General features: G+C 44.9%; 2 protein-coding genes across 7 annotated transcripts; one reads left to right on the forward strand and one right to left on the reverse strand.

The window, feature by feature from the left end:
* Positions 1-60334: 60334 nt before the first annotated feature.
* Positions 60335-324145, reverse strand: TIAM1 (TIAM Rac1 associated GEF 1). Of its 6 annotated transcripts, none has more exons than XM_077293967.1 (29): positions 323977-324145; positions 284934-284975; positions 240734-240771; positions 190264-190350; positions 184268-185238; positions 161816-162263; positions 159938-160110; positions 150842-151066; positions 150095-150280; positions 147468-147614; positions 147082-147156; positions 143797-143967; positions 141750-141854; positions 140916-140994; positions 132099-132185; positions 114761-114973; positions 106557-106648; positions 78719-78898; positions 78482-78550; positions 77676-77801; positions 75884-75992; positions 72966-73145; positions 71402-71520; positions 69911-70019; positions 68570-68628; positions 67876-67978; positions 65644-65731; positions 65354-65526; positions 60335-62662 (listed from the first exon to the last, which is right to left on the reverse strand). In XM_077293967.1, exons 5-29 carry the CDS (start codon positions 185225-185227, stop codon positions 62160-62162), a joined length of 4779 nt encoding a protein of 1592 aa, XP_077150082.1. In that variant the 5' UTR covers positions 185228-185238; positions 190264-190350; positions 240734-240771; positions 284934-284975; positions 323977-324145; the 3' UTR covers positions 60335-62159. The 6 variants fall into 6 exon arrangements, with proteins under 6 accessions (XP_077150082.1, XP_077150078.1, XP_077150079.1 ...); XM_077293963.1 differs by having other exon boundaries at positions 143797-143970; XM_077293964.1 differs by lacking the exon at positions 284934-284975 and having other exon boundaries at positions 143797-143970; positions 323977-324065.
* Positions 324146-428189: 104044 nt separating this feature from the next.
* On the forward strand, positions 428190-437485 carry LOC143817609 (trifunctional purine biosynthetic protein adenosine-3-like). The gene is made up of 7 exons (XM_077299100.1): positions 428190-428334; positions 430713-430808; positions 433336-433510; positions 434151-434262; positions 435013-435078; positions 435240-435338; positions 437315-437485. Exons 1-7 carry the CDS (start codon positions 428190-428192, stop codon positions 437483-437485), a joined length of 864 nt encoding a protein of 287 aa, XP_077155215.1.
* The last annotated feature ends 139231 nt before the right edge of the window (positions 437486-576716 follow it).

Genomic DNA, 576716 nt, shown 5'->3' on the forward strand with positions numbered 1-576716 from the left:
AGATGCAAGAGTCTGTCTGGATCCCAGAAACTCACTCAGCTTTTATGCACACACTGATTACAAGTAGGGTTGAGCGACTTTTATTTTTATAGGATCGGGTCGGGTTTCACGAAACCCGACTTTCTCAAAAGTCGGGTCGAGTGAAATCGGCCGATCCTATAAAAAAGTCGGGGTCGGGGTCGGCCGAAACGCGAAACCCAATGCAGTGCAATGGGATACTATGGTTCCCAGGGTATGAAGGAGAGGAAACTCTCCTTCAGGCCCTGGGATCCATATTTACGTGTAAAATAAAGAATTAAAATAAAAAAAATTGATATACTCACACTCTGACGCGCCCTGGTAGTAACCGGCATCTTCCGTTCCTAAAAATGGCGCTTGAAAGACCTTTCGAATGCTTCACGGCTTGTGATTGGTCGCGGCGGCCCACGTGACCGCTGAGCGACCAATCACAAGCCGGTGACGTTATTCTCAGGTCCTGTTCTGGTTCTCAGGTACATGAGAATTAGGTCACGACTTGTGATTGGTCGCTGAGCGGTCACGTGGGCCGCCGCGACCAATCACAAAGCCGTGACGTCATCGGAAGGTCCTTCACGCGTTCATTCTTAAGAAGGAAGGCTGCCGGAAAGAAGCAGGGCACGTACGAGGGTGAGTATATACCTAATAGGAATATACTCACCCTCGGCTTCTTTCCGGCAGCCTTCCTTCTTAAGAATGAACGCGTGAAGGACCTTCCGATGACATCACGGCTTTGTGATTGGTCGCGGCGGCCCACGTGACCGCTCAGCGACCAATCACAAGCCGTGACCTAATTCTCATGTACCTGAGAACCAAAACAGGACCTGAGAATAACGTCACCGGCTTGTGATTGGTCGCTCAGCGGTCACGTGGGCCGCCGCGACCAATCACAAGCCGTGAAGCATTCGAAAGGTCTTTCAAGCGCCATTTTTAGGAACGGAAGATGCCGGTTACCAGCGGCGATGTCCAGGCTGCGACGGAGAGGTGAGCATATCAATATTTTTTATTTTAATTCTTTATTTTACACTTAAATGTGGATTCTGATACCGATTTCCGATATCGCAAACATATCGGAACTCGGTATCGGAATCCCGATACCAGATTCAGAAGATCGCCGACCTCATGGCCGACCCCACACAGGGGTCGGGTCGGGTTTCATGAAACCCGACTTTGCCAAAAGTCGGCGACTTCTGAAAATGGTCGACCCGTTTCGCTCAACCCTAATTACAAGCAAACAGGTCACAGGTGAGGATGTTACATTAATAGCCAGTCAAACCCATTTGTGTCAGCTTCTGTGCATGTTATCAGGCCAAAATCACCAGGGTATGTAAACTTTTGATCAGGGTCATTTGGATGTTTTGGGTTGTCATTATGATATAAAAAGAGAAAACACAGTAGTTTGACAATAAATGGCTTCACTCAACCATTAATAATGAATGGAGAAAAGGTTTTGCTGTTATCATTGATATTCTCTGAAAAAAGGCCAAGAAAGAAAAAATTCTGCCGGGGTATGTAAACTTTTGAGCACAACTATATATTCCCCATCCTGGTATATACAGTACAGACCAAAAGTTTGGACACACCTTCTCATTTAAAGATTTTTCTGTATTTTCATGACTATGAAAATTGTACATTCACAATGAAGGCATCAAAACTATGAATTAACACATGTGGAATTATATACTTAACAAAAAAGTGTGAAACAACTGAAATTATGACTTATATTCTAGGTTCTTCAAAGTAGCCACCTATTGCCTTGATGACTGCTTTGCACAATCTTGGCATTCTCTTGATGAGCTTCTAGAGGAAGTCACCGGGAATGGTTTTCACTTCACAGGTGTGCCCAGTCAGGTTTAATAAGTGGTATTTCTTGCCTTATAAATGGGGTTAGGACCATCAGTTGTGTTGAGCAGAAGTCTGGTGGATACACAGCTGTTAGAATTTGTATTATGGCAAGAAAAAAGCAGCTAAGTAAAGAAAAACGAGTGACCATCATTACTTTAAGAAATGAAGGTCAGTCAGTCCAAAAAATTGGGAAAACTTTGAAAGTGTTCCCAAGTGCGGTGGCAAAAACCATCAAGCGCTACAAAGAAACTGGCTCACATGAGGACCGCCCCAGGAAAGGAAGACCAAGAGTCACCTCTGCTTCTGAGGATAAGTTTATCCGAGTCACCAGCCTCAGAAATCGCAGGTTAACAGCAGCCCAGATTAGAGACCAGGTCAATACCACACAGAGTTCTAGCAGCAGACACATCTCTACAACAACTGCTAAGAGGAGACTTTGTGCAGCAGGTCTTCATGGTAAAATAGCTGCTAGGAAACCACTACTAAGGACAGGCAACAAGCAGAAGAGACTTGTTTGGGCTAAAGAACACAAGGAATGGACATTAGACAAGTGGAAATCTGTGCTTTGGTCTGATGAGTCCAAATTTGAGATCTTTGGTTCCAACCACCGTGTCTTTGTGCGACGCAGAAAAGGTGAACGGACGGACTCTACATGCCTGGTTCCCACCGTGAAGCATGGAGGAGGAGGTGTGATGGTGTAGGGGTGCTTTGCTGGTGACACTGTTGGGGATTTATTCAAAATTGAAGGCATACTGAACCAGCATGGCTACCACAGCATCTTGCAGCGGCATGCTATTCCATCCGGTTTGTGTTTAGTTGGACCATCATTTATTTTTCAACAGGACAATGACCCCAAACACACTTCCAGGCTGTGTAAGGGCTATTTGACCAAGAAGGAGAGTGATGGGGTGCTACGCCAGATGACCTGGCCTCCACAGTCACCAGACCTGAACCCAATTGAGATGGTTTGGGGTGAGCTGGACCGCAGAGTGAAGGCAAAAGGGCCAACAAGTGCTAAGCATCTCTGGGAACTCCTTCAAGATTGTTGGAAGACCATTCCCAGTGACTTCCTCTTGAAGCTCATCAAGAGAATCAAAGCAAAAGGTGGCTACTTTGAAGAACCTAGAATATTATTATATAATTCTAACAGTCTATTCAGTAGGACTATCAGCTGTGTATCCACCAGACTTCTGCTCAACACAACTGATGGTCCTAACCCCATTTATAAGGCAAGAAATACCACTTATTAAACCTGACAGGGCACACCTGTGAAGTGAAAACCATTCCCGGTGACTACCTCTCGAAGCTCATCAAGAGAATGCCAAGAGTGTGCAAAGCAGTCATCAAGGCAATAGGTGGCTACTTTGAAGAACCTAGAATATAAGACATAATTTCAGTTGTTTCACACTATGTTAAGTATATAATTGCACATGTGTTAATTCATGGTTTTGATGCCTTCAGTGTGAATGTACAATTTTCATAGTCATGAAAATACAAAAAAATCTTTAAATGAGAAGGTGTGTCCAAACTTTTGGTCTGTACTGTACGTCTCCCTTTCTGGTGTACATGTCCTTCATCCTAGTATATATGTTCCCTATCCTGGTATATCTGTCCCCCATCCTGATATATTTGTCGCAATCTGGTATATACTGTATGTTCCCCATCCTAGTATATATGTTTCCTATCCTGGGCCTATCTTGGTTTGTATGATTCCCATCTTGTTCTTCCACTGTTTTTTAATACACTGTGTCCTGAGGTCGGCAGATGACTTCAGCGTGCAAGTGACGGACAGCACATGACCTCACTGCTCTGTGCCCCCAGTCATGGCCTGGCGGGTCAGTACAATTCAGCCCGGTCATGGTCACACCCTCTGCAACCATGATCGTCAGGCACAACACCATGAAAAATGCATAATATCGGAAACATAGATTTATATTGCTCCCATACACATCTACTGGATACACTACTATGCCACTGAAATAACTACACTGCTTCAGTCTGAGCTGTTGCTCTTTAGTTTCTTACAATTTCTCTGAGCATTACAGACTCAACTGTCTTGAATAATCTTTCTTACTGTACTCCAAATTGTTTGTTAGTGGCCATATAACCCTTTCCACATTGATTTCTAAGATCATTGCTGATGTATTTCCACCTTGGCATTGTGTTAACACACGCCTGAATGTTTCAGACCAGCAAAACTACCAAATCTTCTGCTTTTATAGAGGTGGCCACACTTGCTCATGTACAATTCATCAAGGACATTTGATTAGCACCATCTGGCTGCCACCTACTCATGTACGTATTTGGAAAACAGTGAGGGTGTACTTAATTCTTCACACATTGCGTCTGCATTTTGGCCTAGTTTTTTTGTGAAATCAATATTGACATGGTGTAATTTGTCAAGGGTTGTTTTTCATCAGACGTTGCATTTACCTAATGTTTAGACCTTCCAAGGACCAGATGTTTTTATGTAGTGGTAGAAAAAACATAGATAAACACTAAAGGGGCATTATCATTGGAGGGGGCATTAAGGAATGTTATCACTTGAAAGGGGCACTAAAGGATCATTATTATTGTAGGGGGTAGTAAATGGGCATTATTACTCGAAGGGGGCACTAATGAGACTTTATCTCTTATAGGGGCATTCATAGTGGTTATTACTTGAAAGGGGCACCAATGAAGAACTATTCATGTAGGAACTAATTAAACATTATTCTTGTAAAGGGAAGTAATTGGACATAATTACTTGAAGGGGCCACTCAAGGGGCATTGTTATTTGAAGGGGGTAATGATGAGGCTTTATCACTATGGGTGGCATTCATGGGTGTTCTTACTTGAAAGGGGCAATACAAATGGGATATTATTACTATAGAAACTAATGTAGGATTATTGTTATTGAAGGAACTCATTGAGGATTATTATTGTAAATAGTTATTGGGTATTATTACATGAAGGGGGGCACTCAGGGATATTATTACTTGATACACAAAACTAAGGGTAGCAACAGAATTTTGAGTCTGTGTAGGATGAGAATCAGTGAGGATTTTCCTTAATAATGTGATCCTCAACCTACTGAACTGCTACACAACCAGCTCTACCCTCTCCTAGTGTATCCTCACCCATCCCCTGCAGACTGTGAGCCCTCGCGGGCAGGGTCCTCCCTCCTTATGTACCTGTATGACTTGTTTTTTGCTCATGTTTAATGTATTTGTCTATATTTGCCCCCTTTTTCACATGTAAAGCGCCATGGAATAAATGGCGCTATAAAAATATATAATAATAATGATAATATGTGAGAAGTAAAAGGTGCCTGCTTGTGATATAAACTCTGTAGATAAAAGTCATCACAAAGTCATCATGGCGGTCTGGGCCAGAAGGAGAAGATGAGAAAATCAGAAAGAATTCAACTGTACATCACTACATACATACACACACATATATATATATATATATATATATATATACAGTATATATATATATATATATATATATATATATATATATATATATATATATATATATATATATATATATATACACTGTATATATAGTAATTGGACTGAAGTTACTTACACAGTATCATACAACTGGAGAACCTGGTGGAGGCTTTTACATCACTTCATGTAGTTGTATTCTAACCCATGACTCAGAGATAAGAAATGGGACGCCATACTACTCTATAAATATTAGGTTCAGGGAAAGTGAATACATTATCTTTCAATTAATTTTCACTTCACCCCTTTATTCTCCGATACAAGACTCCTGTATAAGAACACAAGTGGTGATTGTTCACTTACATTCAATCACTACAAAAACACCGATGAGTATCTGAATCTCTATTACATCCGTGCTTCTCTCTACCATAAATGGAACTTTATATCAGAGCTGTAGAGTCAGTGTAATAAAAGATGGATTAATCCTCCGGTATTATCATCACCAGAATTTAATATCACCATAAAGCTTCCATTTTACTCAACAAGCTGTAAGAGACACTTGTCTGAAACTTCAGCCTCTGGATAAGTCCTGTGACTCTTAGTGACTGAAACCCAGGTGCAAAGCGTCAAAACAGACCAATATGACTGCCGATAGCGGTTATGTGGGGGACGCTCGTCACCAGGGTCTACTACCTACAATACAAATAACCTGGAATGAGATGTCCACTGTGTATCGTGTACATATGGAGGTCGCATCATCTCCACTGCAACTGGATGGGTCAAGGAATCTCAGTCCATCAGTGATCCACTGCTACTATGTTGGTGGTTTCATCCCCAGGGTTCATGACTGGTTGGGGCATGAGTTGGACCATGACTGCCGTATTCATATTAACCATTTGTGCCTCTCACTTCCTAGAAAGCATGCACAGTTATTGAAGCCACTGCAGACTCTGAAAAGGCAATTCTTACACCTGATAAGGTCAGAATCTTCTCTTTATATTTAAATGTTATGTTTCCTGACTTGAAGACAACAAACAAGTAGTAGTTAGTGGCCATGTATCACAGATCATTTAGTCAGAGGACATGTAGTACGAGATCATGTAGTAAGGAATCATATAGCCACGGGTCATATAGTCAAGGGTCGTGTAGTCAGATAAAATGTAGTCAGGGGTCATGTAGTCAAGGGTCATGTAGTCAGAGGTCATGTAATAAGGGATCATGTAGTCAGAGATCATGTAATCAGTCATATAGTCAGGTAGCATGCAGAGATCATATAGTCGGTAGGGATGAGTGGACATGTGGATATTCGAGTTTGACGGGTTACACGAAGCTACAGTTAAAAGTTTGGTTCGGGTCCGAACATGACCCCGAACCCAATAGAAGTCAATGGAGACCCGAACTTTGGTGCTTAAAAATGGCTGTAAAATGGTCATAGTAAGGGCTACGGGCTGTAAAAGGAAGCTAAATGAGCGTAAGAGCATGACAATTACACTAACAGTACTCCAATAGATGGGGGGTATAGAGTACACACGGCAGCTTAAAGGCACAGTACTCTCACAGGTGAGATTGCAGAGTACACACAGTGTTTTTTGGCACAGTACTCCCACAGATACGAGATGCAGAGTACAAAACAGCGGCTTTTGGCACAGTACTACCACAAGCGAAGTTGCAAAATAACTTTTTTTTTCAGAGTGAACAGTCAGATTCTGTCCCTCACACCAGTAGCATCCTGTCCCTAAACTAATAAGAGCAGAATGGTGGCTGCACTCATCATCCGGCCTTCATACAGGATGGGTCATACGGTGTGCCGGCCAATCACAGCCATGCCAATACTTAGCATGGCTGTGATGGCTCCAGAAGTGCCCACAGTCTAAATGTTTGTTGATTGGCTGCGCTGCAGTCTTTCATTAAGCTTTATTAGTCTCGCAAACCCAAACAAGAAACCGGATGTACATTAAAAACGCCATGAACAGGGTTCCTTATAGGACACTAGGTGTCCGGTACGGACCCCAAACTTTCCCTTTCTGATTCGCTCATCCTTAGTAGTGTTCTTGTAGTCAGAGGTCATGTAATAAGGGATCAGGTACTAAGAGATAATGTATCACGGAGCATGTAGTCATATAACATGTGGTCAAGGATCATGTAGTCAGACATCATATAGTAATGGATTATGTAGCCAGGGGTCATGTAATCAGGGGACATGTAGTTCGATGTCAGAGATCATGTTGTTAGAGATCATGTAGTCAGCATTAATGTATTGTAGTCATAGTTCAGATAAACAGGGATCATGTAGTCAGGGGTCATGTGGTCAGGTAGCATGTAGGCAGAGACCGTGTAGTCAAGGATCATGTAGTAATCTGACACAGATCAAAATCGGACATGTCTCCATGATTTTGCGCAGATCACTCGATCCGCGGAAAATCACAAACATGTGGACTACTCTATTCAGTGTTATAGGTACAAGTGCTAGTCGTAAAAAACATGGATAGCACTTGCACACAAAAAATGTCTCATAGGCATCTACTGGAAAAGCAGCATGATACCAAACAGTAGACCTTGTGTGAGCCGGCAAAGCTGCAGAGCAGTCATGTGGTCCAGTAGAGGAACAGAGCAACGTTGGAAACTGGAGAAGACAGCAATCGGTCTAGGAGAGGAAAGGAGCAACGCTGGAAACTGGAGAAGACCGCAATCAGTTTAGAAGAGGAAAGGAGCAGCACTGGAAACTGGAGAAGACTGCAATCTGCCAAGAAGAGAAACGGAGCAGCACTAGAAACTGGAGAAGACAGTAATCGGTCTAGAAGAGGAAAGGACCAGCGCTGGAAACTGAAGAAGACAATAATCGATCTAAAAGTGGAATGGAGCAGCACTGGAAACTGGAGAAGACAGCAATTGGTCTAGAAGAGGAAAGGAGCAGCGCTGGAAAATGGAGACGACAGTAATTGGTTTATAAAAGGAAAGGAGCAGTGCTGGAAACTGGAGAAGACAGCAATTGGTCTAGAAGAGGAAAGGAGCAGCGCTGGAAACTGAAGAAGACAATAATCGATCTAAAAGCGGAATGGAGCAGCACTGGAAACTGGAGAAGACAGCAATTGGTCTAGAAGAGGAAAGGAGCAGTGCTGGAAACTGGAGACGACAGTAATTGGTTTAGAAGAGGAAAGGAGCAGTGCTGGAAACTGGAGAAGACAGTAATCGGTCTAGAAGAGGAAAGGAGCAGCGCTGGAAACTGAAGAAGACAATAATCGATCTAAAAGTGGAATGGAGCAGCGCTGGATACTGGAGACGACAGTAATTGGTTCAGAAGAGGAAAGGAATAGCGCCAGAAACTGGAGGACACAGCAATCGGTCCAGAAGAGGAAAGGAGCAGGGTTCATTTATATTTATCAATTTTCCATGGTGGCGCATGGAGATAAACACAGAATTGCAGGATAAGTGAGTATTCTACAAGACACAACCCCCAGTAGATTTTCCTTCCAGGAGAGTTGGCAGGTACGTGGTAGGTACATCAGATATGTGTGTGGCATAATAGGATAATTGTGGACATGAATATGATGCAGTCGTCATCTCTGCACCATCACACAATGTTCAGTGGATGCTAACCTACAATGTCCGCCCTCTTCATAGTACAGAACGCCGGGCTGAAGCATCCTCAGATCCCCACCTCACTTTATACAGACCGTTTCTGTTGGCAAGAAACTAAAACATGTTGAGTTTCTACACGTCAGCTCTGAACTTTCTGTGTAAACAGAGAGGAAGCTATAAAAGTAACTTCTAGATTCACAGTGAAGTATGCCGAGTATTGCAAGCGGGAGATTCCTGCACTTACAACGCACCACACTCCAGGGGCAAAGCATGCCAAGTAGCCACACGTGATGCCAAGTAGCCACACGTGATCGCAAATAAAACCGGTGATAGACATGAATCTGGCGCCTTGTAAAAGATGTGATATCATAAAAGTACACCAATACCACACATGTACAGAGGATTCTTTTTAGGATAAATCATCAGTACTGATCGCTCGCGATTCTATAACATGGCGCCTGCAGAAAGGACGGCATCAATGTGACACGTTCCCCTAGGGAAATGGAACAGAAGACAAGTTACTTCATGAAGAAATATCATTCACATTTTTAACAACAGGCTCCTTGTTTGTGTGCGAACCCCTCTGTCCGTTTTGCAGACCATGTCCTGTCCATATATTAATACGCCCCTTCCCCCTCATGACATAAAAGTAGTGGTAACCAAAATTAAAGTAACATTATCCTTTCTGCAAAGGCTGTAGATGTCAACTGCAGTCCTATGTAACACCACAGATAATACAGTGATAACTCTCTGTATACCGATAATGTACTAGATTAAATCAGCAGTCCTATGTAGGATGAGAGATAACACAGTGATATCTGTTTGAGTACAGATAATGTAGTTGATGTCACCTGCAGCCCTATGCAACACCACAGATTACACAGTGATAACTCTCTGAGTACAGATAATGTAGTAGATTTCACCTGCAGTCCTATGCAGTCCTATGTAACACCACAGATTAAACAGTGATAACTCTCGGAGTACAGATAATGTAGTAGGTGACCTGCAGTCCTATGTAATACCACAAACAACAGGAATAACTCTCTGACTACAGATAATGTAGTAGACGTTACCAGCAGTCCTATGTAACACTATAACATAACGCGGTAGATATGTTTCGCTTCGGCTCTGCAGACCTTATATATGTGCAATGTGTTATGTGACTCGCAGGTGATGTTCTCTTTCATGGAAATTAATAATCCTTTTCTTTCTTTTTTTGTCCATCCGCTCCAGATAACGATGACGACTTCTCCCATCCATGGCTCATTTCTCTCTTCTCTGCAGGATGACACACAGACATCTTTGGCTCCTTGCTTTTTGAGCACTCTGCCCACTTTCTCCCACAGTAATAGGACCCCACTTTTGTACTCCGTATGGTAATAGTGTCCCATACAGTAATGGTGTCGCCACTTTGCCCAATTATCACCCGTGCCGCAATCATAGCAAAAAGTAATAATAATTTCATCCTTTAAAGGGAAAGATCGGCCTTTTTCCATGAAAGAGAATCACTGTTGTCAGTGGGCCGCATCGTGTATCACAGGGTTTTTCTGATCCATCCAGATATCCACCGCTGGGTGCAATTCCAGAAAAAGCCTTTAGATAAGGGTGGCGCTGTTTCTAGAAAATAAAAAAATATCATGATTAAGGCTACAACATCACACAATGGCCCCGGCAGTGATGAATAATAAAGGTCGTGGACAGGAAATACATTATAAGCACGGTGGCTCAGTGGTTAGCACTGTTATTCTGCAGTGTTGGGGTCCTGGGTTCAAATCCCACCAAGGACAACATCTGCAAGGAGTCTGTATGTTCTCCGTGTTTGTGTGGGTTTCCTCCGGGTTCTCTGGTTTCCTCCCACATTTCAAAGACATACTGATAGGGAATTTAGACTGTGAGCCCCATCGGGGACAGTGATGATAATGTGTGCAACCTGTAAAGCGCTGCGGAATACGATAGCGCTATACAAAAATAAAGATTATTATTATAATCATTAGCTCACTCCTTATTTACTGACATGAAGATTTTCTTTTTTTTTCATAGAATACACAATACACAAAACAGATATGGAAAAAGAAAAAGCAATGAAAGATAAAGTATCCTTGTGTGAGTGCAGAAGACGTGATGTGATGGGATGTATGAGATATTATGGACCCTCATCTTGGTAATGCTCCATAACATCCACTTAGCAATTAATTCCTCAGGGCAAAATAAAAAAAAAAATCATCATTTTTTATTTACGAGGAAATGTCGTCCTCTACTGGTAGAAAAAGAAATGTCTTCTTTATCTGCGGACATTGTGGCTCATTTCTAATGAAAAATTAAAGGGAATGTGTCACCAGACTGTTCCTTAAATCTATAAATATTTCCTAATAGTGAGGTCCAATTGACAGTGCTAAAATATAGCAATTATAAATAATATATGAGAATCATGAGGTCTAAGGAACTTGCCAAGGAGCTCAGAGACAGAATTGTGGCAAGGCACAGATATGACCAAGGTTACACAATAATTTCTGTAGTGCTCAAGGTTCCTAAGAGCACAGTGGCCTCCATAATCCTTACATGGAAGAAGTTTGGGACCACCAGAAGTCTTCCTACACCTGGCCATCCAGCCAAACTGAGCAATCGTGGGAGAAGAGCCTTGGTGAGAGAGGTAAAGAAGAACCCCAAGATCACTGTGGCTGAGCTCCAGAGATGCAGTAGAGAGATGGGAGAAAGTTCCACAAAGTCAACTATCTCTGCAGCCCTCCACCAGTCGGGCCTTTATGGCAGAGTGGTCCGACGGAAGCCTCTCCTCAGTGCAAGACGTATAAAAGCCCGCATAGAGTTTGCTAAAAAAACACATGAAGGACTCCCAGACTATGTGAAATAAGATTCTCTGGTCTGATGAGACGAAGGTAGACCTTTTTGGTGATAATTCTAAGCAGTATGTGTGGAGAAAACCAGGCACTGCTCATCACCTGTCCAATACAATCCCAAGAGTGAAACATGGTGGTGGCAGCATCATGCTATGGGGGTGTTTTTCAGCTGCAGGGACAGGACGACTGGTTGCCATTGAAGGAAACATGAATGCGGCCAAGTACAGAGATATCCTGGATGAAAACCTCTTCCAGAGTGCTCCGGACCTCAGACTTGGCCGAAGGTTCACCTTCCAACAAGACAATGACCCTAAGCACTCAGCTAAAATAACAAAGGAGTGGCTTCAGAACAACGCTGTGACCATTCTTGACCGGCCCAGCCAGAGCCCTGACCTAAACCCAATTGAGCATCTCTGGAGAGACCTGAAAATGGCTGTCCACCAACGTTCACCATCCAACCTGACGGAACTGGAGAGGATCTGCAAGAAAGAATGGCAGAGGATCCCCAAATCCAGGTGTGAAAAACTTGTTGCATCATTCCCAAGAAGACTCATGGCTGTACTAGCTCAAAAGGTGCTTCTACTCAATACTGAGCAAAGCGTCTGAATACTTATGACCATGTGATATTTCAGTTTTTCTTTTTAATAAATTTACGAAAATGTCTACATTTTTTTTCAGTCATGATGGCGCAGAGTGTACATTAATGAGAAAAAAATGAACTTTTTTGAATTTACCAAATGACTGCAATGAAACAAAGAGTGAAAAATGTAAAGGGACTGAATACTTTCCGTACCCACTCTGATAGATAGATAGATAGATAGATAGATAGATAGATAGATAGATAGATAGATAGATAGATAGAAGCCAGCATAGTCACCAGGTGAAATAAATGTCAATATATCCAACATAAAAAATACTCCTATTGCAGAGGTTTGTATTTATGTGATAATATAGCATTTCATTATAAATATATTTTGCTGCCACTAAGTATGCGATGCTAGGGCCGTGGGGTACTCGGAACCGGATCAGACAGTTCTTCAGGGAGTTGTCACAGCAGCGGTGACCCGGTCCGTGGCCCTGGGCACGCAATAAAAGTGATGAGGGAAAGTTTGTAGGGAATTTAACGTGACGCCACCTGTGGTGTTTCGGCAATGAGTGGCCGACGCTGCTTAAAGAGACCTCTGGGGCCGATGGTGACGCAGCTGGGATGGTTCTGCTCCCCACAAGTGGAGCGTGGCCCCAGGGCTACCGGTATAGCTGGTAAGGGATTGTAAACGTTGGGGTGCAGGACTGAGGGTGCGGGAAATGATTGGAGGACACAAGGACTGCAGCTTCCTTTACCTTTACTTGTTAGTTGCAGGTGCAGTCCAGGGCATGGGTAACAGGTGATGATGGGGTCCAGGCAGCCTGGAAGCAACTTAGGATCAACCTAGCCAGGTGGGTTTGGAAGCCTTCTTTCTGCGCTATTCTCTTAGGTCCTTGCTGCTTTAGGCTCTGCTCAAGTTCCTCTCCTGCGTGTTGCTTCTAACCTGTATGGCAGACTGCGTGAGCCTATAATGAGCACAGCCTTTTCACTGGCAGCCCCAGGCTCTTGGTCTGCTGTGGTGCCTCTGGGTGTTCAGTGTGGCCAGGGAGCTTGCAGTTCCCTGCTCTCCAGATTCGGCTGTCGGGGCATACAACACCCACACAGCCAAGGACTCTGGCGTCCTATTTTGTCAGCGCTCTGTTCTGGGGTGAGCTTAGTTACAGCTCCACTCACCAGGTTCTCTTCAACTTTCCTCCTCTCCTCTCAGACTACTGACTAACTCCGCCTCCAGACCAGAACTTATAGGGAAGCTCCCCTGAAACCAGGTGTTAGAGCTCCTCCTTCTGGTCTGGAGTAGGAAAGTGTTGGATGCTTTTGCTACCTGGTAAGGGGACCTCTCCTTGCTTCCAGGCATGACATCACCCCCTGTGAGGGAGGCAATGCCACTGTGGCAACCGGACTCCTGAGGTGACACACGTACTTATCCCATATAGGATAATACGCTGTCAGGGCTCCTTTTGAATCAATTACTGCACCAATGCAGCGTGGCATGGAGACGATCAGCCTGTGGAACTGCTGAGGTGTTATGGAAGCCCAGGTTTCTTTGATAGCAGCCTTCAGCTCGACTGCATTGTTGGGTCTGGTGTTTCTCATCTTCCTCTTGACAATACCACATAGATTGTCTATGGGGTTAAGGTCAGGTGAGTTTGCTGCCAATCAAGCACAGTGATACTGTTGTTTGTAAACCAGGTATTGGTACTTTTTGCTGTGTGGACAGGGGCCAAGTCCTGCTGGAGAATGAAATTTCCATCTACAAAAAACTTGTCGGCAGAGGGAAGCATGAAGTGCTCTACAAGTTCCTGGCAGACGGCTGCGATAACTTTGGTATTGATAAAACACAGTGGACCTACACGAGCAGATGACATGGTTCCCCAAACCACCACTGATTGTGCACACTTCACACTAGACCTCAAGCACCTTGGATTGTGGCCTCTCCACTCTTCCTCCAGACTCTGGGACTTTGATCTCCAAATGAAATGCAAAATTTACTTTCATCTGAAAACAACACCTTGGACCACTGAGCAACAGTCCAGTTCTTTTTCTCCTTGGCCCAGGTAAGACGCTTCTGGCCTTCTCTATTGGTCATGAGCGGCCTGACACAAGGAATACAACACTTGTAGCCCATGTCCTGGATACATCTATGTGTGGTGGCTCTTGAAGCAATGACTCCAGCAGCAGTCCACTCCTTGTGAATCTCACCCACATTTTTGAATGGCCTTTTCTTAACAATCCTTTCAAGGCTGTGGTTATCCCGGCTGCTTGTGCACCTTTTTCTACCACAATTTTTCTTTCCACTTCACTTTCCATTAATATGTTTGTATACAGCGCTCTGTGAACAGCCAGCTTCTTTAGCAATGACCTTTTGTGGCTTCCCCTCATTGTGGAGTGTGTCAATGACTGCCTTCTGGACATCTGTCAAGTCAACAGTCTTCCCTATGGTTGTGGAGCTACTGAAACAGACTAAGGGACCTTTATAAACACTTAGGAAGCCTTTGTAGGTGTTTTTTGTTAATTATTCTAATTTACTGAGATAATGACTTTGGGGTTTTCATTAGCTGTAAGCCATAATCATCACCATTAACAGAAATAAACACTTGAAATAGATCACTCTGTTTGTAATGATAGATAGAAATAGGATACATAGATAGATAGATAGATAGATAGATAGATAGATAGATAGATAGATAGATAGATAGAAAAGTTTACATACCCCGGCAGAATTTTTGCTTTCTTGGCCTTTTTTCAGAGAATATGAATTTCTCCACTCATGGTTAGTGGTTGGGTGATCAAAAGTTCACATACCCCATTTCTTAATACCGTGTATTGCCCCATCTAACATCAATGACAGTGTGAAGTCTTTTGTGTTAGTTGTGGATGAGGTTCTTTATTTTCTTAGATGGTAAAGCTGCCAACTCTTCTTGGCAAAAAAGCCTCCAGTTCCTGTAAATTCCTGGGCCGTCTAGCATGAACTGCGCGCTTCAGATCTCCCCAGAGTGGCTCAATACCAGCCTTTCTAGCTTTATAGGCCTTGTCCTTCAGGCAAAGTACCTCCTATATGGGATAAGTACTTACTTAGTGGCAGCAAAATATATTTATAATGAAATGCTATACTGTCACATAGATACTAACCTCTGCAGTAGGATTATTTATATCTTGGATATATTGACATTTATTTCACCTGGTGGCTATGCTGGTTTTTTACAACTTTTATTGTGCATAATCTTGTTTTATCTTCAACTGTGCAGGCACCGTTGTGTTGTGATGTTCCCACTTATCAACTTTTGTGTTAATATTTGCAATTAACATAATTGTTCCTATTTTCTTTGACCATATTCGGACTCCTCTTCTTGATTCTCTTAAGCTTTCCGAATGGTCTGCCATTCATCCACTTTGCAGATATACTGTATATCACGTACACTATATTCAATACTGTGTACCACTTTGGTCTTGTGTATATACATTTATTGCAATATCCAGCATGCGTGTTAAACCAGACATGGAGTCAACAGAGCAGTGGTGACTTTTCTGCCCTCTTCTCCTCAACACTCGGTGACCCCGCTCTGTAACGTTATGGGGTCTCCACTATCTGCTTCAGTTGCTGTGACTCCTAAAAGCTTCCATTTTTCAATTGTACCCTCACAGGTCATGGTGGAATATATTACAGGGAAGAAATTTCAAGAACTGGCTGGTATTGGTGAGCTCTTTACCTCCAGCCATTCTGTCACAAATGTCTGTAAAGGTAGATGGCAAGGTGAGGGGCTAGCGGTTATACACTGGGGGCAATGGGATGGACAGAAAACCTGAACTCACTGATTTAGACATGTCCCCTGTATAAGGACCATATATTATCACCACATAGTGTGTGGGTTAACCACCATCTTGTTATTGAACAAAATCCACTATACCAAGACCAATAATATGACATAGAAGAGAGAAACACCGCCACACCATGCCAGACCACATACTACCACCACATAGTGACCAAATAATACCACCATACTCAGTACTAACACTCATATTACCACCACTGACATTATACACAAGAGCTAGGTACATTGTATAATCTATATGGTAAATATAGAAAAACTGACTGAACAGCCATCTAGTCTGAACTGGTGCATAACCAAAAAGTCTTACATAGCAAATAGATAATGGCTGCACTCAAGTTTATTGTGCTAAAGCAAGGAAATGTGCAATACATGAAATGTGAACAGCATAATGGCTTGTGAAATTTATGAAAAAACACATGAGATTTTTAGCACAAAATTTGGCCAAATGTTGTGAGCCCATTCACCAAACATCAAGGTAATCTCAGATCGAATGGGTAACTAACCTGTCTGCCTAGTGTGAACACTTACCTATGGCTAATAAAATGGTAAAGCCTGCATTTATAGAGGAGGTTAGAACCAACTGTGTTTGGATGTAATTAAAATCACAGCATGGTGAAGGGCGGGGCGTTCAAGTCAGAAAAAGCAATACATAGTAAATATAGAAAAACTGACTGAACAGCCATCTAGTCTGAACTGGTGCATAACCAAAAAGTCTTACATAGCAAATAGATAATGGCTGCACTCAAGTTTATTGTGCTAAAGCAAGGAAATGTGCAATACATGAAATGTGAACAGCATAATGGCTTGTGAAATTTATGAAAAAACACATGAGATTTTTAGCACAAAATTTGGCCAAATGTTGTGAGCCCATTCACCAAACATCAAGGTAATCTCAGATCGAATGGGTAACTAACCTGTCTGCCTAGTGTGAACACTTACCTATGGCTAATAAAATGGTAAAGCCTGCATTTATAGAGGAGGTTAGAACCAACTGTGTTTGGATGTAATTAAAATCACAGCATGGTGAAGGGCGGGGCGTTCAAGTCAGAAAAAGCAATACATAGTAAATATAGAAAAACTGACTGAACAGCCATCTAGTCTGAACTGGTGCATAACCAAAAAGTCTTACATAGCAAATAGATAATGGCTGCACTCAAGTTTATTGTGCTAAAGCAAGGAAATGTGCAATACATGAAATGTGAACAGCATAATGGCTTGTGAAATTTATGAAAAAACACATGAGATTTTTAGCACAAGATTTGGCCAAATGTTGTGAGCCCATTCACCAAATGTCAAGGTAATCTCAGATCGATATGGTAAACCCAGTGTCTTACCAGTAACGCATCCAAATAAAGTCATACATTTTTTTTCCCTAATCTAATGCAGATCGCTATGACTTCTTCTAGCCTGGACTCATCTCTCCAGAAAGTAACACACAGACATCTAGGACTGAAAACTTCTACAACACACTTCACACTTTTCCCTCCATTTCTACACTGCGCTAGATGAAGAAGAAAAGTGCAATAATACCTCCCATCCTGTAACAACGTCCTCCATCTTGGCCCTTATCCTGTAAAAATATCCTTCGTACTTACCCCCATCCTGTAATATTGTCCCCATCTTGGCCCCTTTAAGAATGTCCCCCTATTCTGTAAAAATGTCCTTTCCTGTAATAATGTCCCCTATCTTGGCTTCTTTCTTTAATAATGTTCCCCATCCTGGCCCTTAACCCCTTCACGACATGCGTCATATTAGTACATGCATGCCGTGTTTCCCTCTTTGATGTGTGCTCCGATGCTGAGCCCACATCTTTCCCGGCACATGTCAGCTGTTTTTGAACAACTGACATGTGCCTGGAACAGCCGCGGGTGGAATTGCGATCAACTCACGGCTATTAACCAATTAAATGCTCTGTCAAACTCTGACAGCGGCATTTAACACGAGCTTCCGGTCATCGTGTCGTAAATCCGCCCATCGGTGACCCCCGTCACCTGACCGCGGGTCACTGATGGGTTGGCATGACAACCACAGGTCTACTAGAGCTGTGAGCAGCGCCCGGTGGTCGGCACTCATTGCAAGTGAGGTTTTCTGCTACATACTGGTGATCTGATTATAGCCTGTATGCAGCTGAGGTGATCGGGTTATGGCAGCTTCTTTTCCCCCATGGAGGCTATTGAAGCATGCCAAAAGTGAAAAAAATATATTTAAAAATATTTAAAAAATAAAAAAAAATGCATAACAAGAAAAAAATTAAAAACACCAGAATTACGTTTTTTTGGTCGCCGCAACATTGCTTTGAAATGCTATAACGGGCGATCAAAAGATCGTATGTGCACCAAAATGGTATCATTAAAAACATCAGCTCAGCGCACAAAAAATAAGCCCTCACCCAATCCGAGATCCCGAAAAATGGAGATGCTACGGGTATCGGAAAATGGAACAATTTTTTTTTAACAAACTTTTTTTTTTTTTCACCACTTAAATAAAATAAGAACCTAGACATGTTTGGTGTCTGTGAACTCGTAATGACCTGGAGAATCATAATGGAAGGTCAGTTTTAGAATTTAGTGAACATGGTAAAAAAAAATCCCCAAAAAGTTGTGGAATTGCACTTTTTTTTTGCAATTTCACCGTACTTGGAATTTTTTTTCCTGTTTTTTAATACATGCAATGGTAAAACCAATGGTGTTGTTCAAAAGTACAATTTGTCCCGCAAAAATCAAGCCCTCACATGGCCAAATTGACGGAGAAATAAAAGAGTTATGGCTCTGGGAAAAAGGGGAGCGACAAACAGATGCAAAAACGAAAAAGGGCTGCGTCTTGAAGGGGTTAATGATGCAGTATCCCCTTCCTACTCCATCACAGAAAAGGGAGCATGGAAGTGATGTCAATCGCTGCTTGAGATGGGCATGATGATATCAGCTGCAGCCTATGATATGACGGTGGCCTGTACAGCCATTGGCTCCCTGCGCTGTAATTCGACCAAGTGCTGGCGTTAGTGGGCCTGTGGAGGAAGGGCGCCCACTAGGGGGAGCTCACTGTCTTTGGATTTGCACATTTACTATTAAAGGGAACCTGTCACCCCCAAAATCAATGGTGAGGTAAGCTCACCGTCATCAGGGCCTTATATACAGCATTCTGTAATGCTGGAGATAAGCCCCCGATGTTACCTGAAAGAGGAAAAAAAGAGGTTAGATTATACTGACCCAGGGGCAGTCCCGCTCCGATGGGTGTGTCAAGTCTGGTACAGAGCCTCCTATCTTCATTCCATGACGTCCTCTTCTGGTCTTCACGCAGCGGCTCCGGCGTACTTTGTCTGCCCTGTTGAGGGCAGAGCAAAGTACTGCAGTGCGCAGGCGCCGAAAAGGTCAGAGAGGTCCAGCGCCTGCGCACTGCAGTACTTTGCTCTGCCCTCAACAGGGCAGATAAAGTATGCCTGCACCGGAGCCGCGGCGTGAAGACCAGAAGTGGACGTCATGGAATGAAGATGGGAGGCGCTGTACCGGACCTGAGACGCCCATCGGACCGGACCGCGACCGGACCGCAGCCGGACCGCCCCTGGGTGAGTATAATCTAACGTCTTTTTCTCCTCTTTCAGGTAACATTGGCAGCTTATCTACAGCATTACAGAATGCTGTAGATAAGCCCCTGATGACGGCGAGCTTACCTCACCATCGATTTTGGGGGTGACAGGTTCCCTTTAAATATGCAAATTGTCTGTTCAGAGAGGAAGAGGATTAGAATTCTTGGGCCACCTATTGGAAGCAGCGATCCTAAAAATCAATATCAACCCTTCCGCAAGCCTTGCCATATGACTAAAGGTACATTCACACTGAACAACTTTCCAACGAGAACGACAACGATCCGTGACGTTGCAGCTTCCTGGATAGCGTTATCGTTGTGTTTGACATGCAGCAGCGATCTGGATCCCGCTGTGATATCGTTGGTCGGAGCTAGAAGGCCAGCATCTTATTTCGTTGTTAGGTCGGTGTGTATCGTCGTGTTTGACAGCAAAAGCAACGATGCCAGCGATGTTTTACAATGGTTACCAGGGTAAATATCGGGTTACTAAGAGCAGGGCCGCGCTTAGTAACCCGATATTTACCCTGGTTACCATTGTAAAAGTAAAGAAAAACAGTACATACTCACCTTCTGATGTCTGTCACGTCCCCCGGCGTCCGCGCTGCTGCTCAGAGCTTCCTGCACTGAATGCCAAATCAGATCTCATACGTTGCACTGATGAGGTCCAACAACCCGAAACACAGGGTCTGCAAATTGAGATTCCGGTTTGGCTTCTATAAGTCATATTCAGAGGCATAGCTAGGGTTTTGGTTTGGGGGGGGCGAAGCTTCTGAGTGGGCCGTAACCAGGCAACCTTGATTACAACTCAGTGACGCGCCCTAATACTGGCAGCCACTGCTGCCGTATGTGTCTCTATTACTGCTCCTGATACCCTAATACTGGCAGCCACTGCTGCCGTATGTGTCTCTATTACTGCCCCTGCTACCCCAATACTGAGCCACTGCTGCCGTATGTGTCTCTATTACTGCCCCTGCTACCCCAATACTGAGCCGCTGCTGCCGTATGTGTCCCTATTACTGCACCTGATACCCCAATACTGAGCCGCTGCTGCCGTATGTGTCCCTATTACTGCCCCTGATACCCCAATACTGAGCCGCTGCTGCCGTATGTGTCTCTATTACTGCCCCTGCTACCCCAATACTGAGCCACTGCTGCCGTATGTGTCTCTATTACTGCCCCTGCTACCCCAATACTGAGCCGCTGCTGCCGTATGTGTCCCTATTACTGCACCTGATACCCCAATACTGAGCCGCTGCTGCCGTATGTGTCCCTATTACTGCCCCTGATACCCCAATACTGAGCCGCTGCTGCCGTATGTGTCCCTATTACTGCCCCTGATACCCCAATACTGAGCCACTGCTGCCGTATGTGTCCCTATTACTGCCCCTGATACCCCAATACTGAGCCGCTGCTGCCGTATGTGTCCCTATTACTGCCCCTGCTACCCCAATACTGAGCCACTGCTGCCGTATGTGTCCCTATTACTGCCCCTGCTACCCCAATACTGAGCCGCTGCTGCCGTATGTGTCCCTATTACTGCACCTGATACCCCAATACTGAGCCGCTGCTGCCGTATGTGTCCCTATTACTGCCCCTGATACCCCAATACTGAGCCGCTGCTGCCGTATGTGTCTCTATTACTGCCCCTGCTACCCCAATACTGAGCCGCTGCTGCCGTATGTGTCCCTATTACTGCACCTGATACCCCAATACTGAGCCGCTGCTGCCGTATGTGTCCCTATTACTGCCCCTGATACCCCAATACTGAGCCGCTGCTGCCGTATGTGTCTCTATTACTGCACCTGATACCCCAATACTGAGCCGCTGCTGCCGTATGTGTCCCTATTACTGCTCCTGATACCCCAATACTGAGCCGCTGCTGCCGTATGTGTCCCTATTACTGCCCCTGATACCCCAATACTGAGCCGCTGCTGCCGTATGTGTCCCTATTACTGCCCCTGATACCCCAATACTGAGCCGCTGCTGCCGTATGTGACCCTATTGCTGCACCTGATACCCCAATACTGAGCCGCTGCTGCCGTATGTGTCCCTATTACTGCACCTGATACCCCAATACTGAGCCGCTGCTGCCGTATGTGACCCTATTACTGCCCCTGATACCCCAATACTGAGCCGTTGCTGCCATATGTGTCTTTATTACTACACCTGATACCCCAATACTGAGCCGCTGCTGCCGTATGTGTCCCTATTACTGCACCTGATACCCCAATACTGAGCCGCTGCTGCCGTATGTGTCCCTATTACTGCTCCTGATACCCCAATACTGAGCCGCTGCTGCCGTATGTGTCCCTATTACTGCCCCTGATACCCCAATACTGAGCCGCTGCTGCCGTATGTGTCCCTATTACTGCCCCTGATACCCCAATACTGAGCCGCTGCTGCCATATGTGTCTTTATTACTACACCTGATACCCCAATACTGAGCCGCTGCTGCCGTATGTGTCTGCAGCGCCCCAGAGTCCTGGTCGTTGCAGTACTGTGGTCCCGCCGCTATGGGGAGCCACGGTACGTCTGATGGCACTGAAGGAGTTCGTCTGACCAGGTATCACAGACACCAATACATTTCACAGCCGGGCCACCAGGGGGAGCTAAGGGTTCTATTCATTAGGCCACTCCTCACATACTGGTAAAACTGGGGGTCAGGCAGGAAGTTAGAGAGAAAGCTGACTGGATACGAACCAGGCAACACCTTGTGGCAGAGGGTGTTGCGGGAGAGGATTCGGTAGGGCCTCTGTCAGGTGTGGGACCCTGATGGAGACCTGGCTACAGGAAAGAATGTAACGGGACCGTGCCTGCACAGAGAAGTGGCGGTGCCCTAAGGAAGGACTAGAAGAGAGATATATTGTGCTGAGTGAGAAACGAGATCGAAGCAAATAGGAGAATACCAGTAGGGGTCGTGCCGTGAGATCGAGGCAACATCCTACTGAGGCGTGTAGCCGGTGGCCGGAACGCCGAGGAAGTATACAGACATCTAGCTTCAAGCAATACTTCAAACCTACGGCAGGACAGTCAGTCTCAGGCGGGCTGTCTCACATTAAATCACCTATGCAGTCTTGGGGGGCAACTTGTGGAGAGGGGCGACTCTAGGGTCCCGGAAGAGCTCCGAGCCTACCCGTCATACGGGTGCCGTCTCAACCAGAACATCGGGAGGGACGGAGGATTAGCAGAACATCATCTAATCGAGTTGTGAGGGAACTTAAGAAACAGACACAACAGTTGTGGGGTACTTTCCGTAAGCACAGCAGGGAAGGACTACAACACATAGCGCTAAGAAGGAAGGCACTGATTTCCACCTGCAAAGTGAACTCTGGAAGTGCCATTGGACCGGCCGGACTTGCGCAGCCTGGTGAACCGTATTCCGGACTGAGGACCCAGAGATCTTCAGTAAAGAGGTAAAGAGACTGCAACCTGGTGTCCTCGTTATTTACCACGACCTGCACCCCACAACTGCACTGCTACACCACCACTTATTGCACCGGACATCCCCCACTGACCGGCAGGGCCACGGACCGGGTCTAGCCACCGTGACAACCCCAGAGCAGAGACTCAGAGGCCCGGCTCCGGGTACCCCTCGGCCCCGTGGCGGTGTGGGGGCGCTCCATGTCCCTATTACTGCCCCTGATACCCCAATACTGAGCCGCTGCTGCCGTATGTGTCCCTATTACTGCCCCTGATACCCCAATACTGAGCCGCTGCTGCCGTATGTGTCCCTATTACTGCCCCTGATACCCCAATACTGAGCCGCTGCTGCCGTATGTGTCCCTATTACTGCACCTGATACCCCAATACTGAGCCGCTGCTGCCGTATGTGACCCTATTACTGCCCCTGATACCTCAATACTGAGCCGCTGCTGCCGTATGTGTCCCTATTACTGCACCTGATACCCCAATACTGAGCCGCTGCTGCCGTATGTGTCCCTATTACTGCCCCTGATACCTCAATACTGAGCCGCTGCTGCCGTATGTGTCCCTATTACTGCCCCTGATACCTCAATACTGAGCCACTGCTGCCGTATGTGTCCCTATTACTGCCCCTGCTGTGCGGTTCTCTCTGCCCCCTTAATTCTAAAGCAACCCTCTATAATATAGTAATACTGGAAGTGCCCTAGAAAACAGTGGCCATATTTTGCCCCCTAGAAAGTATTATTGTGCTGTGTGCCCCTTTGATAGCCACAGTAACCTGAGTTCCCCTATAACAATAAGTGCCCACTTTACTTTTAATAATGTCACGAGTCTCCCCCTGTACAGCTCCCCTATACAGAGTATGATGCTCTCTTATGCACAGTATAATGCCCCCCTCACTGTATAGTACCACCCGCACAGTATACTGACTCCTTAGTAGCCCTCAAACTGTTTGATGGCCCCAACAATGTATAATGACCCCCACACTGTAATCTCCATACTGTATGATGGCCCCCTAGATAGCCTCCATATACAGTAGCATAATGCACCAAATAGTCCACAATATAGTATAATGCACTCCCCATAGGCAGACTCTATAGCATAAGGCAGCCCCCATGGTCAGACCCTGTAATAAGGCAGTACCCCTATAGGCAGACCCTGTAATAAGGCAGTACCCCTATAGGCAGACCCTGTAATAAGGCAGTACCCCCATAGGCAGACCCTGTAATAAGGCAGTACCCCCATAGTCAGACCCTGTAATAAGGCAGCACCCCCATAGTCAGACCCTGTAATAAGGCAGCATCCCTATAGGCAGACCCTGTAATAAGGCAGCACCCCCATAGTCAGACCCTGTAATAAGGCAGCCCCCATAGTCAGACCCTGTAATAAGGCAGCAGCCCCCATAGGCAGACCCTGTAATAAGGCAGTCCCCCCATAGGCAGACGCTGTAATAAGGCAGCAGCACCCATAGTCAGACCCTGTAATAATGCAGCAGCACCCATAAAAAAAAAAAATACTCACCTCTCTTCTTCCTGGTTCCTGCGCTGCTCCCGCTGATCTCCTGACAGGCAGGCAGTGACGTCATCGCGCCCGCTGTCAGTGTCTGCGACGTCACACGGCGACACTGACAGGGGGATGATGAGAGAACTAGCGCAGCGCTCGTTCTCCCATCAATGCGATCAGCTGTATCGGCTAAATGCCGGTACAGCTGATCTGATGACGGCGGGGGGCCCACTGCTGGCACCGGGCTCCCCCACCTGCTCAGGGGCCCCATAGCGGCCAGGGCAGCAGAGCAGGGAGATCGATTCTCCCTGCTCTGCCGCAGAATGTAACTGTATCGGCGCGCTGCATGCACCGATACAGTTACAGGGTAGCGTAGCTCCGGGTGGGCAACCTCAGAGCACCGGGCCCGGGGCATCCGCACCCTCTGCCCCCCGGTAGCTACGCTACTGGTTATATTGCAAGGTTTGTTATATACGATATTGACTTTTAGGATCACTGCTTCCATTAGGTGGTGCTATAGTTTTAGTCCTCTTTCTCTCTGAAGAAGCAATTTGCATATTTAATTTCCCAGAGGAGCATGCATGGCGTATAAGTCTCCTCACTCTCACATGCCAGGCTTGGCTTGTCACTCTCTACAAGGAGCAACCTATTAAAACCTATGGAAGCTGCATACAGTAGTATACAGTGAGCTCCCTCTAGTGGAGCCTGCAGTTAACTACTATGTGATTTAAGGACAGCCCTGTACGGAGTCTTTGTGCCCTGCACCAGTCATCCATGAGATCAACACAAGATATATGAAAATGTGCAGAACTCAGTAAAGTGCAATTGCTCTGCAATATGTGTAATCTGAGGCAACATGAATGTGATACAGATCTGCGGTTTATGCGATGCTCGTTTTCCAGCACATCTTCATTTGCTTGCAGAACATGGTGCGATGTTGATGTGGAGCGGCAGCGAATCGTCTGTTCTTATTATCTGCCATCAATTACCGCAGTTATTTTTACTTGTACTTATAGCAAATGAGGGACAAATATATTTCTGAAATCTTGGCAGCTTTCCCAATGAATCCTGCTAAAAATATAGAAAAAAGGCAAAACATATGCTGAAGAACATCATGTTCTTATACAGATGTACAGTGGTGCTTAAAATTTTGTGAACCCTGTAGAATTTTTCAAAGTTTTGCATAAAATTGACCTAAATTTACTTCAGATTTTCACACGGGGCCTAAAGGCAAAGAAAGAGAAACAGATCAAGCAAATGAGTCAAAAATATTAGAGTTTGTAAATGAGGAAAATGAGCAGCACGGTGGCGCAGTGGTTAGCACGGTGGCGCAGTGGTTAGCACGGTGGCGCAGTGGTTAGCACGGTGGCGCAGTGGTTAGCACGGTGGCGCAGTGGTTAGCACGGTGGCGCAGTGGTTAGCACGGTGGCGCAGTGGTTAGCACAGCAGCCTTGCAGCGCTGGAGTCCTGGGTTCAAATCCCACCCTGGACAACATCTACAAACACTTTGTATGTTCTCTCCGTGTTTGCGTGGGTTTCCTCCGGGTTCTCCGGTTTCCTCCCACATTCCAAAGACATACTGATAGGGAATTTAGATTGTGAGCCCCATCGGGGACAGCGATGATAATGTGTGCAACCTGTAAAGCGCTGCGGAATATGTTAGTGCTATATAAAGATTATTATTATTATCCAATATCACGTGTGATAAGTGGAAACACTAAGTGAACCTTTGCTCTCAGTATCTGGTGTGACCCCCTTGTACAGCAAAACATTTCTGGTAATTGTTTGTTAGGATGGCACATGGGCTTCTAGACATTTTAACCCATTGCTCCCTTTAAGAACGCTTCACCTCTGTTGTGTTGTTGAGTTTTCTCCCATGAACTGCTCGATTCAGGTCCTTACACAACATTTCGATAGGGCTACGGTCAGGACTGTGACTTGGCCACTCCAAAACTTCAGCTTTATTCTTCTTTAACCATTCTTCTATAGAACGACTTGTAGATTTGGATGGTTGTCTTTCTGAAGGACCTATAATCTCTTGAGTTTGAGCTCATGGACAGATGTCAGGACGTTTTCCTTTACAATTTGATGATATTATTCAGAATTCATTGTTCCTTTAATTATGGCAGCCTTCCTGACCCACACACAACAAAACAGGCCCAAACCAAGATACTACTGTGAGGAGGAGAGACTGCCTCGGCGTGCCTTGTCCGTGATGAGTCCGGAACCACCGATGCCGTCACCCGAGTTGCAGGGGGGAGTTTAGTTCTCCAGACAGACCTTTGAACTTCAGACCAGGGGGGTGGAGAACATAAAAGGGCGAAAGTTCACGGGAACAAGTTCAGCGTGGGTGGGAAATGGTAGTGTGCAGGGGCTGAATGCGAGCCCTCCTGCGATGCACGTGAGTCGCCCCGAGGGCTAGGGGTCACTCAGTACCGGGCTCTGCGGTTCACAAGGGGATGTCACGGTGGCTGCGACCCGGTCCGTGGCCCAGGGTGCCCATGTAAAAGGGAAAGGTCTTTAAAGGGATAGAGTTTTTGTTCGTGACGCCACCTGTGGTATTCGGTCAGTGGGGACCGACGCTACTTTAAGGAGTTTGCTGGGTTGATGTTATGGCAGCTAGATGGTATACCTTCCCAGAGGTGAAGTATATCCCCATGGCTCCCGGTGTGTAGATGGTGGTATGGTGAGAGGTGCAGAGAAGAACAAGGACACAGGATTGCAGTCTCTTTACCTTGTTTACTGTTGGTTTCAGCAGCCACAGTCCAGGGCACCAGACCACAGGGCAGGCAGAGAGGTCCGGGCAGTCCAGAGACAAGCAAGTTCCCCTGGGTTAGTCAGGTGGGAGCCTACCACTCTGCGCTTTCTGTCTCTAAGTCCCTGCTGCCACTAAGTGTCTCAACAAGGCTTTTAATTGTTCTGCTGTCCTAGGACAGGTACCTGTATGGCAGGCAGCTCGCGCCGTGTGAACTGAGGTCAGTTCTCAGTGACTCCAGGCTCCTAGGTGCTGCTGTGCCACAGGTAATTATGGGCGAAGTCCTTGTAGGACAATACCCTCCGGTTCTGCTGTGTGTTTTATAATCCACAAAAGCCTCAGGCTCCCGCTACCCGGATTCTTGCGCTGTAACTCTTCAGAGGCCTGCTCATGGCCTCCTGGAGCTCTCTCTTTCCTCTGTGCTCCACTCCTGTCTGTCCTCGCACACAGACTCCTGCTACAGACTGAGCTCTCTCCGCCTCCAAACCAGGATCTTTATTGAGGGAAGCTGCCCCAAAACAGGGCTTGGAGCTCCCCATCCTGGCCTGGAAGTGAAAGGTGTTGTGTGTGTGTAAACCTACCAAAGGAAACCTCACTTGTCTCCAGACATAGCACTATCCTCCCCATGAGGAAGACAGCACCACTGTGGTACCTGAACTCCTGGGGTGCCACACACAGTCAGGACAAAGTAGGCCCAAGCCAGAGTGGCCTACGGAAGCTTACCAAAGACTTCAGGTGGAGACGCTTCCAGAGATCGCCGACAGTGTTGACTCCCGTAATACCACTGACCGTGAGTGATCCCTTCTCCTTACGATCAGACGGTAGAGTGCACACGCCCAAACGGGATGACCAGGCTGCAGACAGAGTGCGGCTACCTGACATATCCGCTCCCGCATATTCCCGTGCTGTGTCGGCGCTTAAAAGACTGTTCCTCCTCCAGCAGATCTCCCCTTGAACCCAGTTCCTGCGACCGGACAGCCCAGGACCACCGACGACACCAGAATCCAAGGCCCCTTCCGTACCAGGACGACACTGGATTTTCTTCAAGGGTTCAGGCCGGAATGCCACCGCACTCATCTCAGAGACTGCTCCTCATCAACGCCGGAATGATAATTTTGATGCATTTGAACTCTCCCCTACCTTATCATACACCTGTTGCCCCTAAGTCAATCATATACAGTTTTATTATCCTACCTTCCATTTACCCCCTCGCTGTGTGGAGTAACGCTGTTAATCCCTCTGTTAACCTTTGCTCTGCCTCCAACCATTACTGCATCCGTTTACCTGCTTTCACTACCACTACTGTGATGTTTCACAAATGTATGAAGTTTTTATGCTCTAATGCAGTATTTTTCTTTGTCCAGCCATAATGCTTCTCATTTGACTCAAAAAGCTCTATTTTGATCTCAACTTTCCACAAAATACTGTTCTACTAGCCATCTGACTTGTCCAGGTGCTCTTTATTAATCTGTAGACAAGCAGTAATGCTCATTTTGAAGAGCAGTGACTTTCTTCTGCAATCCTGACATGTACACCATCATTGTTCGGTGTCCTCATGACCACTGTTATTAGCTAATGTAAGGGAGGCCTTTAGTTGCTTTAGAGATTACCTTGGGTTTCTTTATGATGTCACAGCCTATTATATGCCTTGCTCTTGAAAATAACTTTGCTAGTTGCCTGGAATCTGCCTTAAAAAGCACTGCTAAAGTTGTTTTGACATTGCTGTGTACATGTTCCACCCAATGTTATTTCTTTTAACTTCTTCAGGGTTTGTAAACCATGAAGTAGTTAAAAGAAGTGACATGCTTATTCTTTGCTTGGCTGGAAAACCAACTGCTCTCTATATGTAAGAGCATAAAGTGAAAGCACAAAAGTCAGATATCCAATTGAGTCCCAACAGAACACTATAAAAAAGACCCTCCCACTATTTACATGACGTGGAGCCGGGGTACCTTAAGTTCTAGAATGACAACCTCCGCGGTAAGGTAGGGAAATCTTCACACTGTTTTGTTTCATAAAGTGAAATCAGTCGGCTGTTGAGCTGTCTCAGGAAAACGACAGCCGACATATTCCCTAAGCAACTTTTAAAATGATGCCCTGTGAACATAACCTCAGGGAATGCGAACACTGAATTTTTTGAGGAATTCTTCATTCAGAAACTGAGCGGAAACTCTCCAAATCCTCTACAAAAACTCAACAAAACAACTTGGTGAGCACATACTCACATAGAACTCTTCAAAACTGATTGAGGAAAATCTCCTGAAAATAAAGAGGTCTTCTTCAAGCAGTGCCTACTTTAAAAATTGCCAAAAACCCCCAAAGCCTAACATTGGCAGCAGCACGATTGATGTACCATCATTGCTGGAGTCTGTAAACAATCACTGGTGCTTTTTTAACATGGCATAAGAAATTACTTAACTGCCAAAAAAAGCTAAAAGGGGAAATCCCCTTTTAATAACATCAATTTTATCTAAAAACAGCAAATTGCTGCTTTTTGTGCATGAGACTGTGCTGTCTAGCCACACCACAATATAAAGGTTGCAAAATTATAGATTTTCATATTATGGGTGATCTGGGCATCTCTGCAGTATAAATATTTAGACGTTTTAGGTAAGTTATCACTATTGAAAAGGATTTTTTACTTTTTTTTTTAAGTTTAACCCCTTCATGACCTTGGGATTTTCAATTTTTCCGTGTTCGTTTTTCGCTCCCCTCCTTCCCAGAGCCATAACTTTTTTATTTTTCCGTCAATTTGGCCATGTGAGGGCTTATTTCTTGCGGGACGAGTTATACTTTTCAACAACATCATTGGTTTTACCATGTCATGTACTAGAAAACAGGAAAAAAATTCCAAGTGCGGTGAAATTGCAAAAAAGTGCAGTCCCACACTTGTTTTATGTTTGGATTTTTTGCTAGGTTCACTAAATGCTAAAACTGACCTGCCATTATGATTCTACAGGTCACTACGAGTTCATAGACACCTAGCATGACTAGGTTATTTTTTATCTAAGTGGTGAAAAAAAATTCCAAACTTTGCTAAAAAAAAGAAAAAAAAAATTGCGCCATTTTCCGATACTTGTAGCGTCTCCATTTTTCATGATCTGGGGTCGGTTGAGGGCTTATTTTGTGTGTGCCGAGCTGGCGTTTTTAATGATACCATTTCAGTGCAGATATGTTCTTTTGATCGCCCGTTATTGCATTTTAATGCAATGTTGCGGCGACCAAAAAAACGTAATTCTGGCGTTTCGAATTTTTTATCGCTACGCCATTTAGGGATCAGGTTAATGCTTTTTTTTATTGATAGATCGGGCGATTCTGAACGCGGCGATACCAAATATGTGTAGATTTGATTTTTTTATTGATTTATTTTGATTGGGGCGAAAGGGGGGTGATTTAAACTTTTATATATATTTTTTTTTTCACATTTTTTTTTTACTTTTGCCATGCTTCTATAGCCTCCATAGGAGGCTAGAAGCTGGCACAACACGATCGCCTCTGCTACATAGCAGCGATCTGAAGAATTGCAGGTGTGCTATGAGCACCAACCACAGGGTGGTGCTCACAGCTGCCGGGGATCAGTAACCATAGAGGTCTCAAGGACCTCTATGGTTACTATTCTGAAGCATCGCCGACCTCCGATCATGTGACGGGGGTCGGCGATGCCATCATTTCTGGCCGCCCGACCGGAAGCGGTAGTTAAATGCCGCTGTCTGCGTTTGACAGCGGCATTTAACTAGTTAATAGGCGCAGGCAGATTGCGATTCTGCCCGCGCCTATTACGGGCACATGTCAGCTGTTCAAAACAGCTGATATGTCCCGGCTTTGATGCGGGCTCACCGCCGGAGCCCGCATCAAAGCGGGGCTTCTGACCTCGGACGTACTATCCCGACCGAGGTCAGAAAGGGGTTAAACTGGGTAACTTCTCGGTTTGGTGCTGTGTTATGATCTGGTGACCTTGGACCCACATGAGAGACTTTCTCAGGAGTAGGTGGTACCTGTACTGACCGCAAACCCTAAACTAACACCGCAACTAGAAGTAGCCGTGGGATGTACCTAACACGTCCTAGACACCTCGACACAGCCAGAGAACTAAATACCCCTATAGATAGAATTCCCATTTCTATCTTGCCTCAGAGCAGAACCCCAAAGGATAGGCAGCCCCCCACAAATATTGACTGTGAGTATAAGAGGAAAGACACACGCAGGCAGAAAAACAGGATTTAGCAAAAGAGGCACTTCTAGCTAAATAGAAAAGGATAGGACAGAATTCTAAGCGGTCAGTATTAAAATCCTAAAAATATCCACAGCAGATAATACAAATATTCCACATCTAACTAAAGACATAGAAAGTATATCTGCATCTCCTGAGAATCCAGCATGACTGACAAATCCAAACAAAGTCTAAACTGGACAAAAACACAATAAATTGCACTGAATTGCAAATCACACAGCATGTGTGCACAGAGACAAAAAACAGACACTTATCTTATCTGAATTGGCAGCATGGCATGAGGAGCCAGAGAGATGCAATCCCTCCAAGTACAATGGACAACTGGCACTGACTCATGGAGCCTGCACACCTAAATACCTAATAGAGCTGCAATCAGCAGAAACACCTGCCCGGATTACAACCCCAAGACAACTGCACTACCACCAACAACCACCGGAGGGAGCCCAAGAGCAGAATTCACAACAGTGCTGACCCACTAATTCTAGGCCAGTCTCTGTTCTTCTTTTCCAAAGTTTTGCCCCTGGGAAAGAAAGATGCAAATTTTCACTCCAAGCAATTGGGCGTGTACCACAAAACGTCTCTATGAGCATTTGCTGCTTTCTCCTCTATGATGCTGACCAATCAAAACATTGCCACACCATAGAGGGGAAAAGCAAATGCCACAAACTGATCCCCTCCATGCCACGACGCATTGATGCAGTAATTGATGCAAAAGGAGCCCCGACCAAGTGAGTTGTCCGCCAGGGCCATGGGGTACTCGGTACCGGGCCCCGCGGTTCACAGGGGGATGTCACAGTGGCAACTCGGTTCGTGGCCCTGGGCGCCTATGTAAAAGGGAAAGGTCTTTTAAGGGAATAAAGTTTATGTTTGTGATGCCACCTGTGGTATTCGGTCAGTGGGGACCGACTCTGCTTTAACCCCTTTCTGACATCAGACGTACTATCCCGTCGAGGTGGGGTGGGCCCGTATGACCACCGACGGGATAGAACGTCATACGCGATCGGCCGCGCTCACGGGGGGAGCGCGGCCGATCGCGGCCGGGTGTCAGCTGCATATCGCAGCTGACATCCGGCACTATGTGCCAGGAGCGGTCACGGACCGCCCCCGGCACATTAACCCCCAGCACACCGCGATCAAACATGATCGCGGTGTACCAGCGGTATAGGGAAGCATCGCGCAGGGAGGGGGCTCCCTGCGGGCTTCCCTGAGACCCCCGGAGCAACGCGATGTGATCGCGTTGCTCCGAGGGTCTCCTACCTCCCTCCTCGCCGCAGGTCCCGGATCCAAGATGGCCGCGGCATCCGGGTCTTGCAGGGAGGGAGGTGGCTTACCGAGTGCCTGCTCAGAGCAGGCGCTGGTAAGCCTGCAGCCCTGCACAGCAGATCGTCGATCTGACAGAGTGCTGTGCACACTGTCAGATCAATGATCTGTAATGTCCCCCCCTGGGACAAAGTAAAAAAGTAAAAAAAAATTCCCCACATGTGTGTAAAAAAAAAAATAAAAAAAATATCCTAAATAAAGAAGAAAAAAAAAAAATATTATTCCCATAAATACATTTCTTTAGCTAAATAAAATAAAAAAAACAATAAAAGTACACATATTTGGTATCTCCGCATCCGCAACCACCCGACCTATAAAACTGTCCCACTAGTTAACCCCTTCAGTAAACACCCTAAGAAAAAAAAAAAAAAAACGAGGCAAAAAACAACGCTTTATTATCATACTGCCGAACAAAAAGTGGAATAACACGCGATCAAAAAGACTGATATAAATAACCAGGGTACCGCTGAAAACGTCATCTTGTCCCGCAAAAAACGAGCTGCCATACAGCATCATCAGCAAAAAAATAAAAAAGTTATAGTCCTGAGAATAAAGCGATACCAAAATAATAATTTTTTCTATAAAACAGTTTTTATCGTATAAAAGCGCCAAAACATAAAAAAATGATATAAATGAGATATCGCTGTAATCGTACTGACCCGACGAATAAAACTGCTTTATCAATTTTACCAAATGCGGAACGGTATAAACGCCTCCCCCAAAAGAAATTCATGAATAGCTGGTTTTTGATCACTCTGCCTCACAAAAATCGGAATAAAAAGCGATCAAAAAATGTCACGTGTCCGAAAATGCTACCAATAAAAATGTCAACTCGTCCCGCAAAAAACAAGATCTCACATGACTCTGTGGACTCAAATATGGAAAAATTACAGCTCTCAAAATGTGGTAACGCAAAAAATATTTTTTGCAATGAAAAGCGTCTTTCAGTGTGTGACGGCTGCCAATCATAAAAATCCGCTAAAAAAGCCACTATAAAAGTAAATCAAACCCCCCTTCATCACCCCCTTAGTTAGGGAAAAATAAAAAAATAAAAAAATGTATTTATTTCCATTTTCCCATTAGGGTTAGGGTTAGGGCTACAGTTAGGACTAGAGTTAGGGCTAGGGTTAGGGCAAGGGTTAGGGCTAGGGTTGGGGCTAGGGTTAGGGTTAGGGCTAGGGTTAGGGCTAGGGTTACGGCTAGTGATAGGGCTAGGGTTATTGCTAGGGTTAGGGCTAGGGTTAGGGTTGGGGCTAGGGTTGGGCCTAGGGTTGGGGCTACAGTTAGGGTTGGGGCTAAAGATAGGGTTAGGGTTTGGATTACATTTACGGTTGGGAATAGGGTTGGGTGTGTCTGGGTTAGAGGAGTGGTTAGGGTTACTGTTGGGATTAGGGTAAGGGGTGTGTTTGGATTAGTGTTTCAGTTATAATTGGGGGGTTTCCACTGTTTAGGCACATCAGGGGCTCTCCAAACGGGACATGGCATCCGATCTGAATTCCAGCCAATTCTGCATTGAAAAAGGAAAACAGTGCTCCTTCCCTTCAGAGCTCTCCCGTGTGCCCAAACAGGGGTTTACCCCAACATATGGGGTATCAGCGTACTCAGGACAAATTGGACAACAATTTTTGGGGTCCAATTTCTTCTCTTACCCTTGGGAAAATAAAAAATTGGGGGCGAAAAGATCATTTTTGTGAAAAAATATGATTTTTTATTTTTACGGCTCTGCATTATAAACTTCTGTGAAGCACTTGTTGGGTCAAAGTGCTCACCACACATCTAGATAAGATCCTTAGGGGGTCTACTTTCCAAAATGGTGTCACTTGTGGGGGGTTTCAATGTTTAGGCACATCAGGGGCTCTCCAAATGCAACATGGCGTCCCATCTCAATTCCAGTCAATTTTGCATTGAAAAGTCAAATGGCGCTCCTTTCCTTCCGAGCTCTGCCATGCGCCCAAACAGTGGTTTACCCCCACATATGGGGTATCAGCGTACTCAGGACAAATTGTACAACAAATTTTGGGGTCTATTTTCTCCTGTTACCCTTGGTAAAATAAAACAAATTGGAGCTGAAGTAAATTTTTTGTGAAAAAAAGTTAAATGTTCATTTTTATTTAAACATTCCAAAAATTCCTGTGAAACACCTGAAGGGTTAATAAACTTCTTGAAAGTGGTTTTGAGTACCTTGAGGGGTGCAGTTTTTAGAATGGTGTCACACTTGGGTATTTTCTATCATATAGACCCCTCAAAATGACTTCAAATGAGATGTGGTCCCTAAAAAAAAATGGTGTTGTAAAAATGAGAAATTGCTGGTCAACTTTTAACCCTTATAACTCCGTCACAAAAAAAAATGTTGGTTCCAAAATTGTGCTGATGTAAAGTAGACATGTCGGAAATGTTACTTATTAAGTATTTTGCGTGACATATGTCTGTGATTTAAGGGCATAAAAATTCAAAGTTGGAAAATTGCAAAATTTTCAAAATTTTCGCCAAATATTCGTTTTTTTCACAAATAAACGCAAATTATATCGAAGAAATTTTACCACTATCATGAAGTACAATATGTCACGAGAAAACAATGTCAGAATCGCCAAGATCCGTTGAAGCGTTCCAGAGTTATAACCTCAAAGGGACAGTGGTCAGAATTGTAAAAATTGGCCCTGTCATTAACGTGCAAACCACCCTTGGGGGTGAAGGGGTTAAGGGGCCTTTGGGGTGATGTTATGGCAGCTAGATGGTATAACTTCCCACAGGTGAAGTATGTCTCCAGGGTTTCCCAGTGTGAAGATGGTAGGATGGTGAGGGGTGCAGTAAGGAACGAGGACACAGGTTTGCAGAATCTTTACTTCGTTTACTGAAGACTTCAGCAGCCACAGTCCAGGGCGCTGGATCACAGGGCAGGTAGGGTCCGGCCGGTTTGGAGGCAAGTCCAGAGTCCCCTTATCCAGGTGGAAAATAGAAGCCTTCCTTTGCGCTGTAGTGGTGTAGTCCCTTACTGCTAGAAGCTTCACATAAGGTCCTCACAGATGTTATCTCTCTCTCTTTCCCCGGATAGGATAGGACAAAACCCATATGACTGGTGACTTGAGCCTGTTTATAGGGTCTCTTAGATGACCCCGCTCTGAAGAGTGTCTCTGTGCCTCCTGGGTGTGGGTGCAGACAGGTAACATGCAATTAGCTGTCCTGCCGGTTTCTGATGTAAGGCATGGAGGTCCTTACAATCTCGGTGTTCCGGCTACCGGAATTCTGCGCCTCAGAAGGAGGCAGCCTGCTCGGGGCTGGTCCCCTTCTGGTATCCTCTCCTGCACGTTCACTGCAATCAATTCTGCTTTCTAAATGTCTCTTTCCAGGAGCTGTAGCACTGTGGCCTACACAGCTCCCTAAACCCTCTGTCCTCCTCAGACTGCTGTCTGGAACTCACTAACTTTCCCTACAGACTACCAGTTATATATATATATATATATATGGGGAGTCACCTAGTAAATAGGATCAAAAGCTCCCCCTGGTGGCCTGGAGTGTGAATGTGTTGCATTTTTGTGGTACCTGGTTACAGTTATCCTTTCTTGCCTCCAAACGTAGCATCACTCTACCCGGGAGGAAAGCAACGCTGCTGTGACGACCGGGACCCTGGGGCGTCACACAAGTATTGAGTGCATTTACAGAACATACATTTCAGTAGACCAATATTTCGGATGTTAAAAGCATTTTTTCAAGTTGGTGTTTTAAACTATTCTAATTTACTGAGATAATGACTTTTGGGTTTTCATTGGCTGTAAGCCATAATCACCAACATTAACACAAATAAACACATGAAATAGATCACTCTGTTTGTAATGACTCTATATAATATATGAGTTTCACTTTTTGTATTGAAGAACTGAAATAAATTAACTTTTTGATATTCTAATTTTGTGAGAAGCACCTGTACTTATGCGCATGGTGATTTTGGGTCAGGAGGTTCGTGGCTAGTGCTGACAGTGCAGTCCATTTTCAGACTGTGAAAATCAGATGTGTGAAAACGGACCATAAGAATATTTAGAGATTGAAAATGATAATATGGCCATGTAAAACTATCATAAATAGGTGAGGAGCTGATCAGAATAAGCATGACAAAGTCAGCTCTGCTATATCTGTAAAAAAGGATATCCACAACTATCTTTACAATGGCCTCGTTCTCCAGTGCTCGGTATAGGGGGACGCTCGGGATCTGGCTTTGTTTCAGTGATGGGGAAATTACACGTTGTATCAGGGAGACTGTAGGTGCCGAGTCGAAACACAAGACGTGCCTTTTAAGTGGAACAGGGCTGTATTTAGCGAGGAACATGGGGTCTAGTCACTGCTCACAAAATTACATATGTAACAGCAAAGACGTGACAGGAACAGACAAAAAATAAACCTCCAAAAATACAAGGAAACAACGATTTACTGACCAGTTCTCCCTAACTATGAACTCGGTGGAGCCGCCCTGTAGGCGAGTCTGAGAAAATACATGTTAAAATTATCATTTATCAGTGTATAGAAATATTATTGATCTACTAAAAGCCCAGCTATAGTCTCAGCGTCATAGGACACCAAGATGGCACCATCAGCTTCTCAGGGTCAGGTGGTGATGGGCACCAAAAGGATTGCATCATTCAATCGGGCCAATTAAATGTTGCCTTCAGAGATTTATAGCAGCATCTAAATGGTTAAACAGCAGCAATTGGAGCTTGCTCTGGTCACTGCTGCAAGCGGCAGGTGTGGCTGTATAACAGCCAAAACCTGATCATCTCCTTCCCATCGGACATCGGAAAGACCAGTACCCATGTGGTGATAGAGTTAAAAGGAATACTAATCATAGAAAACATTAAAAAAAAAATTCCCATTGATTCCTCCTATAATTTCCTTTTTTATTGTATTTTTCTCAGAATATAAAGAAATCTTCTCCCTGTATCTCAGGAGATCAGACTTCCACCAACCACCCTATTCTTTCTTTCCCCTTTCCTTTGTGGCTGTGAAACAAAAGGCTGCAGCAGGAGCCTCCCCCCACTGAGCAGATAAACTGAAAATGGTGATTAATAGATTAACCCCTGTGTTGTCTGAGGATTTCTACAAGACTGACCGGTTGTGGATTTTGCATATAGAGCTGTGGACAGCGAGGCAGACTAAATTTATATTGTCATTTCCTAACTCTAGGGTTAGTGTCTTTTTAAAAGTCTCTACACGTGTGATAATTCTGAAGACCTTGTACCATTAAAGTCTTATTTTTCATATACAAAAGCACAAACAAAAAAAAAACAAAAAAAAAGGTCTTATGAAACGTGAATCAATAGTAACAGCCGAGAACAAAAGTTCACATTCCGTCTTGTAGGTTACGTCTCCCACCCGCTGGCATATCACGAGTGTACCTGCGCGTGCGTTACACGTCTACGGGTGTAAATCGCTGGCACAGTGTATGCGATGTGCTGCGTTGGGGGATGGAGGGATCCATATAAATCATTCTGTATGTAATCGTATAATAAAAGTAGTGTTTCCATAGCAACTCGAGTTTTCTTAATTTCGCTAACAAGCAAAAACATCTGATTGGTTGATGGGGGGGTAGCAACAAGTTTTCATGAAACCTCAGTTATAAATCTGAACTTTTTTTGCTCTAGAAGAGACTTGGATTGTTCGCAGGGATTAGTTGCTACATTTGTTTTTTTTTTAGGGTTCAGCTCTACTAATTTTCCTAGGACAGTTTATTTTTCTGCCTGTTTATTCACCCTCATACTTATACATTTCCAGGATAAAACCAGAGGAACAGAGAGTACTAAAGAAAGCTGCTCCAGAATTAATATTTGTATTTTCTGTAAAATATTACCATTTTTTCACAAGACTTTGAGGGAGCCTGTGTGATGCGAAACGTCTGTAGGCCGTAGAACAGCTCTCCTCTCACTGCTGTGCGTAATATTCAGGGGACAATAAAGGCAAGCTATTCAGGGGAGTGCGGCTGCTCTATTTCTGGTTTGGTTGTGGAATAAAGTCTCAATTTATCCCCTTACTGGCTAATGCCAATTATTAATATTCCTCTTCAGTATATTTCGCTAAAATATCCTCAAATGATTATTCCGGTTCCACTCACTACCATATTGGACAGGTGTACGACGACTGCAGATCACACACTTCCCGATAGGTATCATTGGATTTGACCTCACTGACCCCACTCCCCTCCCGCCAGAATAACTGTCTAATAATACTGCTTTCTTGGTTGTTGTCCTATCTCTCTGATTCGCTTAGGGTCTCATTTGCTAGTGTTAAGTCTTCAGCATTTACCCTCGCTGTCGAGGTTCCACAAAATTTACTCCTGTCTACACCAATCCTGTAGGGGGAGACTAAGTAGATGTTGCTTGTTTACCATCTTTAGCTTGATGATGCTAATCCTTGTTCTACTGCTAAACCGATGTTTCCACGCTGTGCCAGCTGTTGCACTTATTGCGCATCCATTATGCAATAAAATACAAATCTATCACACTCACCCATGAAGCGCTCCACCTACCTATATCCTTCTTCCTCATCTCTGCTGCTATCCTACCAGAGCTTTTACTTTTTTTCAATAATACGGGAACAGCATCCTCTATAATCTGAGCCTACAACTACGGTCTTTAAGACTTTTCTTGTGCTGCACCTGTACTCTGGAATGCACTACTCCTAGAAAAATCAGATGACATAAGAACCAAACTTACCCTAAAAACACACTTTATAAATTGACTCCTGTTACCATTATCCTTCAGAACCTGATCCCTTCAATCAACACCATCCCTTAGGGTACCGTCACACAGTGCAATTTTGATCGCTACAACGGCACGATTCGTGACGTTCCAGCGATGCATTTACGATATCGTTGTGTCTGACACGCTACTGCAATCCGGATCCCCGCTGAGAATCGTACGTCGTAGCAGATCGTTTGAAACTTTCTTTCGTCGTCTAGTGTCCCGCTGTGGCGGCATGATTGCATTGTGTGACACAGGTTGTATACGATGTGCGCACAGTAACCAACGGCTTCTACATCACAAATACGTCATGAAATTATCGCTCCAGCGCCGTGTATTGCAACGTGTGACCGCAGTATACGACGCTGGAGCGATACTTATACGACGCTGCAACGTCACGAATCGTGCCGTCGTAGCGACCAAAGTGCCACTGTGTGACAGTACCCTTATACACACCTTGCAGGTTAATGTACTTCGTACAGATTTACCGGCAGATGACCGGCTCATGAAGCTTCATGTATACTACCCCAAGATGTTTGGGCTCTGTGCTTTAATTCTAGGATTATCCCACAATGCAAATACCCAGAACTAGCCATGAACAGACAGAGGAACTTAGAATTCTGTAGATTCCAGAGGTGAAATCTCCTAAGTGTGGTTCTAGAATAATACCAGCTGTAAGGCATTTTATTTTACCACAATGGTAATCCATATTTTGGCACTCGAATTTGCAACTTTCATGTGGATTTGCCCATACTGATGTTCCTGATGCAATTAATGTGGACGTTTTCCACATCAAACTCCACCCAATGTGGCCCTTAAGAAATTAATGTCAAAATCAAGAGTTTTGCAAGGGAAAGAGGCCACAGGTGGAGTAGTGAAGTGGTTGTAGCCAAGATGCCTCCTGTACACATTGGATGAAGACGTATATTTGAACACATTTCTGCAGTCTCAGAATAATATCTTGAGTATATGTGAGAGACTGCCAACTCCCGCTAAGAGGAGGAGAGGCAGCCGGCATCTGCCTGTCAAAGATGTGCAAATAGACTTCACAGAGCACCAGGAGTCCTCCCTTATCTGACAGGCAGAAGATGGCTTTACAGGAGTTTTCTTGCAGGGAAACTTGGTGTTTAATTACATTTTAGCTTTTGCAAACTGATGCCCCCAACATCCCTCCCTCCCATTAAGATGGAAGATGTAACGTTTTTAGAGAAAATATTGTCCCTCTTCTCAGCAACGGATAAAGCTTTTTATTATATCCAACAGTATTTTGAAGAGCACCTGTCTATTCACAAAAACCTGTGCACATACTAATCTACGTGAATCTAAATGAACTGTACCGATTCTTTAACCTGCCATTCACTGTTTGAGAGGGTGGTTCCTCTCAGCTAGCATTCCGCCAGCACTATAGATACTGGGACTACCTTTCATGTTGACTAGCTTTCCTGCCCTGAACTAAAGAATGGTCTCTTATGCCTGGATGGAGCTTTACAGATAAGAGAGCAGGAGCTGAGAGACAAAGACCCCCAACCCTAACTAGCTGTATAAAGACCCTTCCCCCCCTTGCTGAACAAATACAAAGACCCTTCCCCCACTTCCTGTACAAACACAAAGCCCCCCCCCTTCCCCACTTCTTGTTATCCATCCCAGTCTCTTTGGTGCCATAGTTAGAAGGGAGACCCCTAATGGCTGGCACTTGAAAGCCTGCAAATGATGATTTTTTTTTCGCAAGAAGGAAGATAACAAGGGATTAATCTCTAGGAAGAGGAGGCCATTCTACTAGTAGGCAATGTCTTGGCCATGACTGCAGTCTGTGTGCAGTTCTATGTGCCCTACGGGACAATTGTAATCAATTTCCTCGACTACAAAACATAGTGTAATGGAGAAAGTCTTAGTTACTTACCGGTAACTTTTTCAGAGCCCATGACAGCACCATGAGAGAGAGGATCCGCCCTTCAAGAACAGGAAACCTACAGACATAAAAGGGCGACACCCCTCCCTCGCATCAGTTGGATTACAGAATTCGAGAGGACCGCCCATGGTTAATGGCAGAAAACATACAATACATAATAATAATAATAATTTTTATCTATATAGCGCCAACATATTCCGCAGCGCTTTACAACACACCTAAACACCAGATGATTTCACAACCGTGAATACTTACAAGTGGAAGAAGTGCTCACCTACACATGAGGGAATGTAAGAGTGCCGTCATGGGTTTTGAAAAATTCCGTTACCGGTAAGACTTTATTTGGTCTCCCATGACAGCACCATTAGAGAATTACAGAGAGGGCCGACAGCCTGAAGTACCCTTTTTCCAAATGTGAGATCGGAAGAGGCACCCATATCCAGCGTATAATGTTTATTAAAGGTGGAAGAAGATCATATAGCTGCCTTAGGCTACTTTCAGACATCAGGTTTTTTGCATCAGGCACAATCTGGCGAATGTTGGAAAAACCGGATCCGGCGCAGATTGTGAAAAACTGATGTGACTGATCTGTTTTTTCGACAGATCCGGCTACCATATCTAGATTATTGGATGAAAAAAAAATTTGGAGCATGCTCAGTTTAAAAAAAAACAACAGAATCCGGCACCGGAATCCATCATTTTCCGGATCTGGCACCCATAGACTTCCATTCTAGCAAACAGCTGAAGCGCTGAAATTGGCGCTCCCGGCTTTTTCGCCGGAGACAAAAAACGTTGCTATGGACATTTTTTCAAGAAACCGGAAACGGCAGATTTGCCGGATCCGGCGAAAACCGGACGAAACGCAAGGTCATCAGGCGCAATCCAGCACTGTTACAAGTCTATGGGAAAAAAAAAAGATCCGGCGGTAACATTCGCCTCTTCAGGTTTTCAGCGTCAGGCTAAATCCGGCTAATTTTCAAAAAACCGGATGTGTGAAAGTAGCCTTACATATCTGCTTGATCGAGACCTCTGATCTTTCCATCCAGGAGGCTGCCATGGCCTGTGTAGAGTGAGCCCTCAGACCTTCTGACATTGTCTTGCCACTTGACGTATAAGCTAATGAAATAGCCTCCCTGATCCATCGAGCTAAAGTGCTTCTTGACAAAGTAAGACCCTTTCTAGCCACCTGGAAGGACACAAATAAGGAATTATCCTTTTTTCCAAGGATCAGTGACTGACAAGTACTCTAACAGGCACCTCCTGACATCAAGTGTATGAAGCTTAGTTTCCTTCTGGTTCTTAGGATCAGGAAGGGAGAACTATTTCCTGCAACCTATGGAATTTGGAGGCTACCTTTGGTAGGCAAGATGGATCTGGCTAAAGGATAACCCTATCCTCCAGGAACTGGGTATATGGTGTTAATGAGACTAGGGTGGCTACTTTAAGGGAAAGCAACTTTATTAGGGCTGACTCAATGGGTTCAAACAGGGAACCTGTCATAGCTGTCAGGACCAGGTTCAGGTCCCATGGTATTATTCTCTCCTTAAGGATGGGCCTAGATCTAGTTGATGCCTTAGGGTACCGTCTCACAGTGGCACTTTTGTCGCTACGACGGCACGATCCGTGACGTTCCAGCGATATCCATACGATATCGCTGTGTCTGACACGCAGCAGCGATCAGGGACCCTGCTGAGAATCGTACGTCGTAGCAGATCGTTTGGAACTTTATTTCGTCGCTGGATCTCCCGCTGTCATCGCTGCATCGGTGTGTGTGACACCGATCCAGCGATGCGTTCGCTTGTAACCAGGGTAAACATTGGGTTACTAAGCGCAGGGCCACGCTTAGTAACCCGATGTTTACCCTGGTTACCATCGTAAATGTAAAAAAAAACAAACCACATACTCACATTCCGGTGTCCGTCAGGTCCCTAGCCGTCTGCTTCCCGCACTGACTGACTGCCGGCCGGAAAGTAAAAGCACAGCACAGCGGTGACGTCACCGCTGTGCTCTGCTTTCACTTTACAGCCGGCAGTCAGTCAGTGCGGGAAGCGGACGGCAGGGGACCTGACGGACACCGGAATGTGAGTATGTACGTTTTTTTTTTTTTTCACATTTACGATGGTAACCAGGGTAAACATCGGGTTACTAAGCGTGGTCCTGCGCTTAGTAACCCGATGTTTACCCTGGTTACCCGGGGACTTCGGCATCGCTGGTCGCTGGAGAGCTGTCTGTGTGACAGCTCCCCAGCGACCACACAACAACTTACCAACGATCACGGCCAAGTCGTATCGCTGGTCGTGATCGTTGGTAAATCGTTTTGTGTAACGGTACCCTTAATAAATCTAGCTATCCAGTAATTCCCAGTGAGATCACAGCTAAACAGGGCCCCCAGGGCTGATACCTGGACTTTGAGAGTACTAGTGGATAGACCAATCTCAAGCCCTTACTGAAGGAACTCCAAAATTCGACCTATTGGGACCTCCCTCCCCCATCGTAAAATTTGAGGTAGACAAAAACCTTTTTCAGGTTCTAGCCTGAATTTTGGTTGTGACCACTTTCCTACTCGTTAGAAGAGTGACTATCAGATTAGGAGAAAAATCTCTTTCCCTCAACAATGAACTTTCAAATTCCACGCTGCCAGATGAGGCCCGTCCACTCGTGGATGGCAGACTGGCCCCTGGGAGAGGAGATCTGGGAGCTACGGTAGCACCCAAAGCTCGGTGACAGACATGGTCCTCAGCCACGAACACCATGTCCTCCTGGGCAACCACAATAATCCTTGCCCAGTCTTCTCTGACCTTTCTCACTACCAGTGGCAACAGAGCTAAATGGGGGAGGGGGAAAGCATAAGCTAGCTTGAAGTTCCACCTGATCAGGAAGGCATCCGCCAGGGGCTTTTCCCTGGTGATGAGAGAACAGAACTGCTTCACCTTTCTGTTCCTTTTTGTGGTGAAGAGGTCTATGTCCAGACAACCCCACATCGACACACTTGAAGATGGAACCATTCAGTATCCACTCTCTCTGCCCGAGTAGGTTGCAGCTTAAAAAGTCTCTGATGTTTTCTATTCCTTTTATGTGAAGAGCAGTCAGTGATAGAAAGTGGTTCTCCGCTACTTGAAACAATCGAGCCACCACCTCCAATAAGGGGTCCGGACCGAATGGGAGCTCTTAAATTGAAAATGTCTAATTGTGCCCTTCATGACCACCGCCACCCTGAGGAACCGCTGGTGCTCCGCATGTGTAGACACATGATAGCACACATCCTTAAGATCCAACACTGCCATGAAACAGTTTTTAAAGATTATTTTTTTTGCTGATTTAATGGATTCCATTTTGAAGGGGCACATTTTCAAGAACTGATTTAGAGCTTTTAGGTTTATAATAGTTCTAAAGGAGCAGTTTGGCTCCCAAATCAAAAAGAGGGGGGGAATAAAACCCTTTACCTCTTTCTGGCAAGGGAACCTCCAATAGGACAACCTTACTCAACAGCTCCAGGACCTCTGCTTCCAGGGCTTGTTGTTCTGCGAAGGAAGACCGGGAAGGGGTTATCATGAACCTGTACAGTGGGATCGAAAGAAACTCCAACTTCACCCCTGATGCCATCAGACTACGAACCCAGTCTCTATTTGATATTTCAATCCAGGCAGGGAAGAAGGCTGACAGCCTACCCTCTACCTGGGCCGGCAGTCATTGGGGTGGTTTGCTCCCGAGAGGACCTCCAAACATGAACCCCCTACCTTTCCTCCTATCATCCCACTTGGCTCGGACCCTGGAAGGCTTCCCACAGCTAAATTTTCTCCTACTGCAGGAACGCCTGTAGGAGGGAACCGACAAACTGGGAAATTTCATCTCATCGTCCCCTGCCTTCTCCAGAAGCACATTATAGGACTGGCCCAAACAGGTACTCCCCCTCGCATGGTCCCAGCATTACAGCCACAAAGCGCTCTGGGCTGCATTCGAGAGGGCCGCAGCTTTTGTTACCAACCTGACCAAGTCCGTTAAGGCATCTGATAAGAACGCTGCGGCACCCTGTATCATTGGTAATGACTCCAGAATAGTCTCTCTAAAAGTTCTCTACTTCAGTTGAGTCTCTAGTCGGTCCAACCAGATCATCAGACTTGGCCATATATGTAGACGCTACCGCTGGCCTTAGAGCTCCTGCCGACATCTCCCAGGTGCCCTTAAGGAAGGTATCCGCCTTCTTATCCAGTGGGTCCTTTAAAGTCCCCACGTCCTCAAAGGGCAATATGATTTTTTTACGCCTTGGCTACAGCCGCATCAAGTTTTGTGGCCTTATCCCAAGAACTCGACACAGTGTCATCAAAAGGATACCTCCTTTTCAACACTTGGGAAGGAAACCTTTCCTCTCTGGTCTTTTCCACTCTCGGCATACGAGAGAGTGTATCTCATCATTCAAAGGGAAGGACCTGTGCTTCCTCTGGTCCAGTCCCCCAAATATAACATCCTGAACTGACCGCTTAGGCTTTGTCTCTACTATCCCCATAGTCCTGAGCGCCTTCACCAATTTATCCACCCGGTCTATGGGGAAACCGAAGCAGCCAGACTAGTCTTCCGAAGAAGACCCGGAAGAATCCTTGCCCCTGACAGTCACTAGAAGTGCCCGATTCTGGGGACCTAATCTTCCTTTTTTCCTTCCCCTAATGGGCCTCTTCTTGGGACAGGGACATCATGGACTCCTATAGTTCAATCCTAATAATTTCCCTTAGACTCATAGCAAAAGTAGGTATCTCCTCTGCTATTGTTTGCTGGATACATGACTGACACAACCTTTTTAGATAGGAGTCCGGCAAGGGGGACCTGCAAAGTGCACACTCTTTATGTCTTGATTTCCCTGAACACTTCTTTCCCTGGCAGAATCAGCAGAAAAATAAGTTGAAGACTACCTCAGCGAGGGAACTTTCACGAAGATCACTTACCAGTGTGAATCAAATGAATAGGTACCAAATTACAAGGGGGACGCATCTCAGCCCAAGGATCTTCCCTGGAGGCTGCTGAATCTTCCACTCTGCTGGAGCTCCTCTTACTGGACCTCTCCCCAGAATCCAGGCTCTCACTTATACAGCCACTTTCCGCACTGTCACGGGGTCATCGTTGGAATGCTAGAGGCTTCTGACCGAGCTGCGGCTGTTTTACAGGATGTACCCGTTCCTGCTGCTCGGACAACTCCATCCTTTCAGAAAAGGATAAGGCCCAGAAGAAAGGTGGTCTGTGCAGGTGCCCTTTTTAAATGCTGGGAAAACCCCCATCTGGTACCCCTGGATATCCGGGTCAGCAGGTCACCTGGTCTTTGGCGACATTTTGGAGATCTCCTCCCCAGAGCTCACCAGTTGCACCTCCCTCCCTGAACGTTACAGTCCCCAGAGTGCCCCACCCCCCGCATACCCAGAACACGCGACTGCTGGTCACGCACATTGCTAACGTAACCCCTGAGCCACGGTGGATCCAGACACCACTGGAGCCCCCAGATAGATCACCATGGTACCCCCCGGCAGCATCACCAGGGCCGGACGTGGCACCACCTCAGGCACGTCACTGGGAGCCCCTGGACGCACCACCAGCACGTCATCAGGGCCAGCCAGACGTCCAAAAGGGTACCACGAAGGAGACATCACCGGAAAGCTCCAGGGGCATACTCCCTTGCCTTCCGGTGCTGATCATCTGGTAATCCTCCCTGGACACCACTGAACCTGCTCCGCTCACTAAAATGTGGTCCACCCTGGACCCACAGTGGCGCTTCCAGGAACCCTGTACCGGCCAAGGCAGGGGACCCCCGCTGCCTGAACAGACCGGCCAGGCCTGGGAATCTGACAAATCTACCTTCACAGGTATGTTTGAAAAGGTTCACCTGTCAAGGACAGGAAACCAACTAATGAGTGGGAGAGGTGCCACAATTTTATGTCTGTAGGTTTCCAGTCCTTGAAGGGCAGATCCCCTCTCTTGTGGTGCTGTCATGGGAGACCGAATAAAGCTGGGATTTCTACTACACAGTGAAGATCACTTGAGAGGCGAGCAGTTGACTTTTATTGGTCTGTTCGCAGCTCATTGTGAACCTGGAGTGAAAATGAGTTTTCTCCTACGTATCATTGGGGGACACAGGACGAATGGGTGTTATGCTGCTGCCACCAGGAGGACACTAAGTTAAACACACACAAAAGATTAACTCCTCCCCTGCAGTATACACCCACAGGCTGGAGAATCCGGAGCCAGTTCTTACTTAGTGTCTCAGGAGGCACTTGGGTCCTCAGGACCCCACCAATTTTTAATTTAACGGAGAGAAGGGGGCGACAGGCAAATTTTCAGCTCTGATCTCCCCCGCACCAACAATGGGCAAGTACATGGAGCGTTCCTCCTGTATCCTTTCCCGCGACGATGGATGCCAGCCCTGGCTCACTTTTCAGTGTGGCGACGGTTCCTTAGTGTTCCGATCTCCCTCCCTCCCTCTCAGGCGACCACGGGGACTAATCATCCACCTAAGTTTCCTGGAGCCAGGGCACAGCCGGACAGAATGACATGGCGTCCGTGCAGCCGCCCACTGCATCACCACTGAATATAGCGGACGACGCATGGCGGCAGAAGCTCTCCACCCTCTCCCTACCAAGGTGAAGGTGGATGGAGCATTGGTTCCATCGCACAGGGTAAGTGCGGGGGCCGACGAGCTGACAGGGGGGGGCCCCTTACTCTCTTACTAATGCGGCTCTGCAGCCGCGGGGCAGCGTTATAATTCTGAGGGGGCACGGCGGTCTTTCCGGCGCTCCGTTGGCGCGGTGGCACCTCGGCCCGGTCCGGACTCCAGCGCCCGCCTACATGCACGCCTACGTCCGCCCAAGACACGCCCCCTCCCTGGGCGCTTCTCGCTCCCGAGAAGCGCCCTTCTCACATCTCGGCGGCCATCTTGGACCAGGAAGTGCGCTGGCGGCTTTGCAGCAACGCAGTGCACAGGACATCAGGATCTCCCTGCCAGGCCACCACAGAACTTTGGTGAGACGCACTCAGTAGGATTGTCTCCCCCCCTGCCAGTACGCTCACTTAATCACAAATATGTCACAGTCTAAGCAAAAACGGACTGGAAAGACCCACTCCGTTATTTTTGCTGTGTGCACCTCCTGCAAGGTATCTCTGCCCCGAGGTCACACTGACCCGCTGTGCACCGCCTGCGAAATGTCGGCGGCTCAGGTTACTCCGGCCTCTGACCCGGAATGTAGCGAGCCTAGTACCCCCGCATGGGCGTCCTCCCTCGCTCGATCTGTGGCATCCTTGGAAAGGACGATACAGTCTCTCCGTGAGCCGTCCCTTAGCCAGGGCACTTCCACGGATGATATAACGCGGTCTAAGAACCCCTCTCGGCCTAGAGGTCGTACCGTTTCCAGAAGCCCTCACTCATCCAAAAAGAGGTCCAGGGTAATATCTCCGGTCCGGGATCAGCCTTCCGGCTCAGAGAGCGAAGTCTCTCGTCACTCATCCCCGACTCATAGCAGGGAATCCCTCCTGGACGACGCGTCCAACGCGTCCTGTTCCCCAGAGTATCATCACGATCAAGAGACTTTAGATTCTCTCATAGACTCTGTAAGTCAGACACTACAGTTAGAGGAGGAAACCCCGTCCAAGGCGGTTCATCCCGTATCATTCGGGCGAACCACAAAGGCTCATAAATTTTTTCCTACGCACCCTCAATTCAAGGACATAGTCGATCACCATAGAGTCCGTCCGGATAAACGTTTCTCAGGACAGAAGGCTATGCAATTGAAGTATCCGTTTGCTCAGGACCTAGCTAGGGACTGGTCTCAGTCACCCTCCGTGGACCCGCCAGTGTCGCGGCTAGCCACCAAGGCGGTTCTATCCTCCTCTGAGGGTGCGTCCATCAAGCATCCCACTGATAGACAAATTGAACAGATGGCTCGCTCGGCCTTTGAAGCCTCCTCGGCTTCTCTCTTTCCCTCTTTTGCCGTCACGTGGGTTGCAAAAGCTATGTCCCATTGGGCCGAGTCTTTATCCTCTACAGCACTACGTGCCGACTTACCCCCAGAAATTTCACACCTGGCCACTCAGATCGCTAGAGCGGGGGACTTCGTAGTTTCCGCATCCTTAGACGCGGCCAACTGTGCCTCACAGGCAGCGGCCAATGCTGTCACGATCCGCAGATCCCTTTGGCTCAGGGACTGGAAAGCGGACTCGGGATCCAAAAAATCCCTCACGTCTCTTCCATACCAGGGCGAACGCCTATTTGGGGACAAACTAGACAAAATAATTGCAGACTCCACAGGAGGAAAGAGCAAATTCCTTCCCCAGCAACGAACTTTTCATCCCTTTCGCAACCAACAGGGCCAAGGCCGATATTTCCGTTTCGGCTCCAATTGGTCCAATCCCTCCTCCGCGCCACCCGGCGTCGGGAGAGGTCAGCGCAAGGACAGAGCCTCCCAGCCGTCTTACAAACCTTCTCCCACTTGGAGAGGCAGACCCAGACAACAGGGATTCCGAGGGTCCAGACCTAACAGGTCTCCACCTCAATGACTCTTGGCAAACGCCGAAGGACACCGACAGAGTAGGCGGCCGCCTACTCTTCTTTCGGGACGCGTGGCTCTCGGTAGTTCCCGACCGATGGGTCCGCGACCTAGTGTCCTCCGGTTACAAGATAGAGTTTGTCTCTCTTCCCCCATCTCGTTTCTTCCAGTCCCCTCCTCCCAGAGCAAGGGTCTGTCAGTACTTCCAGGCCATAAGGTCGCTATGGGAAGACGGGGTCATCATCCCGGTACCTCAGAACGAGAGGTACCAAGGTTTCTATTCCAATCTTTTCATCGTACCAAAAAAGGACGGCTCAGTACGTCCAATATTAGACCTCAAGCTTCTCAACAAGTACGTCCGCGTACATCGATTCCGTATGGAGTCCCTACGCTCGGTAATTGCCTCTCTGGAAGAGGGCGAGTTCCTTGCATCTCTGGATGTTCAGGACGCTTACCTGCACATTCCCATCCTACCGTCTCATCAGCGTTTCCTCCGCTTCGCGGTCCAGGGGCACCATTTCCAGTTTGTCGCCCTACCCTTCGGGCTGGCCACCGCTCCTCGGGTATTCACCAAGGTCATGGCAGCTGCCGTGGCCATTCTCCATGCTAGAGGCATAGTGGTGTTGCCCTACTTGGACGACATTCTCATAAAAGGCTCCTCTTTTCGATCCTGCTCAGAAGCAGTAGACGTCACCATAAATACCTTTTTGCGCCTGGGTTGGAAAATCAACTTCAAGAAATCTTCCCCAGTCCCGGCTCAAACCATATCCTACCTGGGGATGATCCTAGACTCTTCTCAGGGTCTAGTACTCCTACCTCCGGAAAAGGTATCCACGCTACAGAGAGAAGTCCGAAAGCTTACCCAACCTCGCCCTCACTCCCTACGCTTCTCCATGAGGGTACTCGGCAGGATGGTGGCAGCAATGGAGGCAGTGCCTTTTGCTGTATTTCACCTCCGTCCCCTACAGCACGCCCTTCTAGCAGTATGGGACAGGAATCCTGCCTCGCTCGACCGCCGTCTCCTGCTCTCTCGCCCAATCAGGCAGTCCCTCAGGTGGTGGACCAAGAGGTCCTCCCTGACTCGGGGGAAGTCTTTCCTTCCGGTGCACTGGCTGGTTGTCACAACGGACGCCAGTCTCTTCGGCTGGGGTGCTGTGTTCCAGCGCCACTCGACTCAGGGTCGCTGGTCCCCGCAGGAATCCCAGCTGCCCATCAACATCCTAGAGATTCGGGCAATCAGACTGGCACTCCGCCATTTTCATCTGTTTCTTTCCGGCCGCGCGGTCAGAGTCCAGTCCGACAACGCCACTGCGGTAGCCTACATCAACCGCCAAGGGGGCACTCGCAGCAAAGCGGCCATGGTCGAGGTAACGCTCATTCTCCGCTGGGCCGAGACCAACCACTCCATACTCTCAGCAGTTTACATCCCAGGCGTGGAAAACTGGGAAGCGGACTTTCTCAGTCGCCACAGCCTCGATCCCGGAGAGTGGTCTCTTCATCCCGCAATCTTTCACCAGATATGCTCTCGATGGGGGACTCCGGACGTGGATCTAATGGCATCTCGCCTCAATTGCCAGGTTCCCGTCTTCATGGCCAGGTCTCACGACCCCTCAGCCTTCGGAGCCGATGCTCTCGTCCTCTCATGGCAGGGTTTCAGACTCCCATACATCTTTCCCCCAATTCCCCTTCTGGCAAAGGTAATCAGGAAGGTCAGGGCAGAACGGATTTCAGTAATTCTCATCGCTCCGGACTGGCCGCGCAGGACATGGTACGCCGAGATGGTGCAACTGGTCTCAGACGTACCTTGGAGGCTGCCGAGCCGCGCAGACCTCCTGTCTCAAGGGCCCATTTACCACCCGAACTCAGAGGCCCTGTGTTTAACGGCGTGGCCGTTGAGTCCTGGGTACTGAGGCAGAAGGGTCTGCCCCAGACGGTTATATCTACCATGCTCCGCGCACGCAAGTCTTCTTCCATGCGCATCTACCACCGCGCCTGGAAGGTATACTTTGCCTGGTGCAGGGATCGGGGACGTTTCCCCCTCCAATTTTCTATTCCTCACATTTTGGAATTCCTCCAATCAGGCGTAGACTTGGGCCTTGCCCTCAGTTCTCTTAAGGGCCAAATTTCTGCTCTCTCGGTTCTTTTCCAGAGAAGGATTGCAAACAGACTGCAAGTCAAGACTTTCATCCAGGGAGTTTCTCATATGGTTCCGCCTTACAGAATGCCCTTGGAACCATGGGACCTGAATCTGGTCCTCTGTGCTCTTCAAGAGCCCCCTTTTGAGCCCTTGCATGAGGTGTCCTTGCTGCTCTTGTCGTGGAAAGTTGCCTTCCTCGTGGCTGTCACGTCTATTAGACGTGTCTCTGAGCTGGCAGCTCTGTCTTGCCAACCTCCTTTCCTCGTGTTCCACCAGGACAAGGTAGTTCTACGGACATGTCCGTCTTTTCTTCCGAAGGTCGTTTCCTCCTTCCATCTTAATGAGGAGATTGTCCTTCCCTCACTGTGCCCTGCTCCTTCTCACCGCACGGAAAGGGCTCTCCACACTCTGGACTTAGTGAGGGGTCTCAGACGTTATGTCTCCAGAACTGCGTCTCTCCGTAGGTCAGACGCCTTGTTCGTTCTTCCGGAAGGGCCACGGAAGGGACTTCCCGCTTCCAAGGCCTCCATTGCCAAGTGGGTTCGTTCCGCCATCCAAGAGTCCTACCGTGTCAAGGGTCACGCCGCACCTCCGGGGATCAAGGCTCATTCTACCCGGTCAGTCGGCGCGTCCTGGGCCATCCGGCACCAGGCATCGGCAGCGCAGGTCTGCAAGGCTGCTACATGGTCCAGCCTGCATACATTCACGAAGCACTACCATGTGCACTCTCAGGCCTCGGCAGACGCGTCCGTCGGTAGGCGAATCCTACAAGCGGCAGTGTCTCATCTGTAGCTCGTAGGCACGCACAGCATTTATAACTTCTTGTTCCCACCCAGGGACTGCTTTGGGACGTCCCATTCGTCCTGTGTCCCCCAATGATACGTAGGAGAAAAGGAGATTTTTGTGTACTCACCGTAAAATCTTTTTCTCCGAGTCAATCATTGGGGGACACAGCACCCTCCCTGTTTGGCTCGGTTATTCTTTTCAGTCGGTGTTTTGACTGTAACATGTTTACTGTTATTATCTGGTTTACTCCTACTGCTTTGTTACCGAACTGGCTCCGGATTCTCCAGCCCGTGGGTGTATACTGCAGGGGAGGAGTTAATCTTTTGTGTGTGTTTAACTTAGTGTCCTCCTGGTGGCAGCAGCATAACACCCATTCGTCCTGTGTCCCCCAATGATTGACTCGGAGAAAAAGATTTTACGGTGAGTACACAAAAATCTCCTTTTCCTCAAGGTATGTCATGGGCTCATCTCGGAGGTGGAAATACATCAGTGTTAAAACTCCTCCTATTAGGGTCATTGAACATGTTGCTGTTTTGTCACATTTTCTGCGCAGATTTGTCACAAAACCTGAGGATTTCCTAGTACAAGCAAAGTAAATGAGATTCCAGGAGTCTAATGCACAAGTTGCTTATTTTATCCTTGCAGTTGTAAATCTATAGCATGGCAAATCTTTCACACATACTAATGAAAGGGAAAACCACATCAAAAAGCATAAAAAACAAAAACATGTTTTATGCTGCGTTTTTCCTACCAACATCAGATTTTGCAGCAGATTCTGAGCACTACAGAAACTGGATCTTCGGATCACAGGCAGGAGGAATAGCGGATGGACCCTTTGCAATCAGTATGAATATGGGCAGCATGCTGGCTCAGTGGTTAGCAATATATGATGGCTCATTGGTCAGCACTGTTACTCTGCAGTGCTGGGTTTTGGGTTTAAATCCCCACCAAGGACATCTACAAGGAGTTTGAACCTCCGGGTTCTCCGATTTCCTCCCACACTCCAAAGACAATGAGAGGGAATTTAGACTGTGAGCCCCAATGGGGACAGCGATGTCTAACGCACTGTGGAATATAATGGCACTTTAAAAATAAACACACACAGGGTGGGCCATTTATATTGATACACCTAGATAAAATAGGAATGGTTGGTGATATCAACTTCCTGTTTGTGGCACATTAGTATATGGGAAGGGGAAAACTATTCAAGATGGGTGGTGACCATGGCGGCCATTTTGAAGTCAGCCATTTTGGATCCAACTTTATTTTTTCCAATGAGAAGAGGGTCATGTGACATCAAACTTATTGAGAATTTCACAAGAAAAACCAATGGTGTGCTTGGTTTTAACGTAACTTTATTCTTTCATGAGTTATTTAAAAGTTTATGACCACTTATAAAATGTGTTTAAAGTGTTGCCCATTGTGTTGGATCGTCAATGCAACCCTCTTCTCCCACTCTTGACACACTGATTGCAACACCGCAAAAGAAATGCTAGCACAGGCTTCCAGTATCCGTTGTTTCAGATGCAGCACATCTTGTATCTTCACAGCATAGACAATTGCCTTCAGATGACCCCAAAGTTAAAAGTCTAAGGGGGTCAGATCGGGAGACCTTGGTGGCCATTCAACTGGCCCACGTCGACCATCATGATGATGTGTTGCCCTCTTTATGCACTGAAGATGGCACGTTCCCTGAGTTTTTCCAGTAAGATGGTGCACCACCACATTATGGGTGTCAGGTCCTACATGAGCAGTTTCTTGGAAAGTGGATTGGTCGTCGTGGGCCAGTTGAATGGCCACCAAGGTCTCCAGATCTTACCCCCTTAGACTTATCTTTGGGGTCATCTGAAGGCAATTGTCTATGCTGTGCTGATACGAGATGTACAGCATCTGAAACAATGGATACTGGAAGCCTGTGCTAACATTTTTTCTGCGGTGTTGCGATCAGTTTTTAGGGGCGCATGTCTGCGCTCATGGACATTGATATGCTAAGACTTACTAGATGCGAACAATGACCCCTCTGCTACATGGATACTGTTTTTTGTGCTAATGAGTAGTCACTGACCAGATATGGTGTTATAAAATTGGATTATAATGTATCTATTTAGCAGGAGGGATTTGATATTACCCTAATTACATAATTTTGCACTGTCCTATATTTACTGATTTTGCTGCTAGGGGTAAATAGCATGTGTGTTGTAGTATAAGAATCACCTTTTCCATGTCATGTGTCTAAAATACAACATTATTTTACTGGTGTACCTTGTCTGAATTAAAATAGCTCTGTTTTTTGGTACGTGTTAAATTGACTGTCTTTTTTATTGTATTATGCTATTAAAGTTGTGTACTTTTTTAACCCCTTACTGACCTCGGACGGGATAGTACGTCCGAGGTCAGCTCCCCTGCTTTGATGCAGGGCTCCGCGGTGAGCCCGCATCAAAGCCGGGACAGATCAGCTGTTTTGAACAGCTGACATGTGCCCGCAATAGCGGCGGGTGAAATCGCGATTCACCCGCCGCTATTAACTAGTTAAATGCCGCTGTCAAACGCAGACAGCGGCATTTAACTACCGCATCCGGCCGGGCATGAGCGCATCGCCGACCCCCGTCACATGATCGGGGGTCGGCGATGCTTCTCCATTGTAACCATAGAGGTCCTTGAGACCTCTATGGTTACTGATCGCCGGTAGCTGTGAGCGCCACCCTGTGGTCGGCGCTCACAGCACACCTGATTTTCTACTACATAGCAGCGAACAGCAGATTGCTGCTATGTAGCAGAGGCGATCGTGCTGTGTCTGCTTCTAGCCTCCCATGGAGGCTATTGAAGCATGGCAAAAGTTAAAAAAAAAAAAAGTTAAAAAAAGTTAAAAAAAATTAAAATATAAAAGTTTAAATCACCCCCCTTTCGCCCCAATCAAAATAAATCAATAAAAAAAAAAAATCAAACCTACACATATTTGGTATCGCCACGTTCAGAATCACCCGATCAATAAAAAAAAAGCATTAACCTGATCGCTAAATGGCGTAACGAGAAAAAAAATCGAAACACCAGAATTACGTTTTTTGGTCGCCGAGACATTGCATTAAAATGCAATAACGGGTGATCAAAAGAACCTATCTGCACCAAAATGCTATAATTAAAAACGCCAGCTCGGCACGCAAAAAATAAGCCCTCAACCGACCCCAGATCATGAAAAATGGAGACGCTACGAGTATCGGAAAATGGCGCAATTTATTTATTTTTTAGCAAAGTTTGGAATTTTTTTTCACCACTTAGGTAAAAAATAACCTAGACATGTTAGGTGTCTATGAACTCGTGGTGACCTGGAGAATCATAATGGCAGGTCAGTTTTAGCATTTAGTGAACCTAGCAAAAAAGCCAAGCAAAAAACAAGTGTGGGACTGCACTTTTTTTGCAATTTCACCGCACGTGGAATTTTTTTCCCGTTTTCTAGTACATGACATGGTAAAACCAATGATGTCGTTCAAAAGTACAACTCGTCCTGCAAAAAATAAGCCCTCACATGGCCAAATTGACGGAAAAATAAAAAAGTTATGGCTCTGGGAAGGAGGGGAGTGAAAAACGAACACGGAAAAACGAAAAATCCCAAGGTCATGAAGGGGTTAATCTGAATTGTTTTGTGGTTTATATGCTCCGATTTTTGGTGGTTATATAGTTCAAGAGTGGCCAGTTTCTGCATATATACAGGTGCTTCTCATAAAATTAGAATACCAAAAAGTTAATTTTAGTTCAATGCAAAAAGTGAAACTCATTAGCTAGAGTCATTGCAAACAGAGTGATGTATTTCAAGTGTTTATTTCTGTTAATGTTGATGATGATGGCTTACAGCCAATTAAAACCCAAAAGTCATTATCTCAGTAAATTAAAATACTTTATAACCAGCTTGAAAAATTATTTTAAAATCTGAAATGTTGGCCTACTGAAATGATCAGTAAATGCACTCAATATTTGGTCGGGGCTCCTTTTGTATCAATTACTGCATCAATGCGGCGTGGCATGGAGGCGATCAGCCCGTGGCACTGCTGAGGGGTTATGGAAGCCCAGGTTGCTTTGATATCAGCCTTCAGCTCGTCTGCATTGTTGGGTCTGGTGTCTCATCTTCCTCTTGACAATACTCCATATATGGTCTATTGTGTTAAGGTCAGGCGAGTTTGCTGCCAATCAAGCACAGTGATACTGCTGTTTTTAAACCAGGTATTGGTACTTTTGGCAATGTGGACAGGGGCCAAGTCCTGCTGGAGAATGACATTTCTATCTCCAAAAATAGCTTGTCATCAGAGGGAAGCATGAAGTGCTCGAAAATTTCCTGGTAGATGGCCGCACTGATTTTGGTCTTGATAAAGCAGTGGACCTACACCAGCAGATGACATGGATCCCCAAACCATCACTGATTGTGGAAACTTCACACTAGACCTCCAGCAGCTTGGATTGTGGCCTCTCCACTCGTCCTCCAGACTCTGGACCTTGATTTCCAAATGAAATGCAAACTTTGCTTTCATCTGAAAACACCTTGGACCACTGAGCAACAGTCCAGTTCTTTTCCTCCTTGGCCCAGGTAAGACGCTTCTGGCGTTGTCTATTGGTCATGAGTACGGTTGACACAAGGAATGTGACACTTGTAGCCTATGTCCATGTGTGGTGGCTCTTGAAACAATGACTCCAGCAGCAGTCCACTCCTTGTGAATCTCCCCCAAATTTTTGAATGGCTTTTTGCTTAATCCTTTCAGGGCTCGGTTATCCCAGTTGCTTATGCACGTTTTTCTACCACACTTTTTCCTTCAACTCAACTGTCCATTAATATGCTTGTATACATCACTCTGAACAGCAGGCTTCTTTAGCAATGACCTTTGTGGCTTACCTTCCTTGTGGAGTGTGTCAATGACTGCCTTCTGGACATCTGTCAAGTCAGCAGTCTTCCCCATGATTGTGGAGCTACTGAAACAGACTAAGGGACCTTTTTAAATGCTTAGTAGCCTTTGCAGGTGTTTTTTGTTAATTTAATGAGATTATGCCTTTTGGGTTTTCATTGGCTGTAAGCCATAATCATCAACATTGACAAATAAACATTTGAAATAGATCACTGCTTGTAATGATGCGGTTCACCTTTTTGCATTGAACTGAAATAAATTAACTTTTTGATGATAGTCTAATTTTGTGAGAAGCACCTGTATATATAATATATGCAAAAACTGGCTACTCTTGAACTAGCAAAATAAGTAATGCACATTTATGGCTTAGGGTATGCACAAACGATGTCGTTAAGATGAGTGTATATATATATATATATATATATATATATATATATATATTTATTTATTTATTTATATTACACACACATATATATACATATTTACACATTACAGACCAAAAGTTTGGACACCTCATTTAAAGATTTTTCTGTATTTTCATGACTATGAAAATTGTAAATTCAATCTGAAGGCATCAAAACTATGAATTAACAAATGCGGAATTATATAATTAACAAAGAAGTGTGAAACAACTGAAATTATGTCTTATATTCTAGGTTCTTCAAAGTAGCCACCTTTTGCTTTGATGACTGCTTTGCACACTCTTGGCATTTTCTTGATGAGCTTTAAGAGGTAGTCACCTGGAATGGTCTTCCATCATTCTTGAAGGATTTCCCAGAGATGCTTAGCACTTGTTGGCCCTTTTGCCTTCACTCTGCGGTCCAGCTCACCCCAAACCATCTTGATTGTGTTCAGGTCTGGTGACTGGAGGCCAGGTCATCTGGTGTAGCACCCCATCACTCTCCTTTATCAAATAGCCCTTACACAGCCTGGAGGTGTGTTTGGGGTCATTGTCCTGTTGAAAAATAAATGATGGTCCAACTAAACGCAAACCAGATGGAATAGCATGCCGCTGCACCATCACACCTCCTCCTCCATGCTTCACGGTGGGAACCAGGCATGTAGAGTCCATCCGTTCACCTTTTCTGCGTCGCACAAAGACACGGTGGTTGGAACCAAAGATCTCAAATTTGGACTCATCAGACCAAAGCACAGATTTCCACTGGTGAATGTCCATTTCTTGTGTTCTTTAGCCCAAACAAGTCTCTTCTGCTTGTTGCCTGTCCTTAGCAGTGGTTTCCTAGCAGCTATTTTACCATGAAGGCCTGCTGCACAAAGTCTCCTCTTAGCAGTTGTTGTAGAGATGTGTCTGCTGCTAGAACTCTGTGTGGCATTGACCTGGTCTCTAATCTGAGCTGCTGTTAACCTGCGATTTCTGAGGCTGGTGACTCGGATAAACTTATCCTCAGAAGCAGAGGTGACTCTTGGTCTTCCTTTCCTGGGGCGGCCTCATGTGAGCCAGTTTCATTGTAGCGCTTGATGTTTTTTGCCACTGCACTTGGTGACATTTCAAAGTTTTCCCAATTTTTCAGACTGACTGACCTTCATTTCTTAAAGTAATGATGGCCACTCGTTTTTCTTTACTTAGAATTTGTATTATGGCAAGAAAAAAGCAGCTAACAGTCTATTCAGTAGGACTATCAGCTGTGTATCCACCAGACTTCTGCTCAACACAACTGATGGTCCCAACCCCATTTATAAGGCAATAAATCCCACTTATTAAACCTGACAGAGCACATACGTGAAGTGAAAACCATTCCCGGCACACTACCTCTTGAACCTCATCAAGAGAATGCCAAGAGTGTGCAAAGCAGTCATCAAAGCAAAGGGTGACTACTTTAAAGAACCTAGAATATAAGACATCATTTCAGTTGTTTCACACTTTTTTGTTAAGTATATAATTCCACATGTGTTATTTCATAGTTTTGATGCCTTCAGTGTGAATGTACAATTTTCATAGCCATGAAAACACAGAAAAATCTTTAAGTGATAAGGAGTCCAAACTTTTGGTCTGTACTGTATAAAATTTATATATATATATATATATATATATATATATATATATATATATATATATATATATATATATATATTTAGTAAATAAAAAGCCCATCTCTCTGGAATCATATGGTAGATAAAAAAAAAAAAAAAAAAAAAAAAAAAAAGTGAATAGGGTAGTAGCAAGAATAAAATGAGAGCAAAAACTGTGTGCTTTACAGGTCTTTAAATGTAGGGCTTGTGGCCTACATATGAAAGGGGGTGGTGGAATGGCTGTCTGAAATTATAGACCGCTACTAACGTCTCCACGCCCCCCCCCCCCTCTCCAAAGTATATGAACAGGATATAAACCCACAAATATTTTTTTTATTCGATATCTCCAATGGATATCATTGAACCAGGCAAGTCCAAAATTAATATCATATTTTTTTATTGTTTGACAAGCATGTACAACTTTTCATTCATAGACCTAAAAACATAAAAATAGACCTTCTTTCAGCTTATAAAAGAAATATATAAGAACATCTGACAGACATGTCATGACAGTATGTACAGACACTGGTACCTAGTCAAGCACCGGACTTTCCAGTTTTTCACAATTGACCATATTCTGCTTGGTTACAGTACACCACAGGACTGTTCACCTCCAAATATCGAATTGGGGGGCGGGTGGGAGGGCGCACACAAGCGGACTGCAGATGGCATCGAACAATAGATTTACGAAGGAAAGTTTTTTTATATATAGTTTTTTCGTTTTGAAAAGCTTTGTTCGTGGGTTGCAAAAATTCACCGTCACGCCAACCAAAAAAAGAAGATGTACTAGGATCGCAAAGCGGCAAAGGTTATAGCAACGTCACGTCCTCACTTGTACACGTCACAATGGAACCATAGCTAGCTTCATGTACACTGGTCTTAAAAACCTTACCGGGCAAGCAAACCAGGAGCCATTTTTTTTTATATACTCTCCCATAAGTTTTTCTGCCACATAAGATATTAAGTCGCTTTTTCCACCAAGTAATCACAACATGAAGATGTCAAACTCCGCACTACACGATGGATGGTGTCCAAGTCTCTCACAACAGTTTGATGACTTTTTATATAAAAATATAGAGGAGATGCTGGGCAGTCATGTTGTCTGGTGGAAAAAGAACGAAAAAAAAAAAATTGGTCAAGTGAGAAAAAGATTGGAAAGTGGAAACATAACATATGCTAAGAGCAAGAGATGTCCTACTCGAAAGGTCCACGAAGTGGTCAAAAGAGGTGCATTTTGCTACCTAAATCCAAGTTTGACTTTATTAAAAAAAATTTAAAAAAAAAATAAAATCAGGATGAGTGAGATGTAGATCTATGGACGTCCTCACCAGAGACTTTCTTTTATTAAATATATATATGCGTATAAAACTAGTGTGTCCTATTCTCTATGAAAGATTAGATCATCTGTACTTCTGTAGGCTTACAATGTAAAATGCCCCCATATCCCCCCTGGTGTCCCTGAATTTTACAAAGGTATAAATTAAAAGACAGAAAAAAAAAAAAATAGATCTATAGAACTTTAGGTCAGTTTTTTTCAAGTTTTACGTTTGTGGGAAGAGTTTGGCATGGTTACATTTTTTTATTTTTATTGTTTTAGATAAATTATTGTAAAACTAGTACTTTACAACATGACAAAATACCGGGCAAAAAAAACAGTTTTGCAACAAAAATGTCATAACTATCTTTCAAAAAAAAACACTTAAAAAAATAAAAAAATACAAAGCCACTGAAGTGAAACATTGATTGGGGGCAAAGGGGGAGAAACACTGCAGTATCAGAAACCTAGGAAAAGGCGCTGGGGGACATAGGAGTGATCGAGCAGTCACGACACAAATCCCTTTGTGCTCTCTCTTTGTACACGACTTGAGGAGCTGCGCCTCTCGTCATTTCTGCCATGTTTTGTACATTACCCTTTCTGGTCCAACCCTGAATATAGGTTTTTTTTTAAGGAATAAATAAAAAATAATAAAAAGAAAAAAAAGAATAAGAAGCTGAACCTCATCCACTCCTAACCCGGAGGAGCGGACTTGTGTAACAGGATTTTGCATTTGCTTTATTGTAACCAGTTGCGGCTTGATGGCCGGTTTTAGCTGCCAATGTTGTGTATGTGCAAGTGTGCAGTCTAGAGGATCACGATTCCACAGTGCATGGAGGGGTAAAACCGTCACTTATTCTGACCCTTTTATAGCAAATAAAGTGACAGCTTCATATTTCGGTGTTCAGTTTCCTGGCAGGCACAAAGTCTTCGCGTTTCACCCATATGACTTCCTCTGTGGTGCTCTCGATGCTGCCGTTTAATCCAGAAAATGCAGTCTGCTTCTTCAGCTGAGTCATACGGGAAGCATGAGTGGCCATGGTGTTCTGGACCATGCCGCTCAGAGGGTTACTAGATATGGAGGTGGCTTCTAGTTGCTCGCCTAGATCTTTCTCTATAGAGCCACTTTTGATAGACTCGCAGTACTCGTCGTCACTACTGAGAATGTCCGTTTCTTTAACGTCTTCTTGCTCTTCGTATTGAGCAAGATCGAACTGTTCCTCCACCCAGCGGTCGGTGTCGCCGCTGCTGGTCGTCTGCTGCGGAGGCTTAGGTTCAGTCTCTGTCTCGGATTCCTTGTCGGGGCTTGTTGAGTAGATCGTGTCAGAGTCAATAGTAAATCGATTTCTCACAAGGCGTCTCCTTCGAGCAAGAGACCTGCTGGGTGCGGAAACTGAAATAAAAGCAGACATTGAGAATTGTATTAAAAAAAAAAAATTAAGGAGAAAAAAAACCTCAGATCATGTAATGGTGGACTAAATGTAGAGGTGAAGGGGGTTAGGTCTTGCTTAAAAGGGAATTTGTCAGCAGGTGTTTGCTATGTATTCTGACCGTTGCATGATGTAGGGACAAAGATCCTGATTCCAGAGTTGTATCACTTAGTTTACTGGGTGCAGAAGTTGTGATAGAATCACAGTTTTCACTGCTGCAGATCTAGCACAGCTCAAATGCTGAGCGGAGTATAACCCCGCCCACATCACTGATTGGCTGACATCTCTGTACACTGTATATTAACAGAAAGCTTCTAATCAGTGCTGGTGCCGGGTTTGGACCAGGAGGCACGAGATACCTAGTCCATCTATACTGATAAAACACTAATTTTAATGAAACACCATCCAGTAAACAACATCGCTGGAATCAGGCTCTCAGCCCCTACATCATGCCGTTCTCCGAGTGCTGACAGATACACTTTAACCCCTGTGAAACAGAACCATTTTTGCATTTTGCTTTTTCTTCCAGGAGCCATAACATTTTTTTTCCCCATCACAATAGCTATACAGGAACTTTATTTTTTTTTTTTACCAGGACAAGTTGTGATTTTGAATTTCATCATTAATTATACCAAATCCGTATGTCTTCAGGCTCAGACTACACAGGGTTGGTTTGTAGTCAGTAGCCAAGAAACCACAGAGGTCTGCATGGGAGCTGAAGATGCCAAAACAATGATAATTCTAAAAGTTGCTCCATTTTTATATTGGATAAGATGGAACAATCCTAAAACTTGGCTTCAAAACCTGAACACACAATTTAAAAAACACCTAAATACGAGAGTGGAGCAAAAAGATTTTCAGGACCCTGGTGCATCAGCCCTCTCTGTAGTCCGTGGCTGCCAGACCAGAGCACTGAAAACCTACCTGCAGCATCCTCAGCGCCTCTTTGTAGGCCGCCATGACAGCACTATGTCGTGATATGAAGCACACAACATTGCTGCGACCTACTAATCAGAAGATGCGCTAAGGATGTCACAATAAGAGGTTTGAGGTCCTCTAGTCCAGCGGCTACGGACTACCGAAATGGCGGCGGGACCACTGTCTTCCAAATCTTTTCACCCAACCCCACCAAATTTGTGTACATAGTTTCAAGTCAGTGGTCTTCGCCCACCAAATATATAGGTGGGTCTGTCTAGATCCTCTAGTGACTGATCGAACTGAGGAAACGGCAAAGGGGGTGAAAAGGAGCACCGTATCAAAGATTGAAAGTGGCGAAACCCTTCTTCTGGTTCGCATCACCAAACCCAACATCTGCTTGTCCTGTGACCCTACAAACAGATTCTTCTCTCCCTTATTGACCAGAGGGTGAAGCCCTTTGTACGTTTCTGCCCCTCAAACAAATGTTTTATGGTGCCAACTGGAATTGAGGGCCTTCGTAATGGGCTCAACTGGAGCCACGAGGGCAGCTACCAATATTAGCCCATGAATGCTTTTGTTTTTCTGTTTTCCGCCACACAGAAGCCGTGGGATAATAGTACCAGGTTAATTTGGCATGTCGCCATGTTACGATCGTACGGTACCATTTGTCCTCGTATTGACAGCGGGTAAAAACCGCCTCCATTTTTTGATCCGGAGAACAAAACTCCACACACCATGTAGCTCATCAGGCAGTTTCTCGATCCCTCTGGTGATGACGGCAGCGTCGTACATGTGACCTTCGATGATTCACGTTACATTCCAGCCGCCAACCTCGCTCGAGTATGCAAATAACTCAATGTTTTCAAACAGAGTTTTATATTCGACAATGTGGCAGCTGATATAAAGTAAAACCAGACCACACATACGGCATCATTCATGGATCTTCTTTACTATGAATTATGTGCAAATTAAAAGGGGCCGTTCTCACCACCGTGCCCCCACCATATGCTCTGCTAGAAGTGCCAGAAAAGAGAAGTGCTCAAACGCTGGCGTTAATTACATGGAAAGACAACAACTCAAGCAGTGGGTGCTGCGAAGCCTATCTAGTGCTTGTAGCCGCCATTCCTTCTAGGGGAAAACAACATTACCTCTGGATCGGTTCCGACATTGTAAAGCTCAAGCAGAGGAGGAAGCCTTGCCTAAAACGTTTCTCCAGTGCCATTCACTTCATCATTGTGAGGTGTCACTGATGACATGGCTTCGATGGGTGCATACTCTACTAGGGTGGTCACACGATACCTGCTGGTCATGCACGTGGGCTGGTATGCACCCAACAACTCACCACGAAGGCCCGTGAAGAAGCCTAAAAGAATTTCTCAAAGTGCCGCAACAAGTACCACTGACGACGCTTCATCAGGGGCCTGCCCGTACAAGGCGGGAGGAACGTGCAGACCTCCAGAGCAGCACCCAACGACGCAATGTCATCAATTCCGCTCACTGAGGAAATTTACAACATCGGAGAAGTGATGTAAGACTTCCTCATTCGGAGGGGCACTACTGCGGTAAGTCATACGACAATGGTAAGGTTACAAAAATAAATAAATCTGCAGCTTCTTGATTGGAGGATTCTTTAGGGTTATGCTGCAGTAGTCTAATTTTTATTATTTTAAATAAAATAATGTGTTTCTTGTAAACTAATTTGCTGGAGGAACGAATCCATGGACCATTATAGCTACCTGCTCTGTTCATGGCAGGACGAGCACCCTTCAGGGCACACAACCTCTTCCCTCCAAACGGGACATATTGCTGGGAGTTGGGTAGGCTCTCAGTCTTCAGCAGCTGCCTCCTGTGCTTGTCCCGCAGGATGGAGTGCACGGCTCTCAGGAACTCCTTCTTGCTATCTGGAGAACTGCACAGACAATTAGATAGCGATGAACAAATAATTATTTTCCACCCTAAATACATACGCTTCTCATCTGACAATATGGGGTCTTACACACCAGCAACAGGGCTCCACAACGCCTACCTGCAACATAGGTGGAACGCCCGCTCCGGTCTTCCCTCGGATTCAGATTTAACATGGACGATTTCACAGACTGAGTTAGTCTCTGCATCTGAGAAGAAAAAAAAAAAAAGATAAATTTGTTAATATATTTGTCTTTGCCGTTTTTCTACCAATATGGAGTTCTTCTGTTTTCCAGTATCCCTTGGACATGCAAGAGGAATCCGTAGGCCCCAATGTACAGTGGTGGACAATCCCTGTAATATAGTCAATTCCTGTTTGTTTCCAAGAACTTTCCATGAGCCCAATGAACACAACTGACATTTACATCTAAAAGGATGAAAACCTAAAGGAAATCAATTTACAGATTTGTTTCCTTAGTGTTCATGCAGTCATATTTGGAAAGATTCGTCATATTTGGAAAGATTCCCGATAGGATCTTCTGCAGTGTTAAGGTGGTCTCATACACCCATCCCATTCTCCATGAAGCTTATTAGCAGTGCCAAACAGACAAGATATAAGGGGGTCCCCTGCTCGGTGACCATCTTTAGGGGCTCAAATGAAGAGCTGATGGTTTTGACTTGCCACCACCATTATTTTACTAACAGGTTTTCATTATCTCTAGAGTCCAGTTTCCCTAGTGCAGCTACAGATCTCGCGAGTGTACTATGTGGATCACCGGCACTGCCGATGACCTTACATTCGGATGCCCCATCTCTCTGCGGCATCTGAACACAATGTCATGGGGTATCTGAACGCGAGGTCAGTGAATGTAGTAAAGGGTGCGCTTATGACACAACCTCTAAAGATGAGCGAAACAATTTGCCGGACTCTGGTTGGGAGCCACGCCAGTAATTCGCGGTCACCGGATGGGAGCTCTGACGTCATCCCTGGTGGCCCAAGGCTCAGTCACAAGACGTACCAGGGATGTCGGCAGGCCTCCCGGTGAAGCTTGCGACACGCCACAGTGATGGGTCAACACATCAGTAAAGGGGCTGGCAGGCAGAAGGCGGTTTTGTTGGGTTCTGAAAGAGAATATGGACGAGGCCGCGGGTCCAGGCTCCCATGAAGGTGTCGAACAACCTCATTACGAAAAATTATAGCCTCGCAAAAACAATAAAATAAAAAATAATGCGATGAAATCTGATCTTTTTTTGAGGCTTTAATTTTTCATGATCCGATTAAATCTGCTTGTTTTAAGAAAATCTTTTCCAAATACATGGTAGAAAGAAAAAAACGGAACTTTTAAATGAAAAGGGTGAAAACCTATTACATTTATGGCCGAGGGGCACAGGGAAAAGGACTGGAGCGCTGCAACATGAATCCAATGTCTCTCTAGCATAGTCGGGACCAGTAATCAGCAGCAATTTTTTTTTATGATATACCGTATTTTTCGGACTATAACACGCACTTTTTCCCCCAAAAAATGTGAGGAAAATGGGGGGGGTGTCTTATAGTCGTAATGCAGGCTTAGCGGCAGTGGTGTGGCGGCGGCCATCTTCCTGAGGCCGCACGTGCGCAGATGGAGTGCTCTGCTTCCCGGGGCTTCAGGAAAATGGCCGCGGGAGGCCGCGAGTGCGCAGATGGAGATCGCGGCGGCCATTTTCCTGAAGCAGAGTTCGCAGATTTAGATCTCGGCTTCGGGAAAATGGCCGCAGCGATCTCCATCTGCGAACGCGCGGCCTCCCGCGGCCATTTTCCTGAAGCCCCGGGAAGCAGAGCACTCCATCTGCGCACGTGCGGCCTCAGGAAGATGGCCGCCGCCACCGAGAAACCGGTTATTAACCCGACTCTGCTGCTCACATTGGATACCGGGCCGCTGCGTCACCTCACCTGTGGAAAGGACCCTGCTCGTGCCATACCGCTCATTATCCCCGCACCTCTGCAGTCGCCACACCACTGCTGCAACCCCCCCATGGACACCAGGCCGTGGCGTCACCCACCTAAGCAGGAAGGGACCCTGCTCAGGTGCACGCCGTACCGCATCACCCCAAATCCTGTGACCCTGCTCTGCCGCCAGCCCTCAGGTAAGATACTGTAAATTCGGACAATAAGACGGACCCCCATCTTATAAAAATAATCTTTTTTTCTGCAATTTTCACCCCAAATTTGGGGTGCGTCTTATGGTCCGGTGCGTCTTATAGCCTGAAAAATACGGTAGTAGTAAAGCATCGTGCTGCACTCTGATATAGGAAGTCTGTTTTTTTTTTCTGTTATGGCATAAAAAGCTGCAAGATGTGAAGACTTTTCTGTTACCTGATGTAGTCAGAGCCCGAAGCTGCAAAGCCTCTGTAGGAATCATGTGCCTAAAACGAAACGGATCCCGATCCTCAAACATAGAAGCACGATGTGAGCCGCCCTGAAAGAGAAAAAGCGAAATGTTGAGCGGCTCATTGATTGGCGCAGTGTTTCGCAGTAACCCTCAGGGGGTATACATCAGGAGAACCGGCCCAGGTGCATCGTGGACTACGGGGTACACTGGCAAATGTCACCCATAGGGTCTTATTTTGAAAAAACAAAAACGTATAATGTTGATTTACTAGTTGAAGTGCCGACTCCATACAGCAGAAAAAGGTAGCAGACATATGCCAGCCACTTGAAGGACACTTGTCCCCTCTTTGGTGCCAGTGGATACATTGGCTTTATGAGCTGGGGGCTTTTTCAGCTCACACAGAAAACAGACCCTTCAATATGAAAGCAGTAAACCCAAGATAATGGGCCTCATTTACCAAAAGTGTCTAAAAGGAAACCAGGTTTTGTTGTTCATAGCAACCAATCATAGTGCAGCTTTCATTTCATAAACAGCTCTTGTAAAATGAAAGCTGCGCTGTGATTGGTTGCTATGGGTAACAAAAAAAAATGCTTTCGTTTTAGACCCTTAATAAATGCACCATGGTGTTGCCTTAAATCAGCCGCCCCTATATATAAGGCTACGGCGCCCGTAACTTACCAGCTTCTTCTTTTGCTTGGAGCTGTCCTTGTATACGAGCACAACAGCAGTCTTAAAAACTGAAAATGAGAAGAGAAGTACAATAATCAGTCATAAACTAGCAGATATAGAAATAATATAAAAGGGGTATTCTCACCTCCAAGATCCTATCCCAATAAGGATTAGGTGTCATAATAATATTAGCAAACTCCTCCAATTAGAAATGGAGTATAGTTCTTCTGACTCGCTATGTCGCTTACCCCATGTGCAGGGCATTGCAGTAGTTTAGGTATCCATGACTACGACCACTAACAGCTGACTAACATGACTACATGAGTGGCCGTAACCTAAGCTACTGCAATGCCCTGTACATGCGGTAAGCGATATAGTGAATCAGAAGAAATATACCACATTTCTAATTGGAGACATTTGTTAATATTATTACACCTACTACTTATTGGGATAGGATCTTGGAGATGGGAATACCCCATTAAGGTTCTCTGCTTGGCGCCCTGATCCTATCCATAGCACTGATCCAACCCAGACACGTTACCTTGTCTATAGATATAAAAGGAATGAAAATAGGAGCCCAGTATAAACATTGTAAGGGATTAACAAAAAAGAAAAAAAAAATCTCAAAAGAATAATGTTTAATGGGAGAAAGAAAAGAAAAAAAAAAGTGCAGGGAAGTTTTAATCTGACACCGCAAGTTGTAACCCATTAACCCTCTCCTGATGAAGGACGTGACATTAATTCCTAAGCCTGGTGTGGGTATCGCAGGCCTGGACGTGTGAAATTATAACCTGTGCCTTAGCATTTTTCAATCATCTTGATACCCAAAAAATGGAATAAAAAGCTATGAAAATGTTAAATAAACCTTAAAATGGGGCCAGTAAAAGTAAGCCTTCACCTAGCTCCATTGATGGAATAATACAAAAAAGTGGAGTCTAAAAAAAAAAATGGTGACAAACTTATTACATAGTTCAGAGAATTTTTAACCACTAAAATATATGTAATAAAAAAAAAAAAAAACTATATACTGCAACTTTGGTATTGCAATAATGGTACACAGACCGGGAGAATCAGGCTACCAGGTTATGAACACAGTAGAAACAAAATGTCAAAAATACAGGCAAAATTAAATTTTTCCCACCATGTCGCCCCTCCCGTGTTTCTTGAAGTGGCGTCATTAAAAAAATCACAACTCATCCCAGAAGAAAACAAGCCGTCAAGTGGCTATGTCAAGGGAGAAATAAAAAGCTAAGGCTTTCGAAAGAAAGTACAAAAAAAAAAAAAAAAAAAAGAAAGGCAGAGGTGTACAAGGGTAAACAAGACAAAAAATAAAAAAACGAAAAAACGTACCAAAAGTCGCCAGTTCAGGATCCTTTTTCCACTTCCCCAGTGACGCCGGAGGATTGAGCCATATCACAGTGCTGTGTAGTAATAGATCCCCCATTGACAGATCTGCAACCTGCAATGAGACCGCAGCTCAGCTATTCTCTAGTCTTACAGGTGGGAGTACTAACCAAATTTGCACTTGAGGCACGGTGCACAAATCGTGATGAACCTCACAGGAAAGAATAGTTCATATATACGTGACATATGGAGATTTCCGAACTGGACAGACTCGGGTTTCTATACCAAAGTTCCTCCTAAGAGGTCATCTAACATCACAGAGAGGACTACACAAAATGAAGAGCCGGGGTGAGGACAGTGACAGGAGCCACCTCCAGACAGAACACGTGTGAAGTCATAGCCATGCATAGAAATGTCAGCCATTGCTGGCGGATCTCACTTTATCTGCACCCCTTCTCCAGTTATGGTAAATCAATCATGGAAAATCGGGCAAGAATCAGCCAATCATTTATGAAAGGCCAGGCAACAGATCATAAGTTCGGGTCTGAGAGACTATGGCTATAAATTGTACCAAAATATTAGAGCCCCAAAATAACCTCATAAAAATAATATAACAAATGCCTCATGAGACTGGCACCCTCATCCTGCTCCCCCTCCCGAGAGTGGCACCCTCATCTTGCTCCCCCTCCAGAGAGTGGCGCCCTCATCTTGCTCCCCCTCCCGAGAGTGGCGCCCTCATCTTGCTCCCCCTCCCGAGAGTGGCACCATTATCTTGCTCCCCCTCCCGAGTGTGGCACTCATCTTGCTCTCTCCCTCCCACCCCCATCCGAGTGTGGCACCCTCATCTTCCTCCCTCCAGAGAGTGGCGCCCTCATCTTGCTCCCCCTCCCGAGAGTGGCACCCTCATCTTGCTCCCCCTCCCGAGAGTGGCACCATTATCTTGCTCCCCCTCCCGAGTGTGGCACTCATCTTGCTCTCTCCCTCCCACCCCCATCCGAGTGTGGCACCCTCATCTTCCTCCCTCCAGAGAGTGGCGCCCTCATCTTGCTCCCTTTTCAGAGGTACCCCCATCCTCCTTCCTTCTGAAAGAGTAGGTCCGTCCCTATCCTGCCTAATATGAGTGGTACCCTCTGCCTCCTTCATGAGACAGGGTACTCTCATAGTCCTTCTTTTTGAATGAGTAGTTCCCTCATCTCCCTTCCTAATTATAGTAATTCCTTTTTAATGATAGGGTTAAATATATTTGTGTCATGTATCAAAGCTGCTCTGAGAATGCAGAAAAATGTCCAAGATTAGAAAAACACTACTGTTTCCAAAATTGCGCCCCTCTTGTGTACAGATTGTGGAGCTCAGCTGTAATACTGGACACAACATACTCAAGTGTGGCGCTGTTTCTGGAATAAAAGCAGTCATACTTCTCATCCTTGACATCTCCTACATTAGGAGCAGCAGATGGAAGGCCCCATCAGACTGCCAGGCCTCTAGCGTTCCATGTACCTCCTTAATTTCTCCAGTCTGCTCCGCTATGAGCTGATCAAACACGGCTCCATACTCCTCATGTATCTTCTGCATCTCGTTAATGTGACTCGCCACCTTGTTCATGGTCTTGATGGCAACTAAGGAGAGAAGACGACACATAAACCCTCCATCTTTACACCTATGCCGGTTTCCTCTTTGTACTTCTAATCTTCACAGATTTAGCGGCTGGTTCACAGCTCTCGATTGTCGCAGTCTAATCCATGTCTGCCGGCAATGAAGATATTAAGCCATCATTAATAAACATGAAGGATCTCGAGGTCGTGCGTCACCCTCGGTGACGGTTTGTATCGCTCTGAATCGGAGGAAATAAGCAATTACAAGAAACCCCGAGACCTTGTCATTTCTACCATCTCCATCACGCTGCGGAAAATGCACCTTCACACTTCAAGTTTCCAAAAATAGCTGGTAAACGTTCATGTTACTGACAGCCTCCATTACCCGTACTATGTGACAACCTCAGGTCAGGCCGAGAAAGTGAAGTTGGTCAATGTCCGTGACCCGGAGATGTGGAAAGAAATCTGGTCAAATACACAAAAGACCCCCCACAATTTAGCAGTCACCTGAAAATTTAATTGTCCTTGCTTGGTACCAGGGCAGTCCCTGTAATAGCCTGAAGAGAGCAAAATCCAACAATGGACTGCACTGACTGCTGACTATGGGGGCTCATAGCTTCGCAACCCTCAGAGAAAGTAAGCGAGCACCTAAGCAAGGGTTATTCCGTTCTATGTAAGGGATGGCATATGGCTCTTTCACAGGACACAGGGGCAGACGAGCATTCCGGTATTTGGGGAATTCGGGAGAGAACGCATCTTCTGAATAGCCTTATAATGACGTTAACTCAGCAGTTTCCATATATCATTGACTTGACCAATCACTTCATCAAAAAAAGGGATCAGTAAGTGGGTTTCTCAAGCGTTTATAGGATATATTGCGAATTTATGTTATCCAGGTGTGATCTGTGGGGGTCACACTGCTGAAAACCCCAATTAGGATGTGTAAACTTGGTAGAAGGAACAGTAAAGTTAAGCCCCCCATACACATTAAGCTAATGTGAGACAAACCCACTATCGGCAGTTTCCTCGGAAAATGGAGGCCCTGGACAAATGTTGGGGAAATTAGGGTTGTGGCATATCAGATTTCAAATTTATGATCCTTTTGTTCTCCCAGAGAAACCGTCACTAGACAGGTCACAAAGAAAGCGGGAGCGCTCGGCCAAACGAGCACTCCTATGAACAGGGATAGCCAACCGAATGATAGGCTGAACCATCCATGGGTCGACAGCAATCCAATGTCTCTGGACAGCTTTAGTGTACAAGAAATTGGAGGTTGTGTTCTTGGAGCATTAAGGCCTTCCAGCCTAGGACGGGGAGGGTTATCACAAAATCGTGACTGTGATTTTCGTCTTCTGCACCCTTACTTTTTTGTTAGGTTCCTACGTGGATATGCTCATATCAAGAATCAAATCAAAGAGGCCCCAGAAACGTCTCCATCACACACAACCTCACTTGCCCCGATGACCTACCATCAAGGTGATAATGCTCCTCACTCTCCGCATCGGTCAGGGAGTACAGCTCCTTCAGAAGCAGTGGGTATTTCAGGATGCGCTGGATGGGTTTGATCAGGTAGGACTCCAGCGTGTACGAGTGCTGCTGTTTCGGGTTCTGGGCGTCCAGAAATGCTTTGAAGTTCTGGTCGGTTTTAGCTGCAGAGGAGAAGAGTTCAGTTACTGCCTGCCATTATAGTAAAGGAGACCAGGACATAAGATTAGAATATCCAGGGAATACATTTTAGGCTAATTAAAACATAAAAATCCGCCTTTGATCTTGGATATTCATGAAGGAATTGTGCTGCCTGGCACATTTATCTTCAACCTGCCACAAGCATGAGAATAACACAAGGATTGGCAATTCGAGAAATCTGGAATATAGGTCACAAGTTCTGCATGATTAAACATATAGTGAGGGCTCAGCGCAGCGCAACTGAACTAAGGGGGACAGCAATGGCATACACGGCCTGGATTTTAGGTCATTGGTATCAGTTTAAAGGGGACAGACCGATTTCAGCCCCGTATCCCCCACACACTCAGTCACGTGACTGTTCCAATCAGTGACCGTTGATTGACTGCAGCCTTCTCTTTCAGTGGTCACGTGACAATTTCATGAGACCTTTAGGAGAGACAGGACCAAGAGCGAAGGATCGGTGCTGGTTTAGAAGGTAAATACATTTAAAAAAAAAAAAAAAATGGTGTTGTCCATTAGTGGACAACCCCTGCAAGGTAGCGTCACAAAGTTATCCTGATCAAAATTACCTTTGTAGAGGAGAACAGAGGAAAAGTGTAACATTCAAAACAATCAATTTGATCAGACTCCATTTACAAAAATGTACAGTGGTATTAGACCCTTAGAATAAAGGCTGCGGCTTTACAGCAAAAATTAGTGTTGGCGTTAAATAAAAGCTCCGCCTCTTTCCTTTAATGGAGCGGCGGCGGCCAGAGCTTCACCAATCAAGCGAAGGAAGGGGGAGGAGCTTTATATGATGGGAATAACCATTTAAACCCTTTAATTTCTCCCCATAAGTACGAATACAGAAAGTACCAGCACTGCTACTCGAATATTAAGACTGTGCTCACATCTGCCTTTTGGCAGTCAGTCGGGGAGGATGGGAGAGGGGGTTTGTAACTTCTGTACAGCACTATACATACAATGCCAAACGTCGTCAGACCCCACTATAATCCAATTTTAGGTTATTAAACAATTTAAAAAATTTATTTTTACGGCGTTTATCATAAGGGTTGATGGGCTGACTGAAGGGCGAAGTGACTGAACTGGATATTTGGTAGTCAACTATGCAAAAATGTCCGTCTGCACAAAACTAGAAAACACCATTATGTCAGTAGATAAATGAAGCAAAGGCCAAACTATCGGCTCCCGATTATCTCCAGATTTACCTCATCATTTGGCCATTTTTATGTTTTTTCAGAGGAGCCAGACTATCGCTACCATACACTGTTGTGTAAAACCCTTTATTACGGTCACCATGAAGAGGATTATTATTTACTTTTTTTTTTTTCTTATCAAGGAGCAGTAACGAATGTTTTATTAATGTCCTGAGAGGAGCGAGCGCATCTATCTGCACGGTAAATAAGCAGATGTTATAAGTAATCGCCCTGTTGGCTTTCACAGGACCTGAGAGAGAAAGTGCCCTTTCAATATTTAATGTCAGATAACAATAAGCCTCGTCTGCATCTTCTTCCACGCAGTGTGCTAATGTGGTCGTAACGGACCTCGTAAAGTCACACGAAGAGACTCGTGGGCCATTAAGGACACAGACTAAGAGGCTATGGGAAAGCATGGCTGCCCCTAGTGACCAATCACAGCGCAGCTTTCATTCTTCAAGAGCAGTAAAATAAATATAAGCAGAGCTCTGATTTGTTGCTATGGACAAAAAGGCCAGTTTCTCAGAGAAAGTTCGGTTTTTGCGACAGAATTTCAGGCATTTTTACAAAAATGAAGGTCATTGCTTCTGGAGATGGGAGTTTAATATGTTGGTTACTAAGACCAGGCTGTTTTTCTCTGTTGAACAATGGTACAAATATGTTGCTAGGGGACACCAAATATTTGGTCACCTTTCTGCTAGGTTTTTTTCCATTCAAGCTTTAGTTTTTTTTCCCTTTTCTTTTATGTCAACGTGTTACATACCATATTGCATGAAAAAATGGCAGTTTTAAACAGCTGCTGCCAGCATCCTACACCATCTGCCAATGTTTCATTTAGGCTACGTTCACATTTGCGTTGTGCGCCGCAGCGTCGGCGCCACAGCGCACAACGCAAACAAAAACGCAGCAAAACGCATGCACAACGCTGCGTTTTGCGCCGCATGCGTCTTTTTTTAATTGATTTTGGACGCAGCAAAAATGCAACTTGCTGCGTCCTCTGCACCCGGACGCGGGCGCCGCAGCGACGCATGCGGCGCAAAACGCAAGTGCGACGCATGTCCATGCGCCCCCATGTTAAATATAGGGGCGCATGACGCATGCGGCGCACGCCGCTAATGTGAACGTAGCCTATCTTTTCCCCCCAAATGAATCTGTCACTAAGATTAACCCCAAGAAAACACATATGGACAGGCAGGACGTTGGAAGCTAAATCCATAAACACCTTTATATCATCTGTTGTTGCATTCCTGCAGTGATTCGCATTTTATGCATTTGTGAATGCAATGGTGGGGGAGGGGGGGGGGGCGCAGAACAACCTCTGGAAGCACAGGTTGAGGAGTGCTCCATCATGCCAAGAGCACCTAATGCCTCATTTGCATATTATTTTAAACATGAAATTTTCAGCATTGCAGCAGCAGATAGAAAATATAAAGAGTTTAACTGATTTACATATTAAAGAGAAGGGGTTCTGATGGATACCATTTTTTAAAATGGACCGGACTTACCTTTGACTAGCACTTTCGGGACCTTGGTGTGACTGGCGCAAAAGGCACTGTACAACTTGAACCGGTCAGCGTAATACAGAAAGGATCCTCCAAGAGAAAATAAGACTTTCTACAAAACAGAAGCAACATCCATCGTTCAGCTACACAAATCACACCAGCCGTTCACAGTCTTCATCGTCCTGTGCCAATCCTGCTATGCTGAAATGGCAAGGTTTTTGGCATAGGTTCAAGCCCTTTAATCATGCATTTGCAAAGGGGGTTTAGAGGAATAGAAAAATTGGGCTATAGACAATTCTAACATGGATAAAACATGATTTTTTTTAATATATTACTGGCTACCTTTAGATAATAAAATTCCACTCTGCAATCTTCGTTCCATCATATATTTTTAGAGCTCCTGAGATGCAATTTGAAGCCTGATCCAAGTTTCAGATTGTGGAAGTGTCCCTCAAAGTAATACAGGCTTGATGTGAGAGCTGTGCTTCCCTCACAGTAATATAGGCTGGATGTGAGAGCTGTGCTTCCCTCCCAGTAATATAGGCTGGATGTGAGAGCTGTGCTTCCCTCACAGTAATATAGGCTTGATGTGAGAGCTGTGCTTCCCTCACAGTAATATAGGCTGGATGTGAGAGCTGTGCTTCCCTCACAGTAATATAGGCTGGATGTGTGAGCTGTGCTTCCCTCCCAGTAATATAGGCTGGATGTGAGAGCTGTGCTTCCCTCACAGTAATATAGGCTGGATGTGAGAGCTGTGCTTCCCTCACAGTAATATAGGCTGGATGTGAGAGCTGTGCTTCCCTCACAGTAATATAGGCTGGATGTGAGGTCTGTGTGTCCCCCGCAGTAATATATGTTGGATGTGAGTACTGTGCTTCCCTCACAGTAATATAGGCTGGAAGTCAGGTCTGTGTCCCCCCCCCCCTTCCCCCGCAGTAATATGTTGGATGTGAGCACTGTGTATCCCTCCCAGTAATATAGGTTGGATGAGAACACTGTCTCCTGCAGCAATATAGCCTGAAGGTGAGCGCTGTGTATCATTCCGTGTAATATAGGTAGGATGTGAGTGGTGTGCATCCCTCCCAGTAATAGAAGGTTGATGGGAGGTCTGTGTGTGCCCCCACAGTAATATAGGCTGGATATGAGAGCTGTGCATCTCTCCCAGAAATATATGCTGGATGTGAGAACTGTGCATCCCTGCCAGTAATATAGGCTGGATGTGAGGTCAGCGTCTTCCCCTCAGTAAAATATGCTGAATGTGAGCACTATGCATCTCTACCAGCCAGTAATATAGGCTGGATGTGAGGTCTGTTTGCCCCCCCACCCCAGAGTAATATGCTGGATGTGAGTGCTCTGCATCCCTCCTAGCAATACTGGCTGGATGTGAGGTCTTGGTCACCCCCCACCCCCGCAGTAATATAGGCTGGATGTGAGCACTGTGCATTCCCTTCCAGTAATATAGGATGGATGTGAAGTCTGTTTCCCCAGGCAGTATTAAAGGCTGAATGTGAGTGATGTGCATCCCCCCAGTAATATAGGCTGGATGGGAGGTCCGTGTCCCCCCTGCAGTAATATAGGCTGCATGTGATTGGTGTGCATATCTCCCAGTAATATAGGCTGGGTGTGAGCTGTGTGCATATCTCCCAGTAATATAGGCTGGGTGTGATCCTTGTGTGTATTTAGTGCGCTGCTGTCTTCACATACAAGTAACGCCAGACTTAATTAAACCACAGTACACAGATTAAATTCCTTCCAGGTCCACAAAAAAACCTAATAAGTAGATATTGAGAGTTACCTTAAACTGGTCTACTTTCTCAAGTTTCTCCAGGTCTGGTACCAGCCTGACCCCGTCTTCCAAAGTTTTAAGGAATTCAACCTGAAATTCAACCATCTCGACCAGATTTCCAAACAGCACATCAAGCTACCGAGAATAAAAAGCACTAATGAGCAAAGGCATAAAACTCACAGAAAAGCCGCCACCAGCAGAGTCGCCCCAGAAGGTTCGGGACAAATTAAATTAAAGTAATAAGTTACACCAGCTATACCCATTAAGCAGCTGTAGATGCCCAGTCCTGACAAAGCCAACAGGTCCAGACTTAACGAATATTAGTACTTTACACAACAAAAAGTTGGAGATTTCTGCTATTAACACACTGATAAAAAATGATGTTCTGCAGCAGCTGCCAAATGTATTATGTTGTAGTACAACAGTGGAAGTGTGTGTACAAAGATGTTCTTCAGCAGCTACGTTGTTGCATTATTTAACACAATGGACGAGGAATGTTTTTGTAAAGACCGAGCACTACATACCAATTAGTATTTGGCACAAAAGATAAAAAAAAAAAAACCTAAAGAAACTTCCTACAATATCAATCTGCTGCAAACTACTTCTGTGGAAGGAGATGAACGGTGCCAATGAATGGCCGCTGATCTCTGTAACGTCCGATGCAGACATCATAATTTGAAGCATTATTTAATTGAGAAAATCTCCACTGAAATATGGAAAATTAAAATACCGTACATCAAATAAAAATATATAAAATAACAAAAAAAAAAAAATCTAATATTTAATTAGAAGACTATCTATTGAGGGTACGATACCTCGTCTTGTGTGAGGAACGTCTCCTTCTGCAACGGTTTAAGGTATCTCTCCATGAGACAATTGAGGTCCTAAGTGAAGAAGACAGACTCAGGGTGAGATCTCCAGAGATCCCAGCTGGAGTCAGCAGCCGGCATCTCTTCCCGTCCATGCTCCACATGACCGAGGTGTTAGATCAATCCCTCACTCCCTGGGAGGCTCCTGCACACACATTCTACACACTCAGACGCGCTAAATACCTTGACATAGGTGCGCTCCGTCTCCAGCAGCTCGCAAATAACCTTGCGCAGTTTATCGGCGTCTGTTAATTGCCTCATGGTCGCTAGTTGGGGTCCGGTGAATTCTGAGGGGCTCAGGCAAGAATCTGGAGAATTCATCTCATTGAGACTGCGACAAAAAGCTGCAACCTGCTCTGTGCTCTGCAACGAGAGTGATGTTATATAAGCGCTGGAGAGCCAGCGTGCTCGTCACTTTCCAAAGCTGAGCTTCTACAGATGTAAGGGAACATATTATATACACATATATAGCGACCGGCTAATCCGGATACACAGAGGTAAGGTGGACACGTATACCGGTACAGGACCGCGTGCCCGGGGGAGATAATGTTACACGACAGCTATACATTCTATAGGATTCATCATCTAGTGTATCATATGCAGAGCTCATTACCATATCACAGGCACAAGGTAGGAGAGGAGAAAAAAAACAAAACAAGTATATACAATAAAAAGATATATATACACATCGATAAATACATCTACAAAATACATAAGACAAGTGCAATATACATGAAATATCTATACCCAAAACAAATGGGGGCAGCATATCAAAAATAAAGGGCAGCGTTATAGAACTTTATTGGCCTGTAAGGTGACGTTTTGGCCTACAGAGATATCCATCACTAATAGAATAAAAATACATTAAAAACACAATACATTTAGAATATGATATGTTAAGCACCTAAAGAAACACATTAAGAGAAAAAGGATTTAAAAAAAAAAAATAAAAAAAAAAAAAAAAAAAGAAATAAAGAAAATTAAAAATAAGTTTGATTCATATTTCTCTAATCATTAAAATAATTAAAGGGTATTTTTTTAAAAGAAATAAAAAACAAAAAACCCTAAAGGCCATACACATTACATAAAAACTAATGGGGCCCGACAGCCACGTCTTCCTGAATATGCACTATGCACTACATAAGGATCGGACAGTCTGAAATGCGATGCCTGATCCTTTGTTTCCCACTAGATGGTGGCCCGATTCTAACGTATCGGGTATTCTAGAATATGTAGGTAGTATATAGCACAGGCTACGTACTATATAACACAAGCTACGTAGTATATAACAGAGCTACGTAGTATATAACAGAGCTACGTAGTATATAACAGAGCTACGTAGTATATAACAGAGCTACGTAGTATATAACAGAGCTACGTAGTATATAACAGAGCTACGTAGTATATAACAGAGCTACGTAGTATATAACAGAGCTACGTAGTGTATTGCACAGGCCACGTAGTATATAGCAGAGCCACGTAGTATATACAGTGCCTACAAGTAGTATTCAACCCCCTGCAGATTTAGCAGGTTTACACATTTGGAATTAACTTGGCATTGTGACATTTGGACTGTAGATCAGCCTGGAAGTGTGAAATGCACTGCAGCAAAAAAGAATGTTATTTCTTTGTTTATTTTTTTTTTTTAATTGTGAAAAGTCTTTTCAGAGGGTCATTTAGTATTCAACCCCTCAACCCACCAGAATTCTGTTTGGTTCCCCTAAAGTATTAAGAAGTAGTTCAGGCACAAAGAACAATGAGCTTCACATGTTTGGATTAATTATCTCTTTTTCCAGCCTTTTCTGACTATTTAAGACCCTCCCCAAACTTGTGAACAGCACTCATACATGGTCAACATGGGAAAGACAAAGGAGCATTCCAAGGCCATCAGAGACAAGATTGTGGAGGGTCACAAGGCTGGCAAGGGGTACAAAACCCTTTCCAAGGAGTTGGGCCTACCTGTCTCCACTGTTGGGAGCTTCATCCGGAAGTGGAAGGCTTATGGAACTACTGTTAGCCTTCCACGGCCTGGACAGCCTTTGAAAGTTTCCTCCCGTGCCGAGGCCAGGCTTGTCCGAAGAGTCAAGGCTAACCCAAGGACAACAAGGAAGGAGCTCCGGGAAGATCTCATGGAAGTGGGGACATTGGTTTCAGTCAATACCATAAGTAACGTACTCCACCTCAATGGTCTCCGTTCCAGACGAGCCCGTAAGGTACCTTTACTTTCAAAGCGTCATGTCAAGGCTCGTCTACAGTTTGCTCATGATCACTTGGAGGACTCTGAGACTGACTGGTTCAAGGTTCTCTGGTCTTTTGAGACCAAGATCGAGATCTTTGGTGCCAACCACACACATGACGTTTGGAGACTGGATGGCACTGCATACGACCCCAAGAATACCATCCCTACAGTCAAGCATGGTGGTGGCAGCATCATGCTGTGGGGCTGTTTCTCAGCCAAGGGGCCTGGCCATCTGGTCCGCATCCATGGGAAGATGGATAGCACGGCCTACCTGGAGATTTTGGCCAAGAACCTCCGCTCCTCCATCAAGGATCTTAAGATGGGTCGTCATTTCATCTTCCAACAAGACAACGACCGAAAGCACACAGCCAAGAAAACCAAGGCCTGGTTCAAGAGGCAAAAAATCAAGGTGTTGCAGTGGCCTAGTCAGTCTCCTGACCTTAACCCAATTGAAAACTTGTGGAAGGAGCTCAAGATTAAAGTCCACATGAGACACCCAAAGAACCTAGATAACTTGGAGAAGACCTGCATGGAGGAGTGGGCCAAGATAACACCAGAGACCTGTGCCGGCCTGATCAGGTCTTATAAAAGACGATTATTAGCTGTAATTGCAAACAAAGGTTATTCCACAAAATATTAAACCTAGGGGTTGAATAATAATTGACCCACACTTATGTTTAAAATTTATAAAAATTTAACTGAGCAACAAAACTTTTTGGTTTGTAAGATTTATGCATCTGTTAATAAATCCTGCTCTTGTTTGAAGTTTGAAGGCTCTAACTTATTTGCATCTTATTAAACCTGCTAAATCTGCAGGGGGTTGAATACTACTTGTAGGCATTGTAGCAGAGCCTAGCAGAGCCACATAGTATATAACAGTCACGTAGTGTATTGCACAGCTATGTAGTGTATTGCACAGCTACGTAGTGTATTGGTCAGCGACGTAGTATATAGCAGAGCCACGTAGTATACAACATAGCCACGTAGTATATTGTAGAGGCACGTAGTATATTGCATCGCTACGTAGTATATTGCACAGCCACGTAGTATATTGGACAGTCACGTTGTATATTGCCCAGCTACATTGTTATATACTACATCTCTGTGCTATATACTGAGCCCACGCAGTATGAAACACAGCCCTCTTAGTATATAGCAATGTGGGCACTATATGCGTGGTTAAAAAAAAAGACTTAAAATAAAAAATAAACATATACTCACCTTCCGAAGGCCCCTTGAAGTCCTGGCGCCTGTGTGCGGTGCACGCAGCAGCTTCTGGCCCCAGGGTTGGTATGAGCGCAGGACCTGTGATGACGTCACAGTCACATGACTGACGTCATGGCAGGTCCTACTCGCATAGCATCCTTGGCACCGAAACCTGCCGCTTGCACTGCTGAGGACAGCGTGCGACGTCGGAAGGTGAGAATAACCTTTTTATTATTATTAGTTGTAACATTAGATCTTTTTACTATTGATGCTGCATACGCAGCATCAATAGTAAAAAGTTGGTTACACAGGGTTAATAGCTGCGTTAAAGGAGTGCGTTATACCGCAGTCCGTTAACGCTGGCATTAACCCTGTGAGCGCTCAGCGCTGACTGCAGGGCAGTAAAGCAGCGGCCATTTCGCTGCCAGACTATGGCCGTCGCTGATTGGTCGTGGCAATGGTCGTGGGAGCTTTGCCACGACCAATCAGAGACTTGGATTTCCATGACAGAGGCCACGACCAATGAATATCCGGGACAGACAGACGGAAATACCCTTTAGACAATTATATAGTAGATGAAATAACCCACTGCCAGTGGTGGTGTATGGGTACCTGGAAGCTGTCTCGTCATATTTCCTAATAAAGTAAGTTTAACCCAAAAAGAGATTACCGTACACACTCTTATATAATCCAAATTTTTCAGCACTTTTTTTATGCTAAAAAAAGCCCCCCCCCCTCAGGTTATACTCGAGTGTGGGTCCCACTTACAGTATTCTTCAGACTATAAGATGGAGGGGGAATGGCAGTAGGTCACAGGATACAGGAGCCGGCTGCTGCAACTAACCCCTGTGCCCGCTGCTAAAGAGAAATGGATATTCACTGCTCTCCACACCCATGGGAGTGGACAGAAGTGAATATTCAACTCAATTTAATAGCGGACATGCTGTAAGCCTTAGCTGCCTGCAGCGGCCGGGCAATCACGTGTGCCCGCTACTTAAGGGAATGAATATTCACTGCTCTCCACTCCCATGGGCGTTAATATTCATTCCCTTCAGTAGCGGGCACACACGATCGCCCAGCCGCTGCAGCAAGCCAGGGGCTGTGGTTACTGTACCCGCTATTTAAGATGAATATTCACTACTCCGCACGCCCATAAACCAGACGTGGAGAGCAGTGAGTATTTTGGCAGCTGTCCACTGCTTGTAAGTAGCTCATGACGTCACTGCCATGCGCTGCTTACAAGCATAAATCAGCTGCTGGCATCAGAACAGGAAGTTGCGAGGAGGCGCAGGAAGGCAAGTAGGATGGTTTATGTTTTTTAATGTTTTTCTGATGGGGTCCATGTATACCAGGATGGATGGGGATGATGGAGCCATGCATACCAGTAGTGTCGGACAGGGGTGCCAAGAGACCACAAGTAACATTGACTTTGGGGGTCCACTTTTCACCTGCATACAAATATTACAATACTCTTGTTAACAAATTTACCTATATCTCTATATGATATTAAACTGGGTATCATGGTTAATGAATGATGAGATGCAGCTTTATTCCTGTGCAGAGCGAATCAAGTGAATTCTGCCAAGTACTGCCCATACAGTGGGGTTAGGGGCCCAGATCTGCACAGGGGCCCACCAGGGGATTCACATTTTCCCCTATGGGCCAGTCCGAGCCTGCATACCAGGATGGATGGGGATGAGGGGGCCATGCATACCAGAATGGGGGATGAGGAGGCCATGCATACCAGGATGGGGGATGAGGAGGCCATGCATATCAGGATGGGGGATGAGGAGGCCATGCATACCAGGATGGGGGATGAGGAGGCCATGCATATCAGGATGGGGGATGAGGAGGCCATGCATATCAGGATGGGGGATGAGGAGGCCATGCATACCTGGATGGGGGGGGGATGAGGAGGCCATGCATACCTGGATGGGGGGGGATGAGGAGGCCATGCATACCTGGATGGGGGGATGAGGGGGCCATGCATACCTGGATGGGGGGGATGAGGGGGCCATGCATACCTGGATGGGGATGAGGAGCCATGCATACCAGGATGGGGGATGAGGGGGCCATGCATACCAGGATGGGGGATGAGGAGGCCATGCATACCTGGATGGGGGGGGGATGAGGGGGCCATGCATACCTGGATGGGGGGGATGAGGGGGCCATGCATACCTGGATAGGGATGAGGAGCCATGCATACCAGGATGGGGGATGAGGGGGCCATGCATACCAGGATGGGGGATGAGGGGGCCATGCATACCAGGATGGGGGATGAGGGGGCCATGCATACCAGGATGGGGATCAGGAGGCCATGCATATAAGACTTATACTAGAGTCAATACGGTTTCCCATTTTTTGTGGTAAAATTAGGTGCCTCAGCTTATACTCAAGTATATACGGTAAGTAGTGTTTTGCCAATATGGAACATTGCAGGTGACAATTCTCTTGGTTGAAAGGGGTTGGGGTTTATGTAATGCCGACCCTAAAGTGGGTCATCAGAAGAGAGTTAAGGAGGGCATTCCTGGGAGGGGCAGAGGAGGGGTTGAGGTCACCCCCAAATTGTTGGCAACCATCACACTGCCAAGAGGGAACAGTCTAATACAAGCAGAGGCGTCCCTGTACAAGGCCTTGTCGCAGCATACAGTTTGTAACACCATACTGTAAGCACTGTGTGCTGCCCTATGAGGTCTTCATGTCAAGAAGCCTTTGAGCCCAGGTCATTTTATTTTTTCATACTGCAGCTTTGCTGCATTAATTGAAAAATAAACCGGGATATAATGTCAGATGTAATCCACACACAAGTGTGAAGCCATTTAAGAAAAAAGCAGGCGCACACAGCCTTCTCAAAAAATCAACAACACTTAAACACAATAACTCCTTGCACAAAAGAGGAAGTAGCGTTCCTGCCACTGGGTTGTTGCTCTCCTATGGCCCCCACCACATCTCCTTATGTACTAGCCTGTGTCCTGGTATCTGCTCCATTCTCTGGACACTGTGCTGACAGACAACTACCCTTCTTGCCACAGCTTGTATTGATGTGCCATCCTGGATGAGCTGCACTACCTGAGCAACGTCTGTGGGTTGTAGACACTGCCTCTTGCTACTGAACAATACTTCTAGTGGAGAGAGCAATGACAAAATGCAAAAGTGACTATCTATCCATCCAAACAGTGTGGGGAAAATAAGTATTTGTTACACTGCCCATTTTGCAAGTTTTCCACCTAATTAGAATGGAGAGGACTAATTTTTATCGTAGGTACACTTCAACAGAGAGAGCAGCTAAAATTAAAAACCAGGAATGTCACATTGTATGATTATTAAATAATTAAATAGCATTTTATTGCATTAAATAAGTCTATGATCGCCTGCCAACCAGCAAGAATTCTGGCTCTCACAGACCTCTTAGTTTTTCTTTAAGAAGCCCTCCTACTCTGCACTCATTACCTGTATTAATTGCACCTGTTTGAACCGGTTACCTGTATAAAAAGACACCTGTCCACACAGGACAATCAGACTCCAACCTCTCCACCATGGCCAAGGCTAAAGAGTTGTTTAACGACACCAGGAACAAATTTGTAGAGCTGCACAAGGCTAGGATGGGCTACAGGACAATGGGCAAGCAGCTTGGTGAGAGGGCAATAACTGTTGGCACAATTTTTAGAAAATGGAAGAAACACAAGATGACTGTCAATCTTAATCTTCCTCGGTCTGGGGCTCCATGCAAGATCTCACCTCGTGGGGCAAGGATGATTCTGAGAAAGGGTCAGGAATCAGCCCAGAACTACATGGGAGGACCTGGAGACCAGAAGAGCGCTGGGACCACAGTCTTAAGTATTACTATTAGTAATACACTACGCCATCAAGCATTAAAAAAGTTCAGGGCATGCAAGATCCCTCTATTCACACCAGCACATGTCCAGGCCCGTTTGAAGTTCACCAATAACCATCTGGATGATCCAGAGGAGGCATGAGAGAAGGTCATCTGGTCAAATGAGACCAAAATAGAACTTTTTGGTATCAATTCCACTCACTGTTTGGAGGAGGAAGAAGGCTGAGCACAAAGCCAAAAACATAGTCCCAACTAGGGTTGAGCGACTTACTTTTTTAGGATCGAGTCGGGTTTCGTGAAATGGCGGTTAAAGCGTCATACGAAACGCGACTTTGGCGCGAAGATCGCCGACTGCATGGCCGATCCCACACTGGGATCGGCTCGGGTCTCACGAAACCAGACTTTGCCGAAAGTTGGCGACTTATGAAATTGACCTATCCGTTTCGCTCAACCCTAGCCCCAACTAGTGAATCATGGTGGTGGAAACCTCATACTTTGGGGATGCAATTTGGAAAAGGGTCAGGATGACTGCACCAGATTGAAGGGAGGATGGATGGGGTCTTGTTTCTCGAGATTTTGGCAAACAGCCTCCCTTCTTCAGTAAGAGCAAGATGGGTCGTGGCTGAGTTTTCCAGCATGACTGACCTGAATCACAGAGCCAGAGCAACTAAGGAGTGACTCCATAAGAAGCATTTCAAGGTTCTGGAGTGGCCTACCCAGTCTCCAGACCTAAACCCAATAGAAAAACCTTTGGTAGCAATCTGAAATGCAATGTTGCCCTGCGACAGCCACGAAACCTGAAAGCTCTGGAGAAGATCTGTATGGAGGAGGGGGCCAAAATCCCTGCTGCAGTGTGTGCAAACTTTGTCAAGAACTACAGGAGACATCTGACCTCTGTAACTGCAAACAAAGGTTTCTGTACCAAATATTAAGTTCTGTTTTTCTATTGTATCAAATACTTATTTCATACAATAAAATGCAAATTAATTATGTAAAAATCATACAATGTGATTTTCTGGATTCTGTCTCTTACAGGTGAAAAGTACCTATGCCAAAAATTACAGTCCTCTCCATTCTTTGTAAGTGGGAAAACTTGCAAAATCGGCAGTGCATCGAATACATATTTTCCCGTGTGTGCGCGTGTGTGTGTACATGCACAACAATAAATTATAATCTATCCATCTACATATCTACATATCTATCCACACACACATAGACACACACCACATATACATATAGACACACATACACCCCTAGCCACACACATACACCCCTAGCCACACACATACACGCATCTAGCCACACACATACACGCATCTATCCACACACATACACGCATCTAGCCACACACATACACGCATCTAGCCACACACATACACACATCTATCCACACACATACACACATCTATCCACACACATACACACACCTATCCACACACATACACACCTATCCACACACATACACACCTATCCACACACATACACACCTATCCACACACATACACATACACACCTATCCACATACACACCTATCCACACACATACACACCTATCCACACACATACACACCTATCCACACACATACACACCTATCCACACACATACACACCTATCCACACACATACACACCTATCCACACACATACACACCTATCCACACACATACACACACACCTATCCACATACACACCTATCCACACACATACACACCTATCCACACACATACACACCTATCCACACACATACACACCTATCCACACACATACACACCTATCCACACACATACACACCTATCCACACACATACACACCTCTATCCACACATACATATACACAAACACACACCACATACACATACTACATATCTATACATATACATACATACATATACAGTACACACACATATACACACACACAGGCATACTTATACACTAAGAAACACGATGGCCTCTACATTTGTATTGAGTTGCCTTTGACTGTTACCAGAGACTGCACTCAAAACAGAATTCAATGGGAACCTGAAAAAAAATCCATTAACTTCTATGGATATAACAATGCTTTTTTCCCCCCTCCAAAGTTCATGTCTATGAAATCCTAGCATCTTGTCTGACTTGCACACTATGGGAAGGTAACCTTGAGTTTCAGTACTCCCGTGTCATCACAATTTTCTCTCTGCTGTGAGAGGGAGAGATTACACGGATCCCTGTTACATCTGCTAACACACAGCAATTACGCCAATTCAGGAGAGGAAAATCTCTCGGCAAGCTCCCGTGCACATCCATTGTACTTCCTGTACCTTTCATAATAGCGGATGAACGGTTACATGAATGGGTCTGACGATAAGGGGCTACAGACGGGGAGAAGCCTCGGAGAGACTCCCTTACCCACCGCGCTCTTCTTCAGGATGTGTAGGCACAGAGTCACCTAGCAACGACATTGCAAAATCTCGCCCAGAACCTCACATAAGGAAATACAGTAAACAGAATCTGTGAGGGCATCGATTTCAATTGCAAATGACTCCGATATGGCGGGGGGGGGGGGGGGGGGGTGTTAGATTTGAGGAGGATTTTTATAGGATTTTAAGAATGGTATTTGGAGACGTGAACAGAGTCGGCTTTCATGTAGGCTCGGCAATCTTCCTCTCATCACACTAGGTTATGATATAATATGTGCAGTTAATCACAGAGTAGGCAAACGTGGAGGTGCGTTGGCGAATACGTTGGCTTTTCAAGTCTGAAAACATTGGCTCTAAATGGTGTTCTTCAAAAAGGAGCAGCCAGCTTGTAATAAATGGAGGCATTAACACCGCGGAGGGTTGCAATCATCGGAGACCTGTTTTGAGGTTCGTGCTGATAACATCAGTTTCTCCGAGAAAATAAAAAAAATCCATTGGAGTTGGGGGTAGGGCAACCCTTTGTTTAACTCAACGGGGGTGAGTGTAACTTGATAAAGAGCTTTGATATCTGGAAATAGAAATAATAGTTGGGGGTCCACGGGGTTAATCCACCATTTTCTGTTACCTACATGCTCTCCGAAAACCTATGACTTACAAAGCCATGTTCTACCAGACCTACAGAGCCGTGAAAAAAAACAAAAACATACTAATCTATATTAGGACCCAGACAACCGATTGGGGGAGATGTCGCTTATACTTGTACGATTTCTGCCTGCTGATCACTTTGTTCTTCCGGAGATAAGCCGTCACCAGAGCTGGCCAGATAACTGCCGGCTGGACGATTAGCTACAGCCATCTGATGTATATGGCAGGCTTTAGCTCAAGGTTGTGTTCATGGAGCATCATAACCAACCCCTGTGGGCCTTAGTCAACCATTATGGTACTATGCATTCGTGATTTAAAGGAAAGATCGCTGCAGTTTTGTGGCCAAACTTTGGTAAGAAATTGGATGGGCAACTTCATTCACAAGCAAGTGTCTTTCAAAGTTTTGAACGGTCATGCTGGATGGTCTTGGTTGGAAGTTGGCCATAACCTGCAGTTGCACATATCAGTTGGTTGATATCATGCCTATAGGCAGCTTTATTGCGCTCTGTAAGGTTTACAAAACAACCAAATTTGGAATGTTGTGAAAAATATTGGAGATATAATTTCATGTTAATCATTTGTATCCTATCTGGTATGGGATTATAAAACCCTCACTGGAACAGCTAGTTCAGCAGAGGGGCTGAAGCCTCAAAGGCTGTTAGTGGCTTGCTTGCAATATAGAGTCCTCCTGAAGCTGCTGACGCCTTCTAGAACATTCCAGAAACACAATTTCACAAGGAGTTATGGAGATACACCACCCCAACCACTCCATATGCCAGACCTCTGCCCTTCCCTAATAACCTCCCTCTCAAACATCACTGAAGGAGAGCTTACTCGCCTCTTTTCCAAATCACACCTCGAGTCACCACCTGTGCACTTGACCCCATGCCTTCCCACCTGCTCCCCAACCTCACTAACACGCTTATTCCAGCCCTAACCCATCTCTTCAACCTATCGCTCTCTTCTGGTACCTTCCCCTCTGCCTTCAAACATGCCACCATCACACCCATCCCCAAAAAAATTAACCTTGACCCAACTGCTATGCCCAGCTATCGCCCCATATCTCTGCTCCAGTTTGCTTCAAAACTCCTTGAGCAGCATGTCCATGGTCAACTTTCCTCCCACCTCTCATCTAACTCTCTCCTTGACAACCTCCAATCTGGCTTCCGCCCCCACCACTCCACCGAAACTGCCCTGACAAAAATTACTAATGACTTAGTCACAGCCAAAGCTAACAGACAGTTCTCCATCCTCCTCCTTCTTGACCTGTCCTCTGCTTTCGACACAGTCGATCACTGCCTACTGCTACAGATTCTTTCTTCCCTTGGCATCAAAGACCTCGCCCTGTCCTGGATTGCATCATACCTATCCAACCGCACATTTAGCTTTTCCCACTCCCACACTACCTCCTCATCCCGCCCTCTCTCTGTTGGAGTCCCTCAAGGCTCTGTCCTAGGACCCCTACTTTTTTCCATCTATACCCTTGGCCTAGGACAACTCAAAGTCCCATGGCTTCCAGTACCACCTGTATGCAGACGACACTCAGATCTACCTCTCTGGCCCAGATGTCACCTCCCTGCTGTCCAGAATCCCGAAGTGTCTGTCAGCCATATCCTCCTTCACCTCTCGCTTCCTAAAACTCAATGTAGACAAAACCGAATTCATCATCTTTCCCCCACCTCACGTATCCCCCCTACCCAATCTATCTATTATGGTGAACAGCATCACGCTCTCTCCCGCTCCTGAAATCCGCTGCCTCGGGGTAACTCTTGACTCTGCCCTGTCCTTCAAACCTCACGTCCAAGCTCTTGCCACCTTCTGTCGCCTCCAACTCAAAAATATTGCCAGAATCCGTTCCTTCCTCAGTCCACAATCTACGAAAACTCTTGTGCATGCTCTCATCATCTCCCGCCTCAATTACTGCAACACCCTCCTCTGTGGCCTCCCCGCTAACTCTCTTGCACCACTCCAGTCTGTCCTCAACTCTGCTGCCCGCCTAATCCACCTCTCTCCTCCCCTGCTTCTCCCCTCTGCAAATCCCTCCACTGGCTCCCAATCCCCCAACGAATCCAGTTCAAACTACTAACACTGGTCTACAAAGCCATCCACAACCTGTCCCCTCCCTATATCTCTGAACTAATCTCCCACTATCTTCCCTCACGTAATCTTCGTTCATCCCAAGACCTCCTACTCTCCTCCACACTTATTTGTTCCTCACACAATCGTCTCCAAGATTTCTCCTGAATATCCCCCATCCTCTGGAATTCCATGCCTCAACACGTCCAATTATCCACCACCCTCGGATCCTTCAGACGGAACCTGAAAACCCATCTCTTCAGGAAAGCCTACAGCCTACAATAACCGAGCCGCCGCCTCACCACCGCCAGAGCCGCCACCGCCTCACCCCTACCTTCTGTCTCTTCCCCACTATCCCATAGAATGTAAGTCCGCAAGGACAGCTTCCTCTCCCCTCTGTACCAGTGTGTCACTGTAAACCTGTTTACTGTAAATTATATCTATAACTCTGCATGTAACCCCTTTCTCATGTACAGCACCATGGAATTAATGGTGCTATATAAATAAATAATAATAATAATAATAATAATAATAAATACTTTAATGTCCTAGTCGTACATTGTGTATATTTCCGAGATCCCCAGAACATGGCGAACGCCCGCCTGGGTCTTGACCCATTCTAGTACTCAGAGTATGGAGATAAATAGAACAGCTAGCAGAAACCAGATAGCAAAGCAGTGTTTGGTTTAAGTGCTTAGCAGTTGCCTGGCCAGATCCAATGGCGCCAAAACTGCCTCCCTAGGACCATCTATTAACGAATTATGACCCATCATGGCGTTTTGAGCTGCAGAGGCAAGGGAGGGGCTTTAGGTTCAGCCCAGAGTTACCCAAAGGAGATAAACGCTAGTGCAAGGCCATGTGGTGTCTCTCTGTTATGCGTGCGGTCCACTTTCGACAGTGCTGGCGTTATCGAGTAACATGCTGTGAAGGACCTAGGGAGCCAGCTGGCAGACCATGCCCCCTGCACGCACATGGTCTAAAATCGAATCGGTAATTGACATGATCCATCTGCTTATATATCTTTTGTCCTACCACTATTTTTTGTATACCACTGACTATTGTATATATTTGTAACCATTGTGTGTATATAGTCTATTTTCTAGTGCGCTGTTAAGGCAATTAAATATATAATTTAACCTTGGGCTGCTCTGATCTCGATCCAAGAATCCACATTTCCATTTCTCGGTTTAACCTTCCATGCTACCGGAGCTAGTTTCTGGCCAGATATAATCCAGTTAATGGACCAGGCTTATATCTAATGAACTGGTGGCAGTGCTCTGTTTCACTGGTGCTAGTGAAAGGGGACTCTCAGCCTGTCAGGATTGTGAGAGAGTGTGGTGCCACATCAGTGACTACGTGGGCCACATCTTCTCATTCCTCGTGCCTTCCTGGGTCCATGTAGACAGGGGGCGTTTTTGTGTAAAACTGTATCAAGCTGAACTTGCGTGTCCTCAGGGGATGCAGAACTTCTCATTTGTGAAAGCGGGGAGACCACATTAAGTTATCTGTCTGACGTAATAGTAATGTCAGGCGTGGTGGCGAGATCTGGGCTCATCACAAATGGTATGGGGTCAGAGGTGATAAATAGGTAGAAAATCCTTTTTCATTAACATAACTAAAGGGTGTCAGGTGACCGCACATACTGCAGTGGTCAAGCACCAAACACTCGAAGAACACCGGGCAGGGAACCCAACCAGCAGCAATCAGATGCCTCATCACTTCTCACTACTGCTGGTTGGGTTACCCACAGGTCTAATCTTCTCTTCATAAGTTGTTGGTGCTTAGTCACTGCAAGCAAACAGCTGGTCATTGCTAGATATTAATTCGATGCAGTGGTCAGGCACAGATCTTGTTGGAAGAGACAGTTCTTGATGTAAGGAGGAGAGTTGGCCACCAAGCAACACCACATTTCTCCAGCTGGCTAGTCGAAGCACCCAGGAAAACTCAGCTATTTCTGTCTAGAATCCATAAGCCAGATCTACATTGTTCAAGCCTTTACCCTAAAGGGGTTTATCTCAAACAAGTAAAGTCAATTTAAGGCCTTAGTCAGCACAGAATGGCTGTTCAAACCAAGTAGAGGGACTCTGAACCATAGCGTGGCCAAAAATTTAAGGGCAACTTCCCTTCTACTTGTTTTTTGTCAGTCTATCTCCACCTCTACCCCATTCTTCTTTGATTGACAGCTCTGGCTTCAGAGCCGGATAAGGGCAGAAATGGATGGAAAACAAGCATGTTGGAAGGTTTACTTTAATGTTCGGCCCCACCAAGGGTGCACCGAGCGCCTGTACTTGGTCTGAAAACACTATACAGACAAGAGTCCCTTTAATTAAATCTTGAAATGTCATAATACACTCACTTTCGCATTGGGAGGCAAGCGGGACCGATAACACGTCTATTGAAACCCGGCAGGACAGATATCGTGCACCCGTCCTACTGTAATGATTAGGACAGATGCCTCAATAGATGGGACATCACTGGCCCCGCATGCATCCTGGAAGTGAGCAGAGCTAGAATAGCTATTTAATTACATCTGATCTCCTCCAGTCTTAAAACAAAAATAAAATAAATGAATAGCCTTTGACTTTTTTTTTTTTTTGAAGGAAAAGAAAACAATTGTAATTCCAAAAAAATTTAAGTCACTATTACCAGCCAGGACATATGCGGCACTACGAGGAGGAGAAGTCGACTGCTCTTTGATAAATAGTCAAAAAAGAGAAAGAACAAATGTTTAAACCAAAAAAAGCAAGGAAAATCACTAGAGATACTAGTCAGAAAAACAGGTGCTTTTTTTCCCAGAAACCGCACCACTGCTGCTTACAGGCTGTGCCTGGTATTGCCGTTCATCTGTAACTGATTGTTACTCTTCATCACGCTGCGCTTATCTGCCCATTCTAATCCATTATTGTCCCAAGGGCAATTAAGAGCAGATTACACAGACAGGCTGAAACAAATTCTCATCCATTTTCCCAGCTTTAAAACCCTTTTCTTCCCAGAAGCATGGTGCGAACAGAGGCTTACAAAAATAACTGGGCTCACACTAGGACAATTACCGCGCTAGCCTAGTATTACCCAGTGTGATCGCTACCTTAACCGAGAGGCCACAGCAGCAAATTTTCTCAATGTAATGAAAGCGGACGCTGATCTTACAAAACAAGACGACCTTCAGGTCCAACGCAACATGACTGTGCCTACCAACACCAGATGAAGAGTCTCCCAGTAATGGAGAGTGTAAAACCAAAAATAAGGTTTCCATTATGTGATAACCTGGCAACATCAGCCATATCTCGTGCCTGGCTGTCTGGCTTAATACTATTCGGAAATCCTGAATCAATGCAAAGATCCCTAGGAAGCATATAACGAGCACGGGACATGTTGGAGTCGCTGCCAGTGATGAGAGAACGTGCCCGGCCCCGGCCGCCAACAGAGCCCGGCCGCCAACAGAGCCCGACCCCGGCCGCCATCAGAGCCCGAGCCCGGCCGCCATCAGAGCCCGAGCCCGGCCGCCATCAGAGCCCGAGCCCGGCCGCCATCAGAGCCCGAGCCCGGCCGCCATCAGAGCCCGAGCCCGGCCGCCATCAGAGCCCGAGCCCGGCCGCCAACAGAGCCCGGCCGCCAACAGAGCCCGGCCGCCAACAGAGCCCGGCCGCCAACAGAGCCCGGCCGCCAACAGAGCCCGGCCGCCAACAGAGCCCGGCCGCCAACAGAGCCCGGCCGCCAACAGAGCCCGGCCGCCAACAGAGCCCGGCCGCCAACAGAGCCCGGCCGCCAACAGAGCCCGGCCGCCAACTGAGGGCAATGTGTAATGCTTCAGTTCCCCCTGCGGTGGCACTCAAAGGGAATTGAACACCAGCTACTTGTAGTTTATCACCGATCGCTAACGGGCCTATAAGACTGGCACCCTGTGATCATCAAAAGGGTCTTCTAATAAAAAAAAAAAAAAAAAAACTTGGTCAAACTGGACAAGAACTTTGGGACTTTCTATGAAAATGCTCTAAGAAAAAAATTCACCCATATGTATCTGCGAGTTTAGAGAGACTTCCTACAGGTATAGTCAAGTCATATTATGCATGGAAGAAAACAAATTTTTGTACATACACCATTTTATCTGCATTTAGACAAGTGTAGCAGCCACAAACAACAAAAAAAGAAAAAGAAAAATCTGATTAATATTGCAGGCCAGGACTGAAAATAGCAAAACAACTAAATTACTCCAGGACAAGATATATGGATTACGCAGAGCCTCCTCCTAAGAAAACTAACCCCCCCCCCCCCAAAAAAAAAAAAACAGTTTAGTTTTTGATGCACTCCTTTGTAAATTATCTCTGTCACAGTCATAATTGATCAAACACAGTATTTAATTCTGACAAAGCTCTCATTTGGTTCTTACCCATTCAGTGCCGTAGCATTTTTTTCCCGTTTGTTCGTAAGAGAACATCACAGTACACTTTAATCAGTGATTCCCAAACGTTAATCCTCTTTTCCCTAGCTGGGAAAGCACCACAACACCTGGCTACCATAAGATGTGCGAGTGAATATCTAGAAGGAGACGTGTGCAGGACCAGATACAACAGACTCTCCCCCTTCATGGTGAAAAGTTATAGTTTCCTTTGTCTCAGAAAACTTCATTCTGGACTAAACAGTTGTCTCTGGTGGCTTCCTGAATGCCATTTCTGCACCGATTTAACATAAGGAAACTGGTCATGGACTTACAATAGCCACTTTAAGCAGTTAGGTTCCAAAAATCGGGGCTTCCTCGAAATGCTTATACACCAGAATCTCTCTTGGCCTTTGGATTTACGGCTTTGATACTTCAGATGCTCAACCTCCAAATTGTGACACCACTGATAAAACTTTGCGTTATCTAAGAGGTATGTGGAGTTCATGCTTCTTGGAAGGTCTACCAAGAAAAGATCTGAAGAAAATCACAAAAAAGTTCTACAGCTTCAGGTGGAGATGTGGAGTAGCGTGTAGTCACTGTGGTTCTTTTGACGGCACAATGCCACAGACATCCCAGCCTTGAGTCGCACATTTGGCTCATGAGAAAGGAGATACAAACAGCAAGATTAAGGTGACAAAACCCCTTTTAAACATCTTCTAGTAAAAAAACAAGAATTGGGTCAAGAGCTACAGATATGTTGGCAAAACCAACCAGTGTTAGTCTAAGGAATGTGCCAAAATAAAGACTATCCAAATCTGATTTGTTATATTCTCTGCCAATTCTTTGGTTGGCACTGGTTGTTGCTACTTTTCAGCAGGAAGGTGGTCTTATATTCATGTGACCACTGCAGCCAATCTGTTTCATCAATTGTCTTGTGATATCCACGCAAGCAACATCCTCAAGACTGAATTGGTTACATGGATGTACGTCATGTTATTTTATTTTGGTATATTTCATGCTCTTGGCCAATTTTTTTCGATTCACGGAAAACATACCATCTGGAAGCGTTTTAAGTGTCAGACTGGTGGGGTTCCAACAAACTGGTCTCCCACCAATGTAGAGAATCTGCACACGTAGCCACACGTTTGGTGACTCCCATTATGATAAATGGGAACGGCTAGGTAGATTAGCTATGGACAAATCAAAAAAGTCACTGGATAAGGTCTTAGTCGCCAGTGAAATGTTCCTCGATTTGAAGACAGCTCGTGCATAGTTTGGCATTTTCAGTGGTAACACATGGATACGATATACGAACAATAAAAAAACAAGACAGATGAAGAATCAAAGCCTTCGGGATGTAGTGCTGGAAAAGAATGTCCTCAATACAATGGATGGCAAGAAGAACAAATCAAGTGAGACAAGTCACTCGAAAGAAGGATCACCAAGCTATGACTTGCCTACTTTGGACATCACACAGAGTAATCACTAGAGAAGGATATCGTGATCTGAAAAATTGAAGGAACCAGGCGTAGAAGAAGCCCAGCAACCCGATGGCTTGATAATATCAATAACGGTGGAGAAGACCCTGGTGGACCTATGTTGGCTTACACAAGATTGATCTTCCTACAGATCATTGATCCATCAAATCACCATGGCTAGAGATCTGGTTGAAGGTCGTAAAACTAAAAGAAAAAAAAAAGAAAGAAACCTGCTCTAATATCTAAAAGGTAAATTCCATTCTTAAATCACTACTAAGTTCTCTCTGAAGGAGTCTCACAAAAAGATGGCATATTGCAAAAGAGGTCGGACCACCAAGGATGCCGAAAATGAAGTGGATGCCAGTACTGATGGTCAAGTAAGTGATGAAACATCACTGCGGCTTTCTTTTTCTTAAGGTAAATCAGTCAGAAACCAACCGATCAAGAAACGATAGGAAATGTACACCCCAATGATATGCCATGATGGTGTGATGAGATGATCCCTTTAAGATAAATATGGCCCATTAGTCATATTCCTGACCTGTCATGGTGGATTATGTTCTGTAGAGGATGGATGTGCTGCAGGTTTCTGCACGGATAATACGCAGGGGTCATACACAGTTACAGTAACTGAGATTACACTTCAAAGCAGAAGTGATTCTATCTAGTAATACAAAGCAAACATTACCCAACTTCACACATGTCTGTGCTCCCCCAGGGCCGTTCACACGTGGCTTCCATTACATTAGCACGAGAACTGGGCTCTAACCTTTACAAATCAGCAGGAGCCATGAGCAGATTATGAACACCGGGGCATGGGGCGATCACATCTACAAAATGTTAAGACACTGATCAATCAAGTCCTACAAAGTGAGCTGCATCCCCGAGCACTGAAGGTCAAGGGTCCTTACCGACCTTTAGAGGCCACGACACAGGATGGGTCATCCCATTACATTCCAGAACTTACCGCTTGCTTTTTTAATTTTTGCAGTACCTACGACTATGCAAGGTCCCATATGCATTGTTAGCCCACCCCGGTTCGGTTGGATCACCTACATATGAGATATTTTTACATGTTCTTGGCCCTCAGGGGAATTTAGAGGAATTCATCTGAACGATATGTGTATCTATGGCAGCGCTGCTTGCACGGTGCGGCGCTCAGTGATGTCAACCTGTCAGTCTCAGAGGCCCCCGGGGGCAGACGTTCATTAACAAATATTCCCATCTATAGCGTGAAGAGGTTTTAGCGCACTCACTAAATGTTTTTCTTCATTTTTTTGTTTTAAAATAAATCTACAGAAATAAATGTGAAGAACAGATTTACGTTAAATAGATATATTTCATTGGTGGGGATCAACGACTGCCAGGAAAAGGCTTAAACATTACATCGAAAGATTAAGAGATTTCACGGACACAAAAGTACAAAATAAATAAAGATATATGATGTGAATGTCCAGTAAAAAGGGGGAAAGTAATCATAAAAGTTTTTTTTTAAAGTCTATCAAGCTTTATAGCTAAGAGCAGAAGGTAAAGGGTTAAATAAAAATCTTTATATTGCACATACACGTTATATAATGTGTGTACAGTATAGAGATCTATAGCTATACATCTACATACGACACACATCATACATCTATACACTGTACACATCCAATACACACGTCACACATCTAAACACTACACATCATACATTATAGACTGTACACATCATACACTATACACGTCATACATCTACACTACACGCATCATACATTTACACACTGTACACATCATACACTATACACACGTCATACATCTACACAATACAAAAATCATACATTATACACTGTACACACTATACACGTCATTCGTCTATACATACACGTCATAACTTGTTACACATCTATACACTGTGCATACGTCATACATCTACACACCATACATTATACACTGTACGCACACGTCATGTCTATACATGCACAAGTCATAACATGTTACACATGTCATACATTACACACACACACATCATACATCTACACACACCATACATTGCACTGTGTACTCGCGTCAAACACTTACACGTATTCACTGTACGCACACGTCTATATATGCATGTCATACATTAAACACACACACACGTCATACATTACTTACACACGTCATACATTATACACGTCATACATCTACACACACCATACATCATACACTGTTCTCGCGTCAAACACCTATACACTGTACGCACAGGTCATACGTCTATATATGCACACGTCATACATTGAACACACGTCATACATCTACACACATTCTATACACTGTACGCACACGTCATACATCACTCACATACATGTTATACATCTATATACACATACCATACATCTATACTGTGCCTGCATATGTAAACACACATGCACACAATTTTACATACATACTTTACACAAGCTAACTGCATACTCTGCAAACACTACATACATACTGCACATGCAATACACACACAGACACGCTATATATTTCTATATACTGGACACTTAGAAACACGTTATACATCTATATACTATACCCAAATATACAACAGTCACACATCTATACACACATCATTATCCATCAGTACTAACACAAACAGCCCCTAAAGGTCAAAACGCCACAACCAGCCCTTATACATATGTACATCTAAATCTAGAAACAGAACGACATAAAATTAAAATTTGTTAAAATCGTTAAATCCTAATTAAGAAATTAATCCCTTCTCTGACATTCTGGAGGATAACAATCTACATCACTGGCAGGCGCCTAGAGGTGAAGCCTGGAACGAGGTACCTTGTGCGGGATCACCTGGCCATGGTCTCATCACCTTCAGCTTTGGAGGAGATCCGCTGCCTGATCCCTAGCGAGGGGCAGGCAGGCGACGGCAGAGGATCTGCTCCTACAACGTGCACCCTCCTCGCCGCTCAGGGTAGGTGCGGCAGGCATGATAAAACTTGATGCTGCCTGCGGCTGCAGTCGGCAGATTGTGGGTTACACGCACAGGAACATTCTTCTATTCAACCAGAGTCATTATTACTTCCAGGGAATTTCGAGAGCTATAGATGAGGATTGTGCTTGTTCTTTCCGAAGGAGGAGGAAGGGGGGGATAAAAAAGGAGGCTTTATTTATCTGCCAGACGGGTGACTGCCTGTCAGTGCCAGCCATCAATGTGGCGCTCAGGCCCCCCTCTGCGACAGAACAGATAGCATTGCATTTACTGCTAGGCAGGAACAAGCTAAAAATGCTGGGAGCCATATAAAGTAACGTGTGATTAGCAGAATTACACAAAGCTAAATGCACACGCTTCCTATATGTGCGGGAACAAACGGAACATTAGGTGCTGATCAATTACTTTTGGGGGCAATTTTCGTTGGTGTTATATTCAGCACCTACATTTTCCCACAATGCGTTAAAGAGGACCCGTCACTGGATTTTTTTAATTTTATTTTTTATACTGAGCAACTCCCTCCAATTGTCGCTGCCCCACTGACTCTGGAACCGAGGGGCACAGAAGAAAAAGAAAAACTGTTCCAAAGTTATGCCCCCTCGGTGATAAAATGTTCCTATCACCAACTGGGCGTGGACAACAGAACTGCTCTGTGGACCCCGCCGTGTTCTGATTGGCCAGCGTCAAAGGAGAAAAAGCAAACGCCCACAGAGCAGTTCTGTGGTACACGCCCAGTTGGTTCATGGGAACATTTGCACCTTTATTAAAACGGGGGAAAAAAACTTTGGAAGGGAGGGGCAAAGAAAAAGAAAAACTGTTCCGGAAATCACTGTCGCATTGGCAATTGGACAGAGGTGTTCAGATTAGACTAAGATATCCAAGAAAAGGAGCGCTAAGTCACCGGACAGTCAGCCAACCGGATCTCATGTAATGTAGTAGAGACTATTTATTTACAGGGAATCTGTCACCTCCTGGACGATTGTGTTCTATTACTATGGGCATCAGGGGCAGACATACTGCCAATGTAGCCGCACCGGGGCCCGGGGGTGGAGGGGGGCCCCGGCAGGGCCGCTAATAATGAGGGCAATCTGGCCTGTTTCTCTGGCCTGTGCGGCAGGCAGGGAGCGATCCCTTCAGCTGTGCTGCCTACAGGACAAATTGGCAGTGGAGCTGCAGAGATCCGTCCTCTACTCCCTGCCCGGCTCTTCCCGTCTGCCAGTCACGCAGCTGGATGACGTCAGCCTTCAGCACGTGCCTGTGTCGGACAGAAAGCTGCTGCTGCCGGCGACGATGCTTCGGGGGAATGTGCAGAGAGGCGAGTGGTCATGTGTGTTTTTTTTTTTTTTTAAACAATAAATTGGTGGGAGGTGGGGGAGAGGGCAACGGTGGAGATGGGGGAGAGGGCAACGGTGGAGGTGGGGGAGAGGGCAACGGTGGAGGTGGGGGAGAGGGCAACGGTGGAGGTGGGGGAGAGGGCAACAGTGGAGGTGGTGGAGAGGGCAACAGTGGAGGTGGTGGAGCAATGCCGGCACAGAAGATCAATTCAGACACTGCCTATACAAGGGCAATCAGTGTTCGTGTAACCTCGATCGCACAGCACATGTGCGGGATTACACTACTGACCAGGTCAGTATGACGCTCATGGGAGTGGGGTGACAGTGGAATGAAATAAGGAGGCAGTGATTTCTTCCAGGCACAGCACGCCCTGGAGCCTGGAAGAAATAATTAAAATAAAAGATTATAAAATCAATTTTTCAATGTCTACACCACAGCTATGAGGCATACAGGCTAAGACTGGTTTAACCATTCAATTACCTCTATGCCCATAGTAAGATCAATATTGTCCAGGTGGTGACAGATTCCCTTTAAAAATATTATCTGAAAATTACTTTCTCAGCCCCCGAAAAAAAAAAAATCACTCTAAAGTAATGGCCGTTAGATGTCTAACTTCCTGTTAAGTGTAATCCGTCTCTAGCAGCAGAAACACTGAGGTGGATTACAGGACAAGGAGGACAAGCCAGACGCTTGCCAAAACGGGAGACTGAGGGATGGAGTAAAGGGTGGTCTGGCTTGTGGTGGGCACTCAACAGGAAATGGTAGGGCGTCGCTCAATAGTACTTGAAGGGGCGACGCTCTACAGGATGTGGTGGGGCGGACCTATGGCAGAGCTCATCAGGACATGGTGGGGCGGGCCTATGGCAGAGCTCAACAGGAAGTGGTGGGGCGGGCCTATGGCAGCGCTCAACAGGAAGTGGTGGGGCAGGCCTATGGCAGCGCTCAACAGGACGTGGTGGGGCAGGCCTATGGCAGAGCTCATCAGGACATAGTGGGGCGGGCCTATGGCAGAGCTCATCAGGACATGGTGGGGCGGGCCTATGGCAGCGCTCAACAGGATGTGGTGGGGCGGGCCTATGGCAGCGCTCAACAGGAAGTGGTGGGGAGAGCCTATGTTGAAGAGATACAAGAGCAACCACTGGCATGTGCACCAAAAGCAGCGAGATGAGAGCATTAGGGCCTTATCTACAGGCTTGGCGTAAAAAGGTCCAACAAAGACTTTGAACAATGTTCTCAAAGTTTAGACCGTGAGAATCTCACTGTGGGCAGGACAATTATTTTTACAACTCCATGTTTTACAAAACTTGGCGCACAAAGGAGCAGGAGACTACGAGGTTTCTACAGAATGTTATTCTTATGAGGCCAAATGCAACATTTTTCACATTTAAGTAAAAACAAGAATATGCCTCAAAAACAGCCATGAAAAGCATCTAATGGAAATGTAGGCGCACATGAACGTCATTGACCTAGCAGTACCAGCCTCTAGCCTTGGCATCAGGACTGCGGATACAGCTTATAAGCAGCAAGAGCTAAAAAAAAAATTTCAGGAATTATCTTCTACAACGGATCCACCAACCAGAGCCATAAGAGAAGGTCTTTATTATTGTGCTGCTCCCGGCTGGTGGCATAGCAGCCTGGTGGATCCAAAAGCAGCGAGGGCAACCATCACACAATGGAGCTACGAGATCATGTGCCCCCTAGAGTGATTATAAAACTACCACTCAGAGGACTTCTAGGACCATGCGGAGCTGGACAAGAGGAGACTCCTAATATTACATTTTACACAAGTGGACACATCATGCATAATACACAAGAAATCACACAGACCAAAAACAACAAAGGTAAAAAGCCATTGTATTTGGAACCATGCCTCAAATACAGAGTGAGAGAAGGGGGGCAGAGAGAGAGAGAGGGAGAAGGGGGGCAGAGAGAGAGAGGGAGAGAGAGGGAGAGAGAGGGAGAGAGAGAGAGGGAGAAGGGGGGCAGAGAGAGAGGGAGAAGGGGGGCAGAGAGAGGGAGAAGGGGGGCAGAGAGAGAGGGAGAAGGGGGGCAGAGAGAGAGGGAGAAGGGGGGCAGAGAGAGAGGGAGAAGGGGGGCAGAGAGAGAGGGAGAAGGGGGGCAGAGAGAGAGGGAGAAGGGGGGCAGAGAGAGAGGGAGAAGGGGGGCAGAGAGAGAGGGAGAAGGGGGGCAGAGAGAGAGGGAGAAGGGGGGCAGAGAGAGAGGGAGAAGGGGGGCAAAGAGAGAGGGAGAAGGGGGGCAAAGAGAGGGAGAAGGGGGGCAAAGAGAGGGAGAAGGAGGGCAGAGAGGGAGAAGGAGGGCAGAGAGGGAGAAGGAGGGCAGAGAGGGAGAAGGAGGGCAGAGAGGGAGAAGGGGGGCAGAGAGGGAGAAGGGGGGCAGAGAGGGAGAAGGGGGGCAGAGAGAGGGAGAAGGGGGGCAGAGAGAGGGAGAAGGGGGGCAGAGAGAGGGAGAAGGGGGGCAGAGAGAGGGAGAAGGGGGGCAGAGAGAGGGAGAAGGGGGGCAGAGAGAGGGAGAAGGGGGGCAGAGAGAGGGAGAAGGGGGGCAGAGAGAGGGAGAAGGGGGGCAGAGAGAGGGAGAAGGGGGGCAGAGAGGGAGAAGGGGGGCAGAGAGAGGGAGAAGGGGGGCAGAGAGAGGGAGAAGGGGGGCAGAGAGAGGGAGAAGGGGGGCAGAGAGAGGGAGAAGGGGGCAGAGAGAGGGAGAAGGGGGCAGAGAGAGGGAGAAGGGGGCAGAGAGAGGGAGAAGGGGGCAGAGAGAGGGAGAAGGGGGCAGAGAGAGGGAGAAGGGGCAGAGAGGGAGAAGGGGGCAGAGAGAGGGAGAAGGGGGCAGAGAGGGAGAAGGGGGCAGAGAGGGGGGGAGAAGGGGGCAGAGAGAGGGAGAAGGGGGCAGAGAGAGGGAGAAGGGGTAGAGAGGGAGGAGAGTGAGCAATAAAAAAAAAAAAAAGAAAGAGAAAGATGAAAAAAATAAATAAATAAAACGGGGAAAAAGGGCCATTTCATGAAATAGATTGACCACTACTAGGACCGGCCATCGATATCGGACCGGTGTGGGTGGTACACTCAGTAGCCCGGCTGATCAGCAGTTGCCAGTGTTGGTCAGAAGTTCTCGGATGCTGCCGATACCACGCTGCTCCGTCAACACTACAGTGCTGCGGCCAGGGACTGCAGATCCACCCCTGTAGGATCAGAGAGCTTCCGGCCAACACTAGCAACAGCCGATCAGCCGGGTGTTTGCAAAGCTGCAACATCTGAAGGTGTTTTTAAACCAGGAAACTGGTGAAAACACCTTCATGAAACGGGCTGGGCCCAAAGAGTTAGAGAAATAGGACTGAATAGGGGAAAACAGAGTGAAAGAAGCAGTAAAAAAGAAAGCAACAATGAGAGATCACGAAGAAGAGAAAGAGCGCAAAACCGTAAAAAAGTGAGAACATGCAAGAGGAACAAGGATAGAAAATGAAAGAGTGAATAAGAAATAGAAATGGTAAACGACAAAAGAATGACAGAGCGCGAGAATAAAACAAAATGAGAAACAGTTACTGAAAGACAGAGTGGAAATGAAAGACACAAAGATACAGGTATAGAGAGAAGGAAGCAGATTGAAAAACAGAATAAAACAAGAAACAGACAGCAATAAAAAAAAAAAAAAAAGTGAAAGAAATACAGTTAGAGAGGGTGAAGCAGACACTCGGACACTTACTATGCGGAGCGGTGTGTGACATGTGAATTGTCGGAGAGTTGGGAAGTAGAAGAACGAGCCGCGGGATGTGAGGAGGTTTCTATTCTTCTGGACATGCAGGAAGCGGCTCTTCACATTTCCCTTCCTGCAGCTATTGATAACCCTCCATCCTATGCACGGCAGTGTCACCGCTATACTGCCTCACTGCAAACACAACATTTCTCCTGAAAGTGCCCCTGGATAATGGGTTCCCAGGGCTTTCTATGTGGAATCCAATCCTGGGAAAGCTGGGTGACTACCCATATGGCCACACTATAACCTTCGGGGAGGGAGGCGGGCTTGGAAGTCTCGTGGAAACCGACGTCTTGGCAGGAACAGTAAAGGCAGCCATTTGATAAGTCACCCAGCTTTCCTAGAAACAGAAAAGCTGGACACATTTTCCAGTAGAATACAGAGTGACTGATGGGTTACCGGCGGTGCTTAGTCTCCTGTAAGGCAATGGCTGCAAGCTGTGGCAGGATCCCAGAATATCTGCTGCTTAAAACGTGTCATATTATCACACAGAAGTAGTAATTAAATCAGCTAAACGCATCAACCCCGAGTCATTAACATATAAATAACGAGCAATTAGCTGCTCCAAGGCTCCATGTCTAATGGCAGGAAGTCACCATGCAGCTGAACCACAGCGAGCTGCCAGAGGCAATGGCATAACACTTGCAGCCAATCAGATGGCGCCGTCCCTGCATCGCCGCTGTGCGCCAAAAACTTCAACGATGGGACAAAAAAAAAAAAAAAAAAAAAGTATAATTGCTGACAATTTCACAAAAAACAAGCGAAAATGTAGCTCACTTTCGTTTCTAGGTAGCGCAATAGATAGATATATATTTAAAGCATGGCCTCATACACCTACATGGGCATTACAGGACGGCTCATCCTGAGCATCATAGTTCATGAAGAAAAAACATGTCCATAATGCGGCATCCAGAGGAGTCTATACACTGTACTGGTTTCATACGCAAGTGTATACAGTGATTGCCCTATATCCGCACAGTTTACCATGTCTACCCCACCCACAGTAAAGTCAGCTGAATATTATAGCATGATTTGTCTACCATTAGAGTCAACGTGGGCCTCTCGACTCTCCCGCTAAAGGTGAAGCTGCGGAGATCAGGATCAGACGTTGTGAATTTAATTGCCTGAACCTCTGGTTCTCCAAGCAGATGTGCCGCCGACAGAGGAGTCTCCCCATGGAGAACACAAAAGGCTCGGCTGAGCTTAGGCATGGTTATGGGGGAGTCTGGAGAGACAGCGGCCGGCCAACATACATCTCACCTATACACCCAAGTCATCTGACCCATAAACATACGGTCGTGATGAGGAAACCCTCGCTGCACAAGGTACAAGTCCTCCATACAACGCACTGCTCAAGAAGGGAAATTAACACTTTTCACTGACTTAGAAACAAAAAATAAAAAACTGTACCAAGCTTCTGTATATAAACCACCCGAAACATCAATGTTTTAAAGGGTTTGTCCAAACTACCAATTATTTATGTCTAACAAAACCCAACAATGGCAACAAAATGTTAAAAAAATAATATATATATATATATATATATATATATATATATATATATATATATATATATATATATATATATATATATATATATATATATATATATATATATATATATATATATATATATACATATATATATATATATCAGATTCTGCAAAATGACAACACAATTTGTGACCCTTCACATAACGCCGTGAAATCAGGAGGAGGGCTCTTACCTTGTTTATTGCATCGGTCTCGTCTGACACCTCCAGCTGGACTTCTATCTCCTCCGGTGTGGTCTCGTTGCAGGTGTCGTCTTCGCTGCAACCTGTGAATATGAAAATAAATGGTGGCATTAGTGATAATGTACGGCAGCCGAGACCGCCCGGGGGCACTAGATTCAGCCTCATGTCTAAGTGCCGTATCCATTTTCACCTTGAAGAGTGAACCTGCTGAGAACACGAGACTCCTACAAGCAGAAGATGGAGTCTAGTCCTCCTCTAAACTGTAAACACGGCTGATCGATACATGACAGAAGCATTCATCCTTCCACCTCTCGCAACATAAAACTGTCAAGATCAATTACTTCATCCCTCTATGCAACCTGGCTTCCTTATATGACCTCTCCAAGGTATTATTCAATGAAAAAAACAGAAATCAAACTCATTTTAACCCTTTAATACTTGGTTATTTTTCAGCAGAACATTATTTGACTCTTAATATATCATTCTAGGGGTTGGCCTTTTTTTCTCCTGATACAGAGCTCCAAATCCTCAGCATAGATACATAATGAAATTCTGCTACCACTAGAGGGTGATAACTGCATATTGTGTTATTACCAAGTTTAATGCTTTAACAGCAAGCTCTTCAGCTCCATCTATTGGTGGCAAAACATTAGCATCCAACTCCACAGCTTTGAAAGGGCTTTGGAGTTCTGTAGCAGAGAAATGGAGCTCTAACTGCAAATGCAACTGATCTCGAACACAACAGGTTTTCAAAGACTAAAAAAAAAAAAAATGTCATTCTTCAATTTAAGTTAATAAAAATGAAAAAAAAAAAATGATAATGGGTACCGCTGTGGGGTCCAGTAACAGGCAAAATAATCAGAATAGGATTTTCCAGCTAAATCCATCCTCCAGCCAGTGATGCTGCCAACCTCTAGCTACAGTTGATGTCGTTTCTCCACATGTATACATAGCTTCATGAAGAGCTGTCTGAAGGGGTTTAGAATCATAGAATGGTAGAGCTGGAAGGGACCTCCTGGGTCATTTGGTCCAACTCCCTGCTCAAAGCAGGATTCACTAAATCATCCCAGACAGATGTCTGTCCAGCCTCTGTTTGAAGACGTCCATGGAAGGAGAACTCACCACCTCTCGTGGCAGCCTGTTCCACTCATTGATCACCCTAACAGTCAAAAAGTTTTTTCTAATATCTAATCTGTCTTCTCCCATTCAGTTTCATACATTGCTTCTAGTCTTTCCTTGTGCAAATGAGAATAAAGATGATCATTCTACAATGTGACAGCCCTTGAGATATTTGTAGACAGCTATTAAGTCTCCTCTGTCTTTTTTTGCAAGCTAAACATTCCCAAATCCTGTAAACGTTCCTCATAGGACATGGTTTGCAGAACGGTCACCATTCTAGCAGCTCTTCTCTGAACTTGCTCCAGTTTGTTTATATCTTTTTTAAAATGTGGAGCCCAAAACTGGGCACAGTATTCCAGATGAGGTCTGGCCAAAGAGGAGTAGAGGGCAATAATGACTTCACGTGAACTAGACTGTATACTTCTGTTAATACATCCCAGAATTGCATTTGCCCTTTTTTGCTGCTGCATCACACTGTTGACTTATGTTCAGTCTGTGATCTATTAGTATACCCAAGTCTTTTTCACATGTCCTGTTGCTTAGCCCTATTCCTCCCATTCTGTATATGCTTTTTTTCCATCTTTATTGCCCAGATGTAGTACTTTGCATTTTTCCCTGTAAAAAAAACCATTCTGTTTGTTGCTGCCCACTGCTCCAGTTTATCTTTTTGAAACCGCTCTCTCTCTTCTCTAGTATTAGCTATCCCTCCTAGCTTTGTGCCATCAGCAAATTTAATCAGTTTACCCTCAATTCCTTCATATAAATCATTGATAAAGATGTTGAACAGTACAGGGCCCAGGACAGAGCCCTGTGGTACCCCACTTGAGACATTCCTCCAACTGGATGTGCAGCCATTTACGACCACTCTCTGGGTCCGATCACTAAGCCAGTTGTGAATCCACGTAAGTTGCCTTGTCCATTCCATACTTAGTCATTTTTTTTTAATAAGGATGGTGTGAGATACTTTGTCAAATGCTTTGCTGGGTGGATCAGGGAAATGCTGTAGATATAGTATATCCACAGCATATACTATATCTACAGCATTTCCCTGATCCACCCAGTCAGTGATTCTGTCATAGAAGGAAATTAAGTTAATCTGACATGATCTATAGGTTACAAACCCATACTGACTGTTTAATCACTTCATTCTTATCCAGGTACTTACATACATGTTTTTTAATAATTTGTTCAAAAATCTTTTCTGGTATAGATGTCAGACTCACCGGCCTATAGTTCCCTGGGTCCACCTTCTTCCCCTTTTTGAAAATAGGAACATTTGTTCTTCTCCAGTCTTCTGGGACTTCTCCTGTTCTCCAAAAATGTTTAAAGATTATGGAGAGTGGTTAAAAAAATTCTTCTGCTATCTCCTTCAGTACTCTGGGGTGTAATTAATCTGGATCCAGGGACTTGAATTAATTTATGTTAGCTAAGTGTTTCCTCACTATCTTTCTGTTTACAGATATCCTGGATTCTTCTATTCCCTGTTACATTTTCTTTCTGAGAAAAAACAGATGCAAAATAGGAATTTAAAAGTACGGCCTTCTCAACATCCTTTCCTACCATTTCATCATTTTCATCCTGTAAAATTCCTATAGCATCTTTGACTTTTCTTTTACTTTTGACATATCCCCCAAATCCCTTTTTATTGCTTTTGACGTCTCTTACAAGCCTTAGTTCATTGTCAGATTTAGGTAATCTGATTTGTCCCCTGCAGGTTCTGCAGACAGCATTATATTCTTCTTTAGATATGACTCCCTTATACTTCCATTCGATAAACATTTCTTTCTTCCTTCCTTTTTAGCATGTGTTTAAGTTCTGTGTTCATCCATCCTGGTTTCCTTAAATGCTTCCTATTCTTCCCTCTTTTCAGAATTGTTGTGCTTTGAGAATCTCATTTTTCAAGATTTCCCAACCTCCCTTTACATTTTTGTCCTTAAGGATATCCAGCCATTGGATCCCTCCGATTCTCTCTGAGTCTCTTAAAATCTGCCTTTCTGAAATCTAACCTTGACGTCCGAGTCTTCACAGGTTTTCCTCCCTCTAGTTATCCAAAATTCTAAAATAGCATGGTCGCTACCTCCTAGGGTCCAAGCCACTCTTACCTCCTCAACCATTTCCTCACTGTTTATAAGGATTAGTTCCAAGGTAGCATATCCCCTTGTTTTCTCTCCTACCATTTGGAAGATAAAATTGTCAGCAAGAGGATAAGAATTTGTTTGACCTGTTAGTTTTGCCTGAGAGAGATTCCCAACAAATGTCTGGATAGTTGAAATCTCCCATGACAACTAGGTCATGTTTTTTTGAGAACTTGGCTATTTGATGAATAAAGAGTTCATCCACATCTTCAGCTTGCACAGGCGGCCTGTAGTAAATGCCTACAGTGGTGTCCTTTCCGTTGTTCTCTCCTTGTATTCTTACCCAAACAGTTTCCACAGAACTCCCAGTCTCTGAAGCTTGGATCTCTGTGCAGATAAACACTTTTCTAACATACAATGCGACACCTCCTCCTCGTTTATCAAGTCTGTTTCTTGCAAATAAGTTGTATCCTTCTAGCCTTGTATTCCAATCATGTGTATCATCCCTCCGAGTTTCAGTGATTCCAATCACATCATATTTCTTTTCCTGAGTTAGGAATTCCAATTCTCCTTGTTAGTTGCCCATGCTTTGTGCATTCGTATAGAAACATTTTAGTTTGTGATTAAGTTTCTCCAATAGACACTAGAAATATGTCTGACCAGATCAGATCTTCGATAAAGCCGGCCATACGTATTAAAAAGCTGCTGGCGAAACGGTTATTCAAATGACAGCTCTCTCCCGGCCAAGCGTTCCTTTGTTCTATACGATTGAGCCATTGCCAGAATCAACTGGCATCAGCTAATCGTCCTGCCAAAAAAGAAAGCAGGATAAGTTGACCGAATACCAACCACCAATTCTTATGTCCCCTAACATGATGTTAAGCAACTGTCAAGAGGTCACAATACATTAAGCGATCAGAGGATCATGCCAAAATGAAAACAAGAGTTTTATTTGACATTTATGGGGCCTTCATAATCCCCACCATCAGCTAAGATCAGCAGCAGCCACCAGAGAATAACGATAAGATCCCTCCTAGCAAATAAAGCTGTGGTCTGGGTCAGTTGTGTATCTGCTACAGTTCCACAAGCAAATATCTTTACCCGTCTTCACTATCCAACCTGAAGTCTGTCAGTTGGCGTTCTTATAGATAGCAGCGTGGTGGCACAGTGGTTCGCATTGCTGCCTGGCAGCGCTTAGAGTTTTGGGCTCTGACCAAGGCACCATCTGCGAGGAATTTGTATGTTCTTCCCAGTGTTCTTCTGGATGCTCCAGTTTCCTCCCACAGTCCAAAACCGTGATGCCAAGTTAGCCGTTTCTTATAAAACTTTTTTTTCTATATGACTGCACACATTCTGGTCATATCTGAACATTAGTAGATATAGTAATACATTATGGAAGTTATCTGAAGTTGCTTCTCATGACACAAACAAGAGGTAAGAAGCTTGTTTCACAGTAAAGCATCAGAGTACTTAAACGGGTTGTAGACTACAAGGAATTATTTGCAAAAATAGGCCCATGGTGGTCTTAAAATAAAACATACCGTACTCCGCTACCACTCCCCAATTTTACTGTCCGTGCCCTCCATCAGATTTCTTGCAACTAGCTGCAGTGATCTAATGACATTCTTCATATGAAGAAATCAGGAGACCTGCACAAGACACCAGCGACCAATGAGGATCTGTGGGGTCTGGCAAGGAAGCATGGTTTTTTGTTTTTCAATTTTACGAGACAACAGGCCCATTAGGGGTGGTCTTCATATAGAAGCTACCTTTCACTGTATCAAGAGGTTTTCCCAGTGGCAGAATCTATGAGTAGTGGGGTCTGGTAGGAAAGTGTTTTTTTTTTTTAATTAGGGGACCGCCATGGGTCCACTAGCGGCCAAGTTCTAGAGCTCATCCTTACGAGAAGTTTCTTTATATCAGGATTTGCACCTTTTGCCACAAACATTACACATTTTCATAGGTCTCCATTAGAATCGCATCTAGCACTAATCGTCACCCATCATAGTACAAGAGGAAAGGGCAAAAGTACCAAGATGGGAAGCCACAATGGTCTAGAAAAAGTTAAGACGAGTGACCTCTGGGAGAGGTTCTAGCATACAGAAAGACAGCTGTCCCAGCAACTGATGGAAATAAGAAATGGCTACTATGAAAAACATTTTAGTGGGGGGAGGGGAGTTTTTGGACATATTACAGTAAAAGGATCATTCATGTATGTAATACAGAGCTTTAAATAACTGCCGCTCGCTCCTGCTATAATGACGCCTTCGTAATGACTTCTCCCCGTGAAGACGAGGTAACTATAGAAACATTTTAATTTTCGGTATATTTAATATGGATACATCAACATAACAAGTCAATCAGTCCCTCCTACCCTTCGCATAAACAAGCCGCGCTCGCCCGCCGCTCAGAGAACGCCCTGAATGCTTTCCAGTCAAGTGGATTGAGCGTTATTGTGCCGTCTCTTTGGAAACAGGAGATTTTATTCACTAACGAATGATAAGGGAAGCCATTATTCACTCTATCAGTAAGCTGGGACTAAAGAAATGCTGCATGCAGGAAGAGCTGAGATTTTGGAGGATGTATCAGGTACTGTATTAATCCGGCACCAAATTAAACATTTTGGAGAATGTGCATGAGGGTCGTCTATGCTGTGAAGTGGTAAGCTTCATATTAAGCGTGCTGCAGACCGCACAGTCAGAGCAAAAAACAAAAATATATATCACAGCTAACCTGCTCCCTCTAGTGGTGCGCAGTGGAATTACCTAAAAAAAACTTTACAAAGTATTTCCATATACCGTATGTTTTTTTTTTTTTTCAGAATGATGTCAAAACACTAATTTTTCAAAATTTATCACAAAACACAATTAGTAGTAGTTTTAATAACTTCATATGTATCATAAGGTTATATATACTCAACATTGAAAGTTACCACCTATCTGCAGGATCGGTTAGAAGTTCCCAATAGATGGGAGCACACAAAAAAAAACAAGCACATAAGACCATTAGTCTACCCGGGAAAATCTAAGTCACTGGTCACTATGCCCTTACACAAACACCGATAGATACAAGTCTCCCCCCTCCCCAGGACACTTCTCAATCTCCAGAATGAGTCGAGAGATCTCAAAAGATTAAATCCAAAATTGAATGGACGCATCCTTAATTTTCTCCTCCTGTTCTGGTGATTCATTTTTTTTTCTGAAGATTGCTTCCTTCTAATCCCATATTACGCCACCTGCAGTACCACTTATCACCACAATTAGAGCCCACAGACAACAATGCAACAGCGCCTCCAGCTGTACAAACATTTGTATGCAAATCACAGTGAGCTGACCCAAATATGCAGGGTTATTTAGTTCTAAAAAATAAAACAAAACAAAACAAAACAAAACAAAAAAAAAAAAGCCTAAAACAGTGTAAAAAGCTGTCCAGGGGAGAGGGCCATGTGCCCTCAACATTGAGCCGGTCCCCTAGTAATTGTTAGGGGACACCAGCCTCATTAGAAGCTTTAGCGACATTGTACCTTTAAATCTAATGCAGCCACACAGTAATTGGTAACAGGAATGGCACATTTTACAGAGTGATGTGGTCGCAGATGATTTAAAGCAAGGTACAGTGCTGCTAAAGCGTAGGGCACCCTAATTAATTACAAGGATAACAAGTTTTCTTTACAACCACCAGGTGTTTTAGTGTCACTGTATCCTTAAATCTGCACCTGCAGGCTGTATGATCAATCTATAATACATTCACATGGGAGCAAAATGATGTGTGCATCTCAAGACACAACTGTTGGTTCCCACTGGTGAGAAATGAGGTACTGAGAAACATGGTACTGAGAAAAGTGAAGGGGCTGAATTGTGATAACCTGCAGGATGGGGCTGAGTGATGTTTTGCAAAATGGGGTTACATATAGAGGGGCTGAGGCTCCACTTCCTGCAGGATGGAGCTGAATATAAAGAGGCTGAACTGCGATGTCCTGCATGATGGGGCTGTATATAGAGGGGCTGAGAATCAAAGTCCTACAAGATTTGGCTGAATATAAAGGGGCTGAACTGTGATGTCCTGCGTGATGGATTTGTATATAGAGGGGCTGAGGATCGACTTACTGCAGGATGGGGCTGAACTGCGATGTCCTGCATGATAGGCCCGTGTATAGAGGGGCTGAGGATCGGCTTCCTGCAAGATGTGGCTGAATATAAAGGGGCTGAAATGAGATGTCCTGCATGATGGAGCTGAGGATTGACTTCCTGCAGGATGGGGCTGAATATGAAGGGGTTGAAATGCGATGTCCTGAATGATGGGGTTGTATATAGAGGGGCTGAGGATCGACTTCCTGCAGGATGAGACGGATATTAAAAGGGCTGAGGAGTAGAACTGTGCAAACTTCAGGTCTCCACTTATTCGGCAAGCTATAGCGCTTACCAAATAAGCTGCAGAGGGAACCCAGATACATGGAACGCACCGGCTGAGCAGCACGCAGCTGCATGTGTCGCGGCTTTGTCACTGTGACAGCACATGCATGGCCAGCCCAACACACAGGCTGTGTGATCTTATAGGTGATCATTGCAAGGGGATAAAATAATGTAAATCGGGGAGGAATGATTATACTATGGGGGGTGGATTTAAACTGCAGCAATTCTACATCCACCAAGAGGTACACAAGCCCCAGGCCCCCACCAAGAGGTACACAAGCCCCAGGCCTCCACCAAGAGGTACACAAGCCCCAGGCCTCCACCAAGAGGTACACAAGCCCCAGGCCTCCACCAAGAGGTACACAAGCCCCAGGCCTCCACCAAGAGGTACACAAGCCCCAGGCCTCCACCAAGAGGTACACAAGCCCCAGGCCTAGGGACGGCTTGTACCACTCAGGGGCCAAAGCTTTGGCATACTGCAGCCTGTAGGGCAAGCACAGACGACCCCCTGCAGCGGTCCTATAGGGGGTGACAGAAAGCGGTAATCTGATAATGTCTATTTTCCAGGAGGCATGAGACCAAAACCCACCTCGGCTGCTGGTGAAGGTGCTGTAGTCGCTGCCGTCAGCCTCGGATCGTCGGGGAGGCACTTCTTTCAGTGTCTGATTATCATCCAGATCGGGGCAGGTGCGGACAGTAAGGCACAATAAAGGTTTGCCCAGAAGGTGTCTCAGCATGGCAGAATTCAGATCCCGGGCTGTGGCTGAGTTGACCTCCATTATTTCATCTCCAATTTTGAGACCTTAAAAAAAAAAAAAAATTAAAATCATCAAGTCAATGGAGTTGGCCTGCAGTACCATACCCGGCCATGGGCAGGAGTGGCGCTGATAAATTCTTTACAATCATGTATGGAGGCACAACAACACTACAGTAGACTTCAATTATCACTTTTGGCATGCTGAGTATAAATTTAATATCTATATCCGACAGATTAACACTAAATAAAAATTAATTATATGAATACGTTTCCTTAAATTGCAATTCAATTTTTTTCTTCCTCTAATTTACCCCTTTAGGGAATTTAGCGGCCACATTTTTCAGGCACTATTCTACTAACCAACCAGTGGCTGCATCTCTCTGGCTCTGGAGGACCCAACACATCTCTGCATTACATAGATTGCCCATGGATTTTAATGGGCAATGTGCAATGCTTTATTTCTCATGTAGGGGCGCTGTAGAAGAAAAATGAACAATTGCCCCTGGGTTCCCATGCAGATTTCATGTTACCGTATATACTCGAGTATAAGCCGAGATTTTCAGCCCAAATTTTTGGGCTGAAAGTGCCCCCTCGGCTTATACTCGAGTCATGATCGGTGGTGGGGTCGGCGGGTGAGCACTGTCACATATTCACCTGCTTCCGGGGCTCCTGTCGCTCCCCCTGCACGTCCCACTGTCTCCGGGTGCCGCAGCCTCTTCCCCTGAGCGGTCACGTGGGACCGCTCATTAGAGAAATGAATAGGCTGCTCCACCTCCCATAGGGGCGGAGCCGCCTATTCATTTCTCTAATGAAGCGCTGCCGGTGACCGCTGATAGAGAAAGAGGCTGCGGCACCGAAGACAGGCAGGGGGAAGGAGCAGGACGCCGGGAGCAGGTAAGTATGTCATATTCACCTGTCCTCGTTCCAAACGCCGGGCGTCGCCATCTTCCCGGCGTCTCTCCGCTCTGACTGTTCAGGCAGAGGGCGTGATGACGCATATAGTGTGCGCGCCGCCCTCTGCCTGATCAGTCAGAGCGGAGAGACGCCGGGAAGATGGCGCCGAGGAGCTGCAAGCAAGACAGGTGAGTATGTGTTTTTTTTTTTTTTCTTTATTGCAGCAGCAGCAGCACAGCTATGGGGCAATAATGGACGGTGCAGAGCACTATATGGCACAGCTATGGGGCAACGGTGCAGAGCACTATATGGCACAGCTATGAGGCAACTGTGCAGAGCACTATATGGCAGAGCTATGGGGCAACGGTGCAGAGCACTATATGGCACAGCTATGGGGCAACGGTGCAGAGCACTATATGGCAGAGCTATGGGGCAACGGTGCAGAGCACTATATGGCACAGCTATGGGGCAACGGTGCAGAGCACTATATGGCACAGCTATGGGGCAACGGTGCAGAGCACTATATGGCAGAGCTATGGGGCAACGGTGCAGAGCACTATATGGCACAGCTATGGGGCAATGGTGCAGAGCACTATATGGCACAGCTATGAGGCAACTGTGCAGAGCACTATATGGCAGAGCTATGGGGCAACGGTGCAGAGCACTATATGGCACAGCTATGGGGCAACGGTGCAGAGCACTATATGGCAGAGCTATGGGGCAACGGTGCAGAGCACTATATGGCACAGCTATGGGGCAATGGTGCAGAGCACTATATGGCACAGCTATGAGGCAACTGTGCAGAGCACTATATGGCAGAGCTATGGGGCAACGGTGCAGAGCACTATATGGCACAGCTATGGGGCAACAGTGCAGAGCACTATATATATGGCACAGCTATGGGGCAACGGTGCAGAGCACTATATGGCACAGCTATGGGGCAACGGTGCAGAGCACTATATGGCAGAGCTATGGGGCAACGGTGCAGAGCACTATATGGCACAGCTATGGGGCAACGGTGCAGAGCACTATATGGCAGAGCTATGGGGCAACGGTGCAGAGCACTATATGGCACAGCTATGGGGCAATGGTGCAGAGCACTATATGGCACAGCTATGAGGCAACTGAGCAGAGCACTATATGGCAGAGCTATGGGGCAACGGTGCAGAGCACTATATGGCACAGCTATCTATGGAGCAACGGTGCAGAGCACTATATGGCACAGCTATGGGGCAACGGTGCAGAGCACTATATGGCACAGCTATGAGGCAACTGTGCAGAGCACTATATGGCACAGCTATGGGGCAATGGTGCAGAGCACTATATGGCACAGCTATGGGGCAACGGTGCAGAGCACTATATGGCACAGCTATGAGGCAACTGTGCAGAGCACTATATGGCAGAGCGATGGGGCAACGGTGCAGAGCACTATATGGCACAGCTATGGGGCAATGGTGCAGAGCACTATATGGCACAGCTATCTATGGAGCAACGGTGCAGAGCACTATATGGCACAGCTATGGGGCAACGGTGCAGAGCACTATATGTCACAGCTATGAGGCAACTGTGCAGAGCACTATATGGCAGAGCTATGGGACAACGGTGCAGAGCACTATATGGCACAGCTATGGGGCAATGGTGCAGAGCATTATATATATGGCACAGCTATCTATGGGGCAACGGTGCAGAGCATTGTATATATGGCACAGCTTTATGTGGAGTATCTATGGGGCCATAATGAACGGTGCAGAGCATTGTATATATGGCACAGCTTTATGTGGAGCATCTATGGGGCCATAATGAATGGTATGGAGTATCTATTTCTAATTTTGAAATTCACCGGTAGCTGCTGCATTTTCCACCCTAGGCTTATACTCGAGTCAATAAGTTTTCCCAGTTTTTTGTGGCAAAATTAGGGGGGTCGGCTTATACTCGGGTCGGCTTATACTCGAGTATATACGGTATTTCAGAGAGTCCTAGCAATAATACCTTCTGTGTCGGGTGCAGAATCGGACTCAGCAGCTGTGTTACATAGTCAACAACTGACTAACAGCAGCGACCGGAGCCATCTCTGATCACTGGCGCACAACTGGTTAGATGCCGCCGTCAGTCACTGACCGCAGCTTTTACATTAACCAGTTTCCAGTGGGCGCTCGAAACAATGCAGCAAAAACTATATAAACCCTCCTGAAAAACTCAGCGAAACGACTCAGGTCAAACCCTTACAAAGATCCCCTAACAATAAGCAGATCACAAAGTGTCTCCTGTTATGATCCTTAATGGCTGAGGTTCACAAATAGACCAGCAAGTGAATAAACTAAGGACGAGCTCTAGGGAGATGGTAACTGGACTGATCGCAAATCTAAACCTATCCAACACAACTAGAGGTAGCCGGTGAACGTGCCTAAAAAATTCCTAGACGTCTCGAGCCAGCCTGAGGAACTAGCCACCCCTAAAGAGAAAGAAAGACCTCGCTTGCCTCCAGAAAAATAATCCCCAAAGATATAGAAGCCCCCAACAAATATTAACGGTGAAGTAAGAAGGCGGCACATACATAGGGATGAAATCAGATTCAGCAAAAGAGGCCCACTAGTACTAGAAAGCAGAAAATAGAGCAGGGGTCTATGCGATCAATAAAAACCCTTACAAAATATCCATCCTGAGATTTCAAGAACCCACACACCCACTAACGGTGTGTGGGGAGAAACTCAGCCCACTAGAGCAACCAGCAAGCGAAGGCATTATATTTTAGCAAGCTGGACAAGAAAACATGATAAACACTGCTGATCAAAAAATGAGCAAACAAAACTTAGCTTGTCCTGGATGGACTGGGAGCAAGGTAGTCAGAAGGAATCTGAGTAGCACTGATTACATCGACAGCCGGCAACAAGTGGAAGTAAAACAGAGCTATATAGGAACCTCCCAGAGGGTAACGAACCAGCTGATAGCCAGAGACCAGCAGGATAACAGACAAAGCCACCAGGGGGAGCCCAAAGCAAAAGTCACACCATACCACCAGTGACCACAAGAGGGAGCCTGAAAACAAAGCTCACAACAGTACCCCCCCCCTTGAGGAGGGGTCACCGAACCCTCATGAAAACCACCAGGGCGATCAGGATGAGCCACATGGAAGGCACGAACCAAATCGGCCGCATGAACATCAGAGGCGACAACCCAAGAATTATCCTCCTGACCATAGCCCTTCCATTTAACCAAATACTGGAGCCTCCGTCTAGAAACACGAGAATCCAAGATCTTCTCCACCACGTATTCCAATTCTCCCTCAACCAGCACCGGGGCAGGAGGCTCAACCGGAGGAACCACAGGCACCACAAACCTCCGCAACAACGAGCGATGGAACACATTATGAATAGCAAATGATGCCGGGAGGTCCAAACGAAATGACACAGGGCCAAGAACTTCCAGAATCCTATAAGGACCGATAAACCGAGGCTTGAACTTAGGAGAGGAGACCTTCATAGGAACGAAGCGAGAAGACAACCACACCAAGTCCCCAACGCGAAGTCGGGGACCCACACAGCGACGGCGGTTGGCAAAGAGCTGAGACTTCTCTTGAGACAGCTTCAAATTGTCCACCACATGATTCCAAATCCGATACAACCTATCAACCACAACATCCACTCCAGGACAGTCAGAAGGCTCCACCTGACCCGAGGAAAAACGAGGATGAAACCCCGAATTACAAAAAAAAGGAGAAACCAAAGTAGCAGAACTAGCCCGATTATTAAGGGCAAACTCGGCCAACGGCAAAAAAGTAACCCAGTCGTCCTGATCAGCAGAAAGAAAACATCTTAAATAAGTCTCCAAGGTCTGATTAGTTCGCTCGGTTTGGCCATTCGTCTGAGGATGGAAGGCCGACGAAAAAGACAAATCAATGCCCAATTTAGCACAAAAGGTCCGCCAAAATCTAGACACAAACTGGGATCCTCTGTCAGAAACAATGTTCTCAGGAATCCCGTGCAAACGAACCACATTTTGAAAAAACAGTGGAACCAACTCGGAGGAGGAAGGCAACTTAGGCAAGAGCACCAAATGGACCATCTTAGAAAAATGATCACACACCACCCAGATGACAGACATTCTCTGAGAGACCGGGAGATCTGAAATAAAATCCATGGAAATGTGTGTCCAAGGCCTCTTCGGGACAGGCAAAGGTAACAGCAAACCACTGGCTCGAGAACAGCAAGGCTTAGCCCGAGCACAAATTCCACAAGACTGCACAAAGGAACGCACATCCCGCGACAAGGAAGGCCACCAAAAAGACCTGGCCACCAAGTCTCTGGTACCAAATATTCCAGGATGGCCCGCCAACACCGAAGAATGAACCTCGGAGATGACTCTGTTGGTCCATCTATCCGGGACAAACAGTCTCTCCGGTGGACAGCGATCAGGTCTATCCGCCTGAAACTCTTGCAGCACACGTCGCAAATCTGGGTAGATGGCAGACAAAATCACCCCTTCTCTAAGGATACCAGCCGGCTCTGAATCTCCAGGAGAGTCAGGCACAAAACTCCTAGAAAGAGCATCAGCCTTCACATTCTTCGAACCAGGCAGGTACGAAACCACGAAATCAAAACAAGAGAAAAACCAACAACCAACGAGCCTGTCTGGGATTCAGCCGCTTGGCCGACTCAAGGTAAATTAAATTCTTGTGATCAGTCAAGACCACCACACGATGCTTAGCTCCCTCGAGCCAATGTCGCCACTCCTCAAATGCCCACTTCATAGCCAACAACTCCCGATTACAGACATCATAATTCCGCTCGGCAGGCGAAAACTTTCTTGAAAAGAAAGCACATGGCTTCATCACAGAGTCATCGGAGCTTCTCTGCGACAAAACAGCCCCCGCTCCAATCTCGGAAGCATCAACCTCCACCTGGAAAGGAAGTGAGACATCTAGCTGACATAAGACCGGAGCCAAAGAAAACCGGCGCTTCAGCTCCCAAAAGGCCTCCACAGCCGCAGAGGACCAATTAGTCACATCAGAACCTTTCTTGGTCAAATCCGTCAAAGGCTTAACAACACCAGAAAAATTAGCTATGAAGCGACGGTAAAAATTAGCAAAACCCAAGAACTTCTGAAGACTCTTAACAGATGTAGGCTGCGTCCAGTCATGAATAGCCTGAACCTTGACTGGGTCCATCTCAATAGTAGAAGGAGAAAAAATGAAACCTAAAAAAGAAATCTTCTGGACTCCAAAAAGACATTTTGAGCCCTTCACAAATAAAGCATTGTCACGCAGGACCTGAAAGACCATCCTGACATGCTTAACATGAGACTCCCAATCATCCGAAAAAAACAGAATATCATCCAGATACACAATCATAAACTTATCCAGATATTCACGGAAGATGTCATGCATAAAGGACTGAAAGACTGAAGGAGCATTAGAAAGTCCAAAAGGCATCACCAGGTACTCAAAATGGCCTTCAGGCGTATTAAATGCAGTTTTCCATTCATCACCCTGTTTTATACGCACAAGGTTATACGCACCACGAAGATCTATCTTGGTGAACCAACTAGACCCCCTAATGCGAGCAAACAAATCAGTTAACAATGGCAAAGGATACTGAAATGTGACCGTGATTTTATTCAAAAGGCGATAATCAATACAAGGTCTCAGGGAACCATCCTTCTTAGCCACAAAAAAGAATCCTGCACCAAGAGGGGAGGAGGATGGGCGAATATGTCCCTTCTCCAAAGACTCCTTTATATAACTCCGCATGGCAGCATGCTCCGGCACAGATAAATTGAAAAGTCGTCCCTTAGGAAACTTACTACCAGGAATCAAATTTATAGCACAATCACAGTCCCTATGAGGAGGTAGAGAATTGAGTTTGGGCTCCTCAAATACATCCTGGTAATCTGACAAAAACGTAGGGACTTCAGAAGGAGTGGACGAAGCAATTGACACCACAGGAGCGTCGCCATGAATTCCCTGACAACCCCAACTTGACACAGACATTGCTTTCCAATCCAGGACTGGATTATGAGTCTGCAACCATGGTAGACCCAACACGACGACATCATGCAAATTATGCAGTACAAGAAAGCGTATCACCTCCTGATTAACAGGAGTCATGCACATGGTCACTTGTGTCCAGTACTGAGGTCTATTCGTAGCCAATGGTGTAGAGTCAATTCCCCTTAGTGGAATAGGGAATTTTAAAGGCTCCAAATCAAAACCACAGCGCCTGGCAAATGACAAATCCATCAGACTCAGGGCAGCACCTGAATCTACAAACAAAGGCATTAACCGGGTAAGATGACAGGGAACAAATCAGGGTAACAGACAAAATGAACTTAGGCTGTAAAGTACCAATGGTGACAGATTTATCAACCTTTTTTTTGCGCTTAGAGCATGCTGAGATAACATGAGCTGAGTCACCACAGTAAAAGCACAACCCATTTTGCCGTCTATAATTTTGCCGTTCACTTCTGGTCAGAATTCTGTCACATTGCATAGATTCAGGTGTCTGTTCAGAAGACACCGCCAAATGGTGCACAGGTTTGCCCTCCCGCAACCGCCGATCAATCTGAATGGCCAGAGTCATTGACTCATTCAGACCTGCAGGCGTAGGGAACCCCACCATGACATTCTTAATGGCTTCAGAAAGACCTTCTCTGAAATTAGCAGCCAGGGCACACTCATTCCACTGAGTAAGCACTGACCATTTCCGAAATTTCTGACAATACACCTCTGCTTCATCTTGCCCCTGCGAGAGGGCCAACAACGCTTTTTCAGCCTGGTTCTCAAGATTAGGTTCCTCATAGAGCAATCCAAGGGCCAGAAAAAACACATCTACACTAAGCAATGCAGGATCCCCTGGCGCCAATGCGAAGGCCCAATCTTGAGGGTCACCGCGCAAAAAGGAAATTATAATCTTAACTTGCTGAACGGCATCACCAGAGGAACGAGGTTTCAAAGAAAGAAACAACTTACAATTGTTCTTAAAATTCAGGAACCTAGATCTATCTCCAGAAAACAACTCCGGAATAGGTATTCTAGGCTCAGACATAGGACTGTGAACAACAAAATCCTGAATACTTTGAACCCTAGCAGCAAGATGATCCAGACTGGAAGCCAAGCTCTGGACATCCATGTCAGCAGCTGAACTCAGAGCCACACCAAGATTAAGAGGAGGAGAGAAGCTAGACACAGCAGCTAGACACAGGGCAACAAAAAGAAAAAAAAAAAAAAAAAAATTTCTCAAGGCTTCTTTTCTCCTGCTTCTGCCATGCAATTAACACTTTGAAGGCCGGCTGTACTGTTATGATCCTTAATGGCTGAGGATTACAAATAGACTAGCAAGTGAATAAACTAAGGACGAGCTCTAGGGAGATGGTAACTGGACTGATCGCAAATCTAAACCTATCCAACACAACTAGAGGTAGCCGGTGAACGTGCCTAAAAAATTCCTAGACGTCTCGAGCCAGCCTGAGGAACTAGCTACCCCTAAAGAGAAAGAAAGACCTCGCTTGCCTCCAGAAAAATAATCCCCAAAGATATAGAAGCCCCCAACAAATATTAACGGTGAAGTAAGAAGGCGGCACATACATAGGGATGAAATCAGATTCAGCAAAAGAGGCCCACTAGTACTAGAAAGCAGAAAATAGAGCAGGGGTCTATGCGATCAATAAAAACCCTTACAAAATATCCATCCTGAGATTTCAAGAACCCACACACCCACTAACGGTGTGTGGGGAGAAACTCAGCCCACTAGAGCAACCAGCAAGCGAAGGCATTACATTTTAGCAAGCTGGACAAGAAAACATGATAAACACTGCTGATCAAAAAATGAGCAAACAAAACTTAGCTTATCCTGGATGGACTGGGAGCAAGGTAGTCAGAAGGAATCTGAGTAGCACTGATTACATCGACAGCCGGCAACAAGTGGAAGTAAAACAGAGCTATATAGGAACCTCCCAGAGGGTAACGAACCAGCTGATAGCCAGAGACCAGCAGGATAACAGACAAAGCCACCAGGGGGAGCCCAAAGCAAAAGTCACACCATACCACCAGTGACCACAAGAGGGAGCCTGAAAACAGAGCTCACAACAGTCTCCCTACCAAGTCCCCTGTGATCATCTGCAATGTTTGGGGAGACCTGGCAATAAGTGTTCAATTTCCCTATAGCGCCCCCACAGGGGAAAGTATTACACACCGCCCATTCTCATCACCAGCATGCCTGTGTAACGCAGCACAGGACAAGTCCTCCAGAGAGCAGGACGCTTCCTGTAACTGGTCTGCACAATGGCTCCTGATCAGGACACCCCATAGAGACACAGAACTCCCCAAAAGGACGTCTGAAGACTGTTCCAGAACCTGGACAAAGCATTGAAGAAATGCAAATCTGCTCATAGAGAATCTGTCGTCCTTGTTATTTTTAGCACATTTCATTCTGCGTCTCATCCCCAAAAACAGTAGCAGAGAGGCCGCTACTTCTCGCAGATTTGCTTCTCAGCCCATTGTAAATTCCTTGGCAAAGTCTCAAGTAATTTCGATTTATGATAATGAGAGAGGAAGAATCTGAAATAGACTTGTCAGATTTACCCAGTGCTAACAATGGGACAGATGGAAAGTGTCCAGAGAGCAGCATTGTCATGTTATTCTTCCTGTACAGGAAAAATATCCCCTCACTGACTGCACACAAAGCTTTCCACTCTTCATATATGACTGGAAATGCATGGGTGAAGGCTCCGAACCATGAATAAAAGTTAGTTAACTTCACAAAGTCTGAATTACTGATCCCGAGTTAAATCCTGTATTATACTCCAGAGCTGCACTCACTATTCTGCTGGTGCAGTCACTGTGTACATACATTACTGATCCTGAGATACATCCTATATTATACCCCACAGCTGCACTCACTATTCTGCTGGTGCAGTCACTGTGTACATACATTACTGATCCTGAGTTACCTCCTGTATTATACTCCAGAGCTGCACTCACTATTCTGCTGGTGCAGTCACTGTGTACATATATTACATTACTGATCCTGAGTTACATCCTGTATTATACCCCAGAGCTGCACTCACTATTCTGCTGGTGCAGTCACTGTGTACATACATTACATTACTGATCCTGAGTTACATTCTGTACTATACTCCAGAGCTGCACTCACTATTCTGCTGGTGCAGTCACTGTGTACATACATTACATTACTGATCCTGAGTTACATCCTGTATTATACTCCAGAGCTGCACTCACTATTCTGCTGGTGCAGTCACTGTGTACATACATTACTGATCCTGAGTTACATCCCGTATTATATCCCAGAGCTGCACTCACTATTCTGCTGGTGCAGTCACTGTGTACATACATTACTGATCCTGAGTTACCTCCTGTATTATACTCCAGAGCTGCAGTCACTATTCTGCTGGTGCAGTCACTGTGTACATATATTACATTACTGATCCTGAGTTACATCCTGTATTATACCCCAGAGCTGCACTCACTATTCTGCTGGTGCAGTCACTGTGTACATACATTACATTACTGATCCTGAGTTACATTCTGTACTATACTCCAGAGCTGCACTCACTATTCTGCTGGTGCAGTCACTGTGTACATACATTACATTACTGATCCTGAGTTACATCCTGTATTATACTCCAGAGCTGCACTCACTATTCTGCTGGTGCAGTCACTGTGTACATACATTACTGATCCTGAGTTACATCCCGTATTATATCCCAGAGCTGCACTCACTATTCTGCTGGTGCAGTCACTGTGTACATACATTACTGATCCTGAGTTACATCCCGTATTATATCCCAGAGCTGCACTCACTATTCTGCTGGTGCAGTCACTGTGTACATACATTACTGATCCTGAGTTACCTCCTGTATTATACTCCAGAGCTGCACTCACTATTCTGCTGGTGCAGTCACTGTGTACATATATTACATTACTGATCCTGAGTTACATCCTGTATTATACCCCAGAGCTGCACTCACTATTCTGCTGGTGCAGTCACTGTGTACATACATTACATTACTGATCCTGAGTTACAGTCTGTACTATACTCCAGAGCTGCACTCACTATTCTGCTGGTGCAGTCACTGTGTACATACATTACATTACTGATCCTGAGTTACATCCTGTATTATACTCCAGAGCTGCACTCACTATTCTGCTGGTGCAGTCACTGTGTACATACATTACTGATCCTGAGTTACATCCCGTATTATATCCCAGAGCTGCACTCACTATTCTGCTGGTGCAGTCACTGTGTACATACATTACTGATCCTGAGTTACCTCCTGTATTATACTCCAGAGCTGCAGTCACTATTCTGCTGGTGCAGTCACTGTGTACATATATTACATTACTGATCCTGAGTTACATCCTGTATTATACCCCAGAGCTGCACTCACTATTCTGCTGGTGCAGTCACTATGTACATACATTACTGATCCTGAGTTACATCCTGTATTATACTCCAGAGCTGCACTCACTATTCTGCTGGTGCAGTCACTGTGTACATACATTACATTACTGATCCCGAGTTACATCCTGTATTATACTCCAGAGCTGCACTCACTATTCTACTGGTGCAGTCACTGTGTATATACATTACTGATCCGGAGTTACATCCTGTATTATACCCCAGAGCTGCACTCACTATTCTGCTGGTGCAGTCACTGTGTACATACATTACATTACTGATCCCGAGTTACATCCTGTATTACACTCCAGAGCTGCACTCACTATTCTACTGGTGCAGTCACTGTGTATATACATTACTGATCCGGAGTTACATCCTGTATTATACCCCAGAGCTGCACTCACTATTCTGCTGGTGCAGTCACTGTGTACATACATTACCAATCCTGAGTTACATTCTGTATTATACTCCAGAGCTGCACTCACTATTCTGCTGGTGCAGTCACCGTGTACATACATTACATCACTTATTCTGAGTTACATCCTGTACTATACCCCGGAGCTGCACTCACTATTCTGCTGGTGCAGTCACTGTGTACATACCGTATATACTCGAGTATAAGCCGAGATTTTCAGCCTAAATTTTTGGGCTGAAAGTGCCCCTCTCGGCTTATACTCGAGTCACGGTCTGTGGCAAGGTCGGCGGGTGAGGGGGAGAGGGCGCTGAGGCATACTTACCTAGTCCCGGCGATCCTGACGCTCCCCCTGCCAGTCACACTGTCTTCGGGTACCGCAGCTCTTCCCCTGTACAGCGGTCACGTGGGACCGCTCATTAAACTTATGAATATGGACTCCACTCCCATAGGGGTGGAGCAGCATATTCATTTCTCTAATCAGCGGTGCCGGTGACTGCTGATAGAGGAAGAGGCTGCGGCACCCGGAGACCAGCTGTCCGGGGGAAGGAGCGGGACGCCGGGAGCAGGTAAGTATCGCATATTTACCTGTCCACGATCCACACGCCGGGCGCCGCTCCATCTTCCCGGCCTCTTTCCGCTTTGACTGTTCAGGTCAGAGGGCGCGATGATGCATATAGTGTGCACGCCGCCCTCTGCCTGATCAGTCAGTGCAGAGAGACGCCGGGACCGGAAGCTGGGGAGCTGCAAGCAAGAAAGGTGAGTATGTGTTTTTTTGTTTTTTTTTACTGCAGCAGCAGCGTTATATGTGGCACAGATTTATGTGGAGCATCTATGGGGCCAAACTGAACGCTGCAGAGCATATATGGCACAGCTTTATAATGAGCATCTATGGGGCCATAATGAACGGTGCAGAGCATTGTATATGGGGCACAGCTTTATATGGAGCATCTATGGGGCCACAATGAACGGTGCAGAGCATTCTATATGGCACAGCTATATATGGATAATATATGGGGCAATAATCAATGGTATGGAGCATTATATATGGCACAGCTTTATATGGAGCATCTATGGGGCAATAATGAATGGTATGGAGCATCTATTTTTATTTTTGAAATTCACCGGTAGCTGCTGCATTTTCCACCCTAGGCTTATGCTAGAGTCAATAAGTTTTCCCAGTTTTTTGTGGCAAAATTAGGGGGGTCGGCTTATACGCGAGTATATACGGTACATTACTGATCCCGAGTTACATCCTGTATTATACTCCAGAGCTGCACTCACTATTCTGCTGGTGCAGTCACCGTGTACATACATTACATTACTGATCCCGAGTTACATCCTGTATTATACTCCAGTGCTGCACTCACTATTCTGCTGGTGCAGTCACCGTGTACATATATTACATTACTGATCCCGAGTTACATCCTGTATTATACTCCAGAGCTGCACTCACTATTCTACTGGTGCAGTCACTGTGTACATACATTACATTACTGATCCCGAGTTACATCCTGTATTATACCCCAGAGCTGCACTCACTATTCTGCTGGTGCAGTCACTGTGTACATACATTACATTACTGATCATGAGTTACCTCCTGTATTATACCCCAGAGCTGCACTCACTATTCTGCTGGTGCAGTCACTGTGTACATACATTACTGATCCCGAGTTACATCCTGTATTATACTCCAGAGCTGCACTCACTATTCTGCTGGTGCAGTCACTGTGTACATACATTACATTACTGATCATGAGTTACCTCCTGTATTATACTCCAGAGCTGCACTCACTATTCTGCTGGTGCAGTCACCGTGTACATACATTACATCACTTACCCTGAGTTACAACCTGTACTATACCCCGGAGCTGCACTCACTATTCTGCTGGTGCAGTCACTGTGTACATACATTACTGATCCCGAGTTACATCCTGTATTATACCCCAGAGCTGCACTCACTATTCTGCTGGTGCAGTCACTGTGTACATACATTACTGATCATGAGTTACCTCCTGTATTATACCCCAGAGCTGCACTCACTATTCTGCTGGTGCAGTCACTGTGTACATACATTACTGATCCTGAGTTACATCCTGTATTATACCCCAGAGCTGCACTCACTATTCTGCTGGTGCAGTCACTGTGTACATACATTACATTACTGATCCTGAGTTTCAACCTGTATTATACTCCAGAGCTGCACTCACTATTCTGCTGGTGCAGTCACCGTGTACATACATTACATCACTTACCCTGAGTTACATCCTGTATTATACCCCGGAGCTGCACTCACTATTCTGCTGGTGCAGTCACTGTGTACATACATTACATTACTGATCCTGAGTTACCTCCTGTATTATACCCCAGAGCTGCACTCACTATTCTGCTGGTGCAGTCACTGTGTACATACATTACATTACTGATCCTGAGTTACATCCTGTATTATACCCCGGAGCTGCACTCACTATTCTGCTGGTGCAGTCACTGTGTACATACATTACTGATCCCGAGTTACATCCTGTATTATAGTCCAGAGCTGCACTCACTATTCTGCTGGTGCAGTCACTGTGTACATACATTACTGATCCGGAGTTACATCCTGTATCCAGGGCGGCACTCACTTTTCTGCTGGTGCAGTCAATGTGTGAATACAGTGCCTTGAAAAAAGTATCCATACCCCGTGATCTCACATTTTTTTATTGTTACACCCACAAACTTGAAATGTATTTTACTGGGATATTATGCGATACCAACACAAAGTAGCCAGTGTTTCTGAAGTGCAAATTAAAATGATGTATGCTTTCGAAAATATTTTAAAAATATAAATCTGAAAACTGATGTGCATTTCTACTCAACCCTCTGTAATCTGTTTTTGAACATTAGGGATGAAATCACACAAAGGAGCACACCAGACAGGTCATGGATAAGGTGGTATGAAGACTAAAAGCAGGGTTAGGTTAGAAAAGAAACATCCCAAGCTCTGGTCACCTTACAGAGCACTGTTCAATCATCCAAAAATGGAAGGAGTACGACAACTGCAAACCTGCCAAGACATGGCCGTCTACTAAACGGACATCTCAAGCAAGGAGAGCACTAATCAAAGAAGCAACCAAGAGGCCCATGGTCATTCTGGAGGAGCTGCAGAAATCCACAGCTCAGGAGGAAGAATCTGTCCAAAAAATAACTAAGAGCTCATACCCATCACCGCAAAAAAAAAAAAAAAAAATCCAATATCAGTCAAGTAAAGTGGGACGAGTGTCATGCAAGTGCCGTGTGATTTTCAGCCGTTAACATCCGAATGACATGAATGCGATCCGATTTTAACATGAACTTTTACATACAGCAATTCTCGTAATTTACAGTTTTCAAAGGAAAACTTCTTACATTTCTGAACGCACCGTGAGCATGAGAACTTTCTCACTTGCGGTGACGTCAGTGAGGTGAAACTAGTTCATTGGATATAACTCCACTCAACCTTAGCACGTCACCGCGAGGCGCTGAGCAAGCACACGTAGCTCAGTGTCTCTGCTGGATGGCAGGCTGTATAGTCGCATCATGCAACAATGCAGCCTGCCATCTAGATGTAGCAGGGCTAGACGCATCGCAGGACAATTGGATTATTTTCTCAGACAGGTGAGGAATACGGTTGTTTATTCTACTTTTTTCTTCTTTTTAACAGGAGACAATTGCTTCAGTGGATTGGGCGTAGTGTAAGTATAACTGTTTTGGGGTCAGTTAGAGGGAGTATGTCATTCGTTCAAATAAAATGACTTTATTCTGGGTGTTATTTTTTTCACAATTTGACTATGGAGTTAGCAGTAGGGGCATCTTATAGACTCTTCTCCATTACTAACCCTTGGGCTTGATGTCATCTGACTATACAAAGGTGACATCAAGCCCAATATTATCACCTCACTTGCCACTGCACCTGAGCAAGTGGGAAGAGCAAGGCTAAGTGCCAGAATAAAAGCATCTTATGGATGCGTCATTTCTGGGGTGGCTGAGAGCTCATGATTTTCGTCTGGGAGGGGGCCAATATCCGTGGCCCCTTCCCGGACTATTAATATCAGCCCGTAGCTGTCTGCTTAGCCTTTGCTGGATACTGATTATAGGGGGACCCAGTGGGTTATTGGGGGGGTCCCCCATTTTAATTCCAGGAAAGGCTAAGTATACAGCTGTGAGCTAATATTAGTAGCCTGGGAAGCTGCATGGGTTTTACCCCCTTCCCAGACTATGATCATCAGCCACAAGCTGTCAGCTTTCCCTCTGCTGGTTACTAAAATGTCTGGAGATCCCACGCTCCATATTTTTCAGAAAATGTATTCAGCAATAAAATACATATACACTAAGCTACACAGACACTGTACTACTTATATTGTATAGGTGACTGACCTCTTTATATCTATTTTATGTGTTATATCTGTTATATCTATTCTACTTGTCGGGTCACGCTGTGATTTTGATGTACGTGGCTGATGAAATGTCGGGCTTTCAAGGACATGTGTGCATAAAAATCGGACGGCACTCACATGGTCTGAGTGACAAAAATTATTATTTTTTTTTTTAAATCACACCCATTGACTTGCATTGGCGAGTCTCCTCCAAGATACGAGGACTATCACAGCATTTTTTGTCCGTCCAATTTCTGCTAAGGAAAAAAAAAAAAAAAATCAGATGATCAGGGATCAATATTGATTTTTTTTTTTTAAAGCATTGCAATCACCAGTTTTCCTCGCAGATCAGTATGAGCCCTCAGTCGTACATTCCACGAGTCTGGCCTTTGCAAGCATGGCAGGGAAAAAGCCAGTTTTGAAAAAGCACAAAAAGTCAAATTTTCAATTTGTAAAAAGCCATATAGGGGACACTGGTAGCATGTGGAAGAAGGGACTCTGGTCAGATGAGACCAAAAGAGAACTTATTGTGCTAAATGCAAAGCGCTACGTGTGGTGGAAAACTAACACTGCACATCACTTTGAAAACACCAGCCCCACCGTCAAACATGGTGGTGACGGCATCCTGCTGTGGGGATACTTCTCTTCAGCGGGGACAGAGAAGCTGGTCAGAGTAGATGAGAAGATGGATGGAGCTAAATACAGGGCAGTCCTGGAAGAAAAAAATATGTCAAAGGCTGCATATGACGTGAGATTGGTACATAGGTTCACCTTCCAGTAGGACAACAACTCTAAACATCCTACCAGAGCTACAATGGAGGGTTTAGATGCGAGCATATTCATGTATGTAAAAGGCCCAGTCACAGTCCAGACCTCAATCCCATTGGGAATTTAGAAAAGCCCACGGGGTATGAATACTTTTTCAATGCACTGTATATAAAATTACTTTTCTTGGACTAACCTAGAGTCAGCTTCTGTATAATACAAACACTATGCCTGGCATTTCCATCCTAATATATCCAGTTCGTGCTCCCAGATTATATCACACTGTCACCTACCTTTCTTAAAGGCCAGGCCAGTCTCTCTAACATTACTAACATACAGATGATGGCGGCCGTCTTCTTCCACCGAACAAAGAGAGAATCCTAGAAAGGACGGAAAACATGATATAAGTAAGGCCCGACATAAGAAGTATGTATAGGTCAGTGATCTGTGCTCTGCAGCGATCGTGAAACTACTACCCCCATTATGTACATAACTATTCATTATGCAATGAATAGCCCTCCCTGAAGACTGTAGAGTGTAAGAAATAAGAGCAGAGAGCAGTTTTCTAAAGATCTGTAAAGTGATGCCCAGAAGAAAGCAGCTTATTCATCTGATCACAGGCAAAAACATCAAGAAAAGCTGCAAATATTTCACTCAAGAGAAGTTAGCAAATGCCCCACTAGGTGGCAGTGGTGTACTTCAGCAGAGACAGCAGGTCGCTCAGAATGTGACTTTTTTTGCACATTATTATAAAGGCAGAATTTTGTTTAATTTGCAGCGAATAAATTAAATCCGTATTCAATGACAATTTAACATCACACATTTTGTCTGAAAATAAAGCAATTATCCCATCCATAGTCCTGCAACCCTAACGTACACTACAGTCATATACACAAAACAGACAGGAAATTACAAGCCCTGGAGAAACAGAACATAAAAAAAAAAACACAGCTTAATCCTTTCAAGACCTGGAGAGATTTCATTTTTACGCTTTCGGTATAGAATACTGATGGAATTAACACATTTTTACATATTTTCTTGTGTGAATAAGTGTTTGCCCACCTTCCTGATTTCCTATTCTTTTACATGCTTGTGTCACACTAATATTTAAATTTATTTAAATTTGTTTGGTGTTCTGAAACATTTGACAAATAACACAAAATGCAGTTTTTAAAATAAAGTCTTTATTATTAAGGGAAAAGGAAATCCAAAACTACAGGGCCCTGTGTGAAAGTTATTACCCCACCTTTAAACATAAATGAACTGTGGTCTATCACATGTTTGGGTTCAAATTCCCCGGCTACACCCAAGCCTGATGACTGCCACACCTGTCATCAATCACAAAATCACTTAAATAGGACCTGCCTGACAAAGTGAAGTAGACCAAAAAAAATCTTCTAAAGCTAGGTACAGGAGGAGAGAGGACCCTGCCCGCGAGGGCTCACAATCTACAAGGGATGGGTGAGGATACAGTAGGTGAGGATAGAGCTGGTCGTGTAGTGGTTTGGTGGATCGGTGGTTACTGCAGGTTGTAGGCTTATTGGAAGAGGTAGGTCTTCAGGTTCTTTTTGAAAGTTTCGATGGTAGGCGAGAGTCTGTTGTGTTGAGGTAGAGGGTTCCAGAGTATGGGGGAAGCACGGGAGAAATCTTGTATGCGATTGTGGGAAGAGGAGATAAGAGGGGAGTAGAGAAGGAGATCTTGTGAGGATCGGAGGTTGCGTGTAGGAAAGTACCAGGAGATGAGGTCACAGATGTATGGAGGAGACAGGTTGTGGATGGCTTTGTATGTCTCTACATATCTTTTTCCTGCGCGCGTGTCTGAGCGCACACGCGCATTTTCCTGCGCGCGTGTCAGTGCACACGCGCATTTTCCTGTGTGTGAGTGTGCGTGTGTAGCAGAGTTGAGAGGATTGCAGCTTCAAGTAAGAAATACAGTATTAAGTGAAAATATATCTAATCCCAACATGTGATACTCCCCAGACTGGTGTATCTAACCTCATCATGTGAACCGCTGAACCCTGTATCTAGATGCGTGTAGTGCATCTAACCCAAGTTTATGATACAGCAAGCAGCACGGTGACACACTACTTAGGCTACTTTCACACTAGCATCGGGCTCGGCCCGTCGCAGTGCATCGGGCCGAGGTTACCGACGCTAGCGTTGTCTCCGCCGCACAACGGGGGCAGCGGATGCATTTTTCCAGCGCATCCGCTGCCCCATTGTGAGGTGCGGGGAAGCGCGGGGAGGAGGGGGCGGAGTTCCGGCCGCGCATGCGGTCGGAAAAAGCGGACCGTCGTGAGCAAAAAACGTTACATGTAGCGTTTTTTTGTGCCGACGGTCCGCCACAACATGGCGCAACTGTCGCACGACGGTTGCGACGTGAGTCAATCCGTCGCTTAATGTTAGTCTATGGGGAAAAAAACGCATCCTGCAAGCACTTCTGCAGGATGCGTTTTTTCGGCCAAACGACGCATTGCGACGGATTGCAAAAAACGCTAGTGTGAAAGTAGCCATAGCAGTATCACTGGCAGTCAACAAAATGGCACCTCACTGTGATCCCAAACTTCACCGCCTCTTATCTTTTAACAAATGCTCAGAAGGGGAGGGAGGAGTGATGTCACACGTGATCAGGCCCCACCCACATTTACTGCAGTCGTAATGTGAGATAGTTGTACACTAGGTTTTCATGGCAAATTACAGCAGCTGCTCCCCCTGGTGTTTAAAAGTGGAAACATCAAACCTTTTTACTATCTATCTATCTACAGTATCTATCTATATTTGTCTAAGGGTCTGTTACCGAAATCCCACGTCGCTGATTTGTCGCACCCGGCCGGCCTCAACCAATCAGCGTTGGAGGTCAGTCTGTAAGGGAGAGTTAAAGTAATGAACTTGGCACTCGGTATATGCTGCACGGCGCACACTAGGACTTGGACACAGCGCTGTTCCCTTGCAATTATATTGCCCTTACCTTATGCGCTTTTTGGCTCACGTTCCTCAGCTGGTATACAGCATACACCGTTTACAGTAGGTTAACTTAATTTGGATGCTCATTTCCGTTTACAGGGCATCCCTCCACATCCAGTTCATGCTAAAGAGTGTTCTGATGAAGGTCCTTTGATGGACCGAAAAAGTTCATAACCATTGTGTCTGGATGTATAAATAAAACGAAGCTCTATATTTGCATATACAAAGAGTCAAGTTCATTACTATATTTCAATGGGTTGGATGCCTGACTTGAGCACCAACAGCACCATTTCTAGCGAGTGCCGCGTTCTTCTATACTATGTGAGGGAGAAAACAACATGGAGGACAGTGTGTGAGGGAGAGAACAACATGGAGGACAGTGTGTGAGGGAGAGAACAACATGGAGGACAGTGTGTGAGGGAGAGAACAACATGGAGGACAGTGTGTGAGGGAGAGAACAACATGGAGGACAGTGTGTGAGGGAGAGAACAACATGGAGGACAGTGTGTGAGGGAGAGAACAACATGGAGGACAGTGTGTGAGGGAGAGAACAACATGGAGGACAGTGTGTGAGGGAGAGAACAACATGGAGGACAGTGTGTGAGGGAGAGAACAACATGGAGGACAGTGTGTGAGGGAGAGAACAACATGGAGGACAGTGTGTGAGGGAGAGAACAACATGGAGGACAGTGTGTGAGGGAGAGAACAACATGGAGGACAGTGTGTGAGGGAGAGAACAACATGGAGGACAGTGTGTGAGGGAGAGAACAACATGGAGGACAGTGTGTGAGGGAGAGAACAACATGGAGGACAGTGTGTGAGGGAGAGAACAACATGGAGGACAGTGTGTGAGGGAGAGAACAACATGGAGGACAGTGTGTGAGGGAGAGAACAACATGGAGGACAGTGTGTGAGGGAGAGAACAACATGGAGGACAGTGTGTGAGGGAGAGAACAACATGGAGGACAGTGTGTGAGGGAGAGAACAACATGGAGGACAGTGTGTGAGGGAGAGAACAACATGGAGGACAGTGTGTGAGGGAGAGAACAACATGGAGGACAGTGTGTGAGGGAGAGAACAACATGGAGGACAGTGTGTGAGGGAGAGAATAACATGGAGAACAGTGTGAGGGAGAGAATAACATGGAGGACAGTGTGTGAGGGAGAGAATAACATGGAGGACAGTGTGTGAGGGAGAGAACAACATGGAGGACAGTGTGTGAGGGAGAAAACAACATGGAGGACAGTGTGTGAGGGAGAGAACAACATGGAGGACTGTGTGAGGGAGAGAATAACATGGAGGACAGTGTGTGAGGGAGAGAACAACATGGAGGACAGTGTGTGAGGGAGAGAACAACATGGAGGACAGTGTGTGAGGGAGAGAACAACATGGAGGACAGTGTGTGAGGGAGAAAACAACATGGAGGACAGTGTGTGAGGGAGAGAACAACATGGAGGACTGTGTGAGGGAGAGAATAACATGGAGGACAGTGTGTGAGGGAGAGAACAACATGGAGGACTGTGTGAGGGAGAGAATAACATGGAGGACAGTGTGTGAGGGAGAGAACATGGAGGACAGTGTGTGAGGGAGAGAACAACATGGAGGACAGTGTGTGAGGGAGAGAACAACATGGAGGACAGTGTGTGAGGGAGAGAACAACATGGAGGACAGTGTGTGAGGGAGAGAACAACATGGAGGACAGTGTGTGAGGGAGAGAACAACATGGAGGACAGTGTGTGAGGGAGAGAACAACATGGAGGACAGTGTGTGAGGGAGAGAATAACATGGAGAACAGTGTGAGGGAGAGAATAACATGGAGGACAGTGTGTGAGGGAGAGAATAACATGGAGGACAGTGTGTGAGGGAGAGAATAACATGGAGGACAGTGTGTGAGGGAGAGAATAACATGGAGGACAGTGTGTGAGGGAGAGAATAACATGGAGGACAGTGTGTGAGGGAGAGAATAACATGGAGGACAGTGTGTGAGGGAGAGAACAACATGGAGGACTGTGTGAGGGAGAGAATAACATGGAGGACAGTGTGTGAGGGAGAGAATAACATGGAGGACAGTGTGTGAGGGAGAGAATAACATGGAGGACAGTGTGTGAGGGAGAGAATAACATGGAGAACAGTGTGTGAGGGAGAGAATAACATGGAGAACAGTGTGAGGGAGAGAATAACATGGAGGACAGTGTGAGGGAGAGAATAACATGGAGGACAGTGTGTGAGGGAGAGAACAACATGGAGAACAGTGTGAGGGAGAGAATAACATGATAAGAGGGGAGTAGAGAAGGAGATCTTGTGAGGATTGGAGGTTGCGTGTAGGTAAGTACCAGGAGATGAGGTCACAGATGTAAGGAGGAGACAGGTTGTGGATGGCTTTGTATGTCTCTACATATCTTTTTCCTGCGCGCGTCTGAGTGCACACGCGCATTTTCCTGTGTGTGAGTGTGCGTGTGTAGCAGAGTTGAGAGGATTGCAGCTTCAAGTAAGAAATACAGTATTAAGTGAAAATATATCTAATCCCAACATGTGACACTCCCCAGACTGGTGTATCTAACCTCATCATGTGAACCGCTGAACCCTGTATCTAGATGCGTGTAGTGCATCTAACCCAAGTTTATGATACAGCAAGCAGCACGGTGACACACTACTTAGGCTACTTTCACACTAGCGTCGGGCTCGGCCCGTCGCAGTGCATCGGGCCGAGGTTACCGACGCTAGCGTTGTCTCCGCCGCACAACGGGGGCAGCGGATGCATTTTTCCAGCGCATCCGCTGCCCCATTGTGAGGTGCGGGGAAGTGCGGGGAAGCGCGGGGAGGAGGGGGCGGAGTTCCGGCCGCGCATGCGGTCGGAAAAAGCGGACCGTCGTGAGCAAAAAACGTTACATGTAGCGTTTTTTTGTGCCGACGGTCCGCCACAACATGGCGCAACTGTCGCACGACGGTTGCGACGTGAGTCAATCCGTCGCTTAATGTTAGTCTATGGGGAAAAAACGCATCCTGCAAGCACTTCTGCAGGATGCGTTTTTTCAGCCAAACGACGCATTGCGACGGATTGCAAAAAACGCTAGTGTGAAAGTAGCCTTAGCAGTATCACTGGCAGTCAACAAAATGGCACCTCACTGTGATCCCAAACTTCACCGCCTCTTATCTTTTAACAAATGCTCAGAAGGGGAGGGAGGAGTGATGTCACACGTGATCAGGCCCCACCCACATTTACTGCAGTCGTAATGTGAGATAGTTGTACACTAGGTTTTCATGGCAAATTACAGCAGCTGCTCCCCCTGGTGTTTAAAAGTGGAAACATCAAACCTTTTTACTATCTATCTATCTACAGTATCTATCTATATTTGTCTAAGGGTCTGTTACCGAAATCCCGCGTCGCTGATTTGTCGCACCCGGCCGGCCTCAACCAATCAGCGTTGGAGGTCAGTCTGTAAGGGAGAGTTAAAGTAATGAACTTGGCACTCGGTATATGCTGCACGGCGCACACTAGGACTTGACAGCGCTGTTCCCTTGCAGTTATATTGCCCTTACCTTATGCGCTTTTTGGCTCATGTTCCTCAGCTGGTATACAGCATACACCGTTTACAGCAGGTTAACTTAATTTGGATGCTCATTTCCGTTTACAGGGCATCCCTCCACATCCAGTTCATGCTAAAGAGTGTTCTGATGAAGGTCCTTTGATGGACCGAAAAAGTTCATAACCATTGTGTCTGGATGTATAAATAAAACGAAGCTCTATATTTGCATATACAAAGAGTCAAGTTCATTACTATATTTCAATGGGTTGGATGCCTGACTTGAGCACCAACAGCACCATTTCTAGCGAGTGCCGCGTTCTTCTATACTATGTGAGGGAGAAAACAACATGGAGGACAGTGTGTGAGGGAGAGAACAACATGGAGGACAGTGTGTGAGGGAGAGAACAACATGGAGGACAGTGTGTGAGGGAGAGAACAACATGGAGGACAGTGTGTGAGGGAGAGAACAACATGGAGGACAGTGTGTGAGGGAGAGAACAACATGGAGGACAGTGTGTGAGGGAGAGAACAACATGGAGGACAGTGTGTGAGGGAGAGAACAACATGGAGGACTGTGTGAGGGAGAGAATAACATGGAGGACAGTGTGTGAGGGAGAGAACAACATGGAGGACAGTGTGTGAGGGAGAGAACAACATGGAGGACAGTGTGTGAGGGAGAGAACAACATGGAGGACAGTGTGTGAGGGAGAGAACAACATGGAGGACAGTGTGTGAGGGAGAGAACAACATGGAGGACAGTGTGTGAGGGAGAGAACAACATGGAGGACAGTGTGTGAGGGAGAGAACAACATGGAGGACAGTGTGTGAGGGAGAGAACAACATGGAGGACAGTGTGTGAGGGAGAGAACAACATGGAGGACAGTGTGTGAGGGAGAGAACAACATGGAGGACAGTGTGTGAGGGAGAAAACAACATGGAGGACAGTGTGTGAGGGAGAGAACAACATGGAGGACTGTGTGAGGGAGAGAATAACATGGAGGACAGTGTGTGAGGGAGAGAATAACATGGAGGACAGTGTGTGAGGGAGAGAATAACATGGAGAACAGTGTAAGGGAGAGAATAACATGGAGGACAGTGTGTGAGGGAGAGAATAACATGGAGAACAGTGTGTGAGGGAGAGAATAACATGGAGGACAGTGTGTGAGGGAGAGAATAACATGGAGGACAGTGTGTGAGGGAGAGAATAACATGGAGGACAGTGTGTGAGGGAGAGAATAACATGGAGGACAGTGTGTGAGGGAGAGAATAACATGGAGAACAGTGTGTGAGGGAGAGAATAACATGGAGGACAGTGTGAGGGAGAGAATAACATGGAGGACAGTGTGAGGGAGAGAATAACATGGAGGACAGTGTGTGAGGGAGAGAATAACATGGAGGACAGTGTGTGAGGGAGAGAATAACATGGAGGACAGTGTGTGAGGGAGAGAATAACATGGAGGACAATCTGAGGGAGAGAATAACATGGAGGACAGTCTGAGGGAGAGAACAACATGGAGGACAGTGTATAAGGGAAAGAATAAAAAATGTTCCCCGTTTTTAACTTTATCATATGGTAAAATAAATGGTGTATTTGAAAACTATAAGTCATCCTGTAGAAAACAAGCTGTCATACAGCGATAGATGACTAAAAGTTTTGACTCTTAAAATAAAGACAGGAGAGAAACAATGCCAGTGTGTCCAATGGGTTAAAACATAAATGTAAGCCCCAATGTTTATATGAATACTAGATAGTGGCCCGATTCTAACGCATCGGGTATCCACCATATAATCGTCTAATTCTGTCTAACGGAAATCTCGCGTCGATGATTGGTCTCGCCAGCTGCCCGCGACTTGGCGCGGATTTTGAAACCCGCTTCACTGATAATGTATATATTTTACCCGGAAAATCCTGTGTATTCATTGCATTATTCTTAAATCTTCATAAATAAACTGCATACATATTATAGAATACCCGATGCGTTAGAATCGGGCCACCATCTAGTAAATAATATTTTGCAACAAAATTAAAAAACATTAATACTTTTACAAATAGTATTAATAATTATTTTTTTAGATGGCACCTTCCCTTTAAGTGTGACAAACATACAAAAGAATAGGAAATCAGAAAGGGAGCAAACACTTTCACAAAACTATATGTATGTGTGTGAACGGTTTAAACGATGTAAAGGATCAATTCAATTTTTTTTTATGCCCCTTAAGGGGCTTGACGCAGTGATCGATTGATCACTCATACTATACACTGAAAAGCTACAGTCCTGAAGTATATATTGTAGCGGTTTTTCCCATGAGGTCCAGTGCAGGGCTGATTTTCATAGAAGGACTAAGATGGCAGCCTTGAGGACCCCAGCTGTCATTTTAACCAGTCAGCTTCCAGAGATTGCAAAAAAATAACACCACTGCTGTCAATGATTGACTGCAGCATTTAAGTGGTTAAAGAGGAGCTAGCTATAATCCGGGGGTAGAGAGGGATGAGGCTGCTGGACGTCGACATGCCCGATCCTTTTGATGGCGCAGCTGCGAGAGGCATCTTGCAATGGCGCAAAAACACATGGACGCTTGATTCGTGTATGGGAGCGGCTCATTCCATGATGAACTTACCAAAGTTATCGGAAGGGTTGATCTTTTCAAGCTTTTCGCATTTCATGCATTTTGGACAAATTTCAATTTCTTTGTAAAGCTAAAAAAAAAAAAAAAAAAAAAAACAGAAAAAATTTCCATAACTTTTTTTATTATTATTATTGACCATTAATGATTGTCCATCAGAGTCCTAGTCATTCCGATACACATCTAAAAACTGATGTCTGATTGCACCTCGCCCACACCTGCACAATGAGTGGTTATGTTCAGTGCTCCTGGTCAGACCTGCAGGGGGCGACCTCCCTCCGGGGTACAGCAGGTGAAGCAGAAGCAGCAGCGCAGGGTACACCACCGCCGCCATTGTGTTTTCTACCATAACGATAGTGGTCCTTGATAGTAGGGTACAAATATGCCTCCACATGCTATAATATGGCGTATAGATCTAGGAGGCGAAAGCCCACCACTTTCAGCCGGATCCGTGGATTACATACGTGGCACATTCTCTCACCCCAAAAGTCAGCTGAACCCGCCGATATGAGCTAATATGTATGGAGGTCCTCCCGACTCTTGCACCCAAGTCTTAGCCCACCTGGTGAATTTCAGTGGGAGACCCTTTTGTTTTGCGCCAACAGAGGAGTCTCATTTGAGTGTTCCTCCATATGGGGGGGCCGGGAGAGAAGCCGACGGCCGAACGATGGTTCAACCGACAACCATGTAATGTGTATGGGGGGCTTAATGCTTTATGTCTCCTGTTTTACCCACAATCATCAGCTTATCAGGGGGGGTCCCAGCACAGGTTGTCCCCTTATAGACATATGTTCATAAGTTTGTCGAAAAAAAAAAAAACCTGATTACCAGCTCACAGATCTCCTCCTCGTGTTTCGGGATATAGTGCCGGGGTTGGTTGTCAATTAAGAATTTCAGGCGTAGATAATGAGCGTTGTAGTCCAGCTTGTGAGTCTGCAACACAAGTAAAAGTCATGAACTGTAATGATACTAGCACATGATGACATACTGCTCCTATAAAGCAGCCACTGTCTGCAAGATGGTAGCAGATTCCCACTTAATAAAGGTGTAGTCCCATTTCAATAAGTGACATATTGCTAGGACATGCCGTCTTTTTATAGAGGAGCTGTAACTTGTCATACATGTGTGTCTGTGTGAACGGCGCTGTTCTCCTGCATCCGGCGTTGTGCTTCTTTTGTTCCTACGCCTCTCCGTTCCTGAGATATGGGCTTTTTATTTAAGGGGGTGTGGTCCTAAAGACGTCACCCACAGCAAAGGACCCCGCCCACGTGGTTATAAATACTATATTTACATACGGGAAAGAGGAGGCCATATCTCAGGAATAGAGAGGAGCAGGAACAAAAGAATAACATCACTGGATTCAGGAGAACAACGGCATTTACACCAGTAAAAAATAAATACATATTTAAAGAAAGTGACAAATAGCCTTTAAAGGGACTCTGTCACCTGAATTTGGAGGGAACAATTTTCAGCCATAGGGGCAAGGTTTTCGGGTGTTTGATTCACCCTCTCCTTACCCGCTGGCTGCAATATTGGATTGAAGTTCATTCTCTGTCCTCCGTAGTACATGCCTGCACAAGGCAAGCTTGCCTTACGCAGGCGTGTACTATGGAGGACAGAGAATGAACTTCAATCCAATATTGCAGCCAGCATGCAGCCAGCGGGTAAGGAAAGGGTGAATCAAACACTCGAAAACCCCGCCCCTATGGCTGAAAATTGTTCCCCTCCAAATTCAGGTGACAGAGTCCCTTTAAACCACTTTGGTCTGACTTCTGAGAATCCCACGGATCCTGAGAATAAAGGGATCGCAGCAGTTCTTCAGTACAGTGAATTCTGCAGTTCTCTGCACACCTAGATGGGAAAACAAAGGATTGGAAGGGGAGGGGGGGGTCTCAGAGGGTAGACCCCTCACCACTAATGAAGTGGTGGCATACCCTAGCTTGATGCAATGTTAACACCCCTTTCACTTCTCTCTATATTTCTGGATGCCTAAATATATACAGTGATTTTCACTACATGTCCACCCTGTTGTGTTCTGCTGCAGACAAGTTCCCCCTGACTAATCAATAGTCCGATTGTTTATTATAAACAATAAATGGGAACCCCTGTTCTGATGCTCTTTAAAGTTTTACATACAGACATTTCCTTTTTAGTTCCATTAGGGGGCAGCATTGATTTAGTAATAACATACGACCACAATTACTACTACAAAAAAAAAATAAAAATAAAAAAAGATTTACACAGTGCAATGCTTCATTTTTCCTGTGGCGGCGCCGCAGCAAAATTCAGCACTTCCTGCAAAGTTTACAACGGATTGCTGAGATCGCAGAACTTTATGATCTACTGTAACTTTTGTCAAAGGATCCTTTTAACAAAGTAGTGACAGTCAATTTTTAGACCCTGGGGGAATTTTTTTTTTTTTTTCTCCTTTCATTGCAATACCTTTTTATGTCCTTTTTGTCCCCTACACTTTTTGGTAAAATCCTCAGCCCGGGGATTTTATGCAGTATTATGAGGGACACACGGCCATCGCCCTCCCCTCGGCTGTGCTGGGATAGTGTCAGTGGGCGATAAGTGAACATTTGTGACAAGTGACGCCCCGGGTTCAGTGCAGGGTCATCCGTCCTCCAGATGATACACGGTCACAGCCAAGTCCAGATCTGGGCTCTACGACACAACATGGTGGCAGCTTGCAGCCGCGGGAAATCCTAATCCACAGAAATCACAGTAATCTCGTTCACTGCGGCGTAAGATTGTGTGCAGACCAGGGATAACACCACCGGCCACACAGAGCAGGTAATCCGGGAGTGACCAAAGCTGTCCCGCAGCAGCTCCGCCGTCTGTCTGCACCGGTCCATTCCCCGCACCACATTACCTTGCAGATGAACTCTAAGGCGTCCCTAGCCGTGTCCTCCGGGTGAATCACGATCAGGACAGATTGCTCGTTTGGCAAAGAAACCCAGGAAGGCGTCAGATACTCGTGGACCCAGATGTCGGCGTCGGGGTTGTGAGGATGGACGCTGGTCAGGGCCACCACCTCCTTCTCCTTCTGTAGAGAAATAAACACCGGGGATTACTCCATCAGAACGAAACCAGCGCTGGGGGAAATCTTGCCACCTCTCCACAGAGGAATCCACAGCAATCTCCCCCCTCCAAAATGCTAAATGGGATCACTATAAATTATTACTAAATCAATCTGCAAGACACAGACGCTGGAGACCGGCTTCCCTGCCTCGCTACACGGTGACATTTCCACCCAGGACAGTAAAACAAGGGCTACACGGTGACATTTCCACCCGCTAAGTGAGGTAATACTAGAGCTACCTGGTGGGATTTCCACTCACTCCGGGCCATAAGACACGAGCTACTTGTGACATTTCCAATCACTAACAGCGGTAAGACGACAACTACGTGGTGACATTTCCACTCACTAAAGACAGCCGGGGAGTACATGGTGACATTTCCACTCACCAAGGACAGGATGGCGACATTTCCATTTAGGGCAGAAAAACGAGGGCTACATGGCGACATTTCCACCACTTTTTTGCTCTATCAGCTAAAAATATAATTTTATTGTCAGGTATGCATTCCACATCTACATTTGAAACCCCCGACATCCCATGCATCACCCATAAAAACCTATTTTTATTTGTCCCGCGCTGTATGTTAATCTGTTCAGTCCAGTCCGATGGGTGTTGCCTCTATTCCCTCACTCCACCCCTCCTCGGCTTGCTGTACGCATTCTTCGCCGTGAATCTCGCAGAGCGCGTACAGATTTTGCGTGTGCGCATTGCAGTGTGTTTGCCCAATTGTGGGTAAAGCCGAAAAGCAGTATGGTGCATGCGCCAGTACTGCGCCTTTCTGCTTTGCCCACAGTTGGGCAAACATACTGCGCACACGCGAGGTCACACTGCAATGCGCACACGCAAAATCTGTACGCGCTCTGCGAGATTCACGGCGAAGAATGCGTACAGCAAGCCAAGGAGGGGTGGAGTGAGGGAACAGAGGCAACACCCATCGGACCGGACTGAACAGATTAACATACAGCGCGGGATAAATAAAAATAGGTTTTTATGGGTGATGCATGGGGTGTCGGGGGTTTCAAATGTAGATGTGGAATGCATACCTGACAATCAATAAAATGATATTTTTAGCTGATAGAGCAAACAAATGGTGACCGGTTCCCTTTAAGGGAGGTAATACTAGAGCTACCTAGTGGGATTTTCACTCACTATGGGTGATAAAACAAGAGCTACCCCTGGTAACATTTCCACTCACTCAAGGACAGTAAGACAAGGACTCCATGGTGATATTTCCACTCACCAAGGACAGTAAGACTCAAGGCGGGAAGACTAGGGCTCCGTGGTGACATTTCCACTCACCCAACGCGGGAAGACTAGGGCTCCGTGGTGACATTTCCACTCACCCAAGGCGGGAAGACTAGGGCTACACGGTGACATTTCCACTCACCCAAGGGGGGAAGACTAGGGCTCCATGGTCGCTTTTCCACTCACCTAAGGCGGGAAGACTAGGGCTCCGTGGTGGCATTTCCACTCACCCAAGGCAGGAAGACTAGGGCTCTGTGGTCGCATCTCCACTCACCCAAGGCGGGAAGACTAGGGCTCTGTGGTGGCATTTCCACTCACCCAAGGCGGGAAGACTAGGGTTCCGTGGTGGCATTTCCACTCACCTAAGGGGTGGGAAGACTAGGGCTCCGTGGTGGCATTTCCACTCACCCAAGGCGGGAAGTCTAGGGCTACGTGGTGACATTTCCACTCACTCAAGGCGGGAAGACTTGGGCTACACGGTGACATTTCCACTCACCCAAGGGGGGAAGACTAGGGCTCCGTGGTCGCATTTCCACTCACCCAAGGCAGGAAGACTAGGGCTACGTGGTGACATTTCCACTCACCCAAGGCGGGAAGACTAGGGCTACACGGTGACATTTCCACTCACCCAAGGGGGGGGGAAGACTAGGGCTCCGTGGTGACATTTCCACTCACCCAAGGCGGGAAGACTAGGGCTACTCGGTGACATTTCCACTCACCCAAGGCAGGAAGACTAGGGCTCCGTGGTGACATTTCCACTCACCCAAGGCGGGAAGACTAGGGTTCCGTGGTGGCATTTCCACTCACCTAAGGGGTGGGAAGACTAGGGCTCCGTGGTGGCATTTCCACTCACCCAAGGCGGGAAGTCTAGGGCTACGTGGTGACATTTCCACTCACCCAAGGCGGGAAGACTTGGGCTACACGGTGACATTTCCACTCACCCAAGGGGGGAAGACTAGGGCTCCGTGGTCGCATTTCCACTCACCCAAGGCAGGAAGACTAGGGCTACGTGGTGACATTTCCACTCACCCAAGGCGGGAAGACTAGGGCTACACGGTGACATTTCCACTCACCCAAGGGGGGGGGAAGACTAGGGCTCCGTGGTGACATTTCCACTCACCCAAGGCGGGAAGACTAGGGCTACTCGGTGACATTTCCACTCACCCAAAGGGGGGAAGACTAGGGCTACTCGGTGACATTTCCACTCACCCAAAGCGGGAAGACTAGTGCTACATGGTGATATATCCACTGAGCAAGGCATGAAGACAAGGACTACGTTGTGACATTTCTACTCATCAAGAACAGCAAGACAAAAGATACAGTACATGGTGACATTTCTACTCACCAAGGACAGTAAGATGAGGGCTCTGTGGTGACCGTTCCAATCAAGACGGGAAGACTAGGGCTACGTTGTGAGATTTCCACTCACCAAGGACAGTAAGATGAGGGTTACACAGTGACATTTCCACTCACTCAAGGCGAGAAGACGAGGGCTACATGGTGACATTTCATCACTTGCACACCATGGTAAAGTAGTGGGAATCCTGCGACTTCACTCTAAGTTGTAGGGGTCTTTCTAGGACCGCCCGGGGATTCTGCCATTGTTGCATCGTAGTACGCACAGTTGTGTCCTTCTGATAAACCCTGAATTTTCTGTAATATCACGATGTCGCGTCGGGCTAAATGGTTCTCACCTGCTAAACTATGTCTATAGGGAAGTTTACATAATGAACAAGGAAAGACTAATGTTTGTGCCCTCAGTGCACTTCCAGATGGCGCCACTTACTAATGGGGGAGAGGTTATGTGAAAGCTGAGGAGTTGCTCAGATTACCTTGTCTTCTGATGCAGTCTCATCAAAGATTCCTTCCAATGATTTCTTGACAGACTCCGATCCATCATTAAATACCTGGAGAGAAAGAGGTTACAGCTAAATGGGATCAACACGCCACTTATCGAGAATAGACAGTATTTTGTGGGTTCAGCAGATTAAAGGGGTGGTCTACTAGGACAGGTCATCAAAATCAGATCAGTGGAGGCAAAACACCCGGAATGCCCATCAATCGCCCGTTATCAGCAGAACCTACGGAGCCGTATCCGCACAGCACCGCATCCGGTTCAGGAGCTGAGCTGTAGTTCCCGCCAGAGCTAAGAACAGGTCATCGGTAGGACAACCTCTAAGGCCTACAAGTAAAATTTCCTAGGAAGTCCTCCTCTTACCTGGTTAATGCTTGGTCTGCCTTGTTTCTTCTTAGAAGAGGTGTCAAGACCCCAGAGAGAAGAAAACCGGCTCCTCCTCTTACTGGCCGATCTGGACATCGCCTGCGTTCGCCTCCTGACACCGGACTCTCCCGTACGGGCGGCCACCTGTACAAAAGCAGAAAGTCAGTTACCAACCTCATGTAAAGGAATCTTTATCAGACCAAGAGATTATTAGAGAATCATCCTCAAGTCCTAGATCTCACGAAACCTTGCGCTCCACCCCTCAATTGTGATATCGGTAAGGATCAGCTTCTGTTACATGTTGTAGAATATTAAAATGTAAAAAAATAAATACTAAAATAAAAATAAACTAAGTTACATTTATGACGATCGCTTGGCAAAGCTTGGACTTGCCGGCGGCTCTCCTGACCAGAGCGTGAGCATGGATTTCTATGAAGCTGACATGGTTGGGTCTGGAGAGCCGCCGACCAGTCCATGCCCTGCGATCGTCGTTGTCCCTGTTATACCACCGTCTGACTGCGCCCTTAAAGTGATGACCATCGGTGTGACCCTGCTGATCTAAACTGCGCTTTCATAGAGGCATTTTTTTGTCTACAGCATTGAAGATGTGTATGGGGGCACTCAAGCAATCCGGCAATCTACAGAGCAGCACTTGCAATCGCTAAAGCATAGACGGATATGACTGCAGCGGTGGCCGGTAACCTAGGAAACCAATTATTACAGAAGAGACATCCATTGTGGAGAATGGAAGTAAAGTTGCTTGATTTTACAGTCACTTTGTAATTTTAGAATTTACAAAATAAGACGGCCCTTTCAGATCATAAAGGTATTAAAAGGGGTAATACCGTGCGGCTCACTCAGGCAGCGGTGCCGATGAAAATCCAACCCCAACTACAGTCCTGCCCTCTATAAATCCATATAATGCTACTTTCTGTACTTTGAGGGAATATCATCCCTCAAGTGGTCCCAAGGGAGCAAAATTATAAAACGATCACCGATATCTGCCCCAACATATGGTATTATATAGTTTATCTACCACATACATGTCCCGCGTGCACCATGTGGAAAGTCCTGGCCCATGTGCCTTCCAGGTACGTTCCTACCATATGGAGCGCCCAGAGATTACAGGCCATAACCCTGCATGGAGCATTCATGTGATCTTCTCACTTTAACATCTCCCACCAACAACCTGTTCTTTTACTGTATTTTCCGGCTCGGTGGGAGAGGCGGCAGATGATCGAGTGGCAGCCGCCCTGCAGAACTGTTCTCTCCTCTTCCCACACACTATCTGTAATACCGCAGGTGGTGCTGAATATGGAACGTTCTGTGGATCTTCTGCACACACACGTGTACGGAGAACCAGGGCCCCGCAACCTGCGCGCTACTCATGGAGGAGAGGTAGGGACGCGGGATAATGGGGCAGATTGCCCGTGGGAGTTGCACTGGCAGCATAAGTGGCCGTGTTCGTTAACACCTGCTCCTCCTGGCAATCCATCCTGACGACTAGAAGACAGGACGCGCTCGATGGGTTTAGAACGCTCACATTACCAAACATCCTGGACTAGAAGAATTTGCAGTCATGTTATATTCTCGCTTGTTTTATATTGTGATGCCAAAGTATTGGATTTTCAGGGATTATTTGACTACCTAGAATTCTGGATGAAATTTGGAAAAACAAATGGTTCGCGATCAATGAGCAATTTCAAGCTTCGAGCCTCGATGAAGTCTGTGCCATTAAGACTTGTGTCCTTCAGGGACGGGACCCGAGTACAACATTGTATCTGCACCCTTCCCAAGAGGTGCACAAACTACTGCTACTCCAACCAACTTGGCTCATTGTCCCACTACCACCTTCTAGAAGCGGACCCCTTAACTCCTAGTCATGTGCTCCTTGACCCCATCCTTAGAGGGGTATTCCCATCTCCAAGAGCCTATCCCAATATGTAGCAGATGTAATAAATATCAGCAAATACCTCCAATAAGAAATGTAGTATAGTTCTTCTGATTAGCTGCATACTCCATATGCAGTAGCTTAGGCATCTATGATTACAACCATTAACAACGGTCATTATATGAGTGGTCGTAACCATGGATACCCAAGCTACTGCAATGCCCTGGCACATGGGGTAAGAGACATAGCGAATCAGAAGAACTATACTACATTTCTAATTCGAATGATTTGCCATTACACATTGGGATAGGATCTTGGAGATGGGAATTCCCATTAAATGAAGTCTGCCTGAGCAAAATGTCGCTATAAAGGTTGCTTTAAGAAGAATCATATCTTTAGCTCCAGAATACATGATCCACATTTTACTATGGTGCACCATGGATGGTACCTGCACATTCCCCAAATTAGGCAGGCCGTATAGACCCCCATCATGCTTCCTTTAACGATCGTGCTGTTTTTTCTTGGTGCAGCAGAGTCGACTGAAATCCCTAAAGCAGCCAAATCAGCGCATAAAATTATCCAATAACGCGAGGCGGCGCACAAACCCGGGATGTCACTGCCCAAACTGTACTGCTCAGTTGACAAAGCTCTTCAAAAAGAGGTTCTGCAGCAGCTGAGGGGACACTCAGTGGGGTGATTTAGTGTGAGGGGTGTACAGAATTAATCCACTTACTAAAGCATGAAAAGAAGACACGGAAAAGATTCCCAGGCGCCCCATGGCGACTTTAGTTGGCCGGCTTGCGAACGCCAGTAAACGTTTTGGGTTTGGCAGCTCCCCACCCTGAAGGCTGGCGAGATAGCACCGGTACCGGAACAAGTCCATCTGAAACTGCTCCAGGTTCTGCTCCCAGACAAAGATCTGCAAGGAAAAAGAGAAAAACAACTTTTTCCATTCTGTCCAATCTTACAGGACGGAGGACGCGGCACCTGCACAGGAGGAGAGCAGGTACGGTCACGACACTTGTGGGTTTTTCCCGCCGTATTCCACATGCCCCAACACGAAATCCTCATTAATCGAAGATATTTCCAGCAAACATAAGTAGTATTAAAAGTAAACACATTTCTGACAAAGATTAATATGTGCTGAACTTCTTGTAGGTGTTGTTTATTACGAGCCGTCCGCCCAGAGGATCAGGTACAGAATGTCAAGTACGGAGAGGAGTCAAAACAGACTTAATTAGGTAGAAACAGGTTAACATGTAAATTAATGCATGCCTTCACTGTACCAGACAGTTTTATTGCTCCCAAGCGCCTAAAACTAAAAATTGAAGCAACTTTGCAAATTGTTTTGATTAAAAATAGAGGTTATCGTTTTGTGTACACAGTTCCAGTGCAGATTAATGGGACTCCATGGTAACGAACAGAATCAAAGACCACTCCCAACAATCCTTCCCCAATACGCCAGAATATATTTTTTCACCTGGTCCAGGATGGTTTTCTTCTTCTTGGCGTCGGTCACTGATGAAAGCTGCATCTCTCCCATCTTCTTCATCTTCTCATCCATGTCGATCTTTTGCTCTAACTTTTTGATTTCGGACTTGAGGAGTTTCACCGTGTCCTCCTTGTGGTGCTGTCTGGCCACGGTGGTGGCACATGCGGAGTGGATGGCCGTGATCCAGTTCTCCAGCTCTGTCTGACTGCTCGTCTGCAAGAGTGAAGAAGAAAAAAAAAAAAAAAAAAAAAAAACACCTTAAAGCGCATGTCAATTCTGGTAATTAGTCACCATTAACATTATAAATGGATTGCCTCTTCACAGACAACCCCTTTAACAAAAGAGGCTTGGTAATAAATAAGAGGAAAGTGTTGTCAAAATGATACAACCCCTTTAAATGGCGACTGTGCCCTTTAAAGAGGACCTGTCACTTGCCACAAACGTGTCAATTTAGTAAGCTGGTACGAGTACTGCTGTTCTCCTGAATTCGGCGATATCTCTCTTTTGTTCTTACTCCTTTCCGTTCCAGAGATACAGCTTCTTATTCCCTGTGTAGGAAAGGAGTCTTTTTAGCCAAGTGGGCGTGATTCTCCTCTTTATGGGCGTCGTCTTGAGGATTACATCCCACTTGGCTAACAAGAGCAGATTTATATACAGGAAAGGAAGGGCCATATCTCCGGAAAGGAGAGGCGCAGAAAGAAAAACATCGTCGGATTCAGGAGAAAAGCGGCATTTACACCGGGGGGAAAAAACGCTTATTTAGGACAAATGACGGGTCTCATTAAGATCACATATGATCACTAATTGCAACTCAGCTGGCAACTGAACCAGCAGCATCTGCCACAGACATACTGGGAGAAATAAACTTCTTAAAGGGATGGGCCTGTTTCAATGCAATTTCATTTTTTTCCTTTAAGCAGTCAGATTGTATGATGAACGACTAAACCCGCCCCCGTCGTAACACGCGCAGGACAGTATCTCCAAAAGTCATTACCTGGTGTTGTGGTTGATAATGGACAAGGTTAGGCGACATTCTGTGAATGGAGAGTTTATAATGAGCCTTCAAAAGACGTAGGCAAATGTTTGACCAAGGTGGTGTCCGGATCTCCGAGGAATGCCGCGAGCCGGGCTAAAAATACTACACCTATACCATGTCTACACTTACTCTCCACATCCGGAAGGCCAATATGTACAGATCAAGTGAGTGAGTTTGTCACTTGGATAACCCCACAGATTTAACATGAGGGGGTCATCGTTTTCTATAGAAGTGAAAGCAAAGAAACAGATCCATTATAAAAGGGAATCTGTCAAGACTATTTTACTATTGAAAATGAAAATTGTATGGCTGTGTAGATCTTAGAAAAACGATAAAAATGATACCAGTCTTGTAGTGATCCTATGCTCCAGTGCCGAGATATCGAGCTTAGCGTGGAGTGCACTAGGGGCGTGTCAATAGATTCCAAGAGCAAAGACACACCCCCAATGCGTATCTAGGCTAATTTACATGCGGCTTCAAAGCTTGATTTCTCTGCACTGCCACATCTGATCACTACAAGACAGGTATCATTTTAATTGTAGTCCTTCAGGCTTATTGATGAACTGCACCGTCATAATTTGACAATAGGTAAAACATGAGCCTGAATGGTCACTTTAGAGGGGACCTGTCAGGACAATTTTACGACAGTGGTATGACTGGATAGGACCCAGTACAAAAATAAAAATTCATACGATGTTGTAGTGATCCCACGTGCCAGCACAGAGAAATCAAGCTTAGAAATCGCATGCAAATTAGCTTGGGTATGCATTAGGGTGTGTCTATGCACTAGGAATCCACTGACACGCCCCTAAAGCATTTGCATGTTCAACAGGATTTTTCAGAGCTGGCAGATTGCAAAACTACAAGACATGCATCATTGGGGGAAAAAAAAATTCTATATTGTTTCATTTAATTTTATGGATTCGTATGCATCTGGACGGAGAAAAAACACTGACTAGACCCCAATACAGAGGGGGACCTTGTAATTACAAGACAGCCGGCCCTCCTAGAGCTGTAAATCGGATTCCCGGCCACCAAGAGGAACCTGCAGTCAGTTTTGGCGAACGGTTTACAAGACAAAGGTTTCTTCATGAGATGATGGGACTGTAACAGAGCTGTAGATGGGCGCACACAGGGAATTATACAGGAGGTAGTGAAAACAACCGTCCAAGATACTGCGCAGAATTAACAGACACAGACGTAAACCACTGTGCTAACAGGAGCAACATCCGAAGCTTAACACCAATAAAATATAAAGGGAATGCTTTGAACACAGTTTAACAGTTTCCATATGGAATGTGTATGAGTGTCCGAGTCAGTGTACATACATTACTTATCCACCAGAGCTGCACTCACTATTCTGCTGGTGCAGTCACTGTGTACATACATTACAGTACTGATCCTGAGTTACATCCTGTATTATACCCCAGAGCTGCACTCACTATTCTGCTGGTGCAGTCACTGTGTACACACACATTACAGTACTGATCCTGAGTTACTTCCTGTATTATACTCCAGAGCTGCACTCACTATTCTGCTGGTGCAGTCACTGTGTACATACATTACTGATCCTGAGTTACATCCTGTATTATACCCCAGAGCTGCACTCACTATTCTGCTGGTGCAGTCACTGTGTACATATATTACATTACTGATCCTGAGTTACATCCTGTATTATACCCCAGAGCTGCACTCACTATTCTGCTGGTGCAGTCACTGTGTACATATATTACATTACTGATCCTGAGTTACATCCTGTATTATACCCCAGAGCTGCACTCACTATTCTGCTGCTGCAGTTACTGTATACATACATTATTTATCCTGTACTGATTCAGAGTTACACGTGGTATTTTACCTCCAGAGCTGCACTCACTATTCTTCTGCATTTCATTGGAGATTTGAAAGTTTCTCATGTGACAGCCAAAGCCGCTTTCCCAATCATTTCCATATTAGAAAAAAATGAATGCAGCTCTGGACTACACAGAATACAAACTCACTCATCAGTATTAAATTCAGCATTTTATATTTACTATTTTGGAGAATTGAATACTACATTTTTTAGCTTTAGGTTTTATTATTATTATTATTTATTTATATAGCACCATTGATTCCATGGTGCTGTACATGAGAAGAGGTTACATACAAGTTACAGATATCACTTACAGTAGACAAACTAACAATGACAGACTGATACAGAGGGGCGAGGACCCTGCCCTTGCGGGCTTACATTCTACAGGATTATGGGGAAGGAGACAGATTTAGGGTAGCAGGAGCGCCGGTGTTGGTGAGGAGGTAGCTTCAGTAGTGGTGAGGAGGCAGCGGGGTCAGTGCAGGCTGTAGGCTTTCCTGAAGAAGTGGGTTTTCAGGCTCCGTTGGAAGGATCCGAATGTGGTTGATAGTCGGACGTGTTGGGGCAGAGAATTCCAGAGGATGGGGGATATTCGGGAGAAGTCTTGGAGGCGGGTGGGTGAGAAGCAAATAAGTGTGGAGGAGAGAAGGAGGACTTGGGAGCACCGGAGATTACGTGAGGGAAGATATCGGGAGATTAGTTCAGAGATGTATGGAGGAGACAGGTTAAGGATGGCTTTCTGAGCTTGCTGCTTCCGCATTTTTGGATCTTCGTCGGTCGTTTCTATGGTAACTGAAAGTAAACTTATAAGCATTTCGCTCAGTTTTAACTTATTTACACAATCCGTCAAGTTTATATAGAGACTCAATATTTACAGCGTTGATTGACCCTTATTTTTCAGGACTTTTGCCTTTCGCCACGGTAGCTGGATATCGGCTTCTGGGCCAAATCCTGACTGATGACCCGTTCTTGTTTAACAAGCGCTTGGAGTTTATCACAATTTCTGTGTTTTTGTTTGTCCACCCGCTTTTAGACTATTAACCACAGGTTCTCAGTGGGATTGGGATCTGGAGAATTTCCTAATCATGGACACAAAACGTCAAGGTTTTGATCACCGAGCAACTTGGTGATCACTTTGGCCTTGTGTCATGGCGTCCATCATGCTGGAAAAAGCATCACCACACTGCTCCTGGATGGTTGGGAGAAGTTGTTCTTGGAGAAGGTTTAGATCCCATTTTTTATAGGCAAAATTGTGACTGATCCTCCTCCATGGATGACAAGCCACCTCACATGAAGGTTCTCAGGAGGCCTTACTGTTGTCAGACAGATCTTATAGTAGAGCTCATGCTTTCTTCTCCAGACAATCCTTCTTTCAGATGTCCCAAACAGTTTGAAGAGGTTTCATAAGAGAAATAACTACCCCCCCACTCCGTCCTCTTCAGTCCAATCCTTGTTCTTCCTGCAGAACGTCAGTCTATCCTTGATGGTTTTCTTGGAAAGAAATGGTTTCCTTGCTGTCCTTTTTGACACGAGGCAGCCTCCAAAAGCCTTCACCTCGCTGTGTCCAGATGCACCGACTCCGGCCTGCAGCCATCCCTGGGCAAGCTCTGCACTGGTGTTTAAACGATCATGTAGTTGAATCCTCTTTAGATGGTCCTGGCCCTTGCTGGTCTTTTTTGGTGCCCTGAAGCCGCCTTCACTGTAACAACTGCTCTCTTTGAATGGGGTTGTAGTGATTACGTTAATTTTCATGACAAGGATCGACTTTGCAATTCATCTTATTGCTGTTCATAAGTTAATTTTTATAGTCAAAATAGCATTAAAGCAATCATCATTGAATTTGTGTGTCAGTCTCAAAACCTTTGGCCACAGACGCAATATCGGAATGGACCTCTGTTGCGCGGCATTTTGCTCTTGTCTTCTCCCGGAGCTGCACTTCTTCCAGAGTTACATTGTGTATAACAAAGAGGCGATTGGCCGAAAGCTAATAACGATCTGGTACCACCTTTAAGAAATAAAAAAATCTGTTCGTTGCTTAGTAACCACTTAACTTCCTGTCTGAGTGACTACCATTAATACATGAAGCCGCCTGTGCTGGATAAAATTCTACTGACTTTTCCAGGAAAGTAGACTTCCTCCCCATGATATACAGACTTGTAAACGTATAGAAACAAGGTTAAGTGCCTAATATGTGTATAGATAAAGGCTGGTAAGAGAAAAGGAGGAGAAGGGTGTCAGGGCCATAAATTTACAGACAGAATAGAAGGCCCGAAACACAGCAGTTTCTCGATGCCAGGCAGCCGGCGTGCCTGTCGCTACTGATAACACTCGGGTTATAAGGCCAATCACACGGTACTACAAATCCTTTACCACACAAACAAATTTCACCTAAAAAGCTCAAAAACGGCATAAACATGGAGTCAACAAACGAGCTTTGACAGTTGCCATGGCGACGCCGGAGTTTCCATCACCCTCGGCCTTTGAAATGAAGATCTGAGCAACACAGTCTCCTTATGGCGGAATCCCTTCAAAACACGGCCCTGAAGGCCAGGCTTTTTTTTTTTTCTCCTCATTTTCCACCCCAATCTTTCATTTCTCTTCATGTACATTTCAGAAATCCCTACTGACGGAGTTTAGGTTCAGACAGAATGCAATTGCCAAATCCAGATTTTCCTCCTGTAAGACCTGGGGGTGCTGCTCGCTCCCAGCCGAGGGGAAACTGAGGGAATTTTTTGAGTTTTAGAGGAAAACATCGAAAAATGAATAATGAAAAATACTTCAAAATTTGGATAGAATGTGCCATGTTAAAACTGAGCTGGACACTGACCCACATTTACTAACTCCTTCCTGACAGACGTCTTGTTTTGACACTTCCCCCCCCCTCCAAAATCAGTTTCTTATTTTTCCATCCCGTATGAGGGATTGTGGTTTTTTTCTTCATGTGATGAGATGCACTTTTATCATAATCTGCACAAAAAAAAAAAAAAAAAATCACTCCACTTATCGGCACCAAACATTGACACTAATCGAGGGTCTATCTTACTCAAATTTTCTTTGTGCTTGAATGCAAATCACTTACTCCCCCTATATCAGCCATTTGAGGATTGGGGGGGGGGGGGGGGGGGGGGGCAGGTTAACATTTTCCAATTGGGATACCACCCATTTTAGAATGGTAACAACGGTGTCTGTAAAGAGTCACGAAGGCGGAGTTTAGTTCTACCGCTTTCCACAATTCTAAAGGGGCGGGGCATGCCATTGTGATCGGTTCTTTTAAAATTTCCTATATTTGTATATGGTAAGTGATCCACTTTTATGGAGCTCATCTGTTTCCCAGAACATCAGGCAGTAAATATCCGTGAAGAACCTTTATTTTTGGAATTTAACATCTCTTTTGAAGTAACATGTCCAGACTCTTCTAATCGTAAAAACACAGCAGAAGATGCTCCAGATATCTGATATTACCATGTGAAAAAGCTCAACAGCAGTTCTTGATCATATGGTGGTTGCTCAATATCTGGTACTGTACATGAAGGTAAAGCCAAGCAAGAGCACGAGACTTCTAACCACACGCATCTAACATTTAACATGTTAACAGCATCAGGGTGGATCGCAATTCCACCCACGGCTGTTTGGGGCACATGACAGCTGATCAAAATCAGGGAGGGACACGACTTATGATGTACCTATAAGTCATAGTTCGTGAAGAGGTTAAATGGGTTGTCCAGTATTAAAAATACATTTCATTCTAAAAAATAAATAAATAAAAAATCAGAGTTAAAGGGGCGTTTTTGAGTTCTCAAATTGCTTTAGTTAGACAACATGAAAACCAGCAAGTTTGCAAATGACCAATTTTAATCTGCTGTAAATCTTCTGCTTTTATCTTTTATAGTGTACAGTTGGTTTCCATGGAGCTTGGCTACCAGATCCTGGCTGATTAAGCAGTTGCTACACTCCAGGAGAATAGTTAAAGGGAACCTGTCACCTGAATTTGGGGGGACCGGTTTTGGGTCATATGGGCGGGGTTTTCGGGTGTTTGATTCACCCTTTTCTTACCCGCTGGCTGCAATATTGGATTGAAGTTCATTCTCTGTCCTCCGGAGTACACGCCAGCGCAAGGCAATATTGCGGCCAGCGTGCAGCCAGCGGGAAAGGAAGGGGTGAATAAAACACCTGAAAACACCGCCCATCGGACCGAAAAAAGGTCCTGCCAAATTCAGGTGACAGGTTCCCTTTAACTCCTAACATCCCAGTCAGCTCCCTCCAGACCAAACATTTCTATACAGCAGTTATCTGCTCACCTCCCTAATCTTCTGAAGAGATGCAGTTATAACTCACCAGCCAGGCAGCTTTCTCAGCAGGTCTCCTAATCTGGACCTGTTTGCTTGTTCTAATGCCTTGTTAGCTCTATGACTAAATACAGTGATAATAGTGTACTCAGAACACACGACTGATGGCTGAATGTGTTACAGCAGAACTTGTGCTGAGCTTTACAGTTCTACTAATACTACGGCCCTACTATTCATCAGCGCCATCACCCAAGGAGGAGAACCTGCCCTGCCAGAAACCGAGAAGTTAGGAAACTAAGGAGACTGAAATCCTTTGAGTTGATCAAGAGAACTTGAGATTAGTCCTTTTAGGAGAAAGTCTTCTGTTCAGGATTTAGATTTTTCGGCCACAATGGACAGTACCCTGACCTGTCCTGAATGAAACAAACAACCCATGGATTTCATGACTGGGTGTCACCACACTTTTCGATCGGCTTATTAATCTTCTAACAAGTAGTAATGACCAAAATAAGCAATTCCTTCAGTACTTTGGGATACAAGTAAGAAGGTAGGTACAATGAAGACTGTAGGCAGTGTTATTGGAGGGTAACAAGGACTGTGAAAATTATAGGTTTCCTCATAACGCTTGAAGCCTCCAGACCTCAACATGATCCCAAAATCCACAGTAGAAGAGATGCCACACTACATACACCTTGCTCATAGGAATCGCGTATTATTGTAGGGTCATGGCACAAAGTCAGCACTGAGAAAATGCAGTATTTCCTCCAGGTGGGAATGCGGTCTTACAGGTTATGTACCCTGACCGTGCTGTAAGTCCGAAGCTCTGATATTCCAGAACAACGAGCCAGCATTTGGGTATCCCATAAAGGACTAAGCTTCCTAAAATAGGAAGAGGAAGATAAAGCTTCCAAAACTACCAAAGGAATGTGAAATATCTCCAGAGTCTGAGAGGTGCAGGAACTTCAAACGCTACAATGTGACCTTGGGGGATACGAGCTAAGGATAAAACAGAGTCTGGGAACTGGCGTGACTCAGGACTGTTCCCAAAAATCTGCCTACATCTCATTTCCCAGACCTGAATGTGCTGTAACCTACTGGTCACCCTCCGAAGAGGAGAAGCCTTTCATCCCCTATGTGTGGGAGGCGGCAAGGCCAGGGCGCGAGGACAGATATTACCAAGACATCCTTTAATAAAATTATCTGTGGTACAATTGTATAAAGGAAGAATGGTTTATTTTACAAATCTCTTTTTTGCATTCAGATTTCCCAAATCAGTCCTGCAATGTGGCCGGGATAGGTCACTTCCTACGATACAGCCATACGTAGACTTGCCGTACGAGATACAACTGTCCATGTAGCCACCTAGGGCAAATTGACATCTTAGAGGGGACACCAGTACTGGATCCCCTCTCTGGGTAGACATTATATCACTGCATTGCATCTGATATAACACTACAACTAAAAGTTAAAGCTCGCAGAAGCTTCTCCTATCTAAATCCGGAGAGCCAGACCAGAGATGATCAGCTGATGGTGCTCAAGGTAAAGTGGTTCTTTGTGGTGATGACCCAGACAACAGTATATGAAGCTGTAGTAGTCATCCTTCAGCTTTAGCAAAACTTAACGACCTCATATAATTAAAAAATGTTAAATCAGTTCCTAGTTGTGGGTGTCGAAATCCAGACGCGAGATGATCTGCTAATCATGGTGGCTCCCAAATGAAAGTTGTCGCCTGTGATTAAGACTTGACATCTAAGTAACCTTATCGAGACAACAGTGAGGTGACCATGGTCCTCGCCCAACTTTCCCAGAAGTTTATAAGAGCTGGTATGATTAGAAAACAGAAGGATAATATTAATACCACAAGTATGGTGGGTACATGAAAAATATTAATACCTAATGGAAGCACCAACCTGAAAGAGAAAGGCATCACCAAGCGAGTTGCTGAGACAGAACACAAAGTCCTTCTTTGGATGCTCTGGCACGGCCTGCACGATGCTGTTCTCCACCCACACGGCGTGTTTCGGGATACTGTTGTTGTCTATGCCAGAGCGGCTGTCACTTTCATAGAAGAACAGAGTACACCCTGAAATTGAGATCACAAAACAGATGAGAATCATTTTGACCAATGGCAGTACAAATCACTATATAATTGCTCCCCTTTAATCGACCAGCAGTAATTCAACCTTATAATTGACCAACTTTCTAGGGTAAATTTTCGATGAAAGGTCTAGACATGACACTGTTTTAGTAATGAAGGCGACCTTGTGATCAGCGGATCGCTGCAGATTCTGCCGCTGTAGATCTCTCCTGCAGTGGCCTCTACAGGCAAAATGTAGAATGACATGGCGGCCATTCACACGGATGGCTATAAATCTAATACACGGACAGGCTGAGTGGATGAATTTAGAAAGGACTGGAGAAAAATCACTGTTTTACTTGGGTATTTTTTAAATCCTTTCTGAAAGCTTAAGAGATTTCTAAATGTGTGAATGATCGGAGAGGATCTATAATAATATAGGACACATTTTTGGGCTTACTGGTCCTCCAAGTCCATTAAGACACACTGCGGAACCTGTATGGACTTCATGAGGATACGGCACTTGCCACATGCCGGTGATTACTTCTGCCGCTATCCGATCACACAGCTACAAAACATGGGAAGGTAAATATTCCTGATCCCCTATTACATGCGATATCTGATTAATGCACTGACTTTACAAATCACTTCCACGCTGTCAGATAGAAGGACCTGCTTATCGTGGTGTTGTATCATCCCATCCCTGAGAATACTCCTCACACCCGAAAATAATGAAAACCCGGGGAGTATCTGTATCACAATATGTGACCGCTCCCATGTGAAACCTTAAACCGTGACGTAAAGCCTACTGCATCCAGAGGTGAACGCCAAGACAGAGGGATCACCATTTCTAGATGTAGTCCAGATGTCCACTGAGGGGGAAATGATTTATGAGACGATGACAGAGCAGGCTTTGTAAGCCTTGGCTGAGATATGGAAAGTATCTGGTCCACAAGCTATGCATAGAGCCATGACAATAGGCAAGCGACAGAGGAAGCAAGAGAAATGGAAACAAGGGGGTTAACGCCATATATTGTGCTTATGTAATCGATTTTTTTACTCAGTCTGTCAGAGGGGGGACGGGTCCTGTGGAGGGGAGCGCCCGGCGGGGGACGGGTCCTGTGGAGGGGAGCGCCCGGCGGGGGACGGGTCCTGTGGAGGGGAGCGCCCGGCGGGGGACGGGTCCTGTGGAGGGGAGCGCCCGGCGGGGGACGGGTCCCGTGGAGGGGAGCGCCCGGCGGGGGACGGGTCCCGTGGAGGGGAGCGCCCGGCGGGGGACGGGTCCCGTGGAGGGGAGCGCCCGGCGGGGGACGGGTCCTCTGGAGAGGAGCGCCCGGCGGGGGGACGGGTCCTCTGGAGAGGAGCGCCCGGCGGGGGACGGGTCCTCTGGAGAGGAGCGCCCGGCGGGGGACGGGTCCTCTGGAGAGGAGCGCCCGGCGGGGGGACGGGTCCTCTGGAGAGGAGCGCCCGGCGGGGGACGGGTCCTCTGGAGAGGAGCGCCCGGCGGGGGACGGGTCCTCTGGAGACCGCCCAGCGGGGCCGGACCAGCAGCACAATCATGCCATAGGTCTTAACTGTCAATTATCAGGAGCACACAACCCCTGACAAACAGGAAGCCAGAAGGGTGGAGTGCTCCTGAAGACAGAAGATACCTCCGCTTTTATTACGGTCTCATTCTGATTAATTAAGTGTTGGAGTTCTTGCATCTTACCCTTTAAAGAGACCCAGTAATGCTTCCACTTCCTGCGAGTGGCAGACTCCACCTTCTTATTTTTCTTGTGCACCAGGAAGTTCTTGACGGCCAGCGCCCCAGCTTTCCGCACAGTCCCTTGGGCAGCTGTCAGGAGAATGTCAGACTGGCCCGGGGAGCTTAAAGTGCCGCTGCTTTGTTCGTCGCTCAGTGCTGAATTGGCCTCCTCCAAGTTCTCCCGATTGGAGCTGCTCATCTCCAGCTCTCGGCGGAAGTTCTCGTACACTCCTTGGTGGAGGACATCTCCTGAGCTGCTGCCGCTGTCGCTTCCGATGAAGACTCTGCTCGTTGCAGGAGAGTAACTGGAGGTGGTGGCATTTGAGCGTCTCGACATAAAATCCGTGTCGGTGGTGGCGGCATCGATGCCACTGTCTGTAAACTCGCTCCCCTCACCACCAGTGTTGACGTCCTACAAAACACAACAAATTAACATGGTTTTACTTCTTATTTGAAGATGTTGAACGAAGAGCAAATATCTGGTCTTCTATGACGTTTGTGACCAACGATACAGAAAATGTACCCCTTAGTCAATCACATCTTAAAATATCCCCACCTAAAAAAAAATCTGTAGTAACTGCTCAATTGTCTTACAGCACTTCTACAGGTGAAACCAAGTATAACATGTGATCTATGAAATAAATAGGCTGCTTGCAATAAGGGGTCCTCCAGATAAAGAGTCACTCTCTCTAGCTGCTCTAAGTGACCACCTAAATGAAGGACAATATGTTATCCCCTTAAAGGGGTTGTTGGCTTAACAAAACGTTCAGGCGTCTCCAAAAAGGAGAGCAGTTACAAAGAGCGTCTCTCTGAAGGACCTGTCCAGTGCTGTACAACAGCGGCAAACAGCTGATAGGAACGAGAATGGTGTAATGCTCTAATTCCCCTGCGGAGGCACTGTAGGGAGATTAAAACATCCCCAAAACTTAGAGCTGGGCATCCCGGCATGGAGCACTCTGATCAGTTTATTGTTGAGGGCTAGTCTAAAGCGGAGAACCCCTTTAATATATGAAATAAATAAGGCACAATGATCACAAGGTCCCGGGTCTTCTTTTAATGTTCCCTATACCGATTGGTCATTAGGTACAGGAATCATTTTGGAGATGATAATCGCTGACTGACAGGCATCACTTCTTGGCCTCTGGTATTTCATTCGGTGGCAGCCCCCCGCGGTGAGCATGGCGCCTTGGCAGGGACGGCATCACTGTCACATCACGTATTTAATTATTCACTAAACTGTAGATGGGGAATACAGAGGGAAGCAGCGTTGTGAAGCCTGCGGCAACATCTGCACCTAAGGTTAGACCCGAGACGGTTCCCGGGAAGTGATGGAGCGCCAATTCCACTACTCCAATATCAATTTGGGAAATATATTTGCATTTTAGAATGAAAAATGGCATCATTAATTTTACAGCGGCGCCGCGCTGCTTACTCAGCATGCATACAGTATTTTATTGGAAAAAGATTTCCTGCAGCTTTTAAATAAAAGTATGGGATGATCCTGGAAGAAGAATGGTCATTATATTGTGTCTATAACTCAGTCACACAGCCGGATCCTGGCGCCTCGCTGCCACCCGGCGGTAATTAATACAATCAAAGTCTTTCAGGTTTTATCGAAGTCGTTACCTTTGGTTAAATATTACCTACTGATTATATTCTCAGATCTGTTCCGATATTTTACAGCTTTAAAATAAGTGACTGAAACAGAGGTAAATTGTCTAACCCTCTGTTTCCACTGTAGCTCGGCTTGTTCAGATTGGCTGCAGTTTGTAAGCAGAAGCCCACCGGCGTGAAGGCAGAGTATGGATAGGCTACTTAACCAGGAAAAAATAAAAAAGACTATAAATGAAGTTGTCTATTGTTAGAATAAAATCTACTAGATGTCCCAAAAGACTCTCACGCCGCTGTTCTCGCTCGTGTCCAATTTTTTCTGCCATAGCTTGGTTTGTTCAGATTGGCTGCAGAACGTAAGCAGAAGCCCACCGGTGTGAAGGCAGAGTATGCAGAGCCAGCTTCTCCTACTATAACAACATGGATTATAAGGCACTGTGCACACGTTGCGTATATGGACATATAGATAGGGCAACAGACATAATTGCACAACCCCAACCCCCCCCCCCTATTATGAAATTGCACCCTGTGGAGATAATTGGACAGCTTTGTATGATTAAATTACAAAAATGAAGGGGGTCCCCTCCCATTTATTGGTAACCAGCAAAGGTAAAGCAGACAGCTGTGAGCTGATACTGTAAGGCTAAAAAAGTCACTGGTTATTGGGCCTTTCGCAGCCTAAAAATACAAAAACAGCTGCCACCCCAGAAGTGGCCCTTCACATGAGATGCTCAAATTCTGGTGTTTAGTAGTGATGAGCGAATATACTCGTTACTCGAGATTTCTCGAGCATGCTCGGGTGTCCTCCGAGTATTTGTAAGTACTCGAAGACTTAGTTTTCAGCGCCGCAGCTGAATGATTTACATCTGTTAGCCAGTATAAGTACATGTGGGGGTTGCCTGCTTGCTAACATGTAATCAAGCTGGCTAACAGATGTAAATCATTCAGTTGAGGTGAGGAAAACTAAGTCTCCGAGCACTAAAAAAAATACTCGGAGGACTCCAGAGCGTGCTCAGGAAATCTTAAGTAACGAGTATATTCGCTCATCACTAGTGTTTAGTCTTCGTGATTGCACTGGGCAGTAGCAATCGAGGTAATGGGGCTTGGGGTTGATGACTGCTGTGAAATGACCATAATCACTGCCGACATCAAGCCCTGGTGTTAATAATGAAGAGGTGTCTATCAGAGACCCCCATTACTAGCCAAGTAAGAAAAAAAAAAGTTCACAAAAAAAAAACTTTAAAGAAATAAGCACTCCCTGACACTTTCCCTTGTTCATCACTTTATTAAAACAAAAGGTTTGCACGCAGGTGCGACATAGTGCACCAAATCCGACATAGTCCAGAGCGTAGAGCCCAGTGTCGTTACTGACTTCCCCGCTCTTCAGAGGGAGGCGAGAACCGGCATCTCTGAAAAATCGGTGACATCAGTAACGGTCACTGCTCTTCAAATGTTCCTGGTCATTCTGTGCTCTGGACTACGTCGGACCTGTGTGTAAACTTTTCTTTCTAATAAATTGATGAACGAGGGACAGTGTATTGTCATAATTTCTCTATGTTTTTCAGGTTTCCATTTGTGGACTATGTCAGATTTGGTGGTCCTGCGTGGAAACTTTTTTTCTTTTTTTTTTAATAAAGTGTTGATCGAGGGATGGTGTTGGGGAGTGTTTATTTCATCAAAGTATTTTTGTATGTTTTTTTTTTTTTTTTTTTATACTTACTGGGTTTGTGATGTGGGTGTCTGATAGACACCTCTCCATTATTAACACTAGAGCTTGATGGAAGCTGTGCTATTGGACACTACACAGCTGACATCAACCCTAAGCACCACTACCCCAAATGCCACTGCACTGGTCAGGGTAATCTTGAAGAGCAGGGCAAAGCACCAGAATTAGCACATCCAATGTGCTGCTCCACTTCTGCGGTGGCTGCGGTTTTGTATTTTTAGGCTGGGAAGGGCCCAATAACCAAGGACCTTCAAAGGCTGATAATGTCAGCCCTCAGCTGTCTGCTTTACCTTTGCTGGTTACAAACAAAAAAAAAAAAAAAAGAGGGGACCCCACATCGTTTTCTGCATTTATTTAATCATAAAAATCTGTCCAATAAGATACACAGGGTGCAAGATTATAATATGTCTGGGAGTTGTGAAGTTATAGGTCTATTATCTATCTATATCATTTACTGTGGTGTAAAAAAAAATAAAAAAGCATGCAAAAAAAATCTGCAAATATGCAGCAAATCCATAATCATTTTCTAGACCTGTGTGTTTAAAGCATTTTTTAAATTACTTATTTGAAGTCAATGGGTTAAAAAAAAAACAAAAAAAAAAAAAACACAAGAACGGACATCCTGCAGATTTAAATCTGCAAGTCACAAATAAGCAGCGTGTTCACGAGACTTCAGGAATCTGATTCACTTTGCTGGCATCAGGAAACCCTTCAGGTTGTGACACCCGTGCAGAAAAAACGCACTGTGTGCACAGCGCCTAACTGATGAGAAACCATAAAATCAACCTACAAATGAAGCCTTAAGAGTTACAGTGGCTTCTGTTAGGAATATTAGTCCGTAGGTAATATTTAACCAACGTTGTCTTCTCTTCTTCAATATTACATAGCTATAAAATCAGTGACTACAACTGAGATAAATAGTCTATTATTATTGAGAAACCTACTACGGTAATGGTCTCAGGAGAGCGCAACTTTTTTCTACTGCAGCTCGGTTTCTTCAGATTGGCTGCCGAGAGTAAGCAGAAGCCCACCAGCATGAACAGAGTATGGAGGGCACATTTCATCTACAGCAAGAACAAAATGACCATTAAATAGGTCAAATGACAACTAAATCAATGTGTAATCAAGGTCTTAAAAGTTGCCGTCGCTACCTTTGGTTAAATATTACCTACTAGTTCTTTTCTGGCTGCTTTCTTGGCTCGGCTCCAATGTTACACAGGAATAATCAGTGACTGCAACTCCTGTATATTGTCCACCAGTAATAGTAAAGCATCAAGTTCTCAGGAAACTCCCGGACCGACGATTATACCGCAGCTTGCTCCCTAACCCATGATTATACCGCAGCTCAGTCCCTAACCCATGATTATACCGCAGCTCGGTCCCCAACCCATGATTATACCGCAGCTTGCTCCCCAACCCATGATTATACCGCAGCTTGCTCCCCAACCCATGATTATACCGCAGCTCGGTCCCCAACCCATGATTATACCGCAGCTTGCTCCCCAACCCATGATTATACCGCAAGCTCGGTCCCCAACCCATGATTATACCGCAGCTCGGTCCCTAACCCATGATTATACCGCAGCTTGCTACCCAACCCATGATTATACCGCAAGCTCGGTCCCCAACCCATGATTATACCGCAGCTCGGTCCCCAACCCATGATTATACCGCAAGCTCGGTCCCCAACCCATGATTATATAGCGCAGCTCGGTCCCCAACCCATGATTATACCGCAGCTCGGTCCCCAACCCATGATTATACCGCAGCACGGTCCCTAACCCATGATTATACCGCAGCTCGGTCCCCAACCCATGATTATACCGCAGCTCGGTCCCCAACCCATGATTATACAGCAGCTCGGTCCCCAACCCATGATTAAATGAAAGAGTATGGAGAGCAGACTTCTACAGCAAGAACACAATGACTAAAAGACAACTGAATCAATTGAAGAAAAAAAATATAAGATCAGCAGCCGGTCATATTGAGGGAAATGAGCGTTGGTTTAAAATAAATATAATAATAATAATAAAAATAATAATAAAAAATTATTTATTGATTGATTTTTATTATTATATTTATTATTTTTATTATTAATAATATTCTTAAGAACCAAGTGAAGCTCCAAAAACAGGAAATGTCACTTTTTCATAACACTTTGCAGGTAAAAGCCACAGATAATCCGGATTGATAACGTAGCAAACATTTGAGCTTTTATGTTATTTTCTCCATTCACATCAAAAAGTAATACTTCTGGTGGTTGTTACTTGGAAAAAAGTCACTCAGAGATGCTCGGCTCTATGGGAAGAGCATAAAAAGTTTCATTGTTTATTTTTGGGGCAGATAGGTTGTAGACCTCCTGAAGAAGTTTGCCAACTTTGAGTTGAAAATAAACCCCGATGCCGCATATTGGATTTTTATTGTGGACACGAGACCAGCAGCACAGATCACCCTTATCACAAATCTCTACAAGTCCGGAATAATTTACAAGGGCATTCTGCATTACCCTCTCGAAGGAACGCGACCCTTCACTTTTAGGGGGTACAACTATCCAAGGTGGATACACACATTTGAAAATCCACCTTTGTTATATCCAGATGAAACCACGACCTCTCCGCTTTTGCTGAAAAAAATTGTGCAAATTTGGCAGAATTAACTCAAAATCTGCAGCAATTCTCATTCTGCAAATTGAAAATCCCAAACTCTGCTGCAGATTTTTTACACCCGGCTTGGAGGAGTTCGGGTCAATAACAACTTTGCTGCTACTGTAAGATGCTGCAATCTTCCTAGGTCAATAGGTGCTTGTTCCCAATGGCCGTAAACGTAGCAGATTCTCCGTCGCTTATTACAGCAGCGGCATTGTAGAGATCTGACAAACTGCACGGCGGAGAGTAAATTCTGCAACAAAATCCCATCAAACCAGAAAAGTCTATTAGTTTTATATGAATAACGGGACCTTTTCCTTATATACCAGTTTGTATGTGTCACAGCTTAAACCGGGTGAGGCCGGAGTACTTACTTTGAAAATCCACGTAAGAATTGCTATAATACTTTTTGGAAGTTCCCATGTCTAATAATAAAATAAGCATTTTAGGAGTCCAGCTTCAGCCGAAATGCTCAAGAAAATGATTTTCATAGTAAGTACAACAATTCCATCAGGTCCAATATCTATTTAATAATGTATTTCGTCTGCATTGTGAAATCTGACGACTGATTCACTTTAAGCTCATTCTTCCTTCAGGGCGAACGTCAGATGTAACCTATTTGTCTACGTGAAGGCAGACAAAAGCCGCATTTTCGATCTCCCTCCCCAGAATAAAATGCAGACATTCCAGCAGTGTCACATGTGAGGGACCTTACACAACTCTCATACAAAAGGGCCGGGAAACTGAGAAGAAACTGTTCTTGGCATGAAAACCCATGTACGGGGTTAACGTACAGCAAGCATTGAAAAATAGAGCAACAAAGTCGTGCAGAAGGAAATTCTACCACAAGATCTCTGCTGGCAGTAATTGCATAGAAACCTTCCTTCACCATTTCCTTGTTACATACGTCTATAGATAAAGATGGCCATTGCTTTGCACACTCTTGGCATTCTCTTGATGAGCTTCAAGAGGTAGTCACCGGGAATGGTCTTCCAACAATCTTGAAGGAGTTCCCAGAGATGCTTAGCACTTGTTGGCCCTTTTGCCTTCACTCTGCGGTCCAGCTCACCCCAAACCATCTCGATTGGGTTCAGGTCTGGTGACTGTGGAAGCCAGGTCATCTGGTGTAGCACCCCATCACTTTCCTTCTTGGTCAAATAGCCCTTACACAGCCTGGAGGAGTGTTTGGGGTCATTGTCCTGTTCAAAAATAAATGGTCCAACTAAACGCAAACCGGATGGAATAGCATGCTTCTGCAAGATGCTGTGGTAGCCATGCTGGTTCAGTATGCCTTCAATTTTTAATAAATCCCCAACAGTGTCACCAGCAAAGCCCCCCACACCATCACACCTCCTCCTCCATGCTTCACGGTGGGAACCAGGCATGTAGAGTCCATCCGTTCACCTTTTCTTCGTCGCACAAAGACACGGTGGTTGGAACCAAAGATCTCAAATTTGGACTCATCAGACCAAAGCACAGATTTCCACTGGTCTAATGTCCATTCCTTGGGTTCTTCAGCCCAAACAAGTCTCTTCTGCTTGTTGCCTGTCCTTAGCAGTGGTTTCCTAGCAGCTATTTTACCATGAAGGCCTGCTGCACAAAGTCTCCTCTTAACAGTTGTTGTAGAGATGTGTCTGCTGCTAGAACTCTGTGTGGCATTGACCTGGTCTCTAATCTGAGCTGCTGTTAACCTGCGATTTCTGAGGCTGGTGACTCGGATAAACTTATCCTCAGAAGCAGAGGTGACTCTTGGTCTTCCTTTCCTGGGGCGGTCCTCATGTGAGCCAGTTTCTTTGTAGCACTTGATGGTTTTTGCCACTGCACTTGGGGACACTTTCAAAGTTTTCCCAATTTTTCAGACTGACTGACCTTCAATTCTTAAAGTAATGATGTCCACTCGTTTTTCTTTATTTAGCTGCTTTTTTCTTGCCATAATACAAATTCTAACAGTATTCAGTAGGACTATCAGCTGTGTATCCACCAGACTTCTGCTCAACACAACTGATGGTCCCAACCCCATTTAGGAGGCAAGAAATCCCACTTATTAAACCGGACAGGGCACACCTGTGAAGTGAAAACCATTCCCGGTGACTACCATTTGAAGCTCATCAAGAGAATGCCAAGAGTGTGCAAAGCAGTCATCAAAGCAAAGGGTGGATACTTTGAAGAACCTAGAATATAAGACAACTTCAGTTTCACACTTTTTTGTTAAGTATATAATTCTACAAGTGTTAATTCACAGTTTTGATGCCTTCAGTGTGAATGTACAATTTTCATAGTCATGAAAATACAGAAAAATCTTTAAATGAGAAGGTGTGTCCAAAGTTTAGGTAGGTAGGTGTACATGTATGTAATATATATATATATATATATATATATATATATTACACACACATACATATATACACACATATACACATACACACTTACATACACATACATATATACACACACACATGTATACACACACATATACATACACACATACATACACGACACTTAAAAACAAAGAAACACAAACACGTAAAAAAAATGCCAGAAAAATACACAAAAAAAGCAAAGCAAAAGAGCAGAGTGACCTGAATGCTGATTGGCTGCAGATCAGGTGACTGGTGGTCAGGATATCATTGTTTCTCAGTCCAGGAGATAAACCTCCAAAGTTATAAAGTAAAACTCCCAGGGGCCTCACTACTGAGATTCCAAGTGGTAGGAAGCGGTTAAGATGTTCTATTCTTCTGCAGCACCTCCGCAGGAGAAAGGAGGAATTACACCTAATGTACAGTTATGCCAGTAAGGGCGTAAAAGGGTTATTTCCACTACAATAATGATGAGCTATTTTCTGGTAGGTCATCAATATTAAATTTGTAAAGGTCCAACGCCCGGCACCCCCACCGATCCGCTGTTACCAGTATATACATAGTATATAGAGAACAGAAGAGCGCTGTGTCCCTGAGTAGAGGCCGCTTTTCAGTGCTGAAGTTCAGCTCAGATTTATTCATTAAGGCTAAGTGCACACGCTGCAGATTCCAATGCGGAATTTTCCGCAGCGGATTTGCTAAATCCGCAGTGAAAAACTGCTGCGGTTTTCACTTCGGATTTATCGCGGATTCTTTTGCTGTTTCCTCTGCGGGTTTTCACCTGCAGATTTCTATTGGCCCAGGTGGAAACCCGCAGCGGAATCCGCAAAAAGAATTGACATGCTGCGGAAAATAAACCGCGGCGTTTCCGCGCGTTTTTTTCCGCAGCATGTGCACTGCGGATTTTGTTTCCCATAGGTTTACATTGTACTGTAAACTCATGGGAAACTGCTGCGGATCCGCAGCTGCAGAAACGCTGCAGATCCGCAGCAAAATCCGCAGCGTGTACACATACCCTTATCCTCCTGCATAAAATGGGACAAGAGATTTATCACTGCACAAAATCCACCAGGAATCGGAGAGAAAGCTGCGCATGTTAACTATGGAGAAGGGAAAAGAAGGATTAGGAACTTCAAAAGGGGATTATGTAAATTGAGGGGCCGGAATTCACGAGACACCAACTCTCCTGGAAAAAGCAATCTGGATGCAAAGTACTCAGGGGGATATTAATTACAGCCGTGACTCTTCCATCTGACCACAAACTTTTAGGAGCCGCTTTATCCCGAGACCTGACTCATGGGGATTTACGCAGGGCCATGACAGCATGGTCTACTGGACACAACTAAGAATTCACGTCTTCCATAAAACCAAGGAAAAAAACAAGGGGGAAAAAAAAAAAAAAAAATCTCAAAAATAATTCAATGTGCTATTGAAAAACTATTCTACCCCATTTTTGACAAATTTTAATGCAAGGGATAAATAATTACCAATTCTGAAAATCCAGAAAGCTGCAAAACAATGATTAGAGGGCTTTAAAAAAATTAAAAAGAAGCTTATTAAAAAAACAATTCTTTTAAAAAGAAAAAAGGATTGTGTTTTATCCAGCAATTTGTAAACATTAGGATTATAGCCGGTGGCGCTGTTGCATTGTAGTCAATGAAAAAACATCAGCTCTAAAGCAATGTGGTGAAAAACAGTACTGCAAGGAAAACGCTAACAATTCAGTTCAAAACGCACAACCTAAGGAAACGTCCAAAAAGGGATCGGTCATAAAATTGATCAGATTAGGTTACAAAATAATCATCCGCATACAAAATACTCATATGCTACATGGCTCGGTGTGACCTGTTGGCAGCTGAAGAAGAAATACAAAATCATAGGATTATGAGCACCCTAAAACCAGGACGAGTTCTGTAGAAGAGATTATACAGAGGTGACAAGCTCTGGATTTAGTCACCACATCCACACAAAAAGCTGAGACAACATGATGACCACATGGCCCCTGGAGCCTTATAGCAGTCGAGGCAGCATATTGGAGGCCATATCTACCAGCAACCACCCGAATAAGATGGGGACCCGGCTAGTATAGATTATGACATTCAGAAACAGATTTCACCCTAAACTTACATCCCGTGAGGATATAGGTCGAAACATGACAGCAGCAACATAGGGTCTTCGGTAGGGTGGGCATAACGACACCGCCCTGGTAAAGCCAGGAGTCATTTTGGAGCATGAAGATGACTGAGCTCATGGTGGTGTATCTGGTGTGACAGTAATCTAACTGGTCACATGGACTTGACTACTCAACAACGCACCCTTCGGATGAATCAGACCACAACGGTGGTGAGATTATTCCTTGAATGGGTGAAAGATGCAGTACCACCCCTGGCCACTACACCATGTATTGAGCTCTGCCAGTACCCATGAGCAGCAGCCCCTTCAACCAGCCGATCGTGGGGGATGGAGGGTTGAGGGACATAAGGAGTCGAATACCCGCAAACTATCCTACAGAAAGGTGGTTAATATTAAAGTCATGAAAATCCTCCAAAAAAAGGGGTTGTCTGGTGAAAACAAGCTATCACCTACCCACAAAAATCAGTGGAGGTCCGACCACTGGGACCCACAATGATCAGCAGAATGGAATGGCAGCGCACATGCTTGACCTCTGCTCAGTCTTTGGGCCTGCCTAATGGCCATCTAAAAATTCCCTGTTCAGCCGATTGGACCAGTCCTCCCACTGTGGCCATCGGGAACAAGAGACTCCCATCACCTTCTTCTAATGGCTCAGAATGTCCTAGTAAGGAATGTGAAGAATTACCAAAAATAAAATGGACAATCCCTTGACAAAAAGCGTTTTTGTCACTCAAAATCAACTTTACGGCAAGAATTAACGAGAAGACTCGTCCACCATTCCTCAAGGAATGCGTTACACTGCTGTAAATATCTCATTTGCGATGGAAAATTCTTCATCTGTTTCTCAGAAATTCTCCAGCGTTCGCGTGATCAGCTACTGGTAACGCTGCCTTCCGACATTGCGAGTCATTAACATGCAAATTCTCTCCGGTTATCAGTCATTAGGGCTTTGCCCCCTTTGTTACTCTGAGGCTTATTCATCACACGGGAAGTATCGAAGACTAATGGTCTTTATGGATTTACATACGAAGTGAAGGGATTTAGGAAAGTAATGAATGGACCTCATTACAGCAACAATGGAGGAACGTGTGGGGGGTAAGGACGCGGCCTTGGTATTTGTTTAACCCCATTCAAGAAATAAGTGGGAAAACGAGTTGATCTGAACTATCTGGATGATATCCCATCACCCCTGAAGGAACCACTGATGATCACCAAGGGTTTCAACAATTAGACTCCTGGTGATCAACTGCAAAAATGGCTGCCTCATCAGCAAAAATGGAAACATACAGGAGTGTAAAAACAAGCAACTTTTCATTTTACTGCTTATTAAAAATTTTCTATTCTCAAGCTCGTATGGCTGGATTTTTGTTTTTATGGTTTGCAGCACTGGAGAGTGCCCAGTTCGGGGTCAGCCATGGCGCCAATCAGGAGCACACCTTTCCTCAACATTCGAGATCAGGAGGGGAAAACATTTGCTCTTTCGGGGCAGATTGGATCATGCATTATGCTTGCACCTACACCCCTTCCCTTTGTTCTCTCCCATCTTTCGGTTGACCTTGATGGACGCGCATCTTTTGGTTTTTTTAACCGTACTGTAACAATATTAGATAATGAGGTTTCTTTTCCAAATATCGACAATCAATGAAGAACCCCCAAGGATTATCACTCAGATTTTCGAGCATCTTAAAGGGCAAATACTACCACACTGACTTGCCTTACAACCTTACAGATATGAAGAATAAAGGAAATATTAAAGATAGTAAGATGCTGGGGGAGATTTGAAGAAAAAAGGAAATATTAAAGATAGTAAGATCCTGAGGGACCCCAAGATCAAATACATTTTGATTCCCAAGTTACATTTATAGAACCCATTATAACCAAGTTTCTCGAGCTTCCCTGACTATAATATATCCTATAATATATTGGCATCTTGTCAAATCCACCCTATGAAAGGGTTAACATGGCTCTCGTTAATATAAAACCTGGAGATGAAAAGTAGCCAGCGTGTATTCAGGTCGGAGCACAATGGCAGGAATCTATAATACATAATGCATCTCAGAGCTGCAGGAAGAAGATCACTTATGCATGGCCTTGGGTTCCCCGGATTTATTACGCTCCATTTGTTCGTCTTCACAACCCGCTCCCCTGGGAGTCTGTTTCCAACCAAAACAGACTGGACCCCAGAATAGTTTTGCATTACAGCTGTAGTATATTACTCCGTGTTTTAGGTATTTATGTAACCGGTCATACAGGTTTTGCAGATGAGCTACAATGACGAATAAGGCTCATAGTATAATGAGACTTCTAAATTCTAAAATTTCTTGAAAATATATTGGCATGTGCATAAATATCTATACATATATTATTTTTATGTGGCTTTTTGCTTTTCATTTTTGCAGAGGATTCATCAATTGCGACTTAAAAAAAAGTCTCAACATTTTTATGCAAATGTTCAGGAGTGATTTTAATCTCTAGAGGGGGGACATATCGCCCTCACATTGAACCCATGGTATAAAATTATAACTGGTGATGTGAGAACTGACACTTCAACCTCAATTGAAGTAGGACTCCCTGCCGTGAACAAGTAATTACAGCAGAGAACAGCTGAGAACCTGACACCAAGATTTGTTTAGAGGCGGAGAAGTACCCTTCCAAGGCAAAAGCTCCCTCTGTTCAAAACGCTGATTGCAGATTTTCTGGAGCCAGTGGTCAGTGATGATTATTGGGGCTTCCAATATTTATGGGAGATCTATTTTTGCCATTGTAGCAGACGTAACTCATTCACTCACATCACTGTAAAGTCATTCTAACTTTCCAACTTAATATTGTCTGATGGATGATGCTATACATGCCATGTTTCATCCCTATAGAAAGGTATAATCGCGATATTAAACATGACAATATTATCTTCGGCCTGGGACCTCCAGAGGCAAAGATATCCTGAAATCTGAGGATCTCAATCTGCTAAAAGACCTAGCTCATACCACAACCAGCCCCCCAAGAGCTAACCAAGGGGAGGTATGTGAGCACAACCTTGATCTAATAATCAGAGTTTGGGTTTTGGTTACGTGTCAGTCCTGGAAGGTACAGCTTCCTCTAGGTTCTGTCTGTTTTTCTAAGGTCCGCCAAGTTCTGAGCCATTTTGGTGATAAAGGTTTAGTACTTTTCTTTTGTTATCCCTTTCATTTTAGGTGACTGTATATACTGCATATTTTTGTTCCCATTTTGTAACACTCCGCAGTCAATTGCGTAATTGTCCTGACAATTGGTTGTGTCCCCTTGACAAGCTGGAGGCAGCAGTGGGATCTGCATGATCTCTCCTGTGTTCCTTGACAAAGTGGTGGCAGTGGTGGCATCCTGGCAACTCCCCCTGCCATTATCAGTGACAGAAGACGTGACACTTTTGTGCAAATTTTGCATCATTATAGCAAGATATGCATCTTTTTTACTTTTTTTTGCACCTTTCTAAAGCAAAAAGAGCAAAAACAAAACAGCATTATTCATTTTACACAAAATGTATAAGCCATGTGCAAGATTTTAAAGAATTTGATGCAAAAATATAATCAACGAATACTGCCAGACAAAAAAAAGTAATGCAAAGAAAAGTATTTAAAGAAAAAAAAAAAAAAAAAAAAAAAAAAAAGGGTTTTATTCCAGCTTCTTAGGATAAAATTCAAAACTTTATTGTACAACGATTAAAATGTTAAAATACTCAAAATTAAAGAAATCATAATGGGATGAAAAAAAAAAAAAAAAAAAAGCTAAAGATGAAATTAGGCTTTTTCTCTCTCTAGAGCAGTGTTGCCCAAGTCCGGTCCTCATGAGCCACCAAAAGGTCATGTTTTCAGTATTTCCTTAGTATTGCACAGGTGATAATTGCATCACCTGTGCAATACTAAGGAAATCCTGAAAACATGACTGTTGGTGGCTCTTGAGGATCGGACTTGGGGAACACTGCTCTAGAACATCAAGGAGACCATGTAGGCCAAAAAGCACATAACCGGCTTTTACCTATGCCAAAAAGATTGCAAGCAATAATCCGTTTCTGGCACCCCAGGTTCCTCCTACCTTACGCAGGAAATACACTTGATTGTTCTTCTTGCCATTGGCTGCAAAGAAGATCATAACTGCCTCCAAAGAGGTTGGAAACCCACAGAAGTAAAGACATACTCTTTGCAGACATTGCTATGGTCAGAAGTGAACCTGCCGAATAAGAAGATCTGGGCAAAGGTCCATCTGTGCCTTACCACCACTAGACCACCAACCCATTTGCCATATGTAGATATGACTGCTACTTCTGAATTTGGTCCAACATTATTAGATTGCAAAAAAGTTAAGAAGCCAAACAAGACCACACAGTGATAGGTGGCTTCTGATGGAAGATACGACAATCCAAAGTTACAACTAAACATCTATGATGACAGTAGACGTGGCGCCCTCGGCCATAATACATGCACACACACAGAGCATATGGTGGAATATGCTCAAGTCTCACCATCGGTGTTGTGACACATCATAGAACTTCAGAAAATCAAAGTGAACGTCTCCAGATGCCAAGTGGAAGGCTTTAGATCTCGCGAGCCACATGAGAAGCATTTGGTGCACATGACGGAGATAACCAGGCGTACGTGCTACCACCTCAGGTGCTCAGAAATTACTATAAAGAAAGCCAGATGAGATGTTGACGTACAGTACACGGTGGGAAATCTTTATAGGAAGGGGAGGTGGAACATATGTATGAGGAAGCTGAACTAACCACAAGACCGTACGCTGCCAGCCTGCAACGTTTCCAAACCTTCATCAGTTCATCCCTTATATGTTCGGGAGGCTAATCTAAGTGGATTATAAATGGATGGGAATTCGGTCCTACAACAATAAATAAAACGGCATCCTTTACCCATGGTAATAAAGAATGATCCTGCAAGATCCTGTCCTGTGAAGTCCCTCAACTCAGACTTGACAGGCTGCATAGTAATTTGTGGACATTGTGAGTGGACTCTCAATGACTGAAAGAACCCATGAAACAAAAGGTGGGACAAGGGGCTAAATCTCCGTCAGCCCCTGATCCACCTCCAGAGGTGTCTGTGTAACCGCGGGGTGTGGTGCCACAGCCACAGATCAGCTTCTCACTTCCTGAAAATGTGCGAAAACACAAGAAAATAAAAGCCATAACCAGTCATCGTCAGGGCTTCCTAAACTGCAGCACTGAGCTGTCAAGACCCGGCAGCCCCTAAATTACTAGAGTAGAGAATTTCACCCAAGTAGTCCTCCTATCAAACTCCTATAAATACTATTTAGCCATTTTTCATTATATATTGGGTTCTCAAAAACCAGCTCGGCAGGTAAGAAACCTTCCACAGGGGTTGTCACATCACTTTGTGAATTTACAATCTGCCTCATTACGTAGTGATAACACCCAAACCTACTCTTTACCAATTCGGACAAAAGGAAAAGGTGGAAGATAAAGTGGTGTCAAATATTTTTGTGACGTGACATCCCCAATCTCAGGTTTTTTTTCTTGTTGCTTAGGCGGTGTTCACACTACAGCTCAAAACAAATGGCACACCACTGGTGGTCAATGGGTGGCACTGACTTACCATGGGGTCTGTAAGAAATGGCACACCACTGGTGGTCAATGGGTGGCACTGACTTACCATGGGGTCTGTAAGAAATGTCACACCACTGGTGGTCAATGGGTAGCACTGACTTACCATGGGGTCTGTAAGAAATGTCACCACTGGTGGTCAATGGGTGGCACTGACTTACAATGGGGTCTGTAAGAAATGGCACACCACTGGTGGTCAATGGGTGGCACTGACTTACCATGGGGTCTGTAAGAAATGTCACACCACTGGTGGTCAATGGGTGGCACTGACTTACCATGGGGTCTGTAAGAAATGTCACACCACTGGTGGTCAATGGTGGGCACTGACTTACCATGGGGTCTGTAAGAAATGTCACACCACTGGTGGTCAATGGGTGGCACTGACTTACAATGGGGTCTGTAAGAAATGTCACACCACTGGTGGTCAATGGGTGGCACTGACTTACCATGGGGTCTGTAAGAAATGTCACACCACTGGTGGTCAATGGTGGGCACTGACTTACCATGGGGTCTGTAAGAAATGTCACACCACTGGTGGTCAATGGGTGGCACTGACTTACAATGGGGTCTGTAAGAAATGGCACACCACTGGTGGTCAATGGGTGGCACTGACTTACCATGGGGTCTGTAAGAAATGTCACACCACTGGTGGTCAATGGTGGGCACTGACTTACCATGGGGTCTGTAAGAAATGTCACCACTGGTTGTCAATGGGTGGCACTGACCTACAATGGGGTCTGTAGGGTATCGGTCTTGTTTCCATGATTTTGAAGTACTTTTCTTTACATCACATCTGCCTACAGAGGCTCCACAGTCAGAATAAACAGAATCTTAAGGTATTAGTAGAAAATTGGCCAAATCCACAAATTTTGACATACAGTATTATCCAATATAAGGAATGCAGAAAACATAGCTGTCGGCCGGACGATTGTTTGGCTGGCAGATAGCGCTCCAGGCTGTCCAATACACAAAAGTGTTCTCTCTGAAGAGCTGTTCTGTGTTCTTCTCCACGAGAGCGCCAATGCCAGACTCCTCAGATGATGGCTTATGTTACCGAAAACAAAAGCATCAGCTGTCCCATATCGGACATGCCGAATCCTCCTGCCCCTCGACATCATTTTTGGGAGAGTCAGGAGGTTACTATACAAATTAGAGAGTCCGTGGAGCCCTCTGATAACAATACTCAGACAGTCTAATATGTATGGAGACCTCGCACCTCTCTCTGGTCACAATGTTGGGGAGAGGAGAATCGCGCAGGTGAAATGTGAACACCGATAGTTCTCAGGGGAGATAAACCGCTGACAGACATGTCTAGCTTTCTTCCCGCTGCCCACTGGAAATACATGAACACTCAACCGCATGGGGGACTAGAGGCAGCAGGGGTGTAACTTGAGGTTCATGTCCAGTGCAAAATTTTAAAAGATCCCTCAATTTTTGCAAGTCTTTAATAGTATTGGTCTTTTCATATAGGCCAAAGGGACCTTTTGTGACCCCTAGGCTCCAGGGCCCGGGTACGATTCCAACCGCTGCACCTATTCTAGTTACACCCCTGGGGGCAATATATAGCCGCCAGCATACACAGCTTAAGATGTATATTTATTTGAAAACTCCAAATTGAGGCTATACTAGTGTCATTACAGATAAATTCTGAGGTGTGAAATATCACCCTGGAGGGATCGGAGCCGGCAGGGAGGAGCAGGGCGGTCCAACACCTATTCTGTCATCTGACGACTATCGCTTATTCAGCAGGATTCTATGCAGGTTGTATTTGCTTCAGGCTGCTTTGACCCACAGCCGAAAAAAGTGTTGGTGCGCTTGAAATGGTTCTAGAAAGTGAAGTATTTCTCCCAGGAAATTATTGGAATTTACACATTTATTTCCTTTAGTGTATTGGAACATCACAAGAAAAAAAAAAAAAAAAAAGCAAACTGGACAATCTCACAAAAAAAAAAAAAAAAGGGGCAGGAGAAAAATGGTTGCCAAAGTTCCATAATTGTGGGTAAACAACTGTTTCATCCATGTGATGCTTGTTCAAACTCACCTGTGGCAAGTAACAGGTGTGGGCAATATGAAAATCACACCCGACACCAAATAAAGGGGAGTAGTTGACTCAATCTTTGCATTGTGTGTCTGGGAAAAATACTTAGTCTTCTGGAACAATTTGCCTGTACATATATAGACACACCGATATAAAAAGTGGCTTAAAGAAAAAAAATGTATGCAGTGGGACAACAAAATAAAGTTTTTCTAGCTAGAAGATAAAGGAGGAAATGTTCAGGTGGAGGTCTTTGCGGAGTGGTTGTGCTCCAAAATCCTGCTAAAAAATGCTTGGAAAACTCTTCCTATTGATTACTCTATTGTTCATATGAGTTATGAGGAGTTTACATTTTTTTTCCTAAAAAAAAAAAAAAAAAAAATGAAAAAGAATATATTATAATTATTTTTTATCAGGTGTCATTTTTCAAAGTGTTTTTTTTTTTTTAGATAGAAAAATATTTAAAAATAAAAAAATAAAAATAAAAATGTATATATGACCACTCTGGATCCTTTCCAAACAAAACAGTAATCAAAAGGCTGCAGAAAATGCTTAAAAAAACCCCACACATCTCAGGAAACAAAACTACTTAAAATTTATTTTCTCACTTTAAAAGTTTTTGAAAGCATAAAAAAAACCCAGTGTGAACAGTGACTTAAAATCTTTAGTATGATGTTAAAAAAAAAAAAAAAATGCATTACAAGCTTGCAAACTGTCCGTTACCCATAGCAACCAATCACAGCACAACGTTCTTTTCCTAAGCTCCGTGAGAAATGTTAGCGGCATTCTAATTGGCTGCTACGGGCAACAGATTTTACAAGACAGCCAAAGGGTTTCTCTTTTTTACCTACTCATCCACCCCAGAGTCTGTTTGTGTCATTTTTTTTTATTTTTTATTTTGTTTTTTTTTTCCTTTCTTAATTTTAAATGCAGCATATCATTTTTCGAGAAGCCAAAAAATGTTAAAAAAAATAAAATTAAAAAATCCAGAAACCTGCAAAGAACGAATGCACTCTCTCCATGCACGTGTTGCCCTCAGTCGGAATTTGCCTTATAACAGGGACCTCATGAGTCTACGACCTAAGCAGGATCTCTATGGTAGGACTACAAATGCCAGCACAATTGAGAATTTTGCTAAGTTCAGAGCACCTGACTTCTTGCTAGTAGAGAATTGTCCGCATTTGTACGATGGCCGCATTCTTGGCTGTGGCGGTCCCGTCACACCGGTAATATACTGTATGATGGGCAGGACATCTGTGACAACAGTGCGGAGGGCTCTGTACACACTGGGGTCAGGGGAAGGCGAGACGCCACATGCACAATACTAGTAAATATTTGCATGTGCAAGTCATTGAGCCACGAATATTTTCTTCCCAGCCATCTGTCTATGGAGAGACCTATGAAAAGTGGAGATTTTCGGCAGCCCCCGAAACTCACTGACCGATACATGCAGTCACTAAAGGGTCGCTCTACTGGGACCGGCAGCTTTCCACCATTTTCTCTTAGCAGTAAGAGTAAAGTTTGATAGAGCGCCACCATAGGTGAAATTAAGCATTACACAGATCCCATTCACATCAATGGGCCTAATAGTGTGGGGTAGCCACACCAGACTACTCCTTGAGCTTTATTAAGGCTCGCCGATTTCAGAAGACTAATGCCCATGGCGCCTCCTGACTACAGAACGACATGACACCTTAGAAAGTCGTTTCAAAGCTCCTCATTCCCCACAATCCTACAGCCATGACGATTGGGCATATCAAAGCTCAACTGCCCAATCCATCTCTCCAACATCTGCCATCATGGGGGAGCCGGAACATGACCACACAAATTAAATGCTTCGGGAAGTCCTACAGACATTTCTCGAATTTGTATGGTCGCATTTTAATTATACATGAAAGAATCCGGTCACATTCATTTTGATTCTTTTCTTAAAGGGAACCTGTCACCCCCAAAATCGACGGTAAGCTAAGCCCACCGGCATCAGGGGCTTATCTACAGCATTCTGTAATGCTGTAGATAAGCCCCCGATGTAACCTGAAAGATGAGAAAAAGAGGTTAGATTATACTCACCTGGACGGGGGGTCCGATCTAATGGGCGTCGCGGTCCGGTCCGGTCCGGGGCCTCCCATCTTCTTACGATGACGTCCTCTTCTGGTCTTCATGCTGCGGCGCAGGCGTACTTTGTCTGCCCTGTTGAGGGCAGAGCAAAGTACTGCAGCGCGCAGGCGCCAGGAAGGTCAGAGGCGCCCAGCGCCTACGCACTGCAGTACTTTGCTCTGCCCTCTGCAGTACTTTGCTCTGCCCTCAACAGGGCAAAGTACGGGGAGCATGAAGACCACGTCATCGGAAGATAGGAGGCGCCGGACTGGACCGCAACGCCCATCCGATCGGACCACCCCTGGGTGAGTATAAATCTAACCTCTCTTTTTCATCTTTTAGGATACATCGGGGGCTTATCTACAGCATTACAGAATGCTGTAGATAAGCCCCTGATGCTGGTGGGCTTAGCTCACCATCGATTTTGGGGGAGACAGGTTACCTTTAAAAGGAAAAAATTAAACCTCTCGACATAATAGTAAATAGAGACGACAGGTAATTTGAGATTGGGGGGAACAATTTATGATTCTAGATGGAGCGGACACCTCCACCAGAGCGCCATCATCACAGATCAGATGAAGCTAAAGAAAACGTAAACCAATTAAGACGTATGTAAATCGGGCTGGTATCCCTTTAAGTAGTTGGGACACTAAGTGGGCAGAAATGTAAGTTAACAAAACAGGATTAGAAGGGAGCACTCAGCCCAGATTACTAACCACTAGAGAGGAGACCCCCCTCAATGGGGGCAAGAAAGTGTAGATTTGGGATTAACCAGTCTTAAAAACAACTTTGACCCTTTTCTCAAGATCAACATTTGAAGGTTACGGTAGCAGGAATCAAACCGACGGTTACACTTTATAACGGAACCTGTCAACTAATCTCAAATAATACACAAAAAGGATAAGACACTTTTTAATTTATCTTATGAGAGAAGTTAGCTTTTCCCCCCTCCGGATTGATCCTTCACTCCCAGTTCATGAGTATAATCTGTATACCCTGAAGACAGATTTCTCCATTACGGAGATGACAGTTGGTGCTTTTAAAATTCTACGCAGAGGGGAGGAGCTAAAGGCAGCAGACATTCCGCTGCTAGTGCGGCTACAGCGGCAGGTACACTTCTCCGTAGAACTTTATGAGCACCAACTGTCATCTCTCAGTAATGGGGGAAGTCTTTATTCACTCGAGAATTTTGAGAATGAATGATCAGACCAGGAGAATAAAAAGGATTTCTCTCATAAAATTGCTTATTTTTATGTGCTCTATTAGTTTATTAAATAAAAAATAAAAAAAAAGACTTATTCTTTAAGGTAAAATACTTCTGACACGTTTGTAAGATGTAAAGAAGAGATAGAAAGGAGTGATGCACTAAAATCCGACTACACAGGGTTTTGTTTGTTGTCTGTTGCCATAGACACTCCTTTATCTATATAGGTGCTGGACAAAAACATCAGAAACAAAAAATACTGACTGCAAAGTTGTCTCGTGCTTTATTTTTGATGGACCGGGACTAAAAAAAAACAAAAAAACACGGACACCGAGCTGGCCATGTCCATGTCCTAAGCACATTCAGCAGAGACGTGTCACAATTAATCAGAAGACGGAGAGTTTGTACGAAGTCAGGCTGTCAGTCACGTGTTTCCTGACCTACGGTGCGAGGGTCTGCGGTTTACGGGAACATTACTTCCCCTAGAAATATTACATCACACAGATTTGTATCATTGTTTTCTAGAGCAAAAGCGTTTCTATTTCCAGTGCAATAAATATTTCATTGGTTGCTACTGGTTACAGAAAGGGGTGAACTACTGATAAAGATTTAGAGGATAGGATTCCTATGACAACTACTCCGGAGAGTCATCCTTTTTAAATTTCTCTTTTTTTGGTCCAAAAAAAAAAAAAAAATTGTTTGTCAGCAGCTGAGCTGCAATATACAGTTATAGTCTTGCTACAAATTCTTTTGACAGAGTAATACAGGTCAGCTGCTGCAGAACCTCAATGCCCTTCCCAAGAGCTAATCATAACATCTCAGCTGCTGCAGAACCTCATAACGTACACGCACACCACTCCACTTAAAAGGAACATTATAAAGCACAACACTCAGCTTCTGCAGAACCACATAACACACACCTCTTCATCTGCTTCGGAACCTTATAACTCACACCTCTTCAGGTGTGTCAGAAAAGGTCAAGATCTAAAAGGCAAATCTTTACCTGAGTAGTTTTCGCCCGGCGCCCGTGCATGCTGTTACTATGGCTGAGCTTCAAGTTTGTAGCCCCTTCGGACAGACAGTGAGACTTCCTGCAGGGGAGGGTGTTGTAGTTGCTGTAGGACGGCGCCTCATTGACCGAAGCGGCTGACGTTTTGTATTGGACAGACTCTGGCGGGTGAGACACCAAATTTCGACAGTAGATCATAAACTTATTCCTGGGGACACCGTTGATGGTGGCGAGCTGGCTCTTCTGCGGGTACAAGTCTGTTAAGGAGTTGGCACGTTGAGAAGAGTCCAGCTGGGTGGGAGAGTCTCCAGGATCAATCCTTATGGTTTCTTCGCAATCTCTCTCTTCGGTGGAACATAGAATCTCCTCTGTGCTAGTTAAGTGTTCTTGGCTCAGGTCCGAGAGTGAAAATTCGAGGCTGTCTTCCCTCCATATGTCAGCGGATTTGGAGCGCTTCTTCTTAAAACTGGCGGGATCCAAGAGGGTGGGCCCGTTGGTTATGTACAGTTGAGATCGACCGTTTCCATCAGGGTAGTAGGCAGGTTCCTCACCGTACAGTCTGCCTTCTTCAGAATCCTGCATACTCTGGACGGAGGCCGCGGTGAGGACTGTGCTGCTGTTCAAGCTAGGAGTGACGGAAGAATCGGTGTGATAGGAGACGGGTCTCATGCCCATGTCTGCCCATCCTCGGCTGTCATAGTCATCGAGGGTGCCATCCTGAGAGTAGGGTTCCATGCCATTTTCTGCAAGAGACTGTGGGATGCTGGGAGTACTACTTGACCTGTTGCTGACTTCCGAGTTACGGTGCACCGGTTTCCCAGAAGAAGCATGCCTCGTACGGCGCGAAGCTTTGTTGGAGATACGGAGAGAGCGGGAGGTGTGCTTGCGGCCCAGGCTTGGGTGCTCTTTACCGTACAATGCTTGCTCTACATTTTGGCTTTCTGCGTTTCCCATGATTTCACCGTCTAAAAACAAAAAACAAACAAATAACCATTTGTATCCAACGATGAGAGTGCAGCGTAATAAACTTTAGAGCTTGGCTTCAAGAGTTTTCCCAATGCGGCTCCCTCCAACATTGGAAGAGCGCGGTGCATCAAGGACGTTATGACCTCATACATCTACCGAGACTCATACTTAACGATCGTGCACGTGTCCCGGCAGGAGTGTGGAGGTCGCAGCGTTATCGGAACAGCAACCTTTACTGTAAAATAACTTTAAAAGGGTTCTCCAACGCCAGTCCCACAACAGGAGGTGTTGATGTTGGGTCTATGAGAGAGAGAGAAAGAAAAAGAGAGAAAGAAAAAGAGAGAAAGAAAAAGAGAGAAAGAAAAAGAGAGAAAGAAAAAGAGAGAAAGAAAAAGAGAAAGAAAAAGAGAGAAAGAAAAAGAGAGAAAGAAAAAGAGAGAAAGAAAAAGAGAGAAAGAAAAAGAGAGAAAGAAAAAGAGAGAAAGAAAAAGAGAGAAAGAAAAAGAGAGAAAGAAAAAGAGAGAAAGAAGAGAGAAAGAAGAGAGAAAGAAAAAGAGAGAAAGAAAAAGAGAGAAAGAAAAAGAGAGAAAGAAAAAGAGAGAAAGAAAAAGAGAGAAAGAAAAAGAGAGAAAGAAAAAGAGAGAGAAAGAAAAAGAGAGAGAGAAAGAAAAAGAGAGAGAGAAAGAAAAAGAGAGAGAGAAAGAAAAAGAGAGAGAGAAAGAAAAAGAGAGAGAGAAAGAAAAAGAGAGAGAGAAAGAAAAAGAGAGAGAGAAAGAAAAAGAGAGAGAGAAAGAAAAAGAGAGAGAGAAAGAAAAAGAGAGAGAAAGAAAAAGAGAGAGAGAAAGAAAAAGAGAGAGAGAAAGAGAGAGAGAGAAAAAGAGAGAGAGAAAAAGAGAGAGAAAAAGAGAGAGAGAAAAAGAGAGAGAGAAAAAGAGAGAAAGAAAAAGAGAGAAAGAAAAAGAGAGAAAGAAAAAGAGAGAAAGAAAAAGAGAGAAAGAAAAAGAGAGAAAGAAAAAGAGAGAAAGAAAAAGAGAGAAAGAAAAAGAGAAAGAAAAAGAGAGAAAGAAAAAGAGAGAAAGAAAAAGAGAGAAAGAAAAAGAGAGAAAGAAAAAGAGAGAAAGAAAAAGAGAGAAAGAAAAAGAGAGAAAGAAAAAGAGAGAAAGAAAAAGAGAGAAAGAAAAAGAGAAAGAAAAAGAGAGAAAGAAAAAGAGAGAAAGAAAAAGAGAGAAAGAAAAAGAGAGAAAGAAAAAGAGAGAAAGAAAAAGAGAGAAAGAAAAAGAGAGAAAGAAAAAGAGAGAAAGAAAAAGAGAGAAAGAAAAAGAGAGAAAGAAAAAGAGAGAAAGAAAAAGAGAGAAAGAAAAAGAGAGAAAGAAAAAGAGAGAAAGAAAAAGAGAAAGAAAAAAAGAGAGAAAGAAAAAAAGAGAGAGAAGAGAAAAAGAGAGAAAGAAAAAAAGAGAGAGAAGAGAAAAAGAGAGAAAGAAAAAAAGAGAGAGAAGAGAAAAAGAGAGAGAAGAGAAAAAGAGAGAAGAGAAAAAGAGAGAAGAGAAAAAGAGAGAAGAGAAAAAGAGAAAGAAAGATGCCAGAATGGAAAACGCTAATGCACATTGCTTTTGCTTTTTTTTTTTAAAGAAAACAGTCCTTTCTAATCCTATACACTTTTACAATTGAAAAATTGATTGCACCTGCTGCGTATTATACCGCGAGGGTATCATATGCACAACAGCAACAATTAACAGTAGACATAGAATGGAATTCAGACGAGACAATATAAAAGGGAGAGACTAATATATTCCAACACAGCAATTATAATACATACACATGTCACTCAGACAACACAAATGACAACGTCTAATTAACGCTTAATTATTTAATAAATGTAACGGATTAGTGTTCCCACTATGATAATGCTGGTGCTACTGACTGAGCATTGTAATGCGACAGCGTATAGTAATGGTTTTATATAAAGGAAATACATGTAATATTTTTATAGGCCAACCATACTTTAAAAGTAACTTTTCAGAATAAGCTGTCCTGTGTGTACAGGAGGAATAACACAATTTCTGGCCAAAATATGGCTTGTATCTGGCATTTTCAACAGTTATCCCTTCTGCAGGCTTTGTCTCTTAATTTGCCATCCACTCTGAGCTGGAGGGAGGAGATAAGCTGCGATGAATTCTCCCATATAAGCCTTGAACAGAGGTTTTACTGCATTCGGTTAGCGCACAGACAAAAGCAGCCGAGTCATGGAAGACATTATATGACAGTTCTGAGCGGTGTATATGTGAATCCAGCTCTGGGGTGAGGTAAAAGACTTGTTAGAAAGCGCAGTGTCTGCCTCTGCTTGTTTTCTCACTCTGCTCCTCCTATGCTCTCCATAGGAGTATAATAGTAGTCCACAGAAGATGGAATTAACCTTTATTTCTCAGAGTAAATGAGGAGTTTAGGAGAAGGGGGGAAAAAAGGAAGAATGCGCCATAATAAATACTACAAAAGCTTGTTATATTCACCTGTACTATTGACTTATGCAAAGTCAGTTGATAGCATAATTCTCATTTAAAGAAAACGAACAACTCTATAAAAGCCAAGCTTAAACAATAAAAAAAATAAAGTAAAAAAAAAAAAAAAAAAAAAAGACTTTCCAAGTTCCTACTCAGAAGAGGGAACAGGTCACGCAGTAAATGCTGCTCAGATAGAATGAGTCAGGGCCTGGCTATACAATTGCAGCAAGGTACAGCTACAAAAAAAAAAAAATAAATAAAATAAACTAGAAAAAAAAAAAACGCAAGATGTAACTGCAAACAAAAGTAGAAGGTGAAGTGAGCGATCTGCGCCGCGTCCCTCCGATGATCCCGCCGTAGGCAGCTGTTTGCAGCGTCTGCCACAAATTGGTCAGTCAGATGGAGTAAAGTAAGAGAAGTTTCTCAAAGGGATAATGGATGGGTGACCTCAATTAAAAGGGAAAGTCTGGACAAGGCAGAGTGACGGGTGACAAGTCTGTTGATGCAAGAGCATAAAAGGACATTGTCACTTCCCCTTGAGGTAGATTCAACCGTTGAAAGCTTTTCCGCTGACAGAAGAGAAATGGATGAATGTGAAAGAGCAATGCCTACAGGGGAAGATCTGATGTCGGCTTCAAGTGCACGGAGAGCGCCTACAACGGGGCTTTCATCACGGCGGGCGGGCGGCGCGGAGGAAAAAATAGAAAGCATAGAAGAAATACACATACAGAAAGCTGGGCACCGCTGGGGACGTTTTACTTTTTCCTAAAATGCAGAACTGGGTTCCACTATCACTAATAAGGTGAATAAAAGGCAACTTGTACATGGAAGGTTTAAAAGGAAACCATCAGCAGGTTTGTGCTCCCCTCACTAAAGGCATGAAGTAGTGACTGAAAGCCCAAAGTCACAGCTGTGTTTCACTAAAACTATTGTTTTAAGCAGCAGCGTGAAGAAAGCGCCCGAGTGTTCCCCATCACACGAGCGTGCTGCCGAGGTGGCGGTGCCAGACGTTCATATACTACGTCCTATTGTTTGATTTTTGCAACTGAAAAATATATTATCGCTACATATTCAGTAAAAAAAAAAAAAAGTAAACTTATCTAATATATAGAGAAACCATCAGCAAGCTGCTCTTTGCAATTCCAATAGTATGGCCATTTGCATCTACAAAAATAATTTTCTTTTACTGTTCATCTGCTTCCTAAATTGCAAGATTCTAAATAGTCCTCTAGAATGTTTCTACCATTGTAGATCCGCAAAAATGTTACAAATCTGTCAGAGCTCCTCCTCAGTTCTGCCATCTCTCTGCGCTCATCCTCCCTCCTCTCAGGTTTTAGCGATAGCCGCAGGAAGAGAGGATATTGGACACAGTTCTCTACAATGTGGAGGGGGGGAAAGTATCTACATTCTCAGTGAGGGGAGAGAAAACATGCTATAGAAAAGAAGGAACGCCAATGAGGAGGAAATAAGTGCAAGATAGAAGACATACTGATATATGAGCTAATAAGAGAGCAGCACTCAGGATAACAGACTTTACATACAGCCTATATTCCTGGGATAGACGCTCACACAAGGGAAAAGTCGGAAACTTGGATCTGGCTGCACAATAAATATCAGGAGGGCCGAAAATGAAAGAAGATTGCAGATTGAAAATTAGTGCAATTTTATTAATTAAATGCAACCATTAACCTCTAAAAATATTTTTTTTATTGTCAAAGCAATCTTTAGCATTTATTACTTTGAATATGTGAGTTTATTGAATGGCCTAGGGCTGCTGGACTCATTCATTCCTTCAAGCAGTGTTCCACTCAACTCCAGTCCTCAAGACCCCACAACAGGTCATGTTTTCAGGATTTCCTTAGCACTGCACAGGCGATGGAATTAATGCTCGAGCAGGTGATGGAATTATCACCTGTACAATACTAAGGAAATCCTGAAAACGTGACCTGTTGTGGGGTCTTGAGAACTGGAGTTGAGAAACACTAACTTAAAGGAAATGTCAGCAGGTTTTTGCTTAGTCTGACAGCTGTATGGTGTAGGGGAAGAGACCCTGATTCCAATGATGTGTCACCAATGGGCTGTGTGTTGTACTTTTGATAAAAATCCGTTTTCTCTGCTGCCGATCTAGCAGTGCTCAGTATAACTCCGCCCCCCACCACTGATTGACCACTTTCTGCCTATGCTCAGTATACAAAGCTGCCAATCAGTGGTGGGGGCGGGGTTAAATAGAGCTCATGATTAAGGAGACCTACATGGCTGTTCTGGTGTATTCCCTCCACTAAGAAAATACATTATATGATAAAGAAACAAATGCTAATTCGTCTGGTGATAGACAGTGTTTGCCAGAGCTTTACTTTAAATATTGGAGAATCGCAGGTCTCCAAATTTAATAAAAAGCCAAAAAAAAACAAAAAAAAAAAAAAAACAAAAACAGAATGCAAAGCATTCGTAGTCCGGGGCCATGAAGTATCAGGGGGGTAAATGACAAGTAAAAATGCTCCGGTATCACACAGGAAGAACAGTCACCTCTGGCAGAGGAACAACGGATCCAGCATCACTCCACATAGGGCCTTTCTGCTTCCTGGTCATTCATTTCTTGATTTAGCTGAAGTCCTGAAATAAAAAAAAAAATAAAAATGAAATAAATGACATTGTTGATATTGGAAAAAAAAAAACAGAATTTTATAGATTTTTTTTACATTTGTGCATCCCTGAAACTTTAACTCCAGTATTGCGTTAATAGATCGGTTGTCTGATACAATCCGGAAAAGAAAATCTGTCTACTTCACTAGCGAGTCAGGATGCATTGCCGTTCAGCAGTAAGGAAAAGCTGGGTGATAAAATAAATAATCTAATGGAAGAAAATCGCCTCGTCTTTATAGATCGCAGCGAAGGAAGCCAAGGCTCCGAGCCGGGAATCTGCCGTTACTATGCGCAGCTTCTACAATAGGCATGTAGGTGCAGAGTGGTCAGAACATGTTTTACCAGAGTTTTATTGTTTTCTCTCAATACCCTGGAGATCGCCACTAAACAACCGCGCTGTAAGGTTAGAGATGAAAACCGTCTGCTCTAATGCGTTCTGACCCCTCATCCATATACCACGAAATAAAAGCATCAGAATGCAGAAACTGCACAGGAAGAACCTCAGAAATCGCTCAATCTCCACGTGCCAGTGATGGGGTGTAACGGCAGGGAGAGGAGTCCTGTGTGTCCCTGCACTAGGGAAATATAGTTATGATAATATATCAGAGCATCTCCCTCTAAAATGCAAACAAAAAGTTAAAAGGGCAAAAAAGGACAGCATATCGCAAGAATAAGCAATCACTTCAAGGGGTTATTTTCATGTTATATGGGTAAAATTCCAGTGTGCTGATAACAACTTAATGTCTATCCAGTCTTAAGAATGGAGTCATTCTTCATTGTATTGTTTATGGCTCATTGCCTATGTTACTGGACTCCACTTCAGTCTTGCAGCAGTGGCCAAACAAGCACACAGCGCTTACAAGCTCTTTTCTATTGGCTTTGTAAGCGCTGCTCTGAAGTGCTAGGGTTAATGCTCAATACTGGCGAGAGAGAGGCCAAAAGAGGCGAGAGAGAGAGGCCAAAAGAGGCGAGAGAGAGAGGCCAAAAGAGGCGAGAGAGAGAGAGGCCAAAAGAGGCGAGAGAGAGAGGCCAAAAGAGGCGAGAGAGAGGCCAAAGGAGGCGAGAGAGAGAGGCCAAAAGAGGCGAGAGAGAGAGAGGCCAAAAGAGGCGAGAGAGAGAGGCCAAAAGAGGCGAGAGAGAGGCCAAAAGAGGCGAGAGAGAGACCAAAAGAGGGGGGAGGCATTGGAGAGAACAGTTTGAGCAGCACAAGCGTGACGACAGTTAACTGTCAAGTGGGATATTATAAAAGGGACAAACCCAGTAATGACTTCTGCGGGTCTGACAGAGATCCTCATTAATCGTGAAAATGGAAGGAGTTGCTGCACAACTTCGTATGGAACCTCTTGTGGCACAATGGCGTTCCTGGTCCCCTGGCTGACCCCGGGACTACAGTTAGCAGCGTTTTCTTGACTGGAGCCACTTTGCAGCAGGTGACCAGGAACAACCCTGTACGGAGGTAACATTTTGGGGGGAGCTGAAGCCGTGACATGCGAGGTATCTCTGTACATGTGGGAATCCAATAAGTCAAAGTAATGGATTATCTAAGCCAGTGTTCCCCAACTCCGGTCCTCAAGAGCCACCAACAGGTCATGTTTTCAGGATTTCCTTAGTATTGCACAGGTGATAATGGCAACACCTGGACAGGCAAGAAATCAATCACCTGTGCAAAACTAAGGAAATCCTGAAAACATGACCTGTTGGTGGCTCTTGAGGACCGGAGTTGGGGAACACTGATTCTAAGCCATGTGCCACCACTTAGATAACGGTTGGCCGAACAGGTCTGTGGCTCTCTCCCGGCTTGGTGGAGCATTCAGAGAATTCTTTGGTGGCGGCTTATTTGTCTGGAAAACATCTTTATTAAAAAATAAATAAACCGCCTAATCTTTCAAAATCATCTGAGGAGAGTCGGCAGGCCCCCATATGTCGATCCCACCGGTCAACAGAGGTTCCATCAACCTTAATGCGTAAAAGGGACTTTGTTCAGATAAGAATGAATGTTAAGGACTTATCTCAGTAAACTTTCGAGAAAACTTGGGTGAAAAGTAACATGGCCACCACTGATTATCCCAAATGGCAAATCTCCGCTGTACGCTGGACGACAACCCTTCAACACTCGGAATAAATCACCATATTGGTTGTCGCCAAGAACCTTAACGTATTATTTTATTTTTCAAATTTTACAGAATATTGTTCTACGGAATTATCTCTCAGATTCTAAAGTACCGTAAATTTCCAGTGAGGGGTTAATCGTTCCGACATCCGAGGTAAAACGTTCCTGGTCTGAAAACGGGACGTTCAGGAAACTTTTGCATTATATCCAAATCCCACAATGAAAGTACAGGTTTCTTGTGGTTTTGTAAGGAAACACGACTGTGCAATGTACGGAACAGCAGATTGCACGTGTATAAATAGAGCCGCGGTGGGAGTCTGTTCTGACAAGTCTCATCTACCAGCGCGGGCAGGGCGCTGCGGCAAGAATAGAACCAGATTACGTAAAATCTGCCGAGGGCTCGGCTCCTTGATAAGTGGATGTGCTCAGATTCTGACACCACAGTGTCGGCCGGGAGAAAATGAAGAATTCATCGAAAGTCAATGGGGCCGTCAGTGCCGGATAGGACAAATCCTCCAGCGTTGGGCGCTTTCTATTATCGCCAAGGAAATAGGATCCAAATAACTTGTTCCCCACATTCCCCCTTCATTATGGCTGAATTTGCTAATGAAGAATACGAAAATTTGTTTAGGAGCCTCCTTAAAATATTTCTGGCCTCTCCATTTGATGGTCCATGGGCTTGATAAAAGCTTCAAAGTTTTTCTGCCGTGCCAAGCACTTGTTTTTTTTTTCCCCCAGACTCCTCACTGGTCATATCTGCAGCATATTTGAAGGTGACTTGATAAGAGGGGGAAAAAAAAAAAAGCCCAAAAATATAATTTTGGGGGTCAGCCATAAGGAACAAGTATTTAGGGTCCCCATTTACATAAGACTAAAGTCGGACAATTTTGCCCGGACTGGACAACCATCTGATGTTTATGGCGGCCTCACAACTCTCCATCCACCCCAAAAGATTATGCCGGGATGAGAAAGATCAGACATGTTGAATTACCATGCCCAATCGTCTCACACTGGGGGATCTTGCAGCAACTTTACAATTAGCAGCAGTCTCACCTCTCAATTCTTGCTCTGCCTCCGTGCAGTGGCAACGTTGCCTGGCATAATAGGGGACCCGGTGCACCCAATCCCACCATGAATATCTGACCAGTGCAAATCCCATGTAGGAAACGCACCTTTAAGATTACCATTTAAAAAAAACACAAACACCCCCCCCCCCCCCGCAGTTTAGGTATACTGGCCCTTTAATTATCAAGTGCACAGAGTTACGGTCTCCTTTCTATATGAAATATTATATAACAGAGTTGACCAATCAAGCTTCAGCATCCAGCAGATCAGCTCAAATTATGCAATCAGGCGTAAAAAGTAAAAATAAAAAAATCCTTGCATTCAAAAGGGAAAAAAAACAGCTGGTTTCTATGGAAACGTGACAATTTGTCTCATTATAAGTTCGGAAATAAAGTTTGGAGAAGAAGCTCATCAGGAGGAGCTGCGGCGATGAAGCCAAATATAGACATTACAGAAAAGCAAACTGGGTTGAAATTAATTTCTTTTTTTTTTTTTTTTTTTCTTTTCAAGAGACAATACAATCTGAAAAACAAAAACAAAAAAAAAAACACGTTTGATACATTTTCCTAAAGTGAACTTCAGATATGACGTCTGATCTGCAGGCAACGTAGCAGGAGAAGACGAGCAGATATATATATATATATATATATATATATATATATATTTATGGGAGAAAATCCATTATTAGCCTGCATTTTGGTTATTTAAATCTCTTCACAGATTTAGGAGTCCAGTGGGCGGTCCTAACCGATGAGTACGTCTATGGCTTTGCATACACAGCTGTCAATCACTATATAGGACCGCCCACTGGACTCCGAACCATACTATATACAGGACCTGAGCCCGGTCCATACAGGATGGGTGTCAGCTGTCATGTAGGACATCCATTTATTCCATTTACCATGGCAAAAAAAAAAAAAAAAACACACGCAAACTAACTTCTCTAAAAGGAAAGAAAACTACATCACTAGTGATATGTGGAAGTAGATGACCTGTAAGTCGGTGTCTGACTACCCAGCAACTGAATAAATGTGTCGGACTGGGAGTAGGGGGCTATGAAATGGCCAAATTTGAAAATCAAGAAAAACAAAGAAGAGGAGAATCAACAAGTCAAATTTACAGCCAAGAAAGTGGCATAAAAAATGCAATTTATAATACTTTTGGACACTGTTTAGCCCTCATAAGCAAGAATGTAAATCATGGTGCATGGCCTTGGGTCTGTTTACACAAACCGAGTGATGCCACCATATGGCCACATATCGGAAAATCTTTATCAATTGGCGGCAGTTTAAAAGCCTGTTTACACAGACAGACCAAAGTAAAAGGAACACACTGAGCGACATGTAAACAATGATCTTTTGTGAGACAGATTTCCTCTGACGTACGAGTGTAGGATTGATTTTGCTCACATCTATAGAATCATTAACGTCACATCGCTTACGGATGGTGCAAGGTCTGCGGCAATATATTAGTGTACAGTACGCCAAGAATATTTCTAACAATGCACCAAATTTACCATTCAGTGGACGGCAACGTGATAAATTTGGCAAAGTTCTGGTTTAATAATATCCTGTCTAACTTGAGGACAGTAATAAATTCTCCTGGATAAGTTCCCGTTTGCCTCGAAATGTAAACTCCTAGGTGACACTTTATACAAAAGTTCCAGAGGGAACAACAAACCTATAATTCGTGAAAATTAAAATTGCCCGTAAACCGTGACTAAGCAGAAGAGATTCAGATGGTAACCAACATGGAAGCCACGAAGAACCAAAGTAATTCATCACTCACGTCCTGGAAACGTTCAAAAACGTAATTATGAGACGAGCACGTTGTATGAAACGAGACCCGGTGACTACGGCAGAAGTTGGCTCATGTGAAGACATGCGCTGGATACTTCATGGATGAATGACCAACTGGTCACACTCGCACCCACATGGCGGATAGGAATCAGCCATGTTTTGTTTATTACCAGGTTGTAGGCTCAGCCGGCTTTACCCTGTATGATCCTTTTTAAAATGTCTTAAATAGATGGATGAAAAAAAGCCAGGATTTCATAATTACTATCCACCAGGAAATTCTACGAGCCGTCGTCAAGATGTCTTTCCGATAATGGGATTCCGAAGAAGAAACAAACGTGATTCCTCAATTGTATGGGAATAAGTATCTGGAAACTATGCTTAAGATGGATGGAGGACAATTGCGGACATCCTCATTGTGTCAGAAGACAGAGGAACGAGCAGCATCTTGTACTGAAGCCTCCGGCACTGCGCTAAGACCCTGCACAAGGAAGAGCTCCGCAGGGCGAGCGAGATGGAGAGCAAGCAGGAATCTCAGCCAGGGACACCGACACAAACCACCTTGAGGATAAAGACATGAGAACAAAGTCGTCTGCAAGCTAAGAAACTGACAAAGCCATTTGTCAGCCGGACAAAAATTCCAAGCTCTTTGGTAAAGGACAACATGGCTGTGAGCAGGATATTTTGAGGGCTAGTCCACAACACTGTACGAAGATCGTAACAACTACATCCATCCCAATCTACAATGGGGCTCCCAGCCTAATTCCACTAGAAAAGAGGGTCAGGTCAAAACCAGAAAGGCATGTGAAATCTTAAAACTAGAAGTTCTTCTGACATTTGCACATTATAGATATAACCGTGCAGATCATACAGAATATGAGAATCCAGCTCTGTATTAGGTGAAATAAAGGAATATTCACATGTATATAAACCCACAAACCTTCACACTCCCCTACAGGATCATGTAATTGGTAAGATCAAGAAGTCCAACACAAGCAGAACTTCTAGAAAAGGCTCCTATTTGCGTATCTGTAATTACCATCCCACTACACTTCAATCTGAAAACAATGAGCCCAGAGCGAAGAAGGGGTTAAACGCGTGAATACTGTAATTAGGTGAGCAATCAAATAATAAGCATTCAGGATGTAATTCGGAAGCAGCGGGGCGCTATTCAGCAGCCAATCTTTGATCCTACCAAAGGTCCACATATTGGCAAGCACAGGGCACAGTGGGAATCAGTTACAGTTTGTTAACTTAAGATGGTTAAAGGAATTAAACCCCTCGGGGCCGGTTTAGAAGGGTTTTTTTCTGGGGTGGGGGGGAAGGAAAAGGAACAATGTAATGTGAGGTTGCTGACTTTACACCAAGAGCTTAAAAAAGCACAGTGGATGATTAATCGAAAAACAGGTCGAAAGTCAGAATTCCGCAAGAAAGTCGAAGGTTCCGAGGGTTTTATTACAAGGGGCAAAACTTTAGAAAACCCGAGGGTTAGGAAATGATAGGAGATGGAGTTCAGGAATATAACAGTGGGTTGTCTCCTGATGTATGACCATTATTCAGATATCGGGTCATTACGTAGACCCTACCAACGATCGGCCAACCAAGTCAACCCAATTTGGACCAAGACTCGACACATTAGTAATGGCCAATTGAGTCATTCTTGAAGGATTGGCTTGGTTTGATAGAGGAGAACTCTAGTTCTCCAACTACAAGAGTTCACTTACGGTATAATACTCCACGGCCCACATCTCAAGCTTTATGGTCCAATTATATGTAACCATAGCTCTTAACCAAGCACAGACTAAGCAATATTGGTTTGACCATAATGTTTTCAAGTGAGTACTTACCTGATTTTTTGTGATGTTTAAAACTACAAAATACTTTTTCCTAAAATATAATTTTTCAAGCATTCTTCCGACTAGAAATTGTCAGTAGTGTGGCCAATTCTTTGTTTATTTTTATTGCTGTTGCTTCCCTGAATATGCAGTTTTGTTGTTTGTTTTTTTTCTTAAATCCATCACATGGTTCCAAAGATATGGACTTTTATATTTAGCGCTAATCTTTACAGTCTTCAGAAAAGGGGCGGTGCTCAGTGTAATATAATGCAATATAATCTAGAGACACGCCCCTGAGGACCCTAAAGTCCATAAAGTTTAGCAATAAATAAAAAAGTACACATCTCTGGAACTTGGGAAGCAACGGGAATAAGATAAGAGCAAACACTGGCCCTTGTGACAGCTCTTTACACTTCTTCTGGAATACTCTGCAGCTCTAAACTGGAAGTATACTGTAAGCTATTGACTTTGCGTAAGTCACGGGATCGTTTTGCGATTTTAGCGACAGAATATGACCCTTGTAGAATTATTCTGATCCCAACTGCGACTGGGCGTTAACCTATAAGGAAAGATCTGGGACGTCTACCAGCAGAATGGAGGCAAGAAGAGAAGAAACTATGAGATAAGTTCAGAGTGCTCTGTTATTATCCGTTCATAAAGTTATAACACTACCGCAATAAAAAACACCAAAATTACAACCCAGTATTAACGGTGCAGACTAAGCTGGAGGATGATCAGAGATGTCAACCACTGTGGGGTCTGTGGTTCCTTACAACCAAAATATTAATATAGTAAGTATGTGGGAAGAGGTGAACATGTGCTTATACCATTACTACCATCGCCTGCGTACACCATGGATTCGTTAAGTCTGCCATTGATTTACAGTTTGGGTATACAGAAGTCTTCCACATGTATGAGGTCATGTATTCTGTGACAGTCATTCATGCTGCAGTAAAACAATTGGTTGTCACAGCTTTAGGTTTCAAAGAATAAAAAATAAAATCGGATACATTTAAAAATAAAGGGTCATATGTAGTGGTGAGCGAGTATACTCATTGCTCGGGTGATCTCCAAGTATTTGTTAGTGCTCGGAGATTTAGTTTTCGTTGCTGAATGATTTACAGCTTTATAGACAGCTTGATTACATGTGGGGCTAGTAGCCGTAAATCATGCAGCTGCATCAACAAAAACAATCTCCGAGCACTAAAAAATACTCGGAGACCAACCGAGTGTGTTCGGGAAAACACGAGCAACGAGTGTACTCGCTCATCACTAGTCATATGGTTTCCTAGTATGGTGGACCGCCTCAGTCTCATAATTCGGTTGGGGAAATGTGGTCGGCAACATTTGAGAAAACCATAAAAATCCAGCATGCCTTAATAAAACACAACTTCTTTACTGCACACACTAAAAAGTCTCGATAAGCACATTACCAAAAAAGAAAAAAAAAAAGGAAAAAATGTCAAATGCGTTTCAAAACATTTTAGTGCAGTATTATGGCCCCAAATATCCTATATACCCACCAACCTCCCCCACTTCCACATGGGGTCAAACAAGTGTATGAAAACAACCATGCGATGCAAGGCGGCAAAAGACGGCAGACAAACAAGTGTATGAATACGACCATGCGGTGCAAGGAGGGAACGGACCACAGCCAAACAAGTGTATGAATAAGACCATGCGGCGCAAGAAGGGAACGGACTACAGCCAAACAAGTGTATGAATAAGACCATGCGGCGCAAGAAGGGAACGGACTACAGCCAAACAAGTGTATGAATAAGACCATGCGGCGCAAGAAGGGAACGGACCACAGCCAAACAAGTGTATGAATAAGACCATGCGGCGCAAGAAGGGAACGGACTACAGCCAAACAAGTGTATGAATAAGACCATGCGGTGCAAGAAGGGAACGGACTACAGCCAAACAAGTGTATGAATATGACCATGTGGCGCAAGAAGGCAAAAGACGGCAGCGCAACAAGTGTATGAATACGACCATGCAGTGCAAGAAGGCAACGGACGGCAGCCAAACAAGTGTATGAATACGACCATGCGATGCAATAAGGCAAAAGACGGTGGCCAACAAACAAGAGTACAAATACGACCTTGTGGTGCAAGAAGGCAACGGACGGCAGCCAAACAAATGTATGAATACGACCATGCGGTACAAGAAGGGAACGGACTATAGCCAAACATGTGTATGAATACGACCATGCGGTGCAAGAAGGAAACAAAACAGCAAAGCAAGTTGGGTGTATGACTACCATGATAAGGTCCATACAGTGCAGGAAAAACGCACAGCAGCTGGGGGCAAAAATTCCTCTCTGACTATAGGAATGTCCGTATTCAGTTCTGCTGGTTTCTCATCAGACCCAGGCTGGGGGAGCATGCCCTGCCTCTGTATTAATAAGACGACACGTAGAGGTAAGCTAAAATCGCCATACAATTCCAAGTTTGTAAATTAAAGAACTGCACTCAGTAATTCACTACTAACTTCATGTAAAGTCAGTTCTCAGAATTTTCAGAAGCGGACAATTCTGAAAAACCTTAGTATTGTCATAAGGTCCTAGTAACCAGACAGCAGCCATTTCCACTGATGTCACTATCCCACATGCCACTGCGGCTATTCAGGAGGATTCTGCTGTATTTAAATCATGCTTTCACAAAGCAAATAAATCGCCCACATCTAGAACGTCATTGATCAGTGATTACACAGGAGCTGCCAGCGGAGGAGCTTGATGATTTGCCCAATGCATTCAGTGGCAGGACCTTCCTCAGACAAGTGATGGCAGCCGAGGCTGTAAGCGCTGGGATTTCGGCATGTGGCGCCTGTTTCCATTCATTCAGCATTTAGACATTATCATCTTGTCTACACAACCTGGAATTTCCACAATTCCACCACTTTTGCATCTTTAGTTGTAATTTCAGTGATTGCGTGCATTTATCATCCCTAACAGTATAAGGACCACTGTGCCCGACCGAACATTTGTGGCAGACAACAGAGGAAGGATCGGTGATTGGACCCGGATGCCAAAATCGCCCACCCTTTATCTTATGTGAATGGGCTACTTCCTTTCTTGCTCCCCATTTACATGACATGTACGCTCAAGTGAGCCGAGCATAAATATGGGGAGGGTGGTGGGTCATAGATGGTCTATCAGGAGTGACATTTCAGGAACTGCAATAATAGAAGTATGGGCATTATCGTTTCTTAAGAAGCCGCAGAAGATTTGAATGTGGTGCTGAATACATCTCAGACTCTCAGGGGTCAGGGAAAGATGAATGACTATTTCACAGAGCTGGACATCATGGGGTAATCCATCTCCAAGATCATATTCCTATATGTAGTAGGTGTAATATTAGCAAATTCCTCAGAAATATAGTATAGTTCTTCTGATTTGTGCTGTTGCTTACCCCATGTGCAGGGCATTGCAGTAGCTTAGGTATCCATGGCAGTGACCAATAACTGTCACTATAGCAATGGTCATAACCATGGATACCCAAGCTACTGCACTGCCCTGCACATGGGGTAAGCAACATAGAGGAACTACACATTTCTAATTTGAGGAATTACTGATTCGCCATTTTTATTATTTATTATAATTATATCTTGGGATAGGATCTTGGGAGATATAGATACCCCTTTTAAAGAGCACTTTCAGCTGTCAGCTAATGTTTTTTTTTTTTTTTTTCGGTGGGAAATGTTCTTGACCCCCTCCAGCCCCGATGTCACAACGTGACCACCATTGTGAGGGGGCTCAGAAGGGAAGACGGGGAATAAAGCTGTGTGAGACGCATGATAAAAAATAGCATCTATAAACTCCCTAAATTACAGTAATTTCCTATGGTAATGAGCGAGCAGCACCTGTAGATTATCCCGTCAGTACATCGCCCCCTTTGTCCACTGGTCGGGGGGCGGGTTGGCCAATTTCCCTGTCAAACCAGTCTCACAACATATAACAGAAAAGGAGCCCACTGGTATGGAGATGAGGTGGAGGGTCCAAAACGGTCCTGCAGAACACAGCTGCACATGGACGGAGGAGTCATCCCCTAAATTATACCACCTCCCATCACTGCTCAGCTGCAGAGCGGGCAGCAGTCATTAGCCGCCACGGTTTAGGGAGATAGAACACACTGTAACAGCTTTGTGTGGGTGATAACGAGATAACGTTACGCGAGCCGGACGGAAGGGGGGGGCGAACACCAGCGGGACGGGGGGGGGGGGGGGGGGGGGGGGGGGGGGAGCCGAACGCCAGCGGGACAGGGGGGGGGGGGGGGGGAGCCGAACACCAAGGGACGGGGGGGGGGGGGGGGGGGGGAGCCGAACACTAGCGGGACGGAGGGGGGGGGGGGCGAACACCGGCAGGATGGAAGGGGGGGAGAACACCAGCGGGATTGAGGGGGGGGGGGGAAAGCAGCCATCAGGGAGATGTGGGATCTAGAGAGCAGAGAGATGCCTATGTAATCTTCCTGCAATGATGTCCTAGCATACCTAACCACACAGGTACATGAGACAGATACCCGGCCATCAATGTGTGCAGCGTCCCCCGCCTCCTGCTGCAGACATGAGGAGGTTCTGCATCAGCTCTGCATAGACAAGTAACTTTTCCCTGACTTTGCACAGACACCGGCTGATGCGATCTCTGCACTGCAGTCACTGCTCCTGCAATGCAGACAGGCGCTCACTCGCTGCGGAGATATTTTACGGGTAATTGCTTAGAGCACCAGTGGGGATTTTTTTACGATCACTTTTCAGCTTTTCAGGAAACTTTTACGTGATGGTAATGGAAAGGGGAGAAAAAATAAAAATCAAGCGGTTACAGCCATTTTGGCAAATCAACAGTATAGTACATCACAGTTAACACCGACTGACAACCCCACTTCAACTGATCGGTGTGGGTGCTGTAAGGCTATGTGCGCACGTCGCAGATTGTATGCACTTTTGCCGCGTTTTTTTGCCGTGAAAACGCACACAACACAACCCATTGAATTCAATCAGATTCCGCAATGCTGTGCATTTTTCAGCGTCGGAATCGTATCGCAGAAAAATACGCAGCATGCTCATTCTTTGTGTGGAATCGCGGCGATTCCGCAGACATAGGAACGAATTGATCCGCTTACTTTAAGCATGGGGCTATGTCCACCATGCGCAAAGTAAGCGGATCATGTGCGGATGGTACCCGGGTGTGGAGGAGAGGAGACTATCCTCCAGGCTCTGGGAATAAAACATAGTTATAATGCTCACCTTCTGGCGGCCCCCGGATCCAGCCCAGGCCTTAGCGATGCTCCCGTTCCCAGCGATGCCTTGCGACAATGACCTGTGATGACGTAGCGGTCTCGCATGATGCTACATCATCTGGGGTCATGCTCTCAAGGCATCGCTGGGAACGGGAGCTGCTGGGAGCATCGCGAGGAGCAGGAAGGCTGCGGGGGCTGCCAGAAGGTGAGAATAGCACAATTTTTTCTTCTTTTTTTTTTTAAATTATTTTTAACATTATATATTTTTACTATTGATGCTGCATAGGCAGAATCAATAGTAAAAAGTTAGTCACACTTGTCAAACACTGTCTGACAAGTGTGACCAACCTGTCAGTGTTCCAAGCGATGCTACAGATTGCTTGGAAAACGCTAGCATTCTGCAAGCTAATTACGCTAGCAAAACGCTTGTGTTTAGCGGGAAAATGCATGTGAATTCCGTATGCGTATTACCCGCGGCAGGGAGTTGCGCCGGAAATATCCGCGGCAAATCCGAAAGTGTGCACATAGCCTTAAAATTGTTACAAAGGGATATTCCCATCTCCAAGATCCTATCCCAATAAGTAGTAGGTGTAATAATAATTTAAGCAAATACCTCCTCCAATGTAGCATAATTCTTCTGATTCGCTTTGTCGCTTACCCCATGTGCGGGGCATTGTAGTAGTTTAGGTATCCATGGTTTTTACCACTAACAGCTAACTGTCCCTACGAGTGGTCAAAACCATGGATACCCAAGCTACTGCAATGCCCTGCACGTAGGGTCAGTAACATAGTGAATCAGCAAACGCCTCCAATTAGAAATGTAAGATAGTTGTTCTAATATTACACCTACTCTATATTGGGATAAAATCTTGAAGATGGGAATACCCTTTTAAGTCAAATCCCACACAACCCCTTAAATATCAATTAAACCCACCAATTTTGGCAGCAATGGATGGCCACTCACTGGCGGATGTTTGGAGGAAAGAAGGATCAGTTTGTTGCACTTTGGCAGTGTGAGAAATGTGTCCGATCCCAGCAAATCAGGCCGCATTCAGATATCTGCAGTTTATCTATGAGCTTCATGACTACAGCACAGACCCATGATAGTCTACGGGGCTGTTCACATATTTAAAGTTTTCTGGGGGACAGTGATCTGTGAAAAAAAATACAGGAGACGTGAGTTTTACATATGAATCACAGATCAGGACTGCACATACAAGTACATCGTGGACTACACATGGAAGCCATTCGTGTCCTGATAGGAGAATCTTTGCATTTTACATATTTGGGCCATTGTGTCAGCGTCAAGCATCAAACACCGATGAAACTCAAATCCAAAGCTGTGATAAGTAACGGTCCATATTTTTACATAAGAGAAAAATCACAGATCAGACATGCACGCTCAACAAAGCTGACTGTGCAGGGTTCATAAGAGCCGGCGGGGGGGCCGTGGGTTTAAGGGGGCTTCCGGAAAAGCAGTTAACCAAACAGGCATTCAGCTGACAGCCATCTAGGGTGTATATATGGCCGCCTTTAAGGCCCATTTAGACTGACTGATACTTTGAGAACGAGCGTTTGAAGGAACGTGCATTGCCAAATGTCGAGTTCATTGACAGGCTGGAAAATAACCAACAAATAAACCACTTTTTCCTTAATTGTGACGATTTTCCCCAATGTTCATCTTCAGATCAGTCAGGTGATGACGCACATCTGCAGTGGTGTCATTTAAGGCTCATGGGCACCAAAGTCAAATTTCCAACCGGACTCCCAACTATCTTGTCTTTACCAGTATTTGTTAGTTTTTCACTTGGGCCAAAGGGCTTATTTGCTCCTCTAGGGGTTTCCAAAAACAGTGCCACGAAAATAGTATTGACGCTCAGTCCCATTAATTTCAATGTAGATGAACTACAGTAACTCACACCCCCTACAGGCAATGGATGGCCCTAATTTTGGATAAAATTTGCCATGAAGACTGGCAATATATTACAGCTAGAGAGATAATTTCTACACAGCAACTAGCGGGATCATGTTGGACCATGCGGATGTCCATTAGTGGATGGAAGGTGACCATGCAATCCCACGGCTACTTGGGTCACCATCTTAAGACCCCCATATACATCAGAAGAAACCAGAAATTTACTAATTGGGGCCTCCTGACTCAGATGTTGGGAGGGAAGAGCAGGATCGGGCAGTTGAAATTTCAACCCCAAATTCTTTGGTTTTCTAAGAAGGTAATCAGTTTGGAGGAGAAGTCTTCTAGCAGCTCTCTCCTCTCACCCCATTGAAAGCATCCTTGGATCTTCCTTCGATGAGCTGGTCTGGCATGACGTCACACCACAAAGATGACATCACGCCACATGGCTTGCAGGGTTCCCTCAGACGTGGCCAATGGACCAAATCCTACACGTCGACACCATTCTTTATTGAAAGTTCAGCCAATGACGTCGTCATTTGTGGTGCACTTTACTCCTACTTAATCATATTAATGTCGCTCCAAGTTATGATTTAGTAGCTTGGAAGGATATAATTAGGCATTTTCCCCTCATGAGTCTGCTATTACTAAGTGAATCCCTGGCTGGCACTTATTGCCATCATGCACTCGGTCCGGTGATCCATCTGCTTCCACAACTGCTCGAGTACTTGGGAGATGTAGTGGGTTCTGGGGAAGGCATGTGGGCTTTAATTACTGACTGATGGAGGATGAGAGTGCGTATTAATTTGGCATAAGGGTGGTTTTTTTTTGGTTTTTTTTTAAACAAGGAAGCAAAATTATCCAGAATTCCCAACAGTGGAGTTTACTTGTATGTCGGTAGAGGAACATCTCTTCATTGCACAAAGCGTTTCAGCTGCAAATGAATCACTAACACCAAAGTTATACGTGAATTATATACCGGTCAGTTTATCCAAAGATCTCACTGTGCGCTCCAGATTTTAGGGCGTTTCATTTCCACATTAGGCTGGCTTCACAATTACAATCACTTAGTATAGAACACAATGCCTGAACCGACCACCCGAACGCAACAGCCTCGTACATGCCAGGACTGCAATACCGATGACCTGGTCTTATTGGTGCACCCCCAAAGATTACAGAATGGTCACCAGTATCAATCTTTGGCAAAATCTTCAAGACCTCTATTCCTGACTATCCGAGGGAAAGTCAAGTCGCAGGAGAAAAGGATTGGGCACGCACCGATGCCAACCCTGCTGATCTCACGTCAACTCTGTTCTCCTGACCTGTATTTTAGCAAATTCTTCAAATCACCACTGAAAAAAAATTCGACCTCGAAATGCGTTGACCCTATAAACCGGTTTTATGACTAAGTTTTTATCCGTTGGTAACCATTGTGGATTAATCAGCAGCAATGCAGGAGTGACATCTCCCTCCCGATCGTATCGCACCGTTTGGTCAGTCTAGTGACCGATGTCTTTGCAGCAGCTGACATCTATTTCACGCCAGTTGCATGTTGCTCCGTAGTAACTATATAAGGTGAGTGGATCCCTTTCCTTGCCACCTTTTGTTACCAGTTAAGACCCTATTGCGCTCTCTTTCCCAGTTTCGTTGTTTATAAATCAATAGGAGCTGATCTGCCGCACTCCCACTAAGTACATGGAGATGATAAAAGCTAGGGGTAGGACAAAGCTGCAAATCCAAGGAAAGGCCAAGTGCGGCACAATTTCTGGAAGAAAGGACGCATGTCTTCCTTATAATCCCTGATGAAGGCTTGTGAAACTCGTCAGCAGCATAAGGATAGATTAAATATTTGTGTGTACGCGCAACTTTCTCCCTGTGGTATCAGAGGGCATCAAAAATCAGTGGCATCATTAATAAAGCACTTCCATCTCTCCTATTGTTATTGATCTGTTGTGAAAACTTTTCTTTAATGTTTAACAATCGGGACCTGTCAGTGCCACGACTTAATCACTGCACATTAAGCCCTTGTTAGCTAAACGCCCATAGAAAGGCTTGCAGAGGCAGGCAGCCGGAAACCGGCTCTTCTGGGTGCACAAGTGTGTTTGTGGAAACGGAACAATTCGGTCATTTATCCAGCGACTTAACACCGGGCAACCCCCCACGAATATTCTCCATCGGGTAGGATTACATTATGTGGAGCGCAAGGGGTCAAGAGGCAAACACAGCACTAATGGTTTTGTAGAAAGATCGGGCAGGATTGTAACTGATGAAGGCACACGGACAAACACATGGGACTAAAGTTGGATGAAAAAAAAAAGGGAAGATTTCAGCCACAATGAACGCTCGCCAGGTAAAATCAAACAGTGAATGGATGTTTTATCAAACCAGTGATAGCCGACTTCTTTAATGACGATTGATAAAGTTAAAGCCGCCATACAGGGTGGATGAAAGTAGGCAAAACGCGCTAATTTCGACAGGAACAATCTGAGGCGTATAAGGACTTTCCAACTCTCCCCTGACATATCGGGAAAGAAGGATTTTGCTGTTGGAATCTTAACACCCCATTTTGTTTTCAGGGGCGATAAGCCGGTACCAGATAGGTCTTTTAGCGGCTTTAACCTCTCTCTTTGTTGTAAGCACAAGAACACTCGGCTAACGGCGATCTAAAGTGTGGTCAGCTTTAAAATTTGTCAATAACGCTACTTTCACACTAGCGTCGTTCGATGCACGTCGCAATGCGTCGTTTTGGTAAAAAAACGCATCCTGCAAAATTGCCGGCAGGATGCGTTTTTTCTCCATAGACTTTCATTAGTGACGGATTGCCACACGTCACATCCATCGTGCGACGGATGCGTCGTGTTTTGGCGGACCTTCGACACAAAAAACCATTCCATGTAACTTTTTTTGTGCGTCGTGTCCGCCATCTCCGACCGCACATGCGTGGCCGGAACTCCGCCCCCTCCTCCCCGGACATTACAATGGGGCAGTGGATGCGTTGAAAAACTGCATCCGCTGCCCCCGTTGTGCTTTTATTTCATAGTATGCGTCGGTACGTTGGCCCGACGCACTGCGACGGGTCCGTACCGACGCTAGTGTGAAAGTAGCCTAAGAAGGAAGATCTTTTGTCCTTGGACAAGATCTTCCAATCGCGAACAACCTATTCCTGAAAGAAGACTCCCAGAAAGATCTTTATTTCTTCGATGGGTGGCATGAATGACAACTGTAGAGGCCAACAGTATATAAGACCATCATTCAACTCAATCTACATTTATCTAAGGCCAAATTCAGATGTCTTACCAGGCTATTGGATTCAGGTCGGGAGACCCGTGGCCGGTCCATACAGGACGGCTGAATTCAACCTTACACGTACTATCACATTAGGGCATGTCCATGCCCTATATAAGGAATGGATTCGAGACCCTGGTGGCTTATGAACTCCTCCTGGTCTTTGTAAAATATGGAGAGTCTGAATTAGGACTCCAGATCAAGTGATGAACCATTACAAAATTAGTGTGACTGAGCAAGAGTCTCTACAGTAGAAACCAAAATTGAGCAACACAAATATAATATAGGTTATTTTGTGCTTTAGAAAAACCATGCAAAAGTTAAGAAATAATCCCAGTGGAGTATAAGTCTATGAGCAGTTGTCAAACGTGGTAGTGTGTAGTCCAATTCTGGATGCAAATTGGCAAGAAGGTGGTTTATGGATGAAGGCAAGAAGAGTAGATAAAGGTGGTCTGAAAAGTTGTGACCGTCTGTCCACCATTACATAGGTCTAACATAGAGGAACATCTTACGGCTATCTCCTCTAAGTACCTTGAAGTCATGGACAAGGTGGTCATTGTGATTAGATAAATTAGCATAGTGAATTTAAAAAAAAAAAAAAAGTCTTCACAAAAGAGGAGCGAGTCAAGGCTTTTCACATGGACGTGTGGGCAAAGAAGAATTCATAAGAACGCTCATTTCCTTTCACTGGACTGAGTTTTTATTAGGCAGTGTGAACAGACCATTAAAAATCATCAACGATCGACTTGTACGTTCAGAAGTCTGCCTAAGTAAACAGACCAATTCGGTGCACTAGGATCGGGGTTCAGGCGGTAAGAAGCCCCTAGAGACACCCAAGAAGGCCGCAAATGGTGTGGAGTCTAAATTAATACCACTTTTTCCTTAAGGGATTCAATAAATACAAAAGTAGTTTTAGGTTTGTCTTTAAACTTAATAAAAATTTATTATGATAGATCGGCTTCACTACGCTGTTCATTCCGACACTGCAAAGGGAGCCAACCATGACAAGCATGAAGGAGGCTGGTTGCCTTAGCTTGATAAGCGAGACAGCCGTGATGATGAAGGAGGCTGGTTTACCAAATAAACTGAGCCCGGCAGCCACCAGAGCTGGTTTCATGCCAAACAAGAGTGAAAGGGAGGAAGCTCCCTGCTTAAGTCAAAGCAAACTCGCAAGTGGAGAGAACCCAAGCCGAAACTGGGGAGGCCATCATAAAAATATCTTCGTAAATTTAATCATTTTAAAATTTCCGAGACAAAATGTGAGGGAGCCTTTTAAGAAATGCTCAGAGACAAGGCAGTGGCCCAAAGAAGAACTTACACTAGATGCATCTTTAACCTGTTCCTACAACTTCTTGACCTGCACACGTTTGGCACATTTAGCAAAACCTCAGTTTGAGACGGACTTGTCTATGACACAGCAGAAAGTGAAGGCGATCGCTGTGGTCACGGCTCAAGCAATAAGGTTATAGCGAATAGCTACAGACTTGTCCTGGAGTTACAGATGGAATAATCCCTTCTGGCCTAAAGTGGCATGCCGTACGGAGGTGATCGCACCTCTGTTAGTATGTCGCTACCATTCATCTAGACAAGCCTGCAATGAATTACGAGTAGAATAGGCGGATCACTTTCTTACCTTAACTAGTCATTTAAGGTCTGAAAATACACAGTTAATTAAGATCAATTACAAGACATTAAGTAAGAGCAGTCAGGACTGACCCAAATACAGAAAGTGAGTGCAAAATACCGCAGGTACCGGGGGTGGCCGTATGGCAAACAGCCAGCCATGACAGCGCGTGCAGTCTAGGACAACAGACAAGGTGACGAGGTCTCGGACTGCAGCTTAGCCCCAATTAAGTGACTGGAGATTAGCTGCAAAACAAGTAGACAGGTGGATGGCGCCTTTTTTTTTTTTGCAAAAAATAAATAAATAAATAACTGGACATCTTTTTAAAAGAGGATCTTCCACTCAAACACACACATTTGACCATTGCCATGTCAATCAAATTCCTGGTCTCCATTGCAGACAAAGCCCCTACCTAAAACACACCTATTCTCCAAAATACGCAAGTCTCACATTCTGGATCAGACATGTTAGATTTTATGAGCATCTGGATAACTGGGGTAGACACGTGCCATATCTATGGCTTCCCTAAAACTAAACTGCAGCCACCATAAGGATCGCGGATCCCTTGGATGCATTCAGGACTGTAGAGCTGTTAAACTTGTTTTCTCTGCATGTTTCCTGAATGGAGGTTTTTTTGTTTTGTTATTTTTTAGTTGACATCAAGGACCTGATACTGAACAATTAGCCCATTTATGAGGCTGTAAAGAGGCTGGGCGTTACAGCCCATAATATATAAAAACAGTGATCGCTATAGCATGTGTGTTGGCCCTTTAAAGCTATCCTAAATCTACCAGGCGCCGTGTTAGCCAAACATTGCCGCTGTAGCGAAATTACCGTACATAAAACTCTGTTTGGAGAAACAACCGGACTGAAATAGAATTCCCTTTACACCAATAATGGAGACACGACACCAATACTGATCTGTAGAGCAGGCCTCCATATGTACACGTAATAGACATACCATGTGGACAGAGCTATACAAGGAGGACCCCAGGCGATAGAAGTGCCACCTCCTGTTTATCTAGTTTCACACCTAACTCATCTTTATCTTCTACAGGTGTACCAAGAGTAAATTTACCATACGAAAAAACTGAAATTTTGACCCACGGAAAACAAGATCAACTAATTCAGACCAAAATGGCAGCATACTGGCAAAGAGTCCTGGGAGCAATTTCCCTACAGCACCTCCAGAGGGGAAATGAAGAATTACACATTGCTCAGTAAAATTGCATCCGAAGAGGGGTAGTTATTGTAGCCAGTCCCTACTCTGACTAAAGGACAAGGAACATTACTTTGTTGGGTAGGAAAAGAAGTTCAACATGTCAGTCAACTAAAGATCAGCAATTTAATTATGGTTGCCCTTGTTCAGTGTCCAGACTCGCTCACTGTGGCTGACAGTCCTAGGTCAACCGTGTACCTGTCGCTTACTAGCCCGGCAGGGCAACGCACCTCGCCCGGCAGGGCAACGCACCTCGCCCGGCAGGGCAACGCACCTCGCCCGGCAGGGCAACGCACCTCGCCCGGCAGGGCAACGCACCTCGCCCGGCAGGGCAACGCACCTCGCCCGGCAGGGCAACGCGGCTTGTGCACAATTCTATGGCAGAGGGCATATCATCCAGAACGGTTTCCCTACCTTAGTCACAACTCTGATTTTCACACGTTAAATATAAAATGGGTGAAATATAATTACGATATAAAAGCTGGTCCTGTATAAACAAGAAGAAAGTCTCTTTATTCCTCCCACCATACACAAACTCCTCTGAACAACAAAAGAGGTTTTGACGCTTCCTTCCAGCACTAATCCATAAAGTAAAAAGGAGCCGGGAACACAATGAGAAGCGGACGCCGCACAGTCGATTAGAAAGTGTGCTTTAGTAAGTCACAAATCACTGTGAATGCGATTCTGGATATCGCTGGCGGTGCTGGCATTGTCAATGAAAAGCCGTCTGTCGGGCACAACCCAGGGATACAAAGATAGGTCACAGAGTCGGCATGTGGCAACTTGTAGCCCTTTCTTAATGCAGCCTCCCAGCCTTGTGTCATGTCATGCTAATGGGGGTACTAGGCCGCCCCAGAGGCCCGGCGAGGTGCACTAATGAAATAAATAATGTGGTTTAGGTTTGGTGCCCTGCAGCAGGACATAACCGGAGCAGAGGATCGAAGCCTGGTGCAGTCACAGGGCACTTCTTTACTTCGTCTACCAGGAGACATTGCACAAAGTTGGCTTCCTCTGAGTCACAGCCCGTTCTTCCAGCCTTCCCAGTATGAAGCCTGCAACTCACTTTTATGAGTAAGTTAAAAGGCGATGGCTCTTCTTCCTACCGCCCTTGCCTTGTTCCTAGAACTAGACATGATAGCAAGTACACAATGGATAGAAGTAAACAAAACGGGACACTGCCAAAACCGGGGTTATTCCGTGTGAGACACAGACATCTCCAGACAAGTGCTGAAGTTCCATGCCGCAAGAAATGAGACGTCTCGTGATGTCTCAGTGTCTACACATTGCTTGCGTAGCACCAGCATATTCCTGCAACGCTTTACAGACAATCATCGCTGTCCCCCATTGGGGCTCAACAATCTACATTACTTTATCTATCAGTAGGTCATTGGAGTGTGGGAAGAAACCGGAGGAACCTGGAACACGGGGAGAACATACAAACTCCTTGCAGATGCTGTCCTTGGTGGGATTTAAACCCAGGATCACAACGCTCCAAAGCAACAGTGCTGACCACTGAGCCACCATGCTTCCCATCTGTCTACAGACCAAGAGCAGAAAACCCAACGCCAACTACAGAAGTACTCACCAAATTTTGCTCAACTTACCAATATTTGCCTGCACGATTTATCTCCTGTGTATGGAACCATGCAACTACTGTTGGTGGATGGTGTTGTGGGTGGATGTTGGCCGTGAGGAAGGTTTGGCATGCTGGATTTCAACATACCCAATTCTTCGTTTTCCCAAGAGATAAAATATTTGTGCCGACAGCTTACATTTTTCTTACTTTACTACGGAGAAGATAAAAAAAAAATTTTGTGGCTCAAGAAACGGCCAAAGCTGTAGATTTACAAAAGCTTGAAGGCCAACTGTGGGGGGAGCAGTCAAAAACTTGACACAATTTGATTGGACATGGCGGTGTTGTCAGACTTGTATACTGATGACCTATACCTCAGGATAGGTCAATGAGATCGACTTTGTGCGAATATAACCAAAATTAATCCGGAGTGGTTTTTCATGTGAATTTTGAAGTTTCTGCTTCAAAAATTTACATAAAAAAATTAAAAAAAAGAAACAAAAAAACAGTGTAAATATAACCTTATGTGATGACAATCCTTCGTGTAGGACTATTTCAGGTTGAATATCGTGGGGGGAGCCAAATTTGAGTTATAAAAGCAAAACAATGATTGTGCAATGGGAACAGAGCTAAACCTACAGCGTTTTACCTGTGAGAAAATATATTTCAGGTGAAAGAAAAATAAGTGACCTCAGCCTCACAGTCAGCAAGTCTATCCATCACCAAGAGGAGTCCTGGGGCGTAGATACCGATAGATGAAGCAGCAGCAGCAGATCTACCGGCATTCCCAGGTGTCTGCTTATCCAATAATGAGCACAGGTGCCTGCAGCAACGTTCACAGATCTGATCCCCCACTCCGGAGGAACACAGGTCATCACCGATCATATTCATACCACCTCTCCCTGTAAGCCAACACCGGCTTTGCCAATGGGGTGAAATCCCATGCCGTAGATCTGTCGCAAAAATTCTTAGGACTGTAAATCTGTTCCATAGATAAGCAAGTGAACCGATTTCTACAAAGCCTCAATCAGATAAATAATCAAACATTTCTGCAACAAGTTTGTGAGGTGTGAACATGCAGCTCAAGCCTCCTCGATCATTACAACATGAAAATGTTAGCCATTCTGCCTTCAAAAAAGGTCAACAGTAGCTCCATTTCGGAATCAGTATTTCTCATTCCAAGACAATGGAGTCTCCAAGACTTAACCACCAACCTGTAAATGAAGAACCACAGTTTCCACGAGTCCCATGTGTGGTCTGGAAAACCAATCACTAAGTCTATTTTTAAGGACCACCCATTCCCCCAAACACATTAGATGATACCTGCCGACCATCTGATGTGAAAAGGGACCACCAGACTCTCCTCCAACAAGTGATGGGGAAAGAAGTGTTTAGAATCATAGAATGTTAGAGTTGGAAGGGACCTCCAGTGTCAGTGTCCAACCCCTGTGCAATGCAGGATTCTCTAAACCATCTCAGACAGATGTCTGTCCAGCCTCTGAAGACTTCCAATGAAGGAGAATTCACCATCACTCATGGCAGCCCGTTCCACTCATTGATCATCCTTTTAAAAAGTATTTTCTAATGTCTAATCTGTATCTTATCCCTTTCAGTTTGATTCCATTGCTTATGTTACAATGTGCAAATAAGAATAAGGATTATCCTTCGAGACAGTATATGGCAGCTCGTATTTCAATGTCTGATCCTTTTGTTGCCAGAGACCTTTTTTAGGGTGATGTGGAAACAAACATTGTGCCAACAGTCATCTCATGTGCATGGCCAGATCTACAGCGGAAGACCCAACATGACCACAAGGAAAGCAAATACACATTGAAGTCTAAAACTTAATTTCATCCCAATTCTTGTGTCCAAGTGTTACTTAACTTCGAGATACAACTCATGGCCATCAGCTTGTCTTCAGTAATTGTACATAGAAGAAGCCTCCCTTTTAACCATTAAGTATCATATGACCACTTGGGATAAAAAAAAATCTACACATGAATTTCTAGACAAAAACCCAATAAGGTCACAATTGCATGTTAACCACACTGGAACGTCTTTCAAAACGTTCTCTGGATTTTCACACACCAAGTGAAGACAAAGTTAAAGGGTCTGAAGAACAATTAACAGGTTCCCGTGAATTTGCTGTACTATTTCCACATCATTAAAATGTACAGTCTACTTAAGAAGCTGCCATTATAAAAAAAATTCTAAGTACCGAACATGTGAAATTCCAGAAGTTATGAATAATTTATCTTTTTTGTCATTCTTCGCGGGACCTAGAACAAAATAAGAAACTGTGATTAAACTATTTCATAGGCCAAAGTCAGGACTGCTCCCATCTGAATGGTTTTCTTAGCAATTATTGTTGCCTGGTATTCATTAATAACCATTCTTATCTCTCATCTGAAGACCTTGCGAAAGGTTTCAAGGTCAAGACATCACTTACTTGGGAGAAAAATGTGCTAATCACCCAAGAAAATGAGAAAAGCGTTGTCATGTGGCAAGGTCTGTCGGAGACGCATATCACTGTCTCATTACTGGGACCAAGAGTCGGAGTGACAGGATCCTCTCCTTTTGTGGTCTTTGATGCCATCCGCGTTCTAGCCTAGATTAAAGTCACTGACTGATAAATTGTTATGTTATCTCTGGAGTACAAGGCGCCCCGCAGAGGACAATGCATCACACATGCCAAGAAAAGGGATCTCGAGAACTAATTGGCAATATGCATCACTGATGAGGTATTGGGTTGACCCAATCAATAGGTTTTGGGTACTAATCACTTGGCTATATCCATTGTGATTTCAGCCAAATAAAGTTCAGTTGGTCAACATATCACGATGTCACTGTGCGTTATGACCTCCGATACAGTCTTAAAGTTGGCAGTATGGGGGCCTGAAGTCTTGTCGGACGAGAGAAGGATTGAAACAATTGAAAGCCAACGGCTGAGCCTTTTGGTTTATGGAAGATAAGACGCTGCCAACGGTTCCTTCAAAGGGATCAAGGTGCGTGAAGCTGAAATGAGAGTTCCTATGTCTGGGAGAGTTAAGGGAGATGGAGGTCATCAGCTTTATTTGCGATTTCCAAAAGCCAGGATGATACAGTAGATGGACAGATAATTGGTAAAGCTTCTTAGGATGCTTGTGCCTGATCAGACTGTGTAAAAGCTTCTTCGTTGACTGATCGGAATGTTTACGCCGGCATAAAAATCATCATTAATCAGCTGCAAGTGTGAACAAGAGATGTGCTGCCGATAACATGATACTGTATAGCGACAGAATGATCGTTTTATTCCCATCAGTCGGCTTGTGTAAACAGGACAGTAAAGGCAGCATCGACCGAACAGTATATGCTCGATAGATGCTCGTTGACGTGAACGCACCCTAAAAAGACCTTCCTGAGGATTTATGATCATTCCCACCACATATCTGACAAGCCTTTGAAGATCACTTCCAATCTTTTACAATGAGGGAGGACAGCAGACAGGTTTTCGGAAGTCAAATAAGGAAAACTACAGCTGGATTGGTGGCTGAAAATGACCAGCGACTGCCAAGATGTTTACAGACCAGGGGCCATTTGTTAGCCTTGTATAACTTATCACTCCGCGCTTCAGATATGAACAGAATGATCAGTAGTAGATCGATCAGTGCGCAAAGGCTGCCATTGTTCTCGGCAGCACATGTCCTGTTTACACAGGATTATGTGCTGCCGAAAATAATGATCTTTTAAACCAAGACAAAAATATCCAGGATTTTGCTCATTCATTAGTTGATCGGCAGCCTATTTACATACCTATTTAGATGAGCGTGCCTAGGAATCATTCACAATAATCATGCACTTAAAAAAGGACATATTGGATTGGATTCAACCCATTGACCACATCGGTAGCCTTTCTCCCCTAAACTCCTAACAGAGGGTAGAAGAGACGTAAACCCTATAGCTAACTTTTCTTTAATGGCCAAGTAGTAGGAGCTTCCATGGACATGAAAAAGTGGACCACCAGTAAGAAATTTCTCATTTGTGGCTTCATGGGATAAGCAGATCCCCCTTTCAAAAAATAGTTGCACAACAAAAAAACAAAAAAAAACATTGTACCAAGTTGCCAAAAATGGAATTTCATGTACCAAAAAAAGTTGCAAAACAGCTGTGTTTGATCCATTATCCCAAGTCTCTGTTCTGTCACAGAGATTACACAGATATTTCCTCAACCATTCCTTTATGTTATTGCAGGGGCAACTGTGTTGGTGTGACACTGTCCTAACACGCTGCCGCATTCCACCAACTCCAAGTAACAAGGACGCCTTGTTTATATGGCAAGGGAAATACAGGAGACCCGAGGTTATAACCTTTTTGCTTTCAGAGATCCACATTAAGGCATCTTGTGTGACCTTTTGCATTTAACAGGGTGGTAACGAAGTGGTCTCTATGAAATAAACGATAACCCAAGGTTCTATCATATTGTGTTGTCATTTAGTAAGCAATTGTAAATAAATAATTTAGTATATAGATAGACTTTTTAATTAATTACTGCCTTTTGGATCATCCTCTAGTCACAGTCCTATTTACGGTAATAAGAAATCGCTGCATGATACAATAGGATCCAAGGTGCAAAACATCAAGTTTCTTTCATTTTGGAATTTTTTTTTTTACATTTTTGAAAACGAAAAAGGAACAAGAGACATTTGCTAAAATCCCAAGACCGGGACCAAAAGGGCCGTGATGATTGATGATGCACATTAGATGGCCATCATCCAAATGATCTCTTGTCTAACAGCCCTCTCCCCCCCAACTCACCGATACTCGGGAACGCTGGGCGAGACAGGGCGCTCCACATCTCATGGTAGAGCCGCAGCCAGACTCCTAAGTCAGCAACCTAACTCTCCGTCATCAGCTTAAAAATCAACCAAATGATTCTCTCCCACAAACTTATCTGTGGGGTGGGTGGGAAGACCGCCATATACAGACCATCGGCTAATCCATCTGATAACGGCAGCTTCAGCCATCTTTAGTTTAAAGAGTATGGGGCCTTTAGATTATATAGGTTCTTCATGATGAGATGTAAATGAGATGTTAGGATCTATGGGCCGGACATAGATCTCCCCAGGAATCTGCCTCCAGAGCTTATTGCAAATGTCAGGGGGCGTTACCAGTGTGAGACATGTAATGACTGACAGTCCGCTCTCCTGATCTACATGTCTCACACTGGTATGACCCCTGTCATTTACAATAAGCTCTGGAGGCAGATTCCCAGGGAGATCTATGTCCAGCCCATAGATCTTAACTCATTTACATTTTAAGAAAACTGTGGATTTCTCTGGCACAAGACATCGGATTGAAGATATCAAGGTATCATTTTATTAACGCCCTACCATCTACATGGCCATACAGACAACTTGGTGGGGTTGATGCTACTGACCCATGCCCTCTAAATCATCCATTCATTCTGAAGAATTACCAAATAGAAAAATGTATAAATCCCAGGAATAAAGGCTTCTGGAAAAATAAAGATAAGTTATGCAGAATTACAAATATTTTATATCGGTCTTCAAATGACTCATATTTCCATCTGAATCTTGTGACATTCAACATTATTTTATTTTATTTTTATTTCCGGACTGGAAACAAGTGCCGGAATTATCAGAGCCCCTATACTGGTTTTAAGTAATATAATTGCATAAGTGTACAGAAACTAAACAAAAAATAAAATAAAAAAAATCAAAGTAAAAAACAAAAAATTGCTCCAAAATGTAATAAGCAGGACATATGGCCCAAACACTTAAGATTAAACAGAACATGTAGTACGAGCACTGGTCCCTCTCTCACAGTATATGGTTTCATAGTTAGAGTCAAACCCTCAAAGCCGAGAAGAAACCTTGTCCAGAGCAGCGAGGGGGATGGGGAGGAAAATTCCTAACAAAGATGAACTACAAGAGGAAGAGCTGCCAGAGACCCCGGCAGAGGTCACCTCCAACAAGACGAGGATTCATCCTACGACTGATCTACCCCTGTGTGTAATGGAATACTGCAAAAGCATAAAGATGGGAAAGTTATTGTCAGACCTGTAAGTGATATTAATGACAAGTGTGTAAAAGGCTTCATTAAACCACAGAGCAAAATAAGTGCAAAAATAAAGGTAGAATATGAACATAGTAAAAAAGCACAATAAAAGCCTATAAAAAGATACCCAAAAAGTGGAGAAAAATTCCATTAATACAAGTCAAGACCCAACTTAATCAGCACAGATTTCCTCCAGATTTGTTTTTGCAACAAAGTTATTTAACCTTCTATATTATAAAAGAAGAAAAAATAAATAAATAAAATTAAAATAAAATATTATATATATATAAAAAAGTCAGTCTGGCCAATGTAAACAGTTGTCCATCCAAAGAATAAAACCACAATCGATGAGTCACATAACGACACGCAGTGACCCGCAGGGATTTCCTAAATCTATACCCCCTCATTATTACCACTAGACCAAGAAACCGGCCCCTGCGATTTATGGGTCTTTGCATTTATCTACAGTAGATCCTTGGTCACCAACGGTGGTCCTCCAAGCTGCGGCAAAACTGCAACTCCTTCCAACCTGTCTGAGCATGCTGGGAGTTGTAGTTTTTCCACTGTTGGAGAGCCACCAGTTGAAGAACACAAAAAGAAGAAATAAATCCAAAATATTGCAAAGAATATAGGTATATGGTCGTGTAAGTTAAAGGACTGTATGCAGCACACCGCCATGTGGGTGTTGAAGAGCGACGACCCTCGCATTAGTTACCAGGCCATATACAGGGGAGACACTAATCCATTAATTGCGACCATTTATATTACCGGACAATTATGAGCAGCATAAAAAAAAAAAAGAAGTTTAATAAATAAACAATAAGCCGATGACAAAGGCGACAATACAGCAGGATGCACAATATGCACCACCTCTAGCTGTAAATAGGGAACTCAAAAGATCAAAATCTTCTCAAAAAACAAAGGCAAACAGCCGACAAGAGGCGCAGAACGCGGCCAGAAAGTTTGAAACTTCTTCAACTTAATAAAAACTTTAATAAAAGTTTTCTAAGTGAGCGTGGGACTGAAAATCTGCTCCAAGACCAAAACTAAAGACTGACGGGCTGGGGCGGTGTTGGTGTTATGGTAGTGTTATTATGACCTAGATAACACACTCGTCCCTCGATATCATCATACGGGGATGTAGCAGAGCTCACGTGGTTACATAACCATAGCACTGCAGGTAACTATTCCAACAAGTCCTGTAGAAACGAAACAATCAGAAGACAGTACGGTGCGATCATACAGATGTAGCAGAGCTACAATAGTCTGCGATCTGCTCCCCGTGTACCAGGATATACCGCATATAAAGCTATATACCTGCAGTATATACCGCATATAAAGCTATATACCTGCAGTATATACAGTGATGCAGAGAGGACACATGGGGAGAAGTTCTGTAAAGTTCCTGGAGCGGAGACTCCGCATGGAGCCCCGGCGTCTCCCCACTGCACAGTGGTCATATAGTGCCATACAGTGAGAGCATAGAGTACACATCTGTGCCATCAGCTCACCCATTGTGTCGCCCTGCGCTCCTCCTCAGCCGCTTCCACATGCTCCTCAGCCTCACAAGTGAGAAGCCTCCACTCTCTCCGCAGATCAATGTGCTGGCTCCAGGCATGTGGGTGGATCACCAGGCTTCATGTGAAGATGACACCGGCCATTTGGGCGTGTAGGGAGCAGATTCTGCTTTTCTTCCTCCTCTCTGTAACCTCCTTCTTCCTTTTTAGCCTTTTGGTATTTAGTCACACTACACAAGGCCGGCTTGTGGGAACCTGGGGCTAGTGCCGGCCCCATGCTGCTCCATCTGAGTGCCTGAGGGCCACGGCTAATGGAAGCCACAAATGTGCAACTAACACAAAACCCAGAAAAGGAGGGAACACAGGTAGCCAAGGAATGAAAGAGTGACCCCCTCTCCCACCACCGGCCGAGGGAAAAAGGGGGCTCATTACAGACCCCTTAATATTAGAACTGGACACAATTCACTATTTTACCCCCAGATTACAACTCCACATCCAATTAATCAGACTTAGGGTTTATTATTTATTTTACTCCCTTATATAATCGCCATCATATTCGCCAGTTTTACAGTTCTCATCGCTGCCCCCACTGGGAATCACAATCCCTACCGGTATGTCTTTGGAGAGTGGAAAGAACCAGGCGGAAACTCACAAAAGGAGAGAACATGCCAACTCCTTGCAGATGTTGCACTTGGGATTATAACCCAAGGAAGAAGACCACCATGCTAACCACTGAGCCACCATTTCCAAAACCATGATCAGAAACGTGAGCGATTCAGGATAACAAGCGAAATGATCCTCTGAAATGGTTTGAGATCTATAGGAAGCAGAAGTAAAAGAAGACTTTGGGATGTCCTTTTACTTTGTCTCAACCATTTCCAGAAGGCTCAGGGAAGTAAATGGAAAGAGCCGTGTAGGGTATGTGCACACGCTGCGGATTTTGCTGCGGATCCGCAACGGATTTGACGCTGCTGATCCGCAGCAGTTTTCCCAAAGTTTACAGTACCATGTAAACCTATGGGAAAAAAAAAAAAAACGCTGTGCACATGCTGCGGAAAAATCCGCGCGGAAACGCAGCGGATTATTTTCCGCAGCATGTCAATTCTTTCTGCGGATTCCGCAGCGGTTTCCAACATGCACCAATAGGAAAGTGCAGTTGAAAACCCGCAGAGGAATCCGCAGAAGAAACCGCTATAAAATCTGCAGTGAAAGCCGCAGTGGTTTTGCACTGCGGATTTTCCAAATCCGCTGTGGAAAAATCCGCAGCAGAATCCGCAATGTGTGCACATACCCGTAGGCGGTCAACTCAGCAAGTGAGAAAGGGTGATGGGGCCACGTATGAAAAGCGGGACTCCTCTCACACCCAAAACCTGTGGATATGCCCCAAGTGTCAGATGTGAAGACCTTTAAACTGTGCAGAACCCAATTACTGGGTTCTAGTCACCCATCTACATCTAGTAGGTCCTACGTAGCCGGGGTCTTACGCACCATAATTTAGCATATATATGGAGTCTAGTAGGGCGACAACACAATATTCCTGTATTTATGGGGGCACATTAATACAGACATGTAGGACAGTGTTTGTGCAATGCCCCTCAAGGCAGAACTTCGTTATCCGGATCCCACCAGCAGCGAGTGCCCCCGACAGACCTGCCTCGCTTCCCTACCCCATATCTAGCCATGGTCACATCCCCTTGAGGACCTCATGAAGATGGCGAATATGCCAGACTGTTCATAGAGACCAATAATATTCTTACCACTCCCAAGGCCCCCCAAGTGCTGTAGACCCTCAGATGGCCGGTCACCCTCCATTCTATCTTTTTGCCCCTGGATTACAGAGAACCACCACCACCTCCATGGCAAATCAACATGACAATCACAAAGTAATGCTGGGACTGTCAAATACAGGGAGGAATATATGAAGATGCCGCCTCTCAGCACAAATCTGTGCAGTAATGATGCCAGCAAGGAAAACCACTGCACAGAAGGCAAACTTACAGCTGGCAGTGCCCGGTAACTGTGGGCATTCATAAAGTATCAGCAGAACGCTCATTACAGCCCCGGACACTAAATTATCAATTAAGCTGCAATACCAGATAACACCTCTGGTTGAGGGTGGAGCTGTTTGACACTTTTTTCCTTCTAATTTTATACAACTCCCGAGAAGTTTTCCACCACTGTATATATATTAAAAAAAAACACAAAAAAAAACACATCATTTATGCTACGCGGTTGATCATACAGTCGATAGCTGTTGGGGAAAGTCATTCAGATAAACCCATCGGGAGACGTAGTGTTAATTCCGTTCCTCTAACTGAAATAAAGTATGGGCAAATGCCAGACACTTGTGGAGGAGGCTGGCCTCCCGCACCCAGAAAGACACAGCAAAATATAAGCCATCCTTCTGGTATCAGACATGGACATGGTCAGGAGATCCTCAACCCATTCAATCAATAGTCAAAGATGGTGGGTTTGGCCATCTTTATTCCTGTATGTATGGGCAGATGAAAAGTTTTGCGATTAAGAACAGCAGGGCAGAATACTTAAAGGGGTTGTCCAGGCTTGGGGCTCAAGTCTGCAGTCAGTCAATTTATGGGACCAGTGTGCACACTGCGCGAGATGAGGATTCACAAATCTTCAGTCAGTGACTGACTGCAGTCTTGACAACCCCTTTAAAAAGGAAAAATAAAGGGTCCCATTAATCATTTAAACTTATAAAAAAAAAAAAAAAAAAAGTGGTATTTGATTTTTTTGTGGCCAAATTCTTCAAAAATGTCGCACGCAGGTGTAGAATTTGTGCAAAATAATATTTAAAAAAAAACAAACAGCTTTTAATTGTCTTGAAAAGGTTTTGTAACTTTTTGAAACAAAATTGCTGCAATTTGCCAAATGGTGCAAAAACATACGTATACACAACTCCTGGGGTAGGACTGGAGAACGTTTGCCCAAAATTTTGAAGCCAAAAAAAAAAAAAAAAAAAGTATCAGCTGCAAACATCTGGAAAACCACAAACGTCCTCCCACAATGGCGAACCAGCAGCCACGGCTCGGGGGGCATTTCTACCTAAGGAGTCCTTTTGTACCCCATTTATTAGATGCCGTGTGTTGGTTACAGATGGAGGTTTAGTTCATCTCTAATTCCCGGCAGCCCCATCAGTAATCACAAGTCTCTGGAGCGAGCCCATCAGACACGCGGCACCGCGGCAGCCTTCCTCCTCTGCACCCGTCTCCCCTACTATCAGGACTTCACTCTGGATCCAGGAGTGACGCACAACTCTCCATAGTTCTAAATATTCTGCCCTCCCCATAGGGGAAAACAGGAGCCGCTGGGATGCACTTTCCATGGCAGCAGCTGCATACGACTGCTCTGCATCCTCTCCGCCATTGTTAGAGGGGTGTACGGACCTTATAGCATCACAAGATAATAAAGGAACAGTAGATGGGGAATGGCAGAGATGGAAACCTAAGCATGCAGGGCGATGACCACATTTTCCGAGCAGGGTGTGCGCTCTGTACGGACTGCACGCTGATCTGTATGAGTGACGTGCAATCATTCATTGTCTTTCTCGGAAGGGACAAGTACAGACCTGAGCGGAGTTTCACCTCTGAGAATCTGCATATGAACACAATACCTCCTGTGGAGGCTCCGTCCTCTCCCGCCCCAGATCAGGTATCCAGGTTCCCACACACAAAGCCGGGCTCCCATCATGTGAAAGACAGCAGACATCACCACTGGCTTATACCATACGGGAACAGGACAAAAATGGACACCGTGCCCCAAAGAAGCCTAAAGGGGTTGTCCCATAAACATTTATCAACTATCCATAAGGTAGATGATAAATGTATGATCCCTGGGGGTCCGGAGGCAGAGACATCAACCAAACCCAGGAGGAAGAAGCGGAATAAACGAGCTTTTTAACATGTTTAGGAGATTTTCAGTCCAACATCGCAGACCAAAAGCCAGGCACATACAGGTCCTTCTCAAAAAATTAGCATATAGTGTTAAATTTCATTATTTACCATAATGTAATGATTACAATTAAACTTTCATATATTATAGATTCATTATCCACCAACTGAAATTTGTCAGGTCTTTTATTGTTTTAATACTGATGATTTTGGCATACAACTCCTGATAACCCAAAAAACCTGTCTCAATAAATTAGCATATTTCACCCGGCCAATCAAATAAAAGTGTTTTTTAATACCAAACAAAAAACCCATCAAATAATAATGTTCAGTTATGCACTCAATACTTGGTCGGGAATCCTTTGGCAGAAATGACTGCTTCAATGCGGCGTGGCATGGAGGCAATCAGCCTGTGACACTGCTGAGATGTTATGGAGGCCCAGGATGCTTCAATAGCAGCCTTAAGCTCATCCAGAGTGTTGGGTCTTGAGTGTCTCAACTTTCTCTTCACAATATCCTACAGATTCTCTATGGGGTTCAGGTCAGGAGAGTTGGCAGGCCAATTGAGCACAGTAATACCATGGACAGTAAACCATTTACCAGTGGTTTTGGCACTGTGAGCAGGTGCCAGGTCGTGCTGAAAAAAGGAAATCTTCATCTCCATAAAGCATTTCAGCCGATGGAAGCATGAAGTGCTCCAAAATCTCCTGATAGCTAGCTGCATTGACCCTGCCCTTGATGAAACACAGTGGACCAACACCAGCAGCTGACATGGCACCCCACACCATCACTGACTGTGGGTACTTGACACTGGACTTCAGGCATTTTGGCATTTCCTTCTCCCCAGTCTTCCTCCAGACTCTGGCACCTTGATTTCCGAATGACATGCAAAATTTGCTTTCATGCTTCTCTGTAGCCCAGGTCAGGCTCTTCTGCCGCTGTTTATGGTTCAAAAGTGGCTTTACCTGGGGAATGCGGCACCTGTAGCCCATTTCCTGCACACGCCTGTGCACGGTGGCTCTGGATGTTTCCACACCAGACTCAGTCCACTGCTTCCTCAGGTTCCCCAAGGTCTGGAATCGGTCCTTCTCCACAATCTTCCTCAGGGTCCGGTCACCTCTTCTCGTTGTACAGCGTTTTCTGCCACATTGTTTCCTTCCAACAGACTTACCATTGAGGTGCCTTGATACAGCACTCTGGGAACAGCCTATTTGTTGAGAAATTTCTTTCTGGGTCTTACCCTCTTGCTTGAGGGTGTCAATGATGGCCTTCTTGACATCTGTCAGGTCGCTAGTCTTACCCATGATGGGGGTTTTGAGTAATGAACCAGGCAGGGAGTTTTTAAAAGCCTCAGGTATCTTTTGCATGTGTTTAGAGTTAATTAGTTGATTCATAAGATTAGGGTAATAGGTCATTTAGAGAACCTTTTCTTAATATGCTAATTTATTGAGACAGGTTTTTTTTGGTTATCAGGAGTTGTATGCCAAAATCATCAGTATTAAAACAATAAAAGACCTGACAAATTTCAGTTGGTGGATAATGAATCTATAATATATGAAAGTTTAATTGTAATCATTACATTATGGTAAATAATGAAATTTAACACTATATGCTAATTTTTTGAGAAGGACCTGTACACAGGCGCCCCATCAACCCTAGCAACCAGTCACACATCCGCCCATTACCAGCCGCAAAGTACATAGGACTATGGGGCCGCAGTTAAGTTTTTCTTACTACAGAGACTTCTCACCATATGAACATTTCAAAATTATTTATAATCCACAATGCTATTCATTTAGAAAAAGGTTTGGATGCTTTTTTTGCAAAGTGTCTCACATTGACATCTCTTGCAGTCAGGCATTCCACAGCTTGACTGCTCTAACTGTAAAGAACCCTTCCTAAAAACGGCAGTTAAAAGGAAAGGGTTCTTTACAGTTCGAGCGGTCAAACTGTGGAATGCTTGACTGCAAGAGGTAGTAATGGCCGACACTAGAACAGCTTTTAAAAGAGCACTGGATGCAGAGGCATAGCAAGGGGTTTAGTTCAGGGAGGTGGGGGGGGGGGGGAGGGCCAATCTTCTTAGTGGGCCCTGTGACTAAGACACTGGCAAAGTACTAGCTTGGAGATACACGTCACTGAGGGCATTAGCTTCAGTGATTTGAACCCCATAAGTTTGCTCCAGCACACTGTGCTGAGAGGCTTTAATCAGCCATTTTAAGGGCTGGTTTTTGTGGACAGCTATAAAGCGGGTAGAAGGTTGCCCACCTTAGCTCCACCCCAGGGTATAGTCTGGGGTTGTCTGGGGTTTAAATAGTCGCCTCCTGAGACAGTGTTCAGCGTGTCTGGAGAAGCCAACTCCAGAGAAGTGTTCGTGTTTGTGCTAACCCTGAGCAGATGGATCCCCTCTACCACAAAGTACTGTGCTTTGTGTTATAACTTTGTTTTGTTTTCCTATTTTTGCCCAAACGGCCGTGTTTATTTTTACTCCGTCATGGTTTATTCTGCATATATAATAAACCAACACTGATAACATTATTTCTAGTGGAGTCAATCACTTTTCCTGTCTTTTCCATCTGGCTGAGACTGACAACTTTTCCAGCCACTCTGCAGAGTCTACAACGAAGATAAATTTGTCTCATCACATTTTTGACACCATTCCAACCTATCCACAATTTACTCCTTATCCTGCCGATACCCCAATACTGAGCAGATTCCTGTGTCTCCAACACCATATAATCCAACTGTAACCGTGCAATATAATGGGCCTACATACAGTATATCGGTCCCACAACTCTTCACACTATAGTTTCTTGAATATAGTATAATGCATCCCACAGTCTGTGTAGAATGCGCCTCAGTCCTCTGTATAGAATAATGCACCCCATAGTCCTCTGAATAGTATAATAGACCCCATAGTCGTCTGTATAGAATAAAGCACCCCATAGTCCACACAATGCACTTAATGATCCTCTGTATAGTATAATGCACCCCATGGTCCATACAGCACACTGCACCCCATGGTCCTCTGTATAGTATAATGCACCCCATGGTCCTCTGTATAGTATAATGCATCCCACAGACCTCTGTATAGAATAAAGCGCCCCATAGTCCTCTGTATAGTATAATGCACCCCACAGTCCTCTATATAAAATAATGCACCAGTCTTCTATATAGAATAATGCACCACAGTCCTCTGTATAGAATAATGCACTCCATAGTCCTCTATATAGAATAATACACACCATAGTCTTGTGTATAGTATAATGCACCCCATAGTCCTCTATATAGAATGCACCATAGTCCTCTGAATAGTATAATGCACCCCATAGTCCTCTGAATAGTATAATGCACCCCATAGTCCTCTGTATAGAATAATGCACAACACAGTCCTCTATATAGAATGCACCGCATAGTCCTCTGTATAGAATAATGCGCAACACAGTCCTCTGTATAGAATAATGCACCACATAGTCATCTGTATAGTATAATGCACCCCTTAGTCCTCTGAATAGTATAATGGACCCCATAGTCGTCTGTATAGAATGCACCCCATAGTCCACACAACATAATGCACCCCATAATCCACACAATATAATGCACCCCATAATCTACACAACATAATGCACTTCATGGTCCTCTGTACAGTATAATGCACCCCATGGTCCATACAGCACACTGCACCCCATGTCCTCTGTATAGTATCAGGCACCCCATAGTCCTCAGTATAGTATCGAGCACCCCATGTCCTCTGTATAGTATAATGCACCCCATAGTCCACACAGCATAATGCACCCCATAGTCCACACAACATAATGCACCCCATAATCGACAACATAATGCACTTAATGGTCCTCTGTATAGTATAATGCACCCCATGGTCCATACAGCATACTGCACCTCATGGTCCTCTGTATAGTATAATGCACCCCTTAGTCAATACAGTATAATCACCCCATAGTCCTCCATATGGTATTCTTAAAACCACAATGTTTCCCCCAAAAAATGCAATACTCACCTCTTTGCCTTGTTCCCAAACTGCTTTGGCCTCTACAACGAGCACCATGTAGTGACGTCAAACACCAAGGAGCAATGATGGGCAGGGAGCGTCAGCTGACACTTCCTCCATTGTTGATTTCAACTGTAGCGCCATCTAGGCTGCAGACACAGTTGAAGTTGTGATGACAAGTAGGAGGCCTGCACCTGCGCTGGCTCCGGTCCCGCCTGGCTCACGGGCCCTATTGTAGCAATGCAGGGAGATGGTGTCTGCCTTCTCTGCCACAAAATTTAACTGTATCAGAGTGCTGCTTACGCCAATACAGTGAAAAGTAGCGTAGCTCTGGGTGGGCCCATCAGAGCGCAGGTACCGGGACGGCCGCACCCTCTGCCCCCCCAGTAGCTACGCTGCCAGCCAGGTGCCTCCCTAACAAACGGCATTATGGGTTATAAATCATCTAGTAATAGATAGTGTGTCTGGTGGAGAGAGGTTGGACTTAATGGGTGTGAAAGAAAAAAAAAAAATATATATATATATATATATATATATATATATATATATATACACATATATATATATATACATACATATATATACACACACACACACACATACAGTGGGGCAAAAAAGTATTTAGTCAGTCAGCAATAGTGCAAGTTCCACCACTTCAAAAGATGAGAGGCGTCTGTAATTTACATCATAGGTAGACCTCAACTATGGGAGACAAACTGAGAAAAAAAAAAGCCAGACAATCACATTGTCTCTTTTTTTATCATTTTATTTGCATTTTATGGTGAAAAATAAGTATTTGGTCAGAAACAAAATTTCATCTCAATACTTTGTAATATATCCTTTGTTGGCAATGACAGAGGTCAAACGTTTTCTGTAAGTCTTCACAAGGTTGCCACACACTGTTGTTGGTATGTTGGCCCATTCCTCCATGCAGATCTCCTCTAGAGCAGTGATGTTTTTGGCTTTTCGCTTGGCAACACGGACTTTCAACTCCCTCCAAAGGTTTTCTATAGGGTTGAGATCTGGAGACTGGCTAGGCCACTCCAGGACCTTGAAATGCTTCTTACGAAGCCACTCCTTCGTTGCCCTGGTGGTGTGCTTTGGATCATTGTCATGTTGAAAGACCCAGCCACGTTTCATCTTCAATGCCCTTGCTGATGGAAGGAGGTTTGCACTCAAAATCTCACGATACATGGCCCCATTCATTCTTTCATGTACCTGGATCAGTCGTCCTGGCCCCTTTGCAGAGAAACAGCTCCAAAGCATGATGTTTCCACCACCATGCTTTACAGTAGGTATGGTGTTTGATGGATGCAACTCAGTATTCTTTTTCCTCCAAACACGACAAGTTGTGTTTCTACCAAACAGTTCCAGTTTGGTTTCATCAGACCATAGGACATTCTCCCAAAACTCCTCTGGATCATCCAAATGCTCTCTAGCAAACTTCAGACGGGCCCGGACATGTACTGGCTTAAGCAGTGGGACACGTCTGGCACTGTAGGATCTGAGTCCATGGTGGCGTAGTGTTACTTATGGTAGGCCTTGTTACATTGGTCCCAGCTCTCTGCAGTTCATTCACTAGGTCCCCCCGCGTGGTTCTGGGATTTTTGCTCACCGTTGTTGTGATCATTCTGACCCCACGGGGTGGGATTTTGCGTGGAGCCCCAGATCGAGGGAGATTATCAGTGGTCTTGTAGGTCTTCCATTTTCTAATTATTGCTCCCACTGTTGATTTCTTCACTCCAAGCTGGTTGGCTATTGCAGATTCAGTCTTCCCAGCCTGATGCAGGGCTACAATTTTGTTTCTGGTGTCCTTTGCCAGCTCTTTGGTCTTCACCATAGTGGAGTTTGGAGTCAGACTGTTTGAGGGTGTGCACAGGTGTCTTTTTATACTGATAAGTTTAAACAGGTGCCATTACTACAGGTAATGAGTGGAGGAAAGAGGAGACTCTTAAAGAAGAAGTTACAGGTCTGTGAGAGCCAGAAATCTTGATTGTTTGTTTCTGACCAAATACTCATTTTCCACCATAAAATGCAAATAAAATGATAAAAAAAAACAGACAATGTGATTGTCTGGATTTTTTTTTTCTCAGTTTGTCTCCCATAGTTGAGGTCTACCTATGATGTAAATTACAGACGCCTCTCATCTTTTGAAGTGGTGGAACTTGCACTATTGCTGACTGACTAAATACTTTTTTGCCCCACTGTATATATAACAGCACAAGCTCACCAATGGGTGCCAAGCCTCCTGGGCAGGACGGTCCACTCATCCACCCAAATACCATACCAAGCGAAAAAAGGAAGGCAGCACTCCAATTCTTGGAAAAGTGAAAAAGTTGTGACGTTTATTTCAGACCCACATCTCTATTCGACATTTCGGCTCACACTGAGCCTTTCTCAAGGCTATATATATCTATATATCTATCTCAACTTTAAAGGCATTGAGAGGTTTATTATTACCAGCCCCAGGAAATGACTGGAGTAGGAAATACTGCAGGAAGGCTGGAGTCAGAGGAAAACCATTCCAAACTAGAGAATAATAGGATCAACGAAGCGTACAGGTGAAGATCTGACCCCTGTAATAAGTAGGTGCAGAAAGCGAGAGAGCAATGTTAACGATAATGAGCAGAGAGCGAGAAAAAGAAAAAATATACCGTAAATGAAGAAAAAAAAAAAAAGTGGAAAAAACCTAATAAATCATTGATGAGTGCTGTGTAATGTATCAGAGCCTACGGGAGGGAGACACATGGACGCTCTTCACGCCTCCTGGTGACTCCTACACTTCCCATCCTGCAGGTGGAAAAAATTCAGCATGTACAGACTCGTTCTATAACAATACCCGGGCCGAGGCGAAGCCAACAGCTCGCCAATAAGTATGGCCGCATCAGTGTCTGCAATGCTGGAGTCACCATCTGCTAATCAGAAAAACTTACTATAAAAGATAGAGCTAAAACTAATGCAGATTTATGGCCATAATACAGACCCGAAAATGTGACCCCCATTAAAGCGTTGGTTACATAGTGGCAGAAAGAAACCCTGAAGGGGCAGTGGGCAAAAATCCTACTGAGTATTTGGTGACAGGTCCGATACGATTTTCCCACTACACACCACAATGTCAGTTGTGTTTGAAGTCTGGCAGAGAATCGGCCTTTTTTTATTTGTTATTTTGTAACCATACCACATACATTTTTGATTGCGTGATTTGTCTGAGACTTTATTTGCCCGGTAGGCGAAGCGTTAATGATTTGTATAGATGAGGTTCTTCTATTTTCCTATTTTGGCCAAGTTTCTACAAACCAGGCCGCCGGGAGGAAAATTATTAAAACAAAACTAATTAAAAAAAAAATAAATAAAATAAAGTAAGGAACATCTAATATCAATTTTCAAACACATTAAGAGATTTTCTTGCATTTAGATACAATTTTAATCCTGGGCGTCACTAACAGGGCAACAACCGTCCTAATGCCAAAATTTGGAGATCTGCATAGTTCAGGTTTAGTTACAAGAAAAGTTGTTATGTTTGTGGTATCGCAAGGAAAAAAAACCAAAATTACTGTCATTTCAAATATTATGGCAAAGAAACCAACAACAAGTAAATGAGCCAGGATAACAGAAGAGCCATGTACAGGATGTGGAGCCCCTTGGTGTTTTTTTTTTTTTTCTTTCTTTACAAAAAAACAAACAAACAAAACTAGTACTGCAGTAGTAACGGCTCAGTAAAGAGAATGTCATCAGATAATCTGGTCTAAATCAGGGATGTCTTGGTTTTTTTTGTCTTTTTTTACAAATAAAAACACCTTGCAATTTTCACACTGGACACTAGGTCCAATACTAGACTCCTACTTAGAACATTAGTCGTAATAAAAGGACTCCAAACCTAATGAGCTTAATGAAGAAGCTCTCATCAGGGCAAAAATTATTGTACAGGAGGAGGTGAGCTGTGACATCACCAATTGTGAATGGTGGATCCTGTGTTATCTACTCTATATAGAGGTGTTATCAGTCATTGTACAGGAGGAGGAGGTGAGCTGTGACATCACCTATTGTGAACGGTGGATCCTGTGTTATCTACTGTATATAGAGGTGTTATCAGTCATTGTACAGGAGGAGGAGGTGAGCTGTGACATCACCTATTGTATTCTCCTTTAAGGGGTCACGTTTGAGTTTATGGTTCAATTTATTAGCACCATCACAAGAGACACCTACTACATAAATAAGCAAGTCAAGCAGGACAACGGACATTGTACTAGTATTATAAAACAAGTGTTAAAAGAAAAAAATTTAAAAGGGGGGGGGGAGACCGGGTGGAAGGTGAGGAGGCGTTGGTCCATACTTACAGTCTTGAATTGGTTTGCCAAGATATGGAAATTGCCTCTTCAGAGAGAAAAGGACTTGAACTCTATGGCACCACCTGTTGGAAGTGGCGATCCTACAAGTCACTATTGACCCTTTAACGAGCCTTGCAATATGACCGGATAAAAGCCAAATCAGAATCTCAATTTGCCAACACTGTTTCGGGGTGTTGCCCCTCGTCAGTGCAATGTATGAGATCAATCAGTTCTCATACTTTGCATTGATGAGGAACAACAATACCCCGAAACACCATGTCGCTGAAGACAACCAAAACATTTTTGGAAAAAGGTTTCTACTGTGCGACATCATAAGGTTTCCTCTGATAGAGCCCAAATGTCCAAAAGCCCACTCAGGGGGCATGGAAGAGGTTATATATATTCTTTGGTGGGTGAGGGGGTTTATGAGGTCACGTTGCTCTTGCCTTGCTATGTGACCGGCCATCTCACTATGATAAGGCACCCACTATGGTGATGGATCAGTCCGGGTTTTATCACCTGTGGATACACTAGAGTGCATCATCCATCCGTTCCGCGCTCGATAGCTGCATCCTCCGATCCCGCGGTCACCTAGCAACTGGTAGATTGTTCTGCGTTTTATGCACCAAAAATAACTACGGAACAAAATGTGCTGTTTTGTGTGTTTGTTCGTTGTCTGGATATTCGAGGATTTCAGCAGGCAGAATTAACTTGTTATGTACTAGCGATCAACAGAGGAACACTGCGGAGTGCCACTTGACATGGGTCATACCGTGAGGATAGGGGGTCCTTCACATGAGTGGGCACGCTAAACTGCAGCGTCGGCTACAGAGGGTAGGAGGGAGATGCCCAATTACTGAAAAGAGGGTCTTCCTCAAGCACTGGTGTCACAAAGCAGAGCGAGGGGCCGCCTTTCTTTATATCCGTGCATCTGTTTGAGCCACCAAGATGCCAAAATCCATTGTCCTGCTCGTTGAACCATATAGGAACATGGCCTTATTATGGATTCCTCCAGGGTTTTTTTGGATCAAGGAGCATAAATTAAGATAAAACTGGTCTTGAAAAGCTAAAAACTATCAGGAACCTAAATATTAAAGACTATCCGTACCTTAAGTATAGTAACTTTTCGGAATTAGCTGTTTGGCGTGTCCAAGAGGAATGACACCACTCCTGGTTATTATAGGACTCCTGCATGCTCACCAGTTTTCTCCTGTGTAGCCTCTCAATTAGGGTAGGTGCACACGGTCAGTAATCGCTCTGTACTTGTACAGCGTCCACACGTTACAGCATAGTGAATGGGATTTCAAGGAATGTGCCTGCAGATCACCCGCAGATATGGTCATGTGGTGTCTCTCCAAACCGCAACATGTCAATTTCACCCATACAGTGTATTGTGCGCGGTGAGTCCGCACAGTCCAGTGACACATGCGGATTCATCTGCATTCAATAGACGGCAGCGCTTTGGACGCAGCGTCCAAAGCGCTGCCAGTACCAGATAGTGGGCACATACCCTTAAGCTGAGATCATAGCTGCCAGAGTACTTCACTCCATTTTTAAGAGAAAAGCAGCAGCATGGAGGAGAATATACAACAGCAATTAGGGGGTTACAAGTCAAGCACTGGGTTGAGGGGTCAGACTTACTAGAAAGCTCAGCACGATCTTTCTGTGTCTCCCTGTACCTGTCTTCTCACTCCTTCTCTCCTCCATAGAGTAAACAGATATACAGAAGAGACACAGAAATAAGATCCAGTTCGTCTACTGTGTCGTTATGGGTATGGTCTGTAACCTATTCACAGATTAATATGCAGGGATAGGGAGGTGGTGAGCTGTAAAATGACCAATACTGAATCCCGAGGCACCTCCTGCATATAGAGGTGTTATCAATAATTGTACAGGAGAAGGTGAGCTGAGATATCACCTATTGTGAATGGTGGATCCTGTGTTATCTTCTGTATATAGAGGTGTTATCAGTCATTGTACAGGAGGAGGAGGTGAGCTGAGATATCACCTATTGTGAATGGTGGATCCTGTGTTATCTTCTGTATATAGAGGTGTTCTCAGTCATTGTACAGGAGGAGGAGGGGAGCTGTGACATCTATTGTGAATGATGGATCCTGTGTTATCTACTGTATATAGAGGTGTTATCAGTCATTGTACAGGAGGAGGAGGGTGAGCTGTGACATCACCTAGTAGGAATGGTTACGGTGCTACCTGTACCTAAATAATACCTTTCATTATCATCCTGTCTGTGAAGATAATTAGATGACTCCTTAGAAGTTATCTCTACAGAATAAGTAGTATCAGCCGATTATGGGGCACGGAGGCCAAAGTAAAACACTATGAATTCAAGACTAAAAGACAATTACCTCGAAAATATGAAAAGTCATCCTAAAAAGTGTTCTTAAAATAGGTTAAAGAAAGAAAAAAAAAAAGAAAGCATTTACCATGTTCACTTTTTTTTTTTTTTAGATCCATTATGTGAACTTTTGCTAGAACGTTCATATAAAAGTGGAACTTTACCTTGAGGTGCTGACATGTGAACTCCGGGTATAATGGCCTCATTACAGCACTCTTTCCCGTGCGGTGTGAAGGTCTATGTATTTCTATAGATTTAGTGCACGCTACAGGAAAAACACCATGGTATTTACATAATCCATACATCCCGCAAGGATGGAACAGAAGCATCAGATGTCAGCGTTCCATAACTACAGCACCCGGCGCTCCGGATTCATCTCGGCACAATGCTATAGCGGGGGGGTCTATACGACAAAAAACACCACGGCCCCCAGAGCTGAGCGGCAATTGTATCATATTACATAAGAGTAGAATCATTGCAAACATTGAAAATACTATAAAAATAAAAAACACCAAAAATATAAAGTAACAAGCTGATCTATTATAGAAGAGAGAAAAAAAAAAAAATAGGTAAACATTATAAACTACTAAACACTAGAAGACAATGATCCAGCCGGGAGAAAGCGGCAGTGAGTGGGCCGATCTACTGCGCAGAGAACGTGTAAAGAATTCACAATCTCATGTGTCATGGAGACGCAAGTATTATTCTAACAATTCTACAGCATTAGGCATTGTATTCCGGTGAAATTTAACTCTTTCGAATAACAAAAAAAAAAAAAAAAAAAACCGCAAGAACAGACACCTGCTTCTAGGGAAAGATTGGCAACTACTAATGATTGCTTTGGCCCAACATTTTTTGGTTCCGTGTTACACAATGGGGGACCTTATGGACACGTTCTATGTATGCACTGGAAATTCTCCAACAGAGTCCGACTAGGACTGCAGGACCTGACTACAAAAGTCTGGTTGCAGTCTGTTACCATGGAGACACATTGGTCTGCACAGGACGTTGTAGAAATAAAACAATAGATTTTTTAATAATTCATTTGCACTTAAAAACCGTTACAAAAGGTAAATCCAAAACATATTTAGCACCACAATGACATTCCGGTAGGATATATGAGGTCTCAGTCACAGTGGCAAAGTTACAGGATTACTTCAGATTGGTAATGGCTTTGTAGAGATAACCCCCTGATTGTTTGGGTTCACCTGGTGAGATGGATCCACCAAGCTAATGGTCAAGTTTGAACACATGGAAGGAGGGACAATGGCAAAGAGGGAAGGACCTGGACAAAGGACTGTGCTGAATGACAAGCAACCTGAGCAGGACGCAGCAGCAGCCACAGAGCCAGGAGTGTAGAGGGCAGATAAAGGGTTAAACGGAAGGTCTGAACCAGGATTTAGATGCTAGTTGAAGAAACCACAAGGTGTTAGCAAAGATGATTCAGGTGTAATGTGAACAGTCTTTAATCGTTCATAATCTTTACAACAGAAAGGGAAACAATTGACGCGATTTGTAGAAAGCAGAGGAATTTGCAAAGATTATTGCAGCTGAAGGAACAGTGATTAAAATACTCAGAAGCCAAATGTCTAAGTCAACCTTAAAAGGGAATCGGTCAGTAGCATAAACACTCTTAAGCCGTCTATATGGACATGTAGCTCATAGGAAACTGAAAAACAAAAACAAACAAAAAAACACAAACAATATCTTCATGTCTGCGATCTGATGTTTTATTCCAGAGAAATCCAAGTGATTCTTAATATGTAAACGAGCTCTTAAGATCTATGGGCCAGACAGATCTATCCAAGACTCTGCCTCCAGAGATTATTGTAAATGACAGGGGAAGTTACCAGTGTGAGACATGTAAAGACCGACCTGTCTGCTCTCCTGATCTACATGTCTCACACTGGTAAACTTCCCCTTTCATACTAAATAAGTTCTGGAGGTAAATTCTCAGAGAGATTAATGTCCAGCCCATAGATCTTAACAGCTCATCTACATAATAACCCCTTCACCACCTTGGAATTTTCTCTTTTTGCATTTTTGTTTTTTACTCCCCTTCTTCCCAGAGACATAAAACTTTATTTTGTGTGTCAATATTGCCGTGTGGGAGCTTGTTTTATGCGGGACGAGTTGTATGGTGTCGTTCAAAAGTACAAAGCACTAGAAAAAAAAAAAAAGCAAAAACTTTAAAGTGTGGTGAAACCGCAAAAAAAAAAAAAAAGTTTTGATAATTTTAGTGAGATACACCACGCAACTTGTGAAACCTGATGCGGAGAGCGGCAAAGAGCAGCAGCCATAGAGGAAAGGAGAGGAGACGGAGGAGCCCTGGAGTCAAGACAGGTGCATAATACCAACATTACCAGTCACTATTAATGGAGCACAAGAACATAAATACTTTACAATCATTTCCTAATATTTACAGTAAAAAGTATTACGTTACATCAAGAATCATTTCTATTGTGATCTTTGCAGTAATCCTTTGTAATTAGTTTGTCAGTTTCACTATGAAATTTCATTGCCTCATTTGATGACTGTGTATAAAAGCTGCATTAATCACAAACACATCGGAGAAGCACTCCAGCTTTTTACCTCCGTATGTATGCTTTGTGTCTTCCTATTTCCTGTCTGCCTCATTGACTCTTCTGTCCCTTCTGCAATAGGGTAGAACATCAGACTACATTTCCCTAGCTTTGGGTTTGCAATTATGTGAACTAGCATGCTACACTTGCTTTAAGTCCTACCTAACAGCAGTAGTGATAGATCTGCAACAAAGAACTGCTGTCCTCCAACGTTGCCTAGTCTCTGTATATCCTATGCACTGCAGTCTCATATTGCTGGGTCTCCATGTATCCTATATGATGCAGCTACAGTTTGTATTCCCTGCTTGTGATAGACTTCTGCCCGTCAGCTGTTACAAGCAGAAGGCAGGGCAGAGCTCAATTTTATACAATATAATGAAAATTCAGCACACAGCACTCGGACAGTAAAGATAGGTAGTATGTGTCAACGTAGCTGCATAGCTCTATAAAAAATAACTGCATGGACTTAACTATTACTGCATGTAGTAAAGGAGGGAGACACAAATAGAAACAAGAGTGGAACTGGGCAAGGAGGGGAGGTGTCCTTTCAGTTGCCAAGATGAATCTGTTGGTGATGTAACACTTTAGATCACAGAAAGTCAGAAACCTTCCCCCTGCCTTTAAAGAGTATGCACAGAACTGGTGGTCAGATATAACCACTATTATTTCTACAAAAAAAGTACTGCGATAAGTTTTAAAATTTTGGATGGACAGGGAATTAAATTTAAGGAGTATATCATTGTTTCGTAATCGCTCATTTTCTGTCCATTCTAAGCGACCAGAACATTTCCAGTGTGATGTCAGAGCCATGTTGTGTTCTTTAACAGCCAGATATCTCTGCTGCTCCCCTCCATACGGTTTAACTGAAACACTGAGTAAGAAGCTGCAGCCGCATCTCCCTCCTCCCACCCTCCAATGGATGAGCTTATTTTGTGATTTAGGAGGTTTTTCGACATGTAGGCAGAAAAGGGAACTATAGGCAAGTGGAGGGAGGATGAGGCTGTCATTCCCCTGCCCATATAGAAATAGGATAAAAGACATCTACAAGTACTACTACTCTACCATTGAATAATTTTAAATAGACATTTTAAAGGGAACCTGTCAGCATGAAAATGCAGTATAATCTGCAAGCGTCATGATCTAGAGCAGATGGAGCTGAGCAGTTCAATACATAGTTTTATGAGAAAAAATTCAATATAACCTGTGTTATGATCATTTATACCTCTGCTCTTTCTGGGGTTTTGGTCCAGTGGGTGGTGCTATCAGTGATAGAGATAGCTGTCAATCCCTGCTAGGACCGCCCACTGGACCAAAAATCCCAGAAAGCACATAGGATTAAAAGATCATTACACAGGTAAGGCCAGGGTCACACTAGACCGTAATACGGACGAGTGCTATGCGATAAAAAAATCGCATAGCACTCGGCCCAATGTTAATCTATGGTCCAGCTCCCATCATCCGATATTTTCTCCACCGTATTTCGGATCCGAGGGAACTCGCAGCATGCTGCGATTGTCAGCGTATCTCGGCCGAGACTCGCCAATGCAAGTCTATGGGTGCGAGAAAAAATCGGATTACACACGGACCATGCGTGTGCATTGCGAGAAATACGCAGCGGTGTTCTATAGAAAAGCCGGTAATTCAATTGCCGGCTTTGCATTTCTCCTTCACAAACCCGACAGGATATGAGACATGGTTTACATACAGTAAACCATCTCATATCCCCCTTTTTTTTGCATATTCCACACTACTAATGTTAGTAGTGTGTATGTGCAAAATTTCAGCGCTGTAGCTGCTAAAATAAAGGGTTAAATGGCGGTAAAAATTGTCGTGGGCTCCCGTGCAATTTTCTCCGCCAGAGTGGTAAAGCCAGTGACTGAGGGCAGATATTAATAGCCAGGAGAGGGTCCATGGTTATTGGCCCCCCCGTGGCTAAAAACATCTGCCCCCAGCCACCCCAGAAAAGGCACATCTGGAAGATGCGCCTATTCTGGCACTTGGCCACTCTCTTCCCACTCCCTGTAGCGGTGGGATATGGGGTAATGAAGGGTTAATGCCACCTTGCTATTGTAAGGTGACATTAAGCCAGATTAATAATGGAGAGGCGTCAATGACGACACCTATCCATTATTAATCCAATTGTTTGAAAGGGTTAAAAAACACACATTAAAAATTATTTTAATGAAATAAACACACAGGTTGTTTTAGTATTTTATTGTTCTCTCAATCCAGCTGCAGACCCTCGCTTTGCAAAATAATAAACGCACAAGATACATACCTTCTGCTGACCCGTCACGTCCCACGAGGTAATCCATCTGAAGGGGTTAAAATAATTTACAAGCAGGAGCCCTGCAAATGCAGCTGTGCTCGTGCTTGTAATTCCCCGGCGAATGAAGGAAATGTAGGTCATTGACCTACATTTCCTTCAGTCGCGGTGATGCGCCCCTGCTGGATGTCCTCATATGACCTGGAGCGTGGGAAAAAGTTCCCAGGCTGCAGTTCATGAGAACATCCAGCAGGGGCGCATCACCGCGACTGAAGGAAATGTAGGTCAATGACCTACATTTCCTTCATTCGCCGGGGAATTACAAGCACGAGCACAGCTGCATTTGCAGGGCTCCTGCTTGTAAATTATTTTAACCCCTTCAGATGGATTACCTCGTGGGACGTGACGGGTCAGCAGAAGGTATGTATCTTGTGCGTTTATTATTTTGCAAAGCGAGGGTCTGCAGCTGGATTGAGAGAACAATAAAATACTAAAACAACCTGTGTGTTTATTTCATTAAAATAATTTTTAATGTGTGTTTTTTAACCCTTTCAAACAATTGGATTAATAATGGATAGGTGTCATCATTGACGCCTCTCCATTATTAATCTGGCTTAATGTCACCTTACAATAGCAAGGTGGCATTAACCCTTCATTACCCCATATCCCACCGCTACACGGGAATGGGAAGAGAGTGGCCAAGTGCCAGAATAGGCGCATCTTCCAGATGTGCCTTTTCTGGGGTGGCTGGGGGCAGATGTTTTTAGCCACGGGGGGGGGGGGGGGGGGCAATAACCATGGACCCTCTCCTGGCTATTAATATCTGCCCTCAGTCACTGGCTTTACCACTCTGGCGGAGAAAATTGCGCGGGAGCCCACGCCAATTTTTTCCGCCATTTAACCCTTTATTTTAGCAGCTACAGCACTGAAATTTTGCACATACACACTAATAACATTAGTAGTGTGGAATATGCAAAAAAAAAGGGGATATGAGATGGTTTACTGTATGTAAACCATGTCTCATATCCTGTCGGGTTTGTGCAGGAGAAATGAAAAGCCGGCAATTGAATTACCGGCTTTTCACAGATATCGTGCTGAATGAAATATAAATACAGAAAATATATATATATATATATATATATATATATATATATATATATATATATATATATATATATATCTATATATCTCAATGACATATCTATATATATCTATATATACACATACACACACTGTATATATTTTTTACCGAACATTTGAGCACATAAATCCATTAGATGTCGGTTTTGCAAGCCTGCGAGAAAATCTCGGCATACGGATGCCATACGGATGTCACACGGATCATTTGATGCGAGGAAATCGCATCCTCGCACTGCACACGGATCACTGTTTTTGAAACATTTGTGCGATTCTCGGCCGTGAAAAACGGACCTTTTTTTATACGTTAAGTGTGTCCCCGGCCTAATACTTAGACTTTTCTCACAAAACTATATATCAAACTGCTCAGTTCCCCCTGCTCTAAAACATGCTAGCTGCAGATTAGAGGGCATTTTCATAGTGACAGGTTCCCTTTTAAAAACACTGTAAGCAGAGAATCACATCACCCTATTAACCTTTCTATGTTATACTGAGATAAGGAATATACATATAAATTATTTAGGTTTCCTTTATACTTACAAGTCCATGGATTGCAGGCACAGTGCAGCATATAAGATCTGTAAAAAACAAGAGACTAAATTAACATATCAGAGTTTTTAAAACCTAAGATAAAAAAAAGCAAAGCAGAAAAAAAAAAAAGTCCAAAATGTGTTAAAAATGGGTCTTTGGGTGACCCAAATTTCTTTATACCTTTTTTTCATAAATTACTTTACCAAATTAATATACAAGAAGGTTTGAGAAAATAGCTGGTTTGGTTTCCAGAAACCGTGCCACACTTGTCCGAGGTCTATGTACCGTATTTGAGGGTACAGCTGTTTACGATAATAACTTGAGACAACTGAGGTGTTAGATTACCTTGACTCCAAGAGGTAAGGTCTCCTTTTGTAGACCCTGACATACCAGTGTAAGGAGACTTAAGAGGCCATGCAATGCTTCTCTGGGAAATTAAACATGCAAATTGCCTGTTCAGTGAGGCAGAGGACTACACCTCTACTGCCATCTATAACCAAATGCATCCGGATCCAACATTGGCTCTAAAATTACAGCCACTTGGAGAACATGCCCAAACTTAAGACTTCAAAAATAAAAAAAATTCAGAAAGAATGAGTGGCTTTTGGATCTTGCACCACGATCTTACTGAACCATAAATCTCGCTGGTGACAACACTCACAGGATGTTTTTTTCCTGACCAAGACAAAATGGGAAAATGCTTTCACAGCTGTTGCGATCCAGGTTACAAGATTACGACATTAAAAATGAATGGTGCTGGGAAACAGGAAAGAGACTTAACAAGTCAGAGCAAGCGGCAGGCGCAACATGAAAAGAGGCTCCCAGGGGAACGACAGAAGGGACCTATGAACGTGATGCCATCAGTCCGCCGCTGCAATGGAAGAGGTGGGACTGGATTAAATGTCCGCCCGCTACAAAACACAGCTGCACCTTCATCCGCATTTAGCTCTGAATTCGGATTTATTGCTACTCGAAGACCAGAAACCTTTATTTAAAAAAAAAAAAAAAAAAAAAGCCTTGTCCTTGTTCGATGCTTCCTTTTCAATATTAAGTCTGGCTTTACACTTGTGATAGTCACAGACCAAGTATGGAGCGTGATGTCTAGACTGCTCGCACGTCTCCTGACCAATACTTATCAGTCTCATGCGCCTGCCCGCGTCTGACCCACCCATTGTGGTCTGTGAAATGTCGAAAGTGTGAAATCAGCCTAAGGACAAGTTCACAACCAGAGGTTTTTTTTTCCACTGCAGAAAGCTTCGTTTCACAGAACCAGCAAAAGCTATGAGATTTCTGAAGTCTCACGCACATGATTGTTGGGGGAGAGGGGGGGGAATTAGAATTGACATGCTGCAGATTTCAATCGTTTGTTAAAAAAAAAATAAACAAACGATTGAAATCTGCAGCATGTTTTTTTTTTTTGTTTTGTTTTTTTTTTTTAAACACATCTAGAAAGCAATGGGAATAGGGAGAAAACGTTGCAAAAAAAAAAAGCATTTTTTCCCACCTTTTTGTGAATAAAACTAACTTTATTAAACATGTACTGTTGACAAAAGCAGACATATAAGACGCAATTAAAAAAAAAAAAAAAGGCACTGGCAGCAAAACCTGCATTTTGAACACATCAAAAAAAAAAAAAAAAAGTGCAAAACCGTTAGGTTAAATCTGCTGTGGATGAAAAGTCAGATGTATATCTGCAAGGAAATCCACCATTAAAATTTATGCCAGATGGTGCAGGTTTTAGTGTGGATTTTCCTGTCAATTTTCCACAACAGATTTCACCAGTTGAAGTGAAAAAGAAAATATTCAGTATGCTTCCCCCTTCTGCGTCTTGTGTCACGACATACCCGGAGTACCCCGCCGGTGTCTGTACTTAAGCCCCAGCCATGACATGACAAGTCAGTAGAGGCCACTATGCCAGGAGACCAGGGACACCTCACTATAGTGGCAGACTGGGAAGATGTGCAGAATTTTTTACATTATTTTTTTTTTTTTTATGTTAAACCGCAATCTCTGCCAATCTAGACTGATTGACAAGGTCCCTCTTCCCTGCAGTGGAACTCATGCTGATCAGTGCAAACTGCAGCTGTCAGACAGGGTGGTGAGGGCTGAATACACTTGCACTCACTAGCCACCTCCTGTTGGACGCTGGACTTTAAAGGGAAAGAGGAAAAAAAAAAAAAAACACCACATCTCATCACATTGGCTGTAAATATACCAGCATCATCAGGTCCAATATATATCTACTACATAATCGTCTAATTCTGTCTGTTTGTCTGTAACGGAAATCCCGCATTGCTGATTGGTCTCGCCAGCTGCCCGCGACCAATCAGTGACAGACGCAGTCCGGCCGCGAATTGGCCTCGGATTTGAACTAAGCTTCGCTGATTTGTGGCCGGCCGGGCGCGACCAATCCGTGATATTGGCGTGGGATTTAAACATTGCTTCACTGATAATGTATATATTTTCCCCAGAAAATCCTGTGTATTCATTGTATTATTCTTAAATTGTCATAAATAAACTACATACATAATCTAGAATACCTGATGCATTAGAATCGGGCCACTATTGATTGATTGTATGTATGTATGTATGTATGTATGTATGTATGTATGTATGTATGTATGTATGTATGTATGTATGTATGTATGTATGTATGTATGTATGTATGTATGTATGTATGTATGTATATACACACACGGCTTTAGATAGCGGTATTTACTACAGCGCTTCTTCGGAAAGCAACAAGTGTTCATCATCAGGAGCCTCGATGGACCGGGTTTCCATGGACATACAGCCTGACATGGGCCCGAGATCCCAGTGCTCAATGCCAAGTGTGGGCTGCAGTGATGTAAAGCATATGACCAATGGACTGTGGAGGAGTAGAAATGCATTCTCCTGAGTGATGACTCATGCGTCATCATCTGGCAGGCAACAGTGCAGCTGTAACGCTTGTCGGAGGATCAATAATGGCCAACAAACCAGAAGATCAATCCCCACCCAGACTTTGGAAATTATATTTTATTTATATAAATTAAAATATATATATATATATATATATATATATATATATATATATATATATATATATATATATATATATATATCTTTGCTTAAAGTGTCCTGAAATAAACGCTTGATCTTATTTCAAAAATGTGCTTATTAGACAATTTCAAGATTAATTGAATTTTTAGGAGTAAAACACTCTACAAGTGCTGGTCCACTCTCTGTCCTATGTGCACATCAAGGAGACATTACAGGAGGGGAGGCCGGTGCCACCTCCCTCCGCTCCCAACTCCTGACTGTTAAGCCTTGTACAGGCAGAATAAAGAGGCGGGGTTTCAGCTCAGATCAGGCACGTTATTGGACAACGGCAGCTGTAATGAAAGCAGCAAAGCGAGAGGAAATAAGGTTCCAGCACCTGTAGTGCTGTCAGAATGCTGTTAGGAGAAAATCTGAACATAAAATCACGCCAGTTCCTGGACATACAATGGTAGGCACACCAAAAAGGAGCTATATCTTGCAGTGGAAAATGAGGCCAGCAAAACCATTTTCTTCTACAGGTTATATTGAAACAAATGCACAGATGAAAATCAAACCTATTACAATGAATGAATACCCTAGATTTTGCCGGTTGGGCCCTTTTTGATTCAGTTCATGTAAAGCTGACCTGTGACTACAGCTTAGATATAGCGCCTACAGGGAGTCTGTGGTGGTCTGAACTCCGCCTCCTGTCTAATCATTGGCTCAGCTCTGCCTCTTCCGATTGGCTGCCGTGTGAAAACACAAGCCCATCACAGACTCAATGGAAGGAGGAGCACGGAAAGCTGTGCGTTGTATTTTTTTTTTTAACAAATTAGCAATAACCAATGAAATAATAAACTAATACTAATAATCCTAATCAAAAAAAAAAAAACTAAAAACTAAAAATACTAAGTTATTATAGTAGAAAAATTAAAATAAGTTATTCTAATAATCATACTAATCCTAATACTTAGATAATTAGTATTATAATCATACTATCTAAAATTATTAAGATAGAGTAATCATACTGAAATACTAATTACTAATACTAATCGTAACTTTAATTACCGTAGATCAGAATAAATAATAAACTAGTATTCTAATTATTATTCTAAGTATCTAAAATTAGGATTAATATATTAAAATCATAATTTGTATTAGTGTAATTATTCTATTAGTATGATCATTCTAATGATAATATAATACTAATCAATTTTAGATTCGAATAATAATAATAATAATATTAAATTTGTTATATTATATTTGTTTAATATAATAAAATAATTTGTTATTACTATTAAAAGAGCAGATTACTTTTTTGTAATTATGCAATTCTTGTGATACAATGCCATACAACCGGGCTTCGGCAAGGTCAAGTATATTTCTCCCTCAAAAAAAAAAAAAAAACCACAACAATAAAATGCATCTTCTCCACCACACAAGCAGCGATGTGTAAGTGCAGAGCTCCTGTGGGCTGTCAGAAGCCATCAGGAGGCCGCAGCAGAGTAGGAAGCTGAATACACAATTACCCTTAATGAGGTTCCTAAAAGTTTTACAACGAGCTATTTTAGGAAAATATCTTCTGGCTCAGTGTTCAAAAAAAGAAGAAATGAGCATCGCGTCCCACAAGCCTACAAACCATTTCAGGAACTGAGAAGACGACGTATGTTTCGGTTCTTTGCCTCCGGCCATCCCTGCAGACATGTTCCTCTTGAACGGGCGGCCTTCGAGCTTTCTGCATTTGGTAATCCCCCCTACATTATCTCCTCTACGCTCCTCGGCTGATGATCAAACATCACAGGTGGTTAATTAATACGAGGGAAGATTCTTGACTTATAGAACATCTTTCGATTGCGAGAAATATTCAAGGTTCTTATGCTAATGAAAATGTGCTGAGGGGGCATAAATCAATCAAAAAAAAAAAAAAAATGAACAGGAGGTTTTAGTGTACAAGTTGGTATATTTTCCACTATACTTGTAAGGAAAGCAAAAGCATAAAGTAAAATCTGGAAGTAGTGATATGGCTGAATAAAACGGTTCTCCTTATAAATATGATGCCTTTGTGCAGAGATCTGATGTGGCAGTCATGAGAAAACAGTACTAGCCACTGCATATCAGGCTGGAAGAATACTCAGGGGCGGGTCAATACTCAGGGGCGGGTCAATACTCAGGGGCGGGTCAATACTCAGGGGCGGGTCAATACTCAGGGGCGGGTCAATACTCAGGGGCGGGTCAATACTCAGGGGCGGGTCAATACTCAGGGGCGGGTCAATACTCAGGGGCGGGTCAATACTCAGGGGCGGGTCAATACACTTTCAGCCTGATTTATGACTTGCATGCTTGTTTTTTAAAGAATGAAACCTCCGGTCACAACAAAGGTAGCATTATTGTGTTGTGCTCTCATGGGGGAGGTGGATTTGCCAAGCCATAAGTCAGGGTGAGCTGCACAGATGGACTCAAGGCGTTGGTCAAGGACCAGTAAAGCTGAATATACCGGACTGGCACTTAGACCTTCAAAGCTGGAAATGATACAAGCAATATAGTGTGGAGACCGCTGCCTGAATCAGCAGAGATGAGGGTGCAAACAGCACCTTGAATCAGCAGAGACAGGTAGCAGGTAAGTTGATTCAGCAGATTTGAGGATGCAGGCAGCACCTCGGAACAGCATAATTGAGTAGGCTGGCAGGTACCTCGTTGCAGCCAAGTTGGATATATCGATAACTGTCAAACATTGTTATGACGCAGGATGCCTTCTGCAGCCAACCTAGAAATTTTTTTTAACTTTTAAAAATCGGGTGCCATCTCTGAGTGACCCGCCAAGCTGATTATTGGCCATTTGCTCTATAAATAGGTTCCCCTGCTGCGTTACATTCAACCCCTTATGAATCACACGCTGCACAAAACACACGTAGGGGACATCTGGATTCCCTGGTTTGTTTGTTTGTTTTAAATAAAAAACAACTGTTTGGTTCCTGGATTGCTTGCTCTTTGCACATTTATATTCATTATTAACACCTACAATAAACTATACAGTGTGCCACAAGTCTACCCCTATACCAATAACAGTCTAGTGTCTGCTCCAACCCCGTTTACCAGTGCACATTTACCTTTTGAATCTTTCTCAATGTTTTTTTTTTTTTTTTTTTAAGTTTGCAATTTCCTATGGATTATTTTTGGTCAAATCCAAGCCCTCTGGAAAGGCAGATCTACATTACGCTTGTGGTGAGGCACCACTAGTGGAGAGCTGGAATACTCCAGAAGAACGGAGCGAGCAGGGAAGACATACAGGCAACTGGTTGTAGCAATGAACACTACTACCTGAATACTCAGGAGGCAGCAGCCACCAGAGCTAGCCATAAAAAAAAAAAAAAAAAAAGTTGCTCCCCGAACAAAAGTTCATTTTATTCACTAGATCTTGGAATGAAAATAAGGTCTACAATAGGAAGGGATTAAAAAAAAAAAAAAAAAAAAAATGTTCCTGTGCTGAGATAATCTTATAAATGTGCCCCTGCTGTGTACTGTGTAATGGCTGTGTCTGACTGTACAGGAACATAGTCTGATCATACCACAGCTCACACCCACAAACCCCGGCCGCCGAGCAGCTCTACTTGTGGTGACCGGGGCTTGGTACTGCACATCCGCATATTATTCAAATCAATAGGGGGCGGATTTGTAGTACCCCGCGGTGGCCACTACATGTAGACGGAGTAGCTCAGCGAGTACTTCCGCCACCACCGACACTAGCCAAACGGCTGGGGGTGCCGGACCCCGGCCAATCAGACATTCATGACCTATCCTAAGGATAGGTCATCAGTGTAGCAGTCAGTAGCAGACAACCTACCGGCATTTAATAGTATGTGCACATGTTAAGTATCTGGTTCAGAAATTTCTGCATCTCTTGGCAGAAAACAAAAACAAAAAAAAAAACTGTTGATGGGTTTTTAACTTGGATTTTTTGCTACAGATTTCATTAGTACGTTTGAAACTGCTCAAAAAAATTGACCTGCCAGAGATCGAAATCTGCAAGTCACAAATAAGCAACGTGTACATGGGACTTCAGGATTCTCATGCACTTTGCTGTTGCTAGGAAATCATTCTGGCTTTGTGACAAATCTGCACTGAAAAAAAAAAAAGCAGCAAAAATGCAACGTGTGCACACAGGCCAAGGGTATGTGCACACGTTGCAATATTGTCACTTTTTTCCTGCGTCGATTTGTCATAAAACCTTAAGGATTTTCTAGTAACAGCAAAGAGAAAGACTCCAGGGGTCTCATGCACACGTTGCTTATTTTTTTTTCCTTGCAGATTTATATCTGTAGCATGTCAATTCTTTCAGAGTTTAAGGGCTTGTGCACACGCTGCGGATTCCATTGCAGAATTTTCCGCAGCGGATTTGATAAATCCGCAGTGCAAAACCGCTGCGGTTTGTACTGCGGATTTATTGCAGTTTCTATTGCGGTTTCCGCTGCGGTTTTACACCTGCAGTTTTCTATTGGAGCAGGTGTAAAACCGCTGCGGATTCTGCACAAAGAATTGACATGCTGCGGAAAATAAACCGCTGCGTTTCCGCGCGGTTTTTTCCACAGCATGTGCACTGCGGATTTCATTTCCCATAGCTTTACATGGTAATGTAAATGCATGGGAAACCGGTGCGGATCTGCAGCTGCGGAAACGCTGCGGATCTGCAGCAAAATCTGCAGCGTGTGCACATACCCTTACCTGGACAGGTTTTAAAAATGCATCCAAATTGCATGGAAAAAATAAAAAAGTCAAAAACATGTACTTCATTCTGCATTTTTCCTGCCAACATCAGATCAGATCAGATTTTTCTGCTGCAAATACTGAACATGTGCACATACTGCAGTACTTTCTTTAAAAGAAAAAAAAAAAAAAGGAATAAAAAAGGAAATCCGGGCATAGAGACACTGGAAAAAGTTTTGGTTTTTTTTTTTTGGTTTTTTTATTTTCACGTTTGTATTGAGAAATCCAATAGATTTGTTTTAAATTCTTTGACAAACTGTATTTGCGCGATATGGACAGTTCCTAAATGCATCTATTTTTGGCTAATAAAAAAAAATTATTATGGTTAGGTTTCATAAAACATCTTGTACCTTTTAGATTTTACAGGCTATTTGCTTCCCTAAATATTACTGCTTGCAGAATGAGTTATCTGAGGACCGGTCAGTGAGCTTGCTCTCATGACTAGTGCGTACCTCTTTAAAGATTAGTTATTTGTATTTTTTTTTGGGGGGTGGAGGGGCGTTCCTAAACCTCTGTGGTGATTTATGACTGTCCAGGAATAAATATAAGATTACTTATATAAAGAATAAAAAAAATTCTAAATCCACCCCCAGTAGCATAATTAAGGTTTTGAAATCCAATGCAAAAACTCCAACATGAGCCCCAACTACTACAGGTCTAATCATAGTGCAACGCCCCAGAGTCCTGGTCGTTGCAGTACTGTGGCTCCGCCACTAAAGGGGAGCTATGGTACGTCTGATGGCACTGAAGGAGTTCATCTGATCAGGTATCACAGACACCAATACATTTCACAGCCGGGCCTCCAGGGGGAGCTAAGGGTTCTATTCATTAGGCCACTCCCCACCATAGTGGGTAAACTGGGGGTCAGGCAGGAAGTTAGATCAGAAAGCTGACTGGGTTGGAACCAGGCAACACCTTGTGGCAGAGGGTGTTGTGGGGGAAGATTCGGTAGGGTCTCTGTCAGGGGTGGGATCCTGACAGAGGCTTGGCAACTTGAACGAACGTAACGGGACCGTGCCTGCTCAGTATAGCGGCGGTGCCCAAGAAAGGATTAGAAGCGAGATAGATTGTGCTGAGTGAGAAACGAGATCACGCAAAAGGAGAAATACCAGTAGGGGTCGTGCTGTAAGACCGAGGCAACATCCTACTGAGGCGCACTACCGGTGGCCGGAACGCCGAGGGAGTATTATAACATTCAGCTTCAAGCAATACTTCAAACAGCGGCAGGACAGTCAGTCTAAGGCGGGCTGTCTAACTCAAATCACCTATGCAGTCTTGGGGGGCAACTTGTGGAGAGGGGCGACTCTAGGGTCCCGGAAGAGCTCCGAGCCTACCCGTCAAACGGGTGCCGTCCCAACCAGAACACCAGGGAAGGACGGAGAATTAGCAGAACATCATCTAATTGAGTTGTGAGGGAACTTAAGAAACAGACACAACAGTTGTGGGGACTTTCCGTAAGCACAGCAGGGAAGGACCGCAACACATAGCGCTAGAAGGAAGGCACCGATTTCCACCTGTGAAGAGAACTCTGGAGGTGCCATTGGACCGGCCGGACTTGCGCAGCCTGGTGAACCATATTCTGGACTGAGGACCCAGAGATCTTCAGTAAAGAGGTAAAGAGACTGCAACCTGGTGTCCTCGTTATTTACTGCACTGCACCCCTACAGCCTCATCACCATCATCCGTTATACCTATTACACTGTGCGCCCCACGGCAGGGTCACGGACCGGGCCTAGCCACCGTGACAACCCCGGAGCAGAGACTCAGAGGCCCGGCACCGGGTACCCCTCGGCCCTGCGGCAGTGGGGGAGCTGCAATAGCACCCATAGGAACTTTTTGGATCCATCTTGGCTCTAGGGTACAGGTGAGAAGGACCATTTCAGACCCTTTTTGTCATAGTTTTAGATGTTTGCGTGTCTTCTTGGCTTCTCAGAAGGGGACCCCATTCACATAACCAAACATCTATTAAACACGTCAAGAGGGGCAGTAAATCTGTCAGACGACAAGCAACTGACATTTATCCCTCGTGAAAACAGCGGTGTTCAAAGAACCGTAATTATAGAAGATCAAAAAAAAAAAAAAAACCCACATCTAAAAGCTCCATAGACAGTCACAAAATTACAGCTGGTGGAGCCAGAAAGGGGAAGACTTCATATTCCACAAATATTAAGGTAGACCGGAGCGGGAGACCTAGCTGCAGGGGGGGTCAAATCGACACCACATTCAGGAAGTTTGTAGAGGGTGATTAACAAGAACCACAGCTCCGAAACAAACCATAGGCTCCAGGACAGAGACCAGTAACATGTATCCGATCGCCATACATGTATGTAGGAGAGAGAATAATAATAATATTTCTACATCCCTCTAACCCTCTGAAAAAGGTGTAACATTTCAGTAAAAATGGGCCATAAGTGAGAAACAGATTGCCAGGAGGCCCGATAACTTGCTAAAATGATGGAACACCACTGTCAGGAAGGAAAGCTTGTTTCACAAGATTGCAGTGTAAGGCTACGGATCACATCATAAACAAGCATTTTGTCAACTTCAAAAAAATTATTCTTGGCAGCACACCATAAAATTAAATAAACATAATCCAATAGCACCCCTATAGAGTAGGGTTGAGAGAAGAAATCCCTCCCTAGATGCCACACGGGCACCAACTCTCCGGGACAACTCCCAAACTGGTATAGCACAAAGAAATGGAGCAACAGAGTCCCAATCATAATATTAAAAAATAGTATTTATTAAACAATGATCATAAAGTCATACAAACATATATAAATACATGTAAGTCTGCTGTATGCAGCGTACATTTAAGCAGGAGTGTGCAAAATGAAAGACATGACGGTACAACAGGTGAAACAGTACGGCAGGGAAAACACCCCTATAGTGTGCATTATATTACAAAGCCAATTGGCAGGCTTTAGAGGGGCAACATTTAGTGGCTCAAAGAGCATTCACCACATACATCAGGCTGTTCCCCTATCAATAGCCCTGCAACAATATCTAAGCCAAAATGAGTGCACACTTACCCATGTGAATAAGGGGTACCCTGCCACACGTCACCTGGTGGCCCTGCCGTACTGTTTCACCTGTTGTACCGTCATGTCTTTCATTTTGCACACTCCTGCTTAAATGTACGCTGCATACAGCAGACTTACATGTATTTATATATGTTTGTATGACTTTATGATCATTGTTTAATAAATACTATTTTTTAATATTATGATTGGGACTCTGTTGCTCCATTTCTATTGGCAGCACACCATGTAAAAAATAGGCTGCATTGTTCTCGGCAGCACATGGACACTGAAGGTGCATCGCACTTCATCTGCCTGTGTAAACAGGTTATTATATGACCACAGATCAGTGGTTTAGGGTCGTCGGTCAATTCACTTGACTATTCCATAGGCCCAGGTCAATAACACTAGGGGGGATTCAACACCACTAATCAGCAGTTAGAAGAGCAGCGCAGCCCTGGATACTGTTTAGTGTCCACTTGAGTACAGCCCTTTTTTTCTTCTGTTGCAGACGTGTGAAAAGGTACCATAATGGGCACGTGTTCTACCCCACACAAAATAAATTTGCCCACATCCACTGGATCAAAAAAAAATTTCTTCTCGACTCATCACTTTCAGTAAAGTTGGGCCTCCCTTGATCTGATGGCGACTGCGATTTGCTCCACTTTCTGGTGTAAATTCTATTATTAAGCTATTATAAAGACACTTTTTAAATAGTTTGTCCCAAATTGTTTTCCAGCGCCCTTAAGCCATATTCGTTTTTTTGGGCATCATAGACCCAGCTTTCTGGCAGAATCCCCATAGACCTGTATTTCACGATTTTCCATAAACACAAATTTGCATGATGTAATTCTACATTTGCCCTGACGGGGACACACCATACAAACATGTGGAAACCAGCAGCTGGAGAATTACAGCTACTGGACCACACGCTTTCTGAGAAAGGGAGATGCAGTTGACAAAACCCACTTATCTTCGTCCCTACTACAAGAAGGGATTTGGCTTCGGTTTTCCTGTGTTACACTGTATGGGTAAAATTTTGAGAACAATGCATGCTGGAAAGTGATGGAAAGGGGAGTTCTAGCACCTATAGTGCCGACGAGGAATGGGTGTTATACTAAAAAGAAGGAGAATAGCTACAGTTACTGAACATATTAGAATGGTAAGCGCTCTAATAACTCATTTTATACTTGCTGGGGACTGAAGGCAAGAAGGCGGATTTTCTACAGGATTAGTTTGGAAGGACGTATGTGACTACCACTGGTGGCAATCAGAGCGGAGCCAAAGTATCAGTTACAACTAGGCCCTGGAGTATGATGGGGGCACAAAAGATACCAGTATTCTCCTTATAGCACAAGTGTGTGAGTGTGTCTTTATAAGAGGATGACACCAATTAACCTCTTAGCACCAAGGCATTTAAAGGGGTTGTCCCATTCTAAATCATTTTTAGCCTGTAGACTCCTTTATGTATAAAATGAACAGAACTCTACGTACCCTTCCTGTATACATCGCTCTGTCTATGCTGCTGCTCCGGCATTTGATGATCGGCTGCAGTGGTGAACTCACGTTGACAGCGGCTGAATGAACTGATCAGCTGCCCGAGACTTAAAGGGGTTGTCTCCTTTTTAAGGGCGTGCGGGTTTTATTTTTGATTTTAAGTATCCTGTACATACTTATGACAAGGTTGTTCCAGAACATTCCAGCGGCGTATCCACAGCTTCACCGGCAGGAGCACAACGATACTGTCATTACTCCATAAATTGGCCCCCCTAGGAGCGCCGCTCGTCGTGCAGACGTTGCATAACCCGGGTGCTGAATGCCAAGGAAAAACAAACACGGCAGCGGCATCTCAGCGGTATTACATGCAATGTCAACATGAGCTTCCTAATTAACAGCGATTAACCTCTGCAGCGCCACAATCATTACCATAAACCAAAAGTTCAGTTCTCTCCCGACATCTTAATGATAGAGAAATGGTGAAGTTATCGGGAATTGACGTCTCTTCCTCGCACAAGGTGTGACTCTGCCGTCATCTAGGATGGGGGGGTGAAGAGACGCAGCAGGTGGGGTAAGGATTCTACATACATTGTATCATCATATATAGATATGGATTTTGTGTCTGTATTATACTCAGGAGCTGCAATCACAAAGCTGCCGGTTGCCTTTGGGAACTGTCGACAAACTTGTTGTCAGACACACCCCTCATCAGTTCCTTCAGGCAATATACCCCCCAGATGGTATATTCTGTAGTGCTATGCCATTACTTAGTGGGATAAAAGATGCCCCCTTATACAGATGAAAGAGCTCCCTACCAGAAGCATGCAGTATTGTAAATACAGCTCTGGACTAGAACACATTCTGTAATCAGGAGGCGTGCAAGAAGGAATGGGTGTAATAAAGGTTAGATACAGATAAAAGATCGGCCCCAGAGCCCCGGCCCCAGAGCCCGAGCCCCAGAGCCCGAGCCCCAGCCCCAGAGCCCGAGCCCCAGAGCCCGAGCCATTTTTAGATCTTTCGCTCACATAACATTACACAATAACGCTGCTTTTTGCTACGGAGGAACAGAAGCAAAACAAGTTCATGTTTTGCTGGATCTGTCACATCTGCACGATCATTTGATTTGATGAACAAAAGCTGTCTCCATGGTGAGAATGGAAAATTGAGAGTCTTTATGATTGCCTTCATTAAGTAATCTAAACTGTAAAAAGCAATAAAAAAACGTTTAGACAGTGGCAGTCAAAAAAAATAAAAAAACAGTTTACTACAAAATTAGGGAGATTGTCATACGTCAGCGTCGCGAGGAGCAGGAAAGGCCCCGGAAGGCGAGAATGATTTTTTTTTTATTATTATTTTTAACATTAGATCTTTTTACTATTGATGCTGCATAGGCAACATCAATAGTAAAACGTTGGTCACACAGGGTTAATAGCAGCGTTAACAGACTGCTAAACCACTATGGGGCACTGGCTGGAGGGGAGTGGGGAAAGGGTGAATTCGCGGAAGAACTGTGCCCGTCACTGATTGGTCAAGGCCGGCCCTGACCAATCAGCGATAAGGGATTTCCGTTACAGACAGACGGAAGTACCCGTTAGACATACATACATATAATAATGGACTGTGGAAGGTAACTGTTCAGCTGCCTTGCTGTTTACTTAGAATCTATTAGTTTTTAGTTCATTGTGAGAAAGTACAATACAATTTGTGTGTTTGTTTAGTATATTTAACAGTATATGGACACTACTCTGTCCTCCTCCTCCTGGACCGGTCTTCTGCCTTTGACACTGGACCACTCCCTTCTGCTACAGATCCTCTCATCTCTCGGCATCACAGACTTGGCCCTTTCCTGGATCTCGTCATATCTAACAGACCAAACATTCAGTGTCTCCCTCCCCCACACCACCTCCTCACCTCGCCCCTTGTCAGTCGGTGTACCCCAAGGCTCTGTTCTAGGACCCCTACTCTTCTCCATCTACACCTTCGGCCTAGGACAGCTCATAGAATCCCACGGTATGCAGTATCATCTCTACGCCGATGACACGCAGATCTACCTATCCGGACCTGACCTCACCTCCTTACTTACCAAAATCCCGCACTGTGTCTGCTATCTCGGCCTTTTCTGCTCGTTTTCTAAAACTGAACATGGACAAAACAGAATTCATCATCTTTCCCCCCACCTCACTCTACCCCTCCACCAGACCTATCCATCAATGTCAATGACTGCTCACTTTTCCCAGTCCCACATGCCCGGTGCCTCGGGGTGATCCTCGACTCTGCCCTCTTTCAAGCCACATATCCAAGCCCTTGCCTCCTCCTGCTGTCTCAAACTCAAAAATATTTCCCGAATCAGTGCATTCCTTGACCGCGACACCACAATAACACTAGTGCATGCCCTTATCATCTCCCGCCTTGACTACTGCAACCTCCTACTCTCTGGCCTCCCCTCTAGCACTATGGCACCACTCCAATCATGCTACACTCTGCTGCCCGACTAATCTACCTGTCTCCCCGCTATTCCCCGGCCTCTCCCCTATGCCAAGCCCTTCACTGGCTTCCTATCACCCAGAGACTCCAGTTCAAAACCCTCACAATGACCTACAAAGCCATCCACAACCTGTCTCCTCCATACATCTGTGACATGGTCTCCCGGTACCTACCTACACGCAACCTCCGATCCTCACATGATCTCTTCTCTACTCCCCTCTGATCTCTTCTTCCCACAACCGCATCCAAGACTTCTCCCGTGCTTCCCCCATACTCTGGAACTCTCTGCCACAACACATCAGACTCTCGCCTACCATAGAAACCTTCAAAAAGAACCTGAAGACTCACCTCTTCCGAGAAGCCTACAACCTGCAGTAATCCTCAACCTACTGAACCGCTGCACAACCAGCTCTACTCTCTCCTAGTGTATCCTCACCCATCCCCTGCAGACTGAGCCCTCATGGGCAGGGTCCTCCCTCCTTATGTACCTGTGAGCCTTGTTTTTTGCTCATGTTTAAAGTATTTGTCTATATTTGCCCCGTATTCACATTTAAAGCGCCATGGAATAAACGGCGCTATAAAAATGTATAATAAATAATAATACTAGACTGGAGCATGCAGATTTGCCTGGAGTGGATGGAGTGGACCAGCACAGCGCCAGTCACCGAGTAGTGGCCTCTCCTGGGTACTGCAGCTCAGCCGTTCTGCAGTCCCTGGTAGCAGACACTACGCGGAGAGGTAATGTTCAGCTTGCGGTATCATACATGTTACTTCCCATATAACTCAGCAGTCCCGTTACTAGCGGCATCCCATAATGCTCTGCCAACATCCCTGGTGCCAGCAGCCTGTGGTTTATACAAGCCACTTAATCCCAAAACCTCATGCACAACACTAAAAAAAAAAAAAAAAACTGGGTTTATTTTCCTTCAGTCCCTTCTTGCCAACACAGAAATTTACGAGTAACCCATAATGGGAGATTTCCGCTAGTCTGATCTGTGGCTCAATAGTTAAATGGGTTATCCCATAAATAACCGCACAATTCCTGCTATTAGCCATTCTACTTACTTGCACGGTCCCAAACACTTCTGCTCGATAGGTATCCCTTGATTCTGATCTCTAGATGGAATCAGTCTACTTCTCCCTCTGGCAGCTCATAATATAAGTCTATTCTTCCTGCCTTCGTCTTCTCGGCTATATAACTATGCTATTATAATGGAATTTGGTCCTGTCTTGACAAGCAGGGAAGAAGCAGGTTTTAATTGGAAGCTTATCTCCTGAATAGTACCTGATCGGCAGCAGCCACTAAACAGTAGGGCGGAGTGACTGTCCGGCTTTTATACATTTACATTCTGCCATCGCTGGAGGTAGCCACACATGATAGGTGAATGAGAACGGTGTGGGACCCCCACTGATCGGATATGGATTACCTAAAAACTAAATGCTCGGAAAGCGCCTTTAAAAATGCTGCTTTATCTGGGGCATTTATGGGAACCTCCACCATAGCCCAGGTCTTGGTGTGACCAGCATCTCCTGCACCTTTCTAACATACTATCGAAATAGCATAAATGTCCCAAATTCCCTTTAAAAAATAGTTTTTGTCTGTCAGCGTTTTTTGCTATGTAATCTGAGAGCAGCATATGGGCAGAGACCCCGATTCCAGCAATGTATCACTTATTGGGCTGCTGGTTGTCATTCTGGCAGTTCTCAGCTGCAGATCAGGCAGAGATCAGAATGTAGAGCTGGAAAACCATGTTTATACAGTGTACACAGCCACCATTGACAAAAAGCTGCCAATCAGTGGTAGGGGCGGGTTACAGAGAGCAGCAGACTAGGAGGCACTGCAGTGATTATCTCCTGCTGATAAAACTTATTTTATTAAAACTGCAACACAGCCCAATAAGTGACATCGCTGGAATCAGGGTCTCTGCCTCCACAAAATGATGCAGTCATATTTCATAGCAAAAACCTGACGACATTCCCTTTAACACCAATGTTAGGTAGCCTCAGTGAAGAGTTGGCCAGTGACCACAGATGCTGTATATCAGAGGTGTCAAACTGCATTCCTCGAGGGCCGCCAACAGGTCATGTTTTCAGGATTTCCTTGTATTGCACAGGTGATAATTTAATCACCTGCACAAAATGATTCCAGCACCTTGTGGAATGCTAAGGAAATCCTGAAAACATGACCTGTTGGCGGCCCTCGAGGAATGCAGTCTGACACCTCTGCTGTATAAGCCTCAAGCATCTATTAAACAGCAGAGCAGAATTATCCCCCCGGCACCAGTTTCTGCTGTTGCCAGATGCATTAATGGGGTTGTACCAAGTTAATACGTTACCCACATTGGTACGGCCTCATTCAGATGCCCGGGTAGCACGTAGGCGTTATAGCAGTTTTTTTATTACTAAACCAAATACCCATTATAATCTGTGCTGCTAGTCACAACATCTGGTTCCCCGCCCCCAGGCTTTGTGTCTGTGCAAAAATCATGGAGACGTTTAATTTTTGTCCAGCAGCACCAATGAGAATAGCTAGTAGAGGTCTATGGGTCCCTGAAAGTCATGGACAGCACACTGATGGCACGGCTGTACAGTCCGAGATGATCGGAGGAGGACAGCAATTTACAGAGGCCACGCGGGCCATACACAGGCCACACACACAGGCGCCGCGCGGGCCATACACCGGCCACACACACAGGCGCCGCGCGGGCCATACACCGGCCACACGCACAGGCCATACCCAGGCCACACACACAGGCGCCGCGCGGGCCATACACAGGCCACACACACACACAGGCGCCGCGCGGGCCATACACAGGCCACACACACACACACAGGCCACACACACACACAGGCGCCGCGCGGGCCATACACAGGCCACACACACACACACACGCCGCACGGGCCATACACAGGCCACACACACACAGGCGCCACGCGGGCCATACACAGGCCACACACACACACACAGGCGCCGCGCGGGCCATACACAGGCCACACACACACACAGGCGCCGCGCGGGCCATACACAGGCCACACACACAGGCGCCGCGCCGGCCATTTAATTTTTGCATACTTGACAAAGCACCGACGTCTGAATAAGACCCAAGTAAGGGGCTAACTTCTTGATTGCTGGGAGTCTGACAGCAGATACCTCCACCAATGCTGAGAGCTATGCTCTGAAGTGGCGTTTCAGCATACACACCTTTCGTTTTCTATGTAATTGCTGGAGATGGCTGAGTATAGCTCTGCACTCCGGATTAGTCAGTGGTCTCAGTGATCGGACCCCCAGTTGTCAAATTATCCCCCATGATATTATAGAGGTAACAGTACCTTGGTCCAAACCCTGTAATAAAGCAGCATGAAATTAATCCCAGCACTCATGGTATATATATTTTTCCCAAATCTTCAGTACGGGCTATTAACCTCTCCAAGTGCGGTGTGGTAAAGTGGAGGCGACCAGACTGCGCTCCGACTCCTCTCCTGACAGGTCTGTAACAGAAGAGACTTCTATTTCCTTATGAAATTATTCCGGAGCACCTTTCCTTAGGGCGCTCACTGTGCGGTTCCTCCGTTGCACCTCCTGGAAATGACTGAACTACAGGTACATGTGTGCTGCTCCTGTCTCCGCAGAGGTGCCTCCACAAAGCTCTCACATCCACACCACCCCCTCCATCAGTGCTGCCGAGTCCCGACCACCCGCACGGTAACACAGTGCATCACAACTGTGGGACTGGGCGCGAGCCGCCGGTCACCTCCCCTGAGGCGCGAGCCGCCGGCCACCTTCCTGAGGCGCGAGCCGTTACTTCTAGAGAACTTGATGGTAACTAGTCACATAACCCATCTTTATCCCTCACAAAGTGTCTGAGCCGCAGGGCCACAAAGAAGGGGACAGTAACAGTATCACAGCGCGGACACCATGTGCGTTACCTTCCTCTTCTGGCCGGGGACCCCCGAGATGCCTCCGTCCCCAGGTGGTATCAGGGGCCGTGTCCTGTTCACTTCCTAGGAGCCGTGTAAACAGATCTGAGTGAACCTATTGCAGATCTCTCCACCCCTCTTCCTCCAGGGGAGCGGGGAAAGACAGGTATGCCTTTCATTCAGGATGGAGGAAGAGGGGGAGGGAGCTTATGTCACAGACAAAGCCAGAGACAGCAGAGCGGAGACCGCCGAGCCCGGCTCAGATCCCCCCTATTAGCCAGAGTCCAGGTCCAAACAATGGGAGGAAAGACGGGTTATGGCAGCTCCACTCCATCTCACACCTGCGGCCATGAGATCACTTTCTTTCCGTCGGAGTCTGCGAGGAGGAGGCAGCAGAGCCGCTGTGAAAACTCTTAATATCATAATTTATTACATGATTTCACGTATGAAGGCAAGTTGCATTATGAGTATGGAATGAAAGTTAAAAAAAAAAAAAAAACACACCGAAAAACCCCACTACATCTGAAACTCTAAGGCTATGCTTACATGTTGAGTTTTTGCCATGTTTTTTGCCAGGGCACATTTGTCTCTTGTGCATGCTGATAAAGGTTAGTGCTTTAAAAAAAATAAACAAACTTAGTTAGGTTTTGGCACCAAAAAGGCAGCGGAACCTGATACCCGAATTTTTGCACCACCCATTGCTTTTAATAGGTGCAAAATGCTGTAAAAATGCTGAAAAAAGGGACATGCTGTATTTTGCAAAAACCAAGCTGACAAAGCAGTCGGGGGAAAAAAAAAAAGAAATAAATAAGTCAAAGTGCGTGCATTAGATTTCTGAAATCTCAGACTTTACTGGTACTGTCAAATGCAACTGAAAGTTTGCTTAAAAATGCCACATGTGAACATAGCCTTACAGTAAACAGTGATAGAAAAATCATGATCGCCATGAGTAGTGGTGTACAGGGAAGAGAGGGGGTTCATTGCGGTGCTGGATTTGTCACCCAGACTAGAAGGGTCTAAAGGTACCTTCAAGGTACCTTCACACGAAACGACATCGCTAGCGATCCGTGACGTTGCAGCGTCCTGGCTAGCGATATCGTTTCGTTTGACACGCAGCAGCGATCAGGATCCTGCTGTGATGTCGCTGGTCGCTGAATAAAGTGCAGAACTTTATTTGGTCGTCCGATCGCTGTGTATCGTTGTGTTTGAAAGCAAAAGCAACGATACCCAGCGATGTTTTACACTGGTAACCAGGGTAAACATCGGGTTACCAAGCGCAGGGCCGCGCTTAGTAACCCGATGTTTACCCTGGTTACCAGCGTAAAAGTAAAAAAAACAAACAGCACATACTTACATGCGTCCCCCAGCGTCTGCTTCCTGAGACTTACTGAGCGCCGGCACCTAAAGTGAAAGTGAAAGCACAGCGGTGACGTCACCGCTGTGCTGTTAGGGCCGGAGCTCAGTCAGTGTCAGGAAGCAGACGCTGGGGGACGCATGTAAGTATGTGCTGTTTGTTTTTTTTACTTTTACGCTGGTAACCAGGGTAAACATCGGGTTACTAAGCTCGGCCCTGCGCTTACCAACCCGATGTTTACCCTGGTTACCCGGGGACCTCAGCATCGTTGGTCGCTGGAGAGCGGTCTGTGTGACAGCTCTCCAGCGATCAAACAGCGACGCTGCAGCGATCAGCATCGTTGTCGCTAGCGTCTAATCACCACATTGATTACAAACAGGGGAGTCGGGCACAGGTTCACACCTCCGGGAATGATGGCTTGTGGACTCGTGTGTCCCTAGTGGTGGGCAATCAATGACAAGGGCACCTTCTTGTACGTTCACACCGAGTCTCTGCTGCAAAAACCCAGACAAAAAAAGCGACAGATGCGAAACGCGCGTTGAGGAACATGGCTGCAGCCCAGGCAGGACAGACACTATGGGTAAGCACCGTTTCTAATATACTGTTTTTATAATATGCATTGCGTTCAATGTGAGTTTTTCTGCTATTCAACAGACACACTACATGGGCACAATATATGTTACCCTTGCCGGGCAGTAAAGTGCAGCATTTCAGCTTTGGGGCATCACTGTACTGATTTGTTATTTTTTGTTTGTTTTTTTAAAAACAATAAAGTACAACATTAAAAAAAACTCATTCAGTTTATTATGTCCTGACCTATTCTCCGGCCTTTTTACCTCTGGATCTAATTACATATGTGCCCATAATATTCATATACTGTTATATGTGTTCTGTGACTATAACTTTCTGTAATTTTTTTTTTTTTTTTTTTTTTTTGAGTGCGGATAGCTGCTCTGTTACTTATGTAAAAGCAATTGGAGTCCACAAAAACCACAAACAATAATGGAGTCCCTGACGCAGAATGTGCTGTACAGATCGGCTTCCGGTGAGTCCGGATTGCAATCACTGCCCAAAACACGAATATGATTTCTCCATGAAGAATGCTGCCGCGCTCCATTCCTTGCTACATCAAGGACATCTGCCCAGCCCAGATCACAGGACGAGGAGCAGAAAAACAGACAATTATAACGATCCTCGAAAAACATAAAACATTCTTTCAGTCCGGCTGTCGATTCAGAATTTTTTTATTTTTTTTTTTTTACATGGGTCCTCCTTTCCAAACAAACAACTACAGGATATAGACAGAGAACAATTAAGGGGTTGTCCACTACTCCAACCACCACTTCTCAACCCTCACGTTTCCCCCCTCCAGTGTCAGCACTGGCTCTCCCAGGGATCACATAACATTATGTCAGGGGACCCCAGCAACCAGACAGCATTGGCTCCTCTCCTTAGGACATATCACTTACATCCAGAGGTCAGAGCTGCTCTCAGTTCCTCCGGATGTCTCAACTTATCCGTACGAGAAGAGCATGAAACCATCGCCGATTAGGTTACGTGGTCCCCGGGAAATCAGTCGACATGTGCCTGCAACAGCCACGGGTGGAATTGCAATCCACCCGTGGCTGCTAACTACCGTAGTTAAATGCCGCTGTCAATTTCTGACAGCGACATTAAATTGGCGCTTACCAGAAGCACGTCATAAATCCCACCCATCGGTGACCCCGCCACATGATCGCAGGTCACCGGTGGGTTGGCATGACAACCAAAAGGTCTCCAGCAGACCTCTCTGGTTGTCATTGCTGGATTGCCAAGAGCGTCGGCCCCGTGGTCGGCGCTCATAACAAGTGAGCATGTGTGCTATATAGAGGCGATCTGATCATCGCCTGTATGTAGCAGAGGTGATCGAAGTAATGGAGCTTCTAGTCTCCCACATGGAGACTATGGAAACATGCAAAAAGTACAAAAAAAAAAAAAAAAAGTTTAAAGATATAAAGAAAAAAATATAAAAGTGCAAATCACCACTTTTCACCCCATTCAAAATAAAAATAAAAAATCAAATATACACTTTGGCATTCAGAATGAATTCATGAATGAATTGGCACGATCGCCAAGTGGCGTCAAGAGAAAAGAATTCAAAACGTTAGAATTACGATATCTTGGTCGCCGCTACATTGCAAAAAAAATGCAATAATGGGCAATCAAAAGATCACATCTACACCAAAATGGTTTCAAAAACGTCAGCTCGATGCATAAAAAAAAAAAAAAAAAAATTTAATAAGCCCTCACCCAACCCCAGATCATGAAAAATAGAGAGGCTGAAAGTCTCAGAAAAAGGAGAGCTTTTTTTCTTTTTTAACCAAACTTTGGATTTCTTTTTCACCACTGAAAAAAAAAAAAAACTGGACATGTTTGGTGTCTATGAACTTGTAAGGACCTGGAAAATCATAATGGCAGGTTAGTTTCAGCATTTAGTGGAATTCCACTTTTTTTTGCAATATCACCGCACTTGGAATTTTTTTCCCCCCATTTTACGGAACACAATATGTTAAAAACAAAGTTTAAAAATACAAAGTTATGGCTCTGGGAAGAAGAAGGGGAGCAAAAAACCAAAATGCAAAAAAAAAATACCTCTGTCTTGAAGGGGTTAACACATGAAAACAAACCACCAAGATGGAAAATTTAATGTTTTTCCCTTTACTTGCCCCAAATTCTGCACTCAGATATTCTCCTAGAAAAGACAAAACCGCACTTTTACTTTCTTAAATATTCAGGATCGCTGACGGCTCTGGAGAGGTTTCAACAACGAGATAAAAATCACAGAACACAAAAAAATACAAAAAATACAAATTGCCTGGAGAGATCGTTTCTCTTCCTCCATTACAGATTACCACTTTTCCCGTCATCAAGTCTTACCAACTCCATGAAAATTACAGTAAAATTAACCAAAAAGGTATTTGTACAATGAATATGATAATATTGCGGTCCTGCGGGCAATGGGTGACAAACATCAAAACATTAGAGCAGATCCCCCATCTTTTTGTTAATGTTTGAGACCTCCACAGATAATGACTGGTGCTCACAATTTAATTTTGGCTTCTATTTAATACATTTTGGGACTTTTCCTTTATATTTTTCTGTAATCTAGAATAATTTGCATATGTATACATTTTTTACGCCAGGCAGAGAATTTTGCATTCATTCAGTTCTGCTGCTGGTAACGCTGAGAATTTCATGCTATATGGGTAGAGCACGTGACTCCATACATTATTCATCTGCCGAGATACTTTGTTCCATTTTCTCAAGACATCAAGGGGAAATTAAAAAGAAAAAAAAAAAAAAAAGCAATGTAGGCTAGACATCAGAATCCATACAGATAATGAGGTCCTGGACAGCAGACAGGCTGCCGGCAGGAAAATGTAGTGAGCTGTGGGTCAGAGGCCCAGGGTGTGAGCCTATAAATATGGGATTCCAACTCTAGGCCTAATCTCTGTAAATAATAATTTAAACTAAATGATCCCAAATTAAATTAAAAAAAAAAAAAATCATAATATTCATATACTGGTTAAATTTAGCAATTCGTTGGGGAGCCCTTTGTTAGAGAAGTCATTTTCTGATCAAACTTATCACAGGCAGTCTTGCTGCTTGAACCTCCAGCGATCAGCTGTAAACTGGTAGGAAACAAAGTGTTTCACTTCTTCACAGCTCCCCCGCAGGAGAAATTGAGCATTACAGTTCCCACTGAAATCAGCAAGTTCAAATATAAATGCATGGGGGTGTAGGGAGGGACTACACCCAGGACCCCAAAGTGACCCTCTGGAAACTATGTAAAAGACAGCAAATATTATTACATTGCAGACAGCCATTGGTTTCCGCCACAAAAGGCTGCATAAGATGCTTAAAACGCCTTTAGTACTGCTAAGAGATTTTTTACAAGGAAATTTAAAGGGGCTGCGTTTAATCTTTGCTATGAGGTCTCAACCTTTGTTGCTGCTCGACACTACCCTTTAATCGCTCATTTATTAGATTTACATCCTTTTCCATGATGCTTTGCTTTTTAAAAAGGAGTTGCTCTAAGACTGCAAGTGGTCCCCAAGACCACTGCTCTGCTCCCATGGGAGTCCTGTAGATCGGCGATAACTTGCAATCTTGCATGCTGCATCTGCAGATTTCCCCTCTAATTTTCATTGTCGCAGAGCGTAACTGCTATATTCCTTCGGAATATGAAGGATTCCTGCTCTCCGGTCTCTATGTAGCACAAGATCACATGAAGTAGAATATGAAGGTAGTACTAAGCAGTGTAGCTGTGAATCCAACACTGGGGAAAGGTAAAACACTTACTAGAACGCAGCAGTATCATCTGGTTTGTCTATGCCTCCCTCTCTGCTCATCCACTTTCGCTAGCCAAAAAAAGTAGCTGTAATTTGATCCCTCAGTGAGAAAGCAGTTGGTAGCAACTTGGACAAGGGTTTTTTTTTTTTCCATAGTGAATTGTGAGTTTAAAGAGATGGGGATAATGAGGGAGATGTGATGCCGATATCTGATTAGATACGAAGTTTCTAAGTTGTGCTTATAATATTGATTCTAAGAACACGGACTATAAGAAGCCTTCTACATCCTATTGGGGTATAACTACACGACGAGGACACGTCTTTTCTTTCTTACATTTAGGAACCTCCAGGGGCCACTCGTGGTTGGGAAGACAGGCATGATTATGTGGAAAATGAGCAAACAAAAATCCTATACATGTGTTGTAATTTATAGGCCTCATTCAGACAAATTAATTTCTTCAGTGTTTATAGTTTAAAAAAAGAAAAAAAAAATATATAAGTTTCATACCATTTTTTTCCATATTTTTCTAAAGTCAAAGTTATTTTTTTTTAATACACCCTTGCATTTTGCGTCATACAGCTTTTATATGGATCAGTTTTGTACAAAACTTTATATAGAAAAAAAAAAAAATCTGCTGACAGATGCTCAGGCTTTTTAATCTGAGGTCAGCATGATTTAGGGGCAGAAACTTGATTCCAGCGACCATCACTTACTGGGCTGTGTTTTGCCATTTCAATAAAATCAGTGTTTTATCAGCAGGAGATCATCACTACAGGACTAGGTGTCTTGTGCATCCTAGTCCAACCACATTTCCAACATTGATACATTGTACACAGAAAGCTGCCAATCAGTAGTGTGGGTGGGGTTATACAGGGCTCAGCATTCTGAGCTCTACAGCACAGAAAACAGTGATTGTAGAAGAACACCTGCAACCAGCAACATAATGGGCACATCGCTGGAATCAGGGTTCACAGGACACTGCGAGGGAGGCGGGTGAGTATTTTCAGAACAGCGGGGGGGGGGGAGAACAGGGGGTGGGGACATGGAGCTTTATTTTAAACACGAAATACCACAAAAAAAATGGATTATTCATATCTTCTTTACAGCAAACGCTGCTGCACAGAAGATATGAATCGCGGCTTCAGCACCACGTGGGGGGGGACAGCGCTTACTGGAGCGCTGTCTCCTGCACGGCACACGGAGAATGTCCGTGTGCGGTCCGTGTTTTACACGGACCCATTGACTTTAATGGGTCCGTGTAATACGTGCGCTCCCACGAATACTGACATGTCTCCGTGTTTGGCACACGGAGACAAGGCCCGCAAAAAATCAATGACATCTGCACAGATGCATTGATTTTAATGTGTCTACGTGTGTCAGTGGCTCCGGTACGTGAGGAAACTGCCACCTCACGTACCGGAGCCACTGACGTGTGAAACCGGCCTTAGAGGAACTAGAACGTGAGAATTCTTCAAGCTCACCAGGTACCTTTCCTACTTCTGTTGTGCCGAGGTCTACCACGTTCCCCCCCCCCCCCCCTCCTTTTCTTTATGCCAGTCTATTGAAATCTTCAATAAATTAGTTTTAGAGGACTTCATAACCCTCTCTAGTACACATAGAGGGGACAATTTGACACGGGCACACTGCCTAGCATTGAAAGAGTTGGGGTCGATAAGGGATATTGTAATTAACCCCTTCACCCCCAAGGGTGGTTTGCACGTTATGGACCGGGCCAATTTTTACAATTCTGACCACTGTCCCTTTATGAGGCTATAACTCTGGAACGCTTCAACGGATCCTGTTGATTCTGACATTGTTTTCTCGTGACATATTGTACTTCATGATAGTGGTAAAATTTCTTTGATATTACCTGCGTTTATTTGTGAAAAAAATGGAAATTTGGCGAAAATTTTGAAAATTTCGCAGTTTTCCAAATTTGAATTTTTATGCAATTAAATCACAGTGATGTGTCACACAAAATACTTAATAAGTAACATTTCCCACATGTCTACTTTACATCAGCACCATTTTGGAACCAAAATTTTTTTTTGTTAGGGAGTTATAAGGGTTAAAAGTTGACCAGCAATTTCTCATTTTTACAAAACCATTTTTTTTAGGGACCACATCACATTTGAAGTCATTTTGAGGGGTCTATATGATAGAAAATAACCACATGTGACACCATTCTAAAAACTGCACCCCTCAAGGTGCTCAAAACCACATTCAAAAAGTTTATTAACCCTTCAGGTGTTTCACAGGAATTTTTGGAATGTTTAAATAAAAATGAACATTTAACTTTTTTTTCATACAAAATTTACTTCAGCTCCAATTTGTTTTATTTTACCAAGGGTAACAGGAGAAAATGGACCCCAAAAGATGTTATACAATTTGTCCTGAGTACGCCGATACCCCATATGTAGGGGTAAACCACTGTTTGGGCGCATGACAGAGCTCGAAAGCGAAGGAGCGCCATTTGACTTTTCAATGCAAAATTGACTGGAATTGAGATGGGACGCCATGTTGCGTTTGGAGAGCCCCTGATGTGCCTAAACATTGAAACCCCCCCCACAAGTGACACCATTTTGGAAAGTAGACCCCCTAAGGAACTTATCTATATGTGTGGTGAGAGCTTTGAACCCCCAAGTGTTTCACTACAGTTTATAACGGAGAGCCGTGCAAATAAAAAATATTTTTTTTTCAACAAAAATTATTTTTTAGCCCCCAGTTTTGTATTTTTCCAAGGTTAACAGGAGAAATTGGACCCTATATATTGTCCAATTTGTCCTGAGTACGCTGATACCTGATATCTGGGGGGGAACCACCGTTTGAGCGCATGGCAGAGCTTGGAAGGGAAGGATCATCATTTGCAATGCAGACTTAGATGGATTGGTCTGCAGGCGTCACATTGCATTTGCAGAGCCCCTAATGTACCTAAACAGTAGAAACCCCCCACAAGTGACCCAATATTGGAAACTAGACCCCCCAAGGAACTTATCTAGTTGTGTTGTGAGAACTTTGAACCCCCAAGTGTTTCACTACAGTTTATAACGGAGAGCCGTGCAAATAAAAAATATTTTTTTTTCAACAAAAATTATTTTTTAGCCCCCAGTTTTGTATTTTTCCAAGGTTAACAGGAGAAATTGGACCCTATATATTGTCCAATTTGTCCTGAGTACGCTGATACCTGATATCTGGGGGGGAACCACCGTTTGAGCGCATGGCAGAGCTCGGAAGGGAAGGATCATCATTTGCAATGCAGACTTAGATGGATTGGTCTGCAGGCGTCACATTGCATTTGCAGAGCCCCTAATGTACCTAAACAGTAGAAACCCCCCACAAGTGACCCAATATTGGAAACTAGACCCCCCAAGGAACTTATCTAGTTGTGTTGTGAGAACTTTGAACCCCCAAGTGTTTCACTACAGTTTATAACGCAGAGCCATGCAAATAAAAATTACTTTTCAGCCCCTAGTTTTGTATTTTCCCAAGGGTAACAGGAGAAATTGGACCCCAAAAGTTGTTCTCCAATGTGTTCCGAGTACGCCGATACCCCATATGTTGGGGTAAACCCCTGTTTGGGCGCACGGGAGAGCTTGGAAGGGAAGAAGCACTGTTTTACTTTTTCAACGCAGAATTGGCTGGAATTGAAATCGGACGCCATGTCACCTTTGGAGAGCCCCTGATGTGCCTAAACAGTGGAAACCCCCCAATTATAACTGAAACCCTAATCCAAACACACCCCTAACCCTAATCCCAATGGTAACCCTAACCACATCTCTAACCCAGACACACCCCTAACACTAATCCCAACCCTATTCCCAACCGTAAATGTAATCCAAACCCTAACCCTAACTTTAGCCCCAACCCTAGCCCTAACCCTAATGGGAAAATGGAAATAAATACATTTTTAAAATTTTTTTAATTTTTCCCTAACTAAGGGGGTGATGAAGGGGGGTTGGATTTACTTTTATAGCGGGTTATTTAGCGGATTTTTATGATTGGCAGCCGTCACACACTGAAAGACGCTTTTTATTGCAAAAAATATTTTTTGCGTTACCACATATTGAGAGCTATAATTTTTCCATATTTGAGTCCACAGAGTCATGTGAGGTCTTGTTTTTTGTGGGACGAGTTGACGTTTTTATTGGTAACATGTTCGGGCACGGGAGATTTTTTTGATCGCTTTTTATTCCGATTTTTGTGAGGCAGAATGACCAAAAACCAGCTATTCATGTATTTCTTTTGGGGGGAGGCGTTTATACCGTTCCGTGTTTGGTAAAATTGATAAAGCAGTTTTATTCTTCGGGTCAGTACGATTACAGCGATACCTCATTTATATAATTTTTTTTATGTTTTGGCGCTTTTATACGATAAAAACTAATTTATAGAAAAAATAATTATTTTGGCATCGCTTTATTCTGAGGACTATAACTTTTTTATTTTTTCGCTGATGGTGTATGGCGGCTCGTTTTTTGCGGGACAAGATGACGTTTTCAGCGGTACCATGGTTATTTATATCCGTCTTTTTGATCGCGTGTTATTCCACTTTTTGTTTGGCGGTATGAGAATAAAGCGTTGTTTTTTGCCTCGTTTTTTTTTTTACGGTGTTCACTGAAGGGGTTAACTAGTGATATAGTTTTATAGGTGGGGTCGTTTCGGACGCGGCGATACTAAATATGTGTACTTTTATTGTTTGATTTTTTTTTTTATTTAGATAAAGAAATGTATTTATGGGAATAATGTTTTTATTTTATTTATTTAGGAATTTTTATTTTATTTATTTTTTTTTTTTTACACATGTGGACATTTTTTTTTTTTACTTTTTTACTTTGTCCCAGGGGGGGACATTACAGATCGGTGATTTGACAGTGTGCACAGCACTCTGTCAAATCGGCGATCTCACTTAGAGTGCAGCAAGCTTACCAGCGCCTGCACTGAGCAGGCACTCGGTAAGCCACCTCCCTCCCTGCAGGACCCGGATGCCACGGCCATCTTGGATCCGGGACCTGCGGCGAGGAGGGAGGTAGGAGACCCTCGGAGCAACGCGATCACATCGCGTTGCTCCGGGGGTCTCAGGGAAGCACGGAGGGAGCCCCCTCCCTGCTTGATGCTTCCCTATACCGCCGGTACACCGCGATCATGTTTGATCGCGGTGTGCCGGGGGTTAATGTGCCGGGGGCGGTCCGTGACCGCTCCTGGCACATAGTGCCGGATGTCAGCTGCGATAGTCAGCTGACACCCGGCCGCGATCGGCCGCGCTCCCCCCGTGAGCGCGGCCGATCGTGCTGGACGTACTATTCCGTCCTTGGGAAGTAGGGCCCACCCCACATGGACGGAATAGTACGTCTAATGACAGAAAGGGGTTAAACCAGCGGACAAGGGGGGGGAATGTGGTCATCTGGCCAACATTTAAGTACGAAAGGGAGGCCTTACGCCAACTAAGAGATTGGGATTCGTAGTCTATTCTTTCGTCCAATCCCACAATTAGTTTTTCTAGAGATATCTTGAGATACTGGACAGAGCCTTTATACAAGGAATTATACCTAAAAAGATCCTGGAGGGTCTGCATGTAAAAAATCCAGCAGTCCCTACCTTCTACCTGCTACCAAAGTTTCACAAGGACCAAATTGATCCTCCTGGGTGTCCGATTGTCTCTGGCATAGGAGGGCTTTGTGATCTCATATGTAAATTTATTGAGTACTATCTGCATCCCATTGTGGAAATGCTGCCCTCCTATGTCAGGGATACCAGGGACATTCTGAGGAAGCTGGATGGTCTCCATTTGGAACCTGGCATGTTCTTAGCAACAGTGGATGTAGAATCCCTCTACACCAGTATTGGGCATGTGGACGGATTGGAGGCAGTGGGGTTCTTCCTAGGCATGAGCAACCTTGACCATGCATTGCGTTCCTTGATCCTGGAACTGTTGGAATTTGTCTTGACTCACAATTATTTCACTTTTAAAGACAGATTCTATTTACAGTGTCGTGGCACTGCGATGGGCGCGGCTTGCGCGCCATCCTACGCTAATCTTTCTTGGGTATTGGGAGAGGGAGATTTTCAGGGATGGCGCGGGCGCCGCCTCCCAGGCGCAGTGCTGTACAGATACATTGATGATGTTTTCATTATTTGGCAGGGTCCTGAGCAGGGCTTCCTTGACTTCATCCGGGGACTTAATCAGAACAATCGTAATATTAAGCTGACATACAAATTGGCAGCAAGCAAAATTGATTTTTTGGACATAAACATCATGGTATGTGCGGATGGCATTATCCAAAAGGATGTGTTTCGCAAAGAAACATCCGTTAACTCATTACTTAATGCCACATCCATCAACAATTCGCGCTGTACCGATTGGTCAGTTTCTGAGAATGAAACGGATTTGTTCCACGGATGTCGCTTTTGAGGGCCAGGCTCGGGACCTTAAACAATGCTTCCAGGATCGGGGATACAGCAGGAGGACTATTAAAGGTTATTCTCGTGCTAGGGGCACCTCCCGCCGGCAACTCCTTGCTAAAACTTATCCCAGAAATTGTAGTGATCCGCCACTTAGGTGTATCATGACATATAACAATCAATGGGATAATATAAGAGAGTATGGACAAACATTGGTCTGTGTTGCTAACTGATAGGAACTGTTTCAATGTTCTACCAGATAGACCCTCTTGACAGCAAGGAGAGGCCGCAATCTTAAAGACCTACTTGTCAGAAGCCACTATGTAGCAAAAACATCAAATGTATTTGGGGTAGGCCCGCAGAGATGGGGATGCTACCCATGTGGTTCTTGCTTGGCCTGTAAAAACATTGTACGAGCCACCACCTTCACATCGGCGGATGGAGGGACTACCGGATCACATGCTATGTATCGTGCAGCACCAGTTATGTGGTATACTATGCCGTGTGCACATGTAACCTAATTTATATTGGTCTCACCTCACGTGAATTACACATTAGGGTTAGGGAACATGTTAGGGACATCAGAGCAGCGAGGGATGCGACTGATATCTCAGGCATTTTAAATTATACAACTGTGACCCACAAGCACTCAGTGTTCGTGGTATCGACAGGGTCCATTCGGACATCAGGGGCGGTGACCCCAAGAAAATATTGGCCCAGATAGAATGTCGCTGGATTGTGTCCCTTGGGACTATGGCACCCTATGGGCTAAATGAGAAGCTCTCTTTCGGTCCCTTTCTGTGATAATCTATATGGATACCTCCCTTCATGCTTGTCACGTCTGGTCCATCTAAATATAGCGCTGTGTTCTTCTGTCTCTCCTGTTTTTAAATGTTGTTGCTGTTTATTTTTTTTATTTTATTATTTTTTATGTTTAGTTGAGATGTAATGGACTTTTGTCGATGAAACTTATCCACTGAGGGCACTTACTGCCGAGTTGCCCTGTCCTAGTTTGGCACCACTCAATGGGAACAAGCACCTGAATACTCTGACAGTGACCAGGATACAGACCGACAAAGTATCAAATGGAGAAATGTTTTGCACTTTATAATCGTGTAAAATCATTCATGCATGTACAAACATCCCCTAGGTATCGGTCTGCATTCTATTTGACGTCTATATACATTGTGGGTGCTGTTCTCACCGAGTTCGTGTGCTACATACTTACAGTTCATCTGCCCACACTTCAGCCAGTAAGCAAGATGGCGGCTGCAGCACACACATGCGCAGTGGATCTGGATTAAGCGCACGCCCCTGATGGCGTCCAGCAGGTCTGGGAGTGAGTCACTGACGTCAGGGGAGTGGTTTTTCTCCCCGACTCTCTCCTATACTTTGACTGCCGGATTTGACGTGTTTGCGGTCCGGGATCCGCCTCATACGCTCCAGAGAGCGGTGCTGATCATCATCAGCTGGCTTGGGCATTTTAAAAAGGAGCCCCCTTAGAGTAGCAACTCACAAGCCTCCCGAGGAAGCTAGATAAGCGAAACGTGCGTCGGGGCTACGGATCCAGCAGTCACCATACCCACATGGGTAAGCACTATGGTTAGCATTTTCTATATGCACTCTTGCACTTTAGTATTATAGTTTACATACCGGTTTAACTGTGATTTAGCCTGTAACTAGGCATTGCTATGTCTCCTGCTTTAGTAGGACACCGGTAGTACAAATACGCCACACAGGTCTTTGTACTTTATGGTGTGCACTGTATGTACAGCGCCTCCTCTATGCTACATAGTGCAGATATTTTGATTGCATGGTACTGCTGCTTCCGACTGTTGTGTCATCACCATTTTCCTGTCATTCTCACTGAGTTTTTCTACATGTTTTTGGATTATGTAATAAAGTTTATATTTGTTTCACTAGTTGCGATATCCTGATTAGTTATTATTTGGGGCATTATACTCCATTTCTCTATAGGTCTTATTGATTATGGGAGTTATCCTGTTTTCCAGTGATGAATTTGGCATCCGCACCCTGGTAAGGTATTAGTGGGTGTTACAAATAATGTCGGTCTTTGTTCAATCATTCCGTTGTCAGATTACACAGCAAAAATATTTTCTAAGCTCAATTTTTTATTTTTTTTATATGGACAAAGGATTTTTTCCCCCTGTTAAGATTCCGAATTAAATTGAATTTTGCTGCCTTTAGAATTGGCCCTTTTAGGAATAGTAAATTTGATTATGAGCACCACTGAAGGTCCGGGATTGTGACTGTTGTGACTGATCACTTTGTACAACACTGTTGGAACCCTATAAATTGGAGGTACACACACAAAAAAAAAATTCCTGCTCCACCCAACTGTGACCTTCCATCCCAACAAGCTGCGTTCAGCGGGTTTCTAGTGTCCTCTATGTTCCTAGACATGAAAGACTTCTTTGGGCAAGATCCAAAACATTTTTTTGAAGTCTGAAAGTTAAGAAGATTATTGGCCATTAAGTTCCCATCAGACACTTGTCCTTTACCCTCCACCATCATGTGATTCTTCACTGCTCAGCTGCCAATGAAAGCTGCACTCTGATGAAAGGAAGTGTCTACTTACAAACGTGGGATAGAAGGACGTGGTGTCCTGACGTGAGCAGTCAGATATGAAGATATGCGGGGTGCAGACACCCAAAGGGAATGAGGGTACCAAACCCACAAATACGCGAGGCAAGACGGATCGCACACGGATGTAGACAGCGGACACGTAAATAGTCTGCATCTACGGCATAACACTTGGACAATTTTTTTTCATCTGTTAGTCTGCATCAGTCGTAAGGCTGTTCGTCCTCTTAAGTTTAACAGCCTTACGACAGACTAAGGCTAGGTTCACATTGCGTTAGGGCAATCCGTTTAGCGCTAGCGGATTGCGCTAACGCAATGTTTATTTAGGGGCCGTGTTTGGGGTCGCGTTAACGTCCCCACTCTCGCAGATCCCCGATCTGCGAGAGCGGGGAACGGACCTCGGGCGCGCCGCGGACGCTGCAAGCAGCGTCCGAGGCGCGTCACAGAAGAACGGCACATCACTAGCGCGAGCCGAAAAAGGCACGCGCTAGTGATGCGCTGCAGGAGACATTTACATTGCTGTCAATGGGCACGCTAACGGACCCGTTGCACGGCGTTAATTGCGACATTTTCACCGTGCAACGCTGTCCGTTAGCGTGCACACATTAACGCAATGTGAACCTAGCCTAACGGATGAAAAAAAAATAGTCCAAATGTTATCCAGTAGTTGCAGACTTATCATCCGAGTGTTTACTTTCTACATCCGTGTGCGATCCGTTTTGATACATCTACATTAGTAAATGTACAAGATTAAATAAAGATTTTTACGGTTTATTAAAAGAAAAAAAAAAACTTTAGTCTTTAAAAAGAACCTGTCAAAGTGTCCAGTTTTTGCTCCACTTATTCCCGCTTCTCACTTAATTATTCAGGTTTTTTTTTTGTTTGTTTGTTTTTTTTTTTTTAATCTGCCACAGTTTTAGAGAAACAAGTCTTTATTTACTGCTAATTTTTATTGTGAAAAACCACAAAGATGTGTTACAGGGTAATTAAAGGGAACCTATCACCCCCAAAATCAGAGATGAGCTAAAAGCCCACCAGCATCAGGGGCTTATCTATGTCATTGTAATGCTGTAGATAAGCCCCCCGATGTATCCTGAAAGAAAAAGAGGTAATATTATACTCACCCAGGGGCGGTCCCGTCAGATGGGTGTCGCGGTCCGGGGCCTCCCATCTTCTTACGATGACGTCCTCTTCCTCCGGGAAAGGTCAGAGAGGCCCAGCGCCTGCACGCTGCAGTACTTTGCTCTGCCCTCAATAGGGCAAATCAGTATGCCTGCATCGGAGCCGCAGCGTGAAGACAAGAGGATGTCATCGTAAGAAGATGGGAGGCCCCAGACCGCGACGCCCATCGGACCCGGACCGCCCCTGGGTGAGTATAATCTAACCTCTTTTTGTCATCTTTCAGGATACATCGGGGGCTTATCTACAGCATTACGGAATGCTGTAGATAAGCCCCTGATGCCGGTGGGCTTAGCTCCCCTTCCTATTTTGGGGGTGACAGGTTCCCTTTAAGACCCATACCTCAGAAATTGTATGGCAGAGTTAGGAAAATGTAAAACATGGATTACTTAGGGTAGCAGCGGAATAAAAAATAAATTAAAAAAAAACAAAACGTGGCCCCTCACATAAAACTAACATGTGGGTGGTGGGGTATTTGGAGCGTCTCATTACTTGAGTTAGGGGAGGGAATTTTTTTTTTTTTTTTTTTTTTAAGATAAAATTCAGAAAGGACGTTTCAGCAAGTTTCTCATGTTGAACTGTATACGATGCAATTAAAGGGCACCTGTCACCACGTTTTTGGAAGATGGGATAAAAATAGCATTAAATAGGGGCAGAGGTGGGCGTTACATTAGTGTGTTTGTTATGCGTTTATTACCCACCGAAGCTGCCGAAATACCTTTGCAAAGTCTCCGTTTTCGCCTGTCAATCAGGCTGGTCTGGTCAAAAGGGCGTGGTGTCTTCCCCCAGATCTTGCTTAGTTTTCCGTTGGTGGCGTAGTGGTTTGCGCATGCCCAAGGTCCCGAATCCACTGCACAGGGGAGTTAAAAGAGCGCGATGTGCACTATTTCATTGGTGATTGGTGGGGGCGGCCATCTTCCTTTGGCCGCGCATGCGCAGAAGCAGCGCTCTGCTGGCCGCGGCTTCAGGAAAATGGCCGCGGGATGCCGCGCGTGCGCAGATGGAGATCGCGGCGGCCATTTTCCTGAAGCAGAGTTCGCATCTCGGCTTCAGGAAAATGGCCGCCGCAATCTCCATCTGCGCACGCGCGGCATCCCGCGGCCATTTTCCTGAAGCCGCGGCCAGCAGAGCGCCGCGGCCAGCAGAGCCCCGCTTCTGCGCACGCGCGGCCAAAGGAAGATGGCCGCCCCCACCGATCACCAATGAAATAGTGCACATCGCGCTCTTTTAACTCCCCTGTGCAGTGGATTCGGGACCTTGGGCATGCGCAAACCACTACGCCACCAACAGAAAACTAAGCAAGATCTGGGGGAAGACACCACGCCCTTTTGACCAGACCAGCCTGATTGACAGGCGAAAACGGAGACTTTGCAAAGGTATTTCGGCAGCTTCGGTGGGTAATAAACGCATAACACACACACTAATGTAACGCCCACCTCTGCCCCTATTTAACGCTATTTTTATCCCATCTTCCAAAAACGTGGTGACAGGTGCCCTTTAAGCTTAAAGGGGTATTCCTATCTCCAAGATCCTATCCCAATATGTAGTAGGAATAATATTAATATTATTATTAATAACCTCCAATTAGAAATTTAGTGTAGTTTTTCTGAATCATTATGACTGCTTATGCACAGGCCCTCAGGTATCCATAGCTACAACCATTAGCACCTGTCACTATATCAGTGGTCGTAACCATGGATACCCAAGGTCCTGCAATGACTGCACGAGGAAAGACATAACAGATCAGAAAAAGTATACTACATGTCTAATGGCTGCGGCTACTTGGCATAGGATCTGGGAGATGGGAAAATCAAGAGAGCATTACCAGAGATTTCACTGCTCAGAAAGCTTTCAGTTATTTATGCTCATCTCTGGCTGTCAGTGTGAGGGAGATGAGGGGCAACGGTGCAGAGTTGAGTCCCGTTACAAATATTTCTAGCAGCTCTCCCCTCTGCCAAATACAAGAGAAAGAACACACCCAACTATACGTTAGAGCAGGTCTTCTGACACAAAATGACAATCTGCCCTCTTCACTGCATGATGATTACATGTGTGAGAGCACAGCAGACCCTTGAGAGATTAGCAGCTTTCATCCAGCAGCCAGCGTGGGGAGGGGAAGTATAGCAGAGTAGGCAGCAGTACACTTGCTTTGGAAATGCTAATGTGTATTTGACCCTACCAATAAAGCTTATTGGAATTTGAGATAATAGCAACTAGAAGTGTTTGTAATGAGACAACTTCTGCAGCATCGCTCCTCCCCCCACACTGACTGCTGGAAATGGGAACTGAAAGCTGCCAGTTAATCAGGTCTGCGGTGAGGAAAGTAGACACATTTTTAATGCCATTATAGGGGTATGTTGTTCTTTCACCAGTCTGTGGTTGCCTGCTTATGATTGGTCAACATCAGAAAGGAAGTGCACCCCCAGTGAAATCTCTCTGGCAATGCCACTTGGGCTTTAGATATAATTAACTGTCAATATTCCAAATGCTTTGACTGTCAATTTCTCTTCAGAAAAGCAGGGGGTGGGGGGGTTATGCTCTGCATTGCATGTCCAGTTCATTAAAAAAAAAAAATAAAAACACACAATACATTACAAACTTAGAAGTAATGAGGCAGCGGCATTATAACCGTGATGCTTAAGTGTATCTTAAAATAAAGGACAAACAAAAATTACTACACGTACAAAAGCACATGAAGTCACCACTGCATCTTACAATAAAGACCACCTAGCGAGTAGCAGCCGCAATATGATACAGTATGAAAAAAAAAAAAAAAGAAAAAAAAGAAGGTTTACTCACCTAAGGATAACAGCTCTCAAAAACGTCCAGGAACACAGGACCAGGTGTTAAAGTAACCTCCTCAGCCTAAAATAGCTGCCCCCCCCCCCCCAAATAATTTACATTCCTCGGCGGTAACTGGAGACATAGGATTAAATATTTCCTGTCTTTTTAAATCATGAAAATGTGATTTTAAAAAAACCAAACACCAAATTATTAAAATATTTCTAAAAAGACATCAGACACAAGAGACTTTGCGGCTCCGGCACCAGACAGGTCTCCCTCATGTCTCTAAGGGGCCGACTGCGCCAACGCCAACCCGGCACTAAATATCAGGGGGTCAATACCAGAGAGGGGCGAACAGTGAGCGGCCACACAGATCTCTGCGGCTCCAGGGGATTGAGGGTTTAATGGCTTGTGAATTAGGCAACGAATTCACAGTGGAAGAGTCCAACTTAACAACTGCAAGTAAAACGTTACCTGCCTCACACGGAGGTAGAAGGTTGTTCATGGGCTTCAGATATTTTCTTCATTTTTTTTTTATTCAAAACTGCGCATTCTATTGGGTGAAATTAGAGGCAAGGGAAACAAAAACAACAAAAAAAACTCTTCTAGAAATAGAGAGAGTTCTGGACTTGAAGAAAACCCTCCGGATTTGGGGTCTGTATGCAAAGCCCAGACACTATTCCAATGGAGAATCTGTGGTCAGACTTGACGAAACCATCTAACGTGAAGGAGCTGGAGCAGTTTTGCCTTCAGGAATGGGCGAAAATCCCAGTGGCAAAATGTGGAAGTTTCAGATTTATCCAAAGTGACTTGCAGCTGTAGTTGCCACAAAAGGAGGCTCTACAAAGTACTGACTTTAGGGGAGGGAAGAGTTATGCACACTCAAGTGTTCAGTAGTGATGAGCACAAGTGCTCGTTACTCGGGTACACACAGGGTATCGCAGGTGCTGGAGTGACATATTCGGACTATCGTGGCAATACACGCTGTCGGCTAATCAGAGACCAGTAGCTGACGTTGGCGTGCACGCGGCCAGGGGAACATGGCAGTGACGGCAGGCGCCCCCGTTGATTGCATGCTGAAGTCAGCTTCCAAATTCAGAATAGAACACCACACAGCAAGGGAGTGGAGGGAAAGGAAGGTTTTGCTTTTTTCTTTAAATCAGTGTGTACGGTGGCCATTATACCATATGGAGGACTTCAGAGGAAGGGGGGGACCATTATACTATAGTGGGGACTATGGGGGCGCATTATACTATACCGAAGACTATGGCGGGGTGTATTACACTATACTGAGGACTATGGGGGGTGCATTATACTATACTGGGACTATGGGGCGCATTACACTATACTGAGGACTATGGAGGGCTCATTATACTATACTGGGGACTATGGGGGCGCATTATACTATACTGGGACTATGGGGGCGCATTACACTATACTGAGGACTATAGCGGGGCTCATTATACTATAGTGAGGACTATGGAGGGCTCATACTATACTGAGGACTACGGGAGGCTCATTATACTATACTGGGACTATGAGGGGCGTATTATACTATAATGGGGACCATCCTTTCTGACCTCTTTCAGTAAACACTTGTTTTCCCTTTGATATATTTATTCTGTAGCATCTTCTATTAGAACTCTGAATTCTGCTCATTAGTCTGTTGTTCCTCCTGGGAGTCATCACTCCCTTTGTCCCAACAGTGAGACCAGCAGTTGTGATTGGGCCAGGTCAGGTTGTGCAGAGAACAGCCCCATTGTCATGTTAATGTCACCATGCGTCACCCATTACACAGATACGTGCAGATTATCGGCGACGAAAGGGCACATTTCAGTAACATTTCTTCCTGTCTATTGTTGGCAATTTGCTTTTCACGTCATTAAGAGGTTACAGCAAAAAAATGAAAATTGCCTCCCGAGGTGCGGCTGGCAGGATTCGGGCAATGTTTGAAGGGTACTAAACTCAGATCTGCCCACTTACTACTTTCACACCTATTCACTTTGACAATTAAGCCCTAGGAGGTGACCTAGTTATTCTCCTTCATCCTGCTGGAAGTAAAAGTCAGAAAATGTGAATAGTTAAAAAAAAAAAAAAAAAAATGAATTAAGAAAAAAATTGGCATAATGGAAAATGAACATGGATTTCAAGCAAATGGGATTGTGGGGAAAAAAAACAATGGAAATCTGCCTGCTCCACGTAACGTCATTCTATAGGTCTCTTTTTTATGTTTAACACAAAGCACTAGAATCAGGTCTGAAAATCTATTTGTATTCAGCGGATTCTAGATCTGGCGTTAAAGACTCCAACTCCACTTTCCTTAGAAAATTACAACAAAAGAAAACATTTTTATAGTCTGCAGTGCAATACCAACAACAAGCCTGTAGGTGTCAGCGGTGGTATATTACCGTAGGATATAATGCTGCCAAACCATAAAGCTGCAGTGCGCCAGAGAGGCAACTCCACCAAATTATATAGGTTTTACTTTCGAAGCCTTGTTACTCTCATAAATCACTTTTGCAAATCTCCTCGTTTCCCAAGGACAGCACACAATCACACTGCTGCATGGAGCTCGGATGCCAGAAGACATCTCCGTCTGTATGACCCCGCTGGGATTGTTTGCAGTGTGGCAAGCACACTCCTGAGAAGTAGATGGGAAACTTACAGCAATAAAATAAAAAAAATATATAATTTTTAGCAATTAGTTTTTTTTTTTTTTTTTTAATAATAAAGATGATCCCAAGCTCTGCCAAATTTTGGAAAGCCCTTAAACACCCCTCAATAAACTGTAAGGAACACAAGTGCCACACATTCTATTCCAGGACACAGTTTCTAAATCTTCTCTTTAGTTTTCATGAGTAGGTGGGTGGGTGGGCAGCAGAGACTGACAATGGACAAACAAAACAAACAAAAGTTACATTAGGAAGTTACAGAACTTTTCATTAACACCTGTGAAGGGAATCAAAGTAGCAATAAGGTTTCCCCCAATAACGATCTGCATTTCTGAAAGGGGATGGGGGGAGAATGGAGACACCTGCGGACCCTCCTCGTGATGCAGAGTATCAAATTCCCTCCAAATGGCTGAAACAGAACTCGCAGATGTATCAGCAAGGGAACACTAAAAACTCACAGCGACCCCAGGACACAGCGCGGTTTCTATTAATTGAGGATTTATACATAACCTCTCCTATAAAGCCCCCTCTACCTTTTGGGTATTACTCTATTAATCCATTAAAGGGCCGGTTTATGGCCCTGGAGACGCGGGGCGGCATTAAGGGAGCGCCCTGTCTGTCTAACCATAGCTGCTTTGTGTCTCCGGCAGACCGTTAACTTTTCACCGGTAGAACGGTTGGGAGGGGTGGGCCGTAAAGAAAGCAGCTCTTTGTGAGGGGCTTATACAGGGGGCTGTGTGTAACCCTAAGACATGGGCAGATGGAGGAATGAAAAGTCACTGTGTTTTCCTAAAAGGTGTTACAGCGTTCAGTAATATTTATGTCCCACCCGCTCTGCTGCATAAAGTTAGCTCCTGGGGGCTGGAAATACAAAGAGACTTCATTTTGGAGCACCGGCCTCTAGAACACGGGTGGTGGCGATGGCCGATGGTCTGGTCCTCAATGTTCCATTCATGGAGCGCTTGGGGAGGTCCTGCCCGTCCGAGTTTATGGTTAATTAGTCACTTCTCTTGAGCCCGGGGGCACACGTCATGGCTTTCATGGGGATGTTCCCAACACCTAAAACATGCACGTGTTACATGCGAGTTCGGTTGACATTTCCATATGATTTCCATGTGATCTGATTCTCTCGGACGAGAAGAAAATGGTAAAAAAAAAAAAAAGTTTCCATCCTCCCCATTCCGATGTCATCCGAGTGAGGTCCAATATTTCCCACAGACTCATTGACTTGCATGGCTGAGTGCCATCCTTGATTTGTAAAGATTGAAAGCTTTCCACATTACATACGATGGAGAGAGTGAAGAGCAGCAAACTTGGGTGCATGGATAAAGATAAACCAGAAGCTATCGGGAAAGGCTCTGCGCTCGCACACAGGTCACGTAGTATCTGCATGACCCATCCGACCACTTTCTCTTATTTGGAAGGAGGGGAAATGCTTTTAAAAATCTAAATATCTTATGAACGCAACAGCGAACGTTTCACTTAGGAGACTCTCCAGAATTGGGGAGTACAGAGGTAACATCTGCTAGAAAGCCTCTGGCGCTGCATTATTAGCCAGATCAGTGCGCTGTCGGGAGAGGCTGTCGCATTACATCTGCATCACTGCCAGCAGCCTGCGCGAGAGATCTGTAAGTGTACAAGACCATGCCGGGGATCACATGATGAGCTCGCTTTACATGGGACTGTATGCGCCAGAGTGAACGATTTTTTATTTGGGAAGGGGGGGTACAAATTTCCAATGCTGCAAAAAAATAAAAAAATGCTCATCGTTTTTACATTGCCGTGCACTATGTTACTGCGCACATCTTCAGCTTTTTGTTACTCCGCTTAACATTTTCGGTAACCGCGAAATGGTTAAAAGTACATTCTCCAAGCTTTTTATAGTTGAAAGTGCAGAGAAAAGAGGCCGCCAGCAAAGGCGCTTCGGCAAAAGAGGCCGCCAGCTGTGGAGAAAACATCCATAGCTCTAATTGTATCTAAAAAAGACGTCGTCTCCAAACTAGGCACTGTCCTATCAAAAGGTTGAAATTCTAAAAAAAAAAAAAAAAAAAAAAAAAAAATTTCCTTAACAAGGTTTCACCCTGAAATGTGGTGGTTCTTGAACTGTTTAGGAAAAAAAAAAAAAAAAAGTGTGTGTGTGTGTGTGTGTGTGTGTGTGTGTGTGTGTGTGTGTGTGTGTGTGTGTGTGTGTGTGTGTGTGTGTGTGTGTATATATATATATATACATACATACACATATATACATACCCCCTCGGTGTGCAGAGCCTTGGTGGCCATGATATAATTTGATGGGGTCCAATAGTTCTCAGATTTTCTTCGTCAATCAGAAGCTCACACTTCATGTCTTCAAGGTAGGAAGAGCCAAACACTCAGGAGACTGTGCCCAAAGAAGTGCCTTCCTGACATCACTGGCTGTAAAGTGCTGCCCTTGTACTGTACTTTATAGTGTAGAGTCAGTCTATAACAACGTGCACCACGAGGGACAGAATCTGAATTCGCAGGATACAGTCAACGCTGAAGACCCCTAGAGAGGTGTAAGGTCTCTTCTCTCCGATTTGGAAGCTGCTCTTCCGAGCCCCGTATGGACATCCCCCTGACCTACAAGACCGAGCATGTGCCACCTATCTTCTCCCGAGTGCTGCCCACCACCATGCTCAGACCCCCATGGCAGGACCTGTACAGCTGTCCAACCTGCCACCTTCTTTGCACGGGCGGTTCTCCTGAGGTACAACAGAGCTGTGGACAGGCCGGCGTCACCACCTCCACTGACCTTACAACACCTCCAGATACAGTGGGAAGCAAGGCAGCTTCTTACTGCTCCAGACACCTGGAGTGCAGCCATTACTCATATACCGCATGCAGCCATATTCTTACTGACACATCCAAAATATATAGGAACTTTAAAAAAATGTCACATTGACCATTAAGCATAACTGAAAACTCATACAACACAATCTTTTTAGCAGCCACATGGACAATTTATTTGTCTGGAGAGTTTTCTGGACAAAAATTTATGTGAAGGGAGGGGGAAGATGTGAGCTGTGACATCACCTATTGTGAATGGTGGATCCTGTGTTAACACCTCTATATACAGTAGATAACACAGGATCCACAATAGGTGATATCACAGCTCACCTCCTCCTCCTGTACAATGACTGATAACACCTCTATATATTATATTACAATACTATTATTGGTTCTTGTTAGTAGATAGTCATTGTACTGGAGGAGGTGAGCTGTGCCATCACCTATTGTGAATGGTGGATCCTGTGTTGCCTACTGTATATAGAGGTTATCAGTCATTGTATAGGAGGAGGAAGTGAGCTGTGACATCACCTATTGTGAATGGTGGATCCTGTGTTATCTACTGTATATGGAGGTGTTATCAGTCATTGTACAGGAGGAGGTGAAGGTGAGCTGTGACATCATCTATAGTGAAACCAGAAAAGATTTGTTTGTGTGCTTTTTATCTAGCTACAGGAAATTTAAAAAGACTTGTAAAAAAAAAATATATATTTAAGTGTAAAATACAGATTTAAATACATTCATTTTAACAGCATCAGTTCGCAAAGAAAATTTTAAGACTCAAAAAAATTAAAATAAAATGGTCCTATTTTCTGTTGTCTATACGACGGGCGCACCTTGCAGTTTGAATAGTACAGGAGAAGTGATCCAGCACGCCACCTGAACTATCGGGCATCTCCTGGTCCTATAGCCCTCAGTGCCTGAAGTAATGTCCTGATGCCAGTGACGGGGCCCGCTCTGCACACTGCACAGATCGGCTCCGCGACATTACAACATTCTGGACCACGGCCAAAGAAAGTTCAACGCCGGCGCTGAAAAGTATTTCTCGGATACTTTAGAACTTGGCTAAATATTTAAAGAGCGCTCCGCTTATCCCTGCGATCATCTCTCGTTAGTAACTGAACAGAAATTCAACCCCTTATAAAAACCACTTTATCAGCGCCATTAATTACATTTTACTTGGTCTTTGATCACTAAACACGAATGGCTGCGGCTCCAGCCTAGACTCAGATATCGCCTTATATTAGCACGTAATAATGAGGTTACAGGTCCAACGTAAAGAGAAACGAACTACGGAAAAAACAAAGCCGACCGCCCCAGAGGGAAGAGCGAGACACCGGACCACCACTACATCGTCAGAATTTCATAAGATATTCACATACCCGTGGCCTGGACTCCATTACATCGTTCTGACATCACACCACCTACAAAAAAAGAAAGCAAACATGGTTAGGACATTTAGGTTAAATAAGGGATTTCTTTTTTTTTTTTTGTACGAGCCCTAACAGTTAGGGGCCATTCTAATAGCGTACGCATTGTCGCGGTGGGATGGCTTGTATGGGTTTTTTTGTTTTTTGTTTTTTTAATCAGAATGGTGTTAACCAAGTACATCATTTACTGGTGGAGAAAGTGAGGAACAGAGAATCAGACAAGTCAACAGCGGGAGGCTGGCGATCAGACAGTCAACAGCGGGAGGCTGGCGATCAGACTTGTACATGGATGATTAATGTCTGTGGAGGTAAAACCACTACACTTTTAGAGCAATTTGTAGCTTTGCTGTTGGATTGGACCAGACAGGCCAGCCATAACTTCCATGGGCAATGAGCAGGAGGCACCCATGACCCTATGGCCACTTCCAGATTATTGTACCTTGGACCAATTTTGGTACGTACCATTTACTACATACCAGGAACACACAACTAAAATCTCCCATCATTTACAACAGGTGTTTGAACATTTTTCCTGTCGAGTGCCATTTGGCCATTTTTAACATTTCATGGGCAGTACCCCCATTATTAAAATTAAAGGGGTATTACCATCTTCAAGAGCCTATTACACGCAGTTGGTGTAATAACGACATTAGCAAATATCTCCAATTAGAAATATAGTATAGTTCTTCTGATTCGCTATGTGACTTACTCATGTGCAGTGCAAGGTAGTAGTTTAGCTATCCATGGTTATGACCACTAACAACTAAGAGTAACAGTAAAAGTAAAAGCAAGAGAAAAAAAATAAATAAATAAAGTACCTGCTTGAATGTGGCGCACCCTGATCCAGTGCATGTAACCCAATTTCCATAATAAGGGGAAAAAATCTGCATCAAAAAACTCATCGCTTGAGCACAATGAAGGAAATGTAATTAGACTTATGTTTTTTTACAGTGCAGTTTATTGAGGGACTTGTAGTTCTCCTGAAAATAAAGTAAAGCCGTAGTGTGTTCTGACAGCGAAGAACAGGCAGAGCTGTGAGGACAAGCTGCAATCATGTAAGGAGAAGCAGATAAAGATGTCAGACATGTGCGCTCCGGCATAAAAGCGCAATGTGCATCTGGCCAGCCGGACAGAACGCCGCACTGTCTCATAAATTAATGAAAGACCAGATACAATTAGGAGCCGGCTGGGAGATCTGCTCCGGACAAGTTCCCTTTTGTGCCTTTAAAGTTCACATCTGAACACTGTGCCCCGACGTGAGGGTCTGCGGCCCAGTATCCCTCCTCAGCCAGCATCTTCTGGCCTTGGCCCCCGGACTTAGATGGGCTCTTACGTGAATAAATAACTGGCCGATGACGATGGTCTCTTGTAGCCACATAGTAAATATAGAAAAACTGACTGAACAGCCATCTAGTCTGAACTGGTGCATAACCAAAAAAGTCTTACACAGCAAATAGATAATGGCTGCACTCAAAGTTGAGTGCAGTCATTATCTATTTGCTCTTGTAGCCACAGTCATGGGTCACCGACAACGAGTCAGATCTGAGGGCCAAGTGCCGTCTGTCCTGCTGCCACCATTCTTGGGATCATACGATGCTGGGATATCCTTGTAATAGCAACTGATGCTCCAGCATCCACAAAACACCAACACTTCTGGGGCGCCACATCCCCTTTAATTACCCAATTGTTAGCTGTGAAGGTCCCAATGTGATTTAAAAAAAACAAAAAAAACCCCGACTTCCGAATAGGCAGCTTTTCAGCAGACCTGTGTGTTTCCATGACTACAGACTACAAACATGCCACCCGTAGTCTGATCCTGGAGTCCCTGAATTTTGTCAGGTCAGTAGACTGTAAGAAGTCAGTTCCTCTCCATTTTCTCAGGTTTTAGCAACTGAGGACTGTTGTCCGGACTCTTAGCCGCTCACAGTTGAGGCTTTGTCACAGCGCATCAGGGTCATTAGTATCCAGCAATGGGGAGACTTTAGCTGGAGCGGTGATTCTCTCAGAGGATTGCCAGTGGTGGAGGACAGGAGCCCGAGTCACTCCAGCTAGGAGTTATAGATTCCCAACAGCTGGAGCACCGCAGGATCTTCTACTCTGATAATCCTATTACTGAAGGCTGGGGCTCATTGCAGGCAGCAGCTAAGGCCCAGATAGTAGTCGTGGGCTCGATACCAGGGGAAACCAGAACACAAGAAGAAGAAAAGAGAATTATTTACATGTGCGGTCAATAGAAAGGACTGGCACAAGACTTATTCTCGCCAAAATCCAGTTGGCACTCACTACGGGTGGCAGAAAAGCGATACTGGCAGCTAAATAGGAAAGGGTTCTTCACAGTTACAGCAGTCAGAATGTGGAATGCCCGACCAGGAAAGGTAGTGATGGCAGATACAAAAATGGCTGGATGATTTCCCCATTACACAACATTGTGGGACATTGATAATCTAGTGATAAAGAATTTATAGTTGGTGGAGAAAGGTTGAAGGAAAAAAAAAAAAAAAACCCATGTCCATATTCCAGCTATGTAACTATAATACATTGATAGATTATAAAGTAAGAGCGTCTATTCATTGACCGCAAGCAGGGATCTTAGCAACGATGATTAATTGAAAAGCTGAGGAGACTATTTCCCGCCATCACACTAGATTCTGACACTGATGACACAGGATCTCGGGTGAAGTCTGTCCTCCCGGGACAGAGCGATGTATTACACGCTGCTTAGTCGCCTCTGCCGCGCTGCAGGTTTGGGCTTCTCCTCGGCGGCCTGTGAAGTGTCTGCACGTTTTTAATTATATTGCATTATGGAAACATGGCCAATAAAATCTAGGTCAGTCGCTGGCAGCCGGCTCAGCGCTCGGAGGAGGAGGAGGAAACTTGCCGCTACGCCTCAGTGCAGCTGATCCAGGACAATTCTTCATTTTCATAGACATTGTTCTGAGGAATGTTGTCCATTACGCGCTCCCACCGGGTGTCATTGTGCCCAACGTCGCTTGTCAACACTTCGTATATGAGACTGTACAGAAAGTCGCGAATAGGAGTATCCCCCCTCCCCAAAAAGGCACATCGTGACAATCCGTCCACAAAAATATTGTTTTATATCTATCTACCATACTAAGCTAAGGTGTAGTGATGAGAACGTGCTCAAATAAGGCATTATCCAAGAATGCTCGTGTGCTAACCGAGGGTCTTCGGCGGGTTCGAATAATAATATGCCCCCACGGCTGCTTGTCTCACGGCCTAACAAACAGACAGTCCCTGCATGTATTGCGGCTGTCGAACAAGATATGCCACCACAGACATGCATGTACTATTTGTTACAAAATGTATTGCCAGGAGTTGCCTGCGCTCACACTAATCATGCGCATGCTTATCATGCTCATGCATCACACCCACACCAAAGTGAAGCTGTACCAGCCATCACATTAGGGGTGGGGGGGTAATTAAAGGCTTGACCAAATATAAGAGGGTAATTTTTAAAGTTGATGATTTTGCACAGCCCCCAACTACGGTTATAAACACCCAAATGAATGTGGGCATAAAAAGAAAAATAAATAAGTAAAAAAGAAAAAAAAAATTGTCCCCCCCACACTTTAGACCTTGATAAATCCTGTAGCCAGCCGTCAATGGTACGGAGGTGCATGTGACCTTCAGTACAGCAGTCATACAGCAGGTGATCGGTAGATAGCTGCTCCCCGACAGCAGCCGTACATTTTTGTAATTCAAAGGCAAAAAAAGGCAAAGTTTGCATAAAGGCAACTGTTCTGTAGGCAAAAAGTGCAGAAAGACGTGGGGATGAAGGACTACCGCAGAAAAATAAATAAAAATAAGCTGTCACTCCAATATGTAAGTAAAAGCAATATACCGGCCCGTCAGGATCTTCTATTCTACGGAATCATGGTCGCCCATAAAACCAAATCAATTTACCCTAATGCCTTCCACAGCAAAATGACAGGAAGAAAATCCAAAAACGTGTGAGGCATCATTACTCTGTACACCAGGAAAGGTTCTCATGTCTCCTCACACTCCAAACAAGCAGAAAAAGTCAGGAGACACGAGGGCCGCGAGGCATCGACATCCGTCTTGTCTTGTGCGAGTCAGGGACGGTGAAGAAGAAAAAGAAAGAAAGAAAAAAAAAAAAAAAGAAAAAGTCAATCGATTTACATCTCCAACTAATCAATCCAGATTTCAGAAGAAGGATTTCCTATTGCCAACATACACCTCAGTGCAGAACGTCACATAAGGGGATTAGCAGAGGATTGCACTTTCTTGTAAAAGACCAAGATGTCCAAATACAAGACCTGTACGGGGCCCAGTCCCTAATTCACCCTTTATCCAGAACACTGCGGCCTTATTCATGCACTCCACGACAAGCAGTAACAGGAAGCCAAGGGCCGCTGCATTACTACATCTACCCTTTTGTATACTTTAATGTATTTTTAGCCTGTTTATGGTTTGCACCAAAAAAAAAAATATTTATATATATATATATATATATATATATATATATATATATATATATATATATATATATATATATATATATATATATATATTTAGTAATTTATTTATAGGTGTTAATTATTTCTCTGAAACTTCAATTAGGTTTTAAAAAGTTACAAACTTTTGCACAAATTTGTTCCCATACCTCCACCACTAAAGAGGCGCAAACACAGTAAAGGAACATTTTTAATTTTGCATAGAATTCAAACCACTCCAAGTGCTGTGAAACTGCAAAAAATTATAAAATAAATAATAAATAATACTCACCTCCTACCGCCACCATAGACACAGCAGTTGTCATCCATCTTTGCTTAGTGTCAAGCAGCCAGCATGTGACTCCAGCAGCCAGATCTGGGGCTTCAGAATCAAGTGCTGTACTACCGACATCGATACTAGTAATAATAAAAAAAAAAAAAGCCTGTGACCACAACAATCACTGACTGGCTGCAGCTATCATATGGAGAGCAAGGTTATGTGGCACACAGTCAATCTTGGAGCAAAAACTTTTAAATCTTTCTAAAAAAAGGTTACGTTTCGGCTTTAAAAAAAAAAAAATTAAAAATAAAAAAAACCCACCTTAGGTCCAGATTCGTCATGATCAGTGATTTTCTCACTGGTGTTGAGGAGGGGGCATATTGGAGTCAGACACTCCAGATTCATTTGACGAGTGGAGTGCGCGTTGTCACAAGTCTTAGCCTTTTCAAATTTACCCCAGAATTTTGGCTAAATTGCTTCAATCGGGGTCTCGGTGTGCACATAGTTTAATAGTATCATCGCCAGCAGTGCTTCAGTGGGAGAGGGAAGCGGTAAGTGGAGTATTTTAAAAAAAAAAATTCAAACAACTGTCTTTTTTTTTTCTTTCAATTCCAATTGCTATTAGTCCACTACCTAAAATGTAGACAAATCCTCAATAAACGTACAATGAAATATATATATATATCCTGGATAAGACCCCAGAGCTGCATTCACCATTCTGCTGGCCCAAACTGCACGCTCTCCAATGCTGTAGTTAGATGCAGCTTTGCCTCTGAAGCATTGGCGAATTACAGTAGCAATGAAGCTGGGCATATCCAGGGATCCATTCGGCTTCAGAGCTGCACTCCTTGCTTACAAGGTGGCCAGGAACCTGGGCAGCGAGTTGTAAAATAAAGAATGAAAACTCCCCAAGTGGATTTTTAACAAGTAGTAAATAGATTTTTTTTTCCACAAACAATTGTTTTAACATTTGTGAGTACAACCAACGTGATATGGATTATCAAAGTAAGTACACAACCCTCATCAGGTCCGGATAGAGATACTTTGCATGGTGAAATCTGGTAACAGATCGGCTTTAACAATGAAAAAGACAAAAGAATCAAGTGGAATGAAGGGGAATGATGAGAGTTCTAGAAACCCTTCAGCAGGTAGGAATAATCTGATGTATAAAGATGCAGTTCTGCCTCCATGCCCATTAGACAGAGGTGCCAACACCAGGAAGAAAAGAAGGCATCACACCAGAAGAACTACATGCCTGGCGAATCTCTCCTGGGGATAATTACATCTGCGAGGATACAAAGCCTAAAGAGAAAAAAGAACCAGCCCTAAATAGATGGAAGAACAGGAGAACAGGACCTACAAACAATCCCAGCAATTCTTCTATTACAGGTGGAGTTACAATGAATAACGGCAAAATAAAAAAAATACTCAAAATAAAACGATAAAATAATAATATGTACAGGTTCCAGCAGAGGATCAGTAAAATCCCAGACAAGTGACAGACCGGTTTAGCAGATGCTGCGCTACAAGTCCAGAGTCAATCGGGGGCCGTCACCCTTGTTTCCAAAGACCGTTTGACTCATGAGATTTTAAAGGAGGGGATTAAAGTTAATCTCCTCCTTTTACCACCATATGTTGGAATTCATTCCTTTCTTTATGTACCTTTTTTTTCTCCGTGGTTAGACATCCATATCTGTCACACAGAGCTCCAAATATTCCGCATAAAAACAATTAAAAAGGGGGTTGTCAGACTCCAAAACTCAATATACTGAATTTAGAAAGTTACCCTGATTTCCCAATATTAAGGCAGTTCTAGGTCTGGCATCTACGCGCTGGGAAACTCAAGAGTCTGGCTTAGCTATTGAAATAAGTCAGTCGGCCAGCCCCCTCCACATACAGCTCCAGTCATTACCAGACACAGCAAAGTCTCCGCTGTGTTGAGTGCCACAAGCTGCAAGGAGAGGGCCACAAGCAAGGATCGGCACAGATAAGATGTCAAAATCAAATACAAAAAGTATCGCTATATAGCGCCGAAAGAAAAATGGAGCACATACGCCACCAAAAGGATAATAAAACCCAAAACATTAAAGCAAAAATTATACACATAATACAAGCCATATATATTGGCACCGAAAGAGGGGGAATAAATGTGGAGACAGGCCGATACAGCAGAGGAGAAACCAGGGACAATGGAATAACCAGCAGCAAGTCAGATCATAACTCAGTAAAACAATTGTCTAAAAGTAAAGACAATAAAAAGGTGCAGAGAGGGCCGCTGGTATAACAGAGGCACCAAACTCCTAAGCACCCCACCGTTACTGCTGCTCACCCATTGTAGCTGGCATTGACCAAGTGTCTCCCTGCTGGCCCCTTGACGTGCGTTTCACGTAGATGCTTCTTCAAGAAGGGGAGCGTCTTATGCTGTATCCCGGGGGTTTAACCCCCGGAGCTTTTTTCAGTTCTGCATTTTCGTTTTTCGCTCCCCTCCTTCCCAGAGCCATAACTTTTTTATTTTTCCCCCATCAATATGGCCATGTGAGGGCTTATTTTTTGCGGGACAAGTTGTACTTTTGAGTGACACCATTAGTTTTACCATGTCATGTACTAGAAAACAGGAAAAAAAAATTCCAAGTGCGGTGAAATTGCAAAAAAAGTGTAATCCCACAGTTTTGTTTGGCTTTTTTGCTAGGTTCACTAAATGCTAAAACTGGCCTGGCATGATTCTGCAGGTCACTATGAGTTCATAGGCACCAAACATGTCTAGGTTTTTTTTTTTTTTATCCAAGCGGTGAAAATAAAATTCTAAACTTTGCTAAAGAAAAAAAAAAATTGCGCTATTTTCCAATACCCGTAACGTCTATTTTTCTATTTTTCATGATCTGGGGTCAGGTGAGGGCTTATTTTTCGCATGCCAAGCTGTCATTTTTAATGATACTATTTTGGTGCAGATACGTTCTTTTGATCGACCGTTATTGCATTGTAATGCAATGTTGCGGCGACCCGAAAAAAAAAAAAAAAAAAAAAAGTAATTCTGGCGTTTAATTATTTTTTTTTAATCACTACGCCGTTTAGCGATTAGTTTAATCTTTTTTTTTTTTATTGATAGTTCACTAAGCACTTATTAAATGCCGCTGTCAGAGTTTGACAGCGGCATTTAACTGGTTAATAGGCCCGGGAGGAGCACAATTCCACCCGCCGCTATTGCGGGCACAAGACAGCCGACATGTCCCGGCTTTGATGCGGTCTCACCGCCGAAGCCCACATCAAAGCAGGGGTGCTGCCATCGGATGTACTACTCCGTCACATGGCAGAAAGGAGTGAAATAGGTCAACCCCTAAATGCCGGTCCATGTGGCGCACACGTCCCGGACATTGTGCACTGGATGAGCCTCCTTTCCCCGTGACCGTCAGAGCGATGTGCGCATGCGGGCAAAAGTTCACCCAGTGACGTCAGTAGACATGCGCACATCGTATGATGGCCACAGACAAAGACAAGTGGTGCAGAGATCAAGGCGGGCGTGCGCACTGCGGCGGCCATCTTTAAGAAGACCAGTTTGATCTAACTGTCATAGTAACAGCTGGAGCACTCGCAGTGTCCTGAACTCCAGAGGACATCTCCAGACCGATCTCCGGTACCGGGCAGGAGATAACCAGGCAGCAGATGGTGCTGGACGAGCACAACTCAGAATTCCACTTCAGGGAGAGGCTCCTTGTTAGAGCAGACAAACAATTCGCATGAGACTGACCCCCGCCTCATCACCATCTGTTAAATATTTTCATAGAGCAGGAAAAAAAAAAAAAATACCCAACATGTTCTGCTTTAAAGCCAGAGGTGATAAAGACAAACAAAAAAAAAAATGCCATTAAATTGGCCACATGTCCATCTCGGCGACAATCATCATGTGCCATTAGCGGTACAAAAACATGATGAGACTGGTGCCGGCGGCACACTGGGACCATACTGGTTTCACCGCCGGTACTCCCCAGCAATCACTGAGCAACACTTTGTAGAAACTCTTCATCTCCAGTTAAAAGTGAACGATCATTCACTGTGCCATTGTGGGGGCAATTTAAGAATTAATTTTTAAATAAGGATTACATAAATGTAAGAACACACATTTGGTCCAAGGAAACCACATATACAATTTTGCACGAAATCTAAGGACTGCCATTGACAGATATGGGTAGAGGTGGATGGCAAACTCACTTCTACTGCCCCGTGCCAGGCAGCTGCTGCCAAGCCAAACAATATAATGGGAGGCATAGATACTCAGAACAAGAACATAGTTTTGCCTCCATACAAGTCACTAGTGCGGCCACAGTTACCGGTAGATATTTGGTACAAGTTTGGAGTACGGTGTAAAAGGAGGATGGAAGTAGCCGAACTAGAGCGGGCGCAGAGAAGAGCGATCAATGGAATCGGAGGACTGCAGAAGACGGGGTATCAAACTTGGGGTTATTCAGTCTGAAAAAAACTAAAGCTTTGGGTCAATCTTATTACATACACTTAACCCTTTAATAAAAAGACAAGGGTGCTCCGAGCAGCCAGGCTACCGATCCTTTACTGCCCAAAGCAGCCAGGCTACCAATCCTTTCCTGCCCCGAGCAGACTGTGGAGATCTCTTGCACACACGGAGGACCACACTAAACACAAAAGGAATAGATGCCATTCTTTAAATATGATACCACAGGTTATGGATATTGGATTTCTGTAGATATGTGGATCCTAGGACTTCCATTGATAGGCTCTCTAAGCGAATGCGGCAGCTCGTACAGGTCAGGAGACCCAATGTATGAAGAAATCGAATCCATTTAAAGGGTTGACACTTAATCTGCTGTGCTCCTGAGGATGGGGTCCATCTTATTACAGCAACCAGAGGACAAGCCCATCAGTAACCCCAGCACTTCTCATCATGGGCTTTCTGTAATATCACAAGCCTCCCTTCCCAATATACAGTCTAATTTTTGCAGCTCTCTTCCAGATAACCAGTAACATGTGACAGACAGGGAGGAATCGTGCGCCTTTTTCTTCCAAGTAACAGTGATTATTTCTACATTTAATGCCACCCTCGTCCTATTTATAGCAACCACTCATTTTCCAGAGAAGAAAAGAAAAATTAGACATTTCAAGGGAAAAAAATATGGTTACCGACACAGAATTAGCATGCAGATTGCCCAGAACTTCTGCTCTAGTCAACAACATCATGTGCCGTCCCTGGGGGGGGGGGGGGGGGGGGGGGAAACGGAATTATGTCTGGGGTCAACAGACCTTCAGGTTCAATTCCAAGAGTGGCACAATGTCTCATTATGCAGAGAAGCCCGTGGCTCTTCACATTAGCTTATAAATTACTATACTGGAAACTGGGCTCAACCCAAAATTTGAGAGCCCCGGGTGGCTACACTGAAGAGTCATAATATTAAAACCACTTGACTAACACTGTAGGTTCCATTGTAGAGCGTGGAGACATGTCCTCCATGAGCCCTGCGTACTCATGACAGGCACAGGTTCAGTACGGTACTTATTCTTCCTTAGACCACTTGTGGTAGGTACTAACCATTGCATATGGATGGAGAACACCTCAAAACACCTGCAGATTTGGAAGAGATCTCGCCCAGTCTGGCCATCGCAATTTGGCCCTTGTCAAGAATCTCTGATTCTCACTTACTCATTTTTCCTGCTTCCATGTGAACGCCCACAACACTTGCCACCTCACATTTCCCACCCAGTGACCGCTACCATTATAACTAGATCTTTCATTTTAATCATGGCCCCAGTCAGCGGATGAAACATTGGTGGCACGAAGATCAGCCCGAGTGCCTGTGAGGTAACCTGCCACCAGTCAGCAGGTGAAACATTGGTGGCACGAAGATCAGCCCGAGTGCCTGTGAGGTAACCTGCCACCAGTCAGCAGGTGAAACATTGGTGGCACGAAGATCAGCCCGAGTGCCTGTGAGGTAACCTGCCAGTCAGCGGATGAAACATTGGTGGCACGCAGATCAGCCCGAGTGCCTGTGAGGTAACCTGCCACCAGTCAGCGGATGAAACACTGGTGGCACGAAGATCAGCCCGAGTGGCTGTGAGGTAACCTGCTCTTCAGTTGTAAGAATCGGAAGCTCATTAACATCTGCCAGCCTTTGGCTACAACGCATCTGAAAAATGATCCCAGCTACATATTAGCCTGGGTTTTGGCTGTAGAGCGTGAATGCAGCCAAAATATTCAAGACATCGTTCCATAATCTCCAATATGGTCACGATAGCAAAAAAAGTAGTTTAGTGCAGCCTCAGCTTATCAGGTCAAAGATAATTCTCTTACGCAAAAGACAGTCTGAGCTTGGGCAGAGCGTCAGTTCGGGCAACTTTTTTTTTTTTTTTTTAAAATCACAGTCTGACAGACCAAAAACAACAAGTGTCCAATTTTTTCACAGACAGAATTTGAGGCAAGTTTTATCAAATACTCAGGTCAAACTAACCTATGACTTTGTGCAAGCCACTCAGTCAGCAAAAATACACAAACATGAAAAACCGCAGCGAGAGCCACAGCTAGGACTCGCACTAACGTGTGATCGAGCCCCAAGCGTCCAAGCGTGTGGGTCATGTCCTGTTGACGGTGAAGGGAATGGTAAGACTCGTGTCCATTCAGGCATTTCCAAGATGAATAACGGGGGCACGCACAAGGCAGTATTCGAAGTAACGAAGCGCCAAACCTGTGGAATATAAACAACATACGAGACAATAGACGGCAGCGGCCGTTCTTGGTACTGTAGCGTAGAGCTGCTCCGGGAAAACAATGTGGTGGTGGCGGTCCCTTCATTCAGCTGATTGATGGGATAAACATTTTGATATGACTGATCATTAATATAGAATGGTAGAGTTGGAAGGGATCTCCAGGGTCATCGTGTCCAGCCCCCCGCTCAATGTAGGAGTCACTAAACCATCTCAGACAGATGCCTGTCCAGCCTCTGTTTGAAGACTTCCATTGAAGGAGAACTCACCACCTCTCGTGAGAGCCTGTCATTGATCACCCTCACTGTCAAAGTTTTTTTTTCTAATACCTGATCTATAACAAGCCTCTGGAAACCTTTTCTGACTTGTATTTATCTGAATTCTATTGGGGGGGGGGGGGGGGGGGGAGGAGTGATATTAGTCTGTGCCGGGGTTCAACAATCACGCTGAACGCTCATCTTCCAAGAAATATTCCTACTGTACTCAGAGGTCCTCAACTGTCCAAAATCAATGATCGCCTGTCATCAGGAAGGAAGGGGACGGCCCGAGCTCACCTCAACTACTACAACACTCAGGAGTCAATAAATCAGGATGATGTCTCTACGTGAGGTTGTCCTTTCAGTCAACATATGAAGCCCGTTCTCATTTATTGCCCAAGAATAGTTCCTAATTTTAATTCCGCAGCTAGATAGATATCATAGGCCATGTTCTCTCGTTTTTTTGTATCATAGCCATGTTCACTTGTCGCTTTTGTCTTATGCAAATTAAAAATGCATTTTACAGTATCAAGGCACTGAATTACAGTTTGAGCCACATCCCCTTAATGAAGCATTTATTTTTATTAATTTTTATAAGTCGCTGTTTTAATCAGCAGCTGATTATCACTAGATGTTCTGCCCTATCGTATAACCCTACCTCCACTACAGATAGACAGCTTTCTGCCTATGCACAGTGTACACAAGTAGCTGCCAGTCAGTGGTGTGGCCGGGGTTATACAGAGCTCAGCATTGGGAGAACTGCTAGACCTGCAGCAGAGAAAGCAGGAATTCTCTCAAAACTACAGCAAGCAGCCTAGTAAGTGACACATTGCTGGAATCAGAGTCTCCGCCTCTACATTATGCTGCTCTCAGATTACCGGTATACAAAATCCTGGTAACAGCTTCCCTTCATAGTGTTTCTGTCAATCACTTCACAATGCATAATTTCTCCAGACAGCCCCCTATAAGTACAGCATGCCATCCCCCACCACTGAGATCTCGTTACTGCATGACCTTCTGCTAATAAGAGACAAGCAGCAGACATTAATGAGCCAGAGGACAATTGTGAGAGGCAGAGGACACCATCCTGCGGTCAAGTGGCTAATTCTTCCATCCTCACAGTGCACATAAATACATCCGCACTCCGCTTTCAAGATTTCTTACCGCACAATGGTAAGAAGTAGTGTGTGGGCTCCGGTGTAATTACAGTGCTCTGAAGTATCATCGTTATGGTAATTAGTACTCCCACTGAATGCCATTTATTTGCTCAGCTTGTTTATTACTGCTTCTCACAGCCTGTTAAAGGGGAAATATCGCCAAAGGGTCTTCACATACTGTTCAGTCATGTCATATTACTCACGCAGTTCCCCAAAAACTGGCAAAGAAAACTGCAGGATTCTGCTGCATATACACCCAAAAACAAGGCGTTCAGCAACGAGTTCATAGCAGTCACAGCAATAAACTGCAATGTCTGCACCCAGTGAGCTTCCACAGGGCCCCCAAACCACCACCATGTATTCAGCAGAAGCCAAAAAACTAATTGTAGAACTGCTGTGACAATGGTAATTAGTGGGTGACGAGCCGTGGGGAAGTAGTGTTCCCCAGACCAGTCATCCCCACTAATCTTGACAACTGATATGTTCTGCAAGAGCGGTTTGTTTTTTGGAAGCCTTCCATAGCCCACCCAATAGATATAAGGCCACCCTATAGTGATATGTTGTACACTGTCCCCCACCCCAAACAGCTGAACTCTTGGGGGGGGTTGGGTGAGATGCTGGATGTCCCCCTTATCCACAACCTGAAAGCTTTGGGCATACAAGTAGAATACTACAGTGTGTGCAACACATAGCAACATGAAATGAAGAGTCAGATTTAAAAGCCAGCCCCTCAGATGGAGCATAAGGTGGATTCTTTCTGGAAGTTGTAGTCAGAAAGGGTGCAGCCATCTTCAGGCTGGCCAGTACACCAGGAGACGTGGAGGGGGCCATAGGAGGACAACAACCCAGCAGCAGGACCTTCAACCTCCACCTTTGTGCAAGGAGGAACAGGAGGAGCACTGCCAGAGCCCTGCAAAATGACCTCCAGAAGCCACAAATGTGCATGTGTCCGCACAAAAGGTCAGAAACAGACTCCATGAGGATGGTCTGAGTGCCCGACGTCCACAGATGGGAGTTGTGCTCACAGCCCAACACCGTGCAGGATGCTTGGCATTAGCCACAGAACATCAGGATTGGCAAATTTGCCACTGGCGTCCTGTGTTCTTCACAGATGAAAGCAAGTTCACACTGAGCACATGTGACAGACGTGACAGGGTCTGGAGATGTCGTGGAGAGCGATCTGCTGCCTGCAATATCCTTCAGCATGACCGGTTTGGCAGTGGGTCAGTAATGGTGTGGAGTGGCATTTCTCTGGAGGGCCGCACAGCCCTACATGTGCTCACCAGAGGTAGCCTGACTGCCATTAGGTACCGAGATGAGATCCTCAGACCCCTTGTGAGAACATATGCTGGTGCGGTTGGCCCTGGGTTCCTCTTAATGCAGGACAATGCCAGACCTCATGTGGCTGGAGTGTGTCAGCGGTTCCTGCAAGATGAAGGCATTGAACCTATGGACTTTCCTGCCCGTTCCCCAGACCTGAATCCGATTGAGCACATCTGGGACATCATGTCTCCCTCCATCCACCAACGTCACATTGCACCACAAACTGGGTTGGCGGATGCTTTAATCCAGGTCTGGGAGGAGATCCCTCAGGAAACCATCCGCCGCCTCATCAGGAGCATGCCCAGGCGTTGTACAGTAAGGAGGTCATACACGCACGTGGAGGCCACACACAATACTGAGCATCTTTTCCTTGTCATGAAACTGGAATATTTCATTCAGATATATCTAGGATGTGGTATTTTAGTGTTCCCTTTATTTTTTTGAGCAGTGTATTATTAGCAAATACCTCTAATTAGAAATGATGTATAGTTTTTCTGATTCACGATGTCTCTTTCCTCATGTGCAGGCACTGCAAGACCTTCGGTATCCATGGTTGTGACCACTAGAAACCAGCTAACCTTCACTATATATCAGTGGTCGTAACCATGGATACCTATGGTCCTGCAATGCCTGCAAAAGAGGAAAGACATAGCGAATCAGAAGAACTATACTACATTTCTAATTTCAGGCATTTACTAATATTACATCTACTGCATATATTGGGATAGGATCTTGGAGATGGGAATACCCTTTAAATTTGACCCAGTTTATGATGTAAAAAAGGTAAATTTCTGAAAGAGGGTCAAGTTTGCATGTAGCTGAACAGCGGGCCCAGAGAGTCAGTGTTACTGGTGGGCCTCAGTACAAAGGCTGCATGGGTCACACCAATTTCCAAAGAGCCATGAGGTTACCCAACAGGAGTAATCGTGAATTCAGTAGACATCTCGGTACCAGTCATGGTCCACAGGTCCCAGCTGAAGGCCAGCGGCCATAATTCCAATATGGTAACTTACAGGAAGGATCTCGTCAGTCATCATGTAGTAGGCTGTATTTTCTTTTTTCCTCGGCCACTTGGAGCCTTTTCTGGCTCATGTCTCCCATTGGTGGGTTTTAGGAGAGGGGTGAGGGGGAAACACCTACACCACAGAGGATTCCCCCATGGAGGTGCAGGACCACCATAATATTGACCAAAGTACGAGAGATGTGCACTAGTTATAATCACAGGTGCGAAAAGTAATGAGGTCGCCTAGTATTCAGACATTTTTTGTAAAAGTTTATTATGTAGAATTGATCTCTGGATGGATTGCGAAGTATTCGTTATACTGTGATTTTATTTTTTATTTTTTGCCATAACATCCTGGGAACAAACGCCTGGAACAAAGAATGAAATATGAGCAAGCGTCTCATCAGATTGTGTTCTGGCAGCGAAGTAAAACCACACACAGATACATTCTAATCATCCATAAAACGAGGCAGAATAAAGTGAAGCTAAATTACTCCACTTGTTCCCAGCCAATGGCGCTAATTTATCTGAGGAAGAGACTAGCGAGCCCTTAAGGGTGATCTATAAGACCATCTGTTTCAATTACGAAGCCGCCAACCTTACGACCCTTATTTCGGCCAAGAATTACTCAGCGCGGCAGCAGCGAAGTATCAGCCAGAACCAAGGTGCATCTCAAGGTTACGACTAATGTGTGATTCAGCAACTCAGATTTAAAAAAAAAAAAAAAAAAAACACACAAAAACATTGTACATGAGGAGCAAGGTCATCGGATGCAGCGTTTTACTGCCGAGAAACAAAATGATCCACCAGTAATATTGAGGATAAAGCCGACCAGAATCCTAAAGATTGTTGTACACGATCCGAACAATTTTCTGATGGTTTAAATTTTAAGGTCTATAAACCATTAGTTGTTCAGGAATAGACGTAGAGTTGAAAGCTCATGCATTAGAATTCATACTGATTGTGGAGGGTCCGGCTTCTAAACCCCCCCTATCGCCTGTGCTTTGGGGAAATAAAGAATTGTAGCAGTCAAGAGACTGCCTGCTGGGAGCCGCAGACTGCCTGCTGGGAGCCGCAGACTGCCTGCTGGGAGCCGCAGACTGCCTGCTGGGAGCCGCAGACTGCCTGCTGGGAGCCGCAGACTGCCTGCTGGGAGCCGCAGACTGCCTGCTGGGAGCCGCAGACTGCCTGCTGGGAGCCGCAGACTGCCTGCTGGGAGCCGCAGACTGCCTGCTGGGAGCCGCAGACTGCCTGCTGGGAGCCGCAGACTGCCTGCTGGGAGCCAGTCAGTGGCCTCTTTACAGGAAGTGGGGGGGGGGGGGCTGGCTTCTCCACTCCCACTTGCCAGTCTTTTATACCGGCACATCAGACAGGCAGACTCAGATCAGTACAGTCAAGCCATTGGGCAGTACCAGGTGCAATGCATGTTGAAAGTGTGGGATTGGAAGTTCCTGCACCTATGGTGCTTGCAGAATACTTAATATGAATCATCCAAATAAATATACTGCAAATTACGGAGCTTAAGAATCAGAAGAGCTCATGAATATATTAGACTGGTATGTTGGCTGTTGGGTACAAGGGTAGCTAAAACATAGAAACTTGATAACCCATAATTGTGGCGATAAACTGTGAATCCACCTAGAGCTGCAACTTTGTGAACTCTGTATAAATGCTCATTTTTTTGTATCCTGAGGGTTTGATTTCATGCTAGAATAGACGGGGCGCCATTACTACTTCCTCCTGACAGTGGCGGACATTGCTCGTCACTCCTCCTTTTAACAGCCGGCATTTAATTAGCAAACACTAATGCAGGTGTATCCAAAACACAGAGCGGAAGCCAGAAGGATCCTGCACATCAGACCTCGCTTGTGGCGACCATCTGCCAACGGCCTCCGCAGAAGTATGCAAACACAGAGTTTCCCTAGGTCAATAGGAAAATCCCCAGCAGCGCAGAACGTTCGGCGCCCATCACTGGGCTTCTGCAAAACACATAGCATTATCGATAGTACGGCACAGTGTGAATGGGAACTAGGGAAGAGAATGACGGAACCTCAGAAAAGATGTAAATAGTAAGCAATATAAAAGCCACCAGCAGAGCAGGAGTTTATCTCCATTACCCCATTTGGACTGTGCTTAAATTGATAAAAATTAATCATTTCACACATTGATCTTATAGAAAAGCTGCAGGAGACCAGGGAAGGGAGCGCCTTAAAGTCATTGTGTACAGCAAATTTTGGGGTCACGTCACCCATAAAAGAGGGTTGTGATAAGCGTTAGGGTTTTCCATGATACAGCGAGCAGCTGCAGACCATCGGCAGGAGAGATTATTCTGGAGACCGATACACATAAACCAGCATAACGGCTTCTGCGCTTTACAGCTACATATAAAAGCCTCCACTATCGGGAACTACACAGGGCGGAGGAACTTTGTATGGGATCTCAGATCTGAAAGGTTATCGTCAGCACCATCATTTATTTGGTACCATCCTGGGAGATAATTGCTATGACCATCACTTTCTGAAGTGTCAAAATGGTGCCGGGGAAGAAGTGTCACCCCTTCAATATCAGAAGCAACAGAAGTGGCGACCCTATGGGAGCAGAAGCAGCATCCGCCACCCTATGAGAGCAGGGCCCTATGAAAGCCGAAGTAGTAACTCAGCAGAAGCAGCAGCCACAGAAGTGGTACCCCAATGGGAGCAAAAACAGCAGCCGACGCAGAAGTGTCGCCCCTCAGACCAGAAGCTGCCGCAGAGGTGGCTACAAAGCAGAAGTGGTGCCCCCACGAGAGCCACCGCCTGGGTAGTGCCATGAGAAGGGGCAGAAAAATCCCCCAGCGCTCAAAATGGGTGAGCACTTTGTAAGGGAGTTTTCTAAGCTTAGTTGACTATAGGCACCGATCATACTTGTTAATGCCCTTTGTGTGACAAATCTCAGTTTTGCCCCCACCTCCCAAAAACATCTGCTGGTCCCATGCTGTTCATTATCGTGTTCTTCCCACACAAATGATGAAAGGGACGTGGCACAAAAATGACTGTTCAAACCAAGCCCAGGCGCTCCGTGCACTCTTGCATTTGCCGAACAGTTCTGAGCATCTTCCGCACATTAGTTTTCCACTTCGATCTGAATGTACAGGAGAGAAAGGGCAGAGATACCAAAGAAGAGGAGTCAGAAATAAGGGGAAGAGTTGGCAGAAGGTGCACAGAACTGTAACCGTGTCACGGGAAAGCAGAGTGCCTGTGCTTGGTTTGGACAGTCCAAGTAAAATGCTACGGACAGACATAAGTGCGAGCAGCGATTACAATGGTGACAGCTGTTACTGACATTCCCAGTACTGAAAAACCACAAGGCTGCATTGAGCGTCAGTGGCGGCTCTGCTTCAGCCGGGTACCCAGCCTGGCAGCAGTAACAATCACATTTTCCCAAAATTAAAACCTTATCGGAAAAGGAGAAATACTGGAATGGGTTAAAAATAGCCATTTATTAATGCAAAAAAAAAAAACAAAAAAAAACCTTGGCACACTTAATAAAGCAGAATAACTAGTCAGAGCACAACTCCGCTCACCTTGAGAGCATATGATTATTTCATGTACATACTCCATAACAGCGCCGGGTGTGCGAGCCCAGCCGTGGCAGCGCAAATCCCCAAATAACAACAATAAAAAAAAGGTTGGGATATTATGACCCGGGGCAAAGTCTGGATTTGCTCATCTCTCGAGCATTGGTAATTACATCGGACATCAGCGCGGGTCCTTTATGACAGGCTGCTCGTCTTTCCAGAACAATATGGTCAATAGGCAACATCTGATGTAGTTTTTAACTGGATCAATATTTAAAAAAAAAATAAAAAATAACCAAAACTATTCTTTAGTCTTGTAGAGTATGTAAATGAAAGTGCACTGCATGATCCCCTGATGGGTTTGGGTTTAGTGACCCCTACGCCTCTTGCCAGGATATAGTGCCTCCTTCAGGCACTGCATGGGGAGCACCTCAGCAGTAAGGCTATGTGCACACGTATTCTGGTCCACTGCGGATTTACCACGGTTTTTCTGCGGTTTTACAACTGCGGTTTTCCATAGGGGCAGCTGTAAAATCGCTGTGGAATCAGCAGAAAGAAGTGACATGCTGCGGAATGTAAACCGCTGCGTTTCCGCATGTTTTTTCCCGCAGCACGTGCACAGCGTTTTTTGTTTCCCATAGGTTTACATTGAACTGTAAACTCATGGGAAACGGCTGCGGATGCGTAGCGTTTTCCGCATCGTGTGCACATACCCTTACACATCACGAGCGCGCACAGAACATTATTCTACAGAATGAAGGCGCGCACACAGGGGTGAGTTTTTTTTCCTATTCTACCATTTCAGCTGCATAGATACCAAAATGTAGCTTTTTGGAGTACAGATGATGGCAGCGATGGGTCAGCACCTGTGTCTCACTAACTGGAGAAAAGCACAACACAGAAGGAAGAGACAGGCACCGACTCATCTGTACTCCAAATGAGTGCATCCTGATATCTATGCAACTGAAAAAATAGACGGGGAAATATAAAAAAAAAAAAAAAAAGAAAAAAAAAAAAGTTACTCTTTAAATGCATGTAATTGGAACATAAACTTTTGCAATTGGTATTCATTAAAAAAAAAAAAAAACACACAGTTGGTCTTCTAAATTCTCTGTGTTGATCCGCCAATTGACGACTGTAGAATGAGTTAACAGAGAAACTGTCAGTGAGCTCAATCCAAGAGGAGAATCTTACTCCTAGGTTAAGTGAACACTTCGTCTCACAATGTATACTGTACCGTTTATTTATACCATGTACTGTTGTCCTTCATCTGCATACCGTTTCTGTCTGCCAAAACACAGCAAAGAAGTACACCATGCAGAGTGCATTTCTCCTGAAAACCTCTGGGGCTAAACTCACATGCAGAGGGGGGTTTTTTTTGTTCATTTTTTTCTGCAGCCAAAACCTGTTCTCTTAGCTGCGTTCATAACACCCGTCCTGCATCGGTTTTGTGCAAAGATCACATATGCCTTGTCCACAGTACATGTTTAATAAAGTTACATTTTATTCACTTAAAAAAATTTTTATATATATATACACACACGCATACACACACACACACACACACACACAGCTCAAAAAAATAAAAGGAACACTAGAATACCACATCCTAGGTATCACTGAATGAAATATTCCAGTTGCAAATTTTTTTATTCAGTGCATAGTGGAATGTCTTCAGAATAAAATAATCATCAATGTAAGTCACAAGTAATATCCCATGAAGATCTGGATTTGGAACGATACTCAAAATCAAAGTGGAAAATCAAATTACAGGCTGATCCAACTTCAGTGGAAATGCCTCATGACAAGGAAATGATGCTCAGTAGTGTGCGTGGCCTCTACGCGCCTGTATGACCTCCCTACAACCCCTGGGCATGCTCCTGATGAGGCGGCGGATGGTCTCCTGAGGGATCTCCTCCCAGACCTGGACTAAAGCATCCGCCAACTCCTGGACAGTCTGTGGTGCAACATGACGCTGGTGGGTGGAGCGAACCCTTTATTGAGGGTGTCTGGATAATTGCCAATAATTTCCATCTGTTGTCTATTCCATTAGCACAACAGCATGTGAAGTTGATTGTCAGGCTAAGTTCACACGTTGCAGAATTGCCGCGGAAATTTCCGCGGCAATTCTGCGCCTCCTGCCGCGGGTATATCGCATGCAGAATTAGCATGCATATACCCGCAGAAAACTAGCGTTTTGCAAGCATAATTAGCTTGCAGAATACTAGAGTTTTCCAAGCGATCTGTAGCATCGCTTGGAAAACTGACTGACAGGTTGGTCACACTTGTCAAACATAGTGTTTGACAAGTGTGACCAACTTTTTACTATAGATGCTGCCTATGCCGCATCTATAGTAAAAGATAGAATGTTTAAAAATAATAAAAAAAATAAAAAACATGGTTATACTCACCTGCAGACCTCAGCGGCGTCCGTTCCTATAGCTGTTGTGCGGTGAAGGGCCTGTGATGACGTCACGGTCTTGTGATTGGTCACGTGACCGGTCACATGCGGTCTCGCGACCAATCACAAGACCGTGACGTCATCGCAGGTCCTTCACTGCCCAGCAGCTATAGGAACCGAAGCGGCAGCGTGCAGCGGAGAGGCCGGAAGACTGCGGGGGACATCGAGGGTGAGTATATCGCTATTTTTTATTTTAATTCTTTTATTTTTTACCAATTATATGGTGCCCAGTGGGTGGAGGAGAGTCTCTCCTCCTCCACCCTGGGTACCAACCGCATATAATCTGCTTGCTTCCCGCATGGTGAGCACAGCCCCGTGCGGGAAGTAAGCAGATCAATGCACTCCTATGGCTGCAGAATCGCCGCGATTCCGCAATTTTAATGAACATGCTGCGTTTTTTTCTGGAATGTGATTCCGCTCAGGAAAAAAATGTAGCATGTGCACAAAAAATGCGGAATGCATTCTGTTACATAGGATGCTTAATGGTAGCGTTTTTTTCGCGGTTTTATAGCATTTTTATAGCGAAAAACCGCGAAAAAAACGCGAAAAATATGCTACGTGTGCACACAGCCTCAGTGTTGCTTCCTAAGTGGACAGTTTGATTTCACAGAAGTTTGATTAAGATGGAGTCAGATTCTGTTGTTTAAGTGTTCCCTTTAATGAGCAGTGTATTTCCTCCGCTTTTTCTCTTTGGTTTTTTTATTATTGGTAAAAAAAAAAAAGCTGCAAAAACATTAAGGCCATGTTCACACTTTGCGGTTTTTACCGCGGATCCGCAGCGTTTCTACAGCTGCGGGTCCGCAGCAGTTTCCATTGCGTCTACATTTACATGTAAACCCTATGGAAACCGCAATCCGCAGTGCACATGCTGCGGGAAAAACCGTGCAGAAACGCAGTGGTTTACAACCCGCAGCATGTCACTTCTTTGTGCAGAATCGCTGCGATTCTGCACCCATAGGGATGCACTGATCCGCTAACTTCCCGCATGGGGCTGTGCCCACGATGCGGGAAGTAAGCGGATAATGTGCAGATGGTACCCGGGGTGGAGGAGAGTAGACTCTCCTCCAGGCCCTGGGAACCATATTTGTGTGTAAAAAAAAGAATTAAAATAAAAAATAATGATATACTCACCTCTCAGCGCTGCACGCGGCCGTCCGGTCGCTGGGTTGCTGGTCACATGACCGTGATGACACCGCGGTCACATGACCGTGACGTCACGAAGGTCCTTCTCGCACAGCATCTTTGGAACCGGACCGGCAGCGCCGAGGAGATCGGGACGTCAGAGGGTGAGTATACTAACCATTTTTTATTATTTTTAACATTACTATTGATGCTGCATATGCAGCATCAATAGTATAGGAGTTAACCCGCAGCGGAAACCGCAAAACTAACCGCGATAAATCTGCAGGGATAACCGCAGCAGTTTTGCCCTGCAGATTTATCAAATCCGCTGCGGGAGAACCCGCAGAGGGACGCCGCAAAGTGTGCACATAGCCTAAGAATTTAACAGCTTTTACTTTGCATAAAAAGATAACATTTAAAAAAGCTGCATGTGAACATAGCCAAAAAGTCTTCAAAACCACACAGATGGGAAAACTCCCCAAAAAAGGAGCTTTTTCTGACGTGGTTTCCACGGATCATAAAAAAAACCCTCCGTGTGCACATACCCGAAAAGGCCATTTGGAGGCGCCTCCATACAACCCCACACGGGCACATACTGAGGCACAAGGATTCCTAGACCTCATCTCACACCATCGATTCTCCGCCACAGATCTGGAAGGACGATTACGCAGATCATTGTACGCAGTTTTCTCCAGCAGTCCCATAGAGAATCAATGGCGTGTAATATGGAGCAGCAAATATTCAGTAATCAGTGGGGGGCCAGCAATTGGATGCCCAGAAAGTTAACACTTAACCTTTAAAATTTGCCACAACCCCTTTAAGGCAGATGTTTCATATACACAGGCATTTCCGGCGTTTATACTCTGCAGTATCTGATTGTGATGCATATGGGGTCTTAATTAAGCATTCCTATATCATTGAATACCCGGGGGGGGGGGGGGATTTTCTAGACTTGTCCACCAAGCAATGCAGTCCTACTGGTTCTCAATCCCCTTTGTAACCAAACAGGATGTGACTTACGGTGTAAAAAGGCAGAGATTCACTTTAGGGTCACCGTTTTGTGATGTCATTTCCCCCCCAATACATCTTTACAGTAATTAGAGATGAATTACTGTATGTGAATAACATTCTGTCACCACTAGAGGGAGCTTAGTGCACACATGGTTCAATGTATGAACAGCCGGCGCCCCCTAGTGGAGGCAAGTGTTATTTAACACTATAAATATTGAGAGATTTGGAAAGTTTTATTACATACTTAGAGCATCAATTCATTTATTTATGTTTAGGATTTTTTTTTTGCAAGAGATTTTTACATGTTCTTTTCTTTCTATGTAAGGCTTTTAGATTTGGGGTCTCTGTGCAGAAGCAGTTAACAGCTGGGGGCCTTTTTTTCACAGCCGAACAATCATGGCGTGATTGCAGGCGATATTGGATAATAATGCTGATTACTGCGATGATGGAGAGCGCGGAGATTGTCAGATGTAGGAGAACAAAGCAGCAGATGGGACAGATATTGATCACGTTACTGTACGAGCGTCTGACTGCGCAGCCTGAAGAAGGGGCCGGAGGGGTCCGGCAAGAATCGGGGTCTCAGCACAGCAGCGCTATGTCAGGATTACACACAAGGATTGTCCTGGATGCCAGTCTCTAATGGCAGCCTGCTTTATGGTGAAGAACACAGCTGAAGTGTCCGTTACAATGTATCAGTCTGCACAATCACACCAGCATACAGTCTCCCAAAACAAATGTGAGGTGCAGGCTGCGCAGATCTCGCCCTCGGCAGTCCCTCCTGGAGTGGGGAACATCAGACAGGCGCGGCGTGGAGTCTGGATGCCATTATTACAGGGCGGCGGATCTCCGAGGTGTGCAGCCCGACATGTCTGATGTGTCATACACGCCGGCGTCTCCAGTGGAGTCACACGGAGGAGGAATTCCTCTGATCTTACCACCAATCATAGCAATCTGCCACCAAATGTCAAAAGCCATCAGATCAGACTTCTCTGGAAATAAGATGTACAGAGGCCTTCTCATACATTCCCGGAGACTCAATAAAAATCATGTCCGTCGTTACCAACAGTCCGTGCCGATCAGAGTTCCAAATCTTCTTTTGTCCTTACAGCTTCATCGTAGAATCTGAGCTATCTGCATCGACCACTAGAGGGAGTTGGTGCACACAGCGTGGACAACAGGGTGGCTCAGTGGTTAGCACGCCAGTTTCTGCCCGCTCTCCATACTGATGGGAAATTTAGATTCCGAGCCCCAATGGGGACAACAAATCTGGAGGCCTCCCGACCCCTCCTGACATGTCTAAGTAACGAAGTAGCCATCTTTTTTGCTTTTGCTTGCTTGGGTTACTCCACTTTCCACTGAAAACGCAGAATCCACGGGCAAACGTTTAGGAGTAAGGGGTGTCATGACCGAGCCAGCTAAACAAGGGTTTATATGACCCCACTCACTGCCCCATCGGGAGGTGATCACGGCCAATAGTGTCACGTCTGCTGATCGCTGCTCACCGATTACCTGCAGCGCTTTCAACGTGACGTCAGCGGTGCAGAATTTATTTATTCTTTAAAAACAAAAAAGTTGCAATCTGAGAACAGGAATAGTCGGAAACCGGAAAACTCATCGCAAGACAAAAATTTTGTATACAGAAGGCATTGCGCTGTGCCAACAAGAAGGTAGCGGTGGAGTATTTACACCAAAAACAGTGCACTAAGAACAAAAACCACGAACAGAGGAGGGGAGAAAAAAAAAGTCTATATCCCTACAATAAGCTGGATCATGGGAGATAAGAATCTGAGTGTGTGTAAGACCGTCAGGGATAAGAATAGCAGCGGCGCAGTTTATTCATCCGGCGGGGCGCCATTCACAGGACGCAGGTGACACCACCACTTATTGATATGAATTCCACATCTCCCCCACTGTGCCGGAGTCTGCAGGGAATAAAAAGGGATTAAATAAATTACATTTTTCACCTTTATGTAAAAGCATCAAAGAGTCAAAAAAACGCAAGAGGAAAACTAATAACCCGGCGCGTGCCGCTCCGCAGAACAGGACGGGGGCTGTATAGACATGTGGATAATGGTAAGAGCGGATAACAAAGAAGCTCCTCTGCCGGGGGGAGGGAGAAGGGGTCTCCTGCGCACAAGCAAAGATGCAAACCCTACAGCAAGATACAGAATCCCCCTCCTCCCCAACATCACTGCCTGCTCCGCCAACTCCTGTCACTTTTGGGGTCCTAGCGGTCACATCGTGACTGTCACGTGGTCACAGACGAGAGTAAAGGGTTAACGAAAAACACAATAGTAACAACTCTGGATAATTCTTCCAATTTCCAAAAATCAGCTTTTATTCACCGAATGTATCAGGTTTAACCCCAAGTAGTCCCAGCGTGCCCCAACCACACTCCCATTAGTCAAAGCAATGCCATAAGGCAAGCCCTGGTATAAGGATAGCCCCCTAGAATTAAGAGGTCAGGATAGACCTCCTAGTAAGGTTTCCACTCATCCCCTTCATCTAGCCAAGTGTTGCAGCAACGGTCCAAGAGTTGACGTCAGACAATACCGAACAAACGGCAAAAATGATTGAGACGTCCATCCCCCAACAGGAGCCCTCATTGTTACCCCATTCCTGCTCTTACACTACACCTGCAGGAGGTTGGGCTTCACCAAGATGGGAACGTTTCAGTGGCATGACCCTCGGGGCCACCTTCCGATGCCTGTGGACACACCTAACCATAAAGGGAAGGCAGTGGTGGGCTTGAGAGAGCTGCAGTACCATACACGGCCACTACACAACGTACGGACCTATACCGCTATCTACTATATAATTGTCTAAGGGTCACTTCCGTCTGTCTTTCTGTCACGGATATTCATTGGTCGCGGCCTCTGTCAGTCATAGAAATCCAAGTCGCTGATTGGTCGAGGCTGTTTTGCCATGACCAATCAGCGACGGGCACAGTCCATAAGAAAATGCCCGCTCCGTACTCCCCTCCAGTCACAGCGCCCGCTCCGTACTCCCCTCCGGTCAGCGCTCACACAGGGTTAATGGCAGCGTTGACCACGGTGTAACGCACTCTGTTAACGCTGCTATTAACCCTGTGTGACCAACTGTTAACTATTGATGCTGCCAATGCAGCATGAATAGTAAAAATATGTAATGTTAAAAATAATTAAAAAAAAAAAAAAAAGTTACATACTCACCCTCCGGTGGCCCCCTGGATCGAAGCGGCCGGTTACCGATGCTCCTCGCGACGCCCCGGTGACCGCTGCATGCAGTGCGGTCTCGTGAGATGATGACTTGCAGTCTCGCGAGACCGCAATGCAATCTTCAGACCGGAGCACGTGAGGAGCATCGGTAACCGGACGCTTCGATCCGGAGGCTCCAGAAGGTGAGTATGTAACTATTTTTTAAATTCTTTTTTATTTTTTTAAACAGGGATATAGTGCATACTATGTGACTGGGCAGTATACTACGTGGCTGGGCAATATACTACATGTACTGTGTGGGCTGCGCATTATACTGCGTGGGCTGTGCTATACAGTACGCATACATATTCTAGAATACCCGATGCGTTAGAATCGGGACACCATCTAGTAAATCTATCTATATTTATTTATTTTTTAAACACTATTTTTCTTTGTACTTGTAATTGCAGATAAATACCTCCCCCGGCCAATTCTTGTAAAAGCCAAATTTGCGACCGTTTGGGGCAAATGACAAGCACCGAATATGAAGACAGCACCCGAAGTCAAATTAAAGCAAATTTAATCAAAAAGGAAACATGGCGGAATAGAATAAAGTCTTTGTGAAAGATTTTGGAGTATGGGGGAAGGAGCGGGGGACAGGAATTAGCAATAATATAAATTAGGAGGAACCGCGAGTAAACGCGACTCCTCACAGAGAACATTCAATGGACTCTTGATTATTGCATGAAGATGGCAGATAACAGAGGGTAATTACGAGACCCTCCCTGCTATTTACTCAGCAACGAGCATTGGAGATGGTCATCCATAATGAATGAGGAAACTGCGCACAATACAATTTATCAAGTATTGCCGTAATCACATGCCATATATGGTAATACGGAGGGGGATTGGGGTCATGGCTAATGTATGCGTCTGACCAGAGCAGGAAAAGCACATGACATTGTGATTGATGGCTCAGCCCCCTCCCAGAGGTAAACTAAAATGTAGTGAGGAACATATACATAATTTTTTTTTTCCAGTCAAAGACAAAACATTTATTTTCATTCTTGCTTCGAAGAAAGATTGAAGATTCGGATTATGGTTCTATATGTGAAATGCCCCATTTCAGTGTTCCCCAAGTCCGGTCCTCAAGAGCCACCAACAGGTCATGTTTCAGGATTTCCTTAGTAATGCACAGGTCATTGAGTGAATGCTTGCCTGTCCAGGTGATGCAATTATTACCTGTGCAATACCAAGGAAGTCCTGAAAACATGACCTGTTGGTGGCTCGAGGACCGGACTTGGGGAACACTGCCCTATTTCAATAATTTAAAGGGATGTCCAGCTTTGCTCTCCTATTAGGGGTTCAATAGTAAGGACCCTCAGCAAGTAACCACTTACAAAAAAGAAAAGCGTTAGCACACATATGCAGCCATGTTCTTCTAATAGGGCTGGACACCCACCAATATAGATTATTGGGACCCCCAGTGATCAGCAAGTTATGGCCTAAATACGGTATATCTGAATGAGGCAGACGTGCGCATGCTCAGCCAGCCATTGTCTGTGGGACTGCTGGAGGACGCAGAGCACATTGGTTGAGCATGCGCACGTACATTCCATTCAAGAGCAGGCGACTTGGTCAAGATCCCTGCTCTCAGAATTGCTGGGGGGGTCCTAGCGGACAGACCTCCAGTGATCAGTCAATTAAGCCCTATCCTATGGATTGGGGTGTAACCGTTTTGGCATTAACCCTTTAAATTTCCTGTGATGGTGAACCAGCAGGCACAGGATGAACAGTGTAAAATCCAGCCAAAACAAATTGTATTAAAAAAAATATATATATGTTTTCTTATTCCCCCTCAAATACTACAAGTTGTATTGAGAAGTCTTTATTAGCATAAAGCAGTAATGGCGGCGAATATAATAAAAGTGTATTTTCTGAACAAAAGAACATCTGCCGATAATTGAGAAAAGGAACAAAAGCCTGAGATTAGCCTTATTTATTGTATCACATGGCCATTACACCATCCGAAAAACAGCACCAGCCTGCTAGAGGCATAGTCATTGTGCAAATGGATCGGAGGTGTCCTGTCCCCCGCATGCTCCAGCAGATGACTGGGGTACCTGATGGGTAATGAGTTTTACTACATAATGAGGCAGCGGACTGTTGGGACAAGAGCACGAAATGCAAAATCTCAGGTGTAGAGAAAATAAAACCTCACCTCTGGTTTAGTAAGTTAGCTTCTTGCCCCCTATAAAAAAGGGACCCAAGTCAGAGCGTTTAATATATGGAAGTAGTGGTACGGTTGTATACTCGCTTATCTCCCAAGAAAAATGATACCTTTTCTTGTAGAGAACCAATGTGCCAGTCATGAGAAATGGAGTGTAGAAGCCGTATGCAAATTAGTCTGGAAGTGCACTGGGGGCATGGCGTTACTCAGACGGCACTTTTGGTTTTGGCCTTGTTTGCATACGGCTTCTACACTCCATTTCTCATGACTGGCACACTGGTTCTCTACAAAAAAGGGTATCATTTTTCTTGGGAGATAAGCGAGTATACAACCATACCACTACTTCCATATATTAAAGTGTGCAGACGGGGTCTCAGGAGGGCAGGTGTGAGACCACCATTGCATGCTCACCCTGAGTCACATGGCATCAATGAACCTAAAATGACAGTGTCAAGTTATAAACAACCTTTTCACCCCGAGTACAAGGAACGACCTAGAACACAGAGTGCCAGGACACAAAAATCAGCAGCACATACCATGGCGAATCTCAAGAATGACCTCCTTTGTGCAACAGTAACAAACCGGTCACAGTGATTAGTGCGCGGACACCAGAGCGGGATTCACCATGACTAATGCTTGTGCTCAGCAATAAGAGTTAGCGCACAACAGTCAGAGGCTGGGAGTGGAGAGGTGGCCCCCCAAATTCTCCCATTAGCAGTCATGGTGCCAATAGAAAGAACACACTAAAGGGTTAAAAAGGCTTCATTTTAAGGGTTAATGAAAAGTTCTAAAACTTTGACGCCTGATTCACTATTTGCTGTTTTTTTAAGTCACTTTTCTTTGTCTTTTTGGGATTCTTGTTCCTGTTTTTTTGCACCAAATTCATGACCTTTACTGGACATACTGTAGATAGGAACCCGCTACAACTGCCTGACATCCCTCTGATAAGAGGCAGACATGACCAATCAACCCTTAATGAGAAAGTCAATAATGTCTGAGCCCCTAAGGCCCCGCACATAGTAGTCACAGTCAAACTTCAGCACATATCCACTTAATACAAAGCCAGCCAATCTGGATGTAAACAATGGCTTCCTGTACAGTTGCTTCCAAAAGTATTCACCCCCAAGAACACTATCCCCACAGTGAAACACAGTGGTGGCTGCATCATGCTGTGGGGATGTTTTTCGGCAGCAGGGACAGGGAGAATGGTCCGAGTTGATGAGAAGATGGATGGTGCAAAATAAAAAAATTCTTGAGAAAAACCTAGTCAGTGATTTGAGACTGGGATGGAGGTTCAACTTCCAGCAAGACAATGACCCAAAACATACCGCTAAAGGAACACTCGAATGGTGTAAGGGGAAACGTGAAATGTTTTGGAGTGGCCTACTCAAAGTCTTGATCTTAATTGCTGTTTACTAGTGGAAACCATCTAACATGAAGGAGCTGGAACAGTTTTGCCTTGAGGAATGGGCAAAAATCCCAGTCGCAAAATGTGGGAAGCTCAGTGACTAATCCAACGTAACTTGCAGCTGTAACTGTACAAGAGGAGGCTCTACACAGTACTGACTTTAGGGGGTGAATGGTTATGCACATTGAAGTTTTCAGTTATTAGGTCCTATTTGTTGTTTGCTTCACAATAAAAAGAAAACCAAATGTTCACAGCCGTAGGTATGTTCTTAACATGAACTGATGCAAACCCTTTAAAATAAAAAAAATAATAATATATGAAAATCCAGGTTGTGAGGTGGCAAAACAAAAAAATGCCAAGGGGAGTGAATACGTTTGCAACCTACTATGCATCTGTTATCCAGAAGCACCAGACTGGACCAATCAATCCTGCATGAAAACAAAGCCAGCCCCCTCTATAGTCAGAGTGATCTGGTACCTACTCAGTGTATATGGATACTAGATTAACAGGCCGAATCACTAAACTGTGCAGTCTCTACCCCTTTAACACTATTTGTACGTTGAGAACCTCTTTAAGACACCCGATAAAAACATAATATCTGCTTGTGCAAAGCCAAAATGTAGAAAACATGCACCATCCATAATACAGTGGGGAAAATAAGTATTTGATACTCTGGCGATTTTGCAAGTTCTCCAACCTACAAAGAATGGAGGTCTGTATTTTTATCGTAGATACACTTCACCTGTGAGAGACAGACAATCTAAAAACAACAAACAGAAAATTACATTGTATGATTTTTAAATAATTAACCCCTTCACCCCCAAGGGTGGTTTGCACGTTAATGACCGGGCCAATTTTTACAATTCTGACCACTGTCCCTTTATGAGGCTATAACTCTGGAACGCTTTGACGGATCTTGGCATTCTGACATTGTTTTCTCGTGACATATTGTACTTCATGTTAAAGGTAAAATTTATTCGATATAACTTGCGTTTATTTGTGAAAAAAATGGAAATTTGGCGAAAATTTTGAAAATTTTGCAATTTTCCAACTTTGAATTTTTGTGCCCTTAAATCACAGACATATGTCACGCAAAATACTTAATAAGTAACATTTCCCACATGTCTACTTTACATCAGTACAATTTTGGAACCAAAATTTTTTTTTGTGACGGAGTTATAAGGGTTAAAAGTTGACCAGCAATTTCTCATTTTTACAACACCATTTTTTTTTAGGGACCACATCTCATTTGAAGTCATTTTGAGGGGTCTATATGATAGAAAATACTCAAGTGTGACACCATTCTAAAAACTGCACCCCTCAAGGTGCTCAAAACCACATTCAAGAAGTTTATTAACCCTTCAGGTGTTTCACAGGAATTTTTGGAATGTTTAAATAAAAATGAACATTTAACTTTTTTTCACACAAAATTTATTTCAGCTCCAATTTGTTTTATTTTACCAAGGGTAACAGGAGAAAATGGACCCCCAAAGTTGTTGTACAATTTGTCCTGAGTACGATGATACCCCATATGTGGGTGTAAACCATTGTTTAGGCGCATGGCAGAGCTTGGAAGGGAAGGAGCGCCATTTGACTTTTCAATGCAAAATTGACTGGAATTGAGATGGGACGCCATGTTGCGTTTGGAGAGCCCCTGATGTGCCTAAACATTGAAACTCCCTACAAGTGACACCATTTTGGAAAGTAGACCCCCTAAGGAACTTATCTAGATGTGTGGTGAGCACTTTGACCCACCAAGTGCTTCACAGAAGTTTATAATGCAGAGCCGTAAAAATAAAAAATCATATTTTTTCACAAAAATGATCTTTTCGCCCCCAATTTTTTATTTTCCCAAGGGTAAGAGAAGAAATTGGACCCCAAAAAATGTTGTGCAATTTGTCCTGAGTACGCTGATACCCCATATGTGGGTGTAAACCATTGTTTGGGCGCATGGCAGAGCTTGGAAGGGAAGGAGCGCCATTTGACTTTTCAATGCAAAATTGACTGGAATTGAGATGGGACGCCATGTTGCGTTTGGAGAGCCCCTGATGTGCCTAAACATTGAAACTCCCTACAAGTGACACCATTTTGGAAAGTAGACCCCCTAAGGAACTTATCTAGATGTGTTTTGAGAGCTTTGAACCCCCAAGTGTTTCACTACAGATTATAACGCAGAGCCGTGAAAATAATTTTTTTTTTTTTCTCAAAAATGATTTTTTAGCCCCCAGCTTTGTATTTTTACAAGGGTAACAGAATAAATTGGACCCCAAAATTTGTTTTCCAATTTGTCCTGAGTACGCTGATACCCCATATGTGGGGGGGAACCACTGTTTGGGCACATGACAGAGCTCAGAAGGGAAGGAGCGCCATTTGGAATGCAGACTTAAATGGATTGGTCAGCAGCCGTCACGTTGCATTTGCAGAGCCCCTGATGTACCCAAACAGTACAAACCCCCCACAAGTGACCCCATATTGGAAACTAGACCTCCCAAGGAACTTATCTAGATGTGTTGTGAGAACTTTGAACCCCCAAGTGTTTCACTACAGTTTATAATGCAGAGCCGTGAAAATAAAACATCTTTTTTTTCCCACAAAAATGATTTTTAGCCCCCCAAATTTTTATTTTCCTAAGGATAACAAGAGAACTTGGACCCCAGAAGTTGTTGTTCAATTTGTCCCGAGTACGCTGATAACACATATGTTGGGGTAAACCCCTTTTTGGGCGCACGGGAGAGCTCGGAAGGGAAGGAGCACTGTTTTACTTTTTCAACGCAGAATTGGCTGGAATTGAGATTGGACGCCATGTCGCGCTTGGAGAGCCCCTGATGTGCCTGGACAGTGGAAACCCCCCAATTCTACCTGAAACCCTAACCCAAACACACCCCTAACCCTAATCCCAACGGTAACCCTAACCACACCCCTAGCTCTGACACACCCATAATTCTAATCCCAACCCTAATCCAAACGTAAATGTAATCCAAACCCCAACCCTAACTTTAGCCCTAACCCTAAACGTGACTTAAACACGTGGCACTTAAACACGTGGCACTTAAACACGTGGCACTTAAACACGTGGCACTTAAACACGTGGCACTTAAACACGTGGCACTTAAACACGTGGCACTTAAACACGTGGCACTTAAACACGTGGCACTTAAACACGTGGCACTTAAACACGTGGCACTTAAACACGTGGCACTTAAACACGTGGCACTTAAACACGTGGCACTTAAACACGTGGCACTTAAACACGTGGCACTTAAACACGTGGCACTTAAACACGTGGCACTTAAACACGTGGCACTTAAACACGTGGCACTTAAACACGTGGCACTTAAACACGTGGCACTTAAACACGTGGCACTTAAACACGTGGCACTTAAACACGTGGCACTTAAACACGTGGCACTTAAACACGTGGCACTTAAACACGTGGCACTTAAACACGTGGCACTTAAACACGTGGCACTTAAACACGTGGCACTTAAACACGTGGCACTTAAACACGTGGCACTTAAACACGTGGCACTTAAACACGTGGCACTTAAACACGTGGCACTTAAACACGTGGCACTTAAACACGTGGCACTTAAACACGTGGCACTTAAACACGTGGCACTTAAACACGTGGCACTTAAACACGTGGCACTTAAACACGTGGCACTTAAACACGTGGCACTTAAACACGTGGCACTTAAACACGTGGCACTTAAACACGTGGCACTTAAACACGTGGCACTTAAACACGTGGCACTTAAACACGTGGCACTTAAACACGTGGCACTTAAACACGTGGCACTTAAACACGTGGCACTTAAACACGTGGCACTTAAACACGTGGCACTTAAACACGTGGCACTTAAACACGTGGCACTTAAACACGTGGCACTTAAACACGTGGCACTTAAACACGTGGCACTTAAACACGTGGCACTTAAACACGTGGCACTTAAACACGTGGCACTTAAACACGTGGCACTTAAACACGTGGCACTTAAACACGTGGCACTTAAACACGTGGCACTTAAACACGTGGCACTTAAACACGTGGCACTTAAACACGTGGCACTTAAACACGTGGCACTTAAACACGTGGCACTTAAACACGTGGCACTTAAACACGTGGCACTTAAACACGTGGCACTTAAACACGTGGCACTTAAACACGTGGCACTTAAACACGTGGCACTTAAACACGTGGCACTTAAACACGTGGCACTTAAACACGTGGCACTTAAACACGTGGCACTTAAACACGTGGCACTTAAACACGTGGCACTTAAACACGTGGCACTTAAACACGTGGCACTTAAACACGTGGCACTTAAACACGTGGCACTTAAACACGTGGCACTTAAACACGTGGCACTTAAACACGTGGCACTTAAACACGTGGCACTTAAACACGTGGCACTTAAACACGTGGCACTTAAACACGTGGCACTTAAACACGTGGCACTTAAACACGTGGCACTTAAACACGTGGCACTTAAACACGTGGCACTTAAACACGTGGCACTTAAACACGTGGCACTTAAACACGTGGCACTTAAACACGTGGCACTTAAACACGTGGCACTTAAACACGTGGCACTTAAACACGTGGCACTTAAACACGTGGCACTTAAACACGTGGCACTTAAACACGTGGCACTTAAACACGTGGCACTTAAACACGTGGCACTTAAACACGTGGCACTTAAACACGTGGCACTTAAACACGTGGCACTTAAACACGTGGCACTTAAACACGTGGCACTTAAACACGTGGCACTTAAACACGTGGCACTTAAACACGTGGCACTTAAACACGTGGCACTTAAACACGTGGCACTATGACTGTCAGAAAATGTTCATTAAACGGTTAGGGGTGAGGTTAGGGGTAGAGTTAGGGTTAGGGTTTGGATCCCTTTATCACCTTGATGGTGGTGGGTGGCTTTTCAGTGTGTTTTCTGTTTTTTTTCGATAAAAATGCATGCGTTTTTAACGCAAACAAACGCATGTGCTTAAAAACGCAAGAAAATACTGCAGGTTGTATTTCTGAAAATGAACGCATGCAGAAAAAAACCGCATGCGTTTGAAAACGCGACCAAACGCGTACAAAAAAACCGCATGCGTTTTCAATGTTAAATATAGGGAAAAAACGCATGCGTTTTTTTGTGCAAAAAACGCTGCAGACAAAAACGGAAGTGTGAAACCAGCGACGCTTTTTATAGCAAAAAAGTTTTTGCGTCTCCACATTTTGAGACCTATAATTTTTCCACATTTGCTCCACAGAGTCATGTGAGGTCTTGTTTTTTGCGGGACGAGTTGACGTTTTTATTGGTAACATTTTCGGACACGTGACCGTTTTTGATCGCTTTTTATTCCGATTTTTGTGAGGCAGAATGACCAAAAACCTGCTATTCATGAATTTCTTTTGGGAGAGGCGTTTATACCGTTCCGGGTTTGGTAAAATTGATAAAGCAGTTTTATTCGTCGGGTCAGTACGATTACAGCGATACCTCATTTATATCATTGTTTTTTGTTTTGGCGCTTTTATACGATAAAAACTATTTTATAGAAAAAATAATTATTTTGGTATCGCTTTATTCTCAGGACTATAACTTTTTTATTTTTTTGCTGATGATGCTGTATGGCGGCTTGTTTTTTGCGGGACAAGATGACGTTTTCAGCGGTACCATGGATATTTATATCAGTCTTTTTGATCGCGTGTTATTCCACTTTTTGTTCGGCAGTATGGTAATAAAGCGTTGTTTTTTGCCTCGTTTTTTTTTTTTTTTCTTACGGTGTTTACTGAAGGGGTTAACTAGTGGGGCAGTTTTATAGGTTGGGTCGTTACGGACGTGGCGATACTAAATATGTGTACTTTTATTGTTTTTTTTATATTTAGATAAAGAAATGTATTTATGGGAATAATATTTTTTTTTTTTTTTTCATTATTTTGGAATATTTTTTTTTATTTTTTTTTACACATTTGGAAATTTTTTTTTTTACTTTTTTACTTTGCCCCAGGGGGGGACAATACAGATCGGTGATCTGCCAGTTTGCATAGCACTCTGACAGATCACCGATCTGAGAGAAGTGCAGGCTGCTTCACAGTGCCTGCTCTGAGCAGGCTTCTGTGAAGACACCTCCCTCCCTGCAGGACCCGGATCCGCGGCCATCTTGGATCCGGGTCTGGAGCAGGCAGGGAGGGAGGTAAGACCCTCGCAGCAACGCGATCACATCGCGTTGCTGCGGGGGGCTCAGGGAAGCCCGCAGGGAGCCCTCTCCCTGCGCGATGCTTCCCTGCATCGCCGGCACATCGCGATCATGTTTGATCGCGGTGTGCCGGGGGTTAATGTGCCGGGGGCGGTCCGTGACCGCTCCTGGCACATAGTGCCGGATGTCAGCTGCGATATGCAGCCGACACCCGGCCGCGATCGGCCGCGCTCCCCCCGTGAGCGCGGCCGATCGGCTATGACGTACTATCCCGTCGGCGGTCATACGGGCCCACCCCACCTCGACGGGATAGTACGTCGGATGTCAGGAAGGGGTTAAATTGCATTTTATTACATGAAATAAGTATTCGATCACTGACCAACCAGCAAGAATTCTGGCTCTCGCAGATCTGTTTGTTTTTCTTTAAGAAGCCTCCTACTCTGCACTCATTACCTGTATTAATTGCACCTATTTGACCTAGGTACCTGTATAAAAGACACCTGTCCACACACACCAACTTCTCCACCATGGCCAATACCAAAGAGCTGGCTAAGGACACCAGGGACAAAACTGCAGAACTGAACAAGGCTGGGATGGGCAACAGGACAATAGGCAAGCAGCTTGGTGAGAGAGCAATAACTGATGGCACAATTATTAGAAAATGGAAGAAACACAAGATGACTTCAATCTTCCTCTGTCTGGGGCTCCATGCAAGGTCTCGCATCGTGGGGTAAGGAGGATTCTTTGAAAGGTCAGGAATCAGCCCACAACTACATGGGAGGACCTGGTTTGCCAATGAAAATGGAGGAAGAAGAAGGATGAATACAACCCCAAGAAAACCATCCCAACTGTAAAGCATGGTGGGGGAAACATCATACTTTGGAAGTACTATTCTGCAAAGGGGCACAACGACTGCACCGTATTAAAGGGAGGATGAATGGGGTCACGTATCAAGATTTTAGCCAACAACCTCCTTCCCTCAGTAAGAGCATTGAAGATGGGTCGTGGCTGGGTCTACCACCATGTAGAAGATCTGTATGGAGGAGGGAGCCAAAATCCCTGCTGCTGTGTGTGCAAACCTGGTCAAGAACTACAAGAAACATCTGACCTCTGTAATTGCAACAAAGGAATCTGTACCAAATATTACCTGTTTTTCTATTGTATAAAATACTTATTTCATGCAATAAAATGCAAATTAAGAATGTAAAAATCATAGCGATTTTCTGGAATTTTTTTTTTTTAAGATTCTTCTGTCTTACAGGTGAAGTGCACCTATGATAAAAATTAGACATCTCCATTCTTTGTAGGTGGGAAAACTTGCAAAATCGGTAGTGTATCAAAAACTTATTTTCCCTGTATACACAAGACGGATGTAGCAGAGCTGTAATTACATGCAGCCTCAGCCATCAGTGCACAGGTGGCACTGCACACATGGGGCACACACAGGATACACTACACAGGCGTTTAAAGGGAAATCAACCCTAAAATCCAAGAGGCTGCCTATATCCCCCTGACCTGCTCATATTAAGGTCATCAGGAATAAAACTAAAAAAAGCCCCCGGAGGGATTTATTACAGTGCGGAGAGGCGATGTCATGATCAGCGCTGATTGTCATCTGAGCAGACAGGGCTCTGGCCTATCCATCTCCAGAGGGTCCACACCACACGGCCATAGGGAGGGATGGAGATCGGACCCCCTGCACTGTACAGGCCAGAGACATCACATCCTCTAGATGACCAGTACTTGTGTGTGCATCCTACAGAGAAAGCGGGCGGTCCAGGCAGCAGACCACCAATACAGAGAACCAGGACACAGCATGATGGCAAAAGGGGGTACAGTGCTGGAAATACAGAGGCCGAGCAATGACAGGAGGGGTGTGTGTGTGTGTGTGTGTGTGTGTGTGTGTGTGTGTGTGTGTGTGTGTGTGTGTGTGTGTGTGTGTGTGTGTGTGTGTGTGTGTGTGTGTGTGTGTGTGTCTAATACTGTACACATCTCATATATACATACATTTCTCTATAGAACATTAGACTGATAGATATCTAGATATCTATATATATTGTACAACACAGCACCAGTGTGTATAAGTCACACTCATCCACATTAAATCTATGTGAAGGACCGATATCTATTCTATACACACAAAGATGCAGAATACTGAGAACACAATAGCAGCACAGTGTATACATGACATACGGATTCGCTGTGCAGCTAAGTTGTTCTCTATAAATCCTGCATTGTGGATATTGTGCATGACACTATATACAGCATGTGGTACACACTATATATATATATATATATATATATATATATATATATATATATATATATATATATATATATATATATATATATATAGTGTCTGTGTGTACTGCTGTGTATCATCATGCATCACAGTATGTGTGTGTGTAATATATATATATATATATATATATATATATATATATATATATATATATATATATATATATATATACATACATACACACACACGGTGACAGCAGGTCCTTGCACGGTGCCGCACACAGGGGCCGCCGCTGTGCAGTATGACGGTCACGTCTGCACCGCCCGCTCTCCGTCCTCTCCCCGCACAGGTGTGTTGCAGCACTTACCTGCAGTCGGTTACCTCCGGGCGCCCTCGCCGCATCCCTCTCCCGGTAGCTGCTGCAGCGTTGTGCGGTCTCCTGCCCGAGCCCCCGCCAGCACCAATAACAACCACTCCGTCTCCTCTGCCGGCTCCGCCAGCCACTGCCGCTGCCGAATGTATGTTACCTCAAGAGCAAAGAGAGGAGGCGGAGTTCGGGAAGGCGGGATGACAGCTTGAAATCTAATTGGTCAGCGGGTTGTCAGTCATGTTTGGATGCATCCAATGGCTGAGAGGGGGCGTGGTTATTTTGAGCACAAAGAAGATAAAGACAAACTAAAGCAGACGAGAGTCAGTGACGTTGAAGCCGAGTGGGCGGGGTGTCTAAAGGAGATGGACAAGGGCTGCAGCCAATGACATCACAGGTTTACTCAGGCAGCATTTGCGCGCTGCGAGATACCAAGCACTGATTGGATGATTGGCAATTTGGACCCGCCCATCGGGCTGTCAGTCAGGACGAGAGGTTATGTGTACATAGAGCACGTGGTGTCTGCAGTGCTGAGGAGACTGCTGTGACTGTGCAGTGGAGGTAGATGCTGCTCTCCTCCTGCACCACAACATGGGCTCTGCCGCTTCTGTCACAGCGCCCGTGCAAGAGCTGGACTGTGCCACCGAGGCTCCTCCATGGGGGTGAGCACGGCCTCACAACACTCCTGTATGAAAGTACCAGTCACACGTGGGTTCTTTAACCCTCTCCTGACTTACGTATTTTTTCCTTTTTTTGTGCTTTAATTTTTTTTTCTCCCTTTTTACAATAACTTTTTTTTTATTTTTTGGGGGAGAGGTCCCGTGACTGAAAAACTGCAGTTCTGAATTTTCCTCTTTACGGCATAATATAGCAAGGCCGAAAAAAGACCGCGTGGGCTGAATACCTTTATAGTTTAACAAATCAAATCTATCAAACGTGGTGCACTCAGTGTGCAACAATGGTGCTCTGACCGAAAATAACGTATAGTGTAGAGCGAAGACCTTGGGCGCTCAGCAAGGCAGATCACAGGACTATCTCAATCATAGTCATAATATAATTCACAGCCGACATGATGGGACATTACAGATACACTGTGTGCAGAATTATTAGGCAAGCTGTATTTTGATCCCATGATACTTTTTATACATGTTGTCCTACTCCAAGCTGTTCAGGCTGAGAGCCAACTACTAATTAAGTAAATCTGGTGATGTGCATCTCTGTAATGAGGAGGGGTGTTGTCTAATGACATCAACACCCTATATAAGGTGTGCTTAATTATTAGGCAACTATTTGACGGGCTCTGAAAAGTCCAAAATTGTGAGATGTCTTGCAGAGGGATGCAGCAGTCTTGAAATTGCCAAACTTTTGAAGTGTGATCACCGAACAATCAAGCGTTTCATGGCAAATAGCCAACATGGTCGCAAGAAGCGTGTTAGGCAAAAAAGGCGCAAAATGACTGCCCATGAACTGAGGAAAATCAAGCGTGAAGCTGCCAATATGCCATTTGCCACCAGTTTTGCCATATTTTAGAGCTGCAACGTTACTGGAGTAACAAAAAGCACAAGGTGTGCGATACTCAGGGACATGGCCAAGGTAAGGAAGGCTGAAAAACGACCACCTTTGTACAAGAAACATAAGATAAAACGTCAAGACTGGGCCAAGAAATATCTTAAGACTGACTTTACAAAGGTTTTATGGACTGATGAAATGAGAGTCTCTTGATGGGCCAGAGGTTGGATCAGTAAAGGGCAGAGAGCTCCACTCCGACTCAGACTCCAGCAAGGTGGAGGTGGGGTACTGGTATGGGCTGGTATCATCAAAGATGAACTTGTGGGACCTTTTCGGGTTGAGGATGGAGATGAAGATCAACTCCCAGACCTACTTCCAGTGTCTGGAAGACAACTTCTTCAAGCAGTGGTACAGGAAGAAGTCAGTATCGTTCAAGAAAAACATGATTTTCATGCAGGACAATGCTCCATCACATGCCTCCAACTACTCCACAGCACGGCTGGCCAGTAAAGGTCTCAAATAAGAAAAAACAATGACATGACCCCCTTGTTCACCTGATCTGAACCCCATAGAGAACCTGTGGTCCCTCATAAAATGTGAGCTCTACTGGGAGGGAAAACAGTCCACCTCTCGGAACAGTGTCTGGAGGCTGTGGTGGCTGCTGCACGCAACGTTGGTCGTAAACAGATCAAGCAACTGACAATCTATGGATGGAGGCTGTTGAGTGTCATCATAAAGAAAGGGGGCTATATTGGGCACTAATATTTGGGGGTTTTGTTTTTGCAAATGTTTATTTTCAAATTTTGTGCAGTGATATTGGTTTACCTGGTGAAAATAAATAAATGAGATGGCAATATATTTGGTTTTTATTAAGTTGCCTAATAATTCTGCACAGTAATAGTTACCTGCGCAAACAGATATCCTGCTAAGATAGCCAAATCTAAAAAAAACACTCCAACTTCCAAAAATATTAAGCTTTGATATTTATGAGTCTTTTGGGTTGATTGAGAACATAGTTGTTGATCAATAATAAAAATAATCCTCTGAAATACAACTTGCCTAATAATTCTGCACACAGTGTATGTATGCCTACGTGTGTGTGTGTGTGTGTGTGTGTGTGTGTGTGTGTGTGTGTGTGTATGTATATATATATATATGTATAAAGGATCCACCAATAATGAGTTGATAATTTGTTGCGCTGTTGGGTCCGTCGTTGATCATAGAGTATAGTTGAATATAGAGTATCCCAGCAGCAAAAGTTGTGTTACTCTACAGCACCACTGCAGGGGAAATAAAGTATTACATGGTGCTGATAAGGAAGACCGAGCTGTCCTTGTAGTTCTTGGATGTGGCAACTCCTCCAAAAAGAGAGACACTCTTTGTAGCTGCTCTGATTGTTGTAAGTTCCAAGCTAGGGACCTTATTGACAACCCCTTTAAGGACGCCTGTTAGCTTGGCCTACTAACAATACTAATATCCTTCAGGGGTCTTAAGTCCTCAGCTCTCCAAACATGACTGCAGTAAATGAATGTGGTGGTCTGTACAGTTTCCGCAGTACCACCCAGCGTGTGATTTATTTGTGGGACCCGTTGCGAAGGACAAGCTTTTCCTGCCTGGGACGTGACATTCATTACCTTGGTGCATCACGCTGTCACTACAAGTATTTTGTTCCTTTGTTTTCTGCTTGGTTTGTTCTATAAATTCTTTATTCCTCGGAGAAAGCGTGAATCCAGCGACATGACAAGCGGAGGGAGCGCCGGCTGTTCTGGACGTTTATCCTTTGGCTGATTCCTTTATTAGCCGCAGACTGACATCCATCATCTGGGTCGTCTGTAAGAAGCCGACACTTTTGCTGATCAAGTCGGTTTTGGTTTCTTCGCTATTTTTGCTTGACTTGGAGAAAATTCAAAGTAAAACAAAAGGACTAGGCGACTTGGCCTGAATCGCGTTGTTTTACGAACCGCACTGATATATGGGGCAGATGTTGGCAGGTGATGGGATGATACTGGGCTCTGTACTGTAAGTTTTTGAACCTTTTGTTTAAAGGGAGTCGATTTCCCCCTAAAAAAAAAAAGTCCCAGGAGGTACACTTACTGAAAAAAACAAAAAAATTTTCAACTTGTAATAAAATTAGCATTACTGACCTGCGCAAGGGCCAGCTCTCTGCAGGTGCGACATTTCTTCACTGAAATGGAGCAAATTCTCAGGATTAATGTTGGTACCACCTCTTTCAGATGTCTGCGATCATCGGTCAGATCTCGGACCACAATACACGGACCGGCTGAGCGTCTCGCAACCCGAGCTTGACCATTTCATATATTTCTATGAGGCTGTCCCGCTCGGCTCAGAAGATGTGGCTCATGACTACTACTAGTAAGACTGCCTAGTGCAGTCGAAACGCATCGACTGGGTCATGTCGACCATGTAAATTTTTCTTTTGTATGCACTATATTTTCTTTTGAAAAAGAAAAGGAAAATCCAGTCCTGTTGAGTCGGACTCCAATTTTTCTGTTTTCCTTGATGTGAGGCCAGGGCAAAGCCGGTGTCTGAGCCCCAGGTGGATGAGCATAGAGCAACTGGGTGAGCTGGAATTACGTTTTTATAACTCTGAGAATGGTTTGTATAGGAGTAGTCTGGACTGCAGCTCAGTCCAAAAGAGACAACAATGGAACGAAGATGAAAAACAGGTATGTTGTGGGCAGAGTGCAGGAACAATCAAGAGGAGACGAAACAATTATCTTTTATTGAAGATGTTTTTCAATAAAATATTGTTCGTTCATCTAATTTTTGATTGTTCCCGCATTCTGATCAACACCGCGCACGACAATCCCTTTTTTTTCCCCCTTTTCATCCCGCATTCATCAAGCAAAGACACGAATGGACCTGTCTTGCACACAGACTTCGTATCGTCCTGTATTTTGGAACACAAGACATTTTATCTTTCCCAGCATTGCGTCTAATGGGACTCACCAGGCCAATTTTTTTTTATATGGGAAAAACCTCCATATTAATGTATTGGAAATTGGAAGCTCGCTCTCACGCTGGGGCTGAGAGGACCCCCAGGGTGCGGCGAAGCAACAGGGAAGATATACAAGGAAATTTAGGGTAGAGGGGTCACATCCTAACATAAACCTGAGTCTGATCCTTACACTCCCTAGACCGGTCATTCCACCCGTGAGTGATCTCGTGCCTAAGCCTTGCTGGTCCAGAACTTACCCTGTCTAGTGCGCAGGCCAGTGAGACACCAGTGGCACTACCACAATAAGACAAGAGTGAGGTAGGACAAAAAGTGGGAAAAGACACAACAAATAACACTCCTCAACTTCTCCAACAGAAAACTTCACTGCTGCAACAGGAGCAAACACCTCAGTTATCCAGAGACTGGTTCCTTCAAAGAGGTCAGTATAGATGAGCTATAACCGGCAAGGAATGAAGCTAGCAGTGGGTTTATATAGCCAGAAGAGAAAGGGTCCTTAACCCGTTCACTACTAAATTAAGGTAAACAGACTCCAATTCAAGGGAAATGACAAAAGGATCCTAAAGAGGACCTGCTATCTAATAAAGGTTGTGACCTTCTGATCTCGGATCCTCCAGGAGTGACATCAGGAGGTGACACACACACAGAGGCACAGTACGTACACCTAAATATCTATGGGTGACATATTACAATCCTATGTACTGCACGAAGCCATAAGCGTGAGCTGTTACTTCAATGGGAAATGGCTTATAAAATAAATACGGTACATCTGATTGACAGGTTGTTCTGGAATTTCCAGGAATAACGCACGGCGTTACCATTCCACCCACCGTGTACCGCTACAAGTTGTGATTAAGTGATACCATATAATAAACGACGGCAGCTCAATATTTGCATTTCCTAAAGCTTCCTAACCTATATATAAAAGGTAGGATATTACGAGCGGAGCATCTGCTGCTGCTGAAAACACACAATCATATCCTCCCACCTACACACCAGTTGAAGCACTGAATATTCTCATCACCCCAATTATTTCTGCCCACGGCCTGCAGATTTTCATCCTCGCTGTTTCGAAAAACATCTGTTTCGTGCACCTCCACACTCGTACATTACATAACAATGGAGGGGGAGACTTTTCCAAGTGCTCACTGTGCAGAACAGAACTGCGCAGGGTGAAAAAGCGAGTGTTAAATTTAACACTATGTGACATGGCTCTGCGCTGTGCAGTCATTATATACGGGTGATGTGTATTTAGAAAACTAAAATGCACCACTCGGTTTTATAATGTGCGTCATAGTCAATGGGAAAAATGTATTAACATGTACCGTATGTATAAAATGTTTGTGCTTTGGAGATGGAACGGGTTACTACTGGTTCGAGCATCCACAGTAGATCGCTGTACTTCTTCACCTGCATGAGGTTGGCCAATCATAAGCAGACAGCAACACAGAGGAAAAAAAAAACACACCCCGCAATGGCGTAAAGGTGTATTCCCATCGCCAAGATCCTATCCGAATATGTAGTAGGTATAGTAGTAATAATATTAACAAATACCTTCAATTAGAAATGTAGTATAGTTTTTTTGATTCTCTATGTCTCTTTCCTCGGAACTTAGGTATCCATGGTTACGACCACTAGCAAATAGCTAACTGTCTTTATCAGTGGTCGTAACCATTAATACCCAAGGTCCTGCAATGCCTGCACAGGAGGAAAGACATAGCAAATCAGAAAAACTATACTACATTTCTAATTAGAGGTATTTGTTAATATCATTATATGTTCCAAATATTTATATAAGATCTTGGAGATGGGAATACCTTTTTAAAGCAGGTTTGTCAGTCTGAAAGGTAATGACAGATAGTCTGTTCTCACCAGAGGTGTAGCTAGGGTTATGGTTAGGGGGGGGGGGGGCGAAACTTATGAGTGGGCCCCTAACCCGGTAAACCCAGATTACAACTGTAACACAGGTAAATGGATGCAGCGGCACAGAGCAAGGGTTAACAGGGGAAAACAATCTTTTGATTTAATCCTTACAGGGGTAAACCTCCTCGCAGGGAGCAACAGGGAATAAATCAGGTTAATGCTAGGGATTACACAGGGAAGGGGCAACTGAAAGTGGCAGTTTATGTATAAGTCAATTTCACTTTTAGCGTGACTCGGGTGCCCATTTCTTCTTCTGGGTGGAATGCTGGTTGCTGGCTGAGGTCGGTGCTGAGTTCTTCAGGCTTCCCCGCCTAACAAGTCGGTCTTCTGGCGGCAGCAGGTGGTCACCGGTCGGCTCCGCTGAGCCCCTAGTCCGTTATGCTGCTCTGCAGCCAAGAGTATTCCATGGCAGTCTCCTACTCGGTATGCACTGCTCCGTACGCCCAACGTCGTCTCAGGGTCCTTACTGCACCCGACCTTTAATGCTGCAACGCGGCCAATCCTCACTCGCAGAGCTGTGGCGGTCCTCTCTGTCTCTTCTCTCTGGCAGGAACCCCCTCTCTTTTCCCACGCTAACCCTCTTATCCTCTCTTGGCTCACCACACCCTCTCTACCCAGGTCAAGGGTCTGCTCCATCCTCAATCTCTTTCCCCCCCTGCAACAGTAGGCTCGACACCAGCAGTTCCAGACCCCGTGCCCTGTCAGCACCCACAGCCCTGTCTTCTCCTCTACACAACTATGGTGGCACACCCTAATCATGGATGTAGGAGAACCTCAGCAGATGACTGCGCTGTTACTAAAAATCTCATACAAAGACCAACATTGATATTATCGCCATGTGCTGACTGTATAGTGGTAGATACCAGTCCTGCAGAACATGTAAGACATTACAGTATTATTATTTATTTATATAGCACCATTGATTCCATGGTGCTGTACATGAGAAGGGGTTACATACAAATTACAGATATCACTTACAGTAAACAAGCTAACAATGACAGACTGATACAGAGGAGCGAGGACCCTGCCCTTGCGGGCTTACATTCTACAGGATTATGGGGAAGGAGACAGTAGGTTGAGGGTTGCAGGAGCTCCGGTGATGGTGAGGAGGCAGCGGGGTCATTGCAGGCTGTAAGTTTTCCTGAAGAGATGGTTTTCCAGGTTCCGTCTGAAGGATCCGAATGTGGTTGATAGTCGGACATGTTGGGGCAAAAAATTCCAGAGGATGGGGGATATTCGGGAGAAGTCTTGGAGGCGGTTGGGTGAGGAGTGAATAAGTGTGGAGGAGAGAAGGAGGTCTTGGGATGACTGGAGATTACGTGAGGGAAGATATAGGGAGATTAGTTCAGAGATATATGGAGGAGACAGGTTATAGATGGCCTTCTAGGTCAGTATGAGTAATTTGAACTGGATACCCTGAGGGAATGGGAGCCAGTGAAGAGATTTGCAGAGGGGAGAAGCGGAGGAATAGCGAGGAGAGAGATGAATTATTCAGGCAGCAGAGATAAGGATGGACTGGACAATACTTTCGTTCTTTCTGGTGGAGTCGCTCACTTTTCCCTCTGGCACAGACCAACACGATAACTTCTTCCAGCCAGGACTCGTCTGTAGAGATTACAACAAAGACCCATCTGACTTCTCACATTTCCAGACCCGTCCCCATCTATCCCCAACCTGCACAAACTCTTTGTCCTGCTGATACCCCAATACTGAGCCGCTGCTGCCGTATGTGTCCCTATTACTGCACCTACTGTGTTGAACTGTGTGCCCTCCAGATGGTAACCCACCCTCTAGAATATATTAATGCCGTGTACAAGTGCCCTAGAAAACAGTGCCCACATTTTGCCCCTTAGAAAATAATAATGCCCTCTGTGTGCTTTTTGACAGTCACAGTAACCTGAGTTCCCCGATAACAATCAATCAAGTGCCCGCTTATCATTTAATAATGTCCCCAGTCTCCCCCCTTAACACCTCCCTCTACATAGTATGATGCTCTCCTATGTCCAGTATAATGCCCCCACACACTGATTGATGGCTGATTGATGATATACTGACCCCTTAACGGCCCCAAAACTGATTGATGGTTTCCACAATGTACGAAGGCCCCACATTAACTACCACACTGTATGATGGCCCCTTAAATAGCCTATAATGTATTCCCCATAGTCCTCCATACAATATAATGCACTCCCCATAGGCCTCCATACAATATAGTGCACTCCCCATCATAGGCCTCCATACAGTATAATGCACTCCCCACTATAGGCCTCCATACAATATCATGTACTCCCCATAGTCCTCCATATAGTATAATGCACTCCCCATTACAATTAAATACAATACTCACCTATCCTTCTTTGAGCGCCCACATATCTTAGCGTAGGGGGTACCATGTAGTAACGTAATCGCGCCAGCTGCGCTGTTGGAAGTGTGTTCTTCTTTCTCGTGTGTTGCTATCTGCTTATGATTGGTCAACTTCATGCAGGGGAAGAAGTACACGCCCCCAGAGAATTGAGAGGAAAAAGAAAAATTATTCACCTATGCAGCCTCTATTCCATGATGTGCCAGATTTAGATGCTCAAAAGTCCTCTTTAAAGAACTAATTGATGTTTTCATTACCCAAGAATTGTCGTTATAATATTGTTGTAATATTTTCTAAGTAACTAAAATGATTTTCACCATTGAATTGTTCTCAGTTGATTGGTGTAGAAGTGGTGCAATCTGTCGGATTCATTTTTTGTCACCGTAATGATTACCACTAATGATTACCTTTACAGACTACAATGGGTGGTAAAATCATTATGTCCGTAGTTGGTTTTATTATTGGAGATTGACGCTCTACTATGAAGTGAGCGTATACTGAGATACAGTGAGTGAAGGTGATAAAGACTTTTTTCATTACTGTATAACCATCACAGTCATGAGCAGCACAATTAGGCTGTGATCACACGGAAGTTATTTAAAGAAAGTCTGTGAGCCAATACTAAAAGTATAAGCTACGCACTTAGCTTTGTGGGGGATATAGCTTATCAAAATCACACTTTTCTAGTGTTCTTGTCTCTGCCTCTGTTATAAAGAAACTGAATATTAATGCAATATACAAATTATTGTGCTTAGTGCACCATTGGTGTGACCAAAAGGCTCAGTTCTCCATTGGTGTGGCCAAAGGCTCAGTGCCCCACTAGTGAAGCCAAAAGACTCAATGCCCCATTAGTGTAGCCAAAAGGTTCGATGCCCCATTGGTGTGGCCAAAGGCTCAGTGCCCCACTGGTGAAGCCAAAAGACTCAGTGCCCCATTGGTGTGGCCAAAAGGCTGTTTCCAATTGGTGTGGTCAAAAGGTTCAGTGCCCCATTGGTGAGACCAAAAGGCTCAGTGCCCCATTGGTGTGGCCAAAAGGCTGTTCCTCATTGGTGTGGCCAAGAGGCTGTTCCCCATTGGTGTGGCCAAGAGGCTGTTCCTCATTGGTGTGGCCAAGAGGCTGTTCCTCATTGGTGTGGCCAAGAGGCTGTTCCCCATTGGTGTGGCCAAGAGGCTGTTCCTCATTGGTGTGGCCAAGAGGCTGTTCCCCATTGGTGTGGCCAAGAGGCTGTTCCTCATTGGTGTGGCCAAGAGGCTGTTCCTCATTGGTGTGGCCAAGAAGCTGTTCCTCATTGGTGTGGCCAAGAGGCTGTTCCCCATTGCTGTGGCCAAAGGCTCAGCGCCCTATTGGTGAGGCCAAAATGCTCAGTGCCCCATTGGTGTGGCTACAAGGCTCAGTGCACTGTTCTGCCCTCTGGTTTTGTCTGTCCCAGCCCTCCTCACTGGGGATTGACAGCACTGCCTTGAAGGAGCTTTTTCTGCCAGACAGTGGTTACTCTGTTGATCACCAGTGAATAAGGAGGGGCATGCACAGCCAGTGGCCAGAACAGTGCTCTGAAGCCTCTTGGCCTCACCATGGGTGCAGCGAGCAAACTAGTTGATATATTTGATAAAAAATTATGATCACATTTTTGTAGAATGGAGGCAGCTATTAGAACACTAAAAGTGCAATTATTTTTCTATTTCCTCTACAAGGCTATGTGCTTAGTATATACTATCCGCTCGCTCTGACAAATCCCCTCTCAGGGTTTGATTACACAAGCAGATAAAGATGAACAATGCGATCGTAACTGACCACTGGGAAACGATGACGGGACGAGATTCAGGAATGAAATGGTTGAATAGCGCTCGTAACGTTAGGCATGTTATTCCCGTCCCACAGACAGAAAACCCTATATAGAGCTTAAAATTCCACTCTTCCATGTTGACGGGGAAATTGTTGAATAATTTCCATTTCAACTCTACAATTTTTGAAATTTGGACGAGAATTTTTTTTCCGCTCGCCTAAACGATTTCATCCACGATGACGGAGTATTTTCGGACACAACGTTCGGACACTCAACCCATTACGCAATTATCAGGAATAATAGGTCCTAGAATCTGATTATCAGCCAGTGTCAATGCAGCTTAGGCTGATTTCACATTTGCGTCTGTGAACGCAGCGTTTCATCTGCATACATCCACATGAGTCCAGTGTACATATCTTTAACATGGTGTAAGCAGGGACATGCGTTTGCATGCGTTTGTCTGCATTTGCATGCGTTGTTTCGCGGTGTGCGGCGGGGCGCCGCTAACGCAACATGTTGCATTTTTTAGGAGTCAAATTTTACGTCAAATATGCGCAGGCATGCGCATGCGGATGAGTGCATTAAAAAGTGCATTACTGTCTATGAGAACGCATGCGTACGCATGTCTTTGCGTACGCATGTGTTCGATGCGCTTGCATACTTCGGACTGCGCATGTCCAGGAACTGATATATCGAACACATGCGTATAAAAGGCACAAACGCATGCAAAAACGCATACAAACGCTGCGTTTTTTTGCCGTTATGCGTAAGCTGATGCGGATAAAAAAAGCTACATTAGCATGCGTTTGCATGCATTTTTGCATGCGTTTACTGTTGCGGATGATACGCTGCGCACATAGAGGCTAATGTGAAACTAGCCTTAAATCAGAAACATCTGGCATATATTTGCAGCATAATCCACCTTAGAAATCTGAGACTGACCCTACAATTTCTCTCATGGATTTGCACACGAATTAGTTAAATTCAATGGCTTCCGATAACAGTTTCCAGGAACTAATATGTCGCTTTTTGAACCATTTATTTCCCAAACTAAAGAGGTAATATTTTTAGTCGTATGAATGGCAACACAATTGGAAGCAGTTTGTGGATGGTCTTCTTCAATAAGTGTCAAAATCTGTGTGAAAAAAATCTTTGTGTGAAAATACAGTTTTCTGGGAACGTGTAGTCTCACAAAGATAATATGAAGCTGGGATGACTGTCACCGGTTCGCAATGGGTCCCACTCCATTTGGGGCACTGTTATGATCCTTAGTGGCTGAGGATCACAGAACTGACTAGCTAAGTTACTGAACATAGAACGAGCTCTAGGGAGGTGGTAACTGGACTGACCGCAATCCTGATCCTAGCCGAACACACTAAAGGTAGCCGGTGAACGTGCCTGAATTCCTAGACGTCTCGACGCAGCCTGAGAAACTAGCTACCCTTAGAGAGAAAGAAAGTAAGACCTCACTTGCCTCAGAGAAATACCCCCAAAGATATAGAAAGCCCCCAACAAATAATAACGGTGAGGTAAGGGGAAAATACAAACGTAGAAATGAAACAGATTCAGCAAATGAGGCCCGCTAATACTAGATAGCAGAAGACAGATAGGAAACTGTGCGGTCAGTAGAAAACCCTTTTCAAAATATCCACGCTGAGAATTCAAGAACCACCACACCAACTAACGGTGTGAGGGGAGAAACTCAGCCCCTTAGAGCTACCAGCAAGTGAGGAAATCACATATTAGCAAGCTGGACAAGAACAGATAATAAACCAAGAAACATATTGAACACTGATGATCAAAAAATGAACAAACAGAAACTTAGCTTCTCTTGGAGAGACTGATAACGCAGGTAGTCAGGAGAGATCAAAATAGCACTGAATACATTGACAGCAGGCAACAACTGAAAGTCCAGGTGAGCTAAATAGGAAACCAACCAGCAGATAACGAGACAGCTGATCCCAGCCACAGACCTGCAGAATGACAAAAAGAGCCACCAGAGGGAGCCCAAAGATAGCACTCACACAGTACCACTCGTGACCACAAGAGGGAGCCCAAAAACAGAGTTCACAACTGGGCACATGGGCAGCCGGAGTTGTTTCCGGAAAGCCTGAAATCCAGACTCATCCTCCACTGATTTCAGTGAGATCTGTGTAATACTATGTTTCTCTGGTGGCACTTCATATGCTAATACTCTGTAGTTTTCAGGTGTTTTTTTGAGTGGTTCCCGTTATAAAAATGGCACAAAAAGCACTACAAAAGCTCAAAAGAATCTCTCAACCTGCTTTTCATACGATCAGTCTTTTGAGCATTTTTTAAAAGCTTCAAGCTTTCAAAGGCTCCAAAAAAGTGACCTGACCATCTTTCAAATGTTTTTCGCCACGAAGACGCTACATACTATACAATAAAAAGTAAAAGAGAAGGCTAAAAAAAAAGTAGAGCCTTTTAGAGCATTTTGTACTTGTTTTCCCCTTCAAAATTCTTGTGTTTTATTAATTGCTCAATGGATTTAGAAAAGCGCCAATAAAAAGATGGCCAAAGAACACAGGGAAAAACATTAACCAAAAACGCCAGCAGAAAAAAACATCAACAAGCTTCAACTTTTGGAAACAACCAATACAGTTAACCCCTGAACGACCAGAGCTATTTTTGGTTTTGCTTTTTCATTTTTTGATCCCTTTCTTCCCAGAGCCATAACTTTTTTACTTGTTGGTAAAAAATGGCCATGTGAAGGCTTGTTTCTTGCGGGACGAGTTGTACTTTTGAACGACACATTGGTTTTATCATGTTGTGTACTAGAAAACGGGAAAAAAATTCCAAGTGCAATGAAATTGCAAAAAAGTGCAATCCCACACTTGTCTTTTGTTTTGCTTTTTTTTGCTAGGTTCACTAAATGCTAAAACTGACCTGCTATTATGATTCTCCAGGTCATTGCGAGTTCATAGACACCAAACATGTCTAGCATCTTTTTTATCTAAGTGGTGAAAAATAAATTCCAAACTTTGTAAAAAAAAAAAAAAACAAATTGTGCCATTTTCTGATACCCGTAGTGTCTCCATTTTTCTTGATATCGGGTTGGGTGAGGGCTTATTTTTTGTGCGCTGAGCTGATGTTTTTAATGATAACATTTTGGTGCAGATATGAACTTTTGATCGCCCATTATTGCATTTTAATGCAATGTCGTGGCCACCAAAAAAACGTAATGCTGGCGTTTTTATATTTTTTCTCATTACGCCGTTTAGCGATCAGGTTAATCTTTTTTCTGTATTGATAGATCGGGCGATTCTGAACCCGGCAATACCAAATATGTGTATGTTAGTTTTTGTTTTATTGTTTTGTTTTGAATGGGTTGAAAGGGGGGTGATTTGAACTTTAAAAAAAAAAAATTTAATATTTAAAAAAAAAATTTTTTTTTAACTTTTGACATGCTTCAATAGTTTCCATGGGAGACTAGAAGCTGCCATGACCTGATCGGCTCTGCTACATACAAGCAATGATCAGATCGCCTATATCTAGCTGAATTACTCACTTGCTATGCGTGCCGACCACTGGGCGCCGCTCACAGCAAGCTGGCAGTGACAACCATAGAGGTATCCAGGAGATCTCTGGTTGTCATGCCAACCTATCGGTGACCCGCGATCACGTGACCGGGGTCACCAATGGGCGGATTTCCAGTACAATTGCTGGAAGCGCATGTTAAATGTTTCTGTCAATGTTTGACAGCTGCATTTAATGGGTTAATAGTCGTGGGTGGATTGTGATTCCACCCGCGGCTGTTCCGGGCACATGTCAGCTGTTCAAAACAGCTGACATGTGCGGGGATAGATGTGGGCTCAGCGCCGGAGCCCACATCAAAGGGAGTCCGATGTATTATTATGCCCAATATTGGAAAGGGGTTAAAAAGCAACAACTCAGGCTTACAAAACACAAAGAATAAGCCTAAGACCAGGAACGATTCCTGAAGTGTCTTCTGCTTTAAAATGGACGATTTTGACCACTGGGAAAAGACGCAGTGTGAACATTCTCTTAGTTTGTATCCTATACAGATTACTACTTTTCTGTTGATTAAGATCTCGGTTGTAGAACTGATGAATTTACAAAGTAGCTCAAACTTTTTAGGCAGTCACATCTATATTGACACTGTGATAGGCGACCAGAGGAGAACTTCAGATCCAAAGCAAATGTATTTATCTAGACCAACTGAATTTTTTTCTGTCTCAATCAGTGGGAATGTAATAAACAGCATGGGAACCCACGGAGCCAAACGACAGGAATCCTTCCTTCTTCCATCACATCAAACATTCTTCACATTAATTGTTTTTGTCACAACAGGAAGGCTGTCCCATCAGTCAGCCGGACGGTGCGGCCCGTTACTCTCTGAATGGAGAAAACATCTTATTAACGTTAATTGATAGCGACGGCATCTATACTAACTCTAAGCCCCCCTGAGGAGAGACGGTCATATCGGAATCTGTGCCATCCCCCCTTACATATGTTCCTGACAGGATGGGCCGCAGTCACATACGGTTACCATTTATCACATCATTGTCGTTTTCATTTATCAGAGGAAATGCAAACAAGCTTTGGGCGAGCTTAATTACAAAATTAACTTACAAACTTACAGTATATAAAAATGTTCACTGTCAGGACTCTTCCAAGATACGACCCAGGCTGGTATTTAGTGACGCAAAAATTAAAGACCTAGAAAACATAAAGTGCAAAATGCTGGTGATGTGCAGGCAATGGTGCAAAACGTGGTCCTTTATGGAGTTGGACCACTGACACAACCTATCTATAGGGTAGCTGATAAGTTGCTGATCACTGGGGTCTGACTGCTGATCCCAAGAATGGGGCTCTTGAGTCCACCATTTTAATGAAACAGTGGTTGTTCATGTTCACCAAACCCCAACAATTGTCAATTTATTACCTATCACGGTGGTGGTGGTGGGACAGATTGCTACTCGTAAAAACAAAAAAAAGCATCAAATTGCAGTATGGCCTGCATAGCACATTGTGGGTCAACTAGGTTCCCACAGGCCTCAGAGCAAGTTTTGGACAGTCCCCCCCTCTGCTCTATGTGTTATTCATCGATAGGAATGAATCTGGGAAAGCGGGTGGAGAAGAACTCAGCATCTACTGACAAAAGTGGACTCCATGGTTATCACCGTATGGTTCCACCCATGACACCGAGCTGTTTGACTCATTCATTAAAGGCTTGGATGTACTTTCTTTTCTGTAGATTCCAGAAAGCTGGAAGACTCTTGGGCCAACTCCACCCGATGTATCAATTAGTCAATCATTCCACTTCTACATTTCATGATACATCTACATTTGCGTCTGGTGTATCCTGTAGATATCAGGTGACTCAGCAGCATACTTCATGCAACAAAGCTGCTAGTGTTGCTCAGCTCCAGAGTGCTCCCCTGCATTCAAGCAGTTTTCTCCACATTTAACTGGAAAAACACTTCTTCACTGCTATGCGCGGAGCTGCGCTGGACTCCGGCATTAGACGGAAGACAGTGCTTTCGCTTTTCTGTAGTTTTGCCTATAGCACTTTGTCTCCCCCCCACTCTTCAGGTCCGACTGCGGTTGTAGAACTTGGTGGCACTCTATCATTAGGTGTTTGGCCATCCTTAAAGCAAACGGCTTGCAGAAGTAAAGTACTGGAAAGTTTCTTCAGTTGTAATAAAGAATCTGAACCTTGAGATATTTTGCTCATCATGGAGTGGACAGTGGAAGGTGGGGATATAACGTGATTGATCCTAACTGCATGATGCATCAAGATGGCAGGTATATCTCAAGCTGTGCCAGATCTGCCCACATTCCTCATTACCAGCTGTCTTCAGGAGCTCACGCAGCAAATAAACACAGTGGCATGTAAAAGTTTGTGCACCTCTGGTCAAAATTACTGTTATTGTGAACAGTTTAGCAAGTTAAATATAAAATGATCTTTAAAAGGGCTAAAGATAAAAATGACAAATTTCCTTTGTATTTTAGGCAATATATATTTCTAGTCATTTTTTTACATTTTAACAATTATAAAAAAAGAAAATGAGCAGATGCAAAAATGTTGGCACCCTTGGGGATTTCTGTGCTCAGATAACTTTAACCAAGGTTTCAGACCTTAATTAGCCTGTTAGGGTTATGGCTTGTTCACTATCATTTTTAGGAAAGGCCAGATGATGCAAATTTCACAGCTTTAGACCCAGCCTCCTCTAACCTTGTGCCAAAAAATAGCAGCCATAGGTTGTTCTAAACAGCTGCTAGCACTCTGAAAATGAAAATGTTGGAGGACAACAAAGCAGGAGGAGGCTATAAGAAGATGGCAAAGCGTTTTCAAGTTGCCCTTTCCTCAGTTCGAAATGTGATTAAGAAATGGCAGTTAAAAGGGACAGTGGAGGTCAAGATAAGTTCTGGAAGACCAAGCAAAATTTCAGTGAAAACTGCTTATAGGATTGCTAGAGAGGCAAATCAGAATCCCCACTTGACTGCAAAAGACCTTCAGAAAGATTTAGCAGACTCTGGAGTTGTGGAACATTGTTCTACCGTTCAGAGACACCTGCACAAATATGGCCTTCATGGAAGAGTCATCAGAAGAAAACCTCTCCTGCGTCCTCACCATAAAATTCAGCTTCAGAAGTATGCAAAAGAACATCTAAACAAGCTTGATGCATTTTGGAATCAAGTCCTGTGAACCAATTACGGTAAGTTAAAATGGAACTGTGGCCACAATGATCAAAGGTATGTGTGGAGAAAATAGGTCACAGAATTACATGAAAAGAAGATCTCGCCAATCATTAAGCATGGGGGTGGATCAATAATGCTTTGGGGTTGTGTTGCAGCCAATGGCATGGGGAACATTTCACGGGTAGAGAGAAGTATGGATTCAATGACATTTCCACAAATACCTTGATTCAAACATAACATAATCTGTAAAAAAAAAGCTGAAGATGAAAAGTGTTGTGAATTCCGTTCTCGGGCTCCCTCCTGTGGTCATGAGTGGTACTGTGTGAGTTCTGTTCTTGGGCTCCCTCTGGTGGCCTTTAGCGTTACTGCTGGTCTGTAGCTGGAATCCAGCTGCCTCGTTTTCTGCTAGTCTGGCCGCTATTTAACTCCAACTGGACCTTTACTTGTTGCCTGCTGTCGTTGTATTCAGTACTGGTTCTGATCTCTCTGGACTTCCCTTGTGACCTGTCTCCTCCTGGAGAAGCTAAGTCTTGCTAGTTCATGTTTGCTCATTATTTTCTTGAAAATGTTTCTCAGTATATGATGAGTTCAGTCCAGCTTGCTTATATGTAATTTTCTCGCTTGCTGGAAGTTCTGGGGTGCAGAGTTGCGCCCCTCACATTGTGAGTCGGTGTGGGGGTTCTTGTAATCTCTGCGTGGATTATTTTTGATAGCATTTTATACTGACCGCACAGATTCCTTGCTATCTTCTGACTATTTAGTGTTAGCGGGCCTGATTTGCTAAAACCTGTTTTCATTTCTACGTTTGTGTTTTCCCCTTAACTCACCGTTATTATTTGTGGGGGGCTGTCTAAACTTTGGGGTAATTTCTCTGAGGCAAGTGAGGCTTTGCTTTCTCTCTAGGGGTAGCTAGTTTCTCAGGCTGTGAAGAGGCATCTAGGATTTTAGGAAACGCTCCACGGCTGCCTATAGTGTATGTTGATAGGATCAGGGTTGCGGTCAGTAAAGCTCCCACATCCCCAGAGCTTGTCCTAAATCTCTGTTTACTTAGCAGGTCAGTTTTAGTGATCCTTGCCATCAGGATCATAACAGTACAGCAGGCCCGTAAAGTGTTAGTGCATCGCAAAAGAGGGATAAGAGAGATCCTGAGTTCATTTTTTTTTTCCTCTGCAGTGTGTCCAGCCTCTCTCCTCCCCTTAATCTCTGGGTGGTTCAGAATTCAGCTGCAGACATGGACATTCAGAGTCTGTCCTCTAGTCTGGATCATCTCACTGCAAGGGTACAAGGCATCCAGGATTATGTAGTTCACAGTCCTATGTCAGAGCCTAAAATACCAATTCCTGAGTTGTTCTCTGGAGATAGATCTAGGTTTTTGAATTTCAAGAATAATTGCAAATTATTCCTTTCTCTGAGACGTCGTTCCTCTGGTGACCCTGTTCAGCAAGTTAAAATTATTATTTCTTTGTTACGTGGTGACCCTCAAGATTGGGCATTCTCCCTGCCGCCAGGAGATCCTGCATTGCTAAATGTGGATGCGTTTTTTCTGGCGCTTGGATTGCTTTATGAGGAACCTAATCTAATAGACCAGGCAGAAAAGGTTTTGCTGGCTCTCTTTCAGGGTCAGGATGAAGCAGAGGTTTACTGTCAGAAGTTTAGGAAATGGTCTGTGCTCACTCAGTGGAATGAGTGTGCCCTGGCAGCAATTTTCAGAAAGGGTCTTTCTGAAGCCGTTAAGGATGTTATGGTGGGGTTCCCCACGCCTGCGGGTCTGAATGAGTCAATGTCATTGGCCATTAAGATTGATCGGCGTTTGCGGGAGCGCAAACCTGTGCACCATCTGGCGGTATTTTCTGAGCAGAAGCCAGAGTCTATGCAATGTGACATGATTCTGACCAGAATTGAACGGCAAAATCACAGACGTCAGAATGGGTTGTGCTTTTACTGTGGTGATTCTACTCATGTTATCTCTGATTGTTCTAAGCGCACAAATAGGTTCGCTAAATCTGTCACCATTGGTACTGTACAGCCCAAATTCATTTTGTCTGTTACTTTGATTTGCTCCCTGTCATCCTACCCAGTTATGGCTTTTGTGGATTCAGGTGCTGCCCTGAATTTGATGGATTTGTCATTTGCCAGGCGCTGTGGTTTTATCTTGGAGCCTTTGCAATTTCCTATTCCAACTAAAGGGAATTGATGCTACACCATTGGCCAAGAATAAGCCTCAGTACTGGACTCAAGTGACCATGTGCATGACTCCTGTATATCAGGAGGTGATTCGTTTTCTTGTGTTGCATAATTTGCATGACGTTGTTGTGTTGGGTCTGCCATGGCTGCAGGCTCATAATCCAGTCCTGGATTGGAAAGCAATGTCAGTGTCAAGTTGGGGTTGCCAGGGGATTCATGGCGATGCTCCTTTGGTGTCAATTGCTGCTTCTACTCTTTCTGAAGTCCCTGAATTTCTGTCGGACTACCAGGATGTATTTGATGAGCCCAAATCCAGTGCCCTACCTCCTCATAGGGATTGTGATTGTGCTATAAATTTGATTCCTGGTAGTAAGTTCCCTAAGGGACGACTTTTCAATTTGTCTGTACCAGAACATACCGCTATGCGGAGTTATATAAAGGAGTCTCTGGAGACTCGCCCGTCCTCGTCCCCTTTGGGTGCGGGGTTCTTTTTTGTGGCCAAGAAGGATGGTTCTCTGAGACCTTGTATAGATTGTCGCCTTCTAAATAACATCACGGTCAAATTTCAGTATCCTTTGCCATTGCTGTCTGATCTGTTTGCTCGGATTAAGGGGGCTAGTTGGTTCACCAAGATAGATCTTCGAGGAGCTTATAATCTTGTGCGTATAAAACAGGGCGATGAATGGAAAACAGCATTTAATATGCCCGAAGGCCATTTTGAGTACTTGGTGATGCCTTTTGGGCTTTCTAATGCTCCTTCCATGTTTCAGTCCTTCATGCACGACATCTTCCGAGAGTATTTGGATAGATTTATGATTGTGTACCTGGATGATATTTTGGTATTTGCTGACGATTGGGAATCTCATGTGAAGCAGGTCAGGATGGTATTTCAGGTCCTGCGTGCCAATGCCTTATTTGTGAAGGGATCTAAATGTCTCTTCGGAGTCCACATCTCTGCGTGGATTATTTTTGATAGCATTTTAATACTGACTGCACAGATTCCTTGCTATCTTCTGACTATTTAGAGTTAGCAGGCCTCATTTGCTAAATCTGTTTTCATTTCTACATTTGTGGTTTCCCGTTAACTCACCGTTATTATTTGTGGGGGGCTGTCTAAACTTTGGGGTATTTTCTCTGAGGCAAGTGAGGCTTTGCTTTCTCTCTAGGGGTAGCTAGTTTCTCAGGCTGTGAAGAGGCGTCTAGGATTTTAGGAAACGCTCCACGGCTGCCTATAGTGTGTGTTGATAGGATCAGGGTTGTGGTCAGTAAAGCTCCCACATCCCCAGAGCTTGTCCTAAATCTCTGTTTACTTAGCAGGTCAGTTTTTGTGATCCTTGCCATCAGGATCATAACAGAAAAGAGGATGGCTTCTACAAATGGATAATGATCCTAAACACACTTCAAAATTCATTATAGACTACCCCAAAAGGCGCAAACTGAAGGCTTTACAATGGCCCCCACAGTCCCCTGATCTGAACATCATTGAAAATCTGTGGTTAGACCTCAAAATAGCAGAGGACGCAAGACGACCCAGGAATCTCACAGAACTGGAAGAATTTTGAAAGGAAGAATGGATGAAACTCGCTCAAACAGCAATTGAAAGACTCTTGGCTGGCTACAAAAAGTGCATACAAGCTGTGATACTTTCACAAGGAGGTGCTGCTAGGTACTAACCATGCAGGGTGCCCAAACAATTGCATTGACTGACTTTCCTTTTTGGAATCTTAAAAATGTAAAATATGAATATATGTATATTTTTGCCTAAAATAGAAAGTAAATGTGTCATATTTAACTTTAGTCCTTTTTAGAGATAATTTCATCTTCTACTTGCTTCACTGTTCACAATAACAGTAATTTTACTGTTTGGTGCCCAAACTTTTATATGCCACTGTAGATAAATAGATAAATGATTGAATCCATAAATAATGCTCTTGAACTGGAAAAGATTAACAATATGAGTAGATAATCAGAGATTTTGGGTAGGTGAATGTAGGTGGCCCCAGCAGTCCAGTAGAAATAAAGAAGCATTACAGTGGGGCAACTTCTGGAAAGTTTCAGAAGACGTCAAGCTGGCGGCACACAAGCTGTGTGGTTTGAGGATTGTGGCAGCTTCTCAGACCATTGTAACAAACAGCCTCTGTAATGTCAAAGCTGTCAGGTTCTCTGCACATAGCAGAACATGGAAAGAGACAGCCATCCGCACATGCCTCCAATTTACTGCACTACCTGGCAAACAATGGGGGCACAGTGAGCGAGAGCAGTCAGCATGCTAGGGCAGACTTCTGGATATGCTTATTTCCAGGCCGTTGAGGATGAGGGCAGCTCGAAACAACGTTCTATTAATTGACATTGGAAAAGTTGGAGAAGTTTTGCAAAATGCTATTTTATATTTATTAGTTTAGTACAGTGCGCCTATTTTATGAAATGAGTATTAGGACATCAGCCAAGTGAGTTTTCTGTGTGACTGATATGTTGCTTTGATGCTTTTTCCCCGGGATCTAATATAAAAGTGATGTTCTAGGAGTTATATGGTGCCGGTCTGTCTTAGTTTTTAGGATTGCTGTTCCTACATTAGACCATTTCAGAATTGTGCAAGTGTCCATTGCAAAGGTGAGCTGACCAACTCCATTTGTTTTTATTAGGCAAGGCTTATAATATCAATTAAAGAAATTAACTATTCTCACAGAAAATTACAGATAATGCTCTAAAATAACAAAATAAGCATTGCTTACTTGTTGAAACCCCTCTTATTCCAGTGTCACCTCTGCCATGCTTTCCACTGGTCTTTGTTTACAGGGCTGGAGCGCTTACATCCCATCTATAACATGTGAGTATTGCAGCCATCTACTGGGCCCAGCGATCTGGTGGTCTGTACCTCTGAATCAGTGCTAAGCCTAGTGACTGGCTGCAGCGGTCATGTATTGTTCACAGGTTCACAGGATGTTACAGCCCTGTAAACAAAGACACATTGCTGGTGTTAGTCACCTCTCCTTGATCCAGCGCTGAGCTTCTTTCTGGTTTCGTCAGGTCCCTCGACTCATTTGCATGTCAATTTGCTGCAGCAATCCATTGCACTTCTGGGATGTCACTCATTGAGTCAATTGACCCCGCCTGAGTATTCAGGTGTCATGTCTGTTAGAGGCCACAGGCTCAAAAAGGCTACCTCAGACATGGCACAAGACACTCCATCTGGAGTCTTCACCTGAAGAGCGAATCAGAGAAAGAAGGTGTCACGGGTGTGTCAGATGTGACAGACATTCATCCTGGATCCGGCTGTAGAAGTTCATTGTGATTAGCTCTACAAGCATCTTTTTGATTTTTGCATCTCTGTTATGTAGTGATATCCTTGTCCCTCTTGGATCCAACAGTTATCTCCACCTTCTGCTGCTAATTAACACACCCTTGCTGAAGGTTTAAATACCTTCAGCATCTTCAGCAAGGTGCTGGTGTTAGCTCAATTTCCTTCTGTCTGGTTGGAAGCACTAGCAGTCGGCTAGTGTCTTCTTGGAGCATTGCTGGCGTGACATCTCGGTCTTCTCAAGCTAATTATATCCTCTCATTTGTCCACCCTCTCTGTCTTTAGTTGTCGTGGGGCTGACTAGCGCCCACCTCGTTCCCTCCCTATCCAGGACTTATCGCTAGGGTCAAGAAGGGATTAGGTTCCTGCTCGGCAATAGGTGCGGAAACTATTAGGGAACTTCAGGCAAGACAGGGTGTTGTTAGATCTGCCTAGGGGCCTCCACCTCCCCCTTCCCTAGTGTTTGGGCTGCCCCTCCCTCTCTCCTGTGCGGCTGCTCAGTGTTGCTACACTGTTAGTGTGCAACCTCTTCCCTCACCAGCTCCCCCTGGTGGAGGTTGCGCTAAACTGCATCACAATGGTGTCATGTCACCAGGACTGTGGTCGATTGCTGAGCACAGCCGCTCATGCATAGCCGCTGAGCTCAGTGATTGACTGCAGCACTGTCAATGTGATGTCGCCGGAGCAGCATTAGAGGCATAGCGCTGGACCTGAGGGAGGTAAAGAAATAGCCCATTGGGGTTTGTTTTTTACAACAATCTGAGCCAGCAGGTAAAAGTTTTATGAAAAGAGCAACTCTTTTAATTTCTTATTTTAGACTCATTGGAGCAAATTAAAAATATTATTGCAAACCTGTAATTTATCTGTTAAGGAAAACGCCTCGGCTGCTCCCTGTCACTCTACTACCTCTATGTATACACGTCTGAAGAAGAAAGAAGGCTATAAATCCATCACATTCAGGTGAGATACGTTTCCATTTTTATATTTTCAGCTGCCTCTCCTGACATGCAGACACCTCCTGGGCACATTCCTACACATAAAAGGATGGATTCGATTTCATTAGTTTGTATTATGAGCGCAGAGATAGCAGATTGTCTTGTAACATAAGTGTCTCCCAGGTTTAAAATTCCCATAAATCACGTAGAGTTTAAATAACTACAAATTTATTGAGTTCTCAAGAAAACTAGTTTACCACATCCCTATATGCTAAATAATTCAGATTTATAACTCTCTCATAACTTATATTGGTGTTGATTAGAGAAAGGGTTGAATCACTTTAAGGCTACGTTCCCGTGATGAGCTTTTGGTGAGTTCTTGATGTTGCAGAATTTTTACATTTCTGCACTTACTAGGTCATTTGTGTGTTTTTTTTTCATTGTGTTTTTATCATATTTTTGATGCTGTGGTTTTTGTTACTTCTTGGTATTTGGCCTTGACAAAACTTGATTGATATAGTTATTGTGAGAGCTGGACTTTTTAAACTATCTTGACTCCATTTCGGTTATTCTACGTTCATTTGCTTGCTTTTCAAAATGGAGTCTGTGTATGTTTTGAGATAAGGAGTCTCAGAAATGTGTTTGTCTAACAGAGGGTTGTCAAACTCAAACACACAGAGGGCCAAAATGAAAAACTTGGATAAAGTCGCAGGCCATCCAGTATGCAGAATAATGGGCCGCACATAGTCCTCAATACAGAATAATGGGCCCCATGTAGTCCTTCATACAGAATAATGAGCCCCACATAGTCTTCCTTATAGTATTATGGGCCACACATTGCCTTCTATAAAGAATAATGGCCCCACATAGTCCTCCATACAGAATAATGGGTCCCACATAGTCCTCCAAACAGTATAATGGGCCCAACATAGTCCTCTTTATAGTATTATGAGCCCCACATTGCCTTCTATACAGAATAATGGCCCTACATAGTCCTCCATATTATGGGGTCGCGGTCCAAATATAATCACCCTGCGGGCCACATTTGGCCCACAGGACAGAGTTTGACTTGTATGGTCTAACGGGACTTAGCACATAGGAAAGTGAAATAAAGTAGTGATAGCCACACCTAGGGTGTAGATGATAGTAACTTTAGCCAATTAGATGTATGTATGCTAATGCCAGCACATATGTAGAGATAAGCTGAGCAATTATATTGTTGCAATATATGCCAAGTGAAAACCTATATAAACACTGACTGACCGCTAATGTAATAAACCAAGTTCTGTTCTGATGCTAAGTCAGCGTGGTTCTCTCGCCTACGAACATACTTTGATTTTACAATTTAATTTGGAACAGGCACAATGTCTCAGAACGTTCCACATTATTTGGCCATGACAGTCATGTACGGATTTCATGTTTTGTTTTGTTTTTAAGTACGTTTCTATGGCGGAAACGCACTAAAATCACATATGCGTGAATGCAGAATTTCCGCATCTAATGCAATTAACGTAATATGGGGAAAATCTGCACATGATACTCAACGTAGAAAAATGTATATGTTGTGGATGTCAAATACGCGCTGAAGGTGACTTTACGCTGTGTGAAGCAAAACAGCACAGGGGGCAAGAGATCTCTATAAATCCCATTCACTTTGCTGGAACTGTAAGACTTATTGTTGGAACTTAACGTAGAAGGTTGTTCTGATCCTTGTTCTCATTCAGTGATAGTTTGGGGAGCCATGTCATCTGCTGGTGTAGGTCCACTGTGTTTTATCAAGACCAAAGTCAGCGAAGCCGTCTACCAGGACATTTTAGAGCACTTCATGCTTCCCTCTGCCGACAACCGGAGATCACTTAGAATGGAGACACTACATGTATCGGAAAATGGCACAATTTATTTTTTTAACAAAGTTAACAAAGTTTGGTATTTTTTTTTCACCACTTAGATAAAAAAATAACTTAGACATGTTTGGAATCTATGAACTCGTAATGACCTGGAGACTTATAATGGCAGGTCAGTTTTAGCATTTAGTGAACCTAGCAAAAAAGCCAAACAAAGAACAAGTGTGGGATTGCACTTTTTTTCCCAATTTCACCGCAATTTTTTTCCCATTTCTTAGGCTACTTTCACACTAGCGTCGGGAACAACCCGTCGCTGCGCGTCGGGCCGACGTTCCCGACGCTAGTGTGGTCTCCGCCGCACAACGGGGGCAGCGGATGCATATTTCCCACGCATCCGCTGCCCCATTGTGATGTGCGGGGAAGTGCGGGGAGGTGGGGGCGGAGTTCCGACTGCGCATGCGCGGTCGGAAAAAGCGGACCGTCGGGAGCAAAAAACGTTACATGTAACGTTTTTTTCTCCCGACGGACCGCTACCATACGCCCAAACGCCGCCAAACGCATTCACCGTTTGGAAATGCGTCGCAAATGCGTCGCAAATGCGTCGCTAATGTTACTCTATGACGAAACAACGTATCCAGCAAAAACTTTTGCTGGATGCGGCGTTTCGCAAAAACGACGCATTTGCGACGTATTGCAGTTAACGCTAGTGTGAAACTAGCCTTAATACACGACATGGTAAAACCAATGGTGTCGTTCAAAAGCACAACTCGTCACGCAAAAAATAAGCCCTCACATGGCCATGTTGATGGAAAAATAACAAAGTTATGGCTCTGGGAAGAAGGGGAGTGAAAAACAAAAACCCAAATCCGAAAAAAGCTCCGGTCATGAAGGGGTTAAAAATAGGGCTATTCTGCCTGTGGATCTGGAGCATGCACATAGTATGTGCACAAGAGAAATCCAAGATAGATTCTGCTTCAGATTTCTGCCACAAATTCAGTTTTAAATTTTCCCTGTCAAAATATCCGTTGTGTGAACATTGCCCAAAAGTCAACCTTCTCTTAAACCCACCATAACAAATGCAATGTCCACTGGAGCTCTTTATAAGTGTCTCGCTGCTGTTTAATACATAAATGTAAAAATTGCTAAAGGCCAATATCTCTATTGTGGTCTCTAATTAGTCACGTGTATAAGGCCTCGTTCAGACGTCCGTGTTACATGTGCAGTTTTTTCATGGATATAACACGTCTATGGTGCTGTTCACAGGTCTGTTTTTTTTCACGCAGCACAGATAAAAAAGGGCCTATATAGGTCTATGGGTCTGTGAAAAACACGTACAGCACACGGATGTCATTAGTTTGCTATCCGTGGCCAAGTTTTTGCATAATATGAAGGTGAGCAAAGATGTTGCCACTTTTGGCATTTGTACTCCAGGTGTGCAAACTTTTTGAAAAATTTGGTTGCGATTTTCAGGAGATGGCAAGGCCAAGCGCAGACTGACAAATTCACCATTTATGTCACGGCGGTGTAAATTATAGCAGAGATGTATTCAAGTTGAAATAATTTATAAAAGGGTGTGCTAACTTACCTTTAGAATTGCACCGTTCCTCTACATCACAGCTTCCTGTTTGCCAGGGGGCGGTGCAGCTCCTGAAGATTGACATTTCAGACCAGCGGCTTGGTCGCGCCACCATTGGTCGCACCACCATTGGTTTCACCACCATTGGTCGCACCACCATTGGTCTCACCACCATTGGTCGCACCACCATTGGTCGCACCACCATTGGTCTCATCACCATTGGTCGCATCACCATTGGTCTCACCACCATTGGTCTCACCACCATTGATCGCTCCACCATTGGTCTCACCACCATTGGTTTTACGACCATTGGTCTCACCATCATTGGTCGCATCACCATTGGTCTCACCACCATTGGTCTCACCACCATTGATCGCACCACCATTGGTCTCACCACCATTGGTTTCACAACCATTGGTCTCACCACCATTGGTCGCATCACCATTGGTCGCATCACCATTGGTCTCACCACCATTGGTCTCACCACCATTGATCGCACCACCATTGGTCTTACCACCATTGGTTTCACGACCATTGGTCTCACCACCATTGGTCACACCACTATTGATCTCACCACCATTGGTCACACCTAGTGTTGAGCATTCCGATACCGCAAGTATCGGGTATCGGCCGATATTTGCTGTATCGGAATTCCGATACCGAGATCCGATACTTTTGTGGTATCGGGTATCGGTATCGAAACAACATTAATGTGTAAAATAAAGAATTAAAATAAAAAATATTGCTATACTCACCTCTCCGACGCAGCCTGGACCTCACCGAGGGAACCGGCAGCGTTGTTTGCTTAAAATGCGCGCTTTTCCTTCCTTCCGTGACGTCACGGCTTCTGATTGGTCGCGTGCCGCCCATGTGGCCGCGACGCGACCAATCACAGCAAGCCGTGACGTAATTTTCAGGTCCTTCTAGGCATTCAGTATTTTAAAATTACGTTCCGGCTTTGTGATTGGTCGCGTCGCGGTCACATGGGCGACGCGACCAATCAGAAGCCGTGACGTCACGGGAGGCAGGAGACGCGCGCATTTTAAAATGCGCGCGTGTCCAGCCTCCCGTGACGTCACGGCTTGTGATTGGTCGCGTCGCCCATGTTGGCCGCGACGCAACCAATCACAGCAAGCCGTGACGTAATTTCAGGTCCTTCAGTATTTTAAAATTACGTTCCGGCTTTGTGATTGGTCGCGTCGCGGTCACATGGGCGACGCGACCAATCAGAAGCCGTGACGTCACGGGAGGCTGGACACGCGCGCATTTTGCGCGCGTGTCCAGCCTCCCGTGACGTCACGGCTTCTGATTGGTCGCGTCGCCCATGTGACCGCGACGCGACCAATCACAAAGCCGGAACGTAATTTTAAAATACTGAATGCCTAGAAGGACCTGAAAATTACGTCACGGCTTGCTGTGATTGGTCGCGTCGCGGCCACATGGGCGGCACGCGACCAATCAGAAGCCGTGACGTCACGGAAGGAAAAGCGCGCATTTTAAGCAAACAACGCTGCCGGTTCCCTCGGTGAGGTGAGTATAGCAATATTTTTTATTTTAATTCTTTATTTTACACATTAATATGGTTCCCAGGGCCTGAAGGAGAGTTTCCTCTCCTTCAGACCCTGGGAATCATCAGGGATACCGTCCGATACTTGAGTCCCATTGACTTGTATTGGTATCGGGTATCGGATTAGATCCGATACTTTGCCGGTATCGGCCGATACTTTCCGATACCGATACTTTCAAGTATCGGACGGTATCGCTCAACACTAGTCACACCACCATTGGTCTCCAATATTTTACTAGCAGAGGCAGCTTTGTTTCCGCAGCATCGGAGGAGCGCAGGATCTCTTAAGCTGTCCGGATCCAGAAATCTGGTGCTTGTAAGCAGTACAGCAAACAGTTTGCAAGTGCATGGAGTTCTAGGCCACACTGAAGTGTCCGGAAACTAGGAAAATGAGCTGTATACTATAATATTATGAATCCCTCTGTTCTTGAGAACACATATGATTTTTTTTTTTTTACAAGCACTTCGCAATTTTAAGAGGCACGCCGTCTGCCTATAAAGTTAAGGTAAGGGGCATGCATGTCAGACCTAGTTTATATAACTTTCTAGATGTATTTTCAAGTTCAGTGTGAAACCCCCTGATGACTCGTCCCATATTACGAACTCAGCTCTGCTGCATCCATCAAATCAGACCATTGTCCTGATGTAAATCGAAAACGATCTGAGCTGTCGGCCTCCATGAACCTGGCGGAGCAAGGCCCTGCTCTATTGAGTTTATTAAGGTATGCGAATCCGGCTTCGGCTGTCTGATTAAATTAAGCGTGTCCAAGGAGGACGCAGGTGTAGAGAGGCTAATCTAATCTCCCCCCGCAGGACGCGCGTCGCCCCCCATATCTGTAATATATACAATAACATCATTTTCTGACGCGGTTTATTATAGACTCGGTGGATGAGCGAAATAACAGCATTTTACTTTATTGGGCACCGCGGACGTGTGATGATATATTAGACCGGTCGTATAAACAGTGTCAGCGATGGAGTCTAATTAATACCGCAAGTGATTGATATGCGATGGATCATTTCGGTTGGGATCATTTCTCCCAGGCTGCTCGTTACAGTAATGGGATTAAACTGCTGATTATATTTCATCAGCGGCCGCCATTGTCGATGACGAGAGCTGCCGGCCGGCACATTCATCATATCAAGATTATCTTCACAATCCAAACAAAACAAATTAAAATTATTATCGTATGCGTGGATCTGTAATGACATCTGAATTTTCTGAAAGTGATGGATGGACGAGGCTTCCTTCTTTGTTTAGCTCCTTTAAGGCCGTATTCATACGTAGAGGAAATATTGCAGTGTTCTGGGTTTTTTTGTGCAGAAAATGTGTCGCCTTTAACTGTCCGAACAATGTGAATGTAATTTCAGAAAAAGTCCTGCCAAAGTGCATCTAAAGTGTTTATTTTTTGTGTTTTTTTTTTTTTCAATGAGAAACACATGTAAAAAAAAAAAAAAAGTTTTAGACCACGTTCACACGTTCTGTATTTGGACAGTATTTTATATCACTATTTGTAAGTCAAATGAGGAGCGGGACAATCAGAGAAAAAGTCTATAAGAAACACGTCACCACTTCTGTTTTTTTCAGCCACTCCTGATTTTGCAAATACACTGACTAAATACTGAATGTGTGACCATGGCCTTGACGTTCAGAATAAAAGTTTTTTTTGTACTAAAATATGCACTAAAAACGCTGGTTGAAAATGCATCAAATAAAGGGTAAAAAGGCATAAATAAAGCAGAAAAACTAATCAGAGCAGATTGATATTGTGTTTTGGGTTTTTTTTGCGCGGACACCTGCAAAAAACATGTCTAGAAAGCAGCAAATTTAAAAAAAAATGCTGCATTTGTGCCACGTCTGAAAACTGACTGTAACTGCATTTTTGGTATTTTTTTTTTTACATATGAAGAAAACATATTAAGTTTCATCAATGATTTTAATGAGAAAGTCTCTCAAGTTTCATCAGAGTTTGGTCAGGGTTTTACCAGTTTTTGACTGATGGAAAAAAGTTTCTCCAGCTTCTCCTAGCAGTTGGGGTTAATGTTTGGGACTAGCCCAGAGTGGGAGGGGATACGGTGAAGGGACAGAGATAGTTCCCTGTCAGGACGTTAGATAAGGCACAGCGTGCAGTAGAAGCAGACCTATGCTCTGGATAGTCAGCAGAGCCGCATGACGTGGGTGTCCCTGACATGTGTGGAGGCAGTGGAAACCGTGATACTGAGTAAAGAGAGATAGGGAAAGAGAGAAGTGACCGAAGCACCATGTGATGCACTGGAGACGGGTCCTGGGACAAAACGCTTAGCAGTATAACCCCGAGTATGTAACTCAGAAAGGTAACGGGCTAGGATGGGACAGTGAACGTGAAACAAAGAGAGTGTCCTGGGCGAGAGTTCCAAGGCGTCAGAAGCTTATTGGCAAACTGGTTCATTCCCTTAAGAGGGAAGAGGACTCGGAACCGCGGGTTGAGACTAGGACTCTTGCTAACTGGACTGTAAGGGCTCATTTCCACATGCGAGGCACACATCCATATCTCGCATGTGGAAACCAAGCTGTGGAGCCGGCACTCCAGAGCGGAGCGTGCAGCCCCATAGGAACACATGGATCTGCACAGCTCCACTCCTGAGTGCCGGCGCCACAACTTGGTTTCCACATGCGAGATACGGACGTGTGCCTCGCATGTGGAAATGAGCCCTAATACTGAGTAGTTGTGAAGATAAAGGACTGAGTGAGGCAGAACCAAGTCATTTTGAGACGGACAGGAAGTACGCGATAGATGCTACTGCGCATGCGCCGCCTCTGGCGCCATATTGTTGTAGTGCAATTTTTTTTTTTTACTGCAGCATCAAGGAGCCGGCAGAGGTGCTCACGCAGTAGCATCTATCTCCTACCGAGAGATTCTACTGTGCAAGCCCCGCCGCCGGCGCCATATTGTTGTCGTGTACATTTTTTTTTGCTGCAGCAACAAGGAGCCGCTGGTGGCGCTTGCGCAGTAGAATCTATCGGAACACTATAGATGATAATGCGAAGGCGTACCCGACGGTGCTTTATTGATGGTAATTTTTTTTTCTTTGAAACACAGGAAGATAATACGCAGTAACCAATAAGAGAAAGTGCGCAGGTGCCCCAGGCATTTTGATTAAGTGACATGCTTTTTTTCAAATACATACACTAGTATATTCATTATGTAAACTAGGGGGCGGGTCAGTGAGAGATCAGTGACCTGTCAGCGGTCTGCATTATGAATAGCTAATCAGTACCACATACATGAACCCCGCCTTAGGGCATGAGAATCTCATTAAGGCTGGAGTCACACTTGCTGTATGAAAAATCGGTCCAATTCTCTCAACCGATAGTCACACCAATGTTCTCCGTATGGTCATCCGTGTGTAATCCGTTTGCAATGCGATGATGTGATTTCCTCGCATCTATGTATCTGTGTGACATCCGTATGAGATGCGTATTTTTCAATGCTTTTCCCCAATGAATTTAATGGCTCAATAGGCTGAAATGAGGAAAATGCTTGCGTATTTCACGAAAGTCACACTGATGGTCTGTGTGTTCTCCGTTTTTCTCTCGCACCCATAAGCATGTATTGGCGAGTCTCGGCCAATATACGGTGCAGATCGCAGCATGCTGCGATTTCACTCGCACATATAATACGGCTGAGAAAAAAACGGATGATGGGAGCTGCCCCATAGATTAACATTGGGCCGAGTGCTATACGATTTATTCTCGCATAGCACTCATCCGTATTCCTCTCTAGTGTGACTCCGGCCTAAAACAAAAATGAAAATAAAGATTAAGAAACAACAAGACTGATTTAATCAACCATTGTATCATTTTATTCAGTATAGTGGCACTGACCTCACACTGTGTGTAGGTTACTGTGCACAATCCTGCTGACAGGTTCCCTTTAAACTCCACATCTAGGGTGCAGTCAGACGGCCATATTGGCCGGATTGGGCTGTGGGTACCTATGAGACACCGGGTCTCGAACTGCCGAGGCCGCGTCCAATGTTGCAGGGGGGAAGGAAATGGGAGATGGAAAGAACCTACAGAGAAGGGGCGTGGTAAGTAAGGGAAGGATAGAGAGTCTAGGGCGGGAGGCGTCAGAGAGAGCAGGGACCTGCTGCGCCCTGTGGAGCTAGTTAGACCGCAGAACAGAGACCCAGGATGAGACCAATGCGGACATCCGGGTATCAGTGGGTGTACCAAGAGACGAGCACCAAGTGAAACATTGTGGTGCGGGCATCCAGGTATTGGCGCGTGCGCAGGGGAGCACACGCCGATTAGACTCTTGCTCAGAGCTTCACGCTTTGGCTTTGTATTTCAGTGGACTAGGGGCTCAGTGGGCAAAACCGGTGACCGCCCACTGCCGCCAGAAGCGAGACCGTGTGTTGGGCGGGGAAGCCTGAAGACACCTGAAGGCACCGGCCTCCACCGGCATCTCATCACCCATCGGACTGCAAGCGAGTAAAGGACGGCGGAGTCACGATAAGTTGAATCTGTTACAAAAGACTGTTAAGTTAAATCGCCATTATGTTTAACCTGTTTCTCCCCTCCCTGTTATCTCCCTGCGAGGAGTTTATTACTGTTAATTAAGTAAAACAAATACTTAACCCCAGTGTTACTGCATCCAAGATCCTGTGTTACGCTAGTTTCACATTTGCGTTTAAAAACGCAGAGTTTAAAACGCCAACCCTGGTGGTGAAAAAAACACATGTAAACGCGTGCAAACGCTGCGTTTTTTAGACCCATGCGTTTTCTCATGCGGTAAAAAAAATGTGGCGTTTTGACGCGTTTACATGCGTTTTTTCATGCGTTTGCGTTTTTGAAACGCATGCTGAGAAGTGTGTGACAGCTGCCAATCATCAAAATCATCTAGAAAACCCACTATAAATAGAAACAGCTAGGGTTGGGGTTAGGGGTAGGGTTAGGGTTATGGTTAGGATCCCTAGGGGTAGGGTTAGGGTTAGGGTTATGGTTAGGGGTAGGGTTAGGGTTAGGATCCCTAGGGTTAGGGTTAGGGGTAGGGTTAGGGTTTGGATCCCTTTATCACCTTGATGGTGGGGGGTGGCTTATCAGTGTGTATTCTTGTTTTTTTCTATTGAAACGCATGCGATAAACCCAAGCAACCAAACGCATGTGCTTAAAAACGCATGCGTTTACATAGACAGCAATACGTTTTTTTGCCGCAAAAAAACGCCTCTAGAAATTACTACATGTTGCATTTCTGCAACAAAACGTAAGCATAGAAACGACGCATGCGTCGTCAAAGGCGGCAAAACGCATAAAAAAAAACGCATGCGTTTTTAATGTTAAATATAGGGAAAAAAATGCATGCGTTTTTTTGCGCTAAAACGCAGTGGCAAAAAACGCAAATGTGAAACCAGCCTTACACACAATCCTGCTGACAAGTTCCCTTTAAAGTCCACATCTAGTGTGCAGTCAGAGGGCCGTATAAATTGTACAGAAATTGGAAGGCAGTGCATGGACTGGCCGGTGGCTCTCCCTACCCAAGCGTGACATTTTCATGTATTTCTATGCAGTTGTCACACTCAGGTGTGGAGAACCGCCGGCCAGTCCACGCACTGCATTCCGATTTTGCTCCGATTTATACGGCCATCTGACTCTGCCCTTAGCTAGAACTCATGGACAAATTGGAAACACGTCAATACATGATATAGTCGATACATGACATGTGTCCAAAGCCGTGACTCCAGTATGAACCAAGTTTTAAAAGACTAGTCTGGTCTGTGAGCATGACATCCTTATCCCAGTAGCTGAGCAGCCAAGGTTTTCTTAGTGGTGCTTCTTCAGGTATATTCGAGGCTAAATCCTCCAGGAAAAGATGTCATGTGCACAAACCCAAAGACAGAATATCCAAGCAGTGATAATTCTCACAAGAACGGTCTTGAACGAAAAAGAACAATTTCTGAACAGATCCTTCAGCTTTTTGGAGAGAAAAAGAGCCTGTAAGCTTTAATTCACTGGTACGTGGCAGATGATCAGTAGTACAGGTTTTAATTGTTCCTGTCACATTGGTCCAACTTTCATAAAAAGCAAAGATTAATCAGGTACGGCCCCGACAGAAGAGCAATTACTCGTTAAATTAAAAATGCAAACTTGTTAATTGCTTCAGACTTCTCGCCGACATAGTAAATGACCCCTCCCATCTGGAATCATATTAGCATGTGCCAGCATTGAAATAATGCAATTACCACTTACATATGTCACCACCGGAGAGCTGCAACATGGATTTTAAGGCTGATAATGATATACACAGAGCAGCATCATACATGTAGAGGATGCAATTGTCTCCATCTGAAATTAACCCTCCTTATGCTGGATATGCTAGAAACTGTAGTTTCACAGCTATAGAGCCACCTAACGGTATGTACACATGCAGTGGTGTAACTAGAGTCTGATGGGCCCCAATGCAAGACTTGGACTGAGCTTCCCCCATCCTGATTATATACAGTGGTTACGGAAAGTATTCAGACCCCTTTAAATGTTTCACTCTTTGTTTCATTGCAGCCATTTGGTAAATTCCAAAAAGTTCATTTTTTTCTCATTAATGTTCACTCTGCACCCCATCTTGACTTAAAAAAAAAACAGAAATGTAGTACTTTTTGCAAATTTATTAAAAAGAAAAACTGAAATATCACATGGCCATAAGTATTCAGACCCTTTGCTCAGTATTGAGTAGAAGCACCTTTTGAGCTAGTACAGCCATGAGTCTTCTTGGAAATTATGCAACAAGCTTTTCACACCTCGATTTGGGGATCCTCTGCCATTGCTCCTTGCAGATCCTCTCCAGTTCCGTCAGGTTGGATGGTGAACGTTGGTGGATGCCATTTTCAGGTCTCTCCAGAGATGCTCAGTTGGGTTTAGGTCAGGGCTCTGGCTTGGCCAGTCAAAAATGGTCACAGAGTTGTTCTGAAGCCACTCCTTTGTTATTTTAGCTATGTGCTTAGGGTCATTGTCTTGTTGGAAGGTGAACCTTCGGCCATGTCTGAGGCCCAGAGCACTCTGGAAGAGGTTTTCATCCAGGATATCTCTGTACTTGGCAGAATTCATGTTTCCTTCAATGACAACCAGTCGTCTTGTCCCTGCAGATGAAAAACACCCCTATAGCATGATGCTGCCACCATGTATCACTGTTGGGATTGTATTGGGCAGGTGATGAGCAGTGTGTAACAAGGTGGCACGGGGTGGCAGCCATGGGCGAGTCCACTAAGCAACAGTCAGTGAGCACCCAGGCACCTTGCTCATGAAAAGTTAAACAAAGGTCCTTGTACAGCATGTGTAACATGCACCACAGCACACTCTCTAGCTCAAATTTCTTTCGGATGCTGTCACGTAGGCTCTGCAAATCACTTCAGAGAAGATGTCTTTTTCCAACTGTTGAACTTTAATAAACAGCAAAGCATCCATCAAATCAGCAGCACAGTTCACACAGAGTGGCATCTCCTCACTCTCCCTGTCCTTTGGACAGACCTGATTCTTCCTGACAAATTCTTCCATCTCCTGCACTTACTTTGTTCCACACGTGCTCCGGCCCACCAGTTCTACTCGTGTCCCAGGTCCGGCTTTCTTATGAATTGATGCTAGGATAGCTCTCTCAGCGCCACCTGCCCCGGTCATAAACCCCGAAACCTCCATGAGTTGACCTCTGATCACTGGTGGCCTTCCACATTGGTTCCTATCCTGGGATTCCCTCCAGCCATAGTCGCTCCATTCTTGCGGCTATATAAATCTTAAATTCTACATGCATCTTGCCTTCGGGCAAGCTGCCCAGGAACTTCTCACTAACCAGAAAGTTTTTCTCCTATCTCCCCCTGCTGCATGCTGCTCTGCTCTGTGCCCCTCCCATCTACATAACTCCTTTGCTGCCTGTATCTAACTAACACTCTTATCAATCCTATGCTCTATTTCTACTGTGCCCCCTCTATTCTAATTCCCTTATACTAATCTATCCCTAAACTAAAGCACAATACAACACATTACAGTACATGACAAATACATTACAGTGCACATTAATAAAAAGCAGGAAACCACACAAGTCACTCCCTTACATTCCTCCCTTCTTAAATATGGTCGTCCCGACCATAGTGACACCTGTAACTTTAAAACTGTTACAACACACATTTTTTACTTTTTAATATAGCACAAAAAATATCAATAAAATGCACACAATCTCTGATACTTCAGTGGGTCATCCGTGACCCAGGCTCCACTTAGTTAGAGCCCTGGAACAAGAGTTCAAGTTATTTAACATTGGTCATGCTTACCCCGGTTCCTTGGCTCCTGGAACCTATACACATAAGGAACAACAATTTTGGGGATGATAGGACCAGTCCTTTCCTGTTCTGGGTATCCAAACAGAGGAATCAACAAAACACAGAGAGTCACTTCAAAACAAACATACTGGCCAGTGGCCAACTAAGCAGCAGTCCATTTAGTCCTGACCTGGCTCACTCCTCGGGTCCTCCTGTTTGAATTCCCCCCCTCCCTCCTTCAGCGGACCACAGGATCACAAAAAAAAGTGGGCTGTTTATATAAAAGTTTAAGGCAAAAAAAGTCCAACACTTAGAACAGCCACATACACAGTCCATGGCAATTAACCCTTTTAGGGCTTTAGTTCTGTAATCCAGCAGGGGGTGCGCAAACGTGCCCAAAGAAAACTTGGGGAGGGGGAAACAAACAAAAGTCTTTCGACTATACCCGACACCAGGTCCTGGTGCCAGTCAGGGCTCCTTGACCATCAGGAGACGCGGAACAGCTCTCTCTTGGTGCAACCGTCACAACTCTTCTTACTTAAAGGGGTCCTCACTAGTCAATACAGGTCCGCGGATCATTCTGCCGGACATATTTCCTCCCCCGGGGCTCATCCAGATAGACATCGTGGGAGGATTCAGGGGTCGGCGAATGTGATGGGGCAGGAGACGGTGTGGGATCTGAAGTGGGAGCAGGCCTCTCACTCACCAGAGCTGCGGTCAGCTGCGACAGTCCTCCACTGCTGCCGCGTTAACTTGGAATCACTGCCTCGAAGATTCTTCTCTCCACGACTTCCGGCTTCTCTATCGTTCCTTCTGGTGCCAGCTCATCTGCATCCGCAGTGTCTTTGCTCTCAGTAGGTAACTTGCTTGGTAATGGCATCCCTCTTCCCTTCCGGGCATGCCGTCATGCTCTTCTGGGCTCCACCCATTCGTGGATGGAGTTACTTCTGGCTGCCCCACCCTTTCCTTCAGATTCTACTGCTGGGGTCGTGGTCTTTTCTTCAGCCTCACCCATTTTGGGCGGGCATCAGCCCTCCATTTTCGCTCTCTTTTCCATTGGAAATGCCCACAATGGTAGGCATTGCGTGGAGTTTTCGCGCCATTAGCCAACTTGGTGATATTTGTCGCCATTACAAAGTCACACTCAGCCACCATCTTGGTTTTACTCATGGCTGTCACTTTTAAAGCTCCTCCGCTAGCAATATGCAAGACATCTGGTTCCTGCCAACTACACCAAAAATGTAATGACCAGAGGTCCGAATAAGATCCAGTGGGTTACAAACCGAGACTGAGGCAGAAATCCCAATATTGTCTTTACTAAAATAACAGTAGGAGTGATATTTAGTATTTGAAAGAAACAGACTGAAATCCCCTTATTGAGTATACTCACTCAGCCAGAGCTGAAATCAATATGCCGATCCTAAGGTTCCCTTTTTGAATGTGTTACACTGGGATATGGAATAAATTTACCTGTCCAAAAGGTCAAATCAGGTACTAAGAAAACAGGTGTAAATCAGATGAGGTGATATTATGGGACCCCCTGGGATGGCACACTGAGTATAAACCGTTCAAAACCCACAATAACAATCCATATAAATATAACAGAAGTTCTTAAACACTTAATCTAGGGATACCCAGGTATCTATTATTATGGTACCGTTAACCTGAGGGAAGTCTCTACTCAGGCATATAACTTGCATCGGCTACAGCCAGTTCCAAGATCTTCGGCTCCAAAACAGCTACTGAAAAACAAAACTCCACGTCTTGTTGGCCTATGTCGAGCCCACACACCGGGGACTTACAGTTCTGTAGCCTCAGGATACGGTACGGGATAGCACTTCAACGGGTCCCTCTCAATACGGATGGTTCAGGATACCGTCTCTCCTCCAGTAGTCACTCACGAATTCTCCTGAGAGCAAACCGCCTGAATCTGCACAGGATGTTTCCTATTGCTTCTCAGCTCACCACAAAAGGGACTCCATAGAGGTCCACAGTCACACAAGCTCTCAAGAATGCTCTGTCCTTGTTCCACAGCAGAACTACAGGTTCCCAAGATGAAGGGGTTAACACCCTCACACACATGCTGGTAGCAGACTTTTACAGAGTCCAGTCTCCGTGCCTCACAGTGAGTTTCACATGGCAGTCTCTCTTCTTCTCACAGCATCTCCTAAACAGCAGACACTAGACCTCACCCCCCTGCACACACACTCTCCCGGGCTTTTTCTCTCAGCTCAGACATGCAGCAGCAGCAGTGTCCTAATTCTCTCTTGATGTTATCACAGTTCATCCTCTTAAAAAAGTAAGAGGTCTTGGGAAGAGTCCTAAAAGGGCATCACACATAGCATTGGTCGGATCGACATTGTGCACCTCCAAATGCCAAACCGATCCCCAATCTGGATTCTTGTAAAAAAAAAATCAATGAAAGTAAATAATGTTTTTCCAATCAAAACCCATCTCCAGTGTGAGTCCCATTGAAACCATTACTAAAATGTAATTCAAGAACATAAAACAGGAATGTTTGGTGTTACCGCCCGGACTGACACATACTAGTGCGTTATTATGTCATAGTCAGGGGAATACAGCTGTTTGGCTGGCGGAGGAGCGGAAGTTTTCCTTACAATTCCATTGTTTCTCTGGCAGGATGCCTGGATTCGCTCTCACCACACATCCACTGATAGAAACCATTCATACACAGAAACTTTTACTTTCACACTTTATAAACTACTGCAGGATGTGATTGACTGACCCTCCTTTTTTTGATATCTAACTGTATACATTAAAGCTGGCTTTTTTTACTTTAGTAAAGATTTCTTCCTAAAATAATCAGTTATTCCCTATCTACTGGATAAAAGATCACTTGCCGATGTGAACCCCCCCAGTGATCCCAAAATGTGGGCTCTGGAATACTAAGATCATAGCTTGATGAATTCAGCAGAGGTGCGCATGATCGACCTTTTTTGGGACAAAATCTGTACTTGGCTTTCTCAATACCTTTCTATAGTTTCTATAATATTGTAGACAATAAATGGAGCAAACGATGAGCATGCATACCTGTCCTCTATTGAAGATGGGGCTGTAGAGCCCCCTTTTCAGGGTTCTAGTTACACGAGGGTGTCATGTCCCCCTGGAAGACCTGGAGTGAGACGGTCACATCTGGTAATGAATCGCAGATCTTCTTTAGAGATGGTGTGATTTGTGTCCCATATTATTATTATTATTATTATTATTTATTGTTATAGCGCCATTTATTCCATGGCGCTTTACAAGTGAGGAGGGGTATACATAATAAAAACAAGTACAATAATCTTGAACAATACAAGTCATAACTGGTACAGGAGGAGTGAGGACCCTGCCCGCGAGGGCTCACAATCTACAAGGGATGGGTGAGAATACAGTAGGTGAGGATAGAGCTGATCGTGCAGCGGTTGGTTGATCGGTGGTTACTGCAGGTTGTAGGCTTGTCGGAAGAGGTGGGTCTTCAGATTCTTTTTGAAGGTTTCGATGGTGGGCGAGAGTCTGATGTGTTGTGGTAGAGGGTTCCAGAGTAGGGGTGATACGCGAGAGAAATCTTGTATACGATTGTGGGAAGAGGAGATAAGAGGGGAGTAGAGAAGGAGATCTTGTGAGGATCGGAGGTTGCGTGTAGGAAAGTACCGGGAGATGAGGTCACAGATGTAAGGAGGAGACAGGTTGTGGATGGCTTTGTACGTCATGGTTAGGGTTTTGTACTGGAGTCTCTGGGCAATGGGGAGCCAGTGAAGGGATTGACAGAGGGGAGAGGCCGGAGAATAGCGGGGGGACAGGTGGATTAGTCGGGCAGCAGAGTTTAGAATAGATTGGAGGGGTGCGAGAGTGTTTGAGGGGAGGCCACAGAGCAGGAGGTTGCAGTAGTCAAGACGAGAGATGATGAGGGCATGGACTAGGGTTTTTGCAGATTCTTGGTTGAGGAATGAACGGATTCGTGAAATATTTTTGAGTTGAAGTCGGCAGGAAGTGGAAAGGGCTTGGATGTGTGGTTTGAAGGAGAGATCAGCGTCAAGGATAACCCCGAGGCAGCGAGCTTGTGGGACTGGGGAGAGTGGGCAGCCATTTACTGTAATGGATAGGTTCGTTGGGGGGGTCACGTGAGATGGGGGAAAGATGATGAATTCTGTTTTGTCCATGTTAAGTTTCAGAAATTTAGCGGAGAAGAAGGATGAAATAGTGGACAGACATTGAGGGATTCTGGTTAGTAGGGAGGTGATATCTGGTCCAGAGATGTAGATCTGTGTGTCATCAGCATAGAGGTGATCCATATTAAATGGATTTAGTTTCCTCTGGTGCAGAAGAGGTTAACCACCTGTTATATGTTGGCTAGAAACATGCAGCTCCATTTCAGCTGCTTCTGATCTGGTCATTTCCTCTTCCTATATAAATTGGTAAGAAAAAGAGAGATCAGAGTTTAAGAGGAACACAGTAAGGTTGGAGTCTCGGGCTTCTCTACCTCCAAGAGTACCCCTGGGACAGGGATGGTTAAGGTCCCTGTTCCAGGGACAGTTTGAGGACCCCCCTTCCTTACCAAAGACCATCACAATGCTCCCATTTATAGGAATCCTAGCGATCAGCAAGTTAACCCCTAACCTGTGGATAGGGAATAATTTGTTATTTTGGTAATAGGGCTAAAAAATAGCTCGATATTGGATGTAACAAGGAATAGACTAGAGGACAAGAGTATGCTGAGAAAGGCTCTGACACCAAAAGTAACTCCATTCGGAGGTGACCAGAGTCAATCATTGGTCACTAAGGTCTTTTTCTGATACTTACACCTAACTTCTTAGAACTTATTGATATTATGAAAAATTAAGCGTGCACATGTTCTGTATAGATGAAGGATGGACCCTCAAAATCATGTCCTTTTGGAGGGCCCCTGTGTGAAATTTATCATTGCTGCATTCTTCTTTCCATCCCTGCATATTACATGTGGTTGTAATCGACATTCTGACCTTAGACGACCTTGGAGCAGTGTGTGCTTGTATGTAATGTGACCGTGTACACCTGCACCAGGAGATATAGAATAACCAATGACCAGATTAGGTAACATCAGTGGAATTTCTGTCTAGATCATTTATTATGTTCTTCAAACATATTACATATTTTACTTACATATTTTTTTTTTTTATATTTAAAAGTTTTTATTGAAGGATGTAATGTACATGCTCACAAAATTATGCAATACAGTAATCCATACATTAGTATACAATTCAATGTCTCATGAGCATCAAATATTTGAAGCATGTAAGATTATAGACAGTGTCCATAAGAACAGTAAACTCAACAGTATCACATATTTAAAAGAAAAATGACCTTCATTTTAACTTATTTTTTGTTTCAGTTTTAAACAATAAAAATAAAAATTATAAAACAAACAATAACTTTTCAGTATTGAATCTATCATAACCTACAAGTAACAATTATTTAGTGTAATGTCACTTCCGTCACACCCTGGCATGTCTATTTAATCAAACCAGCAATATCTCTGCATTACAAGAACCCTCCCAACCCATTGGCCACAATTGTTTGACGATTTGTCACTCCTGTCCCATCCCATCCTGTCCAGTAGATCGGATCGGGGGGTCGCCTGCCACTATCCTAGTAATATACCATGTGGACTGTTCAAAACAAGCTATAAGATGAGTTTTTACCTCTTCAGAGAACAAGTCAATAAAACTCTCCCATGTATCAAAAAAGCGGGGTACCATACGATCTTCCCCCAGCTGCGTCTCTATCCATTCCATACGGAACACATGCTTTAATTTATTTAAAAACATTGTCAGTGTTGGGGGTTCTGCTGTTATCCATTGTTGTAATATACATTTTTTCCCCACCATGGACACTATAGATGCCAAACGTTTAGCCCCTCTTGTAATTCTTAAAGCTTCTCCAGGCCATATTCCCAAAATCGCCCACTCTGCCGTGTAGGGTATATAATTCAAGAGGTGGTCTAGACAGAAACTTTTTACCTCCCCCCAAAACCTCATAATAATCGGGCAATCCCAAAATTGATGATAAAGGTCTGCCCCAGAAGCTGCACACTTCAAACAATTATCCGATTGAGATAGACCCATAAGAAACGAACGATGTGGGGATACATATGTGCCATGATACAATCTAAGCAACATTTCCCTGTAAGAAGAGGCCGGTAAGGCCTTCCAAGCATAAAACATTGCCTTAAGGATATGCTCTGGGGTTAAGGCTGAGAAACGAGAGAGCCATCTTGGAAGGCCTGCTTTTCGTTTAGTGTAATCCATCTCCCTTCTCAAAAAGAGATAGAATCTAGACGTAGAGTGGGACAACGAAGATCTATTTCGTAGCATGATATCTAATGGATTTTCCACTTACATATTTTTTAATGATTTGTAATAAATATAATAATTACAATAGAATCTCTTTCTTTACTTATTCTTCTCACTACAGGATGGGAGATGAATAATAAGACCCACATTGATTAGAATAAGAGCAGACCGGGTACAAAAATCATCTAGTACATTATAAGCTCATTATTTTCCATGGACAGTATGTTATTTGTAATTTTTCCTTGTGGTGGTGATCCAGGAAATAAAAAAAACAAAACTTGCTCCTGAGTTGCCCCAAGATTTCAGGTGATTGCTAAAGGTACGAGAAGCAGAATAGATTGTGACCCACTTATAGCTGGAGGAGTTGTCCAAAGAGGAAATTATAAAGGTCACTTTATAATGAATTGAAAGGTGGGAGAAGACGCTGTCAGGGACTTGTAATGTATTGGGAGGTGACGGAGGATGCTCAGTACCTGATGGCGTCTTCCTCCACCCCCAAATTCATTATGATGCTATCAAGGACTTATACTAATTAGAGGGACACAGGACAGGGACTAAGGCTACTGTATGTGCACATGTTCAGGATTTGCAGGAGAAAATGAATGTCCTAATGTGTTGGCAGGAAGGACGCTGCATAAAACACATTTATTTTTTGGCAATGTTTTTGCGGTGCTTTTGTTATGTATTTTACCCCATTAGTACGGGTGAAATACGCTGCAAGAATTTACATTATGCAGATTTGAATTTGCTGCAAATATGTAAAGAAAAAATAAGCAGCGTGTGCATGAGACTTCAGGGATCTCATTCAGTTTGCATGTATTGTAAACCTTGCATATTTTCTGTGTACACATAGCCTTACATTTAATTGAGCAGAGTCACAGACTCAATTTATATAATTAGGCAACAAAGATTATAATTAATCAGGCACACAGTGATGCTTATCACTTTATATTTTTAATGATGGGGAATATGTCTGTATTCAGGGGGAGACACAAGAACAGTGCCTTGCGAAAGTATTCGGCCCCCTAGAACTTTTCAACCTTTTCCCACATATCATGCTTCAAACATAAAGGTACCAAATGTAAATTTTTGGTCAAGAATCAACATCAAGTGGAACACAATTGTGAAGTTGAACGAAATGTATTGGTTATTTTAACCCCTTTCTGACATCTGCCGTACTATCCCGTCGAGGTGGTATGGGCCCGTATGACCACCGACGGGATAGTACGTTATCACCGATCAGCCGCGCTCACGGGGGAGCGCGGCCGATCGGGGCCGGGTGTCAGCTGACTATCGCAGCTGACATCCGGCACTATGTGCCAGGAGCGGTCGCGGACAGCTCCTGGCACATTAACCCCCGGAACACTGCGATCAAACATGATCGCAGCGTTCCGGCGGCACAGGGAAGCATCGCGCAGGGAGGGGACTCCCTGCGTGCTTCCCTGAGACCCTCGGAGCAACGCAATGTGATTGCGTTGCTCCGAGGGTCTGCTACCTCCTCCTCCCTGCAGGCCCAGAGCCAAAATGGCTGCGGGGGGCCTTCCGGGTCCTGTAGGGAGGTGGCTTGCAAGCGCCTGCTCAGAGCAGGCGCCAGCAAGCCTCCTTCAGTGCCTGTGTGATTGCTGATCTGACACAGTGCACTGCAAAGTATCAGATCAGCGATCTGACAATATAATGTGATGCCCCCCCCCCCCGGGGCAATGTTACAAAGTTAAAAAAAAAATATTTACAGGTGTAAAAAAAAAAAAAAAAAAAATCCTAAATAAAGAAAAAAAAATATTGTTCCAATAAATAAATTTCTTTGTCTAAATAAAAAAATAAAATAAAAGTACACATATTTAGTATCGCCGCGTCCGTAACGACCCGACCTATAAAACTGTCCCACTAGTTAACCCCTTCAGTGAGCACCGTAAAAAAATGAGTCAAAAAACAACGCTTTATTATCATACCGCCGAACAAAAAGTGGAATAACACGCGATCAAAAAGGGATATAAAAAACATGGTACTGCTGAAAACATCATCTTGTCCTGCAAAAAAAATGAGCCACCATACAGCGTCATCAGCGAAAAAATAAAAAAGTTATAGTCCTCAGAATAAGGCAATGCAAAAATAATTATATTTTATATAAAATAGATTTTATCGTATAAAAGCGCCAAACATAAAAAAAATAAATGAGGCATCGCTGTAATCATACTGACTCGAAGAATAAAACAGCTTTATCAATTTTATCAAACGTGGAACGGTATAAACGCCCCCACAAATAAATTTTTGTTCATTCTGCCTCACAAAAATCGGAATAAAAGCCATCAAAAAATGTTACGTTCCCAAAAATGGTACCAATAAAAACGTCAACTCGGCCCGCAAAAAACAAGATCTCACATGACTCTGTAGACTAAAATATGGAAAAATTATAGCTCTCAAAATGTGGAGATGCAAAAACTATTTTTTGCAATAAAAAGTGTCTTTTAGTGTGTGACAGCTGCCAATCATAAAAATCAGCTAAAAAACGCGCTATAAAAGTAAATCAAACACACCCTTAGTTAGGGAAAAATAAACTTTAAAAAATGTATTTATTTCCATTTTCTCGTTAGGGTTAGGGCTACAGTTAGGGTTAGGGCTACAGTTAGGGTTGGGGCTAAAGTAAGGTTAAGGGCTACAGTTAGGGTTGGGGCTACAGTTAGGGTTAGGGTTGGGGCTACAGTTAGGGTTAGGGTTGGGGCAAAAGTTAGGGTTAGCGTTGGGGCTACAGTTAGGGTTAGGGTTGGGGCTAAAGTTAGGGTTAGGGTTGGGGCTAAAGTTAGGGTTGGAGCTACAGTTAGGGTTGGGGCTAAAGTAAGGGTTAGGCTTGGGGCTAAAGTTAGGGTTGGGGCTAAAGTTAGGGTTGGGGCTAAAGTTAGGGTTAGGGCTACAGTTAGGGTTGGGGCTACAGTTAGGTTTAGGGTTGGGGCTAAAATTAGGGTTGGGGCTAAAGTTAGGGTTAGGGTTTGGGTTACATTTACGGTTGGGATTAGGGTTAGGGGTGTGTCAGGGTTAAAAGTTTGGTAAGGGTTATGGTTGGGATTAGGGTTAGGGGTGTGTTGGAGTTAGGGTGTGGTTAGGGTTGGGATTAGGGTTAGGGGTGTGTTGGGGTTAGGGATGTGGTTGGGATTAGGGTTAGGGGCATGTTTGGGTTAGGGGTGTGGTTAGGGTTATGGTTAGGGTTGGGATTAGGGTTTAGGGTTGTGTTTGAGTTATGGTTGGGATTAGGGTTAGGGGTGTGTTTGGGTTAGGGTTTCAGTTAGAATTGGGGGGTTTCCACTGTTTAGGCACATCAGGGGCTCTCCAAACGCGACATGGTGTCCGATCTCAATTCCAGCCAATTCTGCGTTGAAAAAGTAAAACAGTGCTCCTTCCCTTCCAAGCTCTCCCGTGCGAAAAAACAGGGGTTTACCCCAACATATGGGGTATCAGCGTACTAAGGACAAATTGGACAACAACTTTTGGGGTCCAATTTCTCTGGTTACCCTTGGGAAAATAAAAATTTGGGGGGCAAAAAAATAAATTTTTGTGGGAAAAATAATGATTTTTTATTTTCACGGCTCTGCGTTCTAAACTGTAGTGAAACACTTGTTGGTTCAAAGTTCTCACAACACATCTAGATAAGTTCCTTGGAGGGTTTAGGTTCCAATATGGGGTCACTTGTGGGGGGTTTCTACTGTTTAGGTACATCAGGGGCTCTGCAAACGCAATGTGACGCCTGCAGACCATTCCATCTTAGTCTGCAATCCAAACGGCGCTCCTTCCCTTCCTAGCTCTGCCATGCACCCAAACAGTAGTTTTCTCCCACATATGGGGTATCAGCATACTCAGGACAAATTGGACAACAACTTTTGGGGTCTAATTTCTCCTGTTACCCTTGGAAAAATACAAAACTAGGGGCTAAAAAATAATTTTTGTGGAAAAAAAATAATTTTTATTTTCACGACTGCGTTATAAACTGTAGTGAAACACTTGGGGGTTCAAAGTTCTCACAACGCATCTAGATAAGTTCCTTAGGGGTCTACTTTCCAAAATGGTGTCATTTGTGGGGTTTTCAATGTTTAGGCACATCAGGAGCTCTGCAAACGCAACATGGCTTCCCATCTCAATTCCAGTCAATTTTGCATTGGAAGTCAAACGGCGCTCCTTCCCTTACGAGCTCTGCCATGCGCCCAAACAGTGGTTTACCCCCACATATGGGGTATCAGCGTACTCAGAACAAATTGCACAACAAATTTTGGCATCCAATTTCTTCTGTTACCCTTGGGAAAATAAAAAATTGGGGGCGAAAAGATCATTTTTGTGAAAAAATATGATTTTTTATTTTTACAGCTCTACATTATAAACTTCTGTGAAGCACTTGGTGGGTCAAAGGGCTCACCACACATCTAGGTAAGTTTCTTCAGAGGTCTACTTTCCAAAATGGTGTCACTTGTGGGGGGTTTCAATGTTTAGGCACATCAGGGGCTCTCCAAACGCGACATGGCGTCTCATCTCAATTGCAGTCAATTTTGCATTGAAAAGTCAAATGGCGCTCCTTCCATTTGAGCTCTGCGATGCGCCCAAACAGTGGTTTACCCCCACATATTGGGTATCAGCATACTCAGAACAAATTGTACAATAACTTTTGGGGTCCAATTTCTCCTGTTACTCTTGGTAAAATAAAACAAATTGGAGCTAAAGAAAAAAAATGTTGAAAAAAATTTAAATGTTAATTTTTTTTAAACATTCCAAAAATTTCTGTGAAACACCTAAAGGGTTAATAAACTTATTGAATATGGTTTTGAGCACCTTGAGGGGTACAGTTGTTAGAATGGTGTCACACTTGGGTATTTTCTATCAAATAGACCCCTCAAAGTGACTTCAAATGTAATGTGTTCCCTAAAAAAAAATGGTGTTGTAAAAATGTGAAATTTCTGGTCAAATTTTAACCCTTATAACTCCCTAACAAAAAAAATGTTGGTTCCAAAATTGTGCTGATGTGAAGTAGACATGTGGGAAATGTTACTTATTAAGTATTTTGTGTGACATAACTCTGTGATTTAAGGGCATAAAAATTAAAAATTGGTAAATTGCGACATTTTCAAAATTTTTGCCAAATTTCTTTTTTTTTTCACAAATAAATGCAGGTAATATCAAAGAAATTTTACCACTACCATGAAGTACAATATGTCTTGAGAAAATATTGTCAAAATCACTGGGATCCGTAAAAGCGTTCCAGAGTTATTACCTCATAAAGGGACAGTGGTCAGAATTGTAAAAATTGGCCCGGTCATTAATGTGCAAACCACCCTTGGGGGTAAAGGGGTTACATTTTTATGGAAATTCAAAAACTAAAAAGTGGGACGTGCAATATTATTCGGCCCCTTTACTTTCAGTGCAGCAAACTCACTCCAGAAGTTCATTGTGGATGTCTGAATGATCCAATGTTGTCCTAAATGCCTAATGATGATAAATATAATCCACCTGTGTGTAATCAAGTCTCCGTATAAATGCACCTAATCTGTGATAGTCTCAGGGTTCTGTTTGAAGCACAGAGAGCATCATGAAGACCAAGGAACACAACAGGCAGGTCCGTGATACTGTTGTGGAGAAGTTTAAAGCCGGATTTGGATACAAAATGATTTCCAAAACTTTAACCCCTTAAGCCCGTATGACGTACTATACCGTCGAGGTGGGGTGGGCCTTAATTCCCGGTGACGGGATAGTACGTCATACGCGATCGGCCGCGCTCACGGGGGGAGCGCGGCCGAACGCGGCCGGGTGTCGGCTGCATATCGCAGCTGACATCCGGCACTATGTGCCAGGAGTGGTCACGGACCGCCCCCGGCACATTAACCCCCGGCACACCGCGATCAAACATGATCGCGGTGTACCGGCGGTACAGGGAAGCATCGCGCAGGGAGGGGGCTCCCTGCGGGCTTCCCTGAGACGATCGGTACAAGGTGATGTACTCACCTCGTACCGAACGTCTTCTCCCTGCAGGCCCCGGATCCAAAATGGCCGAGGGGCTGTATCCGGGTCCTGCAGGGAGCACTTCCGGGTCGGAGCAGGCTGCAGATGAAAGCTGCAGCCTGCTCCGATGAAAGTATGATCGCCGATCTGATAGAGTGCTGTGCACACTATCAGATCTGCGATCTGTGATGTCCCCCCCTGGGACAAAGTAAAAAAAAAAATTTCCACATGTGTAAAAAAAAAAAAAAAAAAAAATTCCTAAATAAATAATAATAAAAAAAAAAATATTATTCCCATAAATACATTTCTTTATCTAAAAAAAACAAACAAAAACAATAAAAGTATACATATTTAGTATCGCCGCGTCCGTAACGACCCAACCTATAAAACTGGCCCACTAGTTAACCCCTTCAGTAAACACCGTAAGAAAAAAAAAAAAAAAAACGAGGCAAAAAACAACGCTTTATTACCATACCGCCGAACAAAAAGTGGAATAACACGCGATCAAAAAGACGGATATAAATAACCATGTTACCGCTGAAAACGTCATCTTGTCCCGCAAAAAACGAGCCGCCATACAGCATCATCAGCAAAAAAATAAAAAAGTTATAGTCCTCAGAATAAAGCGATACCAAAATAATTATTTTTTCTATAAAATAGTTTTTATCGTATAAAAGCGTCAAAACATAAAAAAATGATATAAATGAGGTATCGCTGTAATCGTACTGACCCGACGAATAAAACTGCTTTATCAATTTTACCAAGCGCAGAACGGTATAAACGCCTCTCCCAAAAGAAATTCATGAATAGCTGGTTTTTGGTTATTCTGCCTCACAAAAATCGGAATAAAAAGTGATAAAAAATGGTCACGTGTCCGAAAATGTTACCAATAAAAACGTCAACTCGTCCCGCAAAAAACAAGACCTCACATGACTCTGTGGACCAAAATGTGGAAAAATTATAGGTCTCAAAATGTGGAGACGCAAAAACTTTTTTGCTATAAAAAGCGTCTTTTAGTCTGGTTTCACACTTGCGTTTTTATCTGCATGCGTTTTTTAAAAAAACCGCATGTGTGAAAAAATGCATGTAAACGCGGTAAAACGCATGCGTTTTTATAGAAAAACACAAGAAAACAAGAAAAAAACAAAAAACCCTAACCCTACCCCTAACCCTACCCCTAACCTGAAATACGTGGCACTGAAATACGTGGCACTGAAATATACGTTTATATACGTATATAAGTGCCACGATATTTCAGTGGCCACGTATATAAGTGCCACGTATTTAAGTGCCACGTATTTAAGTGCCACGTATTTAAGTGCCACGTATTTCAGTGCCACGTATTTACGTGCCACGTATTTACGTGCCACGTATTTTTCAGTGCCTGAAATACGTGGCACTGAAATACGTGGCACTGAAATACGTGGCACTGAAATACGTGGCACTGAAATATCGTGGCACTGAAATACGTGGCACTGAAATACGTGGCACTTAAATACGTGGCACTTAAATACGTGGCTCTTAAATACGTGGCACTTATATACGTGGCACTTATATACGTGGCACTTATGACTGTCAGAAAATGTTCAGTAAACGGTTAGGGGTGAGGTTAGGGGTAGGGTTTCAGGTAGAATTGGGGAGTTTCCACTGTTCAGGCACATCAGGGGCTCTCCAAACGCGACATGGCGTCCAATCTCAATTCCAGCCAATTCTGCGTTGAAAAAGTAAAACAGTGCTCCTTCCCTTCCGAGCTCTCCCGTGCGTCCAAAAAGGGGTTTACCCCAACATATGGGGTATCAGCGTACTAGGGACAAATTGAACAACAACTTCTGGGGTCCAAGTTCTCTTGTTATCCTTGGGAAAATAAAAATTTGGGGGGCTAAAAATCATTTTTGTGGGAAAAAAAATATGTTTTATTTTCACGGCTCTGCGTTGTAAACTGTAGTGAAACACTTGGGGGTTCAAAGTTCTCACAACACATCTAGATAAGTTCCTTGGGAGGTCTAGTTTCCAATATGGGGTCACTTGTGGGGGGTTTGTACTATTTGGGTACATCAGGGGCTCTGCAAATGCAACGTGACGCCTGCAGACCAATCCATTTAAGTCTGCATTCCAAATGGCGCTCCTTCCCTTCCGAGCTCTGTCATGCGCCCAAACAGTGGTTCCCCCCCACATAGGGGGTATCAGCGTACTCAGGACAAATTGGACAACAACTTTTAGGGTCCAATTTATCCTGATACCCTTGTGAAAATACAAAACTAGGGGCTAAAAAATCATTTTTGTGAAAAAAAAAAATAATTTTTATTTTCACGGCTCTGCGTTATAAACTGTAGTGAAACACTTGGGGGTTCAAAGTTCTCACAACACATCTAGATAAGTTCCTTGGGGGGTCTAGTTTCCAATATGGGGTCACTTGTGGGGGGTTTGTACTGTTTGGGTACATCAGGGGCTCTGCAAATGCAACGTGACGCCTGCAGACCAATCCATTTAAGTCTGCATTCCAAATGGCGCTCCTTCCCTTCCGAGCTCTGTCATGCGCCCAAACAGTGGTTCCCCCCCACATAGGGGGTATCAGCGTACTCAGGACAAATTGGACAACAACTTTTAGGGTCCAATTTATCCTGATACCCTTGTGAAAATACAAAACTGGGGGCTAAATTTCATTTTTGTGAAAAAAGAAATAATTTTTATTTTCACGGCTCTGCGTTATAAACTGTAGTGAAACACTTGGGGGTTCAAAGCTCTCAAAACACATCTAGATAAGTTCCTTAGGGGGTCTACTTTCCAAAATGGTGTCACTTGTGGGGTCTGTTTAATGTTTAGGCACATCAGGGGCTCTCCAAACGCAACATGGCATCCCATCTTAATTCCAGTCAATTTTGCATTGAAAAGTAAAATAGCGCTTCTTCCCTTCTGAGCTCTGCTATGCGCCCAAACAATGGTTTACACCCACATATGGGGTATCGTCGTACTCAGGACAAATTGCACAACAACTTTTGTGGTCTAATTTCTTCTCTTACCCTTGGGGAAATAAAAAAATGGGGGTGAAAAATCATTTTTGTGAAAAAATATGATTTTTTATTTTTACGGCTCTGCATTATAAACTTCTGTGAAGCACTTGTTGGGTCAAAGTGCTCAACACACATCTAGATAAGTTCCTTAAGGGGTCTACTTTCCAAAATGGTGTCACTCGTGGGGGGTTTCAATGTTTAGGCACATTAGGGGCTCTCCAAACGCAACATGGCGTCCCATCTCAATTCCAGTCAATTTTGCATTGAAAAGTCAAATGGCGCTCCTTCCCTTCTGAGCTCTGCCCTGCGCCCAAACAATGGTTTACACCCACATATGGGGTATCAGTGTACTCAGGACAAATTGCACAACAATTTTTGGGGTCCAATTTCTTCTCTTACCCTTGGGAAAATAAAAAATTGGGGGTGAAAAGATCATTTTTGTGAAAAAATATGATTTTTTATTTTTACGGCTCTGCATTATAAACTTCTGTAAAGCACTTGTTGGGTCAAAGTGCTCACCACACATCTAGATAAGTTCCTTAGGGGGTCTACTTTCCAAAATGGTGTCACTTGTTAGGGGTTTCAATGTTTAGGCACATCAAGGGCTCTCTAAATGCAACATGGCGTCCCATCTCAATTCCAGTCAATTTTGCATTGAAAAGTCAAATGGCGCTCCTTCCCTTCCGAGCTCTGCCCTGCGCCCAAACAATGGTTTACACCCACATATGGGGTATCAGCGTACTCAGGACAAATTGCAGAACAATTTTTGGGGTCCAATTTCTTCTCTCACCCTTGGGAAAATAAAAAATTGGGGGTGAAAAGATCATTTTTGTGAAAAAATATGATTTTTTATTTTTACGGCTCTGCATTATAAACTTCTGTAAAGCACTTGTTGGGTCAAAGTGCTCACCACACATCTAGATAAGTTCCTTAGGGGGTCTACTTTCCAAAATGGTGTCACTTGTTAGGGGTTTCAATGTTTAGGCACATCAGGGGCTCTCCAAATGCAACATGGCGTCCCATCTCAATTCCAGTCAATTTTGCATTGAAAAGTCAAATGGCGCTCCTTTGCTTCCAAGCTCTGCCATGCGCCCAAACTGTGGTTTACCCCCACATATGGGGTATCAGCGTACTCAGGACAAATTGTACAACAACTTTTGGGGTCTATTTTCTCCTGTTACCCTTGGTAAAATAAAACAAATTGGAGCTGAAATAAATTTTGTGTGAAAAAAAGTTAAATGTTCATTTTTATTTAAACATTCCAAAAATTCCTGTGAAACACCTGAAGGGTTAATAAACTTCTTGAAAGTGGTTTTGAGTACCTTGAGGGGTGCAGTTTTTAGAATGGTGTCACACTTGGGTATTTTCTATCATATAGACCCGTCAAAATGACTTCAAATGAGATGTGGTCCCTAAAAAAAAATGGTGTTGTAAAAATGAGAAATTGCTGGTCAACTTTTAACCCTTATAACTCCGTCACAAAAAAAAATTTGGGTTCCAAAATTGTGCTGATGTAAAGTAGACATGTGGGAAATGTTATTTATTAAGTATTTTGTGTGACATATGTCTGTGATTTAAGGGCATAAAAATTCAAAGTTGGAAAATTGCGAAATTTTCAAAATTTTCGCCAAATATTCGTTTTTTTCACAAATAAACGCAAGTTATATCGAAGAAATTTTACCACTAACATGAAGTACAATATGTCACGAGAAAACAATGTCAGAATCGCCAAGATCTGTTGAAGCGTTCCAGAGTTATAACCTCATAAAGGGACAGTGGTCAGAATTGTAAAAATTGGCCTGGTCATTAATGTGCAAACCACCCTCGGGGCTTAAGGGGTTAAACATCCCAAGGAGCACTGTGCAAGCAATCATATTGAAATGGAAGGAGTATCATACCACTGCAAATCTACCAAGACATGGCCATCTCTCTAAACTTTCATCTCAAACAAGGAGAAGACTGATCAGGGATGCAGCCAAGAGGCCCATGATCACTCTGGATGAACTGCAGAGATCTACAGCTGAGGTGGGACAGTCTGTCCATAGGACAACAATCAGTCGTACACTGCACAAATCTGGCCTTTATGGAAGAGTGGCAAGAAGAAAGCCATTTCTCAAAGATATTCATAAAAAGTGTTGTTTAAAGTTTGCAACAAGCCACCTGGGAGACACACCAAACATGTGGAAGAAGGTGCTCTGCTCAGATGAAACCGAAATCGAACTTTTTGGCAACAATGCCAAATGATATGTTTGGCGTAAAGGCAACACAGCTCATCACCCTGAGAACACCATCCCCACTGTCAAACATGGTGGTGGCAGCATCATGGTTTGGGCCTGCTTTTCTTCAGCAGGGACAGGGAAGATGGTTAAAATTGATGGGAAGATGGATGGAGGCAAATACAGGACCATTCTTGAAGGAAACCTGTTGGAGTCTGCAAACTACCTGAAAATGGGACAGAGATTTGTCTTCCAACAAGACAATGATCCCAAACATAAAGCAAAATCTACAATGGAATGGTTCACAAATAAACGTATCCAGGTGTTAGAATGACCAAGTCAAAGTCCAGACCTCAATCCAATCGAGAATCTGTGAAAAGAGCTGAAAACTGCTGTTCACAAACGATCTCCATCAAACCTCACTGAGCTTGAGCTGTTTGCCAAGGAAGAATGGGCAAGAATTTCAGTCTCTCGGTGTTCAAAACTGAAAGAGACATACCCCAAGCGACTTGTAATCGCAGCAAAAGGTGGCGCAACAAAGTATAAGTTAAAGGGCCGAATAATATTGCACGCCCCACTTTTCAGGTTTTGAATTTCCACAAAAATTTTAAATAACCAATAAATTTTGTTCAACTTCACAATTGTGTTTCACTTGTTGATTCTTCTCCAAAAATTTACATTTGGTATCTTTATGTTTGAAGCATGATATGTGGGATAAGGTTGAAAAGTTCCAGGGAGCAGAATCGCAAGGCACTGTATATAGCTTCCTCTGCTGTTATGTACATTTTTCACTTCGCCCTCTTTTATTACATAGTCCCCTCTCTTGTTAGATATAAAATGACTGCTGATGAAGCAGCCGGTGACCAGATGACCTTTCCATCAGCTCCTCCATTAGAAAAGAAGCTTTCCCATGCCCCATCAGCCATCACTGCATTATATATCTAACAAGACAGGACGGTATGTAATAAAGTCAGGGCTCTATATAATGCGATGTGTAGGGAATGGAGCTGTGCATAGCAAGAGAGGGCACTGTATAATAAGAGATGGAAATATACATAATAAAGGAGACAATGTAAGATATCTACATGTATGTGTGTGGATATAGATATATATATAGGCTTGAGAAAGGCTCAGTTAGAGCCGAAACGTTGCATGGAGATGTGGGCTCAATAAACACCTGCATATTGTCTTAAAGAACATGGAGTGCTGCCTGCTTTTGTGAAATATATGGATTGAAAGCAACCAAGGGACGGGTTGTCTGGGCTCTGCACCCGAAGATAAGTGGAGGATTTGTGCTGTTCCATATTTTTCTAATATATATATATATATATATATATATATATATATATATATATATATATATCAAAATCTACAATATATATATATAATCTCTTTTTCACCATAAAAGGTCTCTTGTCGAACAGCTAATAACATCTGATTGGTGGGAATTGGGTCCCATGTGTTCGACCGACCCCCTCCGATCTGATACTGATGACCTGTCTCTTGGATAGGTCATTAATAGTAGATGTTCGGAAAACCCTTGTAATATTCTACACCCATGTCTTAGGTTACAGACAGGATCGTACTGGCCCACCGGAGAACCGAAGGATTCTCCGGTGGGCCCAGGCACTGACACCTGCTGGCATATGTGGAGGAGTGAATATCATTTCACTTTAATAGCGGGCAGCGTTAGCCGCAGGCTGAGGCTAACACTGCCCGCCGATGCTGCTGAATCGGGGCCCCGGAGGTGGGCCCCTAAACGGCGGTGAACCATGATTGCGATCTCTGCAGCTTGGGACCGGAGCGGAGCTGCAGGGATCCGACGCCGTCCTCCTTCCTGCCCGCTACTTCCTGTCAGGCTCAGCACGGCTGGATGACGTCATCATTCAGCACGGCTATTTCAGAGAGGAAGCTGTTGGGATGTGCTGCGGCAGCTGCTGCTGGGAACTTGCGGAGAAGTGAGTGGGTGCTGTGTGTGTGCATTGGAGATATTGGAGATTGGCAATGATGTGGGTAATGGGTGTGGTGGGGAGCAGGCAATGATGGTGGTGGGGGAGGCAATGATGATGGTGGGGGGGGAGGCGATGATGGTGGTGGGGAGGCGATGATGATGGTGGAGGAGGCGATGATGATGGTGGAAGAGGCAATGATGGAGGTGGTGGAATGGGCAATGATGGGGTGGTGGGAGAGAAGGCAACGATGGTGGTGGGGCAATAATGATGGTGGTGAGGGAGGCAATGATGGAGGTGTTGGAATGGGCAATGATGGTTGTGATGTAAAGGACAAAGATGGTAGTGGTGGAAAAGACAATGGTGGTGGGGAAGGAGGAAATGATGGAGGTGGAGGATGAGAAGGCAATGATGGAGGTAGTGATGAGTACAATGATGGGTGTGGAGGGGGAGAACAATGATTGTGGTTGAGGGGGACTTCATTATAGCTAGTGATGAGCGAGTGTACTCGTTGCTTGGGTTTTCCCGAGCACGCTCTGGTGATCTCCGAGTATTTATGACTGCTCGGTGATTTAGTTTTCATCGCCCCAGCTGAATGATTTACAGCTACTAGACAGCTTGATTACATGTGGAGATTTCCTAGCAACCAGGCAACCCCCACATGTACTCAGGCTGGCTAGACGCTGTAAATCATTCAACTGGGGTGATGAAAACTAAATCACCAAGCAGTCTCAAATACTCGGAGATCACCCGAGCGTGCTCAGGAAAACCCAAGCAACTGGTATACTCACTCATCCCTAATTATAACATTTCAGAGGGCTTGTAAAGATTATAAGGGATAACTCAGGAGACTCTTTGCATGGAACAAGACAACTACAGGACACAGTTTTATAAGTGGTAAAGTCTATATTATCACACGGTGATTCAAACAGGTGCAGAGAGAAACTCAAGTCCACAACACTTGGTGTAAATATTAAACACAGCTTAACAGTCTATAGGAAACTTCAGAGGAAATTGCAATCACGCAGAAAGTCTATGAAGCACAATTATTCTTGAGGATACTTGACACGAATAAGTCCTTGGTAGTCCAAACCCAGATAGATATGCTTATAAGGCAGTTCAAATAGTATCTTAGCACAACCAGGGAGGCCTGGGTAAAAGTCTCAGGTTTAAGCAGAGCAGCAACAGCTTACATGTCCAGCAAATGCAGATGGAAACAAACACAAGCAGCCAGATGGAGGATTACTGGAAACCGATGTATGCAGCAGAAACTCAGAGCTGAGTAGCAGGATCTCCACACAGGTTCACAGGAGCAGGTGCAGGTGCAAAGCCAGGGAGTCGTCAGGAGATGGATGCAAGGCAGAATACTCTAGCACAGACTAAAGGCTGGGGTGGAGTTATATAGCAGGAAGACACAGTGCACATGAGACCAAAGACGCCATCTTGGAAAAGGGCAGTAATGCACAAAAGGTAATCAAAATGTTCAGAGTCCTGACATTACTCCCTCCTTAGAAGCGGCCTCAGGACGATCGTGGACCTGGTTTCTCAGGGAATCTTTGATGAAAACGAGAGATTTTCTGTTGGGCATTGATGTTTTCCACAGGTTCCCAAGAATCTTCCTCAGGGGGATATCCCTGCCATCTTATAAGATATTGGAGCCGATTCCTGCGAATCCTGGAATCAATAATTTCCTCCACCACAAATTGTTCTTGCCCATCAATCACCACAGGCTGCGGAGGTGGCACAACACGTCCCTGGAAGGTATTAGGAGATACAGGCTTTAGTAAAGATACATGAAAAACTGGGTGTACCTTCATAGTCCTAGGCAGCTTCAGACGGCAGGCCACAGAGCTCACAATACCGTTGATCTTGAAAGGGCCAATGAATTTCTGTCCAAGTTTTTGTGAAGGAACGTTTAACTTCAGATTCTTAGTTGATAACCACACGGAATCTCCTACCTTGAACATGGGTGCAGGTTTACGGAATCTATCAGCCGATCTCTTATAACGTTCTTGAGCCGTGGTCAGGGATTCCTTCAGAACCTCCAGATTTTGCCTCATCTCAGTCAGCCTTTCCTCAGCTGCTGGAACAAGAGAATTAATCGGAGACCTAGGTAAGATACATGGATGATAACCCAGATTGGCAAAGAAAGGAGTGAACTTAGTGGAGGCGCTCTGCGAATTGTATGAAAATTTGGCTAAAGGCAGTAATTCCAACCAATCATCTTGGAGATGGCTAACATAGCATCTTAGATATTGTTCCAATGTCTGGTTGGTGCGCTTAGTCTGACTATTTGTCTGGGGATGGTAAGCGGAAGAGAAACAGACATTAATATTGAGTGCAGAGCAAAACCCCTTCCAGAATCTTGAAGTGAACTGTACGCCACGGTCAGAGATGATCTCATCCGGGACCCCATGCAGCCGGAAGACATTCTGAATAACCAAGTTCACTGTATCCTTAGCTGAGGGGAGGCCGGTGCATGGAACAAAATGTGCGGCTTTAGTCAGGTGATCAACTACTACCATGATCGTATTCATGCCCCCCGATGTAGGCAGCTCCACAATAAAGTCCATTGATATAGACCCCCAAGGTCGGGACGGAACAGGTAACGGTTGCAGGAGACCCATAGGTGCCACACGAGGAGTCTTGTAACGAGCAAATACCTCGCAAGAGAGAACATAGTACTTAGTATCCTTCAGGCAAGTTGGCCACCAGAAAAATCGGCTTAAGAACTCTTGTGTCTTCTGTACCCCCCTGTGACCAGCCAACTTGGAGTCATGTACCAACATGAGGATCTGCAGACAGACGGCCTCAGGGATGTAGATACGTCGATCTCTGAACCACATGCCACCCTTAAAGACAAGATTAATATCAACAGGTGGGTTGGCCAGAAATACATCACCGTCATAAGCCTCCCTGCACTTCTTCCACAAGTCCTGATCGTGGATAACTCCGATGAAATTGGCATCAGATAGAATGGTCTTGGACGGGGCTCCAGGTACGGAATCCGCAGCATGGATTCGGGATAAAGCATCAGCCTTCCCATTACGAGAACCTGGACGGTACGAGATAACAAAATTAAATTGATTTAAAAATAAATTCCAACGAGCCTGACGAGGAGAAAGACATCTAGCGGATCTGAGGAACTCTAAATTGCGATGGTCAGTAAGCACTACGATCTGTTGTGCAGCTCCTTGCAGATGATGCCTCCATTCCTTGAAAGCAGCAATAATAGCCAGCAATTCCTTGTCTCCCACATCGTAATTCTTCTCTGCTGAGGTTAGTCTACGGGAAAAGAAAGCACAAGGATGTAGCAGACCCTTCTCTCCAGTTCTTTGGGAGAGAATAGCCCCCAAAGCATTATCAGAAGCGTCCACCTCCACAATGAAAGAAAGTGTTGGTCCTTCTTGTATCAACAGCGGTGCTGAGGTGAAACAGATCTTAAGCCGATCAAAAGCTTCTTGAGCCTGTGATGACCACTTAAAGGGCTTTTCCTTCTTTGTCAAGGAAATTATGGGACGGACAATATCAGAAAAATTTCGAATAAAACGTCTGTAGAAATTTGCAAAACCAATAAAACGTTGCACCTCCTTAACGCTCTTGGGTACCAGACAGTCAAGGATAGTGTCAGGACTCTGAACATTTTTTACCTTTTGTGCATTACTGCCCTTTTCCAAGATGGCGTCTTTGGTCTCATGTGCACTGTGTCTTCCTGCTATAAAACTCCACCCCAGCCTTCAGTCTGTGCTAAAGTATTCTGCCTTGCATCCAGCTCCTGACCTCTGATTACTCCCTGGCTATATACCTGCTCCTGTGAACCTGTGTGGTGATCCTGCTACTCTGCTCTGAGTTCCTGCTGCATACACCAGTTCCAGTAATCCTCCTTCATCTGCTGCTCATATTTACTTCCATCTGCATTTGCTGGACATGTAAGCTGTTTGCTGCTCTGCAAAAACCTTAGACTATTAACCAGGCCCCCCTGGTTGAGCTAAGATATTATTTGAACTGCCTTATAAGCTTATCTATCTGTGTTTGGACTAAGACAAGGATTTATTTGTGTCAAGTATCCTCAAGAATAATTGTGCTTCATAGACTTTCTGCGTGATTGCATTTTCCTCTGAAGTTTCCTATAGACTGCTGAGCTGCATTTGATATTTGCACCAAGTGTTGTGGACTTGAGTTTCTCTCTGCACCTGTTTGAATCACCGTGTGATAATATAGACTTTACCACTTATAAAACTGTGTCCTGTAGTTGTCTTGTTCCACGCAAAGAGTCTCCTGAGTTATCCCCTATAATTATTACAGATAGCCTGAATCTTACCAGATTCAATGTTCAACCCCTGGGGAGAGAGGATATAACCTAAGAACTGTATCTCAGAACGATGGAACTCGCATTTCTCCGGCTTGATATACAGATGGTTCTCTTTCAGACTTCTTAAACCAGCCTTGACATGTTCTTCATGTTCCTGTAGAGAGTCAGAAAAAATTAGAATATCGTCCAAATAGATCACCACAAACTGGTCCAACAAATCTCTGAAAATGTCATTAGCAAGGTGTTGAAATGTGGCAGGGGCATTACAAAGCCAGAAGGGGATCACGAGATATTCAAAGTGTCCATACCGGCATCGGAATGCTGTCTTCCACTCATCCCCTGGACGAATACGCACCAAATTATAAGCCCCATGAAGATCCAGTTTAGAGAACACCTTAGCATGGCAGACTCTTTCCAGTAATACGGGAATCAGAGGCAAAGGGTAATGATTCCGTACGGTTACCTTATTGAGCTCTCGATAGTCCACACAGGGTCACCGGGACCCATCCTTCTTCTTTACAAAAAATATAGGTGCCCCTGCTGATGAAGAAGAAGGACGTATGAAGCCTTTGGCCAGATTTTCATCAATATACTCCTTTAAGGCTTGAAGCTCAGGTGCCGCCAAAGGATATACGTTACCAAAAGGAATAGCTGCCCCAGGAAGCAACTCAATGGGACAGTCATAATGCCTGTGTGGAGGAAGCTGATCTGCATTCTTCTTGTCACAGATCTCAGAGAACTCTTTATATGCTGAAGGTAAAGTAAATACCTGTACCGGTGGTTCCGTAGCTGTGGACTCAGGGACAGCTTCAGTTAATGCTGAGTTGTTCCTTGTTGGAAAGATAATCTCCTTGGTCTCCCAGTTGATAGTTGGATTCTGAGAACGCAGCCAAGGGATGCCTAAAATCACAGGAATATGAGGAGAAGAAATTAACAAGAAAGAGAGTTGCTCTTGATGATTAGGCTCCAACAAAATCTCAAGGGGTGCGGTCTCCTGATCCACAGGCCCGGAGATTAAAGGTGACCCATCCACTGTTTCCATGGTAATTGGAGAGGCTCTTTGCTGAATTTCAATACCATGTTCCTTGGCAAATGCGATATCCATAATATTGCCACCTGCACCAGAGTCAATCATAGCTGCACTGGAAATCCACTGTCCTGTACACAGGATCTTAATTGGGAGAGACCAGTGAGAGTTCTTTTCATTTAGCTCCTTGGCTGGTGAAGTCATAGAAAGTGAATGGAATACAGTGTTTAAAGGCAGGCTACATTCAGAGATGTCAGATTCATCATCATAGTTGTAATACTCCCCTACTGCTGCTAGCACCTTGTTAGGCCGCTTGGGACACTTGGGACAGTTGATTAGAAAGTGGTCAGACTGGCCGCAGTAGAAACATAGACTTTCTCGAAGGCGATGCTCCCGGCGCTCATTACTCTCGCGCCTCTGAACAGAATCAATTTGCATGGGCACCTCCTCTACTTCTCGAGATGTTTTACCTGCAGGCTCTTTGGAAGGAAGGGAAAAGTTAGAAATACGGTTATATGCAGCAAACTTCTCCTGCCTACGCTCAGTAAGGCGAATGTCTATGCGCACACAATGCTGTATAAATGTTTTTAGCTCTTGTTGTGATTCAAAGCGAGCTAATTCATCCTTTACAATGCTAGACAGACCCCTTTTAAAAATAGGTAATTGTGCATAACTGTCCCAATTAGCATCTACCGCTAATCTCCTGAATTCAGTAGCATACTCAATAACAGAACGTTTAGCCTGGCGTAAAGACAATAAAGCAGATTCAGCGGTTGCACGGCGATTAGGGTCATCAAACATTAATGCCATAGCGGCCAAAAAATTGTCCAAATTATTTAACCGCGGGTCACGAGACTCAATCATCGGATTCGCCCAGGCGAGCGCTCGTGCGGTTAGCAGCATTATTACACACAATACTTTGGATCTATAATTAGGAAAACGGTCAGCATGCACATCAAAATATAGCATACATTGATTCACAAAGCCACGAAATTTGTCGCGATCACCATTAAATCTGAATGGGGGCAACTTAGGTGGGCTAGCTGGTGGCGGGTGCTCAGATGGTAAAGTTGCTTGTGCAGCCATTTGCGTGCTTATGTCCTGAAAAACCCATCCATACTGTGACTCAATACCAGCAAGTTTGTTTTCCTGGGCTGCCATGCGGGTGCTTAACCCCTTCACCCCGAAGCCTGTTTTCACCTAACTGACACGGCCAATTTTTACAATTCTGACCACTGTCACTTTATGAGGTCATAACTCTGAAACGCTTCATTGGATCCTGGTGATTCTGAGATTGTTTTCTCGTGACATATTGTACTTTATGATAGTGGTAAAACTTCTTCGATATGACTTGCATTTATTTGTGAAAAAAACAGAAATTTGTTGAAAATTATGAAAATTTCGCAATTTTCAAATTTTTCGTTTTTATGCCCTTAAATTAGAGAGTTATATCACATAATATAGTTAATAAACAACATTTCCCACATGTCTGCTTTACATCAGCACAATTTTGGAAACATAATTTTTTTTTGTTAGGGAGTTATAAGGGTTAAAAGTTGAAAAGCGATTTCTCATTTTTGCAACAAAATTTGCAAAACCATTTTTTTTTACGGACCACCTCACACTTGAAGTGACTTTGAGGGGTCTATATGACAGAAAATGCCCAAAAGTGACACCATTCTAAAAACTGCACCCCTCAAGGTACTCAAAATCACATTCAAAAAGTTTATTAACCCTTCAGGTGCTTCACAGGAATTTTTGGAATGTTTAAAAAAAATTGAACATTTAACTTTTTTTTCACAAAATTTTTACTTCAGATCCAATTTGTTTTATTTTACCAAGGGTAACAGGAGAAATTGGACCAAAAAAGTCGTTGTACAATTTGTCCTGAGTACGCCAATACCCCACATGTTGGGGTAAACCATTGATTGGGCACATGGCAGAGCTCGGAAGGGAAGGAGCGCCATTTGACTTTTCAATGCAAAATTGGCTGGAATTGAGATCGGAACCCATGTCGTGTTTGGAGAGCCCCTGACGTGCCTAAATAGTGGAAACCCCCACAAGTGACACCATTTTGGAAAGTAGACCCTCTAAGGAACTAATCTAGATGTGTGGTGAGCACTTTGAACCTCCAAGTGCTTCACAGAAGTTTATAATGTAGAGCCGTAAAAAAAAATTAATATTAATTTTCACAAAAAATGATCTTTTTGCCCCCAATTTTTTATTTTCCCAAGGGTAGCAGGATAAATTGGACAACAAAAGTTGTTGTCCAATTTGTCCTGAGTACGCTGATACCCCATATATGGGGGGGAACCACTGTTTGTGCGCACGGCAGAGCTCGGAAGGGAAGGAGTGCCGTTTGAAATGCAGACTTAGATGGATTGGTCTGCAGGTGTCATGTTGCATTTGCAGAGCCCCTGATGTACCTAAACAGTAGAAACCCCCCACAAGTGACCCCATATTGGAAACTAGACCCCCCACGGAACTTATCTAGATGTGTTGTGAGAACTTTGATCCCCCAAGTGTTTCACTACAGTTTATAACGCAGAGCCGCGAAAATAAAAAATATATTTTTTTTCCACGAAAATTATATTTTAGCCCCCACGTTTTTATTTTCCCAAGGGTAAGGCTGGTTTCACACTTGCGTTTTTATCTGCATGCGTTTTTAAAAAAAACCCGTGTGAAAAAACGCATGTAAACGCAGTAAAACGCACGCGTTTTTTAGACGCATGCGTTTTTATAGAAAAACACAAGAAAACGAGAAAAAAACAAAAACCCCTAACCCTACCCCTAACCCTAACCTGAAATATGTGGCACTGAAATACGTGGCACTGAAATACGTTTATATACGTATATACGTATATAAGTGCCACGATATTTCAGTGGCCACGTATTTAAGTGCCACGTTTATAAGTGCCACGTATATAAGTGCCACGTATATAAGTGCCACGTATTTCACGTAAATGCTACGATATTTCAGTGCCACGTATTTCACTGAAATATCGTGGCACTGAAAGACGTGGCACTGAAATACGTGGCACTGAAATATCGTGGCACTGAAAGACGTGGCACTGAAATATCGTGGCACTGAAATATCGTGGCACTGAAATATCGTGGCACTGAAATACGTGGCACTATGACTGTCAGAAAATGTTCATTAAACGGTTAGGGGTGAGTTTAGGGGTAGGGTTAGGGTTTGGATCCCTTTATCACCTTGATGGTGGTGGGTGACTTTTCAGTGTGTGTTCTGTTTTTTTTCTATAAAAACGCATGCGTTTTTAACGCAAACAAACGCGTTGAGATCGGACGCCATGTCGCGTTTGGAGAGCCCCTGATGTGCCTAAACAGTGAAAACTCCCCAATTCTAACTGAAACCCCAACCCTAACCCCAGCCCTAACCCTAGCCCTAACCCCAACCCTAACCCTAGCCCTAACCCTAGTCCTAACCCTAGCGCTACTTTCACACTAGCGTTTTTTTGCATACGTCGCAACGCGTCGTTTTGGCAAAAAAACGCATCCTGCAAAGTCATCTGCAGGATGTGTTTTTTCCCCATAGACTAACATTAGCGACATATTGACACACGTCGCAAGCGTCGTGCGACGGTTGCGTCGTATTGTGGCGGACCGCCGGCAGCAAAAAACGTTACATGTAACTTTTTTTGTGCCGATGGTCCACCATTTCCGACCGCGCATGCGTGGCTGGAACTCCGCCCCCACCTCCCCGCACCTCACAATGGGGCAGCGGATGCGTGGAAAAACAGCATCCGCTGCCCCCGTTGTGCGGCGCTTGCACAGTATGCGTCGGTATGTCGGGCCGACGCAGGGCGACGGCCCCGTACCGACGCTAGTGTGAAAGTAGCCTAACGGGAAAATGGAAATAAATATATTTTTTTAAATTGTATTATTTTTCCCTAACTAAGGGGGTGATGAAGGGGGATTTGATTTACTTTTATAGCGTTTTTTGGGCGGATTTTTATGGTTGGCAGCCATCACACACTAAAAGACGCTTTTTATTGCAAAAAATAGTTTTTGCATCACCACATTTTGAGAGCTATAATTTTTCCATATTTTGGTCCACAGAGTCATGTGAGATCTTGTTTTTTGCGGGACGAGTTGACGTTTTTATTGGTACCATTTTCGGGTTCATGACATTTTTTGATCGCTTTTTATTCCGATTTTTGGGAGGCGGAATGAACAAAAATCAGCAATTCCTGAAATTCTTTTAGGGGGGGCGTTTATACCGTTCCGCGTTTGGTAAAAAGGATAAAGCAGTTTTATTCTTCGGGTCAGTACGATTACAGCGATACCTCATCTGTGTAATTTTTTTATGTTTTGGCGCTTTTACACAATAAAAACTATTTTATATAAAAAAATAATTGTTTTTGCATCGCTTTATTCTGAGAGCTATAACTTTTTTGTTTTTCTGCTGATGATGCTGTATGGCGGCTTTTTTTTTGCGGGACAAGATGACGTTTTCAGCGGTACCATGCTTATTTATATCCGTCTTTTTGATCGCGTGTTATTCCACTTTTTGTTTGGCGGTATGAGAATAAAGCGTTGTTTTTTGCCTCGGTTTTTTTTTTTTTTTTACGGTGTTCACTGAAGGGGATAACTAGTGATATAGTTTTATAGGTGGGGTCGTTACGGACGCGGCGATACTAAATATGTGTACTTTTATTGTGTGATTTTTTTTTTATTTAGATAAAGAAATGTATTTATGGGAATTTTTTTTTTTTTTCTTTATTTAGGAATTTTTTATTTTTTTTTACACATGTGGAAATTTAGTTTTTTTACTTTTTTACTTTGTCCCAGGAGGGGACATCACAGATCGGTGATCTGACAGTGTGCACAGCACTCTGTCAGATCATCGATCTGACAGGCACATTGCAGAGGCTTGCCGGCGCCTGCTATGAGGAATTCTCAGCAGACGCCGGCAAGCAGGGTCATCTCATGACCCGGAAGGAGTCCCGCGGCCATCTTGGATCCGGGGACTCCTTCCAGGTCACCGGAGCAGCGCGATCTCATCGCGTTGCTCCGGTGGGAGAGCGCAGGGAGCCCCCGTCCCTGCGCGATCCCCCTCTATGCCGCTGTCACTATTGACAGCGGCATCAGAGAGGTTAAATGCCCGCGATCGGCGATAGCGCCGATCGTGGGCATTGCTGTGGGGTGTCAGCTGTCATATACAGCTGACACCCGCAACCGATCACCGCGGCGCTCAGCGCGAGACCGCGGTGATCGGGGCGCCGTACTAGTACTGCGGCTGTCAGTAATGCAGTGCCGGCAGCGCAGTACTAGTACGGCGCATGTCGGGAAGGGGTTAAGTCCTGCAAAGTTTGTCCAAACACTTGTTGATTGTGTTCAAAGCTTCCAAACTTCTTTTGCAGACCTTCTACATCTTTCTGCAGTGATCTAATTATGGAGAACACCTGCTCTAGTCTGCTTTCTGGAGTCATTGCTCCAGCAGTCTCCTCTTTTGAGGCTAGAGTATCCTGTAAAGATTATAAGGGATAACTCAGGAAACTCTTTGCATGGAACAAGACAACTACAGGACACAGTTTTATAAGTGGTAAAGTCTATATTATCACACGGTGATTCAAACAGGTGCAGAGAGAAACTCAAGTCCACAACACTTGGTGCAAATATCAAATGCAGCTCAGCACCTTGCTAATGACATTTTCAGAGACTTGTTGGACCAGTTTGTGGTGATCTATTTGGACGATATTCTAATCTTTTCTGACTCTCTACAGGAACATGAAGAACTCTCTGGCCTTTCCCAAGCACCTGCGCACTGCAGTACTTTGCTCTGCCCTCAACAGGACAGAGAAGTATGCCTGCGCAGGAGCACCATGCAGGGGAGATTGTGTGGATTCGTCATCCACGCAAAGCAAGCAGGAGAAAGGGGATTGTAAGAAGATAGGAGGCGCCGGACCAAGACCAGCGACATCCCTTGGACCGGACTGCCCCGAAGGTGAGTATAATAAAAGTTATTTTTCTTCTCTTCCAGGTCGGGCTGGGGGCAGATACAGGGCTGCCACTAGAAATTTCGGGGCCCCATACTGGCACCATTTTTTGGGCCCCCTTGAGACTCCGTCCAGGCTCCACCCCAGCCCCGCCTCCACCCTTCGAACTGTCCACAGTCCCACCACTCTCTCTTGGAAAAACTCCACTTCTCACCTATCACTGTTATGGTTCTCAATGGCAAGAGAACATAGCCCAGCAAACATAAGTACTAGCTCTTGGAAGGATGGAAACTAAACTGACCATGAACTAAACCTGCCGCACAACTAACAGTAGCCGGGTAGCGTTGCCTACGTTTTTTATCCCTAGACGCCCAGCGCCGGCCGGAGGACTAACTAATCCTGACAGAGGAAAATATAGTCCTGGCTCACATCTAGAGAAATTTCCCCGATAGGCAGACAGAGGCCCCCACATATATTGGCGGTGATTTTAGATGAAATGACAAACGTAGTATGAAAATAGGTTTAGCAAAATTGAGGTCCGCTTACTAGATAGCAGGAAGACAGAAAGGGCACTTTCATGGTCAGCTGAAAACCCTATCAAAATACCATCCTGAAATTACTTTAAGACTCTAGTATTAACTCATAACATCAGAGTGGCAATTTCAGATCACAAGAGCTTTCCAGACACAGAAACGAAACTACAGCTGTGAACTGGAACAAAATGCAAAAACAAACGAGGACTAAAGTCCAACTTAGCTGGGAGTTGTCTAGCAGCAGGAACATGCACAGAAAGGCTTCTGATTACAATGTTGACCGGCATGGAAGTGACAGAGGAGCAAGGTTAAATAGCGACTCCCACATCCTGATGGAAACAGGTGAACAGAGGGGATGATGCACACCAGTTCAATTCCACCAGTGGCCACCGGGGGAGCCCAAAATCCAATTTCACAACAGTACCCCCCCCTCAAGGAGGGGGCACCGAACCCTCACCAGAACCACCAGGGCGATCAGGATGAGCCCTATGAAAGGCACGGACCAGATCGGAGGCATGAACATCAGAGGCAGTCACCCAAGAATTATCCTCCTGACCGTATCCCTTCCATTTGACCAGATACTGGAGTTTCCGTCTGGAAACACGGGAGTCCAAGATTTTTTCCACAACGTACTCCAACTCGCCCTCAACCAACACCGGAGCAGGAGGCTCAACGGAAGGCACAACCGGTACCTCATACCTGCGCAACAATGACCGATGAAAAACATTATGAATAGAAAAAGATGCAGGGAGGTCCAAACGGAAGGACACAGGGTTAAGAATCTCCAATATCCTGTACGGGCCGATGAACCGAGGCTTAAACTTAGGAGAAGAAACCCTCATAGGGACAAAACGAGAAGACAACCACACCAAGTCCCCAACACAAAGCCGAGGACCAACCCGACGCCGGCGGTTGGCAAAAAGCTGAGTCTTCTCCTGGGACAACTTCAAACTGTCCACTACCTGCCCCCAAATCTGATGCAACCTCTCCACCACAGCATCCACTCCAGGACAATCCGAAGATTCCACCTGAGCAGAAGAAAATCGAGGATGAAACCCCGAATTACAGAAAAAAGGAGACACCAAGGTGGCAGAGCTGGCCCGATTATTGAGGGCAAACTCCGCTAAAGGCAAAAAAGCAACCCAATCATCCTGATCTGCAGACACAAAACACCTCAAATATGTCTCCAAGGTCTGATTCATCCGCTCGGTCTGGCCATTAGTCTGAGGATGGAAAGCAGATGAGAAAGACAAATCTATGCCCATCCTAGCACAGAATGCTCGCCAAAATCTAGACACGAATTGGGTTCCTCTGTCAGAAACGATATTCTCCGGAATACCATGCAAACGGACCACATTTTGAAAAAACAGAGGAACCAACTCGGAAGAAGAAGGCAACTTAGGCAGGGGAACCAAATGGACCATCTTAGAGAAACGGTCACACACCACCCAGATGACAGACATCTTCTGAGAAACAGGAAGATCCGAAATAAAATCCATCGAGATGTGCGTCCAGGGCCTCTTCGGGATAGGCAAGGGCAACAACAATCCACTAGCCCGAGAACAACAAGGCTTGGCCCGAGCACAAACGTCACAAGACTGCACAAAGCCTCGCACATCTCGAGACAGGGAAGGCCACCAGAAGGACCTTGCCACCAAATCCCTGGTACCAAAGATTCCAGGATGACCTGTCAACGCAGAAGAATGAACCTCAGAAATGACTTTACTGGTCCAATCATCAGGAACAAACAGTCTACCAGGTGGGCAACGATCAGGTCTATCCGCCTGAAACTCCTGCAAGGCCCGCCGCAGGTCTGGAGAAACGGCAGACAATATCACTCCATCCTTAAGGATACCTGTAGGTTCAGAGTTACCAGGGGAGTCAGGCTCAAAACTCCTAGAAAGGGCATCCGCCTTAACATTCTTAGAACCCGGCAGGTAGGACACCACAAAATTAAACCGAGAGAAAAACAACGACCAGCGCGCCTGTCTAGGATTCAGGCGTCTGGCGGACTCAAGATAAATTAGATTTTTGTGGTCAGTCAATACCACCACCTGATGTCTAGCCCCCTCAAGCCAATGACGCCACTCCTCAAAAGCCCACTTCATGGCCAAAAGCTCCCGATTCCCAACATCATAATTCCGCTCGGCGGGCGAAAATTTACGCGAGAAAAAGGCACAAGGTCTCATCACGGAACAATCGGAACTTCTCTGCGACAAAACTGCCCCAGCTCCGATTTCAGAAGCGTCGACCTCAACCTGAAAAGGAAGAGCAACATCAGGCTGACGCAACACAGGGGCGGAAGAAAAGCGGCGCTTAAGCTCCCGAAAGGCCTCCACAGCAGCAGGGGACCAATCAGCAACATCAGCACCCTTCTTAGTCAGATCAGTCAATGGTTTAACAACATCAGAAAAACCAGCAATAAATCGACGATAAAAGTTAGCAAAGCCCAAAAATTTCTGAAGACTCTTAAGAGAAGAGGGTTGCGTCCAATCACAAATAGCCTGAACCTTGACAGGATCCATCTCGATGGAAGAGGGGGAAAAAATATATCCCAAAAAGGAAATCTTTTGAACCCCAAAAACGCACTTAGAACCCTTCACACACAAGGAATTAGACCGCAAAACCTGAAAAACCCTCCTGACCTGCTGGACATGAGAGTCCCAGTCATCCGAAAAAATCTAAATATCATCCAGATACACAATCAAAAATTTATCCAAATAATCACGGAAAATGTCATGCATAAAGGACTGAAAGACTGAAGGGGCATTTGAAAGACCAAAAGGCATCACCAAATACTCAAAGTGGCCCTCGGGCGTATTAAATGCGGTCTTCCACTCATCCCCCTGCTTAATTCGCACCAAATTATACGCCCCACGGAGATCTATCTTAGAGAACCACTTGGCCCCCTCTATGCGAGCAAACAAATCAGTCAGCAGTGGCAACGGATATTGATATTTAACCGTGATTTTATTCAAAAGCCGATAATCAATACACGGTCTCAAAGAGCCATCTTTCTTAGCCACAAAGAAAAAACCGGCTCCTAAGGGAGATGACGAAGGACGAATATGTCCCTTTTCCAAGGACTCCTTTATATATTCTCGCATAGCAGCATGTTCAGGCACAGACAGATTAAATAAACGACCCTTAGGGTATTTACTACCCGGAATCAAATCTATGGCACAATCGCACTCCCGGTGCGGAGGTAATGAACCAAGCTTAGGTTCTTCAAAAACGTCACGATATTCAGTCAAGAATTCAGGAATCTCAGAGGGAATAGATGATGAAATGGAAACCACAGGTACGTCCCCATGCGTCCCCTTACAACCCCAGCTTAACACAGACATAGCTTTCCAGTCAAGGACTGGGTTATGAGATTGCAGCCATGGCAATCCAAGCACCAACACATCATGTAGGTTATACAGCACAAGAAAGCGAATAATCTCCTGATGATCCGGATTTATCCACATAGTTACTTGTGTCCAGTATTGTGGTTTATTACTAGCCAATGGGGTGGAGTCAATCCCCTTCAGGGGTATAGGAGTTTCAAGAGGCTCCAAATCATACCCACAGCGTTTGGCAAAGGACCAATCCATAAGACTCAAAGCGGCGCCAGAGTCGACATAGGCATCCGCGGTAATAGATGATAAAGAACAAATCAGGGTTACAGATAGAATAAACTTAGACTGTAAAGTGCCAATTGAAACAGACCTATCAAGCTTCTTAGTACGCTTAGAGCATGCTGATATAACATGAGTTGAATCACCGCAATAGAAGCACAACCCATTTTTTCGTCTTAAATTCTGCCGTTCACTTCTGGACAGAATTCTATCACATTGCATATTCTCTGGCGTCTTTCTCAGTAGACACCGCCAAATGGTGCACAGGTTTGCGCTCCCGCAGACGCCTATCGATCTGGATAGCCATTGTCATGGACTCATTCAGACCCGCAGGCACAGGGAACCCCACCATAACATCCTTAATGGCATCAGAGAGACCCTCTCTGAAATTCGCCGCCAGGGCGCACTCATTCCACTGAGTAAGCACAGCCCATTTACGGAATTTCTGGCAGTATATTTCAGCTTCGTCTTGCCCCTGAGATAGGGACATCAAGGCCTTTTCCGCCTGAAGCTCTAACTGAGGTTCCTCATAAAGCAACCCCAAGGCCAGAAAAAACGCATCCACATTGAGCAACGCAGGATCCCCTGGAGCCAATGCAAAAGCCCAATCCTGAGGGTCGCCCTGGAGCAAGGAAATCACAATCCTGACCTGCTGAGCAGGATCTCCAGCAGAGCGAGATTTCAGGGACAAAAACAACTTGCAATTATTTTTGAAATTTTGAAAGCAAGATCTATTCCCCGAGAAAAATTCAGGCAAAGGAATTCTAGGTTCAGATATAGGAACATGAACAACAAAATCTTGTAAATTTTGAACTTTCGTGGTGAGATTATTCAAACCTGCAGCTAAACTCTGAATATCCATTTTAAACAGGTGAACACAGAGCCATTCCAGGATTAGAAGGAGAGAGAGAGAGAGAAAGGCTGCAATATAGGCAGACTTGCAAGAGATTCAATTACAAGCACACTCAGAACTGAAGGGAAGGGAAGAAAAAAAAAAAAAAAAAAAAATCTTCAGCAGACTTCTCTTTTCTCTCCTTTCTCTGTCAATTAATTTAACCCTTTTTGTGGCCGGTCAAACTGTTATGGTTCTCAATGGCAAGAGAACATAGCCCAGCAAACATAAGTACTAGCTCTTGGAAGGATGGAAACTAAACTAACCATGAACTAAACCTGCCGCACAACTAACAGTAGCCGGGTAGCGTTGCCTACGTTTTTTATCCCTAGACGCCCAGCGCCGGCCGGAGGACTAACTAATCCTGACAGAGGAAAATATAGTCCTGGCTCACCTCTAGAGAAATTTCCCCGATAGGCAGACAGAGGCCCCCACATATATTGGCGGTGATTTTAGATGAAATGACAAACGTAGTATGAAAATAGGTTTAGCAAAATTGAGGTCCGCTTACTAGATAGCAGGAAGACAGAAAGGGCACTTTCATGGTCAGCTGAAAACCCTATCAAAATACCATCCTGAAATTACTTTAAGACTCTAGTATTAACTCATAACATCAGAGTGGCAATTTCAGATCACAAGAGCTTTCCAGACACAGAAACGAAACTACAGCTGTGAACTGGAACAAAATGCAAAAACAAACGAGGACTAAAGTCCAACTTAGCTGGGAGTTGTCTAGCAGCAGGAACATGCACAGAAAGGCTTCTGATTACAATGTTGACCGGCATGGAAGTGACAGAGGAGCAAGGTTAAATAGCGACTCCCACATCCTGATGGAAACAGGTGAACAGAGGGGATGATGCACACCAGTTCAATTCCACCAGTGGCCACCGGGGGAGCCCAAAATCCAATTTCACAACATATCACACATTAACAGTTCCCATCACCAGATCACACATATAGCCAGCAGCTTTTGATTTGGCCAAAAGATTTTTTAAGCCACCTTCATAACACGGTAGACACTTTTGGCCGGGCCCTACTCTACTATAACCTACTAAACATTTGTTAAAATATGTGATACAATTTAGGTATATTTTTATTTATTTTTCAATTTATAAAAAGACCAATAATATCACATACAGCGAACAAATACCACCGCACCATGTCCAGACCACATATTACCACCACAGTGATCGAATAATAACACATACAAAGAACAAATACCACCGCACCATGACCAGACCACATATTACCACCACAAAGTGATCAAATAGCACATACAAGGGACAAATACCGCAACACCATGTCCAGACCACATATTACCACCACATAGTGACTGAATACTACAATACTAATCAGTAATAAAAAAACACAATACTTTCACCATAAGTGCCATTATACACAGGAGATCTGTACTTAGTATGCAGTGTCTGGGTACTGGTAATACAGTGATCACTGGAGACATTATTCACAGGACCTCTGTATATAGTATACAGTGTATAGTGTCAGTGTATAGGTAACACACTTACTCACCAGTGACGTCTCTAGGTGAAGTCCTTCATCTTTGTTTTTCATCTTTCATCCAGCACAGACCGCCATCACTTCATCCAGCCAGGGCTCGTCTCTACAGGAAATAACACAGTTATCTCAAGCTCCGCTTGCAGAACACATTACTTATTTTTTCCCAACTTCTACATTACACCACATGAAGAAAAAAAGGCGACATAGTATCACTCTACACAGTAACAGGACCCCCCCCCCCCATTTAAAACAGTATCCTCAAAAAATAAAATGAATACATGACTGCAGTAATATCCCTTAATTAGCCCCTATGGTAATAATATCCCCCATCCTGGCCCCGTGTATCTCATTCCTGGCTCCAGCCATATGTTCTCTGTTATGACTCCAATGGCAAAGGGTCTCAAAAGTACATACCAAGTCTGCAAACACAAAAAACCAGCTCATAGGGCAGTGGTAACTAGGCTGACCATATATCTAATCCTAGCACCACAAATAGCAGCAGCCGGGGAACGTGCCTACGTTGGTTCTAGACGTCTCGCGCCAGCCGGAGAACTAACTAACCCTAGAAGGGAAAAGATAGACCTTTCTTGCCTCCAGAGAAAAGACCCCAAAAGTTGGATACAAGCCCCCAACAAATAATAACGGTGAGGTAAGGAGAAAAGACAAACGTAAGAATGAACTAGATATTTAGCAAAGAGAGGCCCACTGACTAATAGCAGAATATAGTAAGATGACTTATATGGTCAGCAAAAACCCTATCAAAATTTCCACGCTGGATATTCAAGAACCCCCGAACCGTCTAACGGCCCGGGGGAGAACACCAGCCCCCTAGAGCTTCCAGCAAAATCAGGAATCACATTTAGTACAAGCTGGACAAAAAATAAGAGCAAAGCAAATAACCAAAAAACAAGGAAGCAGGACTTAGCTTAATTTTGCAAGATCCAAGACCAGCAGACAGGAGCAAACAGAAAGGAACTGATTACAACGATGCCAGGCACTGGACTGAGAAACCAGGAAGTTTATATAGCAACACCCCTGGACTAACGACCCAGGTGGGTGCCAAACTGAGGAAAGACAATCCCAGATTCATATCACTAGTGACCACAAGAGGGAGCCAAAAAAGTCTAATTCACAACAGTTCTCCCATCCTGCCCTCATGAGTATCCATTCTACCCCATATGATCTCCCCATCCTTCCCCATCTGTCCATCGTATCCATCCTGCCCCATGATCCAATCCTGCCCCCATGTCTTTCATTCTGCCCCGTATCTCCATTCTTGCCCTACCTGTCTCCAGTCCTGCCCCCAGTGCTCCAGCATTCTGCCCCAGTGCGTTCAGCATTCTGCCCCAGTGTGTCCAGCATTCTGCCCCCAATGTGTCCAGCATTCTGCCCCCAGTGCTCCAGCATTCTGCCCCAGTGTGTCCAGCATTCTGCCCCCAGTGTCTCCAGCATTCTGCATCCAGTGTCTCCAGCAATCTGCCCCCAGTATGTCCACCATTCTGCCCCCAGTGCTCCAGCATTCTGCCCCCGTGTCTCTAGCATTCTGCCCCAGCGTCTCCAGCATTCTGCCCCCAGTGTGTCCAGCATTCTTCCCCCAGTGTCTCCAGCATATTGCCCCCAGTGCTCAAGCATTCTGCCCCCAGTGTCTCCAGCATTCTGCCCCCAGTGTCTCCAGTATTCTGCCCCCAGTGTGTCCAGCATTCTGCCCCAGTGTCCCCAGCATTCTGCCAAAGTGTCTCCAGCATTCTGCCCCCAGTGTGTCCAGCATTCTGCCCCCAGTGTGTCCAGCATTCTGCCCCCAGTGTCTCCAGCATTCTGCCCCAGTGCTCCAGCATTCTGCCCCCAGTGTCTCCAGCATTCTGCCCCCAGTGCTCCAGCATTCTGCCCCCAGTGCTCCAGCATTCTACCCCCAGTGTTCCAGCATTCTACCCCCAGTGCTCCAGCATTCTGCTCCCAGTGTGTCCAGCATTCTGCCCCCAGTGCTCCAGCATTCTGCCCCCAGTGTGTCCAGCATTCTGCCCCAGTGCTCCAGCATTTTGCCCCCAGTGCTCCAGCATTCTACCCCCAGTGCTCCAGCATTCTACCCCCAGTGTCTCCAGCATAGCATATTGCCCCCAGTGCTCCAGCATTCTGCCCCCAGTGTCTTCAGCATTCTGCCCCCAGTGTCTCCAGCATTCTACCCCCAGTGTGTCCAGCATTCTACCCCCAGTGTGTCCAGCATTCTACCCCCAGTGTGTCCAGCATTCTGCCCCCAGTGTGTCCAGCATTCTGCCCCCAATGTGTCCAGCATTCTGCCCACCAGTGCTCCAGTGTTATGATCCGGTGACCTTGGAGCCGCATGAGACGTTCTCTGGAGTAGGTGGTACCTGTACTGACTGCAAACCTTAAACTGACACTGCAACTAGAAGTAGCCGTGGGGTGTACCTAACACGTCCAGCATTCTGCCCCCGTGTCTCCAGCATTCTGCCCCAGTGTCTCCAGCATTCTGCCCCAGTGTCTCCAGCATTCTGCCCCCAGTGTGTCCAGCATTCTGCCCCAGTGCTCCAGCTCTCTGCCCCCAGTGCTCCAGCATTCTACCCCCAGTGCTCCAGCATTCTACCCCCAGTGCTCCAGCATTCTACCCCCAGTGTCTCCAGCATATTGCCCCCAGTGCTCCAGCATTCTGCCCCCAATGTCTCCAGCATTCTGCCCCCAGTGTGTCCAGCATTCTGCCCCCAGTGTGTCCAGCATTCTGCCCCCAGTGTGCCCAGCATTCTGCCCCAGTGTCTCCAACATTCTGCCCCAGTGTCTCCAACATTCTGCCCCAGTGTCTCCAACATTCTGCCCCAGTGTTTCCAGCATTCTGCCCCCAGTGTGTCCAGCATTCTGCACCCAGTGTGTACGGCATTCTGCCCCCAGTGTGTCCAGCATTCTGCCCCCAGTGTCTCCAGCATTCTGCCCCCAGTGTGTCCAGCATTCTGCCCCAGTGTCTCCAGCATTCTGCCCCCAGTGCTCCAGCATTCTGCCCCCAGTGCTCCAGCATTCTACCCCCAGTGTGTCCAGCATTCTGCCCTGGGGCCCCCCGGATCGCCACTCTCAATAATAAAAAAAAAAGTTCTTCTTACCTGGCTGCGCTCCTGCGGTGAAGGCAAAGCTCCCTCCACTCAGCTGAAGCCCGCACTTGCCAGCAACTGACACTGACATCAGACGCCGGCAACGTATGCGCTGCGGCTGACGTCAGCTGCCAGCCTCCGATTGGCTGGCAGCTGTTAACTATTGACGTGCAGGTGCGGGCCCGCACCCGCACGTCAATAGTGTTGTCGCAGCGCCGCTAAGGGCCCGTTTTAGCCTGCCGGTAGGGGCCCGGTGAGCAGATGAGGCCCCCTCTGCCCACAGAGCCTCATGCGCCAGTCAGGGCAGAAATGCCCTGATGGCGGCCCTGGGCAGATATACAGCATTATAGAATGTTGTATATCAGCCCTGAAAGGCGGTGGCCGTATCTAATATCGGCCAAACCTGATGACAGGATCACTTTAAGGCTTGTTCACACACTAAAGCATTGCTATGTATAGTAGAAGGGATCAGACGATTGCAGCTTCAAGTGAAAACATACAGTAAAAAGTTAGAAAAAATATGTTTAAAAATATATAGCAAAAATACAAAAAGGTCAAATCACCTCAATTGAAAATAAAACAAAAAATACACATATTTGGCATCATGAGTTCAGAAATGCTCGATTTATCAAAATAGAAAATTAATCTGATCGGTAAACGGCGTAACGAGAAAAAAAATCTATCGCAATAAAATGCAATAAGAGGAGAATAAAACATTATATGGACCCCAAAATGGTATATGTAAAAACGTCAGCTCAGGGGGCCAAAAATAATCCTTCACACAGATCCCAAAAATTGAAAATGTTAAAGGTCTCAAAAAAATGGCGATAAAAGTAATTTATTATTTTTTTATATAAATTTCCCAAAAATTTTTCACCACTTAAATAAAAAAAACTACATGTTTGGTATCTGCGTACTCATACTGACATGGAGAATCATATTACCAGGTCAGTTTTACCATATAGTGAACATGGTAAGTAAAAAAATTATAATAATAATAATAATAAAAAGATTTTAGAATTATACTTTTTTGCAATTTCAACGCACTTGGAATTTTTTTCCCGCTTTCCAGTGCGTCACTTGATAAAATGAATGATCTAATTAAAAAGTACAATTTTTCCTGCAAAAAAACAAGCCCACATACAGCTATGTGGATGAAAAAATAAAGTTATGGCTCTGGGAAAAAATTAAAAACGGAAAATAGCTTGGTCATGAAGGGTTAAGCAAAAAGTCAGAAGTTGCAACCCAAAATTAATTTGGACTTTTGTACAAAGCAATATTCTAAAGGATTTAAAAATTTCCAAGATCGATTCAGGGTATGAATTATTCATTATTTTTATATATTAATCTCAGTAAACATCTCACTTTGCCATCACTTTATTGCTTTACTTTTCTTCCCATTTTATTATAGTTATATTAAGCTTTGAGCATGCTGACCCCTAGTGGTTGAATACGATAACTGCAATATGTGCAAAACAACGTATCATAAAATTCATAATTGGTGGAAAATTACTGGGACTTTTTTTAATTTACAGGCGACATTAACAACTGTTATTTCATTTTATAAATGTATATTTTGCATTTCATGGAAAAACATAATCAGTTCGATAAAGAACAACCCTTATTGGGACTGTCTAGTTTACAAAACCTATTTAAAATATAACCTATTAGATAATTTTGTGTTACATAAAGGATTTCTTGTTCAGCCAAAGTGGAGAATATTTACAAAAAGTGCATCTCTTTTCGTCTGGAGGACAAGTAGTAAAGAAAAATATAGCAATTTGTTTGGTCTGTGCTGCCTGTCTACCTCCAGGGGTTTAACTACAACAGGTGCAGTTGTTGCAATCGCACCCGGGCCCTGGAGCCTAGGGGGCCATAAAAATCCCTTTGGCCTATAGAAAAAGACTATTGGTATTAAAGATTTCAAACATTTGGGGGCCCATGAGTTTCAAGTTACGCCACCTGTAATTTTTACATTTTTCCGTCAATAGCGCTTAACATAGTCATGAAGCAAGTTTTGAATTGCTACATGTGTACAAGATCAGAAGCACCATCAGCACACGAATGCAGCTCTAGAACCATCGTCAGCACATGAATGCAGGGCAAGAATCAACATCAGTACATGAATGCAGCTCTAGAACCATTGTCAGTACATGAATGCAGCGTCAGAACCAACATCAGTACATGAATGCAGCTCTAGATCCATTGTCAGCACATGAATGCAGAGCAAGAACCAACATCAGCACATGAATGCAGGGCCAGAACCAACATCAGTACATGAATGCATCATTAGACGCAATGTCAGTCTAGCTGCAGAAGGACAATTATAACATGAATAAATCACCAAGCTTAGTACATCGATCAATTGCAATGTCAGGTGAGACGCATGTACATTTGTATTGCATGAACCTACAAATCCCAGTATGTCTTTAACAATAGTAAGGAGATACTGGAAGTTGTTAACCATCGTCATCAGACTGCAGAATATACAGGATTCACAGCACTGATGAAACGTAGTCAGTATCACAAATAAATACAGTTGTGCGAAAAAGTGTTTGCCCCCTTCCTGATTTCCTATTCTTTTGCATGTTTGTCACACTTAAATGTTTCAAATCACCAAGCAAATTTAAATATTAGACAAACATAACACAAGTAATCACAAAATGCAGTTTTTAAATTAAATTCTTTAAGGGAATAAGAAATCCAAACCTACAGAGCCCTGTGTAAAAAAACAAAACAAAAAAACAATTGATCGCCCCCTCCCCTGTTATGATCCGGTGACCTTGGAGCCGCATGAAAACTTTCTCTGGAGTCGGTGGAACCTGTACTGACCGCAAATCCTGAACTAACACCGCAACTAGAAGTAGCCGTGGGGTGTGCCTAACAAACCCTAGACACCTCGACAGAGCCGGAGGACTAAATACCCCTATAGATGGAAATAGGAATGCTATCTTGCCTCAGAGCAGACCCCCAAAGGATAGGCAGCCCCCCACGAATAATGACTGTGAGTAGGAGAAGACTAGACACATGCAGGTAGAAAACAGGATTTAGCAAAAGAGGCCACTCTAGCTAAATAGGAAAGGATAGGACAGAATACTAGGTGGTCAGTATTAAAACCCTTCCAAAAATATCCACAACAGATAATACAAAAAGTTCCACAATCTAACTAAAGACATGGAATGTATATCTGCCACTCCAGAGAATCCAGCAAGACTGAGAAAATACTGACACAATCTAAGCTGGACAAGAAAACACAAAGAATAGCACTGAATTGTGAAGCACACCGCATGTGTGCCACAGGAAAAAAAAAACAGACACTTATCTTTGCTGATTTGGCAGAAAGACAGGAGGAACCAGGAGAGGTCCAACACCTCCCAACAACAATTGACAACTGGCAAGGACTAATGAATCCTGCACACCTAAATACCCCAGTCAGAACTGCAATTAGCAGACACACCTGACCAGGACTGCAACCCAGGGACAACTGCATTACCACCTACTACCATCGGAGGGAACCCAAAAGCAGAATTCACAACACTCCCCCCTTAAAACATAAATTAACTGTGGTTTATCACATCTTTGGGAAGTTGTTCAAATTCCCTAGCTGCACCCAGGCCTGACTACTGCCACACCTATTCTCAATGAAGAAATCACTTAACCCCTTTACCCCCAAGGGTGGTTTGCACGTTAATGACCAGGCCAGTTTTTACAATTCTGACCACTGTCCCTTTATGAGGTTATAACTCTGGAACGCTTCAACGGATCCTGGTGATTCTGACATTGTTTTCTCGAGACATATTCTACTTCATGTTAGTGGTAACATTTCTTTGATATTACCTGCGTTTATTTGTGAAAAAAACATAAATTTGGCAAAAATTTTGAAAATTTTGCAATTTTCCAACTTTGAATTTTTATGCCCTTAAATCACAAAGTTATGTCACACAAAATACTTAATAAGTAACATTTCCCACATGTCTACTTTACATCAGCACAATTTTGGAACCAACATTTTTTTTGTTAGGGAGTTATAAGGGTTAAAAGTTGACCAGCAATTTCTCATTTTTACAACACCATTTTTTTTTAGGGACCATATCACATTTGAAGTCATTTTGAGGGGTCTATATGATAAAAAATAACCAAGTGTGACACCATTCTAAAAACTGAACCCCTCAAGGTGCTCAAAACCACATTCAAGAAGTTTATTAACCCTTCAGGTGTTTCACAGGAATTTTTGGAATGTTTAAAAAAAAATGAACATTTAACTTTTTTCACAAAAAATTTATTTCAGCTCCAATTTGTTTTATTTTACCAAGGGTAACAGGAGAAATTGGACATGAAAAGTTGTTGTACAATTTGTCCTGAGTACGCCGATACCCCATATGTGGGGGTAAACCACTGTTTGGGCGCATGGCAGAGCTCAGAAGGGAAGGAGCGCCATTTGACTTTTCCAATGCAAAATTCACTGGAATTGAGATGGGATGCCATGTTGTGTCTGGAGACCCCTGATGTGCCTAAACATTGAATCCCCCACAAGTGACACCATTTTGGAAACTAGACCCCCTAAGGAACTTATCTAGATGTGTGGTGAGCACTTTGACCAACCAAGTGCTTTACAGAAGTTTATAATGCAGAGCCGTAAAAATAAAAAATCATATTTTTTCACAAAAATGATCTTTTCGCCTCCAATTTTTTATTTTCCCAAGGGTAAGAGATGAAATTGGACCCGAAAAGTTGTTGTGCAATTTGTCCTGAGTACGCTGATAACCCATATGTGGGGGTAAACCACTGTTTGGGCGCATGGCAGAGCTCGGAAGGGAAGGAGCGCCGTTTGACTTTTCAATGCAAAATTGACTGGAATTGAGATGGGACACCATGTTGCGTTTGGAGAGCCCTGATGTGCCTAAACAGTGGAAACCCCCAATTCTAACTGAAACCCAAACCCAAACACACCCCTAACTCTAATCCCAACCACACCCCTAACCCCAACCACACCCCTAACCTCAACACACCCTTAACCCTAATCCCAACCATAACCACACCCCTAAATCCAACACACCCCTAACCCTAATCCCAACCAAAACCCTAACCACACCCCTAACCCTGACACACCCCTAACCCTAATCCCAGCCGTAAATGTAATCATAACCCTAGCCCCAAACCTAGCCCTAACCCTAGCCCTAACCCTAACCCTAGCCCTAACCCTAATGGGAAAATCGAAATAAATACATTTTTTTAATTTTTGTATTTTTCCCTAACTAAGGGGGTGATGAAGGGGGGTTTGATTTACTATTTTTACTATTTATAGCAGGTTTTTTAGCGGATTTTTATGATTGGCAGCCGTCACACACTAAAAGACGCTTTTTATTGCAAAAAATATTTTTTGCGTTAACACATTTTGAGAGTTTTAATTTTTTCCATATTTTGGTCCACAGAGTCATGTGAGTTCTTGTTTTTTTGCCGGACGAGTTGACGTTTTTATTGGTAACATTTTCGGACAAGTGACATTTTTTGATCGCTTTTTATTCCGATTTTTGTGAGGCAGAATGACCAAAAAACAGCTATTCATGAATTTCTTTTTTTTTTTTTTTTTTGGGGGGGGGCGTTTATACCATTCCGCGTTTGGTAAAATGGATAAAGCAGTTTTATTCTTCGGGTCAGTACGATTACAGCGATACCTCATTTATATCATTTTTTTATGTTTTGGCGCTTTTATACGATAAAAACTATTTTATAGAAAAAATAATTATTTTTGCATCGCTTTATTCTGAGGGCTATAACTTTTTTATTTTTTCGCTGATGATGCTGAATGGTGGCTCGATTTGCGGGACAAGATGACGTTTTCAGCGGTACCATGGTCATTTATATCTGTCTTTTTGATCGCGTGTTATTCCACTTTTTGTTCTGCAGTATGATAATAAAGCGTTGTTTTTTGCCTCTTTTTTTTTTTACGGTGTTCACTGAAGGGGTTAACTAGTGGGACAGTTTTATAGGTCGGGTCATTACGGACGCGGCGATACTAAATATGTGTACTTTTATTGTTTTATTTTATTATTTAGATAAAGAAATGTATTTATGGGAACAATATTTATTTATTTTTTTTATTTAGGAATTTTTTTTCTAATTTTATTTACACATCTGAATATTTTTTTTTACACTATAACATTGCCCCGGGGGGGGGGCATCATGTTATAGTGTAAGATCGCTGAGCTGACACTTTTCAATGCACTATGTCAGATCAGCGATCTGACGTGCACTGCAGAGAGGCTTCCCGGCCACCTCCCTGCAGGACCCGGATGCAGCCCCGCGGCCATTTTGGATCCGGGGCCTCGAGGGAGGAGAAACTCGGTACAAGGTGAGCACATCGCGTTGTACCAAGGGCCTCAGGGAAGCCCGCAGGGAGCCCCCTCCCTGCGGTATACTTCCCTATGCCCCCGAAACACTGCAATCATGTTTGATCACAGTGTTTCGGGGGTTAATGTGCCAAGAGCGGTCCGTGACCGCTCCTGGCACATAGTGCCGGATGTCAGCTGTGATAGTCAGCTGACACCCGGCCGCGATCGGCCGCGCTATGACGTACTATCCCGTCGGTGGGCATACGGGTCCACCCCACCTCGACGGGGTTGTACGTCACATGTCAGAAAGGGGTGAAATAGGACCTGCCTGACAAAGTGAAGTAGACCAAAAGATCCTCACAAGCTAAACATCATGCGAATGAAATTCTGTAACAAATGAGAAACAAAGTAATTGATATCTATCGATCTGGAAAAGGTTATAAAGCCATTTTTAAAGCTTTGGGACTCCAGTGAATTACCTTATGAGGGGGTTGCATTACATTTTGTGGGGTGCTGTATTATACCCTATGAGGAGGGCTGCATTATATTCCATGAGGGGGGCTGCATTATATTCCATGAGGAGGGCTGCATTATATTCCATGAGGGGGGCTGCATTATATTCCATGAGGAGGCTACATTATATTCTATGAGGGGGCTACCCCAACCCCTGCTACATAATTAAGACGTGTACTACCTTATATTATACCCTGATATTACCGTGTTTTACCACACAATTGGTGGTCTTGTATTTATTTCTATGTAGCTACATAGTGGGCCCCAAGAATGATTTTCTCTGGTGGGCCCAAGGTGCTCCAGTCCGACGCTGGTTACAGAGGAGGAAGATGTGAATTGAGGAGTCATCTGATCCCATCCTTGTTCTTCAACAGTTTATAATATTGCAGTTTAGCCTTAGGCTGGTTTATCGCATTATCTATTTTTTTATCATATGTGAAAACTTGTCCTTTTTTTTTTCTCAATGTGCTGAATCCATTTTTGGTTTGTTTTTACAATCCTTGTTGCAACCATTATGAAGAAAAGAAAATAATCTTAGCTTCTTCTCCTGAGATCTGGGTGCTATCCTTTTTTTAATTTTTTTACTTTACAGGGCTATTGACTTGCATTGGCGAGTTTGATCCACAACATAGATAAAAGCAGGACATGTTTATTTGTCTCTTGTTTTTCCTTCTTTTTGTAGACAATTGGTCCGCAAAAATTAAAAAAGGACATGAGAAAAATGCACATTCTTTGTAATGGGAGCGTGATCTAGCTGCAAAAAATAATGGATAGCGTAGACGCCAAGAAACCTGATGGCTGAAACCGGCGTAAACCCAGTATAGTAATAGGGAGTCAATGGAGAAGAGCAGAGCTGTGGGAAAGAAAAAAGCCGGAATAATTTACTCCTAATCACATACAGAGATGACAAACAGTGAGAGCGATTATCTACAAATTATGAAAACATGGAACAGTGGTGAACCTTCCCTGGAGTGGCTGACCAACCAACAAAACCCCAAGAGTGCAGCAATGACTCATTCAAGAGGTCACAAAAGACCCCACAACAACATCCAAAGAACTGCAGACCTCACTTGCCTCAATTCAGATCGGTGTTCATAACTCCACCATAAAATAGACATTAGGTAAAAACGTCCTGCATGGCAAAGTTCCAAGCCGAAAACCACTGCTGAACAATAAGAGCATAAAGGCTCATCTCAATTTTGCCAGAAAAGATCTTGATGATCCCCAAGACTTGTGGGAGGACAATCTGTGGACTAACGAGACAAAAGTTTAACTTTTTGGAAGGTGTATGTCCCATTACATCTGGTGTAGAAGTAATACAGTGTTTCAGAAAAGGAATATCATACCAACAGTAAAATATGATGGTGGTAGTGTGATGATCTGGAACTGTTTTCCTGCTTCAGGACCTGGAAGACTTGCTATGATAAATGGAACCATGAATTTTGCTGTCTACCAAAAAATCCTGAAGAAGAATGTCTGGCCATATGTTTGTGACCTCAAGCTGAAGCACACTTGGGTTATGCAGCAGGACAATGATCCAAAACACACCAGAAAGTCCATATCTGAATGACTTAAGAAAAATAAAATTACGACTTTGGAGTGGCCTAGTCAAAGTCCTGATTTTAATCTGATTGAGATGCTGTGGAATGACCTTAACAAAGCGGTTCATGCTTGGAAACCTCCAATGTGGCTGAATTACAACAACTCTGCAAAGATGATGGGCCAAAATTCCTTCAGAGCGTTGTAAAAGACTCATTGCTAGTTATCGCAAACACATGATTGCAGTTCACTTTTTTACACAGGACCCTGTTGGTTTGGATTTTTTCCCCCTTAATAATAAAGACCTTCATTTAAAAAAAATGCATTTTGTATTTACTTGTGTTATCTTTGTCTAATATTTAAATTTGTTTAGTGATCTGAAACCTTTAAGCGTGACAAACATGCAAAAGAATAGTAAATCAGGAAGGGGGCAAACACTTTTTCACACAGTTGTACATCCAGGTACCTTGTATTTGACAACTTCTCTGATTGAAGTCGTTCCCATCACTTTTTGACTCCATGTAGCACAGATGCCATGATGAGTTCAGCAGTGATTCCCGACACAGTGCCCTTAAAAATAAAAGTATCATTATACTGTCCCATAAATAAAGATATCTCCTATGGTGTGCGTCTGAATAAATAATTGCCTGTGCTCAGGGATGAACCTAGCTTCTGTGCTACCCGAGGCGAAGTGCAGAACGGCACCCCCCTTCCCCCCCATAGTAAATTTTTTTAAATCGTTAGGAATAAATCTGTTTCATACAGATTTATATCTATACTGTAAAAATGAGGACAATAGTGGACATTTTAATTTAGAGAAATAGAAAAAAAAATTGTCCAAATTCAAGGATGTCAGCGCCATCACCGCACATACAAAAACCTCACAGAATCCAGAACAAGGGTCATTAATGGCAATGGCAGGCTTGGCACAAGCATACAGACACAAGGCGATGGTTGCAGAGCTGTGGTCCTGTAGGCAGACACAGTCCTGCATCCTTATAGCACAGGAGGCAGCACTGATTGCCAACCTATTACAGTGCCTTGAGAAAGTATTCGGCCCCCTGGAACTTTTCAACCTTTTCCCACAAATCATGCTTCAAACATAAAGATACCAAATGTAAATTTTTGGTGAAGAATCAACAACAAGTGGAACACAATTGTAAAGTTGAACAAAATTTATTGGTTATTTTAAATTTTTGTGGAAATTCAAAAACTGAAAAGTGGGGCGTGCAATATTATTTGGCCCCTTTATCTTAATACTTTGTTGCGCCACCTTTTGCTGCGATTACAGCTGCCAGTCAGCTTGGGGTATGTCTCTATCAGTTTTGTACATCGAGAGACTGAAATTCTTGCCCATTCTTCCTTGGCAAACAACTCGAGCTCAGTGAGGTTTGATGGAGATCGTTTGTGAACAGCAGTTTTCAGCTCTTTCCACAGATTCTCGATTTGGACTGAGGTCTGGACTTTGACTTGGCCATTCTAACACCTGGATACGTTTATTTGTGAACCATTCCATTGTAGATTTTGCTTTATGTTTGGGATCATTGTCTTGTTGGAAGACAAATCTCCGTCCCAGTCTCAGGTCTTTTGCAGACTCCAACAGGTTTTCTTCAAGAATGGTCATGTATTTGGCTCCATCCATCTTCCCATCAATTTTAACCATCTTCCCTGTGAGGGCCGGCGTCAGCACCCGGCATACCCGTGCAAATGCCGGGGCCCTGAACAAATGGGGGGCCCACTGGTGGCCGGGACACCAGGGAGACCTGGCCGCTTCCCCAGCAGCTTTGGCACTACTTGAGCTCAGCCGTCACTTAAACAAACATGGTCGCGCACAGTGCACTCTGGCAGCTGAAGTAATGACGCGGCCGGGCAGACACACAAGGAAAGTTAAAGGCACAGTGCCGCCCGACCGCATCATTTAGTAGCAGACACAGCTGCAGAGTGCACTGTGTGCGGCCATGTCTGACGGCCATCAAGCAGCGACGCCCTCCATAGCCACATGCCAGAGCAGCCTGATGAGCGACAAGCCAGGGGGAGGTGAGTGAGGCTTGTGTCTGTGTATGCATGTATGATGTGTATATCTGTGTGTATATCAGTGTGTATGACTGTATATATTTATGTATTTTTGTGTATTTGTCTTCAAATATATGTATGTACATGCAGCGCCCCAGAGTCCTGGTCGTTGCAGTACTGATGCTCCGCCGCTAAGGGGGGCTATGGTACGTCTGATGGCACTGAAGGAGTTCACCTGACCAGGTATCGCAGACACCAATACACTTCACGGTCTGGCCTCCAGGGGGAGCTAAGGGTGCTATTTATTAGGCCACTCCTCACAATCTGGTAAAACTGGGGGTTAGATAGGAAGTTAGTCAGAAGCTGACTGGGTTGGAACCAGACAACATCCTGTGGCAGAGGGTGTTGCAGGGGAAGATTCAGGGGGGTCCCTGTCAGGGGTGGGATCCTGACAGAGGCCTAGCAAACAGAAAGAACGTTACGGGACCGCGCCTGCACTTCATCGCGGCTGTACCCCAAGAAAGGACAAGAAGCGAGGTTTATTGTGCTGAGTGAGAAACGAGATCAACGCAACAAGGAGAAACACCAGTAGGAGTCGTGCTGCAAGACGAGGCAACATCCTACTGAGGCGCGTAGCCGGTGGCCGGAACGCCGAGGAAGTATTGAGCTCCAGGCCTTACTTCAAACCTACGGCAGGACAGTCAGTTATAGGCGGGCTGTCTCACCCAAAATCACCTAAGAAGACATAGGGGGCAACATTTGGAGAGGGGCGACACTAGGGTCCCGGAAGAGCTCCGAGCCTACCCGTCATACGGGTGCGTCCTAGCCATATCATCTGGGGGACGAAACAGAACATCATAATCGAGTTGTGAGGGAACTTCAGAAACAGACACAACAGTTGTGAGGACTATCCCGTCAGCACAGCAGGGAAGGACTACAACACACAAGCGCTAGAAGGTAGGCACCGATTTCCACCTGCAAAGGGAACTCTGGAGGTGCCATCGGACCGGCTGAACTCACGCAGCCCGGTTAACCGTATTCCGGACTGAGGATCCTGAAGCCTTCAGTAAAGAGGTAAAGAGACTGCAACCTGGTGTCCTCGTTATTCACGGCAACCTACACCACATCACAACATCCTCACATTCTCAACTTTCCCTGGACGCCCCTCAGCAGGGTCACGGACCGGGCCTAGCCACCGTGACAACCCCAGAACTGAGACAGAGAGGCCCGGTTCCAGGTACCCCTCGGCCATGCGGCAGTGGGGGCGCTCCAACTTGGCGTCACGAACAGGATCTACTTAAGCCTGAAGAATCAGGTCATGTGTTCCTTGGAACTGTGATTTATTGTGCTTGGACTGTGACTTATTGCAAAGACTGTGTATTGCCACTTGCCGCCAAAAGTTCCCGACAAAACCGCCGCCATTACAGCGCTAAGGAGAGCGCAGAAGAAGAAGGGCGTGGAAGTGCGCGTAGACAAGCTGAAGAGCGCGAAAGACAATGGCCGCCCAGTCTAAATATTTCTGTACCTTGAGGACGTGTCCGTCAGCAGCCGAGATCCGCCTCCTGATTCTCAATGGTGGGCGGAGACAGAGAAAGCGAAACCGCCCACGAAGGAGAGCGCGGGAAAAAGACCAGGAAGTGACCCACGTGGAGGATGCAATGGCCGACCGCTCAGACCCAGAGTGTGGGGTTGAAGTGGAAAACTCCCCCAGCTACCCGGAGGAGTGTAGCGGTCTCGTCTCCACAGCTGAAGTGGGTCTCCTGCAACTTGAGATGGAGGACTTAATTGAACAGCTTCTCCAGCTGCGGATGGAGGCCAAGGCCGCACCCCAGGAGGTGACGGCGGAAGGATCCCCGACCTCGGTTCCCACACCGCTGATCGACTTGCTGCCGACATCTCCACCGATGGCACCGCCAGTGGGATCCGCCGCGGGGGAGGACGCTGCACCGGCTGATAAGCCCACCGACCCTGCCCCGTTAGCAGCGGACCTGCTGATAGGCCCCGTGGCAGCGTCACCTCCCCCTGGGACCTATCGGCTCCAGTGCCTCCTTCCCTGGGACCAGGCCACAGGTATGGAGCACCTCCTGAAGCCCCCGATCTCACCAGTCACCCTGCCGTGCGCAGTCTATGCGAAGCGCACGGTATGCCGCTGGGTGAACCCCGGGGCCAACTTTATGGGGTTCCCCGGGGTGGCGACCCAGGAGGGTGAAATGGTACAGGCCCTTAGCTGGGAGGAATACCAGGCCCAGCTAGAACAGCAGTGGGAAAAGAAGGAGGAGGCGTACCGGGCCGGGATGGAGGCCCACCATCAAAAGGACTTGGCTGTCAAGGACCGGGCCCGCAAGGACCCCACCGCTCACCAGGTCCCACGCAGGCAGGGCACCGTCATTGCCTTCAAGCTCCGCAGAGGCTGGGGCTTCATTAAAGAGCCGGGCCGGTACGCGGAAGTGTTTGTCAACCGGAGGGATGTCGAGTCTCACCTGAGGGAGGGTCATCCGGACCAGGACCTCTACCCGGGGGACGAAGTCACCTACACCCGGCACCTTGGGGAAAAGGGGTAGTTCGCTTTGAACGTCCATAAGAAAAAGCCCACGACACCCCCAACCAAGGTGCCCGCAAAACAGCCCCCGGTGGTGAAGATGCCCTCCTGCGACCGATCCACCGTCACTACAAAGACCACGGTGGTTACTCCAACTTGCACTGTGGTGAAGACCACAACCTGCACTGTTACTACCACCGCCGCTGTAGTGGCCGGGAGCTTGGACGCAGTGGTAGCTGGTGCCCCAGCTGGCGTTGAAACCAATACGGTGGCCACCCAGACCCCTGTCTGGGAGAAGGAGGTCGCCTCCTGCTCAGCCAGAAACTGAGTAAGCAAGAATGCTTCATCATTTTTATATAGTTAACTGTCCGTCCTTCTATGTGTCTTCTTGCAGCTACAACCCGATTAGGGTTAACTCTTAAAGGGATCCCTTAGTTTACCCGGGATCCCTACTTTTGTCTTTTTGCTTTTGTTTCTCGTTCATCATTGTTGAAAAGAACTGCTGGATCATGAACACTGCATGATTACAAACTTATTGTAAATAGTTTGCACCTTCTTAAAGGTGCCCTCTACTGGTTGTACAAAGAAAAGGACTCTTTGCAAAGAAACTGTTCTTGGAAACAGCACCGGACTCCTTGCTGTATACGAACCTGCAGCTTGAGAAGTTGCACTACCTCCGAGAGACTTGGTCCCTTCTTAAAGGGGACGTTCACCAATAGCACTTAAAGTCGAATAATGCTTACATGTCAAAGTTATATGTAGAAAGCTAGTTAATTGTAAGAAATGCTTAATAATGTGTTAGAGAATGAGGACAGGAAGTGAACCCGTATGGGGTTAGTCGGTGAGTCCTCCTAGGAGCCATACAGAGATGGCTCAGCGATCTTGAACTGAGAGAAGGATGATAAGATCTATACTGTGTATAGTAGCAGAAAGGCAGTAGGCCCGGGCGAGAAGGGGCGGTCCTGCAACAGAGCGAGAGGCAGTAGGCCTGGGGCAGATAGACAGGCGGTCCTGCAGATGTAAAGGTGGAAAATGAAGAAAAGTTGATTAGCCTTATAGCGTTTTATAAGAAGGTCTTTAGTGGATTCAGCTCATACGTCCTTAAAGGCAATGTTAAATTATTGTTCAGAAATTGCACTAAGTAGAATACCCGGTTGGGTAAGAGAAGTTATTTATAGTATGTTATTTAAAATATTTAACCATGTTTGTAACGCTCAAGTGTCCTCACCTCCCAGAAAGGGAAGCTCTGTTCAAATTACTTATTGTTGCATTTCAAAAATTGTATGTCTTTTTGCTGACATGTATTGTTGTTTTCTTCCCAGTCCAGGAATACTGGATTTAGCCGGGGGGAAGTGCAGCGCCCCAGAGTCCTGGTCGTTGCAGTACTGATGCTCCGCCGCTAAGGGGGGCTATGGTACGTCTGATGGCACTGAAGGAGTTCACCTGACCAGGTATCACAGACACCAATACACTTCACGGTCTGGCCTCCAGGGGGAGCTAAGGGTGCTATGTATTAGGCCACTCCTCACAATCTGGTAAAACTGGGGGTTAGATAGGAAGTTAGTCAGAAGCTGACTGGGTTGGAACCAAGCAACATCCTGTGGCAGAGGGTGTTGCAGGGGAAGATTCAGGGGGGTCCTTGTCAGGGGTGGGATCCTGCTGGTGGCCGGAACGCCAAGGAAGTATTGAGCTCCAGGCCTTACTTCAAACCTACGGCAGGACAGTCAGTTATAGGCGGGCTGTCTCACCCAAAATCACCTAAGAAGACATAGGGGGCAACATTTGGAGAGGGGCGACACTAGGGTCCCGGAAGAGCTCCGAGCCTACCCGTCATACGGGTGCGTCCTAGCCATATCATCTGGGGGACGAAACAGAACATCATAATCGAGTTGTGAGGGAACTTCAGAAACAGACACAACAGTTGTGAGGACTATCCCGTAAGCACAGCAGGGAAGGACTACAACACACGCGCTAGAAGGTAGGCACCGATTTCCACCTGCAAAGGGAACTCTGGAGGTGCCATCGGACCGGCTGGACTCATGCAGCCCGGTTAACCGTATTCCGGACTGAGGATCCTGAAGCCTTCAGTAAAGAGGTAAAGAGACTGCAACCTGGTGTCCTCGTTATTCACCGCGACCTACACCACATCACAACATCCTCACATTCTCAACTTTCCCTGGACACCCCTCAGCAGGGTCACGGACCGGGCCTAGCCACCGTGACAACCCCAGAACTGAGACAGAGAGGCCCGGTACCGGGTACCCCTCGGCCCTGCGGCAGTGGGGGCGCTCCAACTATATCTGCGTTTTGTGTGTGTGTGCATGTCTGCGTATTGTATGTGTATATCTGTGTATTTTACTGTATGTGTGCTGTGCATGTCTGCGTACTGTGTGTGTGCATGTCTGCGTACTGTGTGTGTGCATGTCTGCGTACTGTGTGTACATGTCTGCGTACTGTGTGTGTACATGTCTGCGTACTGTGTGTGTGCATGTCTGCTTACTGTATGTATGGGTATATTTATGTATTGTATGTGTACATGTCTGCGTATTGTGTGTGTGTGCATGTCTGCGTATTTTGTGTGTGCAGATCTGCCTATGTGAAGGACGAAGGGGAAGGCTAGGCCCTGTGTAGTATATCTATATTTCTCCTCCGTATTTGTACATCATGAATCGTGGTATGTGGGCCCACTGAGACTCTTTTGCCCGGGGCCCACAAAAACCTGGAGCCGGCCCTGTTCCCTGTCCCTGCTAAAGAAAAGCAGGCCCAAACCATGATGCTGCCACCACCATGTTTGACAGTGGGGATGGTGTGTTCAGGGTGATGAGCTGTGTTGCCTTTACGCCAAACATATCGTTAGGCATTGTTGCCAAAAAGTTCGATTTTAGTTTCATCTGACCCGAGCACCTTCTTCCACATGTTTGGTGTGTCTCCCAGGTAGCTTTTTGCAAACTTTAAACAACACTTATTATGGATATCTTTGAGGAATGGCTTTCTTCTTGCCACTCTTCCATAAAGGCCAGATTTGTGCAGTGTACAATTGATTGTTGTCCTATGGACAGACTGTCCCACCTCAGCTGTAGATCTCTGCAGTTCATCCAGAGTGATCATGGGTCTCTTGGCTGCATCTCTGATCAGTCTTCTCCTTGTTTGAGATGAAGGTTTAGAGGGACAGCCAGGTCTTGGTAGATTTGCAGTGGTATGATACTCCTTCCATTTCAATATGATCGCTTGCACAGTGCTCCTTGGGATGTTTAAAGTTTTGGAAATTATTTTGTATCCAAATCCGGCTTTAAACTTCTCCACAACAGTATCACGGACCTGCCTGTTGTGTTCCTTGGTCTTCATAATGCTCTCTGTGCTTCAAACAGAACCCTGAGACTATCACAGAGCAGGTGTATTTATACGGAGGCTTGATTACACACAGGTGGATTATATTTATCATCATTAGGCAATTAGGACAACATTGGATCATTCAGAGATCCACAATGAACTTCTGGAGTGAGTTTGCTGCACTGAAAGTAAAGGGGCCAAATAATATTGCACGCCCCACTTTTCAGTTTTTGGATTTCCACAAAAATTTAAAATAATCAATAAATTTCGTTCAACTTCACAATTGTGTTCCACTTGTTGTTGATTCTTCACCAAAAATTTACATTTGGTATCTTTATGTTTGAAGCATGATATGTGGGAAAAGGTTGAAAAGTTCCAGGGAGCCGAATACTTTCGCAAGGCACTGTAAATTTTAGACTAAATAACTGTCTGGTGTAAATGACCTCTATCGGTGGTGGGTAGGGACAATTTAATTAGGATGATCTTTATGCCACAGATGCTTTATTTACTACATAATGCACCAATATGGCTTCCCCTATGGATTTTTTACGAGACAGACAGCATTTTTAGGGACCTGATTTTGGAGAAAGGCCACTCAAGATTGTGATTTGAGTCCCTTCCGAGGCCCAAAGAGGAATGAGGCCTAGCCATGCCAGATCCTCTCTTGTGTTTCCTTTACTTTTAATTGCAGCTGGGCCTTTTTGTTCTCAAATGCAAGGGCTAAATTTCAGTCCTAGTTCGGGCCTGCCTGTAATGCTATAAGAACAGCAGAATACGGTGTGCTGTACACTCCTTCTCAGGGTAAATTATGACATTAGGAAACCGATAAAAAGAGAAGAGGTGGCTCATAAGTGGAGGAAGGGGCTTTGAAGAATATTGGAGATATAATTCCATGTCAATCATATGTATCCTATTTGGCATGGGATTCTATAAACCCCTTCAGTGTGTAGTTGTAACAGTACACCAAACAGCAGGGGGGTCAAGAGTCATAGGCCTGTGAGTTCAGACCTCACACCTTGACCAGCTCAGAGCAGAACAAAAGGCTTGCTGCCAGGTGGAGACCATGCAGTCAAAATTGCTTTTTTAAACAGTCAGCTATGATTCCATGAGGAGTTATGGAGATGCTATATGTCCTAGCCATACATCATGTTTATTTCCAAAAAATCTGTACCGGACCAAATGCATTCAAGAGTCTTGATCCTTTCTAGCACCTAGAGGTATGGAGATACATAGAACAGCTACTAGAAGCCAAGTAGTAAAGCTATTTAAAGCATAGCAGAAGCCCATCCGGATCCGATGGCACCAGAACTGCCGCTCTAGGACTGCCCAGAAAGGAGTTATGATCTTTCATAGGTTTTGGAGTTTTGCAGCTGCAAGGGCAAGGGGAGGGGATTTAAGTTCAGCTCAGAGGGTAACAAGGGAGTGACCCAGAGGGGTTAAATGCTTGTGTAAAGCATGGCCTAGTGCTTTTTCTCTATGGAGGTTGCATCGACATATCATGTGGGGAGAAGTCAAGCAACAGAGGGGACCACAAGCCTCCCATGTGGCAGCCCCTCCCCTGCAAGCCAGGCCTTTCATCTGACTGACTCTTAATATCACTCTTCACTTGTATTTACATATCTGACCATTGTATATGTATAAGCATTGTGTATATAGTTTATTGTCTAATGTGCCCTTAAGGCGATTAAATCTAAAATTTAACATTGGGCTGCTCTTTTATCCCGATCCACAAATCTACACGACCATTTCTTGGTTTAATTTTCCATGCTACCGGGGCTGGTTTCTGGCCTGATATAATTCCCATTAACGGATTGGGCTTATATCAAACGAAGAACTGGTGGCAGTTCTACCGGGCTGGCAGTGCTCTGTTTCACTAGTGCTAGCGAAAGGGACCTCTCAGCCTGTCAGGGTTGTGAGTGAGTGTGATGTCACGTCAGTGACTGTCGTGGGCCACATCCTCTCACTCCCTGTGCCTCCCTAGACCCGTGTGAACAGGGCGTTTCTGTGTAAAACTGTGGCAATATGACCTTACGTGCCCCCCAGGGGTGGGGAATGTCACATTGGCAAGTGGGATGACCTTACCACGTGATCCCACTGACGTAATATTGAAGTCAGGTGTGGTGGCGAGGTGCGGATCCTTCACAAGTGGTGGCAGCAGTGGGATTCTGTGGGATCTCTCTGGTGTCATCCTTCACAGAAGCATATTTCACTAATAAGAAATATTATGTTTCTTATATTCGCTTGTACTTTTGATTTATACAAAGTTATGAACATAGTAGTGACCATATAGCTAACTTATTAGCGTATTCTTAGTTAACAGAGGTAGGGTCTTGTACTCAGGACCCTCATCTAATAGTCAGAGATGAGAGTGGCTGTAACCAGTCATGTTTAACCAGGGTAACTGCCCATTATATCACTGGCTAATGCTTCTTGTCTCATCCTAAAGATCACTGAATGTAAATTCAGAGGTCGGACAATTATAATTAATGATCCGCTTGTCCTTCTGATTGGTGATATCACTCAGTGTACCGTAATTCCAGCCATGTAATAGAGTCCAATGCGGGACACTCAGATCCCTCGACTGAATCCTTAGAGTAGGACGACTGAGCAGCATCTGACTGTAAGTAATATTATTTGCTTCTGTGTCTATTACTGCTATGGTTGGGGTACTGTATAGCGAGCACTGTATACGGGGCACGATAGAGCCACAGGCTCTGTGTATGGGGACAGATATGGTGGTGAGTGCATAAGGTCATACGTCACTGATTGATAATCTCTGAAGGTGTAGTTTGATGTCTCCTTGGTTGTATGCTCTCCTCAGAATTACACTCCCCTCCCCCAATATCTGCTATTGCTCGTGCACATTTTTGTATTGGGCCGGAGTCACGCTACTGTAGAATACGGGTGAGTGCTATGTGAGAAAACATCACATAGCGCTCGGACCAGTGTTAATCTATGGGGCAGCTCACATCACTGTATTTTTTCTCAGACGTATTCAACGTGCGTGTAAAAATGCAGCATGCTGCGATTCTATGCATATATCGTCTGAGTCTCGCCAATGCAAGTCTTTGAGTGCAGAAAAACTCGGACAACACACGGATCATCCATGTAGCTTGCGAGAAATACGCACATATTTTCCTCATTTCAGCCCATTCGGCAATGTAGTTCAATGGGGAAAATCAGTGAGAAATGTAAAGTCATACGGATGTCATACGGATACATGGGTGGGACAAAATCGCATCATCGCATTGCAAACGCATTACACACGGATGACCATACAGAGAAACACTTGTGCGACTCTTTTTTTGCATACGTTAAGTGAGACGCCGGCCTTATTGTGGCATACAGATGTGCAAATAAGAAAGGGGATGTCATGGAGATACCACAATAGAGTGGGGGTCAGACGATCAGACGATGGCAGTTAGAAGTTAGAACGGCACCATTTTGATTAAAATATTTTTTTTTCCAGCAAAACAAAATGCCTAAATACAGTGAATATAAGCATATTATGCATTGCATTATGCTACAGCGCTGGTGCAGCCGCCGCCTGCGTGATTAACCCCTTTCCAACATCAGAAGTAAATGTATGCCGATGTCAAACACCCTCCCTTAGGGTACGTGCACACATCAGGATTTCTTGCAGAAATTTCCTGAAGAAAAACAGAAATTTTCTGCCAGAAATCCGCATGTTTCTTTTTGCGTTTTTTTCCCGTTTTTTTCGCGATTTTTTTAGCATTTTGCAAGCGTAATTAGCTTGCAGAATGCTAAAGTTTTCCAAGCGATCTGTAGCATCGCTTGGAAAACTGATTGACAGGTTGGTCACACTTGTCCAACATAGTGTTTGACAAGTGTGACCAACTTTTTACTATAGATGCAGCCTATGCAGCATCAATAGTAAAAGATAGAATGTTAAAAATAATAAAAAAAATAACAAAAATGGTTATACTCACCTGCAGACAGCCGATCTCCTCAGCGGCTTCCGTTCCTATAGATGGTGTGTGCAGGACCTTCGATGACGTCGCGGTCACATGAGCGGTCACATGAGCGGTCACGCGACCAATCACAAGACCACGACGTCATCGCAGGTCCTTCACACACACCATCTATAGGAACGGAAGCGGCAGCGTGCACCGATGAGAGGCGGGAAGACTCCGGGGCCATCGAAGGTGAGTATATCACTATTTTTTATTTTAATTCTTTTTTTTTACCAATTATATGGTGCCCAGTCCGTGGAGGAGAGTCTTCTCTCCTCCACCCTGGGTACCAACCGCACATGATCTGATTACTTCCCGCATGGTGGGCACAGCCCCATGCGGGAAGTAAGCAGATCAATGCATTCCTAGGTGTGCGGAATCCCCGCAATTCCGCAAATTTAATGATCATGTTGCTTTTTTTTCCGCGATGCGATTTTTTCGCGGAAAAAAATGCAACATTTGCACAAGATATGCGGAATACACTGAAAATAATGGGAGGCATATGTAAGCGTTTTTTTCCGCGGTTTTATCACGTTTTTATAGCAAAAAAACGCGAAAAAAACGCGAAAAATACTGAACGTGTGCACATGGCCTTAGATCTGAGCTCCGGTGGTGAGCCTACATCTTACCCGGCACATGCCAGCTGTTTTGAACAGCTGACATGTGCTTGGAACAGCCGTGGGTGGAATCGCGATCCACCCGCATCTATTAACCCATTAAATGCCGCTGTCAAATGCTGAAAAAAATGGAGACACTACAGGTATCGGATAATGGCGCAATTATTATTATTTTTTTAACAAAGTTTGGAATTTTTATCACCACTTAGATAAAAAAGAATCTAGACATATTTGATGTCTATGAACCCGTAATGACATGGAGAATCATAATGGCAGGTCAGTTTTAGAATTTAGTGAACATGGTAAAAAAGCAAAACAAAGAACAACTGTGGGATTGCACTTATTTTTGCAATTTCACCACATTTGGAATTTTTTTCCATTTTCTAGTACACGATATGTTAAAACCAATGGCGTTGTTCAAAAGTACAGCTCGCAAAAAACAAGCCCTCACATGGCCATATTGACCAAAAAATAAAAAAGTTATGGCTCAGAGAAGAAGGGGAGAAAAAAAATGAAAATGCAAAACCAAAAATACATCTGATCGTTAAGGGGTCAATATTTCTTTAAATAAAAGTATATTCAGTATGTAAAATAGGGGGCAGGTCAGTGAGAGATGCATATGTCAGCAGAGCACCACATGAAGCACCGCCCACAGCCCTGCCCACAGGCCGCCCTGGAGCTGAAAACTGCAACTAAAGATTAAACAACAACCACAAGACAGATTTCATCACCAGGTATCATTTTAACCAATATAACGGCGCCAACCTGACACTTTCTGTAGGTTACGGTGCACAATCCTGCTCACAGGTTCCCTGATGATTTCCTTTACTGTAAATAGGAAATTCTCTCTTGGTACAATGCATTCTGAATTGAAAAAGCATAAAATAATTTATCGAAAATGGTTCCGGTGGAACGGGCCATGGAGAAAATTGGGAGAAAGCAGAAAGGTCAATTATGTAATCAATAAAGGTCAAACATGACTGTGACATATGAGAACATGAAAATGAGATGCAGAACTAAAATGTCCTGCTGATTTACTACACTGGCTGCCAGTGTCAGAAAATATAATTAATCATTTGGCCACTAGGGGCGCTCTTCTTCATTGTGCTTTCCTGGGTGATGCTAGAGTCTCAATATACCGGGGATATATGAAGATGGATAATCGTCTTCACACACATCATACAGTGTCATGATTCCCCAATGGCATGGGAACATCAGAAACACAAAATAACAGACTAGCCCTCGGGTGATGGAAACTCAAGCTGACCGTGACCTAAATCTACCACACAACTAACAGTAGCCAGGAAGCATTCCTACGGCTGCCTAGATGCCATGCGCCAGCCGGAGAACTAACTACGCCTGGAAGAGGAAGGAACAGACCTGGCTTACCTCTAGTGAAATTCCCCAAAGATGATAGTAGCCCCCACATATATTAACGGTGAGTTCAGAGGAAAAGACATACACAGTATGAAGGTAGATTTAGCAAAGCGAGGTCCACTTACTAGATAGAGGAAGGATACAAAAGAGGACTTCACGGTCAGCTGAAAAACCCTTTCAAAAACCCATCCTGAAATTACTTTAAGACTCCTGTGTCAACTCATGACACAGGAGTGGCAATTTCAGTCCACAAGAGCTTCCAGTAACAGGAAATGACAAACTGTAAACTGGACAAAAAATACAAAACAAAAAGGACAAGAGTCCACTTAGCTGATCAGCAGACTGGTAGCAGGAACATGCAACTGAAAGACTCAGGTTACAATGATGACCGGCAAGGAAGTGACTGGAGAGCAAGGCTAAATAGGGAACTCCCAAAACTGATGGAAGCAGGTGAGCTGAGGCAGAAAAGAACACACAAGTCTCCAGTACCACCAGCCACCACTAGGGGAGCCAAAAAGCGGATCACAACAGTACCCCCCCTTTAAGGAGGGGGCACCGAACCCTCACAAGAACCGCCAGGGCAACCTGGATGAGCCCTATGAAAGGCACAAACCAAATCCGAGGCATGAACATCAGAGGCAGTTACCCAAGAATTATCTTCCTGACCATAGCCCTTCCATTTAACCAGATACTGGAGTCTCCGCCTGGAAATACGGGAGTCCAAGATCTTCTCTATAACATACTCCAATTCACCCTCAACCAGCACAGGAGCAGGAGGCTCAGCAGAAGGAACCACCGGCACCTCGTATCTCCGCAACAACGACCGATGGAACACATTATGGATAGCGAAAGATGCCGGGAGGTCCAAACGAAAGGAAACAGGGTTAATAATCTCCAAAATCCTATAGGGACCGATGAACCGAGGCTTAAATTTAGGAGAAGAAACCCTCATTGGGACAAAACGGGAAGACAACCACACCAAGTCCCCAACACGAAGGCGAGGACCAACCCGACGCTGGCGGTTAGCAAACCGCTGAGTCCTCTCCTGGGACAAATTCAAATTGTCCACCACTTGTTCCCAAATCCGATACAACCGATCCACCACAGCATCTACTCCAGGACAATCCGAAGACTCCGCCTGACCAGAAGAAAAACGGGGATGAAACCCCGAATTGCAAAAGAAAGGGGAAACCAAAGTGGCCGAACTAGCCCGATTATTAAGAGCAAACTCCGCCAACGGCAAAAAGGCAACCCAATCATCCTGATCCGCAGACACAAAACACCTCAAATACGTCTCCAAAGTCTGATTAGTTCGCTCCGTCTGGCCATTAGTCTGAGGATGGAAGGCAGACGAAAAAGACAAATCAATGCCCAACCTGGCACAGAATGCCCGCCAAAATCTAGAAACGAACTGGGTACCCCTATCAGAAACGATATTTTCAGGAATACCATGCAAGCGAACCACATTTTGAAAAAACAAAGGAACCAACTCAGACGAGGAAGGCAACTTCGGCAATGGCACCAAATGAACCATCTTAGAAAAACGGTCACACACCACCCAGATAACAGACATCCTCTGAGAGACAGGAAGATCAGAAATAAAGTCCATCGAGATGTGCGTCCAAGGCCTCTTCGGAATAGGCAAGGGCAACAACAACCCGCTAGCCCTAGAACAACAAGGCTTGGCCCGAGCACACACATCACAAGACTGCACAAAAACACGCACATCTCGAGACAGAGATGGCCACCAGAAGGATCTAGCCACCAAATCCCTGGTACCAAAAATTCCAGGATGACCCGCCAGCGTAGAAGAATGAACCTCCGAGATGACTCTACTGGTCCAATCATCAGGAACAAACAGTCTACCAGGTGGACAGCGATCAGGTCTATCCGCCTGAAACTCTTGCAAAGCACGTCGCAGATCTGGGGAAATAGCGGACAATATCACCCCATCCTTAAGGATACCTGTAGGTTCCGAATCACCAGGGGAATCAGGCTCAAAACTCCTAGAAAGGGCATCTGCCTTCACATTCTTAGAACCTGGTAGATATGAGACCACAAAATTAAACCGAGAGAAAAACAACGACCAGCGCGCCTGTCTAGGATTCAGGCGCCTGGCAGACTCAAGATAAATCAGATTCTTGTGATCAGTCAAAACCACCACCTGATGTCTAGCACCCTCAAGCCAATGACGCCACTCCTCAAATGCCCACTTCATGGCCAAAAGCTCCCGATTACCGACATCATAATTTCTTTCGGCGGCAGAAAATTTTCGAGAAAAGAACGCACAAGGTCTCATCACTGAGCAATCGGAACTTTTCTGCGACAAAACCGCCCCCGCTCCGATCTCGGAAGCATCGACCTCAACCTGAAAGGGGAGAGAGACATCAGGCTGGCGCAACACAGGGGCAGACGAAAAGCGGCGCTTAAGTTCCCGAAAGGCCTCCACAGCGGCAGAGGACCAATTGGCAACATCAGCACCCTTCTTAGTCAAATCCGTAAGAGGCTTAGCAACACCAGAAAAAACAGTTATAAATCGACGATAAAAATTAGCAAAGCCCAAGAACTTCTGAAGACCCTTTAGAGAAGTAGGCTGCGTCCAGTCACAAATAGCCCGAACCTTGACAGGGTCCATTCTTAAACTGGAGAGATCAGAGCCATTCAAGGATTAGAAGGAGAGAAAGGCAAGGCTGTAAATAGAGCAGAAATACAACTGAGCCAACTAAGTAGCAAACATGTGAGGAAAAGAAAAAAAAAAATCTACAGACTTCTTTTACTCTCCTTTCTTCTGCCAATTACTTTAACAGTGGCCGGTCATACTGTCATGATTCCCCAATGGCATGGGAACATCAGAAACACAAAATAACAGACTAGCCCTCGGGTGATGGAAACTCAAGCTGACCGTGACCTAAATCTACCACACAACTAACAGTAGCCAGGAAGCATTCCTACGGCTGCCTAGATGCCATGCGCCAGCCGGAGAACTAACTACGCCTGGAAGAGGAAGGAACAGACCTGGCTTACCTCTAGTGAAATTCCCCAAAGATGATAGTAGCCCCCACATATATTAACGGTGAGTTCAGAGGAAAAGACATACACAGTATGAAGGTAGATTTAGCAAAGCGAGGTCCACTTACTAGATAGAGGAAGGATACAAAAGAGGACTTCACTGTCAGCTGAAAAACCCTTTCAAAAACCCATCCTGAAATTACTTTAAGACTCCTGTGTCAACTCATGACACAGGAGTGGCAATTTCAGTCCACAAGAGCTTCCAGTAACAGGAAATGACAAACTGTAAACTGGACAAAAAATACAAAACAAAAAGGACAAGAGTCCACTTAGCTGATCAGCAGACTGGTAGCAGGAACATGCAACTGAAAGACTCAGGTTACAATGATGACCGGCAAGGAAGTGACTGGAGAGCAAGGCTAAATAGGGAACTCCCAAAACTGATGGAAGCAGGTGAGCTGAGGCAGAAAAGAACACACAAGTCTCCAGTACCACCAGCCACCACTAGGGGAGCCAAAAAGCGGATCACAACAATACAGCCATCTTCCAGATACGACTTCTGCACAGTTTGCTGGAGGATTATCTATGGCTCCTTTGGAACATATGTTGTGCTTGACCAACAGTCCAGATTTTGCTGCTATAATCTTGTGAAATGAACTTCAGGGTATAGAGTTTGAGCAAACCCTTCATAAAAGTTCAGGGTTTTTCGGAGTGCTCACAGTACTTTTTGAGCCATTTACATGTTGATCTGCCGGCGTTGCACTTAAAGTGCCCTATATGAAAGCCTCAAAATAGTCACAGATGCACCAAAGTGTCTGATACCAGGGTTGTAACTTTTGGAGGTGCACAGGTTGCTGTTACACTTGGATCCCGGTACCTGTGGAAGCCCAATAGTCTCATCTTATAGTTGGAGGTCTTAGTAACAAAATTCATATTGGCGTCCAGGATCTTCAGATATTCACAATCTTGACAATTGGTTGTTCAGACAACTGCAGTCCAGCAATTCCACCGCTCTTTGCCATAGCTATGTTCATTGGTGTAACCTTAAGCTTTTGGGCCCCAATGCAATAGCTTCGACAGGACCCCCAATTAAAGTCTTTAATAATGGTCTTTTCATATGTGCCAAGGAATCTTTTTGGAGGAACTTTTCATGGCAGGGAACATTACTTAATTTTCCTGCTGTCATCATATTGGTGGGATTGTTGACATCTTCCATGAGCTGTGATCTGTTCGACCACCCGGTGCTTCTAATGCCTCCAACTTCATCTCTTATCATATAATATCATATAAGATCTTATTACCGGACTTCTGTCAGATTTATATAAAACCTATAACAAAAAATTTGTGGCCATCAGTCACAACGCCATGTGAGGGCAACATATAACAGGTCACATAATACAGTACAGAGCTGTAGGAACTCATTGTCACCATAGTAGGTCCTACACATGGCTCTCCCTAAATGTCCAAAGGGGAATGAGGTCTCCCCCATTACATTATATCTGTACAATGCCGCTGTACCCATCTCCTGCCTGTACTACCTAATCTCCATCTATGGGGCATAAACCACCTCTTATTATGCACGCACTTTCATTTCCAGAGATACAGTATGACTGACAGAGTTCTGGTGATCGGCGGTGGAGAGACCGAGGAAAGACTGTGCTGGGCTGTGGCACAATCTGCTCATGTAAAGCAGGTTCTATGTGCACCGGGGACTGAAGGAATGGCCAACAGTGGGAAGATATGTAAATCAGGTAAATGAACGCTGGTCTTCTGCATGAGGAAGCACTAGAGGGGTGCAATAGATCCCCCCCCAGATTAAAGATAATATACAGTATGGTGTCATTAGAGGACATGTACATGTGTATACATATATACAGGTACAGTGCCTTGCGAAAGTATTCGCCCCCGTGGAACTTTTCAACCTTTTCCCACATATGATGCTTCAAACATAAAGATACCAATTGTAAATTTTTAGGGAAGAATCAACGACAAGTGGAACACAATTGTGAAGTTGAACGAAATTTATTGGTTATTTTAAATTTATGTGGGAATTCAAAAACTGAAAAGTGGGGCGTGCAATATTATTCGGCCCCTTTACTTTCAGTGCAGCAAACTCACTCCAGAAGTTCATTGTGGATCTCTGAATGATCCAATGTTGTCCTAAATGCCTAATGATGATAAATATAATCCACCTGTGTGTAATCAAGTCTCCGTATAAATGCACCTGCTCTGTGATAGTCTCAGGGTTCTGTTTGAAGCACAGAGAGCATCATGAAGACCAAGGAACACAACAGGCAGGTCCGTGATACTGTTGTGGAGAAGTTTAAAGCCGGATTTGGATACAAAATAATTTCCAAAACTTTAAACATCCCAAGGAGCACTGTGCAAGTGATCCTATTGAAATGGAAGGAGTATCATACCACTGCAAATCTACCAAGACCCGGCCGTCCCTCTAACTTTCATCTCAAACAAGGAGAAGACTGATCAGAGATGCAGCCAAGAGACCCATGATCACTCTTGATGAACAGCAGAGATCTACAGCTGAGGTGGGACAGTTTGTCCATGGGACAACAATCAGTTATACACTGCACAAATCTGGCCTTTATGGAAGAGTGGCAAGAAGAAAGCCATTTCTCAAAGATATCCATAAAAAGTGTCATTTAAAGTTTGCAGCAAACCACCTGGGAGACACACCAAACATGTGGAAGAAGGTCCTCTGCTCAGATGAAACCAAAATGGAACTTTTTGGCAACAATACCAAATGATATGTTTGGCGTAAAAGCAACACAGCTCATCACCCTGAACACACCATCCCCACTGTCAAACATGGTGGTGGCAGCATCATGGTTTGGGCCTGCTTTTCTTCAGCAGGGACAGGGAAGATGGTTAAAATTGATGGGAAGATGGATGGAGCCAAATACAGGACCATTCTTGAAGAAAACCTGTTGGAGTCTGCAAAAGACCTGAGACTGGGACGGAGATTTGTCTTCCAACAAGACAATGATCCCAAACATAAAGCAAAATCTACAATGGAATGGTTGACAAATAAACGTATCCAGGTGTTAGAATGGCCAAGTCAGAGTCCAGACCTCAATCCAATCGAGGATCTGTGGAAAGAGCTGAAAACTGCTGTTCACAAACGATCTCCATCAAACCTCACTGAGCTCGAGCTGTTTGCCAAGGAAGAATGGGCAAGAATTTCAGTCTCTCGATGTACAAAACTGATAGAGACCTACCCCAAGCGACTGGCAGCTGTAATCGCAGGTGGCGCAACAAAGTATTAAGTTAAAGGGGCCGAATAACATTGCATGCCCCTCTTTTCAATTTTTTTTAATTTCCACCAAAATTTAAAATAACCAAACCTTCTCCCCGTTCCACCGTCGCCAGCCGCCGCTGCCTCTTCTGCATCCTCTGCACTGACGCTCAGGTCAGAGGGCACGATGACGCGATTAGTGCGCGCCGCCCTCTGCCTGAGCAGTCAGTGCAGTGGACGGGGAACGTAGCGGCGGCTGGCGGCGGTGGAACGCAGGTGAATATAGAATGTGCCGGGGGGCCTGAGCGACGAGAGGTGAGTGTGTGATTTTTTTTTTTTTTTTAACGCAGCAACAGCATATGGGCCAAATGACTGTATGGAGCATGTTATGGAGCCATAATCAGCTTTTATGGAGCATTACATGGGGCAAATGTCTGTATGGAGCATCTTATGGGGCCATAATCAGCATTTATGGAGCATTACATGGGGCAAATGACTGTATGGAGCATCTTTTGGGGCCATAATCAGCATTTATGGAGCATTATATGGGGCGTATTTTGTATGGAGCATCTTATGGGTCCCATCATGAACTGTATGGAGCATTATATGGGGCTCCTGATTCAATATGGATATTCAAAAACACTTAACCTACTGATGTCTCAATTAATTTTACTTTTATTGGTATCTATTTTTATTTTTGACATTTACCGGTAGCTGCTGCATTTCCCACCCTAGGCTTATACTCGAGTCATTAAGTTTTCCCAGTTTTTTGTGGCAAAATTAGGTGGGTCGGCTTATACTCGGGTCGGCTTATACTCGAGTATATACGGTACATGTTGATGACCGTCTTGATGTCTTGTGTGTTATCTCCCACAGCGGTGATAACCAGTAACCCAGCAATCCTAAAGCAGTTCTGTCAGGAGCACAACATCAGCCTGGTTATCATCAGTTCTGTATCTCTTCTCACTGCCGGTGAGTATTACTATTACTGTACATTATATAATAGAGAGCTTCTTTTGGAGCCACAGTTGTCCTCCATGAGCATCAAGCATCAGCCATAACTTTAAATCCACCCTCCTAATATTGTATAGCATGGACTCCACATAATCTCTGTAGGTTCCTGTGGTACCTGCAAGGACATCAGCCACATATCCTCTTAGTCCTGTAAGTTTGTGAGAAGGGACCTTGGTGGATTGGACTTGTTTCCTCCACACCCCACAGATGCTCCTGTGGCACCACAGGAATCCAGTTGTTACAGTGGTATTGCCTTCCTCATGGGGAGGGTGATGCCATGCCTGGAAGTGAGAAAGATCCCCTTAACAGGTAACACTTACATGCAACACTTTTCTGACTCCAGGCCAGAAGGGGGAGCTCTAGACCCGGTTTCAGGGTAGATTCCCTATATATATTCTGGCTGGAGAAGGAGTGAGGGGAGATTGCAGGATTCAGTGAGGGGAGAAGGAGCAGAGGAGAGAGAAACTGGAGTTGAGCTGCGAGTGGGCTCCCTCCAGGATCAAGCGCAAGGAACCGGACTCCGGAAGTCCGAGGTTGTGCCGGTACTGTATGCCACACAGCAGAAACAGGCAGGCAGGAGCTTCCAAGTCTCCTGGCCACAATTACACCCGAAGGAACAGCAGCAGTTTAGAGCCCGGAGTCACCACGAGAGGGGGACACCTGTAAAAGGCTCGAGCTGCCTGCCATGGGGGTAGTGTCCACCTAAAAGGACAGACAGAGAGGACCTTGTGTGAAGTCTCAGGCAGCAAGGGACTGAGAATACAGCATAGTAAGGAAGGCTTCCAACCCCAACTGCCTAGGGGGATTCCGAATCGCTTCCAGGCTACCCGGATTGCAAAGATCACCTGTAACCTGTACCTGAACTTCACCAGTAAAAGGTAAAGAGACTGCAACCCTGTGTCCTCCAATTATTTCCTGCACTTCACCATCTATCATCCTTACCAACTGTATTGGGAGCCCTGGGGACTAGGCTGTACCTGTGTGAGCTATACCACCCCTGCTGCAATACCATCATCCCCAGTGGACCCCTTTAAGCAGTGTCGGCCACCCCAGGTGGCATTACGAACACTACTACATTAGACTTTATTTCCACTTCCATTCATCCCCCTTTAATTGGATGCCCAGGGCCACGGACCGGGTCACCCCTGCCGTGACTTCCCCTTTTAGAACTGTGCTGGCCCGGTACCGAGTACCCCACAGTCCTAGCTGGGCACTCCACTCCACCTCTGCAGTGTAACAGGGGTAGTATCCTACAGATAGATGGCACTGCCATTAGCGAATACCTGTGATATAAAAGGTCTGTATGATGATTAGATTGGTGGCAATGTCACATCCACATGATGCCAGAACCAATAATTTTCCAGAATATTGCTCAGATCATCACCCTGCCCCCACCGGCTTGTCTTCTTCCAATAGTACATCCTGATGCCATGCAGTGGCGTAACTAGTGTCTGATGGACCCTGGTGCAATTTTGTAGGAATCTCCCCCAACCTATACCAATCTCCCCCATCCTAAGCCCATTCCAGGAATATATGTTAGTCCAACCTGGGCCACTTCCAGGTATATATGTCCCCCATCCTGGTGCATTATGCCCCCCCATCTTAGACCCCCTCCCTGATATATAAGTCCTCCATCATGGGCTCCTTCCCATATATGTCCCCATTCCTGGGCCCCTTCCTGCTATATATGTTACCCTCTCTTGGTATACACACTGATGAGCAAAAGGGTAACAATGTTTTGAACGTTTGACTTTCCGGATCCATATCTCACCATCCACTACTACTTTGAAAGTGAGACTACCATCATTTTATAGACAATCATCTTGTTTATCTCATGCATAAATTTGACTTGCAATTATTTAGCATATAATTAGTTATGCAGATTCTTGTCATGTCACTGCATTGTTACTGTTTTGCTCCTAAAGATCTAAATTTTAATTTTTATTGTTTTGTTAGTATTTTGTAAATCCACCTTTGGTTTTCAACACTGCCTGAATCCTTCTGGATTCTGAAGAATAACGATAGACAGCCCAGTGTATCCTTCTTAATATTGTTCAGTTCATAAAATTATCAAAGTTCGGAAATCTGTTTGTGTTTTATAGACGAGATTGTGAATTCAGTCAGCCAGTGATTATCTTTATTAGGGAAAGCTAGAGAAATCTTAGTCGACGACTAACCTACTGGTGTCGCTCTTCTAAGTGCTGTAGTGCCGAGGTTATTATGTTATAGGGCAGTGGTTAGGGCTATACGGACAGCGATAGAGACAGACGATAACCGCTAAAGTAAAGAAAGAACTCAAATTTTGCATTGCCTTTCGTTGTCAGAAATGTACTATTTGTCTTTTATTTGATATTGTTTCTTGACTTGCTAAACTGTATGTAATTAAGAAATATTGGCTCGTTTTACTCTACCACCGATTCTGCATGTTCTGTGCTGCTGCATTCTCACACCTGTATTACAGTCGTGCTTTGTTTCTACCCTCAAGGACTGACTGATGATCTGACCAGGTCCGGTGTCAGATGTTTTGGTCCCACCATGAAGGCAGCTCAACTTCAAGATAACAAGAAAATGGCCAAAGATTTCATGCAGAGGCTTGACATCCCAACAGCAAAATGGAAATCGTTCACTAACCCTCACAAAGCCTGCAGCTTCATCACCTAGTAAGACGATGCCACCGTGCCTGGTGTTACATAGAAGTCGCGTCATTATTACCCTTGTTATTATTATACTTTATTTTTATAGCGCCATTTATTCCATGGCGCTTTACATGTGAAAAGAGGGGCAAATACAGACAAATACAATAAATATCAGCCGCATGTTAGTGGAATTCATCGAGCACCCTAGAGAAGATAGGAAAGGGCCTGTCATCCTGTAAGAGTTGACTATCAGATCTTCTGCACAAAGCAGGACCCACATATTGGAGGAGCTAGAGGAAGACACCACTAGTGGAAAAGTCTTTGTAAGTGCCAGTGGAAGAGATAACAAAATGTAACTGACAAATGATATATAGTTTGTTGGTAGTTTAAGAGTTAGTGAGAATATTCCTGGTCCGGGGTCTAGAGAGGTTTATGGATTCCATGCCTTGGTTGTGGAGGGTGATAGTGACGTGGGTGATGTACAGTGGTAGTGGTCCTAGATACAAGGAGCATACACTCCTCTATATAGTGCTCTGGATATAAAAAAAAGAATGTTCTCATTCACTGACAGAAAGCAGAGATTTTCAATATGAGGCATTGTAACACCTGGTATTAGTCTTCTTTATTACGTCTGGTTTCTGAGACTCGCGTTACATTATTATAGTGCAGACTTTCCCGCTCTCGTGGTAAAGGCCGTGATGTCCTCCTCTGGAAGAGACGTCTATATCACCAGAGATAAAGATGAAGCTTGTAGAGCCGTACAACGACTGACACAAGTAAGAGACAACCCCGTAAAAATGGGACTTCATTATCTATGTGGACAGATTTATTATTATAGTCAGTGGTCTCCAATGTGAGCTCTGAAAAATGGAAAAACCGGGGACCATACTACCCACAGAGGAAAACAGAGGCCTACATTCTTCTGTCACCCATATCTGAACCTTTTCCACATGCCCATCAAATACACAGAGGGCGAGATTGTGGAGCATAGTTAGATAGCCGAATGGCCCCCACCATTTGTTTGTCTGTATGGGACCCGCATATTCCACCTAGCGGTCCTGTCCCTATCGAGCAGACACTTATGGTGCACCCTATCTGAAACTCTCAGAGGCCTAGCAGCTGGTGCAAGGCCATCTGTGGCTGTCATGCAGTAATATTCAATAGAAAAAAGTAGCCAAGGATGCCTTGGCAGAAAACTCTGCAGAGTTGAGCCATAACTAGAAGACTTCACAGCAGTCTGGGCCATATGGAAGGGTTGTGAAATGCAAATATCTGCTTTATGATTATCAAATACTATTTCTTTTTTGAGACTTTTCTTTAGTGCGTTCGCCTGGTTCACATGGTGCTAAAAATTGATTACAGTATGGCAGCAGTATTTGGCCATAGTATGATAGTATTTGGGGTTTTTTTTTCACTGTAATCTCATCCATTAGTCTGTCCTATAGACATGAATAAAATCTATTGACTGATCCATCAGGATCCATTCATTTTCCATGTGGTTGTGATATTTGGTGATTTCTTTGCAGGACTGGATACTTGGAGCATCAGCTACCTTAGTAGTTGAAGAGCGTCTAGAAGGAAAGGAATACATTGTGAGTCTCCACTATATTACCCGCCACTGTTCCTGGTATGACCTTCTGATGGCATTGTTCAACCAAACCATAACAATAAGTCTGTCATGATGTCATCTCATATTATCACATTAGGAAATGTCCTACTCTTCTCTAACTCAGTCTTTATAAATGTCTTCTAGTGTCTGTGTGTGACTGACGGAGTCTCGCTGGCCCCATTGCCTTTTGTGCACTTCTCCAAATATAGTATTTCAGAATCTGCATCACCAGGTGTCATACAAGTAAGATCTGATCAACACAGAAAAATAAGAAATACAGAAGATAGTCGTGATAGTCCATTCACTCAGTCCCATCACATTCTGCATATGATATGGACTTAGGCATTTGTAAAGTTCCTTTAGAAAATCCACATCATTTGAGATCGCCAATGAAATGATGTAAACTAGGAGAGCAGGGTGTGAGGCCACATTGTTAGGGTCTATTCTCACACTGTACATTGGTGGAAGGCTATGTTGGAAGGAAGAGGAGAGTCTACAGAGTGTGCCTTAAGCAGCTGAATTCGTGTCACAGGCAGTGAGCAAACTTCTACTTGCAGGAGGGTGCAGAGATGTGGCTTAAGGGTCATTGGCAATACCATATATTAGAAGTACTGGATATTTCTTACTGTGGATACATGGGGGGTCAGCGGGTCCTCTAGTACGCAGGCCCGAAACCACATAGACCAGTGCTCATCCTACTGAATGTTCGTGCCACTTTTACCATGGGCATAACACTACTCACACAAGACGGGGTGAGGGTAAAACAGTGTGTCAGTACTTAATTGAACCACAGAACAACGATAACACATAGAACAGTCCAACAAATTGTCATGGCTCTGGACGGGAATTCCATTCCCCGTCCTGGGCTTTACAGAAATAACTTTGCTGGCCTCCTTTTGGTTTGGGGAGGGCTATATTTAACCGCTCTCCTGTCAGTGATAGTTATGTCCTCGGCTGAGCAGCTGACCTTGCTATACCTGTGTATACCGTTTGTTCCCGTGTGCTTGTCCAGTGTATGATCCAGCTTGTCCCTCATTTTTGTCTACGCTCTGATTCTGTACCTCTACTATTTCTCTGGTTCTGATCTCTGGCTTGCACTCCGATTGCCATCCTTGTCTGTGCCCTAGGTTACTGTGTTCCTGTCTGGCTTTTCTGACTTCGGCTTGTATTTGACCATTATTTAGTCTGTGCCCTTGGATACCGTGTTTCTCTCTAGTGATTGAACCCGGCTTGTCTGACCACTCTCTATCTCCCTTGCACAGAGCTTAGCTCCTTCTCCAGCCACTCCCCCTGTGATCACGTGTCTCAGGTATTGTTTAGTGCAGCGTGCTCTCAGCAGCAGCCATACACTTCTGTTAAGGCTGAGTCACACATAACGATATCGTTAACGATATCGTTGCAACGTCACGCTTTTGGTGACGTAGCAACGATCCCGCTAACGATCTCGTTATGTGTGACAGCGACCAATGATCAGGCCCCTGCTGGGAGATCGTTGGTCGCTGGGGAATGATCAGGACCATTTTTTGGTCGCTGATCACCCGCTGTAATCGCTGGATCGGCGTGTGTGACGCCGATCCAGCGATGTGTTCACTTGTAACCAGGGTAAATATCGGGTTACTAAGCGCGGCCCTGCACTTAGTAACCCGATGTTTACCCTGGTTACCCGGGTGCTGCAGGGGGACTTCGGCATCGTTGAAGACAGTTCCCTGATCATGACAAAGTCGTTCCCCTGATCGTTGGTCACTGGAGAGAGCTGTCTGTGTGACAGCTCCCCAGCGACCACACAATGACTTACCCATCGATCACGGCCAGGTCGTATCGCTGGTCATGATCGTTGGTAAGTCGTTTAGTGTAACGGTACCTTTAGTTACTGCTGTCTGCCCATTCACCCCCCCTAGTGTTCATTCTCTGGACACAATCTGTGTGTCCGTCACACAAAATACCCCAAATGGTGCAAAATTAGAGTCTCATCCTTCCGCTGACTCGCCGGGATTAGAACAGCTGTGACTAAGGGCTACCAGGGCCGACTACCCCACCTGTGGCATGCACAAAAAGGAGGTAGTGACAAACTTAGGAAGCTGACAGTCCATTCATTCCCTGGACACAATCTGTGTATCTGTCACATTATCACTGACCTAAAAAACTTTTTTTTTCCCTTGTGTGACGGTTGGGGTTTTTCTCATGTTATTATGGATCCTCTGCATGCTCTCTCAGAGCAGGTCACCAATTTAACCCAGATGATGCAGAAATTGTCTATGGAGCAGAGGACTTTGACTCAGTCCCATCAGCAGGTGCAGAGGGAGGTTGCTGATGCCGTTTGGGGTGCTCCTCTCTCTGGGGCTCAGGGTGGGGGAGCTACTGATGTTTCGTTCTCCGGAACCTCCAGTTAAGTTACCCGATACCTTCTCTAGGGACAAGAAAAAATTTGGGGCCTTTAAAGAATGGTGTAAGTTATTGTTTTATTTGTGACCCTGTTCTTCAGGGGAGGAGGGTCAAAGGGTGGGGGTTGTCATCTCTTTATTAAGGGAGGCTCTGCAGGCTTGGGCTTTTTCTCTTTCCGCCATGGCTCTGGAAAGAATGTCTGTGGATTGGTTGTTTGAAGCCCTTGGGCAAATCTATGATGAACCTGATTGTGTGCGATTGGCTGAGGATATGGTTATGAGTCTGTCCCAGGGGAAGCACCCGGCCAAGTGGTACTGTTCAGAGTTTAGGCGGTGGGCCGCAGAGGTGTCTTGGAATGATTCGGCCCTCAGAGGATTGTTTCGCCATGGTCTGTCTGAACACCTTAAGGACGCTTTGGCATTACATGCTCCACTGGACACTCTCGAGGAAGCCATGATACAGGCTATCCACATGGACCGTAGACTGTATGCTAGAGGAGTTATGCAGCAGGAGACCCCCTTATATCACATCAAGGTTGATTCCTCATCATCTGTGAAATCCATGGAGGTGGTAGCTGTGTCCTTTAAGGAAAAGGAGAGGAGGCGCCGCAAGGAATATAAACTTTGCTTCTACTGTGTGGGGCTCTGGGACACAGGAGAATGGACTTCCCCTCTTGCTCTCCGTCCTCCAAGGTGTCGGGAAATGTCTAGGTCTGGGTAACAGTTGTGAAGGTTACCCAGACCCTCAGGTACATTTTTCCTCAATGTCTAAAATTCTGCTCTAAGGGGGAGCTTGGGGTAGATGATAATCTATTCCCTACTACAGCTTTTGTGGATTGTGGTTCTACCATTAATTTGATTGACCCTAACTTGGTTACACTTTGTAAGATAGGGACAGTTAGGTTTGAGACGCCACTAAAAGTTGTGGCCATTGACTCCCCTCCCCATACAGGTGGGGAATCACCCATGTCTTGGAAATATTCTTTATTAAGGTGGGCTCTTCTCATATGGAACATATTACTTGCTTTGTTTTGGACAAATTACCTGCGGGGTTGGTTCTGGGTTTTCCCTGGTTGCAACGTCATAATCCTGTAATTAATTGGGAGACCAGAGAAATTGTCCAGTGGGGGTCAAATTGTGTTAACCAATGTTGTAATTCTGTGTCTATTTCGTCTGTCGGTCCGGAGGGTATTCCGGAGTACCTAATGGATTTCGAAGACGTGTTCTGAGAAAGCGAGGCTGAGGCTTTACCACCACATCGTCCTTTTGATTGCGCCATTGCTTTGATTCCAGGTGCCAAATTGCCCAAGGCCCGGTTGTTTAACCTTTTAGGCCCTGAACAGGTTGCCATGAAGGAATATATTGCTGAGAGCCTCTGTAAGGGGCATATTTGTCCTTCTGTTTCTCCTGTGGCAGCCGGGTTTTTCTTTGTTAAAAAGAAAGATGGTGGTTTGTGCCCTTGCCTCGACTTTCGTGAACTCAATAAGATCACGGTAAGAAACGCTTACCTGCTCCCTCTTATTCCCGATTTGTGTAACCAGTTGTCCGGGGCTAAATGGTTTTCTAAATTAGATTTACGAGGAGCCTATAACCTGATTAGAGTACGAGAGGGGGACGAGTGGAAGACGGTGTTTCTCACATCCAAGGGTCTTTTTGAAAATCTGGTTATGCCTTTTGGGCTGACAAATGCTCCAGCCATCTTTCAAAATGTTCTAAATTTTGTGTTTTTAGACCTCATCAGTCACTTTGTAGTTATATACCTAAATGACATTTGGATTTATTCCTCAGACAAACAAGCTCAAGTGGAACATTTGTGTACCGTTCTCCAGAGACTTAGAGAGAATCAACTTTTTTGCTAAGTTGGAAAAATGGAAATTTTTTGTGCAGGAATTGTCGTTTTTGGGGTTTATTGTACCTAAGGAGGGTTTTCGCATGGACCCCAAGAAGGTCCAGGCTATCATCGATTGGGTTCAGCCTCGAAACTTGAAGGGGTTACAGCGCTTTCTGGTGTTCACAAATTATTACCGGAAATTCATCAAGGGATTTTGACAGGTGGCTAAACCCCTTACTGATCTTACATTTAAGGGTTCGGATGTAAAAAATTGGTCAACGTCTACTATGGAATCTTTTTTAACCTTAAAAAAGTGTTTTGTGTCCGCCCCTGTGCTGGTGCAACCGGATCCGTCCAGACCTTTTATCGCGGAGGTCGATACTTCTGAAGTGGGGGTGGGGGCAGTCTTGTCACAGGGTCCCGCCACTCTTACCAATCTTAAACCATGCGCCTTCTTTCCCAAGAAGTTCTCTCCAGCTGAGAGAAATTATGGTGTGGGCAATAGAGAGCTTCTTGTGGTTAAGTTGGCTTTTGGGGAATGGAGGCATTTTTGGAGGGTGTGGCTCATCCCATCACTGTGATGGCCGATGTATTGTCCTGAAGTTTTGACCCTGTGTCCCCTCCCGAGCCTCCATCCTCCATTCTTCAACCTGGGGTGGTTGTGGCTGATATCTCGTCTGAATTGGAGTGGGAGATCATGGAGGCCCAATCTCTTGCTCCTAGGTCTAAACCAGTTAGCAAATTGTTTGTCTCTGAACAATTTCACTTAAGGCTCCTTTGGGAGTTCCATGAGTCTGTTTTGAGTGGGCATCCTGGGATCTTGGCCACTTGTGGGCGGTGGCTAGGGTCTTTTGGTGGCCCTCACTGATTACTGATGTCAGAAAGTTTGTGTCTGCGTGTGGAACTTGTGCTCATACTAAGAGTCCTCATAGCCGGCCGGCTGGGGAATTGGTGCCTTTGCCAATTCCTGATAGACCATGGACTCATCTGTCCATGGATTTTTATCACCAATCTCCCTTCTTCCTGGGGTAATACCATTGTGTGGGTGGTAGTGGACAGGTTCTCTAAGCAAGCCCATTTTGTACCTTTATCTGCGCTACCTTCCGCAGAGACATTGTCCAGGTTGTTTGTGGTGCATTTGCATGGCGTGTCGTTGAATGTGGTGTCTGACAGAGGTGTCCAATTTGTCGCTAAGTTTTGGAGGGCGTTTTGTAAAAAGTTGGGTGTTTCTTTGTCCTTTTCCTCTGCATATCATCTGAAGTCAAATGGCCAGACTGAATGTACGAATCACTTCCCCACTATCCCATAGAATGTAAGTCCGCAAGGACAGGGTCCTCTCCCCTCTGTACCAGTGTGTCACTGTAAACCTGTTTACTGTAAATGATATCTATAACCCTGTATGTAACCCCTTTCTCATGTACAGCACCATGGAATTAATGGTGCTATATAAATTATTAATAATAAAAATAATAATCAGTCTCTAACAAATTTTACGATGTCTAGCCTCCACTCGACAAGAGGATTGGTGCAACGCTTTGCCTTTAGCTGAGTTCGCTTTTAATAATTGTGTTACCCAGGCCACTGGCATGTCCCCCTTTCTTGCTAATTATGGGTTTAATCCACATTTTGGGGAGTTCTCTCGTTTGGACTCTGGTTGTCCTGGGGTTCAACAAAATATTACCAAGGCACAGAAAAAGTACACATTTTTTGCAGATAATAAACAAGTGTCTGGTCCTACTTCCAGGTTGGGCAGAAGGTTTGGTTGTCCACTCGAAACATTAAACTTAAGGTTCCCTCTGCTAAGCTGGGTCCTAAGTTTATTGGCCCTTATGAAATTATTGAGATTGTTAATCCAGTTGTTTTTAGGTTGCGACTCCCAGACTCCTTTAAGATTTCCAATGTGTTTCACAAATCTCTTTTGAAGCCTTTGGGAACTGTGGATGAGGGGTCTTTGTCTACTGCTCCCCTGGTACTTGTTGATGGCCACATGGAGTACGACGTGGGATGCTTTGAAGATTCTCAGAGGGTGCGTGGTACTTTGCAGTATCTCATTGATTGGAAGGGGTATGATTTGGAGGATTGTCATGAGTGCCGGCTCGTTTTGTTCATGCTGATTGGTTGGTTCGAGCGTTTCATATCACACATCCTTAGAAACCTGGGGGTCCAGTGGCCCCCTGTTGAGAGGGGGGTACTGTCATGGCTCTGGACGGGAATTCCTTTCCTCGTACTGGTGTCAGGAACACCGCACTGCACTTGCTAACTGAGCCAGTGCGCGTGTTCTGAGAAAACAAACTGTGCCCAAAGATACCTGTGGAGCAGCGCAGCAGCGATGAGGATGCGTGCTTGAGATAAACAGGACCTGAAGCATGTGACATCTGGGGGTGTGGCCTAACTCAGGAGAGCTAGGAGGTGAAGGAAAACTCCTAGAAGGATAACTACGGGACAGAGTTGCCAAGGGACATAGACAGAACTTATAGTCAGAACGTACCCAAGGGATCACACACAGAGAGGGCAGCGCAGTACAAGAGAAGCAGGCAGAGGGTAGTCAGGACGTAGCCAAGAGGTCATACACAGGGAGGGCAGCGCAGTACAAAAAGGGCAGGCAAAACTCGTAACAGGGACACTGCCAAATCAGAACCAGACAGACGAAACGTAGCACAGGCACAAAGCACAGGCACAACAGGGTCAGACACACTCAGCCAAGGGTCACAGTATAAGCGACAAGGAACGGACCCACAATGAGGCTAAAGAAGCCTCCCAGAATCCCAGAGTGAGGCCATCCAGATTAACCCTAGACCTACCTTTTCCCACAAGCTAGGCAAACCATGACACCTGGGCTTTACGGAGTTAACTTTGCTGGCCTCCTTTTGGGCTATATTTATGCGCACTCCTGTGGGGGTTTTGTCAGTGATAGTTTTGTCCTCGTCTGAGCAGCTGACCTTGCTATACCTGTGTATACCATTTGTTCCCGTGTGCTTGTCCAGTGTATGATCCGGCTTGTCCCTCTTTTTGTGTCTGCGCTCTGATTCTGTACCTCTGCTATTTTTCTGGTTCTGATCTCTGGCTTGCCCTCTGATTGTCATCCTTGTCTGAGCCCTAGGTTACTGTGTTCCTGTCTGGCTTTTCTGACTTCGGCTTGTATTTGACCATTATTTAGTCTGTGCCCTTGGATACTGTGTTTCTCTCTGGCGATTTAACCCGGCTTGGCTGACCACTCTCTATCTCCCTTGCACAGAGCTTAGCTCCTTCTCCAGCCACTCCCCCTGTGATCACGTGCCTCAGGTCTTGTTTAGTGCAGCTTGCTCTCAGCAGCTATACACTTCTGTTAGTTACTGCTGTCTGCCCATTCACCCCCCTAGTGTTCATTCCCTGGACACAATCTGTGTGTCCGTCACACAAAATACCCAAAATGGTGCAAAATTAGAGTCTCATCCTTCCGCTGACTAGCCGGGATTAGAACAGCTGCGACTAAGGGCTACCAGGGCAGACTACCCCACCTGTGGCATGCACAAAAAGGAGGTAGTGACATGCTTAGGAAGCTGACAGTCCATTAAGGTATGTGGCCAGGTGATCGGAGGGTCACAACCTGGCTTCTCCAAATGTCTCCATGGAGCCAGGTGACCAATGGGTCCCAATCCTGGCTTCCACAGATGTATCCATGGGTTCAGTGAGGGTCAATGGAGCAGATCTGTATTCTTTCAGCCGGGGCCATGGTCCCCTAAGCTGGCATCCTGTAGAATGTCAAATATATGTCCCTCGTGATGAAGCCATGATGTCCTGGCTGCTGTACTGTAGCGTGGTCCTGGCTGTGGTTTTGTAAAGAATCTCTTATTCTTTCAGTGAGATAGGGAATCCTTTTTATACCTACTTCTGTGGTTCATGTCATCATCCACAGGTCAGGGGGGAAGTGGGATAAGTATAACTCTCATTGTTTGAGTATATAATCATTCTGCATAGTTCATCCTTCTCTGTTTTGCAGGTCAACAAACTAGGTTGCCTGGAGAATGTGTAATCAGCATATTAACAAACATCTATTGTTCAATTACCTTGCGTTCCTGTCATTCAAGATAACAATACAATATGCTATAACAAACGTCAACTCACGAGTCAATGTTGAAGGCTCATACAAACAATAGTCTGTGTTTCTTGACCAACCAAAGAAAGACACAAACAGTAAATTCAGAAGTCAACATAAAGATAATAATGTACGTCTCTAGGCCTACTGAATTTATGTCTGGATAATTTAAGATTAAATGCTGTGTCGTCATACCTAATAATATGACTTTTTTACTGTAGTTTTCCAAAATTTCACACCCCAGCTTTAAATAAACACATTCCAGACCCCAAATTAAAGGTGTCGTCTACTACTCGAACAACTCCTTTCTTAAATACTATATTCCCCGATCTAATATATAATTGCCTAGAATACTACTTCCTGCAATTTGTGCCAACTTCCGTGGCTTTGTCCGGAGCTAATGTCCGGAGCTAATGTCCGGAGATAAGTGACGTCACCAGTGTCCTACACCCAGGCAGAGCACAGGGGCCCCAGGCAGCATATGGGGCCCCAGGCAGAGCACAGTGGCCCCAGGCAGAGCACAGGGGCCCCAGGCAGCACATGGGGCCCCAGGCAGAGCACAGTGGTCCCAGGCAGAGCACAGGGGCCCCAGGCAGCCTATGGGGCCCCAGGCAGAGCACAGTGGCCCCAGGCAGAGCACTGTGGCCCCAGGCAGCATATGGGGCCCCAGGCAGAGCACAGGGGCCCCAGGCAGCATATGGGGCCCCAGGCAGAGCACAGGGGCCCCAGACAGAGCATAGGGGCCCCAGGCAGAGCACAGGGGCCCCAGGCAGCATATGGGGCCCCAGGCAGAGCACAGTGGCCCCAGGCAGAGCACAGGGGCCCCAGGCAGCATATGGGGCCCCAGGCAGAGCACAGGGGCCCCAGGCAGCATATGGGGCCCCAGGCAGAGCACAGTGGCCCCAGGCAGAGCACAGGGGCCCCAGGCAGAACATGGGGCCCCAGGCAGAGCACAGGGGCCCCAGGCAGAGCACAGGGGCCCCAGGCAGCATATGGGGCCCCAGGCAGAGCACAGTGGCCCCAGGCAGGGCACAGGGGCCCCAGGCAGCATATGGGGCCCCAGGCAGAGCACAGGGGCCCCAGGCAGCATATGGGGCCCCAGGCAGAGCACAGTGGCCCCAGGCAGAGCACAGGGGCCCCAGGCAGAACTTGGGGCCCCAGGCAGAGCACAGGGGCCCCAGGCAGAGCACAGGGGCCCCAGGCAGCATATGGGGCCCCAGGCAGAGCACAGGGGCCCCAGGCAGCATATGGGGCCCCAGGCAGAGCACAGTGGCCCCAGGCAGCATATGGGGCCCCAGGCAGAGCACAGTGGCCCCAGGCAGAGCACAGGGGCCCCAGGCAGCATATGGGGCCCCAGGCAGAGCACAGTGGTCCCAGGCAGAGCACAGGGGCCCCAGGCAGCTTATGGGGCCCCAGGCAGAGCACAGTGGCCCCAGGCAGAACATGGGGCCCCAGGCAGAGCACAGTGGCCCCAGGCAGAGCACAGGGGCCCCAGGCAGAACATGGGGCCCCAGGCAGAGCACAGGGGCCCCAGGCAGAGCACAGGGGCCCCAGGCAGCATATGGGGCCCCAGGCAGAGCACAGGGGCCCCAGGCAGCATATGGGGCCCCAGGCAGAGCACAGTGGCCCCAGGCAGAGCACACACCAAATCAGAGGCCGAGGGGCCCCGCCAACCAAATCGGAGGCCGAGGGGCCCCACCAACCAAATCGGAGGCCGAGGAGCCCCGCCCACCAAATCGAAGGCCGAGCGGCCCCGCCCACCAAAGCGGAGGCCGAGGGGCCCGGCCCAGCCCACCAAAGCGGAGGCCGAGGGGCCCCGACCACCACATCGGAGGCCGAGGGGCCCCGCCCACCAAATCGGAGGCCGAGGGTCCCCGCCCACCAAATCGGAGGCCGAGGGTCCCCGCCCACCAAATCGGAGGCCGAGGGTCCCCGCCCACCAAATTGGAGGCCGAGGGTCCCCGCCCACCAAATCGGAGGCCGAGGGTCCCCGCCCACCAAATCGGAGGCCGAGGGTCCCCGCCCACCAAATCGGAGGCCGAGGGGCCCCACCAACCAAATCGGAGGCCGAGGGGCCCCGCCCACCAAATCGGAGGCCGAGGGTCCCCGCCCACCAAATCGGAGGCCGAGGGTCCCCGCCCACCAAATCGGAGGCCGAGAGTCCCCGCCCACCAAATCGGAGGCCGAGGGGCCCCGCCAACCAAATCGGAGGCCGAGGGGCTTCGCCAACCAAATCGGAGGCCGAGGGTCCCCGCCCACCAAATCGAAGGCCGAGCGGCCCCGCCCACCAAAGCGGAGGCCGAGGGGCCTGGCCCCGCCCACCAAAGCAGAGGCCGAGGGGCCCCGCCCACCACATCGGAGGCCGAGGGGCCCCGCCCACCAAATCGGAGGCCGAGGGTCCCCGCCCACCAAATCGGAGGCCGAGGGGCCCCGCCCACCAAATCGGAGGCCGAGGGGCCCCGCCCACCAAATCGGAGGGCGAGGGTCCCCGCCCACCAAATCGGAGGCCGAGGGTCCCCGCCCACCAAATCGGAGGCCGAGGGTCCCCGCCCACCAAATCGGAGGCCGAGGGTCCCCGCCCACCAAATCGGAGGCCGAGGGTCCCCGCCCACCAAATCGGAGGCCGAGGGGCCCCCCCAACCAAATCGGAGGCCGAGGGGCCCCGCCCACCAAATCGGAGGCCGAGGGGCCCCGCCAACCAAATCGGAGGCCGAGGGGCCCCGCCCACCAAATCGGAGGCCGAGGGGCCCCGCCCACCAAATCGGAGGCCGAGGGGCCCCGCCCACCAAATCGGAGGCTGAGGGGCCCCGTCCACCAAATCGGAGGCCGAGGGTCCCCGCCCACCAAATCGGAGGCCGAGGGTCCCCGCCCACCAAATCGGAGGCCGAGGGTCCCCACCCACCAAATCGGAGGCCGAGGGGCCCCACCAACCAAATCGGAGGCCGAGGGGCCCCGCCCACCAAATCGGAGGCCGAGGGTCCCCGCCCACCAAATCGGAGGCCGAGGGTCCCCGCCCACCAAATTGGAGGCCGAGGGTCCCCGCCCACCAAGTCGGAGGCCGAGGGGCCCCGCCTACCAAATCGGAGGCCGAGGGTCCCCGCCCACCAAATCGGAGGCCGAGGGTCCCCTCCCACCAAATCGGAGGCCGAGGGGCCCCGCCCACCAAATCGGAGGCCGGGGGTCCCCGCCCACCAAATCGGAGGCCGAGGCACCCCGCCCACCACATCGGAGGCCGATGGGCCCCGCCCACCAAATCGGAGGCCGAGGGTCCCCGCCCACCAAATCGGAGGCCGAGGGTCCCCGCCCACCAAATCAGAGGCCGAGGGTCCCCGCCCACCAAATCGGAGGCCGAGGGTCCACACCAACCAAATCGGAGGCCGAGGGGCCCCGCCCACCAAATCGAAGGCCGAGGGGCCCCGCCCACCAAAGCGGAGGCCGAGGGGCCTGGCCCCGCCCACCAAAGCAGAGGCCGAGGGGCCCCGCCCACCACATCGGAGGCCGAGGGGCCCCGCCCACCACATCGGAGGCCGAGGGGCCCCGCCCACCACATCGGAGGCCGAGGGTCCCCGCCCACCAAATCGGAGGCCGAGGGTCCCCGCCCACCAAATCGGAGGCCGAGGGTCCCCGCCCACCAAATCGGAGGCCGAGGGTCCTCGCCCACCAAATCGGAGGCCGAGGGTCCCCGCCCACCAAATCGGAGGCCGAGGGGCCCCACCAACCAAATCGGAGGCCGAGGGGCCCCGCCCACCAAATCAGAGGCCGAGGGTCCCCGCCCACCAAATCGGAGGCCGAGAGTCCCCGCCCACCAAATCAGAGGCCGAGGGGCCCCGCCAACCAAATCGGAGGCCGAGGGGCTTCGCCAACCAAATCGGAGGCCGAGGAGCCCCGTCCACCAAATCGAAGGCCGAGCGGCCCCGCCCACCAAAGCGGAGGCCGAGGGGCCTGGCCCCGCCCACCAAAGCAGAGGCCGAGGGGCCCCGCCCACCACATCGGAGGCCGAGGGGCCCCGCCCACCAAATCGGAGGCCGAGGGTCCCCGCCCACCAAATCGGAGGCCGAGGGGCCCCGCCCACCAAATCGGAGGCCGAGGGTCCCCGCCCACCAAATCGGAGGCCGAGGGTCCCCGCCCACCAAATCGGAGGCCGAGGGTCCCCGCCCACCAAATCGGAGGCCGAGGGTCCCCGCCCACCAAATCGGAGGCCGAGGGTCCCCGCCCACCAAATCGGAGGCCGAGGGTCCCCGCCCACCAAATCGGAGGCCGAGGGGCCCCCCCAACCAAATCGGAGGCCGAGGGGCCCCGCCCACCAAATCGGAGGCCGAGGGGCCCCCCCAACCAAATCGGAGGCCGAGGGGCCCCGCCCACCAAATCGGAGGCCGAGGGGCCCCACCAACCAAATCGGAGGCCGAGGGGCCCCGCCCACCAAATCAGAGGCCGAGGGTCCCCGCCCACCAAATCGGAGGCCGAGAGTCCCCGCCCACCAAATCAGAGGCCGAGGGGCCCCGCCAACCAAATCGGAGGCCGAGGGGCTTCGCCAACCAAATCGGAGGCCGAGGAGCCCCGCCCACCAAATCGAAGGCCGAGCGGCCCCGCCCACCAAAGCGGAGGCCGAGGGGCCTGGCCCCGCCCACCAAAGCAGAGGCCGAGGGGCCCCGCCCACCACATCGGAGGCCGAGGGGCCCCGCCCACCAAATCGGAGGCCGAGGGTCCCCGCCCACCAAATCGGAGGCCGAGGGGCCCCGCCCACCAAATCGGAGGCCGAGGGTCCCCGCCCACCAAATCGGAGGCCGAGGGTCCCCGCCCACCAAATCGGAGGCCGAGGGTCCCCGCCCACCAAATCGGAGGCCGAGGGTCCCCGCCCACCAAATCGGAGGCCGAGGGTCCCCGCCCACCAAATCGGAGGCCGAGGGTCCCCGCCCACCAAATCGGAGGCCGAGGGGCCCCCCCAACCAAATCGGAGGCCGAGGGGCCCCGCCCACCAAATCGGAGGCCGAGGGGCCCCGCCAACCAAATCGGAGGCCGAGGGGCCCCGCCCACCAAATCGGAGGCCGAGGGGCCCCGCCCACCAAATCGGAGGCCGAGGGTCCCCGCCCACCAAATCGGAGGCTGAGGGGCCCCGTCCACCAAATCGGAGGCCGAGGGTCCCCGCCCACCAAATCGGAGGCCGAGGGTCCCCGCCCACCAAATCGGAGGCCGAGGGTCCCCGCCCACCAAATCAGAGGCCGAGGGGCCCCACCAACCAAATCGGAGGCCGAGGGTCCCCGCCCACCAAATCGGAGGCCGAGGGTCCCCGCCCACCAAATCGGAGGCCGAGGGTCCCCGCCCACCAAGTCGGAGGCCGAGGGGCCCCGCCTACCAAATCGGAGGCCGAGGGTCCCCGCCCACCAAATCGGAGGCCGAGAGTCCCCGCCCACCAAATCGGAGGCCGAGGGGCCCCGCCAACCAAATCGGAGGCCGAGGGGCCCCGCCAACCAAATCGGAGGCCGAGGAGCCCCGCCCACCAAATCGAAGGCCGAGCGGCCCTGCCCACCAAAGCGGAGGCCGAGGGGCCCGGCCCCGCCCACCAAAGCGGAGGCCGAGGGTCCCCGCCCACCACATCGGAGGCCGAGGGGCCCCGCCCACCAAATCGGAGGCCGAGGGTCCCCACCCACCAAATCGGAGGCCGAGGGTCCCCGCCCACCAAATCGGAGGCCGAGGGTCCCCGCCCACCAAATCAGAGGCCGAGGGTCCCCGCCCACCAAATCGCAGGCCGAGGGTCCCCGCCCACCAAATCGGAGGCCGAGGGTCCCCGCCCACCAAATCGGAGGCCGAGGGTCCCCGCCCACCAAATCGGAGGCCGAGGGGCCCCGCCCACCAAATCGGAGATCGAGGGGCCCCGCCCACCAAATCGGAGGCCGAGGGGCCCTGCCCACCAAATCGGAGGCCGAGGGGCCCCGCCCACCAAATCGGAGGATAAGGGGCCCCGCCCACCAAATCGGAGGCCGAGGGTCCCTGCCCACCAAATCGGAGGCCGAGGGGCCCTGCCCACCAAATCGGAGGCCGAGGGGCCCCGCCCACCAAATCGGAGGATAAGGGGCCCCGCCCACCAAATCGGAGGCCGAGGGGCCCCACCAACCAAATCGGAGGCCGAGGAGCCCCGCCCACCAAATCGAAGGCCGAGCGGCCCCGCCCACCAAAGCGGAGGCAGAGGGACCCCGCCCACCAAATCGGAGGCCGTGGGGCCCCGCCCACCAAAGCGGAGGCCGAGGGTCCCCGCCCACCAAATCGGAGGCAGAGGGACCCCGCCCACCAAAGCGGAGGCTGAGGGTCCCCGCCCACCAAAGCGGAGGCCGAGGGTCCCCGCCCACCAAATCGGAGGTCGAGGGTCCCCGCCCACCAAATCGGAGGCCGAGGGTCCCCGCCCACCAAATCGGAGGCCGGTCCCCGCCCACCAAATCGGAGGCCGAGGGTCCCCACCCACCAAATTGGAGGACGAGGGGCCCCACCAACCAAATCGGAGGCCGAGGAGCCCCGCCCACCAAATCGAAGGCCGAGCGGCCCCGCCCACCAAAGCGGAGGCAGAGGGACCCCGCCCACCAAATCGGAGGCCGTGGGGCCCCGCCCACCAAAGCGGAGGCCGAGGGTCCCCGCCCACCAAATCGGAGGCAGAGGGACCCCGCCCACCAAAGCGGAGGCCGAGGGTCCCCGCCCACCAAAGCGGAGGCCGAGGGTCCCCGCCCACCAAATCGGAGGTCGAGGGTCCCCGCCCACCACATCGGAGGCCGAGGGTCCCCGCCCACCAAATCGGAGGCCGGTCCCCGCCCACCAAATCGGAGGCCGAGGGTCCCCACCCACCAAATTGGAGGACGAGGGGCCCCACCAACCAAATCGGAGGCCGAGGAGCCCCGCCCACCAAAAGTAAGTGCGGCCCCAAAAGTAAGTGCGCCCCCGGGTGCAAAAGTAAGTGCGCCCCCAGGTGCAAAAGTAAGTGCGCCCCCGGGTGCAAAAGTAAGTGCGCCCCCGGGTGCAAAAGTAAGTGCGCCCCCGGGTGCAAAAGTAAGTGCGCCCCCGGGTGCAAAAGTAAGTGCGCCCCCGGGTGCAAAAGTAAGTGCGCCCCCGGGTGCAAAAGTAAGTGCGCCCCCGGGTGCAAAAGTAAGTGCGCCCCCGGGTGCAAAAGTAAGTGCGCCCCCGGGTGCAAAAGTAAGTGCGCCTCCGGGTGCAAAAGTAAGTGCACCCCCGGGTGCAAAAGTAAGCGCGCCCCCGGCCCCGGGTGCAAAAGTAAGCGCGCCCCCCAGTCCCGTGTGTGGAAAGTGCTGCTGTAAAGCTGGTAGCGCTGTTCAAGCACCATGTATTTCCTTCAGGAAATGCCCATCTAATATATAATTGCCTAGAATACTACTTCCTGCAATTTGTGCCAACTTCCGTGGCTTTGTCCGGAGCTAATGTCCGGAGATAATGTCCGGAGATAATGTCCGGAGCTAATGTCCGGAGATAAGTGACGTCACCAGTGTCCTACACCCAGGCAGAGCACAGGGGCCCCAGGCAGCATATGGGGCCCCAGGCAGAGCACAGTGGCCCCAGGCAGCATATGGGGCCCCAGGCAGAGCACAGTGGTCCCAGGCAGAGCACAGGGGCCCCAGGCAGCCTATGGGGCCCCAGGCAGAGCACAGTGGCCCCAGGCAGAGCACAGGGGCCCCAGGCAGCATATGGGGCCCCAGGCAGAGCACAGGGGCCCCAGGCAGCATATGGGGCCCCAGGCAGAGCACAGTGGCCCCAGGCAGAGCACAGGGGCCCCAGGCAGAACATGGGGCCCCAGGCAGAGCACAGGGGCCCCATCAGAGCACAGGGGCCCCAGGCAGCATATGGGGCCCCAGGCAGAGCACAGGGGCCCCAGGCAGAGCACAGGGGCCCCAGGCAGCATATGGGGCCCCAGGCAGAGCACAGGGGCCCCAGGCAGCATATGGGGCCCCAGGCAGAGCACAGTGGCCCCAGGCAGAGCACAGGGGCCCCAGGCAGCATATGGGGCCCCAGGCAGAGCACAGTGGCCCCAGGCAGAGCACAGGGGCCCCAGGCAGCATATGGGGCCCCAGGCAGGGCACAGTGGTCCCAGGCAGAGCACAGGTGCCCCAGGCAGCTTATGGGGCCCCAGGCAGAGCACAGTGGCCCCAGGGAGAACATGGGGCCCCAGGCAGAGCACAGTGGCCCCAGGCAGAGCACAGGGGCCCCAGGCAGAACATGGGGCCCCAGGCAGAGCACAGGGGCCCCAGGCAGAGCACAGGGGCCCCAGGCAGCATATGGGGCCCCAGGCAGAGCACAGGGGCCCCAGGCAGCATATGGGGCCCCAGGCAGAGCACAGTGGCCCCAGGCAGAGCACAGGGGCCCCAGGCAGCATATGGGGCCCCAGGCAGAGCACAGTGGTCCCAGGCAGAGCACAGGGGCCCCAGGCAGCCTATGGGGCCCCAGGCAGAGCACAGTGGCCCCAGGCAGAACATGGGGCCCCAGGCAGAGCACAGGGGCCCCAGGCAGCATATGGGGCCCCAGGCAGAGCACAGTGGTCCCAGGTAGAGCACAGGGGCCCCAGGCAGCCTATGGGGCCCCAGGCAGAGCACAGGGGCCCCAGGCAGCATATGGGGCCCCAGGCAGAGCACAGGGGCCCCAGGCAGCATATGGGGCCCCAGGCAGAGCACAGTGGCCCCAGGCAGAGCACAGGGGCCCCAGGCAGCATATGGGGCCCCAGGCAGAGCACAGGGGCCCCAGGCAGCATATGGGGCCCCAGGCAGAGCACAGCGATATTTTGGACCACTGTGCGGTGTTTCAGACCCCCTGTGTGATGTCTGGGGCCCCGTTCTTAAGTATATTAAAGATTAAAGTAACGTATATTAAAGTATATTATAGATCAAATTTGACACGTTTATGAGCACCATTGAGTGATATACTCAAGAATGACATAATTTTTCAACATTTTATGGTTTCAAACTGTAAACACTCAGAGTTTTTTTTACTTCAACCAGAAAACCTTAACGGTTCATAAAAAACTTGACTGTTCAGGATATGATAAAAGTCATAGTATTCTGAATCTTTAACTTATAAAGATACCTTTACATGGGGTGATTATTGGTTCCAGAGAGGCTTTCGGCCGATAATCGTACACATGGCTGGTGACAGGACAATACAATATAAACTTTCAAAGGTAAACACTGATAACATTAAAATCTAATATATAATTGCCTAGAATACTACTTCCGGCAATTTGTGCCAACTTCCGTGGCTTTGTCCGGAGATAATGTCCGGAGATAAGTGACGTCACCAGCGTCCTACACCTGCTCAGGGTGGACAAAGATATATGCCTTCGTGGTGCGCGGCACTTTTCTGATTGGTTGCCGCCTGCCGCGAGCGACCAATCAGAAATGTGCCGTACTGTCAAGAATTGTCAAGAGCTGGTGAGTGCAGCCATTTTTTGTTCTTTCTTACTATTATTTATTAATTGTATTATTCTTACATTTGAATAAATAAAGTATATATGGATTCTAGACTCCCGATTCTTTAGAATCGGGCTGCCATCTAGTATAAAATAAAATTACCCTATACTCACCTCACATACTGGCACCTTTCCAGCGATGCCTGCGCTGGGTCAACCAAGCTCACTTGACATTGTTATGCCCCTTTAAATCCAGATCCTAAAATAAATTTGGGCCGCAGGAGCGGACCCCAGAATTAATTTGGACTCTAGACCGAATAGTAAAATTAACTCAAAACGCAAAATAAATTTGGAGAAAGCTGAAATTAATTCAGACATAACCCCTATATTGGATCCTGATGCTTATAGCTACCCCACTTGGGCCCTTTGACCCACTGGGCCCCTGCTCATTTACACTGGGGGCACAAAAGATTTATATCTGATCTTCAGTATTTGGGTGAGATCTTTTCGTACAAGAGCATAGTATTTGTATGCCCACAGTCCTGCAGGATATACGGTACAATATACAGTACAAATAAATAGAGGGGCAGCAAAGTGGCTCAGTGGTCTGCACTGGTTTCCTCCAGGTTCTCCAGTTTTCTTCTACACTCCAAAATACGTACCAGTAAAATAATTGGCTTTCTCTGAATTTAGCCCTAGTGCATATGTCCAAAAATAAAATTTCTAGCCCACTGTGCATCAATGATGATAAAAATCTATGACGCAGCGGAATATTTTGGCACATTAGAAATAACATGTATATATACATCTTTATTTTAATATTATTATTGTAATTTTAATATATGTGGCCAGTCTTGAATTAGACTAATGTCCTTTGTTTGGTAGATGTCAGAAAAAAATTCTAAGAAAATTCAGGAGAACATTCTGCAGAAAGCGATAGATGCCATGAGACAAGAGGGCTGGCATTACAAAGGTAAGAGTCCCGGGGTGATAGAGTCCCCTCTATGCTAATGAGTATCTCCTATATTAATACTGAGATCTGCATGGTTAAGTGCGTCTGTAATGACAATTACCCCGTGTGCATTAGTGCAGGACTCTCCTCTCCATAGGAACTTCAATTCTAGCAATAATGAGGGTTAGAAATTGGTCTAATGGTCATGAAAGGTGGGTGCCCGGGTGACCGTGGTCTTCTCTCTCATGTCTCACACTAAAATGATTTTATGCTTTGAATGGAAATAGGAATCTCCAGGATATCCTTTAGTTTGTTTTCCTCAATAGCACATCTAAAGGAAATATGACATTCAATGAACAAACAACATGGGCTTAATAAATTCACTCTAAGGCTGGAGACACACTAGCGATTTTAAAATCGGTCCGATTTAGATGCAGGAGAGTCGGACAAGTGTAATGCAAGTGTCATGCCAGTGTCATGCGTTTTTTATGCGAGTACAATCCGATTTTTCACACCTAGCATCCGATTTACATCCGAATGAAGTGTGATTGCTACTGGACTGCAATGCGATTTTAACATGAGCATTTACATAGAGAAATTCTCTAAAGGCCCCGTCTCACATAGCGAGATCGGTAGCGAGATCGCTGCTGAGTCACTAGTTTTGTGACGCAACAGCGACCTCAGTAGCGATCTCGCTATGTGTGACACGTACCAGCGATCAGGCCCCTGCTGCGAGATCGCTGGTCGTGTCGGAATGGCCTGGACCTTTTTTTGGTCGTTGAGGTCCCGCTGACATCGCTGAATCGGTGTGTGTGACACCGATCCAGCGATGTCTTCACTGGTAACCAGGGTAAACATCGGGTTACTAAGCGCAGGGCCGCGCTTAGTAACCCGATGTTTACCCTGGTTACCAGCGTAAATGTAAAAAAAAAAAAACCGTACATACTCACCATCTGATGTCCGTCAGGTCCCTTGCCGTCTGCTTCCTGCTCTGACGGAGATCCGGCCGTACAGTGAGAGCGCAGCACAGCAGTGACGACACCGCTGCGCTCTGCTCTCACTGTACGGCGGCTCAGTCAGAGCAGGAAGCAGACGGCAAGGGACCTGACAGACACCGAAAGGCGAGTATGTAGTGTTTGTTTTTTTTGGTAACCAGGGTAAACATCGGGTTACTAAGCGCGGCCCTGCGCTTAGTAACCCGATGTTTACCCTGGTTACCCGGGTGCTGCAGGGGGACTTCGGCATCGTTGAAGACAGTTTCAACGATGCCGAAGTCGTTCCCCTGATCGTTGGTCGCTGGAGAGAGCTGTCTGTGTGACAGCTCCCCAGCGACCACACAACGACTTACCAACGATCACGGCCAGGTCATATCGCTGGTCGTGATCGTTGGTAATCGCTATGTGAGACGGGGCCTTAAGTCATTTACACATCATTTTCAAAGGAAATATTCTTCAAAACAGATAGATGATAGATAGGTAGATAGATAGATAGGTAGAAGAAAAGCCGGCAATTTATATGCGGGTACAGTAAAATCACACTGACAGGTTAGAATAGAATAGAATAGATATATACACATATAATATACTGTATATATATAGATGTCTATAGATGTCAGTGACACACACATATATATATATGTGTATTTATATTACACTAGATGGTGGCCCGATTCTAACGCATCGGGTATTCTAGAATATGTATAGTAGTATATAGCACAGCCCACGCAGTATACAGCACAGCCCACTGTTGTGAAATTGGATTCTGGGCTCCCCCGGTGGCCACTTGTGGAATTGTACTTGTGTGCATCATCCCCTCTGTTCACCTGCTCCTATCAGGATGTGGGAGTCGCTATATAACCTTGCTCCTCTGTCAGTTTCATGCCGGTCAACAATGTAATCAGAAGCCTTTCTGTGCATGTTCCTGCTACTAGACAACTCCCAGCTAAGTTGGACTTTTGTCCTTGTGTGTTTTTGCATTTTGTTCCTGTTCACAGCTGCTGTTTCGTTACTGTGTCTGGAAAGCTCTTGTGAGCGGAAATTGCCACTCTGGTGTTATGAGTTAATGCTAGAGTCTTAAAGTAATTTCTGGATGGTGTTTTGATAGGGTTTTCTGCTGACCATGAAAGTGCCCTTTCTGTCTTCTTGCTATCTAGTAAGCGGACCTCGATTTTTGCTAAACCTATTTTCATACTACGTTTGTCATTTCATCTAAAATCACCGCCAATATATGTGGGGGCCTCTGTCTGCCTTTTGGGAAAATTTCTCTAGAGGTGAGCCAGGACTGTCTTTTCCTCTGCTAGGATTAGGTAGTTCTCCGGCTGGCGCTGGGCATCTAGGGATAAAAAAACGTAGGCATGCTACCCGGCCACTTCTAGTTGTGCGGCAGGTTTAGTTCATGGTCAGTATAGTTTCCATCTTCCAAGAGCTAGTTCTCATATATGCTGGGCTATGTTCTCTCGCCATTGAGAATCATGACAGTTTGACCGGCCAAAAAAAAAAGGGTTAAATTACTGGCTGAGAAAGGAGAGAAAAAAGAAGTCTGCTACAATTTTTTTTTTTTTTTTTCCCTCTAGTTCTGAGTGTGCTCTTAATTGAATCACTTGCTAGTCTGCCTATACTGCAGCCTTCCTCTCTTTCTCTCCTTCTTATCCTTGAATGGCTCTGTGTTCACCTGTTTCAAATGGATCTTCAGAGTGTAGCTACAGGTTTGAATAATCTCGCCACAAAGGTACAAAATTTGCAAGATTTTGTTGTTCATGCACCTATGTCTGAGCCTAGAATTCCTTTGCCTGAATTCTTCTCGGGGAATAGATCTCACTTTCAAAATTTTAAAAATAATTGCAAATTGTTTTTGTCCCTGAAGTCTCGCTCTGCCGGAGACCCTGCACAGCAGGTCAGGATTGTAATTTCCTTGCTCCGGGGCGACCCTCAAGACTGGGCTTTTGCATTGGCACCAGGGGATCCTGCGTTGCTCAATGTGGATGCGTTTTTTCTGGCCTTGGGGTTGCTTTATGAGGAACCTCATTTAGAGCTTCAGGCGGAAAAGGCCTTGATGTCCTTGTCTCAGGGGCAAGATGAAGCTGAAATATACTGCCAAAAATTCCGCAAATGGTCTGTGCTTACTCAGTGGAATGAGTGCGCCCTGGCGGCGATTTTCAGAGAAGGTCTCTCTGATGCCATTAAGGATGTTATGGTGGGGTTCCCTGTGCCTGCGAGTCTGAATGAGTCCATGACGATGGCTATTCAGATCGATAGGCGTCTGCGGGAGCGCAAACCTGTGCACCATTTGGCAGTGTCTACTGAGAAAACGCCAGAAAATATGCAATGTGATAGAATTCTGTCCAGAAGCGAGCGGCAGAATTTTAGACGAAAAAATGGGTTGTGCTTCTATTGTGGTGATTCAACTCATGTTATATCAGCATGCTTTAAGCGTACTAAGAAGCCTGACAAGTCTGTTTCAATTAGCACTTTACAGTCTAAGTTTATTCTATCTGTGACCCTGATTTGTTCTTTGTCATCTATTACCGCGGACGCCTATGTCGACTCTGGCGCTGCTTTGAGTCTTATGGATTGGTCCTTTGCCAAACGCTGTGGGTATGATTTGGAGCCATTGGAGGCTCCGATACCTCTGAAAGGGATTGACTCCACCCCATTGGCTAGTAATAAACCACAATACTGGACACAAGTGACTATGCGTGTTAATCCGGATCACCAGGAGGTTATTCGCTTTCTGGTGCTGTATAATCTACATGATGTTTTGGTGCTGGGATTGCCATGGCTGCAATCTCATAACCCAGTCCTCGACTGGAGAGCTATGTCTGTGTTAAGCTGGGGATGTAAAGGAACTCATGGGGACGTACCTTTGGTTTCCATTTCATCATCTATTCCCTCTGAGATTCCTGAATTCTTGTCTGACTTTCGTGACGTTTTTGAAGAACCCAAGGTTGGTTCACTACCTCCGCACCGGGAGTGCGATTGTGCCATAGACTTGATCCCGGGTAGTAAATACCCTAAGGGTCGTTTATTTAATCTGTCTGTGCCTGAACACGCGGCTATGCGAGAATATATAAAGGAGTCCTTGGAAAAGGGACATATTCGTCCTTCGTCATCTCCCTTAGGAGCCGGTTTTTTCTTTGTGTCTAAGAAAGACGGCTCTTTGAGGCCGTGTATTGATTATCGACTTTTGAATAAAATCACGGTTAAATATCAATATCCGTTACCACTGCTTACTGATTTGTTTGCTCGTATAAAGGGGGCCAAGTGGTTCTCTAAGATTGATCTCCGTGGGGCGTATAATTTGGTGCGAATCAAGCAGGGGGATGAGTGGAAAACCGCATTTAATACGCCCGAGGGCCATTTTGAGTATTTGGTGATGCCTTTTGGTCTTTCAAATGCCCCTTCAGTCTTCCAGTCCTTTATGCATGACATTTTCCGCGATTATTTGGACAAATTTATGATTGTGTATCTGGATGATATTCTGATTTTTTCGGATGACTGGGACTCTCATGTCCAGCAGGTCAGGAGGGTTTTTCAGGTTTTGCGGTCTAATTCCTTGTGTGTGAAGGGTTCTAAGTGTGTTTTTGGGGTTCAAAAGATTTCCTTCTTGGGATACATTTTTTCCCCCTCTTCCATCGAGATGGATCCTGTCAAGGTTCAGGCTATTGGTGATTGGACGCAACCCTCTTCTCTTAAGAGTCTTCAGAAATTTTTGGGCTTTGCTAACTTTTATCGTCGATTTATTGCTGGTTTTTCTGATGTTGTAAAACCATTGACTGATTTGACTAAGAAGGGTGCTGATGTTGCTGATTGGTCCCCTGATGCTGTGGAGGCCTTTCGGGAGCTCAAGCGCCGCTTTTCTTCCGCCCCAGTGTTGCGTCAGCCTGATGTTGCTCTTCCTTTTCAGGTTGAGGTCGACGCTTCTGAAATCGGAGCTGGGGCGGTGTTGTCGCAGAGAAGTTCCGACTGCTCCGTGATGAGACCTTGTGCTTTTTTTTCCCGTAAATTTTCGCCCGCCGAGCGGAATTATGATATTGGGAATCGGGAGCTTTTGGCCATGAAGTGGGCTTTTGAGGAGTGGCGTCACTGGCTTGAGGGGGCCAGACATCAGGTGGTGGTATTGACTGACCACAAAAATTTAATTTACCTTGAGTCTGCCAGGCGCCTGAATCCTAGACAGGCGCGCTGGTCGTTGTTTTTCTCTCGGTTTAATTTTGTGGTGTCTTACCTACCGGGTTCTAAGAATGTTAAGGCGGATGCCCTTTCTAGGAGTTTTGAGCCTGACTCCCCTGGTAATTCTGAGCCCACAGGTATCCTTAAAGATGGAGTGATATTGTCTGCCGTTTCTCCAGACCTGCGGCGGGCCTTGCAGGAGTTTCAGGTGGATAGACCTGATCGTTGCCCACCTGGTAGACTGTTTGTTCCTGATGATTGGACCAGTAGAGTCATCTCTGAGGTTCATTCTTCTGCGTTGGCAGGTCATCCTGGAATCTTTGGTACCAGGGATTTGGTGGCAAGGTCCTTCTGGTGGCCTTCCCTGTCACGAGATGTGCGAGGCTTTGTGCAGTCTTGTGACGTTTGTGCTCGGGCCAAGCCTTCTTGTTCTCGGGCTAGTGGATTGTTGTTACCCTTGCCTATCCCGAAGAGGCCTTGGACGCACATCTCGATGGATTTTATTTCGGATCTGCCTGTTTCTCATAAGATGTCTGTCATCTGGGTGGTGTGTGACCGTTTCTCTAAGATGGTCCATCTGGTTCCCTTGCCTAAGTTGCCTTCTTCTTCCGAGTTGGTTCCTCTGTTTTTTCAAAATGTTGTTCGTTTGCATGGTATTCCGGAGAATATCGTTTCTGACAGAGGGACCCAATTCGTGTCTAGATTTTGGCGGGCATTCTGTGCTAGGATGGGCATAGATTTGTCTTTTTCGTCTGCTTTCCATCCTCAGACTAATGGCCAGACCGAGCGGACTAATCAGACCTTGGAGACATATTTGAGGTGTTTTGTGTCTGCGGATCAGGATGATTGGGTTGCTTTTTTGCCTTTGGCGGAGTTCGCCCTCAATAATCGGGCCAGCTCTGCCACCTTGGTGTCCCCGTTTTTCTGTAATTCGGGGTTTCATCCTCGATTTTCCTCCGGTCAAGTGGAATCTTCGGATTGTCCTGGAGTGGATGCTGTGGTGGAGAGGTTGCATCAGATTTGGGGGCAGGTGGTGGACAATTTGAAGTTGTCCCAGGAGAAGACTCAGCTTTTTGCCAACCGCCGTCGTCGTGTTGGTCCTCGGCTTTGTGTTGGGGACTTGGTGTGGTTGTCTTCTCGTTTTGTCCCTATGAGGGTTTCTTCTCCTAAGTTTAAGCCTCGGTTCATCGGCCCGTACAAGATATTGGAGATTCTTAACCCTGTGTCCTTCCGTTTGGACCTCCCTGCATCCTTTTCGATTCATAATGTTTTTCATCGGTCATTGTTGCGCAGGTATGAGGTACCGGCTGTGCCTTCCGTTGAGCCTCCTGCTCCGGTGTTGGTTGAGGGTGAGTTGGAGTACGTTGTGGAAAAGATCTTGGACTCTCGTGTTTCCAGACGGAAACTCCAGTATCTGGTCAAATGGAAGGGATACGGTCAGGAGGATAATTCTTGGGTCACTGCCTCTGATGTTCATGCCTCCGATCTTGTCCGTGCCTTTCATAGGGCTCATCCTGATCGCCCTGGTGGTTCTGGTGAGGGTTCGGTGCCCCCTCCTTGAGGGGGGGGTACTGTTGTGAAATTGGATTCTGGGCTCCCCCGGTGGCCACTTGTGGAATTGTACTTGTGTGCATCATCCCCTCTGTTCACCTGCTCCTATCAGGATGTGGGAGTCGCTATATAACCTTGCTCCTCTGTCAGTTTCATGCCGGTCAACAATGTAATCAGAAGCCTTTCTGTGCATGTTCCTGCTACTAGACAACTCCCAGCTAAGTTGGACTTTTGTCCTTGTATGTTTTTGCATTTTGTTCCTGTTCACAGCTGCTGTTTCGTTACTGTGTCTGGAAAGCTCTTGTGAGCGGAAATTGCCACTCTGGTGTTATGAGTTAATGCTAGAGTCTTAAAGTAATTTCTGGATGGTGTTTTGATAGGGTTTTCTGCTGACCATGAAAGTGCCCTTTCTGTCTTCTTGCTATCTAGTAAGCGGACCTCGATTTTTGCTAAACCTATTTTCATACTACGTTTGTCATTTCATCTAAAATCACCGCCAATATATGTGGGGGCCTCTGTCTGCCTTTTGGGAAAATTTCTCTAGAGGTGAGCCAGGACTGTCTTTTCCTCTGCTAGGATTAGGTAGTTCTCCGGCTGGCGCTGGGCATCTAGGGATAAAAAAACGTAGGCATGCTACCCGGCCACTTCTAGTTGTGCGGCAGGTTTAGTTCATGGTCAGTATAGTTTCCATCTTCCAAGAGCTAGTTCTCATATATGCTGGGCTATGTTCTCTCGCCATTGAGAATCATGACAGCCCACATAGTATATAACACAGGCCACATAGTATATAGCACAGCCACGTAGTATATTGCCCAGCCACGTAGTATATTGCATAGCCACGTAGTATATAGCACAGCCACGTAGTATATAGCATAGCAACGTAGTATATAACACAGCCCACGTACTATATAACACAGGCCATGTAGTATATAACACATGCCTCGTAGTATATAGCACAGCCACGTAGTATGTTGCCCAGCCACATAGTATATTGCCCAGCCACGTAGTATATTGCATAGCCATGTAGTATATAGCACAACCACATAGTATATAGCATAGCGATGTAGTATATAGCACAGCCACGTAGTATATAGCACAGCCACGTAGTATATACACAGGCCACGTAGTATATAGCACAGCCCACATAGTATATAGCACAGAGACCTAGTATATAACACAGCCCATGCAGTATATAACACAGCCCATGCAGTACATAACACAGCCCACGCAGTGTATAACACAGCCCACATAATATATAACACAGCCCACGTAGTATATAGCAGAGACGTAGTATATAACCCAGTCCATGCAGTAAATAACACAGCCACGTAGTATATTGCACAGCCACGTAGTATATAGCACAGCCCATGTAGTATATAGCACAGAGACATAGTATATAACACAGCCCATGCAGTATATAACACAGCCCATGCAGTATATAACACAGGCCACGTAGTATATAACACAGCCCACGTAGTATATAGCAATGTGGGCACCATATCCCTGTTAAAAAAAGAATTAAAATAAAAGATGGTTATATACTCACCTTCCGGCGGCCCCCGGATCCAGCCCAGGCGTTTAGCGATGCTCCTCGCGACGCTCTGGTCCCAGGAATGCATTGCGGCAATAACACGTGATGATGTAGCGGTCTCACGAGACAGCTATGTCATCATCTCGCAAGACCGCGGATCGTTGCCGCAATGCATTCTTGGGACCAGAGCGTCGCGAGGAGCGGGAAAGGCGCTGGAAGGTGAGAATATAATGATTTTTATTTTTTTTAATTATTTTTAACATTAGATCTTTTTACTATTGATGCTGCATAGGCAGCATCAATAGTAAAAAGTTGGTCACACAGGGTTAATAGCAGTGTTAACAGACTGCTAAACCGCTATGGGGGCACTGACTGGAGGGGAGTAGGGAGGGGGCACTGACTGGATGGAAGTAGGGAAGGGCGAATTCGTGGCCGGACTGTACCCGTCGCTGATGCGGGATTTCCGTGACAGACAAACAGACAGAAGTACCCCTTAGACAATTAGATAGATAGATAGATATATAGATAGATAGATAGATAGATAGATAGATAGATAGATAGATAGATAGATAGATAGAAAAAGTATTAGAGCAGCACAAAAAACACAAAAGTGAAAATAGAAAAATAGAGTCGGGTGCAGAGCCCCCCAGGCATAGACCAAACCTCAAATGTAGGAATCCAAAAAACGGAGGCAGCACACCATTAGTAGTGGAAAAAGCAGGAGCTACTTTTATTAGCCCATCTCAGCAACGTTTCGGTTCTGGTAGATGTGAACCTTTTTCAAGCCAAAAAAAAGGTTCACATCTACCAGAACCGAAACGTTGCTGAGATGGGCTAATAAAAGTAGCTCCTGCTTTTTCCACTACTAATGGTGTGCTGCCTCCTTTTTTTGGATAGATAGATAGATAGATAGATAGATAGATAGATAGATAGATAGATAGATAGATAGATAGATAGATAGAAGAAAAGCCGGCAATTCAGCACCCGCGGTAGTGTAAAATCACAGCAGGAGCCGACAGGATAGAATAGATGGATTACATGCAGTAAATACATATAGAATAGGTAGATATATAGATATCTGTGACAAAATACAATTAGTACAGTGTGTGCAAATTACTGTACATGTATTTAATTAATAAAAGATTATTTTTCGGGATAAAATGGCGTTGGCTCCGCGCTAACTCTCTCGCTGCGGAGCACGATGCACACCTGCCTTCGCTCTCACTGCCGACGGGAAACTCAGAATTCTTTCCCGCGCTTCCTGTACACCACCCGGGTCATGGGACCTCTCCTCGAGTCATGGGACCTGTACGATCCCCCATTCTTTGCCCCCTGGCAACACTGGATGTAGCTTTGACAGTTCCGGACCTGGCACAACGCTGGTACCCACAGCCTGGTCTTCCTCCTTACACTCCCACCCTTCTTTCACTCGCCATTCCACAGGCGAGAGTTCCTTCATCAGATAATCACACTCTTCAATTTTTTTAATAATTCCTGCCAAATAAACTAGTCTTGTCCATAACGAGTGGGAGGTATTCCAGCTGTCATCCGCTCCAGGTTGAGTAGTAGAAGATGGGAGCATATCTTGATCTGATGAATATGCTGTCTCTGGGGTTTCAGGCCTACGCACTTCTCGGCGACTGACGGGCGGCGGACTATCCAAGTCTGAGAACGAGGCGAGTGTCTCTTCCTCATCAGTCGAGAACCGTTGCGGTGAGCGTTTCGGTGGTGTCTGGCACGCTCTCTCCTTCTTCAGGACCCTGTGACAAGCAAGGACGCAACATGCTATGGTGGACTATTCGGGTAGGCGCTCTTTCCTCCCATTTAAGTTGTACTTCATACACTGGCCTATCAGACCCAACTTGGCGTTTCACCCAATACGGGTTTTTTTCCCATCGATGCTCCAACTTGCCCCAAGGCCGCTTGTCTCAGATCAACACTTGATCTCCGGCCTTGAGAGCTGTCCCTCAATGAGGCGTCGTTTCATGGTGTTGGAGTTCCCGAAACTTAGTCTACACCAGCCGGTGAAGAGTCTGCATCCGATGTCAATGTTCTCGGACCCAGGAAGACACCCCCGTCCGTGAGTAGTCTTCTTCCGGATCCAACTCTAACTCTGTAATTTCCTGTCCCTTTTGCCTGAACAGCAGGGTTTACGGAGTGTATCCTGTTGTACTGTGCACTCGGTTGTTATACACCCAGACCAATTCAGCCACGTACTCAGGCGATCGTATTTTCCGATCTTCCTCCAATTTTTGAAGCATCTGAATCAGCGTCTGATTGAGGTGTTCACAGGCTCCATTTCCTTAAGGATGATAGGGCATTGTCCTTGATTTCTAAATCCGGTACAGACGATGTACCTCCTCTATCACTCGACCTTGGAAACAAGCACCTTGGTCAGAATGGATCCTCTTCGGACAAACATACACTCGGATGAAGTCTTGGCAGATAGCCTGTGCAACTAACTCAGTAGTCTGATCCCGAGTTGGAGTCACCACAGTGAACTTGGTAAAGTGGTCAGTCATCACCAGACAATGTTCATAACCGAAATGAGCTGGGCCCACGGTCATGAAGTCGATCATCAATAACTCTAAGGGGGCAGAAGTCACGATGGTCTGCGTTGGGGTTCTCTGCTCCTGAGGTTTGGCTAGTTCACAGCTCTGACATCGTTGACAGGCCTCCTCGACTGCAGTCTTCAGTCGGGGGTGATATACCAGCTTCTGTAACCACTGGAACGTCTTCTCCGGACCAAAGTGAGCCTCTCTCTCATGGGCCTCCGTAGCCACTACACGGATCAACATCTCTGGGAGCACCACTTGCCAGGTGACCCCCAACTCCCGCAACAACTGCACCTTTCTATACAGCAAGTCGTCCTCCAACTGGAGTCTCTCCCACTGCCTTAGAATCTGCAGAGTCCCTGGGGACAGAGCGCCTCTTTCACTCCGGCTGGGGAGTCACTTCAGAGCCACCCACTGTCTCAACTGGGCAAGTTCCTTATCTTCTTGCTGGAGTTGCACCCAGTCATGCCAAGGTCATCTCAGCACATGTTCTCCAGACACATCTCCGATCAGTCCCTGAGTCGCCACCAATGACCTAGCGAGGTTCCGAAAACCAGGAATCTCCTCTGCCTTTAGCCCTTCATCTCGGTCATGTTGAGGCCGCTCATTGGTCACTCTCTACAGAGCATCAGCATGTGTGTTCTTGGCTCCGGCCCGATACGCGATCTTGTACCGATACTTCGCCATGCGGGCCACCCATTTTTGTTCCAAGCCCCCAATTTTGCATTTTCCAGGTGGGCTAGGGGATTGTTATCAGTGCGCACCAAGACTTCAGACCCCGACAAGTATTCGGCGAACTTTTCGGTCACCCTCCACATTAACGGCAGCAATTCCAGCTTGAAGGAGCTGTAATTGTCCGGGTTCAGTTCTGAGTCGTGGAGAGACCGGCTTGAATAGGCAATCACTCGTTCCTTCCCTTCCTGCATTTGCGATAGTACAGCCACTAGACCATATAGACTTTCATCGATGTGGAGAATGAAGGGCTGTGAGAAGTCCGCATAGGCGAGTATTGGGGCCTCAGTCAAGGCCATCTTTAAGGCTTGGAAAGCTTCTTCCTGGCTACTTCCTGTACGATGGCCGCTGGACAAGTCCTTGAGGAGAGATATGTATCATCGCGGCTATTAGCTGCGGTGATGTGAGCTCAGAGGTATGCTCCAGCACATATAGTGCTGAGAGGATTGTTTTGGGCTGCTCCAGGGCCGGGTTTTACGAGCGGTCAATAGAGATGGGTGGGACTGACCGCTCACATATACCACCCCAGGGGCTTGTTTTGCTGAATAAAATGGAGGCCAATTGCCTCATTCGGTGTCTGTGGCTGGAGGTGTGGAGATCTCCATCGTGTGTGTTCCAAAAGGCACTGACCTGTGCGGGCGAACACGCTGTATTACAAGGACTGTGTACCTTTTTTCCTGTTTGTTACTTTGTGCCGGAAAAGGCTATTCATTTGTTTTTTTTTCTAACCAGAGCAGTTTATGCCTTTGAATAAACTTGCTTGGACACTTCAGTGATACCGCTTCATGTGGCTACCTCAACAACCGCTGAGTGAGTACAGATCCCTACAATTGGTGGAGAATGTGGGCACGAATCCCAAGAGACAGTGTGACTGCCGATACCGCATGTCCTGGGTTAAATCTGTTGCCAGCAAGCATTGCCAGACAAAATGGAGGACCTGGGAACCCCAGAATGCATACTATGACTTGACTTTGCAGGACGCCAAACAGTATCACAAGCTAAAAGCTGAGATTCTCGCAGGCTTGGGGGTGACAATGACTATCAAGGCACAGCAGGTTCACCGCTGGGCGTATCACCGGGACAAACCGTCTCGCTCCCAAATGTTCGACCTGTTGCACCTGCTCCAGAAGTGTCTGCAGCCAGAATCCTCTACGCCTGCGCAGATGGTAGAGCGGGTGGTGATGGACCGGCTTGTGCGCTCCCTGCCGAGGCCCATTCAGACTTGATTTGCCCAGGGTGATCCCCAGAATGCCGATGAACTGGTCAGACTGGTCAAGAGATACCAGGGGATGGAAGGCTCCTTGGGAAGACAGCCCACTCCATACTGAGGGTCCCAACAGGGGGCGGAGTCCAAAAAGGGGTGGGGCATCAAAGGTCAAAAGGGGAGGTGGTGCCCAGGTCCCCACAGGTGATGTTATTTGCTGGAGATGCCACGGGCCAGGACATATAGCCGCCCGTTGTCCCATGACCACTGAGCCAATGGACTGGAGCACAGGATGGTGCTGCTCTTATTTTGCCTATCTGGTCTGCAGTGCTGTTTCTCAAACAGGAGAGGTACCACAGGCATGTCCCATGACAGTAAACGGGGTACAAGTAACTGGTTTGCTGGACTCGGGAAGTTTAGTAACTCTAGTGAGGTCCACAATTCCACATCGGCTGATTCCTGGAAAGAGGATGGGCGTCTGCTGTATCCATGGTGACGCAAAGGACTACCCTGTGGCCCAGGTGGTCATAAACACAAGCTGTAGCATCGAGTCCTATGAGGTCGGCGTGGTCAAGAACCTATTGCACCCTATTATAATAGGGCGGGACTTTGTGTTGTTTTGGGACTTGTGGAGAAAAGGGAGAACATCTGGTTGCCTGGACAACAGCCAGATTGCTCCTAAAGAAACCTCGTCACAAGCGGCAGACAACAGGTTTCCGTTGTGTGTGCTTGTTAGCGAAGAGGATGAGGCAGCATCCACTGAGGCCAACGTCCCTGAGCTGGAGGTGTCCAGGGGAAACTTTGGGACCGCCCAACTCAGGGACTTAACTCTAAAAAGGGCTTTTGAAAATGTAACAGTACTTAATGGTGTTGTTCAAGAGCCAGGGGTTGACACTCGATACCCACATTTTGGCATGAATGGGGAGATGCTATATCGCATCACCAAGCTGAGAGGGGAGGTAATTGAGCAATTGGTGCAAGGGCCATACCGATGTAGAGTATTAGACATGTCCCATACACGTGTGTTAGGTGGTCACCTGGGTGTAGAAAAAACACAGGAACGGATCCTCCAGAGATTTTACTGGCCCGGTTGTCACCGCGATAGTCCCACCTGCCAGCTGACATCCCCAGTGGCCCATTTTCGTAGCCCATTGGTGCCATTGCCCGTTATTGAGTTACCATTTGATCGCATAGCTATGGATCTAGTAGGACCCCTGGTCAAGTCCGCCATCAGTATATCCTGCTGATACTGGACTATGCTACACGATACCCGGAGGCCATTCCACTACGTAACTCCTCCACCAAGTGTATCGCCCGAGAGCTGGTCCATGTCTTCTCTAGAATGGGGTTGCCTAAAGAGATCCTGACTGACCAAGGGACACAGTTTCTGTCAAAGGTGATGAAGGAGTTGTGCAAAACCCTGCAAATCACACAACTCCAGACCTCAGTCTGCCATCCTCAGATGGATGGCTTGGTATAAAGGTTCAATAAAACCTTGAAGGCCATGCTGAAGAAAGCAGTGGAAAAGGACGTCTGAGACAGGCGGTATTTGATTTTCTTTGGAAGGCGGGGTTTTCCATAAACCCGAAGAAGTGTGCCTTGGGAATGGAGGAAGCGAGATACTTGGGATATGTGGTAGGCAGGGGGCATAACAAAGCTCCAGATAAATAAAGTTGAGGCGATTCAGGGCTGGCCACAGCCCCTCTCGAAGAAACAGGTCATGTCGTTCCTGGGCATTGTGGGATACTACCGCCGATTCATCCGAACTTCGCCATTTTAGTCGCCTCTCTGATGGATCTCCTTAAAGAGACGAAGTCGGCTATAGCCAAGTGGTCTCCAGAAGCTGAGACGGCCTTCCAGGAACTGAAGCTGGCCCTTTGTAATCAGCCGGTGCTGGTAGCACATGATTTCTCCAAGGAATTTGTGGTCCAGAAGGACGTGTCGGATGTTGGGCTGGGAGCTGTCTTGTCCCAAGAGGTGAACGGGGAAGAGCACTCCATAATGTATCTCAGCCGAAAGTTGTCATCCTGCGAGAAAAACTACTCCATAGTGGAGAAGGAGTGTTTAGCCATTAAGTGGGCGTTGGACTCTATAAGGTACTACCTCTTGGGCAGGAAGTTCAGACTGGTGTCAGACCATGCCCCACTAAAGTGGATGAGGGAGAAAAAAGGGAACAATGCCCAAGTGACTAGGTGTTTCCTAGCACTTCCGGATTTCAACTTCCATGTGGAGCATAGGTCAGGGAAACTGCATGACAATGCAGATGCTGTGTCAAGGATCCATTGTTTGTTGGCAGAAGGTGCCAAGCACCTCGGCTTTGGGCAGAGGGGGAGGGTATATAAGATGGCCGCCGGACAAGTCCTTGAGGGAAGATATGTGTCATCGCGGCGATTAGCTGCAGTGATGTGAGCTTGGAGGTATGCTCCCGCACATATAGTGCCGAGAGGATTGCTTTGGGCCGCTCCAGGGCCGGGTTTTACGAGCGGTCAATAGAGATGGGTGGGAATGACCGCTCACATATCCCACCCCAGGGGCGTGTTTTGCTGAATAAAATGGAGGCCAAATGCCTCATTCAGTGTCTGTGGATGGAGGTGTGGAAACCTCCATTGTGTGTGTTTCAAAAGACACTGACAGGTGCGGGCGGACACACTGTATTACAAGGACTGTGTACCTTTTTTCCTGTTTGTTACTTTGTGCCAGAAAAGGATATAAATTTGTTTATTTCTAACCAGAGCAGTTTATGCCTTTGAATAAACTTGCGTGGACACTTCAGTGATACCGCTTCATGTGCCTACATCAACAACCGCTGAGTGAGTACAGATCCCTACAATCCCCATTGGATAATCTGATTCTTTGAACTCCACGGCACTCCCTTTAGTAGTTGCAGCAGCAGATTAGTGATGCGGGTGAAATTCTTCACAAACCTTCTGTAGTACCAAGTAAGCCCCAGAAAGGCATGACCGTCTTTCACTGTCTTCGGGGTGGGCCAGTCCTGTACCGCTGCTGTCTTTTCACGTCCAGGTCTCACTCCTTCAGCGGAAACGATGCGCCCCATCGATTTGCTTACGGAAAAAGTGACATTTTTGGGGCTTCACTTTCAGGCCTTGCTTCTGTAGTTGAATCAACACTTGCTGCAGCCGCCGGAGGTGCTCTTTAAAGGTGGCTGCATAGACAATTATATCGTCCTGGTAGATAAATGTTTCTTCGAAGTTCAGATCCCCCAAGCATCTTTCCATCAATCGCTGAAACGTCCCAGGGGCGTTAGTCAAGTTGAAGGGCATCCAATTAAATTCAAATAATCCCATGGGCATTATGGAATCTGTCTTCGGCTGATCGTGTTCAGTCATGGACACCTGCCAGTATCCGCTGGCCAGATCCAGGGGCGAGAAATACTTTGCCTTTCCCAAGGCATTTAATGACTCCTCGATTCAGGGTAATGGATAGGAGTCCTGCACCGTACAGGCATTCAGTCACCGGTAACTGACACAAAAGCGCAGGGTTCTGTCCTTTTTCCGGACTAAAACAATGGGAGCCGCCACGGGCTCTGACTCTCCCATATGACTCCACTCTGCAGCATGTGAGCCAGCGTCTCCTTTACCTCTTTGCACATCTGAGGCGGTATCTGCCAATATCTCTCCCGGATTGGGTCAGCACTTTCTGTAGGAATTTCGTGGGTTATAGCCGCGGTGCACCCAAAGTCATCTTCATGACGAGCAAAGACCTCCCGGTAGCGCTCCAGTAAGCTTCCACCTGTTGCGGAGAGAGTCCCGTCCGATCAGCCAACATCTGTTCCAGAATTCGACGACCCTCCTTCAGGCCTCCAGGATGATGTTCCTGTGTCATTGTGATGGCTAGGGTCCAGGGGTCCCCTTGCATGGCTGCCAACTGTACGGCTCCCAGTTGTACCAGATCTTCCGACATTCCCAGCACCTGAGTCACTTCACTCTTAGGCGAGAGGGTGAGGACTTCTTCTCCCAGGTTGACTCACCACACCACCACATTACCCTCATGGACTGTTGCTAATGTCCGAGCGACGAGGAGCCCCGAGTGTATCTGATCCATTACAGTTGGCTCTATCTGCACTTCCACCCCTTTGAGAGGCATACAAGCTCGTACTGGCAACGTGAGCACAGTCTGACCAGGCAGTAGAATGAGTTTAGCAGCTGCAGGGGCCCCACTCCTATTACCCCCACATCATCCCGTCAGGCTATATGCGCGTGCACCTCTTGTAGCGCATTAATGTATTGCGTCACTGACTCCCCCTTCCTTTGGACATGGCTGAACAAGAGCATCTGCAATTCCCAAACATTAGTGGGGTCTCCATGCATCTCTTTCAGAAATCTGTAACACCTTGTCAATGTGTCCCGTTCATGAGGGGGGCGAAACACTACAGAACATCTAGCCTCACCATCCAGGGCCATCAGAGCAATCTCCGCTTGCAAAGTAGAAGTCATAGGGTGCATCCTCAACATGCTTTTAACCCGCTCGGTACAGTCCCACAACAATAGATTATCACCTGTGAATTTAGGGAGATTGCTGAGCATGGCCCCCAGCGGCAAGCTGGACTGCGGGGCACCCATGACAGATTGTTTTGCTACCTCTGCGCTCGTAGACTGCATCCTGCCGACTACGCCAAATGTAAGCAGGTACTGGAATGCAGTTAACGTAGGGATTGCAGAACAATGCTGTATAACAAAGTTATTTAATTTTTAACAAAAAGAATGGCAATGGTCTCCTGGCAGGGAGTTAGTAAACAATAAACAGTGAACAAGGGAAGTAAAGGGTTAACACGACAGTCTGGTATTTAAACAGCACTTATTGTAGTCTTCTCTGGTCCTCATCCACACAGTCTGATGGGAGTTGGAGTACCGGCAATGGCCGGCGTGGTTTCCTCAGGTGAAATCCACAAATCTGTGCAGCAAAAGTGGGGAGCACTGCAGGAGTCTCTGTCCAACAAAGGTGCTGCTGCGTGTTTGTCAACAATGGGGAATGCACCTCAGGGCCCTGCACCTCTGCAACCCGCTCCTCCGAGCGGGCACTGCACTCTGGTTATCCGGGTGCACGGTGCTCTGCACACACACTGTCTCACCGGAGCATTCGTGCAAGTTCTGCCGGGGCACGGCTCCGCGATAACTCTCGCTGCGGAGCACACTGCACACCTGCCTCCGCTCTCACTGTTGGCGGGAAACTCAGACTTCTTTCCCACGCTGTCTGTACACTGCCCAGCTTAGCCACGCCCACTCTCCCCGGGTCATGGGAAGTGGCCGGTCCCCTATTCTTTCCCCCCGGCAACACTGGATGCAGCCGCGACAGTTCCGGACCTGGCACAATGCAGGTACCCGCAGCACGGTCTTCCTCCTTACATGGACACGAGGCCACCTAACTCCTAATATGAGGCAAGTGTAGTGAGGACACTTAGTGGGGACCTAGTGATAGATATCCTAAAGGTATTGTACTCCGACGTGGTCCAGCACTGCACATATAGACGCTCCTCATCATCACATATACTGTACCCAGGAGAATTGCTGATGGCATTATTCCTTATGTCACCAGGTCTCTTTGGAGCCAAAGTCATGATGACAGGAAAAGGTCCAATTGTTCTTGGGTTTATATGTACCTTTCAAGACTTAAAGAGCCAGGTAAGGTAAACCCATCTTAGGACAGGAAGGTCAGTATGTCCCCCAAAGAGTTCTGATGCCGTCTGTATACAGAGGGCGAGGCAAATGTAAGTATGAAGAAGTAATATTATTTGGCATCAAAGTGAGAGACCAAATCCTACCAAAAGGTGGGTGTGAAATTAGTCCATAGATGATGAAAAGGTATCTGTGGAGAACATTTCATACATAATTGCTAGAATCACATACGTCCACACTTAAATGGGCAGATGGAAAATTATTGGCGATGTGACACTTTTTTATGAATGCACCCACTATAGGAATTGGTGAAACTAAAATACCCGAATTATTGCCTTGTCTCTACAGATGATCGTTCCTCTGCTGAAACCCGATCTTCATGAAGTCATCCAGGCGGCCATTGGGGAAAGACTCTCTTCTCATGTAGTGACATGGTGTCTAGAAAAATGTGTGGGTAACACTGCCACAATGAGGAGGGAGATCTGGAGTAAGTAAAGGCTCATTACTGTGCTACACCTTTTCTAACTTCCATTCACGTCTATGGGAGATAATGAAGAATGTAGCACAGTCTACTCGGCTGTTTCCATAATCCTGGCCACATCAGGCAAATGTGCAAAGACAGATATTACCAAGAAGCTATGATAGGAATCGCCCTTTAATTATGGGGATTGATAAGAGGTCCATGATCATTATTGTCCAGAGACCCAGAGAGCTTGGTCTTCTAAAGAGCATAGAAAACTTTACCATGTCAAAAAAAAAAAGAAAAAAATACTTTATTTTTAGGTCCTGTTGACATTGCGAAAGCCAAACAGTCAGATCCAGAAGATGGATATAGAAATGCCAAGCTGGCATCTGATGAAATTGTGTCCAGTGGATCAACAGCCCCTACTCCCGTTGTAGGCACCAAGTGCGATGAAATTGTGACATTTCCCGGAATGGCCTACAGGAAAGATTATCCATCTGCTCCTCAAAAGGGTAAAGAGAGGTGCGGAGTTCTCCTACTTGTACTTGTTTTCATTTATACAGAGAAACCTCTATGAGACGACCACAAAAAAACTGGATTGGAAAATAAGGGGGTGGTCTTCTAAAAGTAAATGTCCAGCACATAGAGGAGATGAAGGAGATGGAGGAGAAACAGAAAGTGTGGTCTGGATAAGGTGATCTTCTTAAAGGGCTGGGGTTCTGGAGAGGGTTGACTGTATAATGTGTGTATATAGGTCATGGATCATCTGGATTTCTGCACGCCCAATCTCTCTGCCCTTCTCAAAAGGGGGCATGTCTGTGAGCAGTCATAAAAAAAATTTCACAGACAATTATATCTTCTGTACAGGCTAATTATATTCATATGAGATTTTTCCATACTTGCCAACTTTTTAAGACAGTTTTCCAGAAAATAGAGTGAATGAGTCTTACAAAGGCCGAATCATGTATGTCCATATCAAAATTCAATGCCCCATTCCCACCTTCTGTAATTCAATTATGGTCACTGACTCTCAATTAAAAAGCTTGAGATGCATTTCCTGAGGCTTCTGTGATGTTCTCCTGGTAGTCCATAAGGTTTTATAGGATCTGCAGAAAACCTATCCTGTTTATAGCTTGTTTTTGGAAGACAACCACTTTAACGGCTCAAAAATAATATGGACTGCATATTCCAAAAAGTCCATTAGTCTATTTCTTGTTAGCTTTCCATCGAAGGAATAATAAACACAGAAAAATCAGAAAATAAAGAATAATCCAATTTCTTTCTTAATCTCCTCTTTTTCTTTCATTCTCATGTAACAGTTAATAGTGTGAAATATATGAGGAAATCTCTGGAGCTCAGCCATGTCCCCTTCCCACTGTGTGTCAGAAAACCAGCTGCAGCAGGAGCCTCTCCCCTCTGTCCTGATTATCTAAGCTCCTCCCTAGATTATTATTATTTTCTGCCTTGGTCTCTTCATGTCCCTAGTTTAAATGCTTTGTCAACTGTTCAACAAACAAGGTAATATCTGGGGCCCAGCCATGTTCCTTTACTACTCCTTAATGTCCTGTGTGTAAGAAGCGGCTGCAGCAGCAGGAGCCTCTCCCCTCTGTCCTGTTTGTAGTAAAACAAAAACACCCCACCCATAATATGGCAGGGGGCTGCAGGTGGCCTCCAGACAAACATTGATCTGATCAGCGGGGGGATAGACCCCTGTGTTCTCTCCAAGATTTCTTGAAGACTGTGTCAGGATCTCGCAGAAAGCCAATATATAGAGGACGATTAATACATTGAACCTTGAAATGACTGTGTAAAATAAAGGGATCAATACATAGATTTATTTTTATAAGGTTCTTGTCTCTTTTCTTCTTTCCTAAAATAGATATAAATTACTTTGCTCTGATGAGTCCCATGCGACAAATGACCCCACTACAGATGTCGCACAGCCTCGACCAACAGGTACAACTTTGTTGTGAATTCTGCTCTTGGGTTCCCTCCGGTGGTTGTTGGTGGTAGTGCAGTTGTCTCTGGGTTGCAATCCTGGGCAGGTGTTTCTGCTGATTGCAGCTCTGACTGGGGTATTTAGGTGTGCAGGATCCATTAGTCCTTGCCAGTTGCCCATTGTTCTTGGAGGATTTGCATCTCTGTCTGGTTCCTCCTGCCCTGCTGCCAATTCAGCTAAGATAAGTGTCTGGTTTTTGTCTCTGCAGCACACATGCTGTGTGCTTTACCATTCAGTGCAATTCATTGTGTTTTTTGTCCAGCTTAGACTGAGTTTGGATTTTTTCAGTCATGTTGGATTCTCAGGAGATGCAGATATACATTCTATGTCTTTAGTTAGATGTGGAATATTTGTATTATCTGCTGTGGATATTTTTTAGGATTTTTATACTGACCGCTTAGAATTCTGTCCTATCCTTTTCTATTTAGCTAGAAGTGCCTCTTTTGCTAAATCCTGTTTTCTGCCTGCGTGTGTCTTTCCTCTTATACTCACAGTCAATATTTGTGGGGGGCTGCCTATCCTTTGGGGTTCTGCTCTGAGGCAAGATAGAATTCCCATTTCCATCTATAGGGGTATTTAGTCCTCCGGCTGTATCGAGGTGTCTAGGACGTGTTAGGTACACCCCACGGCTACTTCTAGTTGCGGTGTCAGTTTAGGGTTTGCGGTCAGTACAGGTTCCACCTACTCCAGAGAAAGTCTCATGCGGCTCCAAGGTCACCGGATCATAACAGTACAACTGGCCAACAATGAGTTAAATGCATCTCAGAAGAAGGGAAGAAAGGTGTTGAGCCATTTTTTTTTTCTGTAGCCTGTTTTGTCTTTCCTTCTCTCTTTTTCTCTGGGTGGCTGAGGAGTCTTGTGCTAGCATGGATGTTCAGGGATTAGCTTCTCGTGTAGACCAGCTTGCTGCTGGGGTACAGGGTATTTCTGATTATATTGTTCAGACTCCAGTTTTAGAGCCTAGGATTCCTACTCCTGATTTGTTTTTTGGGGACAGGTCCAAATTTTTGAGTTTTAAAAACAACCGTAAACTGTTTTTTGCTCTGAGACCTCGATCCTCTGGTGATCCCATTCAGCAGGTTAAAATTGTCATCTCCCTGCTGCGTGGCGATCCTCAGGATGGGCATTTTCCCTGGAATCTGGGAATCCGGCCTTGCTTAATGTAGACGCCTTTTTTCAGGCTTTAGGATTATTATATGATGAACCAAATTCTGTGGATCAAGCGGAGAAGACATTGTTGGCCCTATCTCAGGGTCAAGAAGTGGCAGAATTGTTTTGTCAGAAATTTAGAAAATGGTCTGTGTTGACTAAATGGAATGATGATGCTTTGGCGGCAATTTTCAGAAAGGGTCTTTGTGAATCTGTTAAAGATGTTATGGTGGGGTTTCCCACACCTTTCGGTCTGAGTGATTCTATGTCTCTGGCCATTCAGATTGATCGGCGCTTGTGGGAGCGCAGAACTGTGCGCGCTGTGGCGTTGTCCTCAGAGCAGATGCCTGAGCCAATGCAGTGTGATAGGATTCTGTCTAGAACGGAACAACAAGGAATCAGACGTCAGAATAGGTTGTGTTTTTATTGTGGCGATGCTTCTCATGTCATTTCAGTCTGCCCTAAGCGTACAAAGAGGATCGCTAGTTCAGTTACTATCAGTACTGTACAACCTAAATTTCTGTTATCAGTGTCCTTGATTTGCTCATTGTCATCATTTTCTGTCATGGCGTTTGTGGATTCAGGCGCCGCCTTGAACTTAATGGACTTTGAGTTTGCCAGGCGTTGTGGTTTCCCCTTGCAGTCTTTGCAGAACCCTATTCCTTTAAGGGGCATTGATGCTACACCTTTGGCTAAAGACAAACCCCAGTTTTGGACACAGGTGACCATGTGCATGGCGACAGCCCATCAGGAAGATTGTCGTTTTCTGGTGTTGCATAATTTGCATGATGCTATTGTGCTGGGTTTTCCATGGTTGCAGGTACATAATACTGTATTGGATTGGAAGTCTATGTCTGTGACTAGTTGGGGTTGTCAGGGGGTTCATAATGATGTCCCTTTGATGTCCATTTCCTCTTCTGCCTCTTCTGAAATTCCAGAGTTTTTGTCTGATTTTCAGGATGTATTCGATGAGCCCAAGTCCAGTTCCCTTCCACCGCATAGGGACTGTGATTGTGCTATTCACTTGATTCCAGGCTGTAAGTTTCCTAAGGGCCGACTTTTCAATTTGTCTGTGCCTGAACATACCGCCATGCGGAGTTATGTTAAGGAGTCTTTGGAGAAAGGGCATATTCGGCCATATTCTTCACCGTTGGGAGCGGGATTTTTTTTTGTTGCTAAGAAGGATGGCTCCTTGAGACCCTGTATTGATTATCGCCTCTTGAATAAGATCACGGTCAAGTTTCAATACCCTTTACCTTTGCTCTCCGATTTGTTTGCTAGGATTAAGGGGGCTAGTTGGTTTACGAAGATTGACCTTCGGGGGGCATATAATCTTGTTCGTATTAAGCAGGGTGATGAATGGAAAACTGCATTTAATATGCCCGAAGGCCATTTTGAATACCTTGTGATGCCATTCGGGCTCTCTAATGCTCCATCTGTTTTTCAGTCCTTCAAGCACGATATCTTCCGGACTTATCTTGATAAATTCATGATTGTATATTTGGATGACATTTTAATTTTTTCCGATGATTGGGAGTCTCATGTGGAACAGGTCAGGATGGTATTTCAGATCCTTCGTGATAATGCTTTGTTTGTGAAGGGGTCTAAGTGTCTCTTTGGAGTGCAGAAGGTTTCTTTTTTGGGCTTCATCTTTTCTCCCTCATCTATAGATATGGATCCGGTTAAGGTTCAGGGCATTCATGATTGGATTCAGCCCACATCCGTGAAGAGCCTTCAGAAATTTTTGGGCTTTGCTAATTTTTATCGCCATTTCATTGCTAACTTCTCCAGTGTGGTTAAACCCTTGACCGATTTGACAAAGAAAGGCGCTGATGTGACGAATTGGTCCTCTGCGGCTGTCTCTGCCTTTCAGGAGCTTAAACGCCGATTTACTTCTGCCCCGGTGTTGCGTCAACCGGATGTTTCTCTTCCGTTTCAGGTTGAGGTCGACGCTTCTGAGATTGGGGCAGGGGCCGTTTTGTCTCAGAGGAATTCTGTTGGTTCCTCGATGAAACCGTGTGCCTTCTTTTCCCATAAGTTTTTGCATGCTGAACATAATAATTGGTTTGAGGGAGCTTGTGATCTTGACCGATCATAAAAATCTGATTTACCTCGAGTCGGCCAAACGGCTGAATCCTAGACAGGCTCGATGGTCCCTGTTCTGTCTTCATACACGTTGATACGGTGTGTGATCCAACATACAGCATAAACCACTTCTGTCTTCCAAAATAAGCAGACTGTTCTCTGTAGTCTAACTTGTTTATTGGTAACAGGTATTGAAATGCGGTAAAACTATAAGAATACAAATGATTTGGGTAAGTATTGGGCAAATAACAGCACAACTGATACTTATACTAGCAGAGAAAGCATACAGGATGATGTAACTTCTACATGCAGCTACATACAGTAACTCACAGATAATAGATTTCCCAGGTACTAGTTGCTATACAGTAATCACATTCTATAGAACACTATATTGCAAGAACAAAGATAGCAATCTTACCGGATAAACTAACCAGGGTGGCAAGTAAGTGAAGTAGTTCCAACACAGCTGAATAACACGAGTGTACAGGAAAATACACAGAGAGAAAAATGGGGAATTCCCCTATCCCATGATGCTTTGGTGCAATCCCATAATGCAACACTCTGATAATTACTAAGAAAAACACAGGTAATAAATGTATCCACCACTGGGTGGTGCTATAACACAGCAAAACCTAAAACTATGATAATAGTTAACCTTTTAATGCTTGAAACGAACCCCTGTCCTGTTAGAAGGACAGAACAGTCCCTGTTTTTTTCCCGTTTTGATTCGTGGTCTCGTATCTTTCGGGTTCTAAGAATATTAAGGCTGATGCCCTCTCTAGGAGTTTTTTGCCTGATTCTCCTGAGGTCCTTGAACCGGTCGGCATTCTGAAAGAAGGGGTGGTCTTTTCTGCCATTTCCCCTGATTTACGACGGGTTCTTCAGGAATTTCAGGCTGACAAACCTGACCGCTGTCCAGTGGGGAAACTGTTTGTTCCTGATAGATGGACTAGTAGAGTGATTTCTGAGGTTCATTGTTCTGTGTTGGCTGGCCATCCTGGTATTTTTGGTACCAGAGATTTGGTTGGTAGGTCCTTTTGGTGGCCTTCTTTGTCACGTGATGTGCGTTCTTTTGTGCAGTCCTGTGGGACTTGTGCGCGGGCCAAGCCTTGTTGTTCCCGTGCTAGTGGGTTGCTTTTGCCTTTGCTGGTCCCTGAGAGGCCATGGACGCATATTTCTATGGATTTTGTTTCGGATCTTCCGGTTCCCCAGAGGATGTCGGTTATCTGTGTTGTTTGTGACCGGTTCTCTAAGATGGTTCATTTGGTGCCTTTGCCTAAATTGCCTTCCTCTTCTGATTTGGTTCCGTTGTTTTTTCAGCATGTGGTTCGTTTGCATGGTATTCCGGAGAATATTGTGTCCGACAGAGGTTCCCAGTTTGTTTCTAGGTTTTGGCGGGCCTTTTGTGCTAGGTTGGGCATTGATTTGTCTTTTTCTTCTGCATTTCATCCTCAGACAAATGGCCAGACCGAGCGATCAGACTTTGGAAACTTATTTGAGATGCTTTGTGTCTGCCGATCAGGATGATTGGGTGGCTTTCTTGCCATTGGCCGAGTTTGCCCTTAATAATCGGGCTAGTTCAGCTACCTTGGTTTCGCCCTTCTTTTGTAATTTTGGTTTTCATCCTCGTTTTTCTTCGGGGCAGGTTGAGCCTTCTGACTGTCCTGGTGTGGATTCTGTGGTTGACAGGTTGCAGCAGATTTGGGCTCATGTGGTGGACAATTTAGTGTTGTCTCAGGAGGAGGCTCAGCGTTTTGCTAACCGTCGTCGGTGTGTTGGTTCCCGGCTTCGGGTTGGGGATCTGGTCTGGTTGTCTTCCCGTCATGTTCCTATGAAGGTTTCTTCCCCTAAGTTTAAGCCTCGGTTTATTGGTCCTTATAGGATTTCTGAGATTATTAATCCGGTGTCTTTTCGATTGGCCCTGCCGGCCTCTTTTGCTATCCATAATGTCTTCCATAGATCTCTTTATTGCAGAAATATGTGGTGCCCGTTGTTCCTTCTGTTGATCCTCCGGCCCCTGTGTTGGTTGATGGGGAGTTGGAGTATGTGGTTGAGAAGATTTTGGATTCTTGCTTTTCGAGGCGGAGGCTTCAGTACCTTGTCAAATGGAAGGGTTATGGCCAGGAGGATAATTCTTGGGTTTTTGCCTCTGATGTCCATGCTGCTGATTTGGTCGGTGCCTTTCATCTGGCTCGTCCTGATCGGCCTGGGGGCTCTGGTGAGGGTTCGGTGACCCCTCTTCAAGGGGGGGTACTGTTGTGAATTCTGCTCTTGGGTTCCCTCCGGTGGTTGTTGGTGGTAGTGCAGTTGTCTCTGGGTTGCAATCCTGGGCAGGTGTTTCTGCTGATTGCAGCTCTGACTGGGGTATTTAGGAGTGCAGGATCCATTAGCCCTTGCCAGTTGCCCATTGTTCTTGGAGGATTTGCATCTCTGTCTGGTTCCTCCTGCCCTGCTGTCAATTCAGCTAAGATAAATGTCTGGTTTTTGTCTCTGCAGCACACATGCTGTGTGCTTTACCATTCACTGCAATTCATTGTGTTTTTTGTCCAGCCTAGACTGAGTTTGGATTTTTTCAGTCATGTTGGATTCTCAGGAGATGCAGATATACATTCTATGTCTTTAGTTAGATGTGGAATATTTGTATTATCTGCTGTGGATATTTTTTAGGGTTTTAATACTGACCGCTTAGAATTCTGTCCTATCCTTTTCTATTTAGCTAGAAGTGCCTCTTTTGCTAAATCCTGTTTTCTGCCTGCGTGTGTCTTTCCTCTTATACTCACAGTCAATATTTGTGGGGGGCTGCCTATCCTTTGGGGTTCTGCTCTGAGGCAAGATAGAATTCCCATTTCCATCTATAGGGGTATTTAGTCCTCCGGCTGTGTCGAGGTGTCTAGGACGTGTTAGGTACACCCCACGGCTACTTCTAGTTGCGGTGTCAGTTTAGGGTTTGCGGTCAGTACAGGTTCCACCTACTCCAGAGAAAGTCTCATGCGGCTCCAAGGTCACCGGATCATAACACAACTTCTGGGGATGTGTAATGTCCGATATATCACTGTTCTCTAACCAGAAGATAAAAGAAAAAGCTAAAATCCAGAAAATATGTAGTCTCAGTCCACAGTATGACGACAAGGACTGGTGAAAAGCTCCATGTGGATCTATAACATTGTGATACCCTGAAATCTCTTCTTTCCTGATGATGTCGGAATCACCAGCGATCAGATGGAATCTGTATGACCCTGACAACAGTCTTTAGAGAGCAGCATAAGATGCAGAAAAAAAAGAGCTGGATAATGACCACATATTAATGTCTCTACAATGTCCTATTAAATATGCCTTATTTAAGCAACAGAGAATGATAGGAACCTGGTGGGGACCACTGGATGATAAAGTCATATGCCCCTTTAACACTCCCGATAACCACCATGTCTCTTGCACTCTGATTAACTCTAATCTTCAGCTTTGTAGAGAGAATTGCTGGGTTATTTGGTGATTTGGTTACTTCCCAAGGGGCAGTGCTGTTGTTGTCTCCTCCCCCGAGGAGCTTTATTATTGTTATTACTATTATTATACAATATTATACAGTGATGTCACTGCTCTCATCTTCTCAGCTCTCTTACCAATTTCTCATTGTAGTGATGGGAAATGTTCATCAATCCCTGAGAAGAAAAGTCCGATCCTTTGATATAAACACGGCTCAGTACAAGGATCCGGTGTTTGTCTGCTCATCCGCCAGCATTGGAGACAAAATAGAGGTGAGAAGATGAGTTCTAGAAACATTTATCCTTATAATAACAGGAAATGTGTGGATTTAGATTTGTATTGGAACTTTGGAAAATTCACTTCACTTTCCATGTTAGATACAATGACAAAACAAAAATAATTAGACATTGGCCTGTAAGGAGTTTGTCCAAAGATCCATTCTCTAACATCAAGCAGAAATTTTGAAAATGAGAAGAAATTAAGAATGGATGTATAATATAACTCTGTCTGTTGTTCTGCTTTATTCTAGGTGGCCGTGGCTTGCAATCTGCACAGATCAGCAGCCCAAAGTCTGGTGACCACTTGCATCAATGAGCTTTTGGCACAAGGAGCTCAGACTCTGTTTTTCATGCCACATTGTGCTGGTGGGCAACTCTCAGCTGATGTGACCGAAGCTCTAGAGGAAGGACTGGCACGGGGGTGCAAAATAACTGGGGCAACACTACTAGGTAAAAATCTACAATTTACCGGCTTGTTATGAGCCTTTCCTAATGACTGTGATGTAGTGGGTCACTAACGGTGGGCGCTGGCTCATTAGCTGTTCTGGGGCGTCTGCGTGGCAGTTCATTATCACTGGAGGAAGATGAGGAGGACAAAACAGAGGAAGATGGCATCCTCTCCCCCACTCCTCAGCTGAATACAGTCTTTGGGAAGAGCGGAGCATTATATTTTTCACGTGGGTGGTGTGTGTCTGCGTTTTTCACGCGTTGGATAACCAAATTTTATTTAGGTGAGTTTTTGGAGTAAACTTTTTTTTATTGATTAATTCAATTTAGAAAAGAAGGAAAAGAAAAAAATAGTAGAAAAGAAATTAGAAATAAAAAGATGAAATAAAATAAAAAGGAAAATATAAAAATTTGGTGAAATAAAAAAAATTACTAAAAGCAATTACTAAGCGCCCGAAACTAAATTACCCTAACCGTAATTCTATATAGTAGAACAAAACTGTAGTATAAGTAAGGTAGTACAATAATTTTCCAGTACAATTCAGAAACTACAATTACTGAACGTCCACAACTATCTGACGCTAATTGTGATTATATTTTAGAAAAAAAATACTGTAGTATAAGCGATTTACTACAGTATATATTTATATTCTTACTGTGGATTACACAGTCCCTAGTCTAGCTTTATCAACTAATCGAAATTATTATTTTTATGCGATTATGTTTTTTACACTTTAAAAAAAAAATTAAAAATTAAGTACTGTAAATAAAACCAGTCGCTCATCTCAGCTGTAAGTGTAAATATAAATATATATAATATATATATATATATTATATGTATAATTTGACAACTGGGTGTTCCCATTCCCTCTGTCGGTGAGGTGAATCTTACGCTCTGTCCAATCAGTGCAGATGGTGTTATACTTTGTAGAGACACGCCCTTTTGACAAGGGGAATGGTAACACCCAATTGTCAATTAATATATTTCAAAGAAGAAAGTGAGCCATCACAGCACAGAGTGAAATAATCTTTAGATTATTTATTTAATGAGAAATACGAGTATTTAGAAAGACAGAAATGCTGTTGCATTTTCCTTTCAATGGATTATTACTTTTTTTTAACATTTCAGTAAAAATGTATAGAAAGGTTGAAAATAATGGACAAGTCTGTGCTAAGTAGAGAGGCAGTCTGTTGTGCAGAACTTCCTGTGACAACTCTATACAACTACATATACTCAAATGGTTGTCAAATAGGCAGGAAGTCAGATAGTTGCTAGGCAACCACAACTCCCACACCCTGTCGTACGGGGCCTGATTTGTCTAAATTGTCTAATTATAAGGCCGACTGTTTCCCATAGCAACCAATCACAGCGCAGCTTTCATTATTTTAGAGCAGTTTGAGAAATAAATGCTGAACTCTGATTGGTTGCTGTGGACAATCTGTAAATGTACATGGAAAGTGCAGGCCTGGCCACTAATATGGCTACAGACTGCTTTCATATATATAAAACCTACAAGAAAAGTGAGCAAAAAGGGTGCCCCCTCTCCCCAGCCTTATTTGCTCTAGCAATAGAGGCATTAGCTGTACATTTACGTTTTACCCCCGGTATTGATGGTATTAAAATAGCAAACCGCACTGACATCATTGGATTATATCCTGATGACATGATCATATTCATGGATAGGGCAGAAGAAACGTTGCCAAGGGTAATTGCTACTATAGATAAATTTAGTGGGTTCTCAGGCCTATATATTAATTGGGATAAATCTGCCCTATTACCTCTAACTCAGCTCCCAGCACCTAATCTTAATGCTCTCTCTTCATTGCCCATAGTGTCTAAATTCAAGTACCTGGGTATTTATATGTCCCAATGCAGTGGGTCGGATCTACAACTCAATATTCCCCCCCGCTGGAATACGCTAAATTGAAATTTACATCTTGGAGTAAACTTCCATTGTCTGTAGCAGGCCGCATTAAATTAAATTCAACTACTGTCTTCAACATAGTGACATAGTTATTACATAGTTATTAAGGTTGAAGGAAGACTTTAAGTCCATCTAGTTCAACCCATAGCCTAGCATGCCCTAACATGTTGATCCAGGGGAAGGCAAAAAAACCCATGTGGTAAGAGTAAGCTCCATCATGGGGAAAAAAATTCCTTCCCGACCCCACATACGGCAATCAGACTAGTTCCCTGGATCAACGCCCTATCAAGGAATCTAGTGTATATACCCTGTAACATTATACTTTTCCAGAAAGGTATCCAGTCCCCTCTTAAATTTAAGTAATGAATCACTCATTAGAACATCATACGGCAGAGAGTTCCATAGTCTCACTGCTCTTACAGTAAAGAATCCGTGTCTGTTATTATGCTTAAACCTTTTTTCCTCCAGACGTAGAGGATGCCCCCTTGTCCCTGTCACCGGTCTATGATTAAAAAGATCATCAGAAAGGTCTTTGTACTGTCCCCTCATATATTTATACATTAACATAAGATCACCCCTTAGTCTTCGTTTTTCCAAACTAAATAGCCCCAAGTGTAATAACCTATCTTGGTATTGCAGACCCCCCAGTCCTCTAATAACCTTGGTCGCTCTTCTCTGCACCCGCTCCAGTTCAGCTATGTCTTTCTTATACACCGGAGACCAGAACTCTGCACAGTATTCTAAGTGTGGTCGCACTAGTGACTTGTATAGAGGTAAAATTATGTTCTCCTCATGAGCATCTATGCCTCTTTTAATGCATCCCATTATTGTATTTGCCTTTGTAGCAGCTGCCTGACACTGGCCACTGAATATGAGTTTGTCATCCACCCATACACCCAGGTCTTTTTCATTGACGGTTTTGCCCAGAGTTTTAGAATTTAGCACATAGTTATACATCTTATTACTTCTACCCAAGTGCATGACCTTACATTTATCCCCATTAAAGCTCATTTGCCATTTATCAGCCCAAGCTTCTAGTTTACATAAATCATCCTGTAATATAAAATTGTCCTCCTCTGTATTGATTACCCTGCAGAGTTTAGTGTCATCTGCAAATATTGAAATTCTGCTCTGTATGCCCCCCACAAGGTCATTAATAAATATGTTAAAAAGAAGAGGGCCCAATACTGACCCCTGTGGTACCCCACTACTAACCGCGACCCAGTCCGAGTGTGCTCCATTAATAACCACCCTTTGTTTCCTATCCCTGAGCCAGCTCTCAACCCACTTGCACATATTTTCCCCTATCCCCATTATTCTCATTTTATGTATCAACCTTTTGTGTGGCACTGTATCAAAATCTTTTGAAAAGTCCATATACACTACATCCACTGGGCTCCCTTGGTCCCGAACTTACCTCTTCATAGAAGCTGATCAAATTAGTCTGACATGATCGGTCCCTAGTAAACCCGTGCTGATACTGGGTCATGAGGTTATTCCTCTTCAGATACTCCAGTATAGCATCCCTTAGAATGCCCTCCAGGATTTTACCCACAGTAGAGGTTAAACTTACTGGCCTATAATTTCCGAGTTCAGTTTTTGTCCCCTTTCTGAATATTGGCACCACATTTGCTATACGCCAGTCCTGTGGTACAGACCCTGTTATTATGGACTCTTTAAAGATTAAAAATAATGGTCTATCAATGACTGTACTTAGTTCCTGCAGTACTCGGGGGTGTATCGCATCCGGGCCCGGAGATTTGTCAATTTTAGTGATTTTTAGACGCCGCTGTACTTCCTGCTGGGTTAAGCAGGTGACACTTAATGGGGAATTTTTATCACTAGTCATTTTGTCTGCCATGGGATTTTCTTTTGTAAATACTGATGAAAAAAAGTCATTTAGCATATTGGCTTTTTCCTCATCCTCATCCACCATTTCACCCAGACTATTTTTAAGGGGGCCAACACTATCATTTTTTAGTTTCTTACTATTTATGTAGTTAAAGAATATTTTGGGATTATTTTTACTCTCTCTGGCAATGAGTCTCTCTGTCTCAATCTTTGCTGCCTTGATTTGCTTTTTACAGAATTTATTTAATTTTCTATATTTATTTAATGCCTCCTCACTACCTACTTCCTTTAATTCTCTAAATGCTTTCTTTTTGTCCCTTATTGCGCCCCTTACAGCTCTATTTAGCCATATTGGTTTCCTCCTATTTCTAGTATGTTTATTCCCATACGGTATATACTGTGCACAGGTCCTATCCAGGATGCTAATAACATAGTGCAGTAATTGTACCAAAATTCTTTTTCACCAACTTAAATTCCCATGTTGCCTCATTTGTGTGGGAGAAAAGCAGGCCCAAGCTTAAACTGACTACTTTGCAAAGACCTAAACAAGGGGGAGGAGCGGCATTGCTAGATTTCTTTTTATATTATCTGGCGGGGCAGGCTAAAGCGCTATGTAAATGGATGCCTCATAATTATCTCCCTAATTCTGAAAGCCACTTGGTTAGCTCTGTCGGTGCTAAATGTCCGCTGGGTCTTCTGGAATCGGAAAAAATAAACGCTCCCCGTCTATTACCTATGATCCGATTGGCACGATCCACTTGGAAGAAAATTTAAAAAGTTACTGGATTTGGGGACATTGTAGCCGAGATGCCCCTATGTGATAATGGTTATTTCCCGACGTTGGTAAATCACCCATCTACAAACTTTTGGGTTTCCTACGGGGTCCTTTTGGTGGGAGATTTATATGATCAGGGGGTCTTTATGTCCTTTGAGCAGCTGCAAGTTAAATATGATCTTCCAAGGTCTCAATTTTTTCGATACCTGCAACTCAGATCTGCCATTCAGTCATTTGTCAGGAATGTGGGAACAAACCGAAACATCTCGTCCTTACCCCTGATAGGTATTCTTAAGTCGCAGGGGCCTCAGGGTCTTATCTCGTCCCTATACACGTATCTGCTATCAACGGGAACGAACTCTGTTATAGATTCGGAGAGAGGCAAATGGGAGGGGCTTATCCCTGATATGAAAAACGAGGAATGGGAGGATATTTTGGAATCCCCCCTCAAAGTTTCCCCATCGGTCAATAATAAAATGACCCAGTTATATATAATCCACCAGTCATACTTGACTCCATTGAGGCTTTTCCGGATGGGTCGATACTCGTCATCGGAATGTTTGCGTTGCCACTCACCCGACGCTGATTTTATACATATGATATGGCAGTGCCCCATTGTTTTTCACTATTGGAGGGGGGTAACGTCACTATTAACTTCAATACTGTCAATTCCGATTCCTCTTGAACCCTTAGTTTGCCTGTTTGGGGTGTGGGATGAGGAGGCTTGGGAACATTATACGGGGATTTTTCTGTGAGAAACACTTTTCTTAGCACGAAAGTTGTTAGCTTTGTGGTGGATGGGGAACTCACCCCCCTCCGTTGGGTCCTGGATCGAGTTGGTGAATGCAGTTGTACCCTATGAGCGCACTCTTTATCAAAACAGGGGTTGCCCGGGTAAGTTGAACAAAATCTGGGATAGATGGAATGCCTCCCATCTCACTCTGTGACCTGACTAACTGATAGTGACGTGGTCTATCTGATCCTTGGTTCTGCAAGTATTGCGCAATGGGAAAAAATATTCAGCTATTGTAAAGGGGCGGCTTAGTAGTTCTGGAGGCTTAGTTTGTTTGTAGTTTAAGAACCTTATGTTCTGATTGTTCCATAACTTCACACATATGTTTTCTTTATGTGAAATGATTGGCATATGCATGTTCTGTCTTTTTCATCCCCTGTAAATGTAACCATGCAAACCAATGATAAGGACAAATATGTATGCTGTATTTTATTTTGTGATTGAAAATAAACGAATTAAAAAAAAAAAAAGTGAGCAAAAACCCTGCTGTAACTAAGTAAATAAAAAGCAATAAAGTGCATTTAAATAACATAGAGTTTTTAGTAATACTTTTTTTTAATCAAAAAATAGCACAAAAGCCATCCCACCACGTCAAGGTAACTCTGATCTGGACAGTGTAGGACTGTACCAACTTAAGTCAAGCTCAATTTTTGTGTTTTTTTTCTTTTGTATTATTATTGGTGTAGCCTCCCTCTCCTGAGCTGGAAATTGCATATAAGGCTTCCCCAGTCTGGTGTTTCACTGGTTGGGCCCAGTCCTTTCATCTGCCCTTATTCACACTGAGGTCAACATTGACACATGGTAAGGTTTTAATATTAGATAGTGTAGGACTGTCCCGATCAGAGTTACCTTGACGTGGCGGGATGGCTTTTGGGCTATTGTTTGAAAAAAAAATAGCATTACTAAAAACTCTGTGTTATTTAAATGCACTTTTTTGCTTTTTATTTACTTAGTTACAGAAGGGTTTTTGCTCACTTTTTCTCTCGTAGGCTTTATATGTTTTGTGGCCAATGTGAACATGTGTTTAAATTCTGCATGTGTACCAACTTAAGTCAAGCTCAATTTTTTAGTTTTTTTGTTTCATATAAATACAGTATTCACAGTAGGGAAAATAAGTATAAAATTATATATACTGTATATATATCAGTAAAAAGGTGTATTTATATACATTAAGCATCACTTTTTCCTGTTTGTCCTTTTTTTTCCCCTCAGATAAAGAATGTCCTCGGCCTCCCAGCTTATACTCTGATGGCAGCTACAATGTGTCCGGATTTGCCCTGGGTGTATTAGAGAGGGATCACTGGTTACCACGTCCAGATCTAATGAGAGCGGGTGATCTGGTTATAGGAATCCGGTCACTGGGATCATATAGTGGCAGCGACCTGTCTCTTCTAAAAGGCGTCATGGAGAATCACTCCTTACAATATACATCAGTATTGCCCATGGGGGACGGGTTCACAGTTTGGGGTACATCTCAATAGTTGCCTCATTATTATATCTAGCTACACTTCTGGTCGTCATCAGCGGTAGCAAAATGGCTTCTCCTACAACAGGATAATTTTGGTATACAAGATAATAGATCATCCACCATAGTAATCTCTGTTCATAAAACGAATGAAAACCTGACTACAGTGGCCACAGATATTACTATGGACAACATGTCATCATGGTCCGAGGTTCAATTATGACCAACCGCTGTAAATAACAAATAAAGATCCAACCAGACACCAGGCCCATGGCAGAAAAGGGTCCACTCTGATCAGGTTTCCATTTACAATATCCGCCATATATACAGGATGGGCCATTTATATGGATATCCCTGGGTGGGCCATTTATAACGTTGGATCCAAAATGGCCAACTTCTAAGTGGCCGCCGTGGTCACCACCCATCTTGAAAAGTTTTCCCCCTCCCATATTCTAATGTGCCACAAACAGGAAGTTGATATCACCAACCATTCCCATTTTATTTAGGTGTATCCCTGTACAGTGGGTACAGAAAGTATTCAGGCCCCTTTTACATTTTCACTCTTTCTTTCATTCAATTCAAAACAGTTCATTTTTTTCACAATAATGTACACTCTGCACTCCATCCTGACTGGAAAAGTAAAACAGAAATGTAGAATTTTTTGAAAATGTATTAAAAAAGAAAAACTGAAATATCACATGGTCATAAGTATTCAGACCCTTTGCTCAGACACTCACATTTAAGTTCCATGCTGTCCATTTCCTTGTGTTCCTCCTTGAGATGGTTCTACTCCTTCATTGGAGTCCAGCTGTGTTTAATTAAACTGATAGGACTTGATTCGGAAAGGCGCACACCTGTCTATATAAGACCTCACAGCTCACAGTGCATGTCAGACCAAATGAGAATCATGAGGTCAAATGAACTGGCCAAAGGAGCTCAGAGACAGAATTGTGGCAAGGCACAGATATGACCAAGGTTACAAAAGAATTTCTGTAGTACTAAAGGTTCCTAAGAGCTCAGTGGCCTCCATAATCCTTAAATTGAAGAAGTTTGGGACCACCAGAAGATTTTCTAGACCTGGCTGTTCAGCCAAACTGAGCAATCGTGGGAGAAGAGCCTTGATGAGAGATGCAGAGAAGAACCCCAAGATCACTGTGGCTGAACTCCAGAGATACAGTATGGAGATGGGAGAAAGATCCACAAAGTCAACTGTCAAGGCAGCCCTCCACCAGTCGGGTTTTTATGGCAGAGTGGCCCAACGGAAGACTCTCCTCAGTGCAAGACATATGAAAGCCAGCATAGAGTTTGCTGAAAAAAAAACACATGAAGGAGTCCCAGAATATGAGAAATAAAATTCTCTGGTCTGATGAGACAAAGATAGACCTTTTTGGTGATAATTCTAAGCGGTATGTGTGGAGAAAACCAGGCACTGCTCATCAGCTGCTCAATACAATCCCAACAGTGAAACATGGTGGTGGCAGCATCATGCTATGGGTGTGTTTTTCAGCTGCAGGGACAGGATGACTGGTTGACATTAAGGCTATGTGCACGCGTTCAGGATTTCTTGCAGAAATTTCCTGAGCAAAACCGGACATTTTCTGCAAGGAATCCGCATACATTTTTGACGTTTCTTTTTGCAAATTTTTTCCTGCGTTTTTGACGTGTTTTTTTCCAGAGCTTCCCAATGCATTAAATAGCGGGAAAAACGCGAAAAATCCACAAAGTTAATGAACATGCTGCGTTTTTTTCATGAAAAAATGCATAATGTATGCGTTTTTTATGTGTTTTTATAGTGAAAAAAACGCGACGTGTGCACACAGCCTGAAGGAAAAATGAATGCAGCCAAGTACAAAGATATTGTGGATGAAAACCTCTTCCAGAGTGCTCTGGACCTCAGACTTGGCCGAAGGTTCACCTTCCAACAAGACAATGACCCTAAACACACAGCTAAAATAACAAAGGAGTGGCTTCAGAACAACTCTGTGACCATTCTTGACTGACCCAGCCAGAGCCCTGACCTAAACCCAATGGAGCATCTCTGGAGAGACCTGAAAATGGCTGTCCACCAACGTTCACCATCCAACCTGACGGAACTGGAGAGGATCTGCAAGGAAGAATGGCAGACGATCCCCAAATCCAAGTGTGAAAAACTTGTTGCATCATTCCCAAGAAGACTCATGGCTGTTCTAGCTCAAAAGGTGCTTCCCCTCAATACTGAGCAAAGGGTCTGAATACTTATGATCATGTGATAATTTTAGTTTTTCTTTTTTAATAAGTTTTCAAAAAAATGTCAGTTTTTTTTCCAGTCAAGATGGGGTTTACATTAATGAGAAGAAAAAAAAACATTGTCCCAGGATGGGACATCACTGTATAAAGTCAGATCTGACTTTATACAGTGATGTCCCATCCTGGGACAATGTAAAAAAGTTAAAAAAAAATATTATACTTTGTAAAAATATATATTTTTTAATTCCTAAATAAAGAAAAAAAGATAAATATTGTTCCAATAAATACATTTCTTTATGTAAATAAAAAAAATCAATGAAAGTACACATATTTAGTATCGCCGCGTCTGTAACGACCCGACCTATAAAACTGTCCCAATAGTTCACCCTTTCAGTGAACACCGTAAAAAAAATAATAAAAAACGAGGCAAAAAACAATGCTTTAACATCATACCGGTGAACAAAAAGTGGAATAACACGCGATCAAAAAGACGGATATAAATAAACATGGTAACGCTGAAAACGTCATCTTGTCCCGCAAAAAATGAGCTGCCATACAGCATCATGAGCAAAAACAATAAAGTTATAGCCCTCAAAATAAAGCGATGCAAAAATAATCATTTTTTATATAATAGTTTTTATTGTATAAAAGCGCCAAAACATAAAAAAATTATATAAATGAGGTATCGCTGTAATCGTACTGACCCGAAGAATAAAACTGCTTTATCAATTTTACCACACGCTGAACTGTATAAACGCCCCACCCAAAATAAATTCCTGAATTGCTGGTTTTTGTTCATTCTGCCTTGCAAAAATCATAATAAAAAGGTATCAAAGAAGGTTATGTGCCCGGAAATGGTACCAAGGTACCAATAAAAACGTCAACTCGTCCTGCAAAAACAAGATCTCATATGACTCTGTGGGCCAAAATATGGAAAAATTATAGCTTTCAAAATGTGGTGATGCAAAAACAATTTTTTGCAATAAAAAGCGTCTTTCAGTGTGTGACAGCTGCCAAACATAAAAACCTGCTATAGAAACCCGCTATAAATAGTAAATCAAACCCCCCCTTTATCACACCCTTAGTTAGAGATAAATAGTAAAATAAAAAAAATGTATTTCCATTTTCCCATTAGGGTTAGGGTTGGGGCTAAAGTTAGGGTTAGGGTTGGGTCTAAAGTTAGGGATGGGGCTAAAGTTAGAGTTAGGGTTGGGGCTAAAGTCAGGGTTGGGGCTAGCGTTGGGGTTAGGGTTTGGATTACGTATATGGTTGGGGTTAGCGTTGCGATTAGGCTTAGGGGTGTGCATGGTTAGGGGTGTGGTTAGGATTATGGTTACGGTTGGGATTAGGGTTAGGGGTGTGTTGGGGTTGGGGTGTGTTGGGGTGAGCAGTGTGCTTAGGGTTAGGATTAGGGTTAGGGGAATGTTCGGGTTAGGGGTGTGGTTAAGGCTATGGTTGGGATTAGGGATAGGGGTGTGTTCTGGTTAGGATTGGAGTTAGAATTGGGGGTTTCCACTGTTTAGGCACACCAGGGGCTTTCCAAACTCAATTTCAGCCAATTCTGCATTGAAAACGTAAAACAGCGCTCCTTCCCTTCCGAGCTCTGCCATGCGCCCAGACAGTGGTTTACCCCCACATATGGGTTATTAGCGTACCGAGGACAAATTGGACAAAAACTTTTGTGGTCCAATTTCTCTTGTTACCCTTGGGAAAATAAAAAATTGGGGGCTAAAAAATCAGTTTTGTTGGAAAAAAATGATTTTTTATTTTCACAGCTCTGCGCTATAAACTTTAGTGAAACACTTGGCGATTCAAAGTTCTCACAACACATCTAGATAAGTTCCTCCAGGGGTCTAGTTTCCAAAATGGGGTCACTTGTTGGGGGTTTCTACTTTTTAGGCACATCAGTGGCTCTGCAAACGTAACATGAAGCCTACAGACCTTTCCATCAAAGTCTGCATTCCTAAACGCCACTACTTCCCTTCTGAGTCCTGACGTGTGCCAAAACAGTAGTTTTCTCCCATAAATTGGGTATTCACATACTCAAGACAAATTGCACAACAACTTTTGGGGTCCAATTTCTCCTGTTACCCTTGGGAAAATACAAAACTGGGGGCTAAAAAATCATTTTTGTGGAAATTTTTTTTTTTATTTTTACGGCTCTGCGTTATAAACTTTAGTGAAACACTTCGGGATTCAAAGTTCTCACAACTAGTGTTGAGCATTCCGATACCGCAAGTATCGGGTATCGGCCGATACTTGCGGTATCGGAATTCCGATACCGAGATCCGATACTTTTGTGGTATCGGGAATCGGTATCGGGATTAATATCAATGTGTAAAATAAAGAATTAAAATAAAAAATAGGGATATACTCACCTCTCCGGCAGCCCCTGGACTTTACCGCCGTAACCGGGAGCCGTTGTACCTAAGAATGCGCGCTTGAAGGGCCTTAGATGAGGTCACGGCACTCTGATTGGTCGCGTAGCGGTCGCGTGACCGCTACGCGACCAATCACAAAGCCGTGACGTCACCTAAGGTCTTTCAAGCGCTTGAAAGACCTTAGGTGACGTCACGGCTTTGTGATTCGTCGCGTAGCGGTCACGCGACCGCTACGCGACCAATCAGAGCGCCATGACCTCATCTAAGGCCCTTCAAGCGCGCATTCTTAGGTACAACGGCTCCCGGTTACGGCGGTAAAGTCCAGGCTGCGTCGGAGAGGTGAGTATATCCCTACTTTTTATTTTAATTCTTTCTTTTACACATTGATATGGATCCCAGGGCCTGAAGGAGAGTTTCCTCTCCTTCAGACCCTGGGAACCATCAGGATACCTTCCGATACTTGGTGTCCCATTGACTTGTATGGGTATCGGGTATCGGTATCGGATTAGATCTGATACTTTGCCGGTATCGGCCGATACTTTCCGATACCGATACTTTCAAGTATCGGACGGTATCACTCAACACTACTCACAACACATCTAGTGTTATGATCCTAATGGCAGAGGATCTCAGGAGTACCAGCTAAGTCTGCAAACACAAAAAGCCAGCTCATAGGGAAGTGGTAACTTGACTGACCGTATACCTGATCCTAACACAAACAACTAGCAGCAGCCGGGGAACGTACCTACGTTGGTTCTAGACGTCTCGCGCCAGCCGGAGAACTAACTAACCCTTTCAGAGAAAATAAGACCTCTCTTGCCTCAAGAGAAAGGACCCCAAAGTTATAATACAAGCCCCCAACAAATAATAACGGTGAGGTAAGAAGAAATGACAAACGTAAGAATGAACTAGATTTAGCAAAGAGAGGCCCACTGACTAATAGCAGAAAATAGAAAGATGACTTATACGGTCAGCAAAAAACCCTACAAAATATCCACGCTGAATATCCAAGAACCCCCGCACCGACTAACGGTGTGGGGGGAGGATAACAGCCCCCCTTGAGCTTCCAGCAAAATCAGGAATCACATTTTAAACAAAGCTGGAACAAAATAAGGGAAATTCAAATGCACAAAAATAAGAAAGCAGGACTTAGCTTATCTTGCAAAATCAGGAGACCAGGAGACAGGAGAAAACAGACAAGGTCTGATAACAACGAATCCAGGCACAATACAGAGTATCCAGGAAGTTTATATAGGCACACCCAGACCAAACGAAGCAGGTGAGTGCCAACCTGGGGAAAGACACTCAAAGTGCCATACCGCTAATGACCACAAGAGGGAGCAAAGAACTATAGTTCACAACAATCTAGATAAGTTCCTTGGGGGGGTCTAGTTTCTAATATGGGGTCACTTGTGGGGGGTTTCTACTGTTTAGGTACATCAGGGGCTCTGCAAATGCAACATCGCATCCTATCTCAATTACAGCCAATTTTGCATTGAAAAGTCAAACGGCACTCCTTCCCTTCCGAGCTCTGCCATGCACCCAAACAGTGGTTTACCCCCACATATGGGGTATCGGTGTACTCAGGACAAATTGTAAAACAACTTTTAGGGTCCACTTTCTCCTGCTACCCTTGGTAAAATAAAACAAATTGGATCTGAAGTAATTTTTTGTGAAAAAAAGTTAAATGTTCATTTTTTTTTTTAAACATTCCAAAAATTCCTGCGAAGCACCTGAAGGGTTAATAAACTTCTTGAATGTGGTTTTGGGCACCTTGAGGGGTGCAGTTTTTAGAATGGTGTCACTTTTGGGTATTTTCTATCATATAGACCCCTCAAAGTGACTTCAAATGTGATGTGGTCCCTAAAAAAAAAATGGTGTTGTAAAAATGAGAAATTGCTGGTCAACTTTTAACCCTTATAACTCCCTAACAAAAAAAAAATGTTTGGTTCCAAAATTGTGCTGATGTAAAGTAGACATGTGGGAAATGTTACTTATTAAGTATGTTGTGTGACATATCGCTGTGATTTAAGGGCATGAAAATTCAAAGTTGGAAAATTGCAAAATTTTCTAAATTTTCACCAAATTTCTGTTTATTTCACAAATAAACGCAGGTAATATCAAAGAAATTTTACCACTAACGTGAATTAAAATATCTTATTCTGTCTGTTGCACTACAAACATCCATGAGGGAGTGAACAGAAATGCACAAATTGAATATTATCAAAAAATTGTGTTTTATTAAATTTTTAAAAACTATTGAAAAAGTATGACAAAAAAACAAAAAGCAAAGTAAACTCAGATGTAAGGGACACAATATGCTACCAGCTCCATTAACCACATTGATTACAGAGTGTATCAAAAAATACCAAAAATAGTCTGCACTAATGAATTTAGGAAACAAAACAGTTCAGACAAGCCAAAAACCAGGGGAGCAGTCTACACCTGACTAATGATCAGTGAGCATAGGCTGGAAATATTCCTAGTGCCTTATGTTTAAGTATCAAGGTGTCCCTGGTCCTCATATGTCCGAATCCAATTAGAAACTACCCAGAATAACTAGCGCAATGCAGACTGGAATAATGCTGGATATGCTTACAATGCATGGGGCTGGTGCCGTTTCCCTCTACCCCGACGCGCGTTTCGTCCACACTTCTTCAAAATTTTCAACATTTTCTCCAAATTTCCGCTTATTTCATAAATAAACACAAGTTATATCAAAGAAATTTTACCACTAACGTGAATTAAAATATGTCACAAGAAAACATTGTCAGAATCACAGGGATCCATGGAAGCGTTTCAGAGTTATTACCTCATAAAGGGACAATGGTCAGAATTGTAAAAATTGGCCTGGTCATTAACTTGCAAACCACCCTTGGGGGTTAATGTAAATGCAAATCTAATAAAGATATTGGCAAAACTTGAAAAAAATGCAAAATTGCTGTTTCTTAAGATCATTTCACCTCCAAAAAAATGGAATAAAAAGAGATCAGAATGTCATATGTTATAAAAAAAAATGTTGATGATAAAAAGTAAAGCTCATACCACAAAAAAGAAGACCTGATACAACTTTCCAACCAAAATTTTTTAAAGCCTTATATCTCTCAGAAGGTGATTAGAAAATTTTGAAAAATTTGATTAAAAACAATAGGGAAATAAATATCCAACGTAGGAAAATACAGACACAGGAGGTGGGTGACGCTGAAGAGGAGTTACCCCAGAATGTGAAATTCTATATTAAAGTGTATAGACCAAATATTGTAAGTGTACAGTTCGACCAAGAAAGATATATGTATATAAAAGCAAAGTGAGAATAACAGATGGGTATCAGGACTCATACAAAAATAATGTTAATTAATGGATAGATAATAATAATTGTTATTTCTATAGCACCAACATATTCAGCAGCACTTTACATTTTGGAGGGGACTCTCAAAAGGAGTGAGGTCCTGCTGCTCACAAGCTACTATCTGTGAGGAAATAGGGGAGACATGAAAGGTATATGATAGAAAAAGTGATAGTATTGTACAGTTCAGCCATCAATATAATAAATAGGGGATTCACATAGCTGCATGAACTGGCCGTGCTTTGGCACTACTCCTGAAGAAGCTGTTGCAGGACAGCAATATGCGTGGGGTTCACCCCACAACCGTGGTCCTTGCGCTCCTTTTGCTCCCTAGGGTATGTTCCTGTGGCCTAGAGCACATGAGGTAGTATTGACTACAAGGTTCTCTCTATTGTTATGCATGCAAGTGCAGCACTATTTGATTTGCTCCTATTATTCAGCCTTCTTTGGTGGTTTTCCTTCCATTCATGTATATACTGTACAGCACATGTTACCCGGTCTATGTGTGACCTCTATACCACGAATGATTATCATTTCCATTCTACATAGGTGTGAATACATGCATATACCAGAGTCTTACAAATATTGTATATTCATTGTGCCTTACTACATTTGTGGCCATTTAGGCATTTGATATAGTACCAGGGGTGTTGGATAATGATTGTGTTGTTTACATGTTTTTAAATGTTTTTAATGGGTTTGTGTATCCATAGTTATGAAATAAAGTTTTGTGTTATTTGATTATTTATCAGGTGTACACACCTATTTTTGTATTGGTCTTTTTCTCTCTTTTACATGTATTTTGTCTCCCATAATAAGTGTAGCACCCTGATGTACATTTAGCTTGGTGTTTCTCTATGTTATTCCATCATAGGTGAACCCTAGTTGTCAAATGTCCCAGGACCAGGGGCTCCTTTATTGTCTCTGTTGTTAAGGGCACCCTAGCTCTCCCTGTTCCCTGGATTACTTCTGATGGTGAAGACGCCGGGGCCCCGTACCTTGCCTTAGCTCCTGAATCCGCCCTCAGTCTGTACCCTTCCCCCACCCAGGGAAGAGGGGAGTAGTAGTGCTAGTGTACCGTAATACACCAACCTGACTACCAAGGTAATACGAACAGGGATAACGTAAAATACCAATCATACAAATATACTCACACAAATAACAGAGGTAAACACCAGGGAGTAGAGGATGGGGTTAAACTAAAGTAGGAGAAGAAAGGGAATTATAACTCATTCAAAACCTAGCAACAATCACAGAGAAATCCACCAAACGCCTTCTCCAATGATAACCAACAACAACCTCCAGCCATGCAGCATACACTAGCTCTGACAATGAGTTCTAGCCTGGACCCAATTTATATAAGAGATGGGATTGGATAACGGTGCACAGCTGAGAGACTTAACCTCCAGGAGCTCTCTACTGAGCAGATTAACCCCTGCACTGCTAAAAGAAACCTACACCGTTTAATAAGAAGGAGAAGTGCTTCTAATCAGTGCAGGAGTTGGAGAAATCAGAAGCTGCTGTCTTCTGGCTCCTCTGTCATGGTAAACCCGTGACAAGAGGGCGATTGAGTGCATGGACGGTGTGTGAACAGATGCTACAAGGGTCTTGCTTTTGAATACTTTTTTATGGGCAAAACAGGGATAGTTAGATAAGTGAGGTTGGGCGATAGTCCAGTCTAAAGAAATGTAATTTTAGGCCACGCTTAAAACTCTAGATATTGGGAATTAATCAAATTGTCCTGTGTAGTGCACTCAAGAAGTTTTGGAGATGGGAGTGGGAGGATCAAATTATGTTAGTCTTAGGTCAGTAGCAGAATGAAGGGCACGGGTAAGGTGGTAGACTTGAGATGAGGGGGGAGATGTAGGGTGCATTTACGACAGATTGGTGAAGGGATAGTTTAATAAGATGGAGACTGATTAGTAGAGAGTAGTAGCAGTAGTCCAGAAGAGGATATATAATGAGTAATAATTAATTATTAAGGTGCCGACACCATTCCAGATAGTCCTATTAAAAATGGTATTATACATGTAATAGACAAATGCATGCAAATAACAGGACAAATAGAATGATATGTATATACAGGCTCATCCACCAATGATACATCAGTAAAACTTACACTTACATTTATGCACTTTAATATATAATTTTACATTCTGTGGTAAGTATTATATTTCCATCCCCTCTTCGGGCTCACCCACCTCCTGTATATGTATTTTGCTGTATTAGATATTTCCCTATTTCTTGTTTTGTTTTTTAAACTGTAATTTTTATTGAAAGTTTTGATAGCTAATTAACAGACAATAAACTTACTAAACATGCTTATCTAAATGATATGGCAGATCAACTCTTTACAATAATATAAGGAGCTTAACATTCAACAAGAAGGTCCTTCCAGACATACAAACATATCAGCTATATGCAGCCCCTATAGGACCATTATCATATTCAATAGGAACAGTACAGAAGATGCAATGATACTATGAGTAGCAAGTTGCCACCATATCATCTTTGATCTAGATGGTATGAAACAATAACTAACTAAAGACAAAGGACAGAAGCACATAGGGGTCTGGTATATGGATTGTGAGTGTTCTAAACAAATCAACCATTATATTGGGCCCAAAAGTAGTCCCAAGGAGCCCCTATAGTCTCAAAAAGCTCCGTGTTAGCATTTAATGAGGCTGTCATATATTTAATTCTACGGATATCTGAGATTCCTTGAAATAAATCCTGGTACAAAGGGGGACAGTATGCTTCCAATAGCTTTTTCTTGTTTTAATCATTCTTTCAATAGAGACTTACATTATTTGTATTTACATTAGTCCTAGCATTTCCTCTTCTTTTTTTTTCATCTGTTGTATAATTAGGACATTTACCCCGCTTGGAGTCACAATGCTGTTTATGAAAAATTAACAGAGCATCCTCCCTGCACCAGGCATAATGAAGTGCTAATGCTGGGTATCTGCCAGGATTTCGGCCACACAATTAGGGAATCTTACATTAAGGTCACCCACAAATGTTCTCCAATCATTCATTTGTATTTGTCATGTAGGAGAAATGATAATGAACTCCACCATGGTGTTTACCCCACCGGTTCTCCGTGCTCTACAGTCCCGTGACATCAGCGCCTGTGTTCCCATTACCGAAGGTGGACTGGTGGGAAGTATCCTCCACTATTTGCCTGAGAACATGGGGGTCATCATAGGTAAGGTATACCATTGATGCTGCAAAGGAATTGGGTGTGAGTAAACTTTATTTATTCTTCCTTCCAGTCGCAATGGCTCAAGATTGAGCTGAAGACCATAAAAAAATGTTTTATTTATAATTGATAGCTGTAGCCAACGAACGATACATCTCATCACTAACATGTATCTGGTGCAAAAGAAATAAAGCTAGTGAGACTTTGCACCCAGATTGCTTTGATATATTTCTGTTGCATCCACTTCTGTTAGAACAGTGGCCTAGTAATATACTGTAGCTGGGTAAGTCATAATTTATGAAGGGCAATTCCTAATTTTGGTGTTCTACTTAATAGCCCGATCTAAGGACCCATGGTATCTGTACAGGAGAAGAACAGCCCATTAGTCATCGGTGGGTACCATGTAATATTCAAATGTATTTGTGATGGTGCTCCAAGGGAATCAAAAAGTTGCTGCTACGTTCTTGAGTAGATGAGAGCTGATCACTGGGAATCCAATCAGGGGGAACCTATATAGTTAGTTGGTCATCTGGGAACCCTTTTAACAAAATGGCAATTCCTGAGAACAGAGAACCCAGAGAATATCTTTGTTGTTGACTAAATCCTGTCTGCTGAGCTTTAATATTTCAGTCTTGAGGTTGGGAGCCATCTGTCAATAACCTTGTAACATTCCCATTCTTTACATGTGGATCCCAGACGCCCTCTGTTGGAAGATCCCGGCCATTTTCCCCTGGTTGTACGAGGTAGGAGAACTTTCTGAGCAGGATCTGGTCTATAACTTCACCTGTGGTATAGGAGCGGTGCTGATAGCTCAGAAGAATGTGGCCCAAAAGATCCTGGCTGAGATTCAACATGACGAGGAGGCATGGATGATTGGCTCAATGTTTCACCATCATGCCAGTTAGTTTTTCTACATTTTTCATGATTTTTGTGTTTCCTTCTATCAGTCTTGTGCTTACCTTAAACACTGGGCAACAAATAACTTGCATAGTGAATGGAAAGCTGTACGTCCTAACAAAGAAATGGGTACGACGGCACTGGCAGCTTTATCCTTCACTTCCAGAGTAGTTCCAAAAACAGCCAAGCAGAACGTGTGGATATACCATAAATATCTAACATTGGAGTAGGCTTTTAAATCAGAATTTTGGTGTGATTTCACTTTCACGTCTCCTGGTGTGACTTCACTTTCTTGACTTTCATGCCCTTACCTAACTATTCTCAGATATGTCTGCCAACTCAAATATTCAATGGTGTCAACACATTTTTGGCCTCCATTATTTATTTTCCGGCTTACATCTCCAGTCCAAAAATTAGGTGAAAAATGTACTTGAGTCATCCCATGGGATGAGGACACCGGGTTCCCCATATCCTGTTAGATGCCAATGCTCTACATTTTCTGGTCCAATTTTTGTGTTTTTATTTCAGGTTTCTTGAATCGCAATTTTTCAGATAATCATATTTTCTCTTTGTAGATTCACCTCGAGTACAAGTAAGACATTTTTTGGAAGCTCTAAAATTGAACAATTTCCAACTATTGAAGAATGTAATTTTGTACAAAGCCCCTGAGAAGATCTCAAAGGTGGCCATACTGATATCCACAAAAGGTACACAGCATGTGAGCGGTTTGATGTGTAAAGATTCATTATCTTTTTATGTTCTGCAATTTTCTCATATTCAAAAATCCACTGCGTATTTGTCCTGTCGGAACCTAGTATTATGGTCAAATGCGACATCATTAACATTGGGTTATCTGCAGTAAAGTGACATTTTGTAATGTTAATGTGACTGTTCGGAGGTGAACTCACAACCATTTATAAGTTGCCCGTGTGATACAGATGGATCCTATATACGCCTGTGTAATATCTACAGATGCCTGTGGAATAATTTTGGATCTATGGACTTGCTGTTTCTATTAGACAATATATGATTGAGAGATGTTTAGATTGTTGTTGCTCTGTAACAGAATTTCTCCATTTTTTAAGGTCCTAAATTGAACCTTATGATGGACAATATTAGACAGCTGGGCAGTTGTGCTAGGCTGTCCCTAATTATCTCCAATAATAGCGCTGTGGAGGAACTCAAGAAGGCTGCTGGAGCCGGGATCCCCACACGGGTAGGTCAAACATAACACCACTTTTATGTGACAAAGAGAGTGTAATACTCAATTCCAGCTATGGAGGCACTGCAGGAAAACTGAACACCTACTGGCAGAATTCCTCTAAGATTACAGCTGATCACAGGGAATCTCAGGAGGGAGCACTCTATGATCAGATTATTGTTGAGTGTCATATCTAATCAATTGGGATTGTCCATAGTGGAGAACGTCTTTAATTAATGCTGAGTGTTTATGAATGGGTTAATGTGTCAGGAGCAGTGTGGGTATAAGTGCTGGTAGTGATGGAGCAGAAGGTTGCAGAGCACAATAGATACTAAACTGATATGCAAACATCTTTTATCTCTTATTACAATCCTATTTTTAAGAAAGATTCCCCAAAAATTAGCTGATCACCGCGCACCCGACTCATGAGAACCCAAGCAATCAGCTGTAATCTGTAGGGGAAACATCACAACAAGTTCTTTGGTTTTTGACTCGTTGTCTTCTCCAAGGACCCTTATCCGGAAGGCGACTCTGTCTTGTCGGTAACTCAGGATCTTGCTATTCCTAGACTTTGGTCTCCTCTTACTATGAATCATCCATTAGGCAGCACTGCTCACTTTGCACTGCAAACTCTTTCTCCCTAACTCACAGAAAGCAGCCACTTGCCCTAACACTAACCCCACCCATGTGGGCTAGTCCCAAATATTAATTGTCTCTGACCCTGCAGTCTGTTGCTGGGCAGACTTAACCTTTCACACAATTATTTGTAAACATCTATATCTATCATGTGTTACTTTGGTATACATTACACAGGAACATATTACATTTCACATAGCATATTACATCACGATATTCACAAAACCACAGAACACAATTTACATGAGATTACAATAAAACTTGTCTTCGGGGGAAACGTGGGCAATATGTCCATATCCTTATATGTACTGAGATACACTAAAGTATCAGCATGATTGACGTACGGGGTGCTAGATCAAGATTTGCTCTTTATGGCCTCTCTCTATTCTGACAAATAGATGAAGATTATATACAGGTGACGCCATCTAGTAATATCTTCATTTTGGAGTCAGTTTTCATTTTTCTTTTCTTTCTGCAGACGGTAAACACACTCTGTGGATACAGCTCTTGCCCATATAGAGTATACCAGCAGTCCATATGAGAGCTCAAATATTGAGAAGGGGTTTACATCAGATTTGCCTACATTGATATAATGCAAAAATGCCACAAAACACACACGCAGGTTTTGCAGCGGCTTATGTCTACGGAAATTACTGCAGCGGTCAAACATTGCAAATCCGCATGTGCCCCACAACGTATTCTACCGTTCTTCTAGCATTACAGAGAATCTGTAGATTGGTTACATGGACGTCTTCCAGCCCAGATATGGTATAAAGGGAAAGATTTATTACAGAACATTCAGACCAGACCCGCGAGGAAGGAGCACTAAGCGATAGGCGCCAGAGGCAGCGTGCACCATAGTCATTTATTCATCTTACTCAAATCTTCCATTTCAATATTCCCGACCTTCAGTTCTCGTCTCCTCTTACACCAGGTTCTCCATCACGCAATGTTTGGATGTCGCTCAGACTTTGAGAGCACAGTGTGCAGAGTGTTGGAGGAGTTCTCCATCGATCTGATCTGCCTCGCTGGGTTTGGACGGACATTATCAGATCAGTTTCTCATTGGATGGAGAGGTAAAGCACACATATGCATTAAAGAGTTAAAGGGGTTATCCAGGACTATTTTCTTTATCCTTGGCATAACAACTTACAGTCAGGTAGTTGCTAACTTCTGCCCAGCGCCAATCTCTGCCGGTTCAGTCGGTGACCACGCCTGCCGGCAATAATGCAGCTTCCGGTGACGTCACATCAACAAAACAGCTATTCCTCTTCTGCACTGCTCTGTTGACAGGACGTGACTGCGGACGTCATGCTGATTGACAGCCGACTCCTCACAGTTAGGCGGGGAATCAGCAAGATGTCGGCAGTGACTCCTTGTTGACAGAGCAGAGCACAAGAGGAATAGCTGCTCTGCTGACATGAGGTCAAATGAAGCAGAAGCCGATGAATCACCGGCAGGAGAGGTCTGTGACCAATCTCAGCCAGCGCCTAGCAGAACATTACCTGCCTGTGAGTTCTTAGGCCAATATGAGAAAATAAAATAGTCCCAGGTAATCCTTTTAAAATTTTATAAAAGTCTGCAAATTTTTCCAAAAACAGCACCACTCGTATCCATGGGTTATGTCTCGTATTCTCTCAACCCTATTCAAGTAGATGCTGCTATACCAGTCACGGCCAGTGAACAAGTGTGACGCCCTTTCTAGAAAAATCCTGTAACTATAGAACTACCATATTAATGGAGGGAGAGCAGTAAGCCCACCACGCAGCTTCGTTATACAACCAAGGAAACCAATAATTTCATAATCAGAAGGAAAAGAGTTATTTCCTGGACAATGCAAATACATAAAGGGTCTCTCCAAGATTAGATAATCCATAGTGGGAGGTCTCTGGGTTGGGACATCATTGATGCAGCAAGAAATAAAGACCATTGAGGGAATGGATGGAGTCAGGGAACTTTGTCATCTTAAAAATGAATTTTCTTTGCCATTAAAAACCCTTAAATGACCGTTCACTGCAGCTCAATGCCAGACGTGGCCCCTGCAGTGGTAAAGCAGAACAAATTGGACAAGCTACATAATAATATAGAATATATTGAATGTTGTAATACAATGGTGGCCCGCACATTGACGTCAATGGCTGTTACATCTTGTGATATTTTACCTTTAGGGAAGATCGTGAAACTGTTCTCTACACTTTTCCCATCAATGAAAATGGAGAAATCCTCAGTGACGGGGTGGAGAGTCCACGGCTGCACGGTGTGCTTCATGCTGGTCTGTCTGATATATGTATCCTCTGACTTTATGGACTGGACGCAGCAGTGGATGGAGAATGGATTTACTAACATCATGACATACATGTGCAGTATAGCAGGAGTAGGGGGACACATGGAGCCCCCGGGCAGTCATATGGGTGGTGGGCATCACGACTGCCTCTATGAGCTGCAGGATACGGTATCAGCTCTTTTATAAATCACATACAGTATTTTGAGGCCATGACTGGGTGTTTTTTTTGTTTTTTGCACTTTAATTTCCCCTCCCCCTTCTTCCAAGAACCACAACTTTTATTTTTACCTTTCCATTAACCGTTTAGTGACAGAGCCAATTTTGTACTTAATGGCCAGGCCAATTTTTACAATTCTGACCACTCTCACGTTATGTGATTATAACTTTGGAACGCTAAAACGGATTTCGCTGATTCTGAGAATGTTTTTTTCGTGACTTTCGTGCTTCAAGATAGTGGTAACATTTCTTCAATATGACTTGCGTTTGTTTGTGTGAAAAATGAAAATTTGCAATTTTCAAACTTTAAATTTAATGCCCTTAAATCAGAGAGATATGTCACACAAAATACTTAATAAATGACATTTCCCACATGTTGATTTTACATCAGCACAATTTTTGAAATGCTTTTTTTTTTTGTTAGGACGTTATAAGGGTTAAAAGTTGACCTACGATTTCTCATTTTTCCAACAAAATTTACAAAACCATTTTTTTAGGGACCTGTGAGGCAGTGACCTCTGTTGCAGCTATGCGGTGCTGTATGTTCTCCTCAGAATATGCACGTAGGCGTATTGAGGCCATGGGAGTGCATGGCAGTCACTTCAGTAATGTTGATAGTGAGACAGTGACTGGCGTAATTGTGAATGACTGGTATGTGTCGCAGATGAGATCCTCTACGCTATAAGCCATTAGTGTTGCTCTGGGACCTGTAGTCCCACAAGTATTTCTTTAGTTTAAAGGGAGGCTTACATGGTTAGTCGGAGAGCTGGGCGGGACTGACTAACCACACACACCTCCCACCTATGGGGGTGGTTAAAGATGCATGTGACCAGGGTTTGGGTCACATGGTCTCTGGGTTCAGAGTGTATGGACCTGAATGGTCAGAGGGGGCTGTGTTCTAAGGTCCTGAAAGAGGTCAGGTCTGTGTTGGAAGCTCCGGCGAGTGGAGACTTCCTGAAGAGCACATGGAGAGACCGTGGACCTGGATGGTCAGTGTTGGAAGGTCCTAGTAATGGACAGACTTCCTGTGGTGAGAACATGTACCTGCAGAGCCTGGGACGGCTTCTGTGTTGGGGAGGCAGGACTGAGAAAGAGTCAACTTGAGGAGCGGAGCTCCTGGAAGGTAACCTCAGACAAGGTGGTTGTAATATACAGCAGATAAGTTTATCTGCTACATGAACAGACTGGTGGTCATGATATGTTCGTGGATGTAATGAAATTGACTTTATGTTATGTGGTTTATACAGAGCTAATAAATCAAATAGACTGCTTATGTGAGAAAACGTTCCTGTGTGCTTTAATCCCGTTGCCAAGCGAGTGTCCCCCAACACACTCAGGGAGCACTGTCTCACAGACCACATCACATTTGAAGTTACTTTGAGGGGTCTACATGACAGAAAATACCAAAAAGTGACACCATTCTAAAAACTGCACCCCTCAAGGTGCTCAAAACCACATTTAAGTTTATTAACCCTTCATGTGCTTCACAGAAACTGAAGCAACATGGAAGGAAAAAATGAACATTTAACTTTTTTTCACAAACATTTTACTTCAGAACCTTTTTTTTATTTTCAGTAGTGTAAAAAGAGAAAATAAACCACAAAATGTGTTGCGCAATTTCTTCTGAATACGCCGATACCCCATAAAAGGGGAAAAAACACTGTTTGGGCGCACGGCAAGGCTCAGAAGGGAAGGAGCGCCGTTTGACTTTTTCAATGCAGAATTGGCTGGAATTGAGATCGGACGCCATGTCGCATTTGTAGAGCCCCTGATGTGCCTAAACAGTGGAAACCCCCAACAAGTGACCCCATTTTGGAAACTAGACCCCCAAGGAACTTGTCTAGATGTGTGGTGAGCACCTTGAACTCCCAAGTGCTTCCCAGAAGTATATAAAGTAGAGTCGTGAAAATAAAAAATCATATTTTTTCCACAAAAATTATCTTTTCGCCCCCAATTTTTTATTTTCCCAAGGGTAACAGGAGAAATTAGACCCCAAAACTTGTTTTGCGATTTTTCCTAAGTACACTGATACCGCATATGTTGGGGTAAACCACTATTTGGGCGCATGGCAGAGCTCGGAAGGGAAGGAGTGCCATTTGACTTTTCCAACACAAAATTGGCTATAATAGAGATCGGACGCCATGTCGGATTTGGAGAGCCCCTAATGTGCCTAAACAGCAGAAACTACCCACAACTGACCCCATTTTGGAAACTACACTCAAGGATTTTATCCAGGGGTATATTAAGCAATTTGAAACCACAGGTACGACACAAAATTTTATTACATTAGGTCGTCATATTGAAAAAGTAAATTTTTTTCACAAAAATCTTGTTGTAGACCTGAATTTCTCACGTTTGTTTACACCAAAGATTACACCAAAAAGTGGACCCCCCCAGTTTGTTACCCACTTTCTTGCAAGTGTGGCGATACTCACTTAGCCAAAAAGCTCTGTTTGGAGAAACGGCAGGGCTCGGACGGGCACAATGTGGCAAATTTGCCCCCATAATTACCTTTTTTTTGCAAATTGTGCCCTTTAATCTATTATCTAGGGAGGTAGAGAGTAATTTGATACCACCATTTTGAATGCAGTTGATGCAACACAAGTTTGAAAATTTACAATTTGCATTTTTTTCGCTGTCTCTTTTATGATTCTTTTTTGTATGTTCTGAGGAACACACCTCAAATTTTATTGCACTAGTTTTTATGTGTTCATAAATATATCCAACTAAATGGTGGCCCGATTCTAACGCATCGGGTATTCTAGAATATGTATGTAGTCTATTTATGAAGTTTTCAGAATAATACAATTTATACACAGGATTCGGCCGGCTGGGGGCGCAACCAATTAGCGAAGCGTGGTTCAAATTCAGCGCCAATTCGCGGCCGGACTGCGCCTGTCGCTGATTGGTCACGCCCGGCCGCGAACAATCAGTGAAGCCAGGGCCTGCTCCAGATTTTTAAGGGCCCTGGGCGAAAGAGTCTCAGTGGACCCCCTCTTTAACACACACCACGATTCATGATGCACAGATACAGCAGAGAAATATAGCACAGCCAAGTAGCATACAGCCAAGTAGCATACAGCCCACGTAGTATATAACACAGCCCACGTAGTATATAACACAGCCCACATAGTATATAACACAGCCCACGTAGGTAATATATAACACAGCCCATGTACAGGTCCTTCTCAAAAAATTAGCATATAGTGTTAAATTTCATTATTTACCATAATGTAATGATTACAATTAAACTTTCATATATTATAGATTCATTATCCACCAACTGAAATTTGTCAGGTCATTTATTGTTTTAATACTGATGATTTTGGCCTACAACTCCTGATAACCCAAAAAACCTGTCTCAATAAATTAGCATATCAAGAAAAGGTTCTCTAAACGACCTATTACCCTAATCTTCTGAATCAACTAATTAACTCTAAACACATGCAAAAGATACCTGAGGCTTTTAAAAACTCCCTGCCTGGTTCATTACTCAAAACCCCCATCATGGGTAAGACTAGCGACCTGACAGATGTCAAGGCCATCATTGACACCCTCAAGCAAGAGGGTAAGACCCAGAAAGAAATTTCTCAACAAATAGGCTGTTCCCAGAGTGCTGTATCAAGGCACCTCAATGGTAAGTCTGTTGGAAGGAAACAATGTGGCAGAAAACGCTGTACAACGAGAAGAGGTGACCGGACCCTGAGGAAGATTGTGGAGAAGGACCGATTCCAGACCTTGGGGAACCTGAGGAAGCAGTGGACTGAGTCTGGTGTGGAAACATCCAGAGCCACCGTGCACAGGCGTGTGCAGGAAATGGGCTACAGGTGCCACATTCCCCAGGTAAAGCCACTTTTGAACCATAAACAGCGGCAGAAGCGCCTGACCTGGGCTACAGAGAAGCAGCACTGGACTGTTGCTAAGTGGTCCCAAGTACTTTTTTCTGATGAAAGCAAATTTTGCATGTCATTCGGAAATCAAGGTGCCAGAGTCTGGAGGAAGACTGGGGAGAAGGAAATGCCAAAATGCCTGAAGTCCAGTGTCAAGTACCCAGTCAGTGATGGTGTGGGGTGCCATGTCAGCTGCTGGTGTTGGTCCACTGTGTTTCATCAAGGGCAGGGTCAATGCAGCTAGCTATCAGGAGATTTTTGAGCACTTCATGCTTCCTGGCACCTGCTCACAGTGCCAAAACCACTGGTAAATGGTTTACTGACCATGGTATTACTGTGCTCAATTGGCCTGCCAACTCTCCTGACCTGAACCCCATAGAGAATCTGTGGGATATTGTGAAGAGAAAGTTGAGAGACGCAAGACCCAACACTCTGGATGAGCTTAAGGCCGCTATTGAAGCATCCTGGGCCTCCATAACATCTCAGCAGTGTCACAGGCTGATTGCCTCCATGCCACGCCGCATTGAAGCAGTCATTTCTGCCAAAGGATTCCCGACCAAGTATTGAGTGCATAACTGAACATTATTATTTGATGGTTTTTTTGTTTGTTATTAAAAAACACTTTTATTTGATTGGACGGTTGAAATATGCTAATTTATTGAGACAGGTTTTTTGGGTTATCAGGAGTTGTAGGCCAAAATCATCAGTATTAAAACAATAAAAGACCTGACAAATTTCAGTTGGTGGATAATGAATCTATAATATATGAAAGTTTAATTGTAATCATTACATTATGGTAAATAATGAAATTTAACACTATATGCTAATTTTTTGAGAAGGACCTGTAGTATATAACACAGCCCACATAGTATATAGCACAGCCCCCAGAGTATATTCCCCAGCCACATGAGTATACAGCACAGCCCCTGTAGTATATAGCACAGACACGTAGTATATTGCCCAGCCACGTAATATATTGCAAAGCCACGTAGTATATAGCACAGCCCATGCAGTATATAACACAGGCCAAGTAGTATAGAGCACAGCGATGTAATATATTGCTCAGCCACGTAATATATACCACAGCCACGTAGTATATAGCAAAGAGACGTAGTATATAACACAGCCCACGCAGTATATAACACAGCCCACGCAGTATATAACACAGCCCACGTAGTATATAGCAATGTGGGCACCATATCCCTGTTAAAAAAAAAGAAATAGTTATATACTCACCTTCCGTCTGCCCCCGGATCTACCCCAGGTGTTTACCGATGCTCCTCGCGTCTCGAGGAGCAGCGGGAAAGGCGACAGAAGGTGAGAATATAATGATTTTTTATTTTGTTTATTATTTTTAACATTAGATCTTTTTACTATTGATGCTGCATAGGCAGCATCAATAGTAAAAAGTTGGTCACACAGGGTTAATAGCAGCATTAACAGACTGCGTTACACCGCGGCATAACGCGGTGTAACGCAGCCATTAACCTTGTGTGAAATTTTTTTGAAATTTGTATTCATTAGCCTTCTGACTGAGCACTCTGCCTCTTAGCCGCAGGTGTTTTCATCGCAGTAGGTCCATTACCCCTCCACAGAGAGAGAGCAATTTAGTCTAAGAAGAGGATTCACAGTAGGTTCTCATTCAGCTGAAGACGTTTATTCTCAGCAAGGAAAGGAAAGTCTAGGACCTGGTATACGAGAGATGCCTTAATGTGGCTACCAGGTACACATGAATTGGCCAATTTATGCGCTAAACAATCTAATTTTTTCATAAATGTAATTCAATTTTCATGTTTGCATGTTTTAGCGCCGCAGTGTGCTGCCTTATTTATTTGACTGTATACGAGTTGGTGACTCTAGGTTCAGCACCTGTTCACACTTAGTCTATGTTTGGATGTGTGTTATGATCTGGTGGCCAGGAGCAGCATGGACGAGCTCTGGAGAAGGTGGCCTCTATACTGACCGCAGACCCTGAACTTAACACCGCAACTAGAAGTAGCCGTGGGATGTTCCTGTCGCTCCCTAGACACCTCGTCACAGCCAGAGGACTAATTACCCCTAAAGAAAGAAACAGGAAAACTATCTTGCCTCAGAGAAAATTCACAAAGGAAAGACAGACCCCCACAAATCTTGACTGTGAGAGGAGAGGGAAATTACACACGCAGACTGAAAACAGAATTAGCAAAGGAGGCCACGCTAACTAGAAAGAAAAGACAGAACAGAGTACTTTGCGGTCAGTATTAAAATACTACAAAAATCCACCACAGAGAATACAAAAATCTCCACACCTAACTAAAGGCATGGAGGGTAACTCTGCAACTCCAGAGCTTCCAGCTTGGCTGAATAAATCTTTACACAGACAAAGCTGGACAAGAAATAACATAGCATTTCACTGAGCTATTAAGTCCACCGCATGTGGACTGCAAAAACAAAGCCAGGACTTATCTTTGATGATTTGGACAATCCAGCAGGAGAAACCAAGCAGAGATGTGAATCCTCCAGAAAACCATGGACAACTGGCACTGACTAAAGGATGTAGCCAGAATAAGTAGCCCAGTCAAAATTGGTAGTAAGTGAAAGCACCTGATGACTGTTGAGATCAGCAGCAGTACCACTTACAACCACCGGAGGGAGCCCAAGAGCAGAATTCACAACAGTACCCCCCCCCCTTGAGGAGGGGTCACCGAACCCTCACCAGAGCCCCCAGGCCGATCAGGACGAGCCAAATGAAAAGCACAAACCAAATCGTCAGCATGAACATCAGAGGCAGCAACCCAAGAATTATCCTCCTGGCCATAACCCTTCCACTTGAAAAGATACTGAAGCCTCCGCCTCGAAAAACGAGAATCCAAGATCTTCTCAACCACATATTCCAACTCCCCATCAACCAACTCCGGAGCAGGAGGATCAACAGAAGGAACCACGGGCACCAAATATTTCCGCAACAAAGATCTATGGAAAACATTATGGATGGAAAAGGAGGCTGGAAGGGCCAAACGAAAAGACACTGGATTAATAATCTCTGAAATCTTATAGGGACCAATAAAGCGAGGTTTGAACTTAGGGGAAGAGACCTTCATAGGAACATGACGGGAAGACAACCAGACCAAATCCGGGAACCAACACCCCGACGACGGTTAGCAAAACGCTGAGCCTTCTCCTGAGACAATACCAAATTGTCCACCACATGGGTCCAAATCTGCTGCAACCTGTCCACCACAGAATCCACACCAGGGCAGTCAGAAGGCTCAACCTGTGCAGAAGAAAAACGAGGATGAAAGCCAGAATTGCAAAAAAAAGGCGAAACCAAAGTAGCCGAACTAGCCCGATTATTAAGGGCAAACTCAGCCAATGGCAAAAAGGTCACCCAGTCATCCTCATCAGCAGACACAAAGCATCTCAAATAAGTCTCCAAGGTCTGATTAGTACGCTCGGTCTGTCCATTTGTCTGAGGATGAAATGCGGAAGAAAAAGACAAATCAATGCCCAGCCTAGCACAAAAGGCCCGCCAAAACCTAGAAACAAATTGGGAACCTCTGTCAGACACAATATTCTCAGGAATGCCATGCAAACGAACCACATGCTGAAAAAACAGCGGAACTGTTATGACCTGGTGGTTAGGAGGCCACACTGATATGACCTGGTGGCTAAAACACAACATGGGACGAGCTCTGAGGAGGTGGTATCTCTACTGACCGCAGTTCCTAATCCTAACAACACTAGTAATAGCCGTGGGATGTTCCTGACTCTCCCTAGACACCTCTTCACAGCCTAAGAACTAACTACCCCTAAAGAAGGAAATAGAAAGCTATCTTGCCTCAGAGAAAACCCCAAAAGGAAAGATAGCCCCCCACAAATATTGACTGTGAGAGGAGAGGGAAATGACGTACACAGAAATGAAATCAGATTTCAGCAAAGGAGGCCAATACTAAACTTGATAGACAGAGAGAAAAGGATACTGTGCGGTCAGTATTAAAAAACTACAAAATCCACGCAGAGTTTACAAAAATGAACTCCTCACCGACTCACGGTGTGAGGGGCAAATCTGCTTCCCCAGAGCTTCCAGCTAGCCTGAATATGACATAGTGACAAGCTGGACAAAAAGAGACATATTTGCAGAGCAATAGAGTCCAAAGCAAATGGACAAACAAGAACTAGCAAAAACTTATCTTTTGCTGACAAGGACAGGCCATATGAGAAATCCAAGGAAAGAACCAAATCCAACCCAGAACATTGACAGCTGGCATGAACTAAAGCCCAGAGCAGGTTTAAATAACAAACCCAGGCAAGGCGATCAGTGAAGGCAGCTGCTACAGCTACCTAAAAGAGCAGCAGTTCCGCTCGAAACCACCAGAGGGAGCCCAAGGGCAGAACTCACAAAAATACCATTAGCAACCACAGGAGGGAGCTCCAGAACAGAATTCACAACACGGCAAGGGTACCAAATGAACCATCTTAGAAAACCGATCACAAACCACCCAGATAACAGACATCTTCTGGGAAACAGGAAGATCAGAAATGAAATCCATAGAAATATGCGTCCAAGGCCTCTCAGGGACCGGCAAAGGCAAAAGCAACCCACTAGCACGGGAACAGAAGGGCTTGGCCCGTGCACAAGTCCCACAGGACTGCACAAAAGAACGAACATCCCGTGACAAAGAAGGCCACCAAAAGGACCTACCAACCAAATCTCTGGTACCAAAAATCCCAGGATGACCTGCCAACATAGAACAATGAACCTCAGAAATCACCTTACTAGTCCATCTATCAGGAACAAACAGTTTCCCCGTTGGACAGCGGTCAGGTTTATCAGCCTGAAATCCCTGAAGAGCCCGTCGTAAATCAGTGGAGATGGCAGAAAGAATCACCCCTTCTTTCAGAATGCCGACCGGCTCAAGGACCCCAGGAGAATCAGGCAAAAAGCTCCTAGAGAGGGCGTCAGCCTTAACATTCTTAGAACCCGGAAGATACGAGACCACAAAATCAAAACGGGAGAAAAACAGGGACCAACGAGCCTGTCTAGGATTCAGCCGCTTGGCAGACTCGAGGTAAATCAGATTGTTATGATCGGTCAAGACCACAACACGGTGCTTGGCCCCCTCAAGCCAATGTCGCCACTCCTCAAATGCCCACTTCATAGCCAACAACTCCCGATTGCCGACATCATAATTGCGTTCCGCAGGCGAAAACTTTCGGGAAAAGAAGGCACATGGTTTCATCAAGGAACCATCAGAATTCCTCTGAGACAAAACGGCCCCTGCCCCAATCTCAGAAGCGTCAACCTCAACCTGAAAAGGAAGAGAAACGTCCGGCTGACTCAACACAGGGGCAGAAGTAAATCGGCGTTTAAGCTCCTGAAAGGCAGAAACCGCCGCAGAGGACCAATTCGTCACATCAGCGCCTTTCTTCGTCAAATCGGTCAAGGGTTTAACCACACTGGAGAAGTTGGCAATGAAATGGCGATAAAAATTAGCAAAACCCAAAAATTTCTGAAGACTCTTCACAGATGTGGGTTGAATCCAATCATGAATGGCCTGAACCTTAACCGGATCCATTTCTATAGACGAGGGAGAAAAAATGAAACCCCAAAAAGAAACCTTCTGTACTCCAAAGAGGCACTTAGACCCCTTCACAAACAAAGCATTCTCACGAAGGATCTGAAATACCACCCTGACCTGTTTCACATGAGACTCCCAGTCATCGGAAAAAATCAAAATATCATCCAAATATACAATCATGAATTTATCAAGATAATTGCGGAAGATATCATGCATGAAGGACTGAAACACCGATGGAGCATTAGAGAGCCCGAATGGCATCACAAGGTATTCAAAATGACCTTCAGGCGTATTAAACGCAGTTTTCCATTCGCCACCCTGTTTAATATGAACAAGATTATACACCCCTCGAAGGTCAATCTTAGTAAACCAACTAGCCCCCTTAATCCTAGCAAACAAGTCAGAAAGCAAAGGCAAAGGGTATTGAAATTTGACTGTGATCTTATTCAAGAGGCGATAATCAATACAGGGTCTCAATGAGCCATCCTTCTTGGCAACAAAAAAAAAAACGCTCCCTAAGGTGAAGAAGATGGCCGAATATGCCCTTTCTCCAAGGACTCCTTAACATAACTCCGCATGGCGGCATGTTCTGGCACAGACAGGTTGAAGAGTCGGCCCTTAGGGAACTTACAGCCTGGAATCAAGTCAATAGCACAATCACAGTCCCTATGCGGCGGAAGGGAACTGGACTTGGGCTCATCAAATACATCCTGGAAATCTGACAAAAACTCAGGAATTTCAGAAGAGGGGGAAGAGCAAATTGACATCACAGGAACGTCATCATGAACCCCCTGACAACCCCAACTAGTCACAGACATGGATTTCCAATCCAGTACCGGGTTATGTACCTGTAACCATGGAAAACCCAGCACAATAGAATCATGCAAATTATGCAACACCAGAAAACTACAATCTTCCTGATGTGCTGGCGCCATGCACATAGTCAGCTGTGTCCAGAACTGAGGTTTATTTTTAGCCAAAGGTGTAGCATCAATGCCCCTTAAAGGGATAGGATCCTGCAAAGGCTGCAATGAGAAACCACAATGCTTGGCAAATTCTAAATCCATCAAGTTCAAAGCGGCGCCTGAATCCACAAATGCCATGACAGAAAATGACGATAATGAGCAGATCAGGGTCATAGATAACAGAAATTTAGGTTGTACAGTACTGATGGTAACGGAACCAGCGATTCTCTTTGTACGCTTAGAACAATCAGAAATAACATGAGCAGAATCGCCGCAGTAAAAACACAACCTATTCTGACGTCTGAATCCCTGTCGTTCAGCTCTAGACAAAATCCTATCACACTGCATAGGCTCAGGACTCCGCTCAGAGGACAACGCCATTGTGTGCACAACTCTGCGCTCACGCAAGCGCCGGTCAATCTGAATGGCCAGAGACATAGAATCACTCAGACCAGCGTGCGTGGGGAACCCCACCATAACATCTTTAACGGATTCAGAAAGACCCTTTCTGAAAATTGCCGCCAAAACATCCTCATTCCATTTCGTGAGCACAGACCATTTTCTAAATTTCTGGCAGTATAATTCTGCAGAATCTTGACCCTGACACAGGGTTAACAAGGTCTTTTCTGCATGATCCACTGAATTAGGTTCATCATACAATAACCCTAGCGCCTGAAAAAAGGTGTCTACATTGAGCAAGGCTGGATTCCCAGACTCCAGGGAGTATGCCCAATCCTGAGGATCGCCACGCAGCAAAGAGATGACAATTTTAACTTGCTGAATGGGATCACCAGAGGAACGAGGTTTCAGAGCAAAAAACAGTTTGCAGTTATTTTTAAAGCTCAAAAACTTGGACCTGTCCCCAAAAAACAAATCAGGAATAGGAATTCTATGCTCCAAAACCAGAGTCTGGACAATATAATCGGAAATACCCTGTACTCTTGCAGCAAGTTGATCCACACGAGAAGCCAGTCCCTGAACATCCATGCCCGCGCCGAACTCCTGAACCACCCAGAGTTTAAGAGGGAAGAGAAGACAAAACAGACTACAAAAAAAAAATGGCTCAGCACTTCCCTTCTTTTGAGATGCATTTAACTCTTTGTGGGCCAGTTGTACTGTTGTGATCTGGTGGCCAGGAGCTCTGGAGAAGGTGGCCTCTATACTGACCGCAGACCCTGAAGTTAACACCACAACTAGAAGTAGCCGTGGGATGTTCCTGTCACTCCCTAGACACCTCGTCACAGCCGGAGGACTAATTACCCCTAAAGAAAGAAACAGGAAAACTATCTTGCCTCAGAGAAAATTCCCAAAGGAAAGACAGCCCCCCACAAATCTTGACTGTGAGAGGAGAGGGAAATTACACACGCAGACTGAAAACAGAATTAGCAAAGGAGGCCACGCTAACTAGAAAGAAAAGACAGAACAGAGTACTTTGCGGTCAATATTAAAATACTACAAAAATCCACCACAGAGAATACAAAAATCTCCACACCTAACTAAAGGCATGGAGGGTAACTCTGCAACTCCAGAGCTTCCAGCTTGGCTGAATAAATCTTTACACAGACAAAGCTGGACAAGAAATAACATAGCAATTCACTGAGCTATTAAGTCCACCGCATGTGGACTGCAAAAACAAAGCCAGGACTTATCTTTGATGATTTGGACAATCCAGCAGGAGAAACCAAGCAGAGATGTGAATCCTCCAGAAAACCATGGACAACTGGCACTGACTAAAGGATGTAGCCAGAATAAGTAGCCCAGTCAGAATTGGTAGTAAGTGAAAGCACCTGATGACTGTTGAGATCAGCAGCAGTACCACTTACAACCACCGGAGGGAGCCCAAGAGCAGAATTCACAACAGATGTGACAGTCAGTTTTTTAAAATTTACTAACCCTGTGTGAGCGATGACTGGAGGGAGCACTGACAGAGAGTAGGAAGGGGCAAATTCGCTATATGCACAAAACAACCAATCCCCTACAGTAAAGTATTGTCTGGTGCCAGAGGTTCATGTTGTGAATTTGGATTCTGGGCTCCCCCGGTGGCCGCTTGTGGAATTGGACTTGTCATCCTCTTTCCTGTTTCACCTGGTTTCATCAGTAGTGGGTGTCGCTATTTAAGCTCATTTCTCTGGTGGTTTCTTGCCGGTCAACAATGTTATCTGACGCCTCTCAGTGCTTGTTCCTGCTTCTAGACAACTACTAGATAAGTTGGACTTTTGTCCATGTTTTGTTTTGCCTATTTGTTCCAGTTCACAGCTGAAGTTTTGTTACTGTGTCTGGAAAGCTCTCGTTGATCAGGGATTGCTACTCTGGCGTTATGAGTTAATGCCAGAGTTTTAAGGTAATCTCTGGATGGTGTTTTGTTAGTGTTTTTCTGCTGACCATGAAAGTATACTATCTGTCTTCTGCTATCTAGTAAGCGGACCTCAAATTTGCTAAGACTATTTTCCTGCTGCGTTTGTTGTTTCATCTGAACTCACCGTCATTATATGTGGGGGGCTACTGTCTTCTTTGGAATATTTCTCTAGAGGTGAGCCAGGTCTTATATTTCCCTCTGCTAGCTATTTAGGTCTTAGGCCAGAGCTGGGCATCTAGCGATAAATAGGAAATGCTACCTGGCTATTTCTAGTTGCGCGGCAGGCTTAGTTCATGGTCAGTATAGTTCCATCTTCCGAGAGCTTGTCCCTCTATAGGCTTGCTATGATCTCTGCCTGCAGAGATCATGACAGTTTGACCGGCCTATAAAGTGTTAAAGACCCAGGTTGAGAAAGGAGAGTTATAAGAAGTCTGCTGGAATTTTTTTTTTTTTCCTCCAGTCTGCCTTGCTGCAGTCTTTTTTCTCTCTCTCCTCCTAATCTCTGTATGCTCTGTGTGCACCTGACAATAATGGATCTCCAGAGTGTAACTGCGGGTTTGAATAATCTCATCACGAAAGTACAAAATTTACAAGATTTTGTGGTACATGCTCCGGTATCTGAGCCGAGAATTCCTTTGCCGGAGTTCTTCACAGGGAATAGAGCTAGCTTCCAGAATTTCCGAAATAATTGTAAGCTTTATTTGTCCCTGAAGTCTCGTTCAGCTGGAGACCCTGCTCAGCAGGTTAGGATTGTGATTTCCTTGCTCAGGGGTGACCCTCAAGATTGGGCCTTCTCATTGCCAGCAGGGGATCCTGCGTTACGCGATGTGGATGCGTTTTTTCTGGCCTTGGGCTTGCTTTATGAGGAACCTCATTTGGAACTTCAGGCAGAAAAAACTTTGATGGCACTATCTCAGGGGCAAGACGAAGCTGAAGTTTTCTGCCAAAAATTCCGTAAATGGTCTGTGCTTACTCAGTGGAATGAGTGCGCCTTGGCGGCAACTTTCAGAGAAGGTCTCTCTGATGCCGTTAAGGATGTTATGGTGGGGTTCCCTTTGCCTGCAGGTCTGAATGAGTCCATGACAATGGCTATTCAGATTGATAGGCGTCTGCGGGAGCGCAAACCGGTGCATCATCTGGCGGTGTCTATGGAAAAGACGCCAGAAAGTATGCAGTGTGATAGAATTCTGTCCAGGAGCGAGCGACAGAATTTTAGACGGAAGAATGGATTGTGTTTCTATTGTGGGGATTCTACTCATGTTATATCAGCATGCTCTAGGCGTACAAAGAAGCTTGATAAGTCTGTTTCCATTGGCACCATTCAGTCTAAGTTTATTTTGTCTGTAACCCTGATTTGCTCTTTGTCATCCATTGCCACGGACGCCTATGTTGACTCTGGCGCCGCTCTGAGTCTTATGGATTGGTCCTTTGCCAATCGTTGTGGTTTTGATTTAGAGCCTTTGGAGACTCTTATTCCTCTGAAGGGGATTGACTCCACCCCATTGGCTAATAATAAACCACAATACTGGACACAAGTAACCATGCGTATCAATCCGGATCACCAGGAGATTATTCGTTTCCTGGTGCTGTATAATTTACATGACGATTTGGTACTGGGATTGCCATGGTTGCAGTCTCACAACCCAGTCTTGGACTGGAGAGCAATGTCTGTGTTGAGCTGGGGATGTAAGGGTATTCATGGGGACGTACCTTTGGTTTCTATTTCGTCGTCCATTCCCTCTGAAGTCCCTGAGTTCCTCTCTGATTATCAAGACGTCTTTGACGAACCCAAGCTTGGGTCGTTACCTCCGCACCGTGAGTGCGATTGTGCCATAGATTTGATACCGGGTTGTAAATATCCAAAGGGTCGTTTGTTTAATTTGTCTGTGCCGGAACATGCTGCTATGCGGGAATATATAAAGGAGTCTTTGGAAAAGGGACATATTCGTCCATCTTCTTCTCCCTTGGGAGCTGGGTTTTTCTTTGTCTCAAAAAAAGACGGCTCTTTGAGACCATGTATTGATTATCGGCTTCTGAATAAGATCACTGTTAAGTATCAATACCCATTGCCATTGCTTACTGATTTGTTTGCTCGTATAGAGGGTGCTAAGTGGTTCTCTAAAATTGATCTTCGTGGGGCGTATAATTTGGTGCGGATCAGGCAGGGGGATGAGTGGAAGACCGCATTTAATACGCCCGAGGGCCACTTTGAGTATTTGGTCATGCCTTTTGGTCTTTCTAATGCCCCTTCAGTTTTCCAGTCTTTTATGCATGATATTTTCCGCGATTTTCTGGATAAATTTATGATAATATATCTGGATGATATTCTGATTTTTTCTGATGACTGGGACTCTCATGTCCAGCAGGTCAGGAGAGTTTTTCAGGTTCTGCGGTCTAATTCTTTATGTGTGAAGGGGTCTAAGTGCGTTTTTGGGGTCCAGAAAATTTCCTTTTTGGGGTATATTTTTTCTCCCTCTTCCATTGAGATGGATCCCGTCAAGGTGCAAGCTATTTGTGACTGGACTCAGCCCTCCTCTCTTAAGGGTCTTCAGAGATTTTTGGGCTTTGCCAACTTTTACCGCCGATTTATTGCTGGTTTTTCGGATGTCGTTAAACCACTGACTGATTTGACCAGACAAGGCGCTGATGTTGCTAATTGGTCCCCTCATGCTGTAGAGGCCTTTCAGGAGCTTAAGCGCCGTTTTGCCTCTGCCCCTGTGTTGCGTCAGCCTGATGTGAATCTGCCTTTTCAGGTTGAGGTTGACGCTTCGGAGATCGGAGCTGGGGCAGTGTTGTCGCAGAAAGGTTCCGACTGCTCCGTCATTAGGCCTTGTGCCTTCTTTTCTCGCAAATTTTCGCCCGCAGAGCGGAATTATGATGTTGGGAATCGGGAGCTTTTGGCCATGAAGTGGGCGTTTGAGGAGTGGCGCCATTGGCTCGAGGGGGCTAGGCATCAGGTGGTGGTATTGACTGACCACAAAAATTTGATTTATCTTGAGACTGCCAGACGCCTGAATCCTAGACAGGCGCGCTGGTCTTTATTTTTTTCTCGCTTTAATTTTGTGGTGTCATACCTACCGGGTTCTAAGAATGTTAAGGCTGATGCCCTTTCTAGGAGTTTTGACCCGGACTCTCCTGGTAATTCTGAACCCACAGGTATCTTTAGGGAGGGAGTAATTTTGTCGGCCGTTTCTCCTGATCTGCGGCGGTCCTTGCAAGAGTTTCAGGCGGATAGACCGGATCGTTGTCCGCCTGATAGACTGTTTGTTCCGGATGATTGGACCAGCAGAGTCATCTCTGAGGTACATTCTTCTGCATTGGCAGGTCATCCCGGAATTTTTGGTACCAGGGATTTGGTGGCAAGATCCTTCTGGTGGCCTTCCCTGTCACGAGATGTGCGAGTCTTTGTGCAGTCATGTGACGTTTGTGCTCGGGCCAAGTCTTGTAGTTCTCGGGCTAGCGGACTGCTGTTGCCCTTGCCTATTCCTAAGAGGCCTTGGACACACATCTCGATGGATTTTATTTCAGATCTGCCTGTTTCCCAGAAGATGTCTGTCATCTGGGTGGTCTGTGACCGTTTCTCTAAAATGGTCCATTTGGTTCCTCTGCCCAAGTTGCCTTCTTCTTCTGAGTTGGTTCCTCTGTTTTTTCAGAATGTTGTCCGATTGCACGGTATTCCTGAGAATATTGTTTCTGACAGAGGTACCCAATTTGTGTCTAGATTTTGGCGGGCATTCTGTGCTAGGATGGGCATAGATTTGTCTTTTTCATCTGCTTTTCACCCTCAGACTAATGGCCAGACTGAGCGGACTAATCAGACCCTTGAGACATATCTGAGGTGTTTTGTCTCTGCTGACCAGGATGATTGGGTTGCTTTTTTGCCATTGGCAGAGTTCGCCCTCAATAATCGGGCCAGTTCTTCCACCTTGGTGTCCCCGTTTTTCTGTAATTCGGGGTTTCACCCTCGATTTTCCTCCGGTCAGGTGGAATCCTCGGATTGTCCTGGAGTGGATGCGGTGGTGGAGAGATTGCATCACATCTGGGGGCAGGTTATGGACAATTTGAAGTTGTCCCAGGAGAAGACTCAGCGTTTTGCCAACCGTCATCGTCGTGTTGGTTCTCGGCTTTGTGTTGGAGATTTAGTGTGGTTGTCTTCTCGTTTTGTCCCTATGAGGGTCTCTTCTCCTAAGTTTAAACCTCGGTTCATCGGCCCTTATAGAATATTGGAGATTCTTAATCCTGTTTCTTTCCGTTTGGACCTCCCTGCGTCCTTTTCCATTCATAACGTTTTTCATCGGTCGTTATTGCGCAGGTATGAGGTACCTGTTGTACCTTCAGTTGAGCCTCCTGCTCCGGTGTTGGTTGAGGGTGAGTTGGAGTACGTTGTGGAGAAAATTTTGGACTCTCGTGTTTCCAGACGGAAACTCCAGTATCTGGTCAACTGGAAGGGTTACGGCCAGGAGGATAATTCTTGGGTCAATGCATCTGATGTTCATGCTTCTGATCTTGTTCGTGCCTTCCATAGGGCTCATCCTGGTCGCCCTGGTGGATCTGGTGAGGGTTCGGTGCCCCCTCCTTGAGGGGGGGGTACTGTTGTGAATTTGGATTCTGGGCTCCCCCGGTGGCCGCTTGTGGAATTGGACTTGTCATCCTCTTTCCTGTTTCACCTGGTTTCATCAGTAGTGGGTGTCGCTATTTAAGCTCATTTCTCTGGTGGTTTCTTGCCGGTCAACAATGTTATCTGACGCCTCTCAGTGCTTGTTCCTGCTTCTAGACAACTACTAGATAAGTTGGACTTTTGTCCATGTTTTGTTTTGCCTATTTGTTCCAGTTCACAGCTGAAGTTTTGTTACTGTGTCTGGAAAGCTCTCGTTGATCAGGGATTGCTACTCTGGCGTTATGAGTTAATGCCAGAGTTTTAAGGTAATCTCTGGATGGTGTTTTGTTAGTGTTTTTCTGCTGACCATGAAAGTATACTATCTGTCTTCTGCTATCTAGTAAGCGGACCTCAAATTTGCTAAGACTATTTTCCTGCTGCGTTTGTTGTTTCATCTGAACTCACCGTCATTATATGTGGGGGGCTACTGTCTTCTTTGGAATATTTCTCTAGAGGTGAGCCAGGTCTTATATTTCCCTCTGCTAGCTATTTAGGTCTTAGGCCAGAGCTGGGCATCTAGCGATAAATAGGAAATGCTACCTGGCTATTTCTAGTTGCGCGGCAGGCTTAGTTCATGGTCAGTATAGTTCCATCTTCCGAGAGCTTGTCCCTCTATGGGCTTGCTATGATCTCTGCCTGCAGAGATCATGACAGGTTCAGCAACAACCATACAGTAAAGCCCATAGTGTATGGGTTTGGAACTTCCTCATCATTAGAGATCCTCCAATAAAATGATCATGCCCGTATCACCAACATAAATATATAAGCAATATAATATGGAAACAAAAGTTTTGTGTAGCAAGATATAGTCGTAAAAACAGTCAAAGTTAGATACATGGTCAAAAATATTTGTGAGTAATCAAGTCCTAGAATTAACTTTCAGATGACTTGAGTTTTCAAGAACATTTGTGGGGTCCACACTCTGGAGTGGACAGACGTGGGCACGTGGACAAGAATTTGTTGGAATAGTAGTTTAGTATGTGATTGATCATGTCCTGGAAGTAATTGTGAAATGGGGTAAAATGGGATTTACTGATGAAAATATTCCCTTCATTACTCATTTAATAAAAATTACTCTACTGGGGGCCACTAAGCATAAAATATAAATTATTAAAAAAAATAATAAAAAAAAATAATTATAAGATGTGTGGTAGGTCTCAAAACAGGGGGAGATATAAACGCCTGGTTGGGATGAGCATGTTTGGCAATAGTAACGGGATTCACTTTGTCTACCATTACAAACACGGCATCTTTTTTCGGGATTCTTTTGAGTGGGAGTGGCAGGAACAGGGCAAGGAAAATGGCGCTCTACAAGTTTCCGGACATCCTCAGACTCGAAGACTTCCCCCTGTGTCATTGACTCAAATATTAGATCCTCGACGATTTTTTTCCTGGAACTGGAGGAAAGTGAGCCGTGGTTGGGATTTTCTGTACAGTACGAATCTGTTATAGGTAGAGATTAGCAATCTGGATGAGGTAGATTGCTACCTTTTTGTACCAGGCACTGGTCATCCGCTTCACCAGGTATGGTTGCAGAACCTGGTCTGACAGGTCAATACCACCCATAAATTTGTTGTAATCTGTGACCCTGATTGGTTTCTCTTTGTCTCTGGTGACGCCCCTGTCTATAACTGTCACAATGGTGTCCGCATGCAGCATGGTTATCATGTAGACGTCCTTCCTGTCATTCCACTTCACAGCAAGAAGTTGGTCACTTGCGAGTGAGAATGACGCCCACTTCTCCAAACGTCTGGACACCAACTGTGACAGAAACCCCACTCGTTTTTTCCTGATTGTCCCTCAGGCCCCTGTATTTGCAGAGTGGAAGGATTTGTATAGGGGGATGCTCGTGTAGTAGTTCTCAGTGTACACGTGGTACCCTTGATATAGAAAGGGTGTCATTAGCTCCCAGACAATTTTGCCGGGAATGTCAATTGTCTGGGGGAAATTTGGAGGGTTGATTTGGCGGTCCTTACCTTCATAGATTAGGAAGGTGGAAGTGTACCCTGATGCTCTCTCACATGTTTTATATAGTTTGATGCCGTATTTGGCTCGCTTGGAGGGGATAAATTGGCGGAATGACAGACGGCCCTTGTAACTCATCAAGGACTCGTCGACTGCCACATTCTGCTCTGGGGTATAGGAATTAAGAAATGAATGTTGCAGAAGGGAAATTAGGGGTCTCAATTTGTTTAGCCGATCATAGTTGGGGTCAGTTCTTGGGGCTTGGGAATTATCACTAATGTGGAGGAATCTCATTAGGGCTTCATAACAGACTCGGGACATGACGGCTGCAAATACAGGAATGCTGCGGACCGCTTTTGTTGCCCAGTAGCAGCAGAGTGTGTTTTTTTTTTACAATCCCATATTCAGGGTAAGGCCCAAATTTTCTTTTATTTCGGGGACATTTATGGGGATCTAGGAACCGGAATGAAAGGCAGTGGGCTTTTGGGAGATATATTGTTGGGCATATAAGTTTGTTTGGTGGGCGACCAATTGTAGGACTTCAGGGCTAACAAAAATTTGATAAAAATCGATAGGAGTAAAACTGGTGACATTTAATTTTACTCCAGGGGCTGCAGAAAAAGGAAGAATTTGAGGGTAAATTGAACTCTCATGATAACACAGTGGTTGGGGGACTGCGGCACTTGGTCCTGCCTCTGAAGCTTCAGCAGTGACAACCGACTCTGCTACCATCGGGCTGTGGGATACCGTGGAGGAAGAGTCGTCGTCACTGCCTAAAAAATGCTCTACTTCAGAGGCAGATCCTGTTTCACTACCGGAGCAAAGCAGGCTGTACGCTTGCTCAACGCTAAATGTTCTGCGGGCCATTTCTTTATTTGCCTGACTAACAAAAAACATATATATATATATATATATATATATATATATATATATATATATATATATTTTAAAATCCCCTGACAATGGGGAGGCGGGGATTATGCAGAACGGGGGTGGGTAATCGGAGGTTTAGGGGGATTGCGGACGTAGAAATTATTTTATGATGCTATTTTGTTTCTGACAGAGTAGCACTTGGATGTAGTGTATCTCTCTTTTCTCCCAGTTCAACTACAAGGAGAAAAGAGAGAGGCACAGCCCATGTGCTGCCATATTAACAAATATTGGGGGCATTTGATCACTGTGATAGGGTTTATCACAGTAATGAAAAGCCAGCAGCCAATGAGAAAATTCTCATCGGTTGCCGGGTGCAGGCAGGCAGATCTTGGTGGGCGCACTGCACATGTGCCCGCCATTTTCTTTCTGCAGGAGGAAGGAGGGGGCCGGGAGACCACTGATCCGGTACATAAGGTACCGTGAAGAGCTCAGGGGACCCCACTTCTATCCTCACTGATATGTCAGATCATATCAGAGAAGAGAGAAATGGATTTTAAATCGGCCTTTTTTTTATGTGATCACCGGTATTCAGTGAATAACCAACCCGAATCATGTTCTCTGGGGTCTCACATTACCGGGGATAGCTGAGACTCTGGAGATTTTCCGACGCTGGGGGACGCTATCCACTTATTTCTCAGCACCGTTAAAAAGAGGCGCTGAGGAATAAGTACACTTAACTACCGCCCTTAAAATGTGCATTGGTGGTCGTTAAGGGGTTAATTTTATATGTTGCAGCATTGGAGTTTCATGGACATATCAATATTAAATATGCTTTTTTATGTTTTTCATTTCTTTACTTTTGAACTTTTTTAAAAAAAAATAAATTATATTTTTGAAAGCACAATGTTTTTTTGTTTCTTACTTTATTTTTTAGTCCCTTTAATTTTTAGAAGTCTTGTTTTATATAAAGCAGTGCATCAGTATTGCAGGATTCTATGTAAGTGATGGGCTTCTAGTATGCTTTGCTTGTATAACACCATTTATTCCACAGCTTTACACACATTATCATCACTGTCCCCATTGGGGCTCACAATCTAAATTCCTTATCAGGTTGTCTTTGGAGTGTAGGAGGAAAATGGAGAACCCAGAGGAAACCCACGCAAACATGGGGAGAACATACAAACTCCTTGCAGATGTTGACAGGCTCGGACTGGCTCTCCGGGAAATGGGTGGATCTTCCGGTGGGCGCCTGACTCTGACAGTCTCTCTTTTCAGCATGCAGCAAATCCCCGATTTAGGCTTCACCCTTCCCTGCCCATCAGAAAATTGTAGAAAAGCCGAGAATGGGGTAACTTCCTCATTGTTGGTTCCAACATTGCCTGGTATAACGTAGGGTGGGGATCAGAGTGCAGCATAAGAGAACTGTGCCGGGTGCATCTCTTCCCTCTTTCTCCCTCCCAGAAATCTCTGGGTATGAAGGAGGGAGAGAGGGAGGCTCAGCACAGCCACCCCTCTGCACTTCACTCACTACCAGGACTCCTGGATCCTTAGAGTATATTCCCACGGTCAGGAAATGCTGCGGGTTTGAAGCTGCGTTCATCTGCAGCGTCAAACCCGCAGTGGCCAGATGTTACAGCATAGTGGATGAGAAGAAATCCCTTCTCCACTATGCGTGCAGAGACGGACATGTGGCGCGTCTTTCGAGACTGCAGCATGTCAATTTATCTTGTGGAGATGCTCAGTCTCCGCAAGATAAATTTCCCATCCAATGTATTGGGAGCGTTGATTCCGCCTGGTTCAATGAACACATGTGGAATCACCTGCGTTCAAGAGCCAGCAGCGCTTTGGACACAGCGGACATGTGCTGCGTCCAAAGCACTGCTGGTTCCTGACCGTGGAAACATACCCTGACCCTTTTTATCTTTAGAAACCATACGAAAACAACCTTGAAGTTTGTACATTCCACACTATAAAATAGTAAGAATATAATAATAGGTACCAAGACAAAATGCTATAAAAATATAACACTCTTTATTAATTATACAGAAAAAACAAGGCACACAAATATATGAAAAAGTCACATACAATGTATATAGACAGTACCACAACTATTGGACAGATCTAAAGATTAATGATGCAAAAAACTGGCATGGCAGGCTATCCATAACGAGAGAGTGTTCCAAATACCCACACGTATAAATATGAAAAAAAGGGGGAACCTCAAGGACAAAACCTATAACGCTGGGTAAAAGACCATATGGGGCTGATTAGTACAATAATTAAGCCATAAGGCTAAAACTAAAGTGCAGAAAGTGCATGTAAAAAAAAAACAAAAAACACCAGCCTGTCTTACCCATCGGATGCCAAATGCCACAGCTCAGGTACCCCAACACGCGTTTCGCCGCTGCTTCCTCAGGGGGCAGTGTCTTTTTATCTTTGTTGATTGGCTGCAGCTGTGAAGTTGTGTCTGCAGCGCTGCAGTCAATCACTGAAATCAGCGTCTGATGTAGATATAACAAGCCACTGAGCTTGGTGATAGATTACAGCACTGCAGGCTTCAAGTCATCGCTGCAACCAATTAACAAAGGTGAGAACAGTCGCAAGAGGCATTGTTGGAGCCAGATAGAGTGAGTAAGGTCATGTGCACAGTGTGTCCTTTTCAGGGTTATTTTGCTTGGAAAACACCTGAAAAAGAAAAAAAAATGCCAAAAAAGAATCAAATGATCAGCAATGTAAAGACGAATTGTGCATAAGTTCTCTCTTTTTTAGCGTCTTCTAATTGCTTTAGGTTTTCAAAGATGAAAAACGGTTAAAAGAAGTCAGCAAGAAGTTCACTATTAACATGCACAATATAGAGAAAAAAAGATGCATGTAACAAAATCTAAAAAGACGCTTCAGACTCAAACACCGCTATTGTGTTCCTGAAAACTCTTTCTGAAGCAAAAACAAAGTGGGTAGGCCGGCGTCTAAAAGACGTGGGCTCACACCCTAGAAGCTCAGTTGTTGGGTTCCCACCGTGAAGCATGGAGGAGGAGGTGTGATGGTGTGGGGGTGCTTTGCTGGTGACACTGTTGGGGATTTATTCAAAATTGAAGGCATACTGAACCAGCATGGCTACCACAGCATCTTGCAGCGGAATGCTATTCCATCCGGTTTGCGTTTAGTTGGACCATCATTTATTTTTCAACAGGACAATGACCCCAAACACACCTCCAGGCTGTGTAAGGGCTATTTGACCAAGAAGGAGAGTGATGGGGTGCTACGCCAGATGACCTGGCCTCCACAGTCACCGGACCTGAACCCAATCGAGATGGTTTGGGGTGAGCTGGACCGCAGAGTGAAAGCAAAAGGGCCAACAAGTGCTAAGTGGATCGCCCCCAGGCGTAGGGCAGTGGGGTATTCGGTACCGGGTCCCTCTGTCTCGGTTCTGGGGATGTCACGATGGCCCGACCCGGTCCGTGGCCCTGCTAAGGGGTGCCCAATTAAAGGTGTAGTTTGTCAAGTGTTCGTGACGCCACCTGTGGTGTTCGGTCAGGGTGACCGACGCTGCTTAGGGGTCCGCTGGGGTGATGTTATGGCAGCTAGATGGTATACCTTCCCACAGGTGAAGTATGTCCCCAGGGCTTCCCAGTAAGGTAAATGATGATGGTGTAGGTCGCAGTAAATAACGAGGACACAGGGTTGCAGTCTCTTTACCTTTTACTGTAGACTTCAGCGTCCACAATCCAGAGCACTGCTAACAGGGCTTGCTGAATCCGGCCAGGCCGAAGGCACATCCAGAGTTTCCTTTGCAGGTGGAAATCAGTAGCCTTCCTACTAGCGCCTGTGTGTTGTAGTACTTCCCTGCTGAGCACCACGGGATAGTCCTCGCAACTGTCGCGTATGTTTCTGATATTCTCTCTCCGTCCCCCAGTTGGTATGGATAGGAAGACCCGTATGACGGGGTAGGCCTGGAGCTATTTTATAGGGACCCTAGAGACGCCCCTCTCCCACAATTTGCCTCCGTTGTCTTCATTAGGTTAAAGGTTGGGCAGCCAACTTGGAATTAACTGTCCTGCCGTTGTTTGAAGTAATGCGTAGAGCCTATTACTCCCTCGGTGTTCCAGCCACCGGCTACGTGCCTCAGAAGAATGTTGCCGATCTTAAAGCAGGACTCCTCCTGGTGTTATCACCTTGTGCTGTGATCTCGTTTCTCACTTCTTCACAATATACTTTGCTTCATGTCCTTTCTTAGGATGCTGCCGCAATGAGGTGCAGGCGCAGCTCCGTAACGTTCTATCTCTTGCTAAATCTCTGTCAGGATCCCACCCCTGACAGGGACCTCTGTCTGCAGCTCAGATGTTCCTCCTTCTCTCCCTGTCTGCCTGACAGGTCTTCTCTGGGTCTCACCCAGGCAGTTTTCGGACTAACTTCCTATCCAACCCCCAGTTTTACCCGAGTGTGAGGAGTGGCCTAATAGATAGAACCCTTTGCTCCCCCTGGTGGTTGGAGTGTAAAGTGTAGTGTGTGACTGTGATACCTGGACAGGTGAAGTCCTTTAGTGCCATCAGACGTACCATCACTCCCCCTGGTGGAAGAGCGACAATACTGCAACGACCAGGACTCTGGGGCGCTGCACTAAGCATCTCTGGGAACTCCTTCAAGATTGTTGGAAGACCATTTCCGATGACTACCTCTTGAAGCTCATCAAGAGAATGCCAAGAGTGTGCAAAGCAGTCATCAAACCAAAAGGTAGCCACTTTGAAGAACCTTGAATATAAGACTTACTTTCAGTTGTTTCACACTTTTTTGTTAAGTATATAATTCCACATGTTAATTCATAGTTTTGATGCCTTCAGTGTGAATGTACAATTTTCATAGTCATGAAAATACAGAAAAATCTTTAAATGAGAAGGTGTGTCCAATCTTTTGGTCTGTACTGTGTATATATATATATATATATATATATATATATATATATATATATATATATATATATATATATATATATATATATATATATATATATATACTAGCTGTAGAGCCCGGCGTTGCCTGGGCATAGTAAATATCTGTGGTTAGTTATAGCACCTCACTTCTCTTATTTTCCCATCACGCCTCTCATTTTCCCCATCACATCTTTCATTTTCCCCCTCACATCTCTCATTTTCTCCCTCACACCTCTCATTTTCCCCCCCACTCCTCTTATTTTTCCCCCTCACTCCTCTCATTCCCCTCTAACACTTGTCATTTCGACCTCACATCTGTCATTTTCCGATCACTCCACTATTTTCCCTCACTCCTCTCATTTTGCACTCACACCTTTTCATTTTCACCTCACACCTCTCATTTTCACCTCAGTATATACATGTTTGTCATCTCCCTTATATATAGTATACACCTGTATGTCATCTCCTGTATATAGTATATACCTGTATGTCATCTCCCCTGTATATAGTATATACCTGCTGTGTGTCATGTCCCCTGTATATAGTATATACCTGTATGTCATCTCCTCCTATATATAGTATATACCTGTATGTAATCTCCTCCTGTATATAGTATATACCTGTGTGTCATCTCACCTATATATAGTATATATCTGTGTGTCATCTCCTCCTGTATATAGTATATACCTGTATGTCATCTCCTCCTATACATAGCATATACCTGTATGTCATCTCCTCCTGTATATACTATATACCTGTAGGTAATCTGCTCCTGTATATAGTATATACCTGTGTGTAATCTCCTCCTGTATATAGTATATACGTGTGTGTCATCTCACCTATATATAGTATATATCTGTGTGTCATCTCCTCCTGTATATAGTATATACCTGTATGTCATCTCCTCCTATACATAGCATATACCTGTATGTCATCTCCTCCTGTATATACTATATACCTGTAGGTAATCTGCTCCTGTATATAGTATATACCTGTGTGTCATCTCCTCCTGTATATAGTATGTACTTGTGTCATCTCCTCCTGTATATAGTATATATCTGTATGTCATCTCCTCCTGTATTAGACCTTGTTCACACGTTATTTGGTCAGTATTTTTACCTCAGTATTTGTAAGCTAAATTGGCAGCCTGATAAATCCCCAGCCAACAGTAAGCCCACCCCCTGGCAGTATATATTAGCTCACACATACACATAATAGACTGGTCATGTGACTGACAGCTGCCAGATTCCTATATGGTACATTTGTTGCTCTTGTATTTTGTCTGCTTATTAAACAAATTTTTATTTTTGAAGGATAATACCAGACTTGTGTGTGTTTTAGGGCGAGTTTCGTGTGTCAAGTTGTGTGTGTTGAGTTGCGTGTGGCGACATGCATGTAGCGACTTTTGTGAGATGAGTTTTGTGTGGCGACATGCGTGTAGCAACTTTTTGTGTGTCGAGTTGCATGTGACAGGTTAGTGTAGCAAGTTGTGTGCAGCAAGTTTTGCGCATGGCGAGTTTTGCGCGTGGCGAGTTTTATGTGTGGTGCCTTTTGAGTATGTGCAAGTTTTGTGTGAGGCAACTTTTGCATGTGTTGCAACTTTTGTGCATGTGGCAATTTTTCCGCGTGTGCAAGTTTTGCGTGTGGCGAGTTTTCCATGAGGTGAGTTTTGCACATGTGGCGAGTTTTGCATGTGGAGAGTTTTGCGCGTGGCGAGTTTTGAGCGGCGACTTTTGTGTTTCGACTTTTATGTGGCGAGGTTGGTGTATGTGTGGTGAAATGTGCGCTGAGGGTGGTATATGTGTTCGAGCACGTGGTAGTGTGTGGCGCATTTTGTGTGTGTGTTCATATCCCCGTGGTGCTGTGGTGATTATCCCATGTCGGGGCCCCACCTTAGCAACTGTACAGTATATACTCTTTGGCGCCATCGCTGTCATTCCTTAAGTCCCCCTTGTTCACATCTGGCAGCTGTTAATTTGCCTCCAACACTTTTCCTTTCATTTTTTCCCCATTATGTAGATAGGGGCAAAATTGTTTGGTGAATTGGAAAGCGCGGGGTTAAAATTTCACCTCACAACATAGGTTTGACGCTCTCGGGGTCCAGACGTGTGACTGTGCAAAATTTTGTGCCTGTAGCTGCGACGCCTCCAACACTTTTCCTTTCACTTTTTCCCCATTATGTAGATAGGGGCAAAATTGTTTGGTGAATTGGAAAGCGCGGGGTTAAAATTTCACCTCACAACATAGCTTTGACGCTCTCGGGGTCCAGACGTGTGACTGTGCAAAATTTTGTGGCTGTAGCTGCGACGGTTCAGATGCCAATCCCGGACATACACACACACACATACACACACACACATACACACATTCAGCTTTATATATTAGATATATATATATATAACTATACTACGTGTAGACATTTATTCTATCTATTCTACTCTAACCTGTCAGTGTGATTTTACTGTACACCGCACTGAATTGCCGGCTTTTTTATAGAACACTGGTACGTATGTTGTGAAATTGGATTCTGGGCTCCCCCGGTGGCCACTGGTGGAATTGAACTTGTGTGCATCATCCTCTCTGTTCACCTGTTCCCATCAGGATGTGGGAGTCTCTATATAACCTTGCTCCTCTGTCAGTTTCATGCCGGTCAACAATGTAATCAGAAGCCTTTCTTTGCATGTTCCTGCTACTAGACAACTCCCAGCTAAGTTGGACTTTCGTCCTTGTTTGTTTTTGCATTTTGTTCCAGTTCACAGCTGCTGTTTCGTTACTGTGTCTGGAAAGCTCTTGTGATCTGAAATTGCCACTCTGGTGTTATGAGTTAATACTAGAGTCTTAAAGTAATTTCTGGATGGTGTTTTGATAGGGTTTTCAGCTGACCATGAAAGTGCCCTTTCTGTCTTCCTGCTATCTAGTAAGCGGACCTCGATTTTGCTAAACCTATCTTCATACTACGTTTGTCATTTCATCTAAAATCACCGCCAATATATGTGGGGGCCTCTGTCTGCCTTTTGGGGAAATTTCTCTAGAGGTGAGCCAGGACTGTATTTTCCTCTGCTAGGATTAGTTAGTCCTCCGGCTGGCGCTGGGCGTCTAGCAGGGGCGTAACTACCGCGGTCGCAGCGGTCGCCATTGCGACCGGGCCCCGCAGGTCAGGGGCCCCGGCAGGCTCGGACTGGCCCACCGGGGAGGGCCTCCACTGCTCCGGGGGCCCCCCTGGCCGCCCCCCACCCACCCTCCTTGAAGACGATACTCACCCTGCTGCCTGCTCCAGCGATGGTCTCGGCGTCTGCTCTGCACTGCATCTTCTTCCTGCTTGTGCGGTCACGTGGTACCGCTTCATTAAGGCCATGAATATGCGCATATTCATGACTTTAATCAGTATCACATGACCGCACAAGCACAAGCAGGAAGAAGATGCAGTGCAGAGCAGATGCCGAGACCATCGCTGGAGCAGGCAGCAGGGTGAGTATCGTCTTCAAGGAGGGTGGCGGCCGGGGGGCCCCCGGAGCGGCGGGTGCCCCTGGAGCAGTGGGGGACACTGGGGGGGGGCAGAATGCTGGAGACACACACTGGGGCAGAATGCTGGAGTGGAGACACACACTGGGGCAGAATGCTGGCGACACACACTGGGGCAGAATGCTGGAGACACACACTGGGGCAGAATGCTGGAGACACACACTGGGGCAGAATGCTGGAGACACACACTGGGGCAGAATGCTGGAGACACACACTGGGGCAGAATGCTGGAGACACACACTGGGGCAGAATGCTGGAGACACACACTGGGGCAGAATGCTGGAGACACACACTGGGGCAGAATGCTGGAGACACACACTGGGGCAGAATGCTGGAGACACACACTGGGGCAGAATGCTGGAGACACACACTGGGGCAGAATGCTGGAGACACACACTGGGGCAGAATGCTGGCGACACACACTGGGGCAGAATGCTGGAGACACACACTGGGGCAGAATGCTGGACACACACACTGGGGCAGAATGCTGGAGACACACACTGGGGCAGAATGCTGGAGACACACACTGGGGCAGAATGCTGGAGACACACACTGGGGCAGAATGCTGGAGACACACACTGGGGCAGAATGCTGGAGACACACACTGGGGCAGAATGCTGGAGACACACACTGGGGCAGAATGCTGGAGACACACACTGGGGCAGAATGCTGGAGACACACACTGGGGCAGAATGCTGGAGACACACACTGGGGCAGAATGCTGGAGACACACACTGGGGCAGAATGCTGGAGACACACACTGGGGCAGAATGCTGGAGACACACACTGGGGCAGAATGCTGGAGACACACACTGGGGCAGAATGCTGGAGACACACACTGGGGCAGAATGCTGGAGACCAGGGGCGGAACTACCGGGGTCGCAGAGGTCGCGGCTGCACCAGGGCCCGGGCCCAAAAGAGGGCCCGGTGCCGCCGCGACCTCTGCGACCTCGGTAGTCCGCCGTGGGCGCAGCTTACCGGGCCGCCGCCAGGATGAATTGCAGGCTGAGCGGCCGGTCACTGTGGGGGCAGGCCGTGCGGCGTCACGTTCTTCGGCTCCTCCTCCTCCTTTTCGCGGGGCTGCCAGGCGCGCGCGCGCTGCCTGGGGGACTTCGAGCGGTGAAGCCAAGGTACGTGCAGCAGCAACATGTGGGACATGTGGGGGGTGCGACATGTGGGTGCGCCATGCTCTTCCCAGGTCCCGGGCTGCCTGGCGATGCCGATCGCCGGGCCCCCGGCCCAGGTATGTCCGGGCGGCAGGAGCCGGTGCCATTATCGTTTAGCTGGGGGGGGGTGCCCTGCATAGTGCTATTGGTCAGCTAGGGGGGGGGGTGCCCTGCATGGTGCTATTGGTCAGGTGGGGGGCCCTGCATGGTGCTATTGGTCAGCTGGGGGGGGCCCTGCATGGTGGGGGGCCCTGCATGGTGCCATAATGGGGGGGGGGGGGGGGCCCCATTCAAAAGTTCGCACCGGGGCCCGCAGGACTGTTGTTACGCCCCTGGCGTCTAGGGATAAAACGTAGGCACGCTACCCGGCCACTGTTAATTGTGCGGCAGGTTTAGTTCATGGTCAGTTTAGATTCCATCTTCCAAGAGCTAGTTCTTATATATGCTGGGCTATGTTCTCTCGCCATTGAGAATCATGACAGTTTGACCGGCCAAAAAGGGTTAAATTATTGGCTGAGAAAGGAGAGAAAAAAGAAGTCTGCTGAAATTTTTTTTTTTTTTTCTCTAGTTCTGAGTGTGCTCATAATTGAATCACTTGCTAGTCTGCCTATACTGCAGCCTTCCTCTCTTTCTCTCCTTCTAATCCTTGAATGGCTCTGTGTTCACCTGTTTGAAATGGATCTTCAGAGTGTAGCTACAGGTTTGAATAATCTCGCCACGAAGGTACAAAATTTGCAAGATTTTGTTGTTCATGCACCTATGTCTGAACCTAGAATTCCTTTGCCTGAATTTTTTTCAGGGAATAGATCTTGCTTTCAAAATTTTAAAAATAATTGCAAATTGTTTTTGTCCCTGAAGTCTCGCTTTGCCGGAGATCCTGCACAGCAGGTCAGGATTGTAATTTCCTTGCTCCGGGGCGACCCTCAAGATTGGGCTTTTGCATTGACACCAGGGGATCCTGCGTTGCTCAATGTGGATGCGTTTTTTCTGGCCTTGGGGTTGCTTTATGAGGAACCTCATTTAGAGCTTCAGGCGGAAAAAGCTTTGATGTCCCTATCTCAGGGGCAAGATGAAGCTGAAATATACTGCCAAAAATTCCGTAAATGGTCTGTGCTTACTCAGTGGAATGAGTGCGCCCTGGCGGCGATTTTCAGAGAAGGTCTCTCTGATGCCATTAAGGATGTTATGGTGGGGTTCCCTGTGCCTGCGGGTCTGAATGAGTCCATGACAATGGCTATTCAGATCGATAGGCGTCTGCGGGAGCACAAACCTGTGCACCATTTGGCGGTGTCTACTGAGAAGACGCCAGAAAATATGCAATGTGATAGAATTCTGTCCAGAAGCGAGCGGCAGAATTTTAGACGAAAAAATGGGTTGTGCTTCTATTGTGGTGATTCAACTCATGTTATATCAGCATGCTCTAAGCGTACTAAGAAGCTTGACAAGTCTGTTTCAATTAGCACTTTACAGTCTAAGTTTATTCTATCTGTGACCCTGATTTGTTCTTTATCATCTATTACCGCGGACGCCTATGTCGACTCTGGCGCCGCTTTGAGTCTTATGGATTGGTCCTTTGCCAAACGCTGTGGGTATGATTTGGAGCCTTTGGAAGCTCCTATACCTCTGAAGGGGATTGACTCCACCCCATTGGCTAGTAATAAACCACAATACTGGACACAAGTAACTATGCGTATTAATCCGGATCACCAGGAGATTATTCGCTTTCTGGTGCTGTATAATCTACATGATGTTTTGGTGCTAGGATTGCCATGGCTGCAATCTCATAACCCAGTCCTCGACTGGAAAGCTATGTCTGTGTTAAGCTGGGGATGTAAAGGGACTCATGGGGACGTACCTTTGGTTTCCATTTCATCATCTATTCCCTCTGAGATTCCTGAATTCTTGTCTGACTATCGTGACGTTTTTGAAGAACCCAAGCTTGGTTCACTACCTCCACACCGGGAGTGCGATTGTGCCATAGATTTGATCCCGGGTAGTAAATACCCTAAGGGTCGTTTATTTAATCTGTCTGTGCCTGAACACGCTGCTATGCGAGAATATATAAAGGAGTCCTTGGAAAAGGGACATATTCGTCCTTCGTCATCTCCCTTAGGAGCCGTTTTTTTCTTTGTGTCTAAGAAAGATGGCTCTTTGAGGCCGTGTATTGATTATCGGCTTTTGAATAAAATCACGGTTAAATATCAATATCCGTTACCACTGCTGACTGATTTGTTTGCTCGTATAAAGGGGGCCAAGTGGTTCTCTAAGATTGATCTCCGTGGGGCGTATAATTTGGTGCGAATCAAGCAGGGGGATGAGTGGAAAACCGCATTTAATACGCCCGAGGGCCACTTTGAGTATTTGGTGATGCCTTTTGGTCTTTCAAATGCCCCTTCAGTCTTCCAGTCCTTTATGCATGACATTTTCCGCGATTATTTGGATAAATTTATGATTGTGTATCTGGATGATATTCTGATTTTTTCGGATGACTGGGACTCTCATGTCCAGCAGGTCAGGAGGGTTTTTCAGGTTTTGCGGTCTAATTCCTTGTGTGTGAAGGGTTCTAAGTGCGTTTTTGGGGTTCAAAAGATTTCCTTCTTGGGATACATTTTTTCCCCCTCTTCCATCGAGATGGATCCTGTCAAGGTTCAGGCTATTTTTGATTGGACGCAACCCTCTTCTCTTAAGAGTCTTCAGAAATTTTTGGGCTTTGCTAACTTTTATCGTCGATTTATTGCTGGTTTTTCTGATGTTGTTAAGCCATTGAGTGATTTGACTAAGAAGGGTGCTGATGTTGCTGATTGGTCCCCTGATGCTGTGGAGGCCTTTCGGGAGCTTAAGCGCCGCTTTTCTTCCGCCCCTGTGTTGCGTCAGCCTGATGTTGCTCTTCCTTTTCAGGTTGAGGTCGACGCTTCTGAAATCGGAGCTGGGGCGGTGTTGTCGCAGAGAAGTTCCGACTGCCCCGTGATGAGACCTTGTGCTTTTTTTTCCCGTAAATTTTCGCCCGCCGAGCGGAATTATGATATTGGGAATCGGGAGCTTTTGGCCATGAAGTGGGCTTTTGAGGAGTGGCGTCACTGGCTTGAGGGGGCCAGACATCAGGTGGTGGTATTGACTGACCACAAAAATTTAATTTACCTTGAGTCTGCCAGGCGCCTGAATCCTAGACAGGCGCGCTGGTCGTTGTTTTTCTCTCGGTTTAATTTTGTGGTGTCATACCTACCGGGTAATAAGAATGTTAAGGCGGATGCCCTTTCTAGGAGTTTTGAGCCTGACTCCCCTGGTAATTCTGAGCCCACAGGTATCCTTAAGGATGGAGTGATATTGTCTGCCGTTTCTCCAGACCTGCGGCGGGCCTTGCAGGAGTTTCAGGCGGATAGACCGGATCGTTGCCCACCTGGTAGACTGTTTGTTCCTGATGATTGGACCAGTAGAGTCATCTCTGAGGTTCATTCTTCTGCGTTGGCAGGTCATCCTGGAATCTTTGGTACCAGGGATTTGGTGGCAAGGTCCTTCTGGTGGCCTTCCCTGTCACGAGATGTGCGAGGCTTTGTGCAGTCTTGTGACGTTTGTGCTCGGGCCAAGCCTTGTTGTTCTCGGGCTAGTGGATTGTTGTTGCCCTTGCCTATTCCGAAGAGGCCTTGGACGCACATCTCGATGGATTTTATTTCGGATCTGCCTGTTTCTCAGAAGATGTCTGTCATCTGGGTGGTGTGTGACCGTTTCTCTAAGATGGTCCATTTGGTTCCCCTGCCTAAGTTGCCTTCTTCTTCCGAGTTGGTTCCTCTGTTTTTTCAAAATGTTGTTCGTTTGCATGGTATTCCGGAGAATATCGTTTCTGATAGAGGGACCCAATTCGTGTCTAGATTTTGGCGGGCATTCTGTGCTAGGATGGGCATAGATTTGTCTTTTTCGTCTGCTTTCCATCCTCAGACTAATGGCCAGACCGAGCGGACTAATCAGACCTTGGAGACATATTTGAGGTGTTTTGTGTCTGCGGATCAGGATGATTGGGTTGCTTTTTTGCCATTGGCGGAGTTCGCCCTCAATAATCGGGCCAGCTCTGCCACCTTGGTGTCCCCGTTTTTCTGTAATTCGGGGTTTCATCCTCGATTTTCCTCCGGTCAGGTGGAATCTTCGGATTGTCCTGGAGTGGATGCTGTGGTGGAGAGGTTGCATCAGATTTGGGGGCAGGTAGTGGACAATTTGAAGTTGTCCCAGGAGAAGACTCAGCTTTTTGCCAACCGCCGTCGTCGTGTTGGTCCTCGGCTTTGTGTTGGGGACTTGGTGTGGTTGTCTTCTCGTTTTGTCCCTATGAGGGTTTCTTCTCCTAAGTTTAAGCCTCGGTTCATCGGCCCGTACAAGATATTGGAGATTCTTAACCCTGTGTCCTTCCGTTTGGACCTCCCTGCATCTTTTTCTATTCATAATGTTTTTCATCGGTCATTATTGCGCAGGTATGAGGTACCGGTTGTGCCTTCCGTTGAGCCTCCTGCTCCGGTGTTGGTTGAGGGTGAGTTGGAGTACGTTGTGGAAAAGATCTTAGACTCCCGTGTTTCCAGACGGAAACTCCAGTATCTGGTCAAATGGAAGGGATACGGTCAGGAGGATAATTCTTGGGTGACTGCCTCTGATGTTCATGCCTCCGATCTTGTCCGTGCCTTTCATAGGGCTCATCCTGATCGCCCTGGTGGTTCTGGTGAGGGTTCGGTGCCCCCTCCTTGAGGGGGGGGGTACTGTTGTGAAATTGGATTCTGGGCTCCCCCGGTGGCCACTGGTGGAATTGAACTTGTGTGCATCATCCTCTCTGTTCACCTGTTCCCATCAGGATGTGGGAGTCTCTATATAACCTTGCTCCTCTGTCAGTTTCATGCCGGTCAACAATGTAATCAGAAGCCTTTCTTTGCATGTTCCTGCTACTAGACAACTCCCAGCTAAGTTGGACTTTCGTCCTCGTTTGTTTTTGCATTTTGTTCCAGTTCACAGCTGCTGTTTCGTTACTGTGTCTGGAAAGCTCTTGTGATCTGAAATTGCCACTCTGGTGTTATGAGTTAATACTAGAGTCTTAAAGTAATTTCTGGATGGTGTTTTGATAGGGTTTTCAGCTGACCATGAAAGTGCCCTTTCTGTCTTCCTGCTATCTAGTAAGCGGACGTCGATTTTGCTAAACCTATCTTCATACTACGTTTGTCATTTCATCTAAAATCACCGCCAATATATGTGGGGGCCTCTGTCTGCCTTTTGGGGAAATTTCTCTAGAGGTGAGCCAGGACTGTATTTTCCTCTGCTAGGATTAGTTAGTCCTCCGGCTGGCGCTGGGCGTCTAGGGATAAAACGTAGGCACGCTACCCGGCCACTGTTAATTGTGCGGCAGGTTTAGTTCATGGTCAGTTTAGATTCCATCTTCCAAGAGCTAGTTCTTATATATGCTGGGCTATGTTCTCTCGCCATTGAGAATCATGACATACGTATTTCTCGCAAGTCACATGCATGGTCCGTGTGTAATCTGTATTTTTCTCGCCTCCATAGACTTTCATTGGTGTATTTTTTGCGCTATACGCTGACAAACGCAGCATGCTGCAATTTTCTCAGTCCGTAAAATACAGCTGAGAAATATACAGCAGATAGGAGCTGCCCCATAGAGAATAATTGGTCCGTGTGCAATGCGTTGTTTTTGCGCCTCTCATACATCCGTAAATCTCTCTAGTGTGACCCCGGCCTAAGAGAAGCATGTCACCATTTTTTCATTTATCACCCACTCCTGGGTTTGGCTTACAAATACTGAACTTGTGAATGTGGCCTTTACCCTTTTCTTATATCGGACATAATATTCCATCCATGGGCCCTGGGCCTATCTGACCAGGTATGGAATATTACGTCATCACGATCTCCCGCAATCACAGGGGGTGGGCGGGCGATCGCCGCCAGGTGTCAGCTGATTCTGACAGCTGACACCTGGCACTAGGTGCCAGGATTGCACCTCCCAGCACTTTAACTCCCGAAATGCTGCGATCGAACACAATCACATCATTCCGGAAGCCGGCAGATGGCAGAAAGCTCCTCTGCCTTTGGATCGGAGACCCGGTGGCGTGCTGCGGGGTCCTGATCGTTGACGTGGTGACCTGATGTTATCATGACGACATGCGGGTCACCATAGTGAGGAAATTTGCTGATCATGCGCAGTGCATGATCAGTAAGGCTACTTTCACACTAGCGTCGGGCTCGGCCCCGCCGCACAACGGGGGCAGCGGATGCATATTTCCTGCGCATCCGCTGCCCCATTGTGAGGTGCGGGGAAGTGCGTGGATGTGGGGGCGGAGTTCCGGCCGCGCATGCGCGGTCGGAAAAAGTGGACCGTCGGGAGCAAAAAACGTTACATGTAACGTTTTTTGCTCCCGACGGTCCGCAACAGCACGGCGCGACCGTCGCAAGACGGTAGCTACGTGTGTCATTGCGTCGCAAATGCGTCGCTAATGTTAGTCAATGCAGAAAAAAAGCATCCTGCAAGCACTTTTGCAGGATGCGTTTTTTCGGCAAAACGACGCATTTGCGACGTAATGCAGTTAACGCTAGTGTGAAAGTAGCCTAAGTCTCTCTGTCAATGCAGCGCCAACAGCTTCTATGGCATGCAGACACTGCTTCATCTGCATGCTATAGAAGCGATGAGCCTGCAAAAAATAATTGTCCCATAGTGGGACTAAATAAAAAAGTAAAAAAAAAAATTACCTTCTTTTTAAATAACTGTAAAAATATTTTTTTAAAAATCAAACATAACTATAAAAAAATCAATATATATTCTATCATTAAATAAATATTTGAATGAAAAAAAATCTAAACAATAAAAGTACACATATTTGGTATTGCTGCATCTGCAACCACCCGACCTATAAAACTGTCCCACTAGTTAACAACTTTAGTGAACACCATAAAAAAAATTAAAAAAACAAGGCAAAAAACAATGCTCTATCATCATACCGCCGAACAAAAAGCGGAATAACACGCGATCAAAAAGACAGATACAAATAAACATGGTACCGCTGAAAACATCATATTGTCCCGCAAAAAATAAGCCCCCATACAGCTCCATTAGCAAAAAAATAAAAAAGTTATTGCTCTCAGAATAAAGTTATGCAAAATAATCATTTCTTTCTATAAAATAGTTTTTACTGTATAAAAGCACAAAAACATAAAAAAATATAAATGAGGTATCGCTGTAATCGTACTGACCCGAACAAAAAAACTGCCAATGTTACCACACACACAACAGTATAAATGTCCCCCCCAAAAGAAATTCATGAATTGCTGATTTTTGTTCATTCTGCCTCCCAAAAATTGGAATAGAAAGCGATCAAAAAATGTCATGTGCCCGAAAATGGTACCAATAAAAACGTCAACTCGTCCCGCAAAAAACAAGACCTCAGGTGACTCTGTGGCGATGCAACAATATGGCGATGCAAAAACTATTTTTTGCAATAAAAAGCATCTTTTAGTGTGTGACAGCAGCAAAACGTGAAAACCCGCTATAAGATCTCTTCCACACCTCCTGATATTTCCGGTACCGGAGATGTCATTGTCTTTGTGTGTAATACGTGTGGCAACCGTTTGACGCATCAGTACCACACGGACGGACGCCAGGGAAGAAGCGTTTCAGTAAGCGCTGTTCCCTGGCGACAGGTGCTGAACACAGCTCTCATCATTCTCCCCTGCTCTGCTGGCGATCGGCGCAAGGAGGGTAGAATGACGAGAGTTACATTTAAGTGATAAAAAATACAATAGGCGGCAGCATGAAAATTCAAAGTTGAAAAATTGCAAAATTTTCACAAAATTTCCGTTTTTTTTCACCAATAAACGCAAGTCATATCAAAGAAATTTTACAACTAACATGAAGTACAATATGTCACGAGAAAAAGTTCTCAGAATCACCGGGATCCATTGAAGCATTTCAGAGTTATTGCCTCATAAAGGGACAGTGGTTAGCATTGTAAAAATTGGCCCAGTCATTAACATGCAAACCACCCTTGGGAGTAAAGGGGTTAAGAAATTGATCTGTCACATAATAGACAAAAATGGCGAAGGACGGAATCAATTAAATATAATCCGGTCTTTGTTGTTTCCGTTAGAGTGTCCATCTTTTTAGTGGAAAAAAATGTGCAGCATGTTGTACCTGTTCTCTAGTGAATATAATGAAACTTACGACTGATCTTCCTAACAAACACTACAACACAAATGTGTACCTAGCCCGAGCATTGAAAGTTAGAGTGGGCCCCTGGAGTCAGTTCTATTGGTGGGCCCTATACACCCCAGTCCGACACTGCATGAACCTCTGCGCGACAGTGCTAACCACTGAACCAGCATGCCGTTCTGGGTGGACTTCACAGGAGAACCAAGGTGGTGCGGTGGCGCCTCCAGGACAACCCATCAGCACCTGTAACCACACCTTGGACTATGGGCAATTACCATGTGAATTGCTCTACAACTGGAATCGCGAGTCTTAAATGTCATTGTCATCGATTAATAGCTGCATTTAAGGGGCTAAACAGCAGCGATTGGCGTGTGTATGTCACAGTTTGGGAGGGGGTGAAAGTAATCCAATCTGACAATGAGAAAGCAGAGTTAGGGTACTGTCACACAGTGCAATTTTGATCGCTACGACGGCACGATTCGTGACGTTCTAGCGATATCGTTACGATATCGTTGTGTCTGACACGCTACTGCGATCCGGATCCCCGCTGAGAATCGTACGTCGTAGCAGATCGTTTGAAACTTTCTTTCGTCGTCTAGTGTCCCGCTGTGGCGGCATGATTGCATCGTGTGACACAGGTTGTATACGATGTGCGCACAGTAACCAACGGCTTCTACATCGCAAATACGTCATGAAATTATCGCTCCAGCGCAGTGTATTGCAACGTGTGACCGCAGTATACGACGCTGGAGCGATAATCATACGACGCTGCAACGTCACGAATCGTGCCGTCGTAGCGATCAAAATTGCACTGTGTGACAGTACCCTTAGTGACTAGGGCCGTGTTCATGCTGGCTCCTATATAGGACTAGTGGGAGTAGGCGATGCTGTACTTTCCACTCTGTGCAGGACCCATCACAATATTTTCATTTTTTTTACCCATTTCCCAATTTCTGAGCAACGATGTATGTCAGAAATGTGAGCCGCCATCTCTAAACTGCAGCTGCTTTACCTGTCTGATGGTGGCGCTACAGAGCCCTGTGATCACTGCTGTACAGTAGTGGGTACTGGGTAGTTAGATAGAGGGCCTGATGCAATTGCAGAAATCTGATGGGTCAGAAAGGCCCCAGTTTTCCGTGGCTAAGTGCTTATTACTCTGGGTCAAAGTCAGAGCCACTAGATTGCCACTAGTGAGGTTTTTTTGCTGTCAAGACCTAATGCCTTTTTATACTAAGCAAACCCATTTCTACTTTACTGTATAGGATGGCAGCTCCCCTGGACCGATCATCCTCCAGGAGACGGTGGTGGACGATTCAGAGGTCCCTGCATGTGCACAAATGGAAGAAGCTGAACAGAGAGCAGTGGCCAAGGCCATACACCTAGTAGCCACCGGAAGCGTCACCCTAGGAACGGGCGGCTTTGTCGTATGGAAATCTGGGAACTGAAGGCACAATTACACTGAGGTGCTACTCCCTGGCTGAGCTCTTATTACTATAACACAGTAAAGGGCTAAATTTATCATATCTGGTTGAAGGAAGAGTGATGCAGTGACCCACAGTGACCAAGAGATCAGCCCTGACGTGTACCTGCACTTTACACCTTTATCTATAAGAATTGGTATTGCTGCATCTGTAACAACCTGAACTGTCGCATTTCTAAATTATTTCTACTGCACAATTAAGGCTTAAAAAACTCAAATTCTACCAGAGACTTTTCATTCTGTATCCCGCCTTTCAAAAACAGATTTAGCAAACTTATAGATTTAAAATTAACCAAAAAGTCTTGTGTGTTCCAAAATGGTACCAATGAAAAGTACATAAATTGTATCAACACATTACACTTTGTTCTAAAGGGGTAAAAGCTAAAATTCTTTTCCACTTAGATATAAAATAAATCTAGTACTAGCACATGATGGTGAATGAACCAGTTTATTGTTGGTAAATGTCCTCTTAGGTTCCTCTATGCCACTATTGGTTGGTGTGAGCTCCACTGAGGGCAGAAGACAACAAGTTGCCATTTTCTTGTGCTTATCCGTCGGCACTCAGCAGAGGAAAAAAACCCTGTGGAGAAAACCTCTAGAGAACCACGGCCTAAGGATAAGTGCCCTTCCCTGGGAGCACGAGGCAACATGTTATCTAGAAGCGCTGGTCCACGGTAATTTTATTGACTCGTGGTAGGATTTTCATGGTCTCCAGCTTCTTCTTGTATTCGGACACTGCAGATTGCCATAATCGAGAATATCTTCCAGCCCGGATTACAGCAGGGAAAAGGAGTGGGTATGGCTGCAGGTCACGGCCCTCCTAGCGGTGAAGGTGGAATAGGAACTAGTGAACAGCAGTTTTCAAAGCTGTTCACTTCCAGCGTTTTATTCTCCTCCAGATCCTGTGGAAGGTGGCCTTCACAATACTGCCAAATGTTCTGCCAGGAGAGATAATAGGTTAGAAATAATTCTTATATCCCAATAAGACATATGGCATGGGGTTATCCTAATATGAAAACGCCTCGAGGATCGCCCTGTGGACTTGCAGCAGTCAGTAAGAGGTTTCCATACTACACTCTGCAGCATTTTCACAGTATAAGAGAGGAGTCTTAAAAAGCGCCATAATTTGCGTCCCGTTTACAGTGACTCACCTGTGATGGGGTATTGCAGGTCCTTGATTAGATTTTACAGGTTTTGGTGTCTTCTTTATGACCTTCCATCCGTCACTGGCAAATGTGAATCCACAAAAGAGTTTTTGATCTGTTTCGGCCATTGGTGGTTTAATGGCTTCAGTGAATGATAACACATCTTTCATTATATCTGATGTCATCACAGGTGGCTGCAGAGAGAAGATACAAGATCCTGTGGTCATAAAGAATACACTCAACAGAAATGTACAGCTTCCATTATCTTCATTGGGTGATATACTTACAGGTGGTAGTTGGAAGGGTGGACGCGTTCCGGCTCCTTCTATATCTGTCCAGTTGATCTCCATAAAGAATGGATGAGCTCTGATGTCGTCCATAGCTACCTGCCGACTCTCTGGTGACTTACTCAAGAGCTGCAAACAAATAACGAAGACAATTATTCAGTCTACAGTCGTTTTTCATTTTCATTGTTGTGTTTTTCGTTATATCTATCCCCTTTATTACTGAGATGTGTATTTATACTCACCCCCTCTATGATGGATTTGGCTTGGAGGTCTAGTCCTTTTGGGAAGGCGGGATCAGCATTGATCAGTGCCTCTATGGTGGTGTCATCCAATTCACCTATATAGAATGGATATCTGCCAGTTGCCATCTCATATATCACCACACCAGTAGAGAACCAGTCCACTGCCGTGTTGTAGGGCTTCTCTAGAAGAATCTGTGAAGACATGAAGAAAATAAGAACTTTGTCCAGACTGCAGAAGACATTGAAATGTCCAGGCTTGTGCACAGCAATATATAGATGATTCCTCACCTCAGGAGCCATGTATAAAAGACTCCCGACCCAACCTGAAGTCTTTGCGTCGCCAAACATGTTCATAACGGCGAGACTGAAATCAGTGATCTTCAAGTGACCGGTGCTGTCCAGTAAGATATTCTCTGGTTTTATATCTCTGGTAAAGGAAATAAATTATAACATACCATAATTATTAGATTAGTTGGGCTGGGGTACAAATGATGGCCACAGATACTGTCTACAGGTGGCATGAATATGAGGGTATAGGAGTAATTATACCAAGTCTACACAGAAGAAGACATTCTGCACTTACCTGTGTATGATTCCTCTGGAGTGGAGAAACTGCAGACCACAAATTATGTCAGCCGCAATAAATCTGACGAGAAAAAAATAGAAAATAATCAACCACCAATATTTCATCCACTAAACTAAGAGAGTAATAATGACATAAAACCAGATGTTTCTGACAACCAGCGTCTTCATCTAATACATCTACATTCTGTCTTACCTGGTGGCTGGAATGGGAAATGGGGCATTTGTTGCCATGATGCCTCTAAGGTCTCCTCCACTGAGATATTCCATGACATAGAAGACGTAGTCCTGTGATAAAACAGAGGATTTAATAGAGGTTATTGGTATATTCTAGATATGGGGCACTGGATGTATTCTTATAATGCATGTAATACTATGGTAGTGACCTAGAAGAACATTGCAGACAGATTAGCACATAGACAGTCATTCATTGAACACATAGAAAACTCAGAGCTGTTCGATTATGAGCCTCTTACCTGGGACTGGAAGGTGGCCAAAGCCCGAGTAATGAATGGACTCTTCCTTGTCATCTCCAGGACCTGACGTTCTATCAGGACATTGTCCCTTGTGTCCTCAAGTAGGAGCCTCTTCTTCACCATCTTCACTGCCAGTTGTTGTTGGCAGGCCTGATGTGTGGCTAACATGACCTGTAGGATAGAGAAGATTAGAACTAGAGAAAAGTACTGTCCTGCCATGAGACATGATGAGAAGATATGAAGCAGTGATGTTCCTAGAGTCATATTACTGCTTCACATTACACACATGAGGAAGACGTGACATACTTACCGTACTTTACCATATCCGCCTTCTCCAATTATTTGTGGGATGTGAAGCTCTCCAGTCCAGTCACAATGATGGATGATTCAGCTGGGCCTGAGCTCTGCTTTACGAGCATTACTACATTTATATCCCCCGATTCCCCACCTTTGCAGACAAAATACCTTAGTAAACTCGCCGTTTTTGTCTGTCAATCACCCCGGTCCGATGGGCGGGGCCTAATCGCTGTCTCTCCCCCCGCTTCTCGGCATGTCAGACGTAACTCGATTTGTGAATAGCACAGATCGCGCTCATTTTTTGCGGTTGCGCAGTGCATTAGCCTCTAGCGCATGCGCAGTATGTATTGCCCAACAGCGGGCAAAGCATACAATAGATCATTGCGCATGCGCCAGCTTCTGACGCTCACCTCTGTGCCCCGGAAGTGTGTTTATGCAATTGTACAATTGTGTGGTTCTGGACGCCGGAAAGCTTTTCCCATCCAGCACATAACATGACAAAATCGCTTATCTATCTTTCTATCTCTTTATATCTATCTCTCTATTTCTTTACATCTATATATATCATTCTATCTGTTATTCCTTCTAACTTTCTGATTTCTTCTTTCTATCTATTTATCTATCTCATCTAACAACCGAGTACATACAACATACCCCATGGAACATACACCATGCAACATACACCATGGAACATACACCATGCACCCTCTGGTGCAGAAAATTGCGCGGGAGCCCACGCCATTTTTTTAACGTGTTTATGTTAAAGGAAACCTGTCACCCCCAATATCGAAGATGAACTAAGCTCACCAGCATCAGGGGCTTATCGGCAACCTTCTGTAATGCTGTAGATAAGCCCCCGATGTATCCTGAAAGATGAGAAAAAGAGGTTAGATTATACTCACCCAGAGGCGGTCCCGCTGCAGTCCGGTCCGGGGCCTCCCATCTTCTTACAATGACGTCTTCTTCTTGTATTCACGCTGCGGCTACGGCGCAGGCGTACTTTGTCTGCCCTGTTGAGGGCAGAGCAAAGTACTGCAGTGCGCAGGCGCCGGGAAAGGTCACAGAGGGTGATAGATAGATTACATAGATAGATTGATAGAAATAAAGAATCAGAAAGTTACAAAGAATCATAGACAAACATAGATAGATAAATAGATAGATAAAACAAATTAGATATATAGATGGAATTACGTAGATTGATATATAGAAGTAATCAGATAGATGGAATAAGATAAATAGATAGAATGAGATAGATAGAAAGAAGGAATCAGATGGATAGAAGGAAACTGATAGATAGATGGAATGGCAGATAGATATATAGAATGAATTTTTTTTAAAAATAATAAACTTCACCACGCTTAGGCTATGTGCACACGTTGCGGATTTACAGCGGATCCCCAGTGTTTTTGTACGAGCAGAAACGCTGCAGATCCGCAAGTGATTTACAGTACAATGTAAATGAATGAAAAAAAAAAAATGTGTGGTAATGGTGGGCTAAATTCCGCACTAAAAAAGCTGCGGATTAAAAGAAGGATCATGTCATTTATTTGACCGAATCTGCAGCGTTTTTGTAACGATTCCATTTTAGAAATCCTCTGGTGTAAAAACGCAAGAAATAAGCACATAATCAGCAGTAAATCCGCATTAAATCCACACATAATCCTCAAGATAAACGCAACAAATCTGCACCTGCGTTTTCTGCCAAGAGATGCAGAAGCCGCACAGAAAACTCCAGAGGCAAATCTGCAATGTGTGCGCACATACCCAAAAGGTACTGCAAACAAAATCACTGGAAATGGAGAAAGTGAGTCAGTGCTTATCTCGAGGACCATTCATATATTACCCTTTTAGTGTTTAAACTGTGCATATATGACAATTACTGACAATTAGCTGATCTTTATACGTATAAGGGTACTGTCACACAGTGGCAATTTGATCGCTACGACGGTACGATCCGTGACGTTGCAGCGATATCCATACGATATCGCTGTGTCTGACACGCTACTGCGATCAGACATCACGCTGAGAATCGTACGTCGTAGCAGATCGTTTGGAACTTTCTTTCGTCGCTTGATCACCCGCTGACATCGCTGGATCGTTGTGTGTGACAGCGATCCAGCGATGCGTTCGCTTGTAACCAGGGTAAACATCGGGTAACTAAGCGCAGGGCCGCGCTTAGTAACCCGATGTTTACCCTGGTTACCAGCGTAAAAGTAAAAAAAACAAACAGTACATACTCACATTCCGGTGTCTGTCCTCCGGTGTCTCAGCTTCTCTGCACTGTGAGCGCCTGTCGGCCGGAAAGCGAGCACAGCGGTGACGTCACCGCTCTGCTTTCCGGCTCTGGTGCTTACACAGTGCAGAGAAGCAGAACGCCGGGGGACAGACACCGGAATGTGAGTATGTACTGTTTTTTTTTTTTACGTTTACGCTGGTAACCAGGGTAAACATCGGGTTACTAAGCGCGGCCCTGCGCTTAGTAACCCGATGTTTACCCTGGTTACCCGGGGACTTCGGCATCGCTCCAGCGCCGTGATTGCAAAGTGTGACCGCAGTCTACGACGCTGGAGCGATAATCATACGACGCTGCGACGTCACGGATCGTGCCGTCGTAGCGTCCAAAGTGTGACTGTGTGACAGTACCCTAACAGATACTGATAGATAACCAATCTTTATGAACCAATGTTGGCAAGCAAGTAACTATGGAAGAAATAGCACCAAAAATAGACAAAAATATATAAATACAAAAAGAGTCTTAGGCTGTGTGCACATGTTTCAGATTTGGTTGCACAAAATCTGCTGCCAGAAAATGCAGCTTTGTTTTTGATAAGTTTGGATGCATTTTTGGGCACCTTGCTAGCGATTTTTTTATTTTTTTCTTTAGACAGTTTTTGATGCGGTTTTTAAAGCGTTTGTGAAACCTAAATAAAGATGTATTTTAAATAGTGATGAGCGAACGTGCTCTCCACTACTCGTTACTCGAGCGAGTATCACTATGCTCGGTGTACTCGCCGAGCAGCGAGCATTTCTCGGTATTTTTCGGAGGTAACTGCAGTCTCCACCCAGCAGTTTTGGCAGACTTTAGAGACCCAATCACGGTGCAGAGATTGTCTGCCAGGCCATGAAAAGCCGCAGCCATCTTTGTTGTGGTCGTGCAGTGATTGGCTGGGCCGTACAGCATCATCCCGAGTATAAGAGACCAGGCGCCACCCTGCTCGCCGCATTCTGTTCCTGTTTCAGCGAGAGTAGGGAGAGCTGCTGCCGAAATAGGGTCAGAATCGTTGTTTTTAGAGGTAGTGTAGGTCTGCAACTCTTACATCCACAACTCCTCAGAAACCAAAAGTCCTTTTTAGGGCTAATTCTTGGGTCCCAATATTGCAACGCTAGGCAGGCAGGGCACAGCATATCCACATCAGTGCAAGGCTTGCAGGCACTGTATTCTTCCCAAAGCTCCATAACTGCCTGCTGCTGCAGCTTATTTAGTTTCAACAAGTTTTTATTTTTCAAAGAAAAATTAAGAAAGCTTCACAACAAAATCCCATGCAGGGGAATATACATGGATATAATCAAATTCTAGATTAACCTTAATGATATTTAAACAATACAGTTAAACACGCAGACAAAGGTAAGTGGTTGGAAAAGACAAGGGGGGGGGGGTTAAGAGATCGATTACTGCATCAGAGTACTATCAATTGTCGGGTATAAGGAGCGAGTCTAAGGAAGACTATCGGACATTAACCCCTTCACCCCCGGAGCTTTTTCCGTTTTTTCGTTTTCGTTTTTCGCTCCCCACCTTCCCAGAGCCATAACTTTTTTTATTTTTCCGTCAATTTGGCCATGTGAGGGCTTATTTTTTGCGGGACGAGTTGTACTTTTGAACGACATCATTGGTTTTACCATGTCATGTACTAGAAAACGGGAAAAAAATTTCAAGTGCGGTGAAATTGCAAAAAAAGTGCAATCCCACACTTGTTTTTTGCTTGGCTATTTTGCTAGGTTCACTAAATGCTAAAACTGATCTGCCATTATGATTCTCCAGGTCATTACGAGTTCATAGACACCTAACATGACTAGTTTATTTTTTACCTAAGTGGTGAAAAAAAATTCCAAACTTTGCTAAAAAATTTTTTAAAAAAAATTGCGCCATTTTCCGATACTCGTAGCGTCTCCATTTTTCATGATCTGGGGTCGGTTGAGGGCTTATTTTTTGCGTGCCGAGACGGTGTTTTTAATGATACCAATTTGGTGCAGATGCGTTCTTTTGATTGCCCGTTATTGCATTTTAATACAAATCGCGGCGACCAAAAAACGTAATTCTGGCGTTTCGATTTTTTTTCTAGTTACGCCGTTTAGCGATCAGGTTAATGCTTTTTTTTATTGATATATCGGGCGATTCTGAACGCGGCGATACCAAATATGTGTAGATTTGATTTTTCTTTTTTTTTATTTATTTTGATTGGGGCGAAAGGGGGGTGATTTAAACTTTTATGTTTTTTTTATTTTTTTCACATTTTTTAAAACTTTTTTTTTTCACTTTTGCCATGCTTCAATAGCCTCCATGGGAGGCTAGAAGCAGGCACAACGCGATCGGCTCTGCTATGTAGCAGCGATCATAAGACCGCTGCTATACAGCAGAAATGCAGGTGTGCTGTGAGCGCCGCCCACAGGGTGGCGCTCACAGCACGCCGGCATCAGTAACCATAGAGCCATAGAGGTCTCAAGGACCTCTATGGTTACCTTCCTGATGCATCGCCGACCCCCGATCATGTGACGGGGGTCGGCGATGACGTCATTTCCGGCCGCCCGGCCGGATGCGGTAGTTAAATGCCGCTGTCTGCGTTTGACAGCGGTGTTTAACTAGTTAATAGGTGCGGGCAGATCGCGATTCTGCCCGCGCCTATTGCGGGCACATGTCAGCTGTTCAAAACAGCTGACATGTCCCGGCTTTGATGCGGGCTCACCGCGGAGCCCTGCATCAAAGCGGGGGAGCTGACATCTGACGTACTATTCCGTCCGATGTCAGTAAGGGGTTAAATTGACTTCATAGAGATAGTGCTAAGACTTGGTCAAGATTACTGCTAGAGTTCCTTTCAATCCACGGTCTCCATATTTGATAGTAAGGCTCCCATGAGTCCTCTCTTGTAGCTTGTATTCGTTCACATAGCATAATAGTGTTCATTTTGTCAATTACTGAGGAAAGAGATAGGGTAGTTGTTTTCCATTTCGTTGCAATGTGTAGCTTAGTGGCGAGGAACAGCTGATTGACTAAATTATGGAGTTTGTTGGAGAAGCCCGGGTATCTGGCTCCCAGTAGGAACACCGTTGCATCTAACTGAATCTCCCCACCATATAGCTCCTCTACAATAGATTTGATCCTTGAGCAAAGGGCAGATACGACCGGACAATCCCACCATGCATGCTTCAAATCGCCCAGGGCTCCACACCTCCTGAAACACCGATCCGATAAGTTTGGGTAGATGGCATGAAGTTTGCTCGGAACTAAATATGTTCTATGTAGGAGCTTGATGGATGTCTCAACTAAAGAGGTTTGGAGACTGCCCTTAGAGAGAGAGCAGCAACATTTTTGCCACTCCATTGGGGACATTATCTTATTAAGGTCTCTTTCCCATTGTATCATATGTATTTAAGTTTTACATCCTCTGATATTGTGTTCAGGTTTGAATGTATTAAAGAGATAGCTCCCCTGCCCAGTGGGTCATTTAAACATATTTGCTCATAACCCGATGGGCAGTGGGTGACACCATGTCCCAATATTTGTTCAGCAAAGTGAAAAATTTGTATGATACGCAATATTTCAGAGTTTGGTGTGGAGTACTTTTGGATGAACTCTTGCTTGGTGAGTAGAATGTTAAATGGTGAAGTAAGATGTTTAAGGGTAATTAAACCCCTAGATACCCACCAGTGGAAAGAGCGAGGCTCCAACCCTGGCGGAAAAGCTGGATTATGAAAAATATGTGTCAATAAGGAAGTTTTGGATTGCAGGGAATGTTTAAATCTTTCCTTCCTCCATAACATCAGGGAGTGTGCTGTAAATGGAGCTGATGTATGGATCCCTTTCGGGAGTCTCTGCAACGACCACATGAGGCCTGGTAGGGTCAATGGGGTCAGGAGGTGAGATTCGAGATTCACCCATCTGGGTGTGCTGAGTTTGTCCGCATTAGCGCTTATTAGCTGGGCTAGTTGGGCCGCTCTATAGTATAAAATGAAGTTAGGCAGGGACATACCTCCTCGTCTTCTACTAATAAACATGGTTTTAAGTCTTATCCTAGGTCTTTTCCCCTGCCATAAAAAATTAAGAAATCGTGTTATGGATATCTAGTAACGTTTTGACAGGAAGAGGAATGGGTAAAGATCGGAAAACATACAGAAATCGTGGTAAGGAAACCATCTTAACGGCGTGCAGTCTACCTAACCAGGATAAGGACATAGATGACCATCTGGTAAGGTCCGATTTGAGATTTCTGATTAAGGGGGAATAGCTCCATTTAAATAAAGTCGGCCTATGGGAGGTTAGATTGATGCCGAGGTAGGTTAAGTACTGCTCATTACTGGTAAACTTAAATTGCGCTGTTATGTTGTTTTGTGTATCCCTGGGGGTGTTAATGAATAAGGCTTCAGATTTGTCGACGTTAATCTTGAGGCCAGAGACCAGTTCAAATTCATGGAGAGCGACAAAAAGGTTTGGGAGTGTAATTGTGGGATTGACTATGGACAATAGCAGATCATCCGCAAAAAGGCTTGCTTTGTATTGGTCATCTCTGATTGTAGGTCCATTAATGTTGGGGTTGGCTCTAATAGTCTCCACTAGGGGCTCCATGGCTAGGGCGAATAAGGCTGGGGAAAGCGGACATCCTTGCCTGGTACCACGTTGTATGTTAATAGGGGTAGGCTGGTTTGAGGGTAATTTCACATAGGCTGAGGGGTGGTCATACAGAAGTTTAAGGCAGGAGGTAATACCACTCGGGAAGCCAAACTTAGCGAGGACTTCGAACAAGTATGCCCATGATACTGAGTCAAAGGCCTTCTCTATATCGAGTGCTAACAAGAGTAAGGATTGCTTGGAGTGATTAGCTGTATGTATTAACCCCTTCATTACCCAGCCTATTTTGGCCTTAATGACCTTGCCATATTTTGCAATTCTGACCAGTGTCACTTTATGAGGTAATAACTCAGGAACGCTTCAACGGATCCTAGCGATTCTGAGATTGTTTTTTCGTGACATATTGGGCTTCATGTTAGTGGTAAATTTAGGTCGATAATTTCTGAGTTTATTTGTGAAAAAAACGGAAATTTGGCGAAAATTTTGAAAATTTCGCAATTTTCACATTTTGAATTTTTATTCTGTTAAACCAGAGAGTTACGTGACACAAAATAGTTAATAAATAACATTTCCCACATGTTTACTTTACATCAGCACAATTTTGGAAACAAATTTTTTTTTGCTAGGAAGTTATAAGGGTTAAAATTTGACCAGTGATTTCTCATTTTTACAACAAAATTTACAAAACCATTTTTTTTCTAGGGACCACCCAAAAGTGACACCATTCTAAAAACTGCACCCCTCAAGGTGCTCAAAACCACATTCAAGAAGTTTATTAACCCTTCAGGGGGTTCACAGCAGCAGAAGCAACATGGAAGTAAAAAATGAACATTTAACTTTTTAGTCACAAAAATTATCTTTTAGCGAAAATTTTTTTATTTTCCCAAGGGTAAAAGGAGAAACTGGAACACGAACGTTGTTGTCCAATTTGTCCTGAGTACGCTGATTGTTATAACCTGGTGGTTAAGGAGCAACACTGATATGACCTGGTGGTTAAAGAGCAACATGGGATGAGCTCTGAGGAGGTGGCATCTATACTGACCGCAGTTCCTAATCCTAACACCAACACTAGTAATAGCCGTGGGATGTTCCTGTCACTCCTTAGACACCTCGTCACAGCCTGAGAACTAACTACCCCTAAAGATAGAAACAGAAAGCTATCTTGCCTCAGAGAAAACCCCCAAAGGAAAGATAGCCCCCCCACAAATATTGACTGTGAGTGGAGAGGGAAATGACATACACAGAAATGAAAACAGATTTTAGCAAAGGAGGCCAATACTAATCTAGATAGACAGAATAGAAAAGGATACTGTGCGGTCAGTATTAAAAACGAAAAATCCACGCAGAGTTTACAAAAATGATCTCCACGCCGACTCACGGTGTGGAGGGCAAATCTGCTTCCCCAGAGCTTCCAGCTAGCCTGAATATTTCATAATGACAAGCTAGACAAAAAGAAACATAACATGAGCTGAGCAATAAAGTCCACAGCGAATGGACAACCAAAGAACTAGCAAAAACTTATCTTTTGCTGAAATGGACAGGCCATAAGAGAAATCCAAGGAGAGATCTGAATCCAACCCAGAACATTGACAGCTGGCATGAACTGAAGACCAGAGCCAGGTTAAATAGCAAAGCCAGGAGAGACGATCAGTGAAAGCAGCTGCTACAGCTAAACTCAAGGAGCAGCAGTTCTGTTATGATCCTTAGTGGCTTAGGATCAAAAATCTGACCAACTAAGTAGGAGAACAGGACGAGCTCTGGGGATGTGGGAACTAGACTGACCGCAAACCTGATCCTAACCGCACACACTATAGGTAGCCGTGGAACGTTCCTGAAATCCTAGACGTCTCTTCACAGCCTGAGAAACTGGCTACCCAGGTCCAGTGCTCTTCCGCCTCATAGGGACTGTGACTGCGCTATAGATTTGATTCCAGGTAGTAAATTTCCTAAGGGAAGATTATTTAATCTGTCTGTACCTGAGCATACCGCAATGCGTTTGTATATCAAGGAGTCTCTGGAGAAGGGGCATATCCGTCCATCCTCTTCCCCTCTTGGTGCGGGATTCTTTTTTGTGGCCAAGAAGGACGGATCTTTGAGACCTTGTATAGACTATCGGCTTCTGAATAAAATCACTGTTAAATTTCAGTATCCTTTGCCTCTGTTGTCGGACTTGTTTGCCCGGATTAAGGGTGCCAAGTGGTTCACCAAGATAGATCTTCGTGGTGCGTACAACCTTGTGCGCATTAAGCAAGGAGATGAATGGAAAACTGCATTTAATACGCCCGAAGGTCATTTTGAGTACTTGGTGATGCCTTTTGGGCTCTCTAATGCTCCTTCAGTGTTTCAGTCCTTTATGCATGATATCTTCCGGAAGTATCTGGATAAATTTATGATTGTTTATCTGGATGATATTCTGGTTGTTTCTGATGATTGGGACTCCCATGTAAAGCAGGTCAGGATGGTGTTTCAGGTTCTGCGTGAGAATGCTTTGTTTGTTAAGGGCTCAAAGTGTCTCTTTGGAGTACAGAAGGTTCCCTTTTTGGGTTTTATTTTTTCCCCTTCTGCGGTGGAGATGGACCCAGTCAAGGTCCGAGCTATTCATGATTGGACTCAACCCACGTCAGTTAAGAGTCTTCAGAAGTTCTTGGGTTTTGCTAACTTCTACCGTCGTTTTATCGCTAACTTTTCTAGCGTTGTTAAACCTTTGACGGATATGACCAAGAAAGGTTCTGATGTTGCTAACTGGGCTCCTGCAGCCGTGGAAGCTTTCCAAGAGCTGAAGCGCTGGTTTACTTCGGCGCCTGTTTTGTGCCAGCCTGATGTCTCACTTCCCTTTCAGGTTGAAGTGGATGCTTCTGAGATCGGGGCAGGGGCCGTTTTGTCGCAGAGAGGCCCTGGTTGCTCGGTAATGAGACCATGTGCTTTTTTTTCTAGGACGTTTTCGCCTGCTGAGCGGAATTATGATGTTGGCAATCGGGAGTTGTTGGCCATGAAGTGGGCATTTGAGGAGTGGCGTCATTGGCTCGAGGGTGCTAAGCATCGTGTGGTGGTCTTGACTGATCACAAAAATCTGATGTATCTCGAGTCTGCTAAACGCCTGAATCCTAGACAGGCCCGTTGGTCATTGTTTTTCTCCCGTTTTGACTTTGTGGTCTCGTATTTACCAGGTTCAAAGAATGTGAAGGCTGATGCTCTTTCAAGGAGCTTTGTGCCTGACTCTCCTGTAGTCTCAGAGCCAGCTGGTATTCTTAAAGAGGGAGTAATCTTGTCAGCCATTTCCCCGGATTTGCCACGTGTGTTGCAGAGATTTCAGGCTGGTAGACCTGACTCTTGTTCACCTGACAGACTGTTTGTTCCTGATAAATGGACCAGCAGAGTCATTTCCGAGGTTCATTCCTCGGTGTTGGCAGGGCATCCGGGGATTTTTGGCACAAGAGATTTGGTGGCTAGGTCCTTTTGGTGGCCTTCCTTGTCACGGGATGTGCGGTCATTTGTGCAGTCCTGTGGGACTTGTGCTCGAGCTAAGCCTTGCTGTTCTCGTGCCAGCGGGTTGCTCTTGCCCTTGCCTGTCCCGAAGAGGCCTTGGACACACATTTCTATGGATTTCATTTCAGATCTTCCGGTGTCCCAGGGCATGTCTGTCGTCTGGGTGGTATGTGATCACTTTTCCAAGATGGTCCATTTGGTGTCTTTGCCTAAGCTGCCTTCCTCTTCCGATCTGGTTCCTTTGTTCTTTCAGAATGTGGTTCGTTTGCACGGCATTCCTGAGAATATCGTGTCTGACAGAGGATCCCAGTTTGTTTCCAGGTTCTGGCGATCCTTTTGTGCTAAGATGGGCATTGATTTGTCGTTTTCGTCTGCATTTCATCCTCAGACTAATGGCCAAACGGAGCGAACAAATCAGACACTGGAGGCTTATTTGAGGTGTTTTGTTTCTGCAGATCAGGATGATTGGGTGACCTTCTTTCCATTGGCTGAGTTTGCCCTTAATAATCGGGCTAGTTCCGCTACTTTGGTTTCGCCATTTTTCTGCAACTCTGGTTTTCATCCTCGTTTTTCCTCGGGACATGTTGAGCCTTCTGACTGTCCTGGGGTAGATTCTGTGGTGGATAGGTTGCAGCGGATCTGGAATCATGTGGTGGACAACTTGAAGTTGTCACAAGAGAAGGCTCAGCGTTTTGCCAACCGCCGCCGCGGTGTGGGTCCCCGACTTCGTGTTGGGGATTTGGTGTGGCTGTCTTCTCGGTTTGTTCCTATGAAGGTATCCTCTCCTAAATTTAAGCCTCGCTTCATCGGTCCTTATAAGATTTTGGAAATCCTTAATCCAGTGTCCTTTCGCTTGGATCTTCCGGTGTCGTTTGCCATTCACAACGTGTTCCATAGGTCTTTGTTGCGGCGCTACGTTGTGCCTGTGGTTCCTTCTGTTGAGCCTCCTGCTCCGGTGTTGGTTGAGGGCGAGTTGGAGTACGTGGTGGAGAAGATCTTGGATTCTCGTCTCTCCAGACGGAGGCTTCAGTATCTGGTCAAGTGGAAGGGCTATGGTCAGGAGGATAATTCCTGGGTGGTCGCCTCTGATGTTCATGTGGCCGATTTGGTTCGTGCCTTTCACGCTGCTCATCCTGATCGTCCTGGTGGTCTTGGTGAGGGTTCGGTGACCCCTCCTTAAGGGGGGGGTACTGTTGTGAATTGGGTTTTTTGGCTCCCTCTTGTGGTCACTAGCGACATGACACTTTGAGTTTCTTTCCTCTGCTTGGTACCCACCTGGCTCGTTAGTCCAGGGGTGTTGCTATTTAAGCTTCCTGGATTTTCAGTCTGGTGCCTGGCATCGTTGTAATCAGTTCCTTTCTGTTTGCTCCTGTCTGCTGGTCCTGGTTCTTGCAAAATAAGCTAAGTCCTGCTTCCTTATTTTTTGGTTATTTGCATTGCTCTTATTTTTTGTCCAGCTTGTACTAAATGTGATTCCTGATTTTGCTGGAAGCTCTAGGGGGCTGATATTCTCCCCCCGGGCCGTTATACGGTTCGGGGGTTCTTGAATATCCAGCGTGGAAATTTTGATAGGGTTTTTGCTGACCGTATAAGTCATCTTCCTATATTCTGCTATTAGTCAGTGGGCCTCTCTTTGCTAAAAACCTAGTTCATTCTTATGTTTGTCTTTTCTTCTTACCTCACCGTTATTATTTGTTGGGGGCTTGTATCCAACTTTTGGGGTCTTTTCTCTGGAGGCAAGAAAGGTCTATCTTTTCCCTTCTAGGGTTAGTTAGTTCTCCGGCTGGCGCGAGACGTCTAGAACCAACGTAGGTACGTTCCCCGGCTGCTGCTATTTGTGGTGCTAGGATCAGGTATACGGTCAGCCTAGTTTCCACTGCCCTATGAGCTGGTTTTTGTGTTTGCAGACTTGGTTATCACTTCTGAGACCCTCTGCCATTGGGGTCATAACAGTATAGCCCGCGAGTTGGTCCATGTCTTTTCCCGGACAGGTCTGCCAAAGGAGATCCTGACTGACCAGGGGACACCTTTCATGAGCAAAGTGATGAGGGAGTTGTGCAAAGCCCTGAAAATCTCCCAGTTGAGGACCTCGGTGTACCATCCCCAGTCAGATGGCCTTGTTGAGAGATTTAACAAGACACTGAAGAGCATGCTGAGAAAAGCTATAGAGAAAGATGGTAGAGACTGGGATTGTCTCTTACCCTACCTGATATTTTCCATTCGTGAAGTTCCACAGGCGTCCACTGGATTCTCACCGTTTGAGCTTCTATATGGCCGACATCCGCGAGGACTCCTGGATATAGCCAAGGAAACCTGGGAAGCCGAAGTCACGCCCCACAGAAGCGTCATTGAGCATGTGGCCCTGATGCAGCAGAGGATTGCAAAGGTGATGCCTATCGTGAAAGAACACCTACTCCAGGCACAAGAAGCTCAGGCCAGAGTCTACAACCGGTCTGCAAGAGTGAGGCAGTTCAATCCGGGAGACCGAGTTCTTGTGTTAGTTCCGACGGTGGAGAGTAAGTTCTTGGCCAAATGGCAAGGGCCATATGAGGTTGTCGAGAAACTTGGTGGAGTAAATTATAAAATTCACCAACCAGGAAGACGGAAAACATTACAAGTATACCATGTCAACCTTATCAAGCCGTGACAAGATAGAGAGCCGATAGTATCTCCATCGTTGTTAAGCAACCCAGAAGGTGAGGTTGGAGCAGTTACTATAGCGGAGACGCTATCGAAGTCCCAGAAACAGCAGTGCCGAGAGTTACTCCAGAAAAACAGGGACCTGTTTTCAGAGTTGCCAGGACACACGAAGGTCATAGAGCACGAGGTCCTAACAGAGCCACATGTGCGGGTGAATGTGAAGCCCTATCGTATTCCTGAGGCTCGTCGAGAAGTTATCTCCAAGGAAGTGGAGCGTATGTTGAAGCTTGGAGTCATCGAGGAATCCAAGAGCGGTTGGTCGAGCCCAATTGTCCTGGTCCCAAAACCTGATGGAGAATGGAGGTTTTGCAACGACTATCGGAAGTTGAATGAGGTCTCCAAGTTTGACGCTTATCCCATGCCCCGCGTTGATGAGCTCATCGAAAGGGTTGGGCACGCCAGATATATATCCACCTTGGATTTGACAAAGGGGTATTGGCAGATCCCCATGGCACAGGAAGCCAAGGAGAAAACGGCCTTTTCGACACCTGATGGATGCTTCCAGTATGTCCGGATGCCGTTTGGCCTACAGGGAGCTCCGGCGACCTTCCAGAGGGCTATGGATAGAGTCCTTGCACCCCGTAAGGCCTACGCTGCTGCGTACCTAGATGATATCGTCATCTTTAGCCCGGACTGGGAGAGTCATCTGGAGAAAGTCCAAGCGGTGTTTGATGCTCTAAGAGAGGCGGGGTTTACAATAAACCCGAAGAAGTGTGCCTTGGGTAAGGAAGAAGCTAAATACCTAGGCTATATAGTGGGTCGTGGAGAAATAAAGCCCCAAATCAGGAAAGTGGAGGCAATCCAAACATGGCCGAAACCACTCTCCAAAAAGCAAGTTAAAGCCTTTCTGGGAATCGTGGGATATTACAGGAGGTTCATCCCGAACTTCGCCACAGTGGCTGCGCCTCTGACGGATCTGCTAAAGGGGACAAAATCAGTGATGGTTAAATGGTCCGAAGAGACAGTCAGCCTTCCAAGAGTTGAAAGGGGCTCTATGTAAGCAGCCCGTTCTGATGGCCCCAGACTTTAATAAAGAATTTATTCTTCAGGCAGATGCCTCAGATGTTGGGGTAGGAGCAGTCCTTTCCCAAGAGCTACATGGGGAGGAGCATCCTGTCCTCTATCTGAGTAGAAAGCTGTCCTCATCTGAGATGAACTACTCAGTCGTGGAAAAAGAGTGTTTGGCCATAAAGTGGGCGGTGGACGCGTTACGGTACTATCTGCTGGGTCGTAAATTCAGATTGATATCTGACCATGCCCCACTAAGATGGATGAGGGAAACAAAGGGTAGAAATGCTAGGGTCACCCGTTGGTTCTTAGCCCTGCAGGACTTCAGTTTCCATGTGGAACATAGGGCCGGAAAGCTGCACGGTAATGCGGATGCCCTATCAAGAATCCCTTGTTTAGTGGGGAAAAGTGCCAAGCCCCACGGCTTTAGGCAGAGGGGGGAGGTATGTAGCATGGCTAAAGGGTGTGTAATCGACAGGAGGTATGTGCCACATAAGTGCCTTGTTGCTGTAATGTAGCCCGGAGTATATCTTTGTTGTATATAACCATGTATATATGTGTGTTCCAGGACCTGTGGTGATGTCAGACCACATGGCTAATCATGTGATGGGTTACTGGGTGTGGTTAGCTCTATATAAGACAGGCAAATGCTTAACACAGGAGATATGTGTGGAGGTGCTAGCCTCCAGTGTGTGGTCTTGGAAGCAGACAGGGCAGTTGTCTGCAGAGCTCTCCATGCGGAGCAGCACAGAGGCTATTGGAGCCTGAAGGACTGGACACTTTGTTTTTCTTTTCCTGAACTAAAGGCTATTTGTTTGCTGTTATTTTTCCATGTGGTTTATGAGGTAATAAACCCTGTGAACTTTTAAAGAAACATGCCTCCTGAGTGTCAGCCATCGCACCTGAGTGAGTGAAATCCCTACAGGGCGTCAGGTTGCGTTTGCAGAGCCCCTGATGTGCCTAAACAGTAGGAACTCCCCACAAGTGACTCCATTTTGGAAACTAGACCCCCAAGGGAACTTATCTAGATGTGTTGTGAGCACTTTGAACCCCCAAGTGCTTTACAGAAGTTTATAACGCAGAGCCGTGAAAATAATAAATGTTTCCTTTCCTCAAAAATATTTTTTTAGCCCAGAATTTTTTATTTTTTCAAGGGTAACAGGAGAAATTTGACCCCAAAAGTTGTTGTCCAGTTTCTCCTGACTATGCTGATACCCCATATGTGGGGGTAAACCACTGTTTGGGCACATGTCGGGGCTCGGAAGGGAAGTAGTGACGTTTTGGAATGCAGACTTTGATGGAATGGTCTGCGGGCATCATGTTACGTTTGCAGAGCCCCTGATATGCCTAAACAGTAGAAACCCCCCACAAGTGACCCCGTTTTGGAAACTAGACCCCCCAAGGAACTTATCTAGATGTGTGGTGAGCACGTTCAACCCCCAAGTGCTTCACAGAAGTTTACAACGCAGAGCCGTGAAAATAAAAAATCATTTTTCTTTCCTCAAAAAAGATGTTTTAGCAAGCAATTTTTTATTTTCACAAGGGTAACAGGAGAAATTGGGCCCCAATATTTGTTGCTTAGTTTGTTGTGAGTGTGCTGGTACCCCATATGTGGGGGTAAACCACTGTTTGGGCGCACGTCAGGGCTCGGAAGGGAAGTAGTGACATTTGAAATGCAGACTTTGATGGAATGGTCTGCGGGCATCACGTTGCATTTGCAGAGCCCCTGATGTGCCTAAACAGTAGAAACACTTCACAAGTGACCCCATTTTGGAAACTAGACCCCCGAAGGAACTTATCTAGATGTGTGGTGAGCACTTTCAACCCCCAAGTGCTTCACAGAAGTTTATAACGCAGAGCCGTGAAAATAAAAAAATAATTGTTCTTGCCTCAAAAATTATGTTTTAGGAAGTAATTTTTTATTTTTGCAAGGGTAACAGGAGAAATTGGACCCCAACAGTTGTTGCCCAGTTTGTCCTGAGTACGCTGGTACCCCAAATGTGGGGGTAAACCACTGTTTGGGCGCACGTCGGGGCTTGGAAGGGAGGGAGCACCATTTGACTTTTTGAACGCAAGATTCGCTGGAATCAATGGTGACGCCATGTTGCGTTTGGAGACCCCTGATGTGCCTAAACAGTGGAAATCCCTCAATTCTAACTTCAACACTAACCCCAACACACCCCTAATCCTAATCCCAACTGTAGCCATAACCCTAATCACAACCCTAACCCCAACACATCCCTAACCACAACCCTAACCCCAACACACCCGTAACCCTAATTCCAACCCTAATCCCAACCCTAACCCTAATCCCAACCCTAACCACAACTGTAACCCCAACACACCCCTAACCCTATCCGTAACCCTAACCACAAGCCTAATCTTAACCCTATTTCCAACCCTAGCCCTAATTCCAACCCTAGCCCTAATTCCAACCGCAGCCAAATCTGCACTGTGTGCACATGCCATAACCCTAACCCTACCCCTACCCCTAACCCTACCCCTAGTTCTAACCCTAGTTCTAACCCTAACCCTAGTGGAAAAAGAAAAAAAAATAATTTCTTTATTTTATTATTGTCCCTACCTATGGGGGTGATAAAGGGGGGGGTTTATTATTTTTTTATTTTGATCGCTGTGATAGAACCTATCACAGCGATCAAAATGTACTTGTAACGAATCTGCCGGCCGGCAGATTCGGCGGGCGCACTGCGCATGCGCCCGCCATTTTGGAAGATGGCGGCGCCCATGGAGAAGATGGACGGACACCGGGAGCCTCGGTAAGTATAAGGGGGTAGAGATCGGGGCACGGGGGGGCGTCGGAGCATGGGGGGGTGGCATAGGAGCACGGGAGGAGCGAACAGGAGGACGGGGGAGCGGAGCACAAGACGGAGGGGAGCAGAGCACAGATCGGTGGCTTGGGGGGGCGATCGGTGGGGTGTGGGGGGTCACATAAGTGTTTCCAGCCATGGCCGATGATATTGCAGCATCGGCCATGGCTGGATTGTAATATTTCACCAGTTTTTTAGGTGAAATATTACAAATCGCTCTGATTGGCTGTTTCACTTTCAACAGCCAATCAGAGCGATCGTAGTCACGGGGGGGGGGGGGTGAAGCCTCCCCCCCTGGGCTGAAGTACCACTCCCCCTGTCCCTGCAGATCGGGTGAAATTGGAGTTAACCCTTTCACCCGATCTGCAGGGACGCGATCATTCCATGACGCCACATAGGCGTCATGGGTCGGATTGGCACCGACTTTCATGACGCCTACGTGGCGTCAAAGGCCGGGAAGGGGTTAAATTAAGGTTCCTCCTAATGTCGTCAGGGCCCTGTCTTCTGGGGATGAACCCTACCTGGTCCTGGTGGATTAGGATGGGCAGTATTTTATTTATTCTGGCTGTGATTATAGATGTAAAAATTTTTAAATCTATGTTTAGCAATGAAATAGGCCTATAGTTTTTGGGGTAAAGGTGATCTTTCTTCGGTTTTGGAATCACAGTTACGTGGGCAATGTAAAATTCCGGTGGCATTTGAGCTACGTTTAGTAGAGCATTAAAAAAGTTCTGTATATGAGGTATGAGTAAACTGTCAAATTTTTTGTAGTACTGCGCCGTGAGCCCATCAGGCCCAGGAGCTTTGTTTTTTTTTAATTTTTAATCGTTGTCTTTATTTCATCAGAGTTGATTGGTGCTTGGAGATATGCTATGTCTGAATCCGGGACTTTAAGTAGTGTCAGATCTTTAAGGAAGTTCTGGATGCGAGTTGGGGAAGGGGGCTGCGGGAGGGAGTATAGGTTTTGATAATATTGCTGGAACGTTTTATATATTACATCTGGGTGAGCAGTGGTACGGCCTGTAGGATCTTTAATGGAGGGGATACTGTTCAGGAGCTCTCTACTCCTAAGTTTACGGGCCAACATGCTACTTGGTTTGTTAGCATATTTGTGAAAAGTAGATTTAGTCCATGTCAGAGCTCTTTCTGATCTATTTGTTAAAATGGTATTGAGTTGTAATTTAGTTTCACAAATTTTCTTGATTAGGTAAAGTGAGGGGAGGTTTTGGTTTGCCTGTTCTAATTTTGAGAGTTTATTTTCTCATTGCAATTGTAGTTCAGACCTTTGCTTCTTCCTGTTTGAGGCAATTTTGATTAGGGTCCCTGTTATAAATTTTTTGTGTGCCATCCACACAGTTCCCGGGGACACGTCTGCGGTATTGTTAGTTTGGAAATATAGATTCAGCTCATCCTTTACAGTAGATAAGACCGTTGGGTCTACTAGTAGGGACTCGTTCAATCTCCACCTGAACAGCCTAGAGGAGGTAATGTTAAAGTTAAAAGCAGAAAGGACGGCATCATGGTCTGACCAAGACGATACTATATGTCGGGAGTATAGAACCGAGGGGAGTGTTTTGGAAGAGGTGAGGTGCAAGTCAATTCTGGAATAGGACTTTTGTGCGGGGGAGAAATATGTATATCCCCTCTGAGGGCCATTTAGCTCTCGCCAGATATCTGCCAGACAATTCACTTTCAGCATTTGTAGGATTTTTTTCCTATCCGTTTTTGATATGTCTGCACGATTCAGTGAACTGCTGTCAAGTGACAGGCTCAGAGTGAGATTGAAGTCGCCACACCATATAAGGTGATGATATGAGAGTGAAGCTAATTTTGATAAGATTAGACGCATGACCCGAGTCTGAGCGGCAGTTGGCAGGTAACTATTAACAATGCATATATTTAGACCCTGCAAGGTTCCCATCAGGATAATGAATCTGCCCTCAGGATCTGAGTACGTGTTAGTGGGTTGGAATGGAAGATTGTTTTTAATTAGAATAGCCACGCCCCTCGTTTTGCAGTCCCAGGTTGAAAGGAAGAATTTCGAATAATGTGTGTCTAGGAATTTGGGATGGGATGAATTGGAAAAATGGGTTTCCTGAATGCAGATTACATCCAGGTTGTGCTTCCGATAATCGAGGAAGGCCTTTTTACGTTTTAAAGGCGAGTTGAAGCCCCTCACTTTATGGGAGAGCACTCTAAACATGCTTAATTAAATGGACACTGCTAATAAGAGGCAAACCATCTCCCTCCACCCGACCTCGACCCATAGATTCACCATCACAGCAACAATCTCTATGCGGAAACGAAAGGAAAGAGTCAAACAGGGGGGAGACGTTGACACAAAACACAACATAAGTTTTCCAAAGGGCATTGAGCCCACAAGATTGCTGCAGCTTATTTAATGTCTGTATACTATTTTTTTTTTTTTCAAAAATTCCCCCCTCCCCCCCAAAAAAAAAAATACAGTCTGTTCGGTCAGACTGAGGCCTGCTGAAAATTTATAGTTTGTCAGGCATACGTAGCATAGTTGTGTGTGCTACCCCTGTGCCCCCTTTTTTTTTTGGTGTTTTAAAATCACGGAAAAAGGCCTCATATATCTGCGTGCTCCAAGTTTGGTCATTGGAGGCCGGTGTACTTATTTTTTGGATACTCAAATTCTATACAGCACTATGTGGCATCCAAAAAAATTCAAAGGCCACAGATTTGCCAGTGTGGTATTTCCGTTACAGCCATCATATCTCTGTGCTCCAAGTTTGTGCATTAGAGGCTCGTGTACTTAGTTTTTGGCTGTGTGATACTCAAACTCTATACAGCGCTATTTAGCATAAAATAAAATTGAAAGGCCACAGATTTGCCGGTGTGGTATTTTTGTTACAGCCGTCATATATCTCTGTGCTCCAGGTTAGGTCATTGGAGGACGGTGTACTTATTTTATGGCTGTGTGATACTCAAATTCTATACAGCGCTATTTAGCATAAATTAACTTAAAAAAAAAAATTTTAATACAGTGTTTTAGGTCTGGCTGAGGCCTGCTTGGTGTTTGGGTTTGAAAAACTGTAGATTTGCAGGCATACTGATCACATATTATTTCTCTAGTAATATAGACATTTGTGTTGAGCATTTGAAATAGTGCAGTGGTTCATTTAAAATGGTTAAGGCAAGGGTCAAGGGACGTGATACTGATGGTGCATCCAGAGGACGAGGCCGTGGGCAAGGTGAAAGTGGGCAACAACGAAAACCCACATCTTCTCTCTCGACCTTCCTGTCCCAGTTTCTGGGGGACTGCAGCACACCACTATTGAAGCCAGAGCAGTGCGAAACGGTTGTTGGTTGGATAGCGGATAATGCTTCCCGTCACTTAGCCACCACCACCACCTTGCCATCCACACGGTCAAGTCTGAGTAGCCATGAGTGTGGCCAGGATATTCCTCACCCTGATCCTCCTTCCTCCCACCATTGCGAGTGCCGAGACAACTGATCCCACACTTGGACACTCTGAAGAGCTGTTCAGTTTTCCATTTCAAGATTCAGAAATCTCTGCCAGTCAATTTGAAATGGGGAAAGATGAGATTGCATGTAGAGCTGCCCAAAGCTTTGACCAGCCCCGGTCACATGAAGGCGATGGTGGGAAAGTGTCTCAAGAGGTGGACGATGATGAGACCCAATTGCCAGAAAGTCAGGAGGAGCAGGGTGTGGATATGTCCATACCGGCATTCCGATGCCGGTATGGACACTTTGAATATCTCGTGATGCCCTTTGGGCTTTGTAATGCCCCTGCAACGTTTCAACACCTTGCTAATGACATTTTCAGAGATTTGTTGGACCAGTTTGTGGTGATCTATTTGGACAATATTCTAATCTTTTCTCACTCTCTACAGGAATATGAAGAACATGTCAAAGCTGTTTTAAGACTTCTGAAAGAGAACCATCTGTATATCAAGCCGGAGAAATGCGAGTTCCATCGTTCTGAGATACAGTTCTTAGGTTATATCATCTCTCCCCAGGGGCTGAACCTGGAATCTAGTAAGATTCAGGATATCCTTGACTGGCCGGTACCCAAGAACGTTAAGGAGGTCCAACGTTTTATTGGTTTTGCAAATTTCTACAGACGCTTCATTCGAAATGTTTCTGATATTGTCCGTCCCATTACTTCCTTGACAAAGAAGGAAAAGCCCTTTAAGTGGTCATCACAGGCTCAAGAAGCTTTTGATCGGCTTAAGATCTGTTTCACATCAGCACCGCTGTTGATACACCCAGATCCAACACTTTCATTCATTGTGGAGGTGGACGCTTCTGATAATGCTTTGGGGGCTATTCTCTCCCAAAGAACTGGAGAGAAGGGTCTTCTACATCCTTGTGCTTTCTTTTCCCGTAGACTAACCTCAGCAGAGAAGAATTACGACGTGGGAGACAAGGAATTGCTGGCTATTATTGTGGCTTTCAAAGAATGGAGGCATCATCTGCAAGGAGCTGCACAACAGATCATAGTGCTAACTGACCATCGCAATTTAGAGTTCCTTAGATCCGCAAGATGTCTTTCTCCTCGTCAGGCTCGTTGGAACTTATTTTTAAATCAATTTAACTTTGTTATCTCGCACCGTCCAGGTTCTCGTAATGGGAAGGCTGATGCTTTATCCCGAATCCATGCTGCGGATTCCGTACCTGGAGCCCCGTCCAAGACCATTCTATCTGATGCCAATTTCATCGGAGTTATCCAAGATCAGGACTTGTGGAAGGAGTGCCGGGAGGCCTATGACGGTGATGTTTTTCTGGCCAACCCACCTGTGGATATAAATTTTGTCTTTAAGGGTGGCATGTGATTTAGAGATCGACGTATCTACAACCCTGAGGTCGTCCGTCTGCAGATCCTCAAGTTGGTACATGACTCCAAGTTGGCTGGTAACAGGGGGAAACAGAAGACACAAGAGTTCCTGAGCCGATTCTTCTGGTGGCCAACTTGCCTGAACGATACCAAGGACTATGTTCTCTCTTGCGAGGTATGTGCCCGTTACAAGACTCCTCATGTGGCACCTACGGGTCTTCTACAACCATTACCTGTTCCGTCCCGCCCTTGGGGGTCTATATCAATGGACTTTATTGTGGAGCTGCCTACATCGGAGGGCATGAATACAATCATGGTGGTAGTTGATTGCCTGACTAAAGCTGCTCATTTTGTTCCATGCACCGGCCTCTCAGCTAAAGATACAGTGAACTTGGTTATACAGAATGTCTTTCGGTTGCATGGGGTTCCGGATGAGATCATCTCTGACCGTGGAGTGCAGTTCACTTCAAGATTCTGGAAGGGGTTTTGCTCTGCACTCAATATTAATGTCTGTCTCTCTTCTGCTTACCATCCCCAGACAAATGGTCAGACTGAGCGTACCAACCAGAAGCTAGAACAATATCTAAGATGCTATGTCAGCCATCTCCAGGATGATTGGTTGGAGTTGCTGCCGTTAGCCGAATTTTCATATAATAATTCTCAGAGCGCCTCCACTAAATTTACACCTTTCTTTGCCAATCTGGGTTATCATCCGTGTATTTTACCTAGGTCTCCAATTAATTCTCCGGTTCCGGCAGTGGAGGAAAGGCTGACTGCGATGAGACAAAATCTGGAGGTTCTGAAGGAATCCCTGACCACAGCTCAAGAACGTTATAAGAGATCGGCTGATAGATTCCGTAAACCTGCACCCATGTTCAAGGTAGGAGATTCCGTGTGGTTAGCAACTAAGAATCTGAAGTTAAACGTTCCTTCACAAAAACTTGGACAGAAATTCATTGGCCCTTTTAAGATCAACGGTATTGTGAGCTCTGTGGCCTGCCGGCTGAAGCTGCCTAGGACTATGAAGGTACACCCAGTTTTTCATGTATCTTTACTAAAGCCTGTATCTCCTAATACCTTCCAGGGACGTGTTGTGCCACCTCCGCAGCCTGTGGTGATTGATGGGCAAGAACAATTTGTGGTGGAAGAAATTATTGATTCCAGGATTCGCAGGAATCGGCTCCAATATCTGATAAGATGGCAGGCATATCCCCCTGAGGAAGACTCTTGGGAACCTGTGGAAAACATCAATGCCCAACAGAAGATTTCTTGTTTTCATTAGAGATTCCCTGAGAAACCAGGTCCAGGATCGTCCTGAGGCCGCTTCTAAGGAGGGAGTAATGTCAGGACTCTGAACATTTTTTTACCTTTTGTGCATTACTGCCCTTTTCCAAGATGGCGTCTTTGGTCTCATGTGCACTGTGTCTTCCTGCTATAAAACTCCACCCCAGCCCTCAGTCTGTGCTAGAGTCTTCTGCCTTGCATCCAGCTCCTGACTCTGATGACTCCCTGGCTATATACCTGCTCCTGTGAACCTGTGTGGAGATCCTGCTACTCTGCTCTGAGTTCCTGCTGCATACACCAGTTCCAGTAATCCTCCTTCATCTGCTGCTCGTGTTTACTTCCATCTGCATTTGCTGGACATGTAAGCTGTTTCTGCTCTGCAAAAAACCTGAGACTATTAACCAGGCCTCCCTGGTTGAGCTATGATTTGAAATGCCTTATAAGCTTATCTATCAATGTTTGGACTAAGACAAGGATTTATTCGTGTCAAGTATCCTCAAGAATAACTGTGCTTCATAGACTTTCTGCTTGATTGCATTTTCCTCTGAAGTTTCCTATAGACTGCTAAGCTGCGTTTAATATTTACACCAAGTGTTGTGGACTTGAGTTTCTCTCTGCACCTGTTTGAATCACCGTATGATAATATAGACTTTACCACTTATAAAACTGTGTACTGTAGTTGTCTTGTTCCACGCAAAAAGTCTCCTGAGTTATCCCCTATAATTATTACAATGGGTTTACTAGGTTCCTGTCAGACAAATCTGATCAATTTCTATGAAGAGGTAGGTTTCGGACTGGACCAAGGGAACCCAGTGGACGTAGTGTATATGGATTTTTCAAAAGCTTTTGAAACGGTGCCACACTAAAGGTTGATACATAAAATGAGAATAATGGGGATAGGGGAAAATATGTGTAAGTGGGTTAAGGGATAGGAAACAAAGGGTGGTTATTAATGGAGCACACTCGGATTGGGTCGCGGTTAGCAGTGGGGTACCACAGGGGTCAGTATTGGGCCCTCTTCTTTTTAACATATTTATTAATGACCTTGTAGGGGGCTTACAGAGCAGAATTTCAATATTTGCAGATGACACTAAACTCTGCATGGTAATCAATACAGAGGAGGACAATTTTATATTACAGGATGAATTATGTAAAGTAGAAGCTTGGGCTGAAAAATGGCAAATGAGCTTTAATGGGGATAAATGTAAGGTCATGCACTTGGGTAGAAGTAATAAGATGTATAACTATGTATAACTGTACCTAATTCTAAAACTCCGGGCAAAACCATCAATGAAAAAGACCTGGGTGTATAGGTGGATGACAAACTAGTGGCCAGTGTCAGGCAGCTGCTATAAGGGCAAATAAAATAATGGGATGCATTAAAAGAGGCAAAGGTGCTCATGAGGAGAACATAATTTTACCTCTATACAAGTCACTAGTTCGACCACACTTAGAATACTGTGAACAGTTCTGGTCTCCGGTGTATAAGAAAGACATAGCTGAACTAGAGAGGGTGCAGAGAAGAGCAACCAAGGTTATTAGAGGACTGGGGGGTCTGCAATACCAAGATAGTTATTACACTTGGGGCTATTTAGTTTGGAAAAACGAAGGCTAAGGGGTGATCTTATTTTAATGTATAAATATATGAGGGGACAGTACAAAGACCTTTCTGATGATCTTTTTAATCATAGACCTGAGACAGGGACAAGGGGGCATCCTCTACATCTGGAGGAAAGAAGGTTTAAACATAACAACAGACGCAGGTTCTTTACTGTAAGAGCAGTGAGACTATGGAACTCTCTGCCGTATGATGTTGTAATGAGTGATTCCCTACTAAAATTTAGGAGGGGCCTGGATACGTTTCTTGAAAAGTATAATGTTACAGGTTATATATATTAGATTCCTTGAAAGGGAGTTGATCCAGGGAACTAGTCTGATTGCCGTATGTGGAGTCGGGAAGGAATTTTTTTCCTCTATGTGGAGCTTACTCTTTGCCACATGGTTTTTTTTTGCCTTCCTCTGCATCAACATGTTAGGGCATGTTAGGTTAGGCTATGGGTTGAACTAGATGGACTTAAAGTCTTCCTTCAACCTTAATATCTATGTTACTACAGCTGTGGCCAAAAGTATAGACACCCCTGCAATTCTGTCAGATAATACTCAGTTTCTTCCTGAAAATGATTGCAAACACAAATTCTTTGGTATTATCATCTTCATTTAATTTGTCTTAAATGAAAAACCACAAAAAGAATTGTCCTAAAGCCAAATTGGATATAATTCCACACCAAACATAAAAAAGGGGTGGACAAAAGTATTGGCACTGTTCGAAAAATCATGTGATGCTTCTCTAATTTGTGTAATTAACAGCATCTGTAACTTACCTGTGGCACCTAACAGGTGTTGGCAATAACTAAATCACACTTGCAGCCAGTTGACATGGATTAAAGTTGACTCAACCTCTGTCCTGTGTCCTTGTGTGTACCACATTGAGCATGGAGAAAAGAAAGAAGACCAAAGAACTGTCTGAGGACTTGAGAAACCAAATTGTGAGGAAGAATGAGCAATCTCAAGGCTACAAGTCCATCTCCTAAGACCTGAATGTTCCTGTGTCTACCGTGCGCAGTGTCATCAAGAAGTTTAAAGCCCATGGCACTGTGGCTAACCTCCCTAGATGTGGACGGAAAAGAAAAATTGACAAGAGATTTCAATGCAAGATTGTGCGGATGTTGGATAAAGAACCTCGACTAACATCCAAACAAGTTCAAGCTGCCCTGCAGTCCGAGGGTACAACAGTGTCTACCCGTACTATCCGTCGGCGTCTGAATGAAAAGGGACTGTATGGTAGGAGACCCAGGAAGACCCCACTTCTTACCTCGAGACATAAAAAAGCCAGGCTGGAGTTTGCCAAAACTTACCTGAAAAAGCCTAAAACGTTTTGGAAGAATGTTCTCTGGTCAGATGAGACAAAAGTAGAGCTTTTTGGGCAAAGGCATCAACATAGAGTTTACAGGAGAAAAAAAAGAGGCATTCAAAGAAAAGAACACGGTCCCTACAGTCAAACATGGCGGAGGTTCCCTGATGTTTTGGGGTTGCTTTGCTGCATCTGGCACTGGACTGCTTGACCGTGGGCATGGCATTATGAAGTCTGAAGACTACCAACAAATTTTGCAGCATAATGTAGGGCCCAGTGTGAGAAAGCTGGGTCTCCCTCAGAGGTCATGGGTCTTCCAGCAGGACAATGACCCAAAAGACACTTCAAAAAGCACTAGAAAATGGTTTGAGAGAAAGCACTGGATACTTCTAAGGTGGCCAGCAATGAGCCCAGACCTGAATCCCATAGAACACCTGTGGAGAGATCCAAAAATGGCAGTTTGGAGAAGGCACCCTTCAAATATCAGGGACCTGGAGAAGTTTGCCAAAGAACAATGGTCTAAAATTCCAGCAGAGCATTGTAAGAAACTCATAGATGGTTACTGGAAGCGGTTGGTCGCAGTTATTTTGGCTAAAGGTTGTGCAACCAAGTATTAGGCTGAGGGTGCCAATACTTTTGTCTGGCCCATTTTTGGAGTTTTGTGTGAAATGATCAATGTTTTGCTTTTTGCTTCATTCTCTTTTGTGTTTTTTCATTTAAGACAAATTAAATGAAGATAATAATAACAAAGAATTTGTGTTTGCAATCATTTTCAGGAAGAAACTGAGTATTATCTGACAGAATTGCAGGGATATCAATACTTTTGGCCACAACTGTATATATTTTACTATGTAGAGTTATAACCTCATAAAGAGACAGTGGTCAGAATTGTAAAAATTGGCTTGGTCATTAATGTGTAAACCACCCTTGGGGGTAAAGGGGTTAAATATATATGTTCTTTAGTGTTCAATAAAGTTTTATGTAATTTTTTTAAACTTATTTGGCATATGCTTCTTATATTCTTGGACCCTACTGCGCTTTGCACTTTTTTCAATCATTCATTTTACCACATAGTGTATGGAAAAATGGGAAAAAATTCCAAGTGGGGTGAAATTATGAAAAAAATGCAATTCTGACATTGATGTTTGGGAATTGTTTTTACTGCGTACATTGTGTGGTAAAAAATGACCTCGCAATATGATTCTTATCATCAGTACGATTACAGAGATACTAAGCGTCCATTTTTTTTATTATTATTTTAGTGGTGAAAAAATCAAAGTTTGAAAAAATATAAAAATTTGCGGGGTTGGGTCACTATTTTCCAAGACCCGTAACATTTACATTTTTCATTTTTTAGTTGCATGGAGCTGTATGATGGCTTATTTTTTTGAGGATCGAGACAACCACCCATCATTTTTATTGATACCGTTTTGGTATAGATGCAACGTTGTTTTTTTTTCCAGTTATTTATTACAGTAGTACAAGTACAGTAAAATTAACACGTACGGCACTAACTATATAGCTCACAAATATCTATCTCAATCTTAACACATCTTTAACATCTAAACATCTGCCATTTCTATTCCAGTATGTGTCACACTTTATGTCATCCGTGTGCGGGATGTATTGACGTTCGTGCTGCTGGAAAAAAATGGACATGTTCATTTGTGGGTCACGCATGTACATTTGAACAGCCCCACAGATTTTTATGGGTGGGTGTGTGTGTATATGTCTCCGATGTGTGTGAAAACAGCCACCACATGTACCGGAAACACGGACGTGTGAAGGGGGCTTAATAATATGTAGCCATGGAGAAGGCACAGACGGTAAGGCTACTTTCACACTAGCGTTAACTGCAATACGTCGCACATGCGTCGTTTTGCCGAAAAAACGCATCCTGCAAAAGTGCTTGCAGGATGCGTTTTTTCTGCATTGACTAACATTAGCGACGCATTGCCACACGTCGCAACCGTCGTGCGACGGTTGCGCCGTGCTGTGGCGGACCGTCGGGAGCAAAAAACGTTACATGTAACGTTTTTTGCTCCCGACGGTCCGCTTTTTCCGACCGCGCATGCGCGGCTGGAACTCCGCCCCCACCTCCCCGCACCTCACAATGGGGCAGCGGATGCGCTGGAAAAATGCATCCGCTGCCCCCGTTGTGCGGCGGAGACAACGCTAGCGTCGGGAACCTCGGCCCGAGGTACCGCGACGGGCCGAGCCCGACGCTAGTGTGAAAGTAGCCTAATAAATCCTCTCTGGTGGAGGAAGTCACGGCAACAATGATGGCAAAACCACCAGTGGAGCTACTACTAGAATAGGAATGTCATTTGTTTGAGTCGGCTTTTCTTAAGAAAACCTTGCTGATGGAATTAGGACACCCTTAACAGGTTTCATGACAAAATAAAAAAAAAACACCAGCTTTCCTGAAGCGGTTTCTCCTTTACAAACTTGTTTAACAGCCAGTAAAAAAAAAAGGCATTGTGCACAAGTAATTTTAAGGCTATATGCACACGTTGCGGATTACACTGTGGAATTTTCAGTGCAGATTCCGCATTACTTGTCAGAAAAAGCAGGTCAAAATCTGCACTTTTTTTTGCAGGGATTTTGTGCGATTTTTGCAGATTTTATACCTTTTTTACCCCTGCGGATTTCTATTATGGAATGGGTGCAGAAACGCTGCAGATCCGCATAAAAAATTGACATGTTCCTTCTTTGAATCCGCTGCATTTTCTGTGCGGGATTTTCCGCACCATTAGGCTGCTTTCACACATCAGGTTTTTTGTTTCAGGCACAATCCGGCAATTTTTGAAAAAAACGGATCCGTTTTTTTCCCATAGAGTTGTATTAGCGCCGGATTGTGCCTGAAGGACATGCGTTTCATCCGTTTTGTGCCGGATCCGTCCCTTCAGGCTTTTTTGCCGGACACAAAAAACGTTCACTGCATTGTTTTTTTCTGTGCAGCGAAAAAGCCTGAAGGGATGTTTCCGGCAATAAACGCATGGAACGGGTGTGTGAATGAACGGTTCCGGCTACCGAATCCTCTCTCTCTCTCGCTAAAAAAACG

The sequence above is a fragment of the Ranitomeya variabilis genome, chromosome 3 (assembly GCF_051348905.1).
Source record: "Ranitomeya variabilis isolate aRanVar5 chromosome 3, aRanVar5.hap1, whole genome shotgun sequence".
Taxonomy (NCBI): domain Eukaryota; kingdom Metazoa; phylum Chordata; class Amphibia; order Anura; family Dendrobatidae; genus Ranitomeya; species Ranitomeya variabilis.

What these genes read in the sequence shown, in the direction of transcription:
- LOC143817609 (XM_077299100.1), top strand. Translation starts at nt 428,190, where the DNA reads ATGACTGACAGAGTTCTGGTGATCGGCGGTGGAGAGACCGAGGAAAGA. An exon ending in GCCTGCAGCTTCATCACCTA is followed by an intron (nt 433,511 to 434,150) that starts GTAAGACGATGC and finishes ACATTATTATAG; the next exon opens with TGCAGACTTTCCCGCTCTCG. An exon ending in CCGTACAACGACTGACACAA is followed by an intron (nt 434,263 to 435,012) that starts GTAAGAGACAAC and finishes ATTTCTTTGCAG; the next exon opens with GACTGGATACTTGGAGCATC.
- TIAM1 (XM_077293963.1), bottom strand. Translation starts at nt 185,227, where the DNA reads ATGGGAAACGCAGAAAGCCAAAATGTAGAGCAAGCATTGTACGGTAAA. An exon ending in AGACTGCATCAGAAGACAAG is followed by an intron (nt 143,971 to 147,081) that starts GTAATCTGAGCA and finishes ATTTCTCTACAG; the next exon opens with AAGGAGAAGGAGGTGGTGGC. An exon ending in CGGAGCGCACCTATGTCAAG is followed by an intron (nt 78,551 to 78,718) that starts GTATTTAGCGCG and finishes TTCTTCACTTAG; the next exon opens with GACCTCAATTGTCTCATGGA.